Consider the following 530,893-nt stretch of genomic DNA (forward strand, 5'->3'; position numbering starts at 1 on the left):
GGTGCCCGCACAGCAGGTATATCCATCAAAGCATTAATCAGGATTGTGAGTTACAAGAAGTCCGATTTTTAACAATGCTATGCCATAAACAACAGTTAAAACATAAATAACATTTGGTGTTTGATGTCTTCGATGACCAGTTGTCTACAGAATGGCAAAACAAATGTCAGTATAGATACAGTAGAAGCAAGAACTCCAACCACACAGTAATATAGTATCTCAGCAACCAGGTAAATGAGAAGAAACTCCAACCGCATTCCCATTCCCCCGAAACTTTACAGACTCGGAGTCTACTTAATGTTATGGTCGCTCTAATTGCCGAGTTGAGTTCTGTACCAGTGTAGGATGTAAGATCAGACCGACACCAGGAGTCCCATATCCAGGAGAACTTATCAGGACATCCCCTGTTAATATAAACAATACGTTCATAAGGAATCATGGAATTTAGTAGACGAATCCACATAGAACCAGTGGGCTTGGAGTCTGCTCCGCTTTGGATGTTGCAGCTGGGTGTCAGCTGTATATTACAGCTTACACCGACTGTTGATAGTACGGGCTCACCCATTTCTACGCCATACATGTGCGTACATCCCACCAGCGGTGTAGATGTACGGTGCCGGATGAGGTTAAGGCAGGGATGCATAACCTTTCCTGGTCCAAGAGTCACATTCAAGATTGTACTACTTTCAAGAGCTGCTACAAAACCTAAGGAGTCCATGTAGTTGTTTTATGCCTGAGCCTATGTCGTTGCAACAGCATCACAACTGATGCCAACGGACACACAACTATTCTCATGGGAAACTATGCCATCAGTTCTTTAATCAGTTTGACTTCTGCGTTCTTGAACTATTTCCGGGGGAATTATGAGTGCTGGACAAATGTGAAAGGAGGCTTAAAGCTGGGTCCCCGCGTAGCGTAAACGCTGCGGAATTCCAGAAACTGAATTCTGTGTGGAAATTCCGCAGCATTTACAGTAGCAGCAAAATGGATGAAATTTAGAAAAGCTCATGGACATGCTGCGGGGAAAAAAAGCAACGTAAATTTTAATAAATTGACCTGCGGTGCGGAATTTAATTCCGCAGCATGTCAATTTATGCTGCGTTTTTGTTGATGTTCTGTTGCAGGTTTTCCCCATTGAATTCAATGGGGATGCAAAACCTGCAACAAAAAGCAAAGCATTGCGACTTTTGCGGTGTAATCGCAGCAATTACGCTGCAAAAAATGCAACTCCGGAAATTTTAAAAAATCATTCTTACCCAAAACGCCCTCCTTCTTCCTGCAGTCTGGCCTCCTGGGATGAAGTTTTATCCCATGTGACCACTGCAGCCAATCACAGGCTTCAGCGTCACATGGCCTGCAACGTCATCGTAGGAGGCCGAAGCGGATGTCAAAGGAGGGAGGGGGTAAGTATGAGTGCTTTTTACGCAGCGTCCGAAAAACCGCACCTCAATATGGTGTGGCCTAAAGGAGTTTGTTTGTATCATTGGAGGACACCACCATGGGTATAGGCCCTTACCACTAGGAGGCTAACACTAGTTGGTGAAAAGTCTAGGCTCCGTCCCGTCAGGCCATACCCTTCCCACAGACAGTGGCTAAATCAGATTTGGCCTCGTGACAAAGACATGACATAATACCCAGGTTTGCTACAATTTTTTATTTCAGTCTTTTTCAGTATTTTATTTCAGTTTTGTTTCAACGTAAAGTTCCTCCACTTCGGGTCAATGCCCATTATTCTAGGGCCGTTCAGGCATCAAGCTACAGTTGCTCAGGTCTGCAAAGCTGCTACCTGGGCTTCGGTGCACACCTTGAACAAATTTTACCGCATTTATTCTTTGGCCTGCTCTGATGCCAGTCTGGGTTGCAAGGTGCTGCAGGCAGCTGTGCGTTAGGTGGGTATCTTGGCTATGCTTTTTTCCTTTAATTTCCTTTCTTCCCTCTGGTACTGCTTTAGGACGTCTCATGGTGCTTTGTGCCCCAATAATATAATTGAGAAAATAGGTGTTTTTTACTCATTGTAAAATTTTCTGTACAAACTGATACAGTGTCTTCCCAGTGTCTGTGGGAAGGGTATAAACAAGAGAGACAAGGCAGCACTTCCAAAAATCAAGGGAATTTATTCACCCCACAATGCAATGCAACGTCTTCAAGCATGTGAACAAACCATACAAACAGTGTATATAAGGACTCATAAAGTCATCAATGCCAATTATACAATCAATATAAAAAAGTAAAAAATACATTACAATAAATATCATATATGCAAGTGGATATATCACATGGTGAATGTAAACATCTATGAAAAGTAAATACATTAAAAGTGAATGTATACAATGTAAGGCTACATGTAAAATGTACAAAAGTAGCTAAAGTGCCTAAATTAGCCCAGGTGATAAGTGAATTAATAATTACAGTGTATTAATACATACAACACAGGTCTACTTCACATTCCTCCGTCTCGGCGTCTTCAAATCCCTCATGCGAATGTCCATCCAAAGAACTATATGATGTCAATAGTATGCGCTGAAGGGGTGAATGTCGCATGCGCTCCCGAAACACAAAAGGCATTCCTGTAGAAAATCGGCCTGAGTCCAGTCTGACATCACTCGCGCATGACCAGACATCGACTCCAGCCGTGCCAGGACTGCTGCTGAGGAGGATAATCGTCCTGGCACGGCTGGAGGCGATGTCTGGTCATTCTCCTGTCGCTCCGATGAAGGACCTGTGGAAGGAAGTCACTTCACAGTGTGATCTCGCTATTTTTACTGATAGGTGTCCGTGCTGAAAAAATTATAGAACCTGTCCTATTCTTGTCCGTAATTACAGCAAGGATTCTCCCATAGAAGCCTATGGGTGCTTCCGTAAATACGGACGGCTATGGATGTGCATCCGTATACCGTCCGTATTTACGTAAGCGTTGCTATGCAACATGTTGACATCATTTGCATCCTCCCCCTTTTTTTTACGGATCCTTATATATGGAATGGAATATGGATGCAATACGCACCGTATTTATGGACACCCTTCCGTATATACAGATGAAATACGGATGCTTAAGTACAGTATTTCGGGATAGATGACAATACGGTCGTCTGCATGAGGCCTTTAGCAGACTTTTTTGTGCCAATTGTCCTAATAACGCTTTGCAACTGGACTTCTAATATCCTGCCGTTAAATGGGTTGTACCAGAATCAACAATTATTTCCTATCCACAGGTTAGGTTATAATTGTCTGATCACTGGGATCCCCAACGATTCCAGAACAGGGGTCTCGAAACCCCTCATTCCTCCTCAATGTAACCCCTGCTGTTGCTGTTTTTTGGTCACCTTGATTCCCACAAAAAACTGGAATAAAAAGTGATCAAAAAGTCTTATGTACCCCAAAATTGTACCAATAAAACCTATAGGTCATCCTGCAAAAAACAAGCCCTCAGACCACTCAAGCGATGGAAAAATGATAAAGGTTATGGCTCTCAGAATATGGCGACACAAAACAAATGTATTTTTTAACAATTATTTTTTTCTTTGTAAAAGTAGTAAAACGATACAAATTTGTTATGGCTGTAATTGTATTGACCCGCAGAATAAAGCTCACATGTCGTTTTTGCTGCTTGGTGAACGGCGTAAAAACTAATTGCAAAAAACAATGCAGGAATCACAGTTTTTTTCCCCATTCCACCCCACAAATAATTTATTTTCAGTTTCCCAGTACATTATATGGTGTATTAAATGGTGATGTGAAAACGACAAATGGTTAAATCCGCCGCAAATTCCACATGCAAAACTGATTTTTCAATCACAGAAATTTCTGTAAACCAAATCTGTTCACCCTTTGTAAACGCGCCCTAAGACTCCTTTCACACTTCCGTTATAGTACGTTTAGGACTCTTCCGTCAGAGGTGAACGAGAGTCCAAACGGAAAGCATTGCTTCCGTTAGAATTACCACTGATTTCAATTGTGGTTTGCTAGGTTTACGTTTTTGTTTTTTTCGCGGAAGCAAAAGCGCTGTAGATGCTTTCTGTTTGGACTCTCGTTAATCTCTTCCTCTGACGGAAGAGAGCTAAACGGAGTTTAACAGTAGTGTGAACTTAGCCTTACAAAGTAAAAATCCCTCACTCATTAAATGAGGGCTACATGGCGACTTTGGCTGCGACACAGGTAGTGCAGCCGAAGAACGCTGTGTGCCCGTGTGTATAGCACATAATGAAAGTCAATGTGGCCAAGACATACAGCAGGTTTAACTTTACGACTGTCAGGTTGTGGCAACCCACGGATTGCAAAATTGCCACACTTTCATTATGTGCGATGCATGCGGAGGCACACAGCGATCTATGGCCGCACTACCGGTGTTGCAGCCAAAATCACCATGTAGCCCTTGTACAGGGATTTTTACTTTGTATGGGTATGTTTACAAGTGGCAGATTTGTTTTGCAGAAATTTCTTTGACTGAAAAAATAATTCGTTTTGTGTGGAATTTGCTGCAGTTATTCTAAAAATAACAAAAAAAACAAAAACCACGGTAATATCAGATTCGTACACATCGCTACATGCAACAATGCTTTTCTTTGCACACTGAAACAACGACATCCCCTATAACTGCTCCCGCGCTTTTTCCCGTGCCGGCAGCCGGCATTTCTTTGCGCTCATGCCCCGCCCTTATCTACTCAGCACCAATCACGTCAACGAAGGGAACATACTCGCGCCAATTCTCTCAGCTCAACAGGTTCTCGCGAGATTAGCCGGACTCTGCACGAAACATCAGGCGGGCTGGGCGGCGCTTGTAGGACTCATAGCATCTTCCCGGGAGAATTTTGGCGCCAGCTTACTCTCGTGGCTTGCCTCTGTAGTGACTGACATGGTTTCCCGCCATCCTAGCAGCATGCTTGTGGAAGAGCTGGCCTCCTGTGACCCGCCCGGTAACTGTTTTTATACTTCTCTTGTATTGGGTGACTAGCTCCAGTGTGCGCTTCTTTACCTGACCGACACTGCTGCGCCATGCAGTGTGTAGATTCACAGTGATGTCTGGGACGTAGTTATATGTCCAACGTCACTATTATTAGCATCATCAACTTAGCTTCGTAAATACGACATGAATATCTGGTACCGGGGAGTTCTGTCTCTGGATATGTGATGGTAAAGTGACATACGTTTTCGTCAGTGACTAGACACGCACATACATGTATTATTTAAGGGGGATTTGAACTTTCATGGACCGCAGAAGTTTTGATTGGTGGGGGGTCCATGTGCTGGGACCCCCACCGTTGCTAAAGTGGAGGTGCAGATGTACTTGTCTAAGTGGTCCTAGTTAGGGTAAATTCACAAGTAGTGTAGATGCTGCAGAAAATCTACAGCAAAAGGCTAAGTTCACACTGAGTTGTTTTTTTGACGCGGAAACTGCGCCAAAAAAATAAAAACGGCCCGAAAATGCCTCCCCTTGAATTTAATGGGAGGTGGGGGCGGTTTTCTCCCACGAGCGGTAAAACCGCCTGGCGGGAGAAAGAAGCGACATGCCCTGCCTACGGCCATTTGCGCCTCTGACCTCCCATTGACTTCAATGGGAGGCAGAAAAAGCGTATTTCGCGTCCTTTTATGCCCGTGGCGCTCAATGGCCGCGGGCGAAAATCGGCGTGCAGACTGAGGAGAATCTGCGTCAAACTTCCAAACAGAATTTTGAGGCAGAAATTCCGCCTGCAAAATACTCTGTGAACATAATACAGTAGCAGCAGAGTGGGTGAGATTTTAACAAATCTCATCTACAAACTCTGCAAATAAGGGGAAAAAATGCTGAGAAATTGGCCTGCGGTGCAGTTTTTTAATCTGCAGCTTGTCAATTTGTATTTGCGTAATCGCTGCTTATTTGTTGCAGGTTTTCCCCATTGAATTCAATGGTCAAATCTGCAAAAAATAGATGTGAATTTTTGCGGTGGGAATGCTGCGACTCTTCTGCAAAAAATCACAATTCAGAAAAAAAAAAGAATCTTACAATTCTGTGCTTATTTGTTCAGGCCGGCCGCCTGGGATGACGTTACATCCCATGTGACTGCTGGAGCCAATTGCAGTCACATGGGATGAAGTGTCATCCCAGGAGGCCGGGCTGCAGGATGCATCGCCATGGCTACGTAAGGATGAAACACTTTTTTTTCACATGCAGTTTTTCCGCAGCGGACATACCGGCTGAAAAACCACCACAATTTTGTGCGGTTATTCGGTCGGAGTTCCCTGCGGCGCCCAGGGCAGACACAGTCTGTGTACTTTTGCGCAGCGTATCCACCCTGTGTGAACATAGCCTAAGGCTAAAAGCTGCTCACACAACACTTACAAGCCCGTCTTCAGCCTAACGAGGAGTGCTGATCACAGCCGAGAGTGCAGGGCGCTCAGATAAGGCTCGCTCGTTTGCGTTCATTTGTGACTATCTGCCCATGTAAAGGGGCCTCTAGTGCACCCACCAATTCTCTGGAATAAGAGACTGGAGAAATAGGTTAAAGGGTTTTCCCTATCTTGGACGTTTATGGCATATTGACCAGATTCGCCATTGATGTGGTGGGTACAACCTCTGGGGCACATACCTGTTGCTAGAACGGGGCCCGCCGAACCATGTCCGATCTTGTCTGACTCCCACTGCTCCCCAGCCACTGTGTGACTAGATGGTTGGAAGTGTGGAAACAACCTAGCTAGGATTTATTTTTTTTTCCCACAAATTGGCTACTACGGAAAGACAGCGTAGCTTGCCGTGCTACATTGCTTCAGTACTCCTTGTCAGACAGGGGCCCGGAGAGCAACTGGAGACTGACATGGTAGGACAAAGGTGGGGGGGTTCAGGGGCTCCATTCTAGAGATGACTGTGGGGCCCGCATTCATTGGACTTCTGACACATCCTGTGGACGTGCCATAGATGTCCAAGATAGGAGAACCCCTTTGCATACAAACTATAAGGAGAAATCCAGCTAAGAATCCTCACTTGTTAGGTCACGTTGCAGCTTGCATTCATAAAAAAAGCCACAACAGATGTGAACATAGTCAACAAATATCCTGATTCTTAGAATAAAGGGGCTGAAAGAATTTTTGCATTTCACTGGTAAGATCATGGCATTGCTGCGATTTCAGTATTTCTCAATGGGAGAGGACCTTGCAAAACATGTGAAATGTTTGGATTTTTTGTAATGGCCACAATGTTCCTTGTACTTGATGTCCTGTACATCAGTGATCCCCCCAACCACAGTGGGCCGCGGATCATTTGGTTTCGGGCCGTGGTATCTGGTATCATTCCCGGTGGCCGCAAGGAATTCCTGGTGAGAAACTGCACCAAACTGTGGTGCAGTTTTTCGCCCAGGATGTCCGCTGCAGAAAACTGAGTATTCCACCCCAGGAGAGCGCTGCAGTGGCGGTCACATGGGATGAAATGACATCCCAGGAGGCTGACCTGCTGATGTCATCCAGGCTGGGATGCTGCTTCACCCCATGTGACACTGCCCCACGCCGCTCCCTGGAAATAAATAATTGCGTGAAAATGGTCCTTGGTGCAAAAAAAGGTTGGGGACCGCTGCTGTACATGAGCTGTGTACAGGTGGCCACACGTGCTGTCACTCATCGGTGTAGTCTTTAGGAAATTTTGGAAAACATGGAGACTAAGGTAATGTTCCTTTTATAGAATTAGAAAAATTAAAATACCAACCTTGCCAGATGTTACATGGCGGACACCAACTAATCCCTGAAGACCTCATTGATTGTAATGTGGTTCATCAGGTCTCCGTCGTGTCAATCATTTTAAAAGAAAAAATAGTGCTGCCCTATACTTTGCATTTTTTGATGGAATCTACAATGGTGTCTCCTAACAATACCAACAGTGCAGAACAGCCTGTGATTCTGCTTGGCTGTATCTTCCACAGACTATAGACTCCTCTTCTGAGGACCAGGCTAGTTTGTGTGCTGTTGCATTTGGACCCCCCATGAAATGAATGGCATATCGTAAGATGTGAGACCCACCTTAGAAGATATTTCTGACATTGCATTATGCAATCAGCAGGAAATTGACATGTGGCTCTTTATGTAACTTCTTGTGGGAGGATTTCTTTAGGGTGTGTACATGAAGTTCTATATGAAAACAGAATGCTGCGTGTTATGCCTTTCTAAGCTCAAAGTTTATGTAAATAAAACGTGTGTGTATACAACATACAACTTCTAATATACATGTATTTGAAATGGTGCTCACATAACCAGTGCAGTAACCCCTTGTCTGCACAGCAGGATGGTAGAGCCCATGTACTAGACCTGTGACTTTATGAACTACATGAATAGCACTAATGTCCGTCATGTGATTTATCCCCCCCCCCCCCCCCCGGCATGTGACACTTGGCATTGAGTTCTGCAGCGGTATATCATCAGTCATATTGGTTAACACTAAAGAGCACTCATACACATTGTAAAATGTGTTTTATTATTCAAAATGTTAGTGTGCTTGGTGTGACTTTTTTTTGACTATGCAAGTAAACATCTGGGTCACTAGTGGGGCTGGGCAATTAATCGAAATTCAGCGCAATTAATAGTCTTGCGAATTTCGGTTTAGCAAAAATTTTCTCCCCTCTTTAAAATTTTAATCCAACGGTAAAGCAGGGGACCGTAAGGTCCCTGCTCTACCATTTACTATGTATCGCTGGATGCGAGGCAGTAACATCATCGTTCCTGTCTGCGCCGAGCTGCATAGAGCAGAGGGATCTACTCCACTTGTCTTTGGAACGGGGTTAGTTGACTTTTTATAAGGCACAACTGGGGGCTTTATACAGTGTGGGGGCAGCTATGGGGGATTTTCTACTCTGTGGAGTGCATCTATTGGGGAATTATACTGAGGGCAGCTATAGGGACATTATACTGCGTGGAAGTCAGTTTTGGGGCATTAAACTGCAGATGTATCTATCTTTAACTTTATTCCGATAACTTGCTGCAGCCTGATATCACACAAGTCATTGAAAAAGTCAAGATAAGATATTTAGCCATTGTTTAATGCATTAAAAGTCAAGGTAAAGACGGCTACATCTGTATTTAGAGGCAGTCATGGGGGGCATTATACGGTGGGGAGGGCAGTCATGGGGGCATTATACGGTGGGAAGTGCACTATACTGTGTGGCAGCAGTGATGGTGTATATACAGTAGTATACAGCAGGCTCAGGGGATAAATATTAATTCAATGGCGTGGCATGAAAAAAGTGTGGCCTAAATCGATCAAAAATTGTAATTGTTCGATCAATCGGGATTTAGGTCATAATTGCCCAGCCCTAGTCACAAGGCAGCCCTATTGGGTATTAGGGCATCATAAGAGGTTCACACGCTACAAATTTGATTCAGAAATTTCTGCTACTGAAGTTTCCCCCATATATGAATGCAGTTTGTTTAAATAAAAAAAGGTAAGATCACACGTGGCAGACTTGTTGCAGAAATTTCTGTGATTGAAATCCATTTGTCCTCTGAATGAGTTGCAGAAATACATGCAGCAGAAACCCCTTTTAGACGAATAGAACAGATTTTCAGTTGCAGAAGTTTCTGCGAGTGACATAACACTAAGTCTATGTTCCCGCACACAGGATACGCTGCAGATGTTCTGCAGCAGAATCTCTAGAAAAACGTTGGTAAATCTGTCACACAAAATCTGCACCAAATAGTGTTTTTCCTGCTCATATTGCTGGGGAAACACTGCCTTTTTTCCACAGCGGTTTTACCTGCGAATTTAGTGTTAAAAGTTGGTTATAGCAAAGTATATGTGCGCCTGTGGATTTCCAGCAGTTTTTTTTTGTTGTTTTTACTGCGTTTACACTGGTGTAAACGCTGTGAACACCGCTACAACATAAGTCTCCGGTAGAATTTCTACTCTCCATTGCAGTCTACATGGGCCAAACATGCAGCATCTCCGCACAGAACACGCAGCATTTAATTGCTGCGGAATTGAAAAACGCACCGAAGAACATTTTCCTCGCCACTCTCGTGTGTGTTTTTTTTTTTTTGTTTTTTTTTTACACGCAGAGTGGGCATGAGGTTTTCTAAATCTCACTCACTTTGCTGCTACTGTAAATGCTGTGGAATTTCCGCACAGAGTTTTACGCTACGTGGGTTTTTATGATCTGCACCAGTTTTCTGGGGAAGTTAAATTCAATAGAATGGAGTTCATGCTGAATGCTATGTTTATGAAGACCCCGACCACTTTGGATTTGTAAGGGGGGAGAGAATGTGGCCGAAATGGGCTGTGTTTTGGAGCACCAATCAGTGAGACAGCTCGTTGATCTGCGCTCATTTTCTCTATTTACAAGGAGCCATGTATATGGACAAGCGTTTACTATGATCACTCATCCTACATTTCTATTGTGTTGGCAGCACATCTCCCGGTTTACACAAGGAGATGTGCTGCCAACGATATTTCCTGCAGCATAAACTATACAATCCGCTGAATAACGGGGGTTTCCCGTTCATCGGCTGTTCGTTGCCCACAGGGCAGTGATCAGAAACGAGCTGACATGAATGCTCGTTTGCCTGGTAATTGGCCCATGTAAAAGAGCCTTTAGTACAGGCCTCATGCACACCGTCTGCCTGTTGTATGGCCGCTAATGACGGATCCATGAAACATGGACCGCACATAGATGGCTTCCGTGTGCAGTCTGTTGTTTCAACGGACCAAATTAATGGAATGGCTGAGATTGTTCCCTCAAAAAACAGACCGGAGTAGGACCTTTCCTATTTTTGTCGGAGCTGCTACACGGTTAAAACAACGGAAGTGTTCATGGCCCTATAGAAGTGAATGTCAATGTGCTATCCGTTAAAAACGGATAGCACACTGAAGAAAATAACTGAAGTGGGCATAAAGCCTTAGTTGCCTTTACTGAATTTTGAAAAGAGCAATGATTGAATTATGTAAATATGTCCTCCGTTCTTCCAGAGTCCGAGATGGGTACTACTCTGGCTGAAATAATAACTGCAGATATGATCAAAGAGGAAGAAAAACTGGAGAAGGCTGCCGAAGCAGAGGAGCGAAAGATGATGGAAAAGGTACTTGATGTTTAGTAACTATTTATTCTTTATACATGCAATACTTAAGCTTTTAAATAAATCTCCAGAAGAAATTTTTATAATTAAAAAAGATCTACTAGGGCCATTACTACTTCGTTCAATTTAGTTTTCTAAATATAAGTTTCCAAGGTGTTCTGTACACAGTAGGTCCTTTACATTTCAGGCAATAACAAAACTTCTACATGTTGGGGCACGGACAAAATGATAACTTCATGGCTGCTGTAACTACAGCTATAAGAGGTCGAGGATATCTGCAAGAAATCTAACTTTGATAGAAAAATTTCCAGTCCAGTGTACTTCTCTAAAGGCTATGTACACACTTTGAAATCATTTATTTTTTCTAAAAATGTAACAATGTGATTGGAACTTTCAAAATACTTTTTATTAAATTTTATTTAGAAATACAGCTGCTTTATACTATATACATAGCAACTTTATCTAGCTCTGAACCGTCAGGTCAGCGACACTGACGTGTTCAGTGTCAGTGGGTCGAGCTTCTGTCTATCACATCTAAGTTCATAACTTAAATATGATTGATTACAGGTGGATCCTGCGTGTCAGATATGCAGGACCCGCTTTCACTGAATCAGTCCCACAGAACTGACAGATTCAAGTCTTGGCGCACGATACAGCTGCTCTGTATACAGAATACAAAGCAGCTGTATCTCAAAATGTAAAAATGATTTTTTAAGTATAGAGTTGCACCAATCACATTGCAATAGTTTTTTGTAAAAAAAAATAATATATATATATATGCAGTGGCGGACACAGACTGCAAAAGGCCCCTGTGCAGATAATGTGCCAGGGCCCCCCCCCCCCCCACCCCGCAAACTTCTCATGGCCGACGGTCCGCTTTCAGCTGCATCGCTGGGTCTCCTAAGTGACCCAACAATGCAGCACTAGCAGCCGGGGCGTCACTAAGGCTGGGTTCACACACACACTATTTACGGACGTAATTTGGGCGTTTTAGCATTGAATTACATCCGAAAATGCGGCTCAAAAGCGTCGGAAAACATCTGCCCATTCATTTGAATGGGTCTTACGATGTTCTGTGCCGATGGTCATTTTTTTTTACGCGCCGCTGTCGAAAGGCGGCGCGTAAAAAACTGCCTGTCACTTCTTCAGATGTAAATGGAGCCGTTTTCCATGGACTCCATGGAAAACCAGCTTCAATTACTTCCGTAGTGAACGCAGCAAAAGACGCCTCAACATGCCATTATGGCTGAAATTACGGTGCTGTTTTCTCCTGAAAACAGCACAGTAATTTCAGCCGTAACAGACGCTGCCGTGTGAACATACCCTCAGGGCTTAAAATGTCCGGGAAATAGCCCCAATACATATGTGTCCGCCCCAAAAAAAAGTGTGTGTATAGGAGACAGCATAGCATATCTATAGCACTACGACCCTATAAACTATGGATAGGATTAGATACAGTGGCTGAGCAGACAGTATCACACATGATAGGATTAGATACAGTGGCTCAGAAGGCAGTATCACACATGATAGGATTAGATACACAGCTCAGCAGACAGTATCACACATGATAGGATTAGATACAGTGGCCCAGCAGACAGTATCACACATGATAGGATTAGATACAGTGGCTCAGCAGACAGTACCACACATGATAGGATTAGATACAGTGGCTCAGCAGACAGTACCACACATGATAGGATTAGATACAGTGGCTCAGCAGACAGTATCACACATGATAGGATTAGATACAGTGGCTCAGCAGACAGTACCACACATTATAGGATTAGATACAGTGGCTCAGCAGACAGTATCACACATGATAGGATTAGATACAGTGGCTCAGCAGACAGTATCACACATGATCGGATTAGATATAGGGCCCAGCACAGTATCATACATGATTGGATTAGATACACAGCTCAGCAGACTGTATCACACATGATAGGATTAGATACAGGGCCCAGCTCGCTGACATTGCGGCTCCAGCGCTGGACCCAGGAAAGGTAAGAATAATAATTTTGCTTCTTTATGTGTTACTGATTATTTTTGTGTGTTTGTGTTTTTTTTACAGGTTCGGTTGTTGGACTTCGGATACGAGGACTTCAATGACGGCGTTTTTTTTATTCTCAATAAAATGGTTAATGAGGGTTGTGTTTTTATTTCAATAAAAAAAATTTCTATGTGCTTGTATCTTTTTAAACTTTATTATCACCGCCTTAGTAATGGCCGCTGGCTGATTGACAACCTCCATTACTAAGGCGAGGCTTAATGTTAGCCGGTGCAGAGTCTACACTAACCCCCATTATTACCCCGGTACCCACCGCCACCAGGGGTACTGGGAAGAGCCGGGTACAAACCAGTACCCGACCAGCTGTAGTGACGGGCAGGCACCGGGGTGGCCGCAGGCTGGTAGTATTAGGCTGGGGAAGGCCAAAAACAGTGGCCCTTCCCACCCTTGTAATGCTGCCTGCTGCTGCTGTGTTGTATCTGGCTGGTTATGAAAATTGGGGGGGACCCGACATCGTTCTTTCCAATTATTTTTTAAATGACGTGGCGTCCCCCCCATTTTCATAACCAGCCAGATACAATAAAGCAGCAGCAGCCTAGCATCACCAGGGTAGGAAGGGCCACTGTATCTGGCCTTTCCCCTCCTGATAATACCAGCCTGCGGCCACCCCAGTGGCCGACCATCACTACAGATGGTCAGGTACTGGATCGTACCCGGCTCTTCCCAGCACCCCTGGTGGCGGTGGGTACCGGGGTAATAAAGGGGGTTAGTGTTAGCCTCTGCACCGGCTAACACTAAGCCCTGCCTTAGCAATGGATGCTGTCAATCAGCCGGCGGCCATTACTAAGGCGGTAGTAATATAGTTTAAAAAAAACCACAAAGACATAGAAAAAATATTTTATTGAAATAAAAAAAAAAAACACAACCCTCATTAACCATTTTATTAATAAAAAAAAAAGCTGTCATCGAAGTAGTCCTGGAATCCGCCGTAGTCCAACGACCGAACCTGTAAGAAAACACACAAAAAATGATTAGTAACACATGTGTTAGGGTATGTGCACACACACTAATTACGTCCGGAATTGACGGACGTATTTCGGCCGCAAGTACCGGACCGAACACACTGCAGGGAGCCGGGCTCCTAGCATCATAGTTATGTACGACGCTAGGAGTCCCTGCCTCGCTGCCGGACAACTGTCCGGTACTGAAAACATGATTACAGTACAGGACAGTTGTCCCACAGCGAGGCAGGGACTCCTAGCGTCGTACATAAGTACGACGCTAGGAGCCCGGCTCCCTGCAGTGTGTTCGGTCCGGTAGTTGCGGCCGAAATACATCCGTCACTTACGGACGTAATTAGTGTCTGTGCACATACCCTAAGGCTTAGATACAGGGCCCATGTGTGATACTGTCTGTGGGACCCTGTATCTAAGCCTACCACAAGGTAGGCTTAGATACAGGGTCCAGCAGACAGTAATCTTATACAGTATAAGATTACTGTGTGCTGGGGCCCTGTATCTAAACCTACAGTGTGGTAGGCTTAGATACAGGGCCCAGCAGACAGGATCACGCATGGGCCATGTATCTAAGCCTACCATGTGATTGGCTTAGATACAGGGCCCAGCAGACAGCATCACACAATCTGTGATCCTGTCTCATGGGCCCCCTAAGCCTGCTACATCGTAGGCTTAGGGGTTGTGCAGTCCCTAAACATTGATGGCCTATCCTCAGGATAGGCCATCAATAGCTGATGTGTCGCCCGGGACCCGCAAATCAGCTGTTTTGAAGGGGCCGCAGCACTCGTACGAGAGCTGCTTCCCCTTCATTTCACTACTCGCCCACACTGTGAATCGCCGAAACCGATTCACAGTGTGACCGGAATGAAGTGACAGGAATGAAGGGGAGCAGCTCTCGTACGAGTGCTGCGGCCCCTTCAAAACAGCTGATTGGCGGGTCCCAGGAGTCGGACCCCGCCAGTCAGGGCTATCTTACCTTCCTCTTCGGCCGCGGCGGGAGTTCTGTAGTCTCGATGCTGTGCGCGGCGGCATAGCGCTGTGACGTCATGCGCTGCGCACAGCGCCTGACGTCAGGACCTCCGCTGCGATCCGGAACCAGGAAGGTAAGTAAAGTATGTTACTATAGTAACAGGGGCCCGCGGCCCGAGTTACTATAGTAACTTTTTATTGATGTGGTGCGGGGGGCCGTGGGCCCCCCTGGCTTCGGGGCCCGGTCGCAATTGCGACCGCTGCGACCCCTATAGCTACGCCAGTGGTCCACGGGCCTCTGTCTCAGTCCTCAGCATCGCGCAGCTGAGAACTGAGTCGGCCAGCAGAGGAACGGGCCCCCTTCCCACGCGGGGCCCTTGTGCAGCTGCACCGGCTGCACATGCGGTATGTCCGCCCCTGTATATATATATGTGTGTGTGTGTATGCGCAATGGTGTACATAGCCTTTAACTCCTAGTTGTCCACAGCTGAGCATGAGCTGTATGCTTAGAGCCAAGGAGACAATCCCATCCTGTGAGATCATGAAAGGCTTTGAAGAAATTTAGGAAAGGCCTGCATGATTTTAAGCTGGCATACTTTTCTGTCATTTGCACTACGTATACTAGTCTTGTCTTTAGTCGTAAGGTGTTTCTAATCCTTATGTTAATGTCATGCAGGCTCGTATGTCTTGGGAGAAAGATTCCAACGAAATGCGGTTTAAAAGACTTCAACATTTACTTGAGAAAAGCAACGTTTATTCTAAATTCCTCTTAACTAAAATGGAACTGCAGCAACAAGAGGTATGCCACCTGTGTATAAGAGGGATTAAACTGATCCTATGTAAACATAATTTTATCAACTCTTGCCTGGGACTAATTGGTACCCTAAAACATAGCTGCTATTTGCTATAATGATATCAGGTTTTTTACTGGTTTTTCCTATTAGCAGATGTAACAGATGAGGCTTCTTTGTGATTTTAAAAGAATGGTGTGGCACTCTAATAAAGGGGTTTTTTTTTTGTTTGTTTTTTCACGGCAGTATTTTGCTTCAGTATTTGGAAGCCAAAACCTAGAGTGAAATTTAAACATAGAAAAGTATAGTGGAAAGAATTGTATCTTTCCATATTTTGGACCCTCTCCTTGATTTTGCTTACGATTACTGATGTAAACTACTGACAAATATTGTCATGTGTAAGTGGCCTTATGTGCATATGCCGTAATTATCTGGTGCCACCATATGTCAAAAAAATGTCAATTAACCCCCCCCCCCTCCGTCAATCTAGAAACTGGTGAGGTAGTGGGATTACAAATGTTTGCTATGCGCATATGGGAGTTATGGCAATTCCTATCAGACTTGTCCTGTGAATAGGTTGTAAATTGTTGAAGTGGGTGGATACCTATTAAAAAATGCATAGATAGTAGGGCTGGGCTATTATAACCTGAATCAAAATCACAATTAATTGAACATGTAGCCTCAATTACAATTAATGAACGATTATTTAGGCCACACCCCTTTTTGCATGCTACGCCCTTAAATTAATAATTATCCCTTGAGCCTGCTGTATACTACTGTGTATATATAACATGCCACCACACTATAATGCCCCCATAGCTGCAACCACACAGTATAATGCCCCCCATAGCTGCCACACAACCCCAAAAATACCTGATAATAACAATATACTGACCTACCCCCATACCAATGACAAGTGGTGGAGATCCCTCTGGTCTGTGCGGCTCGGCGCAGACAGGCGTGATGACGTCATTGCCTTGCGTCCAGCATAGTGAACGGTAGAGCAGGGACCTTACGGTCACCTGCTACCATTGGTCTCATCTGTGTATGTGTCCTGAAGATGCAGATGCAGTTTAAAAAAAAAAAAGTTAAAAGCACATCTGCTGCTAGATGAGAGGGTGCCCACGTTGTACAAGGACAACCATTTCCCAGCAACCTTTTCCAAACTGGCAACTAGAGACCAGATGTGGTGTGTCTTTTTTTTTTTTTTTTTTTTAAATGGTGTCATATGCTGGACACAACATATTGGACACTGAAATGGCATCTATGGAAATTGCCTTAAACACTCTGCAGCATCCACTGTGCAGTCATTTCTAGACAACCTGTGGGGTAAAAAGGTGCAGTACCCCTAGATGAATTTCTCACTGGGTGTTTCCCAAATGGAGTCACTACTCAGAGGTTTTCACTGTACTGCTACCTTAGTGGCTTTTCAAATGCTTCGCCAAAAGCATGGTGCTCCTTCCCTTCTGAGTATTAGGCTGGGTTCACACGAGCATGTTACGTCCGTAATGGACGGAACGTATTTCGGCCGCAAGTCCCGGACCGAACACACTCCAGGGAGCCGGGCTTTTAGCATCATAGTTATGTACGACGCTAGGAGTCCCTGCCTCTCCGTGGAACTAGTGTCCCGTACTGAAAGCATGATTACAGTACGGGACAGTTGTCCTGCAGCGAGGCCTTACTGTGTACGTTTCGGAATTGGTAGGGTAAGTAAAGGCTTTACAAAGTTAAGACCACAACGTGTGACGAAGTTAAAAAATCTAAATAAACTAGTAATTGAGTGCGCACACACAACCATCACAAGGCTATTAGTGAGTCACCCTCCATTTTGCAATTTATAAAGACTTCTTTTTCAAATCTGACATTTGTAATTCAGGAAGGTAAAAACTGGCTGTGGCGGCAAGGGGTTAAACAGCCGCAAGTTATTGGCCAAATCATCTGCAGATGGTGCATGAGGCATCAGATACACTGCTATGTTAGGTATAGTAGCCAGTACTAGCTGTAATATTCATGTTAATAGCACTTTAAAGAATATGTACATTTTTGCAAGATAGATCCTTTTTACATAGAAGCTGTATTGTTCACTATGTGCAAATTCCGTCAGTTCTGTTTTATTGGACAAGTTTCATAATCTCGTGAACACAATACTGAGCTACCCATGTCCTCTTTGAAACACCCCTTTAGTTTGCACTGTCCGTGTATTTACTTTTTATACTTTTTTAAATAGGAGATAAAAAGGAAGGAAAAGCTTGAAAAGAGAGAGAAATTAAATGCGACTGCAAAGGTATTGTAAATTTAATCACTACCAATTCAACACTAAACCATTTGTATTTAATTATAGCAAAGCAAGTGCAGTTTGTTGCCTTGTTTGTGGTTCTTGCTAAAGCGGGGTGCTCAACAATTTCTAGCTTAAGGGCCACATTTACAGATTCTACCACTCCCAAGGGCCAAATATAAAACTTAAGGGTTATTCCCAACTTAGACACTTATGGCTTATCCATAGGGCTTGCCATAAATGTCTGATAGATGCGGGTCCCAGCTCTGCACTGCTGTTTTGGAACTGGCATTTAACAGAATGTAGAGTTGCACGCATGTGCAACCCTCTCTCCACTAGTCCCCGTTTGGACACCGCGTCGCCCTGACGATACGGGGGTCAGGAGACCCACGTTCTCTATAGGTAAGGGTCCCAGAGTTGGTACCCGCATCTATCAGCTATTTAGTGCAAATCCTACAGATATGCCATTTATGTCTAAGCTGGGAATAACCCGTTAAAGGAGTGTTCCCATTTGAATCATTTATGGGATATTGACTGTATAAACTGTGTTCACTTTTGATACTCCCACATCTGGAGAATGAGGGGTCCCCTGAAATTCTAAAATTATAAGATGAAGTGACAGCATGTGCATGCGGTATTCTACCTTTTTAGTATTGGAGTAATAGAAACGGCTGAGCACATCATAATTCCCAAATACTACAAAAGAGAGTAATGCACTGTCACCTCCTAACTTCGGCTCGGCACTTCAGATGGGAGACAAACAAACCTTTATGGTATATCTTGTGAACACGTGTCTGAGGGGATTATCAGCTCTGCTTCAGGGGTGTCATCGTTCAGGTACCCAGGGAGAACGCGGTGTGTCTCCAGATCACTCTGGCCACTTAGTTGGATCGTGTACAGGTCAGTCAAGCCTCTTAATGTCAACAATATAAACCCACGGTCTGTGTGGCGCCCCCCCCCCCCAGATCTGTCCATAGGTTCTGACATTGTAGCTCAGCACAATTTAAGTGAAGAAGGTTCAGTGGCAACACACAACCTGTGGACACGTGTTGCCGTAAAAAAAAAAAAAAAAATAGTCCCCCACCCCCCCCCTTTTTTTTCTTTTTTTTTTTTTTCTTTCGTAAATAAAAAAAATATGCTAACCAGATATTCAATTTTACAGGGAGGAAAAAAGACTTCATCCAAGTCTGGCAAGACCGGTGAGCTTAAACTACTTTATTAAATTTGTCGGTGCATTTCTCCTATACATATAGACCTTCAGAGAGAATTGTGTACGTTTTTACTGTCGAGTTGCTGTGGTTTTGTAATGCTCGTTTCTCCTGTACAAAGCTTTAAAGGGAATGTGTTGCAAATACAATATTTTATTTTTAAGCAATTTACTTTTTTTCCCGCAAAGTGGGAAGCATTAAAAAAACAATTTTACATGTTTTCTTATATTGGCCACCAGTAGTTCCCAGAATTACAGCAAGGATGTGAATCCAGCAAAGTAACCTGACTCACAGCTGCTGTAAATGTGGGGTGGGACACTCGCCGACCCCCTCCCTATGTTTGGCTACAAGCCAGGAAGAGGTGTTTTCAAATTGCTAAGTATTGTGCAGCTCCATCTTTGGAGCGACTGTACAATGGCAGGACGTGCTGATCACGACAGCTATGTGACACCACATAGTTTTCTGGGGTCCGCAGCATTTTCATAACCTGCCAGAGACTAACATTGCCAGGGTGGGAGCGACCACTGTCTTTTGTCTCTTTCCAGCCCCATACCAGCCTGCGGCTGCCCCCAGTGCCAGGCAATTACTCCAGATGGTCAGGTACTGGATAGTACTGCGCTCCTCCCCCCCCCCCCGATACCCCTGGTGGCGGTGGGTACCGGGTTAATAATCTACGACTAGTTTAATATGAAAAATAAAAACACTAATGCTCACCTACAGCAGTCTTCTGTCTTCTCCTCTGTGCTGCAATAGAAAACTAGAAGTCAATCAACTCTAGTTTCTATTGTGGTGCCTGAGACTTAGGGATGCGCCAGAAATATTGATGGTTTAATTCTGGAGGTCCCGTGCAGCAGAAAAAGTAATGCAGGCACTCCTAAAGTGACAGTCCCTGCATTAGCTATGTGACCTTCGTTTTAGTGGTGGCCGTAGCATTAATATTTGTATTGTGTATAATCTTCCTAATCAAAAGCAGTGAAATACAATGGATTTTTTTTTTTCCCCTCACAGCAAAGAAAAGACAACTGAAAGAAGTTTATAGCATTTCAGATGTTATGTCCAAAGAAGTAAGCTCTGTTTCAGCTTTTCCATACATTTTGTAAGTAAAAGATGTGAGGGTAAAAGGCACATCTAAGTGACCATAACAAAGGTGTTTTTTTTTTTTTTTGTTTTTCCTTATTAGGACATCCTATCTGCATCCAAAAAATGCAAGCAAGACTGTGAGGTATGTATCCACACAATGTAGTATCGAATTAGATTCCCTTTCAATAATCCGTTGTATTTACCAGTTTATCCCACCCTGTACAGGATGACCAGGTGTTCAGCGAACTAACTGCTGAAGACATAGCGCGAAATGGAGATTCCAATTCTATTATTAAAGATAGACTGTCCCAAGCTGTGAGACAGAGTGCGAAACATCTTCTTGATCCTGTGAGGAAAGTGGACGGTCAAAGAATTCCTTACCAGCAGCCAAAGTACTTCACTGGTGGTGTGATGCGGTGGTACCAAATAGAAGGCATGGAGTGGCTCAGGGTATCTAAGTTCTTACATTTTTAGCTTGTTTGTTTCTATCTGTCTTTTGCTCATCTAGACTAGGTGATAGGGCCTTTCTAACTAAAGGGTAACCATTCAGAAAACTCTGGCATGTCAGAAGTTTTGATCGGTGGGGGTCCGAGCACTGAGAATCCCACTTATCGGTTAAACGAAGTCGCAGAAGCGCTCGGGTGAGCGCTGAGCCGCTTTTCTGATCACCTTTTTCCGGAAAGGTAACAGTTTACAGGCTAAGACTTTCTTTTAAATCAAATAGTTTTTGTTTTTGGTTGAACTTGATGGACATGAGTCTTTTTTTCAGCCGTACTAACTATGTAACACAAGTTTTCAGATTATACAAACCAGTATCACATGAGAAAATAACATCCCACCCACTTGTAGAGTGCACTATGCACTGGATCACCTTACCAAATTACATCGGACTTCCCAATAGTTCCCTACCAGCGCATCAACACGCAGCAAAATAGTAGCAAACCTAGTCCAATAGCCTGACAGATACACTGCTCAGAAGAGACGCTGGCTCATAGACTTTCCATTGAGTCCATACACCGTTACATTGGCTTTCCGAGGAGAAAAAGAAAAACTGATAACAAACAGCAGCTCAGCGTTCACCCGAGTGCTTCTGCTGCTTCATTTTAGCGGTTTCTGGGGGTCCCTATGCCCTAACCTCCACCGGTCAAAACTTCTGACATGTCAGGAATTTTCTGAAAGATTAGTTACCCTTAAGTATTTTTCAACTTTCACAATGCTATCCCAAGATCTAAAACAAAGTAATGCATAAACAAGAAGGCAGAATAATAGCCTTCAGTCAAATTAAGTACTTATTTTACAATTTTCTTTTCAACCGTACTAACTTATGTACCTTCAGAAAAAAAAATTCCAAGTTCAACCAAGGGATGGGAAAAGGGAAGGGATAAGTTAAATACGCTAAAGCCATGTTTCTCGTATTCAGTCCTTATTCCCCCCCCTTCCCCCATAGATCATGATTTGAGAATCTCTGAGCACCTGTCAATTTTTGATGCACTCATAGTAATTACTTTAGCATTACAAAGGAAATGCTTAAAGGGAAAGTATCCTATAGAGATCTAGATATTAAATCCAGATAGGCTTTTTTCATATTTACTGTAGATTTTCTGTACTTGATTATGGGGTCAGTCCTCTTGCCTGAGCTGCTGTTAACAGCATTTAGAGATACTTTACAGCAGCCGCATGGAACGCAGGAAATAGTCTAAAGTTGGCCCATTGACTACTATACAAACATTTTATAGACCTGCTGTAAACTGTGCAGTGGTCATTATGCAAGATCTGTCTGACCATCTATTTCAATGGTGGATCATGTGTTCTCTATAAATAGGCATTACCTGTCATTGTATTTCTGCTTATGAGATGACTGCCGAGAAGTGATCTTTACAGAACAGTGTCAATTTGTGCGGCACAGTTGCCAGAAATCTGCAAGTTTTTAGGATTCTTTTTTTAAATAAATGACCCTAAAAAAAAATAATTCTTACATTTTTAAGTATGTCTAACATAGATACTGTATTTATAGAATAGATAATTTTCTGAAGACCCATTCACATGGGTGTATTCACATACTGCAATCAGTGGCCTCTGCCATGATTTTTTGCACAATTGCAGCAAAACAATGCTTTGACCATGCCGTGTGAATAAATGCTAAAATGACATGTTTAGTAGTGGACTTAAGAAACCAGATAACCTGTGAATATGAGTTTAGAATGGCGTTAAAAGCTATGTAAAAGCTTTTTTTTTTTGCAGTTTTACAAATTTTATTAAAATTTTTTTACTTTTTGATACAGCTGCTCTGTATTCTCTATACAGAACATCTGTATCTAGCACTATTCACTGAATCTGTTGGACCTGACTAATTTAGTGACAGCGGGTCAGGATCCACCTGTAAACTATCACATGTTTGTCCATAATGTAGATGTGATCGTTTACAGGTGGATCCTGCATGTCAAACATGCAGGATCCACTGTCACAACCCTTCAGGTCTGTGGGACTGATGGATTCAGTGACTAGCACCAGATACAGCTGCTTTGTAGAGAACAGACGCGCCAACTGAAAACAGCTAGAACTCAAAGTTAATTGGCTCAGTCGGCTCAGTGTCTGTGGTGCAATGGAACTGGCGCTTCAGGTTATTCTCTTGTTCTATGCTGAGCTCTGCCGGGGTGAAGCTGGATTTACCTGCAGGTCCTTAAAAAGACACTAAACTCATTCTGGATCCAAATGGTCTGTCACTTGAGTGAGAAATTAGAGGTGTGACGTGAGCGGAAATTTAAAGTACATCTGCTACCAATTTTTGTGGTTTTACTCCTTGGTGAGATCCAACATAGTTACATCAGATGTGTGCAATCACAATATTGTGCGCGCTCAGAAGCTGAGCCACACCATAAACATGTGCTGGCTGTTTCAAACGGACGCCCGCCATCAACAGCCAGGATCAGAGATGCCTCTTATCCCATCGGTTTCACTTCTCAAATGCTGTGGTCAGTAGCGAACGCAGCATCTGAAAGGTTTTGGTGACCCCACTTCCCAAATAAAATTTTAATAAAGAGTGATAAAGCCATATGTGCCCCAAAATGGCACCAATAAAAAATTAAGCTTTCCCTGCAAAACACAACGGCCCCCATGGCGCACAGAATATGGCAGCCTAAAACGAATATTTTTCTTTGTAAAAGCAGTATAGCCGTAATCGGGTTGACTCGCAGAATAATTCCAGTTGCTGAGGCATCTGAGGGGTTACGGCAGATCCTGGCTGTTGCAGGCGGTTTCTGAGCCCATGACCATTTGTGATGCCACACACGTACAGTGGATTTCACCAAGGGGTTAAAGACTTGAAATTCCTCCTTTTGGATTTTGTTAAAGCATGAACTTGATCTACTTTGAGCTTGTATTAAATGAGTTATTCCTTTTTAAAACCCACTCGTTTTTCCATTGCAGACCCTCTTGTAATAGTTGGCTTTTTTTTGCAGTGGCTCTGACTTACGGAGAGAGCGCCAGAGTGTTCGACCTACCTGACTTCCAACTGTTAAAATAATCACACAATATTGAAGCTTGTATTTGTGCGCATGAAAAGTAACACTGATTTTGTTTGATAAATATATAACCTAATGCGATTTGTCTCTTCCACAGATGCTATGGGAGAATGGTATCAATGGCATATTGGCTGATGAAATGGGCCTTGGAAAGACTATCCAGTGTATTGCCACCATAGCAATGATGATTGAAAGAGGAGTACTTGGGCCTTTCTTTGTTTGTGGCCCTCTATCTACTCTACCTAACTGGTTGTCTGAGTTTAAACGGTTTTGTCCTGAGGTAAAGCGAAACTTAATGTGGCTTTTTTTTGTAACTTCCTTAAATCTTACTGCATTGTATTATAGTAAGCTGGCTTAGTACTATAGGTGCAGTAAGCACAGAGTAGGTTCATTTTTTCGTCCATGTTACTAGGGACACAGGTATAGCTGCTGCCACTGAGAGACACTAAGTAGAAAAGTGTAAGATCCACCCACCAGCAATACCCCTTCCTCCAGACACTGGGCTAAACCAGTTTTTTAGCTTGGTGTACGTAGGAGGCACATACCCACTTAGCAGGTAGATCATTTTTTATTTTTTAGATTGGGGGAAAAAGGGGTTGATTTGATCTCCTTGTTCCCCCACCAAGATGATGGAAAACAGTGGCCTAACCTTGCTGTTGTCTGCCTTCCCTCCAGAAGAAGACACCGCGAATCCCGTGTGACCTTGCAGCATTCTAACCATCCTGGTTTCCCTTAAAATACGCTCCCTCACCCACCAAAGGGAGGCACACTAAATGGGTGATCCTTCTTAATATAGATGTGTAGACCCTTGAATTTCGTTAAGGGCACCCAATTTCTCATGAAACAAATTCAATATTGTGGCATTCTAGCAAAACCATTGACAGGCTGTAACCTGTGTCCTAACCACTGTGTGGCCACATATGGCTGTGTATCAATTACGGTTTTCTTTCAAAGCTGGTCATCTCGTGACACGTCTCAGGATGTCACCTCTTCGGATTGGTAAGTGTATAGGAGAGCATAATCCTCCATCCCAACCATGCAAACTAGGCAGACCCCATGAATAAACAGGCCAGATCTAGCTGGTCACAACATCCTTAAGTTTCCCCAGTCTCGTCGTCCTTTCCCCTCCTCCCCTAGGCAGTTGCTGAAATGTTGTGCAAAGATGAGGATTGCTATGATGGTCAGGTCTGTTACACCGATTCTGCAATTCACATGGAGCAGTTCTCCAAATTCTCTATGGCTGACAGCCTTTTTCAGGCTGGTGAAGATACCCTGAATCTTTCTCCTCCTCCCCGAGGTGTAGTCCCTTAGGTGATTTAGCCATACCCCTAGATTCTCTCCCAACCATTAAAAACCAGAGAATGCTCTCGCAGGAGTAGTTTTCCCAGAAAAGCGTTTCATGAGGCCAAAATGCATTGATGTAATTTATCCTTTTCCAGCTGTGTGAGAACGGTCTTGTCTGGCAGTAGACCCTCCAGTTGCTTTGCCAGACTCCACCCTTCTTAAGGCAGATTCTTCCTTATTCCAGGATCAGCAGGACAGGAAAAATGTTTTGGCCATGGATTCCATTCTATTCACTACATCTTGGGTAAGTAGAGCCCCTACCAATTGGCTGAGATCGTTCAACAGAGCTCCCATTCAGGAAAACTAATTTCTGAAGCCTCCCTGGATACAGGCCCAATACTTGGTCCCCAAAAGCTCTGGCTCAAATGCTGGTCCTTTCGGCTAAGTCACTAAAAGATTTCCTTGAGGCTTTTCCCCCTTTGTTTGAACTGTCCTTTTATGGGGATAACTAATAATAATAATAATAATAATAATAATAATCTTTATTTAGCGCCAACATATTACGCAGCACTTTACAATTTAGAAACAAACAATATCAGACATTACATAGTGACAAAGTTCATTTACAATTCAAACCTGAGGAGTGAGGACCCTGCTCACAAGAGCTTACAGTCTATGAGGACATAAGGGAGACACAAAGTGTAACAGTGTTTGTTCTGTACAATGGTCCGGCCATTTTTATACACATGCGGTGGTAACATAAAGCTGCATGAGCCGGTCACCAGCCAGTATCTGTGTATAACGAACATGAAGAGGAGTGTGAGGGAATCTTATTCTGATGACTAATCTAAAAGGAGGTCCATGGAAAGGAGTCAGATTAGGGAATGTTATAGGCCTGTCTAAATAGATGTGTTTTCAGGGCACGTTTAAAACTGTGGATATTGGGAATTAATCTGATTGTCTGGGGTAGCACATTCCAGAGGACGGGTGCAGCACGAGAGAAATCCTGGAGACTGTAGTGGGAGGTTCGGATTATGGAGGATTTTAATCTAAGGTCGTTGGCAGAACGTAGAGCCCGAGTAGGGTGGTAGACAGAGATGAGGGAGGAGATGTAAGGAGGTGGAGAGCTTTGTGGGTGGGAGTAATAAATTTGAATTTTATTCGGAAGGGGATGGGCAACCAGTGCAGTGACTGGCACAGATTAGAGGCGTTGGTGTAGTGGTTGTTCATAAAGATGAGCATGGCTGCTGCATTGAGGATAGAGGGGAGAGTTTAGTGAGGGGAAGACCGACTAGTAATGAGTTACAGTAGTCAAGACGAGAGTGAATCAGAGCAACAATGAGAGTTTTGGCAGTTTCCTCCGTAAGAAAAGAGCGGATTCTGGAGATGTTTTTGAGGTGAAAATGACAGGAGCGTGAAAGTGATTGTATGTGAGGAGTAAAGGAAAGATCTGAGTCAAAAATAACCCCGAGACAGCGGGTGTGCTGCTTAGGAGTTATGATAGTGCCACACACAGAGATGGAGACATCAGGTTTAGGGAGGTTAGTAGATGGTGGGAACACAAGGAGCTCCGTTTTAGAAAGATTCAGTTTCAGATAGAGAGAGGACATGATGTTAGAGACAGCGGACAGACAATCACTGGTGTTCTGTATTAGAGCAGGGGTGATGTCACGGGAAGAGGTATATAATTGGGTGTCATCAGCGTAGAGATGGTACTGGAAGCCAAATCTGCTGATGGTTTGTCCAATAGGAGCTGTGTAGAGAGAAAAGAGGAGTGGACCTAGGACTGATCCCTGAGGAACCCCGATATCAAGGGGAAGAGGAGAAGTGGAACCAGCAAATGACACACTGAATGAGCGGTCAGATAGATAGGAGGAAAACCAAGAGAGAGCCGCGTCCTGGAGGCCAATAGAGTGGAGCATGTTAAGTAGGAGTTTGTGGTCTAGTGTCAAAGGCTGCAGAGAGATCCAAAAGAATCAGGAGAGAGGATTTACCATCCGATTTAGCCGCCAAGAGATCATTTGAGACTTTAGTAAGGGCAGTTTCTGTGGAGTGTAGAGTGCGGAAACCAGATTGTAAGGGGTCAAGAATGGAGTTAGTAGAGAGATAGCGGATAAGGCGAGAGTAGACCAAGCGTTCCAGGAGTTTGGAGATGAAGGGCAGATTAGAGACTGGTCGGTAGTTGGCAGCGCTGGATGGGTCAAGTGTTGGTTTTTTCAATAATGGGTTTATAATGGCATGTTTAAAAGCGGAGGGAAAGATACCAGAGGAAAGAGAGAGGTTAAATATTTTAGTGAGGTGACTAGTGACAGCTGTCCCATCCTGGCCCACAAACAGCTGAACATCTTTGTCCAGGTCCATCATTTCTGCATGGAGTCCCTCCTGTGATCGCTTCCATGGAACGGGGGAGACATCCTATAATCCGTTGATATCTAGGATGCATACCACACTTTCCCAGTTGTCCTCACCAGTGCCTCCTGCACTTTGCCTTTCTCACCACGATCTGTTTTTGTTGCGCTACCATTTGGCCTGTTAATGGCCCTCTGTGTCTTAACAAAGCTTCCCTGTGGTCATGGCTTTTCGTACCAGAAGGATTTCTGTTGTCCCCTATTTCAATCCTATGATCAACTCCCTGTCCCAAGATAAAAATCGAATCCAGATCATACTGTATACCCTGGCTAGTTTGAATGGATTGTTAATCAGTGTATATCCTGTCTGATTCCTTGTCTGAGACTATCCTTTCTTGTAATGGTGCTTGACACCACCTTTGCTCAGGTATCCCTACCTCCAGAGAGAATTTCACCCTACAAAGGAAGGGTTGGCACCATGGTGGCCTTTACTGAGGCTCTCACCTTTGCCCAGTTTCGCACGTGTCCATTTCAATGGGCGATCCTCTCCTGGAGCAGCTCTCAGGATTCCCTGGACTGCCGGATCCTTCTCCCTCAACTATTTGCCAGGGTCTTCTCCAATGGTTCTCCTCCCTGGTGATCCCTAAGGCACTGCTCCTTTCTCCTGCTCCATTGGTAGGTGCTCTCAATAGACACCAGTCTTTAGAGTTGTAGTGGTTCCCTCCATATTGTCACAGCTCTTGTCTTGCCAGAAGGCCAGTCTCCCTATTAACATCTTAGAACTGTGGAAAATCTTGTCACTGTCTTCTGGTTGGAATCTGACTGAACTGCAGGACACTATCACAGCAGTCGCTTTCCTCAATCACTAAGGTGGAACCCGGAATTTGATGGCATTCGCCAAAGCTGCCAAGATTCTGGAGTGGGCGGAGCTTCACATACCTGCTTTTTCAATTGTTCGCTACCTAGTTTACTACACCATGAATGTAGATTGTCCTGGTTGTAAACTGAGTGACCCAGGGAGTAGGCCCTTCATGCCGAAGTGCTAGCACAAACCTGTTCCATGTGGGGCACACTGAATTGAGACGCCAGCAAGTATGTCCAATCGCCAGGTTCCCCTCTGTCACCAGGTCTCGGATTCACTTCCGCCTGACTTCTCTCCAGTGCTACGAGGATTGACATTTTCTCCTTTAGTTTTAACTAATCCCGGCTACTGGTATTCCTCCAGAAGGAGTCGTATCGTGGACTTGCCCTCAGATCTCTTAATGAACATGTTTCCGGTTGTGTCTCCATTTTTTTTTTTTTAGCAGGTCACTGGCATCCAAATCTGATGTACAAACTTTTGCAAACATTTTTTTAAATGTTCCTCCCTATCAGTACACTCTTTTTGGTTTTCTGCAATACATTTGGCTCCATTTGAGCAGTTTCAGGACATCTTGGAAGGTGGTGTTTCTTGTGGCGGTGACCTCCATTCAGACTATTTTAGAGCGGACATCTGTCTTGTCGAGGTCTGTATCTGTCTCCAAGAAAGTGGTGTGCCGGACTGTCCCTAATGGGTCTTCTCTTTCCACCTTCACGACAATATTAGTTTGCCATAATTTTGCCTCTTTGGTGCCTCCTAAGGAATGCTCCCTCCACAATAATACTCAAATATTGATGTGGTCTCCGCCTTCTGGATCTACCTCTGTCAACCTTTTCGCCACTCGGATACCTTTTTGGTGTTCCCAGGAAGGGCTTGGTGGCATCCTAAGGCTACAATCGCCCAATGGCTGCGGTTGGCTATTCACCAGGTCTACAAATCAAAGAAGAGATATGTTTGTGGGATAATCCCTTTAAAGCGTACCTAACCCTTCAGGTGACTTTTGAATAGGCTGTCATATTGTGTGTACATGAGTAACACTATTTCTCACCACTGTATGACTTGTGTCCTTGTATGAGGGGGAAGACAGATGCTGCAGAAGTTTCCTAGTAAGTCTTGTACCTCACCCCAGTGCTGGATTCACAGCTGCACTTCTCATTACTGCTGTGTAACCTCCATGTTGCTGCAGGATTCTCCTCTGTGTGCTATGTATAGACATGATAGTAGATAGGCTCCACTCACTAGCTCAGAGAAAGCTGAGAATTAGAGAGCCTGCAGAGGGGAAAACTGCTAGAAAATGCAGAGCACAAGTCATATTGTTAAAAATAGTGTTATGCCTCATATACACATGACCGCTTATAAAAAGTCACCTGAAAGGTTAGTTACGCTTTAAGGCGCTGGTTTCCTTTAAGTAGTCAGGTAATTTAATATAAGATGCCCTTATAGACTGCATTCCACGTGCATCTTAAACCTTTTTTAATTGTCTATTGAGCTAGTGCCTGTACTGAGAACACAAGGTGTGTTCAAATGTTAACCCCTTAGTGTCATCTGCTGTACGTATACAGCAGATGTGCGCTACCCCAATATGGCAAAGGCTCAGCAGCTGAAGGCCCATCTGCAATTACCACTCAGATCTGCGGTTAGACAAAAGTAAGGGGCTCCGTCGGTCACCTGATAACTGCTCACCTGTGACATAATCGCGGTGTTCTGATTGGTTGCCATGGCAGCCTAAAGCTTATTGAAGGCCTCAAGGTCTGCCACCATTGCTTTATGAAGTCTTGTCAGACAGGGCATAGTAGAAGAGCACAGAAAGGCAATACTTAAGTATTGAGGTATTGCATGAGCAATTGAACGTTCACAATGCAAAGTTCCATAGGACTTGGAGAATAAAAAAATTGGAAGAGAAGAAAAAAAATAAAGATCCAAGGTTAAAAACACATTATTTTGTGAAAACTTTAAGGAATACAAATATACATAATTGGTGTCTCTTGGTATAACCTTATTTAACCTGCCAGGTGATTGCCATAGTAAAAAAAGAAATTCACAATACCAGAATCGCTGTTTGGTTACCTTGCTTCCCCAAAAAATGGAGTAAAGTGATCCAATAAACTTTTTTTTGCAAAAGCAAATGAGGCTTGCAGAAACCCAAGCACATGTTGGAGAAACAACCCCATTCACATGTATGGAGTAAAATGTAGTTTGTTTTTTGCAGGGATGTATTGGGGAGTCGGCTGTAGTAGGTTATACAGTGTTTGCTACATACTTTTCAGTTGCGCTTTTAAATGTAGTGGATACTATAATTCCGAGTATTTGTAATGTGTTAAAAAAAAATAAAAATTAATGTCTTTCAGATTCCTGTGCTTTTGTATCATGGATCTCGACAAGAAAGGCGTGAGCTGGCAAAAAAAATAAACAAACGTGAAGGAACTTTGCAAGTCAATCCTGTTGTAATTACTTCTTTTGAGATTTCAATGAGAGATCGTCCGATTTTACAAGTAGGGTTCATGTGTAAATCTTTTATTAAAATACTATAGTTGCAGTTGAGCATTCTAATTGTAACTTTTTTTTGTTTTTGTTTACAGCATAGATCCTGGAAGTACATTATTTTAGATGAAGGGCATAGGATCAAAAATATGAACTGTCGCCTCATTAGAGAATTGAAGCAGTTTAGATCTGACAACAAGCTACTTCTCACTGGGACACCTTTGCAGAACAATTTGGCAGAACTGTGGTCTCTTCTGAATTTTCTGTTACCAGATGTATTTGATGATCTCAGAAGGTAAAATCTTGCTAGCAACTTGAAAATGTTTGTTTTTTATTTTTTTTAATATACTAATCAAATTTGGTACAATGGGTAGCATTTGGCCTTTTCATATCAACTGATGTGAGCACCCTTGTACTGTTACATTGTATAACTGGGAATGTTGCATAGCTAGTAATGTACAGTGGTAAAACTAGAGCTGGGCTATTTCACCAAAAAACAATGGTGTCTCCCCCCCCCCCCCCCCCCCTTTGCTAAATTAACTATAAAACATCCAAAGACATGGGGTTGGGCAATATGGCATAAAAAAATTCTCCCCAGAATCTACTTGCATTGCTGATGTGGGACTGGAAACATCTGTATTTAGGGTGCAGACAATCCGTTGCGTTCATCTGATATTAGTTCCTTTTGCAGTAGGTGTGTGGATTAGTCTTACTCAATGAATAGAACCAATTTCCAGTCTCATTACTGCAACTGCACCCTAGGCCTTACTCACCCCTTTCCCCCTCCCCACCCACCACCACACTCCAAGCCAAAACCAGTACAGGTAACTAAACAAGAACTAAATTGAAAAAAGCCTTACAGGCCTACTCTCCTGGATCCTATTCTGGTTTGGGATAAAAAAAAGAATGCATGCAAATTTACACTGTGAACAACGCCTAAGGCTGGGTTCACATGACCTATTTTCAGGCGTAATCAAGGCGTATTATGCTTCGAAAATACCCCTGAAAATACGGCTACAATACGTCGGCAAACATCTGCCCATTCATCTGAATGGGTTTGCCAACGTACTGTGCTGACGACCAGTAATTTACGCGTCGTAGTTTGACAGCTGTCAAACGACGACGCGTAAAATGACTGCCTCGTCAGAAGTGCAGGGCACTTCTTTGAACCGTAATTTGAGCCGTTTTTAATTGAAGTCAATGAAGAACAGCTCAAGATTACGGGCGTCACAGACGCCTCGCATAATGCGAGGAGGAGCTTTTACGTCTGATACGACGCAGCTGTTTTATCCAGAAAACAGTGTCTTTTCAGACGTAAAAGCCAGTTATCGTGTGCACATACCCTTACAGTTCATGCTTCCCTACATAAATGCACACCCACTACATACAGGTCTGAACACTTTCTACATATATGCATATTTACTATGTACATGAACAGATGCACTACAGATGTACACTTATTACCGAAAGGTATTGCCAACGCATATACATGCTCACTAGCACACATACTCTCCATATACAGTCCGTTTTCTCACTTACTATAAAGGCATACGCCATATACAGGCATGCACACTTACAACAGAGGCACACACATTTACTGCCTACAAACGTGCAGTCAAACACTAATTACATAGTCAAAAATCATACTTTATTGCAAACTTTCAGAGCAAAGCGAACACCCCTGATTCGCTGCCCCAAGACAGACCCTAGACCAACCGATCACAAAATGGACCAGAGCACACCTCAAGACAGACCCCAGACCTATTGTTCAGGGTCTTCCCTGGCACCCATCTGCGGTGTGCTCAGGAAGGAACATGAAAGTGGTCTCTTAAATGCACCGACCTGTGATGGCAGTGGTGGATGAGAAGCTCTAATTCAGTTTTTTTTTTTTTGTTTTTTTTAAATTTTGAACAATCGTGCTGCATTGAAAGGGTGAAATCTTATTAGATTTAATGTCCCAGCCCTGGTCATAACATAAAATGACTACTGATAAAACCTAGATCTGTGAGGATGAGATCTGGTCTAGTGTACACCTGAGTAATATTTGCATGACCATCAAGGTAGGTTTAGTGCAACTGAGTAGAAGACTATGGTGGTGGTAAATCTCCGCTTAGTTATCCACTTCTGCATTTCTTCTTCCGTTACTTGTTAACACGATTGATTTCTTCTATCAGTTTTGAGTCGTGGTTTGATATTACTGGCATAACACAGAATGCTGAAGACCTTGTAGCCAATGAAAGAGAACAGAACATCTTACATATGTTGCACCAGGTAAAGACAAACACAAGTTCAGTGTGCAATTTTATGAGATGGTTTTCATGTGGAATGTTAGTGGTAGCATTAAAAGCCTTATAATATATATATCTATATCTAATATTTGCACATCTAAGAATCTTTTATATATCACATTTTTTTAACCTGCTTTTAAATAGATTCTCACACCTTTTCTATTGAGAAGACTGAAAAGTGATGTAGCACTAGAGGTCCCTCCGAAGAGGGAGGTTGTAGTTTATGCACCACTGGCAAAAAAACAACAGACTTTCTACACGGCCATAGTAAACCGGACCATTGAGAAAATGCTGGGAAAAGATAAGGTATTGAATTCTCTTGGATTTCTTGTCTTTTTGCATTAGCTGGGAGAAAGGAGAGCAGAGTGCTATTTTGGGTATTGCGCCTGTTTCATGCTGTGCTCAAATTCAGGGCTTGTTTGGTGGTTTTGTAGATGCTGGATATGATTGGGGAATAACTCTTTAAATATAATTTTGTCTCTGCACCAGGAAGCATCTTTTATGCAAACCTATAGATCATAATGTGGATGATGGAATATATGCTTTTCAACTAATCTTCTTTGGTGTGTGAGATGGGTAGATTTGACGTTAAAGAGACTGTCACCCCAAGAGGGGGTCCAGGGTCAAGTTCGACAAACAATGGGCTAGGTGGATTGATCAATCTGGGTATGCTTCTGTGGAGCTAATGACACTAAGGCAACAAGTGCAGGTATAGGGCCACTGAGGGGAGAGGATTGGAAAAGTGGTACTGAGGAGATCGGCTGGGGGGGATACAGGGGGGAGTTGGGGGGAAGGGAATGTTTGGTTAAATGTAAAGAATTGGGTCTGTTGAAAATTGCTTGTACACTGTATGAGAACGTACAATGACCTGTAATAATGTGGAGTTTTGTTGAATAAACTTGAACTGATTAAAAAAAAAAAAAGAGACTGTCACCACATTAAAAGTGCCCTGTCTCCTACATAAGGAGATGGGCGATGTAATGTAGGTGACAGCAGTGCTTTTTATTTAGAAAAACAATCTATTTTTACCATGTTAGGAGCGATTTTCACTTTATGCTAATTAGTTTCTTAATGCCCAACTGAGCGTGTTTTTACTTTAGACCAAGTGGGCGTTGTACAGAAGAGTGTATGATGCTGACCAATCAGTCACCAATCAGTGACCAATCAGCGTCATACACTTCTCTCCATTCATTTACTCAGTGCATAGGGATCCTGCTAGATCGCTATGTGCTGTCTTATACTGACACATTAACGTTACTGAAGTGTTTAGACAGTGAATAGACATTCCTTCCAGCCAGGACGGGATGTCTATTCACAATCCCAGCACTTCGTTAACGTTTCTGTGGTACTTACAGCAGAGCAAGCGTAATCTCGCTGTAACCTGTCATTTACAGCGTGATCTCACGAGATTACGCTTGCTCTGCTGTAAATACCACAAACGTTAACGAAGTGTCGGGATTGTGAATAGACATCCCGTCCTGGCTGGAAGGAATGTCTATTCACTGTCTAAACACTTCAGTAACGTTAATGTGTCAGTATAAGACAACACCGTGAACAACGCAGTGTCACTATGCGCTGACTAAATGAATGGAGAGAAGTGTATGACGCTGATTGGTCAGCGTCATACACTCCTTTAGGCCAAGTGGGCGTTGTACAAAGTAAAAACACGCCCAGTTGGGCATTAAAGTAATTAGCATAAAGCTAAAATAGCTCCTAACGTGGTAATCGTTTTTCGAAATAAAAAAACACTGCTGTCCCCTACTTTACAGCGCCCGTCTCCTTATGTAGGAGATAGGGCACTTATAATGTGGTGACAGAGCCTCTTTAAAGTGACTTATGGGTGAGGGATTTTTAAAGGTTTTCTTTTTTATATATAAAATTTGTGTGATATGTTATGATTTATTACTGCGACTACCACCATCTCGGCAAAAGCTGTGTTTTTTTCCCTAAAGTATTTGGCTATCTGTACAGTAGATGAAGTCCTCTTGAACATAGCACTTTCTGTTCTGACCTATAAATACTGTATTTAGTCCTCAGAAAACTCACCGATCATAAATTCCGAAGGAAGATCAAGAAGGAAAAGCCGTAAAGTGGTTAATTACAGTGAACTTGACACTGAAGATGAGATTGAACGACTTATTAATGCAATGCTGCAACAACCAGAATCGGAACCAGAGCAAGAAAGGTAAGCTTCTGTGGAAACCTGCACTGCTTCTGTAGTTGGTGTCGATTTCTACCAGCTGTCAAATTGATGACGGTTTTCCTTCTCCCTTAGACCTTCAGCAGATGTGAACGCGCCAGTGGATGCAGAAATAAATCTCAAAATGAGGAATATTATGATGCTGCTGCGAAAGTGCTGTAACCATCCTTACTTGATTGAATATCCTCTTAATCCGTTCACACAAGAGTTTAAGGTAGGTTTTTCATGTTTAACACTTAAAGAAGGGTTAATTCATAATTGCATATATTTATGGTGTTGCTCATAAGATTCTTAGAGAAAAGCTACAATACTCAACACTTAGAAGAGTTTTCACTCCGATTTGACAGCCCCCTCCCACCACCAATGGTTAAAATGATGACTGCAGTGCCCATTAATTGTTTCTAAAATTTCTACATCGGAATTATGTTCACATATCTTTCTGATGTGTGGAGAGTCCTTGTGGCTTAGTAATGTAGCAAGCGGGTGTAAAAATGAATATGCAAGCCAAGTTTTGTGCCCAATTTCAAAGCATAGCTTTGAAGTGTAGCTAAACGTTTGACAAACTTCTGACATATCAGTAGTTTGGATTTGTGGGGGTCAGAGCACTGAGACCCCCACCAATCACTAGAATTAAGCAGCTGAAGCGTTCGTGTGAGCGCTCAGCCACTTAGTGTCCGGCTTTTTCCAGAAATGTATCGGTGTACGGACTCAATAGTAAGTCCAGGAGTACGTACTCCGATACATCGGCTTTCTGGAAAAAGCTGAACAGACATGAAGCAGCTGAGCGCTCACACAAGCACTTCAGCTGCTCTCAGTGTAGGCGGTGCTGTACTTTCAAGTATGAGGGACAATTAATGCGGCGCACAATTTATTTATTTTTTTTCCCTATTAAGCCAAGCCTCTAATCCTACCCATTCACACCCAGTTCAGCGCACACCGTATAATGCCCCTATAGCTGCCACCATACAGTGTGCCCCCACAGATGCAGCACCATGTGCCCAATAGAAAATAACATCACTTACCCATTCCCATCCCTACGACGGGTGGAGGATCCTTCTCCTTTGGTCTGTGCGATCAGTGACTCGGCTCAGACAGGACGTCATCGCGCCTGCCTGCGTCGAGCCGCTCACGGCCGAGTGAATGCTGGAGTAAGGAGCAGTCTGCTCCTTGAATTCAGGAAGCGGGACCATCGCAATCGGCTCTGTGTGGCTATGGGTGCCCTGTGGACCCCCCAGGGTTTGGGGCCAGGCCGCAATTTCGACCCCCCCCCCCCCCCCTAGAGCTACGCCACGGTCTACGTGAGTGTGTGCTGTTTAGCTGCTGTGAAAAGTTTTTATGTTCCACGTGTCGGATCTTAAAGGTCTTGTTTGCAAAAATGCGGTTAGTGTGCATATGGTCTACACTTCCAAATTTGATGATAAATGTACACCCCCAAACAGCTACTACTAAAATATATAATGGATACTTTTATAAAATTTGCAGGTGAAAATCTGATCTATGCCCTGTCCCAGTTTGTGCGAGATTAAATGTAGAGGAGGAATTTGTACATAAAATAAATACTATTGAACGGACTATCAAAAAAAAGTGTTTTTCAGGGTGTTATGCAGATGTGAGGAATTGTCAAATTTTACATTATTAATCTAAGTTCTAAAAATGGTATTTTTTATATTTTTTAAAATATTGGTTTATAAACATTGTTTTAACAATGTGGTATGGTTTTTGTATTCCAGATAGATGAAGAACTTATAAACAGTTCAGGAAAATTTTTAGTTCTAGATCGTATGCTGCCAGAGTTGAAGAAAAGAGGACACAAGGTTTTTTTTTTTTTTAATATATTAAATCTACTTTCAAAAGCATATATGTAAATCATTGCCTCCAACTTGACAAATTTAGTAAAAATAGTTTTCTGCAGTCAGATTCAAAGACAACCTGTCATGTAGATCTTAATGCTCCCAGTGAGGGCAGCATAACTTGGTGACAGACATTCTGTTTTCCGCACTCTACCACTTATTTACTTAAGTGACGCTTTTTCAGAACTTACATGCAGCACCGCCGGAGAGAAATTCCGGCGTACACTAGAGCAGTCCTTGCTCCACCCACTTTCTGCTGATTGGCAGATTTCTTTCTATTACTGTGCAGAAGGACAAATTTGTCAACCAGAGCAGAGCTAGCAGCAGCTTGTGAATACCCTGGTCTTATTTGCTAAAGTGACTCTTTCAGCCCTGCCAGAGATAAGTGACAGACAGCTTAATCTGTCCTTGTCACTTCAATATGCTGCCCTCAGTGAAGGCAACATAATGTACGGGACAGGTGCCTTTTTAATTGCAGAAATTTGACATTTAAGTCAGCATTTTTACATGTAAAGACCGTTTAGTGTCAGCCGTCTTGGACACCCTCCGTAGCCACCTTTATATAAACTGTCTAATCTCTTCCCTTTTTTTTTTTTTTTTTTTTTTTTTTTTTCCTTTTTTAGATCTTGATATTTTCACAGATGACTTTGATGTTGGATATATTAATAGATTACTGCTACTACAGAAAGCTTGAGTTTTGTAGGTTGGATGGATCGATGTCCTTTACCGAAAGAGAGGAAAATGTAAGACTTTACATACTTCGGAGATATATGCGGTTGAATCACAGAAAAAACTCATTTAAAATCCCTGAAAGGCCATGCTTACTGATACAAGGGCAGGTACAAACACCAATTCTCAACACGATTCAGACAAACCACAATGCTACATAAAGGGAGATTACTCAGGTGCAAAATACTAATAAACATCCACTTTCACACCCACTGTTTCTGAGGGGGGTGGCTGCTTAGTGTTGCACACAGGTATGGCTTCTATAAGTGTGCCAGTCACACGGTTACATGTTGTGCACCATGCTGGCATACAGCCTATTAGTTACGCCCCTACTATTAGTTCAGGCAGGCTGCCCAGCACCTTATAAGTGTACCACCCAATGTACCGACCCACTAGTCAACTACTGTATTCATTCCGTCAAAATGACGGAACGCTTGCACAATTGAGACAAACGAAAACCATTTGCACTGGACCTGTCACAATTGAAATCAATGGTGATTCGAACGGAAACCTATGGTTTCCGTTTCCCAGTCAGGGTCCCGTTCTAACGGGAAGCTCCAACAGAAGCCTGACGCAGATTTGAACGAAGCCTAAGTTTGACACAATTTTGCATTACATTGCAACAATCCTTAGCTGTGTTCAGCACTAGGTAAAGATGGGATTCCAGCCTCAATGTAAAGACGTTTATTTTCACATTGCTTTTCCCTTCTTAACCCCTTAACGCACCATGACGTAACTGTACGTCAAGGTGAGCAGTAAGTTTGCGCACCTTGACGTACAGTTACGTCAGTGCTTTGACAGTTAACCGCCGCGCGGCGCTACACCGCAGCGGCGGTTAACTGTGCAGGGTGTCAGCCCTGCTCTCCCCGTTGCCGATCAGCGGCCTGTCGCCGCTGATATCGGCAGTTAACCCCTTAATTGCGGCGCTCGATTTTGAACGCCACAATTAAGGTCTTTAGCGCCGATCGGCAGCCCCCATGTGAAATCACGGGGGCTGGCGATGGTACCCATGGCAACCGGACGCCAGACAATGGCTTCCGGGTTGCCATGTACAGAAGCCTATGAGGACCACCCGGAGGGTGGTCGTCGTAGGCTTCCTGTCAGTGTGACTGTTACGTCACAATGACAGTTGGAATGCATTACACTACGTGTGTAGTGTAATGTATTCCAGCAGCGATCAGAGCTGCAAGTCTAAGTGTCCCCTAGTGGGACAAGTGAAAAAAGTAAAAAAAAAGGATAAAAATGTTTTAAAAAAAGTGTAAAAATAAAAGTTATAAGTGACATAAACAAGAGCTGCTTTTTTTCCTATTATAAGTCTTTTATTATAGGAAAAAAAAGTACATATTTGGTATCACCGCGTTCGTAACGACCCCAACTATAAAACTATAATATTATTTTTCCCGCACGGTAAACACCGCAAAAAAAATAAACGGAAAACAATGCCAGAATCACTATTTTTTGGTCACCACCCCTCCCAAAATATACAATAAAAAGTGATCAAAAAGTCGCATGTACGCCAAAATAGTACCGATAAAAACTACAACCCGTCCTGCAAAAAACAAGCCCTTACACAGCTTTTTTGACTGAAAAATAAAGAAGTTACGGCTCTCAGAATATGGTGACACAGAAAATAAATTATTTTCTAAATACTACTTTGCTTTAATTCCTGTGAAACGCCTAAAGGGCTAAAACACTTCGTGAATGCTGTTTTGAATACTTTGATGAGTGCAGTTTTCAAAATGGGGTGACTTCTGGGGACTTTCTAATATATAAGGCCCTCAAAACCACTTCAGAACTGAACTGGTCCCTGAAAAAATAGCCTTTTGAAATTTTCTTAAAAATATGAGAAATTGCTGCTAAAGTTCTAAGCCTTGTAACGTCCTAGAAAAATAAAAGAATGTTCAAAAAACGACAAACATAAAGTAGACATATGGGAAATATAAACTAGTAAGTATTTTGTGTGGTATTACGATCTGTTTTACAAGTAAATACATTAAAATTTAGAAAAATGCTAATTTTTGCTAATTTTCTCTAAGTCTTGGCGTTTCTTACAAATAAATATTGAATTTAACGACGAAATTTTTTCAATATCATAAAGTACAACATGTCACGAGAAAACAGTCCCAGAATCGCTTGGATAGGTAAAAGCATTCTGGAGTTATTACCACATAAAGTGACACATGTCAGATTTGCAAAAATGGGGCTGGTCCTGAAGGCCAAAACAGGCTTAGACACTAAGGGGTTAAAATGGTTAAAAATTTATTTATATTGAGCAGCTCATGTCAACTGGATATGTTTCTTGTTTTGCAGATGAGAAAATTTAACACAGATCCTGATGTTTTCATCTTCCTGGTTAGCACACGGGCAGGAGGCCTGGGAATCAATTTAACGGCAGCAGATACTGTGATCATTTATGACAGTGATTGGGTAAATATTAAATTTTGTAATATCGGTGCAGTAACACTGCAATACCATGTTTCTCATGAGCATGGCAATACCCCATATGTGGTCATAAATTACAGTTTAAGCATACAGCAGGGATCAGAAGGATCGCCTCTTAGCTTCTGGAGCACAGATATTGCTGTGACTGTTTTCTGATGCCGTGTCGCATTTGTAAAGCCCCAGAGGTACTAGTAGAGTGGAAACCCCCAAAAAGTGACCATCTCTCTAAGGAATTCATCTAGGAGTCAGCATTCCAACCCCACAGGTGTTTAAGCGAATTAAGATTGGACTGTAAAAATAAATTATTTTGTTTTGACAATACTATGTAGTTTTAGCTCAAATGTTACATTTTCTCAAGGACTATAGGAGGTAAAGCACCCCAATGTTTGCTGTACTTAGAAAAATGCTCTACAATTACCCATATGTGGTCATAAACGGTTTGGGCACACGGCTGGGCCCAGAATTGAAGGGGTGCCTTTTGACTTTTCCAGCGCATATTTTGCTGAATTGGTTTCTGGGGGCCATGTTGCATTTGCAGAGCCCCTGAAGTACCAGCACAGTAGAAATTACTCAGATATCCTATTATGGAGACTATACCCCCTCAAAGGATCCCCATCCCCTGTTAACTACTTGGAGGCCGCAGTTGCTATTGACCACAGCAGCTAATTGGTTAAACTGCAGCTATCCGAAAACTGTTCTCTGCCATTGCAGCGGGATGTCGGATGTATATTACAAGCGCCGATCCATCTGTAATGATCAGTTCTTGTTGGTGCATATCTGCCTGTGAAGAAATTGATAGATCTCGTTTAGTTTCCCATTTCATCTTTTTCAATATTTCTAGAATCCACAAGCGGACTTACAGGCTCAAGACAGATGTCACCGGATTGGTCAAACAAAACCAGTCGTTGTCTACCGTCTGGTGACTGCTAATACCATTGATCAAAAAATTGTGGAAAGAGCTTCTGCAAAAAGGAAGTTAGAAAAACTGGTGATTCACAAAAGTATGTATTTTCAAGCTTAGCCTAATTATTGTACACCGCAAAGATGTTCACATCTGCATTGGAAGCCCTGAAAGGGGCCTCATCACTGATCCAGTCCAAAATATGGGGAAAAAAATAGGACCACTATTTTTTCCCGGTAGAATGACTGACAACGTGATGGAAACCTAATAGAATTAGTCAATTTCTGGGGTGCTGTTGGTAATTCAACAGATCTGCCACTGCTGTTCGTTTTTCGTTCTGCTTCTGACTGAGCAGAACGGAGATAGCAATGCTGATGTGAACAGGGCCTTAGAAGTTCTCCTCAATTTCTTTATACATTCCGAATTAAAGCACCTTTTAGTATTCCAAACACACTCAAATTATTTTTTTTCATTCTTCCCCTTTTTTCAGAGAAGTTTAAAGGTGGTCAAACTGGTATAAATCAGTCTAGAAATTGTTTGGATCCTAAGGAGTTGCTTGAATTACTTCAGTCCCAGGATCATGAAAGGTGGGCATTTTGATTCTTTAGCACAAATTCTATTCTGATACTTTGCGTTAGTCGTAGGTTTTATCACCCTTGAAGGACGTTTTACAGTTGGATGCAATGAATATAACTTTATATAAAATAATCAGATATCCAACATTGAAACATATTCTACACCTATTTAAACCACTTGCCTGCTTTAAAAAGTTGTCCAATATGTTTTAACCCTGTCAGGACCAGTCTAATTTTTGTTTTTGTTCAAAGTCCTAACTCCTTTTGTGTGTGTGTGTGTGTGTTTGACACAGCCATACGAGGGCTTAATTTTTACAGGACAAGTTGCACTTTCTAATGGTACTATTTTTAATGTGTGATTGTGCTGGGGAAAAATTCAGAATAGGGTGGAATTGGAAAAAAAACAGCAGTTCCACCATTTTCTTTTGGGTTTCTTTGTTTGTTTTTTTTTTGTGTTTTACGTTCGATGTACGTGAGAAAGTGACAGTCTTTATGCTGTGGGTCAGTACCATCACGGTGATACCAAATTTATAGTTTTTGATTAAAAATAAATAAATTAAAAGTTTGAACAAAAATTTTATTTTTTCTGCATTGCTATATTGTGACGCCTAACTTTTTTTATTTTTTTGTGTACAGAACTGTAAGGCGTCTTTTTGTACATGGAAAGATGCAGTTTTTATTAATACAATTTTTGGGAATGTCAGCCTTTTTAGATTTTTTTTTTTTTTTTTTTTTTTTCTCCTGTCAGTTGGAATCATTATATTTATCATAAAAAGGAGGCAGTGACCATTGTAATCATGCTACTCTGGATTTTGGGAAATGTTCGACAAAACAAATACAATACAAAAGCAAATAAACCAAGTTTTCGGTCTGAGAATCTACCCCCCCCCAGCAGCTGTGGCACCATGTTTAAAGATCCTTTCCTGACGTAGATGTACAGATCTGCAAAATGAAAGGCTTAATGTATGCGTCTGATACGGTTGGATCAACCTCCAAATACGTAGAATGGATTTTATCAAAATATTTAAACACACTTTTTCAGCATTCCTACTTTTGTGTTAGCAGCGTCCAGCAATTTCTTAATTGCCTGCCACCATCCACGCTTAATACTTTTGTGGTCCTGATTAGACCTCTTATTTAAGAACCCTATCTATTTTGTAGTCTCCGTGAAATGCTGCCTACCATGTATATGGAGGTGGAGCTGGCGGCACCCTCTATTCCACAAGTGGACCACCATCTCTCTCTCCACTAGGGCCCCTGACCTGCCCTCTGGCCACTGCAATCAGAACAGGTGTGAGGATTTCCCAGCTCTGCTACTGCTACTCTGCTACTAGTAACCACGGCTGTTCTTGCCACACCAGGGGCCTGGTCACATCTAGATTTCACAGCGAATCGAGACCAGAGAAGCAACACAAACTGATTTTGGAATTCAATTCTGCCTTTGCTTATGTGTTTACTACTTGCTAAACCCATATTACCTATCTACTGGATGACCAGGACACCAGAGGATGCCGCAATAACCTCCGTATATGGAGGCAGCCTTCGATTCTGGTAGTAGTCTGTCGCCCATTTTTAAACTTCATAGTTTAACTTGTAGGGTTCGAACACTGCTATGGATTTAACACTTAACTGCGATGGCCCCCCTAAAGGATATTACTTGCCGTCACCTGCATTACCAAATGAACGAAGCTCTGCTGAATAAAGAAAGAGCGAGCCCACATCTTGTTTTTAGGGGAGCTTAAATTTTGTTCTTTCAAGTTGTTAACCCTGTGGCGCTTCCTGAAAGGAAAGCCTTAAAGCCACTGACCAATTGGCTCAGCAACAAATTCTGTTTCAGTGGCTGATAGCATTTGGACTTTCTCTTATGGCGGGAAATATTTCTCCTTTCACTACTTTAAAGATCTGCAGGAGATTTAGTGTATGTTCAGTGTTTTCAGGCATATTTCGGGGCGTTTATGCCTCAAACGCCTGAAAAAACAGAAGCAGAACGCCTCCAAACATCTGCCCATTGATTTCAATGGGAAATACTGCATTCTGTTCCGACGGGGTGTTATGATTTTTTTTTATTCATTTATTATTTTTTTTGCACCAGTGTTGGCTTGGTCCGTGCTATTTCACAAAAATGTGGAACTACTTTTGTGGCTGTCGATCACACTGTTTTAGTGTAACCCTATAAATCTTAGTTCCCGTCTTTAAATCATACGGTGGGTAATGAAAGGGTGGGTTAGTTTCCATTTACTCTGGAAAATTCTACATTTCTAGACATGCTCTCTATATAGTTACATAGTTACATTGTTTGTACGGTTGAAAAAAGACACATGTCCATCAAGTTCAACCAAGGGAAGTAAAAAATTTCTACACATAGCAGTTAATATTTTTTTTGTTCTAGGAAATTATCTAAGCCTTTTTTAAAGCCATCTACTGTCCCTGCTGTGACGGCTCCTGCGGTGACTATTCCATAGATTCACAGTTCTCACTGTAAAGAAGGCTTGTCGCCTCTGCAGGTTGAACCTTTTTTTCTCCAGACGGAGGGAGTGCCCCCTTGTTTTTTGAGGGGGTTTTACATGGAACAGGATTTCACGATATTTTTTGTATGTTCTATTAATATATTTATATAAATTAATCATGTCCCCCCTTAGTCGTCTTTTTTCAGGGCTAAATAGGTTTAATTCTTTTAATCTTTCCTCATAACTTAGATTCTCCATGCCCCTTATTAGCTTCGTTGCTCTTCTTTGTATTTTTTCCAACTCCAGGGCATCCTTTCTATGAACTGGAGCCCAGAACTGGATATTTTGCTGGCCTTTGAAGCAGCTGATTGACACTGCATGCTGAAATTTAGTTTATGATTTACAAGTACACCCAGATCCTTCTCAACAAGTGACTCCCCCAGTGTAGCTCCCCCTAGGACATATGATGCTTGCAGGTTGTTGGTACCCAGATGCATAACTTTACATTTATCTACATTAAACTTCATTTGCCAAGTGGACGCCCAAACACTTAGTTTGTTTAAATCTGCCTGCAATTCACAAACATCTTCCATAGACTGAACATTACTACATAGCTTGGTGTCATCTGCAAAAATAGAAATAGTGCTATTAATCCCATCCTCTATCATTAATAAATAAGTTGAATAATAGTGGTCCCAGCACTGAACCCTGGGGTACACCACTTATAACTGGGGACCATTCAGAGTAGGAATCATTGACCACAACCCTCTGGATACGGTCCTTGAACCAATTCTCAATCCAATTACAAACTATACTTTCTAAACCTATAGTCCTTAATTTACCCATTAGATGTCTATGAGGGACTGTGTCAAATGCCTTTACAAAGTCCAAAAACACTAAATCCACAGCGGCCCCTCTGTCTAGGCTTCTGCTTACCTCTTCATAAAAACAGATTAGGTTAGTTTGACAACTTCTGTCCTTTGTAAAACCGTGCTGGCTGTCACTTATAATGCTATTTATTGTCACATAATCCTGTATATAGTCCCTCAATAGCCCCTCAAACATTTTCCCCACAATTGATGTTAAGCTTACTGGTCTATAATTACCTGGCGAAGACCTAGAGCCCTTTTTGAAAATAGGCACCACATTTGCCCTGCGCCAGTCCCTTGGCACCATACCACTCATGAGAGACTCTCTAAATATTATGAAGAGGGGGACAGAAATAACTGAACTAAGCTCTTTAAGAACTCTAGGGTGTAACCCATCTGGTCCCGGGGCCTTGTGTACATTTATTTTATTTAATTTAGCTTGGACCATATCTACATTCATCCAATTCAGTATATCAACTGATATATTAACAGCACTGGCATCGGCTACATCAGCTGCTCCTTCTGTTGTATATACAGAGCTAAAGAACCCATTTAGTAACTCTGCCTTCTCTTGATCCCCTGTGACCAACTCCCCATTCCCACTTTCTAAGGGTCCTACATGTTCAGACCTGGGCTTTTTTGCATTTATATGCTTGAAGAATTTTTTAGGATTTGTTTTACTATCCTTGGCCACCTGCCTTTCATTTTGTATTTTTGCTGATTTTATTACATTTTTACAGATTTTATTAAGCTCTTTATATTTTACAAAGGCTACAGCTGTACCCTCAGATTTGTATTTTTTAAATGCCCTTTTTTTGTCATGTATTGCCCCTTTCACAGAAGGTGTAAGCCATGTGGGATTTAGTTTTAGTCGTTTATACTTGTTACCTATAGGAATACATTTTGCACTATAATTACCCAAAGTAGATTTGAAAATCTCCCATTTATCATTTGTTCCATTATTTGACATTAGTTCTTCCCAGTCCATATCCTGAATTGCCGCCCTCATCCTGGGGAAATTGGCTTTCTTAAAATTAAATGTTTTTGCCCTCCCAGCCTGCGTTTGTTTTTTACAGTATAGGTAAAATATAACTATATTGTGATCACTGTTACCGAGGTTTTCACGAGCATTGACATTCCCAACAAGATCTGCATTATTAGAAATGACCAGATCCAACAGAGCTTCACCTCTAGTCGGGTCTTCCACAAACTGGCCCATAAAATTTTCCAGCAACAGGTTGAGGAAATGTCTCCCCTTTGCAGTTGAAGCCGAACCATGACACCAATTAATATCCCGGAAATTAAAATCTCCCATTATCACAACAGTACCCGCCTGTGCAGCCCGCTCCATCTGTTTATATATTTGACCTATCTCTTCAGTTATATTGGGGGGTCTATAGATTACACCAAAAGTAATTTACTCTTAGTAATGATGGCTACGTTCTAAACTTTTCTTTTAATGTATGTGGGCTAAACACTCCAAAAGAGACAGGTCTTTACTCCGCAAAATAGCATACTTTCTTTTTAGGAATCTCACTTTAGACCTCATCCATTGTGGGACCATGGTAAACACCACAGCTTCACGAGGTGTTCGCATCGCCTTCCCGTACCTTTTTTTTTTTTTTTTTTTTTTTTAATTATCCGCATCTATTTCATACCTGAAGGGGAGATTTCCTTCTAAAACTTTTTAATTGCCAACTCTCCTGTAAGGGTATGTTCACACAGGCTATTTTCAGCCGACTTTTGGGGTGTTAACAGCCCTAAAATTGGCTAAGAAATCTGAAGCAGAATGCATCCAAACATCTGCTAATATATTTCAATGGTAAAAACAGTGTTCCGTTCCCATGGGGCGTTTTTTTTTTAATTTTTTTTTTACTCTGCTGTTTTTAAAAACGGCCGCGTAAAAAACCTTGTGAAAAAGTGCATGTCACTTCTTGAGCAGTTTTTCATTGACTCAATGAAAAATGGCTGTAAATAACGCCACAAAAACCATGAGAGGCTTAAACGGCTGAAAATCTGGGGCTGCTTTCCCTTGAAAACAGCTCCGTACTTTCCGGCTTTTTTTGTTGTTTTTTTAAGCGTGTGAACATACCTCAACCTATTCTCACCAAACTCCTTCCAGGTCACTTGATTAACATCCACACTTCACGGTCATCACTTTCTGAGGGAGTTTTGATCATTGGGAGATTTCAACCTTGCTGTCAGCACTACATTAGGTGCCTCCAAAACAGAGGAGTACCTTCACTCACCCTTGAACTCTCAGATCAACCCTCTTTGGTACACCTAACTTATGTTCGCAGGCTCCATAGCCCTGTTGTAAAAGATTACACCTGCTTTCCCCCACCACTCCTACTATAGGCTGGACTATCTGTATATGCCTATCTGAAATAAAAAATAATGTGGTACGCTCCGAAATGGGTACTGGATTTGGACCATGTCCTTACTAATCTCACTATATCCTTTGACTTCCTTCCAATTAGGGCCAGGGCATTGATATTGAATCAGGACTCCGCTATTCTGTTAGAAAACCGGAATGGTGACGAACGGAAACCATTAGCGATGTTTCCGTCGCCAATAAGATCAATGGGGACTGAAAGCACAGCTTCCGTTTCACTTTCTGTTGTGGGGTTCACCCGACAGAAACCTCCGACGGGGTCCCGGAACGGAAAGCAAACGGTGATGTGAACAGGCTGAGACGCTACAAGCAGACGCACAATCTGACCAGATGCCATGGCCATAGGAGCTGTATACTAGCTATAGGCCGATATCACACTCCTGAATGCGGTTTCTAAAATGGTGGGCTAAACTTTTAATACGTAATGTTAATAGTGTTCTGGGAGGGTTAATAGGCCCGCAACAGATGGAGTTGTTTCCTGAATGAGCGTATAAGTTCAATATAACCAGAATCATCTAATTTTGCTACGCAAAACACGCAATATTTTAGAGCACGGACACCAAAAAGGGGTTTTAAAGGAGGTGCAAAAAGGCCCAATCCACCCTATCAAAGGCTCTGTACACCTTTTTGAGGGCTTTTTTTTTGTTTTTTTTGTTTTTTTCTAAATAGAACAGATAAGTAACTTCTTAATTTGTTTTTATTAACTAGTTTTTACTTTTGGAGATACAGCTGTTCTGTATTCTCTACAAAGGAAGGGCCAGTACAGTTTTTTTGATGCGGAAAACGCGAAAAAAACATCCAAAAAGGCCTCCCATTGATTTCTTGGGAAAAAGGGACATACCCTATCTTCTATCATTTACGCCTCTGACCTCCCATTGACATCAATGGGAGGCAGAGAAAGCATATTTTGTGGCGTTTTATGCCCGCGGCGCTCAATGGCTGCAGGTGAAAAACTGAGTGCAGGCAGATTTTCCTCCTGCAAAAAAACTTTCCCAGAATTCTGTTTCTTCATCCAGGCTGGCCTCCTTGGATGAAGTTTCAACCTATTTGACCGCTGCAGCAGTCACATGGGTTAAACATCATTCCAGGAGTTCGGTCTGCAGGACGTCAGAGGAAGTTTGGTGGGTTGTTTTTGGTGCAGTTTTTCGGTCGGAGTTCTCTTCGGCGCCGAAGGCAGATAAGTATGTGTGTTTATTCAGTGTATCCGCCATGTGTGAACATACCCTAAGACTGGTGAAACTATTAACCTATTGCATATTGATTTTGTTTTGTTTTTTTAGAGAGGTAATGGGGTCAAATGAAAAAGTAATTAGTGACCATGACCTAGAGCTGTTGCTGGACAGAAGTGATCTTGCGGGTAGGTAGTCTTATCAATTACAAGTTATCATCCTTGCATGTGTTTGACTTGAGGTGGCCATAGTTTATTACTTGATGTTTTTTTTTTTTTTTTTGTATTTATACACTGCTAATGTCTACCGGATGCATTGTCTCAATGAACACCCAAAACTTATCAAAACCTGCTATTAAGATGAAGTGCCATTGTTTAAAAACACTCTTTAAAAAAAACAAACAAACTTGTTCCTCTTTGTTTTTTTTTTCTTCTCTCCAGCACAAACGAAAAAGAATAACCCAACACCTAAAAAGAATGGGGTGTTTTCAGTTGTTGAAGACTCAGAAGAAATTGAAGCGTGATTTCAGCTTTTACTTTTGAAGCTTTTGGACGATAGGCCAAATATTAAAATGTGACCGTTTCCTTTTAAAGTTGGATTAGATGTATAGAGTCCTAATATGATGATGCATTTATAGATGCTCATGTTTTACCTTGGCTTTGCGTAAATGCACTTTTATCACTATAATCAAACTTCCCGTGGAAGTTTTATTTCTGTTTTGTGTTTATTTGAAAGTTGCCAATAAAGTTGTTTAACCCCTTAATGACCAGCCTATTTTAAACCTTAATGACCAAGCCATTTTTTACGTTTTTTCATCGTCTCATTCCAAGAGCTATAACCTTTTTTATTTTTGCGTCGACATAGCTGTATAAGGTCTTTTTTTTTGCGGGACAAGTTGTATTTTTTTAATAGCACCCTTTTGGGGGACATTATTTATTGATTAACTTTTTTTGGGGGGGAAATAGAAAAAAACCTTAAATTTCGCCACTCTTTTTCGCGTCTTAAATCTACGCAGTTTACCGTGTGATATAAATAACACTAACTTTATTCAGCGTGTTGTTAAGATTGCAACGATACGAAACTTGTATAGTTTTTGTATGTTTTACTACTTTTACACAGTAAACACTTTTTTTTCAAAATTATTTGTTTTTGTGTCCATATTTGAAGAGCCGTAACGTTATTTTTCCGCCGATGCGGTTGTGTGAAGGCTTTTTTTTTTTGCGGGAAGACTTGTCGTTTTTATTGGTACCATTTTGGAGTAGATGCGACTTTTTGATCACTTCTTTTATCACTTTTTTTAAGTCCGGATTCACAGAAAACAGCAATTTTTCCAGTTTTTTATTACATTTTTTTTACGCTGTTCACCGTGCGGGTTAAATATTGTAATAGCTTTATAGTCGGGGTCGTTACGGACGCGGCGATACCAAATATGTGTAACTTTTTTACTTTATTTTGTTTTTTTAATAGTAAAGCATTTTGTAAGGGGAAGCTGGGTTTTTAATTTTTTTTCTTTTTTTTTTTTTTTTTTTAAATTAACTTTAAACTTTTTTTTAACTTTTTTACTAGTTCCACTAGGACTTTAATATGCGATTCTCCGATTGCTATTATAATACACTGCAATACTTTTGTATTGCAGTGTATTACTGCCTGTCAGTTTAAAACACAGGCATCTGCTAGGTCATGCCAGAGGTATGATCTAGCAGGCGTTCGCTCCAGGCAGACCTGGGGGCCTTTGTCTCTAATGGCAGCCGGGGGCCTAATAGACACTCGGCGATCTTATCGCCGGGTGTCAGTTGGATGAGAGGGAGCTCCCTCCCTCTCTCCAAAACCACTCAGATGCGGTGCACGCTATTGTGCACCACATCGGAGTGGTTAAACGGGTGAGATCGATACTAATATCGATCTCACACGGCAGAACAGGGACGCCCTCAGCTGCCTCTGGCAGCTGAGAGCAGGGAGATTTGACGCCCCCTGCTCTGTTTACTTTATCCTGATGCAGTGCCGTAAAAAGGCATATGCATCAGAATAAAGCCAGTTAGTGGCCACAGTTAAAAGGCGTATTGGCGGTCACTAACGGGTTAATAAACATGGCTTAATGCAAGTTCTGTCTGACTGTATAAACACATTCTAGTACTAAAAGGTGTTCTGCAGAGGTGTTAGGCCTCGTTTACACAAGCGTGATATACGTCCGTGCGACGCGCGTGCTTTTCACGCGTGTCGTACAGACCTATGTAAGTCTGAGGGCATGCAGACAGTGAGTTTAGCTCAGCGTGAGTCCGCTGAAAAAATACTCACGACATGTCCGATATTTGTGCGCTGTTCGCGCATCACGCACCCATATACTCACAAACTGTGGGTATATGCTGTTGACACTATGGGCAAAATATATCCTGTAGGGGGGAGTCACTTATTTCAGACACTGAGCTATTCAGTATTTGCCTCCTACGACCCTAAGCTGACACTTCTGCTGATAGCAGCAGAGTCTCTAAAAGAAAAAAATGTATCCTTGGTAATTATGAACTTGGGGCACATGGTCTCCCTGCATTCCTTTCTCGGTGGTCCACTGTTGTCCAACCTGCCTATGATGACAAACGGGACAAGTGTTCGCTCCTCTGTCATCCACCAGCCTAAGGGGCACATCTAACACACCCCACTAGTGTCCCCTTAGAAAAGGTGGTAACACTGAGGGGGTACTCCTGCTGGTCAGCACATTTAGGGGGGCGTGTGGGTTAAGTAGCGCTCACCCTGCTCTCAAACAGGCCTCCGCTTGTGCACTGTAGCTGTCAGCTGGACTAGCCTATTCCCTGGGGCGTTTCCTTTGGCGCATGCTCCACTTTCCCTGGCACTTTTAGGCCTGCAGCGCTATTTTACATTATAACCTGTGCCATTATCCTCTTCACTGCACAGGTGGGGGCGGGACCTTCACACGATCCATCCAATAGCGCTCCAGCTCAGCTTGCTTTTTTTCATACCCTGTATTGGGGAATTGGGTCTATCTCCTGACTGGCCAGTCTCCACATTACCACCAGCGGGCTAATCGTGACACTGCTGTGGGTGGACCTTCAGCCCTCCCCACTGTCCACCATTTGGATGGACATTGCTGGGGACACTGGACTTTCTGTACAGAGCTGTTGATTCTTGCCTCAGGAAGGACTTCTGACATTTTTGAAGCAGGTACAACGAAGCAAGGGGTGATCCTACTTAACACAGTGCCAGTTGGCTAGGGCACCTGTAGGGATTTCCCTTTTAAACATACATTTCTCTAGCAGAGATTCAGGCAGTGCAATTCTCTAGCGGCGCTAGGTGAAGCAGCTATTCGTTCCTGAATAGTAATACACCCTGCTGTTCAGTTTGAATACTAAATTACCTTGTGGTCAATCTACTTCCTTATGAGATGCATGCCGGCCTCCTAGCCAAGTGTACGTGGCCTCTGCACCCCTCCCATCCAGTGTTGCCCACCCCTGGCATGATCTGTGTGGGTCCAGAATGGGCTGTTTCCCTTTTCTGGATGGTTTCTGGAGAATCTGGCGAACATCACTCCAGTCCATTCTAGGTGGCATGTCTTCCCGCCCCAGACTCTTGTTCCGCACGTCCATGTCTTGTGGCTTCCTCATCTAGAGGTTTTGTCTGACTAAATTATCTGATGAAGTTGGTAAGGGTTCTACCCCTCTTCCCACCTCTGATGTATTTATTAGAGTGGTCCATGACACTCTGTCACCACATACCTGGATGAAAGCCATCTTGTTATCCCTGGAGGGAGACTTGATTAGGATATCAAGATCACTCGACAATGAGTTCAGTTGGATCATCAACTGGTTCAAGTATTGCCTATCTCCTCAGCAGATCGTTTTTTTGTTTTTTTTTGGGGGTGTGTCGCATTAGAAGCTCTAGAGGAAGGGAAATCTTTGCAGAGTGAGCGTGTCTCTATTCTTCAGAATGGGATCTGTTCCTTACAGACTGCTGTACTAACATCACTGCCTCTACATGCGGGTTCTCGGGATCACTCGAGACTATTCCATTTGCACAGTTTCACATTCAAGGATCAGTCCTACCGGTAGAAGATCACCCACTGTAATCGCTGGGTCTGAAGTTCACCCCCCCCCCCCCTCGCTTGTCGCGGTGGTGGATCACTTCTCCAACCGTTACCAGGGGCTGCTCCTTCCAGGAAGCTGGTTTGGGCAGAAACTCACAGCGGTTTACATCCCCTGGCTTGGCAATTGGGTCTCAAAGGGTGGATCCCAGGGAGTGGTCTCTTCACCAATATGTCTTCAACCAAATATGTCTCAGATGGTTGTCTGGACATGGACTATAGTTCAATCGACAGGTCCCCTGCTTCATCTCTTGAGCTCGAGAACCGGAGGCCTGCGCCATGGATGCTCTAGTGCCGCCATGGTCCGACTTCAGTCTCCTTGATGTCTTCTCTGCCTCTCCTGCCACGGCTCCTCTGGTGCCTCAAGGCAGAAGGGATTCTGGTAGCCCCAGATTGGTCAGGAACCTCTTCCACAAGAATTTACGGTTGCTACGTTTAACTGTGGCTGTTGAAGCAGCCGTTCTGAGGGCTAGTAGTTTTTTGGAGTGTTCTCACTGCTTAAGGCTAGAAAGTCATCTTTAACCTGCATTTACCATTGTACATGGAAGACTTACCTTGGTTGGTGTGAGGATCGAAAGCTTTTCTTGCGTTTTTTTTTTTTTTGTCCAGGATGCTTTTCTTCTTTTTTACAGAGGGGTTTGGAGCCCGGTTTAGCACTCCGCTCCCTGAAAGACAGGTGTCTGCGCTTTCCATCTTGTTTGGGCGCCCGTTGGCATTTAAGACTGACCGTAAGACTTTTTTTTTTTTTTTTTATTTAATTGATTTGAATACGTGAGAGATCTTTGTTTTGAGGAGAGTCTGGGAGTTGGTGTCTCTCTCCAGTCTACATTTGACTCTTTCTTTCTTTTTTTTTTTTTTTTTTTTTTTTTTTTTAACGTTTTTTCGGCCTTCCATATGAATGAGATTATCTTGCGGTCTTTTTATCCTCCATTATTAGAGCGAATGTTCCCTCTGCAACCTGGATGTCGTTCATGCTCTCACTGCTTTCTTCTGGCAGTCTGACTCCCTCTTAATCCCCCCGGAGGGTCCAAGGAAGGGTTTTATAAGGCCACCATTGTTTGGTGATTTGAATGATTGCGAGGCTGCTTACATCCGGTGAAAGAATCCCCCTTTCCAGGTCATAGCCCACTCTCCACCAGAGCGGTTGGGTCTTCCTGGGCAGTTTGCCTTCAGGCATTTGCCATTCAATTGTGCAAGGTGTCCAGGTGGTCTTCTCAGAACTTGACAGTTGTACAACCTAGTGCATGCCTTCGCTTCTGTATCACAAGGTATTGAAAGCATCAGGACATAGTCAGCTATTCCAATTAGTTACATTGGGGGACACAGACCAGGGGACTAATGAGAGCAGGATTTTTACTACTACTTTTTAGTACTTGCCGTAAAATCCTTTTTCTTGTCCGGCTTATTGGGGGAAACTGCCCCCCCCCCCCAACCCCCCTTGATATAGTGTACACGGAAAACCTTGAAACAAACACTAAAGTTGTCTTTTTGATTCCACTTATTTTACCATGTATCTGCTTCTACTGCTTGCTGATGGACTGAATAGCTCCATGTCTGTGGGCAGCCTCCTAGTGGCAAGTGTCCTGCAATGATTCTGGACAGTATTTTACAGTGAGTACTCACAAATTCTGATGTGAATACCAAGATTTTTAAATTATTATTTTTTTTAAATCTTCTTTTAACCCCTTCCCTCTTTAGCCAGTTTTGACCTTCCTGACCGGGCCTCATTTTTCAAATCTGACATGTCACTTTATGTGGTAATAACTCCGGAATGCTTTTACTTATCCAAGCGATTCTGAGATTGTTTTCTCGTGACACATTGGACTTTAAGTTACTGGCAAAATTTGCTCGATATGTTCAGTATTTAATTGTGAAAAACACCAAAATTTAGCGAAAAATTAGCATTTTTCCCAATTTAAATGTATCTGCTTGTAAGACAGGCAGGGATACCACACAATTGTTGCTAATTAACATCCCCCATATGTCTACTTTAGATTGGCATTGTTTTTTGAACATCCTTTTATTTTTCTATGACTTCACAAGGCTTAGAACTTTAGCAGCAATTTCTCACATTTTCAAGAAAATTTCAAAAGGCCATTTTTACAGGGGCCAGTTCAGTTGTGAAGTGGTTTTGAGGGCCTTATATATTAGAAACCCCAAAAAAGTAACCCCATTTTAAAAACTTCACCCCTCAAAGTATTCAAAACAGCATTTAGAAAATGTCTTAACCCTTTACACATGTCACAGGAATTAAAGCAAAGTAGAGGTGAAATTTACAAATGTCATATTTTTTTGCAGAAATTTTTAGTACAATTTTTTTTATAACACAGAAGGTTTTACCAGAGAAATGCAACTCAATATTTGTTGCCCAGTTTCTGCAGTTTTAGGAAATATCCAACATGTGGCCCTAGTGTGCTACTGGACTGAAGCACCGGCCTCAGAAGCAAAGGAACACCTAGTGGATTTTGGGGCCTTATTTTTGTTAGAATAAATTTTAGGCACCATGTCAGGTTTGAAGGGCTCTTGCAGTGCCAAAACAGTCAAAATCCCCCAAAAGTGACCCCATCTGGGAAACTACACACCTCAAGGAAATTATCTAGGGGTACAGTGAGCATTTTGACCGCACAGTTTTTTTACAGAAATTATTGGAAGTAGGCCGTGAAAATTAAAATCAACATTTCTTCAAAGAAAATATAGGTTTAGCGATTTTTTTTCTCATTTCCACAAGGACTGAAGGAGAAAAAGCACCGTAAAATTTGTAAACCAATCTCTCCCGAGTAAAACAATACCCCACATGTAATAAACGGTTGTTTGGAGACACGGCAGGGCTGAGAAGGGAAAGAGCGCTATTTGGCTTTTGGAGCTCAAGTTTAGCAGGAATGGTTTGCGGAGGCCATGTCACATTTACAAAGCCCCTGAGGGGACAAAACAGTGGAAACCCCCCACAAGTGACCCCATTTTGGAAACTACACCCATTGAGGAAATTATCTAGGGTTATAGTGAGCGTTTTGACCCAACAGGTTTTTTGCATAAATTATTGGAAATAGGCCCTGAAAATGACAATCTAAATTTTTTCAAAGAAAATGTAGGTTTAGCTAATTTTTTCTCATTTCCACAAGGACTGAAGGAGAAAAAGCACCACAAAATTTGTAAAGCAATTTCTCCCGAGTAAAACAATGCCCCACATGTGGTAATAAACGGCTGTTTGGAGACACGGCGTGGCTTAGAAGGGAAAGAGCGCTATTTGGCTTTTGGAGATCACATTGAGCAGGAATGGTTTGCGGAGGCCATGTCACATTTGCAAAGCCCCATAGGGGAAAAAACAATGAAAACGCCCAAAAAGTGACACCATTTAGGAAACTACACCTCTTGAGGAATTCATCTAGGGGCGTAGTGAGCATTTTGACCCCACAGATGTTTCATAGAATTGATTAGAATTGGGCAGTGAAAATAAAAACAATCCTTTTTCTTCAATAAGACGTAGCTTTAGCGCAAATTTTTTCATTTTCGCAACAAATAAAGGAAAAAAAAGAACCCAACATTTGTAAAGCAATTTCTACAGAGTACGGCAATACCCCATATGTGGTCATAAACTGCTGTTTGGGCAAACGGCAGGGCTCAGAAGGGAAGGACCGCCATTTGGAGTGCAGATGTTGCTGGATTGGTTTTTGGGCACCTGTGGGCCCAAAACAGTGGAAACCCCCCAGAAGTGACCCAATTTTGGAAACTACACCCCTCAATGCATTTACCTAGGGGTGTAGTGAGCATTTTAACCCTGCAGGTGTTTTGTAGAAATTAGTGTGAACTCGATGTTGCAGAGTGAAAATGGGATTTTTTCCACAGATATGTGGACAATATGTGGTGCCCGGCTTGTGCCACCATAACAAGACAGCTCTCTAATTATTATGCTGGGTTTCCTGGTTTTAGAAACACCCTACATGTGGCCCTAATCTCTTGCCTGGACAGTCGACCAGGCTCGGGAGTGAAAGCGTACCATGTAAAATTGAGGCCTAATTTGGCGATTTACAAAGTATTGGTTCACAACTGCAGAGGCTCTGATGTGAAATAATAAAAATAAACCCCTGAGAAGTGACCCCATTTGGAAACTGCACCCCTCAAGGCATTTATTAAGGGGTGTAGTGAGCATTTTCACCCCACAGGTCTTTTCCATAAATGAATGTGCTGTGGATGGTGCAAATTAAAAATTTATATTTTTCCCTAGATATGCCATTCAGTGGCAAATATGTCGTGCCCAGCTTATGCCACTGGAGACACACACCCCAAAAATTGCTAAAAGGGTTCTCCCGGGTATGACGGTGCCATATATGTGGAAGGAAACTGCTGTTTGGGGACGCTGTAGGGTTCAGATGGGAGGAAATGCCATTTGGCTTTTGGAGCGTGGATTTTGCTTGGTAGTAGTTTTGTTTGGAGTCTTACTGGTGTTTCCGTTTATAATGTAGGGCATATGTAAGCCGGGCGGAGTATATAAGGGGCATAGTCAGGTGGTATAATAATGGGGTAAAAAAAAAAACAATAAAATAATCCATAGATGTGTGTTACGCTGTGACACAATCCTTTCCGCACAGGCCAGTGTCGCACTGATATATGGCGTCCTTTCTTATCCCCCTTTTGGTCCACACTCCGCGCCTTTGTAGTTTGGGGAATTTTGCTAGGAAGTGTTGTCCTGGTATAATACGGGTACCGTCGCTTCCAGCGGATATGTTTGGGCCCTCCCTTTCCTGGTTCCCTAATTTTAGGTCCTTGATAAATCGCCTCTTCAAACAGAAGAAATGTTCCCCTCGGGCACAACAGCATATTTTTTTATTTCCTGACTTATTGGAGCCATAACTAATTTTATTTTTCATAGACGTAGCGGTATGAGGGCTGGTTTGTTGCGGGACGAGCTGTAGTTATTATTGGTACCATTTTGGGGTACATGCAACTTTTTGATCACCTTTTATCCTATTTTTTGGGATGCCAGGTAAACAAAAAAATGCAATTCTGGCACAGCTTTTTTTGTTTTTTTTTTATACAGCGTTCACCACGCATTATAAACTACATGTTAACTTTATTCTGTGGGTCAGTACGATTCCGGCGATACCAAATTTATAGCACTTTTTTTATGTTTTACAACTTTTTGCACAATAAAATTACTTTTGTAAAAAGAATGTATTTTTTCTGTCGCCAAGTTGTGAGAACCATAACTTTTTAATTTTTTTGTCGACGGAGGTGTATGGGGGCTTGTTTTTTGCGGGACGAGCTATAGTTTTTATAGGTACCATTTTTGGATACGTGCGACTTTTTGATCACTTTTTATTCTAACATTTGTAGGGCAAAGTGACTAAAAAACAGAAACTCTGGTAACGTTTTACGTTTTTTTTACGCTGTTCACCGCGTGCAATAAATAATATAATATTTTGATACCTCAGGTCGTTACGGTCGCGGCGATACCAAATACATATGGTTTATTATTTTTCAATAATAAAGGACTTGATAAGAATAAAAGGGGGATTGTGTTTTATTTGATTACTTGAAACTTTTATTGTTTTCAAACTTTCATTATTTGCACTTTTTTTTACACTTTTTTTTATACTTTTTTTTTACACTTTTTCTCAAGTCCCACTAGGGGACTTGAAGGTCCAACGGTCAGATTTTTTTTCTAATACATTGCACTACCTATGTAGTGCAATGTATTAGATCTGTCAGTCATTCACTGACAGCAAGCCGATTAGGCTTCGCCTCCCGGCGGGGCCTAAATCTGCTTCCGTAATGGCAGAGCAGGAGACCATTGTGGCTCCTGTTGCCATAACAGCAGTCGCCAGTCCTGATTGCCTGTCAGGGCTGGCGATCTGCTAGTAACCGCTACGATGCAGCAATCGCTTTCGATTGCTGCATCGACGGGGTTAATGGCAGGGAACGGAGCTAGCTCCGGTTCCTGCCGTTACAGGTGGATGTCAGCTGTACAGTACAGCTGACTTCCACTGCTGATGACGCCGGTTCAGCTCCTGACCCGGCGCCATCTTGCCGGCAGCTACGGAAGCCGATTAGGCTCCGCCGCTGGGCGGATCTTGACCGGCTTCGGTGCTAGGCAGACCGGGAGGCCAGTATTAGGCCTCCGGTTGCCATTGCAGCCACCGGAACTCTGGCAATTTCATTACTGGGGTTCCGATGAGCCTCAAACACCTTAAGTGCAGTGATCGCGTTTGAGCGCTGCACTAAAGGGGTTAATGGCGGGGATCGACGCTAATTTCGGTCCCCGCCGTTACAGCCGGATGTCAGCTGTAAGATACAGCTGGGATCCGGTGATGATGGCACCGGCTCAGCTTCTGAGCCGGTCCCAAACATTCGGCGTACATGTACGGCAAGATGTGGGAAGTCAATGCTTTCCATGACGTACATGTACGGCAAATGTCGGGAAGGGGTTAAACCAAAGCCAGGAGAAAAATCTACAGAGTATATTAGAAAGATTTGTACCTCTTTCAATGTTTTAGAATCACTCCTATTTTTGGCTTCAAAATACTGCTGTGTAAAAGTGACCATTTGTTGCATAACCAAAAAAAGGGTACATGTCTGCTATCCTCTAGATCTGTTCTGTGGGTTGGTCTGTAAAGGACAGGCACAGTTGTCATGGCACATTAGACAGCGTCTACTTTTGAATGCTGTAATGTCTGCATGTGGCTTTTTGCTGCAGATTTTACACTTTGCATAGTTTAAGTTCTGATACCTGCTTAAGGAAAAGGCTTTGCGCTGTGATAATCACATAAAAGGGCAGATCGCCATTGCTTGTAGTTAGACCATAGATGGGCAATCGATACAAAGCACGAAAGGTATTATCCACGGTTTTCTTCTAATATGATAAATTTCAAAATCTTTTTTACTATACAATGAAGATTTGTATGTCTTTCCTTTGGAAAAAAAGGCTGTAGATGTAATTAACCTGAACTAAAACATTAGTATGAATAGTGGTAACTGTACAGGGTGTAAAGGTTGCACTTATGTGGCAGACTACGCCTGAGGCTCTATTACACAGGCAAACTATTGTTGCCCTGTGTAATCAGGCTGTTCTGCTCGCTTATGCAGCATTAAAAATCCATTGTGAGCAGCAAATCTCTGTAAACAGGGAGAAGCACTGCTGCCATGAGGAAATGTTTGGGGGACGAATGGTTGGAGTAAGGCATCATGCACATGACCGTAGCCATGTGCATGGCTGTGATATTTGTGTCGGCCAGCCATGGAGTGGCACCCATCAGTGGGCTGCAAATCGTGGGCTGTGCCCATTATTGTCTATGAGCCTAGACCGCAGGACATGGCCATTCCTTCTGCATTCCAGGCTCCTCGGCCATACACGGACCGTGGCCACCACGGTAGTCTGCATGGACCCATAGAAATGAATGGGGCTGCAATTCTCCTGTGGGTTTTCTGTGGCATGTGCAAAAGCACATTTGTTTGCATGGGGGCCTAACAAGCACTCGTCCCCATACATCCGTTCTTGTTTGCTCCTTCCACAAGGAACAATGATTGCTTATCAACGAGCTGTCTTGTTGGTCGGTGCTCATTTTCACAGCCCATAGCTGCTTGTGTAATAGTACCCTTAGATGTGTTTTCCAGGATGTCCCTCATGCAAGTGCTACAGGTTGTCCTCTTTACCTCCTTTATGGACAGGAATGGAGGTGGGAGTTTGTTTTTTTTTTTTAAAACCTTTCTGCACCTATCCTCTATTCTTCCTCTTCTTACAAAGTGTCTCTTGAATTTTATTTCTCTTACCTGGATGAACGCCTGGGCTAATCAGTGGAGTTTCCCATCTCGTCTCCCTGCGTAGTTGCGTCAGTACGCTGGTGGTGGTTTCCTGGTTATCTTTCTGACCCGCTTGGGTGAGGATATTTGCTTGGTGGTGGCTATGTTGCCGCTAAAGGAAAATCTAGTTTAAAGGTCAGTCTGATCTGTTGTTCAAATAACAAGTCTCTTACGTGCAGATAATGCCAGTCCTCAGGAAATCTCCTTTTCTAATGGAAACTGTCCTTTAAATCTGCTGAATGAAGTGGTTTAAACATTTCTTATAGCCATTACCACAGCAACAAGGGTATGTGAAATTCATGCTCTTCATTCATAAAATCCACTTTAAATTCTCATTTGACTATTTTAAAAGCTAGATCTGCCAGAGGTGCTTTTTGTTATGCCTCTTGAGAGCATAGCAGCAAACTGGTGTGAAGGAGAGCAGGTACCAGAAAGCTTCCCAGCTCATGGTTTGGAAGCCTGATGTTCACAGTGGCTCAGTGGTTAGCACTACTGCCTTGCAGCACTGGGTTCAAATCCAACCAAGGACATCTGCATGGAGTTTGTATGTTCTGCCTGTGTTTCCTCCCACACCCCAAAAAAACATACAGATAGGGAATTTAGACTGAGCCCTGATTGGGACAGTAAAAGAGGAGCTCTGTACAGCGCTGCAGGATTTGTTGGTGCTATAAGTAACAGAAATAAATAAAGGATGTTCTACCAGTGGTATCTCTGGACATAAGTTTTACACATCTGCTGCAAAAATATCCAAACACACTAGTAATGCTGCACCATTACAATGCTGTTAAATGCCTACAGTTTCTCAATTTTATTATCATAGGGAGTGTATTGAAATGACATGTGAAGTGTTAGAAAAATGACCTGCCCCCTTGATTGGCTTTGCCCATTATTATTTTAAGTATAACCTTACGAGATTGTCCATACAAGTAATTGCTGGAAGACTTTCCATGTAGAGGGACACCTGGTATGGATTTTAAGAACCAATTCACATAGCTTATTTTTGACACTTCTGCTGGGATTCTAGGGTGTTTTTTTTTTTTTTTTGGGTGTGGTGGAAGTTTATACCCATGTTCCAGAAATCTAAAAATTATTTCCTGTGATGTAATTACATATTGCACAAGTCAGTCATGAAGCAGCCAGGTGGATTTGAGACTACCTAAAATGTGTAGGGAAACTTATAGATGAAAGTTTTACACAGTTTAAGAGGCTGAGAAACATTTTGGAGTTCATTTTGGTTTAAGCCAAGACCTGTTTGTGTCTCCTAATGGTAAGGAACAATTCTGATATCCATTAATGTCTAAAGCTGGACATAGCTGTTCAATCTCCAGTATACTTCTGACTACAATAAACATGCACTTCTGACTTAGGCTTATTTCTGGCATGAACACATTAAATATCCAGCATGCCTGATCTACCTTACCCCAATGTGTGATCAGTGTAACATTGGCCAATCCTGTGGTAAGCAGACTTGTATTTCAAATGTATCGCCAGCTTAACCAGCTGCACACTATGCTGCTGCAGTAAAACTACAACTACCACATATAAATAGGGCTTTATGGATACTGCTCAGCAACGATCAAGTCTGTTTTTATGCTGTATTCACACCTCGGTAAGCAGCCCCAGACAGGAATAATGGCGCTGTATAAAAGTCAAGGGGGGGGGGGGGTAGGGGGATCTGTTGGGTGCCGGCGGCATCCGGCATAGTTCTGATTTAGCGGAACGTTAACCACAACTCAAATATGAACCTAGCTTTATACAATTATCTTTGTGCCACTGCGCCCAGTTATCTAATTTCAAAAAAGTTTTGCTATAGTCTCCAAGTTCTGTGTACTTTATTTTCCAGTATACGACCTTATAATGTGGTGACAGACCCTCTTTAAAGTGGCCTCTTGTACATGATTTGATCGGTGCTGTAATGTAGATTACAGCAGTTTTTTTTATTTAGAAAATATTTTTGACTGAGTTATGACCTATATTAGCTTTACGCTAATTACTTAATGGACAACTGGATGTGTTTTACTTTTTGACCAAGTGGGCGTTGTGGAGAGAAGTGTATGACGCTGACCAATCGGCATCATACACTTCTCCCCATTCAGTTACACCGCATATAATGATCTTATTACATCACTATGTGCAGCCACAAAAACACACAGTAACGTTACTGCAGTGTCCTGACAGTGAATATACATTACCTCCAGCCAGGACAAGATGTCTATTCAGAATCCTGTCAGGACACTTGAGTAATGTTCCTGGGTGTGTATGTGGCTGCACATAGTGATGTAATAAGATCATTATATGCTGTGTAACTGAATGGGGAGAAGTGTATGACGCTGATTGGTCAGCGTCATACACGTCTCTCCACAACACCCACTTGGTCAAAAAGTAAAACACGCCCACTTGTCCATTAAGAAAGTCATTAGCATTAAGCTAAAATAGGTCATAACTGTCAAAAGATCATTTTTCTAAATAAACACTGCTGTAATTACATTAGTGCCGATCACATGTACACTATAGGGCACTTAAAGAGGCTCTCACCACATTATAACAACGCTCCCCTTTTTTTTTTTTTTACTGGAAATGGACTATAAATATTCTCAGATTTATAACAAAAACAAGGTAACACAGGTCTCTAATAATTTTCTGTATTGAATATCAACAAAAGCAAAGATGAAAAAAAGAAACATCATAGATGTTGTTTTGAAATTAATATGTAGAAAATTTCCACAGGTTCCCCCATAGTATTTTCTCAGGAAGCTTTACTGCAAACATTCATGTTTAGTAAACAGAAGCCTTGTTTGACATTAAAAACAGGCTACAAAATGTCACTTTTCAGTGGAGAGGTCTATTATTTTGGGAATACTGTAACCACTTCATATCCTTCAGGTGGCGTCATACGTTCCCTGGCGTGCTTTTCACAGTACATCTTATCCTCCACAAAAAAGTGCCCTTTCTGTTTGAGATTCATGCCACAGTCAGTGCACACATAGCATTCCGGGTGATGAGGCTTGTCACGAATCTTCACAAAGATTCCCCTGAGAAACACAATATCCATAGTTACTTAGAGGAACAGGCCTTTTAGGCATTATATTTTGTTAAATTCGAGTCAAAGTGAGGGAACCTTAAAGAGGCTCTGTCACCAGATTTTGCAACCCCTATGTGCTATTGCAGCAGATCGGCGCTGCAATGTAGATTACAGTAACGTTTTTATTTTTCAAAAACGAGCATTTTTGGCCAAGTTATGACCATTTTCGTATTTATGCAAATGAGGCTTGCAAAAGTACAACTGGGCGTGTTGAAAAGTAAAAGTACAACTGGGCGTGTATTATGTGCGTACATCGGGGCGTGTTTACTACTTTTACTAGCTGGGCGCTCTGATGAGAAGTGTCATCCACTTCTCTTCAGAACGCCCAGCTTCTGGCAGTGCAGACCTGTGACGTCACTCACAGGTCCTGCATCGTGTCGGACGAGCGAGGACACATCGGCACCAGAGGCTACAGTTGATTCTGCAGCAGCATCAGCATTTGCAGGTAAGTAGCTACATCGATTTACCTGCAAACGCCGATGCTGCTGCAGAATCATCTGTAGCCTCGGGTGCCGATGTGTCCTCGCTCGTCTGACACGATGTAGGACCTGTGAGTGACGTCACAGCGTGATCTCTGGAGAACACGGCTGTGTCTGCACTGCCAGAAGCTGGGCGTTGTGAAGAGAAGTGGATGATACTTCTATACACAACGCCCAGCTAGTAAAAGTAGTAAACACTCCCCGATGTACGCACATAATACACGCCCAGTTGTACTTTTGCAAGCCTCATTTGCATAAATACGAAAATGGTCATAACTTGGCCAAAAATGCTCGTTTTTAAAAAATAAAAACGTTACTGTAATCTACATTGCAGCGCCTATCTGCTGCAATAGCAGATAGGGGTTGCAAAATCTGGTGACAGAGCCTCTTTAAATGTGTGTGACCCATTTCAAGAGTAATTCCACATTTGGTACAGCACTTGGGTGCCTCTATTGCCTTTTAATTCCTTATGACTTTACTTAAATCAGTTTTCCCAATCACCTAAAACAACGAGGACATTGAATGAAGCGGTGGTTGAGCATACGCGCTGCCGCCCCATTCAAAGTCTATAGGAATGATGGAGTACAGCACTCGTCTGCAACCCCCACAGTGAGGAGGAGCTGGGGGTTCGATACCTCCATTCTCTTGCTTGCAGGGTCCCATCAATCAGAAAATTAGCACCTATCCTGTGGATAGGTGATAATTTATGATTTTAGGCATACCTTTGTAAGGACACAGCCGTACCAGACAAAATTTGCTATGAAAATCTACAAAATAAATAAAGTATGCCCATCAGAATGCAAACAATGTAGCTAATGTGAACTCTATTTTTGCTGAATGAATTGAAGTTTGCATGATTTATTTAATAAAATAATAATTTAGCCATTTATTTACCACTAGGGGGAGATCTCTCATATATGGGTTTTATACAGCTCTGCTAAAACCCAATGCTAGCTGTATAAAATGAATGTGAAAGACGTGACGTTGAAGTAGATAGGGCGGCATGGCAACTTTGGCCGCAACACAGGTATTGCGGTCAAAGATCCCTTTCACCCTGCCTGCGTCGCATGTATTGCTACTACGCAAGTTACTTGAAAGAAGTCTGGCAGATTCTGGTTTCTTGTGATTGTAGTGTCGTAATCGCAGGCAACGTTATAGTCCAAAGTGACCACATTAGCATACATTACTGCGGTGTACAGAGCGCCAAAGATGCTGTGTCGCCCTAGCATTAGGAGGATGAAGAAGTGAGCCCTGGGATCGAGAAGAGAAGTGTGTGAATAGGATCCTATCCTAATGAGAGATGAGATTATGTGCATGGGAGTCATGCCTATTAATATAAGGGGGGGGTGATTTCTTGGGAAAAGTGTTTCTCCTTTAGGGTATGTTCACACGAGGGCGTCCGTAATGGCTGAAATTACGGTAATGTTTCCGCCTGAAAACATCCCCGTAATTTCAGCCGTAACGGCATTTGCAGGCGCTTGAACGCCGCGTCAATTACGGACGTAATTGGCGCTGCTATTCATTGGAGTCAATGAATAACGGCTCCAATTACAGCCAAAGAAGTGACAGGTCACTTCTTTGACACGGGCATCTATTTACGCGCCGTAATTTGACAGCGGCGCGTAAATATACGCCTCGTGTGAACAGACAAACGTCAGCCCATTGCTTTCAATGGGCAGATGTTTGTCAGCGCTATCGAGGCGCTATTTTCGGACGTAATTCGGGGCAAAAACGCCCGAATTACGTCCATAATTAGTGCTTGTGAACATACCCTTACTCTACTTCAGTTTGTGTACTTTCCAATCCACCTTCATAATATATTATGTTGGAACTATGGAATGTTGTTAAAGGGTGGCATCCCCTTATGAGATCAGTATAACATTAAAACCGGTTTCTTTTTATGGCCAAATTTGCTTTAAAATATGCAGTCACAACCTGCAAATTTTGTTGCAGAAGTTTTCTGCGAATAAAATCCGGTCCATTCGCCTGAATTGAACCTGCTGAAATCCATGCACCTGCTGCAGAATCAACCACATTCAGATGAATGGAACGGATGGTCAGTCACAGAATATTTCTGCAACAAAATCTGCCGCGGGGGGGAGGATCATGAATTTACTCTATTTATCCATCCATATATATTTCCATCCATTAGTCTATACTATGGGGGAGTGGGGTGGGGTGGGGTGGGGAAAGACACTCACTCAAATATCACTTTGCAGAAGCATGGTATTGTATTAGGTGGCATGCTACTATTGTGCACCAAGTATGCCATAGCAACAATCTGGGCACAGGGTCAATATTTTGTCTCTTGGCCTTGTGTCAACTGCAGATGTTCATAGCACTAGACTCCCCTTTTACATTTGCACTAAGTGGCACAACGCGCAGGTGTGTATCTAGGGAGGAGTATTATATGAATTCTACTCACACAATCCCATTTCCACAATGATCACATATTGGCAGTTTCTGTCCACTACCAAGTGAGGCAGCCACTTTGGTAGTAGGAGGTCTTACACTACGGAATCCAGACGGTTTCTCCCCTGTAACAGTAATGGGAGAAAAAAAAACATCCAAATTAGCCTATAGACTTACAAGAATATCATCGTATATTCCAACATGTTAAACAGAAGCTGCAAAGACTTTCAAACTGAATTCAAGAAGTTGTACGAGGCAGTACAGGTGTCATGATGGCAATGACCAAGTTCTCTTCCCTTTTCAAATTTGTTGGCTATCGATCGAGATATGTATACGCACGCACGTCCTTCTCAATGAATTAGACTATCAAAAAGTGAATATCAGTAATTCAACTCAAAGTGAAACTCCTATATTATATGGAGATTCATTACACAGTGATCTACTTCCAGCATTTTTATTTTTTTAACCCCTTAAAGGGAATGTGACACTAGAAAAAATAATTTTTTTTTTAGTGAAACAATTAGTGTATAGGTGATTAAACATTGTTCTAATTTTTTAAATTTTTTTCACGAGTCAGGAAATATTATAAATTAGATTCTAATTTATAATATTTCCCAGTGCTGGTCACTAGATGGAGCAATTCCCAAAATTGCAGCATTGCATGTGGTAAAGCAACCACATTGCTTTATGCTGCAAAATTTGAGAAAACTCACCTCGCTCTAGTGAGCTCTCAGAATCCCCCCCTCCTTTATCCTGGCTAGTGCCGGGAGAAAATGAGGGGATTGAACGGTCAAACCTCCTACACTGTGTGTCGCCATTTTTTGAGCTAACACACAGTGTAGTAGGTTTACATACAGTAGTAAACACACAGTAAAACACTTACATACACAGAAATAACTTACCTGCTCCAGTCGCCGCCGCTCCCTCCGGTCCGTCTGCTACCGCCGCTCCAAGTACACAAGTCCGGAAGCCGCGACCGGCAGTAGTAATCTTACTGTCCGGCCGCGACTTCCGGTCTACAGACTTCCACACAGACGGCGTACAGCATAGTGGATGGAAAGGGCCCCGTTCGCATTCACTATGGGACTGTAGCTGCCGTATTCCATGTCTGTATGTGTCGTTAATCGACACATACAGAAATGGAAAAAAAAATGGCAGCCCCCATAGGGAAGAAAAAGTTCAAAAATAAAAAAAAAGTAAAACACAAATACAAATAAATATAAAAGTTTTTAATAAAACACTAAAATCAAACTGATGTAAAAAAAATAATTTTCATGACACTGTTCCTTTAAGGACGCAGCCTTGTTTTGGCCTTATAGCCCATTTTTCAAATCTGACATAATTTCACTTTGAGATTTATGTGGTAATAACTTCGGAATGCTTAAACCTAGCCAAGCGATTCCGAGATGGTTCTCGTGACACATCGGGCTTTGTGTTCGTGGTAAAATTTGGTCGATATATTCAGTGTTTGTGAAAAATAGCAAAATTTAGAGAAAATTTGAAAATAGAATTTTTCTGAATTTAAATGCATCTGCTTGTAAGACAGGATTCTACCACCCAAAATAGTTACTAGTTCACATGTCCCATACGTCTACTATATGTTGGTATCGTTTTTTGAACACTTTTTTTTCTAGGACGTTACAAAGCTTCAAACATAAGCAGCAATTTCTCATATTCTGAATAAAATTTCAAAAGCCTCTTTTTTTTTTTTAGGTACCAGTTTAGTTCTGAAGTGGCTTTGAGGGGGTCTATATATTAAAAACCCCTATCAAAACACATCATTTTAGAAACTAGACCCCTCAAAAGTATTCAAAACTGCTTTAAATTCCCGTGAATAAACTTTCTAAATGCAAAGTGGAGGTGAAATTTACAATGTTTTTTTTTTCTGTAAAACAAGGTTTTACCAGAGAAATGCAACTCAATATTTATTGCCCAAATTCTGCAGTTTTTAGAAATATCCCACATGTGACCCTAGTGCGGTAATGAACTGACGCACCGGTCTCCGAATCAAAAGAGCAACTAGAGGTTTATGAGGCCTCCTTTTTATTTGGCACCATGTCCGGTTTGAAGAGGTCTTGTGATGCCAAACCAGTGGGAACCCCCCAAAAGTGACTATTTGGCAAACTGCACCCCTCAAGGAACTTATCGAGGGATATAGTGGGCATGGAGGTGCCACAGGCTGATCACCTCCATGCCACACCGCATTGATGCAGTAATTCATGCAAAAGGAGCCCCGACCAAGTATTGAGGGCATATACTGCACATACTTCTCAGTAGGCCAACATTTCAGTATTAAAAATCATTTTTGAAATTGGGCTTATATAATACTCTAATTTTCTGAGAGACTAAATTTTGGGTTTTCAATAACTGATCTATTTCCAGCATTTTTTACGTTTAATGTTGATGATTATGGTAACACTCTGCGTGTAATGAATCTATATATTATAGGAGTTTCACTTTTTTAAATTGAATTACTGAAATATTAACTTTTTGATGGTATTATATTTCATTGATTAGGACTAGTTTATTCTGTGTAAAAATAATGGAGGTGGGCAAAATTCTTTAAAACTAAGTGATGTCAGATCGCTACAGTAACCATCACTTCATGATCGGTGTGGCTCTGACCATTCCTGTAAATAAAGCTGCCACTGCGCTGGTTTATCGGTTCTCTGCACAGTAGCACTCCTGGCCATCAGCTGTGCAGAGTAACGCAGCATGGCCCCATTCACTTGAACAAGGCCGTGCTACAGTTCCTTATAGGAAAAATTTGAAGGGGACGCAGCCCTAAACTAACGCTGCGGTCCCTTAGCGATATGCCATGACTAGGAGATGGAAAGAACACTTTATTAAATGCAAAGACTTGAATTCATGCACCGAGCCATGTGTACAGTGGCACAAATGCAAATCTCTTGCTTAGACAGTTAAATTATAAAGCTCTTCCTGCATGCAGCCAGCAATAACGGGGAAACTTGGGCGTATACATTGAACGCCATAAACCAGCATGCAGTAAACTGTATTGTGTTCGTTCCTAAAATGTCCTCTTAGTAGTGGCTGCAGCTAGCGAGACTGTTATCTTAACTATATGTCTAACTCAGGGATTTGGCGCTCCAACCCCTACAAAGATATATTCAAATATTAAAATCAGCACAGAATATTTTACCCAAAAACGTTAAGGTGTTAAGAGTGGTGGACATTCACTTTAACCCCTTAATGACCAGCCTATTTTAGACCTTAATGACCAAGCCATTTTTTAAGTTTTTCTATCGTCGCATTCCAAGAGCTATAACGTTTTTATTTTTGCGTCGACATAGCCATATAAGGTCTTGTTTTTTGCGGGACAAGTTGTACTTTTTAATAGCACCATTTTGGGGGACATATTATTTATTGATTAACTTTTATTAACTTTTTTTTTGGGGGGGGAATAGAAAAAAACCTGAAATTTTGCCACTCTTTTTCGCGTCTTAAATCTACGCCGTTTACCGTGTGATATAAATAACACAATAACTTTATTCAGCGGGTTGTTACGATTGCAACGATACCAAATTTGTATCGTTTTTGTATGTTTTACTACTTTTACACAGTAAAAACGCTTTTTTTTCAAAATTATTTGTTTTTGTGTCTCCATATTTGAAGAGCCGTAACGTTTTTATTTTTTCGCCGATGCGGTCGCATGAGGGCTTTTTTTTTTGCGGGAAGACTTGTAGTTTTTATTGGTACCATTTTTGAGTAGATGCGACTTTTTGATCACTTTTTATCACATTTTTTTTAAGTCAGGATTCACAGAAAACAGCAATTTTTCCATAGTTTTTTATTACATTTTTTACGGCGTTCACCGTGCGGGTTAAATAATGTAATAGATTTATAGTTGGGGTCGTTACGGACGCGGCGATACCAAATATGTGTAACTTTTTAACTTTATTTTGTTTTTTTAATAGTAAAGCATTTTGTAAGGGGAAAAGCTGGGTTTTTCATTTTTTTCATTTTTTTTTAAATTAACTTTATTAAACTTTTTTTTCACTTTTTTACTAGTCCCACTAGGGGACTATAATATGCGATTCTCCGATCGTTATTATAATACACTTCAATACTTTTGTATTGCAGTGTATTACTGCCTGTCCGTTTAAAACGGACAGGAATCTGCTAGGTCATGCCTCCGGCATGATCTAGCAGGCATTCGCTCCAGGCAGACCTGGGGGCCTTTATTAGGCCCCCGGCTGCCATTAGAGACACAGACACTCGGCGATCGTATCGCCGGGTGTCGGTGGGAGAGAGAGGGAGCTCCCTCCCTCTCTCCAAAACCACTCAGATGCGGTGCACGCTATTGCGCACCGCATCTGAAGGGTTAAACAGGTGAGATCGATACTAATATCGATCTCACCCGGCAGAGGAGGGACGCTCCCAGCCCTCAGCTGCCTCTGGCAGCTGAGAGCAGGGAGATTTGACGCCCCCTGCTCTGTTTACTTTATCCTGATGCAGTGCCGTAAAAAGGCATATGCATCAGAATAAAGCCCGTTAGTGGCCGCCGTTAAAAGGCGTATTGACGGTCACTAACGGGTTAAAGTGTTCTTATACAAGCTTTTCCAATACACTTTTTCTTCTTTCGTAAGGGAGCCTGAAAAGCCCAAGAAAGCATGTAACTGACTGACACATGAATGTTATTAGAAACTTATTTGCAAACCAGTCTACGGAAAAGTTGCTGCAATACCAAGAAACAGACCACAGACCAGATGTGAGCTTGGTCACTGCCATATAATGTACACTGCGCTGCCTTCCCCTCATAGAGACAGCATGCAATTGGCCAGAGGAATATCGCACATGGTGACAAAAGTGAGCAGCTTTCACGTGCATGTGATAAAGAGCTATTGTTCCGCATATCATCCTCTACCTGGATCTATATAATGTTCACCTGCAGGACCTGTAAATACAAGTTCTGTGTCCTCAAAATCTGGTAACAGGAGAGAACGATAAAACATTGAATCTATTATTTACATGCATACGACCTGGAAAGCCATTGTAACGTGTAAACATGTAATGTAGAAATATACAACAAATATACTAGTCCCCAATGAATTAAATTTACTTTTTGATGATATTCTATTTCAGTAATTCAATTCAAAAAGTGAAGCTCATATATTCTATAGATTCATTACACACAGAGCATTACACACTATTTCCAGCATTTTTTTATTCTAATGTTGATAATTATGGTAACAGTTAATGAAAACACAAAATTTAGGCTCTCAGAAAATTAGATTATATAAGCCCAATCTTAAAAATGATTTTCAATACCGAAATGTTGTCCTACTGAAAAGTATGTACAGTATATGCACTCAATACTTGGTCGAGGCTCCTTTTGCATGAATTACTGCATCAATGCGGCGTGGCATGGAGGTGATCAGCCTGTGGCACTACTGAGGTGTTATCGATATGGCGTGGCATGGAGGCGATCAGCCTGTGGCACTGCTGAGGTGTGATCAATGCGGCGTGGCATGGAGACGATCAGCCTGTGGCACTGCTGAGGTGTTATCAATGCGGCGTGGCACGGGGGCGATCAGCCTGTGGCACTGCTGAGGTGTTATGGAAGCCCAGGATGCTTTGATAGTGGCCTTCAGCTCGTCTGCATTGTTGGGTCTGGTGTCTCACCATCATTTTGCATTTCAGTTGGAAATCGTGGTCCCGGAGTCTGGAGGAAGAGTGGAGAGGCATCAATCTAAGTTGCTTGCGGTCCAGTGTGAAGTTTCCACAGTCAGTGATGGTTTGGGGAGCCATGTCATCTGCTGGTGTTGGTCCACTGTGTTATATCAAGTCCAGAGTCAGCGCAGCGTCTACCAGGAAATCTTAGAGCACTTCGTGCTTCATAAGAGAATCCATAGGGTGTTGTCAAGAGGAAGATGCGAGACACCAGACCCAACAATGCAGACAAGCTGACGGCCGCTATCAAAGCAACCTGGGTTTCCATAACACCTCAGCAGCGCCACAGGCTGATCGCCTCCATGCCACGCCGCATTGATGCAGTATTTCATGCAAAAGGAGCCCCGACCAAGTATTGAGGGCATATACTGCACATACTTTTCAGTAGGACGACATTTCGGTATTAAAAATAATTTTTGAAGTTGGGCTTATATAATATTCTAATTTTCTGAGAGACTAAATTTGGGGTTTTCATTAACTGTTACCATAATCATCAACATTAAAAGAAAAAAATGCTGGAAATAGATCACTCTGTGTGTAATGTATCTATAGAATATGAGTTTCACTTTTTGAATTGAATTACTGAAATAAATTAACTTTTTGATGATATTCTAATTGATTGAGTAGAAATAGTATATTGTGAGCTGAAGTTTCAGAGGTTTAAGGCCAAATGCACACTATGCGTATTACATGCGGATTTGTTGCGCAGCACAGCAAAAGAACTAAACCTATTTAGCCTTGAAAAGAGACGACTAAGGAGGGACATGATTAATTTATATAAATATATTAATGGCACATACAAAAAATATGGTGAAATCCTGTTCCATGTAAAACCCCTTCAAAAAACAAGGGGGCGCTCCCTCCGTCTGTAGAAAAAAGGTTCAACCTGCAGAGGAGACAAGCCTTCTTTACTGTGAATCTATGGAATAGTCACCGCAGGAGCCGTCACAGCAGGGACAGTAGTTGGCTTTAAAAAAGGCTTAGATAATTTCCTGGAACGAAAAAATATCATCTCCTATGCCAATGTGCAGACATTTTTCCCATCACTTGGTTGAACTTGATGGACATGTGTCTTTTTTCAACCGTATGAACTAGAACAGCCAAGATAAAACATCATACCGTGGAAAAAACAATGTCCAGGCTGGCATATGCCAAGAGAATGAGGACAATGTGGGAATCAAGAATAGAGATAGGTACCAGGGGATCCAACCCAGCCTGGACATTAAGGTCTTTTCCGCAGTATGTTTTACCTTGGCTGTTGTTATTGCTAGTTATATTCCTGTGGGGGTCTCTGATGTTTTTCTTGATAAATCAGTGTATACAGTACTCTTTGGTATTCTATATACACCCTGACTATAGTACGGTTTTGTCTATACGCTGTTCATACCCTACCAGGGTGATCCAGCCTCTCTTTTTTTATGTATTTGTGGGTCTGTGCATGTTTTCTTGTTTCTCTTTTTACTATATGTTTTATCTTTGAATAACCATTAAAATGTTGACTTTTATTTAACTTTTTGTGTCATTTTCCTGCATGACCTTTATTGGTTTGGCTTTAAGTATATATATATATATATATATATATATATATATATATATATATATATTACACACACACATATATACACACACATATATATATACACACACTGTATATTTAGATGATCATTAATTTTGGACACAAACATATATAGAGATGCTGACCAAATATGGGAATCTCTAAATTTAACTTGTGAAATTTAGTCCTCGATATGTCAAGGGGCTTTTTTCTGGTCAGCCCACATCCCTGGTATATAGAACGACCCAGCCATGGTTGTACAACATCCATTTCTATCCCTTGGTGGAGAGAAGGATGGCATTACCCCCTAACATTGGCAACATTGCCTGTGATTTTGGAGAGAGATCTAGAACTACTGTAAGCTGGACCTCCTTGCAGCTATGTGGGCTGTGAAGCTATGAAATATAACAACATTTCCCTGTTTCTAGGAAGAGAGGAAGTGGTTCTAAATGTCAAATATTTAAACAATGTTCCCAGTAATACATGGAATTAGGTCAGTTACCAGAAATACACCAAATAAATGTTAGAAGGTCTTTACATAGTGAACAGTCTATGCTGGGAAACACATATTAGTACAATAAATTATGCCATTTCAGATTACATTAAGTATATACAAAAACAAGGCTGTTTATCTAGAAGTACCTGGAGAGCTTGTCAGATAAAGACGTGGTTGCAAAACAAACAGTGCTCAAATAAAGAACAGATTTTCAGAAAATGCGATACTCATTTCATAGGCTGACCAGTAGGGCAGATACAAGTTAAAGAGGCTCTGTCACCAGATTATAAGTGTCCTATCTCCTACATAATCTGATCGGCGCTGTAATGTAGATAACAGCAGTGGTTTTTATTTTGAAAAATCATTTTTGAGCAAATTATGAGCTAGTTTAGATTTATGCTAATGAGTTTCTTAATGACCAACTGGGCGTGTTTTTACTTTTTTTTTTACCAACTGGGCATTGTACGGAGGAGTGTATGACGCTGACCAATCAGTGTCCTGCACTTCTCATTGTTCCAGCCTAGTATGATCCACAGCACAGTGTGATTGTGCAGTGAAAGAAGCCGGGCTGGAACAATGAGAAGTGTATGACGCTGATTAGTCACTGATTGGTCAGTGTCATACACTTCTCCGTACAATGCCCAGTTGGTAAAAAAGTAAAAACACGCCTAGTTGGTCATTAAGAAACTCATTAGCATAAATCTAAACTAGCTCATAACTTGCTCAAAAATGATCGTTTTTCAAAATAAAAACCACTGTTGTCACCTACATTACAGCGCCAATCAGATTATGTAGGAGATAGGGCACTTATAATCTGGTGACAGAGCCTCTTTAACATTAGCCATTGTTAAAGAGAAGCGGCCAGATCTCCTGTCTGTTTTATTTAGAATATACTTGCACCGTTTCTCCTGGAAATGTATGAGTAAAGCGACAACTGGGTGTTACCATTTACCTTGTCAATAGGATGTGTCACCTGTTATCGATCACACCATGTTATCGAGCAAGTATTTAGAAAGTTACACGAAAACACACTGAACACATTTTTTTTGTATGGGCTGCACTGACCCACGACTATATTTTCGATGTGCTATTATTTAATATTACTAGAGTAATAGTTGACAATCCTAACTTATCTGGCTGTACAATTGAACTTTTTCTTTCAGGCTACTTTCTTGATCGGCTATTTTGATTCATCAATGATGAGATTCCAAACTATAGTACGTGCTTAGAGGCCACCACCCCTCCCCATATTAGTAATGTGAGGCCATGGACAAGAGTTGCACGGTTTCTATGAAAATAAAAAAATAAAATAAAAAGGAGAAAGAAGCCTTCCTGTTTCGTAAAATTCAATCTAGAAGTTCCATTGACTTGTTGGAACAGTCTTTCTGTCCAGCATTTTTCTTTAATTTTAGAAACATTAGCTACTTGCCTTGTTCATCAGTCTCCAAAATTTCCTGCAATACTAAGAAGGAGGCAGATTGTCTTGGTGGTTCATCTGACTCCTGATTCTCCTTCAACATCTTGTAAACCTCAGAATCTTTGTCAATGGCTCGAATATTGGTTGGCGGAGGTTGCTCTGCACTGAATGTGACAGAAATAAAAAGGCAAGCAGAAGTCTTAGTATACATCCAGTTTTTGTGGCACACTTTTTAAAGGGGTTGCAGACATTTATTTTTTTTATAAAAAACAAAAGGCTGTTTTTTTCCCCCCTCTAGGAACAGCACCTCTCTCGTCCATGGTTTGTGCCTGGTATTGCAGTTCAGAGCCATTTAAGTGAATGAGGCTAAACTGCGATAACATACAAAAGCAGACCCTGTTGTCTAACCTCATACAACCCTTTATTTATGCACCAGATCTGACACTTTCTAGTTCTGCAGCTGAAAAAATATTATGTAGAAACACAAAAAACTACATTGCATTCAGTTCATTTTGTCACTTACCAGTTAGCCATTACATTTTTTTAAAGTAGTTTTGATCTTGCATTGCCCACATGTATGTTTCTCCCACCTTGTGTTTACCGTTTTTAAAGCATGCACGATAAGTATTCTTGACCAGTGGTGCAGATTTTCCTCAGCTACAACTAATACTTTTAGCTACAGTGTTAACAAAAGAATCATTATCATCGTGTGTATGACAATTCTGATTTACAAGCAGCCATACCCACATTAACCATTTTCTATGGGTGGATAAGCAGCATTTCCACAATATGAACTCAAGTCATAATGACTTAAAAGGAGTAGAATGTTCTCCTCAACCTGTAAGAGAAGTAACCAAGGGCCACCACAACTGGCAATTCAATCTAATAAATATAACTCAAAAAACCAAAACACTGGAAAACAATATATAAACCACGCTAATCAGAAAGGGGTAAAACGGTGTGCCATGGTAGTGGCGCCAGCTGGTGTAGATGATCGCCCCATTTACCTTCCTCATGACTGGTGTGAACCTGCAAAGGGCTACACAATACCCACAGCAAGTAAAGGAGAGGAGACCAGCCACTAAGGGCACATTGCACTTCTCTCCTGCAAGCCACAGAGGGCATAATAAGCAAAGAATAGCCAAGCTTTCCACTCTTGGGTGGAGGGTGTAGTGGCATATACCAGCACTAGGGGAGACAGCATTCTTATTTCTACTATGGATCCTCATGCACTGGTTTAGGTAATCCAGAAATTATACATGGCCATCGACTTTCTTAGCATACATTACTCTAGATTTAAAGTATGATTAAATCAATATCTATATTGTATATAAGATCATAGTGGGATACCACCGATGGCAGGATCCTGGGTTCTAACTTTCATAAAAACTACATTATCAGTATAAAAATGCTTAAACCATGCACATTTAGGTCAACAAATCACTTGTGAACAAAAACATTACACTTCCACATATTTATATGCATTGCATGGTCGCACGATGAGAGAAGCAAAATGCAGGAGCATGAAATTCAAACAGAACAACAGCGTCTAAGATGAAGAGGATGTGAGAGGAAGAAGTAGTGCGTGGTGTTACAGTGAGATGCCAATTCAAGGGCAAGCGGTGCCAATCCACAACACACATGCACAGTGCCAGGTAATTGTGCACACAGGCCATGTTACCTGGAGTAAGTTGGGTTAATAGAAGAGATTTGCCCCTGCAATGTATCCATAATGTTTTCCTGGGAATAAAGCTGTAATGGGGAGTTAAACTGGTTGTGGGTGACCTTGAGTCCAGGAATATCCACCTCCACAGGACTGTTGGGACAAATCTGTGCAGCGTGTTTTAACTCTTCAGGTACCACTCGTACTTGATTTGGGATGGAGGAGGTGCTGTGCCTCCTTTGCAAAGAGCCAGGGGCAGTACGCCACTGAAGAGGGTGATAGAGAGAAGCCAAGGGAGCTTTAAACATAGCAGAGGGAGAAACTGGACTAGAAACCAGTATGAGGTGAAATTTCATAGATAGAGAGATGTTCATGACAGATGAACAACAAAAAGGAAGGAAATGTAAAAGGTTAATATTGTGTATACAGCTGCACACAGCAATCATATTCCTATATACTGCACAGTCCGTATATAAAAAGCAGCCCTCAATAAAAAAAAATATTCTGGATAATAAATAATGTATGACATTATATCAGTATCATAGAAATCTAATGAGCAGTTAACATGAACACATTGGGCATAACGGATGTGGCTAGTGGCTACAGGATTGATATGAATGACCTCTACAGAGAACTGTCAGAACAGCTCGAGCACATAGTGTGACAATTGTGCCAGTCACTAACACTAAAATACTATTCAATATTCTAACTCAACTGCAAACGTAACCCTCTAGATATTAAGGGAGATATGAAATCAATAAAAAAGCTGCAACAGATTCAGAAGGTCATATAGTTCTACTTTAAGGTCAACAAAAACTGGAGGCAGCCATTTTTTTTAATCAGCCAATCAATTCACTAGGAATGAATGACATCATAGGGGCACTAACTTTATAGACTGTATTTTCCCCGCTTCCTTTAGCTCATGGAAAGGGGGTGTCAAGTTTGGGGCACTAACAGGTCTATTATATACTAGGAGCAGATCGTATTAAGGAGAAAGCACCTGATGGAGCCTGTTGGTGATTTTAGTGGCTGGTAAGTCATGCTGAAAGCACGCTGAAAATGGACAGGTCTCTGGTAAATGAAAAAAACAAAACATACGGTTAGTTTCCCATTGGTCAATCATCCGTAGAATGCTTGTGAATGAAGAGGAAGAAAATGGTCACATTACATTGCATTCATATGGTAACAACATCACTTGTACCCTCTAAAAAGATGCTAGGAAAGGAAATCACATTATTAGCCAGTTTAGAACAAGAAAAACACACACATATATATATTAGTCCTAAAATTATATTAGAAGGTGCAATTTATTGACAATATCAATACGAATATACTTACACTTTAGTTGGCACTTGGGCGCCAGAGGATTTGGTCTCCAAAGTGTTATTGAAGTTTTGGATGTTGTCAGAGGAATAGAGGCCGGCTGGGTTGTTGTACTGGGCAGTGATCACTTTGGGGGTGTTGGAAGCAGAGGCGGCAGTGAACGGCATAGCACTTCGATTGTGTGCAATTCCTATCTGTTTTATTTCCTGCATGCAACGGGACCAGAGGGAAAATCAGAAGTGTCTCTAACATGCACGCGTGGAGTGATAAGACAGCCGATAGTCATGCAATACAGAACAGCATTACTCCACCTATCAGCCAGTGATGGAGCATTCCATGAGCAGATTGGAAGCCTCCCAAAACCATGACAGATACTCAAAAAATTTTAAACTTTTAATACAAAAAGGACACCCTTGTGGCTAAACTTGTTAAAAGTTCCACCTATAAGGATCATTTCTGTCCTTCATCCACATGAAAATACCTCCTACCCTGTGCTCAGGCAGCTCAGTGTTGTAAAATAGATATTGGGCCTCACAATAACCAATCAGAATCCAGCTTCCATTTTTGTAGCTCAGGTAATAAAATAATAACATCTGATTGGTTGCTATCATGCCAGCTCTGCCTATTACAACACTGGGCAAAATCTCCAGGCACACACATCTTCTAGGAGTTGATTTTAGGAGATTATATGAATAATTATCTTTACTTGCAGTTTTCATCTTTATAAAATTTAAATCAAAGCAAAGACAGATATATAATAATATAATTAACAAAAGAGCTTTAACATAACAGATAAATTGGTTTCATTTTAATACGGACTTAATCAGAGTTTTTGGTTGGTACAAATGACTGCAATTTTCCCTACAAAGAAACCTCATAATATAGTATACATATGCAAGGGATTTTACTTATTTTGTAGTGCATGCTGGGAAATCGTGTTATACCCCAAGTACAGTATCATCCATGTCTGTACGCTATACATTTTATAACCCTTCATAGTATCAGTTAATAGTTATTAAAAAGAATCAAATAAATTATATATAAAATATAGTCAAGAAATTAACCCCTGTGTTTTCTGCAAGTTTTCTACAAGATTGTTTCAGGAGCCCCCAGAAAATTCTGCCGACTGACCAACAAATCCCTTTTAGTGGTCCTTTAACAGCCAACAATTGGGAAATAACAGAATGGTACAATTGTCTTAGGTCTATGGCCAGTTTTAGTTAGTGAATGTTTATATCATGCATGCATGGCAGGAGGAGAAGTGTGCCAACAGTGCAATAACATGAGAACTGGGAGAAGCGTGCCAACTGCACAGTAACATGGGAACTGCTGGTTTTCCTGTGGCAACCCAAAGTGGATCTCAAGCCCATGGCTACATCGTAAGAGGCTTTGTTTCTTTACATGTCTTCATAGATAACCTCCTCACATTGCTATAGATGCATGTCATGATGGGGCAGATGTATGTGGCTTTAGAGCCATTAAAAAAAAGTATTCGATTTTCCACAAATAAAGGTAGTTTACAGGGGCACAACTACAGCGTGCTCAGCCCCATAAAACACAGACCTCCCCCAGATTAGACAGCAAAAACACATCTACTCACCTCTTGCCTTCGGGGCCAATCACATACGGCCCCCGGCATACAAGTTTCGGACGCTGGACAGTGTCAGGACGTTGTATGCGATGCAGCATACTATGCACTGAGGCTGCCCAGTGTACGGACCTTGTATGTGCCGCGGCACAGACCTTATGTGCTGGGGCCTGGTGTGCGCATGGAAAATAGGCGCACAGAGGGGCGGTGAGAGTTTTCAATTTCAACTGGTACCGCATCCTCAGGATCCAGTTAAAAGTGGTGCACGTCCAGTGAAAAGGGGCAGGTCCCCTTTCCTATTTGGGGCCCATTTGCACCCCCTGTTCACCAAGATTGTTACACCACTGGTTAGTCATTGAGGAATTGATACAGAAACTATACTGGAAAATTGTTCCCTTTTCATTATACAGAGTTATCAAGAGCTCTGCTTGCAGTCATTCAATAGGAACCTTAATAGTTTACTTCCAGGGCATACAAATCCACATGCTGTAATGAGCTGTGCACCTGTGTGTCCATCACATGACCAGGACAGTAAACTAGGAATGTTCTTATTAATCGACTGTCAGCAGAGATCTTGAAAACCCTGAGGAATTTATACGGAAAAATATATTGGAAAAATTGTATAACTTTTTGTTATACAAAGAATAAAAGTTGGATTTGCTGGAAGCGTAAACCCCTTTATTGTTTTCAAAAATCTGCGGTGGAAATAAAAACGTCCCATGGTCAGACAATAATCTAAATGACTGGCACTGAAGGTGTTCAATCGACTTCCAAAAATACCATCGTCCCCTGACATTCCATACCTATGAGGTAATTATGGCTCCAGTGCATGGAACAATAGTCCTGTTATATCTTGTGCCGGTTACTTTATTCTTATCACACGTAGCGCTGGCTGACGCTCCCATGTAATTACATCACGTCTCTCAGGAAACAGATCAACAAAGGACAAATACGGCAGAAAGTGACGAAACCTCAAATCAGAGCAAACCATTAACACCTTGTCCGCCGACATCTAGGATTCTGAATTGCTATGTATGCAATTTCACAGGAAACTACCCCGCAATAAACTACAATTATTGTGTATTCTGCTGGCGCGTGATAAAAGTGGGCAGCTGGCCAACTACCATGTAGGATATTTCAGGGAGACTAGAATAAAGACAACTTGAGTACATTTAAACTTTTTAAAATATTAAAGGGGTATTCCTATCTTAAGCAATTATATAATATGGCCACACTTGCAAGCAGCATCCGGCCCCTCTACATTGCTTAAATGGAGAGGGCCGCACCCAAGCCGTACAGTATGGGTCCCTCTTATCCAAATCGGTGATGATCCTTAGAAGACATTTATGGCATATACTGTGTCTTAAGATGGGAATACTCATTAAAATGTCTGATGTTTATAGTTTGTGTCCAGGTTCTGATGCAATAATAAGGCCAAGCAACAACATAGCTAAAACAAAGTCGAGTAAAAGAAAACTTCTGAGAAGGCGGAACTCCCAAAAACCCTATTAGGTCGTAAATGTTGATATTTCTTGTGCGTCCAGTGTGTAACCAATGCTGGGATTTTTTGCCAATTATTACATTTCAACATTTTAATCAATATTAATTTCACCAGTTGTAGTTACTAAAAGTTCATATGTCATCTGCACTGATGGAAGGAATGTTATTCCCATGTATCGTGATACGAGTGTGCGGTTATTTGGCAATTGAAAGACTGGAGACATGTCACATAAAACTTATACCTAGTTCAGAAAAAGAAAAAAATAGGACATGTCCTATCTTTTGCGGAGCCTTTCTACGGCACTGACACCTTCCCGTAAATATATGGGAAGGTGTCAGTAGGCATAGAAATTAATGAGTCCTTAATTACAGATGAAATCTACGGTCGTGTGCATGGGGCCTTAGGGACGGTTTACATCTCAGTCGGAGGCTCAGATGTAATTATCATGTATTCATCACAGATTCGATTTTTGACAGACAAAATAGACTAAAATAGACTAGCATGCTGCATACTGTATATCCGGAAAGATGACGGAAACTACGTTAGAGGCCCAACGGAACCCATTAAAGTCAATGAATTCCGTCGGGCACCGATGGTTTCCATCTTGCAACGGATCCCAAGCTCCCAGTATTTTTGTTCTGCTCTGATGATGCAGAGCAACGGAAACCCGAACGCAAATGTGAACTCGACCTTAGTTGGACTTGCATCAGACTTTTCTCATTACAAGGTATCCTACTTAATGATTTGTAACCAAGTTTTGCCAACTCACTGCATCTTAAATTGTACGCTATGGTTTTCTCCTACCATTAATATGATCGGCTACTTTTATGTACTTGATCTACATGTAGCCTACGGTTAAGGCCTCATGCACACGACCGTATTTTTTCCCACCCGTAAATACTGGCGTAAATACGGGTCCAGTGTGACACGTATTCGACCCGTTTTGCACCAGTATTTACGAACCCGTGCCCGTAAATATGGGTCCGGTGTCACCCGTATTCCACCCATATTTACGGGCACGTTTTTGGCGGCAAAATAGCACTGCACTAATCGGCAGCCCCTTCTCTCTATCAGTGCAGGATAGAGTGAAGGGACAGCCCTTTCTGTAATAAAAGTTAAAGAAATTCATACTTACCCGGCCGTTGTCTTGGTGACGCGTCCCTCTCTTCACATCCAGCCCGACATCCCTGGATGACGCGGCAGTCCATGTGACCGCTGCAGCCTGTGATTGACCTGTGATTGGCTGCAGCGGTCACATGGCCTGAAACGTCATCCAGGACGTCGGGCCGGATGTCGAGAGGGACGCGTCACCAAGGCAACGGGCGGGAGACCGGACTGGAGGAAGCAGGAAGTTCTCGGTAAGTATGAACGTCTTTTATTGTTATATTTTACAGGTTTATACTGATCGGTAGTCACTGTCCAGGGTGCTGAAAGAGTTACTGCCGATCAGTTAACTCTTTCAGCTCCCTGGACAGTGACTATTTACTGACGTCGCTTAGCAACGCTGCCGTAATGACGGGTGCACAAATGTAGCCACCCGTCATTACGAGAGCTCCATAGACTTCTATGGACTGTCCGTGCCGTTATTACGGCCTGAAATAGGACATGTTCTATCTTTTTCAACGGCACGGGCACCTTCCCGTGAGAAAACGGGAAGGCACCCGTCGCCAATAGAAGTCTATGAGCCCGTAATTACGACCCGTAATAACGGGAGTTTTTACGGTCGTGTGCATGAAGCCTAACAATGAGTCACTATACAATGAAGCATATTGATGCTTGAAAATGAAGAATAGAAATTATAAAATGACAAATCCAGCTTTGCTCAATCTATAGGAGGAAAAATAATTTTCTCCATATGTTGTACAGAATATAATTTATACAATGTGTGTTTATTATAACTAAAACGTTATCCTAGAATGGCCTTGTCATTTGTATAATAAATGAGCTTAGAAAGGTTCAGATTTGGAATCAGATTAATGTAAATAGTAATGTATTTCTCTTGAACACTAACCAAAATTACGTCAGTTTCCTACACAAGCCGGTAAGAATCACTTCTCTATGAATTACCCAGAAAAATGCAGCTGCCACCGAAAAAAAAAAAAAAGAGAAAGATTTCAATGTTTTAACTGGTAAAAAGGCAAACAAAATGAGAATGTCATAGTTGAAATGGACCCACCCTTGGGACAATCAATAAATGGCCAAATATAAAACTGGACTGGTAACAATGGTAATTTCCATCACTTTTTAATCGGTGGGGGTCCAACTGCCGGGACCCTCACCAGTCCAGAGATTGAAGGGCAGGCAGCACTAAAGCAGCGCTGTGGCCCCATCAAAAGTTTTTCCCTGCACAAGAGCGCTTCTGGCTAACCATTGTGCAGGGAACGGCAGGACAAACCCATTTTAGCTGGCCATACACATTAGATGTATGTCGGCCAAACCCGCAGGCCATCTAATGTGTATGGCTGCGTCCCGAGAGAGGAGGGTTGGACATGTTGAATTTCAATATGTCCAGTCAGTTTGTTCATTAGTAGATAAGCCACTGCCAGAGGAGTCTGGCAGTGGCTTTTTCCCTTCTTCTAATTGAAAACATAATCACTAGGCTGAGCTGAGCGTGCATGTGTATGGGGAAGTCAGGAGGAATAGCGGTCTATGAACCATCGTTCGGCCAACCACTATCAAAAGTGTATCGCTAGCTTTACTTTAATGTAGCGGTTTTGCAGTTTCCTGCACAGCAAGGGGGCCGGAGCACTGCTGTGCAGGGAAAAACACTAAGGCTAGTGGTGCGTCTGGGGTGCATCCGTGCTCTGCGGGACGCGATATCACGCATCCCCCATAGACTAGAATTTATGGAGGGATGCGTGAAGCGTGAAAAAATAGGACATGTCCTATTTTCTCATGGACCCTACACACGGTCCGTTGAAAACAACGGTCGCATGAACGGCCACATTGAATTATATAGGTCCGCATGCACACATTGCGTAATTTGGTTGAGAAAACGTGCATCAAAACCGCAGGTAATTCCGGCGGTAAAATACACAACTATAAGTGCATTTTTTGATGCATGCTTAGGTGCGTTTTTAACATTTTCATGCAGAAATAGGTGCAGTTTTATGTGCTTTTTTTTGTTTTTATAAACTTGTCAGATACAATTTGCAGGCGGAAACACAAGACAAATGGACATGCTGCGGATTTTAAATTACGTGTAGATGAGAAAACGATTTAAAGTTTTGCTGGTACTGTATTAGACCTCGGATTTGCCGCAGGAAATACGCATGTAATACACATAGTGTGCATTTGGCCTAAAGGGTCCAGAGCACTATACTAGCTATGTCCCGTTCAATATCGGAATGGGTCCCGACAGTCAGACCCCAATGATCAGAAAGTGATGCCGTATCCTAGCAATATGCCATCACTTTCTGTGATGGACACAACCCTTTGATTTCAGATAAGTTAACGACTTATCTGCTTGTTCGCTGACTGGTCCAAGTATAATACTGTTTGTTCATGTTAAACAACAGATATTATATAAAGGAATACCAAGTGGTTTCCAAATCAAATTCATTGCTATTAAATATGTTAATATATTAAACCACTAAAAAAGTAAAACATACAAAAATAGAACACAGGTGACAAAGTGGAGCGGTCAAAAAATATGCTGCCGGCATTTCAAAACAGCATATTATAATATATATAAAGTACAGTGAAGTTTACCGCTCAGACGGCACTGGTAACAGTCCAATATCATTCAGTATGGACACTCTCTCCCAGAAAAATGCAGTGGACAGTCCGCAATCCAATGAGGGTGTGGATGGTAATTCTTATCCTTGTAGTTCCACCGAGCTCCTTATCGTCTCTCTCCACATTCAAAGAACTCCTGGTAGGAAAAGGATCTTATGTCTCTAATAGATGGAAAAAGGAAGACACATAGTGCAACACCCTCTGCAAAAAGATTGTTCCACGCCAAGTTTAATCCATACTCACAGAAGTAACAAGAAATAAAAGCATCAAGGTAAGTAAAAATCTTTAAAATTTCTAAGCGGCACACCAAATACTCTCGCCCGACCATGGGTTTCGCCCTTCCCCAGAGGAAGCCGGAAGGGCGAAACCCAGGGTCGGGCGAGAGTGTTTGGCGTGCCGCTTAGAAATTTTAAAGATTTTTACTTACCTTGATGCTTTTATTTCTTGTTACTTCTGTGAGTATGGATTAAACTTGGCGTGGAGCAATCTTTTTTCAGAGGGTGTTGCACTATGTGTCTTCCTTTTTCCATCTATTAGAGACATAAGATCCTTTTCCTACCAGGAGTTCTTTGAATGTGGAGAGAGACGATAAGGAGCTCGGTGGAACTACAAGGATAAGAATTACCATCCACACCCTCATTGGATTGCGGACTGTCCACTGCATTTTTCTGGGAGAGAGTGTCCATACTGAATGATATTGGACTGTTACCAGTGCCGTCTGAGCGGTAAACTTCACTGTACTTTATATATGTTTTTTAGGGTATTTGTTGGATCATACCCAATTTAGTTTTGCCTGCTCCGGTCTGAGAGAGATTTTGTGGGTATTTGAGCCAAGAGAAACCACCATTATATAAGCATATTATAATAACCGGTCAGGAGAGCAATTATACCAGACAGCACAAAAAAAAAAAAAAAAAAAAGATATTGTGGCGCCCCCTCACCAATGATTGATGGCTGCTCATGTGTACAGGCTCATACATTAGTTGCAGTCAATCATTGGTAAGGGGTCTTGAGGCCACGACAGGCAATCGGGATCAACTTAGAAGTTCAGTTTGGTGTTGTCTTTCTGTTGAGCGAATAACCAAACGGCACAATATTTTCTGGTGTTTGGTATGATAGCCAGACAGGTCATTATAATGTTTAAGGGCAACATATTTTAAGGACAGATCCACTTTTAAGCTTACTACAGTCATGAGAGATTTGCGAATTAATCCTTTTTGAAGGCATCCACATATAGATCCAGAACTGTACCCAAACATCTCTCGTCAGCAGAAAAAGGGACCAGACAGGTTGGATCTTTGTTTCCATAAGTATGAGCAGATACGTCTGACACCCACTTCTCTCCGTTATAAAATAACGCGCCTACACATTCAAGCTGAATAGGGAAGACCGATGTTGGACAAATGATCATTTGGCCAACAACTACCTTAGGTCTATGGCCATCTTAAATAAGGCTGAAGTAAAGGTTTAACATGTACTAAACAGCCTCCCTAAATAACCATCAAGATGGCGGGAAATATATATATTCCTACCCTTTGTAAGCTCTTTTAGTTATGCAGCAGAGCTCATAAGGTTTGCATAACGCGTTTTTCCAGGTACACACAGAGTTTGATAGCACATCATAAAAATTTACAGAATCAAAATATTAGATCTAAATATATTTTTATATATCACGTTGACTTTACTACATATATATTTCTGCAAAATTCACATTGCAGGATGCAAGGTTTAAGCTCGCGTTGTGAATACCAGCATATGACAAGTCCATTAGAGCGGTCGTGCCATGCATGCAGCATCTCTCATGCCAAGAGGGGAGTTATTCAGCTTCTTTGTGAAATGAAGAATATTTAATGTGATGTGGCGATAACCAAACCGATGCTTCTTAACATTACATGCGAGAATCCACCCCAAACCATGCGTGGTGGAGACACAGTTCTAACATTTGTATTTATTCTCACTTTATTATATAAATACAAAGAATTGCGAGACAATCGTTCTAGTAATTGTAATCATTTGATTTCACGCAGCAGGGTTATTATACAACTGGTATTTCTAGAGCTCCATTCATTTGTTATGCAATTTAAAAAGAGTCTGTCACCAGAACTTCATTTTGAACTAGCAGTATGCGAATATACAGTTAGGTCTGCAATTATTTGGACAGTGACACAATCTTCACGATTTGGGCTCTGCTGCCACCACATTGGATTTGAAATGAAACAACTGAGATGCAATTGAAGTGTAGACTTTCAGGTTTAATTCAAGGGGTTAATCAAAAAATATCCTGTGAAACATTTAGGAATTGCAACCATTTTTCTACACAACCTCCTCATTTCAGGAGCTCAAAAGTAATTGGACAAATTAACATTACCATAAATAAAATGTGTTTTTAAAATAAATACTTTGTAGAGAATCCTTTGCAGGCAATGACTGTCTGAAGTCTGGAACTCATGGACATCACCAAACGCTGGGTTTCCTCCTTTGTGATGCTTTGCCCGGCCTTTACTGCAGCGTCTTCAGTTGTTGTTTGTTTGTGGGTCTTTCTGCCTTAAGTTTTGTCTTAAGAAAGTGAAATGCAGCTCGATCGGGTTGAGATCTGGTGATTGACTTGGCCATTGCAGAATATTCCGCTTCTTTGCCTTAAAAGACTCCTGAGTTGCTTTCGCAGTATGTTTTGGGTCATTGTCCATCTGTACTGTGAAGCGACGTCCAATCAACCTTGCTGCATTTGGTTGAATCTGAGCAGAAAGTAAATCCCTGAACACTTCAGAATCCATCCGGCTGCTTCGGTCTTCAGTCACATCAACAATAAACACTAGTGACCCAGTGCCTTTGGCAGCCATGCATGCCCATGCCATCACACCGCCTCCACCATGTTTTACAGAGGATGTGGTGTGCATTGGATCATGAGCCATTCCAAGCCATCTCCAAACTTTCTTCCACCCATCATTCTGGTACAGGATGATCTTCGTTTCATGCTGCTCCAGAACTGGGCGGCTTCTTTAGATGTTGTTTGGCAAAGTCTAATCTGGCCTTTTTATTTTTGAGGCTGATTAATGGTTTGCACCTTGTGGTGACCCCTCTGTATTTGCTCTCATGAAGTCTTCTCTTTATGGTAGACTTAGATACTGATACACCTACTTCCAGGAGAGTGTTCTTCACTTGTGTAGATGTTGTGAAGGGGTTTTTCTTCACCATGGAAAGGATTCTGCGATCATCCACCACTGTTGTCTTCCGTGGATGTCCAGGCCTCCACTTGCGCTTTCTCTTCAAGAATGTATCAAACTGTTGATTTGGCCACTCCTAACATTTGTGTTATCTCTCTGATGGATTTCTTAATTTTTTCAGCCCAACGATGGTCTGTTCCACTTGCATTGAGAGCTCCTTTGACCTCATGTTGTGGGTTCACAGCAACAGCTTCCAAATGCCACACCTGGAATCAACTCAAGACCTTTTACCTGCTTAATTAATGATGGATTAACGAGGGAATAGCCCATGCAGCCCATTAAATAGCTTTTGAGATAATAGTCCAATTACCTTTGGTCCCTTGAAAAAGAGGCAGCTACATATTAAAGAGCTGTGATTCCTAAACCCTTCCTCAAATTAGGATGTGAATACCCTCAAATTAAAGATGAGTCTGCACTTTACCAAATCATATTGAATATACAGTTCTATCAATATGGGCTTAAACCGCTAAAATGACAAAACTTGTGTCACTGTCCAAATAATTCTGGACCTAACTGTAGTTCATGCTAACCTGATTTTAATTGTATTTCCTTATTCCCCAAGGTTTCTGCTTTACCTCATCAGCACATGCGCAGTACTGCCGATTACAATGGCGGACATACTGTTTATACTGCGCATGCGCCAAGGAGTAGGAACGCACGCGTTCACTACACTAGGGGGCCAGGCGTGAACTCGCCGAGTAACCTGCCTGGCCCATGTCAATCACAGCAAGCAGGGAGGGGGGGTTGAACAGGGCAATGATGCGCTAGCATTTTGGTGCAACGGACACGCCCTTGTTGCACCAAAATGCTAATTTGCATAAACATAATAAGAATGTTTTTAATGCTAAAACAGGCACCCTGGGGAACAAGGAAAACATTTAAAATCAGGTTAGCATGAACTAGATTAGCATGATGCTAGTTCAAAACGGAACTTCTGGCAACAGACTCACTTTAAGGCTTCATGCTCACGACAGTATCACGGATCCCTGTTGTACGTATCTGTAATAAGTCACACATACTCTACCTCCATGTGCCTCCTATTTTATCTGAAGGCACATAGAGGCTTTTTCTCACAGATTTTATAAAAATCTGTGAGAAAAGAATAAATGGCATGCCGCATTATGGAGGTATTAACTCTTAGAAGCATTGCTTCCAGGGTAGAATATCGGGTTTTCGGAGGCACCATAAGGTGGCCCATAGAATGCCTATAGGTCCATAATACGTTTCTATAGGGTGTCTAATTGCTACCGTAAAGGGTCCCTCCATGCATGGATCCTTTACAGTAGCACTTAGAGACCCTATGGATCTGCTATGCGCGTGGGCACCAAAAGTGTTCTCTAGTATTATTAAGTATTAAGAGCTCGGCCACACGCTGCGGAATTGCCGCATTTTTTCAAGACTGGAAAAACACAGCAGAATACAGTAGCATCATAGTGGATGAGATTTAACAAATATCATCCACATGCTGCGTAAAAATTCAGAGCAGGGATTGACCTGCGGTGCTTATTTTTCGGACTGCAGCATGTCAATTCCTGCATTTTTCAGATGTCTCCATCTCCTAAGGCTGGATTCACACGAGCGTTGCGTTTTTGCGCGCGCAAACAACGCAGCGTTTTGCGCGCGCAAAAACCATTTGACAGCTGCGTGTGTCATCCGTGTCTGATGCGCGGCTGCGTGATTTTCGCGCAGCCGGCATCATAGAGATGAGGCTTGTCGACGCCCGTCACTGTCCAAGGTGCTGAAAGAGCTAAATCTTTCAGCACCCTCGACAGTGAATGCCGAACACAACAGCGAAAAACCTGTAAAAAAAAAGATAAAGTTCCTACTTACCGAGAACTTCCCGGCCGTTGCCTTGGTGACGCGTCCTTGGTGATGCGCCTCTCTTGACATTGGGCCCCACCTCCCTGGATGACGCGGCAGTCCAAGTGACCGCTGCAGCCTGTGATTGGCCTGTGATTGGCTGGAGCTGTCACTTGAACTGAAGTGTCATCCCGGGAGGTCGGACTGCAGGAAGGAGACAGGAGTAATCGGTAAGTTAGAACTTAGTTTTTTTTTTTACAGGTTCATGTATTTTGGGATCGCAAGTCACTGTCCATGGTGCTGAAACAGTTTAACTCTTTCAGCACCATGCACAGTGAATGTCTCCCGACGTCGCGGACCGGAATTTTTTTTGCCGGGTGAAGTTAGCTTCGGTTGTCGGGGTTCGCTAATCGCAAAGACACTCCGTTTGGATGTTCGGAAACAGAAAAGCACGTGGTGCTTTTCTGTTTACATTCATCCTTTTGACAGCTGTTGCGCAAACACGCAGTTCGCACGGAAGTGCTTCCGTGCGACATGCGTGGTTTTCACGCACCCATTGACTTCAATGGGTGCGTGATGCGTTGAAAACGCTGAATCAACGGACATGTTGTGAGTTTTTGGCAACGGAGCAACGCTGCGCAAAAAACGCTGCCATGTCTGCATGGCCCCATTGACAAATATAGCTACGGGCAACGCACGTGAAAATCACGCGCGTTGCACGCGCGTATTTTACATTCGTCTGAATAAAGCCTAACATTGTGAAAAACTCCGAAAATACTCACCATTTTCTGCCGTAAAAAAAAGCGCAGGAAATGGTGCGTTCTTGCCGCAGCGAAATGCCTGTGTTTTTGAACAGAATTGCTGTAGAAATTTCATTGTGTGTGGACAAGCCCTTAAAAGAACTATATATGTAGTCTAATATAATCTTCATAAATTCTCAGAATGTGCTCTGCAGTAGAAAAGCGTAAAACATCATTATCTCTATAGTAGATGAGCATAGTGTACACTGTACCAAGTCACAGCTGTGCTTTATATACACACAAACATTAGCTATGAAAACGGCATGACGCACAGCTATATGGATATGTATATAGATCAACTCAAGTGCAGAATCTATCATTCTTAGGCTTTATTCAGACGAACGGGAATTACGTCCGTGCAACGCGCGTGATTTTCACGCGCGTTGCACGGACCTATGTTAGTCTATGGGGCCTTGCAGACGTGTCCGTGATTTTTACTCAGCGTGAGTCCGCTGAAAAAAAGTCACGACATGTCCGTTCTTTGGGAGTTTTGCGCGAATCACGCACCCATTGCGTGCGAACAGCGTGATTCGCGCAACAGCTGTCAAACTCTGAATGTAAACAGAAAAGCACCACGTGCTTTTCTGTTTACAAACATCCAAACGAAGTGTCATTATGATGGTGGCTGCGCGAAAAGAACGCAGCCGCGCATCATATGCTGCTGCCACACGGAGCTGTTAAGTGGCTATTGCACAGGCAAAACGCTGCGTTTTTGCGTGCGCAAAAACACCACACTCGTGTAAATCCAGCCTTAAGTATAAATAAGAAACGTCACATTACCGGAATGACTACAGTGTTTGCAATGTGTTTCAAAACCCTTTTTGCAGTGGATTGCTACCGCAAACAAGCAGAAAATTAATTACCTATTAACCAAAGGCTGGGTTCACACGGAGCAGTCAAAATGCGTTGTTTTTTTTCCTGTAACCGCATTTTGACTGCATCGCGTAAATCCAGCCTAAAGGAGCAAGTTCATTTACTGCACAATTACAAGCAACACAATTGTGTCCCACCGATGAATTTAAAACTACAAATCCCAGCATGCCCTGTTGTTCGATCCCTGAGAACATGAGTATCATTAAACGGCTGCCCGTTGTTCTGCTAATACCAATTTGAGGCTATTTTCAAAGGGTTAATAGTAGTTATATACCTGAGGATTTGCTGACAAATTCATCTTATATGGGTTTGTTTTGCCTTCGTCAGTTACAAGCGGTGACCATATTTTAGACTCAACCCTAGAAGAAAACAAAAGAAAATGAGATTATTTTGTCCGTTTCATTTTAGGAGCACGCTACACTTGCCTAGAATTGCTTAGATACATATCCCTCCAGTTTTCCAACCTAATTTGCAGACATTTCCTACATTACTACATCCTATTATAGAAGTCTCTGTAAAGGCTGGTTTAGGCCTCGATCACATCTGCGTTGGGGTCCCGTTCTGACATTCCGTCTTCGCTTTCCGTCAGAACGGGACCCTGAACAGACACAAACGGAAACCAGAGGTTTCTGTTTCCATCACCATTGATTTCAATGGTGACGGATCCGGTGCCCATGGTTTCCGATTGTCTCTGTTGTGCACCGGACCCGTCGTTTTGCCGGAAGCAATAGCGTAACTACGGATCTGGTGCACAACAGAGACAAACGGAAACCATGGGCACCGGATCCGACACCATTGAAATCAATGGTGATGGAAACAGAAACCTCTGGTTTCCGTTTGTGTCTGTTCAGGGTCCTGTTCTGACTGAAAGCTCCGACGGACCGTCAGAACGGGATCCCAACGCAGATGTGAACAAGGCATTACACAGGCCGATGCTTTCTGTATGAGAGAGAGTGATTGTTAATACATTGCCGGCAGCACATTCCTGGTCTATACAGGTGTCGTGCTGCCGACAAGGATAACTTTAGGCTGCATAGACAAAATGATCAGCGTTTGGTCGTTTGATCATTGCCCTGTTTACATGGGCAAATAAATCGGGAACTAGCATTCATTAGCATGCTTTCTCTGCGGATTATTGGCCCGTGTAAATGGCTAAGCGCGCGTTGACCATGAAAAAAAAAATTGTCAACTACAACAACCAAATTATTTTTGGAACAACATACATGAAAGAAAGGAATAATCGCTTTATTATACCTGCTAATCTGGTACTTTAAATAAATATTATGGCTACGTAAGTGAACAAAGTCTCAAGAGCAGAGGTCTCGTAGGCTGGATTCACACAAAGTTGTTTTTTTTAGTGGCGTTTTTTTCACTGAGTGGCGTTTTTGTCCCATATACCTCAATAGGGTTTTTTTCCCCTCTTAAAAAATGCAAGTATCACTGTGTGTTGTGTTGATTTTATGATCATTTTGTAGTGTTTTTTTTTTAGAAAACCATGTGTTGTAAAGAGGGATCTTTGCATCACATGATCTTTGCATCACATGATTTTCAAAAACTGCACCAAATTGATCATAGTGGTGCACACTGTATGATAGATTTGGCGCATGTTGCTAGACACCTTCTTCCTTATTCTACCTCATAGCTGGAATACTTTACACAAATATTTTGCACCAAAAGAATGGCACATACCATTAATAAATCTGGCACATTTTACGACTCCTTTCACTAGACACAACGGTTGAGTGAAATGTAAAAAGGGTCTACCACACATAATAAATTCGGCGCACGGCCTGTACATCATTTTTTTGGCACAATATCAGCCAGAATACTGGCACATTTTGCTTTGTAATTCTCCCCATTGTGTTATGTCTAGCGCAAGGTCTACGGGGGGTGAGGGGTGATGCGTGACAAGGATTCAGAGAGGGAATTCACATTTCATGCAACACCCCCTAGGGCCCTGCACTAGATACAACACAGTGTCTCAGTTCTACCCAGATTTGCTGGTCGCTGTGAACTGAGCATGCGCATTTCAGTCAGAATGGCAGAAGCATAGGAGATAGTCGGCTCCCGACTCTATTCCCTGCAGCTGCCATATTGCACATGTGTATGTGTCATGAAGAGACACATACAGAGATGCAATAAAAAAAATGACACCCTCCCATAAAAAAAAAAAAAAAAAAAAGTGTAAATGGAAACAAAAAAAAAAAAAAAAGTGAAAAAATTAAATGAAAGAAAATATTTAGGCCGGATTCACACAAGCGTGTGCATTTTGCGCAAGCAAAAAACACGGCGTTTTGCGCACGCAAAAGGCACTTAACAGCTCCGTGTGTCATCACCATATGATGCGCGGATGCATGCTTTTCGCGCAGCCGCCCTCATTATGACACTCTGTATGTTTGTAAACAGAAAAGCACGTGGTGCTTTTGTTTACATTCATAGTTTTACTGCTGTTGCGCGAATCACGCGCGTCCCACGGAAATTCTTCCATGTGGTGCTCGTGATTTTTACGCACCCATTGACTTCAATGGGTGCATGATGCGCGAAAAACGCAGAAATATAGGACATGTCATGAGTTTTATTATGCAGCGGACACACGCTGTGTGATACTCACGGACTGTCTGAACAGCCCCATTGACTAACATAGGTCCGTGCGAGGCGCGTGAAAATCACGCGCATTGCACGGACGTATATCACGCTCGTCTCAATAAGCCCTTAAATAAATAAAAACACATAAAATAATGAAAAAATAAAAATAAGTGTATGACACCTTTCCTTTAAAAGTTGTGATTTGATAGGCGTGTATGGTTTTTAGCTGCACTAGTTTTTATACAGACCACGTTTTTCGTTAATTCTCCGTGTTGTTAGTTATAGAAAAACATTTTTATCATCTAACTTAAACAATTAATAGGGGTTGTCTCATGAAGACAGCCCGATGAGTCAGTACGGGGAGTCAATCGGTCATCTGAATGAATGTCTTGTCACTCACATGTGAGACAACCCCTCTAAGTAAATTGAGCCACTGAAGAGCTAGACCGGTCCATGTACACACTGCTGTATATGGAGGAGTATTAATGTGCATGTTTGAATTTTGTGAGTTATCGCTAGTTTATCTTTCACAAGAGTTCCTTCCCGGAATGACAAACAATGGGAACGAGGACACTAAAATACCAATGTTAACATTTCAAAAAATAAGCCAGTGTGACAAATGACAGGAGGTCTTGGAATCTAGAAAAAAATAAATATATATATTATTCTATACAACTGCTTATTTATAACTGATATGCTTTCTTGTGCCAAGTAATAAACAGACACTTTCCAAAAGTCCATGAGAAACAAAATGAAATTACTGTAAGAAAAAAAGTCTAAATGGGGTTCTACACAAAAAAAAAAGCCCATTAAATAAAACAACTATAAAATAAATCAAATCCCAGGAGAAAACAACTATAATAATACAGTGTGTTATGGCAAATAAGTCTCCTCTCTAAAGCTACAAGGGCACAAACATTCGAGAAGTTAAAAATAATAAAATACTGCCTACTGTTCATGGGTGCATTCAAAGTAAAGAGAAGACCCGAAACAACACGCAGTCCCTGTGATGTCGTCCTTCCGGTCATGGACAAAAAGGTATATAAATCAAACTTCCAAGAAGGTGAGCCTCCATTACGTAATGCCTAACACCCCCCCCCCCCCCCCCACCAGTGTAATCCCATCTCCTTCAGCTTAAATACCCCATAAACATTAGATGGAGTATAACAGATGCCATTGCTTTCAGCTCGATCTTCCAACTACCTTTTTGGGTTGGCAAACCCTTTAAGGCCAGGTCAACATGGGACAGAAAATCCACAGCAGATTAGAGTAGCAGCCATGTGGATGAGATTTGAACAAATCATATCCTCATGCTGTGAAACATTTTCCGCATGGAAATCACAGCATGCAGCGGTTGTTCCAATATACAGCGTGCATATTCTGTTGTGGCTGTTCACAGCAGATTTTTCCCCTTTAATTGTAAAAGGGGTGAAATCCGCAACTAACATTATGGTGCTCAAATAACAGCGCCATACTGTGCCCAAATAAAATCACCATACAGTTGCCTAAATAACAACCCTAAACAGTGCTGCCGCCATCAGCATAAACTACAAAATAATGTACTATATAGTGCCCAAGTGGCAGCGCCACACAATGCACCATATAGTGCTTAAACTACCAGCATAGTGCGACCAAATAACAGTAGCTCTCCCTTCAGCAGAACAGGTCGCACACCCCGAAGGCAAGCCGCGTTATGGGAGATACAGAAACCGCTAAACACGCGCAGCTGTCCAGGTGGGCTACAGGGCTCCCCAAATACAGCAAGGAGCCTAGAAATGTATTGCTGGTGCCTAACAAACTGGTTAATGCAGTTGTCCCACTGGCTCCTAAAGTCAATAGCAATTTTTCCCTCCAGGTCTTTATATACATTAGTTCAAAAGATGCGAGTCCCTTATGAATATGAATTCTTTAATCAGATTAGACTTTTCCCATGTTTTAATTCACATTAAACGGAGGATTTGTATTAATAATTATGATGAGCCATCCTGTAGGCCCCACTTCTGGCTCTATGCGGCACAGTCCCTTGCTTCATTACAGGCTACACACCTTTGTTACACTTGTAAATAGAATTCTATTACTTCACCGAAACAGTGACAATCCCAGAACAACCACCACATGACCGGGATCAAGACTATAATAGAAACTATTACACAGTGTTTATTAAGTGCATATAACCATAGCAACAACAGGCCAAGTACTTCTTACAGACATTCAATGGGCCGCGGCGTGCAAACCAAACTTCATTCCGAATACAGAAAGCAGAGCGTTCACGGTGCGCAGCGTAGAAATGTGGTGGGCTCAGCATTCCCTCAATATCAGTCACAGATAAAACCCGAAACAGGATTTCAAAGGTCTTTTTTTCTTCTTCAATGGTGTCTAGATAAAAGGGTCATCCAGCTTGTACATTATACTTCCTATGTTTCCTTATATAATCTCATTTTATAGCTTTAACTGCTACAGATCCACATACACGCAGTAGGGCAAGTTCCATATAATAAACCTGCGTACGTTATTGGACTGTGAAGGACACAGGAGGACTCTCGTTTTATTGACCTTTGGTGCAGAACATGTACATATAAAAGGTCTTAAAAAATGGAGACTGTTAAATAAATGTTTTCTAACTTTGTAAAATACTTTGTATTTTAATCACCCACCTGAAAACTTTTACCTCTCACAGTCTAGGTATTTGTGAGCTGACCAGTGGTGAGGAATTGAATCCCAAGGCATGATACCGATCAGCCATAAAATTAAAACCACCTGCCCAGTATTGTGTAGGTCCCCCTCGTTCCACTAAAACAGCTCTGACCTGTTGAGGCATGGATTACACAAGACCTCTGAAGGTGTCCTGTGGTATCTGGCACCAAGACATTAGCAGCAGATCCTCTAAGTCCCGGTTGTTGCAAGGTGGGTCCTCCATGGATCAGACAAACTCTTTGTCATGTTCCTCAAACCATTCCTGGACCATTTTTGCAGTGTTGCAGGGCACATCATCCTGCTGCAAGAGGCCACTGCCATTAGACAATACCACTTCAATAAAGGGGTGTACTTGGTCTGCAACAATGTTTAGGTAGGTGGTACATGTCAAAGTAACATCCACATGAATGCCAGGACCAAAGGCTTTCTAGCAGAACATTGTCTAGATCACACTGCCTTTGCTGGCTTGCCTTCTTCCCATAGTGCATCATTGTGCCATCTCTCTCCTGATTTATCAGACCAAGCCACCCTTTTCCTTTGCTCCATGACTCATGTGTCCATTGAAGATGTTTTTGTGTAGTAGACATGCATCAACATGGGCACCGTGACCGGTACTCGGCTATGCAGCCCCAAACGCAGGAAGCTGTGATAGAAAGGTGTCAGAACAATCAGTGTATCATAGCCAGCATTAACTTTTTCAGCAATTAGTGCTACGGTAGCTCATCTGTGGGATCGGACCAGGTGGGCTAGCCTCCGCTACCCACGTGCATCAACGAACCTTGGGCGCCCATGACCCTGTAACCAGTTCTCCTTCCTAGAACCACTTTGAAATCAATGGTGATGGAAACCTATGGTTTCCATTTGTGTCTGCCAGGGCTCTGTTCCGACAGAAAGCTCAGACAGAACGGAGCCCTAGCGCAGATGTAAACGAAGCCTTGCTTAACACCTTTTACATTCTGGCTCCACTTGTATAATTGCGTTGTGTTACTAACTGTACATTTTTATCAGATTATTGTAATAAGGTAGATCCAGATATTTATTTTTTTTATCCCACTGACCATTTACTGTCTAAAGGGCTGACTGATGCTCCCTTGATGCCTGCTGTCGTAAGAAGCATGCATTGAACAGGTCGGGTTAAGGTCCTTTTGCACAGGCAGATATTTTGCCCATTAAGGCCCAGTTCACATCTGCGTTGGAGGCTCCGTTAGGGGCATCCATCCAGATCCGGCCGAAAATACCAAATACCGGTAAAACCACAGACAACCCAACGGAACCCATTGAGGCTTGGTTCACACGACCACATTAACGTCCGTAATGGACGGACGTATTTCGGCCGGTAGTCCCGGACCGAACACAGTGCAGGGAGCCGGGCTCCTAGCATCATAGTTATGTACGATGCTAGGAGTCCCTGCCTCTCTGTGGAACTACTGTCCCGTACTGAAAACATGATTACAGTACGGGACAGTTGTCCTGCAGAGAGGCAGGGACTCCTAGCATCATACATAACTATGATGCTAGGAGCCCGTCTCCCTGCACTGAGTTCGGTCCGGGACTTCCGGCCGAAATACGTCCGTCCATTACGGACGTTAATATGGTCGTGTGAACCCAGCCTAAAAGTTAATGGGTGCGGTCTAGCGCCGGTGGTGTCGGTCATACAACGCAACCGACCCTGCCAGTTTTTTCCTTGTTCTGCCCCTCTGACAGAGCAGAACAACAGAGAGACTGATGCAGATGTGTAAGAGGCCTAAACTTGCGCCTACAACAATATAGCATGGTGCTCATTTGCTCCATTAAAATGAAGCAATGATTGCAAGTATGGGGGTGAACGATCATTAATAAGATGGTTCGTACTCATACATTTTTGCATTTTGTTGGCAGCAGAAATGTGCTGGAAACTAGCTAATATTTTTCTGGCCGCATTAAAAATCTGGTTAGTTGATGGATCGCTGCTCTGTTTACACTTGACTGATCCGATTGTTTCCGCAGGTAATAAGCGATGCAATATGTTTCTGGCAGAAGTACACCCCGTACTCTACTGAAACAACATGTACTTTTTGCTAACATTAGATTGATATGTATGGCCTCCCTAACAAGAACCTCTCTAACCCTCACATGCTAGACTATGCATTCATAGAACAAGGTTCCTTTCATTATTCAATACGCCAGACCCGGAGAATAGGGATACATTCCTAAAATACAGACAATCATTTTTCATTATTTTCTGGCCTCTCAACCTCTTTCCTGAAGGAAAGCTCAGGGATATTACTGCTCCTAGCATTTGGTTGCAACAGTCTCCTAACAAGTCATTCACCCACATGTCATGGGGAGACCACAGGAATGTGCAGAGAGTCAAGTTTTTACATGAGTGGATGCGAAAACACTGTTAGACCCATACGGTTATAGTAAAGAACAATACATATAGTCACATTGAGTGTTACCTGTTTATTGTGAGACAGAGTTCATCTTCACAGCCTTTGATTTTATTTTGCGCTTCTAAATGAGTCATCCCATCTGTGTTTTCTCCATCAATAGATATCACGACATCTCCGCTACATAGTTCAGCCAATGCAGCCTTGCTCCCTGGGTTTACCTGTAACCATGCAAGATATTCCATCACAGAGTTGCACACAATTTTACGAAAACATAGTTTTGGTTGAAATAGATAGAATTACAATCTTATATTAAAGAGAACCTTCCACCTGCCCATACATGTGTAGCTGAGTGCAGCGCGTAATAAGCAGGGCTGCACAAACACGCTCACTTGAAATTATTTTCCTATCTTCCCCTGTTATTTACATATCGGTGCCATTATATTTGGCGCCCGATATGTACAATTTTCACTTTCTCAGATACAGCCGCTTTGTATCCTGTATACATAGCAGCAGTATCCTGCAGTGACCTAAATCCGTCAGGTCCACAGGATCCACTTGTTATCGATCACATTATTAACTTAGATGTGATCGGTAACAGCTTGATCCTGACCGAACAGATACAGGTTTCAGCGCTAGACACAGCTGGTCTGTATGCAGAATACAAAGCAGCTGTATCTCAAAAAGTTAAAATAATTTTATAATAAATGTAAGTGGAAAGTGTCACAAAACACATGGATACACATTTTTATTAAAAAAACAAAACCACACACACACACACACGTTTTCACACGTGTACATAGCCTTTGAGCAGCCACCCCCTCATAAAATGATAGACATGCGAGTGGCTGTTAGTCAGTATTTTTCACTCGTGAAATCTCCCTCTATAGAACATTGTGGCTTGTCTGCATCCTGCTGGGAACTGGTGTTTGTACCTGCCCTTGTATCAGTAAGTATGACCATTTTCAGTGATATTTTGTAAATTCAAATCGCATTTTCAGTGATTTGCAATATAGTTGTAGCAATCATTTATTTTACAGGAGTATACACTAAAAACAGAGGGGCCTCATAGCAAGATCAAAATGTCGCCTCCTCTCCTGCTATAGAAACTTGACTAGCTACAAAATTACATGCCAACCTAGTCTGCCAATCACAGTTTGCAGAAAGCTGGCAGCCATATAGTAGGGCAGGACTTCAATGGCACCATGTGCTCAAATGCCAAGTGATTTAGCCGTCCACACTTATTGGTCAAGGAACACTCCTAAGTTAGATGCAAGGAAGGATGGTTGCTACGTTTGGTGGCGTCCCTATCCACCATCGGTCTCATTGCAGTGGTATACTCTGCTGCTATGGAACACACACACACACGTACGTACGTACGTACGTACGTATGTATGAAGACAAAATATAAAGTGAAGGAAGTGATTCATTTCAGAGAGGGGCACGCACTGACTGGGTGGTGTCACAAGTGCAGCATTATGACCCATAAACCCCAATAGTAATAAATCATCTATAAGGTACTAAAACAGTCAGTCATACGCCATAAAGTTATACAGCTCCAGGAATCATTATCACACCAGAGACTATGGTACAGAAGGGGTCCAAAGATTAGGAAGATAATATGTCTAGTTTCACATGTGTCACAGTCTAAATGCATTTTTCTGCTACAAAGCTGCGGCAAGACCACGACATATGAACCGATTAAAAGAATTGCCTAAGCTGGCCATACACAGGGGTTAAAAAGTTTGCCAAACCACTGATCTGCTGTGTATTGGGGCCTCCACAATATCCCCTGAATTTGAACATGCTCAATTCTTTGCTCCATGTGGAGATAAAACAATATAAAGCCCACTAACAATAAATTTACGTTATTTTTTTTAATTAAACAAATACAAAGTGAAAAACGATAGAATTTGCAGTCATAGGATAGAAAAAAAAATAAAAAAATACTTATTAGTGGCTAAAAGAACCTGTGTGCCCCTAACCATTCCTAGGCACTGTAGAGAGGCCCTGCAGAGTTTTCAGGACTGTGATGGATTGGATTTTCCAGTTAGACATAGAAGTTGTTGTACGTTGCTTTCTAGGGCTTTGTTTTAACCTGCACTGTATGTCTAAATATGGAGCACAACGGCACAATGTCCGCACCAACCAAGCAGCTGCACCAAGTATAGCCCGACTAGTAGAAGACACAGCAGGATCACTCAGGGACATTGAATGATGTTGTTGAGAAACATACCAACAATTGTAATAAAAGAAATAAAATATTAGGGGGATTTTGTTTATGCCCCAAAGTAATCATTAATACTATATGAAGCTGGAAAAAGTTTAGGCGCCCCCAATCATTTTTGCACCTGATGCAACAGATCTAGATTATTGGAAAACAATTATTTTGTTGCTACTGACATATTAAATCAGGATTATCAGTCATACCAACCACCATCAATGAGTCTATGCTTTGAAATGGACATGAAACCTAAAAATAAGAGAAAAAAAACAAACAAAAAAAACTGAAAAGAAACCGTTCCCTGTGTCAGTCTTTAATGCCTTTTGTAAGATTTAAAAAAAAGCCTTATAGAAATTTGGTTCTCCATATATATCCAAAAAGGTACTCAAGGCCCATTTACACTGGCCAAAGATTAGGCAAAACGAGAGTTTGTACGAATGCTCGTTCTCTGTAATTGCCCTGTATAAACAACGCAGCAAACTCTTTTTCATTGGTTGATGTTATCTCTTCATGCGGCCGTGAAAATCATTGATGTCCCCATAAAGTTGACTTTGGCCCATGTAAAGGGCCTTTGAACGAGCACTGATCGACCTGTAATTATCAGCACTCAACGCTTGTTATGGGCACATATCTGCCTATGTAAACCTCCCTTTAGGCATCATTCAGACATGGGATTGGTAATTTTGATTGAACCTTCATATTCTGGATGTAACACCCGGACCCCTGCGGTGCTATTGAACTAAATTTACAGCACTAAAAGGCATCTATGGTGATGTAGGTTCAGATCAGTAGAACCATGGGAGGTTCAACAGGTATGGGAAAAATTAACAAAAATATATATATTTATAAATCTAAATTTCTTAGGTTCCCTAGTTGGTTAGGTTCTGTTCACATTACAGATTGTCAAAAATGGCAAAAAATAAATAGCACAGCATGCAAGTAAAGTGACAGACACCATGACGAAAACCCAACAGACTGCAATAAAGTTAATGGGATTCATTGGGTGCCATTAGTGTCCGCCATGTGACAGAGGCCGCATTGACATAAAAAAAAATTTCTGGTCCTATGATGAAACAGGAAAACGGAAATACTAAGGCAGATAGGAACTCAGTCTTATAAACCCACTTCTAAACATTAAAGTTCAAACGGAGACACTACATAGTTACAGATATTAGGTGGAAAAAACTAAAAATAAAAATACAGGTCCATCAAGTCCAACCATAAATCCTACCGTCTTGAGACTAAGGCCAATTTCTTCATTAGGGGAAAAATTCCAAATCTGGAAATCAGAATAAATCCTGGATCATCGTCCCATCTCCAGAATCTAGTACTCATAACCTTTAATATTATATTTTTCAAGAAAGGCATCAAGGCCCTTCTTGAACTTGCTCAATGAACCAACCACCACAACATCCTGTGGCGGAGAGTTCCATAGTCTCACTGCTCACAGTAAAGAATCCCCGTCTGTGACGGCGGCAAAACCTTTTTTTCCTCTAGACGTAGAGGATGCCCCATTGTCCTTGTTACAGGCCTAGGTGTAAAAATATCATTAGAAAGATCTCTGTACTGTCCAGTTATATATTTGTACATTGGAAAACAGATGGCTTCGGGCTGATCAAATTACAAACTGAACAGCCCCAAGTTTGATCACCTTTCTTAGTACAGCAATCCGCCCATACCCGTAATTACCTTGGTCGCCCTTCTTTGCACCCGTTCTATTTCAGCCATGTCCTTCTTATACACAGGTGCCCAAAATTGTACACAATATGCCATGTGTGTTCTTACTAGTGATCTATAAAGGGGAAAACTATGTTCTTGTCATGAGAATCTATGCCTCTTTTGGTGCATCCCATGATTTTATTTGCCTTGGCCTTGAAAAAGTTTAATGTACTGTCCACGAATACCTTGTTTGAATGTATAAATGTAGATTTACTAATACGGTCTAAGTTTTAGTATAAATTTAAACAAGACAGTCAAAGCGCCAATTTTTTGCAAGTAGTCCATACTGTTTGATAAATTTCATGCATCTCGCTACACATCTTAGACGCTTTTCTCTTACCACCTCATGCTAGGCTAAGCATATGTCAGTTTTTTGTGCCAAAATTTTGGTGCACGTTGAGCGATTTTAAGCCACACCCCTTTGATAGATCACATCTCTTCCCAGTTAGGTCACAGCCCTTTATCACACCACAAAAAGGGTCTTAAACCTAGACTAAAAACGACTGTAAAATACGGAGCTGTTTTCAAGGGAAAACAGCCTCTGATTTTCAGCATCAAGTGTTTTTTGATGCGTTTTTTACGGCTGTTTTTGGAACGGTTTTTCTATTGAGACAATGAAAAACGGCTTAAGAAGTGACATGTACTTTTTTTACAGGGCATTTTGTTACGTGCCGTTTTTAAAAACAGTCCCGTAAAAAATGCCCCGTGGGAACGGAACTCATTTTTTCCATTGAAGATAATGGGCAGATGTTTGGAGGCGTTCAGCCCCCTGTATTTTTTGCCATTTTTCGGGGCGTTTATGGCCCGAAAAACTGCTGAAAATAAGCCGTGTGAACATACCCAAAATCTTCCCCGTTATGTTTAGAACTGCTGCACGAACTATAAGGGAAGTTGAGAGTTGGAAGACAAAGGCTGTTGTGGTAATGCAGGAAATACTGAGCAAACAACATCATCTGCATCACTCTCACGCATGACCTGCCTAGGTAGAGTCGTGTGTTAACCTTAAACCATACTATCCCCCACCCCCATTTAGTAACGACACATGACACCGAGGTTGGATGTGAAATGGCCACAGCAGCCGTTTATTAATTTCACAGTTTTATAAAAACAATTTAAATCCGAAACATTCGGATAACTAGTTAGGAATCCACCAGAGAATTCCTCCTAATAATTCACATGACCCAACATGGGTCAGAATCATAAATAACAATTAAACGTTAACATTAACCCGAGCAGAGGAAGTCCTTGAAGCCCCTTCAGATGTTCCTTTCAAGAACACACCGAATTAGCCATCTGCAAACCACTAATTACCTCCAGCCGTAAACCAGCTCGGAAGCACCGTTCACCTCTGCAGATGGCTCCAACCACTAGAAGTCCACTTCAAGGGGATAACACCCGTTGAAGCCCTCAAGTGATATACCGACCACTAGAAGTCCACTTCAAAGGGATAACACCCGATGAAGCCTTCAAGTGACATACCTTCTACCAGAAGACCACTTCAAAGGGATAACACCCGATGAAGTCTTCAACCATGTACCTTTTTTGGGGGACGCATACCCCCGATGCGACCCCCCCACCATTTTGTACTGACTGGCCTCAAGGACTCCCCCCGCCACCGCGAAACAGGCCTTGACCACCTTAAGCCTGTGAGTTCCTCCACACCACCACCGCCCTTTCTATGCCTTCTGCTATAGCCAAGCTCCAAATATCAATGCCAACCTCGGTCAGATGAACCCCGTCACTCCTCCAGAAATTCCCCAATCCTGACTCCAAATCCCTATGCCTCACGCAAATGCCCCCGTTCTTTGCCACAAAACGGGACACCGCCCGGTTAACTTTTATCCGAGCCTTATTGACTCTCTCCACCGATCTAGCTAACCGCCAATGCTTCCTTGGGACTATGTCCGACCACACTACCACCAACTTGGGATAAGATACCCACAAACACAACAAATCATGTTTGATATCCCGCACCAACTCACGAAAAGGGCGGACTCCTAAGTCATTCCCACCCACGTGCAACACTAAAACCTCCGGAACCCTATCAAGCCGCACATATGTCTGGAATTCCGCCAACACCCTGTTCCACGACATACCTCTAAACCCCAGCCAATGCACAACCGCATCCTGTCGCGGAATGCGCAACTGGCGACCATCCGGGCGGACGTCCGCCCTCAAAGCCCCCCAGTGCACGTACGAATGACCCATCAACCACACCAGACAAGGAGGCGAATCTGAAACGGAAAACACAGTTAGGCACCACCATATAACATTTGCAAGCATAAACAACAAAATTACAACATATGGGGGCGGACATAGGACTTAAACCTTTTTGACTCCCAACGACCAATACGCCTCACCCCCTCATCATCCAACCCCCAGCGCCCTGCTTCCGTTGCTGCGCCAATCCGGAAGGAATGAGATGAATATGAGCCTGCCGCAACCCCAACCGCCGTCAAACATTTTTTAAAAACAGCTCCAAACTGAAACCTGGACAAGAACGACCCGTCCACATGACGTAACAAAGGCAAATCTGGAGACCCCCTGTTTTTTGTAAAACCCCGCATGCACTCTACTGGGCACATGACCGACCCCGGGAGAGCGAACAAAACTATCAGTTTTTCCTTCCCTAATTGGTCAGTTTTTGATCTACGCAACCATACCTCCAACCGATCTGCAAAAAGGCTCACCTCCCCAGATCTCAGCCCCCCTGCCTGTTTAGTACTTGGCGACACCAACTCACCTATTCTAAATGCTCCGAAGAACGCCAACGAGAAAGCCAACCGAAACAAATCTATTTCATCTGAAGAACGACATACCGATGCCAATGAACCGCCCAACAAGCCCAGCAAAGCAAACGACACCGGCCTTCTACTATCCGCCTCCACCCTACCTCTGCGCAACCCCTTCAAAGCCTGCGATACCAGAAATTCCTTCGATACATCCCGCAAGCCCCGCAACTTAAGCCCAAACGCCACCGCGGATATAAACCGGTTCACCTTCGCTACTGAAAACCCCCCCTCCCAGGCATCCCCTAACCAATACAAAAGTGCCACCAACCTGTCTCTATCCGTATTAACATCACCCAACTCTCTTACCCACTCCTCCCACTGCCTCCAACAAGCAGCATAAGCCCTCCACGTCGTGCGCGCCAAAGACCTTTGTAACAGCTGCTCTACGGGACCGATACCAGATCCCATAGATGATCCGGACACGCCAAACCGAGACGTTCCGCTCCCGGGGCCAATTGCCGAAACCGGTCCCACTGCGAGCGAGAAAGAGCATCAGCAACACAATTCCGTACACCCGGGACATGCACCGCCACCACCCACGCGTTCAGCGACAAACACACCAACACTAAATGTCGCAACAATTGAACTACCGGAGGAGAGGACGCCGTGATGTTATTAATGGCAAGCACCACCCCCATGTTGTCGCAGTAAAAACGGACCTTCTTATCCCTGAGCCTGTCCCCCCAAATGGTAGCCGCCACCACGATGGGAAACAGCTCGAGCAGGGCCAGATTCCGCGTCAATCCACTGGACACCCAGCTAGCCGGCCATTGACCTGCGCACCACGGACCTCCCCCGTAAGCTCCAAAGCCACCCGCCCCAGCCGCATCCGTGAAAATATTCAGATCACTCGTATCCTGCGCTGGGGCCATCCATAGCGAGCGACCATTGTACTGGCCCAAGAAGTCATCCCAAACCTGAAGATCAGCTCGGTGCTCCTCCTTGAGCCTCACAAAATGATGCGGCGCCCGCACTCCCGCCGTTGCCGCCGCCAACCTTCTACCAAACACCCTCCCCATCGGCATAATCCGGCAGGCGAAATTCAACTTCCCCAGCAGCGACTGAAGCTCCCTCAGCGACATTTTCTTCCTTCTACAAGCCCGTCGCACCTCCAGCCTCAAAGAACCCAGCTTATCCGCCGGGAGCCGACACTCCATTGCCACCGAGTCAATTTCGATTCCCAAGAAACAAATCGTCGCTACCGGGCCCTCCGTTTTTTCCGGCGCCAAAGGGATCCCAAAATCCCTCGCCACCTTCTGCAGGGCATGAAGCAAGTTACCGCAAACCGGCGAACCCCCCGGGCCAACGCACAAAAAATCATCTAAGTAATGGATCAACGAATCGACCCCGGATACTCCCCTCGTTACCCACTCCACGAAGCTACTAAACGCCTCGAAGTATGCACAAGAAAGAGAACACCCCATCGGAAGGCACCGATCCACGTAAAAGGCCCCATTCCAAAAACAACCCAACAGCCGTTGGCTTTCTGGATGCACCGGCAACAACCTGAACGCCGCCTCGATGTCGGTTTTTGCTAGCAGCGCCCCCGGACCCGCAGCCCGCACTAACCCCACCGCCTTATCGAATGAGGTATAAACTACGGAACACAACTCGTGATCAATCCCGTCATTTACCGACGAACCTTTGGGATACGATAAATGTTGAATCAAACGAAACTTTCCGGGCTCGCGTTTAGGGACAATACCCAAAGGGGACACAACTAAATCTTTCACCGGCGACTCCACAAATGGCCCCGACATGCGCCCCAACGAAACTTCTTTTAACAACTTTTCCGACACGACTTCCGCCTGCAAGTAAGCCGATTTTAAATTTCTCCGCGTAACCGGAACCTCATAAGGAGGCGGAGGAATAACAAAACCAACACTAAACCCTTCATAAAGCAACTTAGCTGCCGCCCTATCCGGATACTCATTTAGATAAGGGGCCATCCTTTCCACCCTCACCGGCGACACCCCCTTGACCAGCCCCGTGCTGGTTCCCGGACCTCTTTTTCCGCAGACATTTTGCCGCCCCGTGTGATGCCCCATTACACTCGGAGCACACGTGCTTGAACTTGCACGTGGCCCCGAACTTGCACTGGCCTTCATTGAATTGCCAGCAAAACCCCGCCTTTCCCCCGCCGCTTGGTCCACTCTGACTAGTCTGGCCTCCCTGGCCACCGCTCCCGGGAAAGGGCTGCCTAACCGGAGCCGTAACCCGTAACCAGAGAGCAATATCCTTCTGGTCCCACCGAATCGCCGGCCGAACCGCCTTCCGCTGACGGAATTGCTCATCATATCGCAGCCACGCCTGACCCCCATACGCCCTATGAGCCTCCCCAATAGCATCAAAATAACAAAATAACGCCGAACAATTTTCCGGCGCCTTTTCCCCTATCACACTAGCCAATATGGCGAACGCCTGCGACCAATTAACGAACGTCTGCGGGATAAGCCTATACCGCCGCCGTTCCTCCTCGTCCTTTTTACTCTCATCCCGCTTGCTCTTATCCAAATTGAATTTAGCCAGCGGCAAGAGAGAAAAAATTTCAACATATTCATCTTTCCAGATCCGATCACGCACCTCCTGCTTTAAATGCGCCCCCAACGGACCCTCAAAACAAACATACACCTCCCCCCGAGCACGATCGTCCATGCGCACTCGATCGCCGTCCTTCTGTGCCTCAGTCTGCACCGACACCGCGACCGCCTCTCTAACCGCCACCACAGGACGCGCCTGCAACGATCCCACTTCCCTGGGGCCTTCCCAAACTACCGCAGGGGACACTTCCGTTACTACCGGCGCCGCGGCCCTATCCAGGCGCCCCACCAGCTCCCGTAAGCAACCCACTAAATCTGCCAAACCCGCTCCGTCGCGTCCGCCCGCGCCACTACCGGCCCCCGATGCTATGCTAGCAGCCCCCCCGCCGACACCCGACATAAAAATCGCTGGATAAGACAATAATGGAGTTATACACTCACCGGGCTGCACAGGCGCTGTGTTCCCGTCAGCCGGACCATCCTGACCTCGACGATAGACGTCCAGTTCACCTTCCTCCAGTTCTTCTCTCGCCGACGACTGTCCCTCCCAACGACCTCTTCGGAAAGGGGATGAGGACGCGCTGACCGATGGGCCGGCAACCTGCCGCCCGACCGCCGGGACCCAGACTTCCGACCGGACCTGTTGCCTCGACGTCGCTGCAGATCTAGTCGTCCGTCTAGACGATCCTGACGAAGCCTGCCCCCTGGCCGGAACATCACCATGCGGGGCGGCCGTACCTTGCTCTCGACATCTTCCATCTGATGGGGGAGGGGTGACAGGGAGCCCGGCCTGCGACTCCCTGCTTACCGCCGGACCCCGTCGCGGCCTGGGATTCCTGCCAGGACGCAGGGCCTGGGAAGGGGCGGTCCTCCCAGCTGCCTGGCCTGCAGCGTCCGGGATCGGGCTCCCTCTGCGACGCCGTGTCCGCGGGACTACCTCCGGACTCAGGCGCTCTGGAGGTCGGGACCGCCGAGAGGGACGGGTCGACACAGCCTGCATCGCCGTCACCCCTGCTACCGCTCTCTGCCTGCCCAGCGCAGGAGCGGTTGTTGCCGACTCCCCCCCCGCCGCCATAGCCATGCTCGTAGGGGGGCCGGGGGAGGGGAGCCTGTCCCTTACAACAGACCCCGAACGCCGTGCCCGACGTGGCGAAACGGCGTCCGGGATCCGCGTTAATGCAGCCACGGTCTCCTCCAGCCATCCGGGACCGTGGTGCACAGCAGCGGCACGCAGCCGCTCTAAAATCAGGGCCTCTGCCATACTAAAAAGCCGGGCAACGGGGAGCTTTGCTTCTTGTGTATTACTCCTCCCGCTGCTTCCGGCTCAATGCCGAGAAACAGCGGGAAGCGCAGTAACGGCCCCCCCGTCCCCCCTAGCTCCTCCCCGTCCCTCCTTCAGCTCCTTCACCTTTCCCTCACCTCTTAACATTAACCCTTTCCCTACCAGGACGGTCATGTCGGCTTCCCTCAAGCCTGCAGCTGCGTCCAGCCTCTTCTTACATGGCCTAAATCTACGTGTACATAACAAGAATTCCTATAGAGTGGCTGACAATTTAAAATGACTTCCAGGAACACCACCCCTGGACATTACCAAGTACATACAGTAAGGCCTCATGCACACAAACGTATTTTTTCGCTCCCGTAAATACGGGTCCTTGGTCACACGTATTCGACCTGTATTGCACCAGTATTTACGGACCCGTGCCCGTAAATACGGGTCCGGTGTCACCAGTATTCCACCCGTATTTACGGGCACGTTTTCGCTGCAAAATTGCACTGCACTAATCGGCTGCCCATTCTCTCTATCGGTGCAGGATAAACTGAGGTAAAAGTAAAAGAAATTCATACTTACCCGGTCGTTGTCTTGGTGACGCGTCCCTCTTTCGACATCCAGCCCGACCTCCCTGGATGACCCAGCAGTCCATGTGACCACTGCAGCCTGTGATTGGCTGCAGCGGTCACATGGGCTGAAACGTCATCCCGGGAGGCCGGATTGGAGGAAGAAGCAGGGAGTTTTGGGTAAGTATGAACTTCTATATTTTTTACATGTTGATTTATATTGTAATCGGTTAACTCTTTCAGCACCCTGGACAGTGACTATCCACCGACGTCGCCTAGCAACGCTCCCGTAATTACGGGTGCACACACGTAGTCACCTGTAATTACGGGAGCCCCATAGACTTCTATAGACCTGCCCGTGCCGTAATTACGGCCTAAAATAAGACATGTTCTATAATTTTTCAATGGCCCGGGCACCTTCCCGTAAGCATACAGGGAGGTACTCGTGGCCAATAGAAGTCTATGGGCCCGTAATTACGGGCCGTAATTACGGCCCGTGAGTACGGGCGTTTTTACGTTTGTGTGCATGGGGCCTAACCAATGTGGGATTTTTATTTTCGTCAGTAATCTCCATAAGGCAAGATCTCTGTGATTGTTCTCCCCTTCCTTTTTTTAGAGCTCCTCCACCTGGATTCCTATTTGTTTGATTTATATTCAATGAAAAAAAGGTTAAAAGCATAATAAAACAATTTAAGAAAAATGTTCGCAGTATCGTCTAGAGTACCACATCCTTCTAGTGGTCACAAGCCACTTTCAAATACAACAGATGATGTTGAGCTACACAGAATATTAAAAGCAAAAAGTCTAATAAAGTTTTGACCAAATGATGTGGCTCTTAGGCTATTTTTACACGCTTAACAAAAAACAGCTGTAAAATACGGAGCGGTTTTCAAGGGAAAACAGCCTCTGATTTTCAGCATCAAGCTTTTTTTGTGTGTTTTTACAGCCTTTTTGGAGCGGATTATCTATTGAGTCAATGAAAAACCGCTTAAAAAATGGCTCAAGAAGTGACATGCACTTCGTTTTACGAAGTGTTTTTTTTCACGGCCGTTTTAAAAAATGGCCGCGTAAAAAAACGCCCCGTGGGAGCGGAATGCCATTTTTCCCATTGAAATCAATGGGCAGATGTTTGGAGGCGTTCAGCCCCCGGATTTTTAGCCATTTTTCAGGGCGTTTACGGCCCGAAAAACAGCTGAAAATAGCCCATATGAACATACCCTGACCCTAGTACCAACGGTCAGTGATCTGGTTTTAGAAACTGGTACCAAGTTATAATACTACCTCCATGGTGCCCGTAGGGAACAATGGGATTTGGAGATACCAGCAGCAGGAGATCTGAGAGCCACATGTGGCTCCGGAGCTACTGGTTGGGGAAAACTGGTCTAGAGACATACATGCTAGAATTGCCACAATTTGTGCTCTTCAGCACAGTTGAGTTGCAGACCATAATATATAATCTTCTTAGAGATGTGTAGGATCACTCCCTCGCATGGTTCTCTGGTATGTTGGATATGCTAAACATACTGGTAGATCCTCAAGCAAAGGCGGTCATTGGATGAAACATCGGTTGAATAGGATTTGTCTTGTCCAATCCTATTTTTTCCCCTGGTGGACAGAACGTCACGATTGTGCCAGCGATAGTCACGTGATGTGTAGTCACTATCATCGTCAGATGAAGGGGACAAGAGTGGAATTAATAAGGTATGTGGCAGTGTTTATTATTTTTAAAATTTCAACCCATCTGCACAGATTTTTAAAGCCCATAAAAAGCCGTTCAACCCTCTAGTTTGTATGGCCGCCTTTAAGCTGTTCTATCGACGAAAGATGAAAATCTCTATGGACGGATAAATGTTACAGCACTTCTAGCATAAGCTCAATTGCGGGGCATAAGGAGAGGACACCCGCTCAGTCCATAATCACACTGTGGATTATCCCTTAATACAACACCTCAACAACTTCCAAATGATATGTACAAAGCCAGAAACAAAACACAGCTGTTGAGTATGGAATGTATATACCACACACTATTTATAATCCTACAGAAAAGTATTATGAACCGATGAAGGCTACGTGCGTTCTTGAATGACTTGATCTGTCCCAAAGTTGTCATTAATGCAGCTTAAATTTTTTTTTATTATAAAATAAAACGGTCAATAGAAGGTAAAGCAGATAATCTACAGACACAATGGACTGATTTTGAATGGCGAACTTAAAGGGGTTGTCCGATTTAGAAAACTCAAATTTCAAATTCCCTATTAGAGAATTCTGAGTTAAATGGGTTGTCCACTGCCGGACAACGAAGACCTATCCACCGTTTGACATGGACATTATATCTTTCCTGTTCGTGCCCCTCAGTATTTAGCTGGGGACTTGCAGCCATCTTCTCACTGGAGAATTAAGGGGCAATGTGTTGGTGGTGAGAAGGATTGTATGTCATCAAATTTTCTGTATTACACCAGGTGACAATACTGGATGCCACAATACTGGATGCCCACATTATATGCAGCAGGTGGCAGCGCCTATTGATAAATAGCGGTCCATATTTACTGCAGTTTGAATTTCTCCACCACTGCAACTTATTTTCTAATGATATTGCCAGCCAAGTTATGGAAACACATGGCCAAATATGCAATCCAAGAGTCTAGTATTCAGCAGGCCAGACTGATCTTATCGGAGACACAAATAACTTTTCCACAAGAACATTTTTCTAACGATTTAGAGATTGTTTTCTAATATAGGACACAGGAACTGACCCAAACTTCTGAGAACTGTTTAGAAATTATTATAATCTGGGAAATCCAGCTTCAAACTCTCTTGTTTTTGCTGCTAAGGTCATGAAATGGTAGAGGTCCAAGTTCTCATGTTCTTTATACTCGGTACTACACAGGGGGTCATTTTTAAATGCTGGAGGCTGCATCTTATTAGCTATTCACATTTCTAACAGTTGTGAAATCTGATTATGGCAATTATCATAATTCAGATTCAAACAATTTATTAGTGTAAATAAACAAATGGTCTACAACGAATGACAAAAAAAACATTGTTCCCCATGAGGAAATTGGTTTTTATTTTTATTTTATTAAATTGATAATTTATACATAACTATGGACCATATGCCTCATTTCTCTACATAGAAACTTGATGTTGTACTACTTTATATATATATATATATATATATATATATATATATATATATATAATCAGAAGGAATAGTAACCCTACTTGGCAAAAATACATCTTCCGGTTTTCAGTATCTCCCCTCCACACTGTGGGTGCCCCTGTTGGCATAGTGTTGAGGGAGTGATCACTGGCTGAGTGTGACAGCTCATTGTAGAGTCAGATCAGCGATCACTTATAATATTGCACTGTTTGACCACAATTAGTTCATTCACTCCATAGAACACATCTATGAAAACAACTTGGGTATACAAGAGTGTGTGTGTGTGTGTATATATATATATATATATATATACATACATACACATACTAACACCAATATTCAAGCGCCCTAAGAGTATATGGGTCCGCACCAGTTTGCTGTAGATATACACTAATAATTAATGTGTTAATTAACCACAAATATTTGAGAATATAAAAACATGATTTTATTCACATTTGATACATTTACAAAACTAGCATAAATATAAGAAGGGGTATCAAGGAATATCCACACAAACATTTACTGAGTAGGCTACTGGTAAGAACACCTATACTATAACATATTACATTGTAGATGGTCTGCATGAGAAAGCCCAGAAGAGATGTAGGACAAGAAACCTGTCCGGAGGGGGTCGATTTTGAGGTAAAAGCACAGGGGCGACGCATAGGAAAGATCAAAGGCAAGATCAAATGCAGAGGAAACAATGAGGTAACTGGTAGAGATGTATCAGGGAGCAAAGATGTCGCCTGCAAGCCAGAGGTGCTGAAAGTAGAATAGACAATCGCAGTAAAGACAAGTGTCCAATGGACCGCTCCTGGGTGCTGTGGTCCTGGCAGGAGAGGAGATCGCCCGTAGCTGGGGGTCTATTAGGGATCAACACGTCAGTCTGAGTCACCCGCAGGACAATAGAGAAAAAGTGCCACAACTTACGAATAGGAAGTGAAACCCTAGTTCTATTCAAGATGTAGCAATGTCTTAATTTAATCATTTGATCCAATGTTTGCTTACATTAGACCATTCTAAAAAGGTAAAAGGTTTGTATAAATTAAAAAAAAAAGAAAAAAAACATTTATGACATTAGGGACATGGGGGCATTTATGACATTAGGGAGAATTAACCTGTTAGTGACCGACCCACTGTGTTTCTACGTCGGTCACTAACGGGCCTTATTCCGATGCAATAGACTTTTTACGTCGCTGCATCGGAATAAGTAAACAGAGCAGGGAGCGGTCAAATCTCCCTGCTCTCAGCTGCCAGAGGTAGCTGAGGGCGTCCCTGCTCGACCGGGTGAGATCGATATTAGTATCGATCTCACCTGTTTAACCCTTCAGATGCGGTGCTGAATAGCGTGCACCGCATCGGAGTTGTTATGGAGAGAGGGAGGGAGCTCCCTCTCATCCCACTGACACCCGGCGATAAGATCGCCGAGTGTCTGTGTCTCCGATGGCAGCCGGGGGCCTAATAAAGGCCCGCAGGTCTGCCTGTAGTGAATGCCTGCTAGATCATGTCCTAGCAGATGCCTGTCCTTTTTACACTGACAGGAATAATACACTGCAATACAGAAGTATTGCAGTGTATTATAAATGCGATCGGATAATCGCATAGTAAAGTCCCCTAGTGGGACTAGTAAAAAAGTTTTAAAACTAAGTTTAATAAAAAGTGGAAAAAAAATAAATTAAAAACCCACTTTTCCCCCTTAGGGCATGCCCCCACGTGGCGGAATTCCTCCGCAACTGTCCGCATCAATGCCGCACCTAATCCGGGTTGCGGATTACGGCTGCGGATCTGCCCAAAATGTGCAGTAAATTGATGCGGACTAGCTGCTGCGGACTGCGGGAAAAGTGCTTCCCTTCTCTCCATCAGTGCAGGATAGAGAGAAGGGACAGCACTTTCCCTAGTGAAAGTAAACGACTTTCATACTTACCGGCCGTTGTCTTGGTGACGCGTCCCTCTTTCGGCATCCAGCCCTACCTCCCTGGATGAAGCGGCAGTCCATGTGACCGCTGCAGCCTGTGATTGGCTGCAGCCGTCACGAAGACTGAAACGTCATCCTGGGAAGCCGGACTGGAGACAGAAGCAGGGAGTTCTCGGTAAGTATGAACTTCTATTTTTTTACAGGTTGCTGTATATTGGGATCGGTAGTCACTGTCCAGGGGGCAGAAACAGTTACTGCCGATCGCTTAACTCTTTCAGCACCCTGGACAGTGACTATTTACTGACGTCTCCTAGCAACTCTCCCGTAATTCCGGGAGCCCCATTGACTTCCTCAGTCTGGCTGTAGACCTAGAAATACATAGGTCCAGCCAGAATGAAGAAATGTCATGGCAAAAAAGCAAGACGCATCCGCAGCACACATAACATGTGCATGACAGCTGCGGACTTCATTGCGGAATTTAGAATCTCCATTGAAGTCAATGGAGAAATTCCACCATGAGTCCGCAACCAGTCCGCCACTGCTCCGCAACAGACAGAGCATGCTGCGGACACCAAATACCGCTCCGCAGCCTATGCTCCGCAGCGGAATTTTACTCAATGTCTAAATGAACACTTCTAAATTAAAGTGGAAGTCAATGGAGAAACGGCTCTGCTGCGGATTAACGCTGCGGAGTGTCCGCAGCGGAATTCAAGTGCAATTCCGCCACGTGTGAACCCAGCCTTACAAAGTGCTTTAGAATTAACAAACAAAATAAAGTTAAAAAGTCACACATATTTGGTATCGCCGCGTCCGTAACGACCCCAACTATAAACTTATTACATCATTTAACCCGCATGGTGAACGTCGTAAAAAATAAAATACATGCAAAAATTGCTGTTTTCTGTGAATCCAGCCTTAAAAAAAATTTGATAAAAAGTGATCAAAAAGTCACATCTACTCCAAAATGGTACCAATAAAAACTACAAGTCGTCCCGCAAAAAAAAAGCCCTTCTACAATTGCATTGGCGAAAAAATAAAAACGTTACGGCTCTTCAAATATGGAGACACAAAAACTAATAATTTTGAAAAAAAAGCGTTTTCACTGTGTAAAAGTAGTAAAACATACAAAATCTATACTAATTTGGTATCGTTGCAATCGCTACAACCCGCTGAATAAAGTTATTGTTATTTATACAACACAGTAAACGGCATAAATTTAGGACGCAGAAAAGTGTGGCGAAATTGCTGGTTCTTTTCTATCCCCCACCAAAAAAAAAAAAAAAAATGAATAAAAGTTAATCAATAAATCCTATGTACCCCAAAATGGTGCTATTAAAAATTACAACCTGTCCCGCAAAAAACAAGACCTTATACAGCTATGTCGACGCAAAAATGAAAAGGCTGTAGCTCTTTGAATGAGACGATGGAAAAACGTAAAAAATGGCTTGGTCATTAAGGTCTAAAATAGGCTGGTCATTAAGCAAGATTAAAAAAAACAATATTATATGCCATCATGACAAATCCCAGGGTAGAGCTGCTGTGTTGGGTAGGGACTGGAGGGTGACAACTACATTGTGTTCGGAGAGCAGTGGATGTGACCTTTTTTTTTTATCCCCATGCTTCGTTCTGCTGCCAATCCTCCAAGCAGTAGGGTGCAAATTTGCAGTATTAAGTGTCTTTCCGTTGAGGGGTTCCGTTGGAGCTTTCCATCGGGGGAACCCCTCAACGGAAAGGCAAATGGAAACCATTGCTTCTGTTTGCATCATCGATGATGGTGACGGATACTTTGCCAATGATTTCCGTTGGTCACCGCTGTGAAAGGGTTCAGGTTTTTTTTTAACGTTATCAATAGCACAGTCGATTGCGATATTGATTCAGTAAAAAAAAAAACCCCGGAACCTTTTCACAACAGTGACAAACGGAAACCATTAGCAAAGTATCCGTCACCATTGAGGGGTTCCCCCGACGGAAAGCTCAGATGGAATCCTTCAACGGGAAGACAACGCTGATGTGAACAGGCCCATAGTATGAATGGTCAGGTCAGTAAAAACAGGGAATTTTGATTATATAGTTAATGTGGGAAAAGACAACATTTTGTAAACACCATTGAAGAAAAAAAAAAAAAAAAAAGTGTCATAAAATCCTCAATCAAGAGGCAGGAGAGAATTGAGAACCCTCTTATGTTCTTTGATCAATGCCACTTGTAACATCAAAGCACCATAAGAGCGCTCAGTCAATAAATACAGACAGCGATTTAGCCTAAGAAGATGCAATGACTACAAGAACTGTGTACATAAAAGGTTGTGGGATAACACAAACAGGTTTCACATATTTGAGACCGTAACTTAGCAGCTATTGTTACCCCTCCTGTTTGTCACGGTGTTCTGAACATTGTCACTTTTACTGTTTACACAGTGACTCAGAGCAATGCAGAGCTGATCGGATAATGACCTGGAACCTGCAACTCCATGACTGCAGCTCACCTTCCGTCTGGGCTTCTTGTTGTGAACCAGTCTATTCTCTAATACATTATTTATTTTTAACTAAAGAGATCACGTCATTCGCTATCAGAAAACACACAATTTTGATTCCGTTTTTGGATCAGTTTTTTGAGCCAAAGCCAGAAGTTGATCCAAACTAAAGGAAAGGTATAAAAGAACAGACTGATTCATCTACTTTCTTTTGCGTCCAGTCCTATGTTTGGCTAAAAAAAAATAAAAAATGACATGCATCCGTTTGCTGTCCGTGGTTTTACGCACCCATTGACTTCATTGGGTGACTAGGTGCGTGAAAACGCACCAATATAGGACATGCAGTGTTTCACGCAACGGACTCTCGCTGCGTGAAAACTCACGCATGTGTGAATGGCCCCATTAAAATCAATGGGGACGTGTGCTGTACGTTGTTTCAACGCACAACACATGGACGAGATTCACGTCTGTGTGAATGGGCCGGCCCTAAGGGTTTATTCAGACGGCCGCAACGTGACAATTTTAGTATCCGTAAGATCTGGATCCCCGCAGTTCAAGTGAACCGTACTTAGATCACCATAGGGTTTTCGGTATCTAAGATTGGTTCACTTCAACGGCAAGGGCATGTCTTATGGCCATAAATAAAAAAAAAAGACGCTAAAATGCAGCCACCTAAATGGAGGCTTACCAATATATTTTCCAACCCTGTGTAAACAGGGAGACGTGCTGCTGACAAGATGGAAATGTATGGGAAAGAGGGATCATAGTAACAATCGCTCATCCCCATATATAACCAATCATAGCTCCTTGTGAAAGGAGCAAACGAGCGCCGATCAACGAGCGGTCTCAGTGATTGACGCTCATTTTCACAGCCAGTATGGGACCATGTAATAGGACGTTAAGGTAAAAGTCTGGCTGGAATCCCTATCAATGCTCCTTACTAATGGGGTGTGAATTAAATTCAATGAAATTTGCTATGCATGCGTAGACAACATGTCAGAAAATAGCAAAACTGAAAAACCCTGGTACACTACGCAGGTCAGGCTGAGCTCAGTGGAATCGTGCTATTGAGATCTCCACAATCAGATGCTATTGGAAAGGAACTCTCAATGAAAAGGTCTGCAGTAAAATACATGGGGAAAACAATGCATTGCAGGGTGCCTATCGAAAGCAATGGACACCTGTGGTATTTCTGAGCCCAAAACCAAGCTGAATATGGCTCTCAACATTAGCTGGTAGTGTGTCCTGAGCAGCGGCTGTCACATTGGTTAGCAAACAGTATGGCTGAGAAATTATTCATTAGGTAAACCCTCCACCCTCTAATGAATAACTTTTTGGGACACAAGGTCAGGATGCTGCTCAGTGACAAAGGACATGTTCCATGGGTGACCACTGCAGATCTCCGTTCTCTTGTAGAAATTCAACATTGTGACTCACGTTAAAGTAAAATTGATGAAAAAACTTGAGTTTTGGTCCTGGCTACCAGGTGAAGGAAATGAGGGCGAAGGGTATTTCTGAAATATGAAAACCTATATTAGCGTATACAGAGGCGTAACTTGAAGCTCCTGGGCCCCAACGCAAAAAACACTGAACAATGGATGTGTTTATTTCAGTATGGAACTATATATAGCAGTTGTAAAGGAGTGTAGTATATGATATTTAAATAGTTGTGTTAACAATAGAGATAAAGAGGACGCTGTAAGCCTATATCAATGACCCGTTATTACTGGTCACATCTACAATGTTAATAAAACGTGTTTACAGCGAGGATCAGACAACCAGATGTTATTTCTCAGGGCTGAGAAGTCTGGATGTACAAAGCAGCATTGTGCAATACAAGCAGAAACAAATCACACAACCCCAGCAGAAGAGGTTATATCTGCACGAGAAGAATATTCTGGTATATTCTCATATACACAAATACTTACACGAGGCAGCGAAAGAGTCCACACACCTGTAATTACCACATCAGAGGTTACATCAGAGAAAGTTCTTCTACAGATTGTGGACCACGCTCCTATGACGGCCATACATGTCCTTGCGCTGCGAAGGTCATTTGTGCAAACCAGATCGGACAACGTTGCTGTGCGGAATACATTTTCCATTTCCTAGCTATGGGAAACCAGCACACGTTAACAGCTTTTCTAAATCTAGCATTATACCCTACAATTCTACAAAGCAGAGGTGGACATAAAGGGGAGTGGAACCCCCAAAGCAATAGAAAAATGGGGCCCCTCCTACTGCTGGTTCATGTAACTATTCTATCCTCATAACAAGACAGTCGGGGACTTGTTGATTCTCCATCCCATCTCTTGCAAACCAAAGGAGATTTGTGCAGGGGCGGACATACCATTGGTGCAATACATGCAGCGGCACAGGGGCCCAGCAGGTAAGCGGCGCACTGGTCACCTTAAACCAGCCTCCTTCTGTCTATTAGATTGCATGTAAATGAGATGATACATTTTATGACTAACAACTACTGATGGATTGTTAGGCTAAGTTCACACAGAGTTTTTTGGCGAGTTTTTTTACGTCAAAACCGCGCCAAAAAGCTCGGCAAAAACGGCCCGAAAATGCCTCCCGTCGATTTCAATGGGAGGCGGGGGCTGTTTTCTCCCACGAGCAGTAAAACCGGCTCGCAGGAGAAAGAAGCGACATGCCCTATATTCAGCCGTTTCCACCTCTGACCTCCAATGCGTATTTCGCAGCGTTTTATGCCCGCAGCGCCCAATGGCCGTGGGCAAAAAACACCGCGAAAATAGTTGTGCAGGAAGAGGAAAATCTGCCTCAAACTTCCAAACTGAATTTTGAGGCAGAAATTCCACCTGCAAAATACTCTGTGTGAACATAGCCTTAGAGCGACATAAGGTGGTGATCTGAGATAAGATCTTGGAAAACAAGGGACCCATTTACTGTTCTTGCACAGGGGTCTCGAGCTGTCTATGTCCGCTACTGGATTTGTGGTCCTTGGGCTGCTTTTCCCTTTCTCTATTTGCTGATGTGGAGATCCCAGCAGAGCTTTGTACAGGTTCACACTACTCATGGTCAAAAAGTGCAGGGAATTTGAGGCCCTTAACAGCCGCTTTATCGGTCTCTACGATTTGTATGTCATGGTACAAAGTTCCAATTGTACAAAAAGATTTTGTCGGTTAACCCCTTAGTGACCAGCCTGTTTTACACCTAAATGACCAAGCTGTTTTTTACGTTTTTCCATTCAAACATTCAAAGTGCTAACACTTTTTAATTTTTGCGTCGACATAGCTGTATAAGGTCTTGTTTTATGCGGGACAAGTTGTATTTTTTAATAGCACAATTTATTGATTAACTTTAATTAACTTTTTTTAAAATACAGCAATTTCGCCACACTTTTTTTGCATCCTAAATTTACGCCATTTACCGTGTGGTATAAATAACACATTAACTTTATTCAGTGAGTTACGATTGTAACGATACCAAATTTAAATAGATTTTGTATGTTTTACTACTTTTACACACTATTTTTTCAAAAGGATTTGCTTTTGTGTCTCCAAGAGCCATAACTTTTTTATTTTTTCGCCGATGCAGCTGTATGAGGGCTTTTCTTTGTGGAACGACTTGTTGTTTTCATTGGTACCGTTTTGGAGTAGATGCGACTTTTTGATCACTTTTTTTAAAGGCAGGATTCACAGAAGACAGCAATTTCTTATTGCAGTGTATTAGTGCCTGTCTGTGTAAAACGGACAGGCATTTGCTAGGCCATGCCTCTAGCATGGCCTAGCAGGCATAACTAGTGGCAGACCTGGGGGCCTTTATTAGGCCCCTCCAGCTGCCATAGAAATCACTGACACCCTGCGATCTTACGCAGGATTCCGGTGGGGTGAGAGACGGTGCTCCCTCCCTCTCTCCAAAGCCACTCAGATGGGGCGCTTGCTATTGAGCGCCGCATCTGAGGGGTTAAATGAGTGAGATCGATATGAATATCGATCTCGCCCATTAGAACAGGGCAGTGGAGCTACCTCTGGTCCCTGCTCTATTTATCTATTCCGATGCAGCACCGTAAAAAGGCTATTGCATCGGAATAAAGCTCGTTCGTGGCCGCCGTAAAAACAATAATGGGCTGTAATTAACAGGCTAAGGCCCTTTTACACTGGGCGATTATCGGGCGGACAAGCGTTCATAGAACGCTCGTTGCCGATAATTGCCCTGCATCATTTTAAAAAAGTGAAATATTATCGTTGTCGGGAAAACATCTTGCTGTGTAAACAGGGAGACGCGCTGCCAACATGATAACAACGTATGGGGACAAGCAGTCGGCGTAACGACCGCTCGTCCCCATACATAGCTCAGTGTGACAGGAGCAAATGATGATCTCGTTGATCGGTGCTCGCTACATCGGCTCGATATCGCCCGTTGTAAGAGGCCCTTTAGGATAGGGTCACTTTGACAGCCATAATACGGGCGCATTTTAGCTAAATCCAGTGCTCATGCACAGTTTTGGGGAGATTTATAAAAACAATTTCAAGAAAAAAAAAAAAAGACGTACAGCGCAGCCAACTATATTCTAGTTCTCACGTTTCTGAAGCTACTCCTTGACTATTGCCACCACGTTTTAAAGATAATATGTACTTGGTAATGACCCCATAAAAGAAAGAAAACTTACTTCCCCATGGTTATTCCAAAATCTGAAAGACTGGAGTTGTACTGTACAAGGTATCTGTGACATAAGTGCGTTACAGCAGGTAGTACTTCAGTGGAGCTGCCATCATTTCCCCGCTAAGAATATTCAAACTGACCGCCAAGATCTCAAACCACATATTGTCCCCAGAGATTGTGCTCATTTAAAGCCCTATACACATAGCAGATTTCCCCTGTTCAGGTCCATACATCATGAAATGACGTGTGCACGAATTTTGTATAGTGGTAAGCAGAGACCCTACAGATCCATATAACGGACCCATAGGGACTCCATTTGGCGCGGTCATCCGTGAGATAAACCTATGTATAAAGTCAGAGTCACACAGACGTACAGCATGGATCCATAAAATGTTATGGGTACCGTAATATGGATCCATACCACACAGATTTGTAATATGCTCCGGTGCAGGAGGCCTAAGGCCTCATGTATACAGAAGAGCAGTATGAATGGAGCTTGTAAGGACACACTTGGAGTGCTCCTAGTCACTCCATGGGCTGCCGTATATGGCCTCCATAAAGCGCAGTATTATGGACATATTCTCCCCTAAAAGCAATGCTTGTATGGGAGAACATGTCTAATATAGCATCGGATGGAGCACACCAGGATTATAATTTTTTCTGTCGGATTCCGTATGGTCCCATAGATTGCTTCATGGAGGTTGTGCAGAGCTGTAATACGCCCGTGTGTATGAGCCTTAAATCATAGACATTTGGCAAGAAAAATACTTTTACTGCATGACTAATGTTTTACTTTACTTGCATTTACTGAGTTTTCACTTGATAAGTCCAGGCCTGTCTGATATTCAGACCTCTGACTTGCCAAAGCGATGAGCTAACTTGTATCACTCCCAAGCTATGGTCCTAAATCCCCTTCCTAAATTCAATATTACAGCGAAGGTACTTATAAGATAAACAACAAAAAGGATTTTCCCTGTAGGGGCCAACGTTAAATTCATAATATACATTTCCAAATGGCTAAAAAAAAATAAAAGAACCACAAATATTTCATAAACCACCATTCATCTGATATCCATATCTGTAAATTAGAAGGTATGGTCTGTGAATTTTTCATGCTGGACTACTGCCATTTCAAAAGCTACATACAGGAGTAGGAGTGTCAATAATCTGGAACATTCTTGAGAAATCTAAATAAAAAGCAGGATTGTACACTCATGGGTCTAGAACACTAAGGCCGGGTTCCCACGTAACGGAATCGCTGCAGGATTTCCGCAATGAAATTCTGTGTGGAAATTCCACAGCATTTACAGTAGCAGCAAAGTGGATAAGATTTAGAAAATCTCATGCCGACACTGCAAAAAAAATCCGCAGGGTAAACGTTAATAAATTATCCTGCGCTGCGGAATTTATGCTGCGTTTTAGTTAATATTCTGTTGCGGGTTTACCCTATTGAATTCAATGGAGATGCAAATCCTGCAACAGAAAGCCAAGTGTTGTGACTTTTGCAGGGTATTCGCAGCGATTAGGCTGCAAAAATCGCAACTACGAAAAAAAAAAAAAAAAACATACTTACCCAGAACGCTCTCCTTCTTCCTGCAGTCCGGCCTCCTGCGATGACGTTTCAATCAGAGGCTGCAGCGTCACATGGCCTGCAATGTCATAGTAGAAAGCCGGACTATGTGCAGAGAAGACAGAGGGGGCAAGTATGAGCGCGTTCTTCCGCAGCGGAAATTTAGTTCGACAAAGAATGTAGTGCAATTTTTCGGACGGAATGTACTGCAGGTGATTTTTACGCAGCGTATCTGGCCCGTGGCCGGGAACACAGACACAGTTTTGATGCAGTTTTTAGTTCAGTTTTTTTATCCAAAGCCAGAAGTGGATCCAAAAGGAAGGAAAGGTATAAAGAAGAGACTGATGCATCTCCTTTCTTGTGTCCACTCATGTGTTTGTCTTGAAAAACGGAGTCAAATACTGCAGCAAAACCGTGTGTGAAGTCCTAGCCTAAGGCCCTGTTCACACGGTGTGTATTTGACGCGTTTTACGTGCCAAAATACATGTCAAAAACCACTTGAGCGCTGCATAGAAATCAATGGGAAAGAGCGCCGTTAGTACATACAACGCGTTTTTTGTACCCAAGCATATTAAAAATTATGCGTCGCATAAAAAAAAGTGGCATGTCAATTCTTTGGCACATAAAACGCGCCAAACGTTCAGAGTCAATTGGAGCCCTAATTACGTGCCAAAAAATTTGCAAAAAGCGAGCACAAAGCACATCCAAAACATGTGGAATAAGCGGTAGCAACGCTTGTATTTTAAAAGGTGCTTCACAAAAAACGCTAGCGTACTTGACACAAAAGGTTTTTTTGAGCGCCGTGTGAACACGCCTCAAAAGGTGTTGTCCGGGACTAGAAATAATGGCTGCCTTCTTCCAAAAATAGCCCCACACCTGTCCACAGGTTGTGAGTGGCATTGCAGCTCAGCTCCATTCACTTCAATAGAGCAGAGCTGTAATATCACACACAACCCATGGACAGATGTGGCGCTGTTTTTGGAAGAAGGCAGCCATTATTTCTAGTCCTGGACAACACCTTTAAAGGGGGTATGTCAGGAGGTTTTATGCTACCAAATGGTGGACTCCATTAGAAAGCAATCGGCTAACAGATTAGGAACATACCATTGTTGAGATTGCTACTGATTGCATTAGTGTAAAAAATATGTTTTAGGGCTAGTTCACACTGAGTATTTTGGCGCTGTTTTTGACGTGGAAACCGCACCTGAAACTGCGCCAAAAAACGCCCTGAAATCGCATCCCATTGATTTCAATGAGAGGCAGAGGCATTTTTTCCCGCGAGCGTTTTTTTTTACCGACATTCCCTTTCTTCAGGCGTTTCTGTCTCTGACCTCCAATTGACATCAATGGAAGGCAGAGATCGCTGTTTTCGCAGTGGTTTTTGATGGCCGCGAATGAAAAATGTTGCGAAAAACGCAGCAAATGTTCTGCTCGCAGATTTCTCCGCCTGCAAAAAACTGTGTGAACAGGGCCTTATTCTGCCGTACGAGTGTCTACCAAACCAGGAAGTGTCCGGCATCTAGCGCTTCAACCACCCCTCACCCCATGCAGCTAATTGACGGCTCTGCTAGTATAACGATGAAGATAAGCAGCGGCGTCAATCATCTGTATAGGGGAGGGATTGGAGCGCTAAATGGCGGACACTTCCTGGTACGGCAGAATAAAAATTATTTTTTACCCTGATACAAGCAATAACATCTTCAAAACTGGTATATTCGTAATCCATTACCCGATAGCTACCTAGCGCTGACAGACTCCCTCTAAACCTCTGTATTCAGGTGAATGCGGCCTAGCTGACTTCTTATTGTAATAAATGTATTAGACATTTCAGTAAACTTAGCAATTGCAATAGTGGAAATAGACACCCTGATAATGCTGCCTAAGTACGTGCACCTTTAAATATCATCGACACATGACGTCATTGGTCAGCAAGTGGAGATCCCCACCAATTGCTAGAATGAAGGGAACGTCCAATTTTCCTATTTCCATTGAAATCAGTAGGACTGAGATACCCCATCAGCTCTTCTCATGGAACTAAGTAAAGCTAAAGGGGCAGGGGACTTGCAGTGATCGGTGGAGATCTTAAGACTTGGACCCCCACTAATATCTGATAGGTCTCTATGACTTGGCAGGTGGTGGTTAAATGCGCACATATATTTTACAGGTGATCAGAGAGGTAACAGCTCATCTGTAGTGACAAAATGCTTTGTTCCAACAAAAAAATGAGTTTTACCACCGCCTACAGCAATTCACAGGTCTATTGAAATGTTCTCATTTAACCCACGCAAACGTTCTGCTGCAATGTTTCCTATCAGAACACTGGGAAATAAATTTCATTTATATCAAAATATCTTTGCATTACGTGGCTTAAATACAAACGGCGCTGGAAGATTTGTATAGTCATTGCCAAGTCTCATCTTCTACAGCCACATGAAGGGAGCGCTTACATGGCCATATTTGTGGTCTAGGTTTCCTCCATCAGCCAATATGGCTGTTTAAGTGTAGTATTAGCTCTGTATAATGCCAAAAGATTGGGGATCATGTTTAAAAAGTGAATAATTCAATGTCAACTTGAAAAATTAATGGAGATTTACTAACATTGGTGCGCCATGCGAGCAGAGCTCCAGTCTATTACACTATATCCCTCAACGCCCCGTTATTATTATTATTATATTATAATGCAGACTTCGAGTAATTCCAGTTCTGACCTGGTGTTTACTAATTAGAAATTTCAGAATTCAACTCCAAAACCATGACTACATTCCCCCAGAAAAAAGCACGTGTTCGAAAAAGTGCTTCGGGGCTTCATAAATATGGCGTTCACTGGCGTCAATACCCTGCTATTTACAGTTACAATTGACTGGAGTCCAGATTTACAGCATTGCGATTATCTACCACGATCGCACAGTGAGATAATCCCCATACGTTAATTCACCGTGGAGCTCTGGATCTAAATGAATTGTTAAATTTGATCATTTACAAAAAAATCCTCAAACAGTTTATTCAATGTCACTCACAGCGAATTGTAATTCACAATACAGTTTAGCAAATACGTCACGATTATACTAGAATAATGTAGCAATACATCGAATAAACTTTCCTAGTGGTTTTGTGGTAACAAATGTAACGATGGACATTCAGCGAGGAGAGTAGGGTGCTGCCAGCGAATAACACAATCCAACATACCGGTGTCTCCCCGCCCCGTCAGTGCATTGTATAAACAGCCAGGTGTCTGCGGTGCAATGTAACCAGTCAACGGGTGACTGCTTTAGGTTAGGGTGTGAAATATTCCACATTTACAATCTTACCTCAGGAACATAACTAATATTGTGAAGAAGTTTAGTTCATTGTATCCCCCAGATAGAAACACAGCTGGTAACACTGGACAAGGCGGACACTTACCCTAGAAATAGTTAAAGGTTGATCAAAGTCTTTTCCTCCCACCAGCCTGAATCCCCAAGGTGCTGGCCCTTTAATTGCGACGCGCTTAGATGCCATTGTGAAGCTACAGTGAGTATATAGTTAAGGTTTCCTTTATTTCAGTTCCTTCCAGGCACAAGCTGTGGATGTTGCTGTACAGCAGGAGCTTTTCCTGATTACTGAGCCTGGAGCACACAGGGGTGTGGTGTCTGACAGCCAGGAACACCCATACAAAGGCTATGAGGCTCTACAAAGTCACTGGATGTATGGAACTCTCCTTGTTTTGGGATGGCCCCGTAACTTCCCCTCCCCTCTCTGACACTACACTGTTTCCTTGTATGGAAAAGCAGGGATCCCAAACCCAGGGAATGTTTACACAACTCTGAATTCCTGCACCGTCCTACCTCCCCTATACTGCCATCAAGAGTCATTGCTGCACCTCCACCGCGCCCTGCCCAGCCACATAACCTATAGACTTGTAGCTCCGCAGCTGGACGGGGAGTGACATCATTAGAATCAGGGAAATTGAGAAATATCACTCACTAGATTCTATCTGATATCATTATTGTAAAAGAGGGACGGTAAACAAGTGAGCTCCGGAAGCTCTAGTTTAACCCATATCATAGACTTTAGTCACTATAAGTTATGTAGGTTTGCCACCTTTTCCATCCAAAAATATCGATCAGGTTCAGGGTGAATTTACACGTGCCGGTTTTGTGACCTGTTTTTGCCACAATTTTAACACATCGCATTGAAAAATACCACAAAAATGGCACGTGTAAAACACAAGCCAAAGTGGGTAAAAAATGGGTGTGGTATTGGAGGGTGTGAATTGCCACCCAGGTGTGGAGTCTCCAGGTACGTTCACATGTTTCGGTTAGGCCTCGTTTACACGAGTGTGTAAGTCTATGGGGGCATGCAGACAGTCCGCAGGTCACACAGAAGCACTACTGTCCCGTACTGAAAACATGATTACAGTACGGGACAGTCGTCCCACAGCGAGGCAGGGACTCCTAGCATCGTACATAACTATGATGCTAGGAGCCCGGCTCCCTGCAGTGTGTTCGGTCCGGGGACTTGCGGCCGAAATACGTTCCATCCTTTACGGACCGAACATGCTCGTGTGAATCTAGCCTTAGTTTGAATTCAGGCAAATCTAGAGTACGTCCACGTGACGGACGTTAAAACAACGGCCGTCACACGGACGCATGTATTTCAATGGGGCCGATAACACAGCTGTTGTTTCAACGGACCATGTGAAGGGTCCGTTGAAAAATAAAACATGTCCTATTTTGTTCAGTTTTCACAGATTGTGTCTATGGGGATCCGTGAAAATGGAACACGCACGGGGGCACCTCCGACTGTGAACATTGTCACGTTTTTTACATCTGAGTTTCCCCACGTTTGTGAGACTTTGGCCTTAGGCTATGTTCACACAGGGTGGATACGCTGCGTGAAATTACACAGCGTATCCGCCTTGGTCCACGCAGGGAATTCTGCTTTTCTGCCGCAAAAATTACAACATCCGCTATTTGTAGCAGGTTTTATGTCCCCATTGAATGGGGAAACCCCACAACAGAAAAGCAGCGATTGCGAAGCATAAAAATGTACATGTTGCGGATTAAAAAACCGGACCGCAGGTCAATTTATGAATGTATTTTTTAAGCAGCGTACGGATGACATTTGTTCAAATCTTATCCACTCTGCTTCTACTGTATTACTCTGCAGATTTTCTGCAATGAAATCCATTGCTGAAAATCTGCAATGTTGAGGGTATGTGCACACACACTAATTACGTCCGTAATTGACGGACGTATTTCGGCCGCAAGTACCGGACCGAACACAGTGCAGGGAGCCGGGCTCCTAGCATCATACTTATGTACGATGCTAGGAGTCCCTGCCTCGCTGCAGGACAACTGTCCCGTACTGAAAACATGATTACAGTACGGGACAGTAGTTCCACGGGGAGGCAGGGACTCCTAGCATCGTACATAAGTATGATGCTAGGAGCCCGGCTCCCTGCACTGTGTTCGGTCCGGTACTTGCGGCCGAAATACGTCCGTCAATTACGGACGTAATTAGTGTGTGTGCACATACCCTTACAGTACGTGTGGAATACCCTAAGGTCGGGTTCCCACGTATCGTAAAGGCTGCGGAATTTCCACAACGGAATTCTGTGCGGAAATTCTGCAGCGTTTACAGTAGCAGCAATGTGGATGAGATTTAGTAAATCTCATGCCCACGCTGCGGAAAAAAAACACACCGTAAACGTTAATATGACCTGCGGTGCAGAATTTCGTTCCGCAGCATGTCAATTTATGCTGCGTTTTTGTTCATTTTCCGTTGCGGGTTTTCCCCATTGAATTCAATGGGGATGCAAAACTCGCAACAGAAAGGCAAGTGTTGTGGCTTTTGCGGCGTAATCACAGTGTTTATGCCGCAAAAACTGCAACACCGGAAGGAGAAAAAAATCATACTTTCCCAGAACGCCCTTTTTCTTCCTGCAGTCCGGCCTCCTGGGATGACGTTGCGTCCCATGTGACCGCTGAAGCCAATCACAGGCTGCAGCGTCACATGGCCTGAAACGTCATCCAGAGAGGCCGGAGCGGAGGAGGGAGGGTGTAAGTATGAACGGCTTTCCTCCGCAGCGGAATTTCAATCCGAAAAATTGAACCACCATGCGATGTGGTGCGATTTTTCGGACAGAATGTCTTGCGGGTTTCAGGTCAGACAGCCTAAGGGCATGTTCCCACACACAGGATACGCTGCAGATTTTCTGCAACAGAAAATCTGCAGCAGACAAAACGCTGGTAAATCGGTCACTGAAATAGTGCGCTGCTCATATTGCTGCAGAAACGCTGAGTTTTTTTCCACAGCGGTTTTACCTGCGGCTTTAGTGTTAAACATTGGTTATAGCAAAGTATATGTGCACCTGCGGATTTCCAGCGGTTTTTAAATCTGTTGCGGAATTTCTGCTCCCCATTGCAGTCTATGGGCCAAACACGCAGCATCTCTGCACAGAACACGCAGCATAAATTGACATGCTACAGAATTTAAAAACGCACCGCAAGACACTTTCCGCACGACTTCTGTGTGTTTATTTTCTGCAGCGTGGGCATCAGATTTTCTAAATCTCATACACTTTGCTGCTACTGTAAATGCTGCAGAATTTCTGCCCAGAATTCCATAGCGTTTATGCTACGTGGGAACCTGGCCTAAGGTCTGCTTCACACGGCCGTGTTCAGTCCATGAGATACAGACCGAATGTCAGCCGTATTTCCCCAACCAAACACAGTTTAGGGAGCCGGACTCCTAGCATCATAGTTATCCATGATGCTGTGAGTCACTGCCTCTCCGCTGGATTACTGTACCGTACTGAAAACATGATTACAGTATGGGACAGTATTCCCATGGGGAGGCAGGGACCCCGAGCATCATAGATAGCTATGATGCTAGGGGTCCGGCTCCCTGAACTGTGTTTGGTCCAAGAAATACGGCCGACATAAGGTCCGTATCTCACGGACCAAACACGACTGTGTGAGGCAGGCCTTACAGTCAGTATCCTCTGACCTCCACTCTGATGTCTTAGGACTGCACAGGCAGTGTGCACGTGTCTTGCTGCTAAATGTGAGTGTCTGTGGCTCTCTGCTCCCTTGCCTGCTGCAATTTCCCGCCATCACCAATCTCACATTTGGCATAGTCCTGATAAGGCTGAAGTTCCTAGGGCTTAGCGTCCTGGCAAAGGAGTAGTATACAATCCAAATAGGAAGTAATCTGACTACGCAGACCTACCGGCACTTGCTATTCCGGGTAAAAAAAAATAATTACCAGCCTTTCAGTGGTATACTGGCTTGGTGGCAACCTTACATCCAAATACCTTCGGCTGTTTTCACACAAGCATGGTTTTGCACCCCTTTTACGGATGCCAATTCCTATAATGCTGTTACTTCAGGTTATTAGTGTCACAATCTGTGGGTATGTGGAGCCACTGGGCAGTACCGCCGTAGTGGGATAGCAGCTGGCCAAACAGTGTACCATGTCAATGTATATATAGTCCAAGCACAAGGGTACCTGTAGCAGTTCAGACAGTAGTAACGCCTAAGCTCATATGGGACCTTGGCAACAGACACTAGGCGTGGTGTAAAACAGCAGGCGTGACAGATGGCACAACACGACTCCAACTTTCTAAGGCACAGGAACAACGGTAGTACGGGATACAGGATACAGGTAGCAGGTACGGGAACACTGGGAACTGGATAACACTAAGGGATCAAGACTAACACGGGTAAACACTACAATGCTCAGGCAATGAGTGAACGGGCAGAGCCCTTTTTATAGTCCAGGGTTATCTTGGGTTAACTGATGATTATTTTCATGTCCTTTAAGGACGGGCACGAGTGTGTGCGAGCGCACCCTCTGGGACACGGCCGAGCGCAGTGGAAGTGAGTGCTGGCGTCTCCTGGGGAGGACACGCAGGCGAGCGCTCACAGATCCATGGCTGTGGCCGTCACGGGGTGAGTATTCCCGACGGTCCGCAGCAGTAGACGCTACAATTAGACCTGCGGTTGGCCGGGGATTTGCAGCCTTAATACGCGCACAAAAATATGCTCTTATTATGCTCATGTGAAACCGACCAAAAGAGTGTCAATATGCTTGGCCAGTATATGTTGGGCTCCCATACACCCAACCAGTGGTGTAGCTATAGGGGTCACAGCGGTCGCAATTGAGACTGGGCACCGAAGCCAGAGGGGCTCGCGGCCCCCCGCACCACATCAATAAAAAGTTACTATAGTCACTAAAGTTAATATAGCCATGGGCCCCAGTTACTATAGTAACTGACAGTACTTACCCGCCTGGTTCCGGAACGCAGCGGAGGTCCTGACGTCACAGAGCTGTGCGCCGCGCACAATGTCCCGACCGTGGATAGAGTCAGTACCTCCGCTGCAGCCAGGAGGGTAAGATTAATATCCCTGTCTGTTGAAGCTGGTAGGTCGGGGTCCGCCTCCAGGGACCCCGCCAATCAGCTGTTTTGAAGGGGCCGCAGCGCTCGTACAAGAGCTGCTTCCCCTTCATTCATATCCTGAGGATAGGCCATCAATGTTTAGGGACTGGATGTACGATGTAGCAGGCTTAGAGGGCCCATGAGACAGGATCACATTGTGTGATGCTGTCTGCTGGGCCCTGTATCTAAGCCAATCACATGGTAGGCTTAGATACAGGGCCTATGTGTGATACTGTCTGATGGGGCCTGTATATAAGCCTACCTTGTGGTAGGCTTAGATACAGGGTCCAACGGACAGTATCACACATGGGCCCTATATCTAAGCCTACCACATGTGTTACTAATAGTTTTTTTTGTGTTTTTTTTACAGGTTCGGATGTTGAACTATGTCGGATTCGAGGATTACTTCGATGACGGCTTTTTTTATTATCAATAAAATGGTTAATGAGGATTGTGTTTTTTTTTTTTCTTTCAATAAAATATTTTTTCTATGTCTTTGTTTTTTTTTAAAACTTTATTACTACAGCCTTAGTAATGGCCGCCGGCTGATTGACAGCGGCCATTACTAAGGCGGGGCTTAGTGTTAGCTGGTGCAGAGGCTAACACTAACCCCCATTATTACCCTGGTACCCACCGCCACCAGGGGTGCCGGGAAGAGCCGGGTACGATCCAGTACTTGACCATCTGTAGTGATAGTCGGATACTGGGGCGGCCGCGGGCTAGTATTATCAGGCTGGGAAAGGCCAGAAACAGTGGCCCTTCCCCCCGGTAATGCTAGCCTGCTGCTGCTTTATTGTATCTGGCTGGTTATGAAAAACCCACATCATTTAAAAAAATAAATAAATTGGAAACAAAGATGTGGGTGCTCCCCAATTTTCATAACCAACCAGATACAACACAGCAGCAACAGCCTGGCATTACCAGGGTGGGAAGGGCCACTGTTTTTGGCCTTCCCCAGTCTAATACTACCAGTCTGCGACCGCACCAGTGCCCGACCATCACTACAGACGGTCAGGTACTGGATCGTACACAGCTCTTCCCAGTACCCCTGGTGGCAGTGGGTACCGGGGTAATAATGGGGGTTAGCGTTAGCCTCTGCACCGGCATAACATTAAGCCCCGCCTTAGTAATGGATGCTGTCAATCAGCCAGCAGCTATTACTAAGGTGGTAATAATAAAGTTTAAAAAAAAATACAAAGAAAAAATATTTTATTGAAATAAAAAAATCCCCACACGCAACTCTCATTAACCATTTTATTGAGAATAAAAAAAACGTGGTCATCGAATCCGACGTAGTCCAATGACCGAACCTGTAAAATAACACTAACACACAAAACTAATTAGTAACACATAAAGAAGCAAAACAATTATTATTCTTACCTTTCCTGGGTCCAACGCTGGAGCCGCAATGTCAGCGAGCTGGGCCCTGTATCTAATCCAATCATGTGTGATACCGTCTGCTGAGCTACTGTATCTAATCCTATCCATAGCTTATAGGGTCGTAGTGCTATAGATATACTGTCTCCTATACACATATACACACACATTTTCTTGGGGGGTATATGTTTTGGGGCTATTTCCCTTGACATTTTAAGACCTTAGTGATGCCCCTGGCTGCTAGTGCTGCATTTTCGGGTCACTTAGGAGACCCAGCAATGCAACTGAAAGCTGCGGGCTGTCAGCCATGAGAAGTTTGCGGGGGCCCATGAGCCTTTAGATACGCCCCTGCACCCAACTGTATTAAAAAGTGTAATCAACTGCAATTTTTGCTACAATTGTACATATATTGCATTGAGATGCTTGAAGATCTCTTGAATATAACTAGAGATGAGTGACGTGCTTTCTTTATCACTACTTGATGTGTTTTCTAAGAGATTTTAAAAAGTAGTAGCTCCATAGAGTAACCTGAAAATCATTCATTCATGTTATTATTACTCTGTGGAAAAAAGTTCTAGGGTATATTTACATGAGGTTTGTACTTCTTCCTTGTTTGGACACACTCCTGGCTTTGGCTTACAAATACTGAAGCAAAATACTAACCACTATACTGCCTTTTGAAAGTGGCCTAAGGCCTTATTCACACATTCCAGTTTTGGTGCAGAGGGGCACTATGGGGTCATTATACTGTGTGAAAGCACAGTCTGGATTTGCATGTCTGACCAGTTTGATTAGTAGTTTGCATGCTTAGGGCCTGTTCACATTGCGTTGGTTTCCGTTGAGGGGTTCCATCGGACCTTTCCGTCAGAGGAACCCCTCAACGGAAAGGCATAGGTTTCCGTTTGCATTACCATTGATTTCAATCGTAATGCTTCCGTTGCTTATGGTTTCCGTTTGTCACCGTTGTGTAAGGCTTCCATTTGTTTTGATGGAATCAATAGCGCAGTTGACTCCATAATATCCTGGAATGCATAAGCTTTCAGTCTGAACTAATCAATGTGCTAGTGGCATTCGCTTTATATGCAATTATGTTGTAGTATTCCTTTTCTTAGTACGTAAAGTACTTTACTTGGTGTTTGTGCTTCAGAGCAGCTCTCTGAAAGGAAGTTGCAACCAACCAGACATTTTGGAGGCTATGGTGTGCTGTCTTTGGTCATCTGGTCACCCAGTCCTTGGAGAAGTTTATTATATGCCTTTTGCTCAGACCTTCTCCTCTCTGGATGTCCCATAGTCACACAAATGCCTTCTGTGCCTACTTGGATTAAAAATCAAGGGATAGGCATTTCTATATGAAGGTAGGAAAACTCACACTAAATCCCACATGGTCTACCCTGGACGCTACAAATACAAACTTCCCTTCTTAGGTCTCATTCATTTCAATGGATTGCGCTCTGCTCATACTAGGAAATATGGCAAGATATTTAAATTGTGATTTAACAAGGCACAACGCTACAAGAAAATATTAAGAAATAGCTGGAAATATGCTTCCAAGGCATTTTTTGTTATGCAGTATAGGAATATAGTAATATGCTCCATTTAAAATCTAATACAGAATGGTGAGGACTTATTTTAGTCAACGCAGTGACAATGGGTTTGGAATAAGCCTTGATCCATTTTATTTAGGAGAATGGTGGGAATATAATCAATGGATTCCTCTCGCTACTCAATCATTTTAAGTTGGGGCATAAATGAGGCTTTTAATGGAACCAGAGTTCTACTGTAATGGGTGTAGGGTACCACGGAAGCATCTGCTTTAGCTCAAAACTGTCTTCATTTTTATCTAGCCTCAGATTTCCATTACAGCTGCTCTGAAAGGAAACGGATAGGGAAATATCTTAAGTTGTTCATATAAATACAAAAGACATCTTGGAAAATCTATGTGTGACTTGAAGAACATAATAACTGGAGGGTCCACACCAGGTCTGCTGTGCTATTACTAATGCTTCATTCCAACTGTGGATCATTTGCATTATGCAAAAGAAATATCATTACAAGGCATAGCTTATATGTTTTGGGACTTGGTGGAAAATGATATACTGGGCCCTTATGGAATATCAGTATATAATGATGATATTCTGTATAGAATTTAGATACATTACAAAATTATTGTATCTATTGGCTACAATGAAGGATAGAGCACAAATAAGGGAGCCCGCTACCATGTAGAGTTTTAATTAGGAGGTATTCTAATTTCCAGATCACTTAGGGCTCATGTTATTGTTCCAGAATATTGTTTGGCAAAAACGAGATTGGGTTCCAAGAGAATGAAACCTTATTTTTTTTTTCAATCTAATAAAACAAAAACACAATGTTTTGTCCCTTTTAGGCCTCAATCACATGACTAAGTATGGACCCGTATGATATGGCTATGAAATATGGCACCCATAGAATTCTATGTGCCAGATTCTGTATGACTCAGTTAGAAATTTCATTGTGTGGCATGCTCCATCACATGCCATATTACAGATTTGTTCTCTTCTAAACGACTTCTTTTTTAAGGGAGAATATGGTGCCTCGCAGAGGGCCCTCAGGTCAGACTCTGCGTTGTACAGGGATTGTGCACACGGACAAAGGAGAAAAAGATAAAATATGTCACAAATGAAGTGACATTTGACTGTCCAATCCTTTGTCTAATAACGTTAATGATTAAAAAAGGTCATGTGCTTCACAAGCCTTACAAAGTTGATCAGTAAGTGTTCATTATGTGTTATAGTGTATCTCTGATGATGCCAGACGCGTAGCCTACAGTTTAAAAAGACATTTGCAGGAAAGACTTTTATCGTCATGCATTTCCCGCTTTCTCAGCCGAGTGTCCTACCGCCTCTTTTAAAACTCTGTCTGATTTCATTATTGAAGATACCCTTTCGGGTCAGTTCACACGTTGCGTAAATACTGCTTTTTTTTTCCGCAACGGAATTAGTCGCAGAAAATCCAAAGCAAATACAGTAGCAGCATAGTGGATGAGATCAAACAAATCCCATCCAGACGCCGTGTAAATACTGTGCGGAAAAAACGCTGAGAAATTTACCTGCGGTGCGGAATTTTATTCCGCAGCATGTCAATTGTATTTGGGTAAACGGTGCTTACTTGTTGTGGATATTCCCCATTTAATTCAATGGGGAGGTAATGCCCGCAACAAATAGCAGTTACTTTCATGTATCACAAAGTGGGACAACCGATGTGGTACGCGCATTCAATTATTTTTATTTTAAGCCACGCCTCTCCCACCCATACACACCCGGTTCAGCCCACAGTTTCATGTTCACATAGTGCCTCCCACACAGTATAATACCAAATAGCTGCCACCATACAGTATACTGCCCCATAGATGCACCCATACAGTATAAAGCCAACACAGATGCCCCCATACAGTATAATGCCCACAGATTCTGCCATGCTGTATAATGCCCAAATTCCCCCATACAGCATAATGCCCCCATAGCTGCCCCATACAGTATAATGCCCCCTTAGCTGCCCCTAGTGCCGATGCCCTTGTAGATAGTGAGACAATGCCCATGTAGATAGTGCACATGTACATAGTGCCACAGTGTCCATATAGATAGTGCCACCCCCCCTGTAGATAGCGCCATTGGGACTCCGTCTAGGAGGGAAGCCCTGATGTCAATGTCCATATATGGACAGTGACGTCAGTGGCTACTCGAGAGGAATCCCCGTTGCAGTCTCTGACCGGGGATTCCGCTCCAGGAGCCCCTGACATGAATGTCCATATATGGACAGTCAGAAGGAGAATGCTTGAGAAAGGTCCTGTTGGACTGAAACGTCGCACCTGTGGGCGAATAAAATTTCCGTTTTCTTGGATGTGCTGCCTTGCTACTTTTTTCTTGTATTCCATATATGGACAGTGGCCTCAGGGGTTACTTCTAGGAGCGGAATTCCCAGCCAGATCATCGGCTACGGGGATTCCGCTCAAGGACTAGCCACTAATTCTGAAGCAGGGAACCATCAGCTCCCTGTTTCAGAATTAGTTCAGAGCGGAGGAGCAGAGGGAGCTCCTCCGCTCGACAAGGACTTCCCAGGAAATCGCTACTTTAAAGGCTGTGCTCGGGGAAGCCCTTGACGTTACTGTCCATATATGGACAGTGATGTCAGCGGCTACTCATTGAGGGGAATCCCTGTTGCAGACACTGGCTGGGGATTCCGCTCCAGGAGGAGCCCCTGAACTCAATGTCCATATATGGACAGTGACCTCAGGGTATTCCTCTAGGAGAGGAATCCCCAGCCAGATGATCGGCAACGAGGATTCCGCTCAAGGAGTAGCCACTAATTCTGATGCGGAGAACCATCGGCTCCCTGCTTCAGAATTTGTTCAGAGCGGGAGAGCAGAGGGAGCTCTTCTTCTTGCCGAGGACTCCCCAGGCACAGCGCTACTTTAAGCGCTGTGCTCGGGGAAGCCCTTGACGTTACTGTCTATATATGGACAGTGACATCAGTGGCTACTCCTTAAGCGGAATCCCCGTTGCCGACTCTGGCCGGTGATTACGCTCCAGGAGGCGCCCCTGACATCAATGTCCATATATGGACAGTGACCTCAGGGGTTTCATCTAGGAGCGGAATCTCCAGCCAGTTCATCGGCAACGGGGATTCCGCTTAAAGGGGCTCTGTCACCAGATTATAAGTGCCCTATCTCCTACATAATCTGATCGGCGCTGGAATGTAGATAACAGCAGTGGTTTTTGTTTTGAAAAACTATCATTTTTGAGCAAGTTATGAGCAATTTTAGATTTAGTTTCTTAATGCCCAACTGGGCGTGTTTTTACTTTTGACCAAGTGGGTGTTGTAAAGAAGTGTATGAGGCTGACCAATCAGTGACATACACTTCTCATTGTTCCAGCCCAGCTTCTTTCACTGCACAATCTCACTGTGCTGTTGAACATGCTGGGCTGGAACAATGAGAAGTGTATGTCACTGATTGGTCACTATTTGGTCAGCCTCATACACTTCTTTACAACACCCACTTGGTCAAAAGTAAAAACACGCCCAGTTGGGCATTAAGAAACTAAATCTAAAATTGCTCATAACTTGCTCAAAAATGATCGTTTTTCAAAACAAAAACCACTGCTGTTATCTACATTCCAGCGCCGATCAGATAATGTAGGAGAGAGGGCATTTATAATCTGGTGACAGAGTCTCTTTAAGGAGTAGCCCCTGACGTCACTGTCCATATATGGACAGTAACGTCAAGGGCTTCCCCGCGCACAGTGTTTATAGTAGCGCTGTGCCCGGGGAGTCAGCGAGCGGAGAAGCTCCCTTTGCTCCTCCGCTTTGAACTAATTCTGAAGCAGGGAGCAGATGGTTCTCCCCCTCAGAATTGGGTTCAACTGTATCTGCATCCGACAGCGGGACACACCCCTGGCCGCCCGGTACAGCGGGACACCGTCCGGAATCCGGGACTGTCCCGCTGAATCTTGGACGGTTGGGAGGTATGTAGTTATTGCATGGTTCATATTTTATTATACATGGCTATACATTTGAGTGTAACCATTAATTTAAAAAAAACGGCTGCGGCCCCCTGACAGAAAGGTCTAACGGAAACCATGATCGGAAGTACGGTGCAGATGTGAACGGAGCCTCATACATGTGCAGTAAGCAATACTTGTATTTATCATGAAATAGCTCTGAAAGATCTTTTCTTAACCCTCAGAGTTGTGCCATTCCTGCTAAAAATGCATGAATAAATGAACAACTGGGTGTTACCAGGACCTGACACTGTCCAATTAGTGCTGGCAATGTCACACTGTGTGGGACCACATCCCTGTGACAAGGGGAATGGTAACACCCAGTTGTCAATTTATTCATCGATTTCCAGGAGGAATAACACAGGAACGACCCAACACGGAGTTCTAAGAAAAGATGCTCTAGAATTGTTATTTCATGGGGAATACAAGTATTTACTAAACTAACTAATCGTCTGGATAGGTGACAGGTCATCTTAAAGATTGATGGGTTTTGTGTATCAAAAGATCAATTCTGAACAGCATGGGGACAGGACACAGGACAGCAACCAATCAAATTTCAGCTATGTGCCAAAAAGCCACATACTGTAATGATAGGGGTAGGGAAACGGACAAGTGAGCCCCAATCTACCCGCCACACTGTCCCTGCCTACTTGCAACGACCCGCCCTAGGCGACGGGGTACAACTGGGCGGCGGTCCCTACGCTCAGTAAGTGCACGAGACAAACAGACAAGGGTACACAAAGCTAAGGGAAATGGGGCAGTTGCCCACGGCAACACCGTGAGCAACAAGAGAGGTGAACGAGCTGAGTCAAACCAGGAGTGTACGAGGTACCAAACGCAGAGCAGGAGAGTAGTCAGTAAGCCGGGGTCAGTATAGAGCAGGATCAAATAGTCACAAGCTGTAGCTGGGCCAGGAAACCACACGAGAAGAATCACAAGCAAGGGAGGAACAGGAAAGGCAGGTATAAACAGACAGAGGGCGGGAGCTAGCTAAGTCTGGCCAGGCTGTGATAGGCTCTCCCACTCCTAAGCCTGCCAGCCTGAGTGGTGGAAGCTGGAGTCAGTCTCAGAGACATAGACTCAGGTGAAGACTGATTACCTATGGGCGTTAACCCCGAAGCTGTGCCTGGCAGATCCTTTACACATACGCTAAATAGACAAAAGTATTGGAACATCTACAAGAACTTTTATCCCATCCTAAATCCATATGCATTAATATGGAGTTGGTCCTTTTGCAGATAAAACAGCTTCCACTCTTCTGGGAAGACTTTCTACAAGATTTTGTAGTGTGTTTTGGATTTTTGTTTCCCATTCATTCAGAAGAGCATTTGTGAGGTCAGACACAAATGCTGGAGAGGGCCTGGCTCGTAATCTTATAGTTACATAGTCCGTACGATTGAAAAAAGACACATGTCCATCAAGTTCAACCAAGGGATGGGTAAAGGGAAGCAAAACATTTCTACACATAGGAGCTTATATTTTTTTGTTCTAGGAAATTATCGAAGCCTTTTGTAAAACCATCTACTGTCCCTGCGAGTAGATCTGTGAGATTACATGAGCTGTGATGGCTCCTGCAGTGACTATTCCATAGATTCACCGTTCTCACAGTAAAGAAGGCTTGTTGCCTCTGCAGGATGAACCTTTTTTTTTCCAGATGGAGGGAGAGCCCCCTTTTTTTTTTGAGGGTGTTTTACATGGAACAGGATTTCACCATATTTTGTATGTGCCATTAATATATTTATATAAGTTAATCATGTCCCCCCATTGTCGTCTTTTTTCAAGGCTAAATAGGTTTAGTTCTTTTAATCTTTCCTCATAACTTAGATTCTCCATGCCCCTTATTAGCTTTGTTGCTCTTCTTTGTATTTTCTCTAACTCCAGGGCATCCTTTCTATGAACTGGAGCCCAGAACTGAACTGCATATTCTAGATGAGGCCTCACTAATGCTTCGTAAAGTGGTAATATTATATCCCTGTCTCACAAGTCCATGCCTCTTTTAATACACGACAATATCTTTATGATTTACAAGTATACCCAGATCCTTCCCAACAAGTGACTCCCCCAGTGTAGCTCCCCCTAGGACATATGATGCTTGTTGTAGTTTATCCCACAGGTGTTTGAGGTCAGGGTTCTGTGCCGGCAGTCAAGTTCTTGCACAACAAACTCACCCCAACATGTCTTTATGGACCTTGCATTGTGCACTGGGGTACAGTCATGCTGGGACAGAAAACAGCCAAACCCTAAACTGTTCCTACAAAGTTGGAAGCTACAATTGTCCAAAATGTCTCGTCATGCTGAAGCATTAAGAATTCATTCCGGTCACTAAAACTAAGGGGCCTAGACGAACCCCTGAAAAACAACCCCATAGCATTATTCCTCCTCCACCAATCATTACAGTTGGCACAATGCAGTCAGGCAGGTAACGTTCTCCTGCCATTCCCCAAACCCAGACTCGTCCATCAGACTGCCAGATAGAGAAGCGTGATTCATCACTCCACAGAACACATTTCCACTGCTCCCGAGTTCAGTAGCGGCGTGCTTTACACGTTAAATCCAGCGCTTGGCATTGTGCTTGGTGATGTAAGACTTGCATGCAGCTGCTCCGCCATGGAAACCCACGTCATGAAGCTCCCGGCGCATAGTTTTTGTGCGGATGTTATTGCCACAGAAGCTTTGGGACTGCAGCTATCAAGTCAGCAGAGCATTGGCAACTTTTATGCACTATGCGCCTCAGAAATCGGTGACCCTGCTCTGTAACTTTATGTGGTCTACCACTTTGTGGCTGAGTTGCTGCGGTTCCTAAGTGCTTCTACTTTACAATAATACCACTCACAGTTGATTGTGGAATATCTAGGATGGAGGAATTTTTACAAACTGACTTGTTGCACTGTGGCATCCTATTACAGGACCATGCTGGATTTCAGTGATCTCTTTAGCGCAACTCATTCTTTCACAAATCTTTGTAAAGGTGACTGCACGGCTGGGTGCTGGATTTTATACACCTGTGGCAATAGGACTGAATGAAACTCGTGAATTCAATGATCAAGAGGTGTGTCCGAATACTTTTGTTTCTTGTGATAACTTCCTAATATATTTATCTAATTTATGAGTAGGAGTTGTTGCCGGTGTTTGGTAATTATGATTTATCTACTTACAGAGATTGACATTGCTCTATTTTGTTGAGGCAGCCATTTTTACAAAAGTGACATTAGGAATCGCAGCCATATTGGAAATAGCTTCTCAACTGTTGGCAAGTCAGGCCCTTTGTTATGGACAGAACATTATTAATGTATTTCCATACTTGTATTTTTTATTAAAGGGGTTGTCCAGGATCAGAACAACATGGCGATTTCATCCAAAACCAGTGCAACAACTGTCCATGGGTTGTGTCCAAAATTGCAACTCCGCTCCATTTAAGTGAATGGGGCTGAGCTGCAATACCACACACACACACACACACACACACACACAACATGGTGTGGTGCTATTTCTGAAAGAAAGCCGTCATGTTTTTCTAATTCTGGACAACTTTTCTATATTTTCCTAACAATCTGATATTTGATAATCAGGCACCAATGTTAATTATGGATAATATTCCATATTAAAGAACATCAAGGGACCCAGACTTACTGAATGCTTTTATTATGATTCAAAATATAATGCACTGCAATAAGAAAACAACACATAACTTTATGTTAAAGTGAAGAGCAAAGTGGTCATTATGTAATGATGTATGTGTTCTCAACTATAGAGTCAAAAAGGTAACGACTAACACATTGTTACTGTGTGGTTCCCAATTCTTAACATAGTTCTAAATACTGTGGCATAAATGCGTCTGCAGGATTAAAATATTAATAAAACAATGTAAATTTTTTTAAAAAGGTGGTCAGTATCTTGTCTTAATTGTGTTATACGTATTGTGCTAAACACACAGCCGCATACATAAAAACTAGGGCAGAGAAAAGTGGAGCTGTGGCCTATGCTAACCAATCAGACTTCAGCTCTTAATTTTTTAGGGCAGGCTGGAAAATGTCAGCAGTTATCTGATTGGCTGCTATGGGCAACTGCTCCACTTTTTGTCTGTACTAGCTTTTATGCATTAAGCCAGTTCGGTGAAGTTATAACAAATCTCCTTCATTTAAATTAAACTTTAAAAAAAGTAGCGTCTCCATTTGTCCCAGCCGCTGAATTTTTCCTCTTCAGTCAATTCACTTAAATTAATTATTTTTTTGTTTCTATACAAGATAACGTACATGGTCTTTACAAAGTCAAATATACATATTTACAGGCACTAACCTCTTAGAAACCATTTCAATGTGTACGTAACATGGCAAAAAAAATAATCTTTAGTACTAGGAACACAGATAATATATATATATATTTATGTATATTTATCAAAACATATTGCTAGTCATGCCAACATAGCTTTGTTAATAAATCGGTAGAAAAGCGGCAGCAAAAAATAGTCATTTTACATTATTAAATATATCTTATGACAAAAGAACATTCTAGATCTGGTTTTAACTGCAAGGTGCAAACTTACAGTGTATTTTCACTTTTTTAATAAACATTTCATGTGTGTGTACAGTATGTGATAGGTTCATGAAAGCAGACTTGGCAGAGCCGATTGACTTTTCTTAACTTTCTAAAACAGAACCTGTCATGTCCAGTGATATTTTTATTTGATTTACTCTTTTACATACTGCATGGAATAATATGTAGAAAGCCCAAAACAAAAAAGTAATGTTCGGATACCCCACAAGTGAATGGAACTGTGTTGCAGTTCCCTGCATGCCAAACACCTTTGAAAGTTTAGTGCTGTAGCCTCTTCCGTCTTAAGATCAGTTCCCGGCAGTCATATAACCACCAATCACATAGACCGTGATGGCATCGTCCTAGCGACAAGCCATCCCTGTCGGAGATGGGGAAACCTCTTTAAACACCAAAGTATCGTTTATATATGGATATACTCTAGATAAGAGTTGAGTAACTTTGTAGATACGTTGCAGCACTAATCTTCTACTGCTCTTGAGTTACTGCCTGTATAATAGTCCAGAGCTGAATTCACAATACTGCTAGTTGTTATTGAAAACGTTATACAACAGAGGTCCCCAACCAGTAGCTTGCTTCTCAGAATATAAATTACTACAATGAGCTCTCTATAGAGACATTGAGCCGGCAGATAATGCTGTGAGATTTTAGCTCTGCTGAATTATGAATGCAGCTCTAGACTATATATAAACATATATACACAAGCCATAAGGCAAGGCCACTAGAAGATGAAGTAATACAATGCGTTTACATAGTTACCCGTCTTTTTATGTAGATTATATATGTAAACTGAAAATGTTAACTTTGGGATAAGATCCTCTCATCTTTGGAGGAATACTCGTAATACTCATGTTTGATTCAGTCTCCGCATTGTCCTGGGAAATCTTTAAATATATAACACAAAGTGCTCAAGGGAAATTCCATCCTACATGGGACACGGCCACACGTGACAGGAAAAGTTGCAAAATGTGATAATGTTCACTTTCTGCAGCTCAACCTAATACATAAACTGTTAGGCTGGATTCACACGAGCACATTACGTCCGTAATGGACGGAACGTATTTCGGCCGGAAGTCCCGGACCGAACACAGTGCAGGGAGCCGGGCTCCTAGCATCATAGTTATGTATGACGCTAGGAGTCCCTGCCTCGCTGCCGGACAACTGTCCCGTACTGTAATAATGTTTTCAGTACGGGACAGTTGTCCTGCAGTGAGGCAGGGACTCCTAGCATCGTACATAACTATGATGCTAGGAGCCCGGCTCTCTGCACTGTGTTCGGTCCGGGACTTGCGGCCGAAATACGTTCCGTCCATTACGGACGTAATGTGCTCATGTGAATCCAGCCTTAAACTGAAAGTGTACCTGTGATCTACAGACCATAGAAACAGTCTATTAGGAAAAATCACAAACCACTCTTCAAAGCCTCATACCCCATTGTGTTACTAACCGGCTACATTCCCGTAAAAATACTCAGGCCGCAAACTGACCACCTATAGTATGAATAAGGGACAACCGTAGGTAGCTTCACCAGTTGAGTTATATTTTTACGAACATTGTTGACTAAACTTCTAGACTTAGATTTACTGCCTACAATAAAAAAAAACTCTCATAGATGAAAGGAGTAATTTGCCACTATAGAAAGAGTTGCGGCAGAATATTTTTGTGGATATTTAACGCAGTGTTCCTGGCTTGTTTGATAAAATGATGTTTATATTGTGGTGAGAATATTTTCATTCAACAGATCAAGATAAACAGGTCAAATGCAGGCGCAGCATCCGCTCCTGAATGTTAAATAATTCCAGAAGAAATGGGCTTGCTTTTCAGCAACTGAGGTATTTCGATGATCTTGAAAGCCTGGAGAAGATACTTGTCAGTATTCCCAGATCACAGTTAGGGTATGTGCACACACACTAATTACGTCCGTAATTGACGGAGGTATTTCGGCCGCAAGTACCGGACCGAACACAGTGCAGGGAGCCGGGCTCCTAGCATCATAGTTATGTACGATGCTAGGAGTCCCTGCCTCTCCGTGGAACTACTGTCCCGTACTGAAAACATGATTACAGTACGGGACAGTTGTCCTGCAGAGAGGCAGGGACTCCTAGCATCGTACATAAGTATGATGCTAGGAGCCCGGCTCCCTGCACTGTGTTCGGTCCGGTACTTGCGGCCGAAATACGTCCGTCATTTACGGACGTAATTAGTGTGTGTGCACATACCCTTAGACAGTAGAATATTTTTACAAAAATTAGGAGGCAAATAAAAAAGAATTTTATATTTTGAAAACTAGTGTACAGAAAATAAACTATGATGACACTTGAAATAAAGATAGGCTCATCCAAAAAAATGACTGGTGGTCTACATTATGTGATAATAATCTTACAAGGTAACGTACTCACAAACCTAAAATCTAGTTCCCATAATATTTAATCTGTGCACTCAAAACCTGTCAGTCATTCTATACAAATAAAACGTGTAAGGCAAAGAAAATAGACTATAAAATAGAAAATCTATATTCTCTTTCTTACACCATCCACTTGCCTTTACAAACCACTGTAACCTAAAAAGTCTGCTCTTAAAGAGATTCTCTTGTCAAAATCAGACTGGATATCCGTGAAATAGAGCTTAAATGTTGTAGTCCTTTTGAAGTTGTTTGCATTCATGTTTCTACCTTAAAGGGACACTCTGGGAAAAACAAATACATTGTGTTATGCCTAATGCAGAGCTGTAGGGGGCAGTGAACAGCACAGGGTTTCTCTCTGTTGGGTTCTTTGGATCCCCCTGAAAGCATGCCAGATAGAACCATTCATTACAGTTGTGTAAAGGGGCAATAGCTTGTATAAAGCCAGATGAATGGCTGAGAAAATCCAACACGATCAACCATCTTTTAAGCGGATGTGTCGGGTCTCAATTTTCTAAATATTTCTATTCAACCATTGGCTAATGGGCAGCTTAAATGTTAGAACAGTTTATTATTTTTGACTGGAGAATTTTTTGAAATAACCTGGCTCTATCTACGTTACTAAACTCGTGGCAATTTCTTGCAGTTCGCATTACCGATCTACTAGGATTAAACATGAAATAGTTCGAAATTAACGTAACCCGCTCAGTTTTATGAAAGTCTGCCTCACATTCAAAAAGTGGGAATAATAAGTGCAAGGACCTGATAGATGGAATGGCAGATATTTCTTTGTCTTCTACAGTTATTCCGCATTTCTCTTTCCTTATTGCGAATATACATTATTCCTACACATTATTAACACTGACTCCAGTAACATCACTCGATATCCTTGCTACAAATAGATCTCGAATGTGATTTTCAATTTCGTATAAAGGCAAATCCTCCTGATTCAAGTAAACTGTGGCAGAAGAGGGAATACTGACAATTGTATTACAATAGTTTCTGCATTCATAATAAAAGTCCAATTGTACAAGTACTTGGTGCAGAGCTACTGATTTTGGAGCGGTAAGTTGTGTGACTGTCCTATGCATATCTGTCAAGCCTTCAATGTAAGAGCAAAGGTCGTATAGGGAAGAGCAGAGCATTACACTATAGAAGTTGTGTGTTATTCGCCGGTGATCCGCAGGTTGCCCGATTATGGTTTACAGCATGTGTACATGATTAATCTGTGATACCGATTAACTCAAAGTATACAAGTGTGATAGTTTAAAGAATATATTAAACAAAATAAAATATTTTAATACAAGCGATTGCAATTGCACATTGTTTAAGAAAATAAAACACTGGGTGCCTTGTGCAAATGATGAAGCCATTTTGTAGGTTGGATCTTATCAATGCATCGAGTTAGTGAAATTATGGATATCAAAGAAAAAGAAAAATATCATTTCAGTTTATAAAACGGCTGTCTGTGCGGTGTGTGGGAGACAGGTACACTTTCAGTATAAGGTAAGTAACAAATGATAGATTCTCTACTATAGTAAAAGAACCGTAAGGCAATATATTAATCATTGCCTTTTGTTAGAAATTTAGATCGTACTTTTCACACAGTACTGACACATGTAAACCTCTCTGTGTAGAACCACATAGCGAATACATTCAGCAACGGCCTTCATATAGCATAATACCAAGTAGCCTCAGAATTCTGTAGCGGTGCTCTGTATTTTTAGTAAAACACTGATTTGACATAGTTGCCAGGAAAGGTGCCAAACAGCTTTGTTCTTCTTGATGTACCTTTAGCAGAATGAAAATACAATTAATACAATAATGTCTGAGGTCTACCACAATTCTAATGCATACATTATTTTAACATAACAAAAAAAATTAAAGGGACACAATCTTAAGTTTTTAATTATCTCCATTTGCTGAGCAAGTGGATGCAATTTATTGCTCCCCTAGATCAGTCATTTTAAGCAGCAGAGAGGCTGACCATAATGTTCTACAATGGGGATACTGACAGGAAGTCCAGAAAAATGTTGGCCCCCATGATCGCACCCGTGTCCAGATCAGAGAGCCTCCAGAAACATTTACAGAGTCAGAGCCACTACACCATAGCCCCATTTGTTGCGTCGTAGTTCCTTTTATAGTGGGTGGCTGGGAGCTGACTCCACCTATTGGAAAATGACGGCACATCATAGTGATATGCCATTACTTTCTGTTATTGGGAAAAAAAAACTTTTAAAAGGGACACAAGACCCAAAATGAAAACATTTCTCATGTGTAGCATAATGGAACACCATGTCTCAGTCTTTTACATGTTCATTTTATTGTTGCTTATATCAGTAAATATGACACTAGAACCGTTACATAGCAATAGTCTGAATAAGGCTTCAGCGACATGCTTTCTTTTTTACTTGAATCCCTAGGGAGCTATGTGACACTTATACAGGCACCAGAACTTCCTGTATGATGAGATTACATGGACTGTTCCACAAAGGCTCTCCACGGGGGTTTGGGGGGGGGGGGGGCAACGACGACAAAAGCCAATCAAAGATACTGCTGGCAATTAGACAGATTCCGGTCACAGTTATACTGAAGAATATCGCCAATCAACATTCCTGTATCTATACTTACAATCTCTTAGCTTATATAGGGCAATATTAAAAAGAAGAGTAATTACAATATCCCCCCCCCAAGCAGGCAGATGGTACTGGCTCTCGCTGCCCATCTGATGCTGTGCTGAGATATCACGGGATTGATAGCATAGCACGTAGGAAGATAAAGTAGAGTAAAATCTAAAATTCAAGACAATATACATAAAAGAAGCTTGATAGAGAATAAGATGGGGGATGGAGTGATAGAAAGTTGTGTTTCCGCTGCTGGTCTTCTGTAACTTTTACGATCATTCTGGGTCATAAGAGCACGCAGGGCATTTTAATAATAGTGATAAGAACAGCTTCTTACGAATATACAGAAGAAAAGTAACTACTAAAAATATGAATATCGATAATGAGAAATCAACTCATGATATAACTTGAGAGAAGTTTCTTTTTTCGGTTCTTGAACAGATGGGTGAAAATAAATTATAAATAATGCCTACATCAGATACTGTAGTATAACGAAAGAGGCAGGGGACAATGAGGACAGAAGAACAATGCAACATCTGCTGTACAATGCCTGGCATAAGAGGTTTTCTTTGTTATGTTCTCAAGCTTTACCTTTGAATGTAACTATAGCATGATAATGCTGGGTGATGCAAAGTTTTCTGAAAATGCAGCCACTGACTGTTGGGAAACGGTGGTCGCATTGGATCACAACATTTTTTAGCCATTTTTAGCTGTACAACTACTATGAGAAGTTGTAGATTTGCGCCATAACTTACGCCAGTTTCTGGAGTAAATTATGGTGAATCGGAAAGTAGAGAGAAAAGTGTTGAGAAATGAAAAAAGTTGCACATTTTTGCGGTATTATGGCATGCGCCAAAATGTGCAACTTTTTTTGCCCGAAAACTGGCGTAAACTTTTTAATATATTCTCCCCATTGTGTGATTAAAATTACTGTCCAGCCCAATGTTTCCTAATCAGGGTTCCCTGGAACTTGTCGAAACACTGTCAGATGTCCCCTAGGAAACAAGCAGCAAGGGCGGTCAACTTTACAAAAAAGATGGAAAACTGATTAAACATTTTTCAGGAGTTTTCCCATTGTAATAAAGTTATGGATCATTGGTCTAAAGCAGGTTATATTGAAAACATTTTTTAATGTTATTTGAAGGTGAAAAATCTTACCTACAAACCAACCATCATCACACTTCTCCATGATATCAACAATGTCTCCGTCTCTGAGCTCCAGCTCATCCTCATTTTGTGGTATGTAACTGTACAAAGCCTGGTAGGTAAACCTAGAATGTGAAACAAAGACAAAATCTACCACAGCTGAAAAGAGCCACAAAGTAAGGTAGAGAACATAAAAGATTCATACATAAAAAATGTCTGCATGTATGCAAAAAGAAAGGAATTCACACTATTAATAGCATCAAAAGCAATGAAAATATATGTCCATTAGATCATCAAATGGCAATTTGAGAAACAAAGCAAAGCTTCTTAGAAAGTAATGTATGGACCATAGGCAGTGTTTTAAGATCCCCCTTGAGCATTAACCCTACTAATACTGGCATACAGTGCCTTCGGAAAATCTTCAAATGCTTTCACTTTTTCACATTTTGTTATGTTGGGGCCTTGTGCCAAAATAAAATAAAAATCAAGTTTTTCCCCATCATTCTGCACTTAACACCCCATAATGACAAAGTGAAAACAGAATTTTAGACATTTTTGCAAATTTATTAAAAATGAACAACTCAAATTTTGAATGGACTAAAGTATGCAGACCCTTTGCTGAGACACTGGAAATTTTGCTCTGGGGCCTCCAATTTCTCTAGATCATCTTTGAAATGTTTCTACACCTTGATTGGAGTCCACCTGTGGTAAATTCATTTGATTGGACAGGATTTGGAAAGACACACCCCTGTCTATATAAGGTCTCACAGCTGACAATGCATATCAGAGCAAATACCAAGCCATAAGGAGGAAAGATCTGCCTATAGAGCTCAGAGACAGGATTGTGTGAAGGCACAGATCTGGAGAAGGGTACAAAAAAAATTCCCGCTGCACTGAAAGTTCCCAAGAGCACAGGGGCCTCCTTAATTCTTAATTGGAAAAAGTGTGGAAAAACCAGAACTCTTCCTAGAGCTGGCCGTCCCACCAAACTAAGTAATCGGGGGGAGAAGGGCCTTGGTAACAGAGGTGACCATGAACCCAATGGCCACTCTGGTTGAGCTCCAAAGATCCTGTGTGCAGATGGGAGAAACTTCCAGAAGGTCAACCATCACTGCTTATTACCTGCCCAATACCATCCTTAGGCCTGATTTACACGAGCGTGTGCGTTTTGCGCGCGCAAAAAACGCTGCGTTTTGCGCGCGCAAAAGGCATTTGACAGCTCCGTGTGTCATCCGTGTATGATGCACGGCTGCGTGATTTTCACGCAGCCGCCATCATAGAGATGAGGTAGTCGACGCCCGTCACTGTCCAAGGTGCTGAAAGAGCTAACTGATCGGCAGTAACTCTTTCAGCACCCTCGACAGTGAATGCCGATCACAATATACACCAACCTGTGAATAAAAAAAGACGTTCAAACTTACCAGGAACTGCCTGCTTCCTCCAGTCCGGTCTCCCGGCCGTTGCCTTGGTGACGCGTCCCTCTCTTGTCATCCGGCCCCACCTCCCAGGATGACGCGGCAGGCCATGAGACCGCTGCAGCCTGTGATTGGCTGCAGCCTGTGCTTGGCCTGTGATTGGCTGCAGCTGTCACTTGGCCTGAATTGTCATCCCGGGAGGTCGGACTGGAGGAAGGAGCCGGGACTTATCGGTAAGTCCGAACTTCTGTTTTTTTTTACACGTATATGTATATATAAAGTCACTGTCCATGGTGCTGAAACAGTTTAAGTCTTTGAGCACCGTGGGCAGTGACTGTCTCCTGACGTCGCGTACCCGAACATTTTTTGCCGGGTTCGGTCAAAACGAGTTCGGCCGAACCCGGTGAAGTTCGGTGCGCTCATCTCTAATTTGACACTCTGTTTGGATGTTTGTAACCAGAAAAGCACGTGGTGCTTTTCTGTTTACATTCATCCTTTTGACAGCTCCGTGTGGCATGCGTTGTTTTCACGCACCCATTGAAGTCAATGGGTGCGTGTTGCGTGAAAAACGCAAGAATATAGAACATGTCGTGAGTTTTACGCAACGCACTCACGCAGCGCAAAATTCACGCATCGTCTAAACAGCCCCATAGACTATTATAGGTGCGTACGACACGCGTGAAAAGCACGCGCGTCGCACGCGCGTATAATACGCTCGTGTAAATGAGGCCTTACAGTGAAGCATGGTGGTGGCAGCAGCATCATGCTGTGGGGGTGTTTTTCAGCAGCTGGGATAGGAAGACTGAGGGAAAGAGAAATGGTGCAAATTACAGAGATATTGTTAATGAAAACCTGATCCAGATTGCTCTGGACCTCAGACGGGCCGACGTCTCACCTTCCAACAAGACAACGACCCTAAGCACAAGGCCAAGACAACACAGGAGTGGCTTAGTGACAACTCTGTGAATGGCCCAGCCAGAGCCCTGACTTGACCTGAAAATGTCTATCCACCGACGGTTCCCATCCAACCTGACAGAGCTTGAGAGGATCTGCAGAGAAGAATGGCCGAAAATTGACAAATCCAGGTGTGCAAACCTTGTGGCATCATACCCAAGAAGACTGGAGGCTGTTATCACTGCCAAAGGTGCTTCAAATAAGTACTGAGTAAAGGGTTTGAATACATATGTCAATGCAATATTTTTCATTTTTTTTCTTTTCAATAAATTAGCAAAGATTACGAACATTCTGTTTTCACTTTGTCATTATGGGGTATCGAGTGCAGAATGACGGGGAAAAACACAAGCCCTCAAAATAACAAATTGTTAAAAAATGTAAAGGGTCTGAAGGCTTTCCGAATGCATTGTATCCCCTCCTTAAAGGGGTTGTCCAGGATTAGAAATACATGGCTGCTTTCTTTCCGAAACAGAGCCTCATCTGTATTGAGGAAATGGGTCAGAAACTGCAATACCACATACAACCTGTGAACAGGTGTGGCACTGTTTCTGGAAAAAAGCAGTTATGTTTTTCTAACCCTATACAACCCCTTTAATTTTACTAGGGTGAGCTCCAAATGACTGTTTACTGTTTGCTGGTAAACTGGATGATCGGTTGACCCGTTTTGAGCATTTTGACAATCATATTCTGCTTTGGGATCAATGACATTGAAGTCCGAGTAGCCGAAAATCTAAAAATTGATGCAGCGTGCCTATCAGGCAATAGACAGGGTGTTATGTGACTGATATCTAAGTGTCTATAAATAAGCAGAGCTGAGCATTTTAAGATGTAGATAAGAGGGCCACATGAAACACAATGAGGGGTGACCACAAATAGCGGAGGCTTCCCATGTCCCAGTAGTGACATACTGTCCAGTAAAGAATAATGATTTGACAAGCTCCTAATCTCAAATTCCCTCAGGCAGCTGTGTGAATGTCTAGCATTTCCAGGCTGCCTCTCCTTTAATCTCTACAACTCGCTGAGACACATTCCTCTGGTGCTCATGTAGGTAATGGAAAGAATGACGCATTGCTAGAGGCTAAGAAAAGGCATGACCGAGCGACTGCTTTCCAGCAGTATTTCCTATCCCACAAAGAGGTCAAAGGTCAATCCATGCAGGATGACATCATATCTATTTTTTGTTGTGGAAATATTACATATCCGATGTACATGATGAAGAAACTGAATTTCAATGCTACCAGAGTATTTTAGGATGTGTAGCCAGAGTTCGAGCCTGTTCACATCTGCGTTCGGTTTCCATTGATGGGTTCTGTCAGACCTTTCCGTCGGAGGAACCCATCTATGGAAAGGCAAACGAAAATCATAGCTTCTGTTTGCATTACCATTGATTTCAATGGTAATGCTTCTGGTGATATGGTTTCCGTTTGTCTCCATTCCGTAAGGTCTCCGTTTTTTGTTTTTTTTAAACGGAATAGCGCAGTCGATCTGAAATCAATGGTAATGCAAACGGAAACTATGGTTTTAATTTGCCTTTCCATTGATGGTTTCCTCCGATGGAAAGGTCTGACGAAATGCGTCAACGGAAACCAAATGCAGATGTGAACACACCCTTACAATGCAAAATACAACCTAAGTAATTGGCAGCAGCACATAAAATGTATAAATGTAATAAAACGTAAACAGATATTAATACGTAAAAGCAACAGCTAAATAATTCTTACTCTTACCATTGTTTAGTTCTATATCATCGCTATAAGGCAAAAGCACAATTGTTCTGCCACAGGATATTAGACATTGATAGAAAAAGGCATTAAGGGCTTTTTTTTATTTTGTTAAATAATATTAAAAGGATATCTTTCTGCTGTCCTTTAAGGGGTTGTCTAGTTGCCCTTATTACATGGGGAGTTCCTACTGTTCTGAGCTCTCGTGATTAGCTATTATCCCAAGGGAAATTAAGCACTGTAGGAAAAAGAATTATTGCAAGCCACATATTCTAATTATATGGATAACAATGGTCCTCCAGAGAGGATCACCTCTTGCTTACACAGTCCCCAACCAAAGGAACCTTCTCTATTAGCTTAGCATGCCTCAACATGTCCTCCTGGTCTGCAGCTCGGATGTCCATTTAGCGAGTGTTTAGAGCGATCATCAGAAACAGAATTTGGGATTGCCGGGTATCCAGCATTTGGGAGGTGCATTACGATAGAAAGCCATATCTGTCAGCTGCTTTTAGTCAATCATAAGGCAATAGTGTACAATAATTCTCCTAGATGTCCTGTTCAGCTGGATGTCAGGTACAGTAAACAGCTCCCAAATTCTGCTAGTGGGAGCTACATGTTGGTGGATCTTAGCACCCACTAGTATAACTTCTTATGAGCGCACTGTTTAAAGTGCCTCGTTGCCCATTGATTATTTTTTGGCTGAAGATGTACAGATATAGCAGAGCTGAAGGTTTTAGATGTAGAAAAGCGGACTTATTTAGTTGCTTCCTGTGATATGACAAAGTGTTATCTGTAGTAAACCTGTTGTATTAACTTAACAGAGAAATATGCCAAACAAAGAAGAAAAGATGATGTGCGAAAAAAACGCAGTTGGTTCACTCAAGCTGTATTTCAAAACGTACAAAGGCTTTTATTGAGTAAATAGACAGAATGAACTTTCTCCATTAGCTTAAATAATTCCCTCCAGATTTTGGTGATATTATTAGCCCTTTATATATTTTTATGGCTGTAACATTGTTGGATATTATACGCAACTATACTTCTTTGTCTTTGGCAGACATTATGGGGCAGATTTACTTAGTCTGGCGTTTCATATGCCAGTCTTAGCTGCTCCACTGGAGTAAGATGTGTATACAACCAATTTGTACACATGAAGCGCTAATGAGCTATCTAAAAAAACTATCTAATATAGTATATCAAGTAATACAATGGATTACGTCTTAATTTTTAAGCAATTTGTAAATAGGGATAGCCTCAAAAATATATAACCAAGTGTGACTTGGTGTTTTTGACTAAGAATATACAGAGAACCTATAGAGAGAGTAGTCAAAAAACGAATGCAAATATAACAAATAAATAGAAATTCATTTTATTAACAGATAGATACAAACAAGATTAAAAATTATGAGTCATACAATGTTAAAAAATGGCGTCAACCGATTACGGGACACAGATGATGTATACAGGGTATAAATAACAAAGTACTAGGAAATGGGATGACAGCATGGGATGTACTGGTTATACCTGATAAGCAACCAAAAGATTAGATATAGAGTGCCCTTTGCAGATGATGGTATATTAGTGAGGCTAATGTGCTCTGAAAAAGGTATGAATGCAACATTTGCATTCATACCTTTTTCAGAGCACATTAGCCTCACTAATATACCATCATCTGCAAAGGGCACTCTATATCTAATCTTTTGGTTGCTTATCAGGTATAACCAGTACATCCCATGCTGTCATCCCATTTCCTAGTACTTTGTTATTTATACCCTGTATACATCATCTGTGTCCCGTAATCGGTTGACGCCATTTTTTAACATTGTATGACTCATAATTTTTAATCTTGTTTGTATCTATCTGTTAATAAAATGAATTTCTATTTATTTGTTATATTTGCATTCGTTTTTTGACTACTCTCTCTATAGGTTCTCTGGAGTAAGATGTGACAGAGATCTGTCACATCTTTACACTGGCCTTGCCCACCCCCACATCGTACACAAAAAATAAATAAAATAAAAAGATGCTCTACTCACCATTCCTCTTCTCCCCTCCAGGTCCCCTCACCATGCTGTGCCTCATACGAAGTCCTGACACTGAGCAGCGCAGAAATCAACGTCATCAGTCCAGTGTCATATACAACGTCCTGGCGCTGCCCGTCGCCAATACATTGTAAGAGCTGCGACCGGTAGGGACAGCCTCAGGGGATCCAGAGGGGAGAAGAGGTGAGTATACGGTTTTATTTTTTTATTGTCCAATGGGGAGAGAAGTTAAGTGTGATCTGGGGGGGGGGGGGTGTCAAGGTACAGGGCCCAGCACAGGCCGCTACCTCGCTACCCCCCACAGAGTGAAATCTACGCCAGCTCCATTTTTAATGTCGATTTTTGGTATAATTTAAGTCAGTTTTCTGGCGTAAATTTTAATAAATTTGTCAGTCCATGGTGACGCCGCCCCTTACAAAAAAGGGTGGCGTATAAGTCCCAAAAGTCCAGATTTTCTACGCGTATTGCAACTTTTGGGCTTTTTGCGAGTTTTCTATGCCAGAAAACTGTCCAAGAAAGGTTGATACATTTCCCCCTTGTGTTTTATACCTTGTCATTAGTATACGATTGTTTACTTATATCATTTGGAGGTTTGGTCCACTAGGTAGGATACTGATCAGGGTTTCACCCCTATGTTCATGTATGTACCCGTTAGGTATTTTTTGTTTATGTCCATTTACTTAATACTTTGATAGCCTTTGTATATGTTGTAATATAGCTTTAGGGCTCATTCAGACAAGCGTAGACAAGGACTCATGTATTTCAATGGGTTCGTTCACACGAGCGTGAAGGGTCCGTGAAAAAATAGGACATATCCTATTTTACTGTGTGTCATGCATCCCTCCATAGACTCTAGTCTATGGTAACAACGCTTCCCCCACGGGTGCACCTCGGACTAGAAAAACGTCAGTTTTTCACGTCCGAGGTTGCCGACGCTCGTCTGAATGTAGCCTAAGTGCACAATCGCGTTTTTTTACACATTATCTTTTCTGCCTTGTTTTGCATATTGTCCTTAGATGTGTTGCAATTGATGTAGTAGTATTCATCATAGCGGTGCCGGTCTTTACACATTTCCATAACTGAGAAATTTATGACAAAAGTTGCCGTTTTAGTACATCTGTATTTTCAGAAAGACAATGAGATGATCACTTACGCATCTTGCGGCGTCTGACTTCGCTCTATACTGTCCCTTCTCTGCTGTGCCTGAGGTTGCTGAGAAATGATTAAACATTGTTTATTGTCATAGGAAGACACTCTGTGTCGATAGTCAAAGGGGTGAGAGACAGTACTGCAGTAACGGACTGATTTCTCTGCAATGCTTATTATCTCATTGCAGACAGCTTCCTGCCGACAGTCAACAGGAGAAAAGAGACAGGAAAAGATGGAGACATTCCAGAGTGCATCAGACAAGTCCAGTATATAACAGAAGTGTAGATCCCGTTAAGTCCGTGAAGTGGAGTGAAGAAGTATCCCAAGGGTAAGCATGGAGAAACAGGCAAGATACAGAAGAAGGGAGAATTTAGTACAGATATACAAAAGACACAAAAGGAGAGCCTGATGCAATTAGCATGTTGCCGTTAGAAAATGATCTTAATCTAGCAAAGAAATGTTGGTGAGCTTGGCTTTGTCATGCATTATTGCGGTTAGGATTCAAGGTGCAGGCGTAGCAAGATAGAGTATATTATTTATACTGAGAAACAGAAACACACATGTTAACACAGAAAGGAGTCAAATCAATGCACCACTGGCCGGTCTATATCCAGCGCAACAAGGATCTCTTACCACATAGCTCTTTTCAGACTCTGTGAGGTCTGGTCCTGTGGTCAGTGTATGATGAGGTTGCTGTGGTCATCAAGCAAATTATAAGGGACACATTTAGCATGGGTTATTTTGTTATAGGGAGACACAAAGGCACACAATACTTTGAATCTAAGACATTTCCAATTGGTAAATTTCCAATTCAGTGGCTGCTGAATTCTTAAAAAGGACATACAGCACTGTGCAAAAGTTTTAGGCAGTCGTGGAAAAATCTGCAAAGTAAGAATGCTTTCAAAAATAGAAGCGTCAATAGTTTTTTGTTTATCAATTTAAAAAAAATACAAAGTGAATGAACAGATATCTAAATCAAATCAATATTTGGTGTGACCACCCTTTGCCTTCAAAACAGCATAAATTCTGCTATGTACACTTGCACACAGTTTTCGAAAATACTCGGCAGGGAGGTTGTTCCAAACATCTTGGAGAACTAACCACAGATCTTCTGTGGATGTAGGCTTCCTCAAATCCTTCTGTCTCTTCATGTAATCCCAGACAGCCTCGATGATGTCGAGATCAGGGTTCTGTGTGGGCCATATCATCACTTCCAGGGCTCCTTGTTCTGCTTTACGCTGAAGATAGTTCTTAATAAGATTGGTTGTATGTTTGGGTTTTTTGTCCTGCTGCAGAATAAATTTGGAGCCAATCAGATGCCTCCCTGATGGTATTGCATGATGGATAAGTATCTGCCTGTATTTTTCAGCATTGAGGATACCAATAATCCTAACCAAATCCCCAACTCAATTTGCTGAAATGCAGCCCAAAACTTGCAAGGGCCCTCCACAATGCTTCACTGTTGCCTGCAGACAATCATTATGGTACCGCTCTCCAGCAAACAAACTGCCATCTGTTACAGACAAATATTTTGTTCAGAGCACCTGCTGCCATTTTTCAGCAGCCCAGTTCCTTTATTTTCGTGTATAGTTGAGCCGATTAGCCTTGTTTCCACGTCGAAGGTGTGGCTTTTTGGCCGTAATTCTTCCATGAAGGCCACTTCTGGCTGATGGCACTGCTGGACATCTTCAGATTTCAAAGGGAAGTAAGCATGATGTGTCTTTGATCTCCTGCACTTTTCCTTGGCCATCCACTGTGTCTACAGTCCTCAACGTTGCCCTTTTCTTTGTGCTTCTTCAAAAGAGCTTTAACAGCACATCTTGAAACCCCAGTCTGCATAGAAATCTTTGCCTGGGAGAGACCTTCTGATACAGTATAACTACTGTGTGTCTTGTTTGGCGTGCTCAGTCTTGCCATGGTGGAGCTGTGACATGAAACGGTCTTCCACAACCTCACCTTTGTAGCAGAGTTTGGCTGTTCCTCGCCCATTTTTAACCAAACTACACAGCTGTTTCTGTTACAATTAATGACTGTTTCAACCTACATATGAAAATGATCATTACCACCTGTTTGGTATAATTGGTTAATCATAGACCCGACTATAATCCTACAAAATCCATGACATTTGTGCAAGTGTACCTAGAAGAATTGATGATGTTTTGAAGGCAAAGGGTAGTCACACCAAATATTGATTTGCTTTTCTGTTCATTAACTTTGTATTTTGTTAATTGATTAAAAAAAAAGCCCTATTATTAACACTTTTTTCTGATTTGGACCCGCAATTAATAACCGTCTCACAAGATGGGTCAGAAAATAACTTTCTATGGGTATTAATGACAGAAAAAAAACAGACATGGGGTTGGCTTTTCACCGATTAAACCTGTTAGGCACAGGTATAATCCTTTCATTGGGAACCTAGAGTTATAGATCTATATCAGGGCACATTATAAAGAAAAAACAAAAACTATCCAGAAATATTGAAAAGGTGAAAACAACAGGTGTATTTTCATTCAATTTCTATCACCAACAGGACCAGGATTATAGACGCTTTAGCTGTAATGGGATACACGCTTTCTGTTGCAGAGATCCATTACAAGTAATAACATTATTATTATTATGCTATAACCAAATACATGCTGCATACTTTTGATCACTCATCTATGATTGTCAACTATATTAGTTCAAGGACTGGATCAAGAAAATAAAAATGGTGAATTGAGAAAACAATAAATATACTATGGACGTAAATGCAATAAAATGTAAATGTTTCTTTAAGTTTGATAAACATTTTGCAGATAAGCAAAACTAACCATATGCAATTTCTTTAAAAATGGACACCATAGGTTAAAGAGGCTCTGTCACCAGATTTTGCAACCCCTATCTGCTATTGCAGCAGATCGGCGCTGCAATGTAGATTACAGTAACGTTTTTATTTTTAAAAAACGAGCATTTTTGGCCAAGATATGACCATTTTTGTAGTTATGCAAATGAGGCTTGCAAAAGTCCAAGTGGGTGTGTTTAAAAGTAAAAGTCCAAGTGGGCGTGTATTATGTGCGTACATCGGGGCGTTTTTAATACTTTCACTAGCTGGGCGCTCTGAAGAGAAGTATCATCCACTTCTCTTCAGAACGCCCAGCTTCTGACAGTGCAGATCTGTGACGTCGATCTTACCTGCAAACGCTGATGCTGCTGCAGAATCAACTGTAGCCTCTGGTGCCGATGTGGCCGTCACGATGCAGGACCTGTGAGTGACGTCACAGATCTGCACTGTCAGAAGCTGGGCGTTCTGAAGAGAAGTGGATGATACTTCTCTTCAGAGCGCCCAGCTAGTGAAAGTATTAAAAACGCCCCGATGTACGCACATAATACACGCCCACTTGGACTTTTACTTTTAAACACACCCACTTGGACTTTTGCAAGCCTCATTTGCATAACTACAAAAATGGTCATATCTTGGCCAAAAATGCTCGTTTTTTAAAAATAAAAACGTTACTGTAATCTACATTGCAGCGCCTATCTGCTGCAATAGCAGATAGGGGTTGCAAAATCTGGTGACAGAGCCTCTTTAAGCCTGGTATGCGTGTACAAAGTCCAAAAGGCCTGTTGCTTTTGTATACAATCTTGATTTAGGACAATGCATATATAAAATGCATAATACAGATTGTGACACTCGGTGGAAGAAAAGCTTGCTGAAATGTTACTCTTTGTACAGTTGCCACACCATCTATTGATGAAATGTGGCAACACAGCTTAAATTGATGACTTAATCCAGAAGGTAAATTTTGCTAATCTGCAGAGTGACCGTGGAAGAACATGTATGGCCTAATACACATCTGCGTTGGTTGCTCCGTTAGGGGTCTTCCTCAGATTCCACCGAAAATACCAGAAATAGCGCTATTGTTTCTGGTAAAACCACGGACACCCCAACGGTAACCATTAAAGTCAATAGGTTCCATCGGGCACCAGTTGTCTCCGTTATTCAACGGAACTTGCACTTCCGGCATTTTCGTTGTTCTGCTCCTCTGGTGGGGCAGGACAACGTAATGCCGAACGCAGATGTGAACAAGGCCTATGATGACTGCGTATATAAACTATTCCTTTTATTGTCATAATACTATACAGAATGACACCATAAAACCAGAAGCTAGACTTATGAGCTAAAAATATGAACAAAATGTACATGTTTTATGATGATGCAATGTCATTATGTATACTCCGCTTCATAGTAGACAGATAACAAACAATATGTAAAAGGGAACTGGTCAGGTTGTGCATGATGTACTTTCTGCAGGCAGCGTGTTATAGAGCAGCAGGAGTTGAGCAGATTGATATATAGTTTTGTAGGAAAATAGTTAGTATAACTTCTAATGTATTGACTTAAATCCCTTCTCACTGTGAGCTTAGGAGTCCAGTAGGCGGACCTACTCAGTGATGGAGTTATATCTGTATGTACATTTGTATAGGGAAGGCTGTCAATCATTAAATCACTCCTCCCACTGGATTTATAATCTCACAGTAAGCAGGCATTTCAATCAATAAATGAAGTTATACGGAGTCTTTCCCAACAAAACACTACATCACTCAGCACCTCCTGCTCTTTAACAAGCTGCCCACATTTTAGACATCATGTTTAATGAGATAGGTTCACTTTAATATATTATTAGAGATAAATCAATGGGCAGATTCTGTTGGAGAACATTGGCCGATATTTTATTAAAGACCAGATGTATCGATTTTATATAAGGATAACTAAAGAACACGTAATGTAGTGTTTAATTTAGGTTATGTGCCCTACATATAACATGATTTTAAATATTTATTATGTAATATAGTCTTGCAAATATTAATACTAGCTTATTGAACAGCATAAATATTTTACACTATACAAAGCAATTTCATGTAAATGAGAATTTGAAAAATAAAATTTAGATGTAAAAATATTGTGCTTAAATTTTACCCATAAATTTTAATATGTCCATTTTAAATAAGAAGTAGGAAATAGTATTGTCTTCATAATTGATTTAAAGATGGTGATATAAATGTAATTTTCTTGGGCTTACCACAATAGAATTTGAGTTCAGGGCATTAACCGGGGAGTCTGTAAGCTTTACGGGACTTTTAGGAATCGGTGCGGTTTGTGCACTGTCAGATCTGCAAGGCTAATGGAGATTATGTAAAAGAATAAAAGATGCAATGAAAATGGGATGAGAAGTGAATACACAACAAACAGATCATGTAAATGTAGAACAGCAATTGCCAGAAGCCATGCTCTGTTGTGGTACACACTCTCACACAGAAACCACTGTATGTATGCATGCAAGAACATTATATATAATATATAAAACATATAGGTCATTGCTAAGCAAGGACTATTCAGCGCTTAAACAGTACGGTATGACATAATACAACCAACTACATTATTTATGGCAAATGCCCAATAATACTACTCGAGCTTAGCCCTCAAAAGGTCCATGAGGTCCACTTGAAACGGACAGTGAGCAGATCACTTACTTTAGAAGAGGCTGGACGCAGCTGCAGGCTTGAGGGAAGCCGACATGACCGTCCTGGTAGGGAAAGGGTTAATGTTAAGAGGTGAGGGAAAGGTGAAGAAGCTGAAGGAGGGACGGGGAGGAGCTAGGGGGGACGGGGGGGCCGTTACTGCGCTTCCCGCTGTTTCTCGGCATTGAGCCGGAAGCAGCGGGAGGAGTAGTACACAAGAAGCAAAGCTCCCCGTTGCCCGGCTTTTTAGTATGGCAGAGGCCCTGATTTTAGAGCGGCTGCGTGCCGCTGCTGTGCACCACGGTCCCGGATGGCTGGAGGAGACCGTGGCTGCATTAACGCGGATCCCGGACGCCGTTTCGCCACGTCGGGCACGGCGTTCGGGGTCTGTTGTAAGGGACAGGCTCCCCTCCCCCGGCCCCCCTACGAGCATGGCTATGGCGGCGGGGGGGGAGTCGGCAACAACCGCTCCTGCGCTGGGCAGGCAGAGAGCGGTAGCAGGGGTGACGGCGATGCAGGCTGTGTCGACCCGTCCCTCTCGGCGGTCCCGACCTCCAGAGCGCCTGAGTCCGGAGGTAGTCCCGCGGACACGGCGTCGCAGAGGGAGCCCGATACCGGACGCTGCAGGCCAGGCAGCTGGGAGGAATCCCAGGCCGCGACGGGGTCCGGCGGTAAGCAGGGAGTCGCAGGCCGGGCTCCCTGTCACCCCTCCCCCATCAGATGGAAGATGTCAAGAGCAAGGTACGGCCGCCCCGCATGGTGATGTTCCGGCCAGGGGGCAGGCTTCGTCAGGATCGTCTAGACGGACGACTAGATCTGCAGCGACGTCGAGGCAACAGGTCCGGTCGGAAGTCTGGGTCCCGGCGGTCGGGCGGCAGGTTGCCGGCCCATCGGTCAGCGCGTCCTCATCCCCTTTCCGAAGAGGTCGTTGGGAGGGACAGTCGTCGGCGAGAGAAGAACTGGAGGAAGGTGAACTGGACGTCTATCGTCGAGGTCAGGATGGTCCGGCTGACGGGAACACAGCGCCTGTGCAGCCCGGTGAGTGTATAACTCCTTTATTGTCTTATCCAGCGATTTTTATGTCGGGTGTCGGCGGGGGGGCTGCTAGCATAGCATCGGGGGCCGGTAGTGGCGCGGGCGGACGCGACGGAGCGGGTTTGGCAGATTTAGTGGGTTGCTTACGGGAGCTGGTGGGGCGCCTGGATAGGGCCGCGGCGCCGGTAGTAACGGAAGTGTCCCCTGCGGTAGTTTGGGAAGGCCCCAGGGAAGTGGGATCGTTGCAGGCGCGTCCTGTGGTGGCGGTTAGAGAGGCGGTCGCGGTGTCGGTGCAGACTGAGGCACAGAAGGACGGCGATCGAGTGCGCATGGACGATCGTGCTCGGGGGGAGGTGTATGTTTGTTTTGAGGGTCCGTTGGGGGCGCATTTAAAGCAGGAGGTGCGTGATCGGATCTGGAAAGATGAATATGTTGAAATTTTTTCTCTCTTGCCGCTGGCTAAATTCAATTTGGATAAGAGCAAGCGGGATGAGAGTAAAAAGGACGAGGAGGAACGGCGGCGGTATAGGCTTATCCCGCAGACGTTCGTTAATTGGTCGCAGGCGTTCGCCATATTGGCTAGTGTGATAGGGGAAAAGGCGCCGGAAAATTGTTCGGCGTTATTTTGTTATTTTGATGCTATTGGGGAGGCTCATAGGGCGTATGGGGGTCAGGCGTGGCTGCGATATGATGAGCAATTCCGTCAGCGGAAGGCGGTTCGGCCGGCGATTCGGTGGGACCAGAAGGATATTGCTCTCTGGTTACGGGTTACGGTTCCGGTTAGGCAGCCCTTTCCCGGGAGCGGTGGCCAGGGAGGCCAGACTAGTCAGAGTGGACCAAGCGGCGGGGGAAAGGCGGGGTTTTGCTGGCAATTCAATGAAGGCCAGTGTAAGTTCGGGGCCACGTGCAAGTTCAAGCACGTGTGCTCCGAGTGTAATGGTGCATCACACGGGGCGGCAAAATGTCTGCGTAAAAAGAGGTCCGGGAACCAGCACGGGGCTGGTCAAGGGGGTGTCGCCGGTGAGGGTGGAAAGGATGGCCCCTTATCTAAATGAGTATCCGGATAGGGCGGCGGCTAAGTTGCTTTATGAAGGGTTTAGTGTTGGTTTTGTTATTCCTCCGCCTCCTTATGAGGTTCCGGTTACGCGGAGAAATTTAAAATCGGCTTACGTGCATGCGGAAGTTGTGTCGGAAAAGTTGTTAAAAGAAGTTTCGTTGGGGCGCATGTCGGGGCCATTTGTGGAGTCGCCGGTGAAAGATTTAGTTGTGTCCCCTTTGGGTATTGTCCCTAAACGCGAGCCCGGAAAGTTTCGTTTGATTCAACATTTATCGTATCCCAAAGGTTCGTCGGTAAACGACGGGATTGATCACGAGTTGTGTTCCGTAGTTTATACCTCATTCGATAAGGCGGTGGGGTTAGTGCGGGCTGCGGGTCCGGGGGCGCTGCTAGCAAAAACCGACATCGAGGCGGCGTTCAGGTTGTTGCCGGTGCATCCAGAAAGCCAACGGCTGTTGGGCTGTTTTTGGAATGGGGCCTTTTACGTGGATCGGTGCCTTCCGATGGGGTGTTCTCTTTCTTGTGCATACTTCGAGGCGTTTAGTAGCTTCGTGGAGTGGGTAACGAGGGGAGTATCCGGGGTCGATTCGTTGATCCATTACTTAGATGATTTTTTGTGCGTTGGCCCGGGGGGTTCGCCGGTTTGCGGTAACTTGCTTCATGCCCTGCAGAAGGTGGCGAGGGATTTTGGGATCCCTTTGGCGCCGGAAAAAACGGAGGGCCCGGTAGCGACGATTTGTTTCTTGGGAATCGAAATTGACTCGGTGGCAATGGAGTGTCGGCTCCCGGCGGATAAGCTGGGTGCTTTGAGGCTGGAGGTGCGACGGGCTTGTAGAAGGAAGAAAATGTCGTTGAGGGAGCTTCAGTCGCTGCTGGGGAAGTTGAATTTCGCCTGCCGGATTATGCCGATGGGGAGGGTGTTTGGTAGAAGGTTGGCGGCGGCAACGGCGGGAGTGCGGGCGCCGCATCATTTTGTGAGGCTCAAGGAGGAGCACCGAGCTGATCTTCAGGTTTGGGATGACTTCTTGGGCCAGTACAATGGTCGCTCGCTATGGATGGCCCCAGCGCAGGATACGAGTGATCTGAATATTTTCACGGATGCGGCTGGGGCGGGTGGCTTTGGAGCTTACGGGGGAGGTCCGTGGTGCGCAGGTCAATGGCCGGCTAGCTGGGTGTCCAGTGGATTGACGCGGAATCTGGCCCTGCTCGAGCTGTTTCCCATCGTGGTGGCGGCTACCATTTGGGGGGACAGGCTCAGGGATAAGAAGGTCCGTTTTTACTGCGACAACATGGGTGTGGTGCTTGCCATTAATAACATCACGGCGTCCTCTCCTCCGGTAGTTCAATTGTTGCGACATTTAGTGTTGGTGTGTTTGTCGCTGAACGCGTGGGTGGTGGCGGTGCATGTCCCGGGTGTACGGAATTGTGTTGCTGATGCTCTTTCTCGCTCGCAGTGGGACCGGTTTCGGCAATTGGCTCCGGGAGCGGAACGTATTGGTTTGGCGTGTCCGGATCATCTATGGGATCTGGTATCGGTCCCGTAGAGCAGCTGTTACAAAGGTCTTTGGCGGGCACGACGTGGAGGGCTTATGCTGCTTGTTGGAGGCAGTGGGAGGAGTGGGTAAGAGAGTTGGGTGATGTCAATACGGATAGAGACAGGTTGGTGGCACTTTTGTATTGGTTAGGGGATGCCTGGGAGGCGGGGTTTTCAGTAGCGAAGGTGAACCGGTTTATATCCGCGGTGGCGTTTGGGCTTAAGTTGCGGGGCTTGCGGGATGTATCGAAGGAATTTCTGGTATTGCAGGCTTTGAAGGGGTTGCGCAGAGGTAGGGTGGAGGCGGATAGTAGAAGGCCGGTGTCGTTTGCTTTGCTGGGCTTGTTGGGTGGTTCATTGGCATCGGTATGTCGTTCTTCAGATGAAATGGATTTGTTTCGGTTGGCTTTCTCGTTGGCGTTCTTCGGAGCATTTAGAATAGGTGAGTTGGTGTCGCCAAGTACTAAACAGGCAGGGGGGCTGAGATCTGGGGAGGTGAGCCTTTTTGCAGATCGGTTGGAGGTATGGTTGCGTAGATCAAAAACTGACCAATTAGGGAAGGGAAAACTGATAGTTTTGTTCGCTCTCCCGGGGTCGGTCATGTGCCCAGTAGAGTGCATGCGTGGTTTTACAAAAAACAGGGGGTCTCCAGATTTGCCTTTGTTATGTCATGTGGACGGGTCGTTCTTGTCCAGGTTTCAGTTTGGAGCTGTTTTTAAAAAATGTTTGACGGCGGTTGGGGTTGCGGCAGGCTCATACTCATCTCATTCCTTCCGGATTGGCGCAGCAACGGAAGCAGGGCGCTGGGGGTTGGATGATGAGGGGGTGAGGCGTATTGGTCGTTGGGAGTCTAAAAGGTTTAAGTCCTATGTCCGCCCCCATATGTTGTAATTTTGTTGTTTATGCTTGCAAATGTATATGGTGGTGCCTAACTGTGTTTTCCGTTTCAGATTCGCCTCCTTGTCTGGTGTGGTTGATGGGTCATTCGTACGTGCACTGGGGGGCTTTGAGGGCGGACGTCCGCCCGGATGGTCGCCAGTTGCGCATTCCGCGACAGGATGCGGTTGTGCATTGGCTGGGGTTTAGAGGTATGTCGTGGAACAGGGTGTTGGCGGAATTCCAGACATATGTGCGGCTTGATAGGGTTCCGGAGGTTTTAGTGTTGCACGTGGGTGGGAATGACTTAGGAGTCCGCCCTTTTCGTGAGTTGGTGCGGGATATCAAACATGATTTGTTGTGTTTGTGGGTATCTTATCCCAAGTTGGTGGTAGTGTGGTCGGACATAGTCCCAAGGAAGCATTGGCGGTTAGCTAGATCGGTGGAGAGAGTCAATAAGGCTCGGATAAAAGTTAACCGGGCGGTGTCCCGTTTTGTGGCAAAGAACGGGGGCATTTGCGTGAGGCATAGGGATTTGGAGTCAGGATTGGGGAATTTCTGGAGGAGTGACGGGGTTCATCTGACCGAGGTTGGCATTGATATTTGGAGCTTGGCTATAGCAGAAGGCATAGAAAGGGCGGTGGTGGTGTGGAGGAACTCACAGGCTTAAGGTGGTCAAGGCCTGTTTCGCGGTGGCGGGGGGAGTCCTTGAGGCCAGTCAGTACAAAATGGTGGGGGGGTCGCATCGGGGGTATGCGTCCCCCAAAAAAGGTACATGGTTGAAGACTTCATCGGGTGTTATCCCTTTGAAGTGGTCTTCTGGTAGAAGGTATGTCACTTGAAGGCTTCATCGGGTGTTATCCCTTTGAAGTGGACTTCTAGTGGTCGGTATATCACTTGAGGGCTTCAACGGGTGTTATCCCCTTGAAGTGGACTTCTAGTGGGTGGAGCCATCTGCAGAGGTGAACGGTGCTTCCGAGCTGGTTTACGGCTGGAGGTAATTAGTGGTTTGCAGATGGCTAATTCGGTGTGTTCTTGAAAGGAACATCTGAAGGGGCTTCAAGGACTTCCTCTGCTCGGGTTAATGTTAACGTTTAATGGTTATTTATGATTCTGACCCATGTTGGGTCATGTGAATTATTAGGAGGAATTCTCTGGTGGATTCCTAACTAGTTATCCGAATGTTTCGGATTTAAATTGTTTTTATAAAACTGTGAAATTAATAAACGGCTGCTGTGGCCATTTCACATCCAACCTCGGTGTCATGTGTCGTTACTAAATGGGGGTGGGGGATAGTATGGTTTAAGGTTAACACACGACTCTACCTAGGCAGGTCAAGAAGAGGCTGGACGCAGCTGCAGGCTTGAGGGAAGCCGACATGACCGTCCTGGTAGGGAAAGGGTTAATGTTAAGAGGTGAGGGAAAGGTGAAGAAGCTGAAGGAGGGACGGGGAGGAGCTAGGGGGGACGGGGGGGCCGTTACTGCGCTTCCCGCTGTTTCTCGGCATTGAGCCGGAAGCAGCGGGAGGAGTAGTACACAAGAAGCAAAGCTCCCACCCTCCCACCCTTGTTTTGTTACTCCTTAGGTCTTCTGTACGTCCGTATATGAGCGTTGTGTTTTATTTTGTGTGTTTATTTAACATGTTTTTCTTTTTTCCGGAGTAGGTTCTGTTGTCATGGCAGCTGGCGGGGGGAGTCCTTGAGGCCAGTCAGTACAAAATGGTGGGGGGGTCGCATCGGGGGTATGCGTCCCCCAAAAAAGGTACATGGTTGAAGACTTCATCGGGTGTTATCCCTTTGAAGTGGTCTTCTGGTAGAAGGTATGTCACTTGAAGGCTTCATCGGGTGTTATCCCTTTGAAGTGGACTTCTAGTGGTCGGTATATCACTTGAGGGCTTCAACGGGTGTTATCCCCTTGAAGTGGACTTCTAGTGGGTGGAGCCATCTGCAGAGGTGAACGGTGCTTCCGAGCTGGTTTACGGCTGGAGGTAATTAGTGGTTTGCAGATGGCTAATTCGGTGTGTTCTTGAAAGGAACATCTGAAGGGGCTTCAAGGACTTCCTCTGCTCGGGTTAATGTTAACGTTTAATGGTTATTTATGATTCTGACCCATGTTGGGTCATGTGAATTATTAGGAGGAATTCTCTGGTGGATTCCTAACTAGTTATCCGAATGTTTCGGATTTAAATTGTTTTTATAAAACTGTGAAATTAATAAACGGCTGCTGTGGCCATTTCACATCCAACCTCGGTGTCATGTGTCGTTACTAAATGGGGGTGGGGGATAGTATGGTTTAAGGTTAACACACGACTCTACCTAGGCAGGTCAAGGGTTTTCTTACCGTTTACTCCACATATAACGTATACATTCCTGATGGTGATCTGTATTTTGAGTGCATCAATATAACATTTTACAACCCTAGGATATGACCAAAATGTCCCTTTTGTGTAACGGAGCGGATAGGCAAATCAATAAACTCCAACGCATTTAGTCAATTTTATACTAGTCTCCTGCAACCGGGTATCTCAGCAGATAAGAGATACACAGTTGCAGGAGAAGCGATTTAAACGGATAATACACTAGTTGTCCACTAAAACTTTTCCACTTAAAGGCTATGAACACCTTTAAGAGCATACTTTTTTTTTAAATAAATAGATTAGTGTAACTTTGTAATTAGTCTTTATTAAAAAAAAAATTGTTTTACTTTTGGAGATACAGCTGTTCTGTATTCTCTCGTTTTACACCGAATCCGTCAGTCCCGTGGACCTGACGAGTTCAGTGTTGACGGGTCCTGCGTGTCTCTAACACGCAAGATCCACCTGTAATTGATCACATATAATTTATGAACTTAGATGTGATCGTTTACAGGTGTATCCTGCGTGTCAGAGACCCACCGACACTGGACCAGTCAGGTCCGCGGGACCGACGGATTCAGTATAGAGTGTAAAGCGAATGATACAGGTTGTCTAGGACATGTATAGCAGTGAAAGCCAATGTTTTATTTGGTTGCTATGGTTTATTGCATGTGTGTACCTTTAACTTGTGTCAACAAGTACATCTCACTGACTGTACATGGAAAATAATGGGAGTATTCAATAAATCACTAGTACCTTTATCATCAATGAGCGCATAAAAGATGGTTAGAACATTCTCATAGAAATGTAAATAATCCAAGATGTCTAAAATTCTTCAGGAACCTTAATTTAGCATGATTTGGAGCAGGATATTCCCATTTCAGACATTTATGGCATGTCCACAGGATATGCCATAAATGTCTGACAGGTACAGATCTCACCTTTGAGACCCGCACCAATTTGGAGAACAGGGGTCCTTAATCTCCATCCCACTTGGTGAGGTGGCACTCTTGCTTGGCTATCTCTGTAACTCCCATAGAAATAAATGGAAAGAGCCACATACATGAGCAGCCACCTCTCAATTCATTATCCGCTTGGATGCGGTGGTACTTCATAAGTACCTATGATTTCAATTCCATGACATCCACGCTGTAGTGCGCTATAGATTCTGGGTTACAGAAAGATCCATCCAGTACTAAAAAAAAAGAGTTTGGGTAGACTTTCAAGCACCCCCTTTTATTCTGGGAAATGGTGATGGTCCTACTACACAAACCCTACCAATGTCATCTTCTTTCTCAATGACAGAAACCCCTTTAAAGAAAAATCATCAGAGTAAAGGCCAACTCCTCTTACTTGTAGCATAATTATACCCTAGTCATTATGATTATTACGATCCATGTACAAAGTATTCACAATTGCCTACCACAAACCTCTTAAGAACCTATTGGAGCTTCTCTTTCACTTAGAATTTTTTTTATTTGAGGTGGAGAACAGGGAATGTAGACTGTCCAAAATTACACTAAAGTGGACTAACCTTAACTAACTTATTTTGACATTTTAAAAGGGGGTTTCAAACTTAAATCACTGTATAAATTAAAAGTTATATTTAAAATGATGAAGAATTAAAAGTGTATATTTATTTGCGGTCAGTGAATGATAACATTCCTGTCTGCAGATCTCACCCTGTCTCAGCTGAGTGGATACAATTGTATTCCAGTGTAGGCAATCTTCTGCGAGATAAACAGCCTGGATTCCTGACTGGCACGTCGTAGCAAATTACCATAGAGATTTGGGATGCTGCTGCTGATGTAAGCTCACAGAGGATTGCCTGGACTGGTTAAAATTGTAGACACTTCTCAACTGAGAGCAGGACTAGGTATTCTGCCTCTAAATGTAAACAAGAGTGTTGTCATTCACTGACAGTAAACATGTATCTTGAAAATGGTGAGGAATTTAAACATCCTTTATACAGTGCTTAAAGGGGTATTCCGGTTGTGAAGAGTTTTTCCAGTTTTCACGCATCCACTGCATAGGTAATAAGTGGTAGATCAGTGGGGATCCAGTTTTCCCCGAGCGATGGTCGAGCGCGTAAAAACACTTCACACTCCAAATACCCCTTTAATCTTTGCTTAGATAAAACTGGGGAAACCCCTTTAATGTAGATGCCTAACGATGGGTCATAAAGCTGGAGGCATGAGGTTTACAACAGAAATAAAAATGTAGCATTTAACTGAGCAATACTACTGGTAAGGCAGCAATACATAAAACTGTTGATCAAACTTCTGCCCCAAATGCCCAATAACCACGTACGTTCAACCTATTTTATTAGAGCTGAGGAACACCAGATATTTAGCTTCTACCTATGATTTTTGGCGTACAACGCAAAATCACAATGATTTACTTGCTGACCCTTTGGACTATCCTGTATGTGCTCTTGGGAGTGCCTTATCTAACATCCTGTTAGGCAAAGTTTTGTCAAGAACATAATGTCCAATATTATTCATATACAATTTATAAAAGGCATTGAGATATTAGTTTGTAGACTTGCAAGCGATTCTCTGCTTACATGAATCATGGTGCTCTTGCAGGACTCTACGTGCCCGATCAGAATGGGAGGTGAAAGGCAGCGCATGCAGCTTGAGAGCAAGTGTTTTTTCATATTCAAGCAGCAAGCTACACAAGTTCAGCAGCTTATTACCTGTGACACACTGACCCTGCCTCTAAGTCTAGGAGGTGGTTGATTTGTGACAGGACAGGTAGACAGTGCAGAAGAATAGACAGATGAAGAGAGTGGGATTGTGTCTGTGGTCTTTAAAAGGAGAGAAAGCTTGTCAGATAGATTTTCATTTCATGTTGTCAAACAACAAGCACAATAAGGTGCACCCAATGTTTCTACACAATGGAGACGACCGTTTCATGGATCAAAACATAATAATCCGTATCTTTGGGAAGATCGGTAGCTTCAGTGTTTCCATTGAGCTAGGACGAGAGGTGCCCTTTTACTATTGCAGTGTTATGCCTCATTCACAAAGTGACTTTTCAGATAAAAATTTACTTGCAAATTATTCTTTTACCTATGCTTGTTATAATAATTTCCCTAGCTAATAGGCTGCAATGAAACTTGAGGCTATATCATAATGCATGGTCAAGGAAATCAAATGGCTGGATCCTGTCTTGGAGGACTAAAAGCAAATGATCACCTTTGGTCTACTCTTGGCAAGACCAGAAAGAGAAGTGCTGGGAAACTTAAAAGGGTTATCTGTGAGTTTTTACATTATGCAGGAGGGTAGGGGAGGGTATAAAATAATAAACTAACGGTACTTACCATTTGAAATGCCCCCATGCGCTAGCGTTAACACCCCATTCGCCGCCGCTCTGGTCCTGGAAGATCCTGCGTCTTGTGCCGCTGCAGCCAATCGCTGACCTCAGTCGTGATGATGCCATGAACGGCAAGGAACATCAGAGTTCTGTGATTGGCTGCAGTGGCACGTGACTGATTAACAGCGCGTGATCGCGGCAGGAATTTTCGAGACCAAAGCCGCATCGAACATGGTGTTAGTGCTGGAGCGGGGGTGTTTTAGAAAGGTATGTACCTGTTCGTTTATTATTTTATACCTTCTCCTGCAAAACTCTCAGATAACATCTTTTATTTTCATTACTCCTGCTTTCACCTATTACCTAAACTGTTCCCACTCGTAAAGCCATGATTTGACTAATAGGAGTATGATGGGGAATTGCCATTTGCAACTTCCATAACATACAAGCGTAAGTTACTAAAGTGGAGTATTTGCTTCAGCCGAGAGATAGATATCTAGCTAGCTTTGAGCGACAAGGTCTATACTAGTGGACTGGGACAGTTTTTCAATATCAGAACAATAGGAGAATCTGCCATTGTTTTAGAATATTTGACTACAGCTTGCTATAACCACATCCAGCAACAAGGGTAACATTTTGGCTCCATAGACTAACTTGATAGTGTAGCCTTTGCCTTACAGTGACTGCTTAGAGACTTGGAGGTAGTGGGACTTCTTATAGACAGATTATTCTATGATATTTCTGCTGCTCAATTACTCAAAATGATTTATTTTAAACTTGTGTAAATTTGAATACATTTATTTTATTTTCCAAAAGAAATTAATTTGAGCAACATTGATGAAAATACCGACATTTCTTGTCCTATATTGTAAGTTAAAGGATCAGTACATAAGATCTATCTCTAGATATATGTATAAAGTCATCAATGTGAATGGGCTACAACACAATGTTAACTAAAATTAGTTCGCATACACACACACACACACACACACACACACACACACACACACAGTATTTTTTTTTAATGTAGTTCAATAGCACTATCCAGGAGCTGAGGTGAGACACAAAGGTTAGTAGAAGAGATAACGTGCCATAATGTAACATCGCAACTTAGCAGTAGAGGATCATTCTCAAAACCCTGACACCTCACTCTTATGCAAATGCCCCAAGAGCACACGCATGCACCATGTACCTTATTGGGACTGCCCTTAAATCTTTTCATGTCCTTCTGGGCATCACTGATAACGCTAAGAAGTTCCTTACACAACTGGCTCTCGTCAGCAGAATGGCCATTTGTTTTAGTCTTGAGTTCTGCACATCTATTTATACATGGAATTCCCTGGGTGTCTCTAATCTTATCATTTGATGCTTTCCAATTGTCATGCTCACCATTTTCTATTGAACAAACATCGCCCTTGGAGTTGTGCTGATTACGTAAGACATCAGTGAGCTCTGATATCAAAATATCATGAGGTGCAGTCATCTGCACTGGAGAGCCTCCATAACTGGAAGCTGAACCGTCAAACTTCTCATCACTGTGTGGAGAAATGACATAACTAATTCTAGTGGAAGATTGTGGCCTGGACGGGTATGTTGGCACGGAGGACAGGCCCGAGTTTGGGGTGGATCTACCAGAGATATTACAATAATGAAGACTGACAGATGGCGTTAGAGACAATGTAGGACTGGCAGCTGCTGATGGAGTTATATAGTCTATGGCACAAAGCATGGCTTCAGGTAAAGGAGGAAGTGGGGGAGTTGAGGTATATCCGCTATTACGGGAAACACCCACTGTAAGGGAAATCCATTCAGATGTGATAGCCTGCACTTCTGGAGAAAAGGCTCTGCGAGAGGAATGAGGTGGAGTAGTAGTGCGAGGCCTAGCATAACTAGGAGACTTAAAAGGAATAAAAAAAAGAAACAGAAGAAAACATAAAAAAAACGAAGAGTGTGATGGAAAAGAAAATAACAAACACAAGAAAATTACATGTTTATGACTGCACTGCCCTTCTACCTTTCTTGTAGCAGATCGTGGAATGTAAAGGGCCTTTTACACCGGCCGACAATTGGCCGGTGCAGCGAAAGCCTATCAACGAGACATCGTTAATCGGCGCTCATTTGCTCCTGTCACAAGGAGATATGGATGGGGACGAGCGGTCTTTACTCCGATCGCTCGTCCCCATACATTATCATCATGTCGGCAGCGCATCTCCCTGTTTACACAGGGAGACGCTCTGCCGACAAAAATAATATTTCTCTCTTTTAAAACGATACGATCAGAAGATGATCGAGCGTTTTCTCGTTCATCTGCTGATCGCTGCCCTGCTTACACAGGGCAATTATCGGCAACGAGCGTTATACGAACGCTCGTCTGCACGATGATCGGCCAATGTAAAACCCCCTTTAGGCCTCATTTACATGAGCGTGTGCGTTTTGCGCACGCAAAAAACGCAGCGTTTTGCATGCGCAAAAGGCACTTGACAGCTCCGTGTGTCATCAGTGTATGATGCGCGGCTGCGTGATTTTCGTGCAGCCGCCATCATAGAGATGAGGCTAGTCGACGTCAGTCACTGTCCAGGGTGCTGAAAGAGTTAACTGATCGGCAGTAACTCTTTCAGCACCCTCGACAGTGAATGCCGATCACCATATCGAGTAACCTGTTTAAAAAAAAAGAGGTTCGTACTTACCGAGAACTTCCCGGCCATTGCCTTGGTGACGTGTCCTTGGTGACGCGTCCTTGGTGACGCGCCTCTCTTGACATCTGGCCCCACCTCCCTGGATGACGCGGCAGTCCATGTGACCGCTGCAGCCTGTGCTTGGCTTGTGATTGGCTGCAGCTGTCACTTGGACTGAATTGTCATCCCGGGAGGTCAGACTGGAGGAAGAAGCCGGGAGTTATCGGTAAGTCAGAACTTTTTTTTTTTTTTACACGTTCACGTATATTGGGATCGGAAGTCACTGTTCAGGGTGCTGAACCAGTTTAACTCTTTCAGCACCCTGGACAGTGACTGTCTCCTGACGGGTTCGGTCAAAACGAGTTCGGCCGAACCCGGTGAAGCCCGGTTCGGACGGTTCGCTCATCTCTAAGACACTCCGTTCGGATGTTTGTAAACAGAAAAGCACGTGGTGCTTTTCTGTTTACATTCAGTTTGACAGCTCTTGCGCGAATCACGCAGTTCGCACGGAAGTGCTTCCGTGCGGAATGCGTGGTTTTCACGCACCCATTGACTTCAATGGGTGCGTGATGCGCGAAAAACGCACAATTTAAGAACATGTCGTGAGTTTTACGCAACGCACTCGCGCTGTGCAAAATTCACGCATTGTCTGCACTGCCCCATAGAGTAATATAGGTGTGTACGACACGCGTGAAAAGCACGCGCGTCGCACGCGCGTATATTACGCTCGTGTAAATGAGGCCTTAGGCAGATATTGAGCTAGTAACAAAATACCTAATTTGAGCTTTGCATTTAATTAGAATGGTCAAGCTCTGTCATATTCTCGTAAATGTCCTAAAAAATGTCATACTGTTGGAAATGAAAATGAATAAAAATTAAATATATATATATATATATATATATATATATTTATTTTTATTTTTTTCATTTATATATATTCTTTAAATTAAATAGTTGCAATACCACCTACATCCACCAGGTGGTTTGGCTGACTTCAGTCTTTTTTGCATTGTTCTATGCACTGTATTTTGTACCTGATAGCCAAGAAGTCACTGGGTCGTCACCTCTAATTTGGTAAAGTAACGCAATGCTGAGAAATAACCCATTAGAGTGGGACAGGTCCAAAATAAACAACATAACGACCTTTGAGGATCCCACCATATTAAGGCAGAGCCTCTGAAGTAGGTCAAACTATATAGGCTAAATCTATTCATTATATAGTATACCCCTACCTGCATATCACAGAGTTGGCATGGCTACAAAAGTAATATATCCCTGTACGTGTTTATTTGCTATTCTCCCAAACAAGGCATGTTCACAAACTTATTTTTAGACCTAAAGACAGATCCAGACCTATTGTTTTTGCTATACTCCAGTCTCAGACCTGACATATATGGAAGACACACACATAAACACACATACCTGCTTATAATGCTAGCCTACCTGCCAGAAATATATCCAAATTGACTTATACATACTTGTGGTAAATACACAAAAAAAGGTACAATACACTGTAATATTTTTGACTGCATGTAGAGTAGTAAGATACACATACCTGTGGGGAAGCACTTGCGCTTCTATTTGGGGAATACGAGAACGGCAGATCCATATAATCAGCTGAATTTTTTACACGTGGCCTTTTGAGGACATCTATGTAGGTTACCGGAAATATACCTTGGCGGCTGGTGCCTGATATCTTTCCTTCATACCAATTTTCATCTACTCTTCGAATTAGTGTTATTCTTTCACCCTTGAAAATAAAGCTCCATGTTAAGATCAAAATATCCTTTCAAGAGAGGTCTAAGGCAACGGTTTATTGCGCTATCCATCCATTTTTCTGTATTTTTTATATCCATTTCTTTGTCCATCCATCCATCCATCACTCAGACAACTTGAATATTAGCTTTAGGTTTATCGTAAGCAGTTTCCGGTTACCTTTTTAAACGTCATTTCTACTGCAGTATCTCCATTAAAGTTGAACTTGGCCACAGAGTCTCCATATTCCAGAACTTGCACCGGTGGAGGTTTTTGTGGCTGTGCTTTTTCAGTTTGTGGCAGTATCTTAAATAATAGTTTGAGCATTAGAGACTGACAAAGAATAATGACTGCTGAATCATAACATTAGTGTAATGGCCATACCTCAATATATGAAATAGGAAAGATTCCTGTCCTCCCATGGTGCTCTCCTTCAAACCAGTTCTGATCTATTTGCTTGTAAATATAAACGACATCACCCTTCTGGAGCGGCAACTCCCTACAAATGAAGATAAAAATTGTTCCAATTTTTGAGTATAATATAATGATCTATAGATTAAATTTTAATTCTTGAGACAGCCTAGTGCATGTTTAAAGTAATCCTGAAACAAAGAACATTACCAATATAAGGCATACCCAACATTCACTGTAAATTCGCTACTCATCAAGTACATAAATGTCCCTTTCATATAAATTCATCCTGTTCAACTAATGGCTACCACTATTAAAAATATTGGTACCTCCTCATTAAGTCGGGTGATGAAACGGAGCTTGAGAAGGTAATCCATATACACGTCAGTGATTGTTTAGTATTTGTCAATGTTTTTATTTAGGATTTTTTTTACTGTTACTTTGCGGTCAGATCAAATGTTGCACTTTGTCTATTTGGATACGAATAGGCTACACTTTGGGTTGGCCTAAACGGCTATTACTATACCATATGACACAGTATTCGGCTCTATTCACATCACACTGGGGTAGTACGTCGGAGGTATACATCGGTAGTATTCCCTAATATACACCTCCGATGTATGCCACTGTATAGCCATACTGTGGCATACAATGGCTGTTGGCCACAATGTTAATAAAAATCTCTACTGTGAGGTATAAAGAAAAAAAAAAAAGGTATGCTAGCGCATCCCGGATTGCAATTAAATTCATCGGGGTCAACACAACCAAATATGGCCCATAATGGATCAGGGGGGGGGGGGTGCAGTTAGTCAAATGTAAATTGGTAAAGGCAATTACTATTTCAAATTTCTTCAATCACTGGACAATCCCATAAACAATGATGCAACACTATGTCTTAAGGCCTCATGCACACAAACGTAAAAACACCCGTAATTACGGCCCGTAATTATGCACCCATAGACTTCTATTGGCCACGGGTACCTTCCCATTTGCTTACGGGAAGGTGCCCGGGCCGTTGAAAAATATGGAACATGTCCTATTTCAGGCCGTAATTACAGCATAGAAGTCTATGTGGCTCCCGTAAATTACGGGTGGCTACGGGAGCGTTGCTAGGCGACGTCAGGGGATAGTCACTGTCCAGGGTGCTGAAAGAGTTAACTGATCGGCAGTAACTCTTTCAGCACCCGGAACAGTGACTACCGCTGGAGTTAATAGTATTAAAAGTTAACTTACCCAGAACTCCCTGCTTCTTCCTCCAGTCCGGCCTCCCGGGATGACGTTTCATCCAGGGAGGTCGGACTGGATGTCAAAAGAGGGACGCGTCACCAAGACATCGGCCGGGGTACGTATGAACTTCTTTAATTTATAATCGCTGTGTTCCGCTGCGGAAACTCTGCCCGAAATGGCTGTCCCTTCTCTCTATCCACCACTGATCGAGAGAAGGGGCTGCCGATTAGTGCAATGCAATTTTGCAGAGAAAACGGGTCCGTAAATACGGGTGGAATACTGGTGACAACAGGCCCGTATTTACGGGCATGGGTCCATAAATACTGGTGGAATACGTGTCGAATACGTGTGACAAAGTACCCGTATTTACGGGAGGAAAAAAATACGTTAGTGTGCATGAGGCCTAACCCCTACTTTTAAAACAATCTGACACCTCATATATGCCTATTCTATGCACCCTACTTGGGGTTAAATACGACCTGTGGAATTTCTATAGAGTCAGCTCCCTGAACTGAAGGCAAGGGTTGATGGTAATGTGTAATAGCCCGAAGTATTAAGGATAGTGTAGCTTGGGGTATAGCCTCAATCCATTTGGTCAGCGCAGAATGGGCTTTAGAGTCATCCAAAGGGGTGTGTAAAATGTTATTGTTGATTTTGATCTGGTTATCAGCGGCAATGGAACCCATGTACGACCTCTGTATATATAAGTTCCATTCCCTTTAAGGGGGAATAATTTTTTAAGTGCAAACCTCTGGGTATGCTCCCTGGAGCTCTGATAGTGTCATTCCCTGTGAATGCCAGCTATAAAAAAAAAAGGCATGTGAGGTACCATTCTGAAAGTGAAGATTATTATTGAGAGTTAAAAGAGAGGAAAAAGAAGGGTGTAGAATACTTTATCAAATGCTTTTTTGGCATTAGAGGTAGTAAAAATCCTGTGCCAGTACTGTGGCTGCAATCGCTCTTCTAATATTTTTATGTGCGTGTGTTTCTCGGGTGAAGCCTAAATGTGTTGGATGATTTAAATCCGGAAGGATAGACTAGTCTTTTTGTCAAGATATTTATAATACTTATAGTCTTGATTTATCAGTGTACTACGCCTATATGCCTGAGGAAGGCAATCATCTTTATCTGGTTTAGGTAGCATAAGTACCCTAGAGTCTGTGAAGCAATCTGTGAATATACCTTTCTTGTACGCCAGATTATTAAGAGTATAGGAATTATTTCTGTGGGGAGCTGCTTAAAATATTCAGCTTCTGGGCCAGGAGTTTTCCAGGGGTGGGAGTGTGAGATGGCCAAAGGCACCTCTTCTTCTGTAATATATCGATTATGAGTCTAAAGTGGTGTGTTGTTCATCTGTTGAGGCGTATGCAGAAAATAAAAAATGTCTGAGTTTTCAATAGGTCTGTTGGGGTGGCCCTAAATAAATCTTCATAGTGATCAAAGAAAATTTCGGCTAGATCATGTTTTGGTGTGCAGTTGACCTGTGTTAGGGCATCTTATACAGATGATGGGTTTACTCAATTTAAATTGTTTGGTAAAAGATGCTAGTAAGGCGTCCATTCTGTTCCTTCAGCGGTAATATTTAATCTGAACGGAATGGGTGAACAAGTGTGTCTGGCACTGAGCAATGGTGTCTAATAGTGTCTTAGCTTGTAGTAACTTCTGGTTTGTTTGGGGTGTAGGAGTTGATGCATGAGTATGCTGGGCTGACAGAAGGGTAAAGTGCATACTTGCCAACTGTCCCAAATTTGCCGGGACTGTCCCGAATTTACAGAGATAGTCCCAGCAAATTACTGTCCCGGGACTTGTCCCGGTAACAGATACATTCAATTGTATTTGCATCCTCAGAATACTATTGCTCTGCTCTGCCATTCACTCCTCCTGGAGCAAAATTCCCGGCCAAAGCGTTGCCGACGCCCTGGCCGGGGATTCCGCTGCTGGAGGTACCACTGATGTTACTGTCCTTATATGGACAGTGAAGTCAGGGCTCTCTCTATGAGCGGAATTCCCGGCCAAGGTGTCAGCAACGTTTTGGCCGGGGATTCCGGCGCTCCAGGAGTAGCCCATGACTTCACTGTCCATATAAGGGCAGTGACATCAAGGGCACCTCCTGCAGCGGAATCACAGGCCAGAGAATTGCCGATACCTTTCCGGGGATTTCGCTCATAGAGGGAGCCACTGACGACGTCACTGTACATATATGGATAATGAAGTCAGGGGCTCCTCCTGGTGCGCCGGAATCCCCGGAAAAGCGTTGCCGACGCCTTGCCGGGGATTCCACTCAAAGAATGAGCCCATGACTTCACTGTCCTTATGAGGGGAATGACGTCAGGGGCACCTCCTGCAGTGGAATCCCCGGCCAGAGCATTGCCGATGCCTGGCCGGGTATTCCGCTCATAGAGGGAGCCACAATGGCTCTATCTACAGGGACGGGGGGCGGGGAGTATGTTGCAACACCTACAGGGGGTGCGTGTGGCACCCTCTACAGGGGGTGCGTGTGGCACCCTCTACAGGGGGTGCGTGTGGCACCCTCTACAGGGGGTGCGTGTGGCACCCTCTACAGGGGGTGCGTGTGGCACCCTCTACAGGGGGTGCGTGTGGCACCATCTACAGGGGGTGCGTGTGGCATCTAAAGGGGCATCTTTTTTGCATGTGGCATTTTTTTGGGGTAGGTATTTTGTGTGTATTTATTATACATTTTTTTGCACTTTAGTTTACTTTTATTTTTTTATTATTATTATTATTTATTTTTTTAACTTTCTTCTTTTACACCATGTTTTTCCACTGTAATTGGGGCTGCACAGCAGCCCCAGTTACAGATGAAATCAGCCCTTTTATAGTGACTATTGTAGTTGTATATTGACTATTATAGTGACTATTGTCACTAATGGGGCAGTGCTGGGTCTTGCAAGACCCAGCAGCAGCCTGCCACTAACGGCACCCGGTGATCATGTGACGAGTCACATGATCACCGGGACCAATGCCGCTGCTGCTATTCATATACACAGCACTCATTGAGCACTGTGTAGAAGTGATCAGAGAAGATAGAAGCAGTGAAAGCTACATCTATCTTCTTCTCAGAGACCCGACATTCAGTTGCCCAACATTAGCTCGGGCAGCAAGCTAAAACCTGGGTCTTAAGGACCCTGACCGTCGGCCGTAAATACACAGCCAGCGGTCAAGAACCAGTTAATTGGGACTAGGGCACAGTTGGTTATTGCTATGGGGTGAATGTGGACCTCCATTAGCTGAGCCACAATTTTTTTTATATTCTTGAAATCCTTGCCTTGTGCATGCACGAATTTCGAAAACTTAGTGCACAATTCTTCATTCACTTTCACTAAGCCACATGGTCAGTAGAAGGTCACAAAACACAATCTGCCCTTATGATCACCTTCTTAAAATTGCCCTGGGGGCCTCTGGGTTAGTTTAAGAAGCCTATACACATTAGATGAATGTTGGCTAAACCCTGACGATTTCGGTAGGACCAGCCGACCATCTAATGTGTATGTGCCAACACTCCTGCAATGGTAGATGTTGGGGGAAAGAACGATTGTGCATTTTTGGTTTCAAAATGCCCGATCCTTTGTTCCCATCAGAGATAAAGAGGTGTCTGACAACGGCTTATTCCCTTCTCCCCATTAAAAACATAGGCATGCTCGGTCGAGCGTTCGTGTGTATGGGAGGGTCGGGAGGGATAGCGGTCGGCCAAACAAGCTTTCGGCTGACAGATATCTAAGGTGTATGGCCACCTTTAGGCTTTGCACATAAGAGGAGACCATATATTTCCATTTTTTTTTATACTTACTTTAGAGACTGTGCTTTAAAGTCATACTTTGCTCTTGCTTGTGTCATCTACAAATAAGATAGAATGGAAGGCAATAGTTAATATTATAATAGAGTACCAAACTATGTAAACCCAATGTTGATGACATTTAGGTATTAAGGAATAGATTTAATTGGAGACAGAAATATAAATGTTCTGAGAAAATTAGCTCTACTTGAGACACAGCTCATAAAATATTGAGGATTAATTAAAATTGTGTTAAACATGAAGTAAATTTGATATTTCATATTTGTGGGGCTGTTAGGTTAATTCTTTCAGCTGATAATTAATAGAAGAACTTGAGCAGGACACTGCTTTCATCCGTACCATTGACATAATAATGTGTAGCTACATTCAATGGAACTACCCTACTATATAGTAGAATCAAAGCAAATACAAGTGATTAAAGACTTTGGCGGCATTAATGCCCATAATTTCTAATTCTGAACAAATAAAATGAAAATGTATGGTAGAAAAATATTACTGCTATAATCTAATGATAGATCAGCATGTAAGGGTAACGTATAATTTATATAGTAGCTGTATGTCATTCCATAAGCAATTAATATAGGATAACTTTAAAAAAATGTGTCTATTTTGAGTCCTAGATATTAGTAGGGGCAACATGAGAACTAGGAGTATACAATAAGAGTCAAACTCCTATTAGTGAATTCAGGTTCTTCATATATTTTATTTATCATACTGGAGCAGCATATGTCTCAGTGGTGCTTTCATCTCAGTAAAGGATCAGTAGCAATATGTTTTCATATTTTGTGGTAAGTTTTTCCTCTCTATTAGGTTCTATTCAGACTGCGTTTTGAGTGTATGAGCGAACATGTCCATAGAACCATATTGGCCCGCCGGGCTGGTATACGTTAGTATACCTTTTTTTTTTTCGCTGTATAGGAAAGCACAACCTACTGCACTTTCATATACAGACAGGCACCACAAAAACCAAAAACTTCTCGGTTTTTTACAATAGTGGTCTATGGGTGACTAATTCAATTGTATGGTGTACAGTTCCATACATCAAAGACATCCGTCCGAGGTATGCATCAAGAGTATTTGCCAACATACAGAGCAAACAAATGTCCGAAACGCAATGTGAATAGAGCCTTACACTGCTTTGTTATCATTTGCAGTTACTAACATGATTTTCAATGCTCTACAGCAAATTATTTGCGTTTTTGCCTACACATAATAGTAGCCAATTTGAAGGATAAACAGCTATGCTGGAGAACATGCTATAACTCCTGGCACTTTATATATGTTATCCGAGTTCATTAGAGGTCCATACACATCCATCAAGCCTTCAAAATGGCTTCCTGCTCTGCGTGTGGCTAAATAAAAACTAAAAATGTTATAAAGAAATTTCACACAAAATATGAAAACATATTGCGATGAGTAATCATATTTATTTGAATTATATATTAGAATCAGATTTTTTCTTGCACATCGGAAACTAGCTAGTTTGTTAGTAAGTTATATTATATATTTAAAAAAAAAATAATCAAAAAAGGAAAATCAATGATTACGTGCCATGAGAAATAAGACATAAGAATACAAAGTAAATGTGATTATCTAATGAATTCATGCAGTGGGCACCATCTCCCAAGCCAACATGCCGCTATGTAAGAGTTGTCATTGCAGTTCCTCTACCACCCGAAGCTGGTGCAAAGCAAATGAATAAAAGAAAGCTGATGGATGGCAATTGCTAGTCTACTAATGATTGGTTCTATTGAAAGAATGCGAATAGAAGATATTGCTATGGGCCAAGCAGCGGTTTAATGTGATCAAGAACAGACCTCAGACCGAGATCTCCTCTTTGCTGAATCGTCTACATTAAGGAGGTCTCCAAATCGTTCATTAGTGATAAACTGGTGATGAGATGGGACAATCCCAGTGTGTCTCCTAGCAGCAATATCAGCTTCTTCTTGCTCACGCTTAAGTCTCCGCTGATCCTCTAAAAGTTTCTAAGATAAAAATGCCGGACTTGTGAGTAACCCGGTGGTCAGCACAGGTATGGGCAACAGAATGAGCAGTAAGGATTCAAACAGTGAAGGCATTATTATTCAATTTTTTAAAGTGACACTGTCACTAACTCTCAGCCTCATCTTCTGCTGAAATTTGCAATTGGTGACGGGAGATCCAGCATCAGACAGTGCAGTCCCTTTGCCTTGGCCACCATACGATGACTAAAGCTGCATATTCTGCTGCCGGGACAGGAGCACGGAGGAGAGTTAGAGACAGGGTCACTTTAACAAAAGTGGATGTCACAATGTGGTTATCTTCTACCAAGTACATGAGAATGCATTAGAATAAAATAGTAATAAATAGTCTTTCACATAAGACCCACCACTCATATACCGAAGTTTACAATCCCATATTTTGTACTATAAGACACAGCACGATATACCCAAGAATGCTATACGATTCAAATTATTAAAAAACACATTAATTTTAACACAAATTTTTCCGTTTAAAGGGGAGTCTTATAGTCAGTAAAATACTGTCATGTTCCTACTAAGACACACACAACTGTGAAGTCTATGATATTTTATATGCCATGTATACATTGAAGCCAAGTGTCAAGTGTTTTCTTGTCTGGTTACTATTCTAAAATTTATTTCAAAACTTGAAGACGCCAATATGTCCGTCAAGACTATAGTCTATAATAAATTTGATCATTTTCTATAAACCTTTTAAATAATTTTTCTACTTAAAGGGGTTGTCCAGTTGTTGTTTTTTGTAGGAAATAATAAATGTTTCTAATATATATGTAATAAAAATTCTGATCACATACCTTTCTAATATAACAGTGTAATGGACCCCTTTCTGTTTACAGTAGAATGGTATAACCCACAGAGTTGTCCTGTGTAATCTGTCCACAGGCTAACCGAATATGACTATACACAGTGTCAGTCATGTGACCCCCCCCCCTCCTCACACACATTAAAGGGGTTATGTGGGGACCAAAAATTATTAGTAGTGTACTCACTGAAGTATGTGGCTACACTCGCTAATATACATTCCGGTCCCTTGTCGCCCTGATTCTGAGATTTTCATCGATTTTTATAGCGCTGCAGGGGATCGGAAGTCTAGTTGCAGAGTCTTCTTTGATGACGATACGACTCTTCATCATGTGACCGGCCCCGCTGTACTCTATGTACAAACAGTAGTACATCGATTACATGGAGTACAGCAGGGCCGGTCACATGACGAAGACATCAAAGACTAGAATTTCGGTTCCCAGCAGCGCTATAAAAAATCTCAGAATCAACACGATGGGGACCGGAATGCATATTAGCGAGTGTACTTACATACTGCAGTGAGTACACTGCTAATAATTGTTGGTCCCCTCATAACCCCTTTAATGTGATCCTAGCAATCAGTTAGCAATAGGGTTACATGACATACAAGCGTTGGGCCCACATAGAGGACACATCCACGGGCTAAGTGAATAGGACTAATGGTGGAATAAGGATGAAGAACTACTTCACTTTGCGTGTTTTTACGGTTTCTAGATGATTTATAAAAAGGGGTAGAAATACTTTATAACTTCTGCTCCTCAATAACCTATTATTCACCGGTTATATACCTGGACATGGTTACCTGGATGCCAGTGGTCACATGATGTGGGTCACATGTCTGCCGCCATCATTAGTTCATTCAGTTATCCTATGGATGCATTACTATGGACTAATCTGTGGGTTATACCATTTTTTATTTGTTTTTAGACAGAAGCTAATCATACGGATATAAGAAAGGTATGTAAACAGAATTTACAAATGTATATTAGAAAACGGTTTGATCTTCAATTCTATAAATAAAAAAAACAGTTTGATCTTCAATTCTATAAATAAATTAATACAACAATTAAAAAGTGGACAACACCTTTATAGGGGCTCTGTCACCAGTTTATAAGTGCCCTATCCCTTACATAATCTGATTGGCGCTGTAATGTAGATAACAGCAGTGGTTTTTATTTTGAAAAACGATCATTTTTGAGCAAGTTATGAACAAGTTTAGATTTATGCTAATTAGATTCTTAATGCCCAACTGGGCGTTTTTTAACATTTTTTGACCAAGTGGGCATTGTAAAGAGAAGTGTATGACACTGACCAATCAGCGTCATACACTTCTCTCCATTCATGTCCATCTGTACTCCCAGCACAGCGTGATCTCAGGAGATCACGCTGTGCTGTCACATACACCCACAGTAACTTTACCGAAGTGTCAGGAGTGTGAATAGACATCGCATCCTGGCTGGAGGCAATGTGTATTCACTCTCAAGACACTTCGGTAAAGAAACTGTGGGTGTATCTCGCGAGATCACACTGTGCTGTGAGTACAGATGGAAATTAATGGGGAGAAGTGCATGACGCTGATTGGTCAGCGTCATACACTTCTCTTTACAACACCCACTTGGTCAAAAGTTAAAAAACGCACAGTTGGGTATTAAGAAACTAATTAGCATAAATCAAAAATTGCTCATAACTTGCTCAAAAATGATTGTTTTTCAAAATAAAAACCACTGTTGTTATCTACATTACAGCGCCTATCAGATTAGGTAGGGGATAGGGCACTTATAATGTGGTGACAGCCTCTTTAAATATATTTTTAGAAAAATCTGATTAGGCCAAGTAGCATAACAGTAGCAAGCAATCTTTCTCAAATTATTCCAAATTTCATCTCAAGACAAAATTGGCACTACACGGTGGGTAAAGATGTGATAAGGAGGCTTCACAGTACTCCAACCGTTATCCTTTTTTATTTATTACTGTCAAAGTAATCAGATTTTTTAAGAGTATTTTTTTGTACATGGGCTGGCTGCGTCAGTTCTAGAAATAATTCAGTTCTTTTTTAGTTAATACCTATTCAAGTTATTTGACTACCTGGACAAACTTTTGACAGCATAGTTTCACAGTCCATAACTTAGTAAGCAAAGAACAGGTGCACTGATCAATTTTGAGATTAAGACCTCATAACATGTTGTCATCTTATATGACTCAATGGAAAATTCACAATGTAAACACCCTTTCCACTACAAAAAATAGGGCAAATAAAGAGAATTCAAACAATAACAATATATTATTACCATAACATTGTTCGTATGTTGTTCTAAAATAGGATTTTAGACTATATATAATGGTAACAAAAGACCCAATCCTACATTCTTTGCTGGAAATATTGTAGAGTTTTAATACAAATTCTTAAAAGGGTAACTAAAACTTTTAACATGTCATAGTGACATGTCAGAAGTTTTGATCGGTGGGGGTCCGAGCACGGAGACCCCCACCGATCACTAAGATGAAGCGCTGTGCAGCTTCCTTTCTGATCGCCTTTCCTCGGAAACCTCTGTATACGGGCTCAATAGAAAGTCTACGAGTCAGAGGAAAGCCGAAAAGAAGCGAAGTAGCACAGTGCTCAACCGAGCGTGTCTGCCACTTTATTTTAGCGATTGGTGGGGGTCTCAGTGCCCCCACAGATCAATACTTCTGACATGTCAAAAGTTTTTTAAAATGTTTAGTTACCCTTTAAAAAGGGTCACTATCTCTATTGACTGAGATTGCCATTGTTATAATTTAATAGGGTAGTATTTCAGACTAACTAATAATTTCAGAACATGAATACATGCTTGGCAGCAGGCATATAAATTTGGGAAACTGCTAGCTGGTGAATGAAGACTCGAGTAGTGTCACTTAGTGTAGAGTGGAAGGGGTAATGGCAGGTGTCGATATGGACCAGCAGATCTTTAATCCCCATGCACTTTGCAGGGTGGGGGGGAGGGGACGACTAAGGTCATCTGCTCCAAATGCAGGTAAGAATATTGTAAAACAAGGACCTCACAGGCGCCTGCGACACAAACTACTCTAGAGGGATCAACGCTAAAAGGCATCAAAATATATTCTAAGACAGCCACTCATACAACATGAAATCAACACGTATATCCTGCAAAACCGATCCATCCCCCAGTAATTGAGTTTATCTCTAGCTCTGGAAGCTAGATTGTGCAGTGTTCACAGAACATACTCTAAGTGAATGTATCTACATAGGTCCAAAATTCTATATTAATCAAATTCTTTATAGCGGTCAAAGCTCTTTTCCTAAAACAAACATAAAAATCCTCTGAATAGATATATAGGTAAATGATTAAATTCTGTCTGCCTGAGTTTAGGAGATGACTGGATATGATTTATACATTGAACTCAATAATAAAATAGTATGCAGTAAACACCATCCCCCACCCTCCCCTGTGTGGTGATTGCAGTGTATTTGGAGCTATGTATCAGAAAAACAAAGCTCTGAGCATTAAAAAGATATACTAATTGATTCATTAATGAGAATTATGGGCCTAAACACATGATGATAAATGGCGGGCATTCACTTAAAAGCAAACCTGGTGTTGGCATACATATGTGCAGGTCTCTGTGGTAGTATACTGGTTAAAATCAATACTTGCTTCCTTTCCAAGGGTGTCAACTGATGGCCTTCTCAGAGCCATCAGCTGTTTTGTGGAGTAGGGTACTTTTTGAAAAATAAGAAATTGCACATTATATATTATAAAGGAATTGTGTCAAAATATAGTCTGAAGTTTCCTGGATAACGTTATATCGAGAACGCTGACCTGATTTTATGTCAGTGTTGACCTGACAATAGCAACATTACATTTACATTCCACAAAGACTTATGAAGAACCACTTGGTTTGGGTTGACCATTAAAATCTGCAATAAGATTTTCTATTCTACACCAGGGGTGGTGTACTTTACTAGGAAGTTCGGCTCTGTACACATTTGCACTAGAATTTCCGTTATTCTGTTTAGTCAGAGGAACAGAACGACGAGAAAAATATAAGCGCCGGATCGGTCACTCAACTAAAACCAATGGTGCCCAATGTAATCCATTGACTTTAATGGGTTCCGTCAGGCTTCCGTTATTTTGCTGGACAAAAAAACGCTAAAGGCTTCGCCATTTGGTCTAGCAAAAATGAAGGCATCTGTGACAGAGGCTCTTATCGGAGCCTCCGACGTGGATGTGAACAGAGCCTTAGGTATACCGTACCCATTGGAGAAAGTTTTAACGTAGTTTTACTTCTCTCAATTGTCTATGAAGTTTACAAATAACACAGTAATATAAATTTATTTTATCATTTTAGTCTGACATCAGACTTAAACAAAAAAAATAACATCATGCTCTAGAATAATAATTTCAGCTTCATGCATTGTTTTACTAGCAACAATGTCAAATGTTTTTTTTTTTTTTTTGGGCAGGATACCTCTTTGCTGTCATAACGTCGGCGCACAAATTCTTCTGGGTGATCCATGTATTCAAGAGGTGTAAAATGTCTTGGAGATTCTGAGTCTATTTAGAAAACAAAACATTTTCAATTAGAACAATAAAATGTTCACATTTGTGGCACACACAGGTTGAGACAGCACACAGGACAGTCTAAAACCATTTCTCTAAATCACTATAAGCCGCATCACTGCAACCAAACTCTTGAAAATGCTTGTTTGTGATCCCGCTGACATTGATTTAAACAGTATGAGAAGAGTTAAGAATTGATGGACAGAAATTTGACAAAACAATTATGCTGCAGTCTCAATCAGGACAAAACTGAATCTAGCAATGAGACATCAAATGGATAAAACTGGTTTTAGCAAATATTGCTGCAAATCAGGCTTATGATACTACTGCTGGTTTTAACAAAATCTAGGTGCAACTAAATCATTCCAGCGACTCCAGTGCATTAGTGATTGCTTCCAGGAGAAAACAATGTAAGTTTGATACTAAACCATAGATAGCCTTTACAATTTCACTATTTACATTAAATTTTGTGCAGAACATTAAAAATGGAATATGTATACAGCTACTTATTGGAAGGCTAGAGTAAATTCAAAATTTTGTAGCACCAAATTGAAACTTGAGGATGAGCCCCTATAGAAAATCTATTTGGAATTTGCTAAAAATATTGGTGTGTCTTTATTTCAATTCAGTGCAGTCCTAAGTGAGACAGCATTAAAAAAAAGCGCCCTTACATATTTTGATGTCTCAATTATACATCGATACTTTAGTCTAAAGTTTACGGATTCAATAGCCAAATAAGATATTTGGTTTGTAGTGATCTGAAATGCATCCACGGCTGAACATACGAAGGTGGTTACGTTTCTTTATGCATTGCACTTAGGAACAAATCCTTGTACATGTCAGCTCAGAAGGAACACAGACGGGAAGCACAGATGTGGATTCAAGAGGAAATGAAGGTGGATGACAGGTAGAGATGGTCGGTCACACAGATGAAGTGTCACATATTGGCAAGATGCAGAAAAACTCCACCTCCAGTGACTGCTCCACCTTCACTCGGCTGATTGTTGTTAGAATCCAAATCGTAACATAAAGGAAACGAGACAATATCTCCATTATTTAGAGAGTCAACACAATCATGTTCTAGATTAGCATTATCATGATCATAATTGTTAATGTTTAGACAGCTCAGTCTTTCAACAATGTCAAATGAAGACTGCCGTGTAGGAAGACAAGGCTTCTCTTCAACATCTTCTGAAGTCTTTAGAAGGTGATCGACATGGCTTTCCTTCGATGGCTCTATAATGTCACAGTCTTTTTTCAGGATATCTGAAGCCTTTATTGGACTGTCCTGTAGTGGCTTCTTTAATTTGAAAGGAAGTGGGCTAATAAGATAGATATTTCTCTGAATGTTCTGCCGGTCAGAATGTGCATTCGATTTTGAATTAGAGTTCTTGGCCATTTTCTGTTCATGCCTCCGAATAGTGGTAAACCTTGTGTATGAGGCAGGGCAGGCACTCTTGCAGGTGTTCATTTTGTATTTTTGGGATGGTTTGATAGTATTGTTGCCACTGTCATTGGAAGTGTTAGAAAGGTGGTCAGTTTCATCTGTACACATGGAAAGAGTATCAACTATAGCAATGTCACTGAGGTCAGAACTCATCTCTTCTGCATTACTACTAGGGGTGGAGGTCTTGTGTAGTGGCAGCTGCATATTTGTATCTTCATTTTTCTTCATTGGACTCTCTAGAAGAGAGTCAGAAGAGCAAGTTGTCACTACTCCTGTTCTTGACTGTGAAGGAGTAGGGGAGACACTTTGTCCATTGGATATATCTAAGGAAGGCATTGACCGGGACCTTTGTATTAGTTGCTCAAAAGCGGTTACACGTGAAGATACTGTGTGCTTGGGGACATGATCAGAGCCACCTATTCCAAATTTCAGTAATGCTCCATGCTTTCCTTCCTTCTCAAAATGGTTGGCAATATCTCGGACGTTGGAGCAAGATAATGCATTCTGCAGTGAAGAACGGTTGATATGGTGCATATCTCTGTACATCATGTTGAATTCTGTGCCACCAGACCGGAAATTGGATGTGAATGAATAATTTTCAGAGTTCATGCTGTACTCCTGCAGGCTCATGGCACTGCCCGACTTTACCTTATAATCTTTGAAGGATTTTCCCCACATATTATCCACACTTCCACCAGCTTGCATTATGCACGATTGTTTGTTTTCAAATGATGTCAAAGGTTCAAGCAAGTTCTCACAGCTCTGTGCTTTCTGCTGGGACAGAGATGCACCTTGCTTGTGCCGGTAGGGATCCTGGACAGCTGCTGTAGGTTTAAATCTGGATGGTAGAATTTCACCTATGCAAGCTTTTGCAGCCGACAAAGACGACTTCTGCTTATAGAAGCTGCCTAATAAATTACTACCACTACATGTTCGCTTGTTTAATGAGGAATGAGAAAATACATGAGCATTCCCACCTGTGGGGTCCATATGCAAGCATGAAGAATAGAATAAAGGCACTATGTTAAGATTTCAATAATTATAGTAAACGTAAGCAGTTATCACTGAGATCAATCATTCAAAACTATGGTAAGGTTCCTGACGTCACTTTTCCTCTGTATCATAAGGGAACTTCATAAAAATAATTTTTCGAATTTTCCTAATCTGATCAATTTTATGCAAACACATGAGTTATATAATGCAAGCAGCTAAAGCACTTATATAAAGACTTCACTTAAAGGCTATGTACACCTTTGACATCGTTTTTTTTTTAAAATAAAAATGTCTATCAGTGTGTTTGGTGCAACTTCCTAAATACATTTTATTAAAATATATTTTTACTTTTTGAGATACAGCTGCTTTGTATTCTGTATACAGAGCAGCTGTATCATTCGCTAAGACGTGAAACCGTCAGGTCAGCGGGACTGATGGGTTCAGTGAAAGTGGGTCCTACATGTCTCGGACACGCAGAATCCACCTGTAATCGATCACATACAAGTTATGAACTTATATGTGATCATTAACAGCTCGATCCTGCGTGTCAGAGAAACGCAGGATGCGCTGACCTGACTGATTCGAGATTCACCGCTAGATACAGCTGCTCTGTATACAGGATACAAAGCAGCTGTATCTCAAAAAATGTATTTAGGAAGTTGCACCAATCACACTGATGCACAATTTAAAAAAACAAAACAAAACACGATGTCAAAGATGGACATAGCCTTTAATATTTCATTAAGGGACATACAGATTTCAGAAAACTTCCCTCCAAAAAAATTAAAATGTTTTATATGGGCCCATGCTTATCTGGGTAAACATGCTTGACACTTTTCAGAAAAGGCTTGATAAACATGGGGACCCACTGTAATTCTGTCACACAGGGACCCATCTACACCTAGGCCTTTCATACATCCACAGCATGCATCAAATTTATTAGGTGTTTTTGACTCTTTTTATGCCTATCTTGACCACTTTGAAAAAAAGGGACATGGGTATGAGAAGTTGTAGTATATGTTAAATCTCTTTCACAAAATATGGTGTATTTGTATGGCAGAAATAAGGTGGAGTAAGGCAGATAAATGTGCCTTAGATGTCTAGCAAGTTGCGCAAAACTTATCATGCCATGTACACCATTTTGATCAATTTGGCGCAGTTTGTAAAAAAATTATGCTGACTGGTATATGCATACATCCAATGACACTGTTAATAAATTGCCCCTGGTGTTTAAAGTTGCTAATGACTCCTTAGACACTTTAGAATTTTGCTTTTCACTAGGTGTGTGGCTGGTTAGTTGCAGCAACGTGACATAAACATGACTGCCAAAACTTGACCCTGAGACATTATTAACACAGTGCATGTGCCGCAATGTCTATTTGTTTTAAAAGGTGTGGTAAAGTGTTCTATGTTAGGAGGTATTATCATTACGTAATCTTTCCTTCCAAAGAAAACCTAGTCATTCTAACCTATGAAATCATCTCCTATTATAAGCTACATTAATACTGTATATAAAGTAACTGCACTCGGTGAAACCCAAAGGTAAACCTGACAGCATCACAGAGTTGTTTCAGGTTCACGTACCTTTATTAGAGGCAGAGCTGGAGGGGCGTCTGTTCATGCTGCTCAGTCCCTGGAATGGAATATCTCCTCCTTCTAAAACATTTTTGTAGATCTGCCTTTCATTCTCAGAGAGTGGAGGTTCCGGGGAAGTCTCTTTGGCGTGGTTGAAGTTGTAGCTAGGTGTATATGAGCTACGTCAAGACACAAAAACATGAACACACAGTGAGACAGACTTGTTTCCCAGACGCTTTTTGGCAAATCCAATTTTCCAGTTCATTAGTGTTTGTTTAATCGGTTTCATAATCTTGAAAGAATGCAACTGTTTGCAAGCAGTGAAAATAATGGTGTAGTCCCTCTGCAGGACAAGTGAATCAACAGCACAGTTCAGTTAAATGGGCTATTTCCTGCTAAAAAAAAATAGAGATGTCAACCCATTTCTAACATGTAAGTAAGGTATTTATTAACATTTTAAGGTATAGCTTTACCTCTCGTAAACCAAAATTATAGATAAGGGTAAATGCATGTACAGAAATCCCCTAATATACTTCTATTATGAAATTATTATGGTTCGAAACAATCCCATAATACAGTAATATGCAGTGAAAAAATGCCAAACATTGTACTGTGAAACAGTCAGCAGAGTATAGTCGCTGCCTGTCATAAAACGGTAGCTGCCTTGCTTTTTGGCTGACCAATTGGGCAAGTTAAAAAGGGGAAATTCGGAAAGATAGCCTTGACAACTATCGGATATCAAATTATGCATTTAAGGGCAAGTCAATTTGGTATTCTGAACAAGTCATATCAAATTTTTGCTTATAATTTTAGAGTTTCAATAACAAATCTATGAGAAGCGCTAAAGGAGGTCTAAGCACTCTACCTTTTATTGCTGAATTTAAGCAATGATTTTGCTTGGGTCTCTTTATATGATGAGAGAAATCTCGAGCAACAGCTTCTAGTGTTTTTTTTTTATATTTAAAGTGAAGCTCCACATTGGAGCCATTTAAACATTATATTAGGGAGCTGTATTATCAGCCATTCCTTAATACGTATCTACTACTGAAACTGGTCCATTTACAAGCAGGACTGATTTTGGTAATAGACCAGGGTGGTAGTGGAGAAATAAAATTCCCTGCAGCAGGACTCCAGGCACCGTAAGCTTCAGTGTCTCAAAGGGGAAGCTTCACTTTAAAGGGATTGTCCCATCTGGTTAAGGCTTCTTACACACTACCGTTACTATACATTTACCTCTCTTCCTCCAGAGGAAGACAGGATCGAAACATTAAATGGAAAGCCATGGTTCCATTAGAATTAACATTGCTTTCAATGGTAATTCTTTTGTTTCAGTTGCTTTCAGTTTGTCTCAGTTCGCTAGGTTTCCATTTTTTTTTTTTTACGGAAACAAAAGTTCTGCAGACTGCACTTTTGCTTTTTTCAATAAAAAACCTGAAACCTAGCGAACGGAGTCAAACGGAAAGCGACTGAAATAAAATAATTACCTTTGAAATCAATGTTAATTCTAACGGAACCGTTGCTTTCCGTTTAATCTTTCGATCCGCTCTTCCTCTGACGGAAGAGAGGTAAACGTATACTAACACTAGTGTGAACTTAGCCCAACCCTACCAAAGCTAGTTTGGCCACTGCCAGTTCGCCTATTAGCAGATATTGCTGGGACAAGCTGCAGTCAGCCACACATTTCACCTACAGTGTTTAAATGAATGAATTATTCAATATGGATTTATAATCACTATCCTTCTAGTGCTAAAAACGTGCTAAATTCCAGGGAAGGCCGTTATTGACCTAGTTCAGCAAATTAACCTGAATTTTTTTTAGACTTATCCCTCATTCAAATTAGGTCATGCATATGACTGCACTGTAATTGAATACCTGGCCACTTTAATGAGGGCTTATCCCAATGTGTTATTATTTGCTAAAACATTTATTATGTTTAGGGAGTTCTTTACATTAAATGGTGCCAAGATGCAGGAATCAGGAAAGAGAACCATTTTCTAATTAACATCCCTTTTGCCGTGTTTGCAGGACGAGACTCAGCCAAGTTATGGTTACTTGGAAATTAGGAGCAAAGAAAAAAACATGCAGATTCTGGAGGGAGAAGGAGGAGAGTTCCCCTCCCCCCCTTTTTGTAAGTTCCATCATATGGACTTGCACAGTTAATGATAGCACTGGTTGGATATGTTAATGGGTGTGGTCCATCTGGCAATTAATGTGGGACCTCTGGCTGGCATGTGGGGGGGGGGGGAATCCGTCTGGCACGGTTAAAGCAACATCTTTGGCTGGCAACGTAAATAGGGGAAATCCGCCTGTCACCGTCAACGGGTGAGCTCTGCCTGGCAGAGGAGAGTTTTAAATAGAACATATTTGCTTGCATTGTTAATGGGAACAATCTGGATGACCCTGTTAATGGGATGGTCTGGCTGGCACGATTAGTTGGGTTGCTCCAGCTGGCACAATTAGTGTAGCAGCTCTAACTCGCACCCTAAATGGGGGTGCTGCGGTGGGCACCAATAATGAGGAACTTGCATCAGGTACTGTTAAATATGGGAACTGCATCTGGCACAGTAATTGGGGGGCTGTGGGTGGCACAGTTAATGCAGGCGCTTTGGCTGACACTTAACGAGGATGTGGGAAATCTGCTTATCCTTCACAAATTTGTGCCCAAATCGAGATTTTCCCTTAAGCCAGTTCTTGGAAATTGGCAACAATGTAAATTCCAAATCAACACAGTGTCTAATAATCCAGAACGTTTGACAATCTGATATCTGTCACTCTCTTGCATGAAAGAATACAATATTTTTTACTAAAAAGGTTTATAAAAACTTCTGTGGCTGATGTGGAACTAGAAGTCCCAGTGCGTTTTGCTGTAGCTGCACATGAAGGTTGTTTTCACTACCTCTAGTTATAGCTTACAAATCTAGTTCACTTTGTCCAAATGATTTAGGGCTGCTAAACCCACACACATTCCAGAGCTGGCAGATATTTTACGAATTAGTAACATGCTGAACATTTTACCACTGATTTAAAACACTCATACACATTACATAAAAGTACAACAGATATTACCTGACAGGAACCGCACCCATCAACTAACAAACACGGCCCTATACAGCATACGCACCAGCAACAGTTACATAGGTCACGAATACAGACAGCTCATTCTCTATTTATGGGCATTCTTTTAATAAATTCCTGTAGAGCAGTCACCCTTGCAAAATACCAAACACCCTTCATGGGGGGTAAAAATGGTGTGACATGATACATTTAATGAAACAAATGGAATGCAGTTAACTCACTGAAACCCTTTGTTTATGTCGGAGATGTCAGGATAAAATGCACCATGTAAATCACACTGATTATTCTGTCCATGGTGGACCCATGTCCGTCCAATCTGTGCCCACTACATATCGGGTGAAGCAATTTAAAATGAATTCAGTGGAAATAAACTAGTTCAGATCTGAATTTCTTATTCAGAAGTTTATGAAATGTGTTTGGATCCTCTAGATATTGTAGAAGTAGCCATTATGTTGACTGACCCAATAAGGACCCAGTCAATCAATGCAGAGCCGATGGGAGTTCAACGATAACCGTAGCCACAAATGCAGTAGTTGGAGGGTAATCGGCTGCATTGTTGACCTTGTCAACATAAATGGAACAGCATGGTGGCTCAGTGGTTAGAACTGTTGCCTTGCATCATTGGGGTCCTGGTTTTTAATACGATATCCCCGTATTTGCATGGATTTCCTCCAGGTACTCCAGTGCTCACCCATACTCCAATAACATAAGTCAATAGGCTTAATCTGAAATTGGCCCAACTGTGAATGTGTGAAATTAGATTGAGAGTCCTATTGGGGACAGGGACTGACCGTTTTGATGACCTCCATACAGTGCTGCGAAATATCTTGGCGCTTTTAAGCAACAGGTAATAAATACTTAAAAGTATTATGTACAGCAATTCTGTAATTTACAGAAGCTATCAAAATACTGTTCCCCTACAGGAAGGGTGCGGCTTGAAGTGGAGGTCTCACCTTGCCTTAAGGATGGTGCACCGCTATATGGGCAGCACAGTGGTTAAGTGGTAAACACTATTAGCTTGCCGCACTATGGGTTCAAATTTAACCAATGCCAACACTTGCATGGCGTTTGTATGTTCTCCCTGTGTTGGCATGGATATCTACTCCCACACCCCAAAAACATACTGACAGATCAATTGACTTTCTAAGTCATTGGCACAAATGTAGGTTTGAGAGGGAAAAGAAAATTAGATCGTGAGAGCCATTGAGGACAGAAACTGAGGTAAGTGATTACACCTGTGTACAGCGCTGTGGCACATGCTGCCACTATATAAGCAAGAGGGAAAATATAATAGAAATATATAATGGAATTATTGCATATGTGTAGGTTCACCAAAGCGGAGCATATGTTACACAATTATACTCCATAATTACTGCACAATATTTTTTCAAAGCTCTACATTCCTGAAAGGAAAGTGTTAAAATGTTCATAAGAACAGAAATCCACCCTGAAGTGCTATATGCAAATCCTGAAGATTTTTTTTCTGCATAAATTAAGCTTTTAACAGAATAATTTACAGATCACACAGTACAAAATCTTTAAGGGATTTCATATTAGGTCAAAATGAAGTGTGACCATCCGAGCTGCTCCACACAGACCCAACATATCCTTAAAGTAGTCTTTTACAGGATCTGTCAATCAGAAAAAAAACCTGCTCCCGCAGGTTACCCTCAACAGTAGAAAGCCATTGATTTATAGATGTAGTAGAGCTGAATATGTAGTAGAGCTCCATCATTTGTGTGTGATGATTAGGAGCGAAGATCATTTAGTAAATTTACCCGCTATCCACATGTAACAGGGATGAGTTTATCGTTAGGTGGAACTCTATGTGATATCTTAATTGCTTTAAATACGACTGCAGGTAAACCTACTGAGGCACGACCAAAAGACGAATTCAGTTCTGCTACATCTCTAAAAAACCACAGGTAGCACAATTTAATATCATGGAAAGTTTCCACCTATAGTTTCTCTTGCCCTATATATAAACATATTTCTAGCAATTGAAAAAATCTTTAGCACAAGTTGATATGAAGAAAGCCTTTGAAGATCTCACGCATTGGATGGGGGATACGTATAACGGGAAACATTCCATAAATTATCTTTCAATTTAAACATAATATTAGCATAAAATAAGATTCATTGCATGCTACAGAAATAACCAGAGGATAGATAGGATTTTATTACTAAAACAGTAGGCTAGTTGCTATACACACATGACCTATTTAAGGGATATTAATGTTATATACGGTCTGAAACGCATTAACCTGAGGTAAAAGTTGAAGATAATGGGACTGCAAGGTAATATAGCAAGCTCAGTAAACAAACATCTATGTGAAAAGTGGTTGTAACTTACTAGGATGGAAGGTCGTCCGGGCGGCTCACAGCTGCATTCTGTAAGAGTCCAAGAAAAGGGGTCATTCAGATGGGGGAAACGGAGACAATATCCTTTAGTATGCTGTGCATTCTGCCATTGTACCTCCATGAATGTATGAAAACTTTAGCCAACGCAGTGTGCACTCATGTCTAGAGACAGGCAGCATTCAGGGCAGTCAGTGCTTTACAATGACTAGTGGCTTTTTATGTCTGTAATGAGTCACTGCCTACAAAGCCAGCACAGGCGGATAAGCAGCTGCTACAAGAATAGCAAGCCTGGAAGTGTTTTCACACAGTTTGTTGTTGTTTTTTTTGAGAGGTGCAATCCCACATCAAGAGAGACTGGAAGTGTAAAATAAAAATCTTAGTCCTTGAATGTCACTTTCTTCGTTTTATTTTCCTAAACAAATGTTTCTCGTTTTCAGGATTTTGCAGAAGAAAATGAATAAAAATAGTGTAATAAATGGCCATTTTTTTAATTTGTATATATATATGTGGGTACATCCTTGCACATATAGTATGATACACTAGGAGTTAATTCTATTTGCATGTTTAATTATATTTTGCTCACGTCTAACTAAAATTCAGGTTTTCACTGCAATTAAACCCCAATATTCCACTTCCCCCTCCCCGATGCAGAAAAATGTAATATGAGGGGTGTTTATTCTGGAAAGCTGTGCTGGTCTACAATTAGGGGGGGGGGGGGTAAATGTTGTCACTGGTGATTTTCTTTCCATAATAAAATAATGCAATAGTTACAGCACTAGCTACTATCTTCTGGGAAACCCCTGACCAGGTTTCAGGTAAGATCTGGTTGGAGAAACACCAGCTTCGGGCCTCCTGACCACGTTACGTATTTACTGCGGAATTTCTATTCATATTCTCCGCGCCGAAATTCCGCATCGTCTGACAGTAGTAGCAAAGTGGTTGAGATTTGAATAAATCTCATCCACACGCCGTGGAAAAAATATGCAGAAAAGCGCTGCGAAGACTGACCTGCGATGTAGATTTCCGACCCTGCAGAATGTCAATTTAAGTTGCCAAAGCACTAAGGAATTACCACAAGGAAAATCCAAATAATGTCTTGTCAGAAGTTTGGATTGGTGGGGGTCCGAGCACTGAGACCCCTGCCAATCACTAAAACGAAGCAGCTGAAGCACTCGTGTGAGCTCTTAGCCACTTCGTTTCTGTTCGGCTTTTTCCGGAAAGCCGATGTATCGGAGTACAGACTAACAGACTTTCTATTGAGTGCGTACACCGATACATTGATTTCTAGAAAAAGCCGAACAGAAACAAAGTGGCTGAGTGCTCACATGAGCGCTTCAGCTGCTTCGTTTTAGCGATTTGTGTGGGTCCCAAGCGCTCACACGAGCGCTTCAACTGCTTAGTTTTAGCGATTAGTGGTGGTCCCAGTGCTCGAACCCCCACCAATGAAAACGTCTGACATGTCAAAAGTTTGTTAAACATTTAGCTACACTTTAAAAAAAATTTAAAAAAAAGAAATGATTTAGACTGTGTCAAACAAAGTACGCGGTGCGGTGAAGCTCTTCGGCTTCATCAGAAGTTTTCTAATGCTGGGAATTTGCTTGTCAACCCAATTACTAAGTTATCTTACTAGACGGATAGCTAATACTAGGAATACACTTCTAATTTGATATTCCTGGCTATTTTTTGGAGTTCTATACTACATGTTTTTGCTAAATCTAGAAGGGTAATGCACAGGAACATGTGCTAATGTTGAAGCTTGGGGATACCTGACTTGAGGTAATACCAAGGTAGGTAAGGAGGACACAAAGTGTAGCACCAATTTTATATTTAGCGCGGTCACACACAGTTTTTGTGCACTTTTTGACTTTTTTTTTTAACCAAAGCCAGAAATGGAACCAGAAGGAAGTAAAGATATACAAAAAAGACTGATACATCTCCTTTCTTTTATGTCCACTCCTATATTTGGCTAACAAAAACTGAAGCAAAACGGTATGTGTGATCCTGGCCATATGTGAATACTAGCTCTTAGCGATGTACCCAAAATACAAATTGGGTACAACACACCAATGCGGCCTAGCGTCAAATCATGCCCCTTCCAAGTACCAGGTGTACATTTTGGAACGGACACTCGGGTAGATTCCTCTCCAGCCTATTTCAGAAAATGTACTGTATCTCTGCAATCTTAGGAACCCTTAGTGCATGGAACAATATTTACACTGATTCTATAGATGACCTGTAACCGTGGACTCAGAGGGAATTGGAATGCAGTGTTCTAGGTAGTGGTAGTGCCGTGGGGGGTGGGGTGCATTTTCATTTTGCTATGTGTTCGACCCTGCTAGCTCTTTAATATAAACCAACTAATAAGCTCTTCAGAGAAGGCACAGATTGGAATTTTCAGTCAATTTGTTAAAGAGCTTAGCCAGGGGGAAAGATCTTACAGTTTACCCACAGCACATTCAGCATGAGATAATACCAATTGGTGAAGTGCATATTGGAAGTATTTATCAATAACATTGAAGTGAGGTCCATTATTGCTTAGTACACAGAGAGTCATACAGCATCTCTGGAAGCGGATTATGGAAGCAATTTTACTGATCAGCCAAAGCTTTGCAAGCACAGACAAGCAAATAGAAAGTGACAAGACAAAACATACAAAAAGATTCACAAAGTACAGAGGTGCCTCTTGTAGAACCAACAACAGGGACGCACCAAATATGAGGTGAGGTGAAGCAACCAGGGAGCAGCATTTTGGTAGATATACAGTCCATTTGGGGGGAGAGGGAGGTCATTTAAATTTTCAGCATAAAGTCTAGAATCACTCCAAACAACACATTCTAATATTTATTATTGCAAGACACAAAGCAATGCTGCTATAATACCTAGGCTTGATTTAAGAGAAGAAAAAAGGAAGATAATTATTTTAAATTTAAGATTGTGAAATCAAAAAGTGCTTTGGGAAATAATTTCCAGAATGTTAATTGATTCCACTGAATAAGAAGATTAGCTTTTAATTAGATTGTGCTAAAAGGCCCAACTGATTTACGAAAATTTGCATATTTCTAAATCCACTAAAAGAAAATATTAGTGAATTCAGACTCCCTAATATCCTGTGATTATGGGAAATACCCTGACTTAGGCCCGGACTACACTTAGACTTCTGTAGTGCTACTGATTGATTTTGATTGTTGAGTGACAGCTGCAGTCCACAAGATGACACGCAACTCTATGTTTTCTTTTAGACTGCAGCTGTAGCTCAACAGTTAGGGTATGTGCACACACTAAATACGTCTGTAATTGACGGACGTAATTCGGCCGCAAGTCCAGGACCGAACACAGTGCAAGGAGCCGGGCTCCTAGCATCATACTTATGTACGACGCTAGGAGTCCCTGCCTTGCTGCAGGACAACTGTCCCGTAGTATAATCATGTTTACAGTACGGGACAGTTGTCCTGCTGCGAGGCAGGGACTTCTAGCATCGTACATAAGTATGATGCTAGGAGCCCGGCTCCCTGCACTGTGTTCGGTCCACTACTTGCGGCCGAAATACGTCCGTCAATTATGGACGTAAATAGTGTGTGTGCACATACCCTTAAAATCAATCAGTAGCACAACCAAAAGTTTATGTGTAGTCCCGGCCTTAGTCGTGTTAGTGCTTCTGATAATAACCTGCAGGGTTGTGGTGAACTTCCTATCGCTGTACCTACCCTGCAGACCCATTCGTAAACTCAGAAAGTCTTACTTTTGCCTGTGTCTACAAGTCTGTAGATGCAATTTCATATTTGTTCAGATTTCATACATTTATTTCAACGAGCCAATAGAATACTCTTATTTAATACTTGTCTAATCCGGATAGATTTCTGGAATGATCTCCCAGAGCCAGGTATCTTACAAAAACTGAGGCCAAGGCTACATTCAGATGAGCGTAGCCAACCTCGGACGTGAAAAACTGCAGTTTTCCACGTCCGAGATGCACACGTGCGTAGCGCGTTCTCACGGATCCCCCATAGACTAGAGTTTATGGAGGGATGCGTGACACGCAGTAAAATAGGATTCTTTCACGGACCCTTCACACGCTCCGTTGAAATAATGGTAGTGTGAACGGCCCCATTGAAGTACAAGAGTATGTGCGACAGCCGTTGTTTTAACGGCCGTCACACGGACTACATATATGCTCGTCTGAATGAGCCCTAAGGGACAGGCAGAATAGTGCAGTAGAAATGACCATTTAAGATATGACCAGACATAGCTAATGGCATGAAGATCTTTGTAAAGCAATTTAGGGTAGATATCTTGGCATGGCTACGAGATTACGAATTTCCATACAGTATATCACTAGGTATTGACGTGGCAGGTGATATATTTATAAAAATGCTGTATATATCTGCAAATAATTTAAGAAATATCAATACACATTTCCTATGTAATATTCTGGATAGCACGGAAGGGTAAAAGTGCTAGAAAACGTATTACGCTGGTAAAAAAATAAATAAATCCATCGGGTATAGGTTGTCTGGTTCTACATAAGAATTCACCTTCACAGATATGGAGAGCCAGGTTCACAAGTACATGCCAGGCAGATGTTACAGTTCTCCAGGTCGACACATGCACAGACATATTACTGTGGAATTCTATGATCAGAGCAGGGATGGGAGAAGACGGAATATAGTAAAATGCTGAAATGTCACAATGTCTTTACACATTCCACAAGCCGGGTTGCAGATGGGATTAGTGTTGTTATGAAATAAGCCTTTCTTCGTTCCGTATCTTACAAAAAAAACTTGCTCAGCAGGCAAATTGACAGTAAATAACTTTCATACCATTTTATCGGAAGCTTTATAACACTTGTCCATTCTCTCTAAATCTGCATCTAACTCAGACTCGTACTGATAGAGGTCTTTCTCTAGCTCAGTCTAGTTAAAGAAGAACAAGACAATAATAGACATTACACATTGAAATAGGTCATTGCAGGACACACATTCATGCACTAGAGGATACAATTGGATGAATTTGTTTGCTCATTTGTTGTTGTTTGGTAAAATGTTGTATAATAGTTACAGCAAAAGTAAAACCATTGAAGCAAAGTACGTTTTACATTACAGACTTTTTAATAATTAAAGAACACTTTGAAAACCATTATCTACTTTGGGTAAAACAGATGTCAAAAACTTGTGTTTTATTCCTTTGTTACTCAGTATCACCTTGACAACATGCAGCTAAATGCTCTAAAAGCACTTACTTAGCAAGAACATGCTATAGAAATGTAAAGTGAACCTGATACCTGGAAAGGTTCCCTTTAGAATAAGGCACTTTTACAATGTGCTATACACAATTGTTCCCAATAAGTGCCCCGCCATAGCCAATCAGGGTTCCTAAAGAAACTAACTCCACTTCTTCCCTGTTTCTGAGACATCACAGTTACTAATGTGACCTCTCCAGCCTCTGATGATTTTTCGGAGAGTGCTCACAGAGAAGAGAGGCAAATATGTGACAAGGCATTTTCCAGCACCCTGATTGGCACTTCAGGAGGCAGTTTAGTGGCTATAATCTCGCTCTCTAGTGCAGCTTTATTAGGACATCTTTAAGGTATAAGTCGGCTGGGCCTGACTATTTTAGCAGGATTGGCCAACAATCTAATGTGTATGGAGCAGTCTTCTGATTGTGTCCCGACAGCAGACGTCAGGGTAAAATGGATCAGGCATGTTTACCTGGCTATACACATTACATAAAAGTTAGCCGAACCCACAGATTTCATCAGGAACAGCTGACTATCTTATATCTACGGGGTCACTCCATTCTCCCCATGGAAATAAACATGCACACACTCAGCTGAAGTCGCTAAAATGAAGGTACAGAAACGCTTCAACTGTGATCGGTGCTCCACGTCAGCCTGAAGACGGCTCACATAGACGACCTAAGTGAGCCATAGTGATCCTAATCTGAAGTGCAGATACGGAAGAACTAGCTGTTTTCCTGAGTTATTTCAGGTGTATGGCCAGCTTGAGTTTAAAAATGCCTGATCCTTTATTCTCTGGGGAGAGGACACTTATTCCCCTCTCCCCATTGAAATGAACAAGATGCATGTTTATGGTGGAGTTGGGAGAGAAAGTGAGTTCCAATGCATGGTCGGCTTTAGTGCTCTTGCACACGACCGAGATCGGGCCGTGAAAAACGGGCAGTGTCGGCAGGATTTCTGGGCCGACTACAGTACAGGTGAACGGGACTCCTGGCAACGTAGACATTTTATGATGATGGGAGTATCATTTTGTTCAGTATGGAACAGCAGTTTCGTGGGGAGGCAGGGACTCCTAGCATCATAAATGTATATGATGCCAAGAGTCCACTTCACCTGTACCGTGGTCAGGCTGGGAAATGCACCTGTTTTTCATGGCCCGATCTCGGTCGTGTGCAAGAGCACTTAATGTAAAAGAGGCCTATCACTGTGACAAGCTTCCATTAAAACAGATGAAAGAGCATAAAACTAGTCAAAGAAATCTTTAACCCCTTCGCGCACCCAGACGTGCTATTACGTCCGGGGCGAGGGGGTGATGTTTGGAGCGCGCTCCATATGTTGCGGATGTCGGCTGTATTTTACAGTGGATACCCGGGACTAACAGCCGGGAGCAATGATTGCGCTGTTCCTGGCTATTTAACCCCTCAAATTCTGCAGTCAATCACGACACCTCATCGCTCATCGCAGGGCTTAACAGAAGCCTATAAAAATGACAATATACTGCAATCGGTTAGTATTGCAGTATATTGTACCAGCGATCTAACGATTGCTGGTTCAAGTTCCCTAGGGGTGCTGATAAAGTATGTAAAAACCTGGGGAAAAGTTTTTAGTAGTGAAAAAAATAAATATTAAAAGAAAAACCCTTTTCCCATTTTCCCCCTAAAGTAATGTAAAAAATAAAAAAGTAAACAAAATTGGTATCGCTGCGTCTATAAAAGCCTGAACTATTACAATATAGTTATTTAATGAGCACGGTGAACAGCATAAAAAATAAAATATTTAAACCGCCAAAATTGATGTTTTTTGGTCAACTTAGCTCTACAGCTCGTCCCTTAAAAAATAAGCCCTCACACCACTCAATCGGTGAAAAAATAAAACAGTTACGGCTCTCAGAATGTGGCGACACAAAACTTTTTTTTTAAACAAAAAGTTTATCAATAAAAGTAGTAAAAAAAATAAATATATATATATATATATATGATTTTGGTGTAATCGTATTTAGCCACAGAATAAAGATAAGTTGTTGTTTTTACCGCACGTTGAAAGCCGTAAAAACGAAACCCAAAAAACATTTGAGGAATTGCAGTTTTTTCCAACTTCAGCCCACAAAGAATTTTTTTTCAGTTTCCCAGTACAGTATATGGAACTATAAATGGTACCAAAAGAAACTACAACTTCTCCCGAAAAAAAAAAAGTCCTCACACCACTTTATTGACGGAAAAATAAAAAAGTTATGGCTCTTGGAATGCGGGGAGTGAAAAACTTAAAAAAAACATCAAAAAATGGCTTTGTCCTATAAAACGTAACCATTGTTTTTTTCGCCAATAAATCAATAGTACAAGTGGTGATAAGAAACTTTGTAATACATTTTAATTACAAAAATCATCCTTCATCCTTCCCTGTACTGATCATTCACTCTCAACTGGTAAAATCTATTTTTCAGTGAGGCAGAGATGAAGATGGATTATCAGCTCAGTGATAAGGATATATACAAAGATAAAATGTTCCCCAAAATCTATACAACCACAAGTAGTTCTCTCTTACCATTCTCCATGTATACATCATATGAAAAAATTATAGAACAAACTGAGTCTATGTTAGTGTGCCAAAAGTACCAATACCTGGTGTAATAACCTCAGTATCACTGTGCTTGATTGGCCAGCAAACTCGCCTGATCTAAACCCCATAGAGAATCTATAGGGTATTGTGTGGGGGAAGATGAGAGACACCAGACCCAACAATGCAGACGAGCTGAAGGCCGCTATCAAAGGAACCTGGGCTTCCATAACACCTCAGCAGTGCCACAGGCTGGTCACCTCCATGCCACGCCGCATTGATAACACCTCAGCAGTGCCACAGGCTGATCACCTCCATGCCACGCCGCATTGATCACACCTCAGCAGTGCCACAGGCTGATCACCTCCATGCCACGCCGCATTGATAACACCTCAGCAGTGCCACAGGCTGATCGCCTCCATGCCACGCCGCATTGATCACACCTACGCAGTGCCACAGGCTGATCGCCTCCATGCCACGCCGCATTGATGCAGTAATTCATGCAAAAGGAGCCCAGACCAAGTATTGAGGGCATATACTGGACATACTTTTCAGTAGGCCAACATTTCAGTATTAAAAATCTTTTTTGAAATTGGGCTTATATAATATTTACATTTTCTGAGAGTCTAAATTTTGGGTTTTCATTAACGGTGACCATAATCATCAAAACTAAAAGAAAAAAATGCTGGAAATAGATCACTCTGTGTGTAATGAATCTATATAGTATAGGAGTTTCACTTTTTTAATTGAATTACTGAAATAAATTAAGTTTTTGATGATATTCTAATTCATTGAGAAGGACTAGTATATGAAAGAATTGAAAACTGGTGCAAAAACAAGTATTTACAAAGTCAAGAACTGAATTACACATGTAGTCACTGAAACATACTAACAAGCATCAAGTTTAATTAGAATACCGAAAAAAACCAAAGCTTCCATAGCAAACTGGTATTTAGCCATATACGAGAGGATTTGAATACCTAGATATACACTTAGGGCGTCTTTACGGGCTTCGATAATGCGCACGATTCTTTGATATATCACTCACACAAACGTTCACTACTGGACTTGAAGATGATTGACTGACGTGTGTTTTTATGTGTCAATTCTTTCATTATTGCAATCAAATTGTAATCTTATTCACATAGTACAGAGATGGGCCACCAAGGTCTAGGATGGGTGGTTTAACTGCCATCACATTGACTCTTGAGAAAGGGTGAGGTCTCCCGAAACGTCGCACCCGGAGTTCTCAAACGCCACATTTTTTCCTCCACGTAGGTCTCTGCCGAAGTCCATCAGATCTTAAAGCCTGGATTACTTGACATCTCTCCGGCCTAATTGACTGAAAAACGACTCCCTCATATGGGGCGATTACTTGTTTGCACTATTTCATAGTGATTTTGTATATTACCATATTTATACAAAGAATATACATATATTTTTCCAAAATATAATGTATAAAATTTGGTCTCTTTTACTCTCTGTGCCTATTTTTAAATTTTTTGTTTAACTGCCATACCATTGAGTGATTTCATTTATACACAGCAATTTGCAGATCTCAGAGTTTAAATATTTAGCTTATCTGAAGATCTGCAATCAAAAATGTGTTGTTACATGTATTTACACGTTAAGTAGACCGTAAGCGACGATTGAAACTAGTCAAATTGTACACCTTATCGAAGCATGTAAAGGCGTCTATAGTCTGGTCACGGTTGTTAAGCATTGGCCAACTATTGTTCAGCCAACATTTATCTTCCGCAACTTCATGGCGGGAAGGAGATCGGTATCTGCCTGACACAACTATTTTTCTGTAAACAGTAGAATCAGATGGGTTTGAAGTCGAACCATTGTTTCCTGTTGGGGATAGTTAAAACGGATGGTGTCCTGCAAAAGCTTGGCCAGCTTTAGCTGAACCTCTGCAAAGGCTGATTTAGAGGGATTTGTGGTCCACGTTTTTTTCTGCCAAACAGGGACTACATCTAAGCACAAAATACAATACTATGAATGAACCAGGGAATACAGGTGTTAAAGTGCTCATGTAAACAGGTCTCACCATAAATCCAAGGCCTGCTGCCCAATTTGCCCTAACATAAAATTAGTCTTAACAAGAAATTTAGTTTGAAAAATTGTTATAGAAGTTCATGTACTAGGGCGTAAATACCATAGCGGCAGCACATGCAGCTAATCTGGTGCCAAATTAAGAGTTGGGGGCCCTACCTCAGGCTTCCCCCTTTTTATAGGTGGTTTCAAATAAGTTGCTCTTCTCTTCAGGCACGGCAACAATAGCAAACACTGGAGGAGAAGACCATTTAGAGCATCAGTTAGCCTTCTCTCCAACATATGATTGGGGGGTGAACAAGTGCTAGGCTTTCTTTCTGGGTGATAATCATCGAACCAGTGCAAGAGGGGGCCCTATTAAGTTCTTTGCCATGGGGCCCTGTCTCCTATATATTCACCACGGTTCATGTAGAAAAGCATACAAAGACAACAATAGACTACCAATGTAAGAAGTAGCTTAACAAGCTGCAAAAAAGCGAACCAAACATACAACACACGCAAACTGTCAAAAACTGCACCAGACTGTCATAAAATTAAGAAAGCATCTTTACCTTCCTATCCTCTACTTTAAGGATAGAGCAATCCCCCGGAGTATAATCCCAAATCTTTTTTGGAGGCTGATGGAAAGCAGAAGAGGAAATAGGGAAATGAAAAGAGAAACAGACAAGATATCACAAGGAGTATGGCTTTGAAAGTAACACATAAGTTCTGGCATCTGAAGGTAGGGGAAAAAGGAAGCAAGCAAAAGCATGTCCCATCCAATACTGAGGGAGGGGGCTAAACAGCCATGCAGACAGTTGTAGGACCTTAGAAATTAGGTTAGTTTGGAAAGGTTTGCAGTTCAATTCTTGAGGAAGTGCCCTAACATGCTAGGGCAAGACCCTGCTTGAACACAGGTGAGTTTACCAAGTCTGTGGATTTTCACCTGTAGTCAAGAAGCAGAACTCTAGCTAAATTGGGTCATCTGGTGACCACAAAGAATTTAACTCCATTGGGTCACAATAGCAATAGCTTGCAGAATCTTGGTATCCAGAGGACAGGACAGAAATTGCTAAATTGTTAATCTGCTTAAAGGCCAAAAGTACATACCACATTTACAAATGGCTGAAATTCCATGATGGCAATGTAGGACAATGAGACAGAGGTTCAGCCACTAAGTTCATGAAATGTGTACAGATGTTACAAAGTAGATGTTTGATACAATTGAACTACCTTTCATATGATATAGCAGCAGCTGTGTGTTTTTCTAAAACACTTGTATGACCAGAATTCAGGAGAATGCCATTTACAACTAGAAACCAGAGAAATTATTGTTGCAAATAAATTATATGTAAACCTATTAATTTACTATGAATGAAGGCAAGCACTGGGTCACATTCATTACTACTGTTCCATCCACAATGTTAGTGAATGAAAGCCTTAGGCCTCTTTTACATCACATATGCGAGATCCTTCATTTTACATCAAAAGGAGAATTGGAGAATGGCTCAGGTGGTAAAGGAAAAATTCCCTCAGGAAATATTTTTCCTATCCATTGTCTCTATGACATATCAAAAGTTTTTTGGAAGTGCAGTTACTCTTTAATTACCAAGATCTCCTAAAAACTTTTTGTAATGTCCACAACAAAAAGTCTCAAACTACTTTTTACCCTTATGACATAAATATGCCACTTTTAAAAACTGAATATCATTTTCCACAACCTATACTTTTAATATTTGCGTTCTATAATGTTTTGCTTCAGTAAAGTAGATTGTAGAGACAAAAGACTGTAGGCGTTTTAGGAATATTAAAAGGAAATAAATTAAAATGACTATTTGATTTGGCCAAATGGGAAATTCTAATATGATATTGAAATGCAGTGTCGAAATGAACCATCACAGTATTAGAAGATTTGCAGGTGGGCCCTGACTCCCTCCGACAGAATAACGGGCCCCAAAGATCAAGCAGAAGACAACTTAATTTGGAGTCAATCACTTGCCACTAGGGTCTATTTCTTATAAGTTAACCAACATATAATCTGTTAGACATTATTGATGATTTATCACGTGTGTCCAATGATAAAATTTTATGATGCAATTAAAAGTGGATGTGCTGTTCTGTATAGGTAGAGGGTCGGCCCTCAATCATTTTCTCCGGTGGGCCCAGAGAACCTCAGTCCACTATGATGAAATACTACAAGTGGTAACAACTAAAGACTGAGAAGGATTTGTATGAATTTTTTCTCTCACCCAAGTGTTTTCCATACGTTGGTAATTAATGTTTTGTTACAAGAGATGAATGCATTTTTGGGCTTTTTTGTTTGAGACTTTTTTTTTACTGGTCTAGAGGAGCATGGTGTAAGTATCCGACTGTTTTAGAGGAGCATGGTGTAAGTATATGACTGTTCTAGTGGAGCATGATGTAAGTATAGGACTGTTCTAGTGGAGCATGGTGTACGCATATGACTGTTCTAGAGGAGCATGGCGTAAGTATATAACTGTTCTAGAGGAGCATGGCGTGAGTATATAACTGTTCTAGAGCAGCATGGTGTAAGTATATGACTGTTCTAGAGGAGCATGGCGTTAGTATATTACTGTTCTAGAGGAGCATGGCGTAAATATATGACTGTTCTAGAGGAGCATGGTGTAAGTATATGACTTCTACAGGAGCATGGTGTAGGTATATGACTGTTCTAGTGGAGTATGGTGTAAGGATACGACTGTTCTAGTGGAGCATGGTGTAAGGATACGACTGTTCTAGTGGAGCATGGTGTAAGGATACGACTGTTCTAGTGGAGCATGGTGTAAGGATACGACTGTTCTAGTGGACCCTGGTGTATACAACTATTCAAGTGGAGCATGGTGTATACGACTGTTCTAGTGGAGTACGGTGTATACGACATGGCTGATGATAGCTTTAGCACACATGTAAAGCTGTCCCGTATAAATAAATTAAGGTGTCAAGTATACATGTCTTGGCTAAAGCCATCATATTACACCTGGGTCTTTCTAAAAGGTAAAATTTCACAGCATTTTCCATGCTCCATTCAGCAGCTGCTGATTTCATTTATAATAAATGCAGTCAATACTTTTTCCAGTGAGAAGCTAGCCATGTGGTTGAGGAAAGAAAGGAGAGGTATTGCTAAAATATCTAATAGAACTGCCATGGCAGAGATCATTGCCTTCTTTATTATTATAGTTTAGAGGACGATTTTACAGTCTTCCAGATTCACACTCCAAAAGCTCACAGATATTTACTTCTAGTACGAAGAATGGAAGTTGGAACCCATAGCACCTTCCGAACTGCTTACATGCAGAAATGATCATTACAATTTGAAAATTTCATAGAGTTTGTAATGATACAATATCTCCAAATGTAAATACACTAAAGAATCAATGATAAAAGTATTGATTATGGTCAGTAAAGTAGAATGTACTATGTACTGTATTACTAGTTTTATTGTATATGCAACTGAATTTGTTCTCACTACATACAATAGTTGTAATGGTATTAATATCCACCTCATGGTTGTAACAAATTTGAGAGTAGTAAAATTGGTGGTGTAAGAAATATATCGTATAAATTTACCTTTATAAATAGTCTAAGTAGAATCTCTAAATAGAAGCTAGCCTTACATTATTTCCTGAGTTATATACAAATATGATATCAATAGCAGTGAACAGGAAGAAACTAGGCTCCAGTAGAGCTGTATACAAACATTGCTCACTGCAATCATATCTGCAACCATAAATAAGATGCAATAATTCAATTTGAATGCATTCTCTTTGGGGCAACCGGATACAGGAAATCTAATCACGATAAATGGACACAAGGAACAGTGGGGGATGGAAAATGATATGACAACAAACAGGGTATTGAACGAAAATGTATATTCCAACCGTGCCGCTGCTTTCAGGGTGGCTGAACACTTACTATAAATTAGTATAACAAGTACAACCCACAGTGATTTTAATAATAAAAAAATATAGATTCTAGTAGATAATGAAATCCAAGATCAGCTTTTAGATACCCAGTGCAGTGACCAAGAAAAGGATCTTTGTTCTGTCCGCAAGCAAAAACACAGCTTGGCTATTGTTATGTTATTTGCAGCTATAACAGGGCACAAAGTAGCTGATAATAGATCTATCCTACTTACCGGTTTCCCAAATTCCAATTCGGAAAAGAATTTATACCAAGGTTCATTCTTTAAATCTATCTCTTCTGGACTTTTATCCCGAGTCTACAGAGTTCATGACAGGGGAATGAAAGGAAGAAGGAGAAGAAGATTATGAAAAAGAAGAAGGGAAAGGGACTGTTAGAGATGCAGATTTTCCAAGCACGCCTTTCCACTGCCAGGACTGGAAACTAAGAGGGGAGATTTATTATGTGTTACAGTGGATAGAACGGCATACTTCATCCTGCATCTGTAACAGAACATGGATATGCAAGAACCAGAACTCCCAACAGTCAGGCAGTTGGAGGAAACAAAAGACAAAGAAAAGAGACATTTCAGTAAGACACCAAAATACAATGAATAAAGTGACAGCATAAACAATGTACAGTAGACATGTTGAAAAGCACATAAAAGGAGCAAGGCAGACAACATAGAACAAAGTGTTAGAAGTTGTGTGGGTTGTTTCATTGTATTCGAAGTCTATTACAAATCTTACTTTCTTTAAGGCAGACTAATGCATATGGTCTTAGAAGTAAGTAGGTCATTACTTACTGTATATTCTAGTACTAGACTGAGATTTCATATAGCTCAGTGCACTGCTTAAATGGAAGCTCTGCTTTAGAGCCACATTAAAAGAATACCCCCCATATTGAGACTCAATTTATGACAATTATCTAATTAACGCAACCCTCATATCGGTGGTTGAGTTGCTGCTTTCAGCTTTGACCTTTCGATTCTCTCAATTTTAGTGGACCAACGCTCAAGGGCCCTTCTACACGGGCAGATTTTCTGTCCGGTAAACAAGCGCCAAATCGAATCGACAATACAGCTTGTCAATCGGCGCTTGTTTTCTTTATTTAAACGCAGCAATGATCAGCAGTACGGGGTTGAATAATCGTTACTACGATCGTTCGTCCCCATAGGTTTGCATCTTGTCAGCAGCATAAGGAGATGTATTGCCGAAAACAGACCATTTTTATGACCACATGAAAGATGCAACCAGCTGTCAAACCAGCATTTGTTCGTTCATCGGCTGATCGCTGCCACGTCTACACGGGCCACTAATCAGGCAAACAAGCGCTTGGATGAACGCTAGTTCCAAATCATTGGCCGATGCAAATATGTTAGCAATCGGCCAACGAATGATCAAACGCCTGCTCGTCGGCTGAACGTATCCTTTATGTGGCCATGAAAATAGTTGCATGTGGGCAAGTACATCTCTCCGTGTAAACAGGGGATGTGCTGCTGGCAAGATGAAATGTAGGGACAAAGGTTCATAGTAATGATTATTCGTCCCCATACTCCGTCCTAATTATTAATCAGTTTAAATAGAGAAAATAGACGCCGATTGACCTGCTTTTTTGTCAATTGGTGCTCGTTTCCTGGGAAAAAAATCTGTCCATGTAAAAGGGCCGTTGTCCCCTGGGCAAAAAAAAAGTGGTAGGCTGAAACCGCCGTCAGAGACTGATATTAGTCTCCTCTATGGAGTAGGTGGGCAGAGGATGGTGATGACATTGCTAGTGTCTGCTCGCACACTCCACAATGCAGCACTTTTTCTAAGGAAGTATGGATTATTTTATTTTTTTTTAAATTGTTTTCATGTAGAAGTAAAACCGAAGTCTAATGCAGATGCTTGTAATATATATATATAGATATGTATAGAAAATAATTTAATCCCTGTTGTTATGGATACCAAGCACTGACTACTTGCTGGGCTTGTGCTTATACAAAGCAGATAATTTAAAGGTAGAGATGCAGTGTAAAGCATAGGAAATGGAGAGGAGAAAGAGAGAGGCATCATAAGAAATGAGACAAGAGGTAGATTTCAGGCTCTAACAATGAATAGACAGGGTAAGTAAACTGCTTGCTATAATCTAATGGAGCGGAGCTAAAAAGCAGGCATTGTAGAAAATAGATGCCATGTAAGTATCACCCACGCGGTAGAGTATTTATGTATAATTGAAGACTAAACCTGTCCTTAAGTAATATATTAAAGAATTGCTTAAAACAGTTCCCTAATGTTATCGCAGTCATTTTCTTGGCCATAGAAGGGTTTCAATAATAACCTGCAGAGCTGCAGGAAATTTCAAGCTCCCATAGCCGTGTTTTGTAGACGCATATGTGTTTTAGCTATGAAAATTATCTGACATGTGGAAGTTAATTTCTGTACAGCTCTTCACAGTATTATTGGGACCTCCCATGGCTAACGGGAGCGTCTCTGATGAGATCATTACATCAGGGAATTGCTATATTTACACAATTATCTAATATATGCTCTAGTGGCTCCTAAGGTGAAGCTTCACTTTACATCGGATCTCTGTCAGCCTAATATTCAAGAACAGCATATTACAGCTACAGGTCCGTACTCCTAGTAGAAAAAAAACGCGTAAAAAATGTTATGCCATTTGGGTAATAGGAGCGCCGAAAGAATACAGCGGACTGTATCTACGAGGGGAGCGCTTCCCCCTGTCATTTCTTGTCCTTCAGGCCAGCAATTTACAGACGGCGGTCTATACGTGTTTATACTGCAGCCTGTTGGTCCCCACAGAGAGGGGTGGAAAGAGGCGGGGGGCGCTCTCCTCATGAATGCAGTAAACTCATAACTATGAGTCCATTGTATTCTTTCAGTGCACCTATTACCCAATTAGAACAATATATTTTTGTGCGGTATATGGAGTACGCACCTGTATATATAACATGCTGCCGCTACATAGGGCAGCACATGCAGCAGACAGATCCAATTTAATATAAACTCTACCAACTTGGCCTGTATCTGACTGGTAATCAAGATGCTTCTGACTTGTAATATCAATTAAAATATACAGTACAAGCGAACTTGTAGAGATGTAGCAAGTCACAAAGAAACATTTTGTGATAAGAAAGTGTCTAATATGTACGTTACATTCACAAATTAACACTGCGCTAATTTAAACACAACAATAGATTATTTATGGTTCTCACCCTGAGTTTTGCTACCAGAGATCCATCTGTGCACCACCTGATATCACACACAGAATGTACATAGTTTTATCATTCGGGGTTGAAGGATTTTTATTTATTTCAAAATGTATCCTTTTATATGCTTGCTGCTTCTTTGGTTGTAAAATTAATCAGAATTTTATGCCACTGTGGTTATTACTTTTATTATTCCTTTACGTCCTACCAGCAGAACAATAATGGGGTATTTCTGCCCTTGTGTAGTAGTATCACAGATTAAATGTTTAATTTAACCAAATTAAACACTAATTAACTAGTGCCCCCCCCCCCTCTAGTTCTTACATAAGGACATCTAGCCTCTCCCACCTTGTTTTTTTTTCCTGTCCTGTGGCACAGTCCAGGTCTGGATCTACCGAGAAGGCTTACACAAGAGTCAAATGGATTTTTTCAACTTGGTATTCCACTCAAGGAGTGGATAGTTCCAATTCACGGATTAACAATATCCTACCCTTCCTGCAGGAAAGATTTGGAAAAGGACTGAGTCTATCGACCTGAAAGTTCCCAATTTAGTCCAGGTCCGCTTTTTGGGTAAGATCCTTTTTCACAAAAGTCCTTGGTGAAAAGGTTCCTGAAACGGTCTGCTACAATGAGACCAACCATCCTCAGACTTATGGCAAAATGGGACTTTGCTTTAGACCTTAGGGTATGTTCACACGCAGTGACCAAAAACGTCTGAAAATACGGAGCTATTTTCAGGCGAACACCGCTCCGGATTTTCAGACCTTTTTGTAGCAACTCGCGTATTTCTCGGCATATTTTACGGCCGTTATTGGAGCTGTTTTTCAATGGAGTCAATGAAAACCGCCTCCAAAAATGTCCCAAGAAGTGACATGCACTTCTTTTGCGCGGGCGTCTTTTTACGCGCCGTATTTTGACAGCGACGCGTAAAATTAAGGCTCGTGGGAACAGAACACCGTAAAACCCATTGAAACCAATGGGCAGATGTTTTTAGGCATATTAAGGGCGTTTTTTTCAGGCGTAATTTTAGGTGTAAAATGCCTGAATTACGTCTGAAACATACGTGTGAACATACCCTAAGAGGTTTATACTCACCTACCTCTGAAATTAGTCCCATATAATTACCTATCCTAAAAGGTTATTTCCTCTTGGTCTTATTCAAGGGCGGACAAGGCGGTGGAGAGCCCCCTTGTAAGAGGGGTATATGGGCCCCCATGCTCTCCAACAGTTTACCATGGTACGCTAAGTTGTGTCTCTCCAACAATACACCAGTAAATGAGCCACTGTCTCAGTCCCTTACATGCAATGTACGGGGCTCTTGAGCAGCTGTATGGTACACACATGTGGTGTGTCTGCCCCTAACCATAACATCTGTCGAGAGAATAGGGGAGTTTCAAGCCTAGTCATCAGGAGTCATACATCAGATTCCTCCATGACTTGCTAAGGCTATTGCCAAACTTCACTCCAAAGTTACCTCATTTGTAACCTGAAATCAGGTCTGCTCCCTTCCAGTGTTCTGGCACATGTCTTCCTCTCATGAGGAATGTAATCTCCATTCCTAGATTTGTCCTGTTATCTTGAGATCTATTTGCCTTGGAGTAATGCCAGTTGCACACAACCGAGTGCCACTTGGGCCGTCTTTCACGGCATCTGAGTGGCATCGGATAGTTTTCACTGACACATTCACTTTAGCAGGTGAATTGGGTCCGTGAAAATGGACCAGACTTTCCGATCAGTGGAAAGATAGGACATGTCCTATATTTCCACGGATCACTGACGGGACCCAGCCGGCACACATGGTTGTGTGCATGATGCATTAGAAATTAGGAAGGTTGAGAATTTATGTTTTCCTGAAAGAAACAAAGACTTAAAATCCACCAAACCTACCCTGAGTAGATAAAGTGTAGAGGCCAGTACACTGGCTTACATTGTTAGATCTCTGATCCACCTCATTTTTCTAGAACCTACTCTACTAGAGCAGTGTCCACCACTTGGGCTTAATAAAGTCTGATCCCACTGGATTAGATTTGCTGTGCAGCTTAGAGCTCGCACTTAATAATTATCTACCATTATAGCGTGAATTTTTGGTTCTCTGTGGAAACAGATGTTGAGCGGTCAATTTTGAGTTCCACCAGTCAAGAGTGACCTCCCTATGGGGTTACTTATTGCTAAATCCTCATTATTGTGCTGCTTGTATGACGTCAGGGAAGTGTAGATGTCTAACGTTAATCTGTTTTCCCTTAGTCCTAGAAGCAGACAAGCTTCCCGCCCCGATTAAGGCTAGTGCTTTATAATAAACATATGGTGGGAGGGGCCAAATGTCCTTATGTGGGAAGGGACTTTAGTTAATTAGTGTTTAATTTGATTAAAGTAAAAATTCCATCTGTCCTACTAGTACACAGGGACAGAAATACACAATTATTGTGCTGCTGTTAGGACTAAGGGAAAACAGATTAACGATAAAAATCTACACGTATACATGCTTTGCTGTTGAGCTGGTACAGTCTCTAATATGTGATATGGACCCGGAATACGACCTCAATCATGAAATGTGCATTAATCAATCAAGAACTGCTACCAGTTGGGGGGGGGGGGTGTCCCTACACAGTCTGACACTATCCAATCAGTGCTCACAGTCTCCGAATGTGTAAATGCGCACCCCTTTGACAATGGGAATGGTAACATCCAGTTGTTAATTAATTTATACATTTCTAGGAGGAATAACAGAGGAATGGCACAAAGCAGAGTTCTAAGAAAACATGTTCCAGAATTGTGGTTTTATGAGGAGTAAGTGTATTTACTATAATAGGCATGTCAGGAGAGCAGACAGGTTCTCTTTAAATCCATCACTGCATGAAAATAATAAGTTCCAACTATAGCTACAAGTATGTGATTACAGCAATTGAACTGAATGCGGATTAAGGCCCCATGCACCCGACCGTAACTTTGATCCGCAATTACGGATCCGTAATTGTGGATCAAAGTACGAATCCGTTCATTTCTATTGCCCATGGACACCTTCCCGTACACACAGACCCCCTTGTAGATAGTGCCCCCCTGTAGATTGTGCTGTACAGCACCCCTGTAGATAGTGCCACACAGCCCCCCTGTAGATCGTGCCATACAGCCCCCCCTGTAGATCGTGCCATACAGCCCCCCCTGTAGATCGTGCCATACAGCCCCCCATAAATTATGCCATACAGCCCCCCTGTAGATTATGCCATACAGTCCCCCAGTAGATTATGCCATACAGTCCCCTATTGTAGACAGTGCCACACAGCCCCCTGTAGATCGTACTAAATAAGTTGTGGAAAATTTACACCATATGTGGACTAGCCCTTACACAGAAAACAATATATTTGTTTAAAAAATGAATTTATTTTGTATTGCCTTATTCGGAGAGCCATAACTTTTTTTTTTTTTTTTGTCGATTGAGCGGCATGAGCTGTAATATTTATTGGTACCATTCTTGGGGTACAAGTGAATTCTTGATCACTTTATTTCCTTTTACCGTGGAACTTATGTGAGCAAAATACAGCAATTCTGGCGTAGTTTTTTTTACAGCGTTCACCGCACACGTTAAATAAACTTATATTAGAATAGTTCTGACTTCTACAGATGCTGTAATACGAATTATAATAGATGGCATAGCCGCTATTGACCGCGGCATCTAAGTGTTTAAACAGCTGGGATCGGAGTGATCTCTGATCCCTGCCATTGCAGTGAGGTGTCGGATGTAACATACAGCCGACACCCATTTAGTATGGATTCATAGAAAAAACCTTAAGCACTCCAAGAAAGCAATGAGATATGGAATGGATTTTTCAAGATGCTTTATTCCAGATAATGGATTTTTTTGTAGGCGCTTCTAAAAAGGACGTTTTGGCCCCTCCAAGGCCTTTGTCACAATCGCTGTATTTGAGTAAAGTAACAAGTGTAATGGCGTCTGCCAGACACTCTAGTGAGCACTGTTCCATACTGAAACATGTATTCAGTACGGGAGAGTAGTCCCGCGGTGAGGCAGTGACTCATAGCATCATACAGGACTGATGCTAGGAGCCCGGCTCCCTGAACGGTGTTGTGTCCGGGAAATGTGGCCGACATGCAGTCTGTATATCACGGACCGAACAAGGTCGTGTGCATGAGGCCTTAGCCGTATGAGGGCTTGTATTTTGTAGGACGAGTTGTAATTTTTAATTCCACCGTTTTGGGTTGCATATAATGTATTGTAGAACTTTTATAAAAACATATATGGGCAGGGGGTATAAACAGCAATTCTTTAGGGTTTTTAGGTTTTATTTTCATGTGTTCTGCGAGTGGTATAAATGACTGGTTTACTTTATTCTACAGGTCAGTACGATTACGGTGATACCAAATTAATACATTTATTTATATATTTTACATTTTTTGTAGAACAAATATACCTTTTCCTTCATTTGTTTTTGAGTTGTGCATTCTAAGAGTCATAACATTTCTATTACTGACGGAGATGTATGAGGCTTGTTTTTGTGTGAGGACTTGTAGTTTTCATTGTATCATTTTGGGATACATACAACTTTTTAATCACATTTTTAAATTTTTTGTAATAAACAGCAAATCTGGCATTCTTTTCAGGTGTTTTTTTTTTACAGCATTTAACATGCGGGATAAATAACAAATAATAATAGTTAGGGTTTGGGCATACCAAAAGGTGTGTAGTATTTATATATATATTGGGATTTAGTAATTGGGATTTTTGTATTTTTTTTTTTTTTAAATATATATATTTTTTAGTCCCACTATGGGACTTGACCATTCGATCATTTGATTGCCGCTCTGAAAGGCCTAATAGGAGTACAAAGGTGGGAGAGCTAGGGGCAACTGTTAGGCTCCAAAGACACGGAAATTAATTGGCCCGTGCGATCTAGGCGTTAATAGTGCAACAGAGAAAGCCTCCTCCCTCTATCTAACCGCTTAGATGCCATGGTAGCTATTGAATGTGACATCTAAGGGGTTAAACAGTGGAGACCAGAGCTAGCTGTATGTTACATCTGACACTCGCCGATGATGGTGCGGGCTCAGCTCCATGCTGTACATGTATGGCACTTTGTGTTAAGGCCCAGGTGCCAGTGTCGTACATGTACGGCACAGGGTGGGACGCACATAAACCTAAGATCGCCATGATATGGCAAGTTTTAGCTATGGTGATGTAAAGCACGTCGCCACTGGACTTGTGATGAAATGTGATTTAATAATCCAGTCTGATGGACAAATCTGGGTTTAGCAGATGGCAAAAGAACGCTACCAGAATGCATAGTATCTACAGTAAAATTTGGTGGAGGAGGGATAATGGTCTGGGTTTTATTTTCAGGGTTTAAGCCAGGCCCCTTATTTCTAGTGAAAGGTAACGTTCATGCCTGACATCCCAAATACTCTTTAGGCTGAATGGAGACAAATTCCCATGGACAACTACAAAATTTTGTGGAAAGCCTTCCCAGAATAGTGGAGGCTGTTGTAGCTGCAAAGCTAGGTCCAACTCCCTAGTAACGTCCATGGTTTTGGAATGGGATGTTCCGCTAACCCAGATACGTGTGATGGTTAGGCGTCCACATAATTTTGGCAAGATGGTATACAGATCTATCAATGTATTAAACAATGTAACAAATTAAGCGGAGATTAAACTTGCCCATACACATTAGATCAACTTTGGAGGGGTCATTTGACAATTTTATGTGTATGAGGGCCTCACAACAGACGTCAGGGCAGACAAAGATCGGGCATGTTGGGTTTAAAAATGTTGGATCTTTTGCTCTGCTAGGAAATAAGTCTCTGCCAAAAGTGTATTGGCAGCGGCTTGTCTCCCTCTCCCCATTAAACATGCAAGCTCTGCCAAGTATGAATGTTTATGGGCTGTCAGCCATGCAAAGGAGGCATTTTTAATTTTAGTAGTGCACAACCTTTGAATTGGGCACCCTTTAGGATTTTGTCACTGCCAAATATAAAAACAAACTGTTGGAATTTTTGTATTTGGGCTGAGAACACCTGAACACTGAGCACTACCGACTACATGCTATGCAGGGAACTGCAACGTTGCTCCATTAAACGGGCAAGAAGTCATCATGTGCTGTGCTTCCCCCGCTCAACTTGTAAAGCTATAGGATAGGGGCACATATAAACTATAACTGTGATGAAGACGGTGATCATGTGATATATCTGGCATACACGAGCTATTAATTGTACAGTATTTCTATACTTTCATGTATTTCTGTATACAGAGTAGCTGTATCTTGCACAGAAACCTGTATATGTCAGGTTCGCGGGACTGACTGGTTCAGTGACATGTTGGGTCACACAAGAACGGGCTGCTATAAATCACATCTAAGTTCATAACATTACAGGTGGATCCTAGACCCGCTTTTCACTGAACCCGTCAGTTTCCCAGACCTGACAGAATCAGGTCTTAGCACGCGATACAGCTGCTCTGTATACAGAACACAAAGCAGCTGTATCTCAAAAAGTTAAAATGTTTAATAAAAAGTAGTTTGAAAGTTACACCAATCACACTGATAGACGTTTTTATAAATAAAAAAAAACTTAAAAAACTATTTCAAAAGCTGAACATAGCATTTAAGGCATATGCCAATTAAAAATAGAAACTGCCATCCCCTTCATGCTTCTGCCCCTTTGTTCTCAGGAAAGGTGGGCATCCCAGAGGTTGGACCACCACTAATCATAATGTAGCGGCGTAGTCTAGTGATTTGCCATAACATTATATGATGGGAATGCCCTGTTATTTGATTAGAAATTACACCAAAACGTAGTCTGGATACAGAAAGCAAGAGACCATATTGCAATAAATCTAGAAAAGTACATCAAGGGAATTTAGAGATTATCCCAATGTTTATACAAGGTAAAACCTAATAACTTGAAGCCTATTAAAAGGCAATAAAAAAAAATAAAACTAAATCAATACTTTTATTAGACTGGATGTAGATTAGGGTACACTGGCACTAGACATTAAAGCCATAATGTGTGTAATTTACTGATAGCTACAATCTATTGATATGTAGTTATTGGGAAAAAAGGAGTTAATATTTAGCTCCACAAGACAAAATTAGACACACAATGCATTACACAACCGGTTTCCCATTTGGAGTTGTAAGGGGTAAAGTACTAGACATTATTAATCACAAATATCAAAACATGAAAATCACCACATCAATGTACATGATATGTTAGAGCAAACATTATTGCTAGACAGTTAGCAGTGCAGGCGATACTCTGGAATATCAGACAGAAAATGTCTACATAGAGATTACAGAGAAGTTCACTTGTTACGGACTGCGGACCTCCCTCTATTTCCCGTCCCAGAGACCAGATGAAGGATCTAAAAGTTCTACAGAGTTTTGCAGTCCGTCCTCCATATAAAGTGCAATAAGTTTAGCAATAACATTGCAGTTTATGGTTTAACTTCACTAGTCTCAGCTCAACCTGGGCTTAGTAACACAACAACAACGTCCACCGTGACCCTGTGCCCACACACAAACACACTGAGAATCAGCTTGTGAATTACATTACCATCTTCTCATTGACGAGGGCAGAGGATTTCCCAGGCTGGTACTCATGAATGCTTCTTGGCTCCGCTCTGTATTTTCTGGTGTCGACCTTCTTGTCTGGGGGATCCCAATCATTCCTGAGGACAAGGAAAGCAATTAACCGTGAAACCTCCCTGTTACCAGGGAAACATGTGTTTTGGATGGAAATACTCCAGGGCAGCTAATCCTCCGTCCAGGCATTTTCATTTTCAGGCAGGAAATCTGCTTGAGATTGACGCTTTTTGTCCGTTCTTATGAATTTAGTTTTTTACAATGTTTTCTCTGAACATAATGGAATAGATATAAACTCTAATCGCCTGTTTCCTAGAGAAGAGACTCAATGATTTCTAACCTGAACTAATACGTGTTGCAGTCAGATACGCAGATGTTTCTTGTTCTGTTCCCTGGATACTTCTCCTTGGTGAAAGGCCAGGTCATGTGAGGACTGGGAGAGGCCTTATTAACCCTTTTAGGCCAGCCTGTAGTTCTAGGTCTTACTGAATAGACTGATTAAATTGAATATCAATTTTGGAACAGTTATCTTGAGTGAAGGATGTCACAACTCAAGATTTTGCAGATGTAAAATTCTTACATCCAGTTTAGCAGAGAGAAAATTACAAATCCAACATAGAGATATGTGCCTCTGCAAGACCATTATGTGAACAAATGATGCGTCCCAAGTTATACTGGCAAGACGACAACACATCAGCGTTCCCATGAGGCTGTAGAGAGATACATCTGGTTGTATTCAGAATCAGCATGTACTGTGTAATGCTTAAAATTCAAAGTTAAAATTTGGGAAGATCAAATCCCATGTGATCTGGTGCTGGTGTGAGAAGGAGAAAGAACTAGAGAAATCTATGGGAAACTTATTAGTTGAAATAACTATGATTACAGGGTTATTCCCATCTTATAAAGCATGGCATTTCCCTAGTATATACCATCACTTTATAAATGGTTTGGGGTCCAACCTCTGAGAAAGTAGGGGCTGCAGTGCTAATTTAGCGCTGCATCCCCTTCTAAGTTTTCCCTGCACGTTGGCGCTCCTGGCCACCCGGTTGTGCAGGTAACTGTAGACAGTCCGCTTTATTTCCAGATTCTGCTGCGTGCTCTTCTCCCTATCGACACTGTTATACCATCTAGCCTGTGTGATTCCCACTGCACACTCTGCTGTGAGTTCTCGCCTCCCTATCTACAGCCTGTGTGATTCCATCCCTCATCTTGCGGATTCTGCTGTGGATTCTCTTCACTATATAATACCGTTTACTCTACTGTGTACAACCTCCTCTCTTCACCTCCCTGCTGGTATCTCAAAAAGTGAGATCAGGGAAAACGAGAGAAGAGAGAGAAGATGACGTCAATCCTGAGAAACAGAAGACCGCTGTCGGATCTACGTCAGAAGCAGCAGCACAGCCAGTAATGTGAAGGAGTTACAAAGATTATACAGCAGTAAAATGGTAGGATTTTTTTTTAAATGAAAGCTGTTGAGAAAGTTGCTTAATTTTGTATTTGGGAAGCAAATGAACTATAAAAAAATGTCAGTGCAAAAGTTTCCATATCCTTTAAACCTCAAAATAGAGGTGGATAGCTTCATCTTAGGTCTTACCTTTCATGCCCTGGCTTAAGTGAAGAGGAGCGAGTTGGTAGAGGTAATGTAACAGATCTGCGGACGTTTCTGTCCATGTCAATGTTATCCATCTCACTCTTTGAACGAGGTACTGAAACTTGAGATGTTCCTGCCAATAACATGTCATAATAAGAAGTTAATGTTGGTGGATTTATTAAATACGAATCATACTAGTAATCCCATTTACAAGTACATATCTTAAATTTAAGCAATATATTAAATAATTGAATACAGATTGCATCATTCCATTTTCTCTTGATTTTAAAGACCTGCTTACATGATGTCAAAGTAAATTTTGTCTTTACAGAAAATAAAACAACGTGAACTTTACTGGCTAAAATACACAGAAAGATTTAAAATTCTAAATCAAAAATGTTTCCCATAATTTGTAAGGTAAACAGGTATTTTCAAATGCTAAATTTGTTTTAAGCATATAACATTGCCACCTAGTGGCAGTCTGTTGTATAGCACTGTAAGAGGTTTGCCACAGAGAACCAATACATGTTAGAACACTCATAATTTTCAATCTCACCATCTTCTATATATGAATGACGTCCATAACTTGGATAAGAATCGGAATCGTCATCTAACATAAAAAACAACAAAACACAGAAGAATTAAAATGTGTTAAGCTAATAGCTGTTCTAAAACGAGAAAAATGAAATCACAGCAAGAAGCCTGTGCAAAGTCATGAAAACACAAAGGGAACATATTAAAATGAAATCAATAAAATGGGGTGTTCCTTAATAGCTATAATCCTTCTACATAATTGTTACATACATAGCACGATTACAAATATCTACTTTAATGACCAGATTTCTAAGCTTTGGAATTTAGAAAATATTTTCTGCATCAATATAACCGTGTTCACATAAAAGATCCAAGCAACCCTTTATGGGATATAATTGCAGGGCTGCTTTATTCATAAATCAACATAGGCAACTACATTAAGGATTAGAGAACGGGAGATCGATGCACCGTGCGCTCAAACCCATGTTTGATGTCCATCAATCATAACATTAGTAAGAAAAAAAAATCTTCAGCTAACAGGATTAGCTTCAAACGTGAGATTGATATCAGATTGGTGAAGGTCCGATTCCCACCATCAACGCTGCCTCTAGTTCATAGTTTACCAAGAACAGTGCCGTACATTTGGTAGTGGTTGTGTCTGGTATTGCAGCTCAGTTCTATTCACTTGAATGGGACCGACGCTTACCGTAGCGCACAGCCCCTTTACTTAGCCGATAGGTGGGGTGCCCGGAGTCTAATCTCCACTAATTGGGTATTGATGGCAAAACCCTGCCTTTTCTTTATTTTTTTTAGGAAAATCATGACAAAAAACAACTGTGGAAAATATCATCTCATTATTATTTGACAAAGTTTGAACATACAAGTATATGAAACACACAAATATATGCTATGCAACTTAAAGAAAATCAATAAAAGCAATAGCATACCAGGAAAGATATAAACCATATATAACATACACTAAATAGTCTGCAGAACTAACCGGTCTGATATTAGACGCAAGAAAGAAAATAACGCTTGTACATTATATAAACGTAACCAATTAAACAAGGGCTAATATGCACGGCAATATGTCACACTGCCCCATGCATTTCAATATTAGAATACCAAAATATACATAGGATAAAATATTATTGCAAAATATCATACAAATCTTTATGAGATAGAAAAATGTTTTATAAAATCCACATAAAAAGGAAACCGATAACCCACCCAAAAGTTGGCGGTGTTAGATCAGTATATATCAATTGCAGATATACTAAAGGACATCAAACATTAGAGAGCTAAAGATGGAAAGTGAATACAGACCGAACAGTACACCACCCCCAACGTACGTTTCGCTATTCACCTCGTCCATGGAGTGGAGCTCTAGCTATAGGTCTCTGCCGGCTGCTTTACGGTTTTTACTTTTATACATTCTTTATGTCTTTGTCAGCATTGTATATTGTGATCAGTAGCTTGCTACGATTTAGTACTTGTTGGGCATATGTTTGATGTCCTTTACTATCTCTGCAATAGATATATACTGCCCTTACACCGCCAACATTTCTGCGGATTATCGGTCTCCTTTTTATGTGGATTGTATTAAACATTACGCTATCTATTAAAGATTTATATAGGATTTTGCAATAATATTTTGTCCTGTGTATATTTTGGTGTCCCACTATGTAAAGTACTAGCAGAGTTACCCGGCTTCACACTGGTTTATTTGTGTGTTGTTTGTGTGTGTGCTTAAAAACGGTTTCCTACTGATATAAGGCCAACATATCCAATATAGTCCAAGCGCAGGGTTCCTTTTTGGAGGCATGACTGGTCTGAAAGTAGTTCAGTATAGATACAGTGTGTATGTCAGGGAGGCTAAGAATGGATGAAACCTGCGAGCTTCTAGTGGCTAATACAGGTAATCTGATGTGATATGGAGGAGGCCCTTGATGTGGTAGCCAGTGGTGCCATATTTGCGTTTTTATTGCAATTTTTTGTGAATATGTCAAGAATGGTCGTCCCTAGAGAGCTGAAACCCAGAATAAAACCAGCGAAAGCGCACAATTTACTTATGTGCCAAAATGGTGCAGATTGGTCCGGTCGTTTGGCCGTGCATAAAGAATAGACAACAGAAATTCATTTTTTTATATATATATATATATATATATACCCACATATATATATATACATACACACACATATATATATATATATATATATATATATAGTGCATAGTGTACAGCTGTTGAATGGAGGTGAGCCACTGATAGATTTCCCCCTGCTTTGCCACTCATGTATAACTCAGCAGCATGGTAGGAACAGCATATAGGGCAGGGTTAAAATACCAAACCCTAGTGAGAGATAGTGGGGTATTTCCTAAAATTGTCCTCAATGATTATTGACAAGAATTAAACTTCTAAAATGGAGATGCAACATCCTCTTTTAATGCGAATGTGAACTAGGCCTTACGTAATACCCATTACAGAATAACATGCAACATCAGGGACACCACCGCAAATCCAAGCCCAAAACTATTATGAGCAAAAATGAAAACACACAAATCAAGCCTAACAGAGATGAAAGTCAAATTAGTAAAGAATATATACACTTAAGCTGACCGTACAATAGAGATTTCAGACGGACGCTTTTTTAACAACTTGTCATTCACGGTTGGTCTGTGAAGGTTGTCCTTCTGGATAACAATAAATTGCTGATAGATCTCTACCTTGCTCTGTGGCCTGGGCTTCTATCGATCTGTCGTTTGGCATGAACAACTTTCCAAGTATCGCCAACTAATGCACCAGACAATGAGGGCAGATCAGCTTTTCCACAAATATCTGGCTTCTATTGGCACCTGCCACTCTCTTTGGTGCCACTAAAAGGCACAGTCTGAAATCTATAGTGTATGGCCAGCTTTAGTCTTTCCAATTACCTTCAGAACTAGGGCTAGGAGTAGATACAGGAAACTGGTAGGTGGGAGTATAAGGATTGAATTCTGCAGCAGAGAAAAGCAGCACAGAATAGCATATCCACATGTACCTGTGGTAATATTACTAGATTCTGACACGTAAATAAGAATTGTAATCCCTGCCAACTCCTGGTGACTATATAATGCATATTATCAGGAAGTACATTAGGAACTATACTGGGAACTGTGGTTTCGGAAGGAAGGTTTAGTTCCCATCTGCGCTAGGGTCCCGTTCAGAAGTTTCGTAGTCGACTACCCTATTGATTCCGTCAAAACGACGGAACCCTTGCACAACTGAGACAAACGGAAACCATTGGCACTGGATTTGTCACTATTGAAATCAATGGTGATCGAAACGGAAACCTTTGGTTTCCGTTTGGGTCAGTCAAGGTCCCGTTCCGATGGGAAGCTCAGACGGAACGTCGGAACAGGACCCTAGTGCAGATGTGAACAAAGCCTAAAGAAGTGCACGTCTATGCCTGCTGGAACATGATTCAAGATTATGACTGCCTTCTTAATAGGGTTAGGGCCATAACACTTAACAAAAACTATTAATATGTTAGCAAACATTAAGCATTGTTCTCGGTCTTTTAAGCAAGCACAGTCAATGGTGCAGTTTGACTGTAGGGATTACATATGCAAACACGTGTTCACTTCTCAAGTCAATCCTCTAATACCTTCTGCTTGAGGCTTGACTTCAGGAAGCTCAGGAAAAATGTATGTGGGGGTATAAGGGTTTTCATCTGGAGAATCTAAGAAGCAGTAAATTAAAGAAGAAAAAAGAAAGAGAAGTTGCACAGACTGGGAATGAGAGAAGTCCCCGCAAACCAGAGGTATTTCTGGACTCCAAAGATAGACTTTATTACTATATAATGTGCACCACCAGCAAACAAGCTTACACAATCAGAATAGTTGACGCAATAATATATTATGTTGTTCACGTGTCATTCTCCAGCAAAAGTTCAGCCACCAGATATTTTACTTTGAGTCTTCTTCGTTATGTATAATATCCTTTAGCTATTAATGTGCACCAGAAAGTACCTATAGAAGATGAGTGACCAGATATATGGATGATTTTGTACTACAGGAGGTGTTGGGGAATGTACAATATATGAAAAATTGTTTTCTCCAAGAAAGCAATAGACCCGTCTGATCCTTTTGTTTCCCTCAGAAAAAAAGCGGAATTTATCAGGACTATTATTATAAAAAACGCAGCATTTTATTTCCCAGGGAACAAATTATCAAGCGTGTTGAAATCCCTGGACTTTAAGGCATACGGCCAGCTTAAAAGGGGTTGCCTCATGCCTTATTAGGACACATGGAAACTCAATATTATAAAATTTTCACAAGTCGGTATCCTACCGGGATATTATTACTGTCATGTTATATAAGGATTGGTGCTGTTCCTTGACCTCTTGGAGACACAATTTTCGTTTTTGCACCGTTGCATTTCAAGAGCCATAACCTTTTTATTTTTCATCGACATCACCTTTTTTTAATATGTTTTACGAATTTTAAAAAGAAAAACTAATTGTTAAAAACAAAATGTGTTTAGTGGCGCCAAATTCTGAGAGCCATAACTCTTTATTTTTCCATGGATTGAGCGGTGTGAGCTGTAGTTTTTTTGGGTACCATTTTGGGGCATATGTGACTACTTTTTATTCCATTTCTTTTGGGAAGCGAGATGACTAAAAGCAGCAATACTTGCATTGTGATCTTTTTTCCTACAATCTCCACCTGACGGGTTAAATAACGTGATATTTTAATAGTTTGGACTTTTACAGATGATGTAATACCAATTATGTTTACTTTTTTATTGCTTACATAATTTTTTAGTGAAAAATGGCTAATAGGGTTATTTTTTAAAAAATGTTCTGGGTTTTTTCTATTTATAAAAAGGTTATTAAACATTTTCTTACTTTATTTATCTAGGGGACTTAACATTGCATCTATGCATCGCTCATTCAATACACTGCAATATTCATGTATTGCCTTTATCTGTGCTCTACCATAAAAAAAATTACAGAATGAATGTCTGGTGTCCTTCAATAGGCCTCCGGATATCATAGCAACTCATCGGCACCTCTCAATTACGTAGCAGGGTCGATCGTGGAAGAGAGGGAGCTCACTTCCCTCTGTCTAACTGCTCAAATGCCGCTGTCGCTATTGACCACAGTATCCGTGGGGTTAAACGTCCGGGATCAAAGTGGTCTCCGATCCAGGCCACTGCTTGCGGGTATAAGCGGTTTGAAACAGCCGGCAGCCGCCATGTATGGTGCTGGCTCAGCTCCTGAGCCATATTGTCATGGCATACTGTACATCCGATGTAATAGTGCATCGGATGTCGCCAAGTCTTTAAACATGGGTCATACTTTTGAGTCGGAAAGGCCACAAATATAGAAAAGTAGGCAATGACTCTACACAAAAGGTTAATAGATTATGGGAGAGATTTACTGCTTCAGATTTGTAGCACAAATTGCGCCCAAAAAGTGGTACACAAAGCGACAAATTTAAGTTTTACATAATTTTAATGCCTTGCTCGACAGTTTTGAAAATAGTAAAAAAATAAATAAAAAAAAAGAGGGTGTGGCTAAGAGATGCCGTAAAATGCGCCAGATTAATGGTGTATGGAAGAGAAAAAGGTGTCTAACATTTCTAATGAGCCAAATTTATAATACAGAGTGCACCAGTGATACATTTGCCACAGTTTCTGTCTTTCTAGTATACTTTTATCCTGTCTAACTTTATGATATTATTAATAAATCAGCCCCTATATTTTCAGTGTGCCAACATGGTAAAGTTGAAATGCTTTGCCCTCCGTTTTGGTGCGAAAATTACACTGACGTGGCGGTCTGTGACATCTGTGCACACATTTATCACCGGGTGATACTTAATTGCACAAAGATAAAGACTTTCAATTTAATTAGTTATGTCAGACATTCCTGCAGCGGAACAACAACTGTGATTTATTAAAGATAAGAGAACATTCTCTAGTTTAATGGCTTGGTGCCTGCAAACTGTAAACAGTGTACCAGCAACCAGGCGGCATTAAAAACACAATTAGATTTCTAATGACTGAAATAATTACTTTGCAAGTCCCTCATATCAGAGCTAATGGACAGTTAATAAAAAGTAAAGGGTAAATACTGTGCTCATATTTTAGGCCGATTCACAAAAAATTGCATCAAGCAAAAATAAGGGTTTTGCCATAAGCAACCAATAAGGCCCTTATATTTTTCTCACCTTTTTAAAAAAAAATAAAAGCAATAGCCTAATTGGTTGCTCTGGCAGCTACTCCACTTTTCCTTTGTTTTGGTAAATCTCTCCCAGTAACGTACTGCCATGATGAAATTAGCAATGAATAAAGCGTCTGATCAAGCGTCTGGTGCTAATTATCATATAGCATGTGCTTAGTAAAGCAGACTGCATACTTTTTAAGGGGGTTTTGGATTTAAAAATGGGTTTCACCACCACGATTATTAGTGGAGCACAGAGTATTATAATGGGAGAGACTCAACCTGTAGCCAGGGGGTAACATGCAGCCCGCGATGCTGTTCTTAGCGTCCCCAACCATTTCTGGCGCCTCCATATTTGAAGTCTGCTCTCTGTTCAGAGAGAAAGAAATGAGGTGGAGAGGTGGCTACGCATGAATGCACCTATCTCCATTGTAGTTTATGAAGGTAACTCCCATAAAGTACAGTGGAGAGGATTGTGATTATACGTGCCCACCTAGACTCTTCCTCTGGAGTGCCAAACAAGGGAGCAGAGGACCCCCATCCTCCCAAAGAGTCCCATAAGTGGATACCCCACCTATCAGACATGTAAGGTCGATATACAGTGAAGGAAATAAGTATTTGATCCCTTGCTGATTTTGTAAGTTTGCCCACTGTCAAAGACATGAACAGTCTAGAATTTTTAGGCTAGGTTAATTTTACCAGTGAGAGATAGATTATAGAAAAAAAACAAACAGAAAATCACATTGTCAAAATTATATATATTTATTTGCATTGTGCACAGAGAAATAAGTATTTGATCCCTTTGGCAAACAAGACTTAATACTTGGTGGCAAAACCCTTGTTGGCAAGCACCGCAGTCAAACGTTTTTTTGTAGTTGATGATGAGGTTTGCACACATGTTAGATGGAATTTTGTCCCACTCCTCTTTGCAGATCATCTGTAAATCATTAAGATTTCGAGGGTGTCGCTTGGCAACTCAGATCTTCAGCTCCCTCCATAAGTTTTCGATGGGATTAAGGTCTGGAGACTGGCTAGGCCACTCCATGACCTTAATGTGCTTCTTTTTGAGCCACTCCTTTGTTGCCTTGGCTGTATGTTTCAGGTCATTGTCGTGCTGGAAGACCCAGCCACGAGCCATTTTTAATGTCCTGGTGGAGGGAAGGATGTTGTCACTCAGGATTTGACGGTACATGGCTCCATCCATTCTCCCATTCATGCGGTGAAGTAGTCCTGTGCCTTTAGCAGAGAAACACCCCCAAAACATAATGTTTCCACCTCCATGCTTGACAGTGGGGACGGTGTTCTTTGGGTCATAGGCATCATTTCTCTTCCTCCAAACACGGCGAGTTGAGTTAATGCCAAAGAGCTAAATTTTAGTCTCATCTGACCACAGCTCCTTCTCCCAATCACTCTCAGAATCATCCAGATGTTCATTTGCAAACTTCAGACGGGCCTGTACATGTGCCTTCTTGAGCAGGGGGACCTTGCGGGCACTGCAGGATTTTAATCCATTACGGCGTAATGTGTTACCAATGGTTTTCTTGGTGACTGTGGTCCCAGCTGCCTTGTGATCATTAACAAGTTCCCCCCGTGTAGTTTTCGGCTGAGCTCTCACCTTCCTCAGGATAAAGGATACCTCACGAGGTGAGATTTTGCATGGAGCCCCAGATCGATGTCGATTGACAGTCATTTTGTATGTCTTCCATTTTCTTACTATTGCACCAACAGTTGTCTCCTTCTCACCCAGCGTCTTACTTATGGTTTTGTAGCCCATTTCAGCTTTGTGCAGGTCTATGATCTTGTCCCTGACATCCTTAGAAAGCTCTTTGGTCTTGCCCATGTTGTAGAGGTTAGAGTCAGACTGATTAATTGAGTCTGTGGACAGGAGTCTTTTATACAGGTGACCATGTAAGACAGCTGTCTTTAATGCAGGCACCAAGTTGATTTGGAGCGTGTAACTGGTCTGGAGGAGGCTGAACTCTTAATGGTTGGTAGGGGATCAAATACTTATTTCTCTGTGCACAATGCAAATAAATATATATAATTTTGACAATGTGACTTTCTTTTTTTTTTTTTTCTATAATCTATCTCTCACTGGTAAAATTAACCTAGCCTAAAAATTCTAGACTGTTTATGTCTTTGACAGTGGGCAAACTTACAAAATCAGCAAGGGATCAAATACTTAATTCCTTCACTGTATGTTTTATATGGGAATACCACTGCAAGGTGTACTGTAGCCATTGGGAGTGGTACAATCTAACCATATAGCTCTCAAACTAAAAAAGGTCTTGCGTCCCTCCTCTAGTCACTGTTGAAGGGATTCAGTCACCAGGATAGACAACTTAAACTTAAAGAGGCTCTGTCACCACATTATAAGTGCCCTATCTTCTACATAAGGAGATCGGCGCTGTAATGTAGGTGACAGCAGTGCTTTTTATTTAGAAAAACAATCAATTTAACCACGTTAGGAGCGATTTTAGCTTTATGCTAATGACCTTCTTAATGCCCAACTGGGCGTGTTTTTACTTTAGACCAAGTGGCCGTTGTACAGAGGAGTGTATGACGCTGACCAATCAGCGTCATGCACTTCTCTCCATTCATTTACTCAGCGGATAGGAATCCTGCTAGATCAGTATGTGCTGTCTGATACTGACACATTAACGTTACTGAAGTGTTTAGACCGTGAATAGACATTCCTTCCAGCCAGGACGGGATGTCTATTCACAATCCCGACACTTCGTTAACGTTTCTGTGGGATTTACAGCAGAGCAAGTGTAATCTCCCTGTAACCTGTCATTTACAGAATGATCTCGCGAGATTACGCTTGCTCTGCTGTAAGTACCACAGAAACGTTAACGAAGCGTCGGGATTGTGAATAGACATCCCGTCCTGGCTGGAAGGAATGTCTATTCACTGTCTAAACACTTCAGGAACATTAATGTGTCAGTATAAGACAGCACATAGCGAACAACGCAGTGTCACTATGCGCTGACTAAAAGAATGTAGAGAAGTGCACAACGACGATTGGTCACTGATTGGTCAGCGTCATACACTCCTCTGTACAACGCCCACTTGGTCTAAAGTAAAAACACGCCCAGTTGGGCATTAAGAAAGTCATTAGCATAAAGCTAAAATCACTCCTAACGTGGTTAAATTGATTGTTTTTCTAAATAAAAAGCACTGCTATCACCTACATTATAGCGCCGATCTCCTTATGTAGGAGATAGGACACTTATAATGTGGTGACAGTCTCTTTAAAGAATCTGTAGGAGATCAAAAGTGCTTCTGTGAATTGCGGAAAAATTTAGCACGAAAATAACGCATGCTGCCTAATGATTAGTCATTATAGAAAATGAGAAAAGAGAATTGTTAGCTTATATGGCAGGTGCAAATACCAGATGACATGTGTCCATTGAGGTGGCAAAACTGGGGGCCTTCATTAGGCCTCTAGGCTGCCATAACTATCCATCAGCACACTGTAATCGCGTTGCGAGGGGGGTGAAGGGGTGACAGAGGGGCCCCCCCATCTCTCTAATGGCTTAGATGCCGCAGTCGCTACGGACCATGGCATCCAAGGTGTTAAATGGCTGGGAACGGAGTTATCTCCGTTCCCGGCCTTTAGACCGAGGTGTCACCTGTAATATACAGCTCAGCCCAGCTATGACTAAGGAGGTAAATCTGAAATGCGTAAGCTGTAACTGATCTCTTATGTGTAGCTGCTTTAGATTTTAAAATATTTAGAAATAAATGTGACATTTTATATACTTTTTATCATGGAATCCAGTGCTGGATTATTTTCCTTTTTGGTCTGCAATTCAGGAGGTGTCCTGCTCTGGATGCATCCGTGCACGGATTCCACACCAAACTATCAGGCGAATCAAGGTGTGAGCGGACTACTTTCCCCCTTTTTCTCCAGCCGGAGAGCCAGTTCCATACGCCTGCACCCAGACTATGATGTAGATGTATGTGAAATGTCGGCAAGGGGTTAAAAGTCTCATAAAACCTCTTATAGCCGGTGATATATTTTTTAGAAGGGACAATTTTGGGATAAGTGTTACAACTAGTGAAAAAATGTTCTTTCTTGTAAGAGTGCTGCTATACTTACAAGGCAAATTATATACAGTCATCAGTCCTGTTGCATAACCTATTTTATTAATATATGGGCTTAGATCAGATATTACAACATTTAGTGACAGTTCAGAGAAGTTATTATCGGAAGCTTGTACCTATTAAGAAGTTTATGTGTGCTTTAACCAACGACAACCACATTCCATGGAGCAATAGCAATTCAGTCCTAATATTTTAGATTTAGTTTATCTCGAGAAAACAAATTATACATTACCTTTATTAAGTCGGTGTATCTGTTTGAACATGGTCTTGTACCAGTCCTTTGATCTTTCCGTGTTCTATGAAAGACAAATTAGTTAAGATACTAGGTAATCATATCACAAATATTAATACTTAATATACTGTATAGGAAAAGCAGTAACTGTATTTCACTAGTGAAGGCCAGAGTACTGAAGTAGGAGAGACACTCTGCCTCTCTCTCGAGTCAAATCTGTCCCAGGTTTCCCCAGAACAGACCTCCTTTAACTTAAAGTGTAACTAAATGTTCGACAAACTTCTGACATGTCATAGTGACGTATCAGAAGTTTTGATTGTTAGGGGTCCAAGACCCCCACCAATCGCTAACACGAAGCAGAAGCAGCGCTCGTGTGAGCACTCAGTCGCTTAGTTTCTGTTCGGCTTTTTCCGGAAAGCCGATGTATCGGAGTACGGGCTTATAGACTTTCTATTTAGCCTGTGTACCGATACATTTATTTCCGGAAAAAGCCAAACAGAAACGAATTGGCTGAGCACTCACACGAGCGCTTCTGCCGCTTCGTTTTAGCGATTGGTGGGGGATCTCAGTTCGGACTCCCACCAATCAAAACTTCTGACACGTCACTATGACATGTCAGAAGTTTGTCGAACGTTTACTTACCCTTTAAAAATTAAAGCAGAATAATACAGGTGCATCTGTCAATTGGGAAAAATAGAATGGACTATATGCAAAAAATGCATGCTGCCTAATAATTAGTCATTATAGAAAATGAGAAAAGAAAATAGTTGTTTGGATATATGGCAGGGGCAAACACCAGATGATAGATGTGGCCCAAGTAATAAAGACCATTATTGATTCATCCCTATCAGAACTCTTGTGTATACCAAGACAATTATAAATCTTTAGGACATGACCGATAACAAAATCGATTGAAGGATATGGACAACTTTGACATGGAAAAAATTATTGTTACATATGTTAGTGCTTACCTGGAGTTAAAAAAGTTGCACGAAGTTTAAGGTTGCAATCCTCATTAATTTTCAGACCCCCTGATATTCAATTGGCAACCTGCTCCTAACTCTAGACTATTCTCATGTGAACGTGTCCCTCTCAGTAATATATGCTGGATGCGAGTTCTGTGATTCCAGGATGCTGCTGCCTTCCCAGCGCTCATGTATCAGCACAGCTTAATTCGTTAACTGATTTCTTCTTCTGCAGCCCATGAGGGATCTCTTCTCGCTTGTGCTGACAGACACTGATGTTGAGGAGTGTCTGATTTGCCCCCACATAACATAGTGTCTGTAGGTCATCTCCTTTCTCCTTTACACGTATCACCTGTGTGCTTTTCCTTCCGATCTAAACTCTGATACAGTTCAGCCTCTGGGATCTGCCCTTCTCAAGACTTGTCTACTTTCCTCCCTCTTTGCTGTTTGCAACCTCCTACTTCTCCCGGTTACCATCTCTGATGCCTCATGCACACGTCTGTGTGTATTGGCCGGGTCCCGTCATTGATGCGTGGAAAGATAGGACATGTTCTCTCTTTCCACTGATTGGAAAGTTGTGCCTGTTTTGACGGACCGGATTCACCCGCTAAAGTGAATGGTTTCATGAAAACAATCGGGTGCCACTCGGATGCCGTGAAAGACGGCACTCGGTCATGTGCAACGGACATAACACAGAGAGACTCTACAGCATCAAAATAGTAGGACATTTTTAATAAAGGCTACAGATGTAACCAAGTTTATCCTGACTGATAACTTGCTGCAGCGTGATATCGCACAACAAAAACCATTGAAAAGTTATTGAAAAAGTCAAGTTAAAGTTTCTTGCCATTGTGTATTTAATGCGTTAAAAGTCAAGATAAAGATGGCTACATCCGTATATGGAAAGTTGCTTAATTTTGCATTTGGGAAACCAACAATAAAAAAAAATGTCAGTGCAAAGGGGTTTATAGCTTTTAATGGTAATACTATAAAATATCTCAAGTTCTGTTAAAAGGTATGTCTATATATATTTTTTTTTAAATTGGCGGCATACCTAAAATGCCTTCTTCCTATATATTCATTGAGATAATGCATGTAGTTCAAAGCTCTTCAGCGCATACATGGAAGCTTCCCAGCAGAATATGCTGAGAGCACAGTTATGCACATTCAATGGCCAGTTCTGTGCAGACAAGCTCCTACATCTACTTGATCTAAATTGGAGGGGGCCGTATCCTTGTCATAACTTTAGGCAACAAGCAAACTTTTCACAATCAACATCAGTAAGATAGAAACGATCTTCTAAATATTAGTTATGTATAAATGGAGAAAATTATGCAACCAGATTGATATACAAATAAAAGCTTCATGTAGGCACACATCTAATTTTCCCTGGTTGTATACTGTACATGCATATTCTCATTGGGCATATAGGAGGACTAAATCACTTTGCCTGGTTCGCCAATTCTCTGGTTCATAAAATGCAATATAAGAGAAACTATTTGCCTACATTTTTTTTTAAATTCAACAATGAATTTAAAATCTGGTGAATCGATTTGCTAATGCACCGTAATGAAAGGCAAAAATGTCAAAAATCAAATTGGGCTCATCTCTGTAAAGAATATATTAAAAACTGGGGCGAGACGAATCCAGTGTAGACAGTCGAGGGGTCATTTAAAAAAAAAAAAAAAAAAAGAGAACCTGTTTAATGAAAAGTTATGCAGCTTTTGAATATATAATGTGTTGACTTTCCTCTGAATTTCAAAATCTCAGTTTGCTATCAGTGAATGGGAACATTCTTGATTAATTTCGGAGGTTAAAAACCTGTACAGATGTAATACTTATATGTTAAAAATGAAGAGTTCCATTAAAAAACTTTTTCCATAGTTCTCTTTGGCTATTTTGTTAAGCAAACTTATTTTATATAGAACTTCTTACTGTTAGCAGTCACACAGACACTCACATAGGAGATGCCTTACCCGGAGTGGTATGCCTATTTCATCTGCTGACATTTGTCCAGTGTAATGAGGCGAGCGGAGCTCTCGCCTTGTGTTGTCTACTGAATATTTCTGCATTGGAGGATTATCCGGACGTTTCCTCTCCTGGACCGTCACTGGCTCTGCTTTCTCATTGGTAGAGCCATCTAGCACAGGATCTGGAATTTAACAAAAAGTTATCTCATGACACCGTCTAGCATGACTAGCATGGCATGTTCCCAAACAGGACATAATACCTATATTACAGAATAACAGTACTAGAAATGAACAACCTACTGGAACATACATTCTGGAAATGCAACTCAAAGCAAGTGATGATTATCCAACTCAACACCAGTTTTATATTGTATAAGAGAAGGACAAGAAACTGAACATCATACCCGTTTATATTCTAGGATGAAAATTAAAAATTAGAAATGTACTTTAACATTTCTTTTTTTACTACTGCCTTATTCTCCATATAATTAGTAAAAATAAAACTGTAAAATGGAGAACCCCAGTCTAGTCGAGTTCTGTCTAATTCTACTTCATATGTGTAAAGGCCCCTTTACATGGGCCAATGATCGAGCAGAGGAGTGCTCGTCCCCGACAATTTCCCTGTTTTAACCTGGCAGCGATTAGCCGAAGCATGAGCAAACGTTCGTTGGTCGGCTGATCGCATCTTTTATGCAGCCAAAAAATGGTTGCTTGTTGGCAGTACATCTCCCGGTGTAAACAAGGGATGTTCTTCCATCAAGTTGAAAAAGGTAGGGAGACAAACGATCGTTCATCCCCATACATTCTGACCACTGCTTCATGTAAGTGGAGATAAACGAGCGCTGATCGACATGTTATATCATCTATTGGCGCTCGTTACGGGACAGGAAATCTGGAGGTGTAAAAACCCCTGTGCCACTGCAGCGTCTACATATGTAAAAACGTCTATATGCACATTGAAAGTCACCCAGTGTTTCGTTGGGACGGTAAGGGGGAAGGCTCGCTCAGGAATGATATCATTTTGATAGTTGTCTGCTCTGTAAACTAATTCAATGTTTCAGAATAATATTAAAGCCATGATCTCAGTTTGTGCCATGTATAAAGATATTTTTAGTAGCTAATACATATATACGATGCTCACTGGAGTATTATAATAAGATGATCAGGACACATGCAGAAAACCGTTTTCATTCAGCGTCCTATTATTGCATTTCCTAGTCAAGAAAGGCGGAGGTGGTGAATATTGTAATCACGCAGGATTCCATCAGAGCTGCTATTAGAATGATACAACCCTCATTATGATGAGAGGTAATCTTGTTCTAGTGACAGCAGCAATTAGATTTTAGATTTATTCCAGACATCTGCGCATTTTGTTGGAATAATCTACACAGACATAGAAAATTCCAGGCTGAAGGCGTCATCAGAACAAGTCCAGATAAATGTAGAGAATGACCTTTTACTTCCTATTTTGTAGAATTGACTATTGGTTGGCTTTAACAACGGGCAGAACTCCCTGACATGGTTATTAGACGTGTCCTTTTCAGTGCTTCACTGGTTTTTAATATGGTCAGTTACAGAATATCTACTAGGAGAGGGCGGCTTATAACGGTTTATCACACTGTCAAGTTATATAACCCCTGGCTAAATACAAAACTTCTATTAATATGGCTATGAAGAGCCCCCAACCCAAAAAAATCACTAGTATACATAAGCTGTTTTCTATCAAATTGTTAAAATCGTATTCAAACATTCTTTCAGTATACACTATAAGGCCAAAAGTATGTGGACAATTGAACATCACACCTATCTATGCTTGTTGGACATCCCATTCCAAAACCATAGGCATTAATATGGAGTCTGCTATAACAGCCCCCACTCTTCTAGGAAGGCTTTACACAAGATTTGAGTGGGCGTGGAAATTTTTGCCCATTCAGCCAAAAACAGCATTCGTGAATTCATGCATTAACATTACACTTCACTGGAAATAAGGGGGTTAGCTCAAATCCTGAAAAACAGCCCCAGACCATTACCCATCCTCCACCAAATTTATCCAAAGGGGCATTAAAGATTTGGGGTGAAAAGGTCTTGTTCGCAATCTGTGTGCTATTCCCGCCAAGTGTTTGATGGGGTTGAGGTCAGATCTCTGTGCATCCACTCGATTTCCTCCACACCAAACTGGCCCAACCATCTCTTCATGGTCTTAGCTTTTGGCACTGGGGAGCAGTCATGCTGAAGCAGGAAAGGGCATTTTCCAAACAGAGGCCACAAGGTTGGAAGTATACAATTCTCTATGCATTCCGGTAGGTAGCTTTCTCCAGGCATCTGCCAAATCCAGATTCATCCATCAGACTGCCGGATAATGGAGTGTGATTCATCACTTCACAGATTTCAATTGCGCCAGAGTCCAGTGGTGGATTGACTTACACCACTCCAGCCGACGCTTGGCATTGTGCATGGTGATCTTAGGTTTGTGTGGACGGCTCTGGAAGTTTGTATGGTCTACCACTTCATAGCTGAGCCGTTGTTATTCCTAGACGCTTCCACTCCACAATAGTAGCACTTGACAGTGCAACGTTTAAAACGTACTGTGCTCTTCAGTATGACCCTTACTACTGCTAATGTTTGTCTATGGAGTTTGCATGGCAGTGTGTTTATTTTATTCACTGGTTTGCGAGGTTGTAGATGTAACACATGATCTCAAAAAGGAGGGATGTCCACATACTTTTGGCCATATAGTGTATTTTGATCCTGTCAAAGCAAGTGACACCCAAAATACTCCAATTACAGTTCCAATGAGGGTTGCCACTCTACTTCCTCAGACTCCTGAATGACATCATTAGACTAACTAGGCAGATTAGCTATTTATGATTCAAGGAAAGCTGGGTGGCAATCTATGAGGGAGATATAAGTCGGGGACTTTTTATAATTTGGCAACTTATATACCGTACCATTTTCTGTACACTTGATCATGTACTTTAAAAAAAAAAGTAATTACTATATACAGTGGTGTAGCTATAGGAGGGTCGCAGCAGTCGCATTTAAGACAGGGCCCTTAAGATGGGGGACCCGCGGCCCACCGCACATTTATCTACGGTTACTATAGTAACTGGAGTCTATGTTGTATACTACACGGACCCCTGTTACTACAATAACCGTATACTTACCCTTTTGACTCCTAAAATCGGGTCCGGGCGCAGTGCTGAGTCCTAACACCCTTCAGCAGCACAACAAGATGTGCATCACGCACAACATTGCGACATCAACCGCCCGGAGCCGACGTGTCTCAGGAGTGAGGAGGGTAACTATATGAATACGGTCTGCTGGGGACAAGAGTGTCGCTGTGTATAGACCCTTTTTTCTAATTCTGGTCATTCCCTTTAAAGCTAGGTCTAGGGAGAAATCTAGCTTCCATGCAAAGAGTTGTCCAATTTAATACTTTTTCTATTTTTCAATGAAAGCGTCACATTTAATTCACATTATTTTTTTATGGGGGGGGGGGGGGAGCAACTGTTGTTTCACAGTGAAATGTGCAGCATGATGCAACCCTCTGCACCAACTACATCGCAGTGCACCGAAACACTGCCACTGAAGAGCAAATACAATGGGGGAGATATATCAAAATTGGTGCAAGGGAAAAGTGTAGTAGTTGCACATGGCAACCAATCAGGTTGCTGCTCTCATTTTCCGACGGGCCTCTGACAAATTAGGTGAAATTTGATTGGTTGCCATGGGCAACTGTACCACTTTTCCTTTGCGCCAGTTTTGATATATCTCCTTTATTGTCTCCATAGCGTAATAAACCATTTTGAGAGAAAAACAATACAGTAAATTAAAAGACTGCCTATCAATTCAGCAGGAATTTCAACAATCGAAACTTAATATAAAAAAAAAAATTAAATCATTTGATAAGATGCCTCATGGATCTAGTTCCTACTGAATGGACAGGCCGAATCCTCATAAAGAGCCCACAATATAATTCTTCCAGAACCGGGCTGCAATCTATGGCACTCATGTAGTAGCAACACTGCCTCAGAAAATTTGGTGTTTTTGCCCACAGCAACCAATCAGGGGTCACCTTTCATTTTTTAAACGACACTGGAAAAAATGGATTTGGATTAGTTGCTATGGCAAACAAGGCCCCTTGTCCCCTGAGGCAGCATTGATATATGAAGATCTATAGGTGTCCACCCATTTACACAGATTCTGTATAGTTTAATTTTTTTATGCATGTAATAAACTTACTGATGTCCTGTAATCTTTACCAGAAATAATCAGATAAGGAGGGTGTCTAATATTTATTAACGTGTCTACTAAACAGAAGCAAAAGCACATAACAAGCGTGGATGGCATCGGTGTCATACCTGGCAAGCTACTAAGCCGTTTTTGCTGCTCTGTGGTAAAGAAAAAAGCAGAGAAATAGGTGTAAGACAAGTGTCAGTTCACCACGCATGCCTTATACAAGCTATATGCAATAATGCGACTTAATAGTCTGTGAATAATGGATCAAGATGGCGAGTGACACAATCAGAAGAAAAGGGTGCAGAGCAGAAAGTGAATCAACAGGTAGATGGTACATATAGACCATGGTTCAATCTGCGCACATATACATTAGGAGAGCGTAAGGAAACCAGGCCACAAAACATATTACTCAAGGGTCCATTTACACGCAGCACCAAAAAAATGGTGACCAATAACACCCAAAATTATAACGATCACAAGATTTTACCTCTATCATACTAGGAGAATCATCTATCAATCAAATGACAATGTCTACATTTGAAAGATACATTTCACAAATCAGGGTCATTGTGTCATTTATCATTTACATAATGAGATTTGATTATTTTTGCTAGAATTAAACCAATAATTGCTACGTGTAGAATGAGCCTTAAATCACAAACTATTACAGCTAAAATAAAGCTAAATCACATCTGACAACAGCAGCGTAGACATTTGTAGGATAAGGATGAATGTTGGCGAGGTTAAAGAGATTTCAGATTACATAAATTACATGTATTTCACTTTTGTACTTTATAACATACGGTTACTGACAATCCGGTTCTCAAACGTATGTTTTGGGGCCACGGCTATATGAGTGCTTACACATGCATTTCATAGCGCAGTCTCTACGGACAGGCTACATAGGTAACACATCCATAAAGTCTGCTGCATGGACCTCCATATGTAAACAAACACACCACGTCCATATGGATGTGGTCCATGAGATCTTAGTTTAAGGAGTGAATTGCTGACTCTTTCAGTGAAATTTGAAGACGACCTTTAGTGTAGGGCTCAAATTGTTGACCGGGTCAGATCTATTGGGATAATCTCAAGGTTCCTTCACCATGATTCGCATGCCATTTAATGTCATGGAGTAGCAACTGCCTTATTGGAGAGATTATTTTTGTTATATTTATTTTGTTTGGCTTATTGAAGTTCAACGATCCTGACATTTAGTGGTGAGACTGAAGATGAAGATGGCATTGTGCACCTGGCTGCTTTGTGCTTCCTGCCAATGCCACCAGCAGTCATCGATAAACCTTATTTATTGGTCAATTTCCTTGCGACACACACGGATTATTTTCATGGTAAACCAATAGATCTAGAAGTATACCGATAAAGGGTACCATGACATAAATGTAGCACATGACCATATAGAATCTATGCAGATGTTGACATATCTGGGAATGAAGGTTAAGACTGGAGTACTGCAATGAGAATACTACCAACTGTGCCACAGTAATACCTAAATAACTACAAGTCAATTCAGAGATATATATATATATATATATATATATATATATATATATATATATATCGCCATTTCATCTTTCAGCCTTGGACCAACACAAAATATGATGGAAGAACACTAAAAATGGGTAAATTGGTAAATCAAATCTACAAGCGTAAGAATAACAATTGGTATAAATCCCAACCTGTAAACAATAAGAAATCCACCGGTTTATAGCGACGCGTCAGTACTCTTCACTGATAAACTACATTTCTGACCGCCTCTATTTAATACTCCTAAGGGCTGGTTATAAACAGAAACAACTTGGTTCTAGAAGATGTACACAATATTCTGTAATATGTAGGTGTAAAGATAGTGTGACATTTCACAGGCCAATGTGTGACCGGTGATAGGTCAACTAGCAATCTCATGTCTACGGAAGGGTAATTACAGCCCATATTATATAATCCTTTTAAGGACAACAGCACGACTGCAAAAATGGCTTTGCAAGCAGAAATATTTATCATATATTTGATATTCACATATCATTGTCAGCCATTATAGAAGCATTTTCTTCACAAGGAACTGCTAAATTGAGGGAACAAGAAACATTTCACATATTTAATCAACAAACAAGGAGTTAGTGGAACATAGAAACCTAAAAAAAACAAACAGTAGTTACAATAGTTAACACCAATGTCCCACTCAAAGGCTGGGTTCACACAGAGTTTTTTGCAGGAGGAAAATCTGCCTCAAAATTCCGTTTGGAATTTTGAGGTAGATTTTCCTCTGCCTGCACGTTGATTTTCGCAGCGTTTTTTTGCCTGCGGCCATTGAGCGCCGCGGGCATAAAATGCAGTGAAATACGCTTTCTCTGCCTCCCATTGATGTCAATGGGAGGTCAGAGGTGTAAATGCCCGACGATAGGGCATGTCCCTTCTTTTTCCATCGAGTCGGTTTTTCCGCTCGCGGGAAAAAAACACCTCCGCCTCCCATTGAAATCAATGGGAGGCATTTTCGGCCGTTTTTTTGGTACGTTTTGCAGTGCAGTTTCCGCGTAAAAAAAACTCAGTGTGAACTCCCCCAAAGGGTTCAAGAAGCGGAGATGTGGAGTTGTTTGGTGGGTTCCTAACACTGAAGAGTTGCTTTAGCTGATCCTGCGGAAGGTTTAGGGACAGCTAAAGCATCTCTTGAGGGTCCGGATGCCAACTTATACCTATATTTCAGCCTTCTGAACCGTCGAGCATGAATTAGGGAAGGTGGGGCAGTACAGAGCGCTAAAAACAGTCTCAAATTGCTAAAGTAAACCATATAGAAAATTATTTAACTACCGTAGAACGCATAAAACCAACATAAAGAACCAGCAAATGCCATATCAGAGCCATGTGCACGTACTTACCAGTTACCAAGATAGTCTTACCTCTATTATGCTGCAAAAGTACTATGGTGGGATTTACAGTGGTAGTAGATGGATACACAGAAGGTTTGCTTATGGGTGAAAAGGAGGAAAGTTTATCATTGCTCAAGCTGGGAACAGGAATGTCATCTGCCACAAGTTCCTAAAAAACAAAGCACAGAATTATAAATGTATCAAGTAAAATCCCTAAAAATTTGCAGTCCAATGGCATTTGGACAGAACTCATTCTGTTAGATTATCTATCTAGTTTGCGAAAAGAGTGACAGGATCTTTTTAACAGTAACTAGTCAGACATGCAAACACATGCAGTATCTAATGAAACTGGATCACTACACTTGGCTTCATTGGGACAAGTAGAAAAAGAAGCTTTGCATCGTCACGCTGGACAGAGACAACTAGACGCCTGTAGAGTCACTTAAACTATGCAAAACAGGTGTGTTCTCGCCGGAAGAGTGGAAGACATTCAGAACAGAATGACACAATTTGTTTATATACAGTACCATATAACGGTTTAAGGTCTTGGATACCATTATATGATTTTCAATATGATTTAGAGTAAGTCAAACCCCATTTTTGGAAACACAAAAACGACACACATCATTGCTGCTACGGTCAAACAGACAATACAGTTACAATAAGAGTCCATGCATCACAGAATAGAAGGAGATACGGTTAGTCATGCTTTCTGGCAGGAGGCAGGAATTGACCAGTTGTTATTTAGTAAGCTAGTAAAGAAGTCTTATGCTGTGAATACATAGCGAAGGTATCAGCAGCTTACTGTGTGTAAGATGGCTCCACTGTTATCAAGATCCCAAACTCTGTGCGAGTCCTCCGTTACTGGTGGAACCAGTGAAGGAGGTGGAGAGCAAGACGGTAGATTGTTTGATATAGAAAAATTGGGAGGACTATGATTTGATCCCTTTTGCAGATGAGGGGGAACAAAATCATCAAATGTCGGAAAAGCCAAGTTAGAAGTGTCAAGTTCTGGGGAGGCTGAGAGTTTGCCAGCGGGTACAAGAGGTGGCGGTGGAGTGCTCGAAGTGGATTCTTGCTCTCTTTCAACTTTAACCTGGATGAGTGGGACTACTATAACCTCAGGCTGAGCTGTGACTGAAGTGCCATCCTGTGGGAAATAAGGTTTTATTACGCACGGCGGATACTGATATACTTAAAGTGTGCAGCTGTGAGATGACATGCGTTCACATGTCAAATAAAACCATGCTGCAGAGGCTTAGAGAGAGAGTGCACCATTGTGACACATAGAGATAAATAATAATAGACATAAAAAGAGTAAAACACTTATTAAGTTTACTAAATACAAATCACATCAAGAGTTTTCATCGTTCTTAATATAAAGTCTCTATGCCTCAACTCTCTTGCAAGAATGAAAACGGTTGTGAAAACGAAGAGCAAACAAGTGCTGAATTACAGACAAAACAAGTAAAGGACTGTGCCGAAAGGGAGTATCAATTTACTGGAAATGTGAAAACACTATTTCAGCTACACATAAAAAGACAAAACAAGACATTGTTAGTGATGATCAAGAAATAATGGAAAGTCAAGGTGCATAAATATATGAAAAAAAGTACCATGCCACGGAATCTCTGCGCCCCTGGTGCCTGTTTAGGCTTTGATGTATAGTAGGGTTCCTTTGCAGTCATGTTGACACGGCCAGCAGGATGCTGTGTATCTGGCTCTGTGCGTCCCATTTCTCGATGTAGAGGACATTGACTCCAGAAAGTATCTATTTCACCATCACTAATAGAATCTTTACTTGGGACAGGGTCAAAGAATGGCCTGGGAGGGATGGGAGGTGGGGATTTTCCGGTGTCTATTATTGAAGAAACAATGTTCGTGGCTGGTGATTTAGTTACATCAGCTCCCAATTCAGCACCCTCTGTTTTATCATGTGCAACGCTGGTGGGATTTTCAGATGCAGCTAGGCCAGTGCTGTTAGATAAACAAGCTACATATAGACTGCTGACCTTTTTATCAGCTTTGGGCTCATGACTCAAATTCATTCCAGCAAAACTTCTGACTGCACCGCTTGACTCACTGGGCTGGTGTTGTGGTGACGTGTTTGGCAGCAGGGAACTACTATCAACATGCTCAACTTCAGAGTGAGAGGCAGGGATATTAGAGTGGTGTGCAGAGATTTCTTGGTTAAAAGCAGAAACGCAGGTTGTAGAATAGTGAGGTTTGCCCGTAACATGCGGTGTATAGGGCTTGGGAGCACTTAGGTAAAGCCCATCCAAAATCGGCACTGGTTTTAGGTAAGAAAATGTTGTGTTAGTATGTGGACGCCATGCAAAACTCTCCTCTTTGGGAGGAGGAGGGATTGGAGGAGGGACAGCTTTCTACATGGCCAAATGTAGAACAAAAGAGAAGGAAAAAATGATCAGAAAATGACGAGTATTACTAGGACATATGGAAACAAAAATGTAAAGTATAAATTAATAAACTGAATTTATGTGACTTGAAAGGGAATCTGCTACGATGGAGACACGGTCACATATCAACATGAAACAGACAATATAAAGGGAAAGTAAATTCTGAAATAAAGATCTATGAAATATATCAATATAGCTTTACTCTGCAAACTAAAGATCCATCTTAACCATAGACTAAAAGGGCAATGATGTAAGATGTATTTAAAAAAAACAACCCACAAGAACAACTATTATGATAACTAGTTCATAGTGTCAAAAGGTGCATGAATTTATGAGTTGGAAAAAAAAGGCACAAATTGCACCAAATTTATCAAAATGATGACCCTACCAAGATGCTCCACTTTTATTTTGCACAACTTATGCCAGAATTCTGACGCATTTTGCTTAGCATTACTTTCAACATTTTCTTTTCTTAAAACCGCAAAATTTCAAAACTTACATTAAAGACCTCCCAATGAACATATATTTTAGATCAGATTTGCCATGTGTATTATATTATAAATATGAACTTTTAAAAGGAATAATAGAATATTTTAGATCAAGGGTTGTAAAAGTTCTCTCACTGGGGTCTCACCTGCCCAACCCTTGTGAATCCTTTGCCTCACTACGGCATCTACAGGAAAACACATCATGAAAAAATTTCTTGGGGACAACCTTTTTGCCTTAGCCGTTCAAACATTAAGGCTCTGTCTACACATCTGACCTACAAATTATAAGTATGCGGTCAAAAACATGCATTCGACATAGGCAACTGTGTGCTTATGCCTATATTTTAGCGGAATCCATTTGTACTAATGTCAACTCCACTTTTTACTATAGTTAAGCGAAGGTGCACATTTGGATATTAGTAGTCTATGGGCACATATGTCAGGAGAACTTCCAGACGTCTATAATAAACACGGATCTTAAACGCAGTAGTCAGTTTAGTCTCCGTAGTCAGCTTTCTAGGGGAGGACATCTCACCTCACTGTATACAGGGGTAAAGTACTACACTTGACATCAGCTGAGATACATTATATAAACTTTTTCTAGTACTGGTATGTCCGGTTTCCATTCAAGTCAGGCTGTTCCGATTTTACAGGAGCCATGTCAGATACATTTAATAGGATCGGTTGTGTACTGAATCCTAGTGGCTCTCAACGGAACTCATTCACTTAAAATGGGACTGTCAAGTTTCTTCACAACATTATTCAGTACTATTCTGGGCATTTAAGAGCAACAAAAAGCTGAAGGTAAAGAAGGGAACAGCACGAATGTACGGACCGAGCCTTATAATGACCCCATGAGAAACATGAAGTGTACAGCTGTATACATAACTGTATAGTATAAGCAACATAGCGCAAAGCGTATACTTCTGGACGAAGTGTTCTAGATCAGTTATAGTATCAAGCTTCACAAAAAATGGACATTCAGCTTTAAATGGAATAGGAAGAGACCTCCCACTATGCAATGTATGTAGGACTGAGAACCTGTAAATTGAGTTTAGCATGTAATGTAGCGGAAAGGTAATAATTATGACTAAGTATGTGAAAAGTGCAGCTGTGAGCATGAAGAGACCCTCTGTGACTGAAGGGGACAACAGGGTAGTAATGTTGTTGGGGAGGCGAAAAGGCGACTGCTATAAATGATATCCAAAGTGAGTTTTCAGTTAAAGCTTTCTCGAAGGTCAGTGTCAGATAGGTCAGTAATAAAGATTGTTAAATACGGTAGAAATACACCTAACATTCGGACCCTCTGCTGCTATACCTTAAGGATATGTAAACCCAAGGGGGACATTTGAAAAAAAAAAAAAAAGGGAAAATGTAAAATGTACAAAAAAAAAACAAACACATTTGTAATCGTCTTTTATTAAAAATTGTGTTAACTCTTAGGGCTGCATTCACTATACATAGAAGCTGCATCTTGGCACTTTCAGCCGCATCTGTCAGTGAACTGAACTCACGTCTTGGCTGTCAGCGCTTTCTGTGTCAACTTTGAAATGATCGGTAATTAGGTTATAGAAGGCATCAGAGGGAAACATTAAGCACGGACAGCCGAGCCGTCAGTGCAGTTCACTGACTGATGCAGCTGAAAGTGCCGAGATGCAGCTTCTATGTATAGTGAATGCATAGAAGCTGCATCTCGCAAACTAAAACACAATTTTCATGTCAATTACAAATATGTTTTTAATCAAAAAATATTTACACTTATTTAAAAAAATTAAAAAAATGCCATCCAAAGGTTGAGAGCCTTTAACTGAACTTAAATCATCATAGAACCAACCCTCTGGCAATCGAAGTTCGGTTAAGTAGAACCGAAGAGGGTCCAGATGTTCGATCTGTAATACAGATTGTTATATATGAATGAAATGCAATCATCTGACACTGGCCTCAAGTAGATCTTTCAGCGGACCACACAAAGCCATGTCTGGAATATATAAATATATTCTGCAGTTCACTATTTAATCTGCTCACACAGTTCTAAATGCAAGCATCATGGTAGCCTAAAATAAATGAGTGATGTGTAAAGGTTACTTTACATAGTCACCTGTATACGTGGAATTTCCATCTATACATCATCAATGGAGAACAAGCGAAAAGTGCTACGAAGAACTATGCAAAACGAAGCACATATATTTAAGTATTAAGCAAAAAGAGCCCGTGCCATAATGTAGTATATAGGTTTTAAAGGTGCAGTATAGAAATGCTGTACTCACATGAGGTGAAATGTGATCCTCACTTGTAGGACCTAGGATCGTCCTCCCCGTCTGTGCTCTGTAAATAGTCCTCCAGTAGTCCTGTTGTATCACAAGTCGTGCTGGTGAAGTGATCGCATAGATCCGTCGGGCTTTGTATGTCCGTGAAAAAGTAAAAGTTTTTTGGCTCATTCAGGGGAACGTGTTCTGCGTCCTTGTGCTGTCCGTACAGTGGCCAGCACACTGACCCATGCAATCCAATGAAGCTATTCACACATCCATGATTTTTCAGGGAGCGTGTGGCCGTTGCGCAAAACTCACTGCATGTCCTATATTTAGGAGTGTTTGCGGATCAGACTCGCCCATTGAAGTCAATAGTTACGTGAAAATAACGGACAGCACACGGACGACATCCATGTGCCGTGCTTATTTCACGCACAGTTGCTAAGGAAATTGGGAAAGAAAATAAAATTAAAACCGATGTGTTTGATAATGTGTCCTTCCTACGGTTGTTTTCTGAGGTTTGGGACAAAATTGTGACAAAAGTCCTCCTTCCGTTTTTTTTGCGTCTGTGAAATACGCATACAACTCAGATAACATACGTTCGCTAAACACGGACAAACGCAACTCACAGGGAGATACACGCGCGCATAAAGTGTTTTGCAGATGATAAACGTTCATACTCGTGTGAATGTAGCCTTAGGCCTTATTCACACGAACGTGTCAGTTTTAAATCCGTAAAAAACTGACACGTTTGTCAAGCGTTGCAGTTCCGTGTGGCGTCCGTGTGTTCCGTGTAGCATCAGATGTTGATGTCTGTTTACGTACACATTTCTTTATTTTTTACTCTTCATTTCTTATGAACTTGTGCATGAATCACGGACAGCACATGGATGTACGTCCGTGTGCTGTTCGAAAATTTTCACGCACCTATTGACTTCAATGTGTGCGTGATGCGCAGAAAACGCACAAGAATAGGACATGCAGTGAGTTTTGTGCAACGGAAACACGCTGCGTGAAAAACACTGCATGGCTGAACGGCCCCATTGAATTGCATAGGTCCGTGTGATGGCCGTTGTTTTAACGTGACACTGACGTATTCAACGTTCGTGTGAATAAGGCCTTAGTCAAAAGACTGGTAAAATAAATACCACTCCTGAAGAAGCAGGGATCCCCTGGGAAACGTTGAGCCCCTGGTTCTATTTATGGTTTTATTTATTTGATCAGTCTTGACTTAAACTTTTTTTATAATGTTTATCCTGCTAATCTAAAATAAAAAAAAATATAAACAAACTTTTTGACCCAACACTGAGACCAGATCAGTTACTTTTTCACGGACATACAATGCCCGACTAATCTATACGATCACTCCACCAGCACGACCTGTGATACAACAGGACTACCGGAGGACTATTTACAGAGCACAGACGGGGAGGACGATCCCAGGTGCAACAAGTGAGTATCACATTTCACCTCATGCGAGTACAGCATTTCTATACTGCACCTTTAAACCCAATATACCACACAATGGCGCGGGCTCTCTTTGCTTAATACCTTTTAGATATACTGACGAAATACCAGCCTTTGATATAGGGAAATCCTGTCTACAAAAAAAATCACAGTACCCCACCCGCTGAGAGACCATGGAAATACGTTGGCACACCTTTACCAAACTGTGACATGTATTCAAGAACAGACACAAGAAATTATTAAACAAGCGCCAGGAATTTTTTTCTACTAATGGTTTGATTTAAAAAAAATAACCATAAGGAAAAGTGCTAAATACATAAATAAGTTCAATAAGCATTTTACAAAACAATAACCGTTATTATATATTATTTATTAGTAATTTATTGCACAATGACGTCTAGAGCCACAAATGAGAACAAAATCCATACTGAAGATCAGAAGAGAACACAAGACAATGGAATATTAGAGAATAGGCAGAGAAAAGGCATATTAGAGAATAGGAAGAGAAAAACTTGCAGTACCTGTGGCTTGTACTCAGATGGGAGATTAGGACGCACACTCCGAAATCCTTTGGCAGCCAGTGAGGAGGACTGAGAATCCCCATTAGATTCCGCTACTGAAGGAGGCCTGTCATCTACATAAGTAAAGAGTTTTCAAGTATGAGGTTTCCGGCTTCCATTGCCTTTAACCAGAATATACAATGACTATGTCTTCTTACCTGGCTCTCTATCTGTCGTCAATTCACCTTGTTTTTATACAAGCAAATTAAAAGAAAAAAAGTTAGATATGAAGGATATACATTAAGGAAACCTATTCTGAGCTACCAGATTGCTGCAGGCACCAGCCCCAAACAGGATTGCAAATGCAAGTGCCATAGTAACTGGCATTAAATATCATGTCCTCACTGTTCCTGACCTTTGTGGACACAAAGATTTCTTTCATAGCAATAAAGGCAGAATTGTCCATTGACTCGGTCAGTCTGAAAAGGGGAAAAAACACAATCAAGTGGTTGAAAGTTGTGAACATGATGGGAATCAGTCCCGTTAACTTAAGACGTATGGAACTGAACGCCACACTTTGTAAAACCCATAATAAGCATTGAATTTCAAGTGTTTGACGTGACACTAATTACAGATTGTGATTTGAATTCATATATATGTAGCTGCAGGGGAGAAGTTCTGACAAGATGATTGAGACACGACAGCACTAACTGCGACTTGCATAACAACCGTTCTTTGGGGTGGTGTTGCTATATTCATTCAATCTTGCCGATTAGAAACGAAACATGCATTGATGATATACTTTATTATAGTCTTTTTGACTTAATGTGTATTAGGAATATTAAGGGGGAAAGTCTGGACAACCAAGTATATTTTGCTCATAATCAGATCTCTATATGCTTACTTTTTCCAATAAAATCTTAAAGGGTTAATCTACCTTTGAAGTAAAATAGCTCTTTAAGAAGTCAGATTTTAATATGAGCAGCTGAAATGGATTGGAGGAATAAATCCAAGCATCTGTGGAATACGAAGGGTGACAAAATACAAGGGTTTCCTGACCGAATTCTTGATTCACTAGCCAATGCATGTAAAACATTCCAGCATCTCGCACCCACTAAATCCAATTAGAGGACGACCAAATAGCTGGTCTTATGTGCCTTCTTGGCCACTCAGCAGAGCTAAGAGGGCCACATGGCACACTCTCCTGCGGAGTTGACTTCTAGTAATGGGCACGTCACGTGGTCATTCAATTGTTCCCACCAATTAGGCATTGATAGGACATCCGTCATAAAATGTGCTTTGTGGGTTATGGGTTTATGGAAATAAATATTATGAACTGGTATATCTAGTACATAATACAAGAAATATCATATGTTTAATAATGACAACACTATAAATTCTATGGATTCAGTGAATAGCCTGGAGTCTGATTCCTCCAGCATACATAAAAATTAGGTAGTGAGTCACTGCTCAAGGCTGTACTCCCTGTAAATCAATATATATCAAGTGCCAATTCCACACATTACAAGATGATGCCAAAGGCTTAGTTCAGCTGCCATTATGGATGGGTGTTAATACTGCAATAAAGTTCAAAATTTACATTTATTTTATGCTAATGTCATTGACACCTGAAAATAATTTATTGTGAAAGTTTTACATGGGACACTGGTCATGAAATTGTCATACACAAAAAGATATTCCTCAGGATTCTAAGTATTTCTGTCAGGGATCATTACCATGTATATTGTTTGAAAAATATTATCCTTACATATATATATATATATATATATATATATATATATATATATATATATATATATATATATATATACTCAGTATATTACACAAAGAGATTGGATTCATGGAGCACAAAGAGCCTGCATAACACGCCTATGGAAGACACCGCCCCCTGGAATGCAAAGAGGAGTGTGCAGAAGAATGTACAGGAGAACTTACAGCTGAGGAGCCAATGGGACTTAAGCAAGTCCCACATCTCTAGGGAGGGGCATGTGTTTTTTCTCTGTGTGTTTCTTTGTTCTGAATAAAGGGCAGTTCTCCTCTTGTCTGATCGAGGGAAAGCTGTGTACCAAAAATCGCTGGTTTACTTCTTTCCAGGCATGCCTTCAGCTTTCAATTTACAGAGGTGGCTATTCGGTGTGAAATAACAGGGAGAAAGGAGCTACCCTGATATACGGACTTGACATTTCTCCTATGGAACCTTGTGGTTCTTCTCCTTTGAAAGCAGTGGCAGACTAATATAGGGTACTGCCAAAACTAAGGAAAATCTAAAAAAAAACTGCATAAAGGCGAGGTAAATCTTCGTAGCCTTCTATATATATATATATATATATATATATATATATATATATATATATATATATATACAGTGAAGGAACTAAGTATTTGATCCCTTGCTGATTTTGTACGTTTGCCCACTGTCAAAGACATGAACAGTCTAGAATTTTTAGGCTAGGTTAATTTTACCATTGAGAGATAGATTATATTAAAAAAACAAAACAGAAAATCACATTGTCAAAATTATATATATTTATTTGCATTGTGCACAGAGAAATAAGTATTTGATCCCCTGCCAACCATTAAGAGTTCAGCCTCCTCCAGACCAGTTACACGCTCCAAATCAACTTGGTGCCTGAATTAAAGACAGCTGTTTTAAGTGGTCACCTGTATAAAAGACTCCTGTCCACAGACTCAATTAATCAGTCTGACTCTAACCTCTACAACATGGGCAAGACCAAAGAGCTTTCTAAGGATGTCAGGGACAAGATCATAGACCTGCACAAGGCTGGTATGGGCTACAAAACCATAAGTAAGACGCTGGGTGAGAAGGAGACAACTGTTGGTGCAATAGTAAGAAAATGGACGACATACAAAATGACTGTCAATCGACATTGATCTGGGGCTCCATGCAAAATCTCACCTCGTGGGGTATCCTTGATCCTGAGGAAGGTGAGAGCTCAGCCGAAAACTACACGGGGGGAACTTGTTAATGATCTCAAGGCAGCTGGGACCACAGTCACCAAGAAAACCATTGGTAACACATTACGCCGTAATGGATTAAAATCCTGCAGTGCCCGCAAGGTCCCCCTGCTCAAGAAGGCACATGTACAGGCCCGTCTGAAGCTTGCAAATGAACATCTGGATGATTCTGAGAGTGATTGGGAGAAGGTGCTGTGGTCAGATGAAACTAAAATTGAGCTCTTTGGCATTAACTCAATTTGCCGTGTTTGGATGAAGAGAAATGCTGCCTATGACCCAAAGAACACCGTCCCCACTGTCAAGCATGGAGGTGGAAACATTGTTTTGGGGGTGTTTCTCTGCTAAGGGCACAGGACTACTTCACTGCATCAATGGGAGAAAGGATGGAGCCATGTACCGTCAAATCCTGAGTGACAACCTCCTTCCCTCCACCAGGACATTAAAAATGGCTCGTGGCTGGGTCTTCCAGCACGACAATGACCCGAAACATACAGCCAAGGCAACAAAGGAGTGGCTCAAAAAGAAGCACATTAAAGTCATGGAGTGGCCTAGCCAGTCTCCAGACCTTAATCCCATCGAAAACTTATGGAGGGAGCTGAAGATTCGAGTTGCCAAGCGACAGCCTCGAAATCGTAATGATTTACAGATGATCTGCAAAGAGGAGTGGGCCAAAATTCCATCTAACATGTGTGCAAACCTCATCATCAACTACAAAAAAGGTTTGACTGTTGTGCTTGCCAACAAGGGTTTTGCCACCAAGTATTAAGTCTTTTTTGTCAAAGGGATCAAATACTTATTTCTCTGTGCACAATGCAAATAAATATATATAATTTTGACAATGTGATTTTCTGTTTTGTTTTTTTATATAATCTATCTCTCACTGGTAAAATTAACCTAGCCTAAAAATTCTAGACTGTTCATGTCTTTGACAGTGGGCAAACTTACAAAATCAGCAAGGGATCAAATACTTATTTTCCTTCACTGTATGTGTGTTCTAGATTTTTAAACATTCTTCAAATTGACATTTATTAAAAACATTATTTACTTTTTGCGCTGCTGTTTCTATATATCCACTATACATAGAAGCTGCATAGCATCGCTGTAAGCTGAATACTTCAGTCAGGTAGGCCATTCTGTTGTTTCCAAATCCAATTACTTCAACTTACCTGGTGAAATCTCAATGTCCAATGTGGATCTACTTTTCTGGATGTCCCCTTGTGGTGTGGATGCTCGGAGGGTTACCGCTCCCTTTCCTGTGCATACTTTAGTAGGATCCACTTCTAAAATAGAGACAATATGGTAGATTTATTCAAGTTGTCTTTTGGAAAAAAGTTGCACATTTTTGCACACACCTGTGTAAAAAAAAACAAAAACGTGCAACCTATTTTGACATAATGCCACTCTCGTCACCTTTTTAGAAAGTGGGTGGAGCTTAGCAGAAGCGGCATGGCCTCCTGCAGCCTGACAGATTCCCTATACGAGCTAGCATAGATTTCCATTTGTGGCGCATAGACAAATAGGTGCCAAATGTATAAGACACTCATAGATTGTAAGCTCTCTCACACATTGTAAGCTCTTGTGAGCCGGGTCCTCGCTCCTCGTTTGAATTGTAAATTAGTTTTGTCAATATGTAATGTCTGATATTGTCTGTACAACGTACCCCCTGACCTGTAAAGTGCTGCGGAATATGTTGGCGCGATATAAAGATTATTATTATATTAAATATATTGATAGAGCAAGTCTAAGTAAGTCCCGCCAATGTGTCAATTAGATGAACAGAGAGCATACTTTGTCTTCATTTCTAAAAGCAGTTAAATGCATTACACATGATCGTGACACGGTCATGCTTTTCTTGAAACCTTCTAGAATATTTTCAAAACACAATTAGAAAAGCACATTCAGCAAAAGATATGCATGAACGGTAATGCAATATGAGAGAACATCGACTACGAATGCAATGAAAAACACAAAGAAACTATTCGACTTATATAAGCAATGAAAAACTTAAAGCATTTATGATTTTTAGGATACTCAGAAAGCCTTCAAATGGATATTTTACACACAAAAAAATAACTATAATACATATAATAATTGTGAAATTATGTATATAATAGAACTAAATTCACTTATTAGGGTATACAACAAGGCAAAGCATGAAAAAAAGCTTCATCTATGTTTTATTTACCCATCGGAGGTTCATTTGGACCGTGTGATTGTGTTCTGATATCTCAATACAATGCATTAGTCACTAATAAATATATACTAACATATATATATATATATATATATATATACACACACACACAGGGTGGCCATTTATATGGATACACCTAAATAAAATGGGAATGGTTGGTGATATTAACTTCCTGTTTGTGGCACATTAGTATGTGGGAGGGAGGAAACTTTTCAAGCTGGGTGTTGACCATGGCGGCCATTTTGAAGTTGGCCATTTTGTATCTAACTTTAGTTTTTTCAATGGGAAGAGGGTCATGTGACACATCAAACTTATCGAGAATTTCACAAGGAAAACAATGGTGTGCTTGGTTTTAACGTTACTTTATTCTTTCATGAGTTATTTACAAGTTTCTGACCACTTATAAAATGTGTTCAAAGTACTGCCGGAGCATTCCTAGATGAACAGTTTCCTGGAAAGTGGATTGGTCGTCGTGGGCCAGTTGAATGGCCCCCTAGGTCTCCCGATCTGACCCCGTTAGACTTTTATCTTTGGGGTCATCTGAAGGCAATTGTCTATGCTGTGAAGATACGAGATGTGCAGCAACTGAAACTACGGATACTGGAAGCCTGTGCTAGCATTTCTTCTGCTGTGTTGCTATCAGTGTGTGAAGAGTGGGAGAAGAAGGTTGCATTGACAATCAAACACAATGGGCAGCACTTTGAACACATTTTATAAGTGGTCAGAAACGTGTAAATAACTCATGAAAGAATAAAGTAACGTTAAAACCAAGCACACCATTGTTTTTCTTGTGAAATTCTCGATAAGTTTGATGTGTCGCATGACCCTCTTCCCATTGAAAAAACTAAAGTTGGATACAAAATGGCCGACTTCAAAATGGCCACCATGGTGAACACCCAGCTTGAAAAGTTTCCCCCCTCCCATATACTAATGTGCCACAAACAGGAAGTTAATATCACCAACCATTCCAATTTTATTTTGGTGTAGCCATATAAATGGCCCACCCTGTATTTTTATATTTATTAGTGACTAATGCATTGTATTCAATAGTGTTCCTTTGGGTTCAATATTTAAGTAACTACAAAACAATGACGGTCTCCGACTTATATATATGTCACTTCCTGCCTTTTTATCATGTTTTACCTTGCTGTATATCATAATAAATGAATTGACTTCTATTATATACATATTGTCCTGTGCACAATAAGGTATTATAGCATCAGGTATTATAATTCGTCGAATAGATGAATGGTGCACAAATTACTGGTTTGTTTGATAATCTGTGACTACACCTTATATCATAAAGCTCCATTGCAGTACATGCAATTCACCAAAAATTTCATCAAACAACTAGAAATCAAATGTTTTTTTCTGTGAGTATTTTGACATTGAGTAATATTACCTAAGCCATTATAGACACGGACAAAAAAAATTAATTGCAGGAAAAACTTGATATGGACTATTGTGAAGTCATTAGAAATAATATATTAGGGAATTGCATTCTAAGTAATGTCCTAATGTATTTGTATTACCTAAAACAATCTATTTGTGAACAGAAGCAATTTTTTGTAACAGAAAAAAGCAGCAGTGAAGAAATAGGGTCTATTCACATATTGCAGTCATATTGCAGTATGTCTGCGAACCATTTGCATAGACCCTTAAGATTCCCATGAGGTCGTTCTCTCAGGCCATCAGCAGACTACCGGTGTCTGTATTCAGTGAACGGGGAGGGCAGTAGGGCTGTAATGTTGTAATTTGTAAACTTTTTTTTTCATTTCACTTCAAGTATGTACGGTATATTTAGAATCAGAGTTTTCTATTTTCTTGGTCCTTGGATAGGATACAGCTCTCCTGTGATATCTCACTTTAGGTACAAAATGAAACGATTGGACGGTTATGTCATGAGAGAAATATACTGTACGTTAAGAGCTCTACATGATAATGATCTGCACACTCTGATGTAAGTCACTTTGTTCTACGGTTAAGCAGCTTACAAGGACATGAATATATATATAAAATATTATGCAACTGCAGAAATAGGTGGAAGAGCGTGTAATAGTTAAAGCATTTCCAAATGTAAATGGACAGGTATTCTATATTTTTAAATATATACAGAGACCGTGGCGCACGCATCTGGGGCTTCCAATTGTCCGGAAACTCATCTTTGACCATGGCCGGAAGGCCCTAACATACTATTATGATCAATTGTATCCGTGTTCTTTGGACGCGTATACAATTGACAGCGCTGGCGAGGCAAGTGAACGGTCAGTTCCCTTCCCCACCATTCTGTGCTATTCTTGTGATGCAGGTGGTGGGATAACGTCATCATTTCACCTGTGTCATTCCGCTGGAGCAGGCCTCCTCAGAAGATACCAGGCATGCATTGCTGGAGGAGTGGCCGGCATGGGAATAGAGACAGGTGAGTGCTTGTTGAAGAATGCGGCGCTACCTACATGGGCACTGTGGCACTATCTACAGGGGGGCACTATCTACAAGCGGCACTGATTTTGGCACTATCCACGCTGGGTATTACGCTACAAGTAGTGGTCAGCAAATATCCACCAACCTAGCCCTTTATATTAGAGCATGTAATATAAAGGACTAGACTGATGGATAAGTGCTGACTAATACCCGTAGCGTAAAAACCAGAGGGTAGCGGGAGCGTGCCAAAAATAACTTGGTTTGAAAAGTATGCATTTGGAAACCTCCCCTTAAAAATCCTGCGTTTGCTCCTGAGAGATTGGCAGCATGTTCGTAGAATAAATGGCATTTTATGGCATGTAAATTTGGGATCACGCAGGGGTATAGTTTAGAATAAATTCATGTGAACGGAAATATGTTGCAAACCTTAAATAATTTAGGTTTTCTATTATTTAAAAGTATTATAAATAATAATAAAATAGTAAAATATAATTGTGGGATTAAAGGGGGGATCGTCTCATCACCGCGGGCACAGGAAACCCACACGGATCAGTTGTTGTGGCCGGGGGAAGTAATGGCCATCCAAATGCAGTATTACGGTACATGGTAGCCATTCGAAATAATGGCTGTTCATGTAAAACATGGAATGATCCAGGTCTGGGTCATGCCAGGTCCATCAGAGAAGGAGTTGGTGACACTCAGCTCTGGCTAAGCATGGAATCCCCCTCTATGAAATCTACATGCCCAAATAGGCAATGTTTACATGCTGGATGGGACAACCTCTTTAATTACTAACACATTTTTATAAAAGTTAAAGTCCTACTAAATTAACTCAAGTGACAAACGAGAGTACAATTGATTGTAATAGCACGGTTTCTTACATTGTGTCTGAGATTTCCATTGAGCGGGCTCAGACACTTTGTAGAGGGCCCTGACCCTTCATTTGGTAAATTAGTGGGGGTCCAAGCACAAGGACCACCGCTGCAGTTATCTCTTAACAGAAATTTGCTTTAGGAGATGACTGATCCCTCCTTTTCTCTTTCTCCTTCTCCCGACATCTGCAGACTCTGCTTGGGGATCATCTGGGTATCTCTCCTGCAAACTGGATATTTTTTGTTGGATCCACCAGGACCAAAAGGGCAGACAGCACAAATAAAACGGAATGGGTAACATTTTCCCAAAATGGAGCTTCATGTACTACAGAAGAGTACTATAGACTCTATCCAGTCTAAAACCACTAGATGTTTGGCTACTAAGTATAGGCTTTCCAATACAAATAGGAAGATCTACATTTAAAGTAATTTAAATTTCCTGAAATACATAGCTATTTGGGTACATAGGGTCGAGGGTTGCTCAGTTGGTAGCCGAGGGTGCAGGAACCTATGAGTGTCCTTTATATACTTATTTTTTCCCCAGTATAATTTAGATGGGTAGCATAGGCTTGTGACAGAGTTAGCCTGAACCTTATCAAATAAAGCTGATCTAGCGTCTAAAATAAACATATGAATGTAGTCAAGTATAGCCACACAGTATAAAGCTACAATTTATACTGGGTAATATCTTAACAAAAAAAAAAACTAAAACCAGACCATGCAGGAATAACAAAAAACACAACAAAAATGCCTATGAGTTCAGTAATTATTCCAAACATTCTCAGTTAACTAGTTATAACACTTTGAACAGGCCCATTTAGTGATACCATAAACAAATGTAAAAGCAAAACCAGCAATGCAAAAATGCCAAGCATGTATATGAAATTAATGTCATTGGGACGCAAAGCATACGGATGCAAGAAATGCAGAATGGACACTACTTTATTTGCATTCCAAGCATATACCTGGAGTTGGCACAAGATCAGGGAAGTTTTGTACTGCCTTCACAGGAATGATTGTAATAGCAGAACATGAACGTGTACTTAAAGGAGAGTCATCTGCTGTGAACACAAAAGTAAAAACGTATCTGAAAGTATAAAAGTAGTTTAGAGAGTAATGCACTCACAACACTGAATATTCAAACGCCACACAATCCTGGATGCTTTTATACGATCAGTTTGTTTATACGATCATCTGTTTCATGTCGACCTATATCGCTGGTATGGTAGCCATACCCCGGCTACAGTGGGTTTACTTTGGTTTCCCAAACGTTGTAGTGCATCTCAGTATCAAGCATTTAGATGACTTGCAGAGCCCATTCATGCTCCCGACACAAATGTGAATAATTATTATTATAATAAGATTGGAGCAAGTCCTATAAGACATTATATATTAAAAAACAAAAATAATTTGCCCATAACTAACGGTATGTTGCTTGGAAGTCTAAAATGTTGTTTACGTTTTTACCCTTTTTATAATTTCAGTCTTAAGCTTTGGACAATCCATTTCTGTTAGATGGGTCCCCCCCCAACAAAAAGCTCATGACAAAGTGTCAAGCTTCTGCCATCCCCAGCGATTAACTCTAATCTATGGGGGAACCTGGCGACAACTATTCAATGTCCCTGTAAGCCCCACTGAAATGGGCTGTCTATGTAATGCATGGAAGTCCTGGGTTCTCTAGAGCGAGAGAGGCTTTTTTTGTACTAGACTTTATGTACTCCGGCTAATAGATGACGGTCCAGAACGTGGGACCCCTCTATTAACTTTGAATTCTACAATTGGTTATTTGAAAATTATTATTTTTTTGTTTTTTTTTTTACCATACAGCCCCTTTAAAATTCTAGAAATTCAACATTAAACAACTTCTTAAAACTGCCTTAAAAGTGTATTCATCTATATTAAGCCCTGAAATGCTACTATTTATCTTACTAAAAAGTCCTAAATCTAGAAAAGTCCAAAATGTAGGAATAGGAAGATCTCACTATATGTGAGTTTTTCCATTATGCTTCTTGAAGGGGTTCTCCTGGGTATATATTTTTTGTTTAGCCCTTCTATTCTTGAGGAATGAATGGGTTTTGCAATATAATGCACAGACTGTGATGGGATGAGGAGCATGTATAGACTTAAGCACCGCTGCAAAGTTTACACGCAGCAGCACTCAGTTCAGTGAGCACCATAGGGAGGGAAAGAGGATTTTTTTTTTTAACAAACATTGTATTACAATAATTGCATCTTCAAGAATAAGAGGGAAAATTAGAAAAATGTATATTATATTTTGGAGAACACCTTTAAGGTCCCAGGCACACAGCCGTATTACGGAGATGTTTTGTAAGATGCCGTAATAGGGTACCCATGTAGGTGCATGGTGCTTAACTGTACGAATCCGACGCTACATCCGGTATTAAGGAGCTATTCTCTGTAATATCTCCCAAATATGGCACCCAAGGGGACCATAATACAGCGGTACATGGAGTCCCTGTGCTGACATACAGTCACCTACACACGGCTCGTCCGTGTGCAAGAGGCCTTATGGGGGGGGGGGGGTTAGACAGGAAACAGATTCTCAAAGGGAGATAATTAATTTCTATAAAGAATTGGACAGCCTAGAAGACAGACTACAAATAATAATAGCAGAGATGTAGGACAAACTTTATCTTTTTCTATCATGCCTATATAAAAGTCAGCAGAAATGTAGTACTTTCACTTAACGTAAAAGCCTTAATCTCAACATGCCGATCTTTTTAGAAGCACTTGCCCGTGTGTTTAAGAAAATCAGTGGTGCCCATTTAGCTCCTATAAATCCAGGTTTGTTGCTGAGATATGTTCACTTTGGAGCTTAGCTTGTGACGCACACAATTTTGGAACACTGGTCAAAGCAATGCTACTGTATCTACAGAGTCCTGGCAAACCCCAGTCAATATCAGAAATAGTGGACCCTATGTAAGGACTGCTTGAGATTCAAAGGGGGGCCTTCTCCAGAAAGATACTAGAAACAGGTAGGTTGTCATTTATCTACACATTAATACAACCAATAAACCTGTTAGTCCTATTTCACGCCACATTTATTGACTATGTAAAAAACGGATAGCAAACAACACCACATGTATACTGGGTCTTCTCACAGATGTTTAACAAGTACAGATTACTCTTTTTTGCTGCATAGATTAAAAGGGGTTGTTCACTTTCAGCAAAATAATTTCATTTTTTTTGTATAATTGAAAGTTATACAATTTTCTACTATACTTTCCGTATTCATTTCTCACGGTTTTCTAGATCTCTGCTTGTTGTTTTTTTAGTATAAACATTCATTCTTTACTTCTGGTGGATACAATTCTGTCCATGGTCATGTGATGGACACATTACATTATAACTATATAATGTATACATTTAAGGTATGAGTAAGAATTTCTTAACAGACAAAAACATAGGTTTGCTATAATTTATAAAATAAGCTAATGACTCATAATGACCAATAAGTAGAGTAATTAGAGATTAGTTACTTAATATAGAACTAGGCTAGGGAAACATGTAAATAATGACTTTTTCTAAAATTAACCTTAAATAACTGGAATGATATAATTGGAGTATTTGTATTTAAGATATATATGTAATATTTCCACATGATCTGCCATAAAAGCCTGAAGCTCTGTAACCCACAACTTTTTCCATAACAGCGGTCACCCAACCCCTGTGGTGAGGAGGCAACTAATGGCAAATGACCACATTGATGGATTAAAGTTCTGTCCATGGTCACGTGATGGACCCACAGGTGCAGAACTCGTTTGTTACAGTATGTGTATTAGAGTTGTGTCTTAAAAATAACACACTAAGCCTGATGAATAAAAAAAAACAGATGACCAAATCAGTCAATTAAGTGTCCATCGTGTACACTGCACTAAAAAGAATGAAATGTGAACTGGTTACTACCTAGGGCTTACATATCACAGATGCAGCAGCACGTGAAAAGGGGGAATCTCAGCTTTGATACATTATGTCCCCTTTCTTTGGTTCAGCCCAAAACCTAATAAAGAGTGTGTATGTTTGTGTGCGCGTGCGTGCATGCGTCCGTGCGTTTTGCATGCACATTGTTTTGTCCCAAACAATGTTCTGCAAATATATTCTAAAAATAAACCGTGATTCTACAGTTGTTCAATAAGAATATTTTGAACCATAAAAGTATATTCTAAAAATATAAATCAAGTAAAATCTATTTCTAAATCAGGAAACCCATTTTATTATAAATCATCTCAGTGCCTATAGAGAATGAAATGGAAGGAATGCTTACAATTATAGACCGACATGTCAAAGGGACAAGAATCAATGGTTTACTCATGATATCATTACAAGTGACAAACGGATCTTAATTTAGAATTGCTAAATTATAATGAGGCGGAGCTGCAAGGGTGTAACCCTAGTTATAGCAGCTGCTACTGGGCCTAAAGTCTGGGGAAGGCTAACTCAGGTGCAGAAACATTGTTCCCTGTTGTGGGGAAGACTGTGGTGGCTTTCTGCAGTCTAGTTCTACTACATTTCTTCTCCTTTTCGCTGCAGATCTTAAAATCACGCTATCCATCCTTTGTTGCTCAAGTAAGAGTAGCCAGGCTACGGTTTGTAATACTACAGTTCAGTACAATCAACAATGTAAGGGGTCTCATTTTTGACCATTTTCTATGGGGCTCTATGTGTTCTAGTTACGCCCTTGATGCTCTGTAAAAGTCTTTTAAAATAACATATTTCCATACGGATCAATGGTCATTAGGTCCTTAAAGTGAACCTGCCATGCTGAACATGCTGCTCTACCTGCAGGTAGTATGTTATAGACCTGGAGGAGTTGAGCAGATTGCTCTATAACAAGTTTCCCACAGATCGGAGAGCATGTTTAATGTGACAGGCTTTCTTTAAAGATTTCAACTTTCATTTTTTCCAGTATCTTCATGACTGTACACATATATACAAATATAATACATTTACAACAATTATGGATTACACTATTGAAATGAAGCTCCGGGAACATTTTCCTTTTTAGTAAAGTACACCTACTAGCATCATGTAACATACTAGGGCCATTAATTCTCTCACGCTGGCATCACTTCCTGCTCTGTAGCTATTGGTGAAGGTTGCACCTCACTGACTTCCTGCTCTGTAGCCATTGGTGAAGGTTGCTCCTCACTGACTTCCTGCTCTGTAGCTATTGGTGAAGGTTGCACCTCACTGACTTCCTGCTCTGTAGCGATTGGTGAAGGTTGCTCCTCACTGACTTCCTGCTCTGTAGCCATTGGTGAAGGTTGCTCCTCACTGACTTCCTGCTCTGTAGCTATTGGTGAAGGTTGCACCTCACTGACTTCCTGCTCTGTAGCGATTGGTGAAGGTTGCTCCTCACTGACTTCTTACTCTGCCTCCCCCCCTGCATGCACTCTGCACATAATGCTGGAAATACGGAGGGCTCTGTCCTCAGTTTTAGCGGTTTCTTCCTTCATTTTACCAGAGAGTGTGCATGTAGGGGGGATTATCTGAAAGGGAGCAGAGAGCTCCCAGTATTAGCTGTATTATGTGCATAGCTCATGTAGGGCAAAAAGTCTGAGAGGCGATACTTCAGCAGGGGAGAAAGTATTGACAGAAAAGGGGTTGTTGTTTTGGGAAATTCTCTTGTACAGCCCAGTAACATGTAGACATTTTGTTATTTCCTGCGGTGTAAAAGACCTATAATGTAAAGAGTACCTTGGAAACTTGCATTTAAAAGACCAGGAGGCAATTCCAGGGCCTGGGGTTTTATTTTTAAGGGTATGTTCACACGGCCTATTTACGGACGTAAATCGGGCGTTTTTGCCCCGAATTACGCCCGAAAATAGCGCCTCAATAGCGCTGACAAACATCTGCCCATTGAAAGCAATGGGCAGACGTTTGTCTGTTCACACAAGGCGTATATTTACGCGCCGCTGTCAAAAGACGGCGCGTAAATAGACGCCCGCGTCAAAGAAGTGACCTGTCACTTCTTTGGCCGTAATTAGAGCCGTTATTCATTGACTCCAATGAATAGCAGCGCTAATTACGCCCGTAATTGACGCGGCGTTCAAGCGCCTGCACATGCCGGTACGGCTGAAATTACGGGGATGTTTTCAGGCTGAAACATCCCCGTAATTTCAGCCGTAACGGACGCCCTCGTGTGAACATACCCTAAAGGTGATGTCCACTACCGGACAACTGGTGACCTATCCACAGGATGGGTCATCAGTATACGATTGATGCAGGTCCGACACATGGACCCCGCACCGATCAGCTGCTCCGGCTGCCTGTGGTCACCGGATATTATTGCACAGTATGCAATGTATGGAACCGGAAGAAGTTGGCAGCTGCAGTTAGCAGTACTGCACCTCGGCCAATATTCCGTGACAGGAGTCATCTGCTTTCGGCATGGATGTCCGGAGGCAGCCGGATAGGTCATCAGTTGTCTGGTAGTGGACAACCTCTTTAAAAAGTAAATGCAACCTATTTTGCCTGGGTAATGTCTCTTCCTGTCTCAACCTTCAGCTCAACCTTCAAGTTAATATGGCTGAACTGCAATACCAGACACAGACCATGGACAAGATGGCACGGTTTCTGGGAAGAAAGAAAAAAAAAGCAGACCTTTTTTTCTAATCCTAGACTTAGGATATCTTATAATGAGCTTTTGAGCAAGAATAGATTGTTCAGATTCGATTTTTTTTTTCTCACCTACTCCTATTTCCCAGCCCGCTATAGACTGTGATTATTAGACCGTGCTGTAGGTACATTAATGGGTGGACGGTTGTTAATGGTCGTCAGAACATCTACAGTTAATGATTGTTAATATTGTGGGAGAACATAAGGAACCTATCATAAACCACTATCATATCCGCTGCTGCAATCTACCAAGAGATTACAAACCGGTGTATAGGGTATATGTGAATAATGCATTTTTTTACCAATAGAAAACAGATATTGCACATTTACACTAATAAAATGTTTCTCGCAGTCATTTATTAGACAAGGAGCCTCCAATTCAATTTGTTACATCATCAATATTATATCTCACCTTTTTCTTGCATGTTGCAATTGGATGTTATTCCGTTGACCACATTGTTTGATATGGTAACTTCATTATCTGCATTAGACATCGTTTCACAGTCAGTAAATTTCTAGCCATCATACACAAGCTTTTTACACTCACTTACTGGTTTGTGCATAAGAAGTATCTAGCAGATTGTCAGTGAGTCCGTAACTAAACTTCGTAAGACTATGGTAATGACTACATGCACAATAACATTTTCATAATAATAATTTCTTCTTTTAAATATTCAAACTACTACAAGACTAAAATAAAGTAAAATAACCAAATAAAATTACTACAACCATTTTACATTTCGTACCATAAAACTACCTTCCCAAAAAAATCAATAGCATATATGATGCAGATCAACTGACTCCAGCACATTCAGAAGACATAGTAAAACACAAGACGTATACTCACCAGAACTCATGCTGCGAGGCTTACAAATCTTCTAACAAAGTGTTTGCTTCTTTCTGCTTTTTTAAAAAAGGGAAAAAGACAAAATGTTTATCTCATGCTGGACTATGCATTCTGTCATAAGTTAGAAGGTATGTAGAAAATCTCCCAGCAGAACTTCCTGGGCCTTATTCAGCCCATATGACTATTTATGGTGTCCCTGTCCTCCGAACTCATAAAATCCCATCCTGTCTATTCAATACCAAGGAAGATGAAGTCATGAAACTGATAGTCTGCTTGGTTCACATGCAAGACAGGGATATGGCCATCTCATTTAAGAATTCCCACCAATAAAGACTTTATTTCAACTAGAAACCTTGTATGGGGGGTACCAGACATATGAACAAATTTACAGCATTAAATAGTCCATAACTATTATTCTGTGTCCAAGTTCTGAATAATTTTGAAAAACAAAAACGTATGTAACTTTCCTCACTCAAGTTCAGGGCTACAACAAACTACAATCCCTATAAATATATATATATATATATATATATATATATATATATATATATATATATATATATACACACATATATATATATATATATATATATATATAGATACTACCATATAAATCCTACCATAACATATGAGTACACCATAGGTACCATGCAAAAAGATTTTTATTATATTTGATCACAAATAGTAAAAACAATGGCCAACACGACCTAAAAATGACAAACACGTTTAAAACAACATGGTGATGGTTGGGGGACTACAACATACAGAGCAGCTTATCACACCAGTATAGTACAAAAAATAGCAAAGAGTATCACATGAAATGGCAATACATATTGCATAAGGAGACAAGAATTGTATACACTCAGTACATTACTGTTTGCCAGTGTTGTCTCAGGGAATGAAGAAATGTCTAAAACATGGATATCACTAGGTTAAGATACCAACCACTGTGCTGCGTAGTGAGTCCCAAATATCACCAAACCACCACCACAGAACCCCTCGATAAGACAACTACTCTAACCACAGAGCTATGAAGCCGACACTTACAAGACAACTACTCTAACCACTGAGCTATGAAGCCAATACAAGACAACTACTCTAACCACTGAGCTATGAAGCCGACACTTACAAGACAACTACTCTAACCACTGAGCTATGAAGCCAATACAAGACAACTACTCTAACCACTGAGCTATGAAGCAGACACAAGACAATTACTCTAACCACTGAGCTATGAAGCAGACACAAGACAACTACTCTAACCACTGAGCTATGAAGCCGACACAAGACAACTACTCTAACCACTGAGCTATGAAGCCGACACAAGACAACTACTCTAACCACTGAGCTATGAAGCCGACACAAGACAACTACTCTAACCACTGAGCTATGAAGCAGACACAAGACAACTACTCTAACCACTGAGCTATGAAGCCGACACAAGACAACTACTCTAACCACTGAGCTATGAAGCCGACACAAACTACAACTACAACAAACCACGTTCTCCGCAAAAGTTCTTAAAATCACCTGCCAAAAATACAAAAATAGGAAGGCTATACACTACAGTATAAGCCCAAGGATATATATTACAGTATAAGCCCTTCTACTTTATGTGAATATATAGCATATTGTTTGTATATTAAACATTTCAAAACAAGAAAACTGCATTCACACTTCCTGGAAATTTTATTCATAACTTGTTCATGACTGAAATCCATAAATGTATGCCAGAACTCCCATAGATTACAGCTGCATAGTATGTGGATCAATTTAATCCAATAGCTTTTTTTTGGATTTTAATTAATTCATTCATATAAAGAGCCCCCATAGATTTTAAATTCATTATATATGATGTATTTTTCTAATGTTTTTTCTTGTGAAAAGATCAACAGGATAAGTGACGAATAGTGGAATTAAACCAACTATGAAAGAATGGTTAACTCAGTTTGAAAAAGTTAAAACTGTGTTAGACTGGCTACACACTGCATTTTTGTTGCGTTATTAGCATGCGCTTTTTTGTTTTGGTTGATGAACTCCCATGAAGGGACATGGAAATTTGTCTACCAAAACAAAAGACGCATGCTAAAAGTGCAAAAATGCACAGTGTGAACTGAACCTAAGGCCCCAAGCACACGACCGTAGATTTCGTCTGTAATTATGGACCGTATATGTCCTCAATTATGGACCCATTCATTTCTATGGCCGACGTACACCTTCCCGTATATTTGCGGGAAGGTGTCTGTGCTGTAGAATCCTTCCGTAAAAAATAGGACATGTCTTATTTTTTCACTTTACAGACCGCGCTCCCATCCTTTTAATGGGAGCATGGTCCGCAAAAGCAGGGGGGCATTAGGATCTTTTAAAAACTTAGTCAGATGTAATGTCAGAGTCCCCCTAAACAGAAGGAAGTTATATCACTATATTAAACACAATTACAGGGACAAATATTCACATTGAGTTTATATCCATAAGAAAGTTTCAAGAAGCTTCTCTGTAAGTGCACTAAGCACATGGGATAAGTGTAGAACAGTCAATTTGTATAATATACCACAGTGGCCTAAAGTACGATCAATAGTGTGCATTAATAGACTCCGCTAGTATAAATCACAGCACAGAATCATAGTAGCAATGTATGAGGCCGCATTCAAAAAGTCAATAGATATGTGGGAGAAAATGGTATTGGGAGTTTTATTAAAAGTACAGTACTAAAGCCTATTTCTATCACCCATCCAGATATGCAAGTACACGTGGAACCATAAACTAATAGTTAAAGAAAAGGGATTTTTAATACACAGGATTTTTGTGATAGGTAATGATGAATAATTTGTGCTCAGAGTATATGAAGCCGATTTTGCGGCCGCGTCAGGGGGGAAATGTAGTATTACATGGTGGCCATTCAGATGAATTAGTTTACATTGGCAGTTTAATTTCCTTTGTACGGATACATCATAAGAGCAAAACAACGAAAATGGCAGCGGTGGCAGATCTTTCGCAAGACTAACACCAACGAGGCCTGACGAAACCATTGACTTTAATGGGTTTCGTCGGGTTTCCGTAATGGTGTCCATCATTTTTCCTGGAAAACCATTAATGCATGCTGCTTTACTTTGTTTAGGATTTTCAGCAGAATCTGCGACGGAGGCTCTTAACGGAGCGTCCAACACAGATGTGCTTAAAGAAATACTCAAGGTAATACTGGTACACTGTTGTAAGTTAGTGCAGGGCCTGAGGGGGCATAGTATGACACTGGAATGCTGTCTTTAAAAGCGGTTGTCTGAGCACAGACCGGTTTTTCATACTGATGATCTATACACAGGATAGGTCATCAGTATATGATCGGTGGGGGTCCAACATCTGGACCTCGCACCGATCAGCTGCTCCGGTTGCCTCTGGACACTGGATGTTATGCAGTGTTTAGTGCCGGAAGCAGATGGCATTGAATAGGAGCAGAGCTGCAGTATTGCAGCTCAGCCGCTATACTGTGACCGGAGCCTTCTGCATCAGGCACGGGTACCTGATGCCCGGAGGCAGCTGACCAGTGCGAGTCCAGGTGTCGGACCCCCACCGATCATATACCGATGACCTATCCTGTGGATAGGCAGAAAAATGGACAAGGAGGCAGCACTTCCAAAATGTAGAAAAACCTTTTCACCCATGCAACGTTTCAATCCCTCAGGATCTTTCTCAAGCATGAGAAAGATCATGAGGGATTGAAACTTTGCATGGGTGAATAAAGGTTTTTCTACATTTTTGAAGTGCTGCCTCCTTGTCCATTTTTCTGCCTGATATTGATGACCTTGGACCAGGTTCTGAAGAGGCGTGCACCATCCTGGCGGTTCGGTGCTGTGGTAACTCTCTACTTTTGGCTATCCTGTGGATAGGTCATCAGTATGAAAATCCAGTCCGTGCCCGGACAACCCCTTTTAGGTTTAAAGGGTGGTGCATGACAAACACCACCACACTGGGCATAACACAGTGTACCAGCTTGTATGTCCAGATCAGCCAAGCATGCAGGTTTACTGCCATAGCGAGAGGGGAATAAGAGGCTAATAGATACCTCTAGTGGCTCTTTTCTCCAAGAAAAACAAAGAAGTAGGAATGTTTGATGCATACAGGTGCCTGTCATGTACAATAGATGTTGGAGGTTCCTTAAAAACAAAAAGGCCTTGTTTACACAGTGCAGAGTTATTTCAGTTTTTGACGCCTTTTTTTTTTTTAGCCACAACCAGGATTGAATTAAAAAAAAAAAAAAGAAATATAAAACTCCTATTTTTTTCTTCCGCTTTGGATCCACTCCTTGTTTTGGCTGGAAAAAAAAACGCATTCAAGAACTGCACTTCAGATTTTGTTAGACCACCTTTAGCCCGTCCCGATAATGTCCGGCACTGTATGTTGGGAGGCTGAGCTACGATTTAGTTCTCAGCACAGATTATCTGTTATTTGATGTACTGTTGACTGTACAAGACTTTCAAGCTTCCACTCAGCTCCAGCATCCAATAGCCATTATACACCACAGATATTGGGGCAGATTTACTAACAGTGTCTACGTTTTAGACCGTGTAAATTGAGACAAAAGTGTTCAGAAAATGCGCCAAGTGGTGCATGCCGTATGTTGCTAGATGTGCTAGACACTTTCCTCTTCCTTATACCACCTATGAGTTAGCTTATTTTACGCCAGTTTTTTTTTACGCCAAAATTTGGTGACATTTTTAGCGCAGTGTCACGTTTTAAGTCACATTCCTTTCCTGCTAAGCCACGTCCCCTTGTCGTGCGTGTCCAAGAGATGTCTAAAACAGTTAATAAATGTGGCAGACAGCATGTACAGCAGAATTCTGGGGCATTTCAAATAGTAAACCTGCCCCATTGTGTTCAGTACCTATTTCTTGTCTTATGCTCCACTGTCTAAAAACGTAAACAACGGCTGCACAAATCTTAAGTGAATTAGTTTTGCTTCCGCTTGGACCAGAGCTTTACCCACATATATCCACGTTCAATGTTTGTGCTTTCACATTGTTTACCCATTAACGTCTTGTACTAAACACTAAATACTTTCACCACTACCTTCTTATGCCTCCCAGTGATCTGATATCCTACTGGACATAATAAACTAAGTGGCAAGTGTATTTTTCAAAAATTATCATAAAGAATAACCAAACAGTTGACAGTCAAACTTCCCACCATAATTACCATGGCAGCTAAGGGGAAAGAAGGAAAAAAAAAAAAGAACATGCCGAACTTTAAACTTTTTTATGGAGTAGATGACCTTAATGCCAGGAGGTGCCTTCCGCTCATCACATGACATGAAGTAGTGGAAAAAGATTGTAACAACTTTTATCCTCCACCAACGTGTTCATTCTCAGATTTTTCCAGTTCAGAGTTGTCCTCTAACTCCTGCCAGCAAACCAGAGATGAGTGGCAGACCCCTCCACTGCCACGCTAATTCCACCACTGACTATCAAACGCATGAGGTCATGGACATCCTTAGTTTACTGCTATGGATTTATGGGCATAGACATGATCATGGACAGTATTAGGTTTAAAAGTCTAATCATGTAACCGTAAGTGGCAACATTCTCCAAGAACGAATTTCAATGACAGCCATGAAGACCACGACTAGACCACGTAGTTTTTTTTTGCCTAATGAAAGTATCTGGAGCAATAAGACATAATCTCATCTTACCTCTCAATATTCTTTTCTTTGTGTTTTATCTGCTTTTCATGCATATCTCCAGTTATTACCAAGGGTGAGAGAGGAAGCTTGCGGCTCACAAATGACCTGTGGTTTAGAAAAGCTTCTGCCTACTGTACATTTAAATGCCCCCGCCCCAGACATCCTCTTCCTTGCTTAAATTAGATTGGTTTCTTGATGATGTCATCCTGTCACTGGCTCCCTCATAATCAACCACTGCTTTTAGCGGCCTGACATTGTTTTGACTTTGACATCGACCAGACAAAAAGCAACATATGTAGAATACCTTGTTCTACAACAGCCGATTACTCCGCATCTAGAATATGAAACCTGTCAGTAAGAATGATACAGATTACAAGAACAAAGTAAACTGAAGAAAGGCCCTATCGATGGTGTCAAAGGAATATTTTCATTAGCAAGAAGGAGATCAACAGACATAGCTCGGGTTTCAATCAACAGATTCCAAAATAGCTGGCAAGTTATCCGGACAAACTGACAGGAGTAAACGTTCCAGCAGTGTAAACCTAAAGCAGTGGTGTTTTCTGTACAAACTGCTGTCTATTGGCGAATACTTATAAGGTGCAGGAGCAAGGTACGAGAATATAAGACACAGGTACAGGCGTTATTCTAAACATAATAAGAAACAAAAAAACCAAGGGGGAAAAAAAGAAAAAGGCTTTTGTTTAGCTAAACATTGTATTCACATAAAAAATATGGGTTCTACATTCTTGAGGGAAAAGGCTTCAATTCCAAGTAAGCTCTAGTCAGGGTGGGAGAAATTTAGAAAATAGAACTTAAAACTTTATCGTCTCAGCTCATTCAAACAAAAAGGAGACTTGTGCAATAGAGCAAACCATAATGTTCCGTAGGTTGCACCTGGTGTCCCAATCCACTCCCCACATAGACCTAATCCCTATTAGGACATGTCAATCTAATATCTGTGGTCACCGTTTACTACTGGCGCGACCCACCAGATCATAAGTACCATTACAAGATGTACCAATAAGGTTTGGCAGTCTGCCCAATTTCAGCAGGTAACATGGTATTCTCCGTCTCCTCTGATGCCACTCCACTTGACCCCCTTATTTCTACAAGAGCGCCTAGAAGAATCGCTGGGAGAACTCACCCTTAGATCTGCTCTGAGGGTCCTCAATGTTAGATATTGATTAACTACAAGGTTAGTCAACGAAACTAAATATTTTGTTTTACAGAAACTAGCTTTCAGACAAAAGGTTAGGACTCTTTATAGGAAGGCGAAACCTCCTTGGGGAAACCGAATTGGTTAGACGAATACTTGCTCATCCGCAACTCCCCCCTAAATTGCTTTCTAAAATGTACTAGAGATTGCTTGACTCTGCTCCCCTGGGGACACAGATTTTTCTTAGAACCTGGAAGTTTGAACTTGATTGATAATACACAGATGGCGAGACAAAGTTTACTTTTTCACATTCCCATTTCTGCTCTGGCTGCATCAGAATACAGGACATTTTCTTTAAAATATTAACTAGATGGTACAAGACCACTGTGGGGCCATCTATCCTCTTGTGATGTCTGCTGGAGATGTCAATCAGCCCCCGGCTCTATATCTCACATATGGTTTTCATGCCCAAGCTTGGAGAGCTTCCAGGCGCCAGGTGAGACAGACAATCAGGGCAGTCTGCTCTCCGGACTCTCGCGGGAATTGGTGCTACTGGGGACGCCAGAAAACGATTTAAGCCCTCTATTAACGATCTTACGACCTGGTTGTTTACAGCAGCAAAACTGCTAAGCCCGTTGAACAGGATTTCTATAAATCCCCCTTCCATCCAGGAATAATTGGAGAAAACTGAGCAAATCTGTAGATTCAAGGAACTCCTGGTTTGGGAGAACTTCTCCCGTTCTCGAAAATTGACCACCTGGGGGAAATGGTCTGCTTTTACAGAAAACCATCTAGATAATTAGGTGCCCTTCCCGTTTATGCCCACGTACTCATCAAAATGTTTTCTGCATTCTAGTCAAACTTTATATCTGAGATTCTGACATTGCATATCTAGCATACTTATTTTCTGGACTGTTGTATTTTGTTACGATTTTTGGGTCAGACTTTTACATTCGAATGGATCTCTGTGTTATTTGTTGCCTATGGACCAGCGTGTCTAATTTACTCTTATGCACCTATGTCATCTGCACTTATTCCTTTACCTCTTGTCTAAAACTTAAAATGTAACCCCCCCCCAAAAAATTATGCATCATGATCCCAAACTGCTACAGGCCAATACTGTATCTCTGCGTTCCTCCAATTTCATACGTTGCATGTCTCGACTCATGTAATATTACAGAGGTAAGTAATGCTTCTAGGAGGTAACACCAAGCATCACAGAGAGAAAATATAGCAGCTCATGAAGTGTTCATAATGCAGAACTGTAGGTACTTGTATGAAGTTATACAATGTCTGTGCACTTCGCTTTACTGTATGTCTAGATCTTTACCTAAACAGAAGATATTTAGGTGCCTTGGCGAAATAATCTGATTCCTCAAGTTTGCAATGAGCATTGTCCCTTATTGAGCCATTCGTGTTCCTCCCGGGTTCAAATAATGGTGCACCCGTTTTTGAATATTTTTTTTTTCTTTTACTTTTTTGCACTGGGTGTTTGTTCTAATAATAATTAAAAAAAAATCTGACTTGTCATTAGGCGTCAAACTATGTAAAGAATGATGATACCTTGATTTGATTACAGATTGTATTATAGAATCAAAACTATTTGGTAATAGATCCCTCCGGTATAAAAGATGCCATGGGGTGTATTGGTTTCCCTTACGTCTCCTGGACATAGTGTCCTTGGTTTGTAAACAAGCTTATGACAGAATAGCCGGTCTCCAAGTGATAAAAATGAACACATTTAGATGTCACGGAGCCATATGCCATGCTGAAAGTATAAATAACTTTAGCACCACGTGTAATGAGATTAGTGTCCCATTAAAACAGATCAAGTGAGATTTATGAACAAGATGTTATTGAAATAGTTTGGGTTTATGGATATACAACAACAATTGCTAGTATAATGTTTTAGGAAAAATATGAACAAAACCCCTGTCAACAGCTCCTCATATTACGCTCTAGAAGTTAATTTTATATCGCTACCATCATGTCACTACAAGGAATGGCATGTCAACCAATTCTTTGTAGTAACAAACAAACCTGTTGCTTTTTGATAAATATATTATTTCATGGGAAGTGGAGCTCCACCATTACCACGGTCTACAGAAGTAACAAATGCAAGGTCTAGAAATATATATGACCTTTTTCATGTTTTCACTTATTCTTCAGCTTATTCTTACCCAGTGTAGATTAAAATCAATGTGTTATTACCTGGAAACTGTCAACAGGCAGGTCATCGGCTTTTAATTGATATTATTCTGCTTTTCTTTTTATTATAGTTATGGCATGTGAGATTACCCAGGGTAGATTGGTCCATTATTATACAGTCTGATTTACATCTGAATATCTAATTCCTGTACATTTGTGGTAGGTCTGCAGGGGTGTTAATAAGCCAATCTCGGACACAAGCCACTCACAACAGATTACCCCTGTGCACTGAAACAAAAGTATTAAGCCAAGCAAAATTTGTGAAATTGTGGTAGAGGCTGGCGGAGAACTTGCAACATGGGTAAATAGTCACAGGTTAGAGCAGGCACCAATCAGATGGGCAGATGCAATTTGTGCCACTATACAGGGCAGCAACGGTATAGAGCAGAGCAAGACGTCGGCAAAGTACTGTAGGTGGCCTGGGTCCAGCTATAGTAGATCATATTTTTTCTCTTTAGTAAGACCCAATAATACATCATTTTCAACTTCTTTTTCCCATCGTAGGTGTAGCTTAGTTGTTATATGATCACCTGCCAATTGGTGTTGGGGTTTCCCACTCATAAACGTATAGGAGTATAGAAAATTTAACCATGTTGTGTCCACAAGGCTCTGCACTAAATTGTACAACTTTCTCTTATGGGAACTGCTTCTGAGCTGAGGTGGGTGACAACCATGGAGGTCAGATATTGTCACCAAGTGGCTGTGTATAGCCGTCCACACAGACTTTGACAAAGTCTGACAAGTTGGGAATGTCGGCAATACTATTACATGAACAACTAAGATGGGAGTTACACCCAATTAAAGGGGTATTTCCATCATAAACATGAATAGGTGTGGGACCCACATCTATCTCCAGAATAGGCAGTCTCCGACCCTATTCCACCTGGTGAGGCAGCTTCCTGCCACCTCTCCAGTTACTCTCCACCTGGATGCCGCGGCCACCTCCCCAGGTGGAAAGGGGGTCAGAGGACCACCATTCTGGAGATAGGTGCAGGTCCCAGAGGTGGGAGCTGCACCTATCAGATATTTATGGCATATCCTGTGGATAACCGGTCAGCCCTTTGTAAATAACCCTTTAAAGTGAACCTATAAGTTAAACTGTGCTTTGTGGGGATCTTTCACAAATCGATTATGCTTTGCCCTACACAGGAATTTTCTGATCAGTTTCTTGTCCTATAGTAAAAACTCAATAATCACAACAATCCTTTCATTGCATGCGGTCCTTACATAAAAGGTAATTATAAGCTATTTCTAGAAGTTATATATACTTTACGTTTGCAGTCAGGAAACGACATGTTTGCTCAGCTGCAATTTCTCTGATGTCCTAATGAGGCTAAATGCAAGAAAAACAGAGGAGAGGCATAACCGACTGATTCTAACCAAGGTGAACAGAGATGCCAGGCATGGCAGGAAATTCTGCTCATACCAAACTAAGACATTAACGCAACTTTCTAATAAAGATATTCTCTGTCTAAGCCACATGAGAATACAAAACCACAACATTCATTAACATTCTTTACATTTAGCACTTCATAATATAGCGGGTTACAAAAAAATGTACAACATATATGGAGAAAAGCAAAAAAGTTCTAGGCTTCACTCAACGGTTCTACCAGATCATGCAAATAGTAACATTTTAAAGGGACAGGCAGTATCCACAGCAGCACTTCGATGTATAAGAAGCCACGGGGGCACAGTGATCCCTACTGTTGTCTCCTTATTGTCCAACCCTGTAAAGAGCGATTATAGCCTACCTGGCACACTAGAGACGGTTTTTATTTTATTTTTTGATCCAATAATAAATATACACAAGGCAAACTATTTATGCGGGTTATTATGACCAAAATAGTAAATTCTGGTTAATTTTCCTTAGAATAAAAAATATTTAAATTTATCGTATCCAATCATTTTGGTACAATAGGCAAAATGATTACAGTTCGGTAAGAGATGTCATATTGGCTGACACATGGATATGACTGTTATATAAATCACTGGTGGGCACAGCATAAATATTGCCACAGTATGAAAACCATAGTATGAAATACAAAGCACCAGATGGGTATGTATATGAGGCAAAAAACATACCATGAAATGACTATATAAGTAACAAACAATTATATTTATTAAAAGTTAATACACCACATAGATAATAAAAACATTTAAAAATAGCATAAAAAGGCTAAACAACAATCTCTAAGAGGGGGGCCACCCTGATAAGTGGCAAACAATAGAAACCCCCACTCACCCACCTAAACCCCTCAATATGCGTTCTATGTATGAGACATGTAGCAAAGAAATGTTGCATCAAACCAGCATATCCTAGTCCTGAACCATGAGGGGAAAAGGGGATTGTAAGCCCCACGCATATCACCACAATGTGGCTTCCTCCGGGGTTAATTTGTGTGTAAGAATGTGGTCATATTATATAGTATCGTCAATAAGTTTTAGTAATTAGAGAAATAGTATGCACCCTAGGGCGCACTTACCCCTCTCAATGCTTCATAGGACAGGCAGTGTGGCACAAGTCGGTGTCCGCTCATGTGCAGTGCACATGCGCCAAGGCCAGCACCACGTGCACCTGATGCCGGCCCCGGCGCATGAGAGGTACACCCGGCGGAAGCTCGCTGCGCCGTGAGATGCAAGCGGTGTGTTGCCACACATACTGCGCATGCGTCAGGACATTGTGGCGATATGCGTGGGGCTTACAATCCCCTTTTCCCCTCATGGTTCAGGACTAGGATATGCTGGTTTGATGCAACATTTCTTTGCTACATGTCTCCTACATAGAACGCATATTGAGGGGTTTGGGTGGGCGATTGGGGGGTTTCTATTGTTTGCCACTTATCAGGGTGCCCCCCCTCCTAGAGATTCTTGTTTAGCATTTTGATGCTATTTTTAAATGTTTTTATTATCTATGTGGTGTATTAACTTTAAATAAATATAATTGTTTGTTACTTATATAGTCATTTTATTATATCTTTTTTGCATCATATACATACCCATTCGGTGCTTTGTGTTTCATACAGTGGATATGACTGTTGTCATCTTTAGTCCCTTGTTTCTTCATTTCGACCAAAGATGTACATGCCATGGAGTTAGCCTATGCAGCTGCTATGGAATCCTTGCAGGGGCGGCAGTACTAGTTGGGCTCATCCCCTTTGTCACTACTTTGCAACTATGCAGGACTCCCTTCTCCAGATAAACTGCATTTTTAGCAAAAAGAGGAGTGGGGAATGGAAAGGAGGTGGAGGAAATGAAACACTACCCCCTTCTGTCCTGGGTGGCAAAACCTGCCACCATAATTGGGAGTCCATTTTGATCTTTGAAATGGGGCCCCCGCTCTATTTACGCCACTAATTACAGCGCCAATAAAGTTTACATTGGCTGGCCGGAGATGTTCTTTAATAACTTTTTCATGCCAACATCAATATACGGATTGCCACAATAAGACATTATGCACACAACGGTTTCCGTTTTGAGGACCGCAAAACACAGATCATAGTGGCTTCCACGTGCTTTCCGGTTCTTTTGCTGACCCATACACTAGAATAGTTGAGATGGACTGCGAAAAGAGACAAGAATACGACCTGTTCTATAACTCTGCGGAACAGACCCACGGATACGAAAAAAAAAAAAAAGGATGTGTGCATGGCCCCATAGAAACAAATGATTCAGCATGATAACTGCAAAAAAAAAAACCCAGGAACCCGGATAGGACTCTAAAGAAAAACAACGGTCGTGTGCATGAGCCCTAAAAACATGTTTTTCCCGGAACCCATCAAATTCCATCAACATGGAACACATGTCTTGTGGATTGATCATACACTAAACCCATTTTCATTATCACAGAGCAGGATATCAAATAAACAGACGTTAACACTTGCTGACAGACGGGTAATAGACACAGCCCTGCTAGCACGATCGTGCAGGCAACTTCCTTTATACCAACATCTGTCCAGATTTGATTCCCAGTAAAAGGAGCTAAGGAAATATTGTGTAACACAGTGACACGATGGCTGTTGGTGGTCGTGTGCTCAATAGTGACCTCATATCTAAAAGGCCTCGGATATGTTTCTTTTTCTAAATACAGACATTTTTTTTAATTATTATTATTCGCTAGTTTACTATTAATTACATAAAAATCTACCTTTGTCTTGTTGCACAGACAGGAATGTCTCTATTAGACATAATAGAATTGTTGTGGGATGGGGTTCAGCTCCTTTCAAAATATGCCAAAAGACCTTAGGAGGTCTAAAAACAACTCTGTGGCTGGTGGGATTTAGGGAAAATTGCTACATAGGTCTTGAGGTTACCATTGAAGTAGGAATTTTTTTTTCTAGGGAGGCGGATGTTCTTGGAATTTGGTTTGGCAGAGATCAGTGCTGGGGAACAGGGTTTAATAAAATAAACAAGTCACAATTGCCAACATCCCTTTACTGCAGCAAGAACATTCAATGATTAATTCTAGAACAAATAAACCTCGAGAAAAGTAAAGTCAACGAACATTCAATGAGTGACATCTAGAAACTAAAACACGATTTAAATATATGTCTTAATGCACTCAAAATCCCAAAACCTGCAAGTTAAGGAGTCCACTACTTTAATAAATTGGTTCCAAGATATGTGTATAGATACCCTGGCTGGTTATCTGATATTACATGGGCACTACATCTGATATTACATGGGCACAATGTTCAGTGTTACTTTATGTCAACTATGGTTACATTATTATATGGTCACCATGGTGGGTATTATAATATGATCCCATTATATGGTCACAAACATTGCTAAATGGAGGCTGTATAGTATAAGAGATATAAATATATATACATATACATATACACACACACACACACACACACACACACACACACACAGTGGTTTGGAGACATGTCCTATGGATTGTATATGTACCATGACTGGCATTTAATATGCACTGTTGCTGTTATGTGGGCACTATATGTTCATAAATATGGACTTTGGCAGATATTACTCGGAAATAGCTGTATTAGGAGGGCACTACGACTATTACATATGCAGGCTAAGCTATTATTATTATATATGTACTGCATGGAGTTTATATGTTCTACCTGTGTTTTGGAGGAAACCAGAGTACCTGGAGGAAACCCACACATACTCCAAAAACATATGGACAGGCTACTTGGTTTCCTATGAGATTTGCCCAGGTGTGCGGTGTTGAAGATAGGGACGTTAGATTGTGCGCCTAATTGGAGACATGGACGGATGTGAATGGTGACAATTTCTGTACAGTGCTACGGAATATCTTAGCACTATTTAAAGAAATAAATGTATTACGCCTGGTACAATTGACTATACATACTGTATATTCTTTATGCACTGATAATATATTTGTCGGATTGCTGGTACTACTATGTGTGCAATACAGCTGATACAATTGTATACACCACACATGTCAAACACAAGGCCCGCGGGCCAAATCCGGCCTGCCACCTCATTTTATGTGGCGTGCGAGGTCCGCTGCATGTAAAAAACCTGAATCAGGTTTTTACATGCAGCGCCACAACAGAAGGACTTTTATGTTTTATGTTTTATTTAAAACAGGTATTCTTTTTTTTATGCCGTCCGTAGCATCCAGCAGAAAAAAGCACCGTCCGGAATTTAGTTCTCCTGGAACATTGCACTGCGCATGCGCCAAAAAGGACATGGAAAGTGCAAAGGGAAGAGTAGGCAGCCATGGGCATATTTTCAATCTGACAATATGCAGGCCGTGGCCAAGTTATTAAGTCTGAGTGAGGTCAGTGCCGGGAGTGAACCACTCCAGTCACCTGACCCGAGTGACTTACTCTGGTCAGATGACGGCACTGGTCATTCCCGAGCCGGCACCGACCTCACTCAGACCGCCACCGCGCGACCTGCTAAACTTGAGTCACATCAGGCAGAGCGGAGAGCGGTAGCGGTAAGCTACCGCTCTGGGGCCTATGTGGGCTGTACGGGGCACTCTCTAGGAGGGGGGGCTGCACGGGGAACTCTACGAGAGGAGGGCTGCACGGGGCACTCTACGAGAGGAGGGCTGCACGGGGCACTCTACGAGAGGAGGGCTGCACGGGGCACTCTACGAGAGGAGGGCTGCACGGGGCACTCTACGAGAGGAGGGCTGCACGGGGCACTCTACGAGAGGAGGGCTGCACGGGGCACTCTACGAGAGGAGGGCTGCACGGGGCACTCTACGAGAGGAGGGCTGCACGGGGCACTCTACGAGAGGAGGGCTGCACGGGGCACTCTACGAGAGGAGGGCTGCACGGGGCACTCTACGAGAGGAGGGCTGCACGGGGCACTCTACGAGAGGAGGGCTGCACGGGGCACTCTACGAGAGGAGGGCTGCACGGGGCACTCTACGAGAGGAGGGCTGCACGGGGCACTCTACGAGAGGAGGGCTGCACGGGGCACTCTACGAGAGGAGGGCTGCACGGGGCACTCCACGAAAGGAGGGCTGGACGTGTTACTCCACGAAAGGAGGGCTGGACGTGGCACTCCACGAGCGGGGCTGGTCGTGGCACTCCACGAGAGGGGCTGGGCGTGGCACTCCACGAGAGGGGGGGCTGTGTGGCATGGTCTACAAGAGGGGGGCTGTGTGGCACCGTCTACAAGAGGTTTTTTTTGGTGCTTTCTACAGGGGGCTGTGTGTGTTGGGCTATCTACTGGGAGCTGTGTGTGTGGTGCTATCTAGAGGGGGTTCAACTGGGGCATTATTACTGTGTGGGGGCACGGTTACTGAGGGGGCACTTTTAGGGCTTGTCCACAGCAATTCTGTTGAAAGTAGCAGACCATCCGTTGTGGCAAAAGCACACCATTTTCTGCGTTTTTAACTGCAGAAAATGGTGCGTATTTTGCTGCGTTTCTCTCAATGCTGGGAGATGGTGACATCTCTGAAAAACGCAGCAATTCAGTCCACTATCCGCAGCAGGAATTGGCCTGCAGTGGTCCGAAAAATATGCATCGCAGGTCAATTTCTGCTTGGAATATTTATGAAGCGTGTGGATGAGATATGTTAAATAACACCCACTTTGCTGCTACTGTATTCTGCTGCATATTTTCCGTCCGCAATTCCGGACAGAATATATGCAGCAATTCTGCAAAGTGTGGACGAGCCCTTACAATTACAATCGGCCCTTTAAAGGCAACCATATGGCTGATGTGGCCCTCGGTGAAAATGAGTCTGACATCCCTGGTATAGACACTGTGGATAAGACTTTTGTATGGTCACCGTTATTATTATAACAAAATTTGAGGGTATATATGGGGCAGCCAAAGTCTGAATTTTCTGAAATTTCCCCCATTGACACACCTAAAGGCAAACCTGTGAAAACCTACATCTGTCATACTATATACTATGTGCCTATTTAGTTTGATTCTGAAGTTACCTGTAGCTGAGATTTATTGTTTTGTTTCCATCTTTTGTGTTTTTTCTTTCTTCATAATGCTGGTAAGTGTGTATATTTACCCTGTCATGACTGGTTTGCACGTGTGTGTTTATTTTCCCATAGTTGCTCTGTGTTTATTTCCTAGCCCACCCATGACCTGGCATGTTTATTCCTTTGTGACAGTGAACCTTATTTTATTTGGGATGACATGTGTCAATGTGCTGTATTTCAGGAAATGCTATGGGCTATGATCACATCACTTTTTTGGCTTATGCTTGACATATAAGCCAAGAAAAGCTCCCGACATATACATTAAATGTAGGGTGTGACGGATTCCTAACAGTGAGATCCATCACACATAGGCTATAATGATATACATTTAACGGATACGTCATGAACTCTCAAGACCCTATTTATGACGTATCTGTTAAACGGATACCACTATAGCCTAAGGGTGATGGATGCCACATTTAAGCATCTATTTAACACATCCGTGTTTATCATATATGTAATCAAAGGTAATTTAAAAGTTCATGACGTATCCATTTAATAGATGCCTGTGATGGATGCAATACAGTGGCATCCGTCACCCACAGGCTACCATGTAAAAAATAAAAAAATCCTTTTTTTTTAAATTGGACTCTGCAAAATGGAATAAAGTATTCTAGATGGAGACCAAAAGAGTGTCCCTTTTGCCTCCATCTGACAACGTGTATGTCAGGAGTTTTAGCAAAGTACAAACTAAACGTAAGAAAAAAAAAAGAAAGTGAGATGAACTGGGCCCTAAATTTCACATCACATTGTTGTAAGACACCAAAAGTAGCAGCTCACAATACAATAAGTTGCATTACAGGAGGAAGCACTAAGTTCCAGTATTTTGATGTGAGCAACTTCAAAAAGGCAAAAAACCGTAATGGAAAATCAGTATGTAACAAGTGCCGCTGCTCCTCCATTCTAAGGATCGTGGGGGTCCTGGCAGTCAGACCCCCATCAATCAGTAAGTTATTGTAAATCATAGCAAACTGTGTTAACATACACAACACTGAATGTTCATGACTGGCAATCCACTCTTACTTCATATTAAAAATACACTATATGGAGAAAAGTATTGGGAAACCTACACATTACACCTCCAGGAGCTTTTAGGACATTCCATACTAAATCCATAGGCATTAATCTAGAATTGATCTGCCCCCCCCCCCCCCCCCTTTGCAGATAAAACAGCTTCCACTCTTCTGGGAAAACTTTCTACAAGATTTTGGAGTGCCTGTGGGAATTTTTGTACTTTTATCCAGAAGAGCATTTGTGAGGTCAGACACCGATGTTGGACGACAGCGCCCGGCTCACAATCTCCGTTGTAGTTTATCCCAAAGGTATTGGATGGAGTTGAGGTAAGGGCTCTGTGCGATCAGTCAAGTTCTTCCACACCAAACTCACCCAACCATGTCTTTATGGACCTTGCTTTGTGCACTGGGGCACAGTCACGCTGAAACAGAAAAGGGCCAAACCCCAAACTGTTCCCACAAAGTTGGAGGCTAGAATTGTCCAAACTGTCTTGATATGCTGTAGCATTAAGATTTCCCTTCACTGGAACAAAGGAGCCTAGACCAACACCTGAAAAATAACCCCTTAGCATTATCCTCCTCCACCAAACTTTACAGTTGGCACAATGCAGTCAGGTAGGTAACGTTCTCCTGGTATTCACTAAACCCAGACTCGTCCATCAGACTGCCAGATAGAGAATCGTGATTCATCACTCAACAGAACACACTTCCATAGTTTCAGAGTCCAGTGGTTGCGTGCTTTACGCCATTCCATCCGACACTTGGCATTGTGCTTGATGATGTAAGACTTGCGTGAAGATTATCAGCCATGGAAACCAATGCAATGAAGCTCCCGGCGCACAGCTTTTGTGCAGATGATAATGCCAGAGGAGGTTTGGAACTCTACAGTTATCGAGTCAGCAGAGCGTTGGCGACTTTTATGCACTATGCACATCAGCACTTGGTGACCCAGATCTGTAACTGTACGTGGTCTACCACTTCGGGGCTGAGTTGCTGTGGTTCCTAAATGCTTCCACTTTACAATAATATCACACAGTTGATGGTGGAATATCTAGGATGGAAGAAATTTCACTAACTGACATGTTACAGCGGTGACATCCTATTACAGTACCACGCTGGATTTCAGTGATCTCTTTAGAATGATCCATTCTTTCACAAATATTTGTAAAGGCGACTGCATGGCTAGTGCTGGATTTTATACACCTGTGTCAATGGGACTGAATGTAACACCTGATTTCAATGATTTTGAGGTGTGTCCCAATACTTTTGTCCATATAGTGTAGATTACATATTGGTTACATGTACTTTTTCTTACTTTATACGCAAGACAAACATAAATGTGCTGTGAACATAGCCTTATAATTAATAAATCAACATTTTAGACCATGTAAAATACATTCCTTAATTATTCAAAACATCTGAATTGATCATATTAATTTTGCTGGGTAGTTGACACAAAGGTTATCATTATTAAGGCTCGTTGGTTGCATCATACAATAAATTGTTAAGCTATGACCAGGACTATGTGGTTATTTACTAATTAATTTAGAGAATGTTAGGTGGAAAGTAATCTTCCAGTCTACATACTTGTTCTACTATTAAATGACCTCACTTACTATACTGAGCTTGTGAAACAAAAAACTCATTATTTAGGTCATAGCGCCAAGCTGTCATGTTTGGCAGGTGACTTGCAGACAAGCGGTAGTGAAGGAGCCGGCCATATGATCTTGGAGACTTCAAATCATCTCCCAGATATTTTAATGTCTCTGTTGACAAGACTAATATAGCCACTAGTGGAAGTATCTGATGAAACAAATATAGAACTATAAAAATACAACAACATGTCAGTTATATTACAGACCACACAGGGAGATATCCCCAGAAATACTGATTAACCGTCTTAATAATTTTTATCTATGTTTATAAATAGAGGCAAGGGAAGATCACAGAGGGCATCATCATCATCCCATGTTTGCGGTCCTCTTCAGACAATGACAAGCCCTAATCATGGAAGGAGATATCCAGATATTTTCCCCAATGAATAAAAGACAATCAAGTAGGACTACGTAAAGTGTACCTCCACTTGTGATATGTCGCCCTGACATCGGGCATGGAGAGACGCGCTTGTGCGCTGGGCGGTACAGTTGCCGTGGCATGGAGTATCGTGCATGGGTCCAATTAGAATTTATGGGTGGTCAGACAAAACTTCCAGCCTCTGTTTGAGGGGAGATTGGCTGATTGCCGGGGCAGCTGTTTTCAGAGAAAGGATTGTTGAAATGAGACTACCCCTTTAAAGGGAACCTGCCAGGAGGAATAAGGCCAGGTTGCCACAAGTCGGACACGCTGCATGTCCGACCCGGAACCCTCAGTACATTCCATCCGAAAAAAGAAAAAAAAAACAAACAAAAAAAAAATCGCACCACATTGTGATGCAGTTTTTCTAATGGAATTTCCGCTGCGGAAGAAAGCGCTCATACTTAACCTTATCTGCGCGTAGTCCGGCCTCCTAAAATGACGTTGCAGGCCGCGTGCAGTTATCTGGGATGAAACGTCATCCCAGGAGGCCAGACTGCAGGAAGAAGGGCGTTCTGGGTAAGTATAATTTTTTTTTTCCAGAGTTGCAATTACGCTGCGAAAGTCGCAACACTTGGCTTTCTATTGCAGGTTTTGCATCCCCATTGAATTTAATGGGGAAAACCCGCAACGGAAAGTCAACTAAAATACAGAATAAATTTACATGATGCAGAATTAAATTCTGCACCACAGGTGAATTTATTAACGTGTACGCTGTGGTTTTTTCCGCAGCGTGGGCATGAGATTTTCTACATCTCATCCACTTTTCTGCTACTGTAAATGCTGTGGAAATTCCGCACACCATTCCGTTGTGGAAATTACACAGCGTTTACACTACGTGGGAACCCGGCCTAAGGCCTCCAAACTACCATCCTGGATAAAACATTGGTGGCAATCAGTTGACAATGAAGCCTGTGTATATTCTGTCCGATGCAGAAAAAAAGAGTGCGCTATATGCAAATGACAGATAAAGAGTTATGGGGGTAGAGCCACTCCTTTGAAGAGTCACGATGGCCCGTCCACCTCCCAGCATGACTGACTTCTCACAAGTCGGAATCCAATACGTCATTACAAGCTAGCGGTGACCCTAGGCAAATGAAGCCAAGGCCAATACACCTCGCTTCACTGCGTATGCGCCGGACATACAGGGGTTTAGCTTGAATCTCCTAAGCCCCAACACAAAATCTGCAACACAGCTCTCCCCCAACCGTGACATGCTATTTATAGATATGCTGGCACTTTGGGCCCCCTCAGACACAAACACCCGGGTGCGACGCTAATGATAAACTTTCTTTTTAGTTTTAGTTTTATGGAAGAAATGCTACCACCCAAACTATGCAATTGAAATTGAACATGACACTAAATCAGCGACCAGTACAGTAATAAGGAATTATCAAAATGTGCTTTTAACATTAAAATAGTAACAACTGGAGGGCCTCGAAGTCCTAACATGGACCACAATATCCTTCTACTCCAAAAGCTAGACCGGCGCTTCCGATTCTTCATAAATTGCAATATTATGCTTGTTCTGCTTCATCAATCTTGTACTTACTGTAGTTCTTCAGTCTTATCACACCATAAACCTTTCTAATCTTCTTTCCCAAAACACAATCATTACATCATCGAATCCTAAAATAAGAAGAAAACACAATGATGGTTACAAGCGGCATAACATGGCTTCCACATGTAGCAGATTCAGCAAAATGTATTGTGATATTATTTGCGCTTTTACTTGGAACTGCAGGTATAATATCTTATTGCAGAGAGTTTTCAAAATACAACACAATATACCCTTAAGTTCAGCTCTGCTACATCTAGATAGAATTTTTGCAACTACAAATGAAAACTTATAATGAGCATAAAAGAGTCAAATCTTCGTTTGAAAAGAGTCAAATCTTCGTTCCTCCAGTCTTTCCGGGTTTACCCCGCCTCTTTACTTTTGATTGACAGCGCCTCCCCAGCACACAAAATCCCGCGCTTGTGCTTTGATGTCCTATTCTGGTGTGTGCGCACAAAGGGACACCAGATTACTACGATAAAAGGTACGAAATGTTTGCAGACCGTTATTTACAGTCGGAGGAGGAGTTCTGGAGAGGGGACACCGGCAAAGAACTTTTCAATAGCAGCGGCCAGTAAGGGATAAGTAAAGTTCAATAGGTGAAATGCTGGTGACAGGTTCCCTTTAAAATAATAAGCAAATTGTAAAGATGTAGAGCTTTCAAGGAACAAAAGGTCCCGATTTAAGCCATATGTTAACACTACACCAGGGGTCAGCAACCTGTGGTACTGGTGCCACAGCTGGCACGTGGGGCATAGCTTGGTAGCACACTTCACTCCCTTGGTGTCCAGCACCATTGTGTTTAACGGCGCTGAACACCGAGCAGCGTTTCATTATGCGTTTGGTGGCGCTGATCACCAGCAGAAAGAGCAGTGCTTCATTGTGTTTGTTACGACTGAACACTTGGCAAGCACACAATGCAGCACTGCTCGCTCTCTCTCCTGGTGTTGAGTGTCTCCTAGCGCATTATGAAGTCCTTATCTCTCTCGGTAATCATTTCGGGAAGAAGGGAGTTCCCTAACCGCTCTGTAAAAGAAAAAGTTAGCAAAGGTTGGAAACTCTCTCTCCTATATGCACCCCACAAGCTGGTGTTCAGTGGCCATAGTCTCTCCTAAGCGCAACCCACCCTCCAAGCTGGTGTTTAGGAATCGCTCTCTTCTGTGTGCAGCACCTCCTATGACTCATGTTTGCATGGCACACTGAGTACTTCACCAATGAGTTTTTACTTTTTTTTTTATCAACACGCCATACAAAAAAGGTTGCCTACCCCTGCACTACACCTATGCACACAGCGGTTTCATTTCTCGTCCAAGAGTTCTTCACTGTAATTATGCGGTTTTCCCCTAATAAACAAATTTTACTTTAATGATTTTATTACATAGCTGTACTGTAAATAACTGACACAGATACACAAAAAAGTCTTCAAATCTTATCCCAAGGATAACGTGACAACATGTGAGCTCAATAACAGTTACACAAAGCCAGAAATCCCACTGACCATGGTAGGATTGATTATTGAACGTAAAACTTTCCTTTTAAATATGTTTGAAGCTTTAACGTCTAGAACACACGGAAAGATATTGTCCTCACACAGAAAGAAGTGACAGTCACGAAAAAAACTCTGGACTTTCTACACACTCCAATGTAAAATGTAACCCCTCTATACTAATATGCCGTGTACATGAATCACATTTATTCAGACTCAATCTCCCAGGAGGACAGTCCCCGTCATCCCATAACAAGTTATACGTTCTCATCTCATTTGTCAGTCTGGTCTGTATGACTAAAGGAATAATTATGCCTTAGGCTTTGACAACTGCTACTTGTGCAATAACAATTACAGGCTGTTTTAGCTATCAGATAGCAGTTGTTATTCTGCCTTATGATACTCTCTATCTCTACAGTTTATATTGCAGAAGTTAGCTTGATTTGTCTTAGGCACCGGGCCTGAAGCTTTAGAAGGGCCCATAAGATTTCGAATTACAATATTCGGAATGGGTACAACCAATGCTCTGGACACCTTTGTACTAAAATAGTTTTTATATTTAAATTGGCTTCCTAAATGCAAAAGTTATAAATAGTCTTCATTGAGAATGTCCTACAATTTTGCAGCTGTAGAGTCTGTGCAACTCCTGTATATAGTAGGTTGTCCTGCTCTTTCTGACATAAATCCGACAGCACGTCATCCGTCCTCACTGTTCTCCTCCCTACTCTCAGGGCAGATCACACAGGCTGTCAGTATCAGAGTGACGATAGTGGTGAAAAGCACACACAGCAGAATCACAACTCCGATCCAGCATAAATTACCGGGAGGGACATGTCCACATGCCAAAAGTCTTAAACGAGAATCAGGTTGTAAACTTGGTGCAACTTTTTTTTTTTACTGCAGAAAACCACTAAGTGTCTGTAGTCTTTAATTACAAAATTCATAGCAGTATATCTAGCGTATAATGAGACATATCTTATACAGTACAGCTGCTGCTAGTATCAAAGAGTGAGCATTTAGTGGACCTCATTTTGTTTTATGCCTAGAACACATCACTATTGGTCTATATTCGAGTACTGTATGCTATAATGAAAAAAGAAAACCAGAAAAACATTGCAACATCGAAAAATCTCCTTACTGTGACCAAACATTTCACACTTCTTCGAACCTTGCAGAACAGCAGGGCTCCTAGGACGACTAAGTCTCACCAGCTGCAAGACATCTGCTCATATTAATATGACCAATAGGTATTGCCCTTCCATAGTCAAGTTAATGGTGTCCAACCTGTGGTTTTCCAGCTAGTACAACTCCCAGCATTTCCCGATAGCCATGGGTATAGCCATAACTCAAGAAACGGTCCACATTGAAATTCATCTGCTACTAACCACTACGGTTTCTGAAGGTCACTTAAAGGGAAGGTGTCATGATTTATTTATTTTTGTTATTATATTGCTTTTTATATAATGTAAACAAAAATTGTATTTATTTATGTTGTCACTTTCAACTTTTTAATGTATTCATACTTTTACTTATCTATGTCAAATACACGCCATGTGAACCTGTCAACTGAAAAGTCATTCACTTCACTTTCATCATTCTAAGGGTATATTCACACGCAGTGTTTTCAGACGTTTTTCAGGCCGTAAACGTCCCGAGAAACGGCCGAAAAATCGGAAGCAGAACACCTAAAAACATCTGCCCATTGGTTTCAATGGGAAATACGGCGTTCTGTTCCGACGGGGCATTTTTTACGCGGCCGTTTTCCAAAAACGGCACGTAAAAAGATGTCCGCCAAAAAGAAGTGCATATCACTTCTTGGGACATTTTTGGAGCAGTTTTTCATTGACTCTATAGAAAAACAGCGCCAAAAACAGCCGTAAAAAATGCCGTCAAAAACGCGAGTTTGATTAAAAAATTGGTGAAAATCAGGAGCTGTTTTCCTTTGGTTTAGTAAGCATGTGGACATACCCTTAGCCTTTTGGTGTGTCCTATAGCTTCTGCCAGATGCATTTATACAATCACACACAAAATGGCAGCCGGACACTGCTTAGCAACTTGAAGACACCTTTTCCTGGCTTGTAGGAGGGGGGGGGGGTGAGATTCCCTCACACATTTACGGCAGCTGTGAGTCAGGTTGCTTTGCCTTATTCACCTTGCTTTAATTCTGGGAAGTGCTCCCTCTGGTGGCCAACATAGGAAAATATGCCAAATTATTATTTAATTTTTAATACTTTCCACCATGTGGAAGAAGAAAAAAAAAATACAGCAAAAAACGTAAAAATAGAATAGAAATTAGTAACTTACTTAAAAAAAAAAGTTTAACTCACGACACATTCCCTTTAAAACACTTCTATATAGGTATTAAGACCCAAGCTACACAATGAGTTTGCCAACACTACATTCCTAGGCTTGTACAGTATCTTTGCACAAAGTGACTGAGAAGAGGTGGCCACTAAAAGTTGATTATGTTTGAGTGTCATGGGGCCCATAGATGTAGAGATTGTCACGGGGCCAACAGAGGATAGCATGGACCCACTGTGTTGCCAACGGATTTAGCGTAGGACTAAACTGGGCAACAGCGTCTAAGGGATAGCTAGGTGTTCAAACGTTAACCTTTGTACAGGGAGGTGGACTTCGCCACTAGCATCCCAACACTTTAACCTTTGTATGGAGAGGTGGACTTCGCCGCTAGTATGCCCAGTTCACTAGTCTCTGTTGGCAATAGCCGACGTGGACAGACTAGGTACAATAACAGCAGACAAGATGCAGGGTCCAGTACTAGCATAGGCCAAGGTAGGCAGCAGACGTTCACTCACGGTTAGCAAAGCCAATAGGTCAGGGCCACCGGCAGACAATCGTCATGGCATACAGGCAAAGAGTAAAGGCAGGTGCCAGACAGGGAGGATCAAGTTCAGGCAGGGTCAGTAAGGGTATGTTCACACAGTGTTTTCAGGCATAGTTCGGGGGGTAAACGCCCCGAAATACACCTGAAAAACCGGTAGCTGAACGCCTACAAACATCTGCCCATTAAATTCAATGGAAAAAAAACAGCGTTTCGTTCAGATAGGGTGTTTTTTGCCCCGCGGTTTTAAAAAACGGCGCGTAAAAAAACGCCCCATAAAAAGGAGCATGTCACTTCTTGAGCCATTTTTGGAGCCATTTTTCATTGTGTCAATGGAAAAACAGCTCCAAAATGGTCTCCAAAATACGCTGGAAAAAAAATATTTTCAGCTTCAAAAAGGTCTGAAAATCAGAGGCTGTTTTCTCACAAAACGGCTCCGTAATTTTTAGCCGTTTTTGATTCTGCGCGTGATCATACCATAAAAGTAAATCCAATAGTAAACACAGAAGAGCAAAACAAGCAAGCTAGACTAAAGAACCGAATTGCTTAGGCAAATAGCAATGGGGGAGGGTACCTTAATCACCCTGGAAAGCTAGGTGAATTGTGGCCACGTGAGAAACAGAAGGAGAGTGAGGAAGGCCACAGGCAGCATGGACCGGAGTAGAGGTGCGGCGTTGGCTGGAAATAAGGCGACCCCGGGGAGCGGTGCATATATGGTGGTAGGAGCGCCCGGGGAAGTGGCAATTACAAAGAGATGTACTCCATTACAAATATATGTATAAATATAATAAAATAGTCATTTATTGTGTGACTCCTGTCAAATTGTCTATTTTCACTGATCATTATATGACATCATAAGTTTAGGAATACAGGTCCAGTCTAATACATTAGGTTTTATTATGGTTATTATTTTATATTTTATGGTTCATTATTATTATTTTATAGTCCAGTCAATGACCAGACACTAAAAGATCAAAAAGAAATCGTTCAGTTATTCACACCAGAGAAACCTAGAGATGTAAAAGTGGTTTGTTGCAGAATATTCTATTTCTGCTCTAGATACTCAAACACCCAACCAGCAGAAAGGCGCTCAACCCCGTAAACCGTAATGTTCCACGATGTCCTCTTCTCCTTCTATACAACAATAAATGTACTTGCCACTCACTATAGAATGCCAGCGCAATCCTGGCAGCTGTGAGGAGATCTAACACAAAAGGAAGCACACAAGGCCTGTTTTGAACAGAGCTTTCATTTCAGTGCACTCGTTCTGTGAATTGTTTGACCATCAGCAGAGTTTATAAACCCTCTGACATTAACATTGTGCGTTCAACCGCTCCACTTCATCAAGTCATTTACTGAAAGGTTTAACAAGATGACCTAATATGGGAGAAGAATGCAAATGGAGTAGAGCGCTGGAAGGACGCAGGAAGACACTGCTGCTATCTACCCAAGGTCCTGATAAACTCACTATGGAAAGCGAGACAGAAAAACAAGGAGCGCACTGGTTCTATGGCCCCGCAGCCAGTCCAAGTAAAACCCTGGGGAGATGCAGAATCATAATGAGCAGATGTACAATTACTAATCGCTTACTTAACTTTGAAAAAACACCGTTCCCTATCTGGGCCTCTTATACTATGTTGTGTTCGTTTTATGCAAACTTTAAAAATATATATAATATACTGTATAATGCACGTCAACCAGCACTCATGTGGCCTGTTTATGTACGCATTTATTATACATTATTTATATATAGCTTACATATCTCCCGGGTTTACGGTGCGGCTCGCAATGACTTTCTTTGCCTCAGGCACAAACAAATACATAGATAGTCAATTCACTCACGCGTTGTTTTAGGCTGGGTGCCACGTGGTCAAAAAAACGCAGTGTAGTTATTGGTCGTGCTGTTTTACATGTTTTTTTAACGTATTTCACCTATAAAAGCCACACAGCCATTTCATCATGCCCAACCTTTTGGTCTATCGGTGATAAACATGGCCAGCAGTTTCTCCATTTCACTCTACGCCACTAATCATGACTAATCTGACCATGCATGTTTATAGGGAAATTAGAGGAGATACATATTTGCCAGACACTACAGATGTAGCCATCTTTATCTGGACTCTTAACGCATTAAATGCACACTGGCAAGAAACTTTAACTTGACTTTTTCTATGACTTTTCGATGGCTTTTGTTGTGCGATATCACGCTGCAGCAAGTTATCACAGTCCAGATAAAATTGGCTACATCTGTAACTAATATTGTATATTGCATTTATACAATATATATTCAGTCAATGTTAAATCCATCAGGCCTCATGCACACTTCCATCATCGTTTTTACCAGATCCAAGTGTCCGTTTTGGTATCCGTGTAGTTTCCATGTATACTCTGTGTCCGTTCCAGGTTTCTGTTTTAAATGGACGTTGTGCTTCCATTTCGTTTGTGTTTCCGTTAAAAAAACGGAAGGCATTGAACTTCATTCGAACTTGTCACATGTCCCAGTCTGTGGACTTCGGCACGCTCTACCGTTGCTAGGGCAAAGGATCCGTCAAAAACGGACGGAACACGGAAGCCTTCCGTGTGCCGTCCGTTTTTTTCACAGACTCATTGACTTCTATGGGCACCATAGTCACGGAATCACTGACAAAAGTAGGACATGCTCTACTTTTGACGGAACGGAACAACGGAGCCGTGAAAATATTGGAAGTGTGCATGGGCCCATTGAAATGAAAAAACTGAAGTGGGCATGAGGCCTAACTGTAGCCAATATGATCAGAAGAAAGTAGGAGATCTTTTCATTACGAAAGAATCGGCAATAAAATATATGATTGCGCCCTATAAGATAGACTGTCGGTGTGATAGTGTGACAGAATCAAGCAACTAAAACCATAATAAACATTATTTCCGGTAAGGAAACACGTAGCGATCAAATCACTGAGCGGATATTCTGCTCGGTGTTTAAAGGATTGCGAATATCTGCACGTTTTCTGCAGGTTAAACTGCAAAAACATCAACAATCATTCAAACATTGTGTTGATATGCGGTAAAACCACATGTCGGCTGCTAACTGATTACATAGATACATCGGTTAAAAAAAAAAAAGATGTCTTATTGGTTCAACCAGAGGATGTGGATAAAATGATGGGATAGATTGTATAACTTGGTTTTCTCTCGATTATCGAGTAGACCATTAATAAATAGTCCAGTAGCAACCTGCAGAATTGTGAATACAGCTCTGTGTTATAATACAGGCTGTAACTCATTGCCAATGTAAGGTAACTAATAAAATGTTAAATATACAAATTTAAAATTCATGTTTATAGGTAAACCTACACTTTAGTACTGCCATTTATTAATAATACATTAGAAACACTTTCTACTGAAGAGAAATAACTTGCTCAAAAGTAACATTTAATTTAAAAAAACAACAACACAACCAGAGAAGAGCAGCGTGCAGTTGACTTGATGTTCCAACCTTGACTGGAACCATGACAGTACGTTTCAAATAGATACGATTAGCTTACGAATAACTGGAAAGTGTTCGCTGGCCTTCTGGCAGGAATAACCTAGTTTATCTATATTTGACTAGACATAAAAAACACAGAATAGTTGTAGTATTGTAATTCAGAGCATATTTACCTGGAAAAAATGGAAATACTTGAGAAGTATAAAACCAACTTTCTAACATGGGTAAACATCACATCCTGTAATAGTAGACAATTAGACCTCAACCCCAGACTTTGGGAGGAGAAACAAATATAGGAATGCCTTCTATATCTGTGTACACCAAGATGGCCTGCATATGTGTAAGTATAGTGAAGGAAATATAAAAGTACATTAAGACTATTCACGTGTAGCCAAATTAGATGGCCTGACAATGCAGCAAGTGCTCCAACCATTAGAAACGCCACCAATCATTTCCTTTTCACACTTAACGAAGAATCAAAAGAGACGGATGGTTCATACTGCCTGTGCGATGCTTCCTAGGCGCTCTATAATACAAGAACAGGCAGATATCTTTGACCGTCCCTGCTTAATCTACAAAAGAAACATTCAATTCTCTTCATATCAATAGTGTAGACCCAACTTCAAGGGAGCAACCAATCTGTCGGCTCCTTCTCTTGTGAAGAGACACTGCAGAAGTGATTGAGGTTGCCCTTGTAGAGAGTGTAGAACGGATACTTGTACAGAAGCAGAAAATTAAGGTTAGTACTATAAAAATTAAAGCTTACCACCTGTATGGTTCTCAATATTCTTGTATGGTTGACTATAACATCAGTATATACTATATAACCAATTGGAGGTGGACACCTGTTCTAACTAGTGGGTTCTCCATTACAGCCACATCCACCACAGGAAACAAGTGCTTAGTGACTTTCAACATGTCATTTTCATAAGATGCCACTTTTCTGTATGTCAAATTTCTCCCCCATGAAACCTGTCAAGGTCAACAGTACGAGCGGTTATTGTGAAGTGAAAAAACGATGTCTGGCTTCAGGATCAGCTCAGTCATGAAGCAGTGGGACATATAATCTTACAGAACAGGACTGTCCAGTTTTGAAGCTTGCAGCGTCTAAAATAATCATCTGTGGAAACTCACTACTGTAAGTGTCAAATTGCCAATAAAAACAAAAGCAGCACAAGAATGACTGACTAAAGGTGCCCATACACCTATAGATGAAAGTCGGCCCAAAACCACTGATGATCTAATGTGTATGGGGCTCTCCCAACTCTCCCCCAACACCAGATGTCGGGGGAAAGAAGAATCGAGCATGTTGGATTTCAACATGCCCAACCCTCTGTTCTTGCAGGAAATAAGCCACTGTTATGGTGTCTGGCAGTAGCCTCTTCCTGTCTCCCCATTAAAATAAACATAAATGCTTAACATGTTATTGGTGGAGCCTGGAGGAACAGTGGTCAGCCAAACGAGCGTTTTGACACCTTTGGAGGTTCAACTATGTGTGTTTTTGTGGCTCAGCATCAACTGGAGTGATAGATGGTACGCCACCTCTAGAGCAGCGGAAATTCATTATCTGGAGCAAAAAACACTCTACGGCATCTGGGAGTCTAGAGGATAAATCAAAGTTTGGTAAATGCCATGGAGGTATCCTGCCCGAATGTATAGTTTCAGCTGTAAAGTTTGGTGGTGGAGATGTAATGGCCTGGAGATAATCTTTAATTGTTTGTGTAAAGGATCTGCCAGGCACAACTTCTGTGTATACGCCCATAGGTAATCAGTCTGCACCTGAGTCTATGTCTCTGAGACTTACTCCATCTTCCACCACTCAGGATGGCAGGCTTAGGAGTGGGAGAGCCTATCGCAGCCTGGCCAGACGGAGCTAGCTCCCGCCCTCTGTCTATTTATACCTGCCTTTCCTGTTCCTCCTTTGCTTGTGATTCTTCTCGTGTGGTTTCCTGGCCCAGCTACAGCTTCTAACTATTTGATCCTGCTCCATACTGACCCTGGCTTACTGACTACTCTCCTGCTCTGTGTTTGGTACCTCGCGCACTCCTGGTTTGACTCGGCTCGTTCACCACTCTTGTTGCTCACGGTGTTGCCGTGGGCAACTGCCCCATTTCCCTTTGCTTTGTGTTCCCTTGTCTTTTTGTCGTGCACTTGCTGAGCGTAGGGACCGCCGCCCAGTTGTACCCCGTCGCCTAGGGCGGGTCGTTGCAAGTAGGCAGGGACAGAGTGGTGGGTAGATTAGGGCTCACTTGTCCGTTTTCCTACCCCCGTCATTACAGTTTGGTTGTGCCACTTTGTTATAGTGTAGCATACAATGGCAAAAACTTTGTGGCACGAAAAGAATAGGCTGTTATAGTAGTAAATGGAAGTATTAACTCATTTTAATATCCAAGGTTGTAAAATTAGACCTTCAAAAGGACAAAGATGTAATGTCAAGAGCTCCACAATACCATAGCAGCTACTAGATATCCAGACTTGCCCCCAACATCACAGTGCCGCCTCACAATATCCTCTTGACCCTTCTCGGATTTTTCTTCAAAAGCCACATGAACTTCCACATAACCAACAATCCTCAGATAGTTATAACTCCTTTAAAAGAAGCAAAGTAGTAACAACTGCATGCTTCACTATTAGGCTGGGTTCACACGACCTATTTTCAGACGTAAACGAGGCGTATTATGCCTCGTTTTACGTCTGAAAATAGGGCTACAATACGTTGGCAAACATCTGCCCATTCATTTGAATGGGGTTGACGTACTGTGCTGACGACCTGTCATTTACGCGTCGTCGTTTGACAGCTGTCAAACGACGACGCGTAAATTGACTGCCTCGGCAAAGAAGTGCAGGACACTTCTTTGCAACGTAATTTGAGCCGTTCTTCATTGAAGTCAATGAAGAGCAGCTCAAGATTACGGGCGTCAAAGACGCCTCGCAAAATGCGAGGAGCTTTTACGTCTGAAACGACGCAGCTGGTTTCTCCTGAAAACAGTCTGTCTTTTCAGACGTAAAAGCCACTTCTCGTGTGAACATACCTTTACATTTGCTGAATCTGTAAGCTGGAACTAAAACTATACTTACAAACATGCACCATGACAAAGAATAGTGTAAAAACTAGAGGATAAGAGCCGTGCCCATACAAGCTAATAAAAGTAGTGTCACTTTCCCCATTTAAATAAGTTTTAGTAAATTATTATTTGTACTGCAAAATGCAGCTTTCCAATCATTTATGGAATCTAGCACAATGTAATTCACAGACAGTTAGGTTTTATGAATGGGAAGATTCTAAAGACTTTGATGTATATAAAAACAGTTCTGCTGCCAATAAAATGATGAATGTGCAATTAACATATTTTACATTACAGAAACAAATCGATGGGAAATGCCCGCTAAAAACTTGTCTTGTTTTGTGCTGGAAAAGGGATTTGTCTTTTTTTTGGTATTTAAATGAGGTCACGCCAAAAAAATATTTGGTTGGACAGCAGATGAGTCATGTGTCATAGTGCCTGAGAAATTCACAAGCTTTGAATTTTTTTATTTTTTTATATAGCACATTCTAGTAGAAAGCAAAACAAAAAACAAAGATGCCTTGTGTGTGTGTATTATGTCTGTGCGTGCCTGTGTGTATATATTTTATATATATATATATATATATATATATATATATATATATATAATTGATTGATTGGCAAGCAAGAATAAGGTGCTAATACTAATGCTGCCCCTAAACTAGAGATTTTGGATGGCCGAAAAGGCTGATTGATACAATTTTATAACGACTGTCGAAGCCTTTTCATGACACGAACAGGTGTGACAGACGCCGATGACAGGTATAAGTGGAAAAGTTGATCTGCTGCTTTGGATTTTTGCGGTTGTTATTGGGTGCAGTTTTGTAAAGTCGTTCTTGCATCCCATCAATTGAAGCCCAGATCAGACCACAGATCAGGGCAGATGTCAATGGGCGATTTGATGTTTTAAAATACGGCACCGTCGGCAACTTTCTTAGACCAACCATTAACGACATGTCCCTAATGTATGGCCAGCTTTAAGCCACATGCCCACGTGCACAGAGCCTCCATTGCAGCACATGGAATCCCTATGGGTCCATATTACCGAGCCGTAAGCATTCCATGTGCTTTTGTATGGTGCCTTAGAAGCAATGATTCTAGGGGAAAATAACTCTGTAAGGCCCCATGCGCACGGCCGTAAAAAATCTCCGTAACTGCGGACTGTAATACGGTCTGTAATTACGGACCCATTCAGTTCTATTGACCGCGGACACCTTTCCGTATTGCTATGGATAGGTGTCCGTGCTGTAGAACTGTACTGCAAAAGAAAGAACATGTTCTATCTTTTGCGTTTTACGGGCCGTGCTCCCACACTTTGTATGGGAGAACGGGTCGAAAATGCGGGCTGCCGGCCGTGGCCCGCAATCGCAGGCCGTGATTACGGGCACGGCTGTGTGCATAAGGCCTAAGGCAGGAATCCCACATGCAGTTTTTGTGGCAGTTTTTACAGCCAAAGCCAGGAGTGGATTAGAAAGGAATGGGAAATTTAAAGTAAGACCTTTTACTTCTCCTTCCTGCTGGATCCGCTTCTGGCTTCGGCTCCAAAAAAAAAAAAAATGTATAAAAAAACTGCACCTTTTTTAACACAATTTGGAGGAGGAGCAGGGTCGTCGTCATCCCCATCAGAATGCAAGTCGGACTAAAGCTGTGTTTACATGTTCAGAATTGGCCTATGGCAATGAATATGCTCATTACGCTCACAAATATAATTTTATCCGCAGCATGTGAGTGGGGTATAAAATACTCCATTCGCTTGCAATGGATACAGAACGAGAGCAGATTTTATAAGGATTTTGCTGCGGTATCGGTGTTCAAATTCACATCAAATCTGACATGTGTGAATGCATACCTCCCAACTTTTGAATTCGGAAAAGAGGGATATTTTAAGCCACGCCCAATATTCGGCATCAACACATCAAATAGCGGCCAGATCCTTCTTCAAATAACGCGCGTACATTCTCACTGCGGATCTCTAGACTGTCTGGATATCACAGATATTATGGATCCGGTTATATCGTCTTTGTGTTACTTTTCCTATCTTGAGTATAACATTTGCTCATCACGGCAGCTGCTGCAGGACAAACCAAAAGGCAGAGAACAATGAAAGTCAAGAGGGAGACCCTGTGGTGGATGGCTTTTCAATTGACATGTAACAGAGTTACATGATGGGGATTTTTTTTTCCCAGTTGTGTAACTCTGCTACCGGTCAATGGAAAAATCATCCACCAGAGCCCCCCTGTAGATCGCTCCACACACAGCCCCCCTATACATAGCTCCACACACACAGCCCCCCTGTAGATTGCTCCACTCACAGCCCCCTGTACATAGCGCCAGATAGAGCCCCACTGCAGATAGCTCCACACACAGCCCCCCTGTACATAGCTCCACACACACAGCCCCCCTGTAGATTGCTCCACTCACAGCCCCCTGTACATAGCGCCAGATAGAGCCCCACTGCAGATAGCTCCAGATACAGCCCCCCTGTACATAGCACCACACACAGCCACACTGTAGATTGCTCCACACAGCCCCCCTGTACATAGTGCCAGACACAGCCGCCCTGTAGATAGCTCCACACACAGCCCCCCTGTAGATAGCGCCACACACAGCCCCCCTGTAGATAGCTCCACACACAGCCCCCCTGTACATAGCGCCAGACACAGCCGCCCTGTAGATAGCGCCAGATACAGCCCCCCTATAGATAGCGCCAGATACAGCCCCCTGTAGATAGCGCCAGATACAGCCCCCTGTAGATAGCGCCAGATACAGCCCCCCTGTAGATAGCGCCAGATACAGCCCCCCTGTAGATAGCGCCAGATACAGCCCCCCTGTAGATAGCGCCAGATACAGCCCCCCTGTAGATAGCGCCAGATACAGCCCCCCTGTAGATAGCGCCAGATACAACCCCCCTGTAGATAGCGCCAGATACAGCCCCCTGTAGATAGCGCCAGATACAGCCCCCCTGTAGATAGCGCCAGATACAGCCCCCCTGTAGATAGCACCAGATTCAGACCCCCTGTAGATAGCGCCAGATACAGCCCCCCTGTAGACAGCGCCAGATACAGCCCCCTGTAGACAGCGCCAGATACAGCCCCCCTGTAGACAGCGCCAGATACAGCCCCCCTGTAAGTAGCGCCAGACACAGCCCCCCTGTAGGTAGCGCCAGACACAGCCCCCCTGTAGGTAGCGCCAGACACAGCCCCCTGTAGGTAGCGCCAGACACAGCCCCCCTGTAGGTAGCGCCAGACACAGCCCCCCTGTAGGTAGCGCCAGACACAGCCCCCCTGTAGGTAGCGCCAGACACAGCCCCTTAGGCCTTATTCACACGACAGGGTCCGAGTGTCGGCGGATAAAAACGGCCGTTTTGCATCCGTTCCGATTCCGTTCCGGGCCGTGTTGCCGTTTTTAACGGACGATTTTGACCCGTTTTGCATACGTTTTTTTCCCTATCCGTTTTAAAATCGGATGAATTTCATTAAAATGTGTTGCCACACACTTACCTCTGTAGATAATGCCACAGCCCCCCTGGTAGGTAATGCCACCCAGCCCCCTGCAGGTAATGCCACCCACCCCCTGGCAGGTAATGCCACCCAGCCCCCTGTAGGTAATGCCACCCAGCCCCCTGCAGGTAATGCCACCCAGCCCCCTGTAGGTAATGCCACTCAGCCCTCTGCACGTAATGCCACCCAGCCCCCTGTATGTAATGCCACCCAGCCCCCTGTATGTAATGCCACCTAGCCCCCTGTATGTAATGCCATTCAGCCGCCTGTAAGTAATGCCACCCAGCCCTCTGCAGGTAATGCCATCTAGCCCCCTGTATGTAATGCCACCTAGCCCCCTGTATGTAATGCCACCCAGCCCTCTGCAGGTAATGCCACCCAGCCCCCTGCAGGCATTGCCACCGAGCCCCCTGTAGGCAATGCCACCCAGCTCCCTGCAGGTAATGCCACCCAGCCCGCTGTAGGTAATGCCACCAAGTCCCCTGTAGGTAATGCCACCAAGTCCCCTGTAGGTAATGCCACACAGCCCCCTGTAAGTTGCACCCATCCCCCCCCTCCCTTCCAGGAGAAGTCACTGACTTAAATGTCCATATATGGACAGTGTAGTCACTGACTTCTCTAGGAGAGGAATTCCTGCCACAGGGTCAGGGATTCCGCTTCAGAAGTGAGTGACGTCACTGTGTCCATACATGGACAGTTTGGTCACTCACTTCTTCTGTAGCGGAATCCCCGGCCACAGGGTCGGGGATTCCGCTTCAGAAGTGAGTGACATCACTGTATCCATATATGGACAGTGTAGTCACTCATTTCTCCTGTAGTGGAATCCCCGGCCATAGGGTCGGGGATTCCGCTTCAGAAGTGAGTGACGTCGCTGTGTCCATATATGGACAGTGTAGTCACTTACTTCTCCTGTAGCGGAATCCCCAATCCCCGGCCGGGGAAAAAAAAAGACCCTCCTCTTCCTCACATGCACTCTGCTTTCCTTTCACTCACCGTCAGAAGAAGGCAGGAGTCTTGCAGCGGCATTCTCACTGCTGTCAATGCCAGCCCGGGAGTAGACCAGTCCAGTCACCTGACCGGTGAGGTCAGGTGACTGGACTGGTCCACTCCCGGGCCGGCATCGATCCCAGTGAGAACACTGCCGCAAGACTCCTGCCTTCTTCTGATCGCTGCTGCAGTCAGCAGCGATCAGCTGTTTTGATGCAGCGCCCAGTGGGACATTTTGAAGACCGGGCGGGACAGCGGTGAGAAACCGGGACAGTCCCGCCGAAATCGTGACGGTTGGGAGGTATAGTGAACGGAGCCTAAGAGGTAGACAAGTTGAGACAGGAGAAACCGTTCCATGTTAAACAAGTTCATTAGACCAAATCTTTACCCCAGTTTGAAAAAAAAATAAGCAGAATATAAAGAAGAACTCCTACATAATGATGTCTAGTAAGCCAGTCTACCCACTCGTAGCCAAAAACGAGGCTACAAAATGCACAGAAGATACCAATCAGAAGAACAAAAATAGATATTAAGCTCCAATCGGCTAATCCGAACAAACATTATAGGCCATCTTGTCACTAGAAGTACAAAACAAACACACGTTTCCCTTTAACCCTATGTTCGGTCTAGTTTTTTTTAATTGTTTAGTCAAATGGGCATACTCCAAATATTTGCACCCATCTGAAAAAATATTTTTACATTCTCTTACAAAAAAAATGAAATTCAATCCTGTTCATACAGAACCTTCAAAAGTAGGTAACTGTATGGTTTAATGTATGTGTAAATGCATGTTTACATCGCTTTATCTTGCAGTATACTTTTCAGCTGTATGGTCTAAATGTGATGTAAGCAGAGCCTAAAGCTGGAATGTAAACTACATATGTCATCTTCAGGCATTCAGCAAAAACCCTGGGAGTGGTTCCACCATTGTCTTTGTGCTCCCATGCATATCCTCTTGCTGTCTAACATAATCCAACTTCCTCGGCGTCTCTGATCTTTTGACCATCTGTTGTGCTTTAGTCCAGCCCTTGTGCAAGATCACAAGTCTGTAAACCGAGCACTGCAAGTTATAGTATTAGAGAAAAGCTACATAATAAGGGATGTCCACAAGTAAAAATAAAGCACAAACTATGTTCCTTAGATTCTGGTTGTACAAAGAGTACATCATGGAATTTCTGAATAGCATAGACAATAGCGACCATACAGCCGGTTACCTATAATGAAATGTGAAGGTTGACAGTCTAAGTCCTTCATATAAGGTTGCCTAGAAATAAGAAATGAAAAACTAGTGTTGAGAGTTACCACATATCATCCCTTACACCATTACACAAAAAAAGGCCAAACGGGAAAGTTTGTGATAGTTTGGATATTTATGAAGTTCTGGAATCCTGTATACATTGTTTTTTTTTATCTGGATAACTGTCATTAACCACCGTTCATGTATGTGTAGAATACTCATACCATCATCACCACCTCCATCCTTGGGCACATACTCCTTTCCAGCCTTATAGGAGAGAATAAAATGATGACCCTGTGGTCCCTGTGGTTCCTGTGGAAGACGGGGCCCAGTGTAGGATCAACATGCTCATGGAGAAGGGGCCAAGTTGAATATGACTGCTAGCTCTCTATGGGTCCTACAGATGCCACATAGGCTGTCTCCAAGTTTCATATGCACTTGTTAACTAGTGTTGATACTGCTTAAACATTTTCCGTGATATGTCCAGGAAAAGGGTTGAACACAATTTTAAATCATTTAAAAGGTTTTACTACGGAATAGCTAATAAATATACAAAAATGTACCAAATTACCACACAAAAAAATTAATCTAAAAAGACACAACCAGTGTGAACATGTTGTCAGCCTTCACCTTTTATACAATACACTACGTACATACACCTTTGCTAAATTCATTTTTATACCCGACCACCCATGGTTCTACAGAACTGAACTTAGATTATCATAGGGTCCTATAGAGATCCATGTTTGGTTAAGAAGAACAGCGATGGTTCCGAGTATTATGGGCATAATACAGATGTTTGAATGTGGTATTATGGCAGTCTGAATCCGGCCTTAAAACCTTTTTACACCGGCCGACACTCGGCCGATGCAGCGCGCGCCGATCAACGAGACATCATTGATTGGCACTCGCTTGCTCCTGTCACACAGAGCTATGGATGGGGACGAGCAGTTGTTACTTCGATCGCATCCATTATGATCATGTCGGCACCGCGTCTGTCTGTTTACACAGGGAGATGTGCTGCCGACAATGATAATCTTTTACTTTTTTAAAACGATACAACCAGCAGATAATTGAGCGTTTGCTCGTTCATCTGCTGATCACTGCCTTTTTTACACAGGGCAATTATCGGCAACGCTTATATGAACGCTCGTCTGCACGATAATCGTCCAGTGTAAAACCCCCTTTATAGTGCTAAATTTGTATAACCAATGTTTACATACTTGTGTAATCTACCAGATAATATACATTGTAGTAACCTTCAGCACATTGGGAAACTTGAAGACCCTACTATTGCAAGGTGAACGTGGACCATTGTCAACTTAGAGAAGTTTTAGAAGTATCCCCAGTTAGATATCAACAACCAGTAGTTTCTTCAGTACAATCCCAAAGCAAAAATAGAAAAGAATAAATAAATTATGCCTCATTAAAGGGCTGATAGAAGCTTTAATGAAGTAATATGTTTTTGAGAAATTTCTGCCAAGTAAGGATCCATGGGAATGTATGAAAAAATGCAGTAGTAATGCCAAGGAATAACGCGACACTCCCCTTGACCAAAACACACACAAACCTCAAAATAGTTTAAACCTCATCAACTTGGTGAAAACAAAGATCTGTTTAACTGGTAGACAAAAATGGAAGAAGAAATGCTCGATCCAAGCAGAGATGCCGCCTACCAGCCATGTTACGAAGAAGTAATATGCAGTGCTTAGGTGGTAGTAGTCACTAGTATTCGACAACTGTCATATCACTCGTCTCCTGTCCTTATTAACATAGAATATCTCCACTAAAACAAATTTGTATTTCCATGGCCCTGATTTAATTAAGAAATATTTTCACATTAGGATTTATTGCAAATCTATAAAAGCCACATTCTCAGCTACAAGAACGGTTAAACAAAAGTCACATCTGAGTCCAGCAGCAATGTGAAAGACTAAATCAATAAACGTGATTTGCGTTAAAAACCCCAGAGTGCTGAAATTGTACAACGTCTCATTATTGTATTGAGCTGAAGTACGTGGAAGTCTTAGAACAAGCAGCAGAGATATAGACCTAATGGGCCCAGGAGAAATAAAGGAGGCACCAGTCAGTGATCTATACAATTTTGTTATGCCATTGTCCCAGGCTGGCCCACAGTGAATACCTTGTGTGTTGGTAGAGGTTTAATAGGTTACTTCATTATGGGTTTTCATGGATAAACTGTTCGGGACTTCTGGTATATAATCATAAATCCTACAGACCGTGTAGTACAAAATAATCTGCCTCTTGCTATCTAGAAAGGAAAAAGGATGGGGGGGGGGGTGAGACAATGGACTCTGAATGCAGTCAGACAAAGAGCAGGATGTACAAATGGTACAACTCCAGTAACCGATGTATACCAAGAACTCAATGAACTGCGTTTTGTTTACAGCCATATAAAAGATGGCATAATGCTGGGCTGTCAATCAGGGTGCTTCATGGGATGGGGATGAAGACCCAGTGGGCAAGAAGTGATTTGGAGAAAGACGTGATGATTTCTTACCAGTTGAGCAGGGAACGAGAGTTCGGAATGGGTCCTTTGATGAACAGTGATGGTAATTTAATCGGACCGACCCCTGCACTTGATGCACGCCACATACACATCACCATGAAAAAGCACGAACATGCAAGGCTGCTGGTATTTTAGAAGACATCTGCCCCATGTATGTTTATATATTATGAAAATAATTATTTGGCACAAAATAGAAAATATTTAAATAACTGTTCACAGAAAACTAAAGGGTTTCATTAAAAGTACCACAATAATGTTCATATTGACAGCAACTATGCTCATATTATGTAACAGCATAAAATTCAACACCATTCTCAAAAAGGAAAACAATGTGAGCTTGCCTGTAACACAAGCACATGTAGGGAAATGGGAAGCCTCAAGAATTCTTGCTGAAACATTCAGTTTCCCAATAGGGTCAAGTGTCTGCGATGATTTGTTTTTATATGTTGTGCTGCCTCGTGATCCAGAGTTTTACTCCAACACAAATAAAAGTCTAAAAAAAAAACAACTAAATTATAATTAGTCCTATAGTGCAGAATGATATATACACTTTAGTGGCAAGAAACAGCGCCTCTCCCGGACGTATTCCCAAATCTTATTACTACTATATATTTAGCACATTTATCATATATTGCATTCACATATGCTATGAAGTATTGTGAAACAGTGATAAGGTACTATGTGTGTGCGTGCACATGAGATTATATATATATATATATATATACACACACACACACACACACACACACACACACACACACACATATTGGTCCTTCTCAAAGGATTAGAATATGATCAGAAAGTTAATTTATTTCAGTAATTCAATTCAAAAAGCGAAACTCATTCTATAGATTAGTTACAGAGTGATCTATTTCCAGCATTTTTTTCTTTTAATGTTGATGATTATGGTAACAGTTAATGAAAACCCAAAATTTAGTGTCTCAGGAAATTAGAATATTAAATAAGCCCAATTTCAAAAATGATTTTTAATACTGAAATGTTGGCCTACTGAAAAGTATGTACAGTATATGCCCTTAATACTGGGTCGGGGCTCCTTTTGCATGAATTACTGCATCAATGCGGCGTGGCATGGGGGCGATCAGCCTGTGGCACTGCTGAGGTGTTATGGAAGTCTGGGTTGCTTTGATAGCGGCCTTCAGCTCGTCTGCATTGTTGTGTCTGGTGTCTCTCGTCTTCCTCTTGACAATACCCCATAGATTCTCTATGGGGTTTACATCAGGCGAGTTTGCTTGCCAATCAAGCGCAGTGATACTGCGGTTATTAAACCAGGTATTGGTACTTTTGGCAGTTTGGGCAGGTGCCAAGTCCTGCTGGAAAATGAAATCAGCATCTCCATAAAGCTTGTCAGCAGAGGGAAGCATGAAGTGCTCGAAAATTTGCTGGTAGACGCTGCGCTGACTCTGGACTTGATATAACACAGTGGACCAACACTGCTGCTCAGTGGTCCAACGTCCTGTTTTCAGATGAAAGTAAATTTTGCATTTAATTTGGAATTCAAGGTCCCAGAGTCTGGAGGAAGAGTGGAGAGGCATCAACCCAAGTTGCTTGCGGTCCAGTGTGAAGTTTCCACAGTCAGCGATGGTTTGGGGGGGCCATGTCATCTGCTGGTGTTGGTCCACTTTGTAGTTATTACATTGCTGAAAAGTTGAAAATCATTGGACATTTGTCTCATGCTCTCTACCTTGTCCTAAGCATACGAAAGCCAACTTCTGAATAGTAACAAGAACTTTAATATATGGTCTGCAAAGTATGACTGAACCTACACACACGAGGAAACTGGTTTAACAGTATTTGTCAAAGCAGTATTCCAGTTGTTGACACAAGTACAACATGGTATAGGTGATAAATATTAGATTATTGGGGGTCCGACCACTGAGACCACAAATGATCTCTAGAATGGGGGACCCCAATCTGACATCCTGCCCCACTGCAGCCGTGCCCACACCATCAGAAGACAAATACGAAAACTTTGGTTCATTAAAAACAAGAACTGCAACTTTATCATAGATACAAAATGTGCTGAATAAAAAAAACTTTAATGGGGAGACTCAAAGCTGCTAAAGTACAGTTAAAGAAAGCTAGCTAGTGGTCTTAAAGGTTGTGAAGAGGTCTCAAACCACTTCTCAGGAAGGGAAATAAAGACCTCAAGCTCATCAGTCACTTATGGGGGCACTTTAAGAGTAATAAAGCCAAGCCTTCACTAACATTTATGAGATACTCCTTAAAATATTCTCAAATTTCATGGAATGAACATGGATAAATGGAATTCACAGAAACTTGTGGAGTTTGTGCCAGCTTGAGTGCACAGTGCCATTAAAGCAAAAAAGGTGGGTAGACCAAATACTAAGAATTTCAGAAAATTACATAGGGATAATGGCTATTTGTGTTGAAACCTTCTGTATCCTAATTGTAGCTTCGTTGTGAATCGACATTTTAAGTATACATGTACAGAAGATAAATCACAAGGACAAAAAATTCATAAGAAGTTTGTCTCTCCTTGACTCTTGAAAGCTCTTCCTGTGCCTACTGGACCAGAGCAATAAGATCTGAACCTTTCTTTGTTCTGGTTGTAAATATGTCAGACCAAATGTGAAGACCGACAACTTTATAATGATGCTTATTGCTTCTGACGTGGACCAACCGGCACAGCAGGAACAGGAGCTATGGAGTCATTTAGTGAGTGAACCGGTGTGCCAGGGACTGGTCTCCTATAGCTTGTCCTCTTCAAAGAAATGGCATTAAAGAGGCTCTGTCACCAGATTTTCAAACCCCTATCTCCTATTGCAGCAGATCGGCGCTGCAATGTAGATTACAGTAAAGTTGTTTTTTTTCAAAAACGAGCATTTTTATATTTATGCAAATGAGCCTTTCTTAAGTACAACTGGGCGTGTTTAAAGTTATGTCCAAGTGGGCGTGTATTGTGTGTGTTACATCTGGGCGTTTTTACTTCTTTTACTAGCTGGGCGTTGTGAATGGAAGTGTATGATGCTGACGAATCAGCATCATCCACTTCTCTTCGTTACCACCCAGCTTCTGGCAGTTCACAGACACACAGCGTGTCCTCGCTCATCCGACGCGATGAAGTTCCTGTGGGAGGAAGTGAGTGACGTCACAGCGTGATCTCTCGAGAACACGCTGTGTGTCTGTGCACTGCCAGAAGCTGGGTGGTAACGAAGAGAAGTGGATGATGCTGATTCGTCAGCATCATACACTTCCATTCACAACGCCCAGCTAGTAAAACAAGTAAAAACGCCCAGATGTACACACACAATACACGCCCACTTGGACATAACTTTAAACACGCCCAGTTGTACTTAAGAAAGGCTCATTTGCATACATATAAAAATGGTCATAACTTGGCCAAAATTGCTCGTTTTTGAAAAAAAAACAAAACACGTTACTGTTATCTACATTGCAGCGCCGATCTGCTGCAATACGAGATAGGGGTTTGAAAATCTGGTGACAGCCTCTTTAACAGCTAAAAATACCCAATTGTATTGTATTGAGAGAAACCAATTTTGAATAGGAAAAAAAACTACAATGTATTCTGAACTAAAATATAATCCTCTATGTCCAGCATTCCAAAAACATTAACACCACAAACACATGCCAACGAGCTTGGTCTACACTGATGCAGTATACATATATTAATTAGATGTCACCAGAAAGTATGAAGAACCATGGTGCTAAATAGCTCTGTGCTATGCCATTACCGATTAACTCCACAGGCCCCAGAGGAAAGCTTTTAATCCTGTGACACTTAAATGGAATGACATTATGCATGCGAGACATAAATCTCGACACCGGAAACTATTCGTGTAGATCAGTTGTAACAAAACGTGAAGTTACCCTCCAAGAGTTTATATTAGGAGCATGGGGTGCACTTAACCATTTTAGGATGTGACTCCATTAGGATGATTAAAAGCTGCCTGACCATAGACTTATCAGCATAGGATGTCTGCAGTTCATCCTAGAAAGGATCATCCTCAGAGCTACATACTACAAATGTACGTGTACAGCGAAGGACTCCCTAGTACAGATTGTTGGCAGCAAAACTCAAGAGGGATGTAAAGCAGATGTTGTTTTATGTTTAGAAGGATAAAGAAAGGATTTCTACTTAAATTAGTGGACGGTATGTATTGTGATTACAAAGTCATGAGTAGTCCAAGAAACAAGGACATTCCTCACAATGCCCCCTCCATAAATTCCTATAGTTGTATGTAAAGTTGCAAAAGGTTCAAACCGAGCAAAAGCGGACCAATAAACCCATTAGTAAAAGTTGGGGTCCATCTTCCCAAATTATTTTGGTCATGATTCCAAAGCATAAAAAATGGAAAATTAAGAACCTTTGCAAATAGTCTGAATTAAAAATGTATTTGCAGACCTTTGTGTATCCATGGTAACAGACTACAAACAAACCCAGTGTAATCTGATTCTGTAGTTATGTGGATATTCACTTGTCCCCAACCAACCAAATGGAATGGGTAATGTTAATTTTTTTATTTATTTAAAAGAGGAGGAATAGCTTTCACAATGTATGGGAGAATGTTACAGAAGATTACTTTCCATTATATACCAGTGTAGATTACGACTACATAAATTATGAAGGAACATATGCCCAGGGCTCTCAACGTTTTAATTCAACCTGAGCACATATACACAAAGGTGGCATAATCTTAGTGCTCTTATTCAACCCATTTGCCTATACATCTTCGACATCTTACCCAGCTAACTTTTCTGCGAGACATAACCACAACCTAATAAAACATGATAAATTAAAAAGACCGTAAATGATGGACATTAAAGCCCTGTTTATGTAGGTCAGCTGTCTGAATGTAATAACCACATCATGCTATCCATTTATACAGTCAATTAATACACACCAGCTTTTACTGCACGCTAGTGACCAGAGATTCAGAGGAAAATTCACTTACATTAAAAATGTATTCATGATATTTTATCGAAAGGAAATGTTCGCTGTAACATTAACCCTACATGTAGATACTGAAGTTCCATTCTCAACTTATGGCTCATGAGGAGACATGAGTTAATGGATTTGCCCAATTTACCAGTAATTATTCTACAATGGGAAAATCCATTTGCGGAGTTTAAGCCTCAGTTTGACAAAAGAGAACATGGAAAATCAATGTGCCCATAGTATACTTATAATATGTCCGGCAAGTCATAAAGCAATTTGCGAAACAAATGGATGAATTTGCTTAGCTCTACAAAAGATGAAAGACTACATGAACCAGTCACCAGTTCACGCTGAGCAAGGACTACCTGCATCATATTTGACATTACATGCAGGTTGGTAGGTTCCCATAGGTAGTTTTTTTTTTTTACTAAAACAGTGTATTAGATTGTTTTGGGCAACTTCGTACTTTTTCAGATACAGCTTCTATGCATTTTGGATACATAGAAGCCGTATCCTGCGCTAAAACCTGAATCCGTTAGGCAAGAGGGACTGACGGCTTCGGCGACAGCGGGCCCTGCGTGTCTCTGACATGCAGGATCAAGCGGTTATCGCTCACATCCAAGTTCATAACTGTAGCTGTAGATGAAAAAGTTACAATTATTTTTAATAAAAACAAATTACAAAATTGCAGAACACACTAATACACTGTTTTAGTTAAAAAAAAATCTTCAAAAAGGTTTACATAGCCTTTAAATCTTTTTACATTTTTTGTGATTTTCTGAAACAACTGTACTCTTGAGACCAGCTGTAAATCTCAATCCGGCTCCCTTAGCTAAAAAAAAATATGTAATAACCCGAAAAAGTTATAAATTACTGAGAGAGATCCAAAGGATAACAGTCTAATAATTCTGTCCCCAAAAAAAAGACCTAAAGGTTCTCCAGAGTTCAGTAATAGCGGATACCTTTAGATACTGTTTTGGATATGCATAAAAAGTTCATTATTTTTGGTACTTTGCCTGGAAACACAAAGTATTGAAGGCAGATAAACAGTAACTGGATTCTTCACTTCTTAAAAATATAAAGCTTTGCCCAACCTTTGAACATAATTTTACAGTTTACATATAGAATTAATCTTCATGAAATAAAACACATTGTAATACTTATGTTCTACTGATCCTGAGTTATATTCTGTATTATAGTCCAGAGCTGCAATCACGATTCTGCACGTTTCGGAGCTGAAATTACCCAGCATTCCTCGCTGGCTTAGTGTCTGGTGAAATGCATTGTAAAACGTGTAGTCTTTGCACAAGGCTCATTATATTATATTGTAGGAGTCTTGCTAAACTGTAATGTCATGTACTGTACTGCTCTCCACCTGTATTACATGCACTGTACTGCTCTCCACCTGTATTACATGCACTGTACTGCTCTCCACCTGTACTACATGTATTGTACTGACCTCTACCTGTACTACATGTAATGTACTGCTCTCTACTTGTACTACATGTCACTGCTCCCTACCTGTACTACATGTACTGCTGTCCATCTGTCTTACATGTACTGTACAGCTTTCTATCTGTACTACATACACTGTACTGCTCTCTACCTGTACTACATGTACTGTACTGCTCTCTACCTGTACTACATGTACTGTACTGCTCTCCCCTTGTATTACATGTACTATCCTGCTTTCTACCTGTACTACATGTACTGTACTGCTCTCCACCTGTACTACATGTACTGTACTGCTCTCTACATGTACAATACTGCTCTCTACTGTACTACTCTATACTAATGCTACATACATGTACTATACTGCTCTATTCGTAGCTGTGATCGCTTTTATTTTTTTAATGTACAAGTTTTTTAATCTGGACATTTTGGTGGCTTTAGAACCAATTACTAGTTTTTCATTAAGTTATGGCTACAATGGTCTTCCTGGAACAAATTATTTTGTAAATAGAGGGACCATAAATTTGCATAGGACCCTGAAGGATTGTTGTGGGTTAATCTGACTCAAGTCCACGATCCCTAATTTTTCTAATGGAAGAGTAAAGGATACATGCATCAAGTAAACTAAACATGTCAACTGAAAAAGGAAATGTACGCATGCATCATAGTGGAAGGCATTTTATACATACATTGGAAGCATAGTTCATACACAGTCTGCATAGTTTCACATCTCACAGCTCATTACATTCAGACTTAAAATTATACCAAATTTTCACTGTACAATAAAAGTTCAGCAACTAATAAATATCCTTCTGGATTATACAAAGTATATATTCAGATTTTCTCTCTGGTATAAATTATCTATGTATAACACCTGTTGACAAATTTTAATTTGATGAGTAGAAGAAATAATTAGCAAACTGGCTTGTTTGTGTTCCCTAGATAATGTATTTGTAGTCTGAAACGTCTTGGCGCTCTGTATGTGATGAAGTCCTGGGTAAAATCTGAATATTACCATGCACATTAGGGGGTATAATTATACGGTTACTGTATATATGCATATGGAAATACTTAAAAGGTTCTTCATGAGAGAAGAATTGCTGTAGATGTGAAGTGCTGAAGCTTTCTAATGTTCTTGAGGTTGCCATGTGACCTCCAAGATGAGCTATCGGGACCATAAAATCATCCAATGTAGACTTAGTCCCCAAGAATGTAGGCTTCTTGACCCTGGTGAATGGGCAGCTCTGGGTGTTTGACTTTAAGAGATGTAGTTATGGAGGACAAAGTAGCCACCTTCACACAAATTAGTTCTAAACTTATCCCCCCTCCTCCCACATGAGATCCTGATACTTTCAACTTAGACCCTTTGGTCGCAATTTGCAGGATATGATATGAGATTTTGTATGTCCCCTTTGGAGGATTGGGTAACACAGGACACACTGATTAAACCCCGGTCACTGTTTTCTAAACAACTGTTAAGTGTTTCATCTAATAGGCTTTCAACAGCCTTCGACTGGTGGTCCCAGACTCTCCCTTCCATGTCCACTGAAGATCATGAGGATATATTGGACTCTGACTGGCCCTTTAATATCAGCGAGGGACCGCCTTATTCAGGTAAACTTTTTTCATTAAATTTACCACACCTCTGCTAAACGGTATAGAATGGAAAGACTAGCCTCCCCTATATGTCCTCATTGTTTTAGAGCAGATGGCTCCTTTTTGCATATGTTTTGGGACTGTCTGATCATCCTTGGTATTTGGGCAGAAGTTATGGAATAGAATTGAACTTAAAATGGGCCTGCATGGGCATGCATCTCAATGGTTAATACGAATGTCTCTCTTTTTAAGCTTAAGAAGCCAGAGGGTGTCCAGACAAATTTACCAAAACATGGCAGCCTTGGCTAGCTAACCCACATACTAGCCATTGGTTTCTGATGGTCGTCATTATTTTCTTTGCTAACTACCTCTGTGTCTCCTGTTCTTCCCAATCTTCCACTGAGAAGACTTATCCGACTGCATTATTTTTCGAACCTCCCTTTTTTGTTTTCCTTGTATGTAATGAAAAGCTGTGTTTACGTTTTTCTGTTTGCCAAGCTCCCTATGTAATTTTGATTTTGTATATCATTATGATCGGTTTGTTGAATTTGACTCATGCATTTGGGTACTTTTGTAACACCCCTCATACCTGCTAACTGTACAGTGTATTATGTGTGGGTTTATTTTTTTCTGAGGTCTTCATAAAATTTACCTTTAAATAAAAAACAAAAAAACAATGACTGCCACAATGCCCCCAACCGGAGTAGCCGTAACAGCTCCCTGCTCTTAAGTGAGTGCACTCAGCTATTCTAGTCTCTCACTACAATGGAGCGTGACCACACAAGGAAAAACAATTGAGTTAGGCATAGCAACCAATCTTATTTCACTTGAAAATTAAAGTTATTTAATTGGGTGCTATAAGCAATTTACTCACATTTTTGTTCATGAGGTTAATTGTTTTTTAACCTAGGTTATGGGCTCCTATGGCTCTTGCAGGGAAAGGTATTACTAATCTTGCAGTGATAAACATTACCACCATAATCGAATAAAACGATCTAAGTATAATCATTTTAGAACCTAGTTCCGATATTAGCAAGAAACATTAGGCGCCCCTAGGTGTCCAGCAACAGGAAAACGTGACAGTATCCACACCAATAAGCTTAATGTCAGGTAAAGATGCAAGGTATATTGGAGGGTATACGTCACTGTTGTGGGGTAATACACTAAGAGCGCCCTCCTCCTGTTCTTTTTGCTTTTTTGCCTTGTGTGATCTCCGAGGCACCCTTTGATGAAGTCTTTGGTTTTCGAGGAGTTAAGCTCTACCTCGGACCCTGCATCCCTACTATAGGACCCACTGTGATATATATTGCGGCTCAAATCAGGCAAGTGCGCCTGCATTATCAAATAATCAGTCCTATTTCCACCTGATCTGATCCTATGAGGAACACTCACTGTTTTTTCTTTTTTCGCATGATACTCTCCAACAAGACACACATTTATCGAGGATGGGAAAAGTGGCAGAAAAATTCAATCAATCATAGGTGCCAATAAAAATTTAAATTGTCGTGGTTGTTGGAATAAGTGATGCACAGGGGGTGTATTCAGAAATATTGTCTGTGCCAACATCATTTTTTTTACTATGCACTTCCACCAGAAAACAGGTATAGTTCTATTGATCAGGACCCCCAATGGGATTGGTTTGCCCTTAGCTCTTTAACTCGCCTTTTCACAAATGGATGTATACTCCTTGACAAATTAAAACATAGCAAAGATGGTGGAATGAATTTAGCAACGGATTTAAGATGTGGTTTATTTTCAGGAATGTAAAAATGCTTGTTGTATATAGGAAGGTGATGTAAACACACGATCAGATCTCAGAGGTTGTCTGCACAGAAAAATTTGGTAATAAAAACATTTATAATACGGTTTCCTGTTCACATGGTTAGTACAATGATGCTCAAAAAGAAAGTTGTGTGCAAAATATGCAAGCACCAAACAAATTAATTTTAATACAGGACAGTGCCAAGGTCCAAAAAAACAAATCAGAGGGGCGGTCAATAAAACAACGTAAGTAGTATAATTCCTTTGATCCAGCATTAACGGGACCTGACCGGTGGCGGACATCTGGATTATGAGATGTTCTAAGGGAAGTATTCAGTATGGTCCACCCAGAAATATTCGATAGCAAGATCATACAAAGGCAATGCAATTGTGCAATGACATCAAAATTATACAACAATGTAATCATACTGGATGGCCTGATCTCACTATACAAATTCATAGATTTTATAATAAACACACACACATTATATATATATATATATATATATATATATATATGAGATTCTACATGGAATGTCATCATTAGAAACATTGGCATGTGAAGTCATTGGCGCTGAAGTGGAAGGCCGAGTCTGATATCATTGTGTTTATTATGAATGCTTTTATACTGTAAAGGAAAAAAAATTATCTGCTGTATATACTTTTAATGGATACTACAGGTCACTACAGACTGAACAATGTAAAAGCACTTAAAGCGTTTATTAAAGAAGCAAACCATGCAGCTACTATGGTGGGTGTGTATTAACAGGGTTCTCAATCCGATCTACCGGTGTGTACGTGACTCCCCTCTCCATAGGCAGGGCAACACTTGCAAATAATAAAGGAATTGGGAAAAAAAGTTATTCTGCCTGAAAGCTGCCATATTTTTAGGTCAGGCATATGGCCCCTCCTCTGTACCAACCTAATCCCACCCACTATATTTAGATCATATGCTGACCTATGTAATGTATGTTAAAACACACATACTTCTGCCTCATTACAATCCTTACAAAGACCTTTTGAGACAAAAAAAAAAAAAGTGTATTACGTAAAGGAATATCAAAATAGACCTAAATATAATTTTATTGCATTTTTTTTTTACACTTTTTAATATATCTTAAGTTTACTATATGCCATGAAATAACAATGACGTTATTATTAGACTGGACACACAGTGAAGAACAGGCAGATTTTCTAATTAAGAGAAACAAGTTCATTGTCAACCATTAATTACGGAGAGAAACATTGTGCCCTATTCAAAGCTTGAAAGATTTGTTAGTCATACAATGTAATACACTAATTGCCCATTGGAATTCCTTGCATACTAAAACAGTGGGATATATAGTTGAACACGGCATTAAATGAAGAGTCCCCTCACCCGCCTTCATGTCAGCTATAATAGGAAGTTTGTTCCAGAAATGCCTGATGTTTCTAACCGTTCAATGAAGATTCCCATATGTGATTAAGTCTATTTTGCAAAAATGTGGGACACGACTGAAAGTACATCCTCCAGAGAATAATTAACTTGACAATCATCTAGCGATCTCTGTTCTCTGGAACGGTGATAGACTTTGATGTGTCTTCCATTCTCAGGCTGAAATTTCATTTTCTACAAGTAATAGAAAAGAGTCCTACATCTATTCATATAGGCTGCTTTAGATAAGTTATATTATATCAGAACCTATTGATGGACATGTGTCTTTTTTCAGCCGTACTAACTATGTAACTATGTAACTATGTAACCAACACCATAAAGACTCTCCAAGTTATCTTAGTATAGTAGATTAATGGGCCTCCATTACCTCGAATGCTAACAAATCATTGTAGGAGTTGGAAATAAAACCTGGATTAAAGAGGAACTCGAGCAGGGAGACATGAAGTACCCAGACGCATATCACATCAACCTCCTTTCTCCTTGGGGTAAGTTCACAGGATCGCCATCTCCAGGGTAAGAATTTCACTCCAACACAGTGGATTCGGTTTGAAACTGGCCACAACCAGCTTTATTGTCTTCATACATGAAAAGTGGTATTACAAAACAGTTCAGAATAAAATCTAGGCCGTCCAGGCTCTAACTAAACATATAGATTCCCTAGCCATCAGGGTGAGAGGTCTTCTGCCCAGCACCTCACAACAAGCATGTGTTCTTACCAGAACTTTTGACTCACACAGGCTGGCAATGTCTGTCTTCTCCAGAATGGGAGCATTGTGTGAATAGATCACACCTTTGTTAAAGAGACTCTGTCACCAGATTATAAGTGCCCTATCTCCTACATAATGTGATCGGCGCTGTAATGTAGATAACAGCAGTGGTTTTTATTTTGAAAAACGATCCATTTTGAGAAAGTTATGAGCAATTTTAGATTTATGCTAATGAGTTTCTTAATAGACAACTGGGCGTGTTTTACTTTTTACTAACTGGGCGTTGTACAGAGAAGTGTATGAGGCTGACCAATCAGTCACCAATCAGCGTCATACACTTCTCATTGTTCCGGCCCATTATTACAGTGTGATTGTGCAGTGAAAGAAGCTGGGCTGGAACGATGAGAAGTGTATGACGCTGATTGGTCTTAAAAAAAAACCCTGACTGCTTTGAAATCTTTGCCTGGGAGGGACTTTGCTGATGCAGTATAACTACCTTGTGTCTCGTTGCTGTGCTCAGTCTGGCCATGGTGAACCTGTGACATTAAACAGTCTTCTCACCTTTGTAGCAGAGTTTAGCAGTTTCTCACCCAGTTTTAAGCCTCGTACACAGCTGTTTCTGTTAGAGTTAATGACTGTGTTTCAACCTACATATCAAAATGATCGTTATCACCCGTTTGGTATAATTGATTAATCATAAACCCGATATATATAATCCTACAAAATACATTACTTTGTTCAAGTGTACCTAGTAGAATTGATGTTGTTTTGAAGGCAAAGGGTGGCCACACCCTATTGATCTGTTCATTCACTTTGTAGTTTGTTAATTGATAAAAAAAAAATATTAACACGTCTATTTTTTTTGAAAGCATTCTTACTTTGTAGCATTTCTACACAACTGCCTACAACTTATGCAAAGTACTATGTATTATACACACACACACACACACACATATATATATATATATATATATTGTGAGGGTTTAGCATCAGGAGAGGTTGGTACAGCGGTTTCTTTGTAGCCAGAGACAGGGACACCGTGCATTAAAAGTCATGTGCCTGTGTTTTTATTCTTGTCAAAGAAACAGCCTCTTGTACAACAAGGCAAAATACAAAATAAATCCTGCTCGTCTGAGCACTAACTAAACAAGATATTATCTAACTATACCAAGTGCCTTCCTACCAGGCACTGGACACAAAGTAACACAGGTCTTTACTCACATAGCATACAGGCTACTCCAGCCTTAGTAGTCTCCAGTCTGAGTCAGGGGTGAGACTCCCACACACTGTGTCTTCACCTTTTTATACACAGGCTACAGGTGCAGCTAATTGAGCAGCAACCTTGTCCTACAAACAGAGATGGACTAGGGATTGGGGAACCCGCCCTGCTCTTCTCCAATCCAACTCCAGGCCCTTTTTTCCGGCTTTTCCTAAAGCCGAGATTGGAAAACTAGAGCTTTCTATTGCAAGAACTACTCATTCCCTGGAGCCTAGGATACATATGACAGGATTCTAGGGGAAATATACCTTCCCTCAATGACTTTACCTGTCACTGTCTCACAATATATATATATATACACACACACACACACACACACACACACACACACACACACACAAACACTCTGTGGTTAGCATGGTTGCCTAGCAGCGCTGGGGTCCTGGATTCGAATCTGAAGAAGGACGACATCTGCATGTTCTTCCTGTGTTTGTTACGGGTGCTGCGGTTTCATTCCACACTCCAAAATCATACATTTAGGTTAATTTGGAATTAAGATCGTGAGCCCCAATGGGGACAGGGACAGATGTAAATGATGACAATCTGCATACAGCCCTGCAAAATATTTTGGCACTATATAAATGAATAAATCAAATAGTATAGCACTGTAGAATGTTACAACAACATATACCGAATATGCAACTCACCTGAATGATTTTATTATTACAACTTTTACTATGTTTGCTCACTTCTCTAATGTGCATGACAAAGTTTCATCAAAATCATCCAGTGAACATGCCACAACCAATTAAAGGCTTTCATCTTAGAAAGGATTTCCCCTAAACAAGTACCCATTTGTTTTCTTTGCCCAGTGTTAAAGTATAAAACCGCTCAATGGTCTCATACTGGTAAATCAATAGAGGCCAGAGCCTCACGGTATGGTGTTCAGTAGGGATTCTGCACAAACACAGTGTGAAACGATAATATCACCCTTTTCCTCTAAACACAAAAAACTTAAAAGACGACTTCAGGATGTTTGAAATATGTGGGAAAGAGAGCAAAAAGGACATTACATCACTGCCCCCAGTGAATGCACCGCTGGACTAAACTAATCCATTTCCTGCTCTGGGTCATTGGGTCTATTAAAAGAAAAGGTTTTCTATAACAATAGTGAAGTGTAATTTACAGCAGTATTCCATTATAGAAAGGTCAACATGGTTCATAAATAAAAACTCTGATAGTCCACCATGCTCAGGACCACAGAATACCGGATTTTCGGAAATACTGTACTTACTAAAACCCAATGACCATTGTCTCTTGCCAATTCCCACTTGCTGTAATTTTGACACCACTAACAACATGACGCCACTGATGTGACTGCAGCAACACTTTGTGGCTCTGATAACTCTAACTGGACCATCATGACTCATTAATGAATGATTATAGTGGGAAACGCCACATTTCACAAGACTTACCTTTTTAAGAATATAACTATTTTGGATGCAGAGCCAAGATCTTGGTGACTGTTCTCTATGGATATATGTCTGTTTTAATTTCTATTCATACAAGTTATCTCTATGAATATGCTTTGCACACTAATTATTTTTGTACATCGCAGGTCCATAGAGGCCGCTACATAGACCTGTGTGCAGGTCTGTTCACACCGTCTTTTTTTTCTTATTCTCCTCCCAAGAAATGTTTCCATTATCAGCTGTTTCAACTTCAATGAAACGTTTTCTTAACACGAAAATTATTATATTTCTATTCCAATCTACAAAAAACAGATTTAGAACATTTTAGTAAATTTTTTTGATCAGGGCGGTATTTTCAGTACAAGGCACTCTATGTGGACTGAAGCTGAATTGGTATTTGTGCACCCAACCGACTTACCCATTTCTCATTGTTTTTACGGTGACAGCTGGGTGGGTAGCAAGTCAAAGTAGAAGATTCACATACTCTAACCATGGTTCATGACAAGTTTGCCTGTATGATACACCTTAATTACAAGCTGTATCTAGTGTACAGTTATAAGACTGCTATTTACCCTTTCAAAGACATTGGCACAAAGAGTAACTACTTTAAAGCGTTTGTAAATTGACGTAAGAACATCAAAAATCGAAAATGCCTGATCCTTCTTTCCCTGGACACCTGCCATCTGGAGACAGTTGGGCTGCCCCCGCACGCTGCCAACCCCCCTGATATTAACACATTTGGCGAACTTTGAATTAACGTGTATGGCAACTTAAGCAGTGTCAAAAGGGATCACATGACCGGATTCCACAGAAATCCATACGGTTTCGATTTTTGGGGTGATGTCATGTGATTTCTCCTGATGTTGACAACATTCTGATCGGAATCAATAAGTAAAGGTAAGCTACCACATACAGTATGCACATAATAATACGTGGCTTGCTTCAATTCTGACCTTCTAATCGATTTTGGGGCTTTTTAGTGGATGTAACTGCACTGGCTAGATTACAAATATAAGACATATTACATTACAAATGCTCAAATTTTAATTGGTCTGTTCTAGAACTGTAGATACTTACAATTAAATATATGTCACCTTTAATCACGGTGTGTAAGCTGTACGCACCAAACACACGTACTGTCTCTTGGTTAAATAGCGTTCTACAAAAGGTATCAGACTTTTCCGAAGGGTGAAATTATTAGGGGGTGATTTTAACCTTGTCCTTAATCCCTTATTAAATTCCTCCTCTAAAAAAATCAGCTATATCCCAACGTACCCTGAGAGATATCCATTATAACTTTTCTGGTCTGTGGTCTTTTCACCCTGGCACAGGTATTACCAAAGACTGGACTACATATTTGCAATGAGCAGATGTCTACCCCTGGTCCAAAAAGCAGAAGTGGGTAATATAACCATCTCCGATCATGCTCCAGTTTTTCTTTCACGGACTATGACGGAGTGTGTTATGGGCACTGGTTCATGGATTTTGAATGAATCTTTGATCGACAATGATAAAACTAAAACTGAAATAGCTAATAAGTTGCAAACCTTTTTTGATTTGAAAAGTCCATTGGACACTTTTCAAGCTTCTAGAGGGGAGGCGCATAAGGCCGTCATAGGGGGGGGGGGGATTTCATTTCTCTGGGAGCCTTTTCGTAAAAAACAGAGGACCAAGCAAATATCAGACTTACTCTCCAAAATTGCCAAGATTGAAAGATTGCACAAAAGATCTTTGGCAATTGCAGAACAAACCACTCTCACTAATCTTCGCCACTCCCTTACAGATGCTCTAAATATAAAAGCTGGCAGATCTTATCTTAGGACACGTCACAAGCATTATGCTCATGGGGGATAGAATGGAGATAATGTTACTGATAGTTTGGATATAGATAATGTTTTTTCTACCTATTACAGTCAACTATATCATTTGGACTAGACTCTCCCCGGGTCACAGTCATCCCCCGATGGTACACTTATACATTCATCTATCTGTTGAACACAGATATCAAACTGTGGGCGAAAATACTGACATCCAGATTGGCCCCTATTCTTCCCAAACTCATCAATCTAGAGCAGACAGGGTTTGTAATGCGTAGGGAGGGAAGGGTTAATACGCAGTTATTCATGCCATAAGATGTGCTAAAACATACAAGACCCTTTTAGTGCGAAAACAGTATTTTTCTGGCTTTAACACTTTAAAAATTTGGCTTCCCAACTCCGTTTATTAATGCGATATTTACCTTATACTCCAACCCAACCGCGAGAGTCAGGGTAAATGGCATTCTCTCCTCACCCTTCAATATAAGAAATGGTACCTGTCAGGGTTATCCGCTTTCTCACTCTTTATTCCTGTTAACACTAGAAACAGTTATACAAGCGATCCGCCAACATCCAGAGATAGGTGGTTTGAAAGTGGGTACAGAGACACACCAAGTAGCGGCTTTCGCGGACGACGTGTTACTTTTTATTTCAGAACCCGAGTTAGCATCCCCGGCCCTGCTTAAGCTATTTAAACAATTCGTAGATTTAATTTTAAAATGAATTACGAAAAAAATGTCAAGCACTGGGTTTAAAGATATCCCGAGAGGATCTCGGGATTCTCTAGGGAATTTCCGTTTAAGTGGTCCACATCTCACATTCAGTATCTGGGTGTGAGACTCTCTAGCGACATCTCTGAGATCTTCTCATTAAATTATTTTCCCGTCCTTAGTTCGGTGTCTTCTCAACTCAAGGATTTAAAATATCCTTCTGATATCGTGGATGGGACAAAAAATCTCCTCAAAGCATATATATTGCCCAAGTTCCTTTATTTACTCCAAACCACACCAGTGTTTATCCCTACTTCATATTTTACTCATTTGAGATGTATGTTTTCTCAGTTTATTTGGAGGCAATCCAGACCTCGCAAATCCTATAAACAATTAACACTATCTAAGGAACAAGGGGGATTTTGTCCACCTGACATGGTCATGTATTATCACGCAGCTCAATTTAGAACGCTCATTACTCAATTACTTACAAGTAACTACTTTAGCTTTATTATGGGGCTCCCCACCTAATACACACTACTTAGGAACCCGGGACTCTTATTTAAAGGGTCTGCTACACAGTTGGTCATACATTCAAACTCATCGGAAACCAATACTGTTCCCATCACCAGTAACTTCGGCAAACCTTATTCACTTGCTAGACAGTCATTATGATGACCCTCTGAGGTTATGGCAATCGCTAATGCCGTGCTCGCCTGGAGACCTACTTAGGGACCAACAAACCCCTGAACATGGGTCAAATTTTCCTACATTCCCCAAACATACCTGGTCAGCCATGCAATATGCACATTTTGACAAAATCTGTCAGAGATTCCTTCTCAGTTTCACTATAAAACGTGATTTATCCTAGTATGAAACCCTTTTATGTATGCCCACTCACCCGAAACGTCTTCTCTCCACATTGTATAAAAAACGAATAGCAAACCAAACAACCACTAAACTAAATTTTTTGGTGACATGGGAAACAGATTTAGGACTCACCTTTTCTGATCGCGGGGCCAAGACTATTATGTCCCATTCCAATGTTCTCTCACGTTGCGTTAAAACCCAGGAAAATTCTTATATGGTGTTAACCAGATGGTACCGTATTTCTGATGATGTATCGAGAATGTATCAGAGTTCTCCTAATGTTTGCTGGAGGTGTGGTCGATCCCCGGGATCTTGGTTTCATTTATGGTGGGAATGTCCCTCGATCTCTGCTTATTTGGCATCTGTCGAAACCCACATTGATATAATTTGCGCTACTTCCATTGTTTTGACTCCATCACTGGTCTTGCTAAACCTACCTACCATGGAATGTCCCTTATCTAAGTATAGTCTGCCAACACACTTAATAATGGCAGCCAAGCTACTTGTACCTCTACTTTGGCTTAGTAAGGATCCACCAACAATAAATATGTGGATGGATAGGGTAAAGCAAGTCTTGCGACTAGAGGAAGTTCCAAGCTGGGAATTACGGTCTCATGAAAAATTTGTGACACAATGGTCTCAGTGGACTGCCTGGGTATCGGCCTTACCTCCATAATCTCATTTTAAGAATGTTCATACTAATGGCATCTGTGCTTCTACTTAGTCAATGCTAACTCAGGATTGAGATTGTTTCTTGTCCTGGCTAATTAATGAAATTGAAATCCTATATAAGTGTTTAATATAGTGTAATAGCACAAAAAGCGGCACCAAGTTTGTTGCCGTTCTGTTTTATTTTGATACTCGGTTCCTGGCCGATATTTGACTCTGTATAAGGGGGGATTCACACGAGCGTGTATTCGGTCCGTGCGGGCCGCGTGGTTTTCACGCGGCACGCATGGACCAATACAAGTCTATGGGGCAGTACAGACAGTCCGTGCTTTTTGCGCAGCGTTTGTCTGCTGCGCAAAAAGCGCGACAGGTTCAATAACTCTGCGTATTTCGCGCATCACGCACCCATTGAAGTCAATGGGTGCGTGAAAATCACGCGCACCACACGGAAGCACTTCCGTGGGACGAGCGTGATTCGCGCAACAGCAGTGAAAAGGATGAATGAAAACCGAAAAGCACCACGTGCTTTTCTGTTTCCGAACATCCAAACGGAGTGTCTTTGCGATGAGCGAAGCCGGACAAGCGTACCGAACTTCACCGGGTTCGGCCAAACTCGTTTTGGCCGATCCCGGCAAAAAAATTATCGGTACGCGACGTCAGGAGATAGTCACTGTCCATGGTGCTGAAAGAGTTAAACTGTTTCAGCACCATGGACAGTGACTTGCGATCCCAAAATACATTAACCTGTAAAAAAAACCGAAGTTCTAACTTACCGATTACTCCTGTCTCCTTCCTGCAGTCCGACCTCCCGGGATGACACTTCAGTTCAAGTGACAGCTCCAGCCAATCACAGGCCAAGCACAGGCTGCAGCCAATCACAGGCTGCAGCGGTCACTTGGACTGCTGCGTCATCCAGGGAGGTGGGGCCCGATGTCAAGAGAGGCGCGTCACCAAGGACGCGTCACCAAGGACGCGTCACCAAGGCAACGGCCGGGAAGTTCTCGGTAAGTAGGAACTTTATCTTTTTTTTTTACAGGTTTTTCGCTGTTGTGTTCGGCATTCACTGTCGAGGGTGCTGAAAGATTTAGCTCTTTCAGCACCTTGGACAGTGACGGGCGTTGACAAGCCTCATCTCTATGATGCCGGCTGCGCGAAAATCACGCAGCCGCGCATCAGACACGCATGACACACGCAGCTGTCAAATGGTTTTTGCGCTCGCAAAACGCTGCGTTGTTTGCGCGCGCAAAAACGCAACGTTCGTGTGAATCTGCCCTTACCCTGATTGTGCTTCAACATATGTTATTATACAAGGATTTCATTATCGCTTTGAAACATGTATATATAATATGATTCATTTTGTTCAATCTTCTATTATTGAGATATATACTGTATCTTATGTACTTTTTTTAAACAAAGATTTGAGGAAAAAAAATAAAAATTATATATATATATATATATATATATATATATATATATGTCACCTGTACTAACTCAAGATTAAAACAAGTAAGGTCAGAAAGCATTGCATCACTAGTTATTGCTATAAAACTTTAGGTAGCGATGGTTTTATTTTAAACATTGAAGGTATTATCGGATTTATTTTCCAGCTTTTCTTTTCTAGTCATAGATCAGACATTGTTTTTATTTTAAACTCAATGCAAGGTATGAAATCAAAGGGGAAATTGTAGAATGGAAGAGAAAGAAGGGACTATGAATTTTTATGACAATTGGGTGACTCTGTGGCAAAAATCATAGCTCTATTGCTGCTGAAAAGGTCTTCTATAACTTAGCTACTTCCTTAATCTAGCTGCCAGATTCACACAGGAGGGAAACCCAGAACATAGATCTAGACCAGGGGTCAGCAACCTTCGACACTTCAGCTGTTGCGAAGCTACAACTCTCCCAGAATGCCCTGACAGCCGAAAGCTGTATTATTCCAGCCAAACCCTGACAGGGCATGCTGGCAATTGTAGTTTCACAACAGCAGGCTTGCCGAAGGTTGCTGACCCTTGTTCTAGACCAACACAAGTTTTTAACACAGTTAAGTTTTAATTTTTGAACAAGGAGTAGCTTGAACGAAGACCTCCAATGGAAAAACAACTGTCCATGTCTGCACCCCCCACGTGACTGTATACCACACTCTACACTTTTTATGTATACTGTACTTAAGGGAGCAGTGCAAAACTTGTCTGTGCTTTAAATATGCCTCCATCTGGATTATTAGATTTCCCCAGCTTTCTCTTCCTCTGCTTTGCTATCAATCCCATGATGAATCAGCACAGCATCACATGACCAGCTAAAGACCACACCATTTCTGCATGCCGGGCGACACTGATTATCATTCTCTCTATATTCTCCTAAATAAGCGGAGAAACCGTATGTATATAGACAGGGAGGCTGCACTATATTCTTCTACATTATACCTTTATAATAGGAAACTATCTAAGTATTGGTGGTAGCTGATGATAGAAGATAAAAAACAGGTGAGAGACGGACACATGGAATACCATAACGGTACATATGGAAAAGTTTTGTTTTGGCTGCAGTGTCCCTTTAATTAATTTAAGGAACTTCAAAAAGTTTCATGTAATATACATGAATCAGCAGCTAAGAAGTAGTTAAACAAGGTTAAAAATAAGTCAAATAGAAACTCTAATTCCTCTGTGGTTCATTGAGGAAATGCAACTGTTGATTGTCTCTCAATCCTTTTATGCAACTGTTGGCACCAATTCAGTCAGGCCAAGGTATATTTGCAGTAGCGGCCTGCTAAATCAAACACAACGGCAATCATTCTATAGAGTTGTAATGGTTTTCAAATGTTTCTCTTGTAACCCTGTAAGATCAGCTTTGTAATAGGTTTTAGAGATGTCACACACTCAAAGTTCCATTTATAGATTTAATGAGTTTATATTGCAGAATTTAATAAACACCTAAAATTTGACTCAAATTAGAGTTAAATTGTACACGAGTCTTGCTCATTAATGTAAAATCGAATAACTATAGCTCTTGTAGGAAGTTTCGCCAACCACACTAGGTAGGGTGCAAATGGTAACAGACATAGCAAGTGCTCAGTCTGGCAATTACTGTACAATGACAGTCACAGAATCTCAAAATGAAAATAAAGACATCATTAAAAAAAAATATATACTATATTTAGGGTCCCAGATCAAGTCTCAATTTGCTCATCTCAATCTGCTCCTAGTCTGGATTGGATGTCTGCCATTTACTTCTATGTTGGGGAACAAGGGGCTATCCATGCTGTAGTTAGGCTCTGTTCACACTAGAATTATGGCTTCTGTATACAACAGTGCTATGGCAGCTATCACGAGTCAGTTTGCAAACAGATATAGACAAATCCTTACGGACCCCATTTACTTATAATGGTCTTCATCAGCATTCTGTCAGGGATCCAGCATTTTTGACAGCAAATATAGCACTACATACTACACTATCCTTGCTGTCAAAAATTCTGGAAACCCTGACGGACAGGCAAAGATGCCAGTGTGAACAGAGCCGTAAAAAACCTAGCTGCATCTACTAATAAAAGGAAAGTTTAGTATTAACTTCTTACTTCAGTTATTCTCTGTACAAAGTTTTCTGGTTGGTAGATTAGTTATCTCAAGTACAAATTCCCCCAAACAAATAGGTCACACATGTTGCAAAAGGAGTTGAACAAAAGTTATGTTAAACAGAACCTGTCACCTCTCCTAACAAGTCTGTTTTAGTAAATAATTGTATTCCCCATGAAATGTCTATTCCGGAGCATTTTTTCTTAGAACTCTACATTTTGCGGTTCCTCTGTTAATCCTCCTAGAAATTTATGGAAAAATTGACATCTGAGTATTATCGGTTGAAGGTGTGTCCCTACACAGACTGACCATGTCCAATCAGTGCTCACAGAGTGAAACCGTGTAGGGACACACCCCATTGACATAAGGAATGGTAACACCCAACTGTCCATTTATTCATCAATTTCTAGGAGGAATAACAGTAATAGAGGAATGGCATAACACAGACTTCCAAGAAATCATGTTTCAGAATAGCTCTTCCATAAGATTTACAAGTATATCCTAAAATAGACATGACGGGAGCGGTGATAGGTCCACCTTAAAAGGGTTTTCCCATCACAGAAATTACGGTATATGGTTCCACTTGAATGGGCCCGTGCTGCAGTTCCAAGCACAGTGGGTGGGCTAGAAGGCAGCTGTGTAGAGAAAAACCAGCAGGTCCCTTTAATCCTCAGGATAGGTGGGATTTCCAGCAGTCGGACCCCCACCGATCAGAAAGTGATTGCATATTCAAGCGAAATGCCATCACTTTCTGTGATCGGAAAACCTGTTTGAGTCCTTCCATTTCTACTGTATTGTCTGTTGTGCTTCGTTCCCATCTTAGTCAGTAGTCGTATATCATTTCATCATTCTTTTGCTATTTTTTACATAAACGAAAAAAAAGGCATACAATTTAGAAAACGTCTCATTTAAGGTTTTTTTCTGGAAGAGTTCCCAGCCTACTTCTAATTTTCTCCTTCTGAAATCTCACTACTGAGCCATTGAACGGTATCAAATTACTTGTACATATGTAACATAGAACTTCTTAGAAAAACGTGACGTTAACTGCATCACCATCGGTTGCTACTTTATGCATATTAGTAAATGTTGGTAAAATTCTGTCCTGGCACAGAAGCACTTAAAACTTCAAAACCTTAGAATACCAAGAGGAATATTAAGTACAGGAGGTTGCATGCGACTTTGCCTGCATAGACTTTAGACTAAATCGCATCGATTATTCTTTTTTTGTGTGTCTTTTGGATGCCGCCAAGCCAATTTCATGCTACTCCAACAAAATCGCATTTAGGTGGTGCGACAGAAAGTCGTACAAATTAAAAAAATGTTTTGTTCCGTGACCAAAGTTTCCACGTAGCCCTGCCTTAGAGATCAAATTTGAAAGTAAGGGCACTGTTAGACGGCCCAACATGGGACGTGTAAACGAGCACCTATCAACGAGACAGCTCGTTGATCGGCGCTCGTTTGCTCCTTTCGCACGGAGCAATGATTGGATAAGTATAGGAATGAGTGCTCATTACTAGGATCGCTCGTCCCCATACATTTTCATCATGTCGGCAGCGCATCTCCCTGATTACACAGAGAGATGAGCAGCTGACAACGATTATTTTTAATTCTGCATTAAAGATCAGATCAGATTACACAGGGCAATGATCGGGAACGAGCGTTCATACGAACGCTCATTTGCCTGATCATTGGGCCTTAAGAATATCTTAAGAATGGTTACAAGTGAAATTCCTTAATGAGGTTATCCCATGAAGACAACCTCTGTCCATATAACCAAAATTAGGGTATACATTTATGTACCAAATTCCATGCAGATGTTAACATGACATACAGAATATTTACTACATATAGAATGGTTGGGATTGTCCATGCCCAAATCGGTGGCCACATCATTATTTGAACGAATACTTGGCTTGTCTAATACACTGTTGCCAGAACAGTTCTTTAACTCAAAGCCTATGAAAGACACAATGAGAAAAGTGGTCCAGTTAAAGGGAATGTATCGTCTGAAAATTACATGTTATTTAAGTCAGAATTGTATTATGAACATATTTCTCTAATTTCTGTGTTTTTTGTTGTTGTTAGTATCTAAATTTTTTGTGTTACCATCCAACCTTTAAAAAAATAACCTTGAAATATTTAAGTTTTCATGCTATCCACTAGAGCAGGCCCAATAGGATGACCCTGCCTGTTTCTTTCAGGTCACTTCTCAGCTTTGCTGTATAGACTGGAACAGGATGAGCAGGGTGCAGGAGATTTAATGACAGCTCTATTGTACTGCTGGAGGCCTAGATGAGGAAGGATAGTAAAGGCTCCAATACAAGGGATGATGATCGGGGCTAACGAGTGCACTTTCGAACGCTCGTTCCCAATCATTGGCCCGTGTAAATATGGCAGAGATCAGCCGACAAACGACTAAACTCTCATTTGTCGACTGATCAGATCTTTTGTGCAGCTTAAAAAATTATGGTTAGTCAGCAGCACATCTCCCTGTGTAAATAGGGGATGTGCTGCCAACAAGATGCAAACAGTATGGGGACAAAAAAACATTAACAATCGTTTGTCCCCATACAACCGATCATTGCTCCATGTAAACAGAGCATTTGAGTGCTGATCAAAATGCTCTTATCGTCGATCGTTCCTCAGTAATGGGAAGGAAATCTCACGTCACTCCCTGGTTTCTGGGGGAGGGGGTTTAATGACTGAAAAATCTTTGATATTTCTCGGTCAGTTAACAAACATTCGCTATAGCTGCCATAAAGTGCACACACCCTGCTGTATCGTCGATACCGACAGTATATGCAAAAATAGCTACATTTAAAAATAAGAACGAATACATTATTTTTCTTCTACAGACTTACATTTTATTAATGAAGCAAAAATTAAATACATAAAACATTGCCTTAAAGTGCACAAACTGGATGTTAGGATCAAAAATGTAATCTAATCTTTCTTTGCGGGTGCTTAGGCTGCTTAAAATTTAGATTCTTTAGTAGCGGCTTTTTTTTAGGTTTTTACTACTACATGTGTTATCTTAACGTAAGTCAAGTAGGTGACACATTCTGACAATCTCGTACTGAAAAATTCCTGTTACAAACACTTTAGTGTTACTTTATTAGACATGAAAATGGACAAAAAAGTTAGGAGTGAGCACGTGAACTTGTAACAGACATCTGACCGCCTCCTCCATTTTCACCCCTACACTGGACTTTGCTGACAACTCCTATTAGGTACCAAAGGAGACTAGGGAAGGTCTCCGACTATCATTTCCCCCTATGTGCAATAAGAGGAAACTGTAGTCCGAGGTCACATCAGTCATATCCTACTGTGAGAACAGATGTAACCAGGCAAGCATCGATCAGCTTTACCCAATTCTATTTTAGGGCTGATGCAAATCCCTGATAGGTTTTGTAAGAATCTATAACCTAATTAAACAGATACACAGACTCATGTTTAAAAGGTGCAATTCAACTATAATTCAGATTCGGTCCTCTGATTTAGAAAAATTATTTTCAAACACACTATTAGGACATTCTGAGTTAATAGAGGGCATTCAGTGGTTTTTGCAGCTCCAGCTATTACCCAGAGCAGAGAGTGAATACGTTTCTCTCAATTTGGGGGACCCAGTGTGTTCATATATTAGGGCCTTAAGAGTGGTTACAAGTGTAATTCCTTAATGAGGTGATCCCATGAGGACAACCTCTGTCCATATAACCAAATAAGGGTATATAGTTGTCAGAGGTGGGAACCCTCCTCTGTAGCCAGAAAAGTGAGCCACCATGGTCATCACCCGACTTCAGTACTACATCACCCTTTTGTTTGAAGACAGTATTGAAAAAGATTAAAATTAATGAGTTCATAGAGGCCATTCAGCTGTTTTTGGGGCTCCTGCTATTACCCAGAGCAGAGAGTGGATAAGGTTCTCTCAATTTGGGGGACCCAGTGTGTCCATATATTATATGGACAGCCCATTAACTTCCAATAGGCTCTAGGTAATGCCTAATTTGCCCTGTGGTGGTGCTGCAGGGGAAATTAACTGATGTTGCAGTGTTTCCATGCAGATTACAACTGATAATTGGGGGGGGGGGGGGACCAGCAGCATAACACCTTGTGATCAGCTTATCACTGGGGAACCCTTCTAAGAAAAAGGAGCATCTGATTGGTAATCATAAGATGTTTTTATACAGATCTTTAATGCAAAAATGTTGACTTTTTCACATAGTATTTAGCATTGAAGATGCAGTTATTGCAAACTGGTGTCATGCTTAAAATGTGAAGTGTAAGTAAACTACTGTTTATGAAATATCCCAGACATATGACAGTCTTGTGATGGAAAGGAAACACGAACATGTAAAAGACAGATTCGATAAACTCCTATTACAAGAAATGAAATCACTAGATGACCTGCCCTACATGTTAATCTGCCAATCATGTAAATCTGGTTAACTCCTTATTGCTCAAATTCCAGATGCTACGCAGTCATTAATATGAGTAGAACAAAACATGTGGTCATGGTCAGGGAGCAAGTGGCTTTAGAAGATGAGACAAGGCAGCTGAGCAGGAGGGAGGATAGTAACATATATCCAAACCGTACATCAGAATATAAACCACAAGATGCAAAGCTTAGGTATGCCAGGAATAGGATAGTAGACTGCAATTTAAATGACAAGGATCCCTTATTATTCAATAACATTGAGCCAACACTTTGGCGCTGTACGTAAAAACATGAGGTTGCCATTCTAAAAAAAAAAAAACTCTCAGGGCTACTTCTTTTTTAAAAGGTGGGCACACAAGAGCCACCCAACTGATCTGCCTGATAATAAGCTTAAAAATATGTGTATAGTGGCAACTGATGATAATCTTTATACTGGTTGGAAAATTAAATGGATCTGCAAAAATTATTTTCTGATGGTAGTCATTATAAGAGCAACCATAGTACTGTATATAACAATCAACTGAATATTTCTATATTCAATGTCAATTTAAAATTTGAATTTTTATAACAGAAATTGAAAAGTATTTTTCTAGTTTAAGGCCCTGTTCATATTCCGTTTGTGACGCACGTTTAGACTGTATGCCAAGAAAGCTCCCAACCTACACACTAAACGTATCCATAGGATACATTTAGCCCAACGGAGGCTGAAATAGTGTCCTTTTGGCCTCAGGTGGGCTGGTATATAACGGTATGACTACGCTATTCAATACAAACATACAACATACAGTTTCGTTTTTTAACTCGGGAGCCTATAGGTGATGTATGATGTATAGCGGATGTATGCCACACTACAGTATAAGTCACAGGCATCCGTTAAATGTATACGTCATGATATCTTCTATAGCTTTACATAACGTATACGTTAGACTATTATGGCATCTGTTTTAGGCTTCATGCACACGACCGTAGCCGTGTGCACGGCCGTGATGTTCGGGTCGGGCGCCTGCGGACTGTCAGTGGACTGTCAGCCGCAGGACGCCCGCAAATCGTACGACATGCACATGGCCGCCGTCGTCATTGTTTTCAATGAGCCCGGACCGCAGAAGATGTCCGTAATAGGACATGCCCGTTCTTTCTGCGGTGCGGGTTCCCGGGCCATGCACGGACTGTAAAAACTACGGTCGTGTGCATGGCCCCATAGAAAAGAATGGGGCCGCAATTCTCCCGTGGATTTTCGGGGGAATTGCGGCCGCAAAAACACGTTCGTGTGCATGGGGCCTAAGGGTGATGAGGCCACTTGCATCCGAGACAGCCTATGTTTAACGTATACGCAAGGAGCTATTTGTATGCCAAAAACGCGATGTGAATGAGGTCTAATGTCTCTTGCACACGAACGTTGTGCCACTCAGGTCGTTTTTGACAGCATCTGAGTGGCACCCGATAGTCTTCACGGACCCATTCACTTTAGCGGGTGAATCAGGTCCGTGAAAAAATGGTTCGAGTCTACGATCCGAGGAAAAATAGAACATGTCCTATCTTTCCTCGGGTCACTGACGAAACACACGGTCGTGTGCATGAGGAGTTCGGCTACATTGACACGACAGTGAAAAAAAATGGGCATTAAAAATTCATCAACGGTCAGTTTTTCATGGCCAATCTGCATCAGTGTGTATCCAAATTTTCATCCATTTCCAGTCCGTCTGGAGTGTCAGTTTTTAATGGCCGTAAAAAAAAAAAAAAAAAAAAAAAAAAGGATGGATTCCATTTGTCCGTTTTTTGGTCCAAACCCCCTGAAATCACCAGTGCCCATGTAGACAGTGCTGCAATGTCCCTGTAGATAGTCCAAATGGATAATGCCCACATAGTACCACAGTGCCCAAACAATGCCTACTGTAGTGTCACAGTGCCCACATATAAAGTGCCAGTGCCCACGATAGATAGTGCCATGGTGTCGACATAGTACCACAGTGCCCACATATAAAGTGACAGTTCCACAGTGCCCATTGTAGACAGTGCCACAGAGCGCATAGCGCCCATGTAGATAGCGCCAGTGTCCCCTGTAGATAGTGCACACCCCCCATATAGCACCACCATCCAATGACTTCTATGGGAGCCGTCTGATCGTGAAAACGGCCCAAAATAGGACGTCCTATTTTTTGACGGCCAATATTTACGGGCCGTTAAAAAAACGGCCATGTGAATACACCCATAGAACTTAATTGTTCTGAAAATAGAAAACGTGTGAATGTAGCCTAAAGGAGTGATTTGAGATTAGGAAAACATGGCTGCTTTCATCTAGATATAATGAGCCTTTTGTCCATGGGCTGTGTCTGGTATTGCAGCTGAACCTCACTGAAGCAATTTGGGCAATAACGGGCACAGTCATGGCAGGAGTGGTGCTGTTTTTAGTTGAAAGCAGCCATGTTTTTCTAATTTCATACACCCTTTTAAAATCCTTGAATATACGTCTTCTCATTCCTCACACCTCTCACGCTAGAACATAGTCAAAGCAATTACCATTTGTTTACATCCCCTGTACAAGATGCGGTCTCATAATTCTGTGAAGTGAAATATTATCTGATGTTGTAACACCTCAGATCATATTTTTCCTATACAAAACTCCCCATCTGCCCACTGCCCTGCAATCTCTCCATAAAAAACACAAAACCAAAAAAACTTAAAAAAGGTTAAAGAGTATCTGCACTTTTGATGTCATAGAGTTATATCAGAAGATTGGATCGGTGGGTTACAGACACTGAAAACCCCACCTTTGCCGAAATGAGGTGAGCGCCCTTCATCTAATGGGTGCTCCCCTGAAGGCTAAATATGGCTCATTTAGAACATCTATGTGAGCCATATTCAGGCTGACAAGCAGCACCGATCTGCACCTTCATTTTAGTGACAGTGGGTGTCTCCGCATCGGGCACCCCACTGATCCAAACTTATGATAGGTCTCTATGACATATCAAACTTGAAGATACTCTTTAAAAAAATGATTACGAAGAAATCCATTATCCAGTGCTGCGTCCTATACATCATCTTTTTCTTCCTGGAAGTCATTACTGGAAGGGCCAGTGGCGAATATAGTGGACACCCCCAGCTCTTCTTCTGAATGCCTAAGACCACCAAAAGTTTGGAGAACCAGTGTTTTCACCTGTGGGCAACGTCCTCGGCTACACAGAAATGTATTACCTAGCAGCGAACAGCACAGCTAAAATTGATATTTCAATAAATTGAAAAAGACTAATAAAAAATAAAATAAAATGGAACGCTCCTTTTTTCATACTTAGATTTGTAAAACAGCAAGGCAAACTACAACACAATGTCTGGTCCTTAAGATGTAATCCTTCACACGTCATTCATTTAAACATGTTCTTGAGTTACAGCATTGCCTTCCCAGCTCTCAGCCTAATAAGGTTCGGAGATCTGCAGTACTTTTTAAGGAAAAGATTCTAAACTTGGAATATTTTTCCAGGGAAAAAAAAAGCGCGAGTCCCTCTGCTCCAGTGGTTAAGATCTCCTTGAATACTCTGTGAGAACACAGCTCTGCTATTTCATTTCAAGTATATCCCAACCTTCTACACTATGGAAGAGATCTGTCTACGTTCCAATAAATACAAATTTCCATAATTGTCCTTCAGGGCATTAAATGTCGTTGTTTAAACAAAGGAACTTTGGTTTGAGTCTCTGCTCTTTTTTCCCCCAATGCCAACACAAAAGTTAATACCTGTCATGCGGCTAATTATTAACTTCCATTGCCTCGATGAGACGTGTACATACTGTATATGGCCGGAGGGCATGTGTTTATTATTTTTGGGGGGAAAAAAAGAGAAAGAAATAGACCAGTGTTTTGTACACTAAAGAAGAAGAAAAAACCCTGCAAATTGTAGCTTCATAGATTTTTAGGCAGCTTTCCAATGGATCTCTGGGGATTTGGACTATTTGCTGAGTTTAGCAAACGTCGCCTGGTTCAGACGTAAAATCAGCAAGAGCATTCGTCTCAGCCATTACATATGCATAGGAAAAATAGATGGTTCTGGGTTTCCTTGTAACACATCAAGAGACATAATACATAAAGAAAATACAAATTAAACATTGATTTTTTTTTTTTGGGGGGGGGGGCAATTTTTTTTTCAATCATGTGGAGAATTCATAAAAATGTGTCACGCCACACCTACTTGCTGTCATACGTTTCAAAACTTCAGACACTTTGATAAAACATTTGCAAAATGTTTTTTTTTATATGTAGCACCTCAGTCAAAACTTTCTTACATATAATGGTAATTTTTATGATATTTTCTAAACTTGAGCCCCATTGGAGTGAGGGGGGGGGGGTTATTAATAAGGTCTTAAAGATACAGTATAAAAGTAGATCAGACAGGCAGAAACTGTGCCAAAGTTATCACAGTGGTAGACGCAGAGTGGAGAATCTTGCTGGACATGTTAGACACTTTCCTATTCCTTATGCCACCTCTTTACATGCGTACGTTACAACAATATTTTGTGCCCAAAAATGGCACGCGTCATTAATAAATCGGGTACATTTTACGACTCCTTAGCCCCGCCCTCATCGTTAGATACTTCAAAATTATCTAGTTCGGAACAAAAAATGTCTAAAACACATTTAAAAAACAAAAATCTGGTGCACGGCAGGTTTGCTTTTTTTTTTTTTACGCAATTTACCGTAAGTCAGAATTCTGTCGCACTTTGCTTAGTCCATCAATCTCCCAATTAAGTTTCTAGGTCGGCTATACTGACCCTGTACTGGTTCTCACTTTAGCCAGAAAATGTATTCAATTCAGAGTGCTACATGTCAAATAGACCAACTCAGCTGGACTGCAGAACGGATTTACCCACACATTAATAATACACAACTGATAGAAGATACAGAAGTGCGTAAAATAACATCAATTGATGCAATTTATTTAATCAATAATATTCACCGAAATACAAACACATGAAAAATAACGCAGCAATGAATGATGTAAAAGTCAGAAATCCACAATGGATACCACATGTTTTTGCAACATATGCAAAGCAGCAATTGTCAGACTGATAAGAAAGATCCTGGACTTTAACTTTGTAAGGACATGAACAGCAGCTTTGTGAAGCAACCAGAGCAAACATGAAAGAAACTCCAAGTCTAAGTAACTTAAAGACATTGCAGCACGTCAGGGCACTTACTTTATCCTTCACAGCAGCGCATTTGCAAATCCAGAGGTTGTAATAGGATCCCTAGCAGGATATCAGCTCAATGGAGTTCCTTTCTATGGCACAGCGAAGCATTAGTTCAATAAAACACAGACAAACAGCCTGACACACAAACCATACTGAGATTCCAGAGAGGCAGCCCTCCCAGATCACCCGGCACAGCCCCTTCATTAGAATACAGGCAGGGAAAAAAGCAAAAAAAAAAAAAGCTTAGGATTCCTGATGGATGCCGAAAAGGGAAAATAAAAAGTTGTTTTTTTTCTGGACTCCAGACTGTTCAGTGAAACACGCAATAATTCTACTAACACTAGTGCATTCACTTTATACTTTGGACCTCAAGATAGCAGCCATGTTAAGCTGGCCATAAATATTTTCAGATCATTTAATGGACATTACAATATTTTTCATTCTAGGGACACTTGTCAGGACAGGGACAAACATGCATAGATATTCAAAGCCATGGAAAATCTTTTCCTCCACTGTAATCATCATTCTCTTGCTCTGGATTGCTTCTCAGCCAGTAATGATGGATCGCCCTGATCATGGCATTTAATCAGAAAACCTGTCCAAGCCAATAGTTTTAGTACTACAGCCCAAATATTCATCCATAATTTGTTGCATCTATGCCTACCCGGCAGACAGTCTTCAGACCATTACAAAAAATTTAATAGAGTGACATTTTGCGATGATCTCAAGATCCACAGATTTTACAACAACTTACAGGCGACCAGAAATCGTTGTGTAGCCATATTCTTAGTTTCAGTACTCTTCGGTTTACCCCAATCAAATTACTTTGTAACTGTAATGACGGGGAAGGGAGACAGACAGGTGAGCCCTAATCTACCCGCCACTCAGTCCCTGCCTACTTGCAACGGCCCGTCCTAGGCGACGGCGTACAACTGGGCTCAATAAGTGCACGACAAACAGACAAGGGTACACAGAAGCTAAGGGAAATGGGGCAGTTGCCCACAGCAACACCGTGAGCAACTAGAGTAGTGAACGAGCCGAGACAAAGCAGGAGTGTACGAGGTACCAAACGCAGAGCAGGAGAGTAGTCAGTAAGCCAGGGTCAATATGAAGCAGGGACAAATAGTTCAAGCAGCAGAGCCAGGAAACAGGAGAATCACAGGCAAAGGAGGAGCAGGAAGTGAAGGTATAAATAGACAGAGGGCAGGAGCTAGCTCCGTCTGGCCAGGCTGTGATAGGCTCTCCCACTCCTTAGCCTCCCAGCCTGATTGGTAGAAGGAGGGGTCACTCGATCAGACCTAGGAGCAGGTGCAGACTGACTAACCACGGGCGTCGACACAGAAGCGGTGTCTGGCAGATCCCTTACAGTAAGGGTATGTGCACACGAGGGCATTACGTCCGTAATTGACGGACGTATTTCGGCCGCAAGTGCCGGACCGAACACAGTGCAGGGAGCCGGGCTCCTAGCATCATACTTATGTACGACGCTAGGAGTCCCTGCCTCTCCGTGGAACTACTGTCCCGTACTGTAATAATGTTTTCAGTACGGTACAGTTGTCCTGCAGCGAGGCAGGGACTCCTAGCATCGTACATAAGTATGATGCTAGGAGCCCGGCTCCCTGCACTGTGTTCGGTCCGGTACTTGCGGCCGAAATACGTCCGTCAATTACGGACGTAATTAGTGTGTGTGCACATACCCTAACACTCACAGTTAAGCGTGCGCTGAAAACACATTTTTTACAAAGGACGATCACATTCCCTAATCGGACTCTGTTCCTTTTACCTCTATAACCTCTAAACCACGATCGCTCGTCCCCATACATTTCCAACATCTCGGCAGGGAGCTGTGCTGCCGACAACTATATTTTGTGCTGCATAAAAGATATGATCAGCCGATGAACGAGCGTTCATATGAACGATCGTTTGCCCGATCACTGGTCCAAGTGACTCTCAGTGCTAAAATTACATCAGATTAGGGAAATGCCATTTAAGCAAATCCCTAGTATACGCTCTTAAAAATCAAAAATTCTACGTAAAGTTTTGATTTATACTGCCCCCTACAGCAGAAGTTTCATAGATCAGTGTTCAGATCAAATAACATGGCCTATATTGCAAAATGAGAATACTGCATGCGCTTTTAGTTTATCATAATCTAAACTTATTATGGACACTTCACTTTATGTTTTCACAATGTTGAGGCCATAACATAATTAAACATGTACGTTACTATGAGGGAGAGCGCAGGAATGAGAAGACCATGATTAACTCCCCCATTATTACCTTCATTAGACAATGACTGCCCTGCATTTGTCCTTCATGGTTTTCACTGGGTATTAGCCCTTTGTTTGCAGTGCAAGTATTTATGGTGTATGTTATCTGGTCTCAACATTTGGGGACTGGATTGTGTCCCTCACATGGCCGCTGTGTGATGTTTGCCAGGGCTCAGCTATCTCTTTGTGTTAAACATTCCCGCTCTTCTAATGTTTTCCAAATCGCTGTCAATTGAAGGTCTAAAAATGTGAAGCATCGCTGGCTGAGAGTGATCCGGCACGTTCAGCGATTTTCTTCCTTGCTCTAATTCCTTGACACACGTTTCTATCATGAATTAATGTGTGGATACTGCCATTGTTTGTGTCTCCTGCTGGGAGAACGCAATGCTGTTTTGACTACTGTATTTCCTAATCAATATCCTTTATACTAGAATTCATGGGACTTCTAAAGGAAACAAAAACACTGTCAATGGGTTAATGTGGCAAGAAAACTAGTCACCACATAAGAAAAACATACAAAAGTGACGGCACATGTATCTAAAAGAAAAAAAAATTATACATAAAGCCTAAAGTAGGCATGCATGATAAGGCCTTGTTCACACCAATCGGCCACCGGTTCTAAGAGAAGCTGGCTCTTGCTACCTTCTCACACATGCAGTTTTGGGGCAGTTGCTGTGGAATCACACATGCAGTTTTGGGGCAGTTGCTGTGGAATCACACATGCAGTTTTTGGTGCCGTATCTTTAGCCAGAGCCAATAGGAAGGAAAAGTAAAAAGGCCTTGTTCTCACAGTGCAGTATTTTTTAAGCCAAAATTAGGAATGGAACCTAAAACAGATTATATCTATCTATATATATATATATATATATATATATATATATATATATATATATATATATATATATATATATAGACCTTAAAAGTGTCTCCTCTGCTGGACTCATTTGTGGTTTTGCCTTAAAGAAGAAGGCCTAAGTCCTTCCCTTATACTTCCCCTTCTTTTTGGGTCCACTGCAGGCTTTCCTTACGCTCCAAAAACTGCAGGTGTGATTCTAGCTGAACAGCAGCTGCCTCCGTCCTGTCGTGGCCATGTGGTTCTGGCTGACAGCAGGCTTCCCCTCTGCTTAGCTGTCACTAATGCTCACGTGTGTGTTGTCTTTAAATTTAAAGGGCTACTGCATACGATTAAAGGAGAGAAAAAAACCTAAAACATGATGCAACATAATTCGATTGTTTTCAAAAACATTGTCTAGGAATGGAAGCTAAAATAGAGATATTTGTGATTAGTATTCACACACACAAAAGCATGCTTAGTGTATTTTCTTGGTATCAGTTTTTGACATTTTTGGTGGCTAATAGTGTCAGTCTCAGCATTCAACTGTAACCGTGTTATCTCTGAACTTACTGACCATATGATCAATCGTATCATTGTTTCATCACACAACGTACTGTATTGTGAGCACAAATCTAATCAGAAAAAGCAAAAAACAAAAAAGGCATAGTTGACGAGTAACTGAACTACCACCAGCAACATTATTAGGGCAGAGAAATGCAGAATGTTGAATTGATAGAAAACCAGTGCATTCCATAAAGTTACAGTAACTTCTTGTGAATGTGATTCTAAATGATAAAAAGCAAATAAAAACTTAAAAATCCAATTATCAGGAAAAACAATATTAGGGAAAATACTTAGTAATTAAAAACATATGTCCTACTTATTGTAATATTACAATTTACACAGAAGCGTTCGGGTCCGTTCACACGTTGCGTAAATACTGTGGATTTTCCGCAACGGGATTAGTTGTGGAAAATCCGCAGCAAATACAGTAGCAGCAAAGTGGATGAGATAAAAGAAATCTCATTCAAATGCTGCGAAAAACCGCTCAGAAATTCACCTGCGGTGCAGAATTTTATTCCGCAGCATGACAACTGTATTTGCGTAAACACTGCTTATTTGTTGTGGGGTTTCCCCGTTGAATCCCGCAACAAATAGCAGTTGTTGCATTTTTTGCGGCAGGCTCGCAGCGGTTCTGCCACAAAAAAACGCAACTCGGAAAAAAATCTTATACTTACCCAGGAGTCTGTATCTTCCTCCAGGAAGGCCTCCTGGGATGACGTTTCATCCCATGTGACAGCTGCACCCAATCACAGGCTGTAGCGGTGGTCATATGGGATAAAAAAAAATCATCCCAAGGGGCTGGCCTGAATGATGTCAGAGGGCCAGCCTCCTGGGATGACGCTCCATCCCATGTCACCGCCACGACACCCGATTACAGGCTGCAGCGGTCTCCTGGGATGAAACGTCATACCAGGAGGCTAAGTGCTGCAGTTATTCACAGCGGACATTCCAGGCAAAAAAACTGCACCAGAGTTTGGTGTGGTTTTTCGCCGGGAATTTCCTGCGGCGCACATGGCAGATGCGCTGCGTGCTTTTACGCAGCGTATCCGCCCCGTGTGAACTCTGCCTTAGAGTGGTGGTTGCAAGGGGATTGAACAGGTTAGTTATCCTTCAGTTTGCTTTGCTTTTTGTCTACAATAGGAAAAGGAGATAAAGAGCCCCTGCTCTTTTACAGAGTTAGGGTAAGGCTGGATTCACACAAGCACATTACGTCCGTAAAGGACGGAACGTATTTCGGACGCTAATCCCGGACCGAACACAGTGTAGGGCTCATAGCATCATAGTTATGTACAATGCTAGGATTCCCTGCCTCGCTGTGGGACAACTGTCCCGTACTGTAATCATGTTTTCAGTACGGGACAGTACATAACTATGCTAGGAGCCCAGCTCCCTGCAGTGTGTCCGGCCAAAATACGTTCTATTACGGACGTAATGTGCTCGTGCTAAGTGCACACAAAACATATTGGGTGCGGACTTTGTCCAGATTTTCCATGCGGAAATTCCATAGCATATTACGGTAGCAGCAAAGTGTGAATCTGAACAAATATCCTCCAAACGCTGAAGAAAAAACAAACAAACGCAGAAAGGACGTACGGAAATTGACCTGCGATGAGGTTTATCAATCTGCAGCAGGTCGATTTCTTTTGCAAAAATGCTGCAGAATTTCCACGCATAAAATCTGCAGCTAATATCCCCAATGTGAATTTACCATTATTCACTAGCCCAGTGAGGCGCATTAGCTCTCACCATAATAAGCAGAGGTAACAAGAACGTGTGAGAAAGACAGGCTTTCAGACGTAAAATATAATCTCCTGCTTCTACACGGTCAAGTAGAAAAAAGCCAAATAAATGTTTGCCTTCACATAAGGTTTTGTTCTGAGAACATTAAGGTTCCTGTCCAATTTACAGACATGATGTGCATGGTACGGAAACCAGTAAATTGATTCCATACATTCAGGAAGAGCATTCCAGCTGAGGCTTTTTGCACACTTCTGTTCATTTACATTAGAGCTGCCTTTAACTCAAGCAACAGCCTGAAAATTATATCGAAAAAGGAAAATAAAAGGTTATTCAGTTCTACGTGCTTAACCCCATAACCATTATATCCCATTAGCCTTTCGAAAGTGATATATTAGTCAGGAGGAATGATGGCGCTACTGGCAAATTGCAGAATTCTGCATTGGGATGTCTGTCTGTAGCACGATCTCAGATCATCACTATACTGCAATGATACCAGGCGACACTTGTGTCAATCATTAACTATTTTGAGAACAAGCTTTTTAGTCTGGGGATTTATCAAGTGTAATTTTGCTTTGAAAACTAACTCTCAGTATAAACCTGCATACAAAAAGTTGAGTCAATTTACTGTTTTTGTACCAATTTTGAGTAATTTGACATTTTTTCTCTCATTTATATACACAACTGCTTTCAAAGTTGTGCTGGTTGTCCCTGAAAACAGACAGTTTACCTAGACTTCACGGTCGGAAATTTACTCATGTACTAGAATAAACCTCCCATCCCAAGAGATATATTCTTGTTACCATTGTCCCTGTATACGTTTTATGTTTAATTTAACGACAATCAAAGATCTGACACATTCTCTTTTCGAAACAAGCAAAGGTGGAATAATTATCTATCAGAAAGCAATGTCGGAAACAAAGCAAAATCGTGACGATAATTGACCGGTGTAAAAAGCCAGGGATGAAGCAAATTCTATGCAATATGGCGGCACTTGCCTTATGGCTGCAGATATATGAGAATCTCAGAAGTCATTGAAAACAATCCTTTTCACTTATTCGTCTGTATTTTAAATGCACATACAACATATTGTGAGAAAGTAAATAGAAGTGGACAGGCAACAGCCAACTATATTATTGTCCTCATAACAATTGGAGTAGAAGCATCTCACCTTACTTGTGCAGCCATAGGAGTGTGTCAGGAAACAGGTGTCTCAATGTTACCAGAGTGTTACCAAAGAAACTACAAAATAAGATGGAAAATGGATTACACCATTGTGCGGTCAGTGGTAATGGAGTAAACAGTAACTGGGTACGACATTAGACAGAAAACATACAATAAAATGCAGATGCTGATGTTCCGCAGGATATAGGACGTGTGCAAGATGTGGAACATTAAAAAAAAAAAAAAAGTATATAGTGTTTATCACAAACAGTTTCACAACGTCAAACACAAATATTCACAAGAATGACAACATTGTGACAAGGGAGCAACAAGGTAAGAGATCCTAAAACAGTTCCCTGCCTATTATCCCGTTTTATAGAAACGGTCTGCTATAGATCACTTCGTTTTAGATTCACAGTTCTCTTACCAGCAGGTGATCATGGGGAATATCGCAGCGGAGAGCCCCCTAATACAGTGGGGGAACTGCGATAATAACACTTTTCCCGAACATGCATTTCAGGGCTACAGTTGTAATAAAGGGGTCCTGAACAGGAGTTTCCACTCTATTAACAAACATAAGTACTATGGCATATGGAAAATAAATGTTTTAACAGAATGTTTGGTATATTGTAAATAACTGTTAAAAAGGAAACTCTGGCAACAGCCAGACTAAGGGCCCTTATACATTGGTCAATTATTGGGCAAACAAGCGTTCACTGAACGATCGCTTCCGGTAATTGCCCTGTGTAAACAGGGCAACGATCAGCCAATGAATGAGCAAATGCTGGTTTATCGGCTGATCGTATAGTTTAGGCAGGATAAAATGTTATCGTTGTCGGCAGCACATCTCTCTGTGTAAACAGGGAGACGTGCTGCTGACATGATAATAATGGATGGGGACAAGCGATCGGAGTAACGAGCTCTAGTCCCCATACATAGCTCCTTGTGAAAGGAGCGCCGATCAACGAGCTGTCTCGTTGATCTGCACTCGTTTACACGGCCCACGCTGGGCCGTGTAAGACCACCCTTAGAGTACTCCATGCTAATAAATATTTTTGCCTGTGGTACAGGAGGTAGGTGACAGATTCAGATCTCAACACTTTAGAGAACAGAACAGTGTCAGGGAAGGACAAGCAAGGGACTATCAATCACTGCCTTTACCACGTGGAATAGTGCAGATGCCGGCTATTTCTGGGAGAGACTTTATACAGAGCGATGTTCACTTTGAAAGCAGCATTTTCTCTTTAATAAATGTTAATCGTTTGCATACTGGGAAAATTCTCATCCAAATACTGCCTGAGAATTGCGTTTTATTCCCTGCCAGAGAGTAGAATACATGTGAGACTGATGACATAATCTGTGTGAGGGAGTTCGCAGTGCTTCAGACATCTGTAACAAGTGGGATGACCCCTATGAAGTAGTGCAATAATTAAAGAAAGGCGGTAGGTTTACTTCACCTTAAGGATTTCTTTGTAACTGAATATTTATAGAAACTGATCATACTCATGCAGGAGTGGCACGAGGGCAGAAGTCATCTAAGTGTCAAAATGTCAACGTGTCCTGGCAGTCATACATGGCATAGATCTATCATCCATCTATCTTCTCTTCCTACAGGTATATAATCAATTCCAATAATACTAGTGAAAATTGTGTCCCAAAAAAAAAAAAAAAAAGATTTTAAAAGTTATGAGCTTTTTTACAAAAATATGCAAATGAGACTATACAAGACAAGTGGGTGTAGACACCAGCGATTCTCCTGAGGTGGAGCCTCCTCACAGCCTCTCACGCTGTCCTATCAGCATGAAGCTGCTTCACACAGTGTGAGACACTGAGGCTGGAGGGAAGGGGGATCATTTCAAATAGCCATATCTGTGGATCACCTAGAACAGCGGTTCTGGTGGCATATGAAAGATGAGATTCTAATATCTGTATACCATATGATCACTCTGTGTTGCTGGGCTGTGAAGAGGAGAACTTTATGCAGATTGGACAGCGTAATACAGAAAACATTACACTGCCCAGAGTGAAAAGAAAGAGTCACCTCCCATTTGGCAAGTATAGCCAAATTAGCATATTTGGAAAACTACACAACTTTGCAAATAATAAAAAGAAAATTGAAAAAGTATTACGCTGTAGTTATCAGCATCATAGCGCCTATTAGATTAGTTAGGAGATAGGGCATTAATAAACTAGTGACAGATCCTCTTTAAACTATTCCGTCCCACTGTTCAACACAAAAGTCACACTCTGCAGATTCTCCTTATTCTAGCTGCAGGGGACATCTCTCCTAACCCTGTTCCTCCCTTTTCTACAGCTAAATTCAATCCCTTACCTGCCACACATACAACGAATGTTAAATAGATTAGCAAGGTTTCTAGGTCATCTCCTGTCTCTTAACGGTGCGCTCTGGAACTCTTGGTCCGTGTGCAACAAACTCACTTTTATTCATGACTTATTCCTTTCTAACTCTCTCAACCTCCTGGCTCTTACAGAAACATAACTTCACCTGTCTTTCATGGTTTCCCCTGCTGTTCTATCTTATGGTGGTCTCCACTTCTCTCATGCCCAGAGACCTGGGAACAGGCAGGATGGAGGAGTCCGCATACTTTCCCCACACTGCAATTTTCAGGTCATTCCCCCGGTACCCTTACTTATATTCCCCCCCTTTGAAGTCTGCACCCTCAGACTCTTCCATCCATTCTCCTTCCGGATGGCAGTGGTCTACCGCCCCCCCCCCCCCGGCCCACCCTGCCAGTTCCTGGATTTTGCTGCCTGGCTTTCACACTTCCTTTCCTCTGAAACACCAACTGTGATAATGGGTGACTTTAACATCCCCATTGATAACCCAATGTCTTCATCTGCCTCCCAGTTTCTATCTTTTACCTCCTCCCTAGGCCTGTCACAACTAACTGTTTTTCCTAAACATGAAGATGGGCATTCACTTGACCTGGTCTTCTTCAGACTCTGCTCAGTATCTCACTTTGTTATCTCTACTCTCCTGCTCTCTGATCACAACCTTCTCTCCTTTACTATCAAAAATTCTCTGCCTCCTCAGGACATGCCTACTGATCAGACATACAGAAATCTACATGCCATTAACACTCAGCAACTCATAGACAGTCTACATTGTCCCCTACCTCTTCCCTCTCCTGACCAAATCTGGCTGACAAACATTACAATAACATTCCCAAAAATGCTTTGTATCCATGGTCCTTACAATCTGGTTCACCACAGTGCCCATGTAGATAATGCCCACATAATGCCAGTGCCCACATAGTACCACAGTGCCCACATATAAAGTGACATAGTGCTCACATATAAAGTGCCAGTGCCCACATAGTGCCCACATGTAAAGTGACAGTGCCCATTGTAGATAGTGCCACAAAGCCCACAGTGCCCACATGTAAAGTGCCAGTGCCCACATACTGCCACAGTGATCATGTAGATAGCGCCAGTGTCCCATGTAGATAGTGCCACATCCCCCATACAGCACCCCCCCTGTAGATAGCACGCCCCCTGTAGATGGCACCCCCTTTCCTGTAGATTGCGCCACTGCAGCTCCCTGTAGGAGCAGAATCCCTCTAGCCGGGGATTCCTCAGACTGAGCCCCTGACGTCTCTGTTCATATATGGACAGTGACATCAGGAGAGCGGAATTCCCTGCCAAAGCGGAGGATTCCGCTCCAGGAATAACATCTTGACATCACTGTCCATATATGGATAGTGATGCCGGGGGATTCTCCAGGAGTGGAATCCCCTGCCAGAGCGGGATCTGGCCACCGGGTATTTCACTCCTACATGGAGCTACAGTGGTGCTATCTATGGGGGATGGGGGACTTGCTATCTTCAGGCAGGGGGGTGCTATCTACAAGACTGGAGTCCCCGGCCAGAGATCTTGCGATGCTCTGGCCAGGGATTCCATTGTTGAAAGCCCTGACTTCACTGTCCTTATATGGACAGTAATGTCAAGCGCTTCCCCGGGCTCAGTGCTCAAAGAAGTGTCCTCAGCCAGGATCAGTTGTTACTGGCCGTTACAAGGATTGTTTCCTGAAAAACGGCCGGTAAAAGCTGATCCGTTGACTTCTATGGGAGCGGTCTGGCCGTGAAAATGTCAGAAAATAGGACATGTCCTGCTTTTTGATGGCCAATATTCATAGGTCATTAAAAGAAAACAGCCATGTGAATACCCCTTAGAACTGCATTGTTCTGAAAAGGGCCGTGAGACCCCCGTTAAAAAACGGCCATCACACGGCCGCTTTTCACTGTCGTGAGAATGTGGCATTATGCCCACTTCAGTTTTTTTCTTCATGGTGCTATCCGTTTTTTTAACTGATCGGACCTTGACACATTCATTTCAATGGGGCCATGAACACTTCCGTTGTTTTAACGTAACTGTGTGGCCGTTCCTTCAAAAATAAGAGGTCCTTTTTTGACAGAACAGACTCGGCCTTTTCATTGATTTGGTTCGTGAAACAACGTACGTGTGCGGTCTGTGCTTCATGGATCCGTCATTAACGGCCGTACGACGGTCAACGGAAGTGTGCATGAGGCCTTAGGGTATGTTCACACGCAACCTCAAAAACGTCTGAAAATACGGAGCGGTTTTCCCTTTTAAACAGCTCCTGATTTTCAGACGTTTAAGCCACTCGTGATTTTCATGGCATTTTTCACGGCCGTTTTTGGAGCGGTTTTCAATAGAATCTATGAAAAACATCTCCAAAAAGTCCCAAGAAGTGACCTGCACTTCATTTTCACTGACTTTTTTTTACGCGGCCATTTCTCTAAACGGCCCATTGGAACAGAACGTCGTTTTTCCCATTGAAATCAATGGGCAGATCTTTGGAGGCCTTCTGCTGCCTATTTTTCGGCCATTTACGGCCTGAAAAACAGCCCAAAAAAGGCCGTGTGAACATACCCTTACTCTGTTGTGCTATTCCCTCTGTTTTTCCTCCTGGAAATTTGTTGTTGGTGCCTTAGAAAATTGCCCTTTGTTATGGTCACCCATAAATTTGACTTCCAAACAAGTATGCTAAAACACGCCGATCCTGTTCTCTCCTCCACCCCTACTCTGTGGTAGGGACATCTACAATAACAGTCCACATAAACCCTTGCAGCCAGTAACGTAAATGCTTCATTTTAGTGTTTTAATTAAGGTCAATTAAAGGATCAGACAGGTAGAAAATAGCAATATTAATAGAGCATGAAATATATAAGGGGAGATTTATCAAACCTGGAGAAAAGAAAAGTGGAGTATTTGCCCACGGCAAGTTGCTTCTTCCATTTACCAAAGGGCCTTTGAAAAACTGGAAGGTAGAATGTTTGGCTGCTATGGGCAATACCTCCACATTCCCTTGTACTCATTTTGATAAATCTCCCCCATAATGTTTTAAGAGCGCACCCTGAAGCACACCTTAGTAGAAAATTTGTAACATGTCACTGGAAATAAGTTTTTCTTTATTTTTGTAAAAAGGATGGGAATTCCTAATATAGAGAATCAAAAAACAGAATGTATCTGGAAAAGAAACACTTTGCAGGGTGGTATTAGGGATGATCATAACATGTATCCATAATTCTAATACAGCCAGTGATTTCCATTCATGTAATGAATCAGCGTAGTGTTCAGAAAAGAGAACCCAAAACTTTAAGGGTGGAATAACTTCTACTTTTTCCCCTCCTATGTCAGGTAGCAGCTTAGACCTCTTCTCCCTAGCCGTTAAAAATTAGGTAGAGTATTACCTCTATGAAGCCTCAAGACAATTGTCAGACATTAACACATATTCAAAATTGAAAGGAGATCCAACACTTTAGTTTTAGGCTAAACTACAATCTCTTTTGAGGAAAAACATAGAAAATGGTTGCTCGTCATGTAAAACGGACAAAAAATTATACCCAGAGTTCCCATATAAACCAACATGGTACTTCCTACCCAAAATACATAAAACGCTGAGAAATCCACCGGGCCGCCCAATCGTCTAGGGAGTTGGCTCTTTAACAGAGCCCCTCTCTAAATATATTGTCTGGTTCTTAAGACCATCTTTAAAAAATATTCCCACCTACCTAAAAGATACCAATGATTTCCTTAATATTATCATCAAAAAATTTATTTGGGAAGATAATTTCTACTTAGCATCTATTGACATTGAGAGACGTTATACAAAAATTCCCCATGACACAGGTGTTGAAACAGTTAAAGGTTTTTTTCTTCAGCAATGAAGAGTAAAAACGACACTACTTTTATATGTGATGCACTTAATTTTATCCCCACTCATAACGCCTTCAAGTTGAATGATATTTGGTACATACAAAGTAACGGTACTGGTATGGGTACCCACACAGCATGTACCTTTGCAAATATATTTTTAGGTGTTTTTGAAGACAAATACATCATTATTCATTCAAACCCTTTTCTGACAAAAAATAATATTTTTAAGATTTGTAGACAATATTTTTATAGTCTGGTCTAGTACAGAGACACAATTCAACTGCTTTGTCAATTACCTGAACGAAACCAATGAAATTAATAAGATTTACATCTAGAATTGATCCTGGGGAATTGGACTTTCTGGACGTGAAAGTAACAATTGAAGAAACTACTGTGCATACAGAAGGATTTAGGAAACAGACCGCTACTAACTCCTTACTACGGTATGATAGTTTTCATCCTTAGCACATCAAGACAGCGATTCCGTATGGTCAATTTAGAAGACTGAGAAGTATAAATGATACTAACGAATCGTTCATTGAACAGGCAAATGATTTAAAGAAACGCCTCTTGGAAAGAGGTTTTCTGCACCCACTACTAGAAAAAGCCATGAACACAGCCTTCATGAAAAGTCAAAAAGATCTATTAAAATCAAGAAATAATAAAAAGAGACATAGAAACACCAAAGAGGAACTGAGATTTATGTTCACGTTTAAATATACCTCCCAAGCCCAAATAATAAAAAAAATTAGATTTTCAGACACTGGCACCTGATCAAAGGGGACTCCTGCTTAAGAAATGTAGCCCTAAAAAAAACAAAAAACGCTAATCTCCTTCAGACTAAGTACTACAATCAAAGAAAAGTTAGTCCCAAGTAGGTTCTTTGAACCCAGGGACACTTGGCTTGAAAGATTAAACCCAAAAGGGAACTATCGTCATGGTAACTGTACCCAATGTAAATTTAACCTCCAAGCTAAAATCTTGAATTTCGGAGGTATTACACAAAAAGTACAGCAGTTCATTAGTTGCAAAACTCAATTTGTTGTGTACATCATTTTTTGCCCTTGTGGATGTTTCTATATAGGGAAAACTATTAGATGTATGTATGTATGTATGTATGTATGTCAGATTTAGCGAGCATTGTAAATCGGTTATAAAAGGAGAAGGGGCCCGAGATTAAATCGATCATATGAGAAAGGCGCACGAAGGAGATCCCTCCTTAGCTAGGTTCTCGGGTATTGAACAAGTCCAAATCCCAGCAAATGGAGGAGACCGAGATAGGATTCTACTTAGAAAGGAAGCAGGATTAATTATACGGGAAAATGCGATGGGACTTGCTGGTCTAAATGTAATAGTTTTCATGCTTATGTTTTGTTTTTAACTTGCTGCATATTAGGATATGTTTTGCATTTTAATTCCACTTGTATTTGGAACAGTGTTCCCCTACGTTCTGTAAAGGGACAGTGAGTGGCCCACAAGCCAGAAAAGGTAATACACCTTGTGTTCTATCTAATAGTTTAGTACCGTTTGGCTTTCACTGCCCTATGATAACTCATTTTGGGACTTTTCACCCTTATACCTTTATAGCGTGCATTGTAATTTGCAATGCCACGTATTTTTATAGTAAAGGGCTTTTTTCAGTCTTTGTTCTCTGTCTTCTACCTCTTCATATGTAGCGTTTGCCTTCTATTCCCTGTCCCCAGAGTCTCTCGCTCTTGAGCTCCACCGCTAAAAATCCTGAAGCAACTTACCAGTATTGGCTCTCACGCAGCCATAACAGGGATGATTCTCCTTTAGCGGCGCTGCGGACGTGATAATGTTGTGATGTAGAAGCATTGGTGCTCGCCTAGCTGTGATGAAAAGGGATTTTCCCTCCCCTGATTGGATAGCAGATAGGGGTGTGTAGGTGGCCCGTTCACTGTTGCTACACGCGTTCCTAAGGTGGTTCAGCTGACGGTAGTTTAAAAGAAAGCCGCCGGCAATGGTTTTCTAGGTCAGAAGAAGCGCTGTTCCCAGCGCAAAACAGGCTGTAACCTGCCATGCTATCTGAACGCTTTTCATTTTTCGCTGGATGCCACACTAGAAGAAAGAACTATTACTACATGGGCGAGTGCAGTTTTTTCATATTCCTCACTACTTGTTGTACAAGATTTTGCTTCTACTTTTGCTACTGAGCACCACCCAGAGTAATTTAAAAAACTGCTGTTCCGAAATTCTTGCACACCCGCTCCCTGCCTCAGAAATCAACTAGTAGTGCCAACTTCTTTCTAACGTGCCTTGTTCAGAAAAGAGAAATTATGGAAAAAAATACACAAACATTAAAAAGGAAACACCTGATAATCATCATGACCAGTCTTGCAAGATCCTTTGTAAGGTCACATCTGGCTAAAACGCAATGAAGGTTTTTATGAGCTCTTTAAAAGTGAACTTTATGTATAACCGTCAATTCTATTTTTTTCCCCTCGATAAATCAATAGTACAAGCAAATATAAAAAAATAACAAGACATCTTTTTAGAGAAAATGCCTTTCTTCAGTTATCAGGCATTTCTCCCCCTAACTCCTACACGGATCATTCACTCTGAATTTACTGCTGAAATACATACTCAGTGAGGCAGAGATGCTCACTGAGGGATCAGGTTACAGCTGCCCATAGAAGTCTATTTATAGAGGGGAGGGGGGCATGCAGCTTCAGATAGAAACCCAGACAGGCGCTGCTGCTTCTTGTAAATGTTTTACTAGAATCCAGCACTGGGGTGAGACCGTAAAACACTTACCAGAAGCAGCATGGAACACATTATAAAGCAGTAGGGAGCAGTGTAGCTGTGAATCCAGCACTGGGGTGAGCTAAAACACTGATGACATCTAAGTTCATAACTTTGACACGCAGGATCCACCGGTTATTGTTCACATCTATGTTATGAACTTAGATGTGATCGGTAACGGCTCGATCCTGCGCGTCCCTGACACTGAACCAGTCAATGCTGCTGACCCTACAGATTTAGGTCTCAGCGCTAGATACAGCTTCTCTGTATACAGGATACAAAGCAGCTGTATCTCAAAAAGTACAAATCATTTTTAATAAATAGTATTAAACTGAAGGCTTGTTTACACTGTTCAATAATAGTTACGATTCACTTGTTCCAGAATGATAACTGGCCAGTGTACATTAAAAAATAGAAAAAAGGTAAATAAAAATATAATTTATTCTCAAACTTGATCGGCCGTGCAGCCGTATAAATGATTGATATCGGCGGCACAATCTATAAATGTCGCTTATTATCACCTTTAAAGAAGGCCTACGACTCCTATTACTTTCAACTGCCATAAAGCACACACACCCGGCTATATTTTCTATACAGACACTACAGGAAGGAAGTATGTATCTCCAGTATCGCCCTCCCTGGGAAGCTTTTAAAAATAAAAAATAAAATAGCTAAAACAATATTTTTTTTTTCATAAGAATATATATATTATTTAGCTTTACTTCTGATGCATGAAACTAATATTAAATACAATACATGAGATACCCCCTTAAACTCCTTGAGGACAGCGCCGTAATAGTACGGCGCAGGCAGGGGTGCTCAGAGGGCCTGCACCATACTATTACGGCACTCTTAGCAGAACCTTGAGTAATACAGTGGCTTTGACAACGGAGATCAGACAAACCTTTGATTTATGCTCTTTAACCCCTTCTATGCTGAGTTCATAGCTAATCAGGACATACAAGGAGAAAGCAAAAGTGGATTCCTCTTGATCGTGTCACAAAGATGCCCTATGACGCAATGTTTACCGATAGCATAGATGGGTAGACAGTCCATGATCTATTGAAGGACCCTAGGGATGTTGGTCAGTGATGCCTGTTAGAGGATACTTAAGTATGCCCTAACAACAACCTGTGTACTGTACATATGCAAGTACATTATTATGTAAAACCACTAACAAGTAATAAAAATTCCATTATGGGAGTTAATTTTTTTTTAAATAATAATTAAATAAAAGAAAAAGTAAAATTACAATAAAAAAACAACATGCAAACAAAATCTTGAAAATGTAAATCAATTGTATTATATGCAAAAGGGATGTGGAGTCAGTAAGTTTTATGTAGACTCGATAGGGAAGTACTGAAGCTTTAAAATGAAAATTGTTACCTCTTTCCGCACCCCGACGTACTATTGCACCAAAGTGGGGGAGGTGATGTTTGGAGCGGGCTCACCCGCTGAGCATGCTCCATACGCAGCGGGTGTCAGCTGTGTTTTACAGCTGACACACGGGACTAACGGCCAGGAACAGCGATCAAGGCCGGCGTCAGCCCGCCGGGTGCTGTCGCTGCCGTCGTCACGGCATCACTGTCCATATATGGACAGTGATGTTGGGAGGAGAGAAGGAGTCCCAGGCAGAACGCTAGCAGCCCTGTGACTCAATCTCTGTGGAAGCCCCTAACATCACTGTCCATATATGGACAGTGATGTCAGAGGGAGAGACTGAGGTCCCAGGGGCGACATCAGGGGTTTCTCCTGAAGCGGAATCCCTAGCCAAAGCATCGGCAATGCTCTGGCTGGGGATTCCACGCCTAGAGGGAACCCCAAAAGGCGCTACCTACAGGGAGGGGGGCTGTGCAGCACTACGAGAGGGTGGCTGTGTGGCGCTACCTGGGAGGAGGGGGCTGTGAGGCGCTACCTGGGAGGAGGGGGCTGTGTGGCGCTACCTGGGAGGAGGGGGCTGTGTGGCGCTACCTGGGAGGTGGGTGCTGTGTGGCGCTACCTGGCAGGTTGGGGCTGTGTGGCGCTACCTGGGAGGTGGGGGCTGTGTGGCACAACCTTGGAGGTGGGGGCTGTGTGGCGCTACCTGGGAGGGGGGCTGTGTGGCACTACCAGGGAGGGGGGCTGTGTGGCACAATCTACAGAGGGCACTACATTTATAGGGGTACAAACTGGGGGCCTAACTTCTATTTAGGAGCATAAACAGGGCCTAACGTCTATATGGGGGCACAGAGAGACGTTTTCTGCCATTTTACAGCCGCCGTGATTTCCCCTGCAAAGGGGCCTACTAAGTCTGTGTCGCCCAAGGGCCCACATAAACCTGGAGCCTGCCCTGATCGCAGCATCTAAGACGTTACAAAAAGGGGGACGCCCCCCTCTGACAGCTCACCGTAACTCCCTGCAAAGCGATCGGGGGGGGGGCGCCAATTGTTGTCATGGCAGCCCAGGGGCCTAATGAGGGCTGCCTTTCCTCATCTCCTGTTAATCCGCGTCTCTGGACCGGAGCCTGTAAAAATGACAATATACTGCAATATATTAGTTTAGCAGTGTATTGTACCAGCGATCCAATGATCGCCGTTTCAAGTCCCCTAGGGGGATTCATGAAATGTGTATAGTTTTTAGTAGTGTAATAAAATAAAAAAAATTAAAAAAGTAAAAAAAAACTCCCTTTCCGATCTTTCCTCTGAAGTAATGTAAAAAAAGAAAAAAACACATACAGAATTGGTATCACTGCATCCGTAAAAGTCGGAACTATTACATTATAGAATTATTTAATGCTCACGGTGAAGGGAGTAAAAATAAAAACGCCAGAATCGTAGTTTTTTGGTCACTTCATATCCCACAAAATATTAAATAGAAAGGTGATCAAAAAGTCTCATGTAGCGCAAAATGGTACCAATAGAAACTACAGCTCGCCCCGCAAAGAATAAGTCCTCATACCGCTCCATCGATGGAAAAGTATAAACCTTATGGCTCTCAGAATGTGGCGACAAAACATAAATTTTAATTTGAACAATTACTTTCTTCCTTGTAAAAGTAGTAAAACATAAAGAAAAAACACATCAATTTGGTGTCGCCGTAATCGTATTGACTGGTAGAATAAAGTTAACATGCCATTTACTGTATGGTGAAAGCCATAAAAACAAGACCCCTCAAAATATTGAGGCATCGCTGTTTTTTTCATATTCCACCCCACGAAGATTTTTTTTATCCAGTTTCCCAATACATTATATGGTACAATAAATGGTGCCATGTAAAACTACAACTCGTCCCGCAAAAAACAAGCCCTCATACGGCTAGATCGATGGAAAAATAAAATAGTTATGGGTTTTGGAAGGTGGGAGGGAAAAAATGAAAACAAAATACTTAGGCGGGATTCACACGAACGGGTCGTTCCCGAGCCCGAGTGCCGGCCGGTAAAATCGGCCATTCTGCCCGGCCGGTTTGCATAAAGTTTTGCATCCGTGCCTGGCCGGGCAGATCCTGACAGTGACATCAGCGGCAACTCCTGAAGGGGAATCCCCATGTGTTCGGGGATTCCGCTTCAGGAGTTTCCCCTGATGTCACTGCCCAGATATGGACAGAGACATCAAGCGCTCTGTCCAGGAGCGGAATCCCCGAAAACACGGGGATTCCGCTCCTTCAAGGAGCTAAAGTGCGGCTAGCACATAGCAGAGCGGGGAGATACCTCCCCGCTCTGCTATAGTGGCGTCGCTACGGTAGTAGCAGCCGCAGCAGCTGCAGCTGCTAGCGGCGCCATCGAAGGTGTCGCTGGGCCAGGGTGCTTTTCAAGCAGGGGAAGGGAGCCAGCGCAGCGCTCCCTTCCACCTGCTGTACACCCCGGCCCTGCCACACCATGTACAGCGATGCCATTCGTCAGAATGGCATCAACTCCTCCTCCTCACATGCACTCTGCGCTGTGAGGAGGAGATAGAGCGCAAGCGCCGGGAAAGCCGGCCATCACTCGGAACACATTCCGGTGATGGCCGTGTAATACCCGGCCCCATAGACTTCTATGGGAGCCGGGCGGCCGGGTACCCGGGCAAAGATAGAGCATGCCCTATTTTTTGACGGCCGGATTTCCCGGCCGTCAAAAAAATCGGTCGTGTGAATAGCCCCATTAGGGGTCTATTATTCCTAATTCAGCCGGGTGCCGGACGATTTATGAACGGCCGGCACCCGGCCGGGAAATCCTGCCGTGTGAATGAGGCCTTAATGTTCTATCTATCTAAGGAGTCTGACTGTTTACACAACGTAATGAAAATCCTGATGTTACCATTTTGATACACTAAATTTGTCGGACAGTGGAGAGATAGAGGCTTACGAGTAAGAAATATGGCTTACTATAAAACACAGCCATGATATAATGAATACTAAACAACCAATACTATAAACATATTTTCTATCACCATAACTGTAACAAAAAGTGTTCCATTAATGTCATCATTCAAGATGAAAGGTGTAAAAAAACATTGTATGGAAAAAAAAAAAAAAAAATCACTTAAAAATAATTAATGAACATAAATGAAACACTAACATATACCAAACAATGGTAAAGAAAGTGCAACTAGTACCACAAAATGAACAAGGCCTTACACTACTACGTCGACCAAAAATTAATAAAACAAAAAAACAACTGCAAAATGCAATAATAAAATTAAGGCTTGCTCATCAATGGGTTAAGAAATACCCATATAATATTTTCAGAGAAATAAGTTTCATGCTTTATGGATGAAGTAGCAGGACACTTACTTCGGTCCCAATATTTTGGTGTGTTGTTGTGGGTGATGGTAGTCCCTTTTCTACGACCTAAAACTACAGATGGTAGATGCCATGAGACAGAACGTACCACAAATACCACATGGAATTATTTTTATATTTATCCTGGCAGGGTTGTGTATTTCCTAAGAAAGGATCTTGATTGGGCTTGTACGCATAAGTACACAAAAAGAACAAATACATACAATAATAGTTTTGCAGCTAGAATGCTGATACAAAAACATATTCAGTGCAATAAAAAAACAAAAAAAAAAACTGTGTAATGTGTCTCCTCAGGGAACGCGGCACATATTCTTAGTATTTGGCATAAAATAAAGATGTTTTGCGTTTACATTTTTAACATAGTTCTATTATTTTCATTTAATTGAATATAATTTAATTATAATCAAAATGTTATATATTAAAAGTATATGAATGGCTTTATTGTATGTCGGCTTCAGTTTAGCAGAGTTCTCACACTATTACATTTTTGTTTTACAAGTACCATAATACCAGGAATACTTTCGATTAGCTTCCGATTTTAAACCCAGCTCTACCACATGACCATAAAACTGGAACAGTGAAGACTAAATTCCTGTTGCACAAAGCATTAAGGCTGTTCTACCCAGGTTACTACAAAGCTGAATACACACCCAACAGGAGCTGAAGCCATTAACCACATACCTTATTGAAGCAGCCCTTAAAGGGGGTTTAGTATAGAACACCCATCCAAAACTACTTACTTGACCAAAAGTTTTAGCTAGCAGAAGTAGATTTGTGCTTTTTGCCACTCCAATAGACATGCAAAATCTAAAACATAACAACCCATCTAAGATAGATCAGAAGAACTCTCTGAAAATCTATTGGTTACTCTAGACTGCAGATATGCTCCACACAAGAGCCATGACTGGGCATGGTTTTAGGGTACAGATAATTGGTCTTGGTCGATAGATATTCCAAAATAAGACAATCCTTTTAGAAAGAAATAGAATAAAATAATATAAATGCAGAGATGACCTATAAAAAGTCACCACTACAAAAGGCAACATACAATAGTTGAAGTGCATTCAAGTCCATTCTAATTTTTTTGCCACTTCAGAACACATTCTCAAATCTCCACTACTATAAAATATGAATTATTCTTGGTCTAAAGTGTGACATTTCTAATCTTGGTACCTTGTTATATTAGAAAGGTCAGGCACATGCGGTTTATTGTAGTGTTACATTAAAATTGAATCTACGAAAATTTAGAGGGCAATTGAGGGTAAACTGGACTACCTTGTGGGATATCATACACATTTGACATGATCAACACAAGTGACACAAGAAAACATCATACAAAAACAAAATATCTGCAATACTCCACCATTGTTTGGTTTACCTAATCCAGCACTGGCGTGAGACAGTAAAACCCTACTAGAAGCCGCATAGAAAACATCATAGAGCAGTAAGGAGCAGTGTAGCCGTGAATCCAGCATTAGGGTAGGAAAAAATAATAGTAGCGGCAACGTATGTGTCTCTATCCTCAGTCTCCCTCCAGATGCTCCCCCCTCCGTAGACTTCTGGTAAATGAAGCAATGGTGGAGTACGTTAGTGGAGTTACTATTTAAAAGGATAGTCCAGTTTGTGCATTTCCTTTCCATAAATCCCACAAAGATAAGCCTAGGATATGATTGGGGATGTTTGTCTATTGGGTATCCTGGTAAGGAGCCGATGTTGCCACATGAGGAGTTGCTTATTTTACCAGCGGGGTGGATGTAGAAGAAAGAAATGCAGGGCTCTCATTGAAATCAAGAGAAATCCATGGTTTTCTATGGATACCAGTAGTTTCCAACAGATTACGACTCTTGGCTCTAGCGAATAGTTATGCACTACTGGAGAAAATGAAAAGGGGGTCACTTACAGCCGATAACTCAAGTGTGGAGGCTCCAAAGAGTGTACAAATTTTTCTTAATTCAGTTTTTTTGGTTCCTACCATATTCTATAACAGAACTGATTGCATATAACTCGTGTGACTTGTGTTGCAATATCTATCCCAATGGTTTCATAACATTGTGTTATTTTTATAGATAGTCTATAGTGAACAGTACTGGAATATAAATGCTATAATAATTTGTGACAACTGAAAGTACAATAACACTAGCGCTTACTATTCATCTCTAAATAGAGTTCATCTCCGTTTACTGAACAAAATAAAGATCTAGAAAGGAAAGGTTTCATCATTCTTATCCGGACCAAAACTTCCTAGAATTCAGGATTTGCTTGGCCACGTTCTGACCCCTAGCAAAGTCAACAATTCAGCAATGCTGAGAATTTACTGTGTTGAGAATAATGGCATGGTTTTCTAGGAGTCCAAAAAAATATACAATAATAAAAGTGATGAGGCTATAGGAATATCCGGCGTTTCACAAAGCTACAATGTGTCAGAATGACTGAGTACAAAAGGACATTCCTTATCTTTATTGGCATAAGTATTTACAGTAAATGTTATTAACATAAACCACTGTAGGTGGCAGACACGTATGTTTAGCACTGAAATCTTATCCTGGGCACCTAGGGGGTCTTGCTCACTGCCGTATTACAGTTCTGTATGAAGCCATAGTAGGGTTTCCAAAGAGGTGCACAAGACCTCTACTGTACCTCCTTATGCCCCAGTTTTCATACGTAGGCATAGATTTTTTTCTGTCCGATTCCATACAAACCCAACGAGAAAAAAAAAAAAAAAAAAAGGCATGCTCCATTGTATCCAGTATGTACCGAGGTAGTCTCCTCTACAAGCAATGCACGTACGGGTTTGTACTAAAGGAGCCATACAAGCTCAGTGCACAGGACTCTGCTATGTGCATGAGCCCTATGCTAGGGATTAATCACAAGACCAATTACATCTAAAAATGCTAATACCGTATATGACCAATGTACATTATGACATTTTAGGTTTTTGGACATAAACCGTATTTGCTCATAACGGTCACTGAATAATTTTAGTGAAAGTATGTGCAGTACACAGTTCTAATCCATCCTACATATGAAACATTATTTAAAATAGATGCCTTAAAATGACCAGTCACCTCTTCGGACATCTCTGTTTTAGTATATACTTCCATTACCCATAAAATGTATTCTGGAACATCTTTTTTTTAGAGCTTTATTGTGCTGCTACTCTGTTGTACCTGCTGGAAACGTACATTACCAATCCCTTTGTCAGTTGGCTCGGCCCAAGATGGTGTTTTTCTTGGCAGATAGAGGACCTCACTTCTGTTAGGGCATTTATTTAGGAGGACATTCTTTTAAGCAGTTGTTGAAAACTTTTTTAGACCTGGTTAAAAGTGATGGAAAGTTTGAAAATAACTAAATTCAGTAATGGGAATTTGATCCATTGGTCCAAAAACTTATGGGAACATAATCCCCACTAGTCGCTATCGCTGCAAAGTTAATGGAGTATTTTACATGTAGAGAAATCATTATGAGTTGTGCCACATATAGGTGTAATATTGAAAGAACACAAGAAACTGTAGGATATATATTTTTTGCCAAGTCTTATTTTATTTTTAGTTGCATTAGCGCTTAACGATCAAATTTTGTGAACTAAATCAAAAGACACATTTTTGGATCCAGGGCACAAGGATGTAATTGGAATATCTCAGTTTGGAAAACATGTTTTGAGTGGAATGTATTTAGTTGTTTTGAAGAACAATACACTTCATTCAGAAAGAGGCAATGAACTACTGTTGTTGACTTAGAAGCTGATGACTACTGACGGCGCACTGCTAGAAGCGATATTACAGACCATCAACAATAAAATTGTCCTTAACTATAGGTCACTGTTGCATTAGTTGAGCTGCCATTGAGGGAATGGGACAACTGAACTATCATAAACTCACGGTCTATAAACCGTGCTTATTTTTCAATTAAAAAAAATATATACTTGAAGTTTTTTTTATTGTGGGGAATAAATTAAGAACTGAGCCAGGCATGGAGTGATCTGGATAGAGGATTCAGTGTGAGGAAACTAGCGACATACAGTATGAAGACAAATTAGACAGATATTGCCGAGCTGCCATACTAACCAACTAGACTATGCTAATACAATATGACCTCTTGTAATTCTAGGTTGAAACATCTCCACCACACGCATTTACAAGTTTGTTTGAACATCAAAACAAGATCCTATCCAGCACTACTTTGAAATGCCCGAAAACCCCCCCTCGCCCCCCCCCCCAAAAAAACAAAAAACGCAAACTTTCTCAGCTTGTTAGGCCTGTAAATCTCTGCAACCTATCTGCAGATATGAATCCTGCACATGCCAACTCAGTCTTTACGGTTTGATTTCATTAGATTTTCCTTGGCTTCTAATTTTCCTTTAACACTGGCCAATCTTGGCCGTATCAACGAGACAGCTCATTGATCTGTGCTCCTTTCACAAAGATCTATGTTTGGGGATGAGCGATGGTCCCCATACATCACCATCATGCCGGCAGCACGTCTCGCAGTTTACACATTTTCTGCTGCATAAACAATACGGTCAGCCGATGATCTAGCTGGTTTGTCCGCAGTTCATTGCCCTGTTTACATTAGGAAATGATCGGGAACGAGCGTTCATATGAATGCTCGTTTGCCTGATCATTGGCCGGTGTAAAAGGGCCTTAAGGGAGTGAATTCTGTGGATATAACTCGGTATATCTCTAGATCCCATGATCAGTATCTGTAGGAAAAGTAATAATGGAATATACGGTCAGCTGCCAGGGGGGAAACTAGACGGATTCTGCTCGGAGCCCCTCCCCAGCAGCATAGATTAGTAGCAGCGCAAAGGGGGGCACAGGGAAGGAAAAGAGGAGAAAGATATTCATTTTATGCTAGAAACACTGCACATTACTTTAAAACAGCTATTTACAGCATTTCTGGACTTTTGGTATTAAAATGATTCAAGGGATAGCCACTTAAAGGGAACCTGTCACCAGCATTTTAGCTATAAAGCCAGCAATACCTGGTGAAAGTGGGTGAAAAATCATTGTCATCTAAGCTATAAATATGTTCTAAGTAAGCTCTGTACCTTTAGTATGCCGTTTTTCAGTGGTCCCACGCCGTATGCAAATGAGCAGAAAAGAGTCAAATCTTCATCTGAAAAGAGTCAGATTTTCATTCCTCCAGCATCTCAGAGTGGACTCCACCTCCTTCTTTTTGATTGACAGCTCCTTAGCCAGTCAGGGACAGACAGATGGCAACGGTGGGCGGGGTTAAGAAGCTGCATCCCAGAGGGAAAAATAATTACCATAAAAGGCGGGAAGAGTTTAAACGACGATATTTACAGACAGAGGAGGACTTCAGGAAAGAAGAGAACATGAACGAACTCTGGACAGCTGCGGCCATTGAGGGGTCAGGCGAGTTTAACAGGTAAGATGTTGATGACAGGATCCCTTTAAAAGGTAAAGTAGTCCAGATGTATAAGGTTTTGGTAGTTCTCATTGCCAGGTGATAGGGAGACCTCTAGTCTGTAAGGTAGACCTACATGAACGGTTTCATACCAAAAGTAACAATGGGGCAAATGTACTAATCCGGTCTAAGATTTAGGCAGCTGAAACTTAGACCAGGCAGACGGAGGATGGCCAGCTTTATCACAGTTGGCACGCTGGATTATAGATTTGGCGCATCTTCCTCTTTTCTTTGTTATACCCACTTTGATTTGGCTCATTTTGCAACAGATTTTTGGCACACTTTCCACTCGAACACACCCCATTTTCGAGACACTTTTTAAAAGCATCTTCTGAGGCACAAACATCTGTTCTTTTTGGCACATTTGCTTAATAAATACGTCTGAAACTCGATGCAACATTATGCGCCAGTAATGCGCATTTCACAACATATTCTAGGCGCATCCACATTAGTACATCTGCCCCAATATATTCTGTTCTTTCCCAACACCATTGTTAAGGTACATTTATTAACTAGGAATTAATCATACCTCCCAAAAGTTCTGTTTTTCATGGGAGTGTCCCAAGAAACAAAATAAGTGAAAGGGTTTATTTAAAATTGAAATTAAAAGTATATGTACAACTTGGTAAGCATTTTTTTTAAATGAACAATTTAGAATTTTTATGCATCTTTAAAAATCACTTTGATTAAAAATGTTTTACTTTTTAAAGAATTGATAGGTTTGATGGTGTAGTTTAGGAGTCCACCACCCAGACTTGAAATTGACAGTCCTCCGTATTAGAATTATGACAAAAAGAAAATAGATCCGGGGTGTAGAGATGTAAAATATAACTTTTACGGAGTTTCCTTTTAAAAAAGATACAAGGTACGAACATACATAAAAAATTATTCCATATGCCATGTATTCCTACATCATCATCATCGGTCATGTTATATCTTATATAGTTTGTATCTATAACATTCATCTTTCGAGACTTTGATCAACAAATACACAGCAAGATATCCACCCAATAAGGGGGTTAAATAAACGTATTGTTGCTTTTGAAGAGAGAGTTTCACATATATTTCTTTCAGGTGTTCCCTTAATGCAACTAACTATTTCAGTCATAAATTGTGGGGGTCAATGCCCCCCCCTACCCATTCAGATGCAGGATGATATTCAATAAAAGGGGATCGGGGAACCTCTCTCCGTAATTAAATCCTCCCGACGTGTTTACTCTCAGCCAAACGATTCCTCAGGGGAGATGGACCAGAACCAGCTTTACCCTGATTGTATAGGCGCTAGAAAAGGTTACTTATGGCTGTATTTTCAAACAAGCAGGTGCTTGAAGAGACAAGGTATCAATCACCCATCGTGTTTTATGTCAGAGTGGAGGGAAACAGGCGCCGATATTTGAAACCCAGACGCCAGAAACAGGCGCCAATATTTGAAACCCAAACACAATATACACTCCGGATCAATTTTCTTTTCTTTACTTTTTAAAGATACAGCTTTTATATATCCTGTATACATAGACGCTGTATCGTTCTGTCAAAGCCGATTCCGGCAGTTCATAAGGCTAGTCCTACACGTCTGACAAACGGGAGCCCGCTAATAACGATGAATTATTAATAATAATTATTAATAATAATAATTTAAAAAAAATGTTAACAGTCATTTCTATGTTATTCTGGGGCATTCCTTAGCAGAATAAGGGTGGCTTAATATATACTGCGACTTTGGCTTTATATGTTGGCAGGTATGCATTAATAGAAGACATAAAATAATGGCAATTTAAGCTCATTTTTACCTTTACAAGATGGTTGCAAATGTTGATGGTTGCCAATGTCCCCTACGTCTCCTTATATTTCTGCTTTGTCTTGATCTGAAGGAATGTAAAATGAAACAAGCACAGGCTTGTACGCTTAAATTCTAATGGACTATTAGCCATGGGGGCATTGATACAAATAAAATTTTACAATTAAACAGCATACTGTATTAAGCTTTATCCCAAAACTTTCATTGTTAGCTCAAACATTTTTACACAAATTATAAAAATGTCTAAGGAAACAAGTGCTATTTAGGAGTTCTGTCTGAAATAGTTGAAATAACTGACAAATAAATTATACAGCGCTGTGAAAAAGCTTTTTGTATTTATTGCAAGTTTTTGAAAATTTCTTCTTTTTTTAATTTGTCACACTTGGATGATTTAGATCATTAAACTACTTTAAATATTAGACAAAAAACACCCAAGTAAACACAGATGTTTTTAAACATCTGTGTTTTTAAATTATGATTTTACTTAGGCCTCATTCACACGACAGGGTCCGAGTGTCGGCCGGGAAAATCGGCCGTTTTTGGCCGATTTTCCCGGCCGGTTTGCATCCGATTTGCATCCGTTCCGATTCCGTTCCGGGCCGAGTTGCCGTTTTTTCCATCCGATTTGCATCCGTTTTTTTCCCTGTCCGTTTTAAAATCGGATGAATTTCATTTAAATTTGTTGCCACACACAGCCCTTTGTAGATAATGCCACAGCCCCCCTGGTAGGTAATGCCACCCAGCCCCCTGTTGGTGATGCCATACAGCCCCCTGTAGGTAATGCCACCCAGCCCCCTGCAGGTAATGCCACCCAGCCCCCTGTAGGTGATGCCACCCAGCCCCCTGTAGGTGATGCCACACAGCCCCCTGTAGGTGATGCCACCCTGCCCCCTGTAGGCGATGCCACACAGCCCCCTGTAGGCGATGCCACACAGCCCCCTGTAGGCGATGCCACACAGCCCCCTGTAGGCGATGCCACCCTGCCCCCTGTAGGCGATGCCACACAGCCCCCTGTAGGCGATGCCACACAGCCCCCTGTAGGCGATGCCACCCACCCTGCCCCCTGTAGGCGATGCCACCCACCCTGCCACCTGTAGGTGATGCCACCCTGCCCCCTGTAGGTGATGCCACCCTGCCCCCTGTAGGCGATGCCACCCACCCTGCCCCCTGTAGGCGATGCCACCCACCCTGCCCCCTGTAGGTGATGCCACCCACCCTGCCACCTGTAGGTGATGCCACCCTGCCCCCTGTAGGTGATAACACCCTGCCCCCTGTAGGTGATGCCACCCTGCCCCCTGTAGGTGATGCCACCCTGCCCCCTGTAGGTGATGCCACACAGTCCCCTGTAGGTTGCACCCATCCCCCCCCCCTTCCAGGAGAAGTCACTGACTTCAATGTCCATATATGGACAGTGTAGTCACTGACTTCTCCTGAAGAGGAATTCCCTGCCACAGGTCGGGAATTCCGCTTCAGAAGTGAGTGACGTCACTGTGTCCATATATGGACAGTGTAGTCACTCACTTCTCCTGTAGCGGAATCCCCGGCCATAGAGTCGGGGATTTCGCTGCAGAAGTGAGTGACTTCGCTGTGTCCATATATGGACAGTGTAGTCACTCACTTCTCCTGTAGCGGAATCCCCGGCCATAGAGTCGGGGATTTCGCTGCAGAAGTGAGTGACTTCGCTGTGTCCATATATGGACAGTGTAGTCACTCACTTCTCCTGTAGCGGCATCCCCGGCCATAGAGTCGGGGATTCCGCTGCAGAAGTGCGTGACTTCGCTGTGTCCATATATGGACAGTGTAGTCACTCACTTCTCCTGTAGCGGAATCCCCGGCCATAGAGTCGGGGATTCCGCTGCAGAAGTGCGTGACTTCGCTGTGTCCATATATGGACAGTGTAGTCACTCACTTCTCCTGTAGCGGCATCCCCGGCCATAGAGTCGGGGATTCCGCTGCAGAAGTGCGTGACTTCGCTGTGTCCATATATGGACAGTGTAGTCACTCACTTCTCCTGTAGCGGAATCCCCGGCCATAGAGTCGGGGATTCCGCTGCAGAAGTGCGTGACTTCGCTGTGTCCATATATGGACAGTGTAGTCACTCACTTCTCCTGTAGTGGAATCCCCGGCCATAGAGTCGGGGATTCCGCTGCAGAAGTGAGTGACTTCGCTGTGTCCATATATGGACAGTGTAGTCACTCACTTCTCCTGTAGCGGCATCCCCGGCCATAGAGTCGGGGATTCCGCTGCAGAAGTGCGTGACTTCGCTGTGTCCATATATGGACAGTGTAGTCACTCACTTCTCCTGTAGCGGAATCCCCAATCCCCAGCCGGGGATTGGGGATTCCGACTCCTACAGCGAGCAATAAAAGATCCTCCTCCTCACATGCACTCTGCACTGTGAGGAGGAGGAGAGAGAGTGCGCGAGCGACGGTAGACCCGGCCATCACTCGGAACACATTCCGGTGATGGCCGTGTATTACCCGGCCCCATAGACTTCTATGGGAGCCGGGCGGCCGGGCACCCGGCTGAAAATAGAGCATGTCCTATTTTTTGACGGGCGGTTTTCCCGGCCGTCAAAAAATCGGTCGTGTGAATAGCCCCATTAGGGGTCTATTATTCCTAATGCAGCCGGGTGCCGGCCGATTTATGAACGGCCGGCACCCGGCCGGGAATCCCTGTCGTGTGAATTCCGCCTTATTGTAGGAAAAATGCTGTTCAGCTCTACCTGGCCCTATGAGAAAGAGAAATGTCCCCCTTAGCTACTAAATCAACCAAATGAAATTAACAATTTGGTTGCATTTCACTAGTCACACTCAGACATGATTACTGCCAGACCTGTTTAATCTAAATATCATTAAATAGAACCTGTCTGGCAACGTGAGGAAGGGTAGAAGGTCTCAGAAAGAAGCACACGATGCCACATTCTAAAGAGATTAAAATACAGATGCCAAAGTCATTGAAATCTACCAGTCTGGAAAGAATTACAAAGCCAAGGCCAAAAGGCCCTATTGGACGGAGCAATTATCGTACACATTTTTATATAAAATAGTTTGAATATAAAAGATAAATCACCATGTGTAATAGTGTGCAATGATTGATAGTTGGGTTTCCGTGGATCGGCCACATCTATCTGGGTGAAAGATTATCGTTCGTCGCTGCCGCATCCCCTCGTCCAATCAGAAACCAACCAGTTGTTGGCAATTCAGAAATGAGTTGAGGGCAAACGAGCAACGATTGCATTAACAACTGAACAGCTAAAATCTTTAGCAATTATGGTCACGTGTAATAGACAGTCTTTTGAATGTAAACGACTCGCTAAATCTTCACTCGTCGCCTGTTCATTAAAGAATATCTGACAGTCTAATAGGACCTTAAGGTACTGGAACTCCAAGGAACCACAGTGAGAGCCATTATCCACAAAGAAAACGTGGCACAGTTTTGATTCTTCCCAGGAGTGGCCAGCAAACCAAAATTTCACCAAGAGTACATGAACGACTTATCCAGGTGGTCACACAAGAAACCAGACGAACATCTAAAGAACTGCAAGCCTCACTTTCCTCAGTTAAAGGGGTTTTCCAGAACTTTTATAATGATGGCCTATCCTTAGGATTAGGTCATCAATATATAAAAAAAAAAATAAAAATAAAAAAAATCGGTGGGGGTCCAACTCCCTGTACCCCCAACTATCAGCTGACTAATGGTTAGTCGCCATGGCCTTTTGCCAGTTTACAGGCATCGTGCCATAAACTTCTGGAGCTTCTGTACCTGAAAACCTGGGGCAGTTTCGGCCCCTTCAGTCAGCTGATCGGCAAGGGGTTGGACCACCACGATCTTATATTGATGATCTATCCTAAAGATAGGCCATCAATAGAAAAGTCCTGGAAAATCCCTTTATGGTCAATGTACACGATTCCACCACTGCTGAACAAAAACACAAAAGGCTAGTCTAGAATTTGCCAAAAAACATCTAGATGACCCCAAGTGTTTTAGGATAATATTCTGTGAACTGATGAGTCAAATGTGGAACTTTTTGTTACACATGGGTCTCATCACATCTAGCGTGAAAGCGAATACCGCATTCCAATATAAGAACGTCCTACCAACAGTCAAATATGGCGGTGGTAAGGTGATTCCGGAGGCTGCTTTGCTTCTGCAAACAGAATTCATGGTTCCATCAATAATTACCTCTTTCAGAAAATCCTGAAGAAGAATCTTCAAACGTCGTTTTGTGACCTAAAGCTCAAGCGCAGTCGTGTTACGCAGCAGGAGGACAATGATCCGAAGCACACAACCAAGTCAACTACTGAATGGCTCAATAGAAACAAAATGAAGGTTTTGGAGTGGCCGAGTCAAAGTTCTGACTCAAATCCAATTGTGATGCTCTGGCAAGACCCTGAAGGGGCAGTTCATGCTCAAAAACCCTCCAATGTAGGCGAATCAAAAGAATTCTGCAGAGTCGAGTGGGCCAAAATTCCCTCAGTGCGATGTAAGACTCATTGCAAGTCATTGCAAACGCTTTATTGCAGTTGTTACTGCCAAGGGTGGCGCAACCAGTTATTAGGTTTAAGGGATAATTACTTTTTCACGTGATAAAGGTTTTGAATAAATCTTTATACTCAACAAATGAAACATTTGAAAGCCTGCATTTTGTGTTTACTCATGTCTTTATCTTATCATTAAACTAATTTTAATATATGAAACATTGAAAAATTACAAGTTAGCAAAAAAAGAAGAACGAGTGGGGGCAAATACTTTTTCACAGCACTGTAAATCAAAATGAAATTACAATTATAAAACCCAAACAAGCCAAGATCCAGAAGCTGGTGCAATGTTCTCACTTTTTATGCTTGGATAATAAGCTGAATATTTAATAAAAACATTTATATGAATATTTCAGTACATACTATTCCTTTCTATAATGCTCACCAACAGCTTTGAAAAAAATCAATAGTCCTTTTCAAATGTAACGACTTGTTTGGTTCTTGTAGCACAATAGCTGGAACAAGGACAAGTTCCTAATTCCAGGTGGAGCAAGCAATGATCCAGAGCAGTCTAATGTTTTCCAGTCGGCTAGGCATGCCCCGCTAACCATTGCAATACAGTTACTGACACTTTGAATATGGCATTCGCACGCTGCCACCAGATCAGCTTTCTCGGAGGTCAAACACATTTCCTTTCTATCTGGAATAAAATGTAACACTTGTATCTGGCAATTAAGTGGAACGTATCAATCAGCTTAGGTGGTTTTCTGTTCCAATTAGTAAACATGGATAATGGCCAAAAACAAATGGGAAATAAGAAAAATATATTTTAATGGGTCGTCACTAAAGACCTGAATCCAATCTAAACAATGCAAATTATAATTCTACACGTATATCCGAGTGCCATTTTAGTAATCATGTTGTTCAGTATTTGCCATAAATAAAACGTGGGTGACATGTTTATACATTCTGATGAAAATATTGCTTGGTGTTACTTAATGGACACCCTTAAAATGTAGAAGTCTGTGTGAGATCCAAAAAGTGGGCATATAAAGCTAAAAATACATTCATATGTTCGCATGCCAAGAGGCTTCTGTGAAAAGGAAGACTTCAGATTTCAAAAGCTTTAATTAAGGCACCAATTAATAGAAAATGACTTGCACATTCTGAGGACAGACTTAGCACAGTCACTTGGTTTTCTTAAATAGAAGCTGGAATATCTATTGACGTCTTTAGTTGGGTTCCAAAATGTTTAAGGGTGACTCCCATCCAAGGAGTTCACAGGATTAAGATAGAATATAAAACATTTGTAACTTGTGTACCAAAATCCCACTTCCTCCCTATTTAGGAGAAATTTCTAGGGTCAAACAAGAGGTATGTACTTTGTACCCGAAAATTCCCAAACAAATGAGATAACAAATCTCCCTGATCTCTTTAACCCCTTTTAGGAAGCAACTTATTTTGGCCATTAAGGGGGCACAGATTTTTTTTTTTCTATTTTACCAAAACCACATTCATAGAACCATGACTTTTTATGTTGTTTAACGTTGTTCTTCATGCGTGGAATGCTAAAGTATTGCCGGTCAGTGGTTTTAATGTTATGGCTGAACGGCGTATAGAACTCTAAAAAGTCAAGCACCACACGGAGAATAGACGGTTTAGGATTGAATATTCTTAGCAAGTGTTTTAATTCTACATGGCAACGTTAAAGGATTAATTGCGGCATTTCAGGCTACCTGACAACTAGTAACACTAAAGTGGGTATATAAAGGAACAGGATTTGTTTTTGTTTTTTACATTAAATACACACAGCATAGCATTAATCACGTTCCCCATTTCAACATTCAAACTCCATGGACAAATTTATATCAGATCTATTCTCATATCAGTTATCCCTCTCTTAGAGAGGGACGTTTTTTTTTATATATCTTCAAAGAAAACTAAAAACTACACAGGGTTTCAAGCCCAGTAGCATTTTAGTTATCAACAGTCATTATATGAAAAATGTACATTATAGCCAATAACTTAGAAATCTTTGAAACAATCTGGTTGTGGGCACATACAAATTCACAAACTTCAGTAGCATTGTATGTAATATTTGTTAATCCTGACCGACTGAAGAATCAATATGACTAAACGCAGCAGATGAAATAATCATTGGACATTCAAGGTAATAGGGGCTTATTGGAGGGCCAAAGTTATTAGGGAGAGTGGTCTTCATGAGACAACGGTTTTAAAGGGTATGTTCACAGAGGCTATTTTCAGCCGTTTTTTGGGCGCCCGAAAAACAGCTGAAAATTCAGAAGCAGAACTCCTACAAGCATCTGCCCATTGATTTCAATGGTAAATACGGCGTTCTGTTCTGATGGGCCTCATTTTCAAATAACGGTGAATAAAAAGACGCCCCGTAAAAATAAGTGCAGCTCCAAAAACGGCCGTAAAAAACACCGCCAAAAAACACTTGTTGATTAAAAAACGGCTGAAAATCAGGAGCGGTTTCCCTTGAAAACAGCTCCATATTTTCAGACGTATTTTGTTAAATGTGTGAACATACCCGAATACAAGAGTTTAAAAAACTACATATGTACATCCAAACTAACTTGAAAGGCAATGTCGAGGTATAGACAGTTGCCACTGCATACAATGTGCTGATGAAAATCCTAAGTTCACAGGCAGCAAGTGTTGTCATAGGGACATTAGCATGGAAGAGTTCATGATTTAGTGCATGATTAAGCAGTAATTTTAGATCCAAACCTTTAATAAAACCTTGCTTACTACTATATTTATACTGCAATAGACCAGAGATCCACGCTACTGTCTACACATCATTAGCATGGTGTTGTCTGTTGGCTAGTATGCAACACTCTCATATTACAGTCGTAGCCTAGTGAGTCAGCGTAGAACTGGTAATATTATTTATGTAGTCCACATTTCAGTCCAGTGAGAATCATACACACATTAACAGCTGCTGCATTCTGCCTGTGAACGCCGTGTCTTTAAAAGGCAAGGAAGACATTGAATATTGGAAAAGTCATTTGATTTGCCAGTTAACGTTCCTTAAATGGCTCTTTATAATTATTCCATACCACATTGTTAGCACATGACATTGAATAAAGAACTACGGACATTCAGTTTTATCAGCCACACTGAAGGACTTATAATGGACAAGATGCAGTTTTACATCATAGACATTGGTTTACAACAGAAATATAGTCAACCTAACGATTTATAGTGGCCCAGATAGGGACTTAAAGGGGTATTCCCATATTAGAAATTTATGTTGTATCCACAGGATATGCCATAAATGACTGATTGATGCGGGTCCCAGCTCCGTGACCCACACTTATCTCCAGAACGGTGGTCCCTCGTTCTGCCTTGAGGCACGGCCACGGCAACCAGGCAGAGAGAAAAAGGAGAGGTGGCTGGGATTACGGAAACAGCCAAGCTCGATGAGCTCTGTTGTTTCCATAACTTCTATAGAAGAGAATGAGAGTTAAGGAGACACAGCAAGCTCAGCTCTTTCTGTAACTCCCATTCACTTCTATGGAAGTTACAGAAACAGCATAGCACAACAAGCTCAGCTACTTCCGTAATCCTGGCCACCACCTTATGTGTTCTGTCTTGGTGTGGCGGCCACCTCACCAAACAAGAAGGGGTTAGGGGAACCCGGTTCTGGAGATAGGTGTGGGTCCCACGAGGTGTGATCCGCATCAATCAGACATAAATTGTGAATACCACTTTAACAGAGAGCCACATACTACATTCAATGTCTTGTGTCCCCAGAGCACAAAGGTGTCTGCAAATAAGTGGTCAGTGCATTTTATAGTCTATGGGGCTGATTCGGTATCTCCCATCCACCATAGAAGATGGGCAGCCAGCTCTGAACCGCAGACATGGAGCTTAAGGTCAGGGGCTGCAGGATGATCATGTGCGGGCTGCAAGGGCACCCCAGCCACCCACCACTGATCTCAAAAGACATTCCTTTTTATAATGGATAAAATTGTTCTGGTAATAATGAAAACAAAATTGGTGTGAAGGCATCAAAATGACAAATGTAAAAATCATTTCTAATATACACTATATGGACATAACTATTGGGACACCTACATGAACTTTTAGGACATCCAATTCTAAATCCATAGGCATTAATATAGAGTTGATCCCCTCTTTTCAGCTAAAACAGCTTCCACTCTTCTGGAAAGGCTTTCTACAAGATTTTGGAGTGTGTATGTTTTTTTCCCCATGTGTGAATTTTTGCCCATTCCTCCAGAAGAGCATTTGATGTTAGATACGGATGTTGGAGGAGAGGGCCTGGCTCACAATCTCCATTCTTGTTCATCCCAAAGGTGTTTTCGATGGCATTCAGGTCACGACTCTGTGCAGGCCGGTCAAGTTCTTCCACACCAAAATCACCCAACCATGCCTTTATGAACCTTGCTTTGTGCACTGGGGCACAGTTATGTGTGTCCCAGGAGGAATCTAGTTTGTTTCCATTTTCCCTCAAGGCAGATTTTCTCCCTTGCAATGGAAACCAAGCAAGACGTCTTTGGGTAAACTCTTGCCCTACCCAACCACCCCCTTCCCCTCTGTACTGTTAGGGAATGCTCACATACTTACTAAAAAAACGTCTGAAAATACGGAGCTGTTTTCAGTGAAAACATCCTCTGATTTTCAGGTGTTTTTGAAGCTGAAAATGAAGCTTCTTTTAATTTGGAGCTTCTTTTCAGGCTTTTTTTGAGGCGTTTTTCATAGTGTTCAATGGAAAATCAGCTCCAAAAAAACGCCTCAAGAAGGGACATGCTACTTCTTTACACGGAGCGTCTTTTTACTCTCCGTTTTTTAAAACAGCTGCGTAAAAAGACGCCCCGTATGAACTAAATGCAGTTTTTCTCAATGGTTTCAATGGGCAGATGTTTGTAGGCGTTCAGCTTCCGTTTTTTCAGGCATTTTTCGAGGCATAAACGCCACGAAATACACCTGAAAACACTGCGTGTGAACATACCCTAAGTAATACATAGTGAGTGGAGTGCCCCCTGACCAACCAGTGAGTAAGCAAGGCAGCCTCTGTGGTGGATATCCTGAATGAAGCCACTGTGCAATGTAACACTTCAGAGAGTGGGGTTTACCCTGAATCCGGGCATAACTAATTTTTCACAAGTATGATTTATTGTATATTAGCTTGTATCCTTAATAATTTCGCAAAAGTTTTATATACACTCCTCAACTTTGAAACTGCAACACCAAGAATGGCAAGCCGTAATAGCTAATAGCGGAAGTAGAAGGTGTCGCTAAGAGCTGCAAATGATACAATTTTCAAGCACTTCGCACCAATCTGTGGCATGTGGGAGAGGCATTAAAGCCAGATTGAAAGCAATGTATTTTTAGCCACATAAAACCTCAAAAATCGAGTAGGATGATTGTGCGATGCCTCCTGTTAGTCGACGTGCCAGTTATTGCAACTCGTCGCAAACTAAGAGGGACAGAACCCTTGAACTGAAGGACCTTGGTTTATTACTCTGGCAGATCACTACGCGCCGAGGCCGAGATGTCAGAACTGTTCAATGTTGCGTGTCCTGGAAGTTGTGAGAACAACAACGAACGGGAATGACAGCAAGAGGTGCATGGAGGCGGATCTCTGCATCAGATGCCCCAGAGGAAGCCAGAAGGGCGAAACCCAGGGTCGGGTTGCATTATTTGGCGTGTTACAAGAGCTTATCTTATGCTTTTATCTATATCCATTTTTGTAAGTATGGAATAAAGTCGTGGAATTTGCAGTTTCCAAAAGGTAGTGCACTATCTCCTTTTTCTCCCTTGTTGGAGATTTAGAACATCACGTACGAGGATATACACAGCAAGCAGTTGCATTTCTGCAGTTTCACTTCTGTGTGGAACCACAAGTACCAGCGAGATATACACACCAGTGGAAATTTGGATCATTCTTTCTGCATGCTAGCTGAGGGGAAGGTCAAACCCTTGATGGACACTTCAGACTGTACATCTACAACCGTCTGAGCGGTATAAAACTATCATTTTGTCTCTGCATGGACGGATAGTCCAATTGGAAGAATGGCACATCCATTCTATAATGCAAGTGAAATTGGACATCACATCCTAAGCCTAGGGCGGCAACCAGTGTCGACACAAACCATCAGAAGGCGTTTGCACAACATTGTGCTACAAGCCAGACGTCCAGCTGCAGGTGTTCCATTGACCGGACACCACCGCTCTCAAAGGCTATCAAGGTGCCCAACAAGAAGGCAATGGAGGTCTATCCTCTTCAGCGATGGGTTCCGCTTTTGTCTCAAACGCAATGATAGCCAGAGGTTGGTCTGGAGACCACGTGGACACACCATAAAGGGGCCTTCACAATGAAACATCACACTGGTTCTACTCCCGGGATTATGGTGTGGTGTGGCATAATGTACAGTAGTCAGACCCCTCTAGTCTTCATTTCAGGTACACAAACAGCTCGGTATTACATTGATTTGGTCGTAGAACCAGTGGTACGGCCATTTCTCCAAAGTGTGCCATAAGTCATTTTTTCAACAATACAATGCCAGGCCGCATGTTGCTCGTGCTACTGTGAGCAGCCTGCGTGGCCTAAGCATGATACCACGTCCTGCAGCGTCTCTGGACTTGTCCCCTATCGAGCAAATCTGGGACGCCATTGGTCAGCAACGACAAAGAGAGCTGCCACTAGCCATTCTTGATGATTTGTGTGCCCAAGTGCATTCAGCGTGGCATAATATTCCTCAGACAACCATTAATAACCTCATTGATAGCATGCCAAGGCGTGCAAGTGCCTGTATTTCTGCATGTGGCACTCATACTGGATACTGAATAAATCTAGATGTTAGGAATATTTTGTTTCCATTTTTTATAATTTGCAGATCATTAACAAGTCTATCAATCATGAGATTCCCACAATTCCAAAAAACTTTTCCTCCTTGGTGTTGCAATTTCAATGTTGAGGAGTGCACAAATATGGTTAAAGTTTTCCGTTTTAGTGCCCCAATCTGTTTGCACTATGAAACAGTGGTTAGGAATGTATTTTATGACAGGCTGGAGCCCTATGAAAATACTGGCTTTTAATAGTGTAAATATAATTTGTCAGCCCCGCCTTTAGAAACAATTTGTATTTGGTGGGTCGAAGGAACATGCTTAAACCAGTTATGGACAGTTTCTCCCTAAGAACCAGTAGCATATGAACTGCGTTACAAAGATTTAAAACTCTACATGAATTACAAACATATACTATACACATTAATCATTATTTTTGGGGTTTGGAGCTAGAGGAAGCTAGTGAGCGACCCCAAAACAGGGTTGAAAAGGACATTGACCACACCCTACACTGCCCAACTCCAAAAGGAGAAATCACAGCAGCGAGTGTGGTTCATGTCCTGCAGGAAGCAGGTGGGCTGTGCACCACTTGGATATAGACAGTGTTCCCGCGGGTAGCAGGCGGATGCAGAGGCGTCGTTCGCACCGAGGGGGGTGGGATCCGGTGCTAGCGACAGCCACATTCACTTGTATGCGAGTCCTAAGGACGCAGATACAAATGAATACTATAGGCTGCAGGCCACATTATGCCTGCAGCCTACAAGGAGCTGGGAAGACTTCCTGCGCAGGCTGGCATGATGACGTCACATCATCATGCTGGTCTACGTATGCGTTCCGCCCGGCAGTGTAGCGCTCGGTCAGTTGTGGGAGCAGGGCAAGGCAAGTACAATCAATTTTTTAGGGGGCTATGCGGTAATATACAAGGGTGGGGGATTGTTGTGTGGCAGTATATACAAGGGGAGTGGGGTATTGTTGTGTGGCAGTTAATACAAGGGGAGGTGAGGCTGTGTGGCAGTATATACAAGGGGCGGGGGGATTGCTGTGTGACAGTATATACAAGGGGAGGGGGGATTGCTGTGTAGCAGTATATACAAGGGGAGGGGGGATTGCTGTGTAGCATTATATACAAGGGGAGGGGGGATTACTGTGTGACAGTATATACAAGGGAAGGGAGATTGCTGTGTGACAGTATATACAAAGGGAGGGATTGCTGTGTGGCAGTATACACAAGGGGAGGGGGCATTGCTATGTGGCAGTATATACAAGGGGAGGGGGGATTGCTGCGTGGCAGTATATACAAGGGGAGGGGGATAGAAGCGTGACAGTATATACAAGGGGAGGGGGATTGCTGTGTGACAGTATATACAAGGGGAGGGGGATTGCTGTGTGACAGTATATACAAAGGGAGGGATTGCTGTGTGGCAGTATATACAAGGGGAGGGGGCATTGCTATGTGGAAGTATATACAAGGGGAGGGGGAAATTCTGTGTGGCAGTATATACAAGGGGAGGGGGGATTGCTGTGTGGCATTATCTACAGGGAGGCTGTGTGGCAGTATCTACAGGGAAGGGGTGTGACTATCTACGGGGGGGGGGGCTGTGTGGCAGCATCTACAGGGGTCTGTGCGGCACTATCTACAGGGATAGTGGTGTAATGAGGAATTCTTTCATTGATGCCTATAATTGGTGTTTAGAACGGTCTATTTTACTGCTGTACTTGTAATATTATAGTATGTAAAAAAGTTTTCTTATTCTCTTATATAGTTGCTATATTAGCGTTTACTGGTGGTATTACTTTTGGTCATCAGATCGCCCACCAATGATGGAGACTCGCCCTGCTCCCTAACTGCTCCGCTCAGGAGCTGCAAAGACTTAGAGGGAACATTTGGGACAGACCACCTGTCTATATCCAAAAGGACTGGCATCTAAAAGGATCTTGAATGAGCGTTTTTTTCAAACCTGTAATCATTTGAAAGCTAAATAAAGGGATTTCTTTTGGATCTTTGAAGTTAATTTGACACTCAGCACCTCAAAAACTCTGTAGGCTCCAAAAAGCTGCTACCTTTGATGCGAAATTACCCCCAATTGTCACAATATATAAAAGGAGAGCGATGGATGTTTACCAACTGTGCTGTGAGAATGTATGTTCCCTACTATTGGATATTTATCTGATTTAAGCCATTTTTAACTAAATGTAGTATTAGACAAGAGACATTAATAACTGTTAGAACACATAATTATTTCTAAATTGTATCGAAGTTGTTCTGGATTACAGAGTAGAACATACAGCTGACCTGAAAATGAATGGCATTTAAAAAAAATAAAAAATGCATACTTACCCCCTTACAGTGGGGAACGGGTGGGAAGACATATATGAATGACTTCACATGGATCAGCAATATACACTACATTCGGCTCATATCCCGTAATAGGCGCCAGCAGAGTCTATGGGGTGTCTTAAAGTGTCAGTCCAGTTATACTATCTGGCCCGAACTAAAAAACATTGGGATAGAGAAACATTACTGCATACTGGGCAGTATTGTTTCCGTGGAAACCATACGACGCCTAGACTGTATCGTGCACGGGTCCAGTTCTACCATTTGGGCAGGAGAATATAACTGGACAGAAATTTTACAACTACAGATTCCCACTTCAAAAGGTGGATTTGCTTTGTGTAAACAGGGCAACGATCATCCGATGAAAGAGCAAACGCTGGTTCATCGTCTGCTCTGCTCGATTATGCGGCCAATAAAACGGTCGCTAGTCGTAAACAGGGAGTTGGGCTGCGACATGATGGAAATGTATGGGGACAAATTATCTTAGTAACAATCATTCATTCTCAAACATAACCGATCATTGCTTCTTGTGCTCTCGATGATCAGTGCTCGTTTTCACAGCCCATATCGAGTCACGTACAAGGACCCTAAGCCTCTGCCAGAAACCTCTGGCAGCGACTTAACTACTGCAGGAACAAAGGATCGGGCAGGTTTCCCCAAACATCAACTGTCAGGGGAGAGTTGGGATTCCCCTATACCAATTATATAGTCAGCCAGTCCCATTGAAATTGATGAGTTTGACTGATGTTTATCTTATGTATATGGGCACCTTAAGGCTAATAGAAGAAAGCAGTAGTCTAAAGGTCCTTTTACATGGCCCGATAGGGGCCGAAAAATGAGCGCCAAATCGACGAGGCAGTGTGTCGATTGGAACTAGTTTGCGCCTTTCATAAGAAGCAATGATGGATTATGTATGGGCACGAGGGATTGTTACTATGATCGTTCATCACAATACATTTCCACTGTGTCGGCAGCACATCACCCTGTTTACACAGGGAGATGTGCTGCCGACTTGCGACTATTTTATTAGCCGCAAAAAATATCAGATTGGCCGATGAACGAGCATTTGCTCATTCATCGGCTGATTGTTCTCCTGTTTATATGGGCCAGTGATCTGGAACGAGCAATCGTATTAAGTCATGGTGATATACAGCATCATGACATGCCGCTGGCATGATTACTGAGAAAAAAAGAAAAACGCCTATCAAAGTGAGCGGAGCCCTATGAAAGGGATGGGGCCATCAGCTGTCCAACAGATTTACTATAATTTACGGCAGAAACGTGGGTTTGATTCTTGTGGCACACAGACGGCTAGAGATGCAGCTAATTTATGAAGGGGTGTGCGACTCTTAATAAATTAGGTGCATCTAACGCTAGCTTGTTTTAGCGTAATGCCTGGAAAGAAAAAAAATGTACACAGCGCCACATGGTGCAAGATAAACCTGATAGGTGGGGTGATTAAAATCTTTACACAAGTATGTAGTCTATCTATTAACGGAGAACTCTGTCATCAATGTAGCTGAGGCTTCATGGCGATTTTCCAGGAATCTTCCCAGTGATGTCAAGCAAATTGGCAACCATTGTGTTTAGTCTATGAAATGGATGTTTTGAGAGTCCTATTTGAAAAATCAAGAAAAGGGCAACAACATGCTTGGACAAGGATAACACACTGTTATTGCATGGAGTATGTGCTATGGTCCAATTTCTCTTGTAAGTTATACCCAATAACCTCTGATCAGCTAAACAGTCATCTTAGTACAGTACCACAATCATCCACCGTAATGTCTACATACCGGCTGTTGTCCTGGGAAGAGTGCTGCTAGAATAACGCTAAATGTCTGACTGTAGAAGTGCAGGGAGCAAAATAAATCTGACACTAAAAACCTATAAACACTATATGCAAACACGGATTTGTGAAGAGACAATAACCAAGTGTCTTCTGCACATAACAGTAGCAGTTCAAAAAATGCTTTGGTCTTCAACCCCAGAAAATGTAACTTACCCAAGTTTTGAAGTTGCCGAGATTGTTGGGGGTCAGGTTTCTATGGAATTTCCCATAAAATAGTAGGAAAAAAGTACAAAAAAAAAACGAAAAAAAAAAAACATACTACATAGAAGCTCTGTCATTTTTCTCATGGTTCATAGCTCACCCACATAAATTCAATACATGCTATATGACACGGACACATTTTGTGTGACTAGTACAATTATTAGAGGAACTTCCCTGTCACAAGCCTTCTCCACCCGATGAACCATCTTTCATCCTCCCTGGTAAGATGCGACGAAATCTAAGAAGGGATCTGAAATAAATTTGCCTTTTTTTGTGTTAAATGTAACACAATTTATTAGTATTGAAGATAGTTATATAGTTTGGCAACCATGTTTTATTAGACAGTGTACGCAGTAATGTGAAATCGTCTCATTCTAGTGTGGTGTATGGTTTTTTGTTTTACTTTAGAGGCATTTTTTAGTATTTTGTGAAATATGCTAGCAATATGCTTCACTGTTGGAGGACAAAGGCTCAGTCAAGTCATATTTTTTATATTTTGAAAAAATCCTTTAATCTAGTATCTGATGCTCAATTAATTTTGATTGTCTTCTGTTCCTCAATTTTGCTGAATTCTAAATAATGTTTTCAGTCCTGTCCTAGAAATAAGTAATAGACTGAGGAGAAATAATACATAATCCTCCTCAAACTAAAAAGCATAGAGAAGGCTGCCCATTTTATGTTAACATTTTGACAAGGGTCAAGTAATTTACAGCTGAAGGAGGGTTGAGGATCCTTAAATAACTTCAAAAGCCAAATCGAACACTATGTGAATTTCATGTATATAAAAAAACAATTTACGTCTTTGATGTAACAAAGTTGATTAAAAGATTAAATTTGTTTTAGTCGGTATTAGCTGCACCTTGCTATGGCTTTCCTGCCCTGATATAACCCTGTTTGCAGGAAACAAATTCAATACATATTCTACTTGTGTGGATTATAAAACTCAATAATTCCCATCTGTGCTCCCGGAACATTAATACATTTATTATTGTATCAATGGAGAATTTTTACTTCTATTCTGTTCTGTAATTTAAAAAAAATTAAACTAAAAAAAAAAAACCCCCCCAAAAAAAACTTAGAAAATATAGAACAGGTTTCAGGAAACATCAGGAAGCCTCATTGAACCAGTGTAGAAAACATTTGGTGTATGAGGTAATGTAATCCCATTTTTGGGAATAAGAGACAGGCCTTGTATTCTTCTCTAGGGCAGAGACAGACCATCTGGGGAAGCATTGTAATATAGATGATTTCTCTGTGCCCTAACTTGCCACACACATGCAGGCATCATATATCTGTATGGTGATAGGTAAAGGATTGAGCATCAACCCCCAACGTTTTTGTATGCAGCCTTTTTGCATATGGAATAAAGCACTTGCTTTCCTGCCGTGGATGAGGGACCATAGAACGACGTGGGGGCTTGTACGGTTAGGGCTTCTCCACACGTAATGGAATTGCTGCAGAAAATTTCTGCAGCATTTCCGCTAAAACGATCAGACATTCCGCTGCGGAAAAAACATTTCCTGCGGTTTTTACTGGTGACATCTCCTCTGAAAAACACAGCAATTTAGTCGTCCACTTTCCGCATCAGGAATGGACATGCTGCGGAACGAAAAAAATGCACCGCAGGTGAATTTCGCGATGGAAATTTTACGCAGCGCGTGGATGAGAATTGTTAAATCTCACCCACTTTGCTGCTACTGTATTCCACACGTAACGGAAAGTACGCAGTAATTCTGTTACGTGTGGACAAGCCCTTAGCATTATAAAACATGACATCCCAAAGCAAGTACTTTTATGGCACAATACAACAAATTTGACAAACCGTAAAAGGAAAACTCCTATCTACACTATTCCCCTGTTTAAAGGAACACTAAACCAAGAAATTAATAATGAAAGTAAACAGGAGATAAACTTGTCCCCACTGTTTGCCAGTCTGTAGGATTTTCTGCATGTTCCTGAAGCAAAAAGTCTTGTAGAAATTTTGCAAAGAACACAGAGGTTAATTTACCACTGACCTCTTCAATTTTGTCTGTCAGATAGATGAGGGGCGGGGCTTAAGCTAGGAGGCTGGGTTTAATATTCTTGGTCTCCTTTTGCAGACAGAGCAGCGGGGAAAGGCTTCAGCCAGACAATTGTCAGGAGTTGGGGTGGCGGATTTCCTGGGACACACAAAGAAAAAAATTTAAAATATTTCTCTGAAAAAAAATGATCGAAAGGAAAGGAAGACATTAAAGGCCATGTACACCTTTGAAAAAGTTTTTAGTAATTTTTCTAAATAAAAATGTGTATTAGTGTGATTGCATTTTATTTAAAATAATTTTTACTTTTTCAGATACAGCTGCTTTGTATCCTCTATACAGAGCAGCTGTATCTAGAGCGGAGACCTGTATCTGTCAGGTCAGCGGCACTGACGGGTTCAGTGAAAGCAGGTCCTGCGCCACGCAGGATTCACCTGTAAAATCAATCACATCTAAGTTCATAACAAGTCAAGGATCATATTTACAAAGCTACTCGAATTTTTATGAAAATGTATACAACTTTCTAATATAGTTTGTAGTCCAATTGCTCACCATTTTCAAGATCTCTGATTGGGGTCACTAATTGGGGAACATCCTTGTTTGAATCACAAAACCAAAAACCTCTACAGACTTTACTTTTTACAATTTAGAGGTAGATCCAATTGTATACAGTCTATATAATCCTCTGTGAGCTAAACAGCTTGGACTCTAATCCGATACATTTACCATGTTTGCTTCCTGCCAAAAAGTACAGTTTAATTTTTTTTTGTTACATTTACCTTTAAAACAGGATGCATTTATTTATTTTTTTTTGTGTAATGTTTATTATTATGCCAATGCATTACTGTATGATGTGTTTTTTTTTTTGAAAAATTTAATAAAAATATGTTATAAAAAAAAAAAACAGGATGCAAGTGAATACAAAAAAAAAAAAGAAAAGATGCAGGTTTTTTGTTTTTTTTATGTCCTGTATTTTTATTAACACTAGAAGTCAATGCCAACAGGATGCAAAAGAATAGTAATCATGTTGCTTTCTATTTAAAAAAAAAAAGGACCTTTTTTAAAAGTACAGTTCAACAGCATACAAGATGTGGTGTGAACAGAGCTTTTTACTTACACGGATTCATTGTAGAATTTTTTTTTTCCATTTAAATTGTCCAAACTGGATACAATTGTATCCCCATCTCAGCTGAGAGGATTAGCTCTGTACTTTTTTTTAGCTTCTGGATGTAAACACAAATGTTTTTATCTACGGACAGCAAACCGTGATCTTGAAAATAATGAGTAATTAAGAAAAAAAACGTACATTAGAAAAAATTGGAGAATCTTTTATTATATAGTGATTAAGATTTATGAATATTAAACCAGGAGAGTCCTTTTTTTTCTCCGTGCCAGCATATTTTTTAAGGTACCACTGACATCCCTGGGGAGAGCCCAGGCTCCATCGAATATCTATTTATGGGCAGCATATTATTGTGACAGGTCCGCTACGCTATAGGCAAAACAGAACAAAAAAAACAACAACTAAAAAAACAACAATATTGTGCAGTTGAGAAAGTCATGTTATGTAGTTTGATGTATTCTTCAGGAGGGCACCTATCTGGTCTCCTCCCGCCCCCTCTAAGGCAGATATATGGTATATAATCAATGCCGAGAGGGGCTGGAGAGCGCGCTCATGAACAAAAGTGAACTCATAACTAAGAGTACGCTGTATTCTGCACAGTTGTTTTTTTTGTGTGTGCCATATGGTATATAGACCAGTGGATCTTTAAAGCTGGCAGAATTATATGGTGACAGATTCCTTTAAGATCAAAACTGCTCCTTTAAGAAGTAGAAGTGTTCCAACAAAACAGAGATTGATATAGAGTAGTTACATAGTCCGTACGGTTGAAAAAAGACACATGTCCATTAAGTTCAACCAAGGGACAGGAAAAGGGAAGGGAAAAATTTCCACACATAGGAGCTAATATTTTTTCGTTCTAGGAAATTATCTAAGCCTTTTGTAAAGCATCTACTGTCCCTGCTGTGACGGCTCCTGCGGTGACTATTCTTCACCGTTCTCACAGTAAAGAAGCCTTGTCGCCTCTGCAGGTTGAACCTTTTTTTTCTCCAGACGGAGGGAGTGCCCCCTTTTTTTTTGAGGGGGTTTTACATAGAACAGGATTTCACCATATTTTTTGTATGTGCCATTAATATATTTATATAAAGTTACTAATGGGAAAAACGGTGTTTCATTCAGACAGGGTGTTTTTTTACACCGCCAAAACGGCGCATTAAAAAAACGCCACGTAAAAAGGAGCATGGAACTTAAGCCATATTTGGAGTTGTTTTTCATTGTGTCAATAAAAAAAGAGCTCCAAAAACAGCCTAGAAAAAATGCCTGAAAAAACGTTTTTGAGCTTCAAAAACGGCTGAAAATTAAAGGCTGTTTTCTCTGAAACCAGCTCTGTAATTTTCATCAGTTTTTGACTCAGCGTGTGAAAATACCCTAAGACCTTATTCACATGAACGTGTAATACGTTATTTCAACGGAGCGTGTGAAGGGACCGTTAAAAAAATAGGACATGCCCTATTTTTTTGCACTTCACGCATAACTGCATAGACTCTAGTCTATGGGGGATGTGTGATAAGGCATCCTGCAGGGGTGCAGCACGAACACACCTCGGACGTGAAAAACTGTAGTTATTCACGTCAGAGGTTTCATACGCTCGTGTGAATATAGCCTAAGAGTGCAACGTATAAGAAAAATAAGACATACCCCTTTAGTATGAAGAATGTAAGAGAGAGATATATTATCTTACAAAAGCTAACAAGAGAAGCTGTGGTTTAGGTCTATGGTTCAAGTCTACGACTCCATGAGAATCAGAATTCACATGGAGTGGCATCAGTGACATGACAGATTCCCAATAACATGATTACATCTTACAGATGCCCTAAGAACGCTGAACTAGTAGTTGTAAACACTGGAACATCCTCATAGAGTCAGGCGAGATGTGGTGGACTCGCGGTGCACATTACCCATGTAATCCATAGCACTTTCATTCTTGCGGATTTGCACTGTGGGATATTACCCTTTGCAATGCATAGGGTGAAATCTGCAACAAAATCCGCAAGTAACACATGCAAATTTTACGTGGATTCATTACAGATCTGCAGCGGAGTCCTGGCAAAATCAGCCACAGATAGTAACCGCTACGTCTGGCCTGACCCATACCCTACTGATCAAATGGTTTAAAAAAGCTTTTATATGCCCCTTCCCCAATAGGAGTCTTCTTAGGATTCAAAAACTCCATGAAAAAAGGGCCACATGATGCACTTTAATGCGGCACTTACTCGTTAAAGTCAGGGGGCACGGTACAACAGGACAGTTAAGGTGAAAACAGACAGAAGGGTCCCCTCTGTCCATAACTCGGATATTGTTAACGCTTTGTTTGCCTATAAACATTGGGCTTCTGTAATTATCTTCTGCATCAGTACATAATATCCTTCCAAACCTTATCTGGCACAACCTGGAGAACATGGCACACGCAAACTGGCTCATTAAGCTTGCCTTTGGCTTTTCTTAAAGCATACGAATAGTACAGTCAAAGGGATTCATTGATTTTTGCCTACACATCCCAGATGGTATGAGTTTACATTTCTAGATGCAGACGGATGGTGGAAGAACGGTTTTCCTGCTCATCTGGGAAATATTTAAACATTTGGTAACTGTTCTCAGTCTGCAATATGAAATGTGTCTTGCTTCAGTATTAAATAATCTCCAGAAAAGTCTGTTGAATCAATCTTCAGATGCAGGTGTGGTATTGTGATCGAAGCTTGGTCCCTTTAGGCCGAAATATAAATAAACTGTGTGTGGGCTTAATGTGAAATCATCCTCCAGATCCAATAGATTTTTAGAGTTAATAAAACAACAAAACTGGGGGCCAAGGGCCACGGCTTAGGTTTTTAGGGAATTTCCAGTTAACTGTGCAGTTATATAAGAACATGTGATTTGTAGGCTTTTTTTCCTAGAAAAGCTACATGTAGAGACTAAGGCCTCCCACACACGAGCGTGTTTGGTCCGTGATACACGGTCCGTATGTTGGCCGCATTTCCCTGACATGATTACAGTACGGGACAGTTGTCCCACAGTGAGACAGTGACACCTAGCGTCATAGAGAACTATGATGCTAGGAGCCTGACTCTGCAGTGTGTGCGGTCCGGGAAATGCGGCCGACGTACGGACAGTGTGTCACGGACCAAACACGCTTGTGTGTGGAAGGCCTAAGGTCAAAAAGCATCAGTAACAAAGTAAGGCATGTCATCATAATCACGAATATAATATATATATATAAATATAACATCTGAATACAGCATTTTTCCCCATTAAGTCCATATGCTGTGAGGCTGTGTAGGCGTCTGGCAGTGTAGGACCCAGTGTGCAGACGTCAGAGGGGTCTGCACAGCTGCCAACACAGACCTGTCATCACCGGTGGAATTCTTCATGTGACCACTGGAGAATGGGGATCGGTACTGGCAATTCACCAGATAACACAAACACTTTCTTTAACCCCTTGCCCCCTCCCTGCCTTTTAAAAGCCATAACTTTTTTTTATTTTTCTGTCGACATAGCCGTATGAGAATTTTTTTTTGTGGGATGAGTTTTTGTTCTTTATGGCACCATTTAAATGTACCAAATCATGTACTGGGAAACTGAAAAAAAAAAAGTTAGTTATTGTGGGGTGGAATGAAAAAAAAAAAACAGTGATTCCTCCATTTTTTTTGGGGGGGGGAGGGTGGTTTAATTTTTATGGCGTCCATCGTTCAGTAAAACAGTGATACTTTATTTTGCGGGTCAATATGATTACAGCGATACCAAATTAATAAAATTTTCTTTATGATGTACTACTTTTACAAAGAAAAAACTATTTCTTTAAAAAAAAATATTGTTCTGTGTCGCCATATTCGATGAAACGGTGTGAGGGCTTGTTTTTTTGGGAAGAGCCGTAGTTTTTATTGGCACATATGACTTTTTGATCAGACAGCCGGACCCCGCACCGATCAGCTGCTCCGGCTGCCTGCGGGCACCGGATATCATTGCACAGTATGCAGTGTACGGAACCGGAAGCAGTTGGCTCTGTACCCTGCATAGCGGCCATGCTGCAGAAATGCAGCTCTGCTCCTATTCACTTGAATAGGAGCAGAGCTGCAGGTCGGCCGCTATTCCGTGACTGGAGCCATCTGCTTCCGACATGCACGTCCGGTGCGCAGAGGCAGCTGATCGGTGTGGAGTCCGGGTGTCCGTTGGATAGGTCATCAGTTGTCCGGTAATGGACAACCCCTTTAAGCCATGACTCGGACAAGGCTTAACTGGAGCAAAAAGACAACCATGATAACCATCAGCAACCCGCAATCGTCTCATGGGAGCTCCACCCCTCTTTCTAATAGCTTAGATGCTGCGGTCACTATTGTTGTTAAACGTTTAGGATTGGAGTAAATATGACTAATTCTCTATAGTGCAATTGCAAAGATCTCATACTATTAGTCTGTACTCAGACGAGTGCTGTAAAACTCGTTAGTCTTTCTTCATTGAAAAACTAACAATTTTATATCAGAGTTGAATCTGCATTGTGTCAGAGTGCGTTCCTTGTATGAGTCTTTAAAGAGGCTCTGTTACCAGATCATAAATGCCCTATCTCCTACATAATCGGAGAGGCGCTGTAATGTAGAGAACAGTGTTTTTTATTTTGAAAACTAGCATTTTTTAGCAAGTTATGAACAATTTTAGATTTATGCTAATTAGTTACTTAATGCCCAACTGGGCGTTTTTTTTAACTTTTGACCAAGTGGGCGTTGTAAAGAGGAGTGTATGACGCTGACCAATCAGTGACCAATCAGCGTCATACACTTCTCTTCATTCCAGCCCAGCTTCTTTCACTGCACAGCGTGATCTCGCAAGATCACACTGTGCGGTCACATACTCCCACAGTAATTGTACCGAAGTGTCTTGAGAGTGAATAGACATTGCCTCCAGCCAGGACGCGATGTCTATTCACACACCCGACACTTTGATAAAGTTTCTGTGGGACTTACAGCACAGCGTGATCTCGCGAGATCACGCTGTGCTGTGAGTACAGAGGGACATGAATGACAGCACAGCGCGATCTCGCGCGGTGCTGCGAGTACAGATGGACACGAATGACAGCACAGAATGATCTCGCAAGACCACAGTAACTTTACCGAAGTGTCGGGAGTGTGAATAGACATCACATCCTGGCTGAAGACTATGTCTATTCACGCTCAAAACACTTCGGTAAAGTTATTGTGGGAGTGACAGCACAGCGTGATCTCGCGAGATCAATCTGTGCTGTGAGTACAGATAGAAATGAATGAAGAGAAGTGTATGACGCTGATTGGTCAGCGTCATACATTTCTCTTTACAATGCCCACTTGGTCAAAAGTTAAAAAACGCCCATTTGGGCATTCAGAAACTAATTAGCATAAATCAAAATTGTTCAGAACTTACCCAAAAATTATTGTTTTTCAAAATAAAAACCACTGTTATCTACATTTCAGACTAGGCAGGCGATCAGGCATTTATAAACTGGTGACAGATCCTCTTTAACTTCAGGGTAGCATCAGTGATGAACAGTTTTTCACATCCATCAAAAAATGCTGACCGCTTTTTCCAGCATCTCCTAGAATTCCATCAAGAAAACCACACTGCACTCTGATAGGATCAGTGCGCTATACAATTTTTTCACAGACCCATTGACTTGAATGGATGAGTGACACAAAATCTAACAAAAGTATTGCATGCTGCGATTTTCGGACAGCACAGAGATGTGAACATTGCTTACCTGAATAGGCCCCTTAAGGGGGTTTTACACTGGGCGATTAATCGGGCAGACGAGCGTTCATATAACACTCGTTGCCGATAATTGCCCTGTGAAGATCAGCAGATTAACGAGCAACCGCTCGATCATCCGCTGGTCGTATAGTTTTAAGAAAGTAAAATATCGCTGTCGGCAACACATCTCCCCATGTAAACAGGGAGACGCGCTGCCGACATGATAATAATGTATGCGATCGGAGTAACGACCGCTCGTCCCCATAAATAGCTCCGTGTGACAGGAGCAAACGAGCACTGAGCAACGAGCAACGATGTCTCGTTGATCGGTGCTTGCTGCACCGGCTGAGTGTCAGCCGGTGTAAAACAAACAAGGATATGACCCCTGGTAGCTGGCGGGCACAATACATATATACACAAAAGGAGCTGCCTGCAACAGCCAAACCCAATTTCCCAGCTACCACTGACAAGGAGAATAATACTCTTTAATAGCTACGTATAGCTGGACAAACCACAGTTATGATTAAAATTATCACCAACCTAGATCGGACATACAAGTATATAACCTGATTGAACAGGCATGTATATGTGTAACATAGAGATGTGTCGTCCCTAACCAGTTAAATTGTTTAACAACTAGTAGGTAGCAGTAGGTCCGATCAACGGCAGTTGTCTAAAACATTAACAGCCCCCCCGACATGTTTCGCTAACAAGTAGCGTCTTCAGGGGCACACGGGGCTAATGGCGGCGCGGGGTAAATTAGATCCTGATATAGACACACAAAATGACGTGACCTACTGCTACCTACTAGTTGTTAAACAATTTAACTGGTTAGGGACGACACATCTCTATGTTACACATATACATGCCTGTTCAATCAGGTTATATACTTGTATGTCCGATCTAGGTTGGTGATAATTTTAATCATAACTGTGGTTTGTCCAGCTATACGTAGCTATTAAAGAGTATTATTCTCCTTGTCAGTGGTAGCTGGGAAATTGGGTTTGGCTGTTGCAGGCAGCTCCTTTTGTGTATAGCCGGTGTAAAAGGCCCTTTATTGTACTTAAGGCTACAAGAATTAAACATATAATTAATTGTATATTTTGAAGACTGCAAAAGAAAAAAGTAAAAACCATAAGGAATGGGGATAGGGAAGTCCTGTAGTGACGACTGAGGAGCACTGGAGAAAAGGGATGGGGGGGGCCTGCTGTGAGAATTAGGGGGGCTCCTTCATGAGGCTACTAGAGGAAAGCGTGGCTTGCTATGACTAAGGGAAGGTGAAGAGGCAATACTGTGACTAATATTCAAGGCTTAAAGGGCACTGTTGTGACAAGGACCATGGGAAAAGGAGTAGAGGTACTGCTGTGACTACTGCGGTAGGGGGGGCACTGTTATAAGGCCAGAGGAGGGGGGGGAAAGGGGTTACTGCTTTGGGAAGGAGGACCCTGATGTGACTGCAGGAGGTAGTCTAGAAAATTCCTACATTTCTACTGAAACAACAGATGAACGAATCCATATTTTATGAATAAGGATGTGGGTTAAGGCAGCAAGTTTTCGGTGCCTACAGGCTCTTGGAATATAAATCTGTTACTAGGAAAAGGGAAGAGCCACAGCCAATGATTTGCAACCTGGCATGACAGAGTTATTTATTTCTGTTACTTATATAGCACCAACATATTCCGCAGCGCTGTACATAGGTCTTCACTTACCGTTCCCATCGGGGCTCACAATCTAAATTCCCTATTGGTACGTTTTAGGGGTGTGGGAGGAAACCAGAGTATCCAGAGGAAACCCACGCAAATACGGGGAGAACATACAAACTCCATGCAGATGTTGCCCTTGGTTAGATTTGAACCCAGGACTAACCAATGAGCATCCGTGAACTGATAATTTGAAACACTTAAAAGCCTTTATAAAGAAATTGAAACATATTATTACTGTGCATTTACTTCTTCATGAAAATTAAAAGATCATTTACCTTATACTTCAAGAGACTGGAAGAACACAGAGAATGACGTTCATTTACAATCCGTGTCAATACGGCCTAAAAGAAAACAGTGAATAAACACGTTAAAAATACAAAACCTAAAACACATTAAAAATGCAAATTATTCAATAGAATAGAATTGGAAATGATGCTTTAACTAGCTGTACAAATACAAAGAAACGTAGAGAAATTCTGTGAAGATCTAATTGATCAGAAACGGTCGTTCAAGCTACCAGGACTATTCGCAAACACGATCTAAAATAGTAACCACAGATAAGCAATACATAATGACAAGCAAATTAAGGAAATCTAGTAAACAGTATTATTAGGCTTTAAGCATAGCCATATCTAACGGACCAGCACTGTGAAATACAACCACTTATCTTTACTGCCTTTTATCTTCTGGCTAATACCATCTGTTATTGATTCAATGTTTTCCTTTTGGGGGCAGTTTACATTGTATGACCAATACTTTTGTTATTCTTAAGAGGACCTGTCAACTCTCCTTTAGGTTTTAAAAAAAACTTTATGCCTAATGAAATAACAATTCTGGAGCACCTTTTGAGAACTTTGCATTGTGCTGTTCCCCTGGCAGATATAAACTTATACATTTCCAGGTGGAATAACTGAGGAACAATGTAGAGTTTTAATGAAAAGGTGCCTCAACATTGTTATTATGGAATAGGTTATTTTATGGGGAATACACGCATTTAATAAAAAATATATCAGGAGAGCGGACAGGTCCTCTTTAACAAAAGAAGACTTTCGCTCAAGAAGGTATTCTGGGTATGGAAAGGCAAGATTTCCAGGCTGTGTTGCAAAAGTCTTTGGTATCAGTGGTTGTGTGTGTAGAGCTACTATTCTGATGGAACATGGAGTTTGTTAGACATGTTTGTTATAGCAGAATACGTTTTTTGCAAGTCACTATGATCAGGTAACTTATCTGCTGATTTCTTTTTTTCACTGCGGTCTGTTTGGCTACTTTTTTGGATCACAGCTATAATTCGTGACTGCATGGTCTATTGAGAACGTGAAGAAGTCTGAAATGTCTCCTCTCTCAAAAGTCTTGGGGCTCGTCTACACGTAGCGGAATTGGTGCGTATTTTCCGTCCAGAATTGTGGACGAAAAATACGCAGCAGAATGGGTGAGATTTATCAAATCACGTTGTCACCATCTCCCAACATTGAGAAAAACGGCGCAAAATACGCACCATTTTCTGCAGTCAAACGCAGGAAATGGTGCATTTTTGCCGCAGCGGAAAGTCTGCTACTTTCAACGGAATTGCTGCAGAATGTAAAAGGCTACTGATGTAAATCCCCTATGCTTTACATTGCAGCTCTGTTTGTTCACAGTAGCTGCTTTGTATAAGCACACACTCACAAGGAAGTCTGTCTACAGAGTGCAGACTTCCATTATAGAAAGCGATTGGGTGTTGTTCTTTTCTTTTCTACCAGAATGATAATCTGCTTTAAAGAGGCTCTGTCACCACATTATAAGTGCCCTATCTCCTACGTAAGGGGATGGGCGCTATAATGTAGGTGACAGTAATGCTTTTTATTTAAAAAAAACAATCTATTTTCAGCACTTTATTAGCGATTTTAGATTTATGCTAATTAGTTGTTTAATGCCCAAGTGGGCATGTTTTTACTTTAGACCAAGTGGGCGTTGTACAGGGGAGTGTATGACGCTGACCAATCAGCGTCATGCACTCCTCTCCATTCATTTAGTCAGCACATAGGGATCATTTCTGCTGTAACTACCACAGAAACAGTAACGAAGTGCAGAGATTGTGAATAGACATCCCGTGGAATGTCTATTCACTGTCTAAACACTTCAGTATTGTTAATGTGTTAGTATAAGACAGCACATAAGGATCTAGCAGGATCCCTATGCGCTGACTAAATGAATGGAGAGGAGTGCATGACGCTGATTGGTCAGCGTCATACACTCCTCTGTACAACGCCCACTTGGGCATTAAGCAACTCATTAGCATAAATCTAAAATCGCTAATTAAGTGGTGAAAACAGATCGGTTTTTAAAAAAAGCATTACTGTCACCTACATTATAGCGCCGATCTCCTTATGTAGGAGATAGGGCACTTATAATGTGGTGACAGAGCCTCTTTAAGTCTTTGTCCCCAGGACAATATTTTCTTATCTCTAATAGTTAAGAATTATCATGCAAATGACTTATTATCATCAACATCCATGTTCACACATACAGATGCATAGAACGGTCACTATTCAAGCCAGCTAGGATGTAGACCTTGAACCACAAAACGCCCCTATAGCCAGGCTCAACCCCCAGAACCGGAAGTGTTGCAATGGGGACATAACAGCGGAGGAGCTGCAGCCTTTCAGCCTAGAACATCAAGCACTAGTAACAAAGACAGGAAGAATGCTAAAAAAATAAAATCTGTCTACTGAAACTGGAAATCCGCATTCAGAAATATACTGTTAATAAAACATTGTGGGAGCACCATGAGTTGTGTCAAATTACAAACTCACCCCTGCTACATGTGTTCTTCGTGTTGCATCAAAAACCTGATTTAAAGCTTACAAAGGGTTATAGGAGTATATAAGGAAATTATAACGTTTATTCCTAACTTTAGGTTTCAGAATCATCTTTTTTGGATTTAATGCCTTCTAAGGTAGCAAGAGAAATAAGTGAAGAAAGGCATTAAAGTGTACTACGGTGCTTAATGCATGAGTCATGGCTTAAGAAGAGAGCTTATGGCCCACACATTTTATTACATATATTTCAGTGGCCCACACAAATAGAGAATATTCCGGAACCGGCGTAAACGTTAATAGGGTTTCTGAAAATAATATACATTTACATAGAAATAAAGCAGGCTTCTGTCTAAGTGAGTATACCAGATTTATTCACATTTTATATCAGACGTTTCACACAGCGAGGCAGTCACGTCTTACATAAAGAGAAAGCTTCCAGCAGTGTTCGGAGAAGTGTCTGGAGCACTCTGCCTGCTTGTAAGTAGCTTGGCTGGGGGACAGAAGCCTTGGAAGGAAACTTGGATGCAAAGAACTAAAAGATCCTACAGCAAACACGTTGTGAAGAACAGAATGATTATCTCCCCAGGTAATAATACTATACTTACGTTTCACAGATTACAAAAAGAGTTTGAATACATTTCGGAACAGTACGGTCAGATCCTACATAAAGAATTTAAAGTCAAACACCACCTTGGAGCCACTTTAAACATTGTATGAGGGAACGTCATTTTCAGCAATGGTATCTATTACCAGTACTGTGGCCATTGGAGAGTCAGATAATAGAATAGATTGCAGATCTGGTAAACAGTGCAGGAGTTCTAGTTCCTACAGCTGCCCCATGGTCCCGTAATGCAGGCACAGTTTTGTTTCTTAATTATTTTCATTGATTATTTATTGCAAGCATATAATTTTTTTTGTACATTATGTAAAACCATACAATGTATAATTTTCCAACATTAAAATCGAAAAAAATAAATAAAGTGAGTATTTCATTGCCCACATTAGAACACAATCCATTCTAAACTAATTTGTAACAATTTAAAAGGTCATATAGTAATGAATAGAATACATTTGTTTTGTAGACCCTGAAGCAGTTTACTCGTTTATGACCAGAATATTTCAGACTGCAGTTTGTGAATGGAGAGTGCGGAGGTGCAGCTGCAATGAGCGGAGGACATTGGATCCCTATGCTGTAGCTCAACCTACAAGTGCTGCAAAAAGGAAGGTAGTATGTAGGGGATAGGGTCTTCAAAACAAATTCTACTAGCTGCTCGGTTATGGAGGACTTCTTCAGTCATGGTCTTAAGACTAGAATACAAAAGACAGTGTTTTTCTTATTTATAAGTATTTAACAAATCATAAAAAGTTAAAACTAATGAAAAATTAATTAGTGCAACATGGTAAATATGTTTAGTTGAAGGCGTTGTCCGAGAGAATAGGAAAACAAACAAACCAAACATAACTCCCCAATTAAATCCCCTGCCGCCCCAGCGTCGAGGCTCCGGCGATCCCCGCTGGTCTCTGTGGACTTGTCCTGCAGTGATGATGTGCCATTCATGCACGTGACCTCTGCAGCCAATCACTGGCCTCAGCGGTGATGCGCCGTTCTTGCAAGCATCACCGATGAGGCCATTCATGCACGTGACCTCTGCAGCCAATCACTGGCCTCAGTGGTGATATGCCGGTCTTGCAAGCATCACCGATGAGGCCAGTCAATGCACGTGACTTCTGCAGCCAATAACAGCACATCATCACTGCATGGAAGTCAACAGAGACCGGTAGGGACCACCGGAGCCTCGGTGCTGTAGCGGCAGGGAAGTTCATAGGCAAGTTATGTTTATACGATCACATTTTCTGCAGCCAGTTTGATTACTTGTTCTCTGTATCAAAGGGTTTGACCGAGAGAATATCATAAAACAATACATGCATATCCGGTTTCTATTACTACTAATGGTCATGATGGCAACTTGCTGGTGAACTAAAAAGTTCCAAAACGGCAAAAGGGGACAGTGAAAAGATGAAGAATTTTTAAATGGGTGGCCAAGGTATGTAACAAGGTTATGATGAGGGGGTGGCCTGTAATGCTTCAACCAGCTCATCACATCAATGACAGCTGTTGTGGTTCAAAACAGCAGAATCCCCTGTAACTGGCTATAGATCCACAATCGTAGATGTAGTTGTCCAAATGAGACAACTTTGAACATAGACTAAATGCTGCATCAGCAGTGGTCTCATATAAGTACCGCCATCTATAGTAAGGATTGGGGCATCCATATGATGTTTTAAATCTCCTGGAGGAACAGGCAGTCCTGTATCAAAGACAACTGCACCAAGCAGCTATACATTATAGGGGTTGTGCAAGAAAGGCTTTAGGCTTGCTTCAATTGCCTTAGATATAAGGCCGCCCACTCTCTCCCACTCAATCTTCCACCAGAAGAATTAAAGGAGCAATAAGCCTAGAAATTAGAGGTGAAATAAAGCAAGAGAAAAGTTTGCTCAGTGTTTGCAGGATTTTCTGCAGGCTATTATAGAAATCTTGGAGAGAACAAAGGTGATAATTTCCTTCTGATCCCTTCGATTTATGGCTTAAGACAGTTGAGGGTTTGCCAAGTGGGAGTGGCTTATGGTTTCTGGTTTTCTTATTGCAGACAGAGAAGTGGGGGAGAGCTCCTTCTGCAGCCAGTTGCCCTACAGTCGGACACAGTTTTGTGAGGAGGGGGCACATACGGAGTGAGTTCTTTATAAAAGATCTTAGCGTTTTGATGGGAATATAAAACAGAATAGGATCAAAGGAGTCGAGGATGTTATTAATATTTAGAGCAAACCATAGTTTATTGTAATCGTGGCACCTGTCGCTACATCATGTTGCCAGATGTTAGGGCAGCATAAACGTGCTGACAGGTTCCTTTTAAGCTTGGTGCAACTTCCCTTGATCTTCCGCGATCTTTGCTATAAATGAAGTTGCCCTGTAAATAGCTTACACTATGCCTTCATACGGCATAAAATAGGCAAACTGCCAGGAATAACCTGTTGATAGCATATTATATTTATTACATTTCTTAGATTTTAAATATTTACTTTATATGCAATGTTTTAAAAAAAAGCATACATACAAAAAAATAATTTTTTTATTTCCATTGACTAAAAATGGTGTACTTATTAAATTTATCCAAAGTCATTTTGTCATATTCATAAAAACTGCTCACGTGTACATTTGGTGGGTGTACAAAACATTTGTGTACAGTCTCAAAAATCATTCCTGAGGTATATGACATAGAACAACGCACGCCTCATCTAACCTGACATTGCTGGCCAACAGGTTGTAGGGGGCAGAACTTGCATAAGTGCTTTATAAATGTGGTGAATTCTTGCAACAAATAAACCACAACTCAAAAAAAAAAAAAAAACACATGCTGAAATTGGCAAATAGAAAGGCCACCACAAGTTTCAATGAATAATAGACAGGAGGTAGGGGCCACAGTCATGCAACATATAAATATTATATATGCTATAAGCCAAGTTCATACCAGACTCATGTCCTTGACAAACATAAAAGTTAATTTCGTTTGAAATATTTAAATCTCATTCCAGTTGACATACAGAACTTATTTATGTGAATAATTGCTGCATGATAGCCTATGCTTCATCAAATCTGCTGTCAGGGAAGCTCTGCTAAAACTAGGCTACAATCCAAAGAAACACCAGCCAGAGTGAAGCGGAGACACATTTTTGAGTCGCTGGCAGGATTACAGTATAAAATAATTTATAGCTCTCCAAAGAGTATATTTTTTTGCTCTTCCTGTGTCAGTGATGGTACAACTTGTGTTCATACAAGGTTCTACATGTGTCATTTTTAAGCAGGGCTGGATAAACCCCATGAGCCAATGGGTCTAGAAATTGGCCACTGGAGTCTTTTAGGTTTTTTTTCCCCATTAATGTCTATAGCCTGGTTATTGAACTGGCTCCTAAAGTAAAAAGGTCTATCCCGGTTTCCCACAGACGTGTATAGACATAGCACGTGTACCTGGACACAGTCAATCTCCATGGTAATCTATAAGTGTGGACAATATAACCTTATAAGGATGCTCTGGTATAAATAGTGCCCATTTGACTTCGGACAACCAACTTTGCCACGACAATGCCCTCTTGTGAGTCCAGAAGCTATCCACTGAAACCAATGGTTACCATGTACATGATTGCATGGAGTCCTTTAGAGGAATATACGCTCTTTGTAGCAGACCCTCTGTAACAACACAATGATCCACCAATCGGGAGGGAAAGGTGGGTTAAAGTCACCAAGTGGGCGCTTTGTTAGCATTAAGTTGTATAAGTAGCAGTTTGCCTTTCCATAGCTGATTGAATGACTATAAGACACTCTCGAGACTAATACCCTACATAATTTATGATGCCATGAAGGATTAAATACCATATATAATTAGTAACATGTGACATTAGGATCAATCGGAGAGTTAATTTCACTTTCCAATACACTAGTAGTAATTTACTAATGAAATACAAACCAATCAACCTGCAATTAACTAGTGTTCATCTACAGTGTAACACAATAAAAAGAAAATATTTAGCCACGTGCTTCGAGCTATAGGATATTTCTCTCTAGTACCTCCAGAGGAAAAACAAATGTCACAGTCACCAAAACAGAAAAGCTTTTTTTAAAGGTATGAATAGGCAGAAATCAGTCAAGAAAACAATGTCCTTAGGAAAAAAATAAAATTCTGTAAATGATTTCATGAATCAGAGGTTTTACGTTAGCTTATATATTTTCATGAATCAGAGGTTTTACATTAGCTTATGGCCTATTGCCAAATTGAAACCACCTTGAACAGTGCCTAAAGTGACAGTGTAGGGAGCCAATGGGCTTACATTGGTACAGACAGCTCACTAATCACTAGTCAACCTATGGTTTCCGTTTGTGTCAGTCAGTGCTCCGTTCCGACGGAAAGCTCAGACGCAATGAAGCCCTGACGCAGATGTAAACGTAGCCAAGGTGTGTGTGCATATTCTAAATCAAACATCATTGTAGAAAGTAACCCTCATAGGTTAAGTCACTGCAATAAAATAACAAATACATGTCCACATCTCAGACAATATACAGAAAACAACCCTTACTTTGTGTGACAGACCATGTGGACAGGTTGTGGATGGGGTCTATATTTCCCCAAGATTTCTGTCTTCTACTATCTGAAAACAACCAGGGAATAAATTCAGCAGAGAATGTGGTTCTCCCTCTGCAATAGGTTTTGTCTAAAACCTGGAAAAGGGCCTGGTTGTTGGAGTGGGGAGAGATGGGTGGGTCCCCACTCCATCCACACAGTCCTGGTCTTGGGATGTCTAGCTATTAATCAGGGGTCAGGTGTGATAGCCCTTTAAAAAGGCTGCAGTTCAGTCACACTCTCTCTCAGCCTGGGGAGAGGAGCTTGTGAGAGCAAACCGACTGAATTCATAACAGGCTGTATGGTCTGCATGGTTTATGGTGCCAGGCATTAGGCCTGCACTGTGTTAGTTAGGATACCTACTGTATAGTTAGTGCCGGACAGGCATAGAGTTTTTTTATTTGTTTTCTTTTTATTTCATGTACAACCTGTAAATAAAACTGGCTGAGGCCAGTAGTACCACATCTTTTCTGTGCGGACTGAAATTTACTGGCGTGTTTGATACCGAGTGCCCGTCTACCCCAGGAGACGACTGTCCCGCTACCTAATTCCCTTACATTTGTCACAACTTCATTGAAAAGGAAAAAAAAAAACGGCAAAATCAAGTCAACCCCATTTCGCATCACTTCCAATTGACCAATCGGGCAGAGTTCTGTCAGAAACCAAAGACAATCTTTGTGGCAGGGATGTCCCAGGTAAAACAAACATTCACTTTTTAATTTACATATTCTATGTTTCAGTTATGTGACATTTTATTTCACATATAGCGAAAAGTAGTAATCCAAAAATAGGTTTAACGTTTTGGTCTTTACTTTCGACCTTCTTCAGACACAGATTACATCTGCGGATAAGGATATGCGGCGCTTGCGACCTCGGCTAGAAATTTCCATCCACAGTTCCAGTAGGAGGAGCACTTCAGGAGTACATACTGCTGTTCATTCTGGAGATCATTGGGGTTCTTGCAGGTGGACCCCCTCTTGTCAGTAAGTGATAGTATATACTAGGTATAGGTCATCACTAATACGGTGGTGGAAAGCCCCTTCAGCAACTATGATGCCACCATCTGCGTATAGGTCATCATAATTCTTGCATAAACCACTAATATTACGGTATTATTGTATTTATTTCTCTGTTTTACATTGATGTATATACAGTTAGCTTTAATAAAAATATAATATTATTTACACAGTTCAGTGAAAGCAGATCAATACAGCTGCAACAACAGACATTTCCGGTGCTGAAAACCTTTTTAGCTTTGGCCCTTACGCTTACAGCATATTTTCTTTGTTTAAAGGTACGAAAGAATTCACGGAGAAACCAAAGTGATTTTTAACAAACCACAAGTATTGGAAACCGTGTAATAAAGGAACAGGCAGAAGCCAATACGATAATGTTGCTTGAAAGTGGAATGCTCTTTTAAAGCCGGATGTGAAACATTTACTTCTAAGGTCTACGCTGTTGCACTGTCATTTATTTTGTGTACAACCCTAAGGGCTCATTCAGACGAGCGTAAAACTCGTCCATGTGCGGTGCGTGAAAATCACGCACAGCACACGGACCCATTCACACATGCAGGAGTTTGCACGCAGCGAGAGTCCGCTGAGTGAAATTCACTGCATGTCCTATATTGGTGTATTTTCACACACCTACGCGCCCATTAAGGTCAATGGGTGCGTAAAAATCACGCACCGCACACGTGTGCGGTGCGAGTTTTGCACATCAATTCAATTGAAAATATTTAAAAAAAAAAAAAAAATGTGCTTTGCGATTGCGTGAATAACGCATGCCACTCGGAAGCACACTGATGCATAACGCAACACGCACGGACCAGATTCATGCGCGTGAATCTGATACTCTCGTGTGACTATAGCCTAAGGCCGGGTTAACACTTCGCAAAAGAAATCTGCTGCATCTTTCTCTGCAAATCCATGTCGGCGATGCCGCATCAAAATCCATATGTGTTATTACATGCAGATTTTGCTGTGGATTTACGCCTATATATCGAAGAGGGGAAATCCGTAGTGTAAATCTACAACAAATTGTCGACAGAGTAGACTTGCTGCATATTTGCTAGCATCTAGTTATTCCATTACAAGTGGATGGGGTTTACAAAAGCCCATTCACCTGTATTGTACTGTAATTCACTGCGGATTTGCAGTGCGGAATCCTCTCCGCTAATCCACAGCGCGTGAATTTACCCTTTGGGCTCATACAATCAGCCATATTGCGGCTCTGTTTTGTATGAAGTGATTGACACATTTCTTCTGTTGATTCTGTACGAATTGGCCACATTTTTTTTTTCCATATTCCAAATGGAGTCCGACTGAGTATATACAGCAGTGCATGGAGGCTGTATGACTCCGTACTAAAGGCTTCGTGCCAGTGTGCATAAGCCCTAATGCTAGGGCTCCACAGCACTTTAACACACGAGAGTTTTACGTATGTGCGATATTGCATGCAATGTTAGCCTATAGGCACGCATGACTTCAAGATGATAGCAAAAAATACAATAGCGTTGGAAATCGAATCACAGCCTTCCCCATCGTGCTGCCGAACGCGACAAATATCGAACGCATTACATCGCAGGAAATATTATCTCGGCTAAAATTGCTATTTGGCTATAAAATATTGTTTAAGATCACTCTTTTTTTTTTTTTTTTACAATAAAAGCTCATGAAGGACAGAATCCTTAATTAGTAAATGAGTGACAACAGTATTTTTAGGGAGCACTCACATGTGGCGAATTTGTTTTGTATTTCCGCAGCGTAAATATACGATGCAGAAAACTTTATAATGTGTGCCAATCAGAAAAATATGTAGCAACGCAAGTACTAGAGAGATCTGTCATTTTCCACAACCGAAAATACAAGGCAAATACGCCATGTCTGAGTGCGCCCTTAGGATGCGCTCACGTGTGGTGAACCTGCATTGTATTTCTTCAGCGAAAAAAATATTCTGCGGAACACTGTAGTGTATGCCTATGGGAAAAATATCTTTCAACGCAGACAGATTTCTCCAATTCTTGCGTTGCAGAAAAATAACTAACATTTAACTACAAGTACTTGGACATAAATACAAAAAAAACAATAATTCATGAATATAAAAAAACAGAATAAAAATATGAAGCAAAAACGATTTCCCAGTGCCAGGCAATTGACATAGTCCAGTGGTTTTACGATTTATCTCAAAAGGAATCTCAAGTGTTAAATGGATTTGTCTGCCAGACGAGAGCAGGATTTGCGTAAAGTCTTCGGGCCTGCACCTAAAGAAGTATTTCTTACAGGACACACACTCCTCACATTTCATTGTTCCATAAGCAGTTTCTAAATGAAATATTTAAAAAAATATACAATTGTGGTGGAGAGTCTGCACAAAACCTCTTCAGGATTTTGTGTAGAAGGGTAATATCTGTGCGCAGAACGTTGCCCGTTTTAATCAGACACTTGGCAATGAGACTGCTGCTGCTGAGTTTTGGCAATAAAATAAATCTTCTAGCTTTAGGCTGCAAAACTGCACTGTTTTTGCCATCCGATCTCAATGTTTTAACAGAACACTTTCCGACTTAAATCACTGATGGGCCTATGTGTTGCTTAGAATGAATACAGGTTACCAGAGATATCGGGGGGGGGGGGGGGGGCGGAATTTATTAAAGGTTAACGTCACTTTGATTGCGGCATTAAAAAGAAAAAAATAAATAAAGCACAAAAATCGGCAAAATATTTGCAGCTTTTTGTTGCCTCTGCCCCCCTCAGACTGACAAATTCACTATGATTTTATGCCAGCTCCTTATAGCGGAGATCTACACGCTAGCTGGCGTTGATTTCCCTTCAGGCGGATGGACAGAAGAAAGCTTAGGCTTCATACAAAGACTAGCATATAAAAAATACCAGTCTTAGGGTATGTTCACACGCTTAGCAAAAACATCTGAAAATACAGAGCAGTTTTCAAGGGAAAACAGATCCTGATTGTCAGACTTTTTTTTAGCAACTCCCGTTTTTCACAGCCGTTTTTGGAGCTGTTTTTCTATAGAATCAATGAAAAACTGCTCCATAAACGTCCCAAGAACTGACATGCACTTATTTTTTGTGGGCGTCTTTTTACGTGCCGGTTTAGCAAAACAAGGCGTGAAAAACCGCCCCATCGGAACAGAACGCTGTATTTTGCATTGAAATCAATGGACAGATGTTTGTAGGCGTTCTGCTTACAATTTTTCAGCCGTTTTTCGGGACGTTTACGGCCTGAAAAACTGCTGAAAACACTACATGTACACAGACCCTTCGTAAATCTGCCACGTCATGTCTAGAAGGGTATGTTCACACGAGGTCATTATGTCCATAATTGACGGACGTATTTCGGCCGCAAGTCCCGGACCGAACACAGAGCAGGGAGCCGGGCTCCTAGCATCATACTTATGTACGACGCTAGGAGTCCCTGCCTCTCCGTGGAACTACTGTCCCGTACTGAAAACATGATTACAGTACGGGACAGTTGTCCGGCAGCGAGGCAGGGACTCCTAGCGTCGTACATAAGTATGATGCTAGGAGCCCGGCTCCCTGCACTGTGTTCGGTCCGGTACTTGCGGCCGAAATAAGTCCGTCAATTACGGACGTAATGACCTCGTGTGAACATACCCTTAAATGTAAAGCTGCCCATACGCTTACAATAGCTGATGAACAAATGCTCATTTATCCGACAGCTATTCCTCCGGACTGCCCTATACAGATTCATGTGTTTTCAATAGGGTGAAAGGAATAAGCCACTGCCAGACACCTCTCATGGTAACAAAGGATCGTGGATCTACATATCCTGTCAGGGGAGGCTTGAGACGCCCCCAAATACATTAGTCGGCCAGTGCCGACAAAATAATTTTATTTAATGTTTAGGAGCACTCTAAGGGTATGTTCACACGCAGTAGTTTCAGATGTAATTCGGGTCGTTTACACCTCGAATTACACCTGAAAAAATGGCACCATTACGCCTTCAAACATCTGCCCATTGCTTGCAATGGGCTTTACCGTGCTCTGTTCCCACGAGGCTTAATTTTTCGTGTCGCTGTCAAAATACGGCGCGTAAAAAGACGCCCGCGAAAAAGAAGTGCAGGACACTTCTTGGGACGTTTTTCATTGACTCCATTGAAAAACAGCTCCAATAACGGCCGTAAAATACGCCGTGAAAAACGCGAGTTGTTACAAAAACGTCTGAAAATCAGGAGCAGTTTTCGCTTGAAAACAGCTCCGTATTTTCAGACATTTTTTGCCAAGCGTGTGAACATACCCTTAGGGGTAGTTCACACAGAGCATTTTGGCGCGGTTTCTGATGTGGAAACCGCGCCAAAAAAAGCCCAAAATCGCCTCCCATTGATTCCACAGGAAGGCGGAGCCATTTTTTTTCCCCCCGCGAGCGGTAAAACCGCTAGCAGGAAAAAGCCCAATGCCCCCTCTTCGGGCTTTTCGGTCTCTAACTTCCCATTGACATCAATGGGAGGCAGAGAAATCTATTTTTCGCTGAGTTTTTTGCTCAATAGCTGCAGACGAATAACGCAGTGAAAAATGTGGCAAACAGCATGCATGCAGGTCAAAATCTGCCTCAAAATTCCTGAAGGAATAAGGAGGCAGATTTTTCCGCCTGCAAAAAAACTCTGTGTGAACAGGGCCTTAGGTTACAGATAAAGGAAGTACTGTTTGTGATTGACAGCTGGGGAGTTTCCGGCCATCATAACATGCAGGAAAGAATTTGAGGGGTAATTAACAGCACTGCAAGATATTTTCTTGTCCCGATTACAGAATAAATAGTTCTGCATGTGGAGTATATTCTCATATGAAACAATGAAAAAATTGGGGAATAATGAAAACCAATACCCATAAAATAGTATTGTTTTATTGAGACAACCCCATTGAGGAAATACAAAACTTTACAATAACGTGTATTCGGAGAATGATAAATAGTTCACCTTTTATGAACAAGTGGTGAGAACATCCATTAACATAAGTGATTGACATACATTACAGTATGAGTCCGAAAACAAGGCATTCGATGGATAAAATCATAACCACTTTATAGAGTTCTAATGGAAGTCCTGAGAGTAGACGATCAACTAACTCAGGGCCAGTTCACATCAGCGTTCACTTTCCGTTCAGGGGTTCCGTCTGAGGTTTTGATTCCGTCGTAAAAACGGAAACCTTCCAGAATGGTGACAAACGGAAACCATTAGCAATGTTTCCGTCACCATTGATATCAATGGTGAGGCAAACGGAAGCTAAGGTTTCCGTTTGACTTTCCGTTGAGGGGTTCTCAGATAAGGACAGGTCATGGTTCATTTGGGAAGAGATACAGCAAAAGAGGGTGCAGAGGTTTCAATTTCTCTTGGACCCCTATGCCAGGTAGAGGGTTTGGGGGAGGAACTCCGCTTTCCAGAAAAATGTGCTTATACAAACATATACAGCAGCGCTGCACAGAGTTTGCCATCACCCCATCAGTTTCTGTCTGCAGTAGGGAGACACATACACACTAGGTTACACTTTTATAAATAGCCAATATAACAATCAATGGGGTTTTTTTGGAGTGAGGGAGGAGACACGCAAGAAACCTATGCAAACACAGAAACAACATACAAACTCCATGCAGATGGTCCGATTTGAACCCAAGTGTAACAGGGCAACAGTGCTAGACACGGAGCCACCTACTGCCCTAAAATTAGGGAAATGTACACGGATGTCATTTTATATATTTCCATGCCACATGACAGAAGAAAAAGGTGACTAGTGACATCAATGTTGGTGGACATCCGTGCAGTGTAGGTTTTTAAATATGCTCATTTAGGCCTGTCCTCACTAATAAGGTATACATGAATTGACTTTTTTTTAGCACATTTATGCTAGCAGCTTCTTTTCTCAGCCTGTGGGAGGGTCAGCTTGCTCGTCTGCTTGTGTTACTCTAGACTAGATAAAGGCATCTCAAGCCAGTTATGTTGCTAAATCAGATGTTGGTGCAGACACAGAAAAGGCCTATGATCACTTTTGTCAAAACTGCCTCCCCGCTAACAACTTGGGGACACCTGACCATGACCAGTAAGGCCTGTCTCACAGTTTGAGAAGTGCTGGTCTACAGACCCTGTACAGTAATCAAAAATAAAAACCCGGTATATCTTCATTCAGACTTCCTCACTGTGCGCAGTCTTTTTTAACCAAGGCTTTAGAAGGAAGAATATTTATTATCTCGTTGAAGGGGTTGTCTCATGACAGACATTGATGGCACATTCCAAGGACATGCCATCAATGGCCAAAACGGTGGTGTCCGACCCCATTGATTGCTAGAACTTAGTGGCCTTAAGAAATATGCCACTTTGTCTCCTGATAGCTCCACTCAGTTTTTTCCAAAGGTTGCATGGTCGGCCCATTATTGTCAATTTGTTTTATTGAGACAACCCATCAATGGATAAATGAAGCTCTGCCTGAGAGAAAGAGGGCCCTTGGAAGAAGCCGGAAATGCCGGCAAAACGCGCGTTGGGCTCATGGTAATAGGTTTCTTATTCTCCAATGTAGCCTCGGAGTCTGCTTCATGATCCTGGTCACCAGCTAACAGGATGCACACCCTTTCACAAGCCGTGTATGTGGGTTATTTAACTCACAGGCTTTTGCACTCACCTCTCTCCACGTCCGCCGTTCATACCGGTTCCGTGAAGTCAGGTTGACGGCATCAATACTTACCGTCCTGGTTCCTGTTGTGTGCATCTCACACTGTGCAAGTCCACTGTTACAGCATGAGCCGCGAGCCCGCTGGGTCCTATCGCGATCTCTTCCACTCGTGTCTTTACCTGTGTCAGAACGCGGACGACGCTGCTGCGTGGTATGCATCCCACCACTACCCGGTGGGGCCTCTCCACTGCTGGGTTTTGTACAGCCCGGTGAAGAGACTGTGGCTGCATGTCAGTCAGTTGATGTACATTTATTACAGACATATTATTATCAATGGAATAGCGATTTCTAGTTACAGTGTATACACTACTGAACTATCAGTGCGGTCTAATTCACAGATTACAGTTCTATTAGACAGCCTTCAGATCACTGTGCAACCACTTTGGGACAAGGGTACATTCAAATTGTTGCCTATTGGCACAGGCTCATGTTATACTCGGATTTGTAATCCATAGTGCAGAAATAGGGGACATCTGCACTTTCAAGTTTATACTACATTGGACCTTTTTAATCCATTTATTAATAAAAAAATAAATAAAAATGTCATCCTCATCAGTCACATCCTTTTCCCACTCTCCTTCCCCTTTCGTTAATTTGTTATACTCTTTTAGCCTCCATTGGGCGAAGAGAACCCTATAGACACGTTTAGCGTGTACGTTGGGAGCTTTCTTAACGTACACGCTAAAGGTGGGGCTGAAAAGTGATGTGAATTGGGCTCAATACGGATGCAAAATAATGACCAAAAATGCAACGTGTGAATAAGGCCTTACTCTAGCAAAACTAGTATGCAGCAATATGTGTGTACTCCAAGCGAAGCATTTAAAATTAATAGTTAAGAAAAATAAAAGTAGTTCAGGGAGCCATCAATAAACACAAAAGCAACAAGTGTTACATGTTGAAAGGCTTGTGGCAAAACCGGACCATAAATGGATTGAGAGAACCTTACCATTGCTCAGTGCCAAGTTGTGCGCTGTAATGACATTCTTTTCATATAAACAGTCAGAAGCAAATGCACAAAACCGCCGCTCATATTTTATACAACTACAAGCAGGGGAGGGGGAATAAATCCTGTGCTGAATCACGGGCTCTGACTGCTTCTGCATAAAAGGAAATGTATTTAATATAACATAACCTACAGATTTATCTTCCCCGCATCAAACATTCACAACCCATTTTATATTCCAAGGAAACAAAGCCGAGAATATCAGCGCTACCGGCTCACACGTCACCTGAAGAATATTACCCAAAAAAAATCCATTGGGCTACAGACCCCATGGAAGGCATCAGGGGCACATTTTAGTTTTGACGTAATAGAAGCAGTTCTATTATACAATGTGATAATCCGAAGTGCTCACGTCTCCTCAGAAAATCTTTTATTATGTATGGGCAGCCTTTCTTAGACCCTGTTCACATCTGTGTCAGGCGTTGTTCTGCTCCGTCAAAAGAACAGAACAAGGGAATGTTACAACACGAACATCACCGGCGGTTGGTGGAACCCATTAACTTTAATGGGTTCCATTGGTTTTCCGTCTCCTGTAATTTCTGCTGGATTTGCGACAGAGGCCCCTAACGGAGCCTCCAACGCAGATGTGAACAGACCCTTACTGTATATTCACACATGGCACACTGTGCTATTCATCTGAATGAAAATTGCAGAAATCGAGTCACACACTGCAGAAACAACCCCATTCAGATGAAAGGAGCCATCTCCGTCAGCCCCACAGAAAGTGAACGGAACGGTGGCCGAGCATGCGCAGTGCCGCATCAATCACACAGGTCACTCCGGGACTCCCGTAGCCGGACTCCACTGTTCAGAAATTTTTCACCTATCCTGTAGACAGTTGTGCTCTCACTTGCTATTGGCACTGACATTTGTTTGTGGATTCTGGTCAAATGACATAAAATGTCCAGGGTTTTGAAAACCAAGAAAAAATAAATAAATAGTGAACGTTGAGAAGGACACATTTTATTAACACCTAGACTACATCCAATGGTGGATACCACTAAACTCCCCATCACCCAGTCATCGGTTGAACACTACTACCCTGGCAAACTCTACAGACGTCAAAAGACATGTACCGGCCTTTCATGGTATACAAATATTAATTATATAAAACAACATATAATGATTATATATATATATATATATATATATAAAAGAATGTTGTTGTTTTTTAGAAGTAAGACCTCTTATTTGAACATTTTGAAAGTGGTAATTCCCATAATGCATAGCACACACATCTATACATAGTATACATAATAAAAGGTTAGTCTGGTTTATAATCATTTTCAGGCAGAAGTACGTGATGACAGTTTCCATGTATAAAAAGTCACTTCTGCGCTACATAAAATTTACAACGAGACCATATCAGAATCTTACTAGGACTCATGCAGTGCTCTGCAAACCAAAATGTATGAAGGCAAGATGACGTCCATTAATAACGAAATGTTGTGGCGTAACTTACATCGCTCTGCAGGACAGGAAAAGAGCAATCACATTCCTGGGAGAAGAAATGTCAGAAGATTAGAGTATATTTACACTCAGGAGAAACGTATGCGGCTGAAAATCCGATCTATACGTCTGAATGGGATTGTTTCCGTAGCATGTCCATGCACCTCGGCAAACACCATTAAGATTAACCAGTTCAGGTCCGCTATTTTGAGCCTTCAGGACTAGACACAGTTTAGCCATTTTTAACACGCGTTAGTTAAACGGCTATAATTTTTTTTATTTGTTCTGCTAGCGATGTGATTTTTGTGTCATTTTTCGTAAACAATGCAGGTTTCTTTTTTTTAGTAAATTTTATACACATCCTTTTTGCAACTTTAGAATTTTTAGAATTATAGTTTGAAAATAACAGTAAAATAAAAAAAAACGATGCTTTTTTTTTTTTACTTTTCAGATTTTTTTTTTCTGGCAACATGGTTTTACCCTTCTGTAGACCTTTTATTTGTGATCATGATGGTCTACCGTAAATGTTGATATATTGCATGTCTATTTTAGGGTAATTGGGTCAGAGCTAGAATTACGACAACGATTGGCGTAGGGGGAACGTTTTTTTTTGGGTTGGTATTTTAAGTGTATTTATTATTTCGTTTATTTTACTTAAAAAGTTTTTTATTATAATGGTCTGTCCCTCAAAAAAGTCAGAAAAGACCTTTGGGGATTTTTTTTTTTTGTTTTTTAAACACCTGGTTTTACTGTAAGGGTATGTTCAAATGCAGTGACCAGAAACGTCTGAAAACAGCTCCGTATTTTCAGGCGAAAACAGCTCCTGATTTTCAGACGTTTTTTTTAACAACTCGCGTTTTTCGCAGCGTTTTTTTACGGCCGTTTTTGGAGCTGTTTTTCAATGGAGTCAATGAAAAACGCCTCCAAAACCGTCCCAAGAAGTGTTCTGTCATTATGTGTGCCGTATTTTGACAGCGACGTGTACAATAAAGGCTCGTGGGAACAGAAAATCATAATTCCCATTGAAAGCAATGGGCAGATGTTTGTAGGCGTATTAGGGGCGTTTTTTCAGGCGTAATTCGAGGCGTAAAATGCCCGAATTACGTCTGAAACCACTGCGTGTGAACATACCCTAACCCAGTTACAGGGGAAATAAGTCCTGTAAGGCTATGTTCACACATGGCGGATACGCTGCATAAAAGAACACAGCGTAGCCGCCCCATGCGCCGCAAGAAATTCCAGACGAAAAATACTAAATAGTGGTGTAGTTTTTTGGCCGGAATATCTGCTGTGGAAAACGGCATGTAGAAAAAAAAAAAAGTTTGATACTCACACAGCCATGGCGACGCGTCCCTGCAGGCTGGCCTCCTGGGATGACGTTTCATTTCATGCAGTCGCTGCAGCCTATGATTGGCTGCAGAGATCACATCGGATGTCACCCCAGGACACGGACCTGGACAAAACACAGAAGTCTGCTTTTCCGCCTCTTAAAAAAAACCAACATCTGCTATTTGTTGTGGGTTTTACCTCCCCATTGAATTCAATAGGGAGGTAAAACCTGCAACAAATAAGCAGCGGTTACGCAAATACAATTCACATGCTGCAGATTTTTAAAAAACGCACCGGTCAATATGTATTGCTGCTACTGTATTATTCTGCAAATTTTCCACAACTTAATCCGTTACTGAAAATCTGCAGTATTTATGCTACGTGTGAACTTACCCTTATAGTGACTATTGTCACGACTAGGGCTGTGCTAGTGCGACACAACAGCAGCCTGCCACTAACAGCATACCGGCGATCGTGTGACCAGTCACATGATCACATGGACCAATAGAGGCAGCGGTGCTGCCGCTATTTTATACATAGCGCTCATTGAGCGCGGTGTACAAGCGATCAGCGAACATAGAAGCAGTGTAAGCTACTTCTATCTTCTCTTCAGGGTCCCTAGGGCAGCCAGGTAAAACCTGCTCCGTAGATCTACTGAAAATAAGGCATGTTGGATTTCGACATGGCGATCCTCTCTTCCAACTGACGATATTCTCCTGCAAGATTTGTGTTTAGGTGGATATTTACATATAAAACAATAAGGCTACATAAAAATAATAATAAAACAAATTTATTCCCATCAATACCTCCAGCTGCGCCATGCCCTGGAGCTGCAGGCTACAGCGACCTTGTTTTTTCCTCTCATACTATACTTGAGATAGTAATTTCGAAGGGCACCACGAAGGGAGTTATTTCGGCGATCTATGGACATCTTCTGGATTCATATCACAAATAATTTCCCCTACATGGAAGTGCAAAACGGGAGGCAGATGTGGGTCCTTTTACTGATGAAAATTGGGATTTTGGCGAATACACCTGGGTTATCCTTGAGTAACTCATAGAGAATATAGAACTCCAGTTTGGCTGCATAGGGTTGGATTTAGAGGAGATGCAAAATGCCCTTGCTGTGACATCGATGATGCCCACCTCCTTCACATAATGTGGCAGTGTACCATGTTGGGGCCTTTTTGGAATGACCTAATAGCTTTGATCCATAGAGTATATGGTATCTCGATTCAGGCAAATCCCAGGATCTGTGTATTGGGACTGCTAGAGGGAAATTAAGTCAAGTCAACGAGGGAATCCCTGTTGGAATTAGTAGAATATTGTACCAGGCCAGAAAGTTAATCGCCCAACACTGGATACAGGTGGGTCCCCCCCCCCACCCCACCCCCGACGATAACAGGATTTATTGCTAATATGAATACATTATTAGATTAGAAAAGGGAGTGTATCATAAAAGAAGAGCAGATGAAAAATTTGAGAGAATATAGGGGCCCTAGATAGGGGCTCCGGGACGGGAATACCTTCACCTCACACTCAAAGATCTATATTGGATGTAAGATAAAAAGAAAAGATATTGACAGGTTTACACCGTTATTGTCCTGTCGTCGGAGTTGCATCAGTCCATGCCAAGCTATGTCTACTATGTTTTATTTTATATATGTTTACCTGCTGAATATATTGCTGCTTTAATGATTTGTATAATGAACCGGTTACACACAACTTTTTGTAACGGGAGGGAGGGTTAGGGTAGTTTTAAGAGGGGGGGGTACTGTTTATGTATGTTTTATACTTGTAAAAAACAGTCAATAAAAACGTATTTGATTTAAAAAAAACAAAAAGGATTTAAATGATGTCATTTTCTGCTGATACGTTCCCTTTAAGGATTTTTGACCAAATTCTAGAATTAAAAACGAGTCCCATGAGTTCTGGTAACTAAAGTTTAATAATCTGCAATCAACTGTACCGGCTTCTATTTAAAAAGGGGTTGTCGTTGTGAGATTTTTGATTGCAATGGGTCCAGCTTCTCTAACCACCCAATTATATAGTCAAGGGAAGCAGCTTGCGGCCATACATTTTCCGTGCAGCAGCCGCCTGCACCCACTGCCAGTTCTCAAATCTGCTTCCATATGCAAAGCATGTGCTTGAGTTGGCTAGGGCTTACACGCTGCCGTAAAGAAAAGATTCTAATGAACGGTTTTGCCACAGATGCTAAATAGCCTTTATCTTTATAAATTGATAAATATTGTTTACAGAAAATTCAGATTCAGTACAGAATGATGCCAACTCTCTTAAAGGGAAACTAAAAACGCTGACATTAGAAAAAGAAAATAGTAACCCATAAAAAGTGACATCTGTCAGAGAAAGCATTTCCTTCTGGTCTCCTATACTCACTTTTACGATATGGTTTCTATATAGACTGTCTAGAACGAGAGTTGCCACTTTTTCCACCCAAAAAGCAACGAGGTTTAGGGAGTATTTCCGCATGCTTTTTTTTCAGGATTTTGAGCAAATTACAGCTAATTAAAAATAATACACCCCAACACAGGCAAAAAGTGGGTCTGCTTTTGGGGCGTGACTTCACACAGTGTGATTTGCCACTTAGGTCTGGAAGTCTCAGACAGACGATGACTCAATGTAAGGGCGGATTTACACGAACGTGATATACGTCCGTGCAACGCGCGTAATTTTTCGGCATTGTATTTTTTTTATACCAGTCAAGTTCACATTGAGGCTCCCAGCCATGACAGTTTCGTTTTCATTTGGATGCAAACAAATCCTGACAGACTCTACTGGCCGATAATAGATCCGTCAGATCTTTGTTGTTTTTTACATCAAGAATAGTGCTGCAGTCTAGGCTATTTTTGCTCTCATAAAGCAACGGAAACCAGATGCAAAGAGATAAAGCGGATATGGACAGTAAATATATGATAAGGCGCACACTCCCGAATTATAATTAGTTATCTGCTATAAAGATATCACCATAAGCAGTGTAGTTACTAACTTATCACATACGTTGTAGTTTTATATGGGATAATAAACTGACAGCTCAAATTAGATGATTCATCCGTTCAAGGAAAAAAAAGACAACTGATCTATTTTCATGCTCAGACAGCCATGGACAATGGTTGCAGCTGCTGCTCATTAGGTATCTGGCTTAGACATAGCATTTTAGATAAATAGCCGTCTCCAAATATATATTGTAACTTCTCTATAGTTAACCAAACTACATCCCATTTTTAAAATAAGTTTTGCTCAGCAGGCCTTAAAGTGGATGTCCAGTATTAGAAAAACATGGCTGTTTTTCCCCCCAGGAACAGTACCATACCTGTCCATAGGTTGTGTGTGGTATTGCAGCAAAGCCCCATTCACCTAAATTCACCCATTACCAGACACAACAACAGATGTGGCGCCGTTTCTGCAATTATACTAGACTGTGGACTGACCGACGGTAGCGTTTACACTAGACTGTGGACTAACCAACCACAGAATTTACACTATACTGTAGTCTGACCAGCAGTAGAGCTTACACTAGAGTCTAGACTGTTGCCGGTGGTAGCATCTACATTAGACTGTGGACTTACAATGCTTGTCTATCCTAGGTGTTAGGTTGGGTTCACACGAGCATGTTTGGTCCGTAATGGACGGAACGTATTTCGGCCGCAAGTCCCGGACCGAACACACTGCAGGGAGCCGGGCTCCTAGCATCATACATATGTACAATGCTAGGAGTCCCTTCCTCGCTGCCGGACAACTGTCCCGTACTGTAATCATGTTTTCAATACGGGACAGTAGTTCCACGGAGAGGCAGGGACTCCTAGCATTGTACATAACTATGATGCTAGGAGCCCGGCTCCCTGCAGTGTGTTCGGTCCGGGACTTGCGGCCGAAATACGTTCCGTCCATTACGGACGTAACATGGTTGTGTGCTCCCAGCCTTTAGAGGGATTGACTCACCACAGCATATAAGGAAAATGTAGAGTTCTACATTGTGGCTACCTGCAGCCACCACTAGAGGGGGTATAGGTGTTTACTGCATACATTGAGATCTATAATAAACACAGTATGCAGTAAGAGCCCATGTTCCCTCTAGTGGAAGCTGCAGGTATTCAGATCTAGGTTTGTGCAATAGGGTTCCAGATTAACCCTTCCACAGCCAAGGTGGTGGTATCATATTCATACCATATACAGGTCCAGAATCTTTTAAATGATACCAGGTTGAAGCTCTAGATGCAATCTTCGGGGCGCAACACTCATTTTAAGTCAGGGGGAGGGGGCATAATAATTTTACTTCCTGCTTCTGTCTGCAAGACATAGCAGTAAGAAAGATCAGGACCTGTTACTGTCGTCTCCTCACCTGTACAGCCTTCCAGAGACCCCAGGGGGTGGTATAGTAATTTTTCTTCATGATATCGGCCCCCTTAACAATAACACTGACACAAATTTAATGTACATTATTTTTAAGTGTTGAAAAATTAATTTTAAATACATAAATAAAAGTGGTAATTTTCCCGAATACACTAATATATACTCAAACTTTAACTTTTGTACAATATTTGCTCCTCGAGACCTATTACCATCATGAGAACTATTGTACAATCAAGCCTGCAATGCAAGATAAGCATCAAACAGAAGCCCAGGTACTCACTGTCTACAAGGTAACCTGATATTAAGATAAAGTGTAAAATATTTACCAGCTCTCTTCTATTATTAATGATGCCTGGAGCGTCAGGACAAAGTTTGAGCAGTGTCTATCAAATCGTCTGGAGAAGCGAATGTCATGCTGGCTTTACCAACTTCCAGGTGTTCAGAATGGATGTAGAGGACATAGAACCAACACACACTTTTTACGATTTTATGGAGTTACATGTGTTTTCTTTCTTGGAGACATGAGCTGATCATGAGAGAAGAGACAACTCACCACTTTACAGTCATTACTAATGATGATCCCGATCACTGCTAAAGCCCATAGCTGTATGGAAACAATAGAGCCGAGGGCAAAAGTAGTCATTGTTATGCTATACCCATAATCAAATGACTGCATCATTCATGGGCTCTCACTTAAGTTTTTTTACCGCGAGCAGAAAAACCGCCTTGCGGTAATATGAAGCGACACGACCTATCTTGAGGCGGTTTCCGCCTCCAAAACCCAATTGCAAATCAGTGAGAGACGGGGAGGAAAGGCCTCGACAAGTGTTTTGACGAGTTTTTGTCAAACCACTGTGCAAAAAACGTCTGGAGCAGTTTTTGCAGGAGGAATTTTCCTCCTGCAAAAAACTCAGTGTGAACACAGCCTTAAGGGTACCCACGTTTCCGCATCCAAGTTCGATGGTCTTATGTCTGAATTTTGCTGCAAATTCACAACGGTTTTCACCCGTTCTACATGCAAAAGCGTGAAATTAGCTGTGAACATCCGTAACAGAACGAATATGCTACGAATTTGAAAATCCTCAGTATGCTCTGAGCTCTGCGCTGAAAGTATTCTGCATCATGCGGATAAGAACTTTTCAAATGTCATCCACATGACTAGTACTATAATCCGCAAAATTTCCACAGAAAATCCGCAGCATTTCCATCTTATGTGCAGGGGGCCTTAAATGACAGACGCTTGTATTCACACAGAAGCATTTGCACTGACCAAAATGATGCTGTTCACATAGTCCATCCGTTCGTTTTATTACAAATCAGAAATCGCTTGAGAAAGAATGGATTTTTCCATTAACCGTCAGAATATAAGAATATATCAAAAAGTACTAACTGAACAATAAAAAGTAGACTGTGGGAACACGAGAGATAATGGACTCTGCAATGGCCATGTGCTCTCTGCAGATTCCTACAGTACTGAAGTGAGAGTACCAGGACCGAGAATCAGTACATTCATTTACAAAGTCTGCCCAGCCGGTCTAAATCAGTCATTATTCGGTCTATTTATTTTTATTTTTTAAATTAGACCCTGCTGCTTTTGGTAATATTTGTAGGGAGAGCATACACAAACAAACATGAATACATACAACATTTACACATTCCCATTTGTGTATTTTGAACAGTGTTTTTAAGCCAAAACCAGGAGTCGAACCGACACCGAGGAAAAGTATGGAAAGATTTGTACTTCAGCAACGTTATGGACCCACTCCTGGTTTTGGCCTCTAGAGACAGGCAGCCGCATGCAGAGAGTCTTGTGCTCTTTATCAGAAAAACGGAGCTTAGACCGCTGCAAAAAGGTAAGTTAATAATAATCTTTATTTTTATAGTGCCAACATATTACGCAGCACTTTACAATTTAGAGGGAACATGAAACAAACAATATCAGACATTACATAGTGACAAAGTTAATTTACAATTCAAACCTGAGGAGTGAGGACCCTGCTCGCAAGAGCTTACAATCTATGAGGACATAAGAGAGACACAAAGTGTAATAGTGTTTGTTCTGTACAATTGTCCGGCCATTTTTATACACATGCGGTGGTAACATAAAGCTGCATGAGCCGGTCACCAGCCAGTATCCGTGAATGACGGACATGAAGAGAAGGAGTGTGAGGGAATCTTATTCTGATGACTAATCTAAAAGGGGGGCCATGGAAAGGAGTCAGATTAGGGAATGTTATAGGCCTGTCTAAATAGATGTGTTTTCAGGGCACGTTTAAAACTGTGGATATTGGGAATTAATCTGATTGTCTGGGGTAGCACATTCCAGAGGACGGGTGCAGCACGAGAAAAATCTTGGAGACAGGAGTGGGAGGTTCGGATTATGGAGGATTTTAATCTAAGGTCGTTGGTAAATTCACACAGGGCGGATACAGCGTACCCACCCTGGACGCCGCAGGGAATTCCGTCTGAAAAAAAAAAAAAGTCTATACTTACCCGTAGACATGGCAACACGTCCCTCGGACGTTCTTGCAGCCCGGCCTCCTGGGATGACGTTTCAGCCCATGTGAAAGCTGCAGCCTGTGATTGGCCGGGCTGGATGCAGGAGTAGAGAGATCTGGCTAAGGATGAGTTTTGGGTTTTTCTGAGTTGCGATCTTTGTGGCAGAATCACAGCTGTTCTGCAGCAAAAATCGCAACATCTGCTATTTGTTGTGGGTTTTACCTCCCATTGAATTCAATAGGGGAAAAACCGCAACAGAAAAGCGGAGATTCCGCAGCATAAATTTACATGCTGCGTATTAAAAAAAAAAAAAACGCACCACAGGTCGACTAATGTACGTTTTTTCCGGCAGCGTGTGGATGACATTTGTTCAAATCTCATCTACTCTGCTGCAACTGTATTATACAGCGTATTTTCCGCAATGAAAAACATTTCAGAAAACCCGGAGTATCTACGCTATATGTGAACCCGGCCTAAAGGGTATGTTAAGAAGTGAATCAAGCACAGAATTTTGGACCTAAAAAAGACATGATTTTAAGGTGTGCATGTTCACTTCAAGCTCTATTCAGGCAGTCATTTATGATGTAAAGAGAATAGAATCTAAAGCGCATTTTACACTGGGCGATTATCGTGCAGACAAGCGTTCATATAATGATCGTTGCCGATAATTGCCGTGTAAAAAGGGCAGCGATCAGCAGATGACCGAGCAAACGCTCAATCATCTGCTGATCGTATAGTTTTAAAAAAGTTAAATATTATTGTTGGCGGCAGCTGTGTAAACATGGAGACGCGCTGCCAACATGATAATAATGCATAGGGACGAGCGATCAGAGTAAGGACGGCTCGTCCCCATCCGTAGTTCTGTGTGACAGGAGCAAACGAGCGCCGATCGACGATGCCTCGTTGATAGGCGCTCGCTGCACCGGCTGGGCTGAGTGTCGGCTGATGTAAAAGGGCCTTAAAATGTTACATAAAAACAAATATTGAGAGAAATGTATTTATTTGTGTAAATTCCTGCTACATTTGAAATGTCAATTTAACCTTGTTATCACAATCACAAATATACACATAATAGGTACATTTAATTGGAAAACAATGATCATTACTAGTATGTCTTTAGACCTGTGCTATTGACTTTACTGTAAGGCTGGGTTCACACGACCTATTTTCAGGCGTAAACGAGGCGTATTATGCCTCGATTTACGCCTGACAATACGACTCCAATACGTCGGCAAACATCTGCCCATTCATTTGAATGGGTTTGCCGACGTACTGTGCGACGACCTGTAATTTACGCGTCGTCGTTTGACAGCTGTCAAAAGACGACGCCTAAATTTACAGCCTCGTCAAAAGAAGTGCAGGACACTTCTTGGGACGTTTTTGGAGCAGTTTTCTGATAGACTCTATTGAAAACAGCTCCAAAAACGGCCGAAAAAACGGCGCAAAAACGCCGCGAAAAACGTGAGTTGCTCAAAAAAACGTCTGAAAATCAGGTGCCGTTTTCTCTTGAAAACAGCTCCGTATTTTCAGACGTTTTTGGCTCAGCGTGTGAACATACCCTTATACTTAGCAAATACATGGATTCATTAGGGGCCTCCGTTGCAGATCTGGCAGGGTTTGCCGGAGACAATAGCGCAGAATGCTGCACTATTGTGTCCGGTAAAATAAACCACACCCCAACAAAAACCATTAAAGCCAATGGGTTCCGTCGGTCACCAGCGGTATCCGTTGTGCAATGGTTCCGTTATTCCCTTGTCCTGCTCCTCTGACGGAGCAGAACAATGGAACACACCAACGCAGGTGTGAACCCAGCCTGAAAGGCTTTGAAGTTTATTTTATATCTCGTTTTATTTTCCAGTGTTGGAGTTGATGAATAATATTACCTTTTAGCCAACACCAGAAGCGTTCTTGACCTTTTGAAAAGCGCTCAGAATTAAACACTGAAGACAACTATACTTTTAAAGGTACCAACGTAGAGTAACTACAGCAACAAGATCCTCACTCCTCATTATGAAATGCGCCATTTGTTTTTTTTTTACAAATGTAAGTGAACATAATCGCCTTGTGTCTCCTTACAATGAGCAGCGGTCAAGAATCAGCTGAAAGCCTCATGCACGCGGCACGGAGGATATACTGCAGCACATGATGTCCTGTACAGCTCAGCCATGTGGGACTTTATGTGATGCTCATAGAATTCCCTGAAAAGGGCTTTCTGGCACTGCAGCCCTGTGCGGTCTTGTAGCTATTATGGTCTTATCCTTAGGAAATCTATTTTGTCTTTCGACTTTTAAGAGACAAAATAAAAGTTGTTTTAGTCCCTGTGATAACTAGGGTGCCCTGTTAAAAAGAGGCTCTGTCACCACATTATAAGTGCCCTGTCTCCTACATAAGGAGATCGGCGTTATAATGTAGGTGACAGTAATGCTTTTTATTTAAAAAACCGATCTATTTTTACCACTTTATTAGCGATTTTAGATTTATGCTAATGAGTTGCCCAAGTGGGCGTATTTTTACTTTAGACCCAGTGGGCGTTGTACAGGGGAGTGTATGACGCTAACCAATCAGTGACCAATCAGCCTCATGCACTCCTCTCCATTCATTTACACAGCGCATAGGGATCCTTTTAGATCCCTATGTACTGTCTTATACTAACACATTAACAATACTGACGTGTTTAGACAGTGAATAGACATCCCACGGGATGTCTATTCACAATCTCTGCACTTCGTTACTGTTTCTATGGTAGTTACAGCAGAGGAAGCGTGATCTCATTGTAACCTGTCATTTACAGCGAGATCACTCTTCCTCTGCTGTAACTAAGACTGTGTAAACACTTCAGTATTGTTAATGCGTTAGTATAAGACAGTACATAAGGATCTAGCAGGATCCCTATGCGCGGAGTAAATGAATGGAGAGGAGTGCAAGAGGCTGATTGGTCAGCATCATACACTCCCCTGTACAACGCCCACTTGGTCTAAAGTAAAACTACGCCCACTTGGGCATTAAGCAACTCATTAGCATAAATCTAAAATCGCTAATAAAGTGGTTAAAATAGATCGTTTTTTTTTTTTAAATAAAAAGCACTGCTGTCACCTACATTACAGAGCCGATCTCCTTATGTAGGAGACAGGGCACTTATAATGTGGTGGCAGAGCCTCTTTAAAGAGGCTCTGTCACCAGATTTTGCAACCCCTATCTGCTATTGCAGCAGATCGGCGCTGCAATGTAGATTACAGTAACGTTTTTATTTTTAGAAAACGAGCATTTTTGGCCAAGTTATGACCATTTTTGTAGTTATGCAAATGAGGCTTGCAAAAGTCCAAGTGGGTGTGTTTAAAAGTAAAAGTCCAAGTGGGCGTGTATTATGTGCGTACATCGGGGGGTTTTTACTACTTTTACTAGCTGGGCGCTGTGAAGAGAAGTATCATACACTTCTCTTCAGAACGCCCAGCTTCTGCCAGATCACGCTGTGACGTCACTCACAGGTCCTGCATCGTGTCGGACACATCGGCACCAGAGGCTTCAGTTGATTCTGCAGCAGCATCGGCGTTAGCAGGTAAGTCGATATAGCTACTTACCTGCAAACGCTGATGCTGCTGCAGAATCAACTGTAGCCTCTGGTGCCGATGTGTCCTCGCTCGTCTGACACGATGCAGGACCTGTGAGTGACGTCACAGCGTGATCTGGCAGAAGCTGGGCGTTCTGAAGAGAAGTGGATGATACATAATACACGCCCACTTGGACTTTTGCAAGCCTCATTTGCATAACTACAAAAATGGTCATAACTTGGCCAAAAATGCTCGTTTTTTAAAAATAAAAACGTTACTGTAATCTACATTGCAGCGCCGATCTGCTGCAATAGCAGATAGGGGTTGCAAAATCTGGTGACAGAGCCTCTTTAAGTATCTGTAAAAAAAAAAAGAAAAGAAAAAGGGAGCCATAATACGGCCGTGTGCATGAATTTGAAGGCAGAGTGGCTCAATGGTTAGCACTATTGCCTTGCAGCACTGGAGTCCTGCTTTCAAATTCAACCAATAACTTCTGCTTGTTTGTGTGGGTTTCCTGCGGGTACATTGATTTTCTACCACTCTCCAAAAACATAGATAGGGAATTAAGATTGTGAGCCTTAACGGAGCGCTGTGGAATATGGTGCTGCTATATAAAGAGAAGAAAACAAATAAGGCCTCAGGCACATGGTAAAGTGCACAGGATCTGTACGACGGCACACCCAATCACTACGGTTCGGTATTACAGAGCCATAAGCACTCCATCTGCCGACGTATGGTGCTTTTTTTGCGACACCGTATTCTAATTGCTTCCAGGGTAGAAAACCTCTGTTAGGCCCCATGCACACGACCGTAGATTTCATCCGTAATTACGGACCGATTCATTTCTGTGGCTGACGGACACCTTCACATATAGTTACAGGAAGATGTCCGTGCTGTAGAAAGCTTCCGTAAAAAATAGGATATGTCCTATTTTTTTTATTTTGCGGACCGTGCTCCCATATTTCATAATGGGAGCACAGTCCGCAAATGCGGACAAATGTCCGCGGCTTGCCGTGCCTGTAATTACTTGATTACGTGATTACGGGCATGGTCGTCTCAAAAAAAGGTCTAATAATTTGTTGCTTAGCTACTTCTAGAAAAAGCAGTTACACTTCATTACATTTGCCAACGGATGGGGCGAAAAACACAAAAAAAAAAACTTCTTAAGAAGAAACAGAAAGATGGCAGACCTGGGAGCCTTTATTAGGTTGCCATGATAATTATCAGCACCCCACGATCGAGTAGCAGGGGAGCCAATGGGGCTGTCAAACGGCTTAAATGCCAAGGTCGCTATTGACCGCGGCATCTAAGTGGTTAAACAGTCAGGATCGGAGTAATCTCTGATTCCGGCCATGGCAGTGAAGTGTCAGCTGTATATTATGCTTGTGGTGTGGGCTCAGTCTGTTGGCGGGTGTCACATACAGTTACGTTGCATGTCACAAGGGGTAAAAAAACAAACAAAAAAAAACGGTATTCTGCTTCTCTATTCGCTGCTCACACTCTCCACAGGTCTCTCATAATTACACAGACGCTGCACCATCCCAGTCAGCCAATCACAGAGCCTCTATGATCGTCTGAGCTGCTCTGTGATTGGCAGAGAGCTGATGGTGCATTATCGGTGTGTCTGAACAGTCTACAGCCGCAGATGGAGGAGCAAGAGGAGAAGGGAGCACTGCAGACTTCAGGAGGTAACCTTTCACTACATTATCCTAGACCAGCAGGGATTGTACCATCAATCCCTTTAGGGTATGTTCACACGCAAAACGTCCAAAACGTCTCAAAATACAGAGCTGTTTTCAAGAGATTTTCAGAAGTTTTTTGTGCCACTGACGATTTTCACTGCGTTTCTTACGCCCGTATTTGGAGCTTTTTTCAATAGAGTCTATGGAAAACGGCTCCAAAAACATCCCAAGAAGTGTCCCGCACTTCTTTTTCATGCCCGTTTTTTTACGGTTATCGGTGGTTGTTAGATCCATTTACAAGGAGTAATCATTAATGCGATCATTCATCCCCATCATTAGTATCTTGTCGGCAGCACATCTCCCTGTTAACACAAGATGTACTGCCCACTAGCAGCCATTTTTTTTTAGTCGCATAAAGGATGCAATGAATCTATTAATTATATATATATATATATATACACACACACATACACATATATACACACACACACACACACACACACACACACACAAACACAGTGAAGGAAATAAGTATTTGATCCCTTGCTGATTTTGTAAGTTTGCTCACTGTCAAAGACATGAACAGTCTAGAATTTTTAGGCTAGGTTAATTTTACCAGTGAGAGATAGATTATATAAAATAAAAAAACCTGAAAATCACATAGTCAAAATTATATATATATTTATTTGCATTGTGCACAGAGAAATAAGTATTTGATCCCTTTGGCAAACAAGACTTAATACTTGGTGGCAAAACCCTTGTTGGCAAGCACAGCAGTCAGACATTTTTTGTAGTTGATGATGAGGTTTGCACACATGTTAGATGGAATTTTGGCCCACTCCTCTTTGCAGATCATCTGTAAATCATTAAGATTTCGAGGCTGTCGCTTGGCAGCTCGGATCTTCAGCTCCCTCCATAAGTTTTCGATGGGATTAAGGTCTGGAGACTGGCTAGGCCACTCCATGACCTTAATGTGCTTCTTTTTGAGCCACTCCTTTGTTGCCTTGGCTGTATGTTTCGGGTCATTGTCGTGCTGGAAGACCCAGCCACGAGCCATTTTTAATGTCCTGGTGGAGGGAAGGAGGTTGTCACTCAGGATTTGACGGTACATGGCTCCATCCATTCTCCCATTGATGCGGTGAAGTAGTCATGTGCCCTTAGCAGAGAAACACCCCCAAAACATAATGTTTCCACCTCCATGCTTGACAGTGGGGACGGTGTTCTTTGGGTCATAGGCAGCATTTCTCTTCCTCCAAACACGGCGAGTTGAGTTAATGCCAAAGAGCTCCATTTTAGTCTCATCTGACCACAGCACCTTCTCCCAATCACTCTCAGAATCATCCAGATGTTCATTTGCAAACTTCAGACAGGGCTGTACATGTGCCTTCTTGAGCAGGGGGACCTTGCGGGTACTGCAGGATTTTAATCCATTATGACGTAATGTGTTACCAATGGTTTTCTTGGTGACTGTGGTCCCAGCTGCCTTGAGATCATTAACAAGTTCCCGCCGTGTAGCTTTCGGCTGAGCTCTCACCTTCCTCAGGATCAAGGATACCCCACGAGGTGAGATTTTGCATGGAGCCCCAGATCGATGTCGATTGACAGTCATTTTGTATGTCTTCCATTTTCTTACTATTGCACCAACAGTTGTCTCCTTCTCACCCAGCGTCTTACTTATGGTTTTGTAGCCCATTCCAGCCTTGTGCAGGTCTATGATCTTGTCCCTGACATCCTTAGAAAGCTCTTTGGTCTTGCCCATGTTGTAGAAGTTAGAGTCAGACTGATTAATTGAGTCTGTGGACAGGAGTCTTTTATACAGGTGACCATGTAAGACAGCTGTCTTTAATGCAGGCACCAAGTTGATTTGGAGCGTGTAACTGGTCTGGAGGAGGCTGAACTCTTAATGGTTGGTAGGGGATCAAATACTTATTTCCCTGTGCACAATGCAAATAAATATATATAATTTTGACTATGTGATTTTCTGTTTTTTTTTTTAAATATAATCTATCTCTCACTGGTAAAAGTAACCTAGCCTAAAAATTCTAGACTGTTCATGTCTTTGACAGTGGGCAAACTTACAAAATCAGCAAGGGATCAAATACTTATTTCCTTCACTGTATATATAAATAAATAAAATAAATAAACACAGGCTCCCTTCACTTCCTGAAGACAAAAAAAAAATAAAAGATGAAGGGGAAAAAAATAAGAGCGGCCCCTTAAATATGTGGAAGCATTATGGCTACATTCACACGAGCGTATCAGAGTCACACGCGTGAAAAACGAGAGTGAATCTGGTCCGTTATGCATCAGTGTGCTTTGCGAGTGGCATGTGTTATTTCCGCACTCGCAAAGCACATTTTTTTTTTTTATTATTTTTTTATTATTATTTTCAATTGAATTGATGCGCAAATCCTGCATCGCGCATAGATGTGCATCTGTGTGCGGTGCATGGTTTTCACGCACCAATTGACTTCAATTGGCGCGCAGGTGCGCGATAACGCACCAATATAGGCATGCAGTGAGCTTCATGCAACGGACTCTCGCTGCGTTAACACTCCTGCATGTGTGAATGGCCCCATTGAAATCAATGGGTCCGTGTGCTGCGCGTGATTTCCATGCGCAGCACACTCACATTATTCATGGTCGTCTGAATGAGCCCTTACTTTGTCATGCTGTACAATTTAATAGGAAACAGTTCTTGGAAAATGTCCATTTCAAGTAAACAATGTTCCTTTTCTCATGTTTGCTGTGCATTGCTGCTCATGTGTGAGCCTTGACAAATAGACATTCTAGCTACATGAGAATGGAACAAAACAATTTTTAACATGTGTATTTGCACATTCTCACTCTATAAGCTGAATTCACATCTGCGTTCGGCTTTCCGTTGTTCTGCTCCATAATAGGACGGAAGTGCAGGATAATAAACACGTTCATACACTTTCGGCAGTAAAATGAGGTTTCTGCCTCGATCTGCATTTCCGTCAAGTGCCATTTGTTTACATAGAAGGGGCCGCAGTTATGGGGCACTCCAGCAGTTTAAGCATACATTACTCTGTGCAGTGCTCGGGTATCACACTCCGGGTATGTTCACACTGCTTATTTTCGGCCGTTTCTCAGGCAGAACGCCTCCAAACATCTGCCCATTGATTTCAATGGGAAAAATGGCATCCTGTTCCAACAGGGCGTTTCTTTACGCAGCCGTTTTGAAAAGACATTGCGTAAAAAGAAGTGCATGTCACTTCTTGAGACGTTTTTGGAGCAGTTTGTCATTGACAGAAAGGGTATGTTCACACGCTTAGCAAAAAATGTCGGAAAATACAGCGCTCTTTTCAAGCGAAAACAGCTCCTGATTTTCAGCCATTTTTTTTTAGCAACTCGCGTTTTTCATGGCATTTTTGACGGCCATTTTTCGATGGAGTCAATGAAAAACTACTCCAACAATAGCTCAATAAGGGACATGCACTTCTTTTTCGCAGGCGTTTTTTTACGATGCCATTTTTCAAAACGGGCGCGTAAAATTCGGACCATCGGAACAGAACGCCGTATTTCCCATTGAAATCAATGGGCAAATGTTTGGAGGCGTTCTGCTTCCGATTTTTTGGCAGTTTTTCTGCCCTTTATGACCCAAAAACGGCTGAAAATAAGCGGTGTGAAAAACCCCAAAACAGCTCCAAAAACGGCCGTAAAAAAACGCAGTGAAAAACGCGAGTTTGCTTAAAAAACGTCTGAAAATCAGGAGCGGTTTTCCCTTTAAAACAGCTCCGTATTTTCAGACGTTTTTGCTAAGCGTGTGCACATACCCTTACACCTTCCCAGTTCCTGTGTATCACCACCCGATTATTCAAGAACTTCCTTCTCTGGCTGCTGAAAAGCTATGAATATTCATACAGCTGATGCCGCTGGACACCGATGTAAACGCATGCGCTGTTCTGCCTCTACCAGACACCAGGGCGCTTGTGATGGAACAACGCATCCGTGGAAGCTGCAGAATCAGAGCCACGCATGTGTTTCCGGTTGCTAAACTGATTGGCCCCTGTATGGCATGTCACTAGTGACGTCCCGTACACTGGGGAGTGACTAGCAACTCCTTTACCATAGAATATGTATAGGCGGCATCACTAGAGCAAGAACTAAACATTACGTCACAGGTCATGTGACTCGTGGCCGTATCTAGAAACGGGGGCACTTTTCTAAAAGTAAATAAATTAAACACTTCTCTTGTATCAGAGGTAAGCGCACTGCCAGTAAAAGTTATCGCCGAAAACCCCATTAATATGTTCAGTTGTATTTCCATCATGGCGTCTGTCGATTTACCTTACTAAATGGCGCAGCCGGCAGCTCTATTTTTCCTCGGCTTTTTTGACTAGTTCTGTGACGGAGGAGACGTTAGAGCTGGACATTCCGTTAGACAAAAGTGGTTCCTACAAATTAAATACAGACATCTATTGTCCCACTGCTCAATCCAAAATCTACACGAACATGTTTCGTTAACAGCAGCGGAACATCTAGGATAGTCCAGGAAAGCCTTTCCTTTAAATTCCACAAATACGAGCTGAAAATTCTGAGCAGAATGAAAATATATGGAGTTGCCATGGTGACCAAGAAAAGAAAAAAAGTATTTGCGGGTCAACCACCGCTTGCACAATAAGAAAATTTGTTTTTGAAGAGAACTTAGATCTTAATTTAAGTAACAATCATTTAAAGGGGAACTCCTCATTGAAGTCTGCCATATTCCGGAAATGATAACGTGCTACAACGTCCTTATACTATACCCCACATGTCTGTAAAGACCAGAAGAGGCTGCAGACCTTCAGGAGTTCTCATTTAGTTTGCCCATCACCAAGTCACAGAAATTGTTTCATTCATGAAAATGTAACAAAGAACCAAAAATATTGATTTACTGGATTTATTGCAAAAACATAAAAGAGAGTGTTATGACTGCATGAATAAATGGAACTAGTAAACAGCAAGCAATAGAAAATTTATAAGACATCCTATTAGGCCGGGTTCCCACATAGCGTAGCAGCATTCACAGTAGTGGCAAAGTGGATGAGATTTTGTAAATATCATGCCCACGCTGCAGGAAGAGAATGCCGCGAAAACTTTCAGAAACTGACCTGCGGTGCGAAACTTAAATCCGAAGCATGTCAATTTATGATGCTTTTTCGTTGCTTTGTATATTGTTGCGATTTATGCAGGGGAATCGCTGCGATTCCACCACAAAAGTCGCAACACTTGGCTGTTTGTTGCAGGTTTTGCATCCCGATTAAATTCAAATGGGGAAAACCTGCAACAGAAAATTCGGCATAAATTGACATGCTGCGGATTTACATTTTGCACCGCAGGTCAATTTATGAAAGTTTTAGCTGCATTTTTTTCCCGCAGCGTGAGCATGAGATTTTCAAAATCTCATCCACTTTGCCGCTACTGTAAATGCGGTGGAATTTCTGCACAGAATTCCGTTGCGGAAATTCCGCAGTGTTTACGCTAAGGCTGGGTTCACACGTGGCGGAATTGCACTTGAATTCCGCTGCGGACACTCTGCAGCGTTAATCCGCAGCGGAGCCGTTTCTCCATTGACTTCCACTTCTATTTAGCAGTGTTCGTTTAGACGATGCGTAAAATTCCGCTGCGGAGCATAGGCTGCGGAGCGGAATTTGGTGTCCGCAGCATGCTCTGTCTGTTGCGGAGCAGTGGCGGACTGGTTGCGGACTCATGGCGGAATTTCTCCATTGACTTCAATGGAGATTCTAAATTCCGCAATGAAGTCCGCAGCTGTCATGCACATGTTATGTGTGCTGCGGATGCGTCTTGCTTTTTTGACATGACATTTCTTCATTCTGGCTGGACCTATGTATTTCTAGGTCTACAGCCAGACTGAGGAAGTCAATGGGGCTCCCGTAATTACGGGAGCGTTGCTAGGAGACGTCAGTAAATAGTCACTGTCTAGGGTGCTGAAAGAGTTAAGCGATCGGCAGTAACTGTTTCTGCCCCCTGGACAGTGACTACGATCTCAATATACAGCAACCTGTAAAAAAATAGAAGTTCATACTTACCGAGAACTCCCTGCTTCTGTCTCCAGTCCGGCTTCCCAGGATGACGTTTCAGTCTAAGTGACGGCTGCAGCCAATCACAGGCTGCAGCGGTCACATGGACTGCCGCGTCATCCAGGGAGGTCGGGCTGGATGCCGAAAGAGGGACGCGTCACCAAGACAACGGCCGGTAAGTATGAAATTCGTTTACTTTCACTAGGGAAAGTGCTGTCCCTTCTCTCTATCCTGCACTGATAGGGAGAAGGGAAGCACTTTTCCCGCAGTCCGCAGCAGCTAGTCCGCATCAATTTACTGCACATTTTGGGCAGATCCGCCGCAGAATCTGCAACGCAGATTCTGTGCGGCATTGATGCGGACAGTTGCGGAGGAAAACCGCCACGTGGGGGCATGCCCTAAGTGGGAACCTAGTTTTAGGGTGCAGTAACATGCTGTATACATTTCTGCGACAAAAATCAGTTGAATTCATCTGAATAGAGTTGTTTCTGCAACAGGTGCATGGATTTCTGCAAGTTCTGTTAAGATGAATGGAACTGATTTTTAGGCCTAATTCACACGAGCGTATTTCACGTCCGTGTTACGCGCGTGAAAATAACGCAGGTCACACGGACCTATGCAGGTCAATGGGGCCATTCAGACATTCAGTGTTTTTCACGCAGCGTGTGTCCGCTGCCTGAAACTTACTGCATGTCCTATACTTGTGCGTTATTTGCGCATCACGCACCCATTGAAGTCAATGGGCGCGTGAAAATCACGGACAAAAAGAAAACCACCTCCTTAATTTTATTTTGCTGACGTAAATAACGAATGACATACGGATGACATACGCGCGTAAAAAACGCTGACAAGCACCATACACTGATGTCACATGGAACTGCTATGCAGGAAAAACGCGGCGTTTTTTATGTGCACAAAATGGACACATTCGTGTGAATAAGGCCTTAGTCGCTGCACCCTTAGGCCTTGTTCACACAGTGCAGATTTTGCATGCATTTAGTAAGCCAAAACTACAGAGTCAGGTCAGTATACAAACTTTGTATACTGACCTGACGAAGGGACCAGTCCGGTCCAGAAGCGCGTCGTCTTCTCAATAAAAGATCTCCTAGATCCTATGCACTTGACTCCGTTCCTGATCCTCTTCAGCCTGGCGCCGATACCCGTAATTACACTGCATTTTTTTCTCTTCACCTTCTGACGTAACCCCCTCTAGGCTCTGCTGAATGGCTTAAATATGGAGCGAGCGCCTCACGAGAATTTTGAAAAGCCATTAAGTGGGTGCAACGGTGCCCTTGTGTTTAACATTTTTTAAAGGTTTGTCTTTGTTTTTTTTAAATTGCAGTTATTTAGGGGACCTCCCTGGGATGTACCCTGTTCAGGTACATCCTTACCAGCACAGGAAAACATATGACATATACCAAGGAAACCTTATATACTGTAGGGCAAGAGTCGTGATAAAGAAGAGGCCTGTTCCTAGTAATCGACGTAACATGCTCATCATTTTAGATTATTAGTTTCGTGTAACTAACAGCATTCTAAAAACAGGTAAGAAGTACCCGGCAGAATGATGCGGAGCACCCACCGCGCTGAAGTTACAGGATGTAATCATTAGACAGTCGCAGCTCGTGTTTTATTTAAATTCTATTTTGAGCAGCGAGCATTGGAAACGGATTGTGGTACAGCAAGCAAATGACTTGCACAGCGATGTAGGCTCTGCAGCACATTGGAAAACACATTTCACATAATAAATAGTGGAAATTCTAGGACGCATGCAGCACGCACCAGCAGATCACCCGACAGCTCTGCCATTGTAACGTTACCAGTTATTGATCAACCACGTACTGTAATATATTATTATATGATATAAAATATATTATTAGGCGATCATTACAGAATGATGGAGAGGGAATACAGTATACACTACAGCACCAGCACACATGGCCAAAAACCTCATTACTCAACTCCTGGCGCCTGTCAGATCCATTTTGCTAAGCAGTTAAATAGACAATTCTATTTGCTGATCAAGTGCATGATACAAAGAGGGGGGTAGCGGAATATCAGCGAATAGACCGGACTAAAGCGATGATCTCCAGCCCTGACCGGCTCGTCTGCAGTCCATGCATTGCTGACTTAGTAAGTGTTTATCTGCAGTCTCACTAAGCAGAATGTCACAGGTCTGCAAGCAGCTGGGCTCAGCAATACACTGCATAGGAAGGCACAGACCGCATTCATCAGCCTCGCAAGTGTTTATCAACAGAAATCACTAATTGTTTTTTTGGGGCAATTATAAAACTAGATGTAACAATTTCTTGGGCGATGCGCGCAATAATAAGCAGCTTCTACGGTAACGAAGAGATCGGATACGATCAATGTAAATCGATTTAAGGATTTATCCAACAGATTTTTTAATTTTGACTTGGGAATGTATCATCCTGAGATGTAATTGTCACAATGTTATGGTTCATTGGCTTGATGATCGGACATTCGGATCATTTGACACAATATTACGTTACAAATATTGTCTCGTTTATCATTATTTACAATAACGGTCACCGATATGGCCGGAATTACTGATAATCGATCAGTAGATGTAATAGTTTGAATTCTCATTGATCAGAACAAACTCTAGAGGGGATTTAAATAGGAGATCGTGCAGGTAACACTGCCATGGCCTCGTAGTGACAATGCTGGGGATGAGGTGACGCAGAGGTTTACAGCCTGCACATGATGCACAACAAAGGACAAGTTCTAAGCAGCGAAACTTACCTTGTGTATATCATGCAGTGTCCTTGCTGCGAGCGCACAACATGCTGCTGTATTATTCTGCTCTTGTATCCCAGCTCTGACTTCATTGAAGCCATCTGTGTCCATCGACCAATCACACGAGGCTCCTCCCCCTTTAAGAGACTGGATCTGGAAGCGTCCACTGTGTCGCGGGGTGTGTGCAGAGTATGTGAGGGGCTCTGCTGTGTTGTACTCATCCGCTGTATCGCGCACAGGCTGCTTTCCAGGCTGAAATTAAGCTTTCCAGGCTGACACAGGAAAATATCAGGTCATTCCCTGTCGTAGCGCTCACTGCCAGGATCATTCTTTCCCTTGTTACAAGTGTATACAGATATCCGCTTACACCAGGATGGAAATGGCTGGGAAGTTACCGATAGTGGAACCAATGGAGCAAGTCACCGCGTCCACAGGAAGAAAGTTTCTGGACACCTGACTCTGGGGTGCACAGGGATAAAAGATACATTGGGGAAGATATCACTAAACTGGTGCAAAGGAAAAGAAGAGTTGTTGCCCATGGCAACCAATCAGGTTGATGCTTTCATTTACCAAAGGGCCTATGAAAAATAAAAGGTGGAATCTGATTGGCTGCCATTAACAACTCCACTTTTCCTTTGCACTGGTTTTGATATATCTCCTTCATTGTGTTATAGGACAGGAGTAAATAGGGAATAAGTACATCATAGGCACCAACAGTAAAGATTTTCTGTCAGGGAGAATGGAGGTACACATAAATATATGTTTATATATAAATTCTACCCTCAAATAATAGGCGACCGGTGTCAATGTAGAGGGTGCCCTCATATATGTTCAGACGCTTCACATCGGTGTTGGAGGCTTCCATTAAAAATCCCGGACAAAATAGTGCAGCATGCAGCGCTATTTTGTCCGGAAAAATTATAGAAATCATGATGGATATTCAACGGAACCCATTAAAGTCAATGTGTTGGTGCCCGTCATGCGAAGGATCCGGCACTTCCATTTTTCTTTCATTTTGTTTGATTTCTTTGTTGTTCCTATGACGGAACAGAAAAAATAACGCAGATGTGAACATAGGAAAAATCAGCAAAATATGTATGTGAGTCATGCAGATTTTCGCCCGAATTTAACCTAGGATATAATGGGTGTAATCCGTAGCAATTCAGAATAAACCACAAGGGCGAATGCATGCTGTGTCTTTTAGGCTGGATTCACACGAGCATGTTCGGTCCGTAATATACGGAACGTATTTCGGCCGCAAGTCCCGGACCGAACACACTGCAGGGAGCCGGGCTCCTAGCATCATAGTTATGTATGACGCTAGGAGTCCCTGCCTCACTGCGGGACAACTGTCCCGTACTGTAATCATGTTTTCAGTACAGGACAGTAGTTCCACGGAGAGGCAGGGACTCCTAGCGTCGTACATAACTATGATGCTAGGAGCCCGGCTCCCTGCAGAGTGTTTGGTCCGGGACTTCCGGACGAAATACGTTCCGTCCATTACGGACGTAAAGTGCTCGTGTGAATCCAGCCTTAGGGTATGTTCACACGCTGAGAGGCAGTTACGTGTGAAAAGACAGACTGTTAACAGCTGCCTCGTTTCACACGTAAAAGCTCCTCGTAATTTACGAGGCGTCTGAGACGCTCGTAAACCTTGAGCCGTGCTTCATTGATTTCAATGAAGAACGGCTCAAATTACGTGGCAAAGAAGTGCCCTGCACTTCTTTGCCGAGGCCGTAAATTTACGGGTCGTCATTTGACAGCTGTCAAACGACGACTCGTAAATAACAGGTCGTCTGCACAGTACGTCGGCAAACCCATTCAAATGAATGGGCAGATGTTTGCCGACGTATTGCAGCCCTATTTTCAGACGTAAAACGAGGCATAATACGCCTCGTATACGTCTGAAATTTGGCCGTGTGAACATACCCTTAATCTCTGCACTATTATAATACGCACATATTTTTCCAGCACAGGGAATGGGATGGCACATATTGGCACAAAAAATATGCCCGCCTTTTACAGCATGTATACGTATTTGCAAAAACCTCTACCACCCAGAGTGGTCCTTGTAATGGATATTCTGGGCTTTGTACACACCAGTAGCTTCTCCAAGTGATAACAGCTGATTGCCGAGGATGCCATCATCTGCACAACACGCCTCATTCGGTTGTTTCCTGTTGCACCCCGCTCAAGCGATTGGGCCCCCAACAATCTAACTTTTATTACCTGTCCTGTTAACTTATCAGTGCCAGCTATATGTTCAAATAAGAATAACCACATTTTCCAGGAAGGAAAGTGTCAGTAGCTCACATGTCACTTCATCTGCCTATACTGATCTCTATCAGCAAAGGTCAGCACCGGGAAATTGTTTTCAAGTCCCAGTTTTGCAATAAATTTGGCTGCCATACTTGGAGTTTGAGAACTCCCTTAACTGAGGAGACTCCTAGACAATCTTGGTGGGTTGACAAGTATGAAGTTATCGCACCCTATTTATATATGTTACCTGGCAGTTTATTAATATTTTCCATGGTGGTAAACAATTTTCAGTTTGGGGATGTGGTCTAATTTGGTGCAAGCATACGTCAAAGTGCATGGAATATTTTCTATGCCGAACTAGCCTACGGCAGGTCAGACCAGTCGTACATTATAGATTGGTTTTCTAAAGAGTTGTGGTTGTGCTAAATTCACATACATTTCTGACATTTTTTGTGAACTTGGTGTGCGCGTTAAGTATAAAGTGATTAGAAAAGTCCAGAATTTGGAAATCCCTTAAAAATAATTTCTTTCTCGAGAACTGTCGCTAAGCAACAATGACGCAACCCCGATAGACCTTCTCCCTTGCCCCCTAGTAATAGGCATGCAATTATGTGTACTATCGTCTACGACTCCCTTCACTATGCTATAAGCTACAATTAAGGTTCCCCTTAATGTCTCCTCATAAACCAGGGTCACCCCTATTTCGCAATCCAGATTTTATCTGTGGTTTACATCCCTCCCTTCCCCTCTTTCCTTTATTTTTTGTGTCGTTTCCCCACAATCTGTTCATCTTCCCTCTTCTCTTTCTCTCTTTTTTTTTTTTACTTTATAAATGACGGATGAATGATGTAAATTTTCTTTTATGCTCTTTCCAGATGAATTGATTTAATTTTTTTTTATTGTTTTTTACCTACCTAAACTGTGAATTTAGTAACATATTCTGTTCTATTATGCATTTTGTCTTTTTCTAGTATAATGTGCTTCCTCGTGTACGATTTACTTTTGCTTGTCTACCAATATGTATATTCATATTATGTCTCTACACAATTATTATGCTTTGTTCTCTGGTTTTCTGTTATTCAAAATGTTAATGAAAATCATTTGAAAGTAAAGAGGTGTCCAGAGCAATTTTAACACATTGTTGGGCCCAGTTCAAAAATTTCAGAATTGGGCCTCTCCATGCAGCCAATACACACATGGACACACGTACACAGGCTTTCAGCATGGACACAGACAATCACATACACAGGCAATCGCCACATACAGATAAGCATATACATATAATACAATAGCAACATACATAATGCATGGAATATCCACATGAATAATGTACACTGTGTAGATACTGTAAGTAAGGTCATACACTGCATACTTGCACTGACTTGAGACATTGATGACTGCAAAGGGTTCAGGGGGAGTGGTCCCATGTCAACCTGTGACTCAGGGTCCTACCTCTGGAACCCACATCTATCTCTAGAATGGGGCCCCCTGACCCCCATTTTAACTTGTCCCGCTGTTGCTGCTCTCAGGTCACTGAGTTACGAGATGGCCAGGAGCACAGTAACAGTCGAGGCTCTCTGAGCTACGCTGTTTTTGTAACTCCCATAGAAGTAAAAGGGCTGTTTCTGGAACTCGGTGGCTATGTAAACATGCTGTGCTACGCTGTTTCTGTTAGGATATGTGCACACGATAACGTCAATTACGGCTGAAATTACGGAGCTGTTTTCAGGAGAAAACAGCTCCTGCATTTCAGATGTAATTGCTCGTACTCGCATTTTGCGAGGCGTCAATTACGGACGTAATTTGTAGCTGTTCTTCATTGGATACAATGAAAAATGTCTCCAATTACGTCCCAAGAAGTGTCCTGCACTTCTTTGACGAGGCTGTTATTTTACGCGCCGTCTTTTGACAGCGACGCGTAAAATTACAGGTCGTCGGCATAGTACATCGGCAAACCCATTGAAATGAATGGGCAGATGTTTGCCGACGTATGGAGCCGTGTTTTCAGACGTAATTCGAGGCGTAAAACGCCTCCATTACGCCTGAAAGTAGATCGTGTGAACCCAGCCTAATACTCATTCACTTCTATGGGAGTTATGGAAACAGTCTAGCTCAGCGATCTTGGCTGTTTCCGTACCCCCGGCCATCTCTTTACAGTGGCCGGAGAGCAGCGACATTAGGATAAGGTAAGACCTGGGTCAGGGGGCCCTGTTCTAGAGATAGATGTGGGTCTCAGAGGTGGGACCTGCATTTTTCAGACATTCATGGCATATCCTGTGGATATGCCATAAATGTCAGAGATGAGAATACCCCTTTAATGTGTTTGAAAATTGAATATGCTAAACATTTAAAACATTAGTTTGTTAGAATAATTTAACATTACTTAGGGATCTACTGTTTCTTTTTTATGGATTATGAAGACAACAACATATATGTTAACTGGGAGGCTGTCTGACACATTCCAGCTGGACTTGAATACCCTTCTACATTATTTTTATTATTTATTACTGTTCTCCACAATGGGACAGAAGTGAATTCATTTAGCATTTGAACTTGGCTTAAAATGGCTGTTTCACCATAGACAACCCCTTCAATTTAAGAGCCACCTAGAAAAAAAGCATCTGATCGCCCCGTGTTCATCTATAGAGACCCCCGGCAATTCGTTGATTTTGCTGTGGGAAGATGTGGCCAACTGCTCATGTAATATTTCATGGCAGCCTTTGAGATGAATGACTGTCCGTTTAATGCATGGATGGCTTGTTAGCAGCTCTCCGCTCTAGCTTATTGAAGGTGGCTCCGAGCGGAGGAAAAACTTCTTTAAAGCAGGGTTGTATCATTGCACCAATAATTTTTTTCTATGTATTTCCATGTCCTCTTGTTATGAAACCTATAGAGAAAAGAGGTCAAGTACACACAAGATATTACAATAGAAAGGATTCTTTATTAACAAATTCAAGAAACAGGACAATTTAAAAAATGAGTCATACAGTGTAAGTTGGCGTCAGCCCATGTTGTGTATAAATATTAATGGTAACACAATAAGTAACAAGACCCGGGATCAGTACTGTTGTATATCAAAAAAATCTCTAAATGCATACGTAACATATCATGAATAGATGGTGCAGGTAGTGCAGATCCTCAGGTTGAAACCACTATTTGCCTATTATATAAAGGTTATAGATATATGTGGCCAATACACATGGGTGAAATCATTCATATACCAAGTATGCAGTTTACAAGTGTTACAGAATTTAAGTCATGAGTGTGATTGGCAGCACTAAAGCAAATATAGGTGAGAGTCGAGGAGTCATAATACCAACAGATAGCCAGATGCATATGAAAAAAGTAATGTTACGTACCCGGATTCATGTAGCCAACATGGGGGAGACGCCAGTCCCGACGCGCGTTTCGGCTGATGCCTTCGTCCGGGGATGGCGTCTTCCCGGCGGGACCCTCCCTTAAATATGGGCATAATTAGACTGTAATTGGTGGCAGTGGGAAATGTCGGAGGTACTCGGCGACAGGCCGGGGGTAGCAAGATGGCTACTCCCCACTTCCGGTATCGAGTCATCCAGGCGGAAGTGCGCGGACGCTGTCTGACAGCGCCGCCCACGTCCAACCAGGATCAGAGACTCGGCCGAGAGTGAGTGAGCCACTCCCCCACCCCCCGCCAGCGCACACCTCCTCCACCCGGATGGTACACAGAGCGGAGATGCAAATTTGGAGACACTGATGACACTGACGATGAAGATATGTAACTACATTGGGGAAACTTGAAAATGATAGAGCATTATTTGTAGGGGATACAACTGCGATCTATGTGCAGGTAGTATGGCACAAAGCAACAAAAGGAAGAAAAACAAAACAAGAAAAAAGAGGAAAAAAGGAAAAAAGAGGAAAAAGCAAGAGAAAGGGAAACGAACAGTGAAGGAAAATGAAAACACAAGTATATGTGATGTGACATGAAAGACGGTCCCTAATAAATAAGGATGATACGAAATGTAAATGATTAAATAAAGGAAGAGGACCGAAAAGTGAATAAATTGATAAATAAATAAAGATATGAGAAATGTGTGAAATAATAAACAAGTGTTATATGAATATATATACAACCAGTGTACAGTGTATTGTACCTATGTACAAAGAATAAATAAATAAATAAAATAGAACAATAAAATTAATAACAGTGTGAATGGTAGAAATGTTAAATAATATGTGAACAAATCTTGGAAATATGAAAAAGTGTTACAGGTGTGTATATGCAAAACTATACATACACAACATTTTATATAATTATATTACTAAATAAATAAGATAATAATATAATGTGAGCACAATGTGAGCACAAATTTTGTATAAATGCAAGTGCATATTCACCAATATTCATGTATAAAAACATAATAGATAAATAAATGCAGATATAAATATACATATACACATACATACACAAAACATACCACCAAGGTACAAAAATATATATATATTAGATATCATAAAAAAGATACTGTATGTACATATAAATAGGTAGGAAAATGTCCGCAGATACAGGTATATCACTAAATAATAATAAATCTATATACATGCACGAGGAATATATAAAAATATATATAGTAAATACAAAAAATTTCTTTATAATATATATATTAATTGACAACACATCAGTGCAGAAAAAGATATATATAAATCCATGCATCAGTATATTAGAATCTCCGTGCATGAAATATAAAAATAGACCAGTGCGGAATAATATCCATAATAATACCTGCACACACATACCAATAAAAACAATACATGCATACATACAATACACTACAATATATAAAATCAATTTAGCATTAACATATATATAAACGTATATGCAGCAATATGGTGCCACTGGAAACCAATTTAAGCAGGTTTTTTACCCCCCATTTTACATATACAATAAATCACCCCACCCATAAATAACATAAAGTTAGTCAGGCACATATGTATTAATAGCTTCATCTCCAAGAATCCATGACCTCCAGTGTCCCCAATGTATACGTCTCCGACAGATAACTGTATTTCTAAATGCCTTCAAAACATGAGAGAAAAATCCCAAAGGAGGGTAGTTAACAAAGTAATGACTATACATGTACATAAAAATAGCAACTAAACGAAGCTATATGGATAATATAATAAAAACATAATTAAAAAACAGGACCCGCAGAGAGTCAGTGGTTCAGAGGAATGGAGCGAAACTAAGAGATTCATTAAGACCCAGAGGCTGCATTGACCCAAGGGTCCAAATCCAGCGTGCTTCGCATTGTGCCAGTTTTTGTTTGATATTCCCCCCTCTCATGCCTGCAACAATGTGATCAATGCCTCTCACCTTTAGCTTTGTTGGATCACAGGAATGGTATGTTTTAAAATGGCGCGGTATAGGTTTTAGAGTTTCCACGACTTCCTCACTTGCTGCTCTTCTGATGTCAGACATGTGCTCTCTCACCCGCACTTTTAGTTCCCTTGAGGTAAGGCCGACATATACTTTAGGGCATGGGCACGTTGCGTAATATACTACAGCTTTCGTAGTACAAGTTATTGCATGTGTAATGGTATATTTTTTCGTGCCTGTAACATTAGAGAAAGTTGTTATACTCTCCACGTTAGGACATGCCACACAATGCCCACAAGGGGAACATCCCCATTTGGCTCCCTTTGTCCCAAAAGGATGTTTTCTCATACCTGGATCATAGTGACTCCTCACAAGGTGATCTTTTAAATTTTTCCCACGTCTTGCTGTTATGCTGGGATACCTAGTCACATAATTGGTAAGAATTGGGTCCGTGAGCAAGATTGGCCAGAACCTTTTAACAATTTCCTTCATTTGTGGCCATCTAGAGTGAAAGTTGGTTATAAACCTCACCTTGGTCTGTGTATCTTTTTTCCTTTTGGTGAACAGAAGATCATCTCTGTTAGCATGTTTGGCTCTATGATATGCTTTCTTAATGGACCGCATGCTATAGCCTCGTTCAACGAAGCGGTTTTTTAGGTCCTTAGCTTGTTCCTCGAATATGATATCAGAGGAACATATCCTTCTTATCCTCAAGAATTGCCCAATGGGGATTGCCTGTAGGGTCTGTGGTGGATGAGAGGATGAGAAGTGCAGTAAAGAATTAACAGAGGTCTCTTTTCGAAATACGTCACTCTGCAGAAATCCATCCGAGTCCTTGGTTAGTTTAATATCCAAGAAATCAATGCACTGGCTGTTTGATTTATATGTAAATTTGAGATTAATCTCATTGTTGTTAAGATCCAATATAAATTTATCCAATTCAGAAAGGGTACCCTTCCAGATGATCAGGATGTCATCAATGAACCGTGCCCAAAACAGGACCCGGTCCATTGAATCATCCTGGCCATCTGTAAATAGGTCCCTTTCCCACAGTCCAAGGAACAAATTGGCGTATGAGGGCGCGCAGGCTGCCCCCATCGCCGTTCCCTGGAGCTGTAAGTAAAAGTTGCCATTGAAGGTAAAAAAGTTATGCGTCAATGTGTATTCAAGTAACTCAACAAGAAAATCACACATAGGTTTTTCTAGATTGGTCGTGGACAAAAAGAATTTAGTGGCCCTGATGCCATCAGCATGTCTGATACTAGTATACAGAGATTCAACATCAATCGTAACTAATAGCATATCGTCATCAATGCTGATGCCACTAACTTTTTGGAGGAGATCCGCAGAGTCACGAATATATGAAGGGAGGTTAATAACCAAATCCTTCAAATGATGATCAATATATCTACAGCACTTCTCTGTAATACTGAATCTAATGAATCTAATGAATCTCTTAGTTTCGCTCCATTCCTCTGAACCACTGACTCTCTGCGGGTCCTGTTTTTTAATTATGTTTTTATTATATTATCCATATAGCTTCGTTTAGTTGCTATTTTTATGTACATGTATAGTCATTACTTTGTTAACTACCCTCCTTTGGGATTTTTCTCTCATGTTTTGAAGGCATTTAGAAATACAGTTATCTGTCGGAGACGTATACATTGGGGACACTGGAGGTCATGGATTCTTGGAGATGAAGCTATTAATACATATGTGCCTGACTAACTTTATGTTATTTATGGGTGGGGTGATTTATTGTATATGTAAAATGGGGGGTAAAAAACCTGCTTAAATTGGTTTCCAGTGGCACCATATTGCTGCATATACGTTTATATATATGTTAATGCTAAATTGATTTTATATATTGTAGTGTATTGTATGTATGCATGTATTGTTTTTATTGGTATGTGTGTGCAGGTATTATTATGGATATTATTCCGCACTGGTCTATTTTTATATTTCATGCACGGAGATTCTAATATACTGATGCATGGATTTATATATATCTTTTTCTGCACTGATGTGTTGTCAATTAATATATATATTATAAAGAAATTTTTTGTATTTACTATATATATTTTTATATATTCCTCGTGCATGTATATAGATTTATTATTATTTAGTGATATACCTGTATCTGCGGACATTTTCCTACCTATTTATATGTACATACAGTATCTTTTTTATGATATCTAATATATATATATTTTTGTACCTTGGTGGTATGTTTTGTGTATGTATGTGTATATGTATATTTATATCTGCATTTATTTATCTATTATGTTTTTATACATGAATATTGGTGAATATGCACTTGCATTTATACAAAATTTGTGCTCACATTGTGCTCACATTATATTATTATCTTATTTATTTAGTAATATAATTATATAAAATGTTGTGTATGTATAGTTTTGCATATACACACCTGTAACACTTTTTCATATTTCCAAGATTTGTTCACATATTATTTAACATTTCTACCATTCACACTGTTATTAATTTTATTGTTCTATTTTATTTATTTATTTATTCTTTGTACATAGGTACAATACACTGTACACTGGTTGTATATATATTCATATAACACTTGTTTATTATTTCACACATTTCTCATATCTTTATTTATTTATCAATTTATTCACTTTTCGGTCCTCTTCCTTTATTTAATCATTTACATTTCGTATCATCCTTATTTATTAGGGACCGTCTTTCATGTCACATCACATATACTTGTGTTTTCATTTTCCTTCACTGTTCGTTTCCCTTTCTCTTGCTTTTTCCTCTTTTTTCCTTTTTTCCTCTTTTTTCTTGTTTTGTTTTTCTTCCTTTTGTTGCTTTGTGCCATACTACCTGCACATAGATCGCAGTTGTATCCCCTACAAATAATGCTCTATCATTTTCAAGTTTCCCCAATGTAGTTACATATCTTCATCGTCAGTGTCATCAGTGTCTCCAAATTTGCATCTCCGCTCTGTGTACCATCCGGGTGGAGGAGGTGTGCGCTGGCGGGGGGTGGGGGAGTGGCTCACTCACTCTCGGCCGAGTCTCTGATCCTGGTTGGACGTGGGCGGCGCTGTCAGACAGCGTCCGCGCACTTCCGCCTGGATGACTCGATACCGGAAGTGGGGAGTAGCCATCTTGCTACCCCCGGCCTGTCGCCGAGTACCTCCGACATTTCCCACTGCCACCAATTACAGTCTAATTATGCCCATATTTAAGGGAGGGTCCCGCCGGGAAGACGCCATCCCCGGACGAAGGCATCAGCCGAAACGCGCGTCGGGACTGGCGTCTCCCCCATGTTGGCTACATGAATCCGGGTACGTAACATTACTTTTTTCATATGCATCTGGCTATCTGTTGGTATTATGACTCCTCGACTCTCACCTATATTTGCTTTAGTGCTGCCAATCACACTCATGACTTAAATTCTGTAACACTTGTAAACTGCATACTTGGTATATGAATGATTTCACCCATGTGTATTGGCCACATATATCTATAACCTTTATATAATAGGCAAATAGTGGTTTCAACCTGAGGATCTGCACTACCTGCACCATCTATTCATGATATGTTACGTATGCATTTAGAGATTTTTTTGATATACAACAGTACTGATCCCGGGTCTTGTTACTTATTGTGTTACCATTAATATTTATACACAACATGGGCTGACGCCAACTTACACTGTATGACTCATTTTTTAAATTGTCCTGTTTCTTGAATTTGTTAATAAAGAATCCTTTCTATTGTAATATCTTGTGTGTACTTGACCTCTTTTCTCTATAGGTTTCATAGTAATGCTATGGTCAGAGTACCAGGTCATATTGGGTTATATGTGTGTTCTCCTCAGTCTATAGATTAACTATGTGTGTCACCTTGACCCTTATGGACATATAAAGATATATATATCATAATTTCTTTGGAGTTCACACGATTCCTGCTTGTGTACATATTGGTTGTCTACATGTCCTCTTGTTGCAGATTTATAAATGCTCTCCCTGCTGTGGTGAGATTGAATACAGATTAGATGGGAGCCTTTTCTCATCAGCTCAATTCCAAGACAAAAGTGAATTAAGCCACAGTCTAGCTAGATCACTATGTGCAGCCACATATACACACATTAACGTTACTCAAGTGTCCTGACTGAACGTTTGTGTGAGATTTACAGCAAGGCAAGCGTAATCTCGCGAGATTACGCTGTCAATTTATTTAAAACGATATTACGCTTGCTGTGCTGTAAATCTCACACAAACGTTACCAAAGTGTCAGGATTGTGAATAGACATCACGTCCTGGTTGGACGCGATGTCTATTAACTCTCAGGACACTTCAGTAACGTTAGTGTGTGTGTATGTAGCTGGACATAGTGATCTAGCTAGATCAATATGTGCTGTGTAAATGAATGGAGAGAAGTGTACAGGGTGGGCCATTTATATGGATACACCTAAATAAAATGGGAATGGTTGGTGATATTAACTTCCTGTTTGTGGCACATTAGTATATGGGAGGGGGGAAACTTTTCAAGCTGGGTGTTGACCATGGCGGCCATTTTGAAGTCTGACATTTTGTATCCAACTTTAGTTTTTTCAATGGGAAGAGGGTCATGTGACACATCAAACTTATCGAGAATTTCACAAGAAAAACAATGGTGTGCTTGGTTTTACCGTTACTTTATTCTTTCATGAGTTATTTACAAGTTTCTGACCACTTATAAAATGTGTTCAAAGTGCTGCCCATTGTGTTGGATTGTCAATGCAACCCTCTTCTCCCACTCTTCACACACTGATAGCAACACCGCAGAAGAAATGCTAGCACAGGCTTCCAGTATCTGTAGTTTCAGTTGCTGCACATCTCGTATCTTCACAGCATAGACAATTGCCTTCAGATGACCCCAAAGATAAAAGTCTAAGGGGGTCAGACCGGGAGACCTAGGGGGCCATTCAACTGGCCCACGACGACCAATCCACTTTCCAGGAAACTGTTTATCTAGGAATGCTCGGACCTGACACCCATAATGTGGTGGTGCACCATCTTGCTGGAAAAACTCAGGGAACGTGCCAGCTTCAGTGCATAAAAAGGGAAACACATCATCATGTAGCAATTTCAGATATCCCGTGGCCTTGAGGTTTCCATTGATGAAGAATGGCCCCACTATCTTTGTACCCCATATACCACACCATGCCATAAATTTTTGTGTTCCAACAGTCTTGGAGGGATCTATCCAATGTGGGTTAGTGTCAGACCAATAGCGGTGGTTTTGTTTGTTAACTTCACCATTCACATAAAAGTTTGCCTCATCACTGAACAAAATGTTCTGTGTAAACTGAGGGTCCTGTTCCAATTTTTGTTTTGCCCATTCTGCAAATTCAGTGCGCCGATCTGGGTCATCCTCGTTGAGATGCTGCAGCAGCTGGAGTTTGTAAGGGTGCCATTTGTGAGTAGCTAAAATCCGCCGAAGGGATGTTCGACTGATGGCACTCTCCAGTGACATGCGGCGAGTGCTACGCTGTGGGCTCTTGCTGAATGAAGCTAGGACAGCCACTGATGTTTCTTCATTAGTGACAGTTTTCATGCGTCCACATTTGGGCAAATCCAACACTGAACCAGTTTCACGAAACTTGGCAAGCAGTTTGCAAACTGTAGCATGGGAAATGGGTGGTCTCGTAGGGTGTCTTGCATTGAAATCTGCTGCAATGACCCGGGTACTGCGTTCACCAGACATCAACACAATTTGTATCCGCTCCTCACGTGTTAACCTCTGTGACATGTCAATGGCTGTAAACAAAGAGAAACTTGTAAATAACTCATGAAAGAATAAAGTAACATTAAAACCAAGCACACCATTGTTTTTCTTGTGAAATTCTCGATAAGTTTGATGTGTCATACGACCCTCTTCCCATTGAAAAAACTAAAGTTGGATACAAAATGGCCGACTTCAAAATGGCCGCCATGGTCAATACCCAGCTTGAAAAGTTTCCCCCCTCCCATATACTAATGTGCCACAAACAGGAAGTTAATATCACCAACCATTCCCATTTTATTTAGGTGTATCCATATAAATGGCCCACCCTGTATGATGCTGATTAGTCACTGATTGGTCAGCGTCATACACTCCTCTGTACAACGCCCACTTGGTCATATAGTAAAAACACGCCCAGTTGTCCGTTAAGAAAGTCATTAGCATAAAGCTAAAATAGGTCATAACTTGGTGAAAATAGATTGTTTTTCTAAATAAAAAACACTGCTGTAATCTACATTACAGCGCCAATCACATCATGTACAATATAGGCCACTTATAATGTGGTGACAGAGCCTCTTTAAGCAACTTTGTAAATAAATTACTTTACTTATCTTTTATGGATCTCAAATTACAGCCTGTATAAGGATAAGGGTATGTGCACACGGTAAGGGTATGTGCACACACACTAATTACGTCCGTAATTGACGGACGTATTTCGGCCGCAAGTACCGGACCGAACACAGTGCAGGGAGCCGGGCTCCTGGCATCATACTTATGTACGACGCTAGGAGTCCCTGCCTCTCCGTGGAACTACTGTCCCGTACTGAAAACATGATTACAGTACGGGACAGTTGTCCTGCAGCGAGGCAGGGACTCCTAGCATCGTACATAACTACGATGCTAGGAGCCCGGCTCCCTGCACTGAGTTCGGTCCGGTACCTGCGGCCGAAATACGTCCGTCAATTACGGACGTAATTAGTGTGTGTGCACATACCCTAAGGCTGGGTTCACACGACCTATTTTCAGACGTTAACGAGGCGTATTATGCCTCGTTTTACATCTGAAAATAGGGCTACAATATGTCGGCAAACATCTACCCATTCATTTGAATGGGTTTGCCGACGTACTGTGCAGACAACCTGTCATTTACGCGTCGTCGTTTGACAGCTGTCAAACGACGACGCGTAAAAATACAGCCTCGTCAAAAGAAGTGCAGGACACTTCTTTCAGACGTAATTTGAGCCGTTCTTCATTGAACTCAATGAAGAGCAGCTCAAAATTTACGGCTGTCAGAGAAGCCTCGCAAAATGCGAGAAGGAGCGTTTACGTCTGAAACGAGGCAGCTGTTTTCTCCTTAAAACAGTCTGTCTTTTCAGACGTAAAAGCCTGCTACCCTGTGCACATACCCTAAGGGTATGTTCACACGGCCAAATTTCAGACGTATACGAGGCGTATTATGCCTCGTTTTACGTCTGAAAATATGGCTACAATACGTCGGCAAACATCTGCCCATTCATTTGAATGGGTTTGCCGACGTACTGTGCAGACGACCTGTTATTTACGAGTCGTCGTTTGACAGCTGTCAAACGACGACCCGTAAATTTACTGCCTCGGCAAAGAAGTGCAGGGCACTTCTTTGCCACGTAATTTGAGCCGTTCTTCATTGAAATCAATGAAGCACGGCTCAAGGTTTACGAGCGTCTCAGATGCCTCGTAAATTACGAGGAGGAGCTTTTACGTGTGAAACGAGGCAGCTGTTAACAGCCTGTCTTTTCACACGTAACTGCCTCTCAGCGTGTGAACATACCCTTACAGGCTTTTACGTCTGAAAAGACAGACTGTTTTCAGGAGAAAACAGCTGCCTCGTTTCAGACGTAAATGCTCCTCCTCGTATTTTGCGAGGCTTCTCCGACAGCCGTAAATTTTGAGCTGTGCTTCATTGAGTTCAATGAAGAACGGCTCAAATTACGTCGAAAGAAGTGTCCTGCACTTCTTTTGACGAGGCTGTATTTTTACGCCTCGTTTACGTCTGAAAATAGGTCGTATGAACCCAGCCTTAGGCCTCATTTACACGAGCGTAATATACGCGCATGCGACGCGCGTGCTTTTCACGCGTGTCGTACGCACCTATATTACTCTATGGGGCAGTTTAGACGATGCGTGAATTTTGCGCAGCGTGAGTGCGTTGCGTAAAACTCACGACATGTTCTATAATCGTGCGTTTTTCACGCAACACGCACCCATTGAAGTCAATGGGTGCGTGAAAACAACGCATGCCACACGGACGCTACTGCGTTGCATGCGCGAAAATCACGCAAGAGCTGTCAAAAGGATGAATGTAAACAGAAAAGCACCACGTGCTTTTCTGTTTACAAACATCCAAACGGAGTGTCAAATTAGAGATGAGCGCACCGAACTTCACCGGGTTCGGCCGAACTCGTTTTGACCGAACCCGGCAAAAAATGTTCGGGTACGCGACGTCAGGAGACAGTCACTGCCCACGGTGCTGAAAGACTTAAACTGTTTCAGCACCATGGACAGTGACTTTCGATCGCCATATACATATACGTGTAAAAAAAAACAGAAGTTCGGACTTACCGATAAGTCCCGGCTCCTTCCTCCAGTCCGACCTCCCGGGATAACAATTCAGGCCAAGCACAGGCTGCAGCCAATCACAGGCTGCAGCGGTCTCATGGACTGCCGCGTCATCCTGGGAGGTGGGGCCGGATGACAAGAGAGGGACGCGTCACCAAGGCAACGGCCGGGAGACCGGACTGGAGGAAGCAGGCAGTTCATGGTAAGTTTGAACGTCTTTTTTTATTCACAGGTTGCTGTATATTGTGATCGGCATTCACTGTCGAGGGTGCTGAAAGAGTTACTGCCGATCAGTTAGCTCTTTCAGCACCTTGGACAGTGACGGGCGTCGACTAGCCTCATCTCTATGATGGCGGCTGCGCGAAAATCACGCAGCCGCGCATCATACACGGATGACACACGGAGCTGTCAAATGCCTTTTGCGCGCGCAAAACGCAGCGTTTTTTGCGCGCGCAAAACGCACACGCTCGTGTAAATCAGGCCTTAGGGTATGTGCACACGATGAGAGGCTTTTACGGCTGAAATGACAGACTGTTTTCAGGAGAAAACAGCTGCCTCGTTTCAGTCGTAAAAGCTCCTCCTCGTATTATGCGAGGCGTCTGTGACGCTCGTAAATCTTGAGCTGCTCTTCATTGAGTTCAATGAAGAACGGCTCAAATTACGTTGCAAAGAAGTGTCCTGCACTTCTTTGCCGAGGCAGTCAATTTACGCGTCGTCGTTTGACAGCTGTCAAACGACGACGCGTAAATTACAGGTCGTCTGCACAATACGTCGGCAAACCCATTCAAATGAATGGGCAGATGTTTGCCGACGTATTGTAGGCCTATTTTCAGGCGTAAATCGAGGCATAATACGCCTCGTTTACGCCTGAAAATAGGTCGTGTGAACCCAGCCTTAGGGTATGTGCACAGGGTAGCAGGCTTTTACGTCTGAAAAGACAGACTGTTTTCAGGAGAAAACAGCTGCCTCGTTTCAGTCGTAAAAGCTCCTCCTTGCATTTTGCGAGGCTTCTCTGACAGCCGTAAATTTTGAGCTGTGCTTCATTGAGTTCAATGAAGAACGGCTCAAATTACGTCTGTAAGAAGTGTCCTGCAATTCTTTTGACGAGGCTGTATTTTTATGCGTCGTCGTTTGACAGCTGTCAAACGACGACGCGTAAGGGTATGTGCACACGTAGTGACCAAAAACTTCTGAAAATACGGAGCTGTTTTCAAGTGAAAACAGCCCCTGATTTTCAGACGTTTTTTGAGCAACTCGCGTTTTTCGCTGCATTTTTCGCTGCGTTTTCGCGGCGTTTTTGACGTCCGTTTTTGGAGCTGTTAACATTGCAGTCTATGAGAAAACAGCTCCAAAAACGTCCAAAGAAGTGTCCTGCACTTCTTTTGACGAGGCTGTATTTTTACGCGTCGTCGTTTGACAGCTGTCAAACGACGACACGTAAATGACAGGTCGTCTGCACAGTACGTCGGCAAACCCATTCAAATGAATGGGCAGATGTTTGCCGACGTATTGTAGCCTTATTTTCAGACGTAAAACGAGGCATAATACGCCTCGTTTACGTCTGAAAATAGGTCGTGTGAACCCAGCCTAAGGCCTCACAGAGACAAAAAAACATGCATGACCGCATGCATGCGGTTTTCAAACGCAACAGAACCGCAACAATACCACGTCAACAACGCACCGTGTGGCCTTACCCTTATAGTTCAGAGCTGACTTCACAATTCTGTTTGCTTCAGAGATTAAATTTACCATAATACTTTGCTGTCTTCATTTCTGCACAGAGCTTGTTCTGGCGGCTTGCATTCTGGGAAGGGCAGAGTTTATACCAGGCACTGCATAGCAATAACTGTTTTATCGTGTTGTGAAACGGCGAAACGGTAAGAACAGAGACGGTTTTGCCGGTTATAATGCTGTGTAAAAGCGTTATAGAGGGGGTAATTTCGGATCAGTGTATGATAAAGTACTGGAATATATTTTTAAACTTCCATAAGTTTTTATGAAGCCTATACCTATATGTGAACTAAAAAAATTGTGTTCAAAGGTGAACATACCCTTTAAATATATGTAATATAGTGGTAAAACAGCATACATGGTGTTATTACTAAGTTCTCGGAGATCATTACATACCTGTGACTGACCTTGCACTTTTACACCTGTCTTGATATTATAGGTCTGAGATTTTAGCTAAAACACTTATTGCCCATATAAAACTTCTGAAAAGTGGCGAAGAACCTTAGAAGAAGCACCTGAGACCTGCATCTTAGTACATAGAGTGACGTTACACCTCAGATTCATGTAACCCTTATACAAGTGTTCCTACTTTCTGGTGAGTAGTTATATTTTAGATCATGATATTTTTTTCCTAACATAACTCATTCCTTCTGTTCTTCTTATAGCAAATATCTAATTTTTCAAAATGCATTTTATGCTGACAGTCCCTGAAATTCACCAGATGGACTGTGACTTGGTCTTCCAGATGGAGACAAATAACCAGTTTATTCCAATCTTTCCAAGAAATTCTCTGTATTTGCCAGCTGCCACCTATTTGTCTATATTGCATTAAACAGTAATTGAATTTTGCTTATTTTATAATGTAACAGAGCCTTAGTAGACAGCAATGAATAGGCATAATTTATTTAAGAAACTTCTCCTAACATTATAGAGAGTATACATCAGGAGTACAATTGACTTATCTGGGATGAGTTCTCCGTAGGACCAATGAAACATACCTGAAGCTAACATTTTACATTTAGAACTGAAGGGTTTCATTTATAGACCTGTGTATAGTAATGATTCTATTTGGTGTGTTGTGAGATTCAAGTACACAATTTTCTATTAACGATCATTAACCCCTAATGACTGGGCCTGAAAAGGCCTTAATGACCAGCTACATTTTTCAGTTTTTGCCTTTCTGCATTTCAGCAGCCATAACTTTTTTATTTTTTCATTGACGTGTCTATATGAGGCCTTGTTTTATGCGGGAGACATTGTATTTTTATTCTTGGGGGGTAGAAAAAATGTACTGTGTAAGTTATATAATAAATGTTTTTGGTGTGAATATAGGAAAAAGCATTTTTTTAATTTATTTTTTATCCCGTTTACGTTTCATGCTAATTAACCTGATAAATTAGTTCTTCAGGTTATTATGGTCGTGTAGATACCTAAAATGTGTCGTTTTTTTGTTTTTATGTAATGTATGGGCCATAAAATATATTTTATGCAAAATAATGGTTATTTTTTGTTACAGTTTTTTTTAAATCCCATTAAGGCTTCGTTCCAATCTGCGCTATGGCTCCGTTCCGACATTCCATCTGAGCTTTCCGTTGGAACGGAGCCCTGACAGACACAAACGGAAGGTTTCCATCACTACGGTATTCATTCCGTCAAAACGACGGAACCCTTGCACAACTAAGACAAACAGAAACCATTGGCACCGGATCCATCACCATTGAAATCAATGGTGATGGAAACAGACACCTACGGTTTCCGTTTGTGTTAATCAGCCCTCCATGCCGACGAAAAGCTCAGACGGAATGTCGCAATGGAGCCCTAATGGATATGTGAACGAAATCTCAAGGATAACTTTATTTACATCTTTATTTTTTCTTATAATGTATTGGGATAGTACTGTATGCTAATACATTATACTGTGTCACTATGATACAGGCTTCTGTTAGGGCAGCACATCTGGTGACCCAACAGCAGGCTTACTGAGCAGACAGCTATAGCAAGTGGCTATGACTAAGAATCCAGTTAGCGTTTGAAACGCGTAAGCGTACGGGTCCTTTGTCTTTATGTGCTGGGTGGATTTTTAATGTTTATACAATAAAGTCCTGAGATTTCTTCATTAAGTGCTGGATCATACTTTTTTTTTTGTTACTGAGCAGACAGCCATGGGGTCCTTTCTACGACTCCAGGGCTATCTATAGAGGGTTCTCCCAGTCTCCGAACACGTCACTGGGTTTCTGGTGATGCGATCAAAGAGTGGAGTCCCCTTTGATCATGCCGCGGTCACAAGTTAAACAGCTGGGGTCTGAATTTTTTCCGATCCAAGGTATACTCAAAAGGCTTCTCTAAGTACAGGAGCTGTTAGTTACAGCTCCTGCTTAGAGGATGAGCTCCCCCAAGAGCACTCATATGCCTTTTCTATAACGATGCCAAAAGACATCGCTGTAGACTGGGGACCTGCACCAACTGCCGTCAAAACACGGCGGTCAGGAAAGGGTTAAAGGGACCGCATAGTACTAAACACGCTATTCTCGAATCATGTAGTTGTATTAAAAAGCACAATTGTATCTAATATTTACAGTGAAACCTCTCCAAAATGCCAATTTTTGAGAAGACCACCTCCCATGTAGACCAGATTTTACTGTGATGGATCCTTTGTATATTGACCTTTTTTTTTGAGAGGACCACCCCTTTAAAAGACCATTTTTCACTGCGTTGCAGTTTTGTGTGGTTGTCTGTATATACAAGACTTGTCAAGAATATCCTTCCCTCTTTCCCTCATTCCTTTTTTTGTTTTAAGTGTAACACAAATAAAGAGTGGAGAAATTATATGCCGATAGACTTGATATTATATTTAGTGTTTGAAGCTTTTGTGTAATTTGCTAAGAATGAAGCAGTACAACAAAGTATTGTCACAATGGACACAACTCTTACAGGAAACAATACCTCTGACTGTCCCTGTATGCAGGGAGGTGAAGGGATCAATGGTCACACCCTTTGTGGTCTATGGTATAAAATACTGTACATCACTTGTGGTCTAGGGTAGTGAAGAGTATTAAATACCTGATGTCCAGTGGTTTAATCACCTCTAAGCGCCCCAGTGCCTGATAAGCACGTTCAGCTTCCACCACCTGTGCTCATTATTATTTATTAAACATTTTATTACCGGAGGGTTTACCCCCTTTCATTACCAAGCCTATTTTGGCAGAATATTTTGTTTTTGCATCGCTGCATTCCATGCAACAGTATAAGGGTTTTTATTTTTTCCTGGATGAGTTATATTTTTTTAAAGAACCATTTTCAGGTAGATATAAATTATTGATTAACTTTTAATTTGTTTTTAAGGGGTTAATGGAGAATGCGGGGTTGTTTTTATATGTCGTTCACTGTGCGGTTTAAATAACGTGTTAAACTTATTACAAAGGTGGTTATGATTGCGGCGATGTGTTCATTTCTTTGTTTACCCCCTGTGGAAAATAAAATTACTTTTTATGGGAAAAAATGGTTTTATTGTTATATTTATTTTTTAACTTTTTCTTAAATAAATTTTATTAAAAAAATTTTTTTTTTATTTTGTCCCATTAGGGGATTTCACAATGCGATCTACTAATTTCTTTCATAATGCTTTAATATACTCATTATAACAAAGCATTATTGCCTGTCAGTGATAAATTGACAGGCATCCTATTATGCCATGCCTCTGTCTAACCCCCTTGATGCCACGGCATCAACCACAGATTGACCACAGAATCTAGGGGGTTAATGGAGCAGCAGGACTCCAGGGTCATACCTGTGGCCATTGCTGTATAGTAGCAGTTAACTGTGAGCCACGTTTAAAAGCAGTGGCTCTGCAATGTATAAAGGTTAATTTAACTGGTTAATTTATGTTAATTACATAGTGCGAACATATTCCACGGCGCCGTACAGAGGTTGTCCTCATTTGATGTCCCCATTGGGGTTCACAATTTAAATTCCCTATTTGACCTATTTGTATATTTTTAGAGTGTGAAAGGAAACCGGAGTACCCGAAGTAAACACAGGTAGAACAGACAAGCTCCATGCATATATTGTCAGATATATCAGTAGCAAATGGTTCTCTCAGTGATCAAGCAGAGCGTTCTCCATCTTTGCCTCGCCAATCTATCTTCATATGGAACCCGGAAGCAAGAGGATTATAAATTAATAGGGGATAGATGAGATGTGTCTCCAGGGAAAATCAGGTGAATTGACACCTCTGCCCTTGTGCTCTCAATTTCATGGCAGAACACCCCTTTTCCAGCAAATCTAACTGATAATAGATCTAAGAATTGCTGGATTCACAATGATTGTTGACTTTCTTGTTAAAGGGAAACTGCCATCAGGATAAGCCCACATGCACGAAAAGATTCTACAGGTTTTCAAGTAATGCTCAACTAAAGAGCCTACCATAGTGCTCAGCAAAATAATTTGCCAAATTGGCTGAGACTGCATTGATCACGTGAAACATCGTTTGCGGCATCAGCTCCTGATGGGTTCGGAGTCAGGCATGCTTCCTTTGGCTCAATGGTTTCCACCTCATGAGGCCATTTAAACGTCAAACGTATCATCCTGCAAAAAAAGTATACATATATATGTGTTGTTGTTTTTTTTTAATGGGAGCCTATGCCTACACAGTGGCATTCGTTGGAGGTATATATTGGAAAATACTCCAGATATATGACTCTGATGTACACTGCAAAAGCAGTGTGAATATACCCTAATACTGCTATACAAAAAATATTAAGATCCAGGCCATCTGAGGCGTCCCCATCAGCAGGGGCGTAGCTGAAGGCTCATGAACCCTGGTGCAAAACTTCTTGAACCCCCCAACTTCTCTTCATGGCCGACGGCCCGCAGATTTTAGCTGCATCGCTGGGTCTCTTAAGTGACCCATGAATGCAGCACTAGCAGGGAGGGATGTTGCTAAGGTCTTAAGACATTACGGCAATAGCCCCAAAAAATTTGCTTTGCCCTTCCCATATTATCTATCTATCTATCTATCTATCTATCTATCTATCTATCTATCTATCTATCTATCTATCTATCTATCTATCTATCTATCTATCTATCTATCTATCTATCTATCGGAGACAGTGTATCTATTAGTCTACGACCCCTATAGCTCCACCACTGGATAGGATTAGATACAGCGGCTCAGCGGACAGTATCACACATAATAGGTTTAAATACAGGGCTTAACAGACAGTATGACGTATGATTGGATTAGATAAGGGGATCAGCACACTGTATCACACATGATAGGCTTAGATACAGGGCGCAGCAGACAGTATCACTCATGATAGGCTTAGATACAGTGCCCCAGCAGACGGTAACACACAACGTAGAATTATATATAAGGCCCGAGCGTAGCGCGGGTCCTCTTCATCTTCGTGCGCAACACAGGTCCTGACACCATTCAGCGTCACAATGTTGTGCGCGGTGCACAAAACATTGTGATGCTGAAAGGCGTCAAGTCTCAGCGCTGTGCCCAGACACAACTAAGGAGCGAGGTGGGTAAGTGTCACGATGGGTGCGTGGTCCCACTGGGCCGTACCGCCGAAGCGGGATAGCAGCTGGCCAACAGCATACCAAGTCAAAGTCTATAGTACGGATAAGGGTACCTGTGGTAACTTCAGACAGTAGCGATGGTAGGCTCGGAAGGGACCTTGGCAGCAGGCAGGCACCAGGCTCGATGTAACAAGGAAGGAATAGTATACAGCACAACACGACTTCAACTCTTAACGGAATTGGAACAAGGTAGCACGGGATACCTGGCCCTTTAGACCGGGCACGAGCGTGCGCGCGCACCCTACAGGACACAGTAGAGTGAAGCGGAAGTGAGGAGGAGATGCATTCCAGGAGGTGAGTAATCCTGACGGTCCATGGCCATGGGTGTAACAGTAAGTATACTTTTACTGTAGTAACAGGGGCCCATGTAGTTTGCTACATAGGCCCCAGTTACTACAGTAACTGTGAATAGACGTGTTGCGGGGGCCATGGGCCCCGGGTTCGAGGCCCGGTCACAATTGCGACCGCTACGAAGCCTATAGCTATGCCACTGCCCTTCAGCAGGAGCAGCCAATGTGCCCTGTGTGACCGCACAGGTTGCACACCCCTAAGGCCGGCTCTGATTTTAACTTTGTACATAACCCTCTTTCTTGCTTATTTTGTTTTAATATACAGTATGTACCAGCATAACACTATCATGTTTGCCCATGTGTATAACATCCTTTTTAACTGTTATTTTATTTACTGCTTTAAGAAAGCCTATTCGTGTTAATTCCTAAAACAATTTGTAGACCAAAAGCATTGACTCTTTAAATTAGAAATGTGATAATCTTAAACATAATAGTACATTACTATTCTTCACTTCCATTTACCATAATACATGTAATTACATTATGCTTCCAAAGGCTGACATGCTTAGAATTCTGGCTGATGCCTACTGTAATGCAGTCTCTTAAAACAAATGAGAAATACAAATACACACATAAATCACTCAGCTGCATAATGCATAATTCATGTATTTGCAAGCTACATCAAACAAGAGAGCAGATACAATGTAGAAAGTACTTTCATAGTAAAATGATTGTATCAGTTTGAACAATTTTTATACAACTCCAGTTGAAATACACTAATTCACTCATTTCATTACTAACCGAAGAGAAAAAAAATCCCATTGATCTATTGCATTTGTATCTGCTGCGGTTTTGCGGTTGTTCTAGAGCACAACCTTTATTGGTCCAAGGGCCACATTGTTAGATTGTACCACTGAAAAGGGCCACAATACAATTTAAAGGGGTATTCCCATCTGTTTCGCATATCAGTGAGGAAGAGTTGTGGTGGCCACGCATAAGCATGGTTCTCTCCACTGTAGTTTATGGGAGCTACTCCCATAAACTACAATGGAAAGAGCCACATTCATTTGCCGCCACATTTCCTGCTCATCTCTTCCTATCTGAAGTGCCAAACAGAGAGGAGTCTCCAAATATGGGGTGCCAGAGATGGCTTGGGGCCGCAAAGAACAGCATTGCGGGCTGCATGTGACCCCCGAGCCGCAGGTTGTACACCCCTGTTCTAGAGCAAGCTACAAAAATATATCCAAAGTCATTGTGCGAACCTACGTTTTTGCCTAGGTGTTACAATTTGGAGAGCAGGTTCCTTGCCTTTTATATTTGCTTTGTATACAAGGGATGTTTCTCTTCCAGGCAAGCAGCTGCTTCCACTAGAGACATGCAAAAAAGAGGCTGAATTTTATAATAGGTGTTCATCTAAAACTTACCATGATATAAGAAGCTGTTCTTGATGGATATTGAGTTCATATTACAGTTGCACCCATTCCTAGCTAGATGCTTCCTTGCATGTCTCAGCACTGGAATAATCCTTATGCCTGGGAGAGTTCACATGTTGATCTATCTCAAAAGAAGAGGGATCCCTAGGAGCAATAGTTTGTTTTACTTTGCACGATGACCCATATACACATCAAATAAAATGTTGCATGAGACCTGAGTTCAGATAATCTCAGGATCATGCTCACAATTTGGATATATTTTTACAGAATGCTCTAAAACAGTTACTAATGCAATGTGTAACTTGGAATTCATAAAATACCAACATTGTAAAAGAATCCACAGTAACATTAAACTGCTACTATAATATCCAAGCGCTTCACAACTCCATTTATTTATCATTGCAAATTAAACCGCAGCCACTTTTCCTATAGTTCTTCCCTCCATTCTGTATGTTTATACTCTTATATGTGTCACGCTCTGTGGGTATGTGAACCCACTGGGACTTACCGCCGTAGCGGGATAGCAGCTGGCCAAACAGTGTACCAAGTAAAGTATATAGTTCGAGCAAGGGTACCTGTGGTAGTACAGACAGTAGCGATGGCTAGGCTCAGATGGGACCTTGGCAGCAGACACCAGGCGTGGTGTAACACAACAGGACTCCAACTCCTTTAAGGCACAGGAACAAGGTAGCACGGGATACGGGTAGCAGGAACGGGAACACTGGGAACAGAAAAACACTAGACTGACATGGGCTCAGGCAATGAGTGAAGGGGCAGGGCCCTTCTTATAGTCCAGGGTGATCATGTGTGATTAGACAATTCTAAACATGTGTGCATGCTGGCTCTTTAAGGCTTGGACTGAGCTTGTGCACGCACCCTAGTGGTCACTGCAGGCCAGGACGGCCGCATGTGCTGGCATCTCCGGGAAGGAAGGCGTCGGCAGGATGAGAAGAGTCTGCAGTCTGTGACTGCGCACGTTACAGTATCCCCCCTCTTATTCCTTCTCTTCTTGGGACCAGAGCGAGGAACTTCTTAATGAGAGTAGGAGCATTGAGGTTCTCCTCTGGCTCCCAGGACCTCTCCTCTGGACCAAATCCCTTCCAATCCACTAGATAGAAGGGTCTTCCTCCTACTTTTTTGGTGTCCAAGATCTCCTTAACTTCAAATGTGTCCGATGAACCGCCAGAGGTAAATGCAGGACCAGGAGTCTTGGAGTAGTGGTTCAGGATCACAGACTTCAGGAGGGAGACATGAAAGAATTTGGGGATCTTGAGGGTAAGAGGCAGCTGAAGCTTGTAGGAGACTCTGTTGCAGAATCTCGAAGGGTCCGTGGAACCTGGGAGCAAACTTGTGTGACGGCACCTTCAGCTGGATATTCCTAGAGGACAGCCAGACCTTGGTACCTGGAAGAAACTGAGGCGGCTCTCTTCTCCTTATGTGCGCCTAACGCTTCATGCGGTCGACTGCCAGCACAACAGAGGATCAGGTTTGCTGCCATATCTGCAGGAAGTCCCTGAATGCAGAGTCCGCTGCGGGCACCTGGGACGTAACTGACATCGGGAGAGGAATTCGTGGGTGTTGGCCGTAAACGATGAGGAACAGTGTGGCAGCAGTGGACTCGCTTGTGTGGTTGTTATAAGAGAACTCGGCCCAAGGAAGAAGCTGCACCCAGTCATCATGCTGCCTGGAGATGAAGTGTCGTAGGTAGTTCTCCATGATCTGATTGATCCTCTCGACTTGACCATTGGACTGGTGGTGGTAGGCTGAGGAAAAGACCAACTATACATCAAGGAGTTTACAGAGGGCTCTCCAGAACTTTGAGATGAACTGAACCCCCCGATCAGACATGATATGCAGATGTAAGCCGTGCAGGCGGAAGATGTGTTGGATGAAGAGATTGGCCAGTCGAGAAGCAGAAGGTAGGCCGGTCAGCGGAACAAAATGAGCCATTTTCGAGAATCGGTCCACCACCACCCAGACCGTACTGCATCCAGCGGAGGGGGGCAGGTCTGTGAAAAAGTCCATTGCTATATAATGCCAGGGGGCATTGGGCACAGGCAGCGGCTGGAGCAGACCAGCAGGCATGGAGTGAGCAACCTTGTTAGCCACGCACACAGTGCAGGACGAGACAAAGTCCACGATGTCTTTGGGCAGCGTGGGCCACCAGAACGGACGATCAGATCTTGGTTTTACAGAGACCTGTGTGCCCCCCAGTTTAGAGCTGTGTCCCCAGCAAAGGATTCTCCTCCTGTCTGCCAGGCATACAAAAGTCCTCCCCGGAGGGATGTCTCTAACTTGCAGGGGATTAACAGAGATGATGCAGGATGGATCAATGATATTTTGCGGATACTCCACAGTGTCCTCTGTCTCGAACAACCTGGACAAGGCATCGGCCCTCACAGGGCGGTAGTGGAGCACAAACTGGAACCGAGCAAAGAACAGCAACCACCTGGCTTGATGTGGGTTCAGCAGCTGGGCCGACTGGAGATAGGTGAGGTTCTTGTGGTCAGTATATATCAGGATGGGGTGAGCTGCGCCCTCTAGTAGATGTCTCTACTCCTCCAAAGCCAATTTGATGGCCAATAACTCCCGATCCCCAATCGAGTAATTGTGCTCTGCGGAAGAAAAAAGTCTGGAATAATAGCCACATACCACTGCATTCCCTTTGGAGCCTCTCTGGAACAGAGTCCACCTCCAATGAAAACTGTAGAGATACATTGGGATGATGGAGGGTTGAGGCAGACGTGAAGGCACTCTTAAGGCTATTAAATGCAGATTCTGCCTCTGGAGTCCACAACTTGGCGTTCATACCTTTCTTGGTGAGGGTAGAGATGGGAGCCGTCAGTGAAGAGAAGTGTGGGATAAACTGCCTGTAGAAGTTGGTAAATCCCAAAAACCGCTGTATGGACCTCAAGCCTTGAGGACATGGCCATTCAAGTACAGCCTTTACCTTCTCCGGGTCCATCTTGAGGCCTTGATCCGAGATGATGTAGCCCAGTAAGGGTAGAGAATTTTTCTCAAACATGCACTTCTCCAGCTTGGCATACAGACGATTCTCCCTTAATCGCAGAAGAACGGATATGTCTTCGATGAGTCGTCGGATCTGGAGAAAAATTAAAATGTCATCGAGATAGACCACAACACAGACATAGAGGAGGTCTCGGAAGATGTAATTGATGAATTCCTAGAAGACCGCGGGAGCGTTATACAGACTGAAGGGCATCACCAGGTATTCGTAGTGCCCGTCTCGAGTGTTAAATGTCGTCTTCCACTCATCACCTTGACAGATTTGAATCAAGTTGTATGCCCCACACAAGTCTAGTTTAGAAAAGATCTTGGCACCTCGGTCAAATAGTTCAGAGATTAGGGGTAACGGATATTTGGTTTTGACCGTGACTTGATTGAGACCACGGTAGTCAATGCAAGGCCGAAGAGATCTGTCTTTTTTCATGACAAAGAAGAACACGGCCCAGGGCGGGGAGAAAGACTTCCATATGAAACCCCTCTCCAGATTCTCCTTGATGTAGATCGACATGGACTGAGTCTGTGGCAAGCAGAGAGGGCATACCCGGCCACGGGGAGGGGACGCATCTGGAACCAGTTCAATGGGGCAGTTATAAGCCCGGTGTGGAGGGAGCATATCAGCCTCCTTCTTGCTGAAGACATCCGCAAATTGAGAGTACTGAGGAAGCAATCCTGCCAATGACTGAGGCAAAGGAGACTGAGCCGGATGGATCTGCGACAGACAGCGATTGCGACACTTGGGACCCCATTGGAGGACCTCTCCGGAATTCCAGCCCAGAACTGGGGCATAAAGTCGAAGCCAAGGCAGACCCAGCAGCACAGAGTTGACGGCTTTGGGCAGAACGAGAAATTAGATTATCTCCGAATGAAGGGCTCCACCTTGGAGTTTCAGCAGTTTGGTCTCAGGTATGATTGGGTTGGGCAGAGGCAGTCCATTCACCGAGGCAACAGCCAAAGATGTCCCCAGGGGGACTGTGGGGAACTGAAGAAGATCCACTAGGTCTTTCCGGATGAAGATTGCTGCGGACCCTGAGTCCAGATATGCAGAGACCCAGTGCGTCTTTTCACCAGACACTATGGTTACGGGAATGGACAGTCTCGAGGAGAACTTTCTCCCTAGCGCCGTTCCACCTAGGGTTGTCTCTCCGACCAATCCTAGGCACGGGAGTTTCGTTTGCCTCTTCGGATACCAACTCACAACATGGCCTCCGAGGCCGCAATACAAACAAAATCCTGAAGTGCGTCTGCGGTGTCTCTCCTGGACAGACCATTTAAACACGTCCACCTGCATAGACTCTTCTGGTGGGAATCTTGCTTCCCGGCGAGCCTCTTGGGATCGCTAACAGATCCTCATGTCAATCCGGGTGGCTAAAAGTAAGAGGTCATCCAGGATAGGTGGCAGATCACGAACGGCGAGCTCGTCTTTAATCTTAGGAGACAACCCCTGCTAGAATGTAGCCCCCAAGGCCTCGTTGTTCTAGGACAGCTCTGCTGCCAGGGTGCGGAACTGAATGGCGTACTCGCCGACGGAGTTCTCCCCCTGGCGGAGGAAGATAAAATTGGTGGACCATAAACGGCGCTGCTGGTAATAAAGGTAGAAGCAGTTCCAGTGTTTTGAAATACAAAAAGAAAGAATTTATTGTAAAAGACTACGCGTTTCAATGACGAACCAGCGTCTTCATCTGGCCAAGTGTTCAGCATTAAAACGCGTAGTCTTTTACAATAAATTATTTATTTTTGTATTTCAAAACACTGGAACTGCTTCTACCTTTATTACCAGCAGCGCCGTTTATGGTCCACCAATTTTTTCTTCCTGCAAATACTTTACAGTGGTAACCACCTCCATTTACCGGATGGGACCTGGCTGCAGCGGACTAATGATACCTATTTCATTATAAGTCTACAACAGCGTTGTGCCTGTGCTAGCACAACGCCAAGAAGTGAGGTGAATTGACTTTCATCTGTTTTATTCCATTACTTTTGGTGATCTGCACTATGTGGCGCCGTGCGTTTTTTGCTTTCTTCTCCAGCCCCTGGCAAAGGGTCAGCAGACTGTTGAGGAGACTCGTCCAGGTTCCTCAAACACCATGCGAAAAATCTGTAGAAAACACTGGAAGTCCCTGGTCTCTGGTCCCTGACATTCCCAAATGGGATTCGCCCATGCTAGGGCCTTGCCAGTAAGGAGAGAGACGATGAAAGCGATCCTTGCACCCATCAGTAGAAAATGCTCTGGCATGTAGCAAAAGTGGATCTGGCACTGGTTCAGAAATCCCCTGCAGTTCCTCGCGTCTCCTTCATAGCGATGAGGTAGTGGCAGAGAAAATCGGGGGTCAGTACTGCCAGGAGGTGTAGTAGGAGGAACAGCAGAGGCAATAGGAGCAGGTGCCGGGGGAATTGCAGTTTGCGTATCCAGTCGATGTGCAATAATGTTCACCGCCTGTAGAAGTTGGTCCTGTCGAGACCGGAGGTCCAACATATCCGCCCGCATCACTTGTGACGTAGTCATGGTTGTCACGGAGCGGGTTAGTGGACCCACTAGGCCGTACCGCCGCAGCCGGGAGGCAGCTGGCCAAACAACAGGACACGCCAGAAATACAATGTTCCGCACAAGGGTACCTGAATAGTCCAGATAGTGGCCGCAGCTCTGGCACAGATGAGATGGGTGCAGCAAATGGCGCCAAACGTGGTGGGTGACACAGGAGCCGCAAGTTGCGCCAGACGTGGTGGACTCCTCCGGACGTGGCAGATGACACAGGACGTGGCGTATTCCTCGGGACGTGGCAGCACCCCAACATCTGTAAAGCAATTCCTCCAGAGTACGGCAATACACCACATGTGGTCATAAACTGCGGTTTGGACACACGGCAGTGCTCAGAAAGGCAGGAGCGCTATTTGGCATGCACATTTTGCTGATTTGATTTTTGGGTGCCATGTCGCATTTGCAAAACCCTGAGGTACTAGAGTACTGTGGAAGCACCCAAGAAGTGACCCAATTTTATAAATTACACCCCTCAAGGCATTTATCATTTTCCTGGACAAATGACAAGGCTCAGAATTGAAGAGCACCATGTGCATTTGAGGTCCATTTTGGTGATTTTCACAGCATTGACCCACAATTGCAGGGCTCTGAGGTCAAATAGTAAAACAAGTAGGGAGAAAGGGAAAGAGTTGTGGTTCCTATGTGAAATTGAGAATAATAAAAATAATAAACTTTATTGACTAATTAGTTTTAAAATTATTATTTTTTTTTTACAATTTTCCAATGTAGGTCAGAATAAATTACAGTGCAGAGGACCCCTTATCCTGCACTATGAGAGCAAAATTTGCCTACTAATAGTTAACTATCCAAGGCTATTGTCATACAACAAACATATTCAGACCTTTTATTTTACTGAAATTGATACATTTATTATTTTGAATTGTGCTTTATTCTCTACTATGTGATGGGCTGAGTAGGGATCTGATAACAGTAGTATAATGATCTTTATTCCAAGTGTGCTATATTGTGTGCACTGAATAAATCAGCATTTGCTATTAGTTAGTGGACACTGTATCAGTTTCTTAAGATTCTCTTATGTGCACCGAGTGTATCAATAAATGTTGTTAGTTAGTAAACATTGTATCAATTTCTTGAGATTCTCTTAAATGCACTGAGTGTATCAGCATTCAATGTTAGTTAATAGGCATTATATCTATATGTAGTGCAATGTATTAGAACGGTCAATCGATTAGGCGGGGTCTAATTACCTTTCATATTTGGCATAGCAGAAGGCTATTGTTAGGCCTCCTGTTGCCATAGTTGCCACATCGCAGGGCTGCTGATTTGCTACAAACCACTAAGATGCAGTGAATTCTGCATCTAAGGGGTTAATGGCAGGGATCGGAGGTAGCTCCGGTCCCTGCCCTTACAGCAGGGTGTCAGCTGTAACATACAGCTGACACCCACCGCTGACGCTGGCTCAGCTCCTGAGCCCGCACTATTACCGCAACGTAACTGTTCTGCACTTTGCATGAACCCCTTCCCGACAGCGCCGTATATATATGGCGGATGTTGGGTAGGGGTTAACGACTCATAATGTACAGATCACCTTTGAAACTTGCATTTGGGATACCAGAGTGAAATAATTAACAGCCCTCCTATGTTACATGACCCTAGTAGGTCCATTTTACTAGTTAGGTAAATTTGTACGGAGCTTCACATTAAATGTAGTCCTGTGTCAATCACTGTAGTCACCAATCAGCACTGGAGAGGACAAGTTAGGCACAAAGGATCACATATGTGTTGCATCTTGAAACGGTGGTAAAAATCCCAGACTGTCTCAATGAATCCTTAGGCCCGTTCACAAGTTCAGGATTTCACACGAATTCTCCGCCGACAATCGCATATATTCTGCATGAAATCCATCTCCCATTTTTTTAAAAATATAGACATCATAGAAATCTGGTGGATTTTCACACGCGGAGTAGCCCCATTGAATGGGGCTAGCCCACATGCGGATCCGCAGCAAATCATACTACAAATCCGTGGCAGAAATCCAAGATAAGCCTCGGATTTCTGCCACAGATCCACAGTTTGGATTTGCCTATGGCAAATCTTGATCTCTGTGAACATAGTTTTATTTGGAACGGCATTGAATAAGAACTGATTTAGGAGCCGCAAGAGGCCTGTGAGCCACATGTGGCCACAATGTTAATAGTATATAATTGTCCAGGTTTATAGCACTGATTATATATTAGTTTTTTTGAATATTGTGTATTTTTTCTCGTCGCCCAAACCCATCAAGGGAATGTTTGAAAGCAAAATATTTAGTTCAACTGTGCAGATCACAGCATTTGTATTGCCACACCTATATCTAGTGTGCTGCTACACCCATGTAGTTCGCCATGTGGTTTTACTTAACCCCTTGTCGCCGCAAACAGTTTTATTTTTTTCATTTACATTTTTTCATTCCCACGTTACCAGAGGATTAACTTTTTTTTTTATTAATAGAGCTGTATGAGGGCTTGATTTTTTGGTACCATTTTTCAATACATTTGACTTTCTGATCTTTTTTTATTCTATTTTTAGGGGGAGGCAAGGTGACCAAGAGAACAACAAGTTTGTAAAAAAAATGTATGTCGTTCATCATGTGGAATAAATAACATGATATTTTATTAGGTCAGATCATTACGGACATAGGGGCTAATTTGGTTTATTTTTAATGTTTCGATTATTTTATGTATCAATATGAAAATGGGAGTTTTGAACTTTTTGATGTTTTTTTTTTAGTTTCACTAGGAGACTTCAACATGCAATCGCTTGATCACTTGTATAATATACTGCAATACTTCTGTCCTTTTAGCATTATCCTATTAAGCCCTGTGTAATCTAACAGAGAAAAGTAGTATTTAACCCGTTAGTGACCGGCCCATAGTCTTTTTACGTCGGTCACTAACGGGCCTTTTTACGTCGCGGCATCGGAATAAGTAAACAGAGCAGGGAGCTGTCAAATCTCCCTGCTCTCAGCTGCCAGAGGCAGCTGAGGGCTGGGAGCGTCCCTGCTCTGCCGGGTGAGATCGATAATAGTATCGATCTCACCCGTTTAACCCCTCAGATGCGGTGCTCAATAGCGAGCACTGCATCTGAGTGGTTTTGGAGAGAGGGAGGGAGCTCCCTCTCATCCCACCGACACCCGGCGATAAGATCGCCGAGTGTCTGTGTCTCCCATGGCAGCCGGGGGCCTAATAAAGGCCCCCAGGTCTGCCTGGAGCGAATGCCTGCTAGATCATGCCGCAGGCATGACCTAGCAGATGCCTGTCCGTTTTAAACGGACAGGCAGTAATACACTGCAATACAAAAGTATACGAGTGTATTATAATAGCGATCGGAGGATCGCATAGTGAAGTCCTCTAGTGGGACTAGTAAAAAAGTTTAAAAAAAAGTTTAATAAAGTTAATAAAAAAGAAATGTGAAAAAAAATGAAAAACCCACTTTTTCCCCTTACAAACTGCTTTACTATTACAAAAACCAAAATAAAGTTAAAAAGCTACACATATTTGGTATCGCCGCGTCCGTAACGACCCCGACTATAAGCTATTACATTACTTAACCCGCACGGTGAACGGCGTAAAAAATGTAATAAAAAACGACGGATAAATTGCTGTTTTCTGTGAATCCTGACTTAAAAAAATGTGATTAAAAAGTGATCAAAAAGTTGCATCTACTCCAAAATGGTAGATTCCCGCAAAGAATAAAAATCCCTCATACAACTGCATCGGCGAAAAAATAAAAACGTTACGGCTCTTCAAATATGGAGACACAAAAACAAATAATTTTGAAAAAAAAGCGTTTTTACTGTGTAAAAGTAGTAAAACATACAAAAACGATACAAATTTGGTATCGTTGGAATCGTAACAACCCGCTGAATAAAGTTATTGTGTTATTTATATCACACGGTAAACGGCGTAGATTTAGGACGCAAAAAAGAGTGGCGAAAATTCAGATTTTTTTCTATCCCCCCACAAAAAAAGTTAATAAAAGTTAATCAATAAATAATATGTACCTCAAAATGGTGCTATTAAAAAATACAACTTGTCCCGCAAAAAAAAAGACCTTATACAGCTATGTCGACGCAAAAATAAAAAAGTTATAGCTCTTGGAATGCGACGATGGAAAAACGTAAAAAATAGCCTGGTCATTAAGGTCTAAAATAGTCTGGTCATTAAGGGGTTAATCGTGGTACAGTGCCATTAAAGTAGGTCTCAACTATAGGAGGTGATGGAATATGGCTAGGATATGCCATCACTTCCTAATTGGTGGGGATCCAACTGCCGTAAACCCCACAGATACCTAAAATGAAGGGGTCACAGCACTAGTTAAGAGTTGCGGCTTCTTAACAGATTTTCACCGCACAGCAAAGCTTTCGGCCACACGCTGTGGAGGGAATTAATACACAGCCCTATTCACTGCATAGTGGGTGACCAGGAGCGCCACTGTACAGGAGACCTTCCAAAATGTCATCTATCCCTTCGAATTTAGGGATTTGTTGGAGTCCCAGGGGTCGAACTCCCACCGACCACATTGTTATGGCATATCATAGCAATATGTCAGGACATTCTTAGATGGGAATCTCCCTATAAACACTTATTATTATCAGAACCAGTCAATATTCCAAAAAATATATAAATAAATAATTTTCACTCCTAACAGATCTCAGAAAAATAAAGAACACTGCAGTGTCTGTGAATGGGAAGTTTCACCGAAGTCTCGCCTACCATCAGTGTTGTTGAGACACATTTCCATGCATGGCTAGCTTCAGACCATCATTGTGATTAATGACTAATCAGTCAGACAATGACTGCTAAAAACACCTATGGCAGTTCCCACTTTTTTTGGTTTTTTTCTGGGGCACTCAGTGACTTTACATGGGTTTTGGTTTCACGCATGGAATGTTTGATGTTCTCCCTATGTTCATGTGGGTTGCCTACCACCTTTTAAAAACATTTGGATTGCTCTTGAATGTGTGTATCTGAGATAGGAAAATTAGATTGGAAGCTCCACCTGGGACATGAAGTGAGGCAATACGTTCTGTGTATTGCAGTGTGAAATATATCCGTGCCATGTAAAAACGGGAAATAATATTATGTTGCAATTCTTGAATAGGTGACCTGTTTATCCACTGTGACTGGTTTAATTTAGGTTTTAGGAAAACTATTTTCTTCTCCTAATCTAAACACATATTCTATGTTTCAGCCTCCATTTATAGCATTCCTTTTGTAATGAAAGCTGACTTCTTATTCGCAATTTCGAGGGCAAATAGAATTGTTTTTTGCCAATTCTTGAGTACCACCTGAGCTCAAACTTCATGACGTTAGTGAATCAACCATCGACCTGACCTGAAACATGCTTTCATTTTATTTACTTAAAGATGCCATTTTGAATTTGGAAAAGCCTTCAAACAATGGGTAAGCTGTTTTTTTATAAAATGAAAATAAAAAATCAATCAGTGAATTTTTGTGGTGTAAAAACCGCACAGAGTGAATTGCTGGTAAATAAAAATGTAAGAACCAGTAATTTTGCATGGGTCTGACAGTAGTAAGCATTATCTGTATGAATTGTTTACTAACCCTTTATTAAAAGTTAAAAACAGTTGACACTAGTGCATCCAAGATTTGTAATGGCTACCGCTCCCTGTCACCGTATACTTCCCTTTCTACAGCGTCGTCTGGCTCCTGGGGACAGGTTGTGGACAGCCCTGTATGTCATTGAGCAATGGGTAGCCACTGTCAGTGAAGGGAGTGGTAGAGGGAAGAGGCAAAGGTGGAACGAGGAGAGGTAGATTAACCGGGCAGGAGAGTTGAAGGTGGATTGTAGGGGTGCAAGAGTGTTAGATGTGGGGCCTCAGAGAAGTACGTTATAGTAGTCTAGGCGTGAGATGATGTATGCATTTATACAGTTGCAGCAGTGGTATGCCAGGGGTTGACTCTACAGGTGTAGTTGAATCTACAAGTCCCAGCATGCAATGAAAGTTGTAGACTAAGGTGGCATACTACTGATATAAAGTCATTGCATAAACAGGTAAATATATTCAAAACATATGGATAGTGTATGTGTGCATTGAAACCACATAATGAATAAATAATAAATAGCAAAGTATTATTGTTTCATAAACTACCTTTAATGGGATGAAAAGTAACATATTTAAGCGTATAATTAAAACATTTTAAGCGTATCATTAAAAAACAAACAATCACTATCCCACCAGCAGTGTAGATATACATAAGATGAAGTGCTAGCAGAAAGGTTAAAGGGAGTCTGTCACCAAAATTTCCGAATTAAACTAGTAACGAGGTACTGTAGAGGACACTAACCTGTTTCTAACGTTTATTTTCTGACGTTTATTTTCTAACGTTTATTTTAATTTCCTGCTTACTGCCTCCTTTGTAGAGAAATACGTTTTATGAAGTTTATGCTAATGAGCATTTAGGTGCAATGAGGGTGTTACCATTGCACCTAAATGCTCTTACTTTGCTCCCCAGTTCAACGCCTTCCCGTCTTACTTTGATTGACAGGGGCCAGGCAGCATAATCTCGCTATCTGTAACGCGTGCGCGTCCCTGCTCTTTACTAGGCACATGCGCAGTACGATCGTTCTGCTCGACGTTATAATCGTCACTACTGCGCATGCGCAGCGTCCCTGCTCTTTGTTCGGCGATTATATACTGCGCATGCACCGAGTGAAGAGCAGGGACGTGCATGTGTTACAGATAGTACGGGGCCAGGCATGAACTCGCCGATTACGCTGCCTGGCCCCTGTCAATCAATGTAAGAAGGGAGGGAGGGGGGTTGACTGGGGAGCGACATAAGGTCATTTAGGTGCAATGGTAACGCCGTCATTGCACCTAAATGCTCATTAGCATAAACGTAATAAAACTTATTTCTCTACAAAGGAGGCAGGAAGGAAATAAAAATAAACGCCAGAAACAGGTTAGTCTCCTCTACAATACCCTGGTACTAGTTTAATTCGGACATTCTGGTGACGGACTCCCTTTAAGTCTTCATATTTGGGACTTTTTTTTTTCCCTTCCCTCTGCTGGTTTCTCTCTGTGCTCGCTGAATGGCCAGGCTATTCCTAATGTGATGTAAGAACTGTCTTGTGTGTTCTTAGACAATCAGAGGTCCTCCTGCTCTTGCTCCTCTTCCCCTCTCACTGCATGCAGTCTCATAGAAACAAAGAGAAACTGCAGCAGCATCCCCATACAAAGCTTAATACATTCTCATGATCTTAAAACAAATAAAATATGATGAAAGGAACGTAACTCCTCGACAACTATCACCAATCCAACTCTTATTCATTTGTACATAATACCTTCCCTTCATATCACTGTATCTTTCTTCTACAGTTGATATGTCAGTGACATGGTAATGGACAATAGAACTAAATGATTTACAACATAAGGAGGGTAATCCATCACCCGCATCCTGAATCTTTTTCTTTCATGTTTTTCGGTATAATGAATACCATAGATAATTTGTTTTGGGCAGAACAACATGTTGTTGGCTTCATAATAAATTAGTTAGAATTCCATTATTGCAATGACATGAGGTCACACAGATAAAGTCAGACTGGCCTGAGAAGCAATCCTTGATTTATTGATATTGTAGTGATCGTACTACTTCTATTACACATAGCATTGCATTGTCAAGATTTGATTTCTATGCATACACAGTGGACTGTTAACATTTAGGTTAAAACAATACAATTTTCTAACAAACAAATTTTAAAGCAGAATTTTATTGATCTGGACAAAAACATTCTGGGTATATAATTGTTACGTTATAATGCAAAAGGTGGCATATAAGTGGCATCTACATGTACAGTTAATCTTACGAGTTTCAATACATTACTTCAATGGCTAGAAAATGCATTTTTAATCATTTATATTAGATAGTTAATATTTTATTTAAGGGATTGAAATAATTTTTTTTCTTCAGTGATATATAGTCTGGATTACTAGCCTGCATATAAGTGGCACACTCCATTTACATGTTTAAAAAAATGGAGTCTGAGTGTATTGCAGGCACTTAAAGGGGTTTTCCCATGAGGGACATTTATGACATATCCACAGGATATATCATAAATGTCAGATAGATGCGGGACCCGCACCTATCTCTAGAACAGTGCCCCCTTAACCCCGTTCTATCTTTTTCTGCTCTCGCTGCCTCCCGGCCACTTCCTGGTTATATGGTTGTGAGTTACGAAAACAGCGTAGCTGCCTTAATAGTGCATATGTAGAGGGGTTGTTTTTGTGACAAACCCTTTAACCCCTTTTTGTTTTGCCTCACTGCATTCCGACAGCCATAACTTTTTATTTTTTTAATTTATATATGTATGAGAACTTGCTTTTTTAGCGGAATGAGCTGAGCTGAATTATTAATTAGCACCATTTTGGGGTGCATATATCTTAGCGTTTAGCTTTAAGATATTTTTTGGGGAGGGAGGTAATCCTCCCACCTGTTAGGAAACGCCCGTCCCTTTAAGATCACCATGACTTCTAGTCTAGATTCTGGGCGGTTCTGGTTTTAGTTGTTGAGCCTTCCCCACTTCTCTGTCTTTCTTCTTATCAGAGTGAAGGGTGGAGTATTTAAATATGGGTTGGTTCTGTTTTCTTTGCTTGTGATTTTCCTTGTTTCCATGTGTTTGATGAAGCTACTGAGTTTAACCTGTACCTTTGACTATTTGCTCTTTTTGGAACTGGACCTCGGCTTGTCTCTGGATTACCGTTTGCTTACTGATTTGGACTTCCTGCTCCGGGCTGGTTTTGACCTCTGCAAATCCCTGATATCCACTAGCTTTGTGATTTGGACTTTCTGTTTACCCTCCGGCTGTCTTGTTATCTGCTCTGGTATTGCCTGCATTGCACCTCTTATCCAACACTGAACTCTGTTAAAACAACCTGGGTTCTATGCTGCAAAGTCCAACCTGCCTTGCGGTGGGCTCTGGTGAAAACCATAGAGTGGCCTTAGACTCTGTGGATCAGAGTTGTGACAGATTTGGGGCTGCGTATTTATTTGCACGCTCATTCCTGACAGTCTCCAGCAGCCTTTGGGGAATCACTCACCTAGAAATTCCATAAACGTCCACCCTGGGAATTGCTCAACTGGTGATTCCATAACACCCTCCTTTTGATAGCACTGATAGCAGTTTGGAGGGCTCAGAACTGCAGTCAGATTCCCTTTAAGTCTTAGGGCACTGCAGATACTGTACTCCTTAGCTTCTTTAAATACCTTGTTTAAAACTGTCTATGTTTGCCACCTAGTGTATCATACTTGCCATTAAACTGACTTGCTTCATCACTGCAGACAGAGGTCAAATTTCTTCACAACTGGATGAAGAATACAGTCACAAGATGAGAGGAAGGTGGGGAGTGCTAAATGGGAGATTAGTGATGAGAACCAGTCGGAATGCGGACACCTCCCTCATCTTGTCTTGTTTCTTCCATTACTGCATCACTTTAATATATAGAGTTACACTAGAAATATTCACACTCTGTTTACTGCACTAAAAATTCTCAGGATGACATTACTTTGTTTCCATGTTCAGAGAAGTGCCTACGTGAATTCCTATAGACCTGTTAGTTTTCCACATGTTGGAGAAATGCTACTGTGCTTTTCTGTAGCCATATATAGATTTAAACACCACATTGCATGGAAATCAATAGAAATAGAGCTTAATCTTATATATTTAAACAGGATTTCTTCCCAAAATGTAATAATGAGCATTTATTACTATATCAAGATGCTGTAAAGTTTTTGATAGACTTCTCAGGGTCAGACAGAGGGCCGGTGTCACGATACGGGGTGTGGACCCACTGGGCCAAACAGGTATGGTACAGAGCCAATAGTCCAGAAAGGTTACCTGAGGCAATGTAGACAGTAGCAAGGCACGCATTGCTGGGACCAGGTGGCAGGTAGACATCAGGCGTGGAGTAGCAGAGCTGGCGTGGAAATGCAGCACAGCACGGCAACAGTTCAGCACGGCAGTAGATCAGGATAGTACTGGATAGCACGAAAAACAGGATACAGGTACAGGGAACACTGGGAACCTGGAAGACACTTTGGAGACTATTTGCAAGACAGTCTTTGGGAAACAACAACAACGCCCAGGCAAGGATCAGAAGGGCCGAGGCATTCTTATAGTCCAGGAAATTATGTGAGTTGATAATGATTTCATGCGCGCGCTGGCCCTTTAAGAGCGGGCACGAGCGCACGCACCATCCGGGAGACAGTCTCGATACCCGGAAATGAGTGCCGGCGCTTCACAGGGGGATGACGCAGCACATCAGCAGGATGTCCATGGCCGCGGTCCTGGAGGGGTAAGTTAGAACGACGGACCGCGGCCATAGACGTTACAGTATCCACCCTTTTACTCCCCCTCTTCTTGGGGCCAGAGCTGGAGAGAAACTTCCTCATTGATGTTCTCCTCTGGCTCCCAAGACCTCTCTTCTGGACTGAATCCCCTCCAATCCACCAAATAAAATGTCCTTCCTCCCACCTTATTGGTGGCTAGAATCTCCCTTAACTCGAAAGTCCCTGACGAGCCACCAGGAGCCACTGCGGAACTAGGAGTCCTAGAGTAGCAGTTCAGGACCACGGGCTTCAGCAAGGACACATGGAAGGAGTTAGGGATCTTGAGGGTAGGAGGCAGCCGCAGTTTGTAAGAGACCGGGTTAATTTGTAGCAGGATCTCGAAGGGTCCGAGGAACCTGGGAGCAAATTTGCAGGACGGCACCCTCAGCCGGATATTCTTTAAGGACAACCAGACCTTCGTACCTGGAAGAAACTGAGGAGGATCCCGTCTTCTAGTATCTGCTTTTTTATTCATGCGGTCAACTGCCAGCAGAATAGAAGATCGGTGTAATGATGGGGGTAAGGAAAAGACAAGTGAGCCCTAATCTACCCGCCACTCAGTCCCTGCCTACTTGCAACGACCCGCCCTAGGCGACGGGGTACAACTGGGCGACGGTCCCTACTCTCAATAAGTGCACGACAGACAAACAGACAAGGAAACACAGAACAAAGGGAAACGGGGCAGTTGCCCACGGCAACACTGTGAGCAACAAGAGTGGTGAACGAGCCGAGTCAACCCAGGAGTGTACGAGGTACCAAACGCAGAGCAGGAGAGTAGTGAACAAGTCGAGTCAAACCAGGAGTGTACGAAGTACCAAACGCAGAGCAGGAGAGTAGTCAGTAAGCCAGGGTCAATAAGAAGCAGGGTCAAATGGTTCAAGAAGCTTCAGCAGGGCCAGGAAACCAAACGAGAAGAATCACAAGCAAGGAGGAACAGGAAAGGCAGGTATAAATAGACAGAGGGCGGGAGCTAGCTCCGTCTGGCCAGGCTGTGATAGGCTCTCCCACTCCTAAGCCTGCCATCCTGAGTGGTGGAAGATGGAGTCAGTCTCACAGACGTAGAAGCAGGTGCAGACTGATTACCTATGGGCGTGGATACAGAAGCTGTGCCTGGCAGATCCTTAACAATCGGGTCTGTTGCCATATTTGCAGAAAGTTCCTGAAAGTCGAGTCAGCTGCAGGCACCTGGGACATAGTAGAGACGGGAAGAGGTATTCGAGGATGTTGGCCATAGACCATGAAAACGGGCTGGAGGTGGTGAACTCAATAGTATGGAGAGGCAAGTCATGCAGATGGAAGATGTGTTGTATTAAGAGGTCTGCCGATAGAACAGCCGGTAGAAGTTGACGAATCCCAGGAAGAATTGTATGGCCCTTAAGCCTTGGGGGCGTGGCTACTCTAGGATAGCTTTTACCTTCTCAGGGTCCATCTTGAGGCCCTGATCGGAGATGATATAACCCAGGAAGGGAAGAGATCTTTTTTCAAACATGCACTTCTCCAGCTTGGCATAAAGATGATTCTCCCTTAAATGAAGCAACACCTGGTGGACATGACTCTGATGAGTTACCGGATCTGGGAAAAAATCAAATTGTCATCGAGATACACCACAACACAGACATAGAGGAGATCACGAAAAATGTAATTGACAAATTCTTGAAACACCGCGGGGGCGTTACACAGACCGAATGGCATAACTAGGTATTCACAGTGCCCATCACGTGTATTAAATGCGGTCTTCCACTCATCACCCTGACGAATCCGAATCAGGTTGTAGGCCCCCCTCAAGTCCATTTTAGAAAAAAAAATTGCCCCCCGTATGCGATCAAACTGTTCCGAAATCAAAGGCAATAGGTACCTATTCTTCACTGTGATCCGATTGAGGCCCGGTAGTCAATGCAGGGTCGGAGAGATCCATCCCTCTTCTTGACAAAGAAGAACCCAGCTCCGGTTGGGGATGAGGACTTACGAATGAAGCCCCTCTCCAGATTTTCCTTGATGTAGGTCGACACAGACTGAGTCTCTGGCAGGGAGAGAGGGTATACTCTACCGCGAGGAGGAGATGAATCAGGAACCAAGTCGATCGGACAATCGTATGCTCGATGTGGCAGCAAGGTCTCCGCTTCCCTTTTATTGAAGACATCAGAGAACATAGACAAATAAGAAGGCAACCCTGCCAATGACTGAAGCGGAGGAGGCTGCGGTGGCTGGATATGACCCAGACAGCGGTCGAGACACTTGGGACCCCAATCTAGGACTGGGGAGTGCAAACGGAGCCAAGGCAAACCCAGCAGCACGGGGTTGGCGGCCTTGGGCAGGACAAACAGGGAGATGAGCTCAGTGTGAAGAGCTCCCACTTGAAGTCTCAATGGCTTGGTCACAGACAATACTGGGTCAGGCAATGGCAGTCCATCTGCCGAGGTGACAATAAAACGGCCTTTCCAGATGGACAGTGGGCAACTGGAGAAGATCCACAAGGTCTTGACAGATGAAATTAGGCAGAGGCCAGATGGGGTTTCTCGCCAACAATGATGGTCATGGGAATAAACAGTTTGGAGGAGAGTTCACGATTAAATGCAGTGGTGCCCAGTGTTGTCTCTCCAACCAAACCTAGGCGTTTTTTTTTTGGGGCTTTTGTGGACACAGACACACGACGTCCTAACAAAGGCCCCCAGGGCTGCTATCACAAGACATGGCCTAAGAGGTAACTGTAAGTTAACAATGACAGTGCATGTACTGCAGTGGAATACAGTGATATTCCAATGCATTCTACCGATTGTTGTATTTACCCCCAAAATACAACTCATCCCACAAAAATAAACATCCCCTGCGTCCCTAATGAGTTAAAAATAAAAAATAAAATGGTGGCATTTAAATTATTGGTTTCTACCTTGAATGAAAATGTTATATTCATTAGGCAGATATTATTTACATACGCTTAACAGGCAAGATACTACAATGAGGTTGTTTACTGCCAACTTGAAATTACTTTATTGTTATTACTCTCTCAGTTTTATTATGTTGTAAATATAGAAAAAGACAGATTCATTGTCTTATCTGTCTGGTATCAAACATTTATATGCAAGAACATTGCAGTTGCTGCAGTAGAATGGTTACCCAAGTGATGAAATTAAGATGTATTATAAATCGAAATAGTTCCTATTATGCATCGTGCTCACCACATTTAGATTTACATTGCACTATTGTGGTTTAACCCTGTGATAATAGTCGGGTTCACACGGGGATAGAGCTCAGCTAACAAAATCACCACCTATTGCACCCAAAAAAAACCGTCTGTTTTAGAGAAAATTTACATTTTTTTATGGGCTCAAAATGTAACTCCTGTAAATGCATATAGCTAAGTGAAAACGAACTTGTCTTCTTCCTGATGTCCTCTATTATAGCTTATTTGTCAACTTGAATGATTTCTGATGTATAAGCACAACCTGAAAGACTGCTTTTATTTTAGGAACATAGTTATAAAATATAAATTTAACCCATGTGAAAAGTAACTAGTCCTATAAACTAGTTGTGCCCCCTTTATGTTTGTTCACACCAACGATTGTGACCTGCTTGAAATCAATGGGCAGATGTTTGGAGGCGTTCAGTTACTGTATTTTCAGCCGTTTTTCGGGGGGTTTCCGGCCCGAAAAACGGCTGAAAATAAGCGGTGTGAACATACCCTAAGGCCTTATTCACACGAACGCGCGTCGCACGGACTTATGTAAGTCAATAGGGCCATTCTGACAGGTCGTGATTTTCACGCAGCATATGTCCGCTGCGTAAAACTCACGACATGTTCTATATTTGCCCGTGTTTCACGCAGCATGCACCCATTGAGGTCAATGTGTGCGTGCAAATCGCGCTCGGCACACGGAAGCACTTCCGGGTGCCGCGCGTGATTCGCGCTACAGTAGTAAAAAAAATGAATGAAAACAGAAAAGCATCTCCTGTTTTATGTTTGTAAAAACCAGAGTGTCATAATGATGCCGGCTGCGCGAAAATCACGCAGCCACGCACCATATACAGATGCCACACTGAACTTTTGCGCACGCAAAACGCTGCGTTTTTTACGCATGCAACACGGACACGTTCATGTGAATAAGGCCTTAGGGTAACATATCTTCTCCATTATAAATGCTACTTTAGTTTGCATGCTGGATTGATATTAAATATTTTCAATGTTAAATATCGTCTTTGTCCTCTATATTCTCTAAGGAAAAAAACACTTATCAGCCAACTCAAATGTTTAAAATATAAAAGATGCTGGAGGAAGATAACTTTAAATAGCCCAGAGATGCCATTGTGCATTCATTCTCAAATTGAATTACAAAGAAAATGCCAACTTTTTTCCCCTCTACTGACGTGGCCAACTATTTGAATATTTTTAGCTTGTAGGATGTTAAGTAACAAATGCCAAATTTCACAATTTCCCTAGAAACTCACACACCACTTTATTTTTTTCCTCTTTAAAGAGAACCTTTCACCTGCCCATGTGAGTGCAACATGTAATGGGCAGGGCTGTACAAACACTGTCTCACTTTACACTTTTTTCCTCCGTTATTTACATATCGGTGCCCGTGAACTGTCAATGGGCCGTTTCTATCTAACTAGATGTCTTCGCTCTGACACTGTCCAATCAGCTACGGACAGTGTCAGGGCAGCTTGCGCTGAGAGAGCGCTCTCTGCAGCCACCTTTCTCCCCTTCCCTGCCCAGCATGATTCCAGCTTCAATCACGAGATCACGCTGTGTTTCTCATTTTCCTGGATGAGCGCTGAGCAAATGTGCTCTGGCCAGAAGTGTAAACACAGCATGCCTTTACAAGCATTTGTGAAAGAATGGGTCGTTGTAAAGAGCTCACTGAATTAGAGCGTGGTATTGTAATTATTTATTTATTTCTGTTACTTATATACCACAGCACTGTACAGAGCTCATTTACTGCCCCCATCGGGGGCTCACAATCTAAATTCCCTAGCAGTATGTTTTTTGGGGAGAACATACAAACTCCATGCAGATGTTTGGCCTTGGTTGGATTTCAACCCAGAACCCCAGCGCTGCAAGGCAATAGTGCTAACCACTGAGCCACCGTGCTGCCCTATAGGATTCTACCATTGCAACAGTTTGTGAAATTTCTTCCCTAGATATTTCATGATCAATTTGAGTGGTATTGTTACAAAGTGTAAGTGTTTAGGAACCACAGCAACTCAGCCACAAAATGGCAGACCACGTAAAGTTACAGTGTGTGGTTGCTATTCTGACTCAATAACTTCAGAGTTTATAACCTCCTCTGGCATTAACGTCTGCACATAAACTGTGTTTTAGGAGCTCCATGACGTGGGTTTCCATGGCCAAGCAACTGAATCACCAACTTAAATCACCAAGCACAATGACAAGCGGTGGATGGAGTGGTGTAAAGCACGCCGCCACTCGACTCTGGAGCAGTGGAAACGTGTTGTGCGGAGTGACGAATCCCGCTTCTCTATCTAGCAGTCTGATGGACAAGTCTGAGCCAGGTCCTTTGTTCAACATCAGTGTCTGACTTCACAAATGCTCTTCTGGATGAATGGACAAATATTTTCACAGACACTGCAAAATCTTGAAGAAAGCCTTCACAGAAGAGTGGAAGCAGTTTTCGCTGAAAAGGGAGGGCCAATTCCATATTAATGCCTAGTATGGGATGTCGTAAAAGCTCCTGGAAATGTAATGTGTAGGTGTCCAATACTTTTGCCCATATAATGTACTTGAATGAGACTATCGCAAAGTTTGCAACTGTTACTCACCTTGCCCATCTCCAGCAACATGCCCTGGCAAACTGCTCCAGCCGATGGCCCTATTTAGCTGCTAGGCAACGGGATGCCTTCTCCTCTGCTGTTCCAGCGATGCCACAGCTTCCTGCTCCTATACGCCAGCTGTGTCGGGTTACCATGGCGACCGGCAACTACTGATGACATCAGGTCTGGCAGCCTATTTAAAGGAGAAGCTGTCATGGGACCCTTGCCTGCAGATCAATGTACACTCTTGCCTTGCTATTCCTTTTATTGTGCATTTACTCTGTTGCTGACTCCTGATCCTGACCTTCATCTAAGCCCTGTTCCCAGATTAGTCTCTTGTCCCGCTCTTTGGAATTGTTGCCTAGTTATAGTGGTTCTACTCCTGTTATCGACTCCTAGCCTGACTCCTGACTACGGTTCTGTCTGATCCTCTGGTTTGCTAAATCCTGACAGCTAATCTGTTGATGACCCCTGGCTACATTATAGATGCTACAAGTCCATTGCTCCAGAACACACCCTGCCAAACAGTGACTATTCTGGGTGTCACGACCTTGGAATCTGTCCATATAGTGCAATACCTTAGGCCTCATGCACACGACCGTGTTTTTGCGTCCGCAATTCAACCGCAAATCCACGGGTTAATTGCGGACCCATTCATTTCTATGTGGCCATACCCACTATCCGTGTTTTCACGGCTCTCCGCATGTCCGCACATCCGTGCCGCAGAAACTCCGGACATGTCTTATTATGGGCCGCAAATGCGGTGCGGACATGCCAATAGAAGTCAATGGGCCCGTGGAAATTGCGGATACACCGCCGTGTGTCATCCGCAGTTTGCAGATTTGCGGAAGTGTTGCTAGGCGACGACCGGGAATGACTTCTTTTTTTTTTTTTTTCATCCGCATTTTTGCGGATTACATACGGATGAACTGCGGATTACATACGGATGAACTGCGGATGACATTCCACGGAACACGGTCCTGGAATTTGCGGACCAGAAAAACACCACGGTCGTGTGCATGAGGCCTTAGACTCCGCACCTCAGTCTAGCCAGCGCCAAACCGATTGCAGATAATTGGATCCACTCTCTGGTGAGAAACGCAACAGTTACTTCTTAGTTAGAGATACGTGTTATTGTTCCGCAATTTATTGTAGAGCTAAATACAACTTTTATACTTGGCTGTTCCAAGTGTCTTTTAAATATTAATATACAGAGCTCCCACTGGACTTTCAAACTCACAATGCCAGTCAGATTTCAGGCAGCAAAGTCCCCCAAGGGAAATCTCACTGAAGGGTAGATGTATTTTGGCCACAACGACTTGTGCTTAGAGCTGATTTATTGTGCAGCAGAACACAATGTTTCTGTCAGAATCTGATTTGATATCCTTTGTAATCCTAAAGAAAACCATCCAAAAATGAATATTTATAAGTAATTTGAAATATGACACCATAGGATGATCGTGAAAAGTGTGGTTTAAGAATAGTTAAAGTTGGAGTCCTGAAATCACATTTGTATCTGTGACAACATAAAGTACAAGATGTCCTTTATTACTACCCAATCTTCGCTACATCTTATCTGTCCAAAATAAATGAATGAATTCCAAGAATGACATTTTTATAGAAAAAGTCTCCCTTCTCCAAAACCATTCATAATCATTGTACTATGTTTTGCTGCGGATTGTCACGTGTAATAATAATGTATAATTGTGTGTAATTCCAGCCTTAAAGGGGTTGTCCCATAATTAAATATTACATTTCTCTGCTAGGCAAAACATAAAAATGTTTCAATAGAAATTAATTGAAAAAAAAAAAAAATGCTCCTGTGTCTAGATCTTGCTATTAAAGACTTGATATCGGGCACTCAGTTTTCTTTTGATTGTCTCTCAGAACGTCCAACTATCATGTCCAGTCCTAGTGAATACACATGCCCAGTAACTCAGATCATCTTGTACACGGGCAGAGTCATACTATTGTGCAGGCTAGCCAACAAGAATCGTAAGTGGCTTCTCGCCAGCACTGAACACATTAGATAGATGCTCTCAGAAGGAAATCAAAAGTAGATAACAGCAATATATATACACAAAAGTTTTTTGTTTTTTTTTAGTTTACAAACCAAATAATTCCATAACTCTGTGCTAATTAATTTCATAACATATCTTGTATACTGTAGCGTGCCCCACTCCCTGCCGCTCCATAATTACCTGTCCCGGGCATCATGGTCTACACTGCCGTCCTCTTCCTCCTCGTTCTGCATCTGACGGCTGCCGACACTCTCTGCTGGGTCCTAGCGCGTACTTAAAGGGTCAGCGCGTGCCAAAAATCCTGGTATAAAAGCTCCTTCTGCTCCGGAACACATTGCCAGAGCAATTTGGTTCTCTTGCGTTCCTATATGTTCCAAGATTATCCCTGCTGTCTAGTTTGATTTCCTGTGTACTGACCTTGCCTATTTTTGACCATCTGTGCCACCGCCTGCCCTTTTGTCATGTTTACTGTAACAAATCTCTGTTGCATGCCCTGATATTCTGCTACATTTACCATGATGATTCTCTGCTGCTTTCCCAGGCCTTTTGTTTCTAATTACGTCGGCTGTCATCAAGGGAGACTACTTCGGGGGTAGCCACCTGGGGATAATATCAGAGGTTGTCCATCAAGTCACCGGACCTAAGTTCCATCAGGCCTCTTCTCCTGGATCTGCCCTGGCTTCAGAAACCTTCTCCTATGTCTGACTGGATTTCAGCTCAGATTACCCATTGGGGTGACTCCTGTGATTCGCAATGTCTGCATGTTATTCATCCTTCCCGCCTCGAGATATGAAACCGGTCCTGGAGGGATTACCTAAATCTTGTGCTAGTTATGTGGATATATTTTGCAAGTATCAAGCAGAGACCGTTCCACCTCATAGATCATACAATTGTGTCATTGACTTGTTACTCAATTCTACTCCTCATCGGGTTAGGGTATACTCTATCCCTGAGATAGACAAGGGGTATACCCCGCAGCAAAGTCCACATCCCTGTACAGGGGTTAAAGAATGAAAACCGGGGATTCCCTTAGACTCTGCTCCCTGTGCCTTCAAAACAGCATCAATACTTCTAGGTACACTTGCACAAAGTCATGGAATTTTGTAGGATTATAATCAGGTGTATGATTAACCAATTATACCAAACAGGTGATAAGGATCATAATTTTCATACGTAGGTTAAAACACAGTCATCATCTGTAACAGAAACAGCTGTGTAGGAGGCTTAAAACTGGGCGAGGAACAGCCAAACCCTGCTACAAAAGTGAGGTTGTGGACAGTTTCATGTCACAGGTCCACCATGGCAAGACCGAGCACAGCAACAAGACACAAGGTAGTTATACTGCATCAGCAAGCTGTCTCCCAGGCAAAGATTTCAAAGCAGACTCGGGTTTCAAGATGTGCTGTTCAAGCTCTTTTGAAGAAGCACAAATAAACGGCCACGTTGAGGACTGTGGACAAAGTGATCTGTCAAGGAAACTTTGTGCACCATATAAAAGACCCATCATGCTTCCCTTCGAAATCGGAAGATGTCCAGCAGTGCCATCAGCACAGAACAGGCAAAAACCAGTGGGACCCAAGTACTCCCATGTACTGTTCGGAAAAGTCTGGCCAGAAGTGGTCTTCATGGAAGAATTGCCAAAAAGCCATACCTTCGACGTGGAAACAAGGCCAAGCGACTCAACTATGCACGAAAACATAGGAACTGGGGTGCAGAAAAATGGCAGCAGGTGCTCTGGACTGATGAGTCAAAATGTGAAATATTAGGTTGTTTGTTTGCCGAAGGGCTGTAGAGTGGTAAAATAATAGAGTATCTGCAGGCAACAGTGAAGCATGGTGGAGGTTTCTTGCTAGTTTAGGGCTGCATTTCAGGAAATGGAGTTGGATATTTGGTCAAGATTAATGGTGTCTTTAATGCTGAGAAATACAGACAGATACTTATCCATCATGCAATACCATCAAGGAGGCGTCTGATTGGCTCCAAATTTATTATGCAGCAGGACAATGAGTCCTAAATAAATGCTAGGGGTCACATGATATGTGTGTGTAGTGTCAAATGAATGACGCCATGTTTAGTCCTATTCCGTTAGCTCGTGAATGCATTACACATAACTAATGTGTGGTCTATAACATTCTACTGTGCAGAGACAGGAGCCTACTACACTGTTATAGGAAAGGTATGTGAGCAGAATTTCTAATACATGTATGTTAGAAAATGGTATGATTTCCTATTCTATAAATACATTTTAATTATTTTTTTAAAACCGTACAACCCCTTTAGCTCTATCGCTATTCAAAGCTCTATAGTCTACACATGCATCTCCAACCTCATAATGATATAGAGTGAAATCTCTCCAAAATATCTACTTTTTGAGAAGACCACCCATGTATCCTGACCACCCCGGTCATATATTATGTCTTCATTGTGTGGGTCACCATTGTAGAAGACTATTTTTTAATGGAATTTTGGGCAGTCATCTAAAAGAGGTTTCACCTTATAATGGAATTAGGCCTCATGCATAGGGCCGTAGTCATGTGCACGGCCCATGATTATGTCATGGACGGCCGCGGAGTGTCATCCATGGGCCGTCCGCAATTCACGGACCGTGCACACATTGATTTCAATGTGCCCGAGCCGCAAATCTGGATCGTATAATGACTTGTCCTATTTTTTGCGGTCCGGTCTCCCGGCCAATGCACGGATCGTGGAAACCACAGTTGTGTGAATGGGCCCATAGAAATGAATGGGTCCGCAATTCATCCGCATTTTTGCAGATGAATTGCGAACGCAGAAACACGGTCGTGTACATGAGGCCTTACACTTTAATACAACTTTTGTGAAAACTGTTCAGAAATGCAAATCTATGCTGTCTTTATGTGATGTCGCGGGGTGGATTAAATCACTAGGATATTTGTAAACAATTGGCTTAATTGATGTAAATAGTATATAACTTGCATCGTGGGAAGAAGCAGGAAAGCCATCAGTTAAAAAACATAACATACGCAAAATGTAAGCAATGACTAAACCTTTGGAATGTAGTCATATATTTAATGGCTTGCCAAATCTCCAAGTTCAAATAACACTCTTAAAAGAAGAAAACTGTCTCCCTAAAACCACTTCTGGGTAGCTGGCTGCCCATGGAGCCATGGAGCAATTCCAATGTTCTCCCTTTGTTTTCCCGCATTTCATACAGTTAACCAGAACCCTGATCTGTGCTGAAGTCTAACATACTGAAACTGATCTGTTCACAGATTGGTGTCTCTGGTTAGCTAATATCCAATCTGAGACATGTTCCGAGACTCCTTGCAGATAGACAAAAACTCAAAGGGTATCAACTAGGGATGAGAAAATCACAGAAAATTTGCTTTGCCGACATTTTGCTAGTGGGTGGCAAATTTCCTATTATGGAGCCATATTTCCTTGCAGCTGGAATCTGAAATGCTAATACAGATTGCTATTTCAGCTTCCCATATTTTAGCCTATAGACTAGCTTTTTATAGGTGGCGCTACAGTGACAGTTATCATCCTTTTGGAAGAGAGTTATTTTTATACTTTCTCTCAAAATTTTCCCTACCTTTTACTGGTCCTCCTAAGGAGAAGCTGTATTCCAGTAAAGAAGTCAAGCATAGGTTTATACAGTGCTCTCTTAAGTTACAAAATTATTTTGTTTCATTGTAACTGGAGAATAAAACCCAAACTAAGATAGTATGAAGATTAAAGAAATATAAGCAGATAACTGATAGTGATAAAGCATGTCTATACATATACAAGTAAAGAGCTGCTGGAATCTGTTGAGTCATTTTCTATGTGTCACGATCTGTGGGTATATAGACCCACTAGGCCACACCGCCGTAGCGGGGAGGCAGCTGACTAAACAACAGAGTACCCAATCAATACAAAGTCCAGCACAAGGATACCTGAATAGTCCAGACAGTCGCAGTGGCTAGGCACAGACGGAACTTCAGACGGCAGAGGATGCCACACGTGGCTGAGGATATCAGTCGTGGCGGATGAAACCAGACGTGGTGTACGACAGCAAGCGTGACCGATGACAGAAAACGACTCCAACACACGATAGGGCTAGGAACCAACACGGCACCGGATACAGGAACAGTTAGTAGGGCAAGAGAACACATGGGAACAGGAAAACACTGAGGGACCATTTGCTAAGACTAACATGGGAATTACAAACAACGCTCAGGAAGGGAGTGAAAGGGCAGGGCCCCTTTTATAGTCCAGAGTGATTAGGGCTAAATTGTAATATAATTCATGTGCGCACGCTGGCCCTTTAAGGCCGGGCACGAGCGGGTGCGCGCACCCTACGGGACACAGCCGAGCAGAGCGGAAGTGAGTGCTGGCATCTCCTAGGAAGGAGATGCTGGCCAGCACTCACAGATCCATGGCCACGGCAGGGTGAGTAGGAACGGCGGGCTGCGAGTCCGTGGACGCTACACTATGTAGAGGACAACATTAAAGTTGTCTCCTTAATTGTTTTGGCACCCTAAGGAACCCCCCCTTTCCTGATTGGATTCCAAAGTCCCCCGAACAGGGTTGCCAACTTGATTTTTTTCTTTTTCTATGAAAATGTATCCAAAAATCACGGACAGCCAATATTTTTTTACGGACAAATTTAGGAAACTATAATGAATTATAAAGATTATAACTAATAGATGTATATAGCTTAGAATACTTATATAAACATATTAGCATGTACTGTGACCTTTAAAGGAATGATTATTACAATCCCAATAATCTGTAAAAGCTCCTCCAAAGGGGTTTTTACACTGGACGATTATCGTGCAGACGAGCGTTCATGTAACACTCGCTGCCGATAATTGCCCTGTGTAAACGGGGTAGCGATTAGCAGATTAACGAGAAAACACTCGACCATCTGCTGATCGTATAGTTTCAAAAACGTCAAATATTATCGTTGTCTGAATCAGAACTCCCTGTGTAAACAGGGAGACTCGCTGCCAACATAATAATAATGTATGGGGACGAGCGATCGGAGAAACGTCCGCTCGTCCCCATCCATAGCTCCGTGTGAGAGAAGCAAACGAGCGCCGATCAACGCTGATTCGTTGATCGTCACTCGCTGCACTGGCCCCGAGTGTCGGCCGGTGTAAAAGGCCCTTAATTTAAAAAAAAAACAAAACAGACGCATCAATTTTTTTCACGGACACTACAAAAAAAAGGGCCCTAGTTTTATAAGCTGTGCAGGAATTTACGCACGGTTGTCAACCCTGCCTTTAAAAAGTTACTGATTGTCAGCAAGTGCTCTGAAGGAACTGTAGCATAGTTCAGAGCCAATAGTCGTCAACAGAGAAGGAATCAGGATGCGACAAGCCAGAGGATGAGACGGGAATCGTAGTCATAGAATGGGTCGAGGGTCAGAATCAGGAATAGGACAACAGGTACCAGGTGAGATATACAAGGAGCAAAAGAAGGCCAGGGTCAGTATCAGCGCTAAGGTCAAGGTCAGGGTTAGAAACAGGAACAAAGAGCCCAAGACGTCCCTTTTAAATAGGCCGCCTAGTTATCCATAGTTATCCAGAGGCGCTGGTTGCCTTGGTAACCAGATGTGGAGAACAGTGGGAAGGAGGAGAGCCGCAGACTGAAGGAGCAGGTCTGCAGCTGCCAACAGGGGTCATTGCTGGAAGGAGGAGAGGGGAGTCAGGTTGCCTAGCAGCCTGACACGGCCAAAGCCTGGAGCCACGTTGACCACCGGGGACGCACCACTGAGATGAGGAGAGGTGAGTAACAGACAGGAGCTTTTTAAGGGTCCTGTATAAAGTAAAAATAATATGGAGCCATTCTCACCTAATCTATAAGGAGCAGAGCAGACTGACATACTTGCCAACTGTCCCGAATTTGCTGGGACTGTCCCGAATTGACAGAGATAGTCCCGGAAAATTACTGTCCCGGGACTTTTCCCGGCAACTACCACATTCAATTGTATCTGCGTCCTGCAGCGGAAACATCGGCCAAAGCAATGCCGATGCCTGGCCGGGGATTCCGCTCATAGAGTGAGACCATGACTTCACTGTCCATATAAGGGCAGTGACGTCAGGTGCGCCTCCTGCAGTGGAATCATCGGCCAGAGCATTGGCAACGCCTGGCCAAGGGATTCCACTCATAGAGGGCACCACCGACGATGTCACTGTCCATATATGGACAATGAAGTCAGGCTCCTCCTGGAGCGCCGGAATCCTCGGCCAAAGCGATGCCGACGCCTGGCCGGGGATTCTGCTCATAGATAGAGTGAGCCCATGACTTCACTGTCCATATAAGGTCAGTGACGTCAGGCGATCCTCCTGCAGCGGCATCATCGGCCAAAGCGATGCCGACACCTGGCCAGGGATTCCGCTCATAGAGTGAGCCCATGACTTCACTGTTTATATAAGGTCAGGGACGTCAGGTGCACCTCCTGCAGCGGAATCCCTGGCCAGAGCATTGCCGACGCCTGACCCGAGATTCCGCTCATAGAGGGAGCCACAATAGCTCTTTCTACAGGGAGGGGGGCTATCTACAGGGGGAGTATGTGGCATCATCTACAGATGAATGCACACTTTCTGTGTGGTATCATCTATAGGGGGCTGGGTGGCATCTTCAGGGGGTGTGTGTGGCATCATCTACAGGAGGCAACGGTGGCATCATCTACAGTGGGGTGGCATCATTTACAGGGTGTCTGTGTGGTATCATCTACAGGAGGCACGTGTGGCATCATCTAAAGTGGGGTGGCATCATTTACAGGGGGTCTGTGTGGCATTATCTACAGGGGGGGTCTGTGTGGCATCATCTACCGGGGGTCTGTGTGGCATCTACAGGGGGGTTGCGTGGCACTATCTACAGAGGGCATTGTGGTATCTACAGAGGGCACTGTGGCACTATCTACAGGGGGGCCATGTGGAACTATCTGCAAGGGGCACTGTGGCAATATCTGCAGGGAGCAGTGTGTGGTAATATCTACAGGGAGCAGTGTGTGACAATATCTACTGGGGGCAGTGTGGAGCACCATCTACAAGGGGAGCTGAGTGTGGCACTATCTACGCTGGTTTTTACGCTACCAGTAGTGGTCAGCACATATCGCCTAGCCCTAATGATAAAGTCAGACATCACCTGCCTGTAAACAACCAGATAACCAGAGACATACCGGCCGCCATTGTAGTTGTCAGCCAAACTAGTGCAGAAATTTTGGCCATTTTTTTGTATGCAGAAATTCTGGAGAGTCACGCCCACTAGCCACGCCCACCTGATAAACCACGCCCCATAAAACACACCCAGCAAAAGTGCTGCACCCTAAGTGTCCCTGGAAAAAAAATGTTGCCAACTATGTAACACTTGTAGAGAGCAGTACATATAGTACTGTACTGTACTGTACTGTACTGGGGCAGTCAAGTGAATGGACATAAGTAAGACAATGCCCACTAGTTAGCTTTACTTTCCCCCAATGTGATGCATTGCCCACGCTGGTTGGATAAATTTCCAAGCTTATCATGTGCATCGCTGATTGGTACTGTCTTCAGCATTACACACTTTATGGTCAAAAGTTTGTGGACACCCCCACTAATTATTGAGTTCAGGTGTTTCAGCCACACCAATTTCAAACAGGTTCATAAAATTAAGCACACAGCCATGCTATCTCAAAATATAAACACTGTTAGGTATTACGAGTTAAGGTATGTTCACACGCAGTGTTTTCAGACGTAATTCGGGCGTTTTACGCCTCGAATTACGCCTGAAAAAACGCCCCTAATATGCCTACAAACATCTGCCAATTGCTTTTTACACGTCACTGTCAAAATACGGCGCGTAAAAAGACGCCTGCGAAAAAGAAGTGCATGTCACTTCTTGAGACGTTTTTGGAGCCGTTTTTCATTGAAAAACAGCTCCAATAACGGCCGTAAAATATCCCGCGAAAAACGCGAGTTGCTACAAAGACGTCTGAAAATCCGTATTTTCAGACGTTTTTGGTCACTGCGTGTGAACATACCCTTATATTAAAGAAAGATTAAATTTCTTATCTATTTGATGTAAGTGGTATACCATGCGAAGATCCAGAAGATATAGTATGTACACACCTTTTCCTTTGATGTATACTGCAATGTATATATATGTATATATATACATATATATATATATATATATATATATATATATATATATATATATATATATATATATATATATATATGCATTGCATTCGGAAAATCTTCAGACATTTTTTCACATTTTGTTATGTTGAGGCCTTGTGCTGAAAATAAAAAAAATTCACGTTTTTCCCCATAATGACAAAGTGAAAACAGAATGTGTAATGACGGGGAAAGGAGACAGACAGGTGAGCCCTAATCTACCCGCCACTCAGTCCCTGCCTACTTACAACGGCCCGTCCTAGGCGATGGCGTACAACTGGGCGATGGTCCCTACGCTCAATAAGTGCACGACAGACAAACAGACATGGGTACACAGAAGCTAAGGGAAAACCGTGAGCAACAAGAGAAGTGAACGAGCCGAGTCAAACCAGGAGTGTACGAGGTACCAAACGCAGAGCAGGAGAGTAGTGAAACCATCTGCCGCCACCCCCTCCTGCACTACAATTGTATCTGCATCTATAGGGCGCAGAAACAATTGCATAGATCACTAGCGCTGGCCGGGCAAGGAACATTAGTTCCTTGCCCTGCCATTCAGCACCTTTCAATGATGAAGGCGGCGCAATGACGTCATCGTGCCTCTTACGTCATTCAGCTGCTGCAGACCTGGTCAGAAAAGACCAAGCCTCTGTTGCTAGAGGACGGCGCGGGAACCGGATTAGGTGAGTATGTAATGTTTTTTTTCTCTTCAGTGAACAAGGTGAGTGGCGCTATCTACAGTGGGCAGTATCTACAGGAGGCTCTATGGGGGCACTATGTATAGGGGGACACTATCTACAGCGGGCTGTTTGTGGGACACTATCTACATGGGGCTGTACGTGGCACTATCTACAGGAGGATCTTTGGGGGGCACTATCTACAGGTGGATCTATGAGAGGCACTATCTACAGTGGGCTGTATGAGGGTCACTATCTACAGGGGACACTGTGTGTGTGTCGTGCTTTACTTTACAGTGTGTGTCACCATTGTATGGTACTATTATATTCAGGGACACAATGTATTGTGCTATTATATTTGGGGCGTAGTGTGTGGCACCAAGAGAATTGTATCTTTGCTTATAGGTGCAGAAAAGACATCTGAGTGTCAAACTGCAGAAATGGGCTGTGTCCAGGAGAACTCATAATAGAGGTCTGGACCAGATGGAGAAGAAAAGAGAAAAAAGACCAACTAGAATCAGAGAAGATGTCACCTGTGAGTCACTAAATGTAAATGTTTATTCTTCCTCTAACTAATTAGTACTGTAGTCACTGTATAATCTCTAGCGAGATGATGGGTGGTATCATATTTTTTTGTGAAACAGCAACTCCCAGCATATCCTCACCATTGTTCGGGCCATGCTGGTAGCAGTAGTTTTACGCTGTACAATCCTATATGTCATAAGGTTAAACTGAATTTGCAAATGATCTCTGTACTGAGCTGTATTTGTGCTGGTACTATGTATATGTTCTGAGCTTAGTTCTGGTGCTGTATATACAGTATGTACTGAGCTTTTTTCTAGTGCTGTATGTATGTATTCAGCTTGGTTCTGGTGCTGTATATATGTACTGAGCTTGGTTCTGGTGTTGTATATATGTACTGAGATTTGTTCTGGTACTGTATATATGTCAGAAAATAGAAGAGGATATCCAAAATCCCAGAATAGTGTGGTTGAAGGGCCACACGGTGCCGTCCTAGTAACTAAACCAAAAACAATAAACCAAAAAACTATTAAGGACAAAAGAAGCACTCATCTGGGTAAAGTTGATGAGTGCTTGTTTTGACCTGGATAGTTTTTTGGTTTATTGTTTTTGGTACTGTATATATGTACTGAGCTTAGTTCTGGTGCTGTATTTATGTACTGAGCTTGGTTCTGTTGTATTTATGTACTGAGCTTTGTTCTGGTGCTGTATTTATGTAATGAGCTTAGTTCTGCTGCTGTATATATCCACTGAGCTTGGTCCTTTATATATATATATATATAATGAGCTTAGTTCTGGCGCTGTATATATGTACTGAGCTTGGTTTTAATACTGTATTTATGTACTAAGCTTGGTTCTGGTGCTGTACATGTGTACCAAGCTTGGTTTTGGTGCTGTATTTATGCACTGAGCTTTGCTCTGGTGCTGTATTTATGTACTGAGCTTTGTCCTGGTGCTGTATATATGTACTGAGCTTTGTTCTGGTGCTGTATTTATGTACTGAGCTTGGTTCTGGTGCTGTATTTATATACTGAGTGTAGCGTCCATGGGCGCGGGCCGTTGGGTCTACTCACCTCCAGGCGTCCGCAGCCATGGATCTGTGATGGTCCCCATCTCCTTCCTAGGAGACATCAGCACTCACTTCCGCTCCGGTCCGCTGTGTCCTGTAGGATGCGCGCACACATTCGTGCCCACTCTTAAAGGGTCAGCACGTGCACATGTAAGAAATCATCATTATCTACACACATGATTTCCTGGACTATAAGAGGGCCACAGCCCATCTGATCCTTGCCTGAGCGTTGTTAGTTATCCCTAGTCTGTCTTGCAAATGGTCCCTTAGTGTTTCCCGTTCAAGTTGTTACCCATGCCCTATTCCTGTATCCCGTGCTGTGTACTTGTTCCTGTGCCTACTAGTTGGAGTTGTGTCTACTGCACCTGCTGTTGTTTGCCACATCCTGTGTCATCTGTCACGTCCAGAGGGATTCGCCACGTCTGGCGTTACCTGCTACACCCACCTCCATCCATGCCAGAGCTGAGGTCACTGTCTGGACCATCCAGGTACCCTTGTGCGGGACTTTGTATTGCTGGGGTTCCCTGTTGTTTGGCCAGCTGCCTCCCCGCTACGGCGGTGCGGCCCAGTGGGTCCACATACCCACATACCGTGACACTGAGCTTTGCTCTGGTGCTGTATTTATGTACTGAGCTTAGCTCTGCTGCTGTATATATGTACTGTTCTTTGTTCTGGCACTGTATTTATGTACTGAGCTTTGCTCTGCTGCTGCATATTTGCACTGAGCTTGGTTCTGGTGCTGTATATACGTAATGAGCTTTGTTCTGCTTCTGTATACTGTATATGTACTGAGCTTAGTTCTGGTACCATATTTATTGCTTTATTGCTTTTTCCAGTGCACACAGTGAATATTCATGCCTATGATGCTGAATGTGCACAAATAGGTCTATAATGGATGAGTGTAATATAGTGAGTGCAGGTAGATAGGTATGTCATTTATTTGCAAGTATGCACTGCTTATTTTATGCAGCATGTGATCACTTGTATTAAATAGATTTCCATAAGTGAACATAAAAATTATATTGTTTTTTTTCTTTGCTATCTGTCCTCTATCAGCCTACAGGGCATGTGGGGGGTGACTTTTCACTGTTTGGCTCAGGCAGCAGAAGGTCTAGGTGCACCCTTGGGCGCAGGGATCAGCTATACAATGCACCCGTCTGTGACCCGTTGCGGTAATGCTGCCTTTGTACTGTGATGTCCTCCTCTCTGCCTTTTGGACTAGAGGTGGAGCCAATGGTAGGAGAGGAGACATTGGGCAGAGGACACCTGCCTCCTAGCCAGGCCGGACCCGTCTACACTGCAGTCTCAACCCGGTAAAAGATACGTCACTGGTAGATTGTCCCTAGTTTCGGCACATTGATGTCAGCAGCACCACTCTTGCCTATGAGCTATGTATGTGATTTAATTCTATATTTTATACACAGGTGCTTGCTCTGCTCTTATTATTAATGGTGTAAGCATTATTTGATTTTGGAGTAAGGGGGCGCTTTTTTTAATGTTTGCCCTGTTGGTCAAATTACCTAGAAACTGCCCTGCTTTTGGCCATAAAGTATATGTTCAATGTGATTTTAGGTTACTATGGTTCTGGAAAGACCATTGTATGTTGAAAATATAATAATCTAAGGTCATTGTAACTTGAGGGATTATTGTACAAGCTTCATTTAATACCAGAGTACAAAAGAGAGACAGTGAAAGATGCTGGTCCAGTACAAGATGTACGGCGGCTTCTGTCTTCACAATACAAATGTTTTCGTGTGGGTTTTCCGTCTGGGAGAAAGTAAAACTGTAAAAGCATTCATAAATCAATACAAACATATTGTGATAACAAATTTAGACTTAAATACAGATAAAACGGATCCATATTTTGCGTCAGAATTCAGCACCAATATTTATTAATATTTGAATAGCTTGTGTATGCACAAGGCCTACTACTCTCATTCAAAAACACGTTCTGTTACTGCCATCTATTGGTAAAATAGGATTTTGCTAACAAAATATACAACTGTAGGGCTGCAATCAAAGTGAGTTTGCTTTGAGGCAGTATAAGAATTAATTATAGCTAGAAAGAGTCTTGAACAATTTGGTAGAAATAATTGTAATGACAGGGATAGGGAAACAGACAAGTGAGCCCTAATCTACCCGCCACTCAGTCCCTGCCTACTTGCAACGACCCGCCCTAGGCGACGGGGTACAACTGGGCGACGGTCCCTACACTCAATAAGTGCACGACAGACAACAGACAAGGAAACACAGAACAAAGGGAAACGTGGCAGTTGCCCACGGCAACACAGTGAGCAACAAGAGTAGTAAACGAGCCGAGTCAAACCAGGAGAGTACGAGGTGCCAAACGGAGAGCAGGAGAGTAGTGAACAAGCCGAGTCAAACCAGGAGTGTACGAGGTACCAAACGCAGAGCAGGAGAGTAGTCAGTAAGCCAGGGTCAATACGAAGCAGGGACAAGTAGTTCAAGAAGCTGCAGCAGGGCCAGGAAAACAACAGAGAAGAATCACAAGCAAGGAGGAACAGGAAAGGCAGGTATAAATAGACAGAGGGCGGGAGCTAGCTCCGTCTGGCCAGGCTGTGATAGGCTCTCCCATTCCTAAGCCTGCCATCCTGAGTGGTGGAAGATGGAGTCAGTCTCACAGACATAGAAGCAGGTGCAGACTGATTACCTATGGGCGTGGATACAGAAGCTGTGCCTGGCAGATCCTTAACAATAATATTATTAAATTATATAAAAATTAATTTAATAAAAAAGGAAACAATACATTTTCACTCATACCAAGTTGTAATAATATAATGTAATGTTATATTGTCTTGGTAACTCCAATGAATGAAGGTCCCAATTAAAAGTAGTTTGGCAGATTTCCCTGTTATCAAGAAAGACAAGACCTGTATTAAAAGAGCTCTGTAGTGTTTCCCGAGAGCAATGCAAACTACCTTGCTGATGACGATATTTGAGATTGCCAAATTGATTTCTGAAGGATTAAAGGGGTTGTCCCACAAAAAAAACATTTATCACCTATTCCCTACCCCCAGCAATTATGAGTACAAGGGCCCGTGTCCCCCATTTAAAAAGGCGGTCGGTGACGCGTGTGCACTTCTGCACCATTCATTCTCTATGGGATTGACAGAAATAGCCGAGTACTGTACACTGTGGATAGGTGATAAATGTTTTTCATGGGACAATTCTTTTAAGGCCTCGTGTACACGAGCATATTAGAACTTCCAAGTTGTATGAAGCCATAATGGTGGCCTTAGGCTTACTGTATTTAGGCATACCTCCCAACTATCCCAGATTCAGCGGGACAGTCCCGGATTCCGGACGGTGTCCTGCTGTCCCGGGCGGCCGGGGGCATGTCCCGCTGTCTACTGTATCTGCGTCCTCAGGACAGTTGAACCCAATTCTGAAGCAGGGAACCATCAGCTCCCTGCTTCAGAATTAGTTCAGAGCGGAAGAGCAGTTTCTCTGCTCGCAGAGGACTCCCCGGGCACAGCGCTACTTTAAGCGCTGTGCTCGGGGTAGCCCTTGCCGTCACTATCCATGTATGGACAGTGACGTCAGTGGCTACACCTTGAGCGCAATCCCTATTGACAATAATCTGGCCGGGGATTCCGCTCCTAGTGGAAACCCCTGAGGTCACTGTCCATATATGAACATTGACGTCAGGTGCTCCTCCTTGAGCGGAATCCCTGATTGCTGATATTACTCGAGAGCATAGTACCAGTTCTAATCTTAAAGGGGTTTTCCACGTTCTGACAACTGATGACCTATCCACCGGATAGGTCATCATTATATGATTGGTGCGTGTCCGACACCCGGACCCCACACAGATACGCCACTCCTGCTGCCTCCGGGCACAGGACGATATTGCCAGGAGCAGATGGCTCCGGTCAAAGAATAGCGGCCGAATTGCAGTACTGTAGCTCTGCTCCTATTCAAGTGTATAGGATCAGAGCTGCAGTTATGCAGAACGGCCGCTATGCAGTGGTCGGAGCCATCTTCTTCCGGCTCCAACTCCTGCATACTGTTCTAAATATCCGCCAGATTATTGTTCTTTCTTTCTATTGCTCTCATATCCTCTTTAGGTTGGGTTCCATCGTAGCATAAATGCTGCAGAATTTCCGCAATGGAATTCTGTGCGGAAATTTCGTAGCATACTACAGTAACAACAAATGTAATCAAATTTCATCCACACGCTGCGGAAAAAATCTGCCTGCTGTGCTGCGGAATCGTTGCACTTTTGGGGAGGTAAAACCCACAACAAATAGCAAATGTTGCGATTTTGCAGCATAAATCCTGGGATTCCGCCGCAAAAAATGCCAATCTTAATAACAACCTTTTTTTGTTTAAATTTAATTAAAAAAGTCTATACTTAACCCCCTGTCATTGTCATAGCGACAGATCCTTTTCTTCCCGGCTGCTCTCCGTGTAGCCAGCATTCTGGGATTGCGTTTCATCCGATGTGACTGCTGCAGCCAATCGCTGACTGCAGCGGTCACATGGGCTGCAGCATCATCACAGAGGCCCGGGTTGCATGGAGAACAGAGATGTGTCACTATGGCAGCACCAGTGAAGTGAGTATTGGTTTTTTGTTTTCACCTCTGTTTTCTGCAGCGGCGATTTCAGGCGATTATCTGCACCACAATTTGGTGCAGTTTTTCGGACGGTATTCCCTGCGGTTTCTTGGTTGGATAGAATGCGTACTTTTAAGCAGACTATCCAACCTGTGTGTACATACACCCAGAAGTCCAGCAAGTACATAATGGGAGAGAAAATGTAGCATATCGACAGAAACAGACAGGATCTGCAATCTGAACAAGTCCAAGCCATAAAATGAGTCGACGCTGCAGGTGTGTCAAGGAGTGTATCATAGGGCTGCAAATATGACCAGTCAAATGAATAGTCAAGAGTTAAAATTAACAGGCTTAATCTCTGGAGGCTCGAGGCTCTAGGTTTGTTGTGTGGCTTTCTCATCTGTATGGTTTCAGTGGTTTTTGATTGCATTTTCTTCCTTCTAAGGCTGGATTCACACGAGCATGTTACGTCCGTAAAGGACGGAACACATTTCGGCCCCAAGTCCCGGACCGAACACACTGCAGGGAGCCGGGCTCCTAGCATCATAGTTATGTACGATGCTAGGAGTCCCTGCCTCGCTGCAGGACAACTGTCCCGTACTGTAATCATGTTTTCAGTACGGGACAGTAGTTCCACGGAGAGGCAGGGACTCCTAGCATCGTACATAACTATGATGCTAGGAGCCCGGCTCCCTGCAGTGTGTTTGGTCCGGGACTTGGAGCCGAAATACGTTCCGTCCTTTACGGACGTAACATGCTCGTGTGAATCCAGCCTTAGGGTATGTTCACACGCCCTATTTACGGACGTAATTCAGGCGTTTTTCGCCTGGAATTACGGCCGAAAAAATGGCTCCAAACCGTCGGCAAACATCTGCCCATTGAATTCAATGGGTCTTAAGCTGGATTCACATGACCATGTTACGTCCGTAATGGACGGAACGTATTTCGGCCGCTAATCCCGGACCAAACACACTGCAGGGAGCCGGGCTCCTAGCATCATAGTTATGTACGATGCTAGGAGTCCCTGCCTCGCTGCAGGACAACTGTCCCGTACTGTAATCATGTTTTCAGTACGGGACAGTTGTCCGGCAGCGAGGCAGGGACTCCTAGCATCGTACATAACTATGATGCTAGGAGCCCGGCTCCCTGCAGTGTGTTCGGTCCGGGACTTCCGGCCGAAATACGTTCCGTCCATTACGGACGTAACATGGTCGTGTGAATCCAGCCTTACGGTGTTCTGTGCAGACAGGCTTTTTTTTTACACGCTGCTGTCAAAAGACGGCGCGTAAAAAGAAGGCCGCCTCAAAGAAGTGCATGTCACTTCTTGGGACGTAATTGGAGCTGTTTTTTATTGACTCCATTGAAAAACAGCTCCAATTATGTCCGTAATGGACGGCGCGAAAAACGCGAGTACGAGCAATTACGTCTGAAATTTAGGAGCTGTTTTCGCTTGAAAACAGCTCCGTAATTTCAGACGTATATTACGTTTGCGTGTGAACATACCCTTAGGGTATGTTCACATGACCTCTTTTCAGACGTAATGGAGGTGTTTTACGCCTCGAATTACGCCTGAAAAGACGGCTCCAATACGTTGGCAAACATCTGCCCATTGCTTGCAATGGGTCTTACGATGTTCTGTGCAGACAAGCTGTCTTTTTACACGTCGCTGTTAAAATACGGTGCATAAAATGACAGCTTGTCGAAAGAAGTGCAGGACACTTCTTGGAACGTTTTTGGAGCCGTTTTCTCATAGACTCTATTGAAAACAGCTCCAAAAACGGCCGTAAAAAACGCAGCGAGAACGCTGCGAAAAACGCGAGTTGCTCAAAAATCGTCTGAAAATCAGGAGCTGTTTTCCCTTGAAAACAGCTCCGTATTTTCAGACGTATTTTGTTAATCGTGTGAACATACCCTTTATGTCGCTCTTTTCCCCACCTGGTTACCTGCACTATCTCTCTGGGACTGGAGTCCACTTGATTCAGCTTATGCGAGCCTGTTTTCTTCTTTGTTAGGGTATGTTCACACAGAGTTTTTTAACCGCGCCGCAAAATTCGTCAAAAACCGTCCGAAAATGCCTCCCATTAATTTCAGTGGGAGGCGGAAGCGTCTTTTTCCCACGAGCGGTAAAACCGTCTCTTCGGGCGTTTACGCCTCTGACCTCCCATTGACATCAATGGGAGGCAGAGAAAGCGTATTTCGCTAAGTTTTATGCCCGCGGCGCTCAATGGCCGCGGGCGAAAAACGCAGCAAAAAAAGCCGAAAAAAATCTGCCCCAAACTTCCAAACGAAATTTTGAGGCACAATTTCCGCCTGCAAAAAAACTCAGTGTGAACCCAGCTTTACTGGCACCTTCTACCTTCTGGTTATCTTCCTGGGATTGTCCTCTATGGGATTTAACTGTTTTGGACCAGGGTTTGCTAACCTTGGGAATAGTGAAGTACGATGTAAATTTGTCACAGTTGTCATTCGACGCATTGTTGGCACCAACATGTCCTTAAGGTCTAGTTCAGGCAGAAAAAAATCTGTCTCAAAATTCCTTCACGAATTTTAAGGTAAATTTTGACCTGCCGCAGGTTTTTTCTGCCTCCCAGAGGCGGAACCGCGAAAAGAAAGGTCATGCCGCGCTTTTTTTCCTGCGAACAGCTAAAAGCCGCCCGGGAAAAGGCCAGCCACTGCCTCCTTTTGGAATCAATGGGGGAGGATTCGCCCATTTTTTGGTGGTGATTTCTACGCGGTTTCCGCATCAAATCAGCGCCAAAGAACTCTGGGCCTTAGATTGCTGAAGATTGTTTCAAAATCTCTCAGTCTTTCGTCTGTTCCTTGCAGCACTACTTGCCCTTTGTTATAGATATGGATTTTTAAGCTTTTTTTTATTCTGTTTTTTTCCAACTTCCAGTATTTTTGCAACTTTGTTCGTGTTTTTTGAGTACACTTTAAAGTGGTTACAGAACACGTTATGCCATTTGTCTCTTGGTGTGTAAAAAATAACATGTTATAGCTGACACCCTGGGGTAATGGCGAGGACCGAAGTTTGCTCCGATCCCTGCCATTAACCCCTTAAATGCAGCGGTCAAAAGCAATCGCTGCACTTAAGGTGTTTGCAGCTCATCGGCACCCCAGCAATGAATTTGCCGGTGGCTACAAAGGCAACCGGAGGCCTAACACTGGCCTCCCAGTATGCCTAGCACGGAAGACTTTCAGGACCCGACCGGAGATGGGGCCTAAAAGGCTTCCATAGCCGCCCGCCGGCAAGATGGCGCCTGCTCAGGAGCTGAGCCGGCATCATCAGCGGTGGATATCAGCTGTATGTTACAGCTGACATCCACCTGTAACGGTAGGAACCGGAGCTAGCTCCGATTCCTGCCATTAACCCCTTAGTGGTCGGCAGCTCTGACCTGCAATCGCAGGACTGTCAACTGCTACTATGGCAACAGGAGGCCTATTAGCCGATTAGGCCCCCCCCCCAAGGCGAAGCCTAATCGCCTTGCTGTCAGTGAATGACTGACAGATCTAATACATTGCACTACATAGGTAGTACAATGTATTAGAAAAAGAATCTGACAGTTGGACGTCCAAGTCCCCTAGTGGGACTGAAGATAAGTAAAAAAAAAGTGTAAAAAATGTAAAAATAAATAAAATTTGTTAAAAGTAAAATAAAAGTTTCAAGTAATAAAATAAAACACAATTGCCCTCTTTCCCTTATCAAGTCCTTTATTATTGAAAAAAATAAATAAACCATACATATTTGGTTTTGCTGCGTCCGTAACAGCCTGAACTATTAAAATATTATGTTATTTATTCAATGCGTTGAATGGCGTAAAAAACAAAAACAAAAAACAATGCCAGAATTTCAGTGTTTTGGTCACTTTGGCCTACAAAAATTGGAATAAAAAGTGATAAAAAAGTTGCATATATCCAAAAATGGTACCAATACTATAGCTTGTCCCGCAAAAAAAAACAGCCCTCTTACAGTTCCGTAGACGAAAAAATTAAAAAGTTATGGTTCTCAGAACAAAAAGACATTCTTTTTACAAAAATAATTTTATTGTTCAAAAAGTTGTAAAACATTAAAAAGTGCTATAAATTAGGTATCGCCGGAATCGTACTGACCCGCACAATAAAGTTAACATGTAATTTATGACGCGTGGTGAACGCTGTATAAAAAAACTAAAAAAAATGTGCCAGAATTGCTGTTTTTTTGATCACCTTGCCTCCCAAAAAATAGGATAAAAAGTGATCAAAAAGTCGCATGTACCCCAAAATGGTACCAATAATAACTACAGCTCGTCCCACAAAAAAGACAGCCCTCATACCGCTACGTCTATGAAAAAATACAATTAGTTAAGGCTCCAATATGTCAGGAAAGAAAAATATGCAGTTGTGCCGGCCCGAGGGGTACATTTCTTCTGTTTCAAGAGGCGATTTATCAAAGCCTTAAATTAGGGAACCAGGAAGGGGAGGGCCCAAACATATCTGCTGAAAGCAGGGGTGCCCGTATTATACCAGGACAACACTTTCCCAGCAAAATTCCCACATTATGGAAACACCAGTAAAACTACAAACAAAACTGCTACCAAGCAAAATCTGCGCTCCAAAAGCCAAATGGCGCTACCTCCCTTCTGAACTCTACAGCGTGCCCAAACAGCAGTTTACTTCCAAATATATGGTGTCGCCATACCCGGGAGAACCCTTTTTTTTTTTAAATAAAATTTTTTATTTTCTGCAAGTTATACAAAACCACACAACAAATAAGAGCACGCAGGCTCAAACATATTAAACAGTAGTGCCACAAAGTGTAATATAACAAATAAAGAAATTGCACATTAGTTTGTATGAAAAACTTATATATTCATAAAGCAGTAGTGAGGAAAAAGGGGAAACAAACCCCTCCTACCTTCTCGGGAAGAGAAAATTCTAAGTTTAGTTTGGTAAGAAATTCAGCTGTCCCGCAAATGCAGACGACCCAGCGTACCCTTTAAGACTTCCAATAAGTACCATTTGGTGAGCGTGAAGGGAGACACCGCCTGTTTAAGTTCCGTTTCAGATAAATGCCGTATCATGAATGCCTTCCATTTTACGAAAAATCTTTTAGTGCGTTTGGTTTTCATACGTTCCGCATCTAATCGTTCTATGTGTAGACACTGCTTTAGTAGGTTCACTACATTTTGCATAGTTGGTATTGTTGATACCAACCATTGTTGTAGCAGTAGTCGTTTAACTACCAAACAGATCAGGTGAAACAGTTGGGGCCGGTGTCTCCCTTCCGCTCTGCCACCATCCGTCTCCTCCTCCCAATAGTGGAAAAGGAAAAGGACATGCGACATTGGCAGGGCCAAATCCCATAGTGTATCCATCATGTCACGGAATCTGAGACCACAAGGGCTGAATTGCCGAGCACTGCCATAAACCATGGAACAGATCTGTTTTTTGGACATGACATTTAGGACAGGCCACCAAGCGTTCAGGCATAGCATTGCTCGGTGGTATATTAAAACCTAAGATTGCCCTGTGCATTATGCGAAACTGAGTATCTCTCCACACCTCTCTCATCACATGTTTCCGAACTGAACCCCATCCTATCAGAATTTTGTCCCTGAGGTCCCCGTCTCCTAATTGTTCCTCCCATTTTATAAAAAATTGTTCCGGCGGGGTAACAATCATACTGTCCCTAATTTTGCAGTAGATTTGTGATACAGACAGCATTCCCGTATGTTGAAAAATTGCTTTATCCATTTTATTTGCGATCACCTCTTGGCCCACCTCCCTTAGCGCATTCCTAAAGAAATGCTGGACCTGAGCGTATTGGATACTTTGGAAAGGTCTCAACCCAAATTTGCCTATCAATTCTTGACCCGTAAGCCATCTCGGATCCGTGTCATGGAGTAGATGTTCCACCCTTAAAAAGCACCTCGCCCTCCATTCTGCAAAAAGACTACTCTGTCTTCCTTGAGCGAATTCCGGATGATTCCATAGGGGAAGATATTTGGAAACTCGGAAAGATAAACCATAACTCCGTCTCATCGCCCTCCACGTCATGAAAGTATCTCTACAAATCACTGATTGCTTTATGTACCCAGGCATGGCTGATAGGGACGAATGTAGGAGCGTGCAGAGGTCCCATGGGGCACAAAAATGTGATTCAAGCGTGTGATCTGAATGGTAACTAGTAGACGCCACCCAGTCTATAACATGTCTTGCTAGACAGGCCAAATTGTACCCTCGTATATTAGGTAAGTTAATACCCCCCCTCTCCTTAGTGGCCATGAGCTTGTCTATACGGATTCGAGGCCTCCTCCCTTTCCATAGAAAGTGACCAAAAGCCGACTGTAGTCTTGAGACATCTGTATGCTTTAAAAGAAGTGGCAGGGTTTGTAAAGCATACAATAGCTTCGAGAAGCTCATCATCTTAAGAAGGTGATTCCTACCTAATAGAGAGAGTGGTAAACCATGCCACCTTTTCAAGTCATGTAAGATCTTCGTAAATAAGGGGAGATAGTTCAAACGATAAAGGGAGTCGGCTGTGCGCCCAATATGTATCCCCAAGTATTTGATGGATCGTTTGGCCACTGGAATATTGTGCAACTGAGTCGGTAACCCACCCCGTGGATCTGTCGTGCCCAGAAACAAAGCCTCACATTTTGACACATTCAGTTTGAATCCTGAAAAAACGCCAAAATCCGATATGACATCCAGTACTTTGGGCAGCTCTGTATCCGGGTGAGCCATAAATAAGAGGATATCATCCGCAAAAAGAGCCAGCCTCAGAGTCGCCCCCCCAATCGAAATACCCTGAAAGGTCCGGTCTGTATCCAGGGACCGGGCCAAGGGCTCTAAAGCCAGATCAAATAGTAAAGGGAACAACGGACATCCCTGTCTCGTCCCCTTTAGCAAAGGAAAGGACGGGGAGATAAATCCAGGCGTGTGTACACTAGCTTTAGGTTGTGTGTAAAGAACTCTCAGAAATTGTCTAAAAGCCCCCTGAAAACCCATGGCATCCAGCACCTGACCCAACCACCCCCATCTCAAATTGTCAAATGCTTTTTCTGCATCTAGGGTGATCAGGGCAGGCGGTTTTCCCCCTCGGCCATCTCCAACCTTATCCATTGCCAATAAAACTCTTCGGATGTTCGTTACAGCTGAACGGCCCTTTACGAAACCCACCTGCGATGGGCCTATCAGTGAGGGCAATATCAAAGCCAAACGGTTGGCCATGAGCTTAGCCAATATCTTGAGGTCCTGGTCGATCAGCGAAATCGGCCGGTAAGAGGAGGGACATTCAAGATCTCGACCCTCTTTAGGTATTAGCTTGATATAGGCTAGATTAGTTTGGAAAGCCCGATCCTGTCCTGACAATACGTTATTAAACAGGCTAGTCAAGATGGGCGCCACTTGTGTCCCCAGAACATTATAAAATTCACCTGGGTATCCATCAGGCCCAGGAGACTTGCCCGAGGGCAGGGCCATAATTACACTTCGCACCTCCTCCGCGGTTATCGGCGCGTTAAGCGCGTGTAATTGTTCCTCAGAGATTTGAGGTAAAGAGAGGTTTTTCAAAAAGGTCTCGCCCTCCGGCAGTTCCCCCGGCTCGTCCCGGTACAGCGAAGCATAATAATTCCCCAGTGATGTGTTAATGGACTTTGGGTCTTCTGTAACATTGCCTCCCGGGGATCTCAGGCGTTGGATACAGTGAAAAGGTCTCTTTCCCCTAGCCAGGTTTGCTAACAGTTTCCCAGGTTTATCTCCAAAACGTCTAAAGCTTACTTCCTGTTGGGTCCTAATAAAATCTTCCCGACGCTCAGCCCATATATCAAAATCTCCCCTGGCTGATATCCATAAGGCTTTAGAGAGTGGGTCTGCTTTACTAAAAATTCGGTATATGCCTGTCTCAACGCTGCACTAGTCTTCTCGTATTGTGACCGTACCACTTTTTTAAGTTTACTAACATGTGCTATAATGCGTCCCCTCAAAACTGCTTTTGCCGTGTTCCAAAATAGCTGAGGATCGGATACATGTTGCTCATTCGTAGCCCCGTATTCAAGCCACCAACCCTTCAGAAGCGTCAGGAAACTTTCATCCTTGGCCAAAAAAGATGGAAAGCGCCACAAATAAGCGTCTCCCTTAGGATGAGTATCAAGCAGGTCTATTAAGACAGGTGTGTGATCTGAAATAACTAGGTCTGTAATTGAGACCTCTTTGACCTTGGGAATTAATGCACGACTAAGTAATACATAGTCAATACGCGACCAAGAAGAGTGGGGGTGAGAAAAATGAGTATACTCCCGGTCACCAGGATGAACATGTCTCCAACCATCAATCAATGATGCAACCGACAAAAGACCCCGCCAAATTAGAGCCCGCGACAGAGGTCGTCAGATCTGTAGCTGGCCTGGACGATCTATCCTCCTGCTGCGACACTACCCCATTGAAATCCCCTCCCACCACTATTTCCGTAGATGAATCAAGAAGTAGGGTGGCACGAAACTTATCATAAAAGGGTTTCTGTGAGCTATTCAGAACATACACATTATATAACCTCATCGTACCCTGAGGACTGTTGAGTTGGAGGTGTATCATCCTGCCCTCGTCATCTGTAACTACATCCGTGACCGTATGAGGAAATGCCCTACGAATCAGTACTAAAACCCCTGCTTTCCGCTCCACTGCAGGGGATCCATACACCTCCCCAACCCATCATTTAAGCATGCACGGGAAATCTTCTTTAAGGAGATGGGTCTCCTGCAGTAGGGCGACATCTACCCGAAGTCTTTTCAAATGGCGCAAGACCATCATACGTTTGGCTGGGGACCTAAGCCCTTTAACATTCCAAGTTACGATTTTCATGTCACAGGTGTACTATAAATATGAGCAACTGGATAGGTCATTAATACGTGGGCGCCAATCCCTATTGAGGGGCCAAGATGGTGACAGCTAAAATATATCTCCCGAGTGAGTAACTGCAGTCTAAGTGTGCAACAGTGGATTCCAATAGGAACTAATACAGTAAAAGGCACATTGAACAAAGTGCAACAGTGCATAGGAACAAGTAACAAGTATATCCAACAATATATGTCTAGGACTCCCATTATTCTGGTACTTAACGTTACACATCTACTCCCCTCCTTATTGTACGATTAAGAACAAGGGGGAACGATCTCAGAAGGCAAAACCCCCAAACCTGACTTTTTGGGGGGCTAAACTCCTACCCTTCCCTCCCACAGCAGTCTAACCCATATTGACAATTAACTTGGTATACTCAAGTAAGTCCCAATGTTGTGACACCAGACCATCCCGCTCAAGTACAGTCCTCAGTCTGGCAGTCGCGATCCACTTTGACGTCCTCGGTGTGTAGTACGCTGTGCCTTCGGACTACCTGGGGGCCCCTTTGCTTCGGTCAAAGAAGAAGAGCTTTGCGTCGACTGGGCCGACAAGAGTGGCCTGCGTCTAGGCGAGGAGATGGATGTCCCTGCCTCCGAGATCACCGATGTAGTAGGCGAAGATTCAGAAGCTAGGAATCGGTCCGCTGCCGCCGGATCTCTGAACGTCTGGAAAGTTCCATCTGGGTGTTTAATGCGAAGGATAGCAGAATACAGGAGTTGAAATCGAATGTTCTTCCGAAACAGCAAGGAGCACGTGGCACTGAAAGCTCGTCGTTGTCTTGTCACGTCTGCTGAGTAATCTCCGAAGAGGAGTATACGTGCACCTTGAAAGGTAAGTGGTTCCTTTTCGGGTACGGTAAGCATGAAGGATGTCTTCTTTATCCACAAAATCCAAGTATCGCATTATGACTTGTCGGGGCCGCTCTGATCCCTGATAAGCCCAGGGCCTGTGGTAGATCACACTCACACAGCTTTCTAAGAGCTTTAACTGGTATGGACTCCGGCAAACCGACCAGTCTCAAGTTGTTCCGGCGGGACCGATTTTCAAGGTCTTCAATGCGGTCGTAAAACTGTTTAACGGTCTGATGCAGATCACTTGTCTGGGACACCACCGCAATCAACTCGTCCTCAGCATTTGAAATCCTCTGTTCAGCTTCGTTTATGCGGCCCTCATGCTGGGTAATGCTCTCTTGTAAGCGGTTTAAGGTGGATTGCACCGTCGATACCAGAGTGCTGGACAGATCCGGAGCTATAAGGTCAGCCACTGCTTTAGCCAATAATTTGTAATCCAAAGTTTCTTGCAAGGTACGAAGTTGCGTGGGAGGAGGCTGAGTCGGCAAGTCAACGCTGTCCCGTCTCTCCTCTAACGGCGCCATCTTGGGCGGCTGTTCCTCCATAGTGTCGTCCCCCATGTCTTCTAAATCCGGTTTTCTGCTGCTCCTCAGCAAGTAACGCTCCATATAGGTAACGCCAGTCGTTTAGATGTTAGGTCTTCTCCACCCCAGTGTATCTTGAGGAGAGCTTTGTAAGAGCAAAACAGCTTTGTTAGGTCTGGAGGAGCGGGATCGATGTTACACGCGTCTTCACATACCAGCGCCGGAACCGGAAGTCTCCCGGGAGAACCCTTTTAACAATTTTTGGGGTGTGTATCTCCAGTGGCACAAGCTGGGCACCACATATTAGCCATTGAAATGGCATATCTAGGGAAAAATGTTAATTTTTACTTTGCACCTACTTTCATTCATGGAAACGTCCTGTAGGGTGAAAATGCTCACTACACCTCTTAAAAAATGCCTTGACGGGTACAGTTTCCAAAATAGGGTCACTTCTCAGGGGTTTCTTTTATTACTTCACATCAGAGCCCTGCAACTGTGAACCAATTCTCTGTAAATTGCCAAATTAGGCCTCAATTTCGCATGGTACTCTTTCACTCCTGAGCCTGGTCGAATACCCAGGAAAAAGATTAGGGCCACATGTAGGGTGTTTCTAAAACCGGGAAAGGGCCAGCGCGCGCACAAAGGAAATTGTCATCATCATCAACTGCCACGATTTCCTGGTCTATAAGAAGGCCCCAGGCCTTCTGATCCTTGCCTGAGCGTTGTTAGTTTTCCCAGTCTGTCTTGCAAATGGTCCCTTAGTGTTTCCCGTTCCAGTTGTTACCCGTGCCTTGTTTCCTGTTCCTGTTTCCTGTGCTGTGCCTATAGTATCGAGTCGTGCCACGTCCTGTGTCATCTGCCACGTCCGGAGGAATCCGCCACGTCCTGTGTAATCTGCCACGTCCAGAGGAATCCGCCACGTCCTGTGTAATCTGCCACGTCCAGAGGAATCCGCCACGTCCTGTGTCATCTGTCACGTCTGGCGCAACCTGCGGCACCTGTGTCATACGCCACGTTTGGTGTTATCTGCTGCACCCATCTCCATCTGTGCCAGAGCTGCGACCACTGTCTGGACTATCCAGGTACCCTTGTGCGGGACATTGTATTGCTGGGGTTTCCTGTTGTTTGGCCAGCTGCCTCCCTGCTACGGCGGTACGGCCTAGTGGGTCCACTAACCCGCTTCGTGACACCCTTCAAGTTACAATGGCCTCAGGGTACAATATTTTCAACATACAGTGATCATTCCTGGGCCATTGTAACTTGAAATCACATTCAACATACAATGCCACAGATACTCACAGTCTGAGGCATGTGCGACTGGCTCGGAGATCCAGACAAACAGCATAGCAATTTTATTGTTAAACACCTGTATTACTGCAGTGCATGATGTCTAGTAGCGCCTCTTTGCAGTACAGTACTACATGTTTTGTACTGCTATCTACGTGTGTAAGGATGAGTTGCTCCTTTGGACCCCAGGTGAGGGCAGCTCCATGTTGTTTTTCTGGTACACTTGGCGGAATTTAGTAGAGGCTTAACGCTAGATTTCTTGCATTAAAAGTTGCAGATTTTGGCGCATGCCATATTTGTGCTAAAATTTGCAACTTTTTACTTCTCTCCCCACCTTTCAAAAATGGTGCGAAAAAAGGAGTGTGGCTTAACGCTAGGGTGAGGCCTCCATGAACCAACAGATTTATTATAAATTATTCCAGAAATTGGTGTCAGTTATGGCGCAAATCTATGCCTGCTCATAGCATTTCTGGTGCACAGACCATCAAAGATGCAACAAATTTATTAAGATGCATGCGGTTTCCTAAAAATTTTGCACACTTCCCACTGACTTAGTTTAGTTTAAAGGGGTTGACCAGGCAGGGGGGCGGTTTTTCATAATCATGACCTATCCACAGTATAGGTCATCAGTATATGATTGGTGGCCGTCCTACACCCGTACTCCGCACCGATCAACTGTTCCGGCTGCCTTGGATGCCAGAAAATATGCAGTAGTCGGTGCCGGAAGTAGATGGCTCCAGTCACTGTATAGCTGCCTTGCTGGGTTACTGCAGCAAGTGAATAGGGGCAGAGCTATAGTACTACAGCACATCCACTATACTGTGATCGGAGTCATCTAATTCCAGCACTGATTACTGCACAGCTTCCGGCGGCAGCCAGAACAGCTGATCGTTGCGGGGTCCGGGTGTATAACACAATACATTACAAACTGTTGGTCGCGTCCTCCTGGGGGGTTGTGTGAAGACCTCCGGGTGGTCGCGAGTCACTAACCGAGGTCCCGCTTCTATTCAATGCTGGAGCAAGGAGCTGATGTCTCCATGCTCCAGCATTCAGTGTGCCCTGAGCGGCTCGACGCAGGCAGGCGCGATGTAGTGACATTATCGCGCCTGTCTGCGCCGAGTCACTCATAGCACACACTGGAGGAGGCAAAGGATCCTCCACCCGGCGTGGGAACGGGGATAGGCAAGTAATTATGTTAGTTTTCTATTATGCACATATGGGGACTTTATACTGTAGGGGGGGGGCTGATATGGCGGGGGGCATTATACTGCATGGGGGGCTATGGCATGGGGGGCTGATAAGATGGGGGGCATTATACTGCATGGGGGGCTGATATGGGGAAATTATACTGTATGGGGCTGATATGGGGGGCATTATACTGTATGGGGAGCTGATATGGGAGCATTATACTGTATGGGGAGCTGATATGGGGGCATTATACTGTATGGGGGGCTGATATGGGGGAATAATACTATATGGGGGCTGATATGGGGGGCATTGTACTGTATGGGGGCTGATATAGGGGGCATTATACTGTATGGGGAGCTGATATGGGGGCATTATACTGTATAGGGCGCTGATATGGGGAATTATACTATATGGGGGCTGATATGGGTGGGCATTATACTGTATGGGGAGCTGATATGGGGGCATTATACTGTATGGGGAGCTGATATTGGGGGCATTATACTGTATGGGGAGCTGATATTGGGGGCATTATACTGTATGGGGAGCTGATATGGGGGCATTATACTGTATTGGGAGCTGATATGGTTGGCATTATACTGTATGTGGGCAGCTATGTGGGGCATTATACTGTGGGGGCTGATATGTGGAGCATTGTACTGTATGGGGCAGTTATGGGGCATTATACTGTGTGGGGGCAGCTATGGGAGCATTATACTGTGTGGGGACATTATACTGTGGGGACTGTTGGGCGAGGCGGCTGGGCATAGGTGCGCGCAGAGGTCTGGTGATGGTGGTGTTGGGGAGGGGGGCCCAAGCTGAATTCTTGCACCCGGGCCCATGAGCCTTTAGCTATGCCCCTGAGGTTGATCTTAGTTTCATCTGTCCAAAGAATGCTGTTCCAGAACTGGGCTGGGTTCTTTAGATGATGTTTGGCAAAGTCTAATCTGGCCTTTCTATTTTTGAGGCTGATTAATGGTTTGCACCTTGTGGTGAACCCTCCTGTATTTTCTCTCATGAAGTCTTCTCTTTATGGTAGACTTAGATACTGATACACTTACTTCCAGGAGAGTGTTTGTTCTTCACTTGGGTAGATGTTGTGAAGGGGTTTTTCTTCACCATGGAAAGGATTCTGCGATCATCCACCACTATTGTCTTCTGTGGACGTTCAAGCCTTTTGGAGGTCACGAGATCACCAGTGTGCTCTTTTTCAAGAATGTACCAAACTGTTGATTTGGCCACTCCTAACATTTGTGCTATCACTTTGATGGATTCTTTTTTTTCAGCCTAACGATGGTCTGTTTCACTTGCATTGAGAGCTCCTTCGACCTCATGTTGTGGGTTCACAGCAACAGCTTCCAAATGCAAATTCCACACCTGGAATCAACTCCAGACCTTTTACCTGCTTAATTGATGATGGATTAACGAGGGAATAGCCCATGCAGCGCATTAAATAGCTTTTGAGATAATTGTCCAATTACCTTTGGTCCCTTGAAAAAGAGGCAGCTACATATTAACCCCTTAGTGACCAACAGTACGCCTTTTTACGTTCCTCACTAATGGGCTTTAGGCTAAGGCGACGCCTTTTCACGTGATCGCTTTAGCCTAAAGTAGCGCCGAAACTAAAGATCTGAGCTCCGTTCTCTCAGCTACCGGAGGTAGCTGAGAGTTCGGAGCAACGACCAGAGACCATAACGAGTGGTCTCTGGTCACGTGATCGCCGTGAATCGCTATTTCACGGCGTTCACGCTAAAGCGGCAGATCATCGCCATTTCTCTCTCCTCTCATGGAATAACTCCTTAGAGAGGAGAGAGAACGGGTAATTAGTGCGGCCCCCCCCTCCCACGTCCGATCCCCCCCGTCCGATTCCCCTTCATGTCCGATTCCCCCCCCCCCAATGGCGCCCGCATGCGCAGTGCATAGCTTACCTGTGTCGGCAGCTGGCACAGCAACAATCAGGGACCGTTGTGACTGGTCCCTGATCAGGTGATTTTTGTGATAAAACCTATCACAGAGATCACTGACAGTTATTTTCATAACACAGCCAGGACATGGGCTGTGTTTCTCTCTCCTCCCATTGTAGTTCTGAGAGGAGAGAGAAATCAGTCTGCGTCCTGTTCTGTGAAGAAAGAAAAAGTGATAAAAAATCATCGTTCTAATATATACATATATATATATATATATATATATATATATATAATATATAAAATATATATTAGCGTCAGCGCTAGTTTAGCGTTAGTGCTAGTTTAGCGTTAGTTCTAGCTTAGCGTTAGTGCTAGTTTAGCGTTACTTTAGGTTTAGTGCTAGTTTAGCGTTACTTTAGAGTTAGGGCTAGTTTAGCGTTCGTGTTTAGGGCCGTTAGAATTTATTTTACGTCTGTTATATAAAAAAAAATATATAAAAAAAAATTATAATAATTTGTGTCGTTTTTAGGATTTTAGGTTTACTTTAGGGTTAGGACTTATAGGGCATATATATACAGTGAAGGAAATAAGTATTTGATCCCTTTGGCAAACAAGACTTAATACTTGGTGGCAAAACCCTTGTTGGTAAGCACAGCACTCAGACGTTTTTTGTAGTTGGTGATGAGGTTTGCACACATGTTAGATGGAATTTTGGCCCACTCCTCTTTGCAGATCATCTGTAAATCATTAAGATTTCGCGGCTGTCGCTTGGCAACTCGGATCTTCAGCTCCCTCCATAAGTTTTCGATGGGATTAAGGTCTGGAGACTGGCTAGGCCACTCCATGACCTTAATGTACTTCTTTTTGAGCCACTCCTTTGTTGCCTTGGCTGTATGTTTCGGGTCATTGTCGTGCTGGAAGACCCAGCCACGAGCCATTTTTAATGTCCTGGTGGAGGGAAGGAGGTTGTCACTCAGGATTTGATGGTACATGGCTCCATCCATTCTCCCATTGATGCGGTGAAGTAGTCCTGTGCCCTTAGCAGAGAAACACCCCCAAAACATAATGTTTCCACCTCCATGCTTGACAGTGGGGACGGTGTTCTTTGGGTCATAGGCAGCATTTCTCTTCCTCCAAACACGGCGAGTTGAGTTAATGCCAAAGAGCTCAATTTTAGTCTCATCTGACCACAGCACCTTCTCCCAATCACTCTCAGAATCATCCAGATGTTCATTTGCAAACTTCAGACGGGCCTGTACATGTGCCTTCTTGAGCAGAGGGACCTTGTGGGCACTGCAGGATTTTAATCCATTACGGCGTAATGTGTTACCAATGGTTTTCTTGGTGACTGTGGTCCCAGCTGCCTTGAGATCATTGACAAGTTCCCCCCGTGTAGTTTTCGGCTGAGCTTTCACCTTCCTCAGGATCAAGGATACCCCACGAGGTGAGATTTTGCATGGAGCCCCAGATCGATGTCGATTGACAGTCATTTTGTATGTCTTCCATTTTCTTACTATTGCACCAACAGTTGTCTCCTTCTCACCCAGCATCTTACTTATTGTTTTGTAGCCCATTCCAGCCTTGTGCAGGTCTATGATCTTGTCCCTGACATCCTTAGAAACCTCTTTGGTCTTGCCCATGTTGTAGAGGTTAGAGTCAGACTGATTAATTGAGTCTGTGGACAGGAGTCTTTTATACAGGTGACCATTTAAGACAGCTGTCTTTAATGCAGGCACCAAGTTGATTTGGAGCGTGTAACTGGTCTGGAGGAGCCTGAACTCTTAATGTGTTACGATACTGGCGAACACTGCTGGAATCCTATGGTCAGAAGTAGCGAGCGGAGCACAGTGCAGAACCCGGTGAGACGTCCCCAGGAACAGTGCTTGGAGGGTGGAACACGAGTAGTAGTAGTAGCAGCAAGGAAGTAGGAATAGTCTGGCAAAGACAGTTCTCAGGAGCAGGAGACTGGAACAAGTCACAATACTCAAGCACTGTTTGGTATTCCATGTGGTCTGAAGTAGGCCCAAACAGGAAACAAGATGGTTCACACGATGCAACATTTGCCATCTTGGTTAAGGGCAAGTTTAAGGGCAAAACAGCAGCCTCCAGTGGTAAGGAGTGCAGCACAATTCTTCAAAGTGTAAAACAGCGGCCACTAGTGGTAATTTTGCAGTACAACAACAGAATCCTGACATAATGGTTGGTAGGGGATGAAATACTTATTTCTCTGTGCACAATGCAAATAAATATATATAATTTTGAATATGTGATTTTCTGTTTTTTTTTTAATATATAATCTATCTCTCACTGGTAAAATTAAACTAGCCTAAAAATTCTAGACTGTTCATGACTTTGACCGTGGGCAAACTTACAAAATCAGCAAGGGATCAAATGCTTATTTCCTTCACTGTGTATATATATATATATATATATATATATATATATATATATATATACACATATCTATAAATATGTCTCAGCGTATGTACAGCGCAGAGCAAGCCTACGCCTTGCTATGTTCCGACACTTCTGAAAGCGAAACAGACACCGCTTCAGAATTTGTTCCCGACAGTGACAGTGACGATTCTAATTCTACCGCTGAACCCCATAGTCCTATGGTGGTGGATACGTCAGTCGCTGTAGAGGTGTCAAGTGCAGGGCCGAGTGTTGCAGTCCCTCCCGTGATGTGGGATCCTGCACTATCATTTTCCCCCCAAGTACCCCAATTTGAAGCGACCCCAGGAATTAGTGTTGACGTCCAAAATTTTACCCCCTATAATTTTTTTTATTTATTGATATGTGATACGGTCCTAGACTTGATAGTCCAGCAGACTAATCTGTATGCTAGGCAGTTTGTTCTACAAAAGCCTGCGTCTATGTACTCCAGAATGTGGAGCCCCACAAGTGTCCCAGAAATAAAAAAAAATGTAGGCATTACCCTCAATATGGGTTTGGTTAAAAAACCCTCTGTCCGGTCCTACTGGACTTCTAGTGCTGTCCACGCTACCCCTGTATTTGCAGCAGTGATCTCCAGAAACCGCGATTCATGCATTTTACTGACAATTCCCAAGTCCCCCCAAGAAGTGACCCAGCCTATGATCGGCTTAATAAATTAAGGCCATTAATCACCCTTCTAAGTGATTTATTTCTAAAGTTGTATACCCCTGATAAAAATTTGTCTGTAGATGAATCGCTCATGAGCTTCAAAGGGCGTCTTTCCTTTCGTCAATTCATCCCTTCCAAACGAGCCAGATATGGGGTGAAATTGTACAAAGTGTGCGAGAGCACAACGGGTTACACCTGCGGTTTCAAAATCTATGAAGGCAGGGACTGCCAAATTCATACCCCAGGCTGCCCAGAAACTATTGACACCTCTGGCAAAATTGTGTGGAACCTAATGGAGCCATTTCTGCACAAGGGGTACCACGTCTATACAGACAATTTTTATACAAGCGTTGCCCTTTATAAAGCCCTCCATGCTGCAAATACAGGGGCCTGTGGGACAGTACGGAAGAACAGAGTGGGACTCCCACAACAATTGGTGTCCAGGCGTTTGGGAAAAGGAACATCCATGGCCCTTGCAAGTCAGGAATTGCTTGCAGTGAAGTGGGCCGACAAGAAGGATGTCTACATGCTGTCCACCGTACACACGGACACCACTGTGGCAATTACGGAGAGGGGGCCTACCACTGCAAAGCAGAAACCTGTCTGTGTAACAGACTACAACAAATTTATGGGGGGTGTAGACCTTTCCGACCAGGTGCTTCAGCCTTACCTGGTGAAGCGCAAAAATAAGGCCTGGTACAAAAAGGTAGCAATCTACCTCATCCAGGTTGCTACCTATAACAGTTTTGTTATTTTCAAAAAAGCCCAAGGAACGCTCACTTTCCTTCAATTTCAGGAGAAGGTCATTGAGCATCTCCTTTTTGAGTCCACTATACCGGCACAATCCTGTGAATCTGAGGATGTGCGCAGGCTTTCAGAGCGCCACTTTTTACACCCTATTCCTTCCACTGAGACCCAAAAATATCCCCAAAAAAGGTGTCGGGTATGTAGCAAGCATGGCAGGAGGAGGGATACCCGCTTTTATTGCCCCATGTGTCCATCAAAACCAGCCCTTTGTAACTACCCCTGTTTCGAAACCTTTCACACGGTTGCAAATTACTAGAATTTAACACAAAAAAAAAAAAAATGGGTTGGGGGTCTTTTTAGGGAGTCAATTTCTTTATATTTTCTTTTTAGTTCGTGGGCTTTCCAAGTAGGGATTATTTCTTGTGGGAGAGGTTGTAGAGCACATTTTTTTCAGACCGTGAAACTAATTTTACCCCTTATGATTTTTTTTATTTATTTGTGGGTGATCAAGTGCTGGAATTAATTGTCCAGTACAAAATCCCACATCCACAATTTTTTTATTTTGACTGTTCTTATGACTATGTCCTGCCACATACACCTGTTACATTCCTAATTCTGTACCGTGATACGGGCATGATCTTTTTTTTTATTTGGAGGATCTCTAATAATCGAGCTGTTCCTTATCAATACACCATGGGCTTTGTTACAGTTCTTCTGGAAATACTGACATCATTTTGGGGATTAGTGATCCTTTACTGTTCCTATAGATGGTTTTGAACACTGTCCCTTTATATATTCTGTAGGTGATTGGTTGTTTTGTGCACATAGCGGTTCCTACCTTGCCGGGCAGGGGCCTGTTATGGTGTACCGCGTCACTTGGCACATTTGTCCCTCATAAGGATGGATGGAGCTAAAGAGACGTTGTACAACCAGTCACTGAAAAAAAAAAACCTTGTCATGGCAGCCCTGCAGGTGTTCTTCTATCTAGTGAACAGACTCGAGTTTGCCACATAGTTGGATACATTTTCCTCCATTTGTTTGAAGATATTGCCCGTCACTCCAGTACAGTTTATTTTTTCCTCTCTGACTGATTTTTATATTAGGACAGAATTCTGTCCACAATGACATCATAATGGCACCAACTGCTTCTTCAGCAAGACATAGTCATAAGTACAGGCAAATACGTCTATAGCAACATGTATCCATTATGAATACACGGCTTCACTTCTCTTCTGTATGCCGCACAAATTTATTAATGTGGCATATTTCTAACAAAATAACCTTCTACCACGTCTCCTCTATTTTATCTGGAAATGTAATAAGAATTTGAAGAAAACATTATATACCCATAGTGTCTGAAATAATACCCATTATTTCCTCCTTTAAAAATTGTTGGTCCGCATGCCCACTACACCACTAGATGAATACCTTTAAGGGTTTAGTTTTTAAAATGGGGTCATTTCTGCGTTGTTTTTTTTTTGTTCAGGCAGCTCAATGCCTCTAAATGCATGATATGGGGCCTAGAATTTATTCAATTGTGCCCTGAAAGCCAAAGGGTGCTCCCTCTCTTTTTGGCCCAGCCACACGTCTAATAAGCAGATTGGGGCAACAATGGGAGTATTTTTGAAAACACGAGAAACCGGGTGATAGATTTTGGGGTGTGTTTCTTCATTCTCATGGTCGTTTTACAAAGAAATCGGTCTTCAAACTGACACTTTTATGAAAAAAGTGTAATAAAATTTTTTTTCACCTGCTATTTATTACATTTAGCAAAAACCTGTGTGGTCAAAATACTCACTACACCCCTAGATAAATACCTTAAGGGGTCTAGTTTTCTAAATGGGGTCGTTTATGGGGAGTTTCTATCGTTCTGGTAGTTCAAAACCTCTCCAAATGTACAGTGGGGCCTAAAACATTTTCAAGCAAAATATGAGTCCTGAAAGCCTCCGGGTGCTCCCTCCCTTTAGGGCCCTGCCGTGTGTCCAGGCAACGCATTAGGGTCACAATGGGGGCATTTTTGAAAACAGGAGAAACAGGGTGATAGATTTTGGGGTGTGTTTCTTCATTCTCATGGTCGCTTTACAAAGAAATCGGTCTTCAAAGTGATACTTTTATATAAAAAGTGTTTTTTTTTTAAATTTCACCAGCTATGCATTAAATTTAGCAAAAAACTGTGGGATCAAAATACTCACTACACCCCTAGATAAATACCTTAAGGGGTCTAGTTTTCTAAATGGGGTCGTTTATGGGGAGTTTCTATCGTTCTGGTAGTTCAAAACCTCTCCAAATGTACAGTGGGGTCTAAAACATTTTCAAGCAAAATATGAGTCCTAAAAGCCTCCGGGTGCTCCCTCCCTTTCGGGCCCTGCCGTGTGTCCAGGCAACGCCTTAGGGTCACAATGGGGGCATTTTTGAAAACAGGAGAAACAGGGTGATAGATTTTGGGGTGTGTTTCTTCATTCTCATGATCGCTTTACAAAGAAATCGGTCTTCAAAGTGATACTTTTATGAAAAAAGTTAAATTATATTTTTTTATGCCTGATTTGCATGAATTCTTACAAAAAAACTGTGGGTTCAAAATACTTACAACACCCCTTAATAAATACCTTAAGGGGTCTAGTTTTCAAAATGGGGTCACTTGTGGGGGTTTCCACCATTCTGACACCTATGAGCCTATGAAAACCTGGCTTGGTGCAGGAAAACAAAATGTACTACAAAATTTATAAAATTATTACTTAACTTTTTTCAAAAGTGCTGCCAAAATAGAGTAAAGAGATGTAAATATATATTTAATAAAAAAAATTGTACAGTATGTATGTACATATGTGACATATTGCAGTTAAAAATAGGGAAAAATGATAATTTTTACAAAATTTCTTCAATTTTTCTATTTTTTAAGTTATTTCCGCAAATCGTATCAGTCTACTTTTACCACTAAAATAAAGTACAATATGTGACGAAAAAACAATGTCAGAATTACTTGGATATTCAAAACTTTCACAGAGTTATTCTCTGATAAAGTCACACATACCAGATTTGACAAATTTGGCTTGGTCATTAAGGTCCAAACAAGCTTGGTCACTAAGGGGTTAAAGAACTGTAATTCCTAAACCCTTCCTCAAATTAGGATGTGAATACCCTTAAATTAAAGCTGAGAGTCTGCACTTTAAGCCCATATTGATTATAGAACTGTATATTCAATATGTTTTGGTAAACATCTAAAATGCCAAAACTTGTGTCACTGTCCAAATTCTGGACCAAACTGTATAGTGTCCTTGAACTTATAATGACCCCTACGATAATTTTTTTTCATTTTTTAAAGTTATTGGTAAACGCTGTAAAAAAAAAATAACTAAAAAAACAAGGGTAAAACTGATATTTTTTATGTAATTTCTTTATTAGTTTTTTTTATCATATAACAATAATGTACAAAGCATACAACCCATTATGTAAAACAACACAGTAATAAACAATATGCAATAACCCCACATAAACAGATTTTTCTTATGCATTCTGCCATTAAATAATGTAATGTATTCTGCATGAATATTACTAAAAAAAAAATGTACGACCTAAAAACAAGACCTCTAATGGCTACATAGCCTTAAATTGTTAAATGTGTGGAGTTAGATCTATGACGTCCATATTCCCTAATAGGGCAAATGGAAAGGGGTTGTTTTTAAGGGACAACCCCTTTAACCCCTTAATGACCGGGCCATTTTGCACGTTAATGACCAAGGATTATTTTTTGTTTTTCCACGGTCGCATTCCAAGAGTCGTAACTCCTTTTTTTATTCCGTCGACATAGCCGTATAAGGGCTTGTTTTTTGCGGGACGAGTTGTATTTTGTAATTGTACCATTTTTAGATGCTTATAACATATTGATTAACTTTTATTAACTTTATTTTAGGAGAGAATTGAAAATAAGCAGCTATTCCAGCATTAATTTTCACGTTATAAATTTACGCCGTTTACTATGCAGCGTAAATAACATGTTAACTTTATTCTATGGGTCGGCACGATTACAGGGATACCAAATGTGTAAAGGTTTTATATGTTTTTTCTACGTTTGCACAATAAAAACCCTTTTAGAAAAAAATTACTTGTTTTTGCATCGCCGCGTTCCAAGAGGCGTAATTTTTTTATTTTTCCGTCGATGTGGCCGTACGTGGGATTGATTTTTGCGGGACAATGTGTAGTTTTCATTAGTACTATTTTGGGGTATATAGGACTTATAGATGAACTTTTATTTTATTTTTTATGGGGGGAATGGGAGAAAAGAGAGAATTTTGCCGTTGTTTTTTGCGTTTTCTTTGGACGCCGTTCATCCGGCGGTTTAATTAATGTGTTCATTTTATTGGTCAAGTTGTTACGATCGCGGGGATACCATATATGTGTATGTGTGATTTGTTTTGACCGTTTTATTAAATAAAACCACTTTTTGGGGCAAAAAAGTAGTTTTATTTGACTTTGACTGTAATTTTTTTTATTTTTTTTTTCACAAACTTTATTTAACGGTTTTACTTTTTTTTTTTTAGTCCCACCAGGGGACTTCACTATGCGATATGCCGATCGCATATATAATGCTTTGGTATACTTCGTATACCAAAGCATTATTGCCTGTCAGTGTAAAACTGACAGGCAACCTGTTAGGTCATGCCTCTGGCATCGCCTAACAGGCAGATGCTGAAGACAGACCTGGGGGTCTTTGTTAGACCCCCGGCTGTCATGGAAACCCGACGGCGACCCGCGATTTGTTTGCGGGGGCGCCGATCGGGAGACAGAGGGAGTTCCCCCCTCTGTCAAACACATTAAATGCCGCTGTCACTGTTGACAGCGGCATTTAATGGGTTAAACTGCCGGAATCGGCGCGTGCTTCGATTCCGGCAGTTGCAGCAGGAGCCAGGCTGTGTATAACAGCCGTGCTCCTGCCGCTGATCGCGTGGGTAAACTGTCAGTACTCGCGCGATCACAGGACGGATATATCCGTCCTCCTGCGCGAACTAGCAGCTGCTGAGGACGGATATATCCGTCCTTCGGCGTTAAGGGGTTAAGGTCAAACTTGGTGACAAGGCCCGAGGAAGCATAAGGGGTGACCGGGTGTCCCTAGGACGTTCAGTAGGTTGCAGGTAAGAGTAGTTGGTGAAGTAAAATGCCATCGGCCGCATGGCCAACGGCACCAGAGTCTCTGGGGAGGTAGATGTTGCTGCAGAATTGACTTTGTCCCTTAAAACCTAGGACTTAAAGAGGCTCTGTCACCAGATTTTGCAACCCCTATCTGCTATTGCAGCAGATAGGCGCTGCAATGTAGATTACAGTAACGTTTTTATTTTTAAAAAACGAGCATTTTTGGCCAAGTTATGACCATTTTTGTAATTATGCAAATGAGGCTTGCAAAAGTCCAAGTGGGCGTGTTGAAAAGTAAAAGTCCAAGTGGGCGTGTATTATGTGCGTACATCGGGGCGGTTTTAATACTTTCACTAGCTGGGCGCTCTGAAGAGAAGTAACATCCTCTTCTCTTCAGAACGCCCAGCTTCTGACAGTGCAGATCTGTGACGTCACTCACAGGTCCTGCATCGTGACGGCCACATCGGCACCAGAGGCTACAGTTGATTCTGCAGCAGCATCAGCGTTTGCAGGTAAGTCGATCACTAGCTGGGCGTTCTGAAGAGAAGAGGATGTTACTTCTCTTCAGAGCGCCCAGCTAGTGAAAGTATTAAAAACGCCCCGATGTACGCACATAATACACGCCCACTTGGACTTTTACTTTTAAACACACCCACTTGGACTTTTGCAAGCCTCATTTGCATAATTACAAAAATGGTCATAACTTGGCCAAAAATGCTCGTTTTTTAAAAATAAAAACGTTACTGTAATCTAAATTGCAGCGCCTATCTGCTGCAATAGCAGATAGGGGTTGCAAAATCTGGTGACAGAGCCTCTTTAACCTGCAGTTGTCTATGAGTTCCAAATTGAACGAGACACACTCTCTGGAGGTGAGAGAAGCCGGCCGGAAGAGATAATACGACACCCACTGTTGGTGTACAAATTGGTCACTGGCAGGAGAGGCCAGAGGTATCTTTATTTAACAATACAAGAATAGGCGTTGCCCTAATATTCACATATATACTTTCCACGTATGGTATAATACAGAAACATCCAATCTTGTGTTAGAATGTATCTTTAGTCTTACATTCTAAGGTCCCATGCACACAACCATATTTTTCATCCGCAATTACAGACCGTAATTACAGACCTCTTCATTTCTATTGGCCACGGACACCTTTCAGTATATTTACAGATGGGTGTCCGTGCTGAAAAAATTATAGATCCTGTCCTATTCTTGTCCATAATTACGGCAAGGACTCTCCCATATTCTTACACCGTCCGTATTTACTGAAGCGTTGCTAGGCATCATGCTGATGACACCATTTGCATCCTCCCTCTTTTTTTTACGGATAGAATACGGATGGAATACGGACTGTATTTACGGACACGCTTCCCTATATACGGATGAAATACGGATAACTACAGATCCGTATTTACGGACAGTATTTCGGGATATATGAAAATATGGTCGTGTGTATGGGACACTGGGGGACTTTAATGTGCAGACTTCTGATCGCTATTATAATACACTGCAATACTTCGGTATTGCAGTGTATTTTTGCCGGTCAGTGTAAAACTGACAGGCTACTGTTAGGTCATGCCTCTGGCATAGCCGAACAGGCAATCACTAAAGGCAGACCTGGGGGCCTTTGTTGGGCCCCCAGGCTGCCATTGAAACCCATCGGCACCCCACGATGCACACATCGATGCCAGTGGGATGAGAGAGGGAGCCCCTCCCTCTAAAATTACTCAGATGCGGTGCTCGCTATTCAGCACCACATCTGAGGGGTTAAATATGATCGAAGACCACTGCTAGTGGTCTCCGATCGATACCCTGAAGCCAGAGGCTGTTACTAACAGCCCGGGCTCCAGCAGCACCCCGCACGATGCAGGGAAAGTTCTTCTGAAGTGCCGACGTGGAAACGCGTCGCTTCAGAAGAACTACCCTGAGCGGCCGACGTAAAAACACTTTACGCCGGTCGTTGAGGGGTTAAGACATATAGTTTGCAGCTGTTTAGAACAAATCTTCCTGACAGCAATTTATGTTCACATATCATTAACCCCTTCCCGCTGCAGTTTTGACTGACAATCTATTAGACCATGCCTCTGTCAAATACATTAGATGCCGCTGTCACTATTGACAGCGGCATCTAATGGGTTAAACTGCCAGAATCGGAGCATGCTGTGTATATCAGCCGTGCTCCTGGTGCTGATCGCATGGGTACACCGGCAGTACCCGCGCATTCAGAGGACAGATATATCGGTCCAATCGCGGGAACTAGCTCCTCCATAGGACGGATATATCCATCCTTCGTCGTTAAGGGTACTTATGCCACAGCGCCGTCTTTTCATGGCTAGAGCGGGTGTCAGGCTTTCTAAAGATAGCGGGGCTCCTGCTCTAAAGCCCCATAAGAAAGTACAGTCCACATTTACAAACCCATTCATTTCTATTGACCACGGACACATTCCCGTATATTTGCGGGAAGGTGTCTGGGCCGTAGAAAGCCTGCGCAAAAGATAGGACATGTCCTATCTTTTGCTTTTTACGAACCGTGCTCCCATACTTTATATGGGAGTACGAGCTGAAAATGGGGATGGCTGTCCGCGGCCGCCAGTGCCCGTAATCGCGGACTGTGGTTACGGGCACGGCCGTGTACATGAGGCCTAACATGCAGGATCGGTTATCTCCGATCCTGCCAGTTTAACCCTTTAGTTGCCGTGGTCAATAGCAACCACAGCTTTTAAGTGGTCTCAGAGAGAGAGGGCTAGCTTTGTCACCCCATCGGCACCACCCACCACGCGGGGCGTCGATGGTTTTCATGGCAGGCGGGGCCTCACAAAGGGCCCTGGGTCTGCCTTCAGTGTGGCCTAATAAAATGGCTGTCCGTTTTACAGACAGGCATAATACACTGCAATACAGAGCCTATTGCAGTGTATTTCAGAAGCGATCAAATGATCACACAGTAAAGTCTTAGGGTATGTTCACACACAAACTCAAAAACGTCTGAAAATACGGAGCTGTTTTGAAGGGAAAACAGCTCCTGATTTTCAGACGTTTTTTAAGCCACTCGCGTTTTTCGCAGTGGTTTTTACAGCCGTTTTTGGAGCTGTTTTTCTATAGAGTCTATGGGAAAACGGCTCCAAAAACGGCTGAAGAAGTGACATGCACTTCTTTTTTGTGGCCGCTTTTTTACACGGCCGTTTTTCAAAATGGCCACGTAAAAAAATGGCCCGTCAGAACAGAACGCCGTTTTCGGCCCAAAAATAAGAAGTGTGAACGTACCCTTATAGTGGGACTAAAGAAAAAGTTTAACCCCTCAGTGACCAGCCCATTTTAGGCCCTAATGACCAAGCTATTTTATTCGTTTTTCTATAGTCGCATTCAAAGAGCTATAACTTTTTTATTTTTGCGTCTACATAGCTGTATGAGGACTTGTTTTTTGCGGGATTAGTTGTGCTTTTTAATAGCACCATTTTTGGGTACATATAGTTTTTATATTAACTTTTATTAACCTTTTTGGGGGGGATTATAAAAAAAAACTGAAATTCCGCCATTGTTCTATGCGTTTTTAAATTGACGCCGTTCACTATGCGACGTAAATAACATGTGACCTTTATTCTATGGGTCGGTACGATTACGGCGATATCACATATGTAGAGTTTTTTTTATGTTTTACGACTTTTGCACAATAAAAACACTTTTGAACTAAAATTATTTGTTTTTGCATCGTCGCTTTCCAAGAGCCGTAATTTTTTGATTTTTCCAGTAATGTAGTGATTTTTTGGGCTTGTTTTCTGCGGGACAAGACGTAGTTTTGATTGGTACTGTTTTGGGGTGCATGGGACTTATTGATTCATTTTTATTATGACTTTTTTGGGGGGCAATGGAAAAAATTGCAATTTCGCCATGGTTTTTTGAGTTTTTTTTTTACGGTGTTCACTTTGCGGTTTAATTACATATTGACTTTATTAATGGAGTCATTACGGTCGCGGCGATACCACATATGTGTACTTTTTTTTTTACTGTACTTTTTATTAATAATCTTTATTTCACTTTGATGACTGATTTTATTAGTCCCACTAGGGGACTTTACTGTGCGATGTTCCGATCGCTGCTATAATGCTTTGGTATACTTCGTATACCAGAGCATTATTGCCTGTCAGTGTAAATCTCCGGCACGTCCTAACAGGCATATGCTTTTATCAAGCCCCCGGCTGCCATGACACCCCATCGGAGACCCGCGATTGCATTCGCGGGCCGCCGATGGGTGACAGAGGGAGCGCACTCCCTCTGTAAACAAAGTTAAATGCCGCGGTCGCTATTGACGGCGGCATTTAACGGGTTAAACGGCCGCGATCGAAGTAAACTTCGATCGCGGGCGTTGGACCAGGAGCTCAGCTGTCATCAGACAGCAGAGCCCCGGCTCCTGCCTGCACGGGAGACCCGTGCAAGACTTAGACTAGGCTGACGTGAAAAGGCGTCAGCCTAGCCTAAAGCCCATTAGTGACCGACGTAAAAAGGCGTATTAGTGGTCACTAAGGGGTTAAGAAAGTAAATGAAAAAATCCACTTTTTCTACCTTACAAAATGCTTTATTATGAAACTTAAAGGCTATCTACACCTTTGCAGGGCATTTTTTTTTTATAATCAGGTTAGTCTGTGTGTTTGATTGGAAACAAAAGTTCTGTAGACTGCACTTTTGCTTCCGAAAAAAAAAAAGGAAATCTAGCGAACGGAGACAAACTGAAAGCAAATGAAACAAAAGAATTACTATTGAAATCAATGGTAATTCTAACGGAATTGTTGCTTTTCATTTAATCCTTCGATCCTCTCTTCCTCTGATGGAAGAAAGGTAAATGCAAACTAACGCTAGTGTGAACTTAGCCTTAGCTATTAGATGTGATAGATAACCAGTGGATCCTGCCTGACCCACTGTCAATGAACCCGTCAGTCTCAAGTACCTGACGGGAGCAGGATTTAGCGCTAGATACAGCTGGTCTGTATAGAGAATACAGAGCAGCTGTATCTGAAAAAGTTAAAATTATTTGTAACAAAAACTATTTATAAAGTTAGATTTACTGCCTGATTAGAACGAATTAAAATTAAGTTTTATTAGTATAGTATAAAAATAGGCTCATATAGCCCAAAATACATATGTTCAGGCTCAGACAAGCGGTAAGGGATAGGAGATGGTCTAATAGAGCATATGTATACAGACCAAACCTCCTCTTATTGTATAAAACCCTAACAACCACTCACTGAAAGAATTGAATTATTCCAGCCCATGCAGGCTAACACAGCTTGTAGTCAAAGAGAGAGGGTATATCAACAGTCCTAGTTGCAGACCGATATTCCCCTTAGACAATTTCAAACTCTCGGACCACAAGCTGAATAATTAACAACCCTACGCGTTTCAATGCCACAGTCATATGTGACAGATCATCAGGGATTGAGTTAAATTCAAATAAAATGCCGGTTAGCACACGTTTAGTGCTAACATTATCAGTATTAATCCGGCTCGTGCACGACTCTGATACAAATGGCCGCACACGAGCCGGAGAAGCTGGGGACATATGAAGGGCTAGAGCCCGCCCCCCCAATGACGAGGCTATCGACCCACCGCCAATCCCATAGGGAAACGTCAAAGAACTGACGTCACAGGATTGCGGCGAGCCCCCTTACATCCTGGCCAATCAGGGTAGAGTGTGACGCATAGCGTCCATGGTAACCCTGGAGATCTCAGGCGGATCTATTCTCAGAGCCGGGACATCGATGGATGAGGGCAAACTTGCTCAGGATAATAATTTCCTCACCAATGACAGCTAAATAACCTTACCGAAAGTTGGGAACTCAAAGGCCTGCACACATACCCCTTTATGCGCGTTTACCTAGTGTTCCCTGGGTTCTGTTTCTGATCCTCCTAGTACTTTTGGGTACATCGAATTGCATATAGAGGGTGTTTTGCGGTTTGCCTGCTATATCTATCTATTGGCTATGCTTGCTATGCATTGTAATTCTTTGGTTCGCAACGCAGCCTATTTTGATTTAAATTGACCTTTACTCAATACCTCGGGTTATGTACAGGGTTAATTGCAGCGTATCTGGGCTAATTGTGCGTTTTAACTGCCCTTGTGTTTTGAAGCTGAGCTCTAACTATTCTTTACCATCAGCACCTATTGGTGCTTGTTCACATGACGCTCTAATGCGTTATAGCTAAGTACCCTGATCATGAATTAGTATCTAGACAGGGGTATGTGTGCAGGCCTTTGAGTTCCCAACTTTCGGTAAGGTTATTTAGCTGTCATTGGTGAGGAAATTATTATCCTGAGCAAGTTTGCCCTCATCCATCGATGTCCCGGCTCTGAGAATAGATCCGCCTGAGATCTCCAGGGTTACCATGGACGCTATGCGTCACACTCTACCCTGATTGGCCAGGATGTAAGGGGGCTCGCCGCAATCCTGTGACGTCAGTTCTTTGACGTTTCCCTATGGGATTGGCGGTGGGTCGATAGCCTCGTCATTGGGGGGGGCGGGCTCTAGCCCTTCATATGTCCCCAGCTTCTCCGGCTCGTGTGCGGCCATTTGT

General features: G+C 42.1%; 3 protein-coding genes and 2 long non-coding RNA genes across 28 annotated transcripts; 3 read left to right on the forward strand and 2 right to left on the reverse strand.

Moving 5' to 3' along the window:
• The first annotated feature begins 4,722 nt into the window (after positions 1-4,722).
• On the forward strand, positions 4,723-49,490 carry HELLS (helicase, lymphoid specific). 2 transcript variants are annotated; one of them, XM_075841463.1, is made up of 22 exons: positions 4,723-4,913; positions 10,916-11,025; positions 15,692-15,814; positions 18,034-18,090; positions 19,244-19,280; positions 20,298-20,353; positions 20,470-20,511; positions 20,595-20,819; positions 23,988-24,170; positions 30,730-30,873; positions 30,961-31,157; positions 33,037-33,133; positions 33,295-33,456; positions 35,181-35,335; positions 35,426-35,564; positions 37,081-37,164; positions 37,824-37,943; positions 40,240-40,356; positions 41,213-41,372; positions 41,763-41,859; positions 48,839-48,915; positions 49,168-49,490. In XM_075841463.1, the coding sequence occupies exons 1-22, from the start codon at positions 4,853-4,855 to the stop codon at positions 49,248-49,250; spliced, it is 2,526 nt and encodes an 841-aa protein (XP_075697578.1). In that variant the 5' UTR covers positions 4,723-4,852; the 3' UTR covers positions 49,251-49,490. The 2 variants fall into 2 exon arrangements, with proteins under 2 accessions (XP_075697578.1, XP_075697579.1); XM_075841464.1 differs by lacking the exon at positions 4,723-4,913 and adding an exon at positions 5,107-5,130.
• Positions 49,491-63,239: 13,749 nt separating this feature from the next.
• PDLIM1 (PDZ and LIM domain 1) lies at positions 63,240-128,448 on the reverse strand. Its single transcript, XM_075841465.1, has 7 exons — positions 128,167-128,448; positions 99,972-100,123; positions 92,528-92,612; positions 78,745-78,935; positions 75,756-75,907; positions 66,598-66,709; positions 63,240-63,643 (listed from the first exon to the last, which is right to left on the reverse strand). Exons 1-7 carry the CDS (start codon positions 128,260-128,262, stop codon positions 63,457-63,459), a joined length of 975 nt encoding a protein of 324 aa, XP_075697580.1. The 5' UTR covers positions 128,263-128,448; the 3' UTR covers positions 63,240-63,456.
• Positions 128,449-146,847: 18,399 nt separating this feature from the next.
• Positions 146,848-437,135, reverse strand: SORBS1 (sorbin and SH3 domain containing 1). 23 transcript variants are annotated; one of them, XM_075841490.1, is made up of 38 exons: positions 437,051-437,135; positions 396,969-397,034; positions 349,498-349,568; positions 291,973-292,049; positions 270,843-270,898; positions 270,408-270,476; positions 264,322-264,417; positions 259,036-259,149; positions 255,091-255,117; positions 254,894-255,006; positions 249,368-250,135; positions 248,557-248,901; positions 247,782-247,920; positions 244,992-245,021; positions 240,637-240,812; positions 237,696-237,759; positions 227,172-227,225; positions 226,619-226,748; positions 224,996-225,110; positions 214,466-214,549; positions 210,882-210,947; positions 205,304-205,396; positions 200,479-200,516; positions 195,060-195,229; positions 192,005-193,459; positions 190,944-191,029; positions 185,472-185,639; positions 183,649-183,695; positions 178,587-178,701; positions 178,383-178,508; positions 178,003-178,197; positions 174,965-175,669; positions 173,156-173,266; positions 163,164-163,262; positions 158,737-158,796; positions 158,108-158,166; positions 150,835-150,947; positions 146,848-148,843 (listed from the first exon to the last, which is right to left on the reverse strand). In XM_075841490.1, exons 5-38 carry the CDS (start codon positions 270,850-270,852, stop codon positions 148,776-148,778), a joined length of 6,108 nt encoding a protein of 2,035 aa, XP_075697605.1. In that variant the 5' UTR covers positions 270,853-270,898; positions 291,973-292,049; positions 349,498-349,568; positions 396,969-397,034; positions 437,051-437,135; the 3' UTR covers positions 146,848-148,775. The 23 variants fall into 23 exon arrangements, with proteins under 23 accessions (XP_075697605.1, XP_075697583.1, XP_075697586.1 ...); XM_075841468.1 differs by lacking the exons at positions 173,156-173,266; positions 174,965-175,669; positions 249,368-250,135 and adding an exon at positions 370,430-370,504 and having other exon boundaries at positions 158,108-158,298; XM_075841471.1 differs by lacking the exons at positions 173,156-173,266; positions 174,965-175,669; positions 249,368-250,135 and having other exon boundaries at positions 158,108-158,298; positions 264,322-264,414.
• Positions 156,951-160,846, forward strand: LOC142663142 (uncharacterized). Its single transcript, XR_012851048.1, has 3 exons — positions 156,951-157,137; positions 158,291-158,431; positions 160,634-160,846. It is a non-coding gene; the product is annotated as an uncharacterized LOC142663142 (long non-coding RNA).
• Positions 437,136-437,244: 109 nt separating the features above from the next.
• On the forward strand, positions 437,245-470,176 carry LOC142664094 (uncharacterized). The gene is made up of 4 exons (XR_012851191.1): positions 437,245-437,336; positions 454,784-454,879; positions 455,173-455,328; positions 470,132-470,176. It is a non-coding gene; the product is annotated as an uncharacterized LOC142664094 (long non-coding RNA).
• The last annotated feature ends 60,717 nt before the right edge of the window (positions 470,177-530,893 follow it).

The sequence above is a fragment of the Rhinoderma darwinii genome, chromosome 11 (assembly GCF_050947455.1).
Source record: "Rhinoderma darwinii isolate aRhiDar2 chromosome 11, aRhiDar2.hap1, whole genome shotgun sequence".
NCBI lineage: Eukaryota > Metazoa > Chordata > Amphibia > Anura > Rhinodermatidae > Rhinoderma > Rhinoderma darwinii.

Coding starts and splice junctions, on each gene's coding strand:
- HELLS (XM_075841463.1), top strand. CDS start 4,853: ATGGTTTCCCGCCATCCTAGCAGCATGCTTGTGGAAGAGCTGGCCTCC. Junction 19,281..20,297: donor ATCCAAGTCTGGCAAGACCG/GTGAGCTTAAAC, acceptor TTCCCCTCACAG/CAAAGAAAAGACAACTGAAA. Junction 24,171..30,729: donor TTAAACGGTTTTGTCCTGAG/GTAAAGCGAAAC, acceptor AATGTCTTTCAG/ATTCCTGTGCTTTTGTATCA.
- PDLIM1 (XM_075841465.1), bottom strand. CDS start 128,262: ATGGCATCTAAGCGCGTCGCAATTAAAGGGCCAGCACCTTGGGGATTC. Junction 100,124..128,166: donor AACCTTTAACTATTTCTAGG/GTAAGTGTCCGC, acceptor GCATGGTTACAG/GTAAACCCAGGGAGCAAGGC. Junction 75,908..78,744: donor GCCCAAGTGCCAACTAAAGT/GTAAGTATATTC, acceptor TGTCACATTCAG/TGCAGAGCAACCTCCGCCAA.
- SORBS1 (XM_075841490.1), bottom strand. Junction 210,948..214,465: donor AATTGGAATTTGGGAAACCG/GTAAGTAGGATA, acceptor GCTTTCCATCAG/CCTCCAAAAAAGATTTGGGA. Junction 163,263..173,155: donor GCAGGGTCAGTGTGTCACAG/GTAATAAGCTGC, acceptor AATCTCCATTAG/CCTTGCAGATCTGACAGTGC.